This window comes from Anser brachyrhynchus (genome assembly GCF_964034855.1).
Source record: "Anser brachyrhynchus genome assembly, chromosome: 10".
NCBI classification, from domain to species: Eukaryota; Metazoa; Chordata; class Aves; order Anseriformes; family Anatidae; genus Anser; species Anser brachyrhynchus.
In genome coordinates this window covers 16,986,407-17,533,849 of record NC_137705.1, presented here as the reverse complement: position 1 = coordinate 17,533,849, position 547,443 = coordinate 16,986,407, and the positions used below count along the sequence as shown (strand labels likewise).

The window sequence follows — 547,443 nt, the reverse complement described above, 5'->3', positions numbered from 1 at the left end:
GCACTGAAAGACACAGAGGAAAAAATCAGCCGCTGCCCAAAGAGGGTAAGTGTCGCTGGACTCCTCGCTTCATTCTCTGGTAGCTCCTCAGTACCTGGCAAAAAGCATGAAGCACGGTGCCTGATTTCCAGCCTTGGAGCAACGTCTTGTTGGGGTAGTAATCCATGCCTGGAGCTGGCAACCACATTTCATGCTGTGCCAACCCATTGTACCACTGCCTCAAGGAATAGAGGCACTGAAGTAATTGCTTCGGCTTCTCCCAGACAGTCTGCGGCAACTCGCAAACCTCTGTGTGCTGCAGGCAGCTTGGAGCCAGCCTCCTGGGGTGGGAATGTGGGGGTACCCCAGGATTGTGATTTGTGGTTTGGAAAGGTTTCCTGTTCAGAGGAGACTCTCCAACCTCCAGCCACACCACTTTTGCTTGGGCTGCTGGGGCTATTCCTTACATCTGTCATTCACAAGCACAATGAAAGGTTCAGAAAAAAAAAAAAAAGTATGAAATACCCTGCTGTGCTGGACTTGGGACACTTATGTCCTGTTCCAGCTGTCAGACTGAATGTATCTGATGATGCGTTAAAAAAGTATCTCTGACAGCAGTTGACCCTAAAGCCACTCTCCACACTGGACCAGTGTCTGCATCAGGCCTTGTGGGCTGCAGCTGAGGCCAGTAAATGCTTTTTATAGCACTGATTCCCACTCCCTCTGCAGAAAGGCTGCTGACCCCTTCCTTTCCTGTTAATACTCCCTAGCTAGCCCCAAGGTGTTACTTGCTTTTGTGTTGTTTGTCCAGCTCTGAAAAAGGATAAGTGGAAGTGATGTCTGCCCTTGCATTTCTGTACTCTTTTTTTCAGAGGAGAGACATCCATGAGGAGCTGCTGAAGAGCCAAAAGGTCTTCTCTGAGAAACTCAATCACCTAAGTCGTCGCCTTGCTTGGATAAACGTCACCATCTATTCGAAGGTGGGCAGGAGTGTAATGTGAGCAGCTCAGAAGATACCGAGAGAGTGTGTCTCTGTATCTGTGGTGTCACACATGACGTTTTTGCCGGTGCTGGAGCAATGCTGATCTGTGGGGCTTGTTTCTGCCTTCATGTGCATGAAGAGCCTCCTTCCGAGGCCTGGACCCCCTCCTGTCCCAGCTTTGGTCCCTAAGTGTTTGTTAGGACACATCCCGATCTGTTCTGAGCTTTGGGTGGTGCTGTAGGCTTTCCCTCAGGAAGTCAGGTCTCTGTTGCAGACAGAAGGGTTCAGGTCAAATGCCCCGTCCAGTTCCTGGGGAGTGCCTAGAGGACAGAGGCTACTGTGAAGCATTTCCCTGAGCTGTGCTGTGCATCACAGGGAGTTCTCACTAAGGCTCTTCCTGCAATCTGCAGGATCCAAGTGTTAGGCTTTTCTGCTCAGGTGTTCTCCCCTTCTTCACTTGGTTCCTATGGGGAGAGAGTGCTTTGTACATTTAGTAACCCAGTGACTGTTTGCACAGGTTGTTCTTTCTTCCTTGCATTCACCATCTTCTGGTGTAGTCTCTGGTCTGTTTTCTCATGAGCAGTTTGTGCTCTCACACTCTGCAGATCTCCTCTTCCTGTCTTCCCTTGCACATTGCCTTGCCCCATCTGTGTTTGTACGTTTTTTGGTTGTTTTTTTGTGCTGGGGAAGAGGACACATTTCTCTCAACATGCAGTAGCAGCATGTGTCCCAGGATGTAAACGGAGTGGAAGAACAGTGGCTCCTATGAACATGTCTGGCAGAGCTGCAGTGGCTGATCTGACTCAAGCTCTTTGCTTGTCCTCTCCTTCACTCCCAGAGCAGGATCGCACAACACAGTGCAGCACTGCAGGAGCTCTCCAGCTGCATTAGCATAGACCACGCTTGCCAGAAAATACACCTTTCTTCCCGGACTCCTCTTGAGACGCTGGGGGGCGTTACTAGTGTGCGTATCAGTCACCACCACGATTGTTCGTGTCTCTAGATGATCTGTTGTCCTATTAAATGTGGGTACCTGCCTCCCACCGGGAGTGCGGGTTTGTCACTCTTCTGGATTTACCAGCGGCATCTGCTCGTGCTTCTGCCTTGACCTGCTTGGTCTGCAGGGAAGGCAGGTCACTAGTTGGGTTGTGAAATGTGTGCCAGGAGCCGAGTGAGCTTGCTCCAGAGAGGAGTGTGGCTGCGTGGAGGAGCCTGTCCATACTGCCTGTACCTCGAGGGCTGCCCCTCACAGCTGGCACAGGCGTTTCCCAGTGGAGACGTGCCCCCAGAGGGCTCCAGCCTCCACAGGACCTGCCTGCTGCGGAGGGACATACCCGTGTGAGTGGTGCTCTTGGACAGAAAGAGACTGATTCTGCTCTCCGTCTAGAGGTGAAGTCCTGCTCTGTGCTGAGGTGTTGAGCATGGGAGGGGCTGCTCCTTTGGGGAATTAGTTACTAGTTTATTCTGAGCTGAGGGGCTCAAGGTTAGCTAAAAGAGAGACCAAAACATTCTTAAAGTAGACAGTACCATCTTATTTTATTATGACGCTATTTATCTGTCACACTGTGGGTGACTGTCTCTCTCTCCTCTTGGCGTAGGCATTCTTCTATCTTGGCAATACCTAAGATGATGTTTTTAGGTTATCAAGTCTTTATAAAATCAAATGCAGCTTTCTTTACCTTAATGTTGTCTGCACACTTGTTCTTTATCCTGAAAGCAACAGTTGAGCTGAGGTGTGTGTCAGTGTTGAGATAAAGATGTCTTTTATTCAATTTAATTGATTTATACTAGTTCAGTGTAATTTACAGAAGAAGCCCATGTAAGTCTCCCAAAGATGGTAGTGGCATACTTTAGAAAAGCCCCTAAGCAAATGAAATCACTTATCTTCTGATTATTTTTTTTTAATTAGAAGTGTAACTCTCTTCTCTCTGTTTATATGCAAATCGCTATTGCTTATGGTATTTCTTGGCAGTACAGGATACAAAGTAGCATTTCCTCTTCCTATGTCTTTGTTAGTACTGATTTTTATAGCTTAAAGTTATGTAGATGCCCTTAAATTTCCTGGGTTTGATCTAGGACCCCCAGAGCTTTGCTAGAGAAGCAAGAAGCCAGTATTCCTCAGGATGGTAAAGCTGGTTGAATGGCTGGCACAGAATCTAAAAAGCAGTGGCTGCCTATTGCAGGGATCTGAGTTGGTCTAAGCTTTCTGCCAGTTCCCATTTGTTAGTTCCTACAAAAGATGAGCTTTTGTTCCAGCAGATTTATGCTGGGAATGCTAGTGCCTGCCTTCCTTCAGCCACTGTACTTGGAATTAAAATCAGCGTGCCTTTTTTTGCCATCAGGCCTGTGTGGTCAGATAGGCCCCACCAACGAGCAGTTCCTGGAGGGCTGCAATGCTCAGTGAGACAAAGCCACTGCTGATCTGATCTCATACTAGTGCTCACTGTGCTCTGAGTTTGAGGTTGGCGTAGGGATCCCTGGTTGTTCCTTCCTCTGACGCTTCTGTGGCTCTGTGAGAAGATCCAACAACACAGATCTGGTTAATGAACTTAGAGCAGCCATCTGAGGAGCACCTCAGACACGGAGATGTTTGTAAGGCCTGAGCATTGTGCTGACTGTTGTGTTTTTCCAAAGAGAAGCTGCTCAGAACTGACTGGGGATTGCTGTGTTCTCTCTGGTCAGGAGAAGATGCAGGATATCTATTGGCTGCTGCGAGTGTGCATCCGCACCATCGAGCATGGCGACAGGACAGGCTCGCTTTTTGCTTTCATGCCAGAGTTCTACCTCAGCGTGGCTATGAACAGCTACAGTGCACTCAAGAACTACTTCAGCCCTGTCAATAGCATGGAGGAGCTTCCAGGTAAGGGGTTAGAGAGTCCTTGCTAATTCTGGCCTGATAAAATCTAAATAAAGCCACATCCTTGTGATTAAATACAAGGGCATCCCATCTGTGTCCTTTGCTGGTTGTGATGTCCTTCACTTTGTATCATCTATATGATGTGGAACAAGTCCTGAGTGCTGTTCCTTGAGTAGGTACCTACTGCTGAGCTACGGCCTGTACTGAGCTTAAGGCAGGGAGCCCATGCTTTGCCCAAAGCCGTCATGGTGTCGGCTGTAGTGAAAATCACTGGCAGCTATGGATTTCATTTCCAAGGAGCCGTCAAGAATGGGTTGGGATGCTGGAGGATGTCATTGCCCTGACAACACATGCTGCTGGTTGCTGGGTGGGGGGAGACGTGCCACGAGTGCAGAAACTGGGACTGTTTTCAAATCTTCATGGGGACTGGGATATAGAGATGACCACCCAATTCGTGCCAACCATCTTTGTTTAGGTGGATTCCTTCTGTGCATGTTCTGTGCTTTTCCTGGCTATGTGACCCCAGTGGTTCTTAGCAAAATTGTTCTGTGCTTTCCAGAGCCTGCAAAGGCAAGAAGACCTGCCGTTCCAGCCAACAAGACGTAGTTAAAGTGTTCACATCCATTAAGTGAGAGCTGTACCTGCTGTTCAGGGAGCAGCATAATTAAGCAGTAGCAGATTTCTTCAGGGCCTGCAGGCCGGACGTGGCTTCTCTGCATAGATACAGGGTGCTAGTTGTGTTGCTTAGCCCCTTCTGCGTTAAGCCTCTCTCTCTTGCCATCCAAGTTGCATGGTTTTATCTTTCTCGGAGTAACTGCTTTAGACTCTGCACACTGAGGTGGGAGGCTGTGTTGTAGACCCATGTTATCCCATCTGTTTGTTTTGATAGCTAGACATACAACAAAACTGCAAAGATAGCTGCAGCAGGAATGAATCCCAGGGCCTGTCCTGTGTCCATGGGAAAGCTGGCCCACAGGGCTGCCCATTGTGCTGTTACGTGACCCCTTCTCCCTCCTCTTTGCAGGCTATGAAGAGACTCTGATGCGCCTCGCTGCCATCCTGGCCAAGCACTTTGCTGACTCGAGGATTGTGGGCACAGGTAAAGCTGCTCTCTTCTTCTCTGGGGTGATAACGGTGCAGCCCTGACTGGTCCCACTGCTGGTGGCTCAGCAGACTTGCATTGGGATCTATCTGCTGAGCTCATGGAGTGCTCTATACCTCCACGTACAAAGAGGGTCTGGACTCTGCCCTTACCCAGCACGTCCTGCTTATTTCAGGGTTAGATACATGACCTGGGATACCCCTTTGAGAGCAGGACTCGTGTCCCAGCTACTTGCACACTGAGTCTGGGATTTCTTCTTAGCTGCCAGGGCACAAGGATGGTGAGTCTCTGTTTTTCCTGAGCTGGAATAGGAGTAGGCAAGCAGATGCAGATACAGATGGGCTGTAAACGGACATCCCCAGTGCGCTATGAGCTTTTGTTAACGTGAGGAACACAAATTTGTACTAAAATGCTGATCTCTGCATGTGTGCTTCTGCCTTTAGTTCTCTGCGTTTGGGGCATGACTTGGGCTTCTGGAGAAACCCAGCATCCTGCTGAGTGGACTGTGTCTACTGCCAAACCAAGATTCCCTGTTCAGCTTGATGCTCATCTTGGTTAAATCTGTAGGGAAACCACTGCTTCTGGAGAAAGAGACTTCAGTGTTTTTCCTTCGTCAGCTCAGCGTGTCCTCTGTGAAGGTCCCTGAGTGTATGACCCTGTAACATATCTGTGGGGATCCTGGAGACCGAATGATCCAACATGTCTAGTTCCAGCTGCATGGAAACCAGTTTTGGACACAGGCCTAGGCTCGTACGACTCTAAACTCTTCCTAATTCAGTAGCCATTTCTGAAGGCGTGTTTATCCTGCTTCCCCAGGAGGACACACGAGTCCTCCTCTCAGCTGTGTCATCTAGACTTAGAAGTGACCCTGCTCCTCTTTCAGAAGCTGCTTTCCCTTCATCCTTTAGATCACACTGTCTTTCTGAGAGGCCAGGCGAAGACTGTAGGCATACTTTTCTGTCGCAGACCACAGTGCTGCTTGTCATACCACTCGTCTGCTGGCAACTGTCACATCCACAGCAGAGCACCAGGATGCTTGGCTGCTCTTTTGATTCTGTGGAGGTTGGCTAGGTGAGCTTGTGCTCTAGATTAAAATGATTTAAAGTTACCTGGCTGGCTGCACAGGAGTAGATCTAGAAGTACTCTGCAACCTTTAACAGGAAGGCAAGAGTCTAGGAATACCCTCAGCTGCTACGGCTAAAGACAGAAGAGACAATGGGCTCAAGAGACAGACTCAGGGCACTTGACTCTTATCCTTCAGACACTCCCACTTCATGACTGAGCTTCCCTCTGCACAGAGGGTGCAGATGCTTCTCGGACTGAAAGTGTAGGTCAGGCAGAAATCACAGTATCATTCATTCAGGTTGGAGGCGATCTCGGGAAGTCTCTAGCTGCAGGGTCAGTTATGATGCTAGACTAGGCTGCTCAGGGCTTTATCCACTCTGGTCTTGAAAACCTCAAAGGATGAAGGCTGCACCACACAGAGCCTCTCTGCACAACCCATTTCAGTGCTGGACTGTCCTCATTCTTCCTCATATCCAGTGTGAACCTCTCGTTTTAATTTGTGCCCATTCTTTCTTACCCTCACCCCGTATACCGCTAGTAGTTTGTAACCACAGTCACGGACCGCATCTTAGTGATAACCTCTCATCTTCCTGATAACCTCCTTGCAGGTACTGGAAGGCTGCTGTAAACCCCAAAGCTTTATCATCTCTGTGCCCAGCTCCCTTAGCTATTCCTTGCAGGGCAAGTGCTCCAGCCCCTGACCATCTTAGCAGACCTCTGCTGAACTCACTCTACTCTATGCCTGTCCTGTATTGGGGGTCTCAAAATAGGATGCAGTGTCAGTCGGATCTAATGAGAGTTAACTAAAGGGAGATAATCACTTCCCTTGATCTATTGGCTACATTCCTATTGATGCAGCAGAGGATACTGTTGGCCTCCTTTGCTGCCAGGGCATATTGCTGGCCCAAGCTCAGGTTACTGCTTGCCTCGAGCCCCAGGTTGCTCTCAGCAGTGCTGTTCCCCACCCACTAAATCCCAGCTTGTAGCATTGCAAAGGCCCAGGTTTCACCATTTGTCCTTTTTTTTTTTTTTTTAATTTCATGAAGTTTCTGCTGGCCCATTTCTCCAGCCTATCTAGGTCCCTCTGGCAACCCTTCCCTTGACCACATCAACTGATCCCACTAATTTGGTGTCTGCAAAGTTGGTTCTTCTCCAGAACATGTCCAGGGAGGGTCTGTTGTAAAAGAGGGCTAGTTTCTCCCAGCCTCTGGTGTTCAAGTGCTCTGTGGCACACTGTGTGTCCTTGGATGCCTGTCCTAACCCGCTCTCGTTCCTCCACAGACATCCGGGACTCCCTGATGCAGGCGCTGGCCAGCTATGTCTGCTACCCCCACTCGCTGCGTGCTGTAGAGAGGATCCCGGAAGAGCAGTAAGTGCTGCCCTGCCTGCTCCCTGCGGGAGGGCTGGGCTGGTGGCAAGGCTTGGGGTGAGCAGGTGGGCTGCCAAGCATGGCCGGGGGTAGAGGAGCTGCAGCAGAGTGCGGGAGTTGCTTTGGGGAGCCTTTCTTCTCTCTTACACCAGTGGGTATTGCTCTGTCCCAGATCTGTGGGTCCTACTGTATGTCCTATTTAATTCCCTGTCCCCAGACCCTTTGCAGCTGACCTATGTCTTCTGTCTGGTAGGCGGATCTCCATGATGAAGAACCTCCTGGCTCCCTACGAGCAGCGGCCCTGGGCGCAGACCAACTGGATTCTCGTCAGGCTGTGGCGGGTGAGCATCCCTGCCTCTCGCACCACCTGGGGCTGGGGGGACACTGAGCGTTTTGCTTTCCAACAGCAGCGAAACCCAACTGTTTGTCATCCTCTGAGATCTTTCTTCACCTCTTTTACCAGGGCTGTGGCTTCGGGTACAGATACACACGGCTCCCACACTTGCTGAAAACCAAGCCTGAGGATGCCAGCCTCCCCAGCCTGCAGAGTGAGTGGGCCGGGGCACTGGCGTTTGGGATTATGAAGGGTGGTTGAGGGAGGGATGGCATCTTCTCTAGCAGGCATCTCTACTATGGGCCAGGCCAGTGGGAGAGATGGCTGCAGAATTAGGGGGATCCTAACCGATTATCCAGGCCTGAGCTTTGCAGCCAGCATTTTCTGGGCGTTCCCAGTCTTCTGCACTTGCTGATGACTCTTTTGGAGACTGGGTGCTGGGTCGAATTCATCCCAAGGGGGGTTCTCCCCTTCAAGGGCAAGGTGAGAGGCCCAGGGGTGCATCCTTACCAGAGCGTTACCCCAGAATGTAAGCGTAGGAGAAGTAGCTTTGATGTCTGCAGCAAGCAGCTGCTATGGGTAAGCTGATGACTAAGGCAAGCAGTAGGTACCCTGTGAGAGGGAGTGGGTGCCCAAGGAGGAAGGGCACTGGAGAAGTTTGCAAGCAGGGAGTGTTTTAACCAGGCATTTCTCTTGGAGCCTGGCAGAGCCTGTCCTGTCTGTGATGGCGGTTCAGTTATCAGCACTACTGTCAAACCGAGGGGTTCCTCAGCTCCGCTGCATCTGAGAAAGACATGGGAAGGAGAAGGTACCTTTCCTGAGCTGAAGTACACGTCCTCAGCTTCACCCTTGCAGGGTCTTGGCCAGTCTGGATATGCTCCTGGTTCCTCTCTGCTGTGGAAAAGGCTTCATGCCAGATCTTGCTCCTGGAGAGCCGCTTAGGGATGGGGGACAGAGGATGCTGCAGCCTGATGTGGGCATGTGGAGATGTGCTGGAAGCCCCTTCTGGTGGGGAGAGCTGCCTATCCCTGTTCTAATGGCACTCTTGTTCTCTTTCTCTCTCCTGCCTCTGGGTGCCCAGGAGATCTCTCTGTTGCTAGTTTCCAGAGTAAGTTTGGTGTGTGATCCTCTCTTGTCTGGTGAAGTAGCTTTTAGAGAGCTCCCTCCTTCCTTTGTTTCACGTAGAGAGAATCTTCTTTTGGGGGGCACAGGGGTTCACACGAGGATCTCTTTTCTCAGTTACAGCCCCGGGAGATGGCAGGGAGGCTGGCATCCACATGGCAGATTCTGAGGCTGCATCACGCAGCTCTGCCTTGCTGCAGGCTGTGCCAGCCTTGGGTTCCTCCCATCCTCGGAGGACAATGGGGAAGCCCTGGTACATGTGGCAGGGACCTCGGGACTGTCCCGCACGCTCTAACTGCACAAGCAAGCCCCCAGGTAGCTGCCGTCAGTGCTACAGAGTGGTCATCGAGACCCCCCCCCACCCAGGGAAGTTTTCGGGCAGGATCAAAGTTCCTCAGTTTTCGAGACCTCTCTAAATCCATCTCCAGATGGCTCCACGCAGTCTGAGCCTGGAGTGGGCTGGGCAGGCTACTGGGGACTCGATCCTGGGGCTGCTATTTTAAGGTGCAACTGAATCAATAATGAATGCTGATTTAATTGAAGAGGGACATGGGACTCAGAGGTGTCCTTGAGGTGCTGCCTGGGAAAGGAGGAGGAGATGCCTTCACACCCATCAGTCTTCACCTTGTTGCAATTTGAGCATTGGCAGGGACAAAAAGGACAAACGTCTGAGCCAAAAAAAATTTTTTTGTCTGGGTCTGCTTCTGCAGGCCAGTCTGAAGGGAGCTTTTGCAAATGCCTCTTCTCTAGTGCTCCAGCCTCATCCTGCACTGGGGATGCTTCTTTGAAGGACTCTGGGCAGGTGACAGAGGCGTGCTGGCTGTCTCTCGGTATCTTTGAGAAATGCAGAGCACCGGCTGCTCTGCCCTGCATGTTACCCATTCCCACTGATGGCGAACACCCCTGCAACGAGATGGTTGCCTGTGTTAGCCCAGAGAGGGGAACAGGCTCAGCAAGGCTGCGTGTCGTCCTGCTCGCTCCCTGGGTTGTTCTTGGGCAGCAGTGCACAGCTCCCGAGCAGCCAGGGCTCAGCCTCGGGTTCGGCTCCTGGCAGGGGCAGTCCTGGGGGCCGCCACTGGCTTTGCTTTCAGGCAGCTGCTGCCTTTGGGAAGCACCACCTGGGGCTTGGAAGCAAGGCCGGGTGCTGCTAAGGCGCACACAGCCGTGCCAGGCCCAGCCTTTACTGCTGTCACTGAGCTGCAGGGTGCCTTCGGCCTGCAGCCCCCTGCCCCAGGCCTTCTGCCCACACATCTGTCAGGTGGTGGCGGGTGGGCGAGCGGGACCATGAGATCGCTGAGCTGCACTGCTGCACGGGGCGCCCCAGGGGATTCGCCCACGTCCCCTCACCTCAGCAGATTGTCTAAGCTAGAGGTCTTCCAGGATGAAACCCTGTCTATCTGACAACACCAAAAGAATCGTCCTGTGTTAGTTTAACTGGCCAAACCCTTCCAGTGGTAGTTCCTCAGCCTCAGAAATAAATCCGTGATATTTTCCTGATGGGAGCGTACATCTCCTGCTGCTCCTTCTGCCTTTCTCTGCTGGGTTTATATTACAACATTTGCTCCCTCAAAAGTGTTTATGTACCAAAGGAAGCTCACTTCTTTGCCCTTCTAAATGGTGGTGGGGGAAAAAAAGTGCAGCCTCTGTCTCGTTCAGGAAGGCTTTTTTATTCTCCTGCAAGCCCCAGTGTTCACTCTTTACTTTTTTTTTTTTTTTTTCCTAACAGCCCCAGCATTGCCAGTGTCGTGCTGGGTAGAACAACTCCCTTACGTGCTGGTCACGGAGCCAGCGCTTGCATTAGCCTGTTTGCCAGCACTTCGCTTTGGAGGCATGCGGGAGTCCCAGGCGTGCACTAGGGCTTCACCATGCCTTGCGTCTGACCTTTTTGACATCTCATTCCCTGAATGCAGTTTGCTTTCCTCCTGCCTCACCCTACCAATGTTCCTTTTGGTCCTATGTAAATGCTTCTTTGAAGGGACCCAATTTACCGGTGGTGGGGGTTGCTGGCTTACCGTTGTCGCGGTTATTCTACGAGCGTGGCAGCCACCGAGCAGCAGCTGTTTCGCATTTACATCTGGATCCTTTTGAAAACTCAGATTAATGCTGGGTGGAACTGCTTTGCTTCCGAATCTGGACCATTTGGGGCTTTCCTCCTCTGTGTTCCCAGCTCTGCTGTAAGTGCTGCAGCATTCGGAGCCCCCACACGTACGTCACTTGGTCTGCTGGCCAGGGAGTCTCACAAATGGCCCTGTTATAAATCTTCCAGAGTCATTAGCAAACTATAAAGTACATAATTATCTTCCTGTGATGAAAGTACACGACCCTGCTTCTTTACAACTATCTACACTTATTGAACGCTTCCACTTTGTCTGCTTTATTAATTTTTAACTCTATCTGTTAATGGGCCTCAACTACTGTTTGACTTTCTCCCATTACTAGTTTTAAAAATAATTCTGTTGTAATATTTTCCTCCAGTTAAGGAAACGGATGTATAGCCAGGTTTGTCACAGATGTTTCATTTATATCTTTTCTTTCTATTACCTCTTTTCTCCTTGTTTTCTTTGACTGCTGGCTATGTTTGTTTATGTTCACTTTGTTTTTTGCATTTTAACTTACGTCTTTGCTTCATCCTGGCCTCGGTGAACCTTCTAACTGAAGTGTCTGCTGTAGCACTGGGGCTCTCTGGCTGCCTAATAATCTTTTCAAAGAGCTCAGTGTTTTTATTCACTGTTTTTCCCCCACCTAGATCTTTGCTTTTTCTCCTCCAGCTGCTTCACTCATATTTCTGTGGGGAAGTTTCTGTTGTGGAAACATCAGATGTATCCGTAACCGCTCGGAGCCATGCTCTGTTGCCCACATTAAATGCATTGAGGTCATAATTTCTGGCCTTGGAAAACCACTGATTTCTGTTCCAATGACTGGTTTTTATCTGCCGTAATGATGGCTAAGCCAAGACTGAGTGCCTTTTCTATTAAGGAGTTACAAGTTTTAGAAATACTAATGACGTACTCTTGCCAAGATCAAGAAAGTAACCACATCAACAAGGAGCCGTAGACTCCTTATACGCTGACATTCCTCTCAAAAAACTGGCAAACACAAAGTCAGTGTTAATACCCAGGATAGTGATGCTGACTGGGATGTGAGGGAGGAAATGCCTCGGTAAAGGTGAACTTGTAAACGGGGGTGAGCACAGCACCAGGGTCTAACACGGAGTTAGGTTTCTAGATACCATTAATGATTGCCCTGTGGAGACCCCAATCTCGCAACGCATGCAGAGGAAGAAGCTGCTCTTGCTATGGCCAAGGGCAGGTCTCTTACCTTGCTTTCAAAGAGCAGCAGCGCTCACAGTGTATTTAAGACTCACAATCCTCCTAGGAGCAGCAAAGGCCAATTTAGTGCCCCTTCTCCTAGTGGTAGCTTAAAACCTTAAAAAAAAACCCTACGTAACTGCGGAGAGGTTTGACAAGAGGCACCGCTTTTTAATGCTTTTACAGACTGGCATAGTCTTTGCTAGCAGCGAGGAAAGCATTTAAGAACCTGGAATTGGATGCTTGGAGCAAATTCACACCACTTATTGGAAAAAGACCATGAGGAAACAGTCATTGGCTAAAAGTCAGGATAAAGCAAGTTATTACAAGCAGAAAAGCATCCTTCAGAAAACCAAAGCTGCCTTCAAATGAGGTAGGCTTTGGCTGGGCGCTTCATTTGGAGATCTGTCTTGACTTGAAATGTCAGTAAAAGAGGCTTTGGTGGCAGGCCAATGGAACAACCCCCAGAGCTCATCCACGAGGGCTGATGGTCGTTGCCTAAAACTGCTTCAGTACTTGAAGGCTGGAGGGGGGCTAATATGTCAGCAGTTATTAAAAAACACTTTTTATACATTTAGGGGAGGCTAGGAAAAAAGCAAAGACCAAAAATGCCAGCCCTGCAAAATAACCTTCCTCTTCTGAGGGACTGGGAGAGAAAATGGAGGTGAAATTCAGCATAACCAGAGGCGGAACAGTGAATGCAAAGGAAAAATGGGGTTTAAAAGTGGGCTGCAAGCTGGCCTGTAGAGACAAAGTTGAAGATCGCAGGTGTCTGTGGGAAAGGTCCTGGTGGCATGTGGCCCGGCCTCTGCTCAGATGAGGGCTGTGGCTGGCACTAGATCCAGGTGGCTGGGGCTTTGTCCAGCCCCTGAGGCTGGAGACCTCCCTGGGGCCTGTCCCTGCGCCATCCTGAGGAAGGAGCCGCTCTGTGCCAGGTGTGACCTCCCCAGGGCCGCTCGGAGGGGCAGCGCCTTCTCTTGATCTTCTGAGCACATCCTCCCACCGTCACCCACCTCTCAGTTGTAGCAAAAGCCTTCAGCTGTCCCCTGTCTGAGCTGGTATCTTCCCCAGCCCCCCTGCAGAACGGTGCCCAGCCCCCTGGTTCCCAGCCAGGGCTGGTATCCGCAGATCCAGGATTTTGTGCTTCTTATTGAATGTGACAAGGTTTTTTTTGCCCCAGCCCTCAAGGTTCTCAGGATGCCTCGCACGTCAGACAAATCCCCTTGTTTAGTGTCATCTGCGGATTTGCTAAGGACGTGCTGCGTGCCAGCCTCTGTCGCTGACGGGGAAGAAAACCCAGTGGGCTCCAGTACTGACTCCTGGGCTTCTCTGCTTGCACCTTGCAACCAGCAGGTTCCTGAGGATCTTGAACTATAAATTCTTACAGAAGGGTTATCCTCAAACTGCAATCCTAGTTTGATCTTTCGGAGGGGAAAACAAACAAACAAACAACAACAACAAAACGCATCTTGATGCGTAGTCAAAGGAACAAATTACACAACAGCAATTACAAGGAAAGGAGAATAGAAGGAAGCAAAACCACACAATGCCTTCCTGCAAATCTGCCCTGCATTTGCGGTTTGCATGCTGCCAGAGCTTCTGATTCCACCTCTCCAAAGAAAATCTGGGACACCTGGCAAGGGTCAGGGAGGGATGGCAAAGGGGACAAAGACGTGACAGTTTCTATAGGAGAAACTGCCTAGGCTGGAGGTGTTCCTGTTTGGAAGGAGTGATTTGGGCTGCCGTGAAGGTCTGTGAAATCAGGGCTAGCTGGAGGAAGCAAATGGAGAGCAGCATCTCTGCCTCTCCCAGCAGAAGGAGGGGGCAGCAAAGAAGAAATATTATCAAATAAAGAGGGCAGGAGCCAAGCTCAAATTAGAATTCTTCCTGCCACACACAATTATACTGTAAAATGTTGCTCTGGGACACGTTCCATGCCAAAGGCTTGCATAGCTTCAGGGGGACCCTGAGCAGGAAAGCCGCTTTGGGATCGCTGAGTACATAAAAGGCAGCCCCGGAGCCACACGTTGCCAAGGGCTGGGAAAGTACCACAGCGTGGGCATAGGACATTAAAGATGTTTGTCTGATGAAATCCTTCCCAAAGATGTGCTTTGAGCCAGGATCAAAGCCAGGGTGCTGGCCTGCCTGGAGCGTAAGCACTCAGACATCGGCACGTGTCCCCATCACACCAGAATCTCGTACTTAGGAGTGGGAGTGTACAGAGCAGTTTATTCTGTTCCTGGCGGAGGTGATGATCTCTACTTGTCTCCTGCCATTTCTCCCTGGCTTTGCTGTTCCCAGCTAGCAGTCTGCCTGTAGTTACACCTTGCTGCTCAACCCCCAGCGATGTGCTGGAGGTTGCCCCGTGTTTCCTTTGCCCCTGTGCTGGCCTTTCGAGCAGGATGCCGCCCCAAGGACCTTTTACATTCACAGCACAGCTGGTTCCCCTGGATGCTGCGGTGTCAGTGCTCCTGAACCTGGCCGGGCAGCGTGGGCAGCCCTGCCGAGGGCACGGCCCAGCACCAGGCAGAAGCCTCTCAGGAGTGGGGTTTGGCAGGTGTTGGCTCTGGGCAGCTGCTGCCACGCTGCTATCGGGAGCAATTAAAGTTGAGGCGACCCTCCAGAGCCAAGCACGAGGCTGCGGGGCTCTGGGGCATCGCGCTGTGCACGTGGGCAGCAGCAAGCACGCGGGGCTGGTCCCTGCTTAATTCAGGCTGGCATTGCAAAAAAGCGCTCAGAGGCCCAGCAGGCGAGATCACTGCTCAGCACCGTCGTCGTGCCCGGCCTCCCAGCACCCTGCCATCTCCGTTTACTGTCTTACAGTAAGACAGAAGCCAATATTTAACGAGCCCAGGAGCAAGCTCCTACCTGCTCTTGCCCCAGACCCGTGGCCGCTCTGGGTGCAGGCCACTGAAGCTGTGTCTGCTTTCAGAGCCGTGCCCCTCCACCTTGCTGCAGAGGCACATGGCAGACCTGCTCCGCAGCGACCGTGACCTGGCCCCCAGCTTCCTCAACAGCGTCCTCAACCAGCTGAACTGGGCTTTCTCCGAGTTCATCGGCATGATTCAGGAGGTGAGTGTGCCTTCCTGGGGCTGCGTGGTCAGCACCTGAGGCGTGCCCGTGTCCTGCACCAAGCAAGGTTCAGGACTCTACTCTCAGGGCTGGGAGTGCAGCAGTTCCCTGGCACACACGGGAGCCAAGCTGGAGGGGGGGTCGTGGCCCTTCTTTTGGGAAGAGGCACCTTGGTGAGCTCTCTCTCTTGCTTGGTAGATCCAGCAGGCAGCGGAGCGCTTGGAGAGAAACTTTGTGGACAGCCGCCAGCTGAAGGTGTGTGCCACGTGCTTCGACCTGTCGGTGAGCTTGCTCAGGGTGCTGGAAATGACCGTCACGCTGGCCCCCGAGATCTTTCTGGACTGGAATCGCCCATCGTCAGAGCTGCTGCTTCGGAGGCTTGCCCAGGTACCATCCTTCTGCAAAGTGCGAAGAAGCGTCCTCTGAAGTGGCCCTTAGCGCATAGTTGGGGCAATCTGGGGAAGAGCCAAGCAGAGCGGAGTTCTGCAGCATCCCCCTCTTGTCCTGGTGTCCCCGTGAGGCTGTGCCCCACCATGGAGTGTGCCCATACAAAGGGTGCAGCTTTCAGCTCCTTGTGCGTGCGGGGGGGCAGGAAGCGGGATGCTGTGCACAGAGACTGTGCACAGCTTGCAGCAGTTGTGTCAGGCCTGGAGCAGTCCCTGCTCATCCCACTGGGGGTTGAGTGAGAGCTAATGGCGGCTAATTAAGTGCCTTTGCAGTTGATTCCTTCAGTGCAGAAATCTCAGCCTGTGGTGATGCTCTGTCAAGCAGAGAAGTGCATTGCTTTCTGTGCTCTTCCTGTGCTCCAGGGCTGGTAGGTCCATCCTGCTGCCATCTCTACCCCGCTGACGCTGCTTTGCCCAGCAGCAGCTGCCAGCTTGTTCTTCATGGTCTGTGGCAGTACCTTCTGCTTCCCAAGAGCTGTATCCACAGAATTAGCTTGGCATCTGTAGGTGGGATTCAGATTTAGGTGTAAGATGCCGAGATTCGGGTGTCTTGACCTCAGGCTGACTCTTCCCTGTGAGGTTTGGGTGCAGTAGAACCACTGTGATGTGGTGCTGCCTTCCTCTGTGCCAGGGCCAGGCTAGGACTGTGCTGCAGGCTTGTGTGGCCAGAGAAGGGAGCCCTGTCCAGCCCCTTGCTCAGCCCTTCTTATGGGACCACAATGTGCACGTGCAGCCACGCGGTTTCTCCAGGCTGTGTCAGGTCATGACAGCCAGTGTCAGCTGATGCTCCTGCTGTTGGGGCTCTGAAAGAAGCATATTGCGGAGCTGTTCAGCTCAGGTTTGAGATTTAGGAGCTGTAAAAAGAGGCATGTGTTAGTTCTAAAAGTTTTTATTAACCCTGTCTCTAACACGTGCCGTCCATCAGCAGAGTAGGTGCCCATGCAGCACCCATCAGCTCCCAGGCACTGAGTTAGTAAGCTGTGCTGCTCCAAAGCATGCTCTTTGAATGCTGCTCACGGGAAGACCCATCCAGAAAATACAAACGCTCTCTGCTTTTCCCTACGCAGCTCTTGAACCAGGTTCTGAATCGTGTGACAGCTGAAAGGAACTTGTTTGACAGAGTGGTCAACCTCCGTTTGCCAGGTGAGTCCATGCATCAGCTCTCCGTCCCTTCCCTCTGCTGAAAACATGCTGGAGAAGTGCCCCTGGGAAGGGGGTGGCTTATGGCCAAAGTCTTTGCAGGGTTGTGTGTGATCAGACCTCAGGCCTGCCACATCCCCAGCTGGGGAGCCTGTCATGTCAGATGGATTGCCGCAGAAGCGCTGTCTCCAGAAGACACGTGCATCCTCCAGGTGACGTGAGCACTGATGCTCTTCCGAGGCCTCCAGCCTCTGCCTGCCCCCCTGGCTCCCCAGCAGCCCTGGTTCCCCCCAGGCCCGCTGTCCTTGCAGGCAGCCGATGTGTGGGTCTGGCTGTCTGCAGCAGAGGTGGCAGCTGTGCTGCACTGCTGGCAGGTGTCTCGGTGGAGAGGAACACCTGACACGGGTTAGACTGGAGCTGGCTGAAAGGCTCAAAGCCATGGACAGATTTCAGTTTAGGTAGCAGACTTGGTTCCTGTGCTTTGCATCAAGTAAAGGGTGCACCGAATTGCTGGAGCAAGCTGTTCTCACCGATGTCAGCCGTCCTCTTTCTCCTGGAGGTGACTGAGTTTTGCCTGTTAGCAGAACCTGGCTCCAGGTGCTATGTTACAGGCATCCTACATTTCTCTTCCTGCTTAGCAGGGGACAGATTTCCTTCCCATCCCGACGCTTGGAAGAGGCAGGGATGCTCCATTGTGAGGGCAGTGCCCAAGCCTGTAGCTCACATTAGTGGGAAAACCTCCTGTCATGGGGGGAGCCCAGGTCACCCTGCAGGCCGCTGGAGAGCCAAAGCCACAACCCCTGCATCCTGGACTGTTCTGCCACCAAGTCTTAGGGCAGTGGTGCAGCCCTGTCCTGTCTGTTGTGTGGTTCCATCTTTCTCTTTTGCTTCCACAGGGTTGGAGAGTGTGGACCATTACCCAATTCTTGTGGCTGTGACGGGAATACTGGTCCGACTGCTTGTGGACACCGATGTTCAGGGGTGAGTGGATTTGCTTTCTGAAGCACAGCATCACTGCACATGGCATTGTTTTGGGTAACTGCGGTAGTCTGTGTCATAGGTGACGTTACAGGAGCACTGTATTTGCGTGGTGAGGAGAGGAAGATGTGCTTGGAGCAGGCAGAAGCCATTGTGTTTTAAACCCCTGCTCTGTAACTGAGGTGGTTTCTCAGGAAATTGTACTTCCAGCAGGGTGGGGTCACTGTCTGCTACCCTTTTTTAGGCAAACTTTTCCTTATCAAAGGACATCTCTGTGTTCAACACACCAATGGCCTTGTCTGTGGTTGGGAGCAGGACAGCTTCCACACATCCTCGCTGAAAATGTTCTCAGGGAAGCCATGGCTCGGCTCAGACTGCTGGTTTGTGTGTGCTTGCATACTGTTCCTGCTTGCACCGAGCCCTGAAAAAAAGCTCATGCTGCTACACTCAGCAGCCCTGTCTTTGCTCTCTCCCAGTGTCGCCCTGCCACTGTGCTCTGTAGGATGCTGTAGGAGAAGGGGCTCTCCTGCCTGCACTGCACATCCTGCTTGTTTTCACACTGGGAGAACATGATAGTCTCTGGCTTTGCAGAGAGCAGAGCCCCATCTGGCTGAGCGGCTCAGCCCTGCAGCCAGTCTTTCAGCTTCTTCTCTCAAGGACTCAAAGATGTACACAAATACATCTAATTATACCCTGCCTCCCGTGGCTGCTGCACCAGTCACACAGCCCCAAGGATGACAGTGCCAAGTGCTTAGCACAAGGTCACTGAGCAGTGGCTTTGCTGGACTGGGGGTGTGGGTGTATTTTGCTCGCCCTCAGAATCCTGCTGCATGGAAAAGGCGAATGTCACAAATCTGATGCCACAACTGGTTACTTCCTCCTGGAAGGAAGGAGAAGATGTGATTAAGCAGCTCCCTGTATGCCTGGCAGGACGAGAAATCCCTCCCTGGACTTCCTGTCCCTTGAACATCTGTCCCAGGCCAGATGACCGGGATAAAAGTTGTTTCCCTGGTCTTCAGTTCAGCAGACTCTAAAAAGCACTGAGAAGACGGCAGTGGGATGAAGATCACATCCTTCCCAGCCTGCAGGGAGTCCTGGGGAAAGAAAAATCTTCCAGCTTGTGTCTCCCTTACCTGAAAAGCCAATCGTGCTTTGGGTCGGTGACAGCTGGGAAGCTGGTGTCACAGGGGCTGTACGCTGCCAAGTGCCACTGTCCCCTGTGTGCTAGCGGTGTCCGCAGGGGCTGGACAGCGGCTGGCTGCGTGGTGACAAACCAGAGATGCAGTATCCTGCTGTGCAGCTGGGAAGTGGCAAATCTCTGGCTGATCACCAAGGGTTTTGCAGTCACCTCCGTGGGCACTGGAAAGCAGAAATAAATGAGAAGTAGCGGGGTGATGCAGGCAGAGTAACACGGCCTTACGGTGGGCCTGGCTGAGCAGGAGAAACACGAGATGAGACTGGAGGAAGCCTAGGAAAAAAATTCTGTAAAACAAGATGCTTCTGCGTGATTTTGCAAAGCCCAGCACTAAATCTGAGGTTTGATCTGCCACTGATCTATAAAGGGCAGGCAGACATTGCAGGGAGGCCGTTTAGGTCAGTCAAGACGCAGAAGTACCAAGGCTGAGCAGCTTGGAGACCCCCATCGCTACCAGCGCAGAGGAGACGGGCAGCCTGGTGGCAGAGCTCCGCGTAACCACGGGCAGGGTGACTCACGGCGAAGGGAAAGCAGGAGGTGATTGCCACGGGTCACGTTGCTGCAGGAAGTCACTTAAAGGGTCCCAGGTGTAACTGGGCTCTGCAGATCAGACCCATTTTACATGAAGTCAAGAGGAGACATTGCTCACTACACCGAGAGCAACAGAAAAAGAAAAAAGGAGCAGAGTAACAGGATGGGCATTTCTGCTCCTGCAGAAGCACTCTGCCTGGGCAGAACTAGAAGCAGGTAGGAATCTCTTCCAGGTCCCATTTGGCAACTCCCAGCTTTCCAGAAATCATTAACAGAGAGCGATTATACGATGTGAATTTGCTTAGAGGAACTTCTCTTTGGGAATTACCTACGACACCAGGTGTTAACCTGACTAGTTCGTTGCAGGGAGGCTGTGCCCTAGAGGATGAGGACAAGGAACAGTAACTCAAATGACTTTTGTGGCTTGGGTGTTTTTTCTGGTTGCCTCTAACCCAGCCGTGGAAGCAAGCTGACCCTGGACCAGGCACTTGGCTGGAGGCTTTGCCCTGGGACAGCGAGCACAGATTCCTCTGGGAGTGGAGCAGGGGAAGGGCAGGAGTAATGAGAGCTGGGGCCCTGCCTGGTGCCAGCCGGGGCCCCCCCCAAATGCAGACTCATCCAGCCGTGTTATCAGGATGCAGTCTGATGCCTCAGCTGCTCCTTGCCCAGCACAGGACGCTCAGCCAGGCATCAAGTCCTCCTATTACGGGCTCCTGGCACAAAAAGAGCCATTAAGCACAAGGGTAGGGAACATTGCCCAGGCTGGGATGTGATGAGACAATTGATACATCGCATGCGTTAGTCTGTGCATAGAGCGGGCTGGGCTTTTGGGAGGGAAGAAAGGCGTTCCTCATCGGGGCCGGCAGCACTGGTGCTGCTCGTGGGGAGCCGAAACTTCGGCGCCCACCCCATCCGTGGGCACCCATCTCCATCAAGCCTCCAGGGGTCGGCTGCCGCAGCTCCCGAATGCTTGCTGGGGCTGGAGGGTGGAGAGGGAAACCTTTCACTGACAGCAGAGCATCCTTAGAGAGCAGATGGCTTGGCCAAGAGCAGAGCCTGAGGATTTCATGGCTTGGCTCAGCCACGGGCTGGAATGAGTCTCACGAACGGGGGCAGAGGAACAGTAGTGCAGGGCACAGCCTGCGAGGCTGCTAGCTCCAGCCAGGGTCTGTTGGCAGAGGGTCTTCTGGTTCCCACGACAGGGGCGTGCTGATAGACCCGTGTTCCCAGCAAAGCAGCTGCCTGCCCTCGAGGGCTTGCTGGGAGGGCACTCAGCCTCTTCAGCAGGAGAGCGCGGCACAGCCTGGCTGTCTCCTAAACAGGCAACAGCTCCTCGGTTCGAGACAGCCTGGGCCTCTGCGAGGCTGCTGCAGGGCTGCTCAGGCCTCCGTGCCGCTCTCGGCCTCCTCCCTGGTGCGCATCGCCCACGTCTGACCGTGGCGTCCTGGCCGAGGGGCAGGCTCGGTGCCTGGGGGGGCTGACGCAGGGATGCCTGCTGCTCCCTGTTTCGCCAGGCCCTAACGACGTGCCTTGTTCTCATGGGGAGGAGAGGGAAAGGAGGATCTGGCAGGCTGAGCCAGGAGCTGGTCTGAATCGCTGAGCCCACGCCAGAGACCCTGGCTGCCTTCAGCCGGTATCATCCCCCCTGTTTGTCTGCTAAATAATTGAGCAGATTTTCTATTAAGCCTCCTTTGGAGCGAGCTAATGGAGCAGTGCTGGCCAGAGCTTGGGTAATGATCCTGGTGAGAGCGAGCGATATGGGAAGGGGGCGAGGCCCGAAGGTTTGGCTGCTGGGCCCTGCGTGAGGGGGATGCGCTCAGTGGGGTCAGGGCTTGTGGCGTGTAGGGCTGGGACACGGGCAAGGAGTCGGCAAACTTGTCTGCGGTGCAGCTTCTAAAGAAGCTGCCTTCAAGGTGCATCTCCCAGGGATTACCGCCCAAAAGGTGGAGAGGACAGAGGGAAGAGCACTGTGGGCACCAGGAGGATGGCTGTGCCTGCCAGTGGAGCGCAGGACGGGGATCCTGGACCAGAAGCAACTGTGCTGTGACACTGGGATGCTGAGCACGGGCCAGTGGGAGCTGCCGGGAGGTGTGGCACTGAGCTGACTGGTGTTGGGCTCATTCAGGCTGGATGGCTGCTGCTTCTCCTTTGCACCAGGCAGGTGGGTGCAGAGGGCTGGACAGGCAGGAAGGAGGAGACGGAGAGGTTCCCAGGGCAGACCTCACACTTCGGTGGGGGAGAAGGTGAGCAGGCACGAGGTCACATGGTGGAGGCAGGTTAAGAAGGCTTTGTGCAATTTCTAGATGGCTTTTGGGTTGCCCTCATTAAAAAAGACACAGAAGATCCCAGTCTGCAGGTTCCTAAATGCAGCCTGGCCGCCTGCTCGGATGCTGGGGTACCCAAGGGGCTGCTCCCCTCTGCACGTGGCATTTCTCTGCAGCCCGGTAGTTACTGATCACTTCCTAGATGCTCATGCTCCTTCAACACTTCTGATGATGCCGGGGTTGTAGTGGAAGTGAGGTGCAGGAGGAGACATTTCCCGCATCCCTCAGACCGCAGGAGCCCTTGCTACCTTGCCCTAAAAACTCAGGAGCGGTACCCAGGTCTTGCTGGGTGTAGTGTGTCGGGGGGGGCAGGAGCCGGAGCACAGCAGCGTGACTGGGTCACACCTAGGTGTCGTGGCTGGAAAAGGAGGCTGGGGACCGTGCTGCTTTTACAAGCCGCCAGCTCCACACACGGTGTCCTGGGCAGCAGGACGCAAAGGCTGCGATCTCCCCAGCCCCCCAGGGCTGGTGGGCACAGGCGTCGTGCTGCCGAGCACCAGGCTTTGCTGCCCGCATCTCTTTGGGAAACCAGGAACGTCGTAAGGCAAGGCTCCAGCTCCAGCTCTGCAGATCGTGTGGCCAGCCCAGGAGGACAGGAGGGAAGTGCCTGAGGTGCTGAGCTGGGAAGTGCCAGGGGAGACAGTGCTGGAGCCTGCTCCTTCGTTCCCACGGGCGCAGGTGCCGGGGGGGCACCGTGCTTTGTGCAGCCCCGTCCCTTCACCTTGCAGAGTCAAGGAGCGAGAGGCCGGCGGCTGGCAGCGAGCCGGAGCTGTAACGTTGCAGAGGGCTGCCGGGAGAGGACGGTGAATTCCTCGGGGAATGGCCAGTACGTTTCCAACTCCCGCCTGTCAGGGAGGCCGTGCTTGTGGCTACGTTTGTCCTTGCTGAGATTTGCCTTTCAAGCTGCTTAATGAACTGCTCTGAGAGTTCAAACGTCCTTGCTCCTTTCCAGGCATCACAGAAGTGTGAACCAGCAGTAGGATTTTCCCAGGAAAGGAGCCCTTGGGAGCGGTGCTGATACAAGCTGTGGCTGTGCTGTACTGGCACAGTGGGGCTCAGCCTTCCTGCAGGGCGAGACCAACTGCAGCCGGCCTCGATGAGCTCTCCCCGGCTTCTCTTGGCTGCTGTAGCCTCGGACAGGCCCTTGGGAGCTTTCCTTACACTCCCGTGAGCCTGGGCTTTCCCTGATCGTTAGCTCAGCCGAGGGTACGGGTTTGCAGGAGCACCAGTGCCTGCGCTGCTGCTGGTAGCACAGGGGAGCGGGAAGCTTTGGGACAAGGCCTACAAGGATGGCAACAGAAGGTCTCACGGGGGGGCTGGACTCGACCAGCGCTCCCCCTTGCCCTTCAGGGTGCTGAGCCGCAGCCCATGAGCGCGTTGCGCTGCCCCGCGTGGGCTGGCACCATCCCGGTGGGAGCTGTGCTCTGGTGCAGGTTGGACTGCCTCGCGGCCCTTCCTCAGCACTGCTTTTCGGAGGTTCCCGGGAGCCCTGCCAGGGTGAAGGATCACATCCCCTCATTGTAGCACCTCTCTAGGATGGTTTTTCCAGGCTCTGAGGCAACAACGGCAGGTGAAGCATCAGCAGTGCGGCTTTTCTGCAGCAGAAGTTGAATCCCTCGGCAGGGGATGGTTTTGCCCAAACAAAGCAAAAGCAGATTAAGCTTCCCAAATAAAGAGCCCATCCCAGAAACTGAGGGGGGCAAATCCAGCTCCTCCTCGGTGCCATCCCCGCCTCGGAACAAAGCCAGGCTGTGCCATCACCTTGCCTCTGTCCCCAAGGGACAGGGCGCCGCTTACCCACCCACCCGGCGCTGAAGCACCTCGCAGCCCCGGCAGCACCCCGGCACGACCGCCTCGGCGTCCCAGGCTCGTCGGTGGCTCTGTGCTAACAGGAGGCGACAGGGCAGGCGCGGGGAGCGAGGGCATGGGCTGGCGGCGCCCGTCCCTCCCCGTCCCTCGCGCAGAGCAGCGGCCGCGGGGGCTGGCAGCAGCTGGGCACGTAGCACATGCAGCCGCGCCAGGTCAGGTCGGTGTCGGGAGGCCAGCGGCGCTGCGGCCGTCTCAGGACAGCTGCTCTCCCAAACCCTCCCCGTCCTCGCAGAGGTGGGGAGCTTCTGGTGAGCACTTTGGGCACAGTTGGCTTTTTTTCTGGGGGGAAAAAAAAAAAAAAAGCTGCTTGTTTCATTGCTGAAAAAGTTGGAGGACTGGCGACAGCTGTGTGCTCGCCTCCTGGCTGCCGAGCGGTGGTGGTGGCTGGCAGATAGAGGGACGCTGCTGTCCCTCTGCTCCCCCCCCCCCGTGTCCAGATGTGGTCCCCCAGTCCCGGAGGGAGGGGGAGAAACTGGGAGGGGGTGGCCTCAGCAGCGATGGAAGCAGCCAAGGAGAGATGGGAGCTGCAGCAGGGGCTGGGAGGGTTGTGGCGAGGGCAGAGGCACAGGGGAAAGCGGCGCGGCTCTGCCTGGCCGGGTGGGCACCTGCGCCCGCGGAGGGGGTCAGGACTCAGCCCAGGACAGGACCAGCCTGCCCCCGAGCTGCGCTCCTGGCGGTGCCGCTCCCACGCGTTTCAGTCCTGCTTGTCCCTCGTGTGCCCTTGTGGCACTTGGTGCTGCTCCTCCCCACCTCCCCAGCGTCACCGAGCAGGGGGGCACCTCTGCTCTGCCCCAGAACATTTAACCCCTCCCCGAACAAGCCTGGCGGCGTGGCAGGCTGCCAGCCTGCTGCAAACCAAAGGGGCTCCCTCAGAGCCCAGCGAGGGGGACAGCAGCTCCCGCCGCCCCCCTGCAAGGGCAAGGAGACACTCAGCCCAGGGTGAGCTTAAAAAAATAGGCATTTTTATTCAAATGTAACTAGAGAATTATGACCCAAGAGAGGAGATCACTCACATTTATCGATAGGCTTATTAGATTACTGCTATTTGCTGTGCTTGAGCAGCGCTTTTGTCCGTCTCAAGGAGAAACAGAGCAGGGCGGGTGGTGCATGAGACCTCATCGTCCTTGGTGGCACGGGGAGCTCTGAGCAATGCGGGTCGGGGCGCTGCATCACATCACCTCGTGCATGCCTGTCTTTACTATTTACAGCTTCTCGTGAGTGTTAAGAAGCAAAAGCTTGCGCTGTTTGCTCGGCTGCGCGTCTCGCCGGGAGCTGAGCCCCCTCCTCCCTGCACAGCTGCCTTAGGGAAGGGGATGCAGCCCAACCCCCCCAGCTGATGGGTGCATGCTGGGCCCGGTGGTGTCGGGGGGGGCTTGCCCCAGGGACACACTGCCCCTGCTCCAGACCATGGCACGCAGATGGGGACTGGTGCGGGTGGGGAGAGGACGGTGGCGCTGCCGCCCAGGGACAGTGCTGAGGGTGCCCAGGGCAATGGCACTGGGCTGGGCCTCGCGTTCCCATGGCCGTGGCAGAAATCCAGCCCCTGTGTCACTGCCGGGGAGTTTGGCTGCAGGACAAAGCGGGGGTTTCTCGGGCGCGCTGGGTTCGTTAGCGTTACCCTTGTGCTAAAGAGGCCGTTGCCGGTGGCTTACGCGAGGAGCTCCTGCTGGGTGCTGGCGGGCACGAGGGGCTCGTGGCTGAAGCGGTCGCGGGCAATGCCGGTCACCCTCGCAGGGCGCAGTCAAGCTGAGAACTTGGGGTGTCCGATGATCCTGCTTTGAGCAGCGACGGAGGAAAACAGCTCTTGGGGAGGCACCAGCCTCCTCCTAGCCCTGCCCTGCTACGACACGATGGGGGTGTCCGAAAAGACGGAGCTGATGGACTCTGAGTCCGACTTGAGCTGTAGGACCTTGGGGTGCTTGGGGTCGGAGAAATCCTCGCCGAGGGCCAGGCGGACCTTGCCGTTCTGCGCCTCCCGGATGGGCTCGAGGAAGACCACGTGCTTGTTGGCGCTGGCCTTGCGGCTTGTCCCGTCCGTGGCGGGCGGCGTGGTGCTGAGGATGGAGGACTGGGCGCTGCACTCCTGCGGGGGGCTGAGAGGGGCCGGCTTCTTGCAGCACGGCAGGCAGCGGCAGGGCGTGAGATACAAGTAAATGAGCACGAGCAGCAGGCTCACTATGCACCCCAGCAGTGTTGTGAGGCCAGTGCTGAAGGTCTCCCCGTCTGGCTTGGGGTAGTGGACTGTCACGTTGACCTCACACATCCTGCTGAAATTGTGGGGGCTGCTGATGGCCAAGCACACGTAGACCCCCGAGTGCCAGGGCTTGGCTGCTGCGATCTTCAGGCTGCCGTTGCGGTACACCTCCACGGAGCGGTTGCTGTTCCCCGGGTGTTTGATGGGCTCGTGGTGAGGTGAGATCCACATGTAGGTGGTGACCACGTCGGGCAGGCTGGTGTTGCAGGTGAGCAGGAGGGCCTGGCCCACGGTCACCGGGAAGGGCACGGGGCGCACGTCCTCGGGGCCGGCCGAGCAGTTCTCGAACATGTGGCTGTACTTGAGGAACTTAATCAGCGAGCGGGGCACGGTGTCGGACACCTTGCAGGTGTGCTCCTCGAAGAAATCCTTCACGGAGCTGAAGCCTCGCTGCTTCCACCGCTGGAGCATCAGGTAGAGCGGGCAGCTGCACCTCACGGGGTTGTTGTGCAGGTACAAGCCGTTCCCGATGTTTTCGGGCAGAGCTGCCAGCTCCTCCACGGGGATGCTGCTCAGGCTGTTGGAGGACAGGTCCAGCGTGCGGAGGCTGTAGTTGCCCAGCCCCTGCACGGAGCGGAAGGGGAAGGTGGTCAGGTTGTTCCAGCTCAGGTAAACTTTCCTCAGGCCGCTTAGCTTGGCGAAGGCGTTTTCATCCACTCGCGCGATGCGGTTGTTGTAGAGCAGCAGCTCTTCCAAGCTCACCAGTGCCTCGAAGTAGTGCGTCTCGACGGCGTGCAGGTGGTTGGACGACATGTCCAGGTGCCGCAGGTACGAGGCGTTGTGGAAAGCCCGCGGCGAGAGGTCCCTGATCTGGTTGTGGCTCATGTGGAGGGCCTCGAGGTGCGGCAGGGCGGCCAGCCAGCGGTCGTGGAGCTGGGTGAGGGCGTTGTGGCTCAGGTCCAGCGTGGTGGCGGTGGGCGGCAGCGCCCGGGGCACGCGTTGCAGCGTCTGCCGGCTGCAGCTCAGCAGGTCCGAGGTGCAGATGCAGGCGGCGGGGCAGCTGCGGGCCGGCAGCGAGGCGCGGCCGTGGGCGCACAGCTGGAGGAGCAGCAGCAGCCACAGCGGCTCCGCGGGCACCCCCGGGGCCATTGCGCCGCGCGGGGTGCTCGGGGCGGGCGCGGGGCACGGCCGGGCTCGGCGGCGATGCGGGCGGCAGCGCGCCGCGGCCCCCGCCGAGTGCCGTGTGGGCACGGGGGGGGCTCCCCGCCGAGCATTCGCGGCCCCCCGATTCCAGCCGCGGGGCTCGAGAAGAGTTCAAGGGCGACGGCTCCCCCCCGCCCCCCCGCCCAGCGCCGCCGGGGCTCGGGCAGCGCCGCCGCCGCGTTACCTGCGCTCGGGATGCCCGGGGGAGGGGGCTCCCCGGCACCGGGGGGGGGGGGGAACCGAGGCGGTGCCCTGCGGCCCCGGGGGGGCTCGGGGCCCGCCTCCCGGAGCCGCTCGTCCCCGCGGCGCCGAGCGCCCCTCCGCGCCCCTCCGCGCCCGGCACCTCCCCGCGCGGCTCCGTCCGCGGCCCGGGGCCCGCCGCGCTCCGCTCGCTATTTACGCGCCGGCGGCGCGGGGCCGGCCCCGCTCCCATTGGTCCCGGCGCGGGGCCGGGGGCGGTGCGCGGCCCTCCCGCCCCTGCCGCCCTGCGAGCGGGCCGGGCCCTGCGCGGCCGTTGCCGCCGGGGGGGGTCGGGGCCGCCCCTCGGCCGCTGCTGGGACCGGGACCCCCCCCGCGGCTTCGTGCCCGCTCGCGGTCGCCGGGCCTCGCTGCCCTCGTCGCAGCCGCCCCCGGGCAAGCCGGCAGGGAACCCTCACCCCGCCCCCCCCAAACCCACCCCGGGGTCATGCCGGGCCCGGTGGGGTCCCCGCGGAGGACCCGGTGCCACCCGCAGGGGCGGCCGCCCGGCGAAGGACGCTCAGGAATGTCCTTAGCCAGCACCTGGGCTCTTCAGTGGGAAGCGGAGAGCCGGGCTGGGGAATTGGTTTCCATTAGGGCAGCAAAAAGCTCATTTGGCTGCTGCAGCTGCCGTTAACCCCCTGCTCCCCAGCGCAGGCTCAGGCTGCGACAGCGTCGGAGCTGGCGAGGCGAGCGCTCCACCCAGCTTTTCCCTTCACGGGGCTGGCCAGAGCCGGGGACGGGTCCTGAGGGAGATGCGGGTGCCCAAGCAGAGCTGGGGGCTTGCTCCCCCACCCCCCCCCACCCCCGTGGCTGGAGGGGACGCGCGTCCTGCTCTGTGCCCTTCCCCTGTCCTGGTTATCCCCACTGCTGCTTGAGGCCGGGGGAGCCACGGCCGCTCCCTCCTGCCTCACAGCCTGGGCACCCACTTGCCCTGGGGATGCTGTGAGCTGGCCCCAAGGCGCAGGGGATGCCCCGGCACCAAGGCCTGTACTCCTTTTACCCTTGCTGTGTGAGGATAGTGCTGGCTGCTTCAGCCACCCTGCGGCTCCCAAGGCCTGCGCCAGGCACCTGAGCGTGAGGGTTGCAGCCTCAGCAAGTGCTAATGTTGCTAATGTACCGTATCGATCCCCGGAGGCCGCCCGAGCAGGGTGGTGGCGGAGGAGGAGGAGGATGGATGCCCTTCGGCCATCTCTGAAAGTGCTGTCCCTGCTATGAGCATGGGGCCCTGCGTGTGCCCAGCTGTGCCCCAGGTCTGTCCCCATGGGCACAGGTGCTGGGGACTTCTGAGGGCTGGGGCACCCTGGGGCTCCCACTTCACTGCTGCAGTCGCCCTTAGCGCCAGCCACAGCTCCTGCAGCACCCAGCGGGCTGTGCTGTGCCCGGGGACGCAGCCAGGGGCTTGGCCAGGCTGGTGGGGACACGATGGGGGTGGGGAGGGGGGGCACGGCCTGACTGTGATGTCCCTTTGCAGGGCTGAGCGTGCGACAGCAGTGATGCTGGCAGACCCCTGCTTCCAGCTGCGCTCCATCCAGTACCTGCTGGGCCACACCGAGCCCTCAGCCCTGGCGGCTGCTGCCCCGGCCACCGAGAAGCGCCATTTCTCCCTGAACACATGTGAGTGTACACGCCGGGGTGGGGAGCTGGGGCTGCTGGGCCGTGGGTCCCTGGGCTGCGCTCCTGACCTGGGCATGGTGCGGCCGCAGCAGTGGCACTCAGGCCAGGGCTGTCCCCAGCCTGACATGCCCAGGCTGTTGCCTGCTTTTGGGGGCAGTTTTGTCCCCTTGCAGCACCCTTGGCTGCATTCTCTGAGCCAGTGCCTCAGCCCAGGGAGGTTTGGTTTTGCAGCAGGAGTGTGCCCAACCATCCAGCTGCTGTCCCCAGCATGAGGAGCCCTGTCCTGGTTGCTTCCTGAGGGCAGCCACAATTCCCCCTGCATCACCCAGCAGCCTCAGGGCAGCCTGGGCTGGGGGGGGGGGGGCGGGGGGGGGGGGGGGACACACGACACACCTCATACACGCACCACCCCAACACACGTTTTTGGTCCTACAGACACAGAGTACATCAGTGCTGAGGAGCTGGCAAAGGTGGACAAGATGCTGAGCCACCTGAGTGAGGAGTCCAAGCAGGCCGCTGCCACCACGCTGGTGAGTCCCCCCTGTCCCTGTCCCCACAAGGCAGTTGCCACACTGCTTGGGTGCAGCCATGGCACAGCTGCCATGCAGCTCTGAGGTGCCATGGCTTTTGCCACCGCCAACTGCCTGCTCGCCCCCTCCCCAGCCCACCAGCGAGGAGGACCTCTGCCCCATCTGCTACGCACACCCCATCTCAGCCATCTTCAGGCCCTGCTCCCACAAGTCATGCAAGTGAGTAGCTCCTGCATGCCCATGCCCCCAGCTCCCAGGACCATTAAGGGGCAAAGGGTGCTCACACTTCTCTCCTGTCCCAGAGCCTGCATCAACCAGCACCTGATGAACAACAAGGACTGCTTCTTCTGCAAGGCCACCATCACAGGTGTGGACGACTTCACCAAGCCTGCCAGCTCGTAGCACCCAGCCCCGCACCTCGGGCTCCCCCAGCTGAGCACTGCACACTGGCTTCTCCCTCGGGAACCCCCCTCCCGGGGACAGGCCAGGACCCAGCGCACGGCCGGGTTCTGCAGGGAGAGGCTGGCTCGGGGGGGGCAGACAGCAGGCTCTGGGGCCAGCATCCGCCCTTCTCCTGCCCTGCAGGTCATTCTCAGGGAGGGGAGCCCGAGGCCTCGTCGCCACAGCAGCCCCGCATGCGGTGAGCAGTGTCTGGGCCCTGGGCGCTGTGTGTTTGGGCTCTGTTACTTTGCCCCTGGCTGGGGGCTGACTTGATGAAATGCAGCATTAAATTATTCTTCCTTATGTGGTGCCCTGAGACATGGGGAGGGGAAGCCAGGCCGGCTCTGGCAAGCGACCTGGGTGCTTGGGCTGTGCGCACACGATGCTCAGAGGTAGACAGAAGTATAAATATTTAATCCAGGCAGAGCCGGGAGTGGAGGGCGCACCGGGGGCTGCTACATGATGATGCGTGGCTCCGGTACAGACTCGGTGATGGACTTGTGCGGCAGCACGTTGGCCCCATTGAGGTAGAGCTCGTCGTTGACAATGACGTCCTCGCCCAGCACTGTCACATTCTCCATGCGCACCTGCCCCAGAGAGCCCCGTCACACCTGACCCTGTTCAGGGCACGGTGCCACGCTCCTGCTCCTGCCCGCAGGCACATCCCAGCTGCCCTTCAGCCACAGCCTGGGGTGGCAGGAGGAGACAGGAGGGCAAGACCCCTGATCCCCCCAGGGCCCTGCAGCACCCACGTCCTCACCCACTGCCCCACGGAGCAGCTCCAGCCCACAATGCAGGACTCCAGCCAGGAGTGGGAGCGGATGCGGGCCCCCTCCAGCACTGTGCAGCGCTTGATGCGCACCCCGTCCTCCACCACCACGCCAGCCCCGATCGTCACATTGGGGCCAATGACGCAGTTTGCCCCGATCTTGGCGCTGGGGTCCTGGAAGGAAGAAAGGCTGCACCGGGGCTGCGAGGCAGCCACGGCTCTCTGCACGGCCTGCAACGCTGAGCTGGCGTGGGGACGGGAGGGCACAGCTCGAGGGCCACGGTGAGGACAGCAGCAGGAAGCCGGAGCGAGCCTGTGAAGCGTGCCCGGGGCTGGCGTGCCGGGGGCTGGCACTTACCACCAGCACATTCCCTACGACACCGGGCCCCGAGTGCAGCTTCTCGGGGTGCTGAGCCCGCAGCGCCTGCAGGTACATGCACATGCCCGTGAGAAAGTCTTTCGGCTGCCCGATGTCCATCCAGAAGCCTGCGGGGACAGAGCCGTGGTGACGGCCCCCGGCGCGGGGGCAGCGGTGCGGGCGGCACCCCCCTGCCCGGGCAGGGCCTTACCCTGCAGCTCCATGGCGTAGAGCTGCCCCTCCTGCGCCATGGCCGGGAAGATCTCCTTCTCGATGGAGGTGGGGCGCAGCTGCGGGGACGGGGTGCGGGGCTCAGCGGGGGGGTCCCGGCCCCCGGCACCCAGCCCGCGGCCCGGCCCCTACCTGGATGCGCCGCAGGATGCCGGGGCTGAAGATGTAGAGCCCGGCGTTGATCTTGTTGGACACGAAGACGCGCGGCTTCTCCACGAAGCGGCAGATGCGGCCCGTGTCGGCCTCGCTCACCACCACGCCGTACTTGGCCGGCTCCTCCACGCGGGTCACCACCAGCGAGCCCTCCCCGCCGTGCTGCCGGTGGAAGCGGGCCAGGGCGGCGAAGGGGAACTCGCAGATCACGTCGCTGTTGAGCACAAAGAAGGGCTCCCCGCCCTCGGCCAGCAGGTCCCGGGCCAGCGCCAGCGGCCCCGCTGCCCGCCCGTCAGCAGCGGCACGGCGCCGGGACAGCCCAGCCCGCGCCCCCGCCCCGCCCGCAGCCCCCCCCGGCGCTACCTGTGCCCAGCGGCTCCTTCTCGTGCGACAGCGAGATGCGCAGGCCGAGCTGCGGGCACAGCGGTCAGGGCCGGGCCGCCCCGCCGCGGGCCGTGCGGGCGCCCGGGGGGCCCCCCCCGCCCTTACCCGCTGCTCCTGCTCGCGCATGGCGGCCTCCAGCGCCTCGGACATGTAGCTGACGGCCAGCACCACGCGGCTGACGCCCGCCTGCCGCAGCGCCTCGAGCTGGTGCAGCAGCAGCGCCTTGTTGCAGAACTCCACCAGCGGCTTGGGCCGGCTCAGCGTCAGCGGCCGCAGCCGCGTCCCGAAGCCCCCCACCAGGATCAGCGCCCGCATCCCCGCGCCCGCACCGCGACACGTCAGCGCCGCGCGCCCCGCCGCGTCACCGCCGGGCCCGGCCCCGCGCACCGGGGGCCGAGCCTCCGCCGGGCCCCGCCCCCGCCCGCCCCCCGGCCCCCGCCTCGCGCCCCCCGCACAGCCCCGGGGGGGTCCGGCCCCGCCCCGCCCCGCCCCGCCCCGCGCACTGAGCACAGACCAGGCAGCGCCGCCCAGGCAGGTGCAGAAACGCCGTCGAACACGGGGGTGGGAACCGGGGGGCAGCACAGAGGGCGGGGGGGCGGCACCAAACGGCGACGCCCTCAGCACGGGGAGCCGCCGGCACAGCGGCAGGAGCCCAGGCGGCGGGGGGGGGCGGGCAGCTGCCGTCCCAGCACAGCGTTCGTCTGGGGACGCGGCGGCCCCACGGCCCGAGGCTGGCGCAGGAAGGAGCTGAGGGCGAGGGGCAGCGCTCCTCACCCCGCCGCCGGCCCTGCAGAGGAGGCGGGCGGCAGCCCCGGCGGGCAGCTCCCCCCTCTGCCCCCCCAGAGGGCAGCCTCAGGCCGCAGGCCGCAGGCCCCGGCCCCAGGGAGAGCCTCACCTAAAGCCCGTGGGACCAACGACACACAAGGGGAAGGGGTGAAATGGTCCGAAAAAACCCCACTGCACGGCTGGGGTCACAGTAACTGCTACAGGTACTATTGCTAGCTCACGAGCTGAGGGGGGGCTTGGTCAGTGGGCAGAGGCAGAGCCCTGTGCCCCTCATGTCAGGCCCAGTGCGGGCAGGAACAAGCCCCGAGCTCAAGCACAGCTCCGGCTGTGCAGCATCTCTTCACCCCCAGCAAGCTCTGCCATGGGCTGCAGTTGGTCATTTTATTTCCACAGTTGGGTTGATTATTCATAGTGCCCAAACAGAAGAAAAAGGCAGCATCAAAAGCCAAGGCCCATTGGCAAAACCCAGGGCAGAGCTAGCGTGCGGAGCAGCATGCCTGCTGTTCCCCCTCAGCTCCCCAGCTGCTGCTGGCCATTACTCCAGCGCCCTTTCCACATAACCTAAGGGAATTTCAAAATGTAGGCTCCTCCGGGGGCTCCCTAGACAGGAGGCTATTCAAAGCCCAGCTCCAACCCCCCCAAGAGCCCTGCGCTCCCCTGCTTTCTCTGCCCCAAGGCCAGGCCCTCGCTCCAGTACACACACAAGGAGCGGAGAACCAGGCCACCCAACACCCCCGTAGGCATCTCTGGAACCTCCTCCAGAAGGCAGAGCTAATGTGGTCAGAACCAGCTGGTCAGCACGAGGCACTCTCTTCCACCCTGCCTCCCCTCAGCTCTTCTATCCAAGTACATTTAAAAAACAATGGAGCAATATAATTGTTTTTAAAATGGAGGTGTCTGCTTTTTCCTGTGCTAGTAGGTGGTCCTGTCGGCTCCAGTCACCAGGACAAGAGGCTGTGGCCCAGGGCTACTGGTTTTCTTCACGCATCTGTTCCATGATGTTGATGAGGCTTTCCAGGCCGAATACATAGCCCATGTCAGGTCCATCATGCACAGTGGGGTCATCACGGAAGCCTTTGAAGGTGCTATGCGCAAAGTCAATCATACGCACATCCACCTTGGGCTGGGCCGAGGAGTCGGGCTCTGTGCTGCCGCCATCCTGAAGGGTCTCCGGGAGGGAGCTGTCCGTTCGCTTCAGGCGCGTCTCTGGCCGGATATCCACAAACGTCCCCGACCTGTTGTCCTTCCCATCGTAAATGATGAGAAGGGAGCTGGAGTAGAAGCGGTAGGAGGCCTGTCTCTCCAAAACCGCTTTCAAGCTTCGGAGTTTGGTGAGGACAGGCTCAAAGAGGTCCTTGCGCAGCTCTACGCCGTTGTGGAGATAGTGGTAGATGGCATTGCGGAAGCCCTCGATGGAAAGACCGCGTCCATAGTATTTATTCCTGCATAAGTAATGCCCTGTGTTCAGCTGATAGACCTAGAACATCAAAGGAAATACACATCAAGTGGGAAGGCCAGGCTAAGGCAACACACGGAGAGCCCAAAGCTGGCCTGTACGGACAGGGCAGAGGGAGCTCACGTCACCACCACACCCAGGAGCGAGCAAACAGCTCTGCAAGCTCCCTGAATCCCGAAGCAGCTCACGTGTGCATGGCCAGGGTGTCCAAGCACTGGGCTGGCACTGGTCCGGCACTGGTCCCATGACACCCACAGGTGAGCGTCCCCAAAGCAGCACACCACAACAGACCCCAAGGCTCAAAAAGCTAAGTTTTTTAAAAAGCAGCTCAGACAAATCCTCTGGCAGCGGGAGCCATGTATGTCTTGCCATTAGGATGTGGCATGTGATTAACGCAGGGCCCTCATTGCTTCAGAGTCTGCAGGCAGAGATCTGCATTACAAGATACTTCTGCTGGTGGGGAGAAAGATCAACTCTATTGTGCAACAGCACCAGCAGCAAATCCTTGTGCTCAAGATGTAGCACCAAGAGACGATTTTAAGTCCCAGTACAGTACAGAAGTAAACGTCAGATGATGCTAGGACAGAAACAACGCACCTCCCCCAGGCACTGCAATTCTAGCTTAACGCTAAGCCAGAAGAACAGTTATTTTAGAAAACCCCCATGTTTTCCATGAACACCTCTGGATAAAGCAGGCTACCTTGCAAGAATCCTTTGTCCTAGGTCTAGAAATGAAAACAAAAAGCTCATACCAAACTCTGGTGTACCTACCTGAAGAGGAAGGCTAACTCAGTGCTCAGCAGAAAACACTCACTAGTTAGCAGCTCTAATGGAGCTGGGGAAAGGATGTGCAGCACCCGCTGCAGACTTGGGGATTCCTACCTGCATGCCACACACTCGCACACCCAAGGTGGCAGAAGTGCTCTGCTCACACTTCTTCATCTGCCGAGCAGCCTTCTCCTCAGAGGCATCATCTCCGTGCTGTCTGGTCCCCATCTTCAGATCAAGCACGCAGGGAAACTTGAAGTGATGCACCACGTTCTCCAGCAAGAGGAACTCTGGGAGAGACGTCAAGGAGAGCTCAACTGTCAGAGACGCTGCTCCCCAGGGCAGCCAGGAAGAGGGACACGGCCTGAGATAGGGTTGGGTGGCAAACAAATAGGAACCGAAGAAGAGAGAGAACAAACTGTTTGGGAAGGTGAAGAAAAAGGACAAAACCCAAGCAGTGGCACATGGGCTTTGGCACCCTGTAGAAGAAGTCAGCCTGGAAAGTGTCCTGCCCAGCACTAAGCAGGGGATCACGTACAGGCACACTGGGCTCAGCAGGAGGAGCCAAGGAGCAGAATGCTAACGTCAGGAAAGACACAGCATGCTAGTCAGACCTGGTGATACGTTAAGGGAGAGCTTAGTCTACACGAATCTGCAATTTAACCATACAGATAAAGAACACAATCCCCACGGACCAAGAACTCGAGGCTCAAGTAAGATCCACAGTGCTGTTGTTATCAACCTGACCAGAACAGCAGCGCTAACCAATACACGGGGAAAAACTGGAGAGGCTACAAAGACAGGAAACAGCAGCAACGCGAACCTTCAATTACCACCACACACAATGGGCAAGCCTTCCAGTAGGGCACAACGCTGAGAACAAGCCTGAGGCAACCACCAGAGCAAAGGAGTCCCAAAGGGGAAAAACAACTCTGGAGGTTGCCCTAAAGGGTAGGTCACGGTTCAACACATTATGCTAAAATGGCAACCAGAGCACAGCTAGATTAAACTGGCAAGGAAGTTTAACATTTAGAAAAATCTATCAACAGCAACATTTGATTTGAAAGAGGAACTTCATAAAAATAAGGAAGTGTGTTAAAAAAAGATAGGACAGCTAAAAAGAATTACTTCTCTGCAAGTGATGTGGCCTCTATTTAAAAATACAAGCTGGAGGCTCAAAGCACACATTTGAGAATAGGAAAAGGAAGCCTACGCAGTTAAAATGTAGAAGAATAAAGCTATTAAAAGCGAGGCTGTTTCTAAGCAAGGAAAACAAAAATCGAGCTCCAGCAGGTGAAACAAAAACACAAGTTGGCAAGTTAGAAAAGAAGTACGAGTAGTAATTTGCAAAGGCACAGAAATGAACCTTCTTCTGCCACGTGAAGCAGTTACTCAGACTGCCCGAAGGGTTTATAGTCAAAGCATAAAAGGAGCTGGGGAGCAGGGTGGAAGTAAAAAGGAGAGACCCCCCCCAAAAAAAATTAATGTTAATATTTTATTGTGTTTAACAGGGAAGAGCTTTGGGAATTCCCAAGCCAAAATTCTAATTTCAAAGAATTGTCTCAAACTGAAGTGCAAAGAGAAGAGGTTGCACGTCCAACAAAAACTGAAGAGTAACAAATCACCAGAAATGGGCAGTCTCACCCAGAAGCCCTAAACGTCACAAGGCAGAGCTACTTCCCTTATTAAACAGGATGCGTTAACTCATTTAAAGCTGCCTTAGTTCCAGAAGACTAAAGGGAGGCTACTGCAATGCTGACCTGCAGAGATATGGGAACTACAAACTGACAGAAGCGTATCTCACAGCTCAGCGGGATGCTGTACGGAAGAACAGATGCAGATGTGGATAAGTACAATTTATCAGGGAAGATCAGGCACACCTTTTGTGAAAGTAACATCTCAAAAATATCCTGGGATTCTTCAGCAACTTTGAGAAACACAGACACGAGGTATCAGACCAAATGAAATCTGCATGAGTATCAGGAGACATTTGACAAGATGTCTCAAAGAGGCTGAACAGCAGGTTGAGGACTAAGATGCTGACAGGGTGATTAACTAGTCAGCAAACAAAAGAAAAAAGTCAGGATGCCTGACTGGTCTCAGAGGCCAAGTCACTAGCAGGGTCTTTGTGTGGGGATCTATGCTAGTCAACAAGCAATCCAGAAAAGCGAATGGGATGGCAAATTTGCTCATATACTACGTTACTCGAGGTTGCAAAGATGAGGGGCAGTTATGAAAAATCCCCAGAAGACCTTAGGAGACCGACTTGGCCACTAAACTGGTAGACAAAGTTCTCTGGAGTTGACATGCAAGATGACAAACATAAGGGGGAAAAGATTTTTAGCTTAATGGATGAAGCACTGGGTTTTGAGACAACTGTTACCAGTCAGGAATGAGATGTTGGGGCAACAAAGCAACATTTACAAGAACGTGTGTTACAAATCATGAGGGAACAGAGACAACATCATTAGGTGCCAGTGGAAATCTCTGGTTCACCAGTATCTTCTGTACCATGTGCAGTTCTGGTCACCATCTCCAGAGGGATACAGTAGAACTGGAAGAGACTCAAGAAAGGTGACAAGGACAATCACAGCTCCTTCCCTCCTTCCCAAGGAACTGCTGCACAGCCTAGACCTGCATCTGCTGTCAGACCTTGCCCAACATGAAAAACTGTCTAGTTAAGAACACACAAACTGACTCAAAGGTGGTCCAGAAAGGAAAGAAAACATGGGAACTAGCCAGAAACATGGCTTCTGAGCATCAGTGTCATGCTGACACCAGCGAGGCCTAGCTGCCTCAAGCACAAACGCATCGGCCAGCACAGCAGCAGCAACCTGACGCACTCAGTTTGCTTCCCAAAGGATACTGTAGAGTTTTCGGTCCTTGGACTCTGACCGCATGCGGCTCAGCTGCTGCTTATGACAGCGCAGGCTCCAGGGGTTATAGCTGATCTTTTCAGAGCTCAGACCGCTGTTCCCATCCAGCATCTGGAATGGAACATCTGAGTGGATGTGCATGTCCACCCTGGGACTCCTGGTCTCCTGGATGTTGCTGGTATAAAGACAGAACAAGGTAGCCTGTTAGAATCCATATCTTCTCCAGATCCTTACAACAGTCATGCAATTCCCTCGCACAGTAGCATCTCCTGTTCCTTCTCCTTCTGCACACTTCGCACTATCCAAACCCGCCAGCTCCTTACACAGCAAATCCTCGCTAACATCCCAGGATGTGGACCCATCCTCATTAACCTTGGGTTAACAGCCAGATGGACTTAAGAGTGTTTGAATTTGCTTCAGAGGTTTTGGTTCCACATCCAATTAACCTCCCAAGGGTTATACTGCGTCAGAAGCACTTCACTTGGATGAGCTTGTCCTGAACTGGGCACAAGTCCTGGCTGTTTGCAGTGCCACAGTATGCTGGAATAGTAAGTGCAAGACAACCTAGCAACTGTATGGAAGTGTAAAACACCCTAAACAAAAGGGTGACAAAAGCTGAAAGGGTTAAGACATTTTCCATTTGTCACGTTGTGACTAGACCCTCAAAGCTTTTACCTTTCAGTGCTGTCACTGGCCAGGCCAGGTTTTTCCTCCTTGTGCTCAGTGCCGCTGCTTGATCTGTGAAGACTCCGACGCGAGTGCTTGCGTCGTGGCTGGTCCCTCTCTGGCATGTCATCCTGCTCCAAAGCCTCGTTCTCCACGTAAGGATACGCAACCAGATTGATGTAGCCATCGCTGTCTCCCTCAAAACAGACAGACACTACACCTGCCAGAAAGAAGCGACATCAGCGCTGTTTTTCAGGGGAGGAATACACAATCACTAGCATCCACGTGTTCAACAGCACAGAGGAAAACACAGCTCGCAGAGCAGCAAGAGAAATCCAGAGCAATGAAACGAGGTTTAAGATGGCAAAGGGGAGAATCCAAATACTTTTGACACAGCACAAAAAAAACCTCCCAAACAGTGTCCTGCATCACTGCTGGAGCAAACAGTCCCCAACAGCTGTAGCAGCTGTGCTATCCACCCAAAACTGTGCTAGGAGCACATGAGGCTGCTAGCCCTGAGTGCTCACACCCTGCTGAGCTGTGCTAACAGAAATGCAGCTGGAAGGCTGAGGGGCTGTGATCGTTCCCTCTGTTCAGTCCTGCAGTACCCAATAAAACAAGGGATGTCGACAAACTGGAGACATCCAGCAGAGTACACCAAGGTGCTGAGCGGTGCCAAAGCAAAACATGTAAATAGACATTTAGTTAATTTGGGTTAGGTGTATGTCCTGCAGAAGCCTTCCTGCTGTTGACAAGAGCATCTCTGGCCAGGGAGGAGCTCCTCAGCATCTCAGCTCTGAGGCTCAAGTAGCACCTGCTGCTTGTATCTGAAGTCAGCTAGTCTCGCAGAAAAAAAAAAGACCTGTGAGGTCCCAGGGCTTCCTAGTGATAAAAACAGGAGGTCCTGGAAGTACACTACCTCAGCCAGGTGAAGGCAAGCCCATTCATGTGTGTCCTGTCCAATTTTGCCTTCTGTAGACTCCTGAAGAACACCATACTCCAAGAAAAGACACAGATCTTTCATGGCAACAGTTCTGAATATATCTAGCTGACCAGCCATGAAGCAGAACACCTGGCACTTTCAGTTAGTGTTGACATCATCTTAGGGATACCTCCAGCCCTGAAAATGAGGTGATCAACACATCTCCTAATGTGCAACGACAAAATCTTTCATTCTCTTGACACCAGCGCCAAATAGCTGCCAGGAATATCAGATACTATGTGCGCTGAACACAAAGATTCACCACAAAAGTGATGAAACAAGTCTAAGAAGGCTCAGCACAAGTTCAGAGCAGTTCAGGACTCCAGCGTGTCACTACATAAATGCCCATCCAAGTGCTCTGGCTGCATGGACGTGCTCCTCAAGCTGCCCCTGTGAATGGGCAATTATACAGTAATATCAGTGATCAGACAAGAAACGTCATCCCCGACGCTGTCACTTCGGGGACCAGCAGGAAGCTGCACAGGGCCTCAGATGAAATCCCATACCATGGTGCCTGCCCTCTGCCCTTAGGCAACCAGGAAGTATCGCACTTCAAGACGACAGGCCTCTATCTGGGCTATCAGCTTCGTCGGTTTTAAACTGCTCTCCCGAGGAAAGCCTGACACCACATCGATTCCAGTAACTCCGCAAGTTTCAGCTGGGAGTTCAGCTGGGTCACCAGAGCACCATATGGACCCAGAGCGGCTCGAGGGTCTGTTGGAGAGGGTATCTTTTGTTCACAGTCTGCGTACAGGCAGGCGGGTAAGCTGACACTGCTCTGAGACCTTCAGGCTGCAGCCGGATCAAACGGCAAGACCTTGAACAGATGGCGGTCCCAACTGTCTGGGGAGCATGGGCCTTCCGACACCACGCCGAGACAAAGAGGCAGAGGCAACGTGAACACCAAGTCCCCCAGAAGGCTACCAGCCCGCGTTACCGTCCTGAATACAAGCGCCTGGCCAAAAGCCTGTCGAGTTCCTGAAAGGTTCAGGTGAGCTGCCTGCCTCCTACAACGACAAAGACACTGGAAAATTCCATTCCTTCAGAGCAGCTGGGGACAAGGCTTCACCTCGGCTCTGGGAAAGGAAGCTGCTGAAGCAGCAAGTGTTTCTGATATGGGTCCATAAAAGAGCTGGGATGAGGAAGTAGTAAATTATAAGACTGGAATGCACGAGTGCTCAGTGTATGACCCAACTTCTTTTGCTCAAGGTCAAGGCAATAACTGACAATTACTTGCTAGTAAAATTACTTTAGATACACATTCATAACCTTAAGCACCAGATTGCAACCGTAACACTTTAGTTTGTCTAGAAGGAGGAGCACATGAAGCCTAGCATGCCAAAAAAAAAAAAAAAAGACTTCCTCCTTTCCAAAAAGCTCTTATCAAACTGCTAACCTGCAAAAGGTAAAAGTAACAAATAAAACAAGACAAAGAGATAGCAACACGTTGGCAGCTCCAGCAAAATGAGAAGAACTGCACTCTGAAACGACACCAGGCCTCACCTTTGTACTCAGGTGTGAACTCCTTCATTTCCGGGGGCAGGGATTCATAGAAGCGCTGTTCTCTGGTAATGAGCGGCTTGCAGACAGTGTGGTCATCGTAGCGCATCATGCTGCTGTGGCCGCCCACCTGGTGAATGAAAGGCTCCAGCAGGACCCCCCGGTCTCCGGATCGAGTGGCATTCTTGCCATGCTTGCCCACTTCCATGGTTTGACAAACACACATTGCGTTGGGCACCAGTTGCACTCTTGGAGCATGGGGAGAGCCACATGGGCTGGGAGATGCAGCTCAGCAGCGGTCAGGCAGCCACGGGGCAAAAATCCTGGCTGTCCACTTCCTTATGATGACCTGAAAAAGCAAAGGAGATTCCTGTAAATGGAAGACCACTTGCATTCACTCCTCATCTCCTAGGAAAGTCTCTAGCATTTATTTATATCCACAGCTGCCTCTCTTCCCTTCTTGATTTACTTCCCATTTGCTCCAGCATGCTCCTCACCATCTCTTTAATCTTGTAGGTAAACACACAGACTGGGAGGCAATCTCACACACAGTTTCTCCAAGAGGGTTGACAAAAAGACAGGGAAACAAGGAACTCTGAATATTCTGAGCCTTACATCTTTAGAAAATATTACTTCCTTCCTTCAGTTCATTTTATCATTAAGGCAGTGTGGTAACAAAGCGTAAACTGTAAGCTAAAGCGCAAGTAAAGCCAAGCCCACAGCTGTCTGCCAGTAACAATGACAGAGCTAACACAGGCAGAACATCCCAAGAATCTCAATCCCACTCCTTGTGCCTCTGCATTTTGAGGATCTAAATGACTAAACTTGTGTTCACTTCCTACCATAACGCCGTTTCCTCTTTTTCATATTCACTTCTCTTCAAGCTCTGACAGGACAGGTTCTCAGAACAAGCATGCCGCGCTTGCTCTGCCATCGTGCACTTGCTGTATGCTAAATGGCTTCCCCTCGGATTCTCTCCTGAGCCCTTCAGGGCAGCAACTGTTTCCCGATGCTTCTACCTACTCACACAGCAGGTCTGGGCTTTCTAGAGGTAGGCAAGAGGGATTTGTTAAATCCAACTGAGAACAGAAGTGCTTTGGAGAAGACAGATGTCTTTAAATGTTTGCCGACTGCCTGGCACAGCCACAGGATAATGGAAAAGTAAAACTATCCGAATTCTCTCCAGATGCTTTGCCCTTTCATAGCTGTCCCTGAGACTGCTGGGGAAAACTCCACAGGATTTCCCCACAATAGGGAACTATTTGAAGTCTTTGGTACAAGAATGACACAGCAACTTCAGTCCCTGAACTCATCAGATTTCCAGTTTCTTAGCACGGTCACATCCAGGGGCAATAATTAAAGACGGAGGGGTCCTGCAGACCTGAGCACGGCTCAGGCTGTTCCTCAACCGGCCACGGGATGTCCCTGCAGCCACACAACCCAGCCAGACGGGGCCGTGTCAGGATCACAAAGTTCCCTCCTCTCCCATTCAACAGTGGGAAAGATGCAGCTCAAGAGACCCTGAAACTAAAGGTGCCACTTCGTAACGCGTTTAGCCCAATCTGACCCAAAAGGTCCCAGCGCCAGACTGCTTCTCTCCCCTTGTCAGCACGTTCCCTCGCACTGGATTTTGGGATAACGTGAGCGTACGTTCATTGGAGTTGAATCATCTCACTGATCCAATGGAAAACATTTCCTTTTGCGGTTAGATGACCACACAGCTACACCCGGCGTAAAGGGAACGATGGGAACATTCAGCTCGCTGGGGTGGGGGCTGGGGAGGAGAAGAAAACATCACACTTCAGAAATGTGGATCTGTCTCTAACCTCACACAGAGCCTGACTCATACCACGAAGACAAAAACACGCTGTAGATTTCACTCTTCCCTCTTACTTGCTTTACCAACAAGGCAATTCTAGCAGCAGAGGCTTGCCTATGTGGTGGTGTTGTGTTTAGCTGTTTGATGGCAGTTAATATCCAAGAACAAGCAAGGTGCCAGCACCTGCAACAGATCAGCACTTCGCAGCTGAATGCTTCCCAGACTTGGATCTCCCCATGCTTATTCAGCATCGCCTTGGATTTGATTTCTTTCATTTTGCCAGTGACTGACGCTGCATTTTCAGTTGTTCCAAGCACGGGACAAGCTTTACTTTACACCTTCCTGCAGTTTAAACTTCAAGGGACGAGGGAGATAAGAGATTGCTGTGTGATAACGGCAGTTACCGTACCCAGGAGACACGCACGTCACTTCCAGTTCTGGGACCGTTCCCAGCTTACACCGAAATCTGAGAGCGAAGCGTCTCGGGGTCTATTTCACCAGTGACAGCAGGAAGCACCAACATCCGCATCTGAGAGCGGGGAGATTATCGAAGCGCGCTCGTTAACCTCAGGCGGAGGTCACAAATACCGAGGCAGACACACGCGCCCGCCAAGGCCCCGGCAGGCCGCTCTCACGGACAAGAGGCCGCAGGAAGATTTTAGTCACCAGAGCAAGAGATGGAAACCCTCGGCCTACTTCAAGAAAGAAGGCTGCTGAAAGCCAAGCGGCAACTAGGAATATGCTACCCGAATTGTTCTGAGGACAGCAGCAACCCACACCGGGCAGTCCCTCCAGCCTTCTCCACTGCCTAGCCCAGAGATACCTGAGAGATGACTCAAGAGGTCCGAGGGTTCCAGGGAAAGTGAAAATGAGGGCAGGCTGCAGCCCCCAAGAAGTGTCCCAGGCTGGCTGCCAGGTATCCAGCCGCCCCCAAGAAAAGCACAAAGGGAGGAACCAGGCTTCATGCGCTGCTTTGGGGGCAGCCCTCTGCAGGCAACTGCTCTCTCTTCCACCCGCAGAAGTGGAGCAATGAGCATGCAGTCAGCAATCCCTGCACATCCGTAAGGGCCACGCAGCAGCGGGGCAGAAAGTAAGGGTATTTCTGCCAGGGGGATACTCTGCATTTCCTCAGAAAAGCACTGAATAGCTTCATCTGTCTCCTCGTTAATTCCTTGAGACCTCCAAGGGAATTCATGTCCATGAAGCTGCAGTCCAGGGACAGCGGTCCGCTGAGCTGTTAACCCTTCCAGCGAAGGACAGCTCAACACGACGGGTTGCAGGTGTGTAGTCACGGCTGTGAGGCAGTGACCGGCACACAGAAAGCCTCCTGTGGCCATGATGCAAGACAAGGAGCTGGGCACCAGGTGAGGAGAGTCCAAACCCCCTTATAACTGCTCCACCTCTTCAACCACAGCCCCTCAAGAAAGCAGAGGGATATCCAGTATTTTCCTGCACACAAGCATGAGAAAAAAATACTTTGTGGCCAGTAGCATTTCACAGACAAAAGTTTAAGAAGAAGCTACCTACAAGGCTTGAAAAAACTGAGATGTTCTATCACGCAGCCTAACGATGTTCTTCAGACTAACTCGGAGCAAAGGGTTATTACTAAACATGGACACTATCCACAAATAAAGACAGAAGAATCCCAGCAGTTTCAAACAACTATAAAGCAAAAAAACTATTTGATGGCCTAAATATTACTCATCCTTCCTCTGTTAAACAAAGGCACTGGTTCAACTATTTTAGCTGGCTCATAAAGTTCAGAGTCCTTCCAACTAGACTGTGATGTTGTGTGTAACCCCCACAACAGCGGGAGGGAGACCAGTTCAGCCAAGCAAGCCTCTTGGTATTGTCCCACGCTGCGACTAGAGGTCAAACAACAGTGGGAGAGCACGGCTGGTTTAGCAGCCCTCCTCTCAGAGACAGTCAGGGGAACAGATCACCCACTAGGCTGCACTTGCAGGGGGGGAGGTTCACGAGAAGTTACCGGTGACTGCAAAAGGACACCCCACGTCTGACGTTCCATTATCCTCCCCCCTTAAAATACCCTTTACTGGGAGAGGACTGGCCCTACAATATTTAAGTCTAGATGCGTACCTACTCCAAATCCGAGCTACATGCCTCACGTTTCAAACACTTTGTCTTTAGCAGCACGGGCACAAGAAGCAATAAGCGGCATTTTCTTGTACTGACAAAACCTTTCCAAAGAAAAATCAGAAAGGACAGGTAACTCTGCTCTTCATAACCACGAAGGGGGGTAAAGCCTCAGCTCTTGGTGGCACTGCCCTTCAGCACGTGCCACTCCTCAGTAACAAACAGCGCTGTGCTCTCCAAGATCCTGCTGGAGCTCTCAAACATTACTGACCCATGGCTGAGATCTCCATGTCTTAGGAGACCACCACCAGAACGGGGGAAACAGCTAGCAGTAGCTGAGGGAACCAGAGGGAGGGAAAAGCGTCAAGCACATCCCCATGCATACGTGGGTATGGAAGAGCAGGGGCCAGAAAGGACAAGTCTGAGGCAGTTGTTCAGGGTTCCAGTTTTAAGCAATTTCAAACTTCAGGGCAAGACATCAGGTCTTGCAGCAACACACTAGGAAGGGTGTGCCATATCCAACTGACTTAACTCGCATCATGCTCCCAGTGCCAGTCCCCGTCCAGCTACACAAACGTCTGTGCTGATGCAAGGACGGAGACAGCAGGATGATGGCACAGCTCCTGTGAGGTTACAGCTACCAGTAGGTCTGAGGGTATCAGCCCAGGAAAAAGGCAGTAGGAAGAGCAGGGATGGCTTCTTTGATGGTTAACTTCAGGTGACAGAGAAACTAGCCTCAGGAGTCACCGTGCACATGAGAGGTGGTGGCAGAACTTCCCTGTGTTGGGTGCGAGAACTACTACAGACGGCACATCAGGATGCTGATGTTCCCACTCTTCACAAGCTGTCTTGTATGGGAATACTGGCAGTGCTTCATGACTCACCAGTAAAGCTATTTTCTACCAAAATAAAGAGAACAAACGTTTAAAATTGTGATGCATTCCACAACAAGAGAGCTGATTGCATTAAGTACCATTGACTCACGCCTTCATCACAAGCAGCTTGCATATCTGTCTCTCCAACATCACCTTGCTGCGGCTCCTAGGACTGTGGCCTGCCTCAGGACCTGCAGTGCTGAAGAATAAGGAAGGAGCCCAGAGCTGGGCCAAATGCGAGGGATAAATACTGACCTCAGGGTCATACTGACAAGGGTTAAGACTTTCCCTTAACAACTCCAAAGCAGTCAGGAGCAAGGAACAGAAATAAAAAAATACCAGCACACCAGGCAAGAGGACTAGGGCATCTGGCCAGTGAGTGCCTGATGACTGCTTCTTGAGAACTAGAGGTGGTCTTGCTGTCAAAGAGCAGCAGCAGCCACCACCCACGCTGAAAAGCATTGTCTTTTCGAGTGATGCTGGATTGGGTGACCCAACTTTTACAGAAGAAAACCCAGTCTAGGAAGGGACAGCCTCCCACCGTGCTGTGATGCAAGATCAGCTTCCCACAGCACAAAAACTGGCCCACAGGCCTGAGACACGGCAGCTGAAGACTGAGACGACTTCAAGGACCTCTGCGCAGAAGCACAGCCCTCCGAGAACCTGCAGCAACACTCAGGATGTAACCAGAAACATTCACATTCGGCCAGTCTGGCATCCTAGAAGGTACAGTCCTTCCTGGTCTGCTCGAGTGCTTGGTTTTGGATCCTAAGCCTCCCCCGGATCTCGTTCAGTGCTTCAACTACTACCAAATACAGCTGTTTTTGTAGACGCTACCCTCACCCTGGCGAGCACGACTCTACAGATCGAGGCCAGACAGCAGAACACTATAATGACGCATAAATCAAGAGAACAAGTTTTAGGGAACATTGTTGCAGAAAGCCAGCTGAGGAAGAGCAGCACTTAACGGTGGGAGTAGTGGGGGATGATCTACCACACTGGAGCACTCAGGCAATGGAGAGGGCAAGAACCGCTCGCTCTCAGGTGTGCTCCCCGTGCCACGAGCTCCACAAAAGCACATTCTCTTCACCAAGTTTTCCTGTCAACAGGGCACAAACGCACCAACTGCTGAAGCGCGCGTCAGGAAAGAGCCTCATCTACTTTAAGATGGAGCTTGAGTGAACTTACAGAAAGGACTGCGTGGAAAATAAAACTAAGCTTGCAGAGAGAGTCCTTAGGCATACCCTGTGTTTCTGTCTTCCAGAGCTCTGAATGACAACTATTTGTGCCCTGCTCATATCCCATTAATCACAAAGCTTCATCACTTCTGCCAGTAGCCTGAGAGTCCAAAAATGTTCTTTTTTGCTTCCTGAGAAGGGAGAGGAAGCCAAGCCTTTTCAGCTCCTCCTGAGGTCGAGCTATGCAGTCTTAACTACGGCTGGAATGCCTAAAGCGCTCAGCAAAACGGGTGTACCTAGATCTGGGATTACAGAAGATTATTTTAGCTTCCTTTAATTTAGAGGCCAGATCAGCAGGAACTGCAAAGGTCCTTTTACCGTTACCTACGCATAAAGCACAGCACACATCCAAGGAGGGATGAGGTGCTTGTTAGACCCAAGGTGCAGACAATACTTTTTTCCTCACACTAGCACACTACGGTGATTGCTTCTCTTCCCCCCCCCCCCCCAAGAAGCCTTAGCACAGGGCAAAGCATTAGGAAACATCTGTGACAGTTTGCAACATATGGAGCAGGTGCTCTGCAACACTTTGCGAACATCTGTCATGCTGCTGTCTGCAAGCAAGAGTAACCAGAGCGAGGGGTCAGATGGCCTCTTCCAGCTTGTGTTCCTATTTGGCTGGATGCTGGAAAAGGTGGCAGTGCTGCGATGACACCAGGCCTGTGAGCGGGAGAGGACAACAAGTAAGAGGGATGATATCAACTGATTTAATTCCCTTGCTCCTCTTCTTACCAGGCTTCCCCTTCTTCTCCGGAGAGACGCAGGCTGCCCGGGGACCTGCCAGCCCTCCTCACTGCCATCCCTGCCGCCGCAGGGGGCAGGCTGGAGGAAGGGGCAGCCCCGGGCAGGTTATCTCCACTCCTTCCTCTCCAGGAGGCAGTGAGGCACGAGAGCAGAGCGAGAGGGAGCTGAGCTGCTGAACCCCGCTGCACCTCGCTGCGAGCGCACCCGGCCTCAGCAGCACAGGACACCTTCCTGCTCTGTTCTCTGACACCAGCTACGGCCCAACCTCAGGTTCCAGAGCAGCAAGACCCGATCGAATGCGTACCCTAACAAATGGTTGCTTTATCAGTACTGGCCCAGAGCATTTTCTTTGTCTGGTATCAGCTTTGCATTTTATTGGAGATGAGAATGTGACAAATGCTTTCTAGAGAACAGTTTAGGGAAGATCAGTACTTACAAGGCCTTGTCAGTCAGCTTTCTGTGCATTCGTTTCTGGCTTCTCTTCATCTCATTTACAAATACACAGGCTCATTTTAAACTACTCTAATGCAAACACCGCTGCTCAGCACAGCTACTCCGGTGGTCAGACAGTTGCAAAGGAACTTATTTTCAACCATCACAAGCCACAAGAATCGACTTAACCCATCAAGGGAAAAAAGAATAAACAACACTTCTTGAAGGGGCTCGTAGCAGAAAGCTTATCAATGGGGTCAGCAGCAGAACACTCTGGTCCTTCCATTCACAAACACTCAGTCACATTGATCCCATTAAAGAGGCTTGGCTCAAAAACTAACTTGGAAAGAATTTGCAACTTAACTTCTACTCTGAATAAGCAGAGGGAACAATTTCGTGTCCTGCCTCAAAAAAATCCTATGTTTAAAGTTTTCATTAATGCTGGTAGCAAAGCATTCTTGCTCTTCAGTCACAGACCTTGTCCTCTTCCACAAGAGTAAAGCTTAAATAAACCAGTCATATCCCTAAGGAAGTCCTGAAGGGCTACAGGATCCTCCTGGTAACTCCACCCAGAATCCTCTCCAGTACAGGAAGAGAATGGAATAACTCTGCTGAGTTCAGCACGAAGAGTACGTTCAGAAACGAAGCGCTTTCATGTCAGCTGCAGGTACCAAGTTCCACAGCCTCCACGGCATCAAAAGGTGAGAGCTGAGCAGGTAAACGCACCGCAACAGCCTGCTGACACAACACCACCAAAGCATGAGTCAGTGCTGGCGGTGCTCGTGCTGAACTAGAGGACAAACACCCTGAGCAGCAAACCACTGCTGGCAGAGAATCGAGAGGTGTGAGCTTGCGGTAACACGCACAGAGCTCGGCCAAGTGGGTGGCACTGGGGAGGAGTGCTCCGTGCCAGAGGGGCTGCCCAGTCAAACAGGTAAGAATTCACAGCAAGCAGGGGAGTTCAAAGTCTCAGGTTTGTGCCACGATGGTGAACAGAAATACTGACACCTTGTAAGCAAGCTCCCACCCCACCTTCTCCAGGTTAAAAACCTCCCAGATGCCCCTGGAGGTGTCAAAGCCAGAGCCGAGTAGTCAGTTCAGCCTAATCACCTCCAGAGCAACGACTGGCTCCCGAGCTGAAAGATGCTGTCATCGCACACTGCGCAAGCAGCTCTAGAGCTTGACCTCCCACTCACACCTCCACACAGGCTCGACAAGTAGGGATGGCTCCGCATCTTCGGCTGGTGTCCCTCAGGCTGCTAACGAGACAGCTGGAAAGCTGGTGGGAAGATAGGGAAGGATCCTCCCAGCTTGTGCAAGAGCATGAGAAAATTCCAGTGAGGGCACCCAAATCCAGACGAGTGTGGCAGTCAGTTTTCAGAATTCAGGTGGTTGACAGGAACCAAAACTAAACGTTGATTTAATGGTTCTTACCTGCCACACATGGAAAGTAAAGCACAGAGGCTGAAGTGAGGATTCTGCAAGAGGAAAACAGTCAACTCTCCTGACTCGAGCAAGGCACACGTATAAACCACTTTCAGAACTATCTTAGAAGAAATTCTGAGAAAAAAAATGAAATTAGAAGTTAAACAAGAAGTTTCATACACCTGCACTTCATAAACTTAGTTTTTACTTTCAGAACATGTAAAAACATTGAATTGAGGTGAAAAAACTGGGTGTACAGCTAGCTCTCCATCTCCCTCGCTCTGAAATATCAGAGTCAGAAAACATGCAAAGGCTTGATCTGCACAAGCAAAAGGTGCATGTTGATACTTTATTCATCCACCATGTTCTCCCTAGTTTGATAAGACGGCAGATTTTGGGGTGGAGACAACTGCTTGTTTTGGTTTCTCTTTAAAGCGATCCTCTACAATGAGACCAACTCAATCCAAATGCCTGGCTTCAAAAAAAAAAAAGAGAAATGATTTATGTTCAGACTTCTTTTGGCACCAACCGTGACAAATCAGTTTCTAATTCCTCCTTCAGCTATTTCTTCAGAGCATGGTTACACAGACAACCCTTTGACAGCTGTACCAGCACGAACAGCACCCTCCCACTCAACTCCGCTGTGCTGGTAGAACTGCTTGCAGCGAAACAAACCAGGGAACCGATTGAAGTTAAAAATAAACCAGCATTTTGTTTTGTTTTGTTTTTAAGGATCACTTTTCAACCCAGGTCAGATCCACAATCTATTGTGCAGCTGTACAAACAGTTGTATCAGCACAAGGTGCCAGAACTGCTGATAGTTATCCCTGTGCCTAAAGCCAACATTTACATTCCCAGCTCAACTCTTATTTCACAGTTGCTGTAGAACAGGATTACTTACTGAACTGAACACGTAGGGTATTTTATTGCTGCTGTTCGCAACTGCACGGAGGGTCTCTGAGACAAAATGAGGTCACGCTGATGAGTATCCTACAAGTATGGCATGGCTACCAAGTTCCCTTGAGCTGCTGCTTGTCCTAAGTTGTGTGTCATTTTGCAGTCTAAACACTGAAATAAATATAAAAACATGACTAAGAGTCACTGATGCGAACGAACAGCTTTGGGCCAAATTCTGAAACAAAACTCTCATAGAAATTGCCTATTAACTCTCTTGGTGATCTTCCATTCCAAAAAAAACAACCTTCAAGCCTATGTGATGTGCAGATTCCCACTGCTTTGAAGACTGTGACATTCAAGGAGCAGGGAGCTGATCTGCAGTTTTACCAATCCTGAACCTGATTTTTGTACTTCCACGTAAGTCAAAGATGGAAAACCAAAATAAGCACTAGGCAATGATGAAGTGCTAGCATGCTTTAGAAAGGACCACAACAGAAAGACTGAAGGCGCTTTCCCCAAATTACCAGCTCAAATACTGCTTGAAACAAAACCAACTGAAAAACTGAAAATACTTCCCATTGGATGGCTGCTTAGCAACCTACTTGAAAGGTCTTCGTTCTCAGTTCCCTGCTTTCAGCTGGTGACAGGTACCCACAGCAGACACATCACAGGCCATTATGTAAGGCTTTCTCATTGAAGAGACAACACAAAAGAATGAATAACTACTAAGATTTGACTTCTAGAGCAGGGTATGAGGCATGTTAATGAAACAGCTTCAGGAAACTGAGATTTCTACAGTCCCTGTTGTGTCTGCTCTAGAAGAGAAGAATCAGTCTCTAGGCTGTTCAGCAGCCTCGCTTTGTACAAGATGTCTAATCAATCCATGAGGAGACAAAACTAACAAAACCGGTATTTGGCAAATCTTGTTTTGTTCCTTAACACGCATCTCGGTGTATAGCTCCACGATGGCTTAAGTAAAATCCAAGTCAGCACTCTTCAACCCCATCCTCTCTCCTGAGTCAGCAGTGGCACTCACCCGGATCCTGCTCAGAAACTAAGCTGGCAAAAAAAGTTAACCTGAGGAAAAAAATAAATGTTTTTGCCAGCATGGCTTCCTGAACTGGTTTAATGCCAATGCTACTGAAAGGAAAGGGGAGAATCATCCAGCAGAGAGGAAGGCATGCAGAGGAGAAGCAGTGCCAATGTCATTCAGCTTCAACTGTCCTGCAACCACGTGCTCAGAAGTCTCACCGTGACTTTAAAGAGACACATCGCTGCTCCCAACAGAAAGGTCACTCAACACTTTCAACTCTCCCAGCATCTGCTTTCTACCGGCATTCTTGCCAACAGTTAGATTAAGGTCCTGATCTGGTAGGAAACCAGGTGTGGAACACAGAAAACAAAACAAGAAACTCCTTGTCTAATCCAGCCGGGTCAGCTCTGGCCCAGCCCAACGAGGTCCTAACAAATCTGAACCACATGGTGCAACAGACCCAAGAGCATCAAAACACAGACAGGAAACCGACTAAACGTAGGGGAAGAAAGGCTAAAGCTCAACTTCAAGTAACTGTGAAGCTGTACTCTTACTCATCGCTGTCTTGCTGTGAAATTTTGTGTAAGTAACGTTTATATAAAAACAAACTTTTGTACAAAAGATTTAAATTGCATATAAGAAAATGAACAGTTAATTCTTCACACTAAGTTCTCACAACACATCATTAATACTCCCGACATCTTATTTCCTCAAAAATAAATCTGATTTATTTGTTGCCAGCATTACTTTCAGAGCAAGAGAGCTACTAAAACGTACGTATATAGGTGAGGGTGAGAAACAGCCCGCTGTGTTTAACTAATACATGGCAAACAGCAGCAGCATGTGCAAGCAGCACTGAGGAGCAGAGCCAGGAGAATCAGCGACAGCAACATTATACAAACAACGTTGATTCATGAACAACAAAGAATTCTTAGAAACTGCTGCCTGGGTTATGTCTGTCAGACCCAGAGAGGGGACAGCCTCTCCAGGTACGCTGCAGTGACGCTGAAGGTGACGTGAGGCTGGAACTAGCAATTCATCCCCTACCTCGCCAAAAAGGGGTCTCGTGCTGCCAGAAGCACCCCAAAAGCTGCGTGCATGTACCTCTCGTCTGCTGGAGACCTCGCACTTCACCGTTTGCTGCACACTGCGGTACCTTAATGCTAGTGACATTGTAAGGTCTTCTCAGAAGAATTTCACTTACTCCTAAGGTATGTTTGATGACTTTAACCTGAAACCGTTTCCACATGACCGACACCTGTTTTAGCTAGCTCTTGGCACTGCTCGTAACACCTACCTCTGGACACAGCCTTGATCAAACAGGGCATTCCTGGAAGACCTAGTTTTACCCCACGGGTACTGCAAATTCAACTTCTGCAGGTCATCTTGCTGCCGTTTAGAGGTCAGTACACTGAAGTCCGGGCAACTTCCATGCAATTCTCTCCTCCAAAATTCAGAGCTAAAGCTGTGTCTCTCTCTTGAATATGCAAGACAGTTTCTAGCACTACTGTAGTTGGACAACCTTGCACAAGAGTTAGGTTTTTTCAAAGAGAACAGCAACGTGTTCATGAGTAAGCACTGACATCTCCATAAATCACTAGAATATAATAAATCATAAAGTAGGAAGTTTATCTTAATAAATTCTTGACAGCTGACACAGTGATCAAACATTGGAAGTATTTATCTTTAAATAGAAAATATTAAAAGATTTTTAAACATTACAAAAATTTAGTAAAGACATCATTTATTTAGGACTGCATTTAGACACCTGACTTTCCCCACAGCTCTCCAACAAGTAAAATATGCACGTGACAAAATAAGGCTAGGGTAAAGCTGCAGTGAGGCTGCACAGCACTAAGCAGAAGCACATGGCTACATGTAGATCAAAGCATGCCCTAAGCATCTCGTGACTAACAGACTAATACCTGCACAGAGCAAGCCTTCGTAACACCGTCACAGAAGGTTATCAATCCATACACACACAGCTGTCTTCTCATAGATGGTCTTTGCTTGTGCAAACCTGAGTTTTTACAAACTGTCAAGACTCTTGCAGGACTCGTTCAGATCTGCTTCCCACTGCTGGGCGATGAAGTATGAAAAAGGGAGAGAAACTGCTCACAAAGAGGTAAAGCTTCACACAGGGCTTGTTTCTCACCCCACAGAAGGCGACCTCTCAAGGTCTCTTTGATTCTCCCCTCCTTTAGGAGGATTACGAATCCTACCCTTGGGAGACCTCTGCTCAGCTACTGGTCTGCCACTGATATTCCACATCAATGCTGCTGATAAGAGCGAAGGAACAAGACACAATAAGAAAGATACTTGAGGAATTCGAGGCCACTGCTTGAAGACAGGACTTTAAATGGAACCTCTAATGTGAGTAGGAAAAGCTACAGCCATCGGTGCTTGGGGGGATGCTGATTTGTGGCTGCCACACACCCAGCTGCAGGTCTGCTAGTGCCTCCACACACACGTGCTAATTCAGCTTATTTCCGCATGCAGGCTGCAGACTACCCTTGGAAGCAGATTATTTTAATCAAGGAAAAATTAAAGAGCTTGGAATCATCATATGACAAAAAAATAGGGGAAGACTAATGAGTATAGTTCAGAGCTTCCCACAGCTTATGCACAGACTGCACAAACGAAAGGGAATATCTCAGCGAGCACTAAGCCCAGGTGTATTTAAATAAGTGGGGAGCAGTAATGCACTGCAAAAAACACACTGGCACCTCAAATGGAAAACCAAGGGATGGACTGAATCAAATTCAGTTCCATAAATCTTTGATTTTCAGAGAGATCAGAAACAAAGAATTTCAGGACAATTTTTGCTCCACCTTCTTTCATTATTTTTTTTTTTGCAGCTTACAAAAAAACACTGTTTGGACATTTCTGAATGCTGTCTATGCAGCAAGTCCTAGACAATGATCAGGAAATTATTTCCCTATTACCATTAATAGTGCATGGACATGAAGCACTACATGCTGCTGTGCAGGTGAACATAAACAGTTCTGCCTTCACAATGTAATCCAAGTTAAAACATATTATGAATTCTGCAGTTATGAAAAATATATGTTTTCATGAAGAGAAACCTTAATGGGTAGGAACACGTAAGTATACAGCATCGCTGGGAACAGAGATTTATGATGAGAATAAACACTGAAGAGGTAATCTCAATGGCTACAGTCTGTTCTGGTTTGGGACAAATGATTAAAATGTGCTCAGGAATGAGAGAAGCATGTGACAAACACAGCAGAAGAGCTTCTCAGATGCGTCTGTAAGAACACCGAGGTTTTGGCTGTTTTAGACCACACAGCGCAATAGCTAGGGTAAGCCAAGAGTTGTGTGTTTTAACCAGTACGTAGAAGCTACACTGCTAACCAAAGAAGCACAAAAGCCATAAGGAAACAAACTTGTGAATAGATGCTACGAAAGTTATAAATGTAGCAGAGCTCAACTGTATTCCTTAAGTAGTTTTGGTAAAATAGGACGACCAACAGCCTTCTAAGAGACCAATAACTGAAAGATAAACATAAGTAGCTTGTGGCAATCTTGGACTTTCATATCTGTTCTCAACTTGAGAATTATGATGCTTTTAAGTGGGAAAAACAACTGATAAAAAATTGCAGTTGCTGCAGATAATTGATTTCCACAGAAAGTTCCACAACTAGGACGAAACAGAACTTCTAATTGCTATTTTTAATTCTGCACCAACAAAAAAAAAAATCAAGACAAATGTTATGTAAGACCATTAACCTCTTTGTTCATAACCGGCACCTTAATTTAGCACACTACCACATTAGATAGCATAATCTGAATTCTTAATGCCAAAGTGCAGCACCAGCTGCAGCGAGGCAGTAACAGCAATAACAGAGAAAGAATCCCAAAGCAAGCACCACCTAATGAATTTCGGAATTACAGTTCCTCAGGCACAAGCAGATATTCCTCAGCCTGTGCAGCCCTAATGAAACAGTACTCTTCCAGGCTGGGAATCCCCAAAAGATTACCAAATGTTCCCTAGCGTTTACCCTGCAACTTCCACAAGTTGTGAAATCCAGATCTTCGTGCCACTTTGAGTTTGGAGGGTGGGCTGGGGGTGACATCTCCTGTGGTATCATACACCATTTGCCACCCCCTGAACATAATGCCACAGGAAAAGCCTTAGGGATACTGAAGAGAAATCAAAGGACGTGGTAGGTCTGGACTGGCAAAAACCTCCAGCTCACCTGCTGTACTGGAAGGTGGGTCAAACCCAAGGAGGCTGTAACCAGCTGAAACTTAAGTTACTTTACATTTTGAGCCTTTTTTTAAGCAAGCTGGCCTCTCAGCATTCCACACACGTCTTCCATGAGAGCTCACGCCAGCTTTTACTGGCTTAAGAAGAGTCCAGAAGAGCCGTGCACTGTACACAACCGCAGTCCAGTGGTTATCGCATGTATGCAGACGACCAAGTAAAAAACAAAGCAAGGTACTCTGGAAGAACGTTCATGTCAACCTCCCCATATACACCACTAAAAGACTGACTTATCTACACTGATAAGTAACAACACTGATGAATTTCAGCCAAACAGACTTTTAAATGCTGCCATCCATCCGTCCTTACCGCATCATAGTAAAGAAGGATGTTCAGGAGGAAAAGAAAGATTAAGAGCCTACTTTCCAAAGCTATCAACCTGCTGTGTTGAAAGAGCTCTCAGAGTTACCACTTCATCCTCCTCTGACTCCATTCCCTCTTTGCAGCATTCCCTGGTGTGCTTATATTCATACACCAACCATCCAGACCATAATGACCCAACTCACTCACAAGAATTTTGTGGGACTATCAGGGGCACTGGAACAGACATTGTCCTGAGAGAAAGCAGCTGCTTCCACCATTCAAAGACAGAAATGCAGCCTAACTTAGCTGAGTTTGTTCTGTCTGTATTCCAGGTGGTCAGAGAAACCACAGGTCTCTTTGCAGGATGTAAAACCAACTTACTGGAGAGTTGCATGGCCCCATTTCTAACATGCTAGGCAAAAGCACCTCTCCCCCATTGTTGGCAAGGCTGAGTAACTTCAACACGGGGAAGCCAACTCCATGAAGAGCAAGCCTAGGCCCTCCCAAAAAAGCTTAAAGTTTCACGGAGAAACTTCTCAGCTTTAATTAAGAAGAATTTACAAAGTGGAATAAAGAACTGTTACCCACACAGATGCAAAGCAGCCAAACTGCTCTAGGTATAGAACGGACAATGATTTCTGATGCCTCCATGTTCTCGTGGTCTTTACATGCCTAATATCTCAGTACAAGATATGTGGGAGTGGCAAGAGAAAACTCAAAGCTGTTTTAATGCTCCCTGAGTGAAAGGGGAACCAGAGGACAAAATATTTGTAGCTGAGGTCACTGCTGCAGGTTTGTTGCATCTCTTCGTGCACGCCCACACCACCAACGTGATGGCAATGCCTGCTGTGTCTGAAAGCAAGCATGGAAGCGTAACACAAAAACAAAAGTACATTTTTATCGGACTCCAGAACTTCTAAGTCTCCCCTGCCCCCTTCTGGGAAGGAGGTGGATTTGAAAACTTCGATATATATTTGCAAAGATAAAATTGTTTGCTTGGGCTAACAACCAAAAGAAAACCAGAAGGTGCTTTTGCCCCAGGCGGGACTCCCTTTAGCAAAGACACGGGTATAATTAAGCACATCTCCTTCAGCAGAGACGGACTCAAGCTGGGTTTTCTCTACCCACACACTAAAGCCACAGAGAAACTCGTACCTGCCAGAAAGCGGCCTGACAACCCACGACAGCCCAACTGTTATGACTAAGCCAATTCACTGCTCAGGTTGTGATGCAGATACGCAATGCAGACTCCCTGTCCTTTCCCCCCAATATCTCCACCCCTTCCCCAAAATGAAGGGCAAGATAGCAACTAAAGCAAAACTTGCATGATATGCATTAAGTGCTCATAAGCCTTCTCCACAAGTAACGGAAATTATACTCTATTAAGCTGCTGACTGAGAGCTGACTTCAGCAAAAATCCTGTTGCAGTGACTTGCCAACGTTTATCTTGAGATCTTAATGCAAAAGACAAACAAACCTCATCGGGGCCAGTGGAGAAAAGCTCTCCCACCTGCTTCTTCCTCACACCACTAACAATGGAAATGTGCTACAATTTGTGCATTTTTGCCTTTCATAGCATTAATGAAGAGTTCAGTTTCCCCTTCACCTCCAGAGTACAGCCCTGCAATACGCTGCTGCTCAGAAAACTTCCCCAGATAATCAAGCACTCTTCTCTTGTCCTGCTTTACCTGTGGGCTACTGAAGACAGACAAGCAAAGACCCCGCATCCTGCTCCCAGCCATGACAAAGTGAAGGGGCTTTCCAAAGCCATGGAGCATAGTGACTGTTAAGCTGATGTTTAGGAGCTGTAAAGAGAAACGTTTCTCATTTTGAAGAGAGAGATCCTGCAGCAGACACCCAGGAACTCTACCAACGAGCACACTGAAAACTATATGCTCTGTGCTCTCCTTCGCCATTGCAAGTTCAGTTGATAAGGAGCAGACACTGACTCTTGTACTCAGGAAGCAGCACAAATGTTTTGTTTCCTAGGAATGAGGACAAAATCTAGATTTAAACCTATCAAGTCTGAGAGTTCATCAAAGCCAAACACCAACTTGCCACACAGAACCATCACAAGCAAGCTAATCTCTTTTTTAATGCCTTTCAAAACCCACATTTAATTTGGCTTGCTTCAAACACTCTGCAAAGCAACTTTACAATTATTATGATATGCTGTGGACTGTGACACCACTCTGATCCATCTCCTCCTCAGTTCTATACATTGCTTTTTCCTGAGCTGTCTGAGAATTAATTACATGGAAAGGAACATCATTAGATAAAGGGATTCCCAGCAACTGGCTTCTTAAAGGGACTACAGGATCTCTGCCTTCTAGAAATCTGAAGCAATGCCCATTCAATACCGCTCATGCTTCTACAAAGAGGACAAGCTTAAGATCCAAATAAGTAAACATGACAGTACTATACCCAACTTCTCACTCGTGTCCACAAACAGATGTATGTTTAGCTATGGCATGAGTCTCACCTCTCTTGCCTGTGGTCTTGCCACCACCAGACCACATCAGAGTAACATCCTGACCTGCGAAAGTTCTGCCAAAACTACAGATGACACACAAACAGCACCTTTGAGCAAAAACAGATGAATGTTGTGACTTTAATACACTGTCTGAATAAGTTCCACCTATCCCTCCAGGTAAAGAAAGGCAGGAACATTAAGCTTCCCAGCCCCACACCACCTAGAATTTCACTACCCAAGACAACTTTAATCTGACATACCCAGGCAGCGCCATCAGAGTTGAGTTTGAGTGCAAAAAGGCAGGGAGGTCACTTGCATTACAATTTTCTCTGTCTGACCGTGCGGGTAAGGCTGAACAAACATTTTGCTTCAGCTATGCCTGTAAGTTTCCCCACACAGAAAAAGAGAACACTTCTATTCAGCAGGCCCCAAACTGCATTAAAACATTTAAAGCCAGGAGAAATAAAACAATTCTTACACCTCTCCACCGTAGTGTAACCGATCAGAAAAGTGCCCAGCTGACTTGGGTAAGAGACTCTTCAGATAACCATCAATTACACAAGGTGATCTAAACAAAGCAGCAAGATGCAATCAAAGAAAAGAACCAGGAATAGGTCACTGGTGTTGGTGCTCCACTGAAGGTTTCAGCAATCTTGGTCAAACCACTCAGTCCTGGTGTTCTTTAATCATTGGCAAAACAGCGTTTCGAAAAGGAACAGCAGGATAGTCAAGAAAACTATCTGCATACTGTTTTGAAAAGAGGGCAGTTTGGAGATCATTTTATTTTCCCCAAACCCCTTGCATTCCAGTTTGACTTCATCTTACCTGATAGTTAACTTCTCAAGATCGCAATGATCTGTGTCACAATCCATCTAAACTTGAGCTGAGTTTGTTCATACAGACCAAAATTACGGCACTGCTGCTTTCAAGTGAACGCGGTGCTGTGTTGGCTAAAGAATCAAAGCCTTTAGCAACTTTTCTGCACAAAATGGCATAAACGGAGGACAATCTAGAAGCACATCAGTTCCACAGAAACATTTAAGAGCATAAAAGCAGGATTATCCAAACAAACTCACTTCTCCCTGGTAAACAAGTTCTTGTGCCAAAAGCAGAAGGAACGGCTGTTATCTAGTACTTTCTTCTGCTAACGTAGTTCAAAGGCACTGACACTAAACAAAATCTGGGTCTTTCTTAAGCAGCTGAGGAAGGTCAGAGGCAGACAAGTCCAGAGCAGCCAGATGCACTGTGCTCCAGACTATAACGCCTTTTAATGCCCAGGACACAATTTAATTTATCATATGAGAAAAGTGACCTGCAGGTTGCTCTATGATGCTGAGTAGATACACATTCTGGAATAAATATAACAGGGTCTGCAAGGAGAGGTAAAATCTCTTTATTAGACCAACTGGTAGAGGACTACCCCTTACCTTTCCTCCCTTCCACCCTCCTCTCCCCGCCCCCATTTAAAAAAAAAAAACACATTGCTGGTAAAAAAAATTCAATTGGAAAAGTTATGCACTGGAGTCCTACTTTTCTACCTACTCGCACGATCCTTTTTTTCCTTGGAAAGAGTGCTGGTAGCTCATGTGCTAGTCACAATGACAAAGCAGCAGTCACACCACTGTCTCTCATCTCAATATCCAAAGCAAAACAAGATTTTAAAAGCGTGGTTCTGCCACTGTAACTGTATCTACATCAAGGGATTCCACTTGTAGAGCTGTACTAGCATGGATGAACATGCTGATTAATGCAGCTGTCCCAAGCATTTGTAGGAGAAACGACCTTATAAGCACATCCACAGGAATTTAAAGCCACATCATCGCATTGCAAATCTATGCCCCTCACTTGTCATCAGTTTCATTTTCCTAACCAAATGACCCATTAGCTGATTTAGTTTGAAACTGGCCACAAGGCAAAAGAGTATTTCATACAAGGACACGCTCGCACTCCCAGTGACATTAAAAAATCCAATATGGCAAAACATATATAACATAAAACTCAGGGTCATGAAAGGGATTGTGATCTAGGCCTTTTGTTATTCTCTTACCCTTCTAGTGATTAGCATAGTCTGCAAGACACTCAACCACTCATATTGAAAATCTAAAGTAACTCTGGAGTTGTTCTGTGGCTTGCAGTATGCTCTGGAAGGTGAAGGACAAAGAGTTAACACAGATGCCCCCAGCCACTCGAATGAGAATGAAAGGCAATCTGAACTTGAGGCTATTTTCTCAGAAGATATACAAATTGGACAGCTAGTTGCAGCTTCAAGCTTGGCAAGATGCTATGCGTTTTGAAGGGCAAAAAACAAAACCTGGCATTTAAAATGTCTGCAAGATCATTTTACCAGACGAGGAGCCAGCACTGCCATCCTTTGGTGCTTTCTTCTAGCAAGCCTCAGACTTCTCATGAGCTCAACATAACATGGGCTTTGCAAAAAGCAATACTGAAGGAAATGGATGCTCCTAGATGCCAAAGCAACAGTCCCTGAACACAATTCACCCTACTGTATTTTTAAGCTCCTTCCAAAGGGAAGAGCCCTTTAATACTCCAAGCCTTCATTATTTCTCTTCTTATTCCATATGCCAACACCAGACAGCAGGCCTCAGAACACACTACCACAGCAGCCAGTTCTTTGCTGAAGGCCTGAAACACAAAACTTCTCCTTTTCAACAGAAGTGAAGAATCAGATTAAGCCTATATTTAACTTCCTATTCACTGCAGCATTTGCAAACAAGTTCTTATAAACACTCTACAGGTCATACTTCCAGTATCTTATCTAGATGTTAAGCTGCTTAAGCAGAGCTCGAAGCTCTCTCCAGCGAGAATGCCAATTACAACTGAGGTCACTGGCTAAGTAACAGAGTTCTGAAGTCAAAACAAAAAGTCATTTGTTAAACCTGATCTAACGTCAGATTTTCTGCGTCCATGAGGTGCGGCATCTGCATGTATGTATATAAATGATTTTTACCCCATGTGCTAAAAGGCACAACACAACCATTTTGAGAACTCAGACTGTGGCAAGTTCACTTTTAATAGCAGGTCTGTCCCAAGTGTATAAAAACCACCTTGATTTTTCACACCTTAGATTCCTCTAAAGCTACCGGAACACCATGTTGCAGCTTCTACTAAGCACCAGTCCGCCAAATCAGATGTCTCACAGCCAGCTGGGCTACTGGGGTTCCAATAAGTCACAGGCCATATGTAGCTAGGGAAAGCAAAGTTAATCTTTTGCTTCCCCAGTTCAATACAGTGTGATAACAGCTGTCAGAAGTGTAGCCTCTCAGACTGAAAGACATAAACTAATAAGCACTATGGGTAAAAAAAAATAACAGTTCTAAGAAGACAGTAAGAAAACTGCAAATGAAAGCAATTCTGAAACAACAAACTGCTTTCTGCTCACAAAAGAGTCAAGCTGCCCAACTCACCATTGCATGACACTGTGCTTACCAGAATTTCTTAAAGGTATTGAATTTTCTTCTGGTTGTCATAACACAATAGGGTGAAGGAAAAGAAAGAGTCTGGAAACACTTCACAATCTAAATTGTAACCTTTAATTGCCAGGTTTTAGGAAAACAGCAGTGCATAAAGAAATTGGTTTACTTCTGCCTGGTGAATGATAGATCTAGTACCCTTAACGATTTGAATTAAGAATATTTGGGTCAAGCCACATTTACAAATCAGAAATCATTTTTCTAAGACTTTGGTATTACGCAAGCCAAACCGTCAACAGTTTCTCTTTATTCTCAACTGCTGAAACACACATGGAAGTTCCAGTCCTAAGGATGCTACACAACTAACAAACAGACAAAGATGCAATTGATCTCACTTAACTAAAATAAAGAATAAATAACAGAGCAGTTTTCTGGAGAAAAAAAAACAGAGTACTGATAGTACATGAAAAAAATAGCAGCGTGCACAGCACCTGAAGAATAAAGAGTAGAACCTCTTTGAAACCAGTGCTACCCGTTCTGCCTGGCTAACGGTGTTAGCCATTTTCTCTCAGTTCTATAAAAACAGAAGATATTTAAAACACTCCTGATGACACTTATTATTCAGATTTAGCTTACCTTCAAATTTTAGTAAGTGTATTCAGGTCAATGTTTGTGATAAGAACTGCAAAAAATGAAGACTTCGTTACATAAAGAAGATTCGTACCCAACCAAAGAAAACGCCACTTGGGCAGCTTAAAACAAACAAATCCACTGACAAGACTCAGTCCAAACAGGAAATAAAGCAAACCATTCCAATCTTTTCAAAAGTAAGGATACCCACAATTATCTTGCATATAGTCACACTTCATCTAGGCAAAAATCTGTATATTCATGATAAACCTGATGTGGGTTTTTGTTTTCTTCAACAACTTAACTCCACAACAATCTACAAAAAAAAAAAGGAAAGTGTTTTAACACAAACCGATCCTTCAGACTGCTTTAACAATCCTTTTGAGACAGACTTAAAAGTCTGAGGATAAGAAGGTCTTTTTTATTTTCCACCTGTGTTTTGCACAAGAGAGTCAACCCCCCTGAATCTGACAGGTATGCCTCCGCAGGTTTGCTAATGCAGCTTTACCCATAGACCAGAGTTTGGAGGACAAGTGAAGTATTCCCTCCACTAGGCAGCAGCAAACATTGTGAGGGCCTTCCAAAGCTCCACAGGACTTGGCTAGTTTTGCTTACAAGTCACAACACTGCTGCGAGCACCACAAGAGCGCAGTTACACTTGATGTTCTGCAATGGCTCCGCTGTCTTCATGGAAGTTCCTCCTTGGTTTGATTCTGCCACTACGACGCAGGGCTATGCAGTCCCCTGGGCTTCTCTCCCAAAGCCTTCCTGCTTTAAATAACTCACTAACATCTGCATGCTCTGGTGCGCTGATTTTGGTGGTCAAAGCTGCTTATCACCTATAGTTAGCTGTAATGAGATCACGACTGCCCTCCCCACGCAAGCTTAAGCTGCTTAGACAGTACTGTCAAAGGATGTAGAACAAACAGCCAGCCCTATCTTCGTGTGCCTATCTAATGTTTCTAAATTCACTTTTAAAATGCTTGGCAACATTTCAATACCAACAGTGGACAACTGACCTGAATTAAGGCTGAGGCACTATTTTATTTAAGTTCACCAACAGTTTAAAAAAGGGGAAAACGCAGCTCAGCATACAACCACATGGAGAAAAAAAAAAGCACCATCGCAGCAGAATATGAGCTATACAATATTTCAGCTTTGAATCAGCACTCGAATCTGCCCCAAGTCGGCTGTGACAAAGACACAGGAGGAACCCCTGCAGAGAAGACACTGTACCACTCCTCTCTCTCTGCCCCAGGAAGGTAGCTGTGGAGCTTGGCAGTTTTGATCATTACCCGCTGCAAACTAGCAAAGACTGTCAGATCCCCAGGCCAGGGTCCTCCCCACCAAAGAGGTGATCTGTGCCACACAACCACTATCTAAAACTGCGGTCTCCTGAGAAAATGAAAACATTCAAGTCTGTTTGGCAAACAAATGCTATACCACAGTTACTACTACTGAGTCCTAGCTTTGATGATAAAGAATCAGTGGAAAACAGCAGGCATACTAGAGCTTCTTCCAAACTCAAAAGACTCAAGAGCACAAAGCAACCTTTCAGCCTGGAACACTCACAAGCCATACTATTGTCTTTCACCAAACTGAACTCAAAACAGAAAGAAAAAAAAGGCAGACAGCGATCAAGTTCTGAATTTATCATAAGGAAACTGCAGCAATTCAGGCACCTAGATGACCAGAATTGCTAAAGCATAATAGAGTTGTCCTCCAAATCCTGGCAGCTTAGTTCTTTTTATAAAGAATTGACATTGATTTGATTAAAAGTTAATCAATGTAAGACAGGACTGAGCGTTTCACTATGGTTTATTGCATTTACCTGGGTGTTCCTGTAGTTTCCTCTGAAGACGAGAGCATACTTCCTACAAACCATATACTTGAAGGATAAAATTATGAAATGAGAGGTAAAAAGCAAGCAGCTAAGTTCTCTCTGCATCAATTTCACATGGCCGCATTTGTATTCTGGGCAAAACAGAAAAGTTACCTTAGAGATGTCACCCAAGCTCTCTCTGTTGAACAGTCACTGGAATATGGAGCCAACCTCTCACAATCAAGAGGGAACAGGATGCCAGAAGCAAGTCAGCCTGCAAGATGTTGTACGGAAACAAGTTAGCAAGGACTAGCTTAGCTTTTGTTTAGACCTTTACCTGCTTCATCAGTTCAGAATGTTTGAGATCACCCTTTCTCTCAAGGCTGGGACCAGAGCCCACAGTGAGCGCCTTTCAGGACGTGAATACTCTCACACACTTGCCAGGGCTCTGACAGGCGCTCTGACAAATTTACGGGCACCGTTGATCCCAAATGCCTCCTCCATCCTTCAGCTGAAAATGGCCAACCAGCAGGTGGAGCAGAAGGGGGTGCGTGTCTGCTCTTCCTCTGGCCTGGTTCACAAGACAGCACACTGATGGGTGTTAATGAAGAAAGGTTGAAGCACAGCGCGTTAAACTGCAGCAGCTGAGCAGGCACTGTTGCAGCTCCTAATACCAGGGAGGTAACTTTTGGCAAAGAAGCAGTACAGCTGGTGGAGGAGATAACCTTTCTAACTACAAAAGCTAAATCAGAGACAGCTTATCTGCCAGAGCTCTTAACCACACGTAGCAACATCCTACCAGGACACGCATATTAAGTCTCATAACCTTTTTTACTGCTTTTATCAGATTTGGTTGGCACCAATCTTCTACTAATATAATTATGGCAGTTACACCCGTGCTATTTTTAAACACAAAAAAATGCACCAATGTCATCAGTACTGTGGCTATCACTGTACGGATAGAGAGGCATCCTGTAATGGCAAAGCTTATTCCCTTTCTCCAAGGGAAGGGGATAAAATCCTTTTTTGTGAATGAAACTGTCCACATACTGACAGGGGTTATGCAAAGTAAAAGAAAGCTTAAAGACGCATGTCTTTTATACACAGTTAATACCACTGAAAATGCATATAGAAATTAATGAAGGCAAACAACTTGCACCTCAGTGCTATCTGCTGGGTAGTTAGCACCTGATGGGGACTATACAGGAAGCACAAGCACCCCAACATGCCAACGGAGAGAACTGCACCCATCAGAAAGTCCATCTCCTCCAACAGCACGCTGGGAAAGCCAAAAATAACAGCTGCTGCCACATCGGAACAGCACAAGCACTGCGTACAAGCAACGCCTGCAAAACAGAAACTAAGCAGCCATGCAGTCACTACTTCTTCCTCCCCCCCCCCACCCTGATGACAGCAGCAACAAACCTGAGATTAAACACTCGCCAGCATCCTGCTCTGCATTCCTGTCACAGCAGGAATATAGAAGGAAGACTGCCAGCTGCTCCTCCGTACATCTCAGGGGTTCCTTCAGTTTACAATGAGGAATGCAAACACTTGACACGATTCTTGCAGAGGTTTCTGTCGCATTTTCTTTTTCACTCCTTCTTCTAGCTCACCCATTTCAGAGCTCACTAGGGACCCCTTGCATTTAGTAGCCTGGTTTTTGATACTTCTCAAAGTCGGAAACAACAGCAGTTGTTTGTAGGCAAGTCACATTACATAGCACAGAGCAAGGGCTCTGCCGAGCTGCCACACACAAGCTCTGTGAGTTCAAGCCTACATCCTGCCCAGCACCGCAACTGATGGGGTGACACTGCCAAAAGTAAGAGGAAGAAACAGGCAGGCTGCAGTTTTCTGTCAATGCTAACTCGCAGCCTTCCAAGATTACAAACCCCAGCACTAACACTGAACTTTGATGCTCATGTCTCAAACACGTTACAAGCTAACTCACGATGGGCAGATTTGTGCAACCTAATGGCAGCAAGTGAAGTGCCAAGGTTACAGTGCAATGCCTGAGTAACGGCCCCAAAAAAGCCTTTGCCAAATTTCCTATGGCTTCAACCACAGATGACAGAAACACACCTCCTTTAAAGTAAAGGCTGTGGATATTCAGCTTCAAACTTAACACCTACATTGCTTATTCTGAGGGAAACCACAAGACAGTGTCACCTTATAAGCCAGTATGCTATTCAAAACTCACCAGATCCATGGCAACCTTTAGAAACACAGGAATCTACTAAAAACTGAAATCTAAAAAGACAAGTGATCAACATCTGTGCGAGCAGTTGACGACCCACTAAACCAAGAGACTGTATCCTGTAAGCAGATGGTCAACAGACAGCTCCCAGCCTGGACAGGACTCATCACCTCGCACTAGTCAAGCTCCACAAGGTCACATTTTCAGAGTTTGATAAATGAACAAGCTCGGGGGGGGGGGGGGGGGGGGAGGGAAGGGAACGAGAGAAGAAAAAAAACTAGGGAGCTTAGAGTGGACAAGAATAGCGTGCAACTGCATGATTAAGAACAAATTGTAATGCTTGTTCAGGAGGCTAATTAACTGATTACGGCTGCCTGTACAACTTCAGCCTGGGCATTTTTTGACCTCTGAATGCTTGCTATTTTAACCTTGACTTCTCAATATCGGCAACAACAACAGAGTAACTCGCAAGGCTGTTGGCGCGACTTGTACAGTCTACCACACAGGGGATGCCCCAAAGGGCATCTAGTTTTGATTTTGCTTTCTAGAGTATTTGACCAGAAGGACATGCCCAGTACAGCCATCCTTACGATGAAGCACAGAAAGATATTACTCAAAAAAGCAGCAGGAAAGCTGCACGATCACTACTGTTACGTTTCTGCTAATCACTAAATCCGACAGCTGGAGGAAAGTGGGGAGGGGCGTCTGTCTTCAGCTTGATCAGCTCCCTGGTCAAACCAGTAAGGCAGGGAACTCAGATTCCCACCAGCACAAACACCCCAGCTGGCACCAGGGAGAGGGCAAGACCCTCCTGGTGGCCGGGGTCTATACTTACATGAGCTTAAAGTGACTGTGGAGCTACACACAGAAGGTGCTGCAACTGAAACTCTCGGTGACTGGAGGCAGATCCCAGAAACTCCCCCTTTCTCATTTCAACAGTGAATTGTGCTCACTTGCTCTTTTTTCTATGTAAGAAACATGCAAAACTGCCATCAGGGGCCTGCCGGAGAACTACAGGATAAGCTATCCCAGGAAAAGCGCGCACAGTGCTCAGAAGAGACCACCACCCTTCCCACCCATCGTCTTCAGATTCCTGCTGTAATGACTTCAAATACACTCAACTTTTGCCTCAAAGAGCCCAAGATCCCTTCCCCCGCTCTCCCAAAAGTCCTTATTAGACTGGAAACAGAGGCTCTGCCACGAAAAGGACACTTCAAGTTCTAATCAGGATGGCACAGGTTGTTGAGCTAGACAGCTAGAAACAGTTGTGCTGAAAGAGCTAGGGAGCAAATAAAACTCTTCCTAATGCTATCAGATGAAAATTCAGCCCTAGGACAACTCAAAGAGATGGAAAATAAGAGTTTTACGTGGTTGAAGCATCAACCCAATGTTATCGTGGTATGTAAGAGTTGATACTTAATCCTTGCAAAGCCTACCACATTGCTTCCAGCACCAATATAAAGCACTTACCTTAGGGCAGTGCTACCTGAACCCAACCACAGAAAAATACTTCTCGATCTCAATGACAAGGAACTGTTACGTAGGATTAAGATGTCCCTAATAGGCCTGTTTAGGGTTATGGTGACGACACCTAATAAATGATGCATCTAAACCTCTTACCGGCTTCTGTCAGATTTTCTGGCAAAAAGGAATTAAAGTCCTAGTCCGGTGACATATAACAAGAACACAGTATTTTTCTCACTTGAAAACCTGATCATAAGCACATAGATCAGTTATCAGCCGCACGTGGTAGTTCACTAGAAAAAAGACTTTGCACGAGACATTGTAGTACACTACCTTGTAAGACAAACCACCCATTACCTTTACAAAAATCAGTCAACCGACCCCAGAAATGTTACTTCAAGAATAAATAAAGACCCATGCCCACACCACTACGGCACCAGTTAGTGCTTTGATAGCAAAGGTCAATCTTTAGATTCATCTCAGGAGGGCTTTAAATACCACGGTAAGCCAGATAAATCTGAAATGAAGAAAGCAGAAACACAGCAAGACAGGCTGAGATGAGACAGGCAGCACATACTAAAGCACACTGTTAGAAAGAAAAAAGCGGCCTTGCTGATTCAGAGCTTTAAGATGGAGGGACACCGAGCCTGGCATCAGTGTAAGTTCACAGCAACGGGAAACCAAACAGCACTCAGTACCACCCCTCCTAACCCAAGTCCCGCTCAGAAACGCAGGGGAAGGCTGTTGGTTACAATCCAGGTCCGCAGACCCACGAGCACGTCTGTCTCCAGGGACACCGGGCTGGCATCTTCCCGCAAGCCCAGGAGCGGGCAGCTCTGGCACGGCCAGCCCGCAGCCCTGCCCCTGCAGCAGGGCGCCGGGACGCAGGACGAGCCCCCAGTGCCAGCAGCTCCCTCACCATCTCGGCTTCATGTTAGCAGCGCGGCTCGCCGGGCTCCTTCCTGCACGCAGCCTCTGCGGAGAGAAGGGCACAAAGGGAGGGACGCTCGCTCCGCGCGCCGGGCACGGCTCCCCGCCTCGGGGGGGCTCCCCCCGGGCCCTGCTCCCAACGGGCCCCGCACGGGGACGCGCCTGGACCGCCCCCCCTTCACGGGACCGCGCCTGGACCCCCCCGTCCCTCACGGGGCCGCGCCCGGACCCCTCCATCCTCACGGGACCCCCCCCCTCTTCCCTCACAGGACCCCGTCCGTCCGTCACGGGGCCGGGGCCGCGCCCGCTCCTCGCCTCCCTCCCCTCAGGGCACCACAACCCAACCCAACCCAACCCAACCCAACCCAACCGGCCCGGTCCCCCCCCCGCCCAGCCCCCGGTCCCCGCGGCTCACCGGGGCGGCTCCGCCTGCCCGCCCGGGGCCTGCTGACCCCGCGCCCCCCCTCACCGCCGCCGCCCGCCGTTCCAATCAACAACAAGATGGCGGCCGCCGGTGAGGGGGGGGCCCGGGCCCGGCCGTCATAGCAACCGCGCTTTCCAAAGCCCGCCCCGCCGCTCCTCGCGCCAATCGCGAGCCGAGCCCCTCCCCCCGGTGGGGGCCGCGGCAGGCTGATAGGTCGAGACCGCCGTCACTCCGGCCGGCAGACGCCCCGCCCCTTTTCGAGCACGGACCGCCTCCGGATGGCAGCGCACGTTAGGCACACGTGACGCCGCCCGATGCCCCGCCCTCCCGCAGGGGGCGCCGTCTCATTGGCCGCCCGCCTGGGGGGCGCTGGGCCAATGGGCGCGGCGCTGCCTGGGGCGCGCGGCCGTTGGCGGGCGCCCCCCCCCGGCCCGCGTGAGGCGCTGCCCCCCCCTCGCCCCCCCTTCAAGCCCCGGGGCCCGGGGACGCCTCCCCGCCGCGTCCCGGGCTCAGCATCGGGGGGTGTGCCCCAAGGGGCTCGGTGGCAACGGCCGGGTTCGGTGCGCCTCATAACCCCCGGCTCCATGAGGCGACGGGGAGAGGCCCCGTGTGGGCGCCTTCACAGGGCTCGCCGCCCCTCAGCCGTGTGCCACCCCTGCGCTAATCACTGCCCGGACTAATTAAGCGACCCCTGTGCTGATCACTGCCCGGACTAATTAAGCAACCCAGGGTGCCTCGCGCCTCAGCCCGCGCCCCTGCCTGCTGTCACCCTGCCTGGTCCCGGCCAGGAGCCTGGCGGGCCCCGCCACGGCCGCCACAGGCCCTGCCGCGTCCCCCGGCACGCGTACCGCAGGGCCAGGCGGTCCTGGGGTCCCGTGGGCACCGGGCTGGTGACCCCCCACCGCCGGGCGAACGGCACGGCCACCGGCGGGACAGCCCGCCGCGAAGCGCCCCGCAGCACTCACAGCGGCACGGGGCGGCTGTGCCACCGCCATTTATTGGCCCGGTGCTGGCCGAGCCCCGTGCGTGGGGCCAGGGGACAGGAGCGGGGCCAGGGGCCAGGCGGGCTCCCTGCCGGGCGCTGGGTGCTCCCTGGCTGGGGCTCAGATCCAGCGTTGTGCCCCGGTGAGGCCGTGGAAGAGCCGGTCCGTGCCGGTGCCTGAAATGGAGACGGTGCTCAGCCGGTGCCTGCCGGGCGCTGCCCCTACGTCCAGCCCCAGGGCACGGCGGGGACAGCGCTCACACGGGGCCTGGGCACGGCCGTCAGATGGCTCCTGTGTGGAGCGGGCAGAGGCGGCCGGCGTGGGGGCGGCCCTGCTCCTCCCGGCCCCCACTCCGCTCAGCCACGTCCCGGGAGCTGCTGGGGGAGAGGGGAGGGCACGCTGTCAGGGACACCCGCCAAGCTCCGCGTCCCCAACCTCGCCAACCACAGGCTGTCTCTGCTCCCACCGCCGTGCATCGCGGAGCGGCCGGGTGACGCGGCTGGAGGTGGCTGTTGTCCCCCAGGGCTGGCGTGCCTCCTCCTTGCCATGCAGGTGTCCAGTGCAGGCTGGGCCAGCTCCAGTGACCCCTCGGGCTCTCCTTGCGCAGCCTCTCACCCCTTGTCAGCCCTTCCTCCAGCTGGTGCTGGGAGCAAGCCCCACGCTGTGCTGTGCCACCCCCCACTGCCTGCTCCAGCCTGGGCACCAGCATGGCTGTCCCCTGGCAAAATCGCCATCCTCGTGCCTAAGGGTCAGAGCTGCGCCCTCACCGTCGGGCAGAGGCAACCCACAGACCACAGCCAAATCTGGGCGACATTAAACACCCCTCCGATGCCACATCTCCCTGCCTGGCTGCAGGGCCATTACAGGAGCCTGTGCCACCGACCCGGCCGTGTGGCACCCACCTCTCAGCCAGGAGCAGCTTGCTGGGGGCTCGCCTGCTGCGGGAGGAGCAGAAAGCACCTGTGAGCCCCGGCCTTGCCGTGCCGTGCCATGCCGTGCCGTGCCGTGCCATGGGCTGGGGCTCACCTGCACACAAGGCTCCGAGCCAGGCAGCTCAGGCTGGCCAGGAGCAGGACACCAGACACGGTCAGCACGGCCACAAACCAGGCCGGTGGGCGCCACACCGCCTCCGTCCGCGTGACCACCAGCGGCTTCTTCCGCGGCGTCTGCGAATGCGGGGGTGAGGAGGGCCGGGGGCCGTTCCCAGACAAGGGGACGCTGGCCGCAGGGCACGGCTCACCGTGTGCCGGGCGGTGGTGCTGGCTGGCACCGTGGTGCTGCGGGGGGTGACGTGCACCACCAGCGCCACCACCGTGCTGCGGCGGGGGGCCCTGGGGCCGCCCCACACCTCCACCAGCAGCACAAAGGTGCGGGGTTCGGCCAGGCCGTCGGGGACGTAGGAGAGGGCGCTCCCATCCAGCCGAAAGCGTCCGTCCTCGTTGCCTGCGCGAGAGGGTCTGCTCAGCGCCGTGGCCGAGGTGAGGGGACAGGGCTGGCACCGCAGCTGGGCCCCTCCTCACCTCCAACGATGGCGTAGGACAGCGCAGCGGTGTCGGGGTCACCCCAGCATGCCAGGTGGGTGACGGGCTGCCGGCTGCCTCTCCCAGCCGTGATCCACAGCTCCTGCACCTCGGGGGTGCACCGCGGCTCAGGCACGGCCTGCGGGGAGCGGAGGTGGCCCTGCTCCGTCCTGCCCAGCTCCCGGGAGAGACGCACAGCCCGGAGCCCACCCCGGGGCGGGCACGGGGACACGGCACCATGCTCACACCTGCAGGCGCACAGCCACGTTGCACAGGCGGCTCCTCCGGTTCGCCGGGTCCAGGTCGTTGTGGGTGTCCGTCAGCCGCACCGGCAGCCGGTAGCTCGTGCGCAGCGGGGAGCCGAGGGGACCCACCACGCGGATCTCGCCTGTGGGGCGGCGTCAGTGCTGGGCACCTGCGGGTGCTTGGGGGGGCACAGGGGCTGGGGAAGGGGACGGGTGCTCACCGCTGTGCGTGTCGATGGAGAAGGGCTGCGTGGGGCTGGAGCCCCCCTCGAGGCTGTACTCGAGGCTGTCTGGCGGGAGGTCGCGGTCGGTGCCGTTCACGTACCCCACGACGCTGCCGAAAGGCGCCGTCTCCAGCACGGTGAACGTGAGGCCTCGGGGGCACTCCGGTGGGAATTCGTTGACGGGTGTCACGGTCATGAGCACAGGCACACGGGCTGCGTGGCACACAGCATCTCAGCCGCGCTGGCACCGTCCCACAACCCGCCCCGCGCTGCGCACGCTCCCCTGGGGACACGGGGGCAGTGCCACCAGCTGTGTGCCTGTGGGGGAAGCATCACTGGGGCCACAGGAGAGGAGCATTTCCTCTGCTGTCTGTTGTTTGCAGTATCCAGAAGGGCTTTGCCCACCCCACTCTGACCTCCCCCGGGGCACAGGGGATGTGGGCACGCACTGCTCCGCGGGGGCTGTCCCCCGGCCATCACCACGACGGTGGCCGTCAGCTGGAAGCCCAGAGCAGCCATTGCCTGCGAGTCATAGTCCAGGGTGGTGTTGACCTGCCAAGACACGATGTCCCGTAGGGCTGGGTGTCCCCCAGAGCCGCTGCCATGCCGTGCCCAGCCCGACGGAAGGTGCTGGAGGGTCCCTGTGCCCCCGGGAGGGGCTCGCCAGCCCCAGCCCCGCTCACCTGCAGCCGTGGCCCCTCCATGCGGAAGCGGGAGCGGGAGCCTGGGGGCCCCTCCAGGGCGTAGCTCAGGGACCCCTCAGCACCAGCGGGGCTGGCGCAACTCAGTGTCACCAGGGTGCTGCCGGGGGACACCGTCTCACGCACCTGGGTCCTGCAGTGGGGCGGCTGGTGGCTCAGCTCCATGCCCGGGGCACAGAGGAGCATTCCCCTCCCAGCATCCCCCCCCCAAACCGTACACGTAGAGGGCTGGGACGCAGGATGGTGCCTGCCGGTCCCTCCCCTGCACGGTGACATTGATGGTGGCGGTGGCCTGGTCGGCAGGTTGCAGCGCGTTGTAAGCCCGGACGAGGAGGCGCACGCGGGCCACCTCCAGCCGGCCCGTGCTGCAGATCACGCCCGTCACTGCGGGAGGTGGCGCAGCCTTCTGTCAGACACGGGGACGGGGACAGGGTGGCCCTAGGGGTCCCCCAGTGCCCCCCCACTCACACTCGTCAATGGTGAAGAGCGCTGGCACTGTGGGAGAAAGGATGGCGTAGTGCACGTTGTCACCGCTGGCTTGGACCTGCGTGACCACCTCCAAGGGGCCGGAGCCCTCGGGCACTGTCACATCCTGCCGCGGCTCCCTGAGGGGACAGGTGGCAGTGTGGCATGGCCTGGTGCCACCAGCACCCCCCGCCCAGCCCGGCCCCACTCACAGGATGGTGACACGGGGACGGTGTGACGGCAGTACCTCCACTGTCACAGCCCCGCTGCAGTTGTGCCCGTGCCGGTCCGTCACCTCCATCTCCAGCCTGAAGGTCTGCGGGCAGTGCCAGCGAGACGGCCCGGGGTGGCACCGGGGACAGCGACAGGGACAGCGATGGGGCAGGGATGGAGAAGACAGATGTAGGGATGGGCAAGGCAGGGATGGGGATGGGGATGGGGATGGGGGCAGGGACAGAGACAGGACTGGGGATGGAGAGAGATGTGAATGGGGCTTGGGATGGAGGAATAGGGACAGGAATAGGGACGGAGATGGAGATGAGGCCAAGAAGGAGATGGGAATGGGGACAGGGATGGGGATCAGGACAGGAGTACAAACGGGCACGAATGGGGATGGGATGCCGAAGGGGACGGAGCTGGGGATGGGGACAGGAATAGGAACAGGGCTGGAGCGCTCTTGGGGCATGGGAGGAGGATGCCGAGAGCTGCGGGCAGTGCCAGCAAGGGAGGTGGCGGTGCCGTGACAGCACGGGGATGCTGGTGCCCACCTGGGTGTCCTTGCTGGGGCTGAAGCCGCTGGCAGGCGCCAGCACCAGCCCCCGTGGGGTGAGCGTGAGCGGCGTGCCGTCATTTCTGAGCCGGAACTGCAGGGGGACAGCGCACAGCCCTGTCCCCGTGCCCCGCAGTCCCCAGGGGTGGCTCCCGCTGGCAGGGGCCGCGGGACAGGGGGCTGCGGGCACTCACCGTCAGCCCGCCGAGCGGCTGCGGCAGCACCACATGCAGGGGGGCCCGGGGCGCCACGTCCGCCGGCACCCGCACCACGTCCCCGCCCGCGCTGGCGAACGGGGCGTCACAGCGCAGCGTGTGTCCCGCCGTCACCCAGACAAAGAGCCACTTCGTCACCTCCTCTTCGCCGGGGCAGGCAGCGCGCAGCGCCAGCGTGTACAGGTTCACCCGGCGGGCGTCGAGCTCGGCGCCGGCACGCAGCGTCACCTGCCGCGAGGGGACGGTGCCCAGCGGGGTCCCCGCAGGCTCCCGCCACGCACCGTGTCCCGCAGCCATACCTCTGCCCGAAAGGTGGTGGCGGGCATGCCGACGGCGCTGATGGCGATGGGGTTGAAGGGGTGGCCAGGCTCAGTGGTGCGCGGGGTGACGGTGGGGTCGGTGGGGGTGCCGGGCTCGACGCGCACCAGAGTGACATTGGGGCTGCCTTGCACGGCGCTGCAGGACACGGTCACCTCAGCCACGCGGGTGCCCGGCGCCGCGTCCTCGCTCAGGGTCACCAGGCGGGGCAGGTCAGGCAGGGCTGGCGGGACACCGCGGGGACCGGCCCCACATCACGTCGCTGCCGGTGGCTCACCTGGCCACGCTCAGGGACCGGGGGCCTGCCCCCCGGCATCCCCATGGGCACGGTGGCCCCGCCGTTCTCACCTGCCGGCCTTACAAACGTCCCTGGAAAGAACCGAGTGTCACCCCAGCCTGCTGGGGACGTCCCAGCACCGCCCTGGGGAGCCCTCTGGGACACCCCGATGGCACCCCAAAGACATCCCCAAGGCACCCCAGAGGCACCCCAGCCTCTGACGCCAGCCGGGCGGCTGCCGTCCCCGTGCCCATCCCGGGCTTGGCACGCGAGGACACCCTTGGGGACCCCGTCCCGTGTCCCCCTCCTCTCGGGGTCTCCCTGGGGGTGCCTCCGGAGCCCCGCGGCCCTACCTGGGGCACCGAGGAGGAGGAGGAGGAGGAAGGCGAGGCGTCCGCGCGCACCCATGGCTCGCCGGCTGTTTGGGACAAGCCGGGGCCCGTTGCTACGGGTGCCCGGCACCACCCATGCCCGGCGTCACGCCGGCCACCGCGGCTCCCGGCCCAGCCCCGGGGCGGGGGACACGGCATCGCCGCGCTGCCACCGCCCCGCCGCCGGGGAACCGGGAGCCGGGGAACCGCGACACCAGCGGCGGCGGCTTCTCCCCGTCGGGTCCGCGGAGCGGAGCGGGGGCTCCGCCGAGCAGGCGCTGGCTCCGCGCTGGAGCTTCCCGGCCGGGACCGCGGGTCGTGCCCGGGCGGGCCGAGCGGGGCCCCGGGGCGGCGGGGCGGGGCGGGGCGGGGCGGGGCGGGGCCGGTGCGGGGCTCGCGTCCCGGCGGCTCCCATTGGCGGCAGAGCCGGGGCCGAGCCGCGCTCCGCGGGGCCGCTCCGCCACCGGGACCGGCACCGGGAGCGGCACCGGCGGGGGCCGGGGCCGGGGCCGGGGCCGGGCCGGGGATGCACAGCGCCCGCCTGGACGGCGGCCTCGGCCAGCGCCGCGCCGAGCCGGTGAGTGCCGCGGCGGGCACCGGGGGGGGCCGGGCGGCGGCGGCGGGTGTCAGGGCGCGGCGCCGCGGGTGACAGCGGCGGGGGGACGCCGGGCCGGGGGGAGCGGGGCGGGCCGGGCCGGGCCGTCACCCCGCGGGGGGACCCCGGGGACAGGGCGCCCCGGCCGCTACCCGCTGGCCGGGCCGGGGGCCGCGGGGCCGGGGCGCTGCTGCCGGGCGAGCGGCTCCGCGGGGCGGGCCGGGCCGCAGCCTGCCGGCCCTGCCCGCCTGGCTTTCCGCGGGAGGGAAGCGGACGGAACACCCTGCTTTTGGGTGCAGACAATAGCAATTCGAGAAAGAGGAGCGGCCCGGCCGCGGGGACGGAGCGCTCCTTCCGCTGCCCCCCCCCCCCCCAGCCCCCCCGACAAGGCTCCCGGTGTCCCCGTCCCCCCCCCAGCACCCCCCGGCCCCGCTCTCCTCGGGGGTCCCCAGGCCGGGGGGGCGCGGGCCGGGGCGTCCCGGCACGGGGGGAGCGCCGAGGCGGCGGGGGGGCTGCTACGTGCCGCGGCCCTGTGTCATTTCCCGCAGGCACGGCCGGGGCCGGGCGGCTGCTTGCTCACCCGACGTGCCGCTGCACGCCGCCCGGCTCCGCGCCGCAGCCGCAGGAAAGCGGGGCCCGGGGCTGCGGGCGAGCCGAGGCCTGCGTCCCCTGCGCGGCGCGGGGGCGAAGGCGCTGACCTGCCCTTTCCCTGCAGCGCCGCTGCCGGGAGCGCATGCCCGGCACGAGGCCGGCTGCCCATGACCCCCGCGGGCCGCCCGCCCCCCGGCGCCCCAGCTCGGCCTGCAGCGAGGAGGACGAGGGGGGCCTGGCCGCCCGCTCGCCCCCCGCCAGCGAGCGCAGCCTGGAGTTTGACTCGGGCTACTCGGAGACGTCGGGGGGCACGTGGCGAGAAGAGGAGGTGACGGTGCTGCGGCGGCACCCGCCGCCCTGCCACCGGGCGCACCAGCTCCCCGCCGGCGCTGGGGGCCCCGCGCCCGCCCGCCGCGCCCGCCCCAAATCCACGTCGGACGCCTGCCTGGAGCAGTGGCGGGCGCTGGAGCCAGCCGATGGGCAGGACTGGACGGTGTCGCTGCTGTCACAGAGCCGCAACCGGCAGCCCCTGGTGCTGGGGGACAACTGCTTCGCCGACCTGGTGGAGAACTGGATGGACCTGCCCGAGGTGGGCGCCGAGCCCCGGCACCGGCCAGCCGCCGAGCCCTCGCGCCGGCTGGGCAAGCCGCCCGCCTTCCTGCTCAGCCTCTCGGGAAACGTGCGCCGCAAGCTGGCCAGCATGGCCCGGCCCCGAGGGGCCGAGGGTGCCCGGCCGGGGAGCCGTGACCCGGCCAAGCGCCTGTCCTGCCCGCTGGGGCTGGGCGGGCAGCCCAAGGGCGCCTGCTTCCACCAGTCCCACAGCAACATTGCCCAGCTGGCTACGGACTTCCACCGCTTCGCCGCCCTCATGAACAGCCGCAGCCGCCAGCCCATCATCTGCAACGACGTGATCGGCTACATCTAGCCCTGCCCGCCCCCTCCTCCGCTGTAAATAAACCCCAGTTTTGTATGGTATGGACACAGCAGCGTTTGTGGGGTTGAAGCGCCGATGAGGGGTGAGAGGGCATCGGGCTGCCTGCTAGCGCAGGGTGCTGGCATCAACACAGAGACCACGCAGCAGAGCTTGTCCTGCAGCTTTTATTGCATGGGGCCGGCGGTGCTGAGTGGGGTGTGCAGGCACCCCCCTGGTGCATGACCTCCCCTGGGTTCAGGGCAGGATGCAGAGGAGCGGGGGGCACTCCTCCTCCTTGTCCCCCTTGCACAGGTACTGCAACTCCAGCTGCCGCAGTGCCCCGGCACGCTCCATGCCATCGGACAGCCTGCAGCAGGGGAAGGAAAAGTGGGCTGGGCGCAGCTCATCCCCCGAACCCTGCTTGGGCCCCCCAGGCTGGGGAAGCTACATTTGGCTGGTCCCAGGCCCCCTCCCCAGCCCCTGTGGCTGGGGGCCAGGCGGGGGTCCAGCGTGGGAAGCGCTGCCGGCAGCAGGATGTTTACCCTGCAGCTGGAGCGGCTCAGGAGGGACAGGGGCCCCGGCACCCAGCAGGACCGGGGCATGGTGAGGAGGGGGGGGGGCTGCTTACTTCTGCGCCCGCTGCCGCGCCTGCGTCTCGTCGTCATCCTCCCAGTCGTACAGCATTGTGGTGCCACGCAGCAGCTTGCTCACCGTCCACCCGTGCTCCCTCTGCAAGAGCCGGGTGTCGGGGTCTGGCCCCACGCAGCCCCAGGACAGCGGGGCGGCCGGCACTGCGCTCACCTGTAGCCAGTCCAGCAGCTCCTCCACCGTCATCTCCTGCCCGTCTGCCCCGACAGCCCGCACCTCCAGCCGGTCCCAGAAGCTCCACTCCTTCCCCCGGTACTGCAAGGGGAGTGTGGGGCTGAGTACAGCAGGGCAGGGACAGAGCCACCACCCCGGCACTGCTGCAGCCAGGGTTGGGCCCCGAGAGATGCACAAAGCCCCATTGAAGTGCTGCCCAGCCCCACACAATCGCCTCTTCTTGTGTCTGTGGCTCCCAGGGCTTTGTGACCCTGGCTCTGGCCTGAGGGAGCTGAGCGCAGGATGTGGCCCCACGCTGTTTGGCACGGCCACCCTGCCATCTGCCCCCACTGCAGGCAGCACCAGCCCTGGCCCTGTCCCCGTCCCCACGACAGGCTGCTGGCACCAGGCTGCTGGCACCGAGCTGCTGCTCTCACCTCCTGCTCCAGGTGGAAAGGGCTTAACCCCATCTGCACTACGGCGCCACGGACCAGGCTGACCTCCCGTCCTGGCACCGTGCAAACCCCATCCCCGCACTGCGAACACCACCCACGCCAAGGCCACCAGCCCTTGGTGTGCTCTCGGCACTGGGTGGCACTGCCAGCCACCAAGCCGTAGGACGTGTGCTCCTGCCACAGCCGAGCAGACGTCACGCCGCGTGTCCTGGCTCTGGGACACGGAGGTGCTGGCGGTCGACGTAGGGGTGCCGGGACCAGAGGGCACAGAGCGGCATCCTCCGCCCAGGGATGGTGCCAACCACGGCCAGGACACCCCGAGGCTGAGGCACAGGGCTGGGCACCCGCGGATAGCGGGGCGCAGGCGCGGTGAGGCCACAGCCCGGCTGGGCAGCCCGAAGCCAAGCTGGAGACGGCGCGGAGGCGTTGGAGGCGCCTCCCTCCCCCTCTTCCTGCCCCCGGCCCTGGGCCCCCCGGGCCAATCTGGTTCCAATCGGCGCTTCCTGCCGCGCAGGAAGGGCTGCCTCGCACGCCATAAACCCCCAGACAAAGGGGCCTCTATCGCCCAGACGGTCCCAATCTGGGCCTGCCCCCGTCCCTGCCCTGCTTTCCCCCTCCGGCAGCTGGGGGGGACCCCGGCCCCGCTCCCCCTGCAGCCCCGGGACCGGTGCCAGCTGCTCGCCGGCTGCCGCAGCTGCTTTTGGTGAGCCAGCTGCAAGCGGCTGCCGCAGCCACGGAGCTGGCCGTGGGGCTGCTAGGCACCCCGGGGGAGAGGGTCCTACCCAGTAGGTGGGGGGCTGCTGGGGCTTGAAACGGAGCAGGAGGCATTCGGACAGAAACAGGGTGCTCCTGCGGTAGCAGCTGAGGACCTGGCATCTCCACACCAGCTTGTAGACCTCCAGGCACACCAGGCCGGCCACGGCTGCCGTGGTGGTGACAATGGCGGGCACGATGCGCCCAGCGATGCGCTTGCTCTGAGAACAGGAGGCGGGGGTGTCACCGGGTGCCCTGTGGGGGACGGGGACCCGTGGGGGCACCCCCCTCACCGTCAGCCAGTCGGCGGGGGGGATGCCGTAGTTCTCTGCACGCAGGTTGGACGCAGCCATGATGAAGTCCATGTGGGCGTCATCGTCCTGCAGGGAAGAGCGCGGGGACGTCAGCATCCCCCAGGACACGGCAGCCACCGCCCTGAGCCCTGCGGCCACGGCACCTTCTCGAAGTGGATGGGCTCCATCACTTGTGCCTCCGTGCCTCCACCTAGCTCCTGCCTCCACCGTGCCAGGTCCTGGGCGAGGTCCTGGGTGAGCTCCATCGGCTGCCCAGGGTCTGGGGACATGGGGTCACGAGCCAAGAACCAGCACCAGCAGGCCTGCGGTTCCTGGCCCGTGTCCCCATGTCGTGCCGCGGCTCCCGGGGACAGAGGCGTGCAGCAGCCTTACCCCCAGCCTCCTCCACCACCTCCGTGCCCTCCGCGGTGGGGATGCGGAGCCCGTCCTGGGGCACGAAGGGCGGCAGGACCATGCTGCGGAGGATGTCCTGCGTAGCTGCGCGGTTGCTGTGTGATGGGAGCTTGTACGTTTGGGCCCGGAGCTGGGCAGCAGCCTCGACGTATGCCACGTGTGCGTCCTGCAGAACCACAAGTAGGCGGGGGGGGTGGCCCCGGCAGCTCTGCCCCTTGCTGTGCTCCGGCACCCACCGCCTAGCCCTCGTCTCTCCCCAAACCCCACCTTGTCCCCTGCATCCCCACGGCTCTCCCCTGCATTCCCACGGCTCTCCCCTGCACTCACATTGCTGGGGTCGAACGTCAGCGGATGGGGACACCGCCTGTCCCCCGACCAGAATGGGACACCGGGGCTGGTTTCCTGGCACAGGGAAAGCAAAGTCAGGCCTGGAGACGCTTCTCCTGGGGAGGGTGCTGGGGGGGGGGGGCAGCCCCCCAGACGCTATGCTCACGTGCGCGGGGGGGAAGGTGTGCAGCAGCTGGGCGATGGCGTCGTGGTAGTGGCTCTGCCAGTGCCGGCGGGCCCAGCGCACGCAGTCCCCCCAGTCCCGCGGCCTCTCCTGCAGGCTCCTCCACACTCGCTCCGGCACCTCCAGGCCCTCCTGCTGTGCCGGCTCCTCCGGCAGCTCCCTGCAAAACCAGGCACTGCTGGCCTGCCTGCAGCGCTGCCGCGTGCGGGACGCAGCTGCCTGTCCCCGGTCCCCATCCCGGGTGGCTCCCAAGTCCGCACTCACTCCAGGAACTGGTTCACGCTCTCCGCAGGCAGCTGGAAGAGCCCCTCGAACTCATCGCGAGCCCACTGCGCAGAGGGGACAGGCGATGAGCAACGGGTCCCACACAGGGACCCGGCACCGCAATGCGCTGCCAGCCCCCTCTGAAGGAGTGCCGCTATGGGACAGCGCCCAGCGGGGACAGCTGGGGGTGGGCTGGTGTGCGGGGCTGCAGCGCCCGGGGCCCCCTGGGAACCCTGGCCCAGGCCAAGCTGGGCTTGGTGCTGGGACCTGAGGAAGGCGCTGGGGCTGCACGGCGGCTCCCAGCAGGAAACAGCTGGGGCTGCATCCTGCCTGCAGGGCCGGAGAAACGGGAAGGGAAAACAAAAGGCCAGGAGCAGGGACCTGCAGCCTTACCTGCAGCGTGTGCTCGATGGTGTGGGGGTAGTACCGCAGGGTGCAGAGGGGGAAGGTCCCATCCGTGGAGCTTGTGGCCGACCCCAGCGGCTCGGTCAGAGGGGGGACCATGGCCACCACGTTCCCCCGTGCCCCCTCTGTGCCCGAGTCCAGCAGCGGCGTGCGGGAGCAGATGCAGCGCTTCTCCAAGTAGGCGCCTGCAGGCAGCGAGGGCAGCGTGTCTGCCCCGGTGGCGCAGGGACAGGTGGGGGGCTCGGTTCCTTCTGCCCCTGCCCCCCGGCACTCACGGGCATCCAGCGTGTCCACGGCGCTGACGACGCCGTCCAGCCGCTGGAAGAAGTCGTCCCCGTAGAGCTGCTCGGTGCCAGGCCCCACCTGGTTCTGGTGAGCCGTCACCTTCACGTCGGGGTTCATGCGCTTCACAGCTGCAGCGGCCACCTCCGCTTTCGGCTTCTACAAGGGCGCAGAGTGGGGGGACAGCTCCCAGGTCCCCGGGGAACACCCAGCCCTGGGGCACCCGTGGGACGAGTGGGAGCTCACCGACACATCCGCTGCACGGAAGAGGAACTGCCGATGCAGGTTGGAGTCTGCGACTGTGTCCATGTCGGTGACGGTGATATCCCCGCCCGGCCCCGCCGCCAGCCCCATCATGGCAAAGTTCTTGAGCAGCTCGCAGCCGATGGCACCGGCCCCCACCTGCTGGGGCAGCGCTGCTGCAGCTCCGCGCACCGCTCAGGTTCCTCACCGTCTCTCCTGCCCCACACCCTGCTCACCACGAAGTACTTCTGGCGGCCCAGCTCCTCCTGGAAGTTGGCCCCAAACACGGCGATCTGGCCGTCGTAGCGGGATCCCCTCTGTTGGGAGGGGAGAGCCGCGTGAGCGGGGCCGGCCGCAGCACTCCCAGCACCCGGCAGCTGCAGGGACTCACGGGCTCGCAGTCCTCCTGCGTCAGTCCTGCAGCCCCCTCCATGTCCAGGCACTCCAAGGCGTCAAAGTAAAACCACTGGTCCAGGGGCAGGAGCTTCCCCGTGATGGCCTGGGGTGAGTGGGGCCTTGTCAGCTCCGTGCCCAGTGGGGTTCCCCGTGCCCCACACCGAGCACTCCGCTTGGCTCTGCAGCACGGTGTCCCCAGGCGGGCAGCAGGTGCCCTCTCGTGGCCACCGAGCACCACGGGACAGCCGTGCCGAGCCGTGCCGAGCCGTGCCGGCTGGCCTGCCGCGTGCAGGACCCCGTGGTGGGTCCCTGTCCCCAGCTGCTCACCTTCAGCGCCTCCTGGGCAGCCAGGGCACCGATGAAGGACGCCACGGGGCACAGGTCCCCCGCGCTCACGCTGGCGAACGCTCGCACGACATCCTCGTCCAGGGGACCCAGCTGCGCGCCCAGGCTCCGCGCCAGCTCCAGCACCCGCTCAGCGTCCGCCTGGGGGAGGAGGGACGAGGGCAGCCCCGGCGAGGGGCAGGAGGGCCAGAGGGGCTGGGAAGGGTCAGGATAGGGACTCACCGGTGCCCGGGGCCGGGGCAGGCGGCCCCGCTCCTCGCGGAAGGCGTGCAGAGCCCGGAAGGCGGCGTGCAGGCTGCGGCTGCGCTGCAGCTCCACGGAGCTTTCCACTGGGATCTTGGGCATCGCCAGCGCCTGGCGCAGGGACTCCTGCCAGCACCGCGCAGGGATCGTGGGGACGGGAGCTTTTTGGGGGCACGGAACCAACTCTAGGTTCCCTGCCACCTGGGAGGCAGCACGGTGGGGCAGGGGGGGACACGTACATACGAGTGCTCCTGGCGCAATCGCACCTGCAAGACCTGGCCCCCGCAGCGGTAGGGTGAGAAGGCGCTCGTGTCACCGATCTCCAGTCTGAAGGTATCTGGGACGGAGAGGAGGGGACGGGCACCACGGTCACCACCGGGGACCCGCTGCAGCCCCCCGAGGCTGGCAGGCACTCACCCAGCACACGCACGGGGCAGGGCTTGCAGCCGTTCAGCTCCGTCATGCCCTCCAGGCCGGAAAACGTCACCAGGTCGCCGTCACTGAAATGGTGGCCGTGTCCCCCCTCGGCCCTCGCACACGTCACGATCCCCGGGTTGCCCTGAGCAGGGGGAGAGGTGAGCATGGGGAACCCGATCGAGGTAACATCAAGCCACTGAAGTGTCAGGGAAAGCTGTGGAGCTGGAGGGGCCCCATGCTGGGGAGCGGGGAGGTGGCACGGAGCCTCCTACCTGGGAGATGTGCTGCACGGTGGCACAGAGCGGGTCCCCTTCTGCAGGGTCGTCAACAACAAAACGCTCCCCGAAGTCGCAGAAGAGCTGCCTGGGCAGGGACAGGGGGGGGCTTCGTTAAGCGGGAGCCTCGTGGAGCTCCAAGAGTGCTGTCGGGTCCTGCCCCACAAGCAGGACAGGGACTCAGAGGGGACAGGAGGTGCCTGGGGCAGCAACGCTTAGGACATGGGAAATCCCTGCTAGACACGGGGACAAAACCCACACTGCAAGCGTGGTGGAGTATCACAACAAGGTCCTAGCTGTGACACAATGTCCTTGGGGACACAGCCCCCAGCCGTCGCACCCTGCCCCGCCACGTGGCTGCCACACGGTGCCGAGGTCTCCCTACCAGCCACTGCCCCCGCCCTTACCCTGCCAGCCCCTTGGCGTCAGCCACGATGAAGCAGATGCCCTTGGCGTGGCAGATGTCCCCGACGCGGAGCTGCTCCTCCAGCGGCGACTCGGTCAGCACGACCACCTGCACCAGGGCGGTCAGCAGGTGCCAGCACCCCGGGGCGTCCCCTGGCCGGGGCGTCGGGCTCACCTGGAAGGCGTCGAGGAAATCCTCCGACAGCTCCTCGGTGCTGACCGTCACCTCCACGTCGGGGTTCAGCTCGGCCAGCCGCCGCTGCGATGCCTGGGCACGGTTCTGGCCCACATCGCTCTCCCGCAGGAGGAACTGCGGGGTGGGCAGCAGCGGGCACCCCCGCAGGTCTGGGGTGCTGCCCACGCTGGGGGGGGCTCTCTGCCCACAACAAGTCCTCCCCCCCCCGCACCCCTTACTGGGACCCCCGACCTGCACCTGGGAGAGGGATCCCCCAGCGGTACCAACACCCATTACCGTAACCCCCCCGTCCATTACTGGGATCTCCTCCACTGCCCATACCCGCACCCACCGCTATTAATAGGGCCCGTTACCAGGACCTGCACCCATACCTGTACCAATTACCCACCCGCTCACCCATCCCTATGCCCCTTAGGAGACCCTGCCCAAACCCGTGCATGGGGCCCCAGCCTGTGCTCGTTACTGGGACCCCTGCCCATGCCTGTACCCATCACTAGGGCCCACCCCTGTACCTGTCACCGAGACGCCCACCCGTGCCTGCACCCGTTACCAGGACACTCGCTCACACCCAGACTCGTTGTAGGGACCCCTGCTGATACCTGCAGGCATCGCTGGGATACCCGCCCGTACCCGTACGCCTCACTGGGACCCCCACCCACACTCGTACCCATTACCAGGACACCAACCTGCGCCCGTACCCCGTATCGGGACCCCCAGCGGTACCCTCACCCAGACCCCCGGCTGTACCCGTACCCATCAGACCCTACCCACACCTACAGCCGTTACCGGGCCCCCTGCCCGTACCCCCACCTGCCGCCAGCACCCCCAGCTTGCACCCGCCCGCAGCAGCACCCCCCCCCCCCCGTGCTCGTTACCGGGACCCCCCCCACATCCCCCCCGTATCCCAGCACGCCGACCCGTGCCCGCACCCGCTCCGGGTGCCCCTGCCCACACCCGCCCCCCTTCCCCGTGCCCGCCGCGGCTCCCCCCGTACCTGCTGGGCGCAGTCGGCGCCGGCGGCCCGCCGGGGGTCCCTCAGCACGACCCTCCCGGCCCCCGCCAGCACCAGCGCCGCCGCCACCTGCGCGCCGGCCCCGCGCAGCCCCGCCACCAGCGCGGCCGCCGCCCGCAGCCGCCGCCCGCTGCCGCCGCCCAGCACGTACCTGGGGAAGGGGGGCACCGCTCAGCCCGGGGGGGCGCCGCTCGGCCCGGGGGGGGGCCGCAGCCCGGCTCCCGGCCGCCCGGCTCCCCCCGCGCCCCCCCCGGCACGCACTGCTGCCGCGAGTAGCGCGCCCCCGCCATGCTCCCGCTCCCGGGCCCGCCCCGCCCCGGCAGCGCAGCGGCGGGGGGAGGCGGGGGGAGGCGGAGGAAGAGGAGGAGGAGGAGGAGGAGGCGGCGGCGGCCGGGACGATGGCGGCGGGCGGCTGGGAGGCGCCGTGGCGGGCGCTGGGCGCGCTGGGCCGGGAGCTGGCGGCCGAGTGGGCGGCGCAGGACGTGCGGGCCGCGCTGTGCCAGCTGCTGCTGCTCTGGCTGGGGCTCAGCCTGCTGGGCGTCCGCCTGGCCTGGCGGGCCTACGGCGGCGCCGTGGCCGCTCTCTGCTACCGCCCGGCCGCCCGCCGGCCCCCCGGCCCCGGCCCCGGCCCCGGCCCCGCCACCGCCACCGGCAGCGGCAGCGGCAGCGGCCGGCCCCGCGCCCACTCCCTGTCCCCCGCCGGCCCGGCCGGCCGCAACGGCGCCGCTGAGCGGCACTGCCCGCCCCGGTGAGTGCGAGCCCCCCGCCCGCCGCACGCCAGCCTGCGTCCCCGGCCCGGTGCGCTCCACTGCGTGCCCCCCCCGCGTCCCAAACCGGTGTGGCCTCCGGGCACCCCAGTGCATGGCCCCCGCCGCCCCCATGCTCCCAGACCAGTGAACCCCCCGTGTGTCCCCCTGGGCTGTGCCCCCATCCCAGTACACCCCAGTGCATGCCCCCCCCCCCCATGTCCCAGACCAGTGTGGCCTCCGGGCACCCCAGTACACCCCAGTACATGTCCCCCGCTGCTCCCATGTTCCCAGACCAGTGAACCCCCTGTGTGTTCCCCTGTGCTATGCCCCCATCCCAGTATACCCCAGTGCACGGCCCCCATGTCCTCATGTTCCCAGACCAGTGGACCCTCCGTGTGTCCCCCTGGGCTATGCCCCCATCCCAGTACCTCCCAGTGCATGACCTCCACATCCCCAGACCAGTGAACCCCCCATGTGTTCCCCTGTGCTATGCCCCCATCCCAGTACACCCCAGTGCATGGCCCCCCCACCCCCATGTCCCCAGACCAGTGAACCCCCGTGTGTCCCCCCGAGCTATGCCCCCATCCCAGTACCTCCCAGTGCATGGCCTCCACATCCCCAGACCAGTGAACCCCCTGTGTGCCCCCCCCAGGCCATGCCCCCCTCAGCACCCCCCGAGTGTCCGCCAGCCCAGTGTACCCCCCCCAGCCCAGCATGACCCCATATGTGCCCCCCTCCAGACCCCTGTATCCCAGTAGGTGCCCCTCGCTCACGCTGCCCCTCTCCGCAGGGAGGGCCCGCCAGCTGAGCCGGGGAAGACGCACCGCGAGTGAGGAGTGCCCACCGCGCCCGAGACCGCCCGCACCATTAAAGCGCTGTGCCCCCCATCCCGCTGCCCCTGCTTTGGGATTCACCACCAGACACGAGGCCAGCGTTGTGAGGCAGCAGTGGGGTTTAATGGGGCCGGGCCGCCTGGCCTCACTTGGCCACGTAGTAGTGGGTGGGCACAAAGGGCATCTTGGTGACCAGCGCTGGGTGCTGCTTCTTCCTCACCTCGACAGCGAGCGTGGTGCCCGGGCAGCTGTGCGCGGCCTCCACGTACCCCATGGCGATGTTCTTGCCCAGGGAGGGCGAGGGGCACCCGCTGGTCACCGCGCCTGGGGACACGGGAAGGTGAGTGGGGGCTGGCGGTCCCAGACACCCCCCCACTGACCCCCCCCAGTGCCGCCCCCACGTACCCACAGGCCTGCCCTCAGGGTCCAGGATGACTGCGTGTGGCCGGACGGGGGGCCCCACCGAGGTCAGCCCCACGCGCTTCCGCTTCGGCTTCTCTTTGGCTTGCGCCATGATGATGGCTGCGCCAGGGAAGTCCATGGCTGCACGCCGACGCTTGCCTATGGGATGGAGAGGGGCGAGGGCTGGCATGGTGGCTTCCCCACACTTTGCAATGCCCAGCGATGCCTGTGCAGTGGTTGGGTTGGAGGAGGTGGTGGTGGACGCGGCCTGGACCTACCCAAGGTCCACATCAGCCCGGCCTCAGCTGGCGTGGTGGTCTCATCGATGTCGTTCCCGTACAGGCAGAGCCCAGCCTCCAGGCGCAGGCTGTCCCTGGCTGCCAGCCCCGCCGGCCACACCTCAGGGATGCCCAGCAGCCGCTCGGCCAGCTCCACTGCCTGCCCCGCGGGCACCGAGATCTGCACGGGATGGGGACGGGGACGACAGGGTCAGGGTCAGCGGGGCACGGCGTCCCACCAGCACCAGCCTCCTTGGGGTGCCCCCGCTACCTCCACGCCGTCCTCGCCAGTGTAGCCGCAGCGTGTGACCCGGCAGCCCGGCACACCGAAGACAGTCGTGGTGGTGCTGGTCATGAAGGACAGCTTGGCCAGGTCGTCTGACAGCCCTGCCTGCAGCACCTGTGCCATGGAGGGACCTGGGGGGACAGGGGGCTTTGAAGAGGGGACAGCACCTGGGCGAGGTGGGACGCGGGGAGGGGAGCCCTGGCTGGGCGGAGAAGGCAGGGCCATCTAAGAGCCCCACAGGATGGCGGGTCCCAGGGTGAGACCCCCCTGCGGTGACGCCTGGCGCCAGCCCTCGTGGGGACCCTGCTACCTTGCAGAGCCAGCAGCGCGTTGTCTGAGACCTCCAGGTGCACGTCACTGCCAGCAGCCCGCAGCTCTGCTGCTCTGCCCTGCAACGGTGACAGCGGGCTGGCGGCACGGGGCCGGCCTGGAGCCAGCCCCACGCGTGGCCGCCTGACCCGCGGGGAGGGGGGAGCTCCTGCTTGTGGTGCGTCCCCGCCGGCAGGCAGCGGCCGTACCTTCATGATGGCCAAGTCCTTGTCGGCACAGCCCGCGTTGGACACCACGTAGAGGTGCTCCTCTGCCGTGTTGGTGACAATGAGGTCGTCCACAATGCCGCCCCGCTCGTTGGTGAGCAGCGTCAGCGTGCCCTGCGGGACGGCACCCTAGGGAGCGCGGGCAGGGCGCCTGGCCCTGCGCCGGGGGGCACCGGGGGGGCCTCTGCGTCTGCCCCTGCCGGGCCGGCTGCCAGGTGCCCCTCGGCCCCGCGCCCCCCCCGGGCACGCGGCGCTCCTCGCCCCGTACCTGGCCCGGCTTCAGCTCGGCGATGTCCCCCCCCACCAGGCTCTCCAGGAACTTGACGCGGTCCCGGCCGTACACCCGCGTCTGGAGGGGGCCGGGGGTGAGGCGGGGGGCGGGGGGCCGGCAGCGGGACCCCCTCCCCGCGGCCCCCCCCGCCCGCTACCTGCAGCATGTGGGACACGTCGAAGAGGGAGCAGTGGCGGCGGGTGTGCAGGTGGGACTCGAGGTGCCCGCGGCCGTACTGCACCGGCAGGCTCCAGCCGGCGAACGGCACCATCCTGCCGCCGCGGGACCGGTGCAGGGCGTCCAGCGGCGTCCGCTTCAGCCCCCCCGGCTCGGCCCGGCCCGGCCCGGCCCCGGCCCCGCTCAGCGCCGCCGAGCCCGGGCGGCAGCGGCACAGCGCGGCGCGGCAGCCGGCCCGCAGCATCCTCCGGCCTCGGCCCGGCCCCGCACGGCCCCGCACGGCTCGGCCCGCCCCGCCGGGGCTCCTGGGACATGCGGCCCGCCCCCAGCACCGCCCCCAGACCCAGAGACGAGGCACAGCGGCAGCGCCACAGCAGCGTTTATCCGGGGCTCCCCCCCCCCCCCCTCCGGCCGCGGAGCGAAGGGCGAGGAAGGCGGAGGGGCTCGGGGCAGGGCCCCGCCGGCGGGGGGTGAAGGCCCCCGCGGGAGGCTCTCGGGCACAGCAGCGTCCACGCCGGATCCGGTCGAGGCTCAGGTGTAGGAGAGCAGGTTGACATCGTAGCAGCCGTCCACCTGCGGGGAGAGAGCTGCCGTGGGTGCCCGCGGCACCGGCACCCCCCCTGCCCGCGGCCCCCCCGCTGCGAGCGGGGCGCTGGGGGCACTCACGTCGAAGCGCCCGATGCGGGCGGCCGCCTGGCGAGCCCGGATCACCTCCGTCAGCACCCACATTTGCTGCACCTCCGTCGACACCTTCTCCGGGTCGGGGAGCTCCTGCGAAGAAGCAGGAGCGATGCTGTGGAGCACCATCGCCCGGCGGCGGTTTCCCAAGGCAGGGAGAGGGGGGGCCCCAGCGTAGGAAAGCAGCAGCTGGGAACAAGGTGCCCCCGAGCCTGGCACGGCGCGAGCGTGACCTGTCCCCTCTGGCGGGCATCCAGAGCACGGACGTAAACCGGCTCATTAGCTAATAATTAAAGACATAATCGCACGGTCCAGAGTTTCAGCCTTTGGGACTCACAAGCTCGGCCACGGGGTTTGGAGCAGCTCCTGCGGCCCAGCGGTGGTGACGCTGCCTGCCCCAGCGCCACGCGGGGTCACGCAGCGGTGACAAACCGAGGGACCCAGCCCCTCCCTGGGGGCAACTCGAGCACCCGTCACAGCAGGTCACCGCCGGCCATGTGCCCCTGCTCTCCTGGGACTTTGCTCGCTCAGGGCCACCCCCCGGGGGCGTTGCCTCCCGATGCCGTCATGGCTGGGCAGTGCCACGCTCCCCCTGCCACCGCTGGGGACCCACGGGGCTCCTCCTGTCCCCCAGCGCCCCACCGAGCGATGCTGTGTGCCCGCCAGTCCCAGCGGGATGCTCTCCTCCCTGGGTGGATTTAATGTCTTCTCCGATCACGTGTCCTGGTGGATTTTTTTTTTCTTTTCCTTCAGAACTCTGCAAGCTGCTCCCAGCACCAGGCTCGCTGGGCACTTCGGAGCACCCAAACGGCTCCTGGCTGGGCCCTGGAGCTGGCGATGGGCTGGGACAGAGCTGGCAGCCTCTCGGTGGAGTTGGTGCCAGGATTTGGGATCTCCTCCTGGGACGGGAGTGTTGTCCACCCCATCCTGAGCTCTGAGCATCCCCGTGCTACTGTGTGCTGAAGCACCGCCTGTCTCGGTGCTCTGCCACCCTGGTGGCTCCAGGCCCCGCTCTGCAGCCTGCCCGGAGGCGCATACAGCCCCCGGCCGCTGAGCCCCCCACAGGCAGCCCGGTCCTCCGGGCTTGGGAGTTATGGACCAGTTCGAGTCAGACAGCACCAAAATTTCAGCCAAATTCAAAGCTCAAGCAGGCTGCTCCGGGTAGGGAGGCCGCCAGCGCTTGGTTGGCCACAGCTGGCAGCCCCGCGTCAGTTCCCAGCCCCTGCTCAGGTGTTGAGCACCTCGAAGACAAAGGGCTTTGCTGGTGCCATGGGTGGCAAAGCCCCGAGGCATGTGTTTGCCTCCTGCCCCGCCACCGCGGGCCTTGGAGCAGAGCAGCCTCGGGGGGGCTTTGCCCTCTGGCAGCCCCCTGCCCACCCCAGGTGCCTGCTCCCCGGTGGGCGTTTGCTGCCGCGCTGACACCACTCACCCCATGCGGGCTGGCCGGCTGCTCCGGAGGGGTCAGCTGGGAGAGCCAGGAGGGGAAATCCTTCTGGGGGCTCTGCGACAGATCCAAAGGGTCACACCGCGGGTGTTCCCTGCCCGCCCCCACCCCTCACGCCACGCTTTGCCCCCTCCCCACTCTTTACAGGCACAAGGGGCACGGCCCCACCGTCATTCCGGGGATGCCGTCCCACTGCCCGCATGCCGCCCACCCCGGTGTGTGGTCCCCAAGCGGCCCGGGGGACCCCCAGTGTGCCCGAGGGTCACCTTCTGGGCAGGGGGGAACACCTGCAGCTCCTCGATGCTGAAGTGCAGCCAGGCCGGGGAGGGCTGCCGCAGGATGAAGCGCAGCGCCGTCACCTGCTCCATGTCGCACAGCATCTGCGGGGACAGGGGGCCGTCAGATGCCGGGGGGGGACGGGGACGGGGACGGGGGGGGGTCCGGGGAGCGGGACCTGGTGGTGGCGGAGCGAGAAGTAGTCCTGGGAGCCCTCCTCGGTGTGCGGGCTGGGCATCAGGCGGTGGTCGCGGAGGCAGGTGACCCACCTGCGGGGCCCCGGGGGGCCGGCCCGCTGCACCCGCACGCTGAGGAAGGCGGTGTAGAAGTTCTTGAAGACGATCTCGTGCACCTGCGGGGAGCGCCGCGCGTCACGGCACCGGGCACCGGGCACCGGGCACCGGGCACCGGGCACCGGGCACCGCCACCCGCCCCGCCCCGCACTCACATCGGCGGCGCCGCCCCGGGGGAAGCGCAGGTCGATGACGGCCACGCCGGGCCGAGCCGCCTCGGCCCCCCCGGGCAGCTGCAGCGCGGCGGCGGCGCGGGCGGCGCAGGGCAGCGGGGCGCGGCCCGGCCCCGCCGCTCCCGACATGGCGGCGCCGAGCGGGGCGGGCCGCGGGACGTCACCGGGCGCGCCGCCGCCAGGGGGAGACACCGCGCCGGGCGCGCGCCCGCGGAGCCCTTCGCACCCCCCCCCCGGTGCCGGCGGCGCGCCCGGGCTGCGCTGGGGGGAGGAGCGCCGGGACCGGGGGCGCGCCAGGATCGGGCCCCGGCCGCCTCCTTCCCCGCGCCGCGTCTCGGGGTCCCCCCGCTGCGCCCCCCGGGGGAGCCGCACAACTCACCGCCCCTCCTCGGGTGTCCCCGCGGCTCTCCAGCGCTCGGGAAAACGATAAAAAACCCGCAGCCGCGCTCAGAGGGAGGGCCCGAAGACCCAGGGCCTGCCCGAGGGCAGGGGGCAGCCGGCGGGGAGGCCGCAGGCCCCCAGGACGGAGGCCCCCAGGACGGAGGCCGCGGCAATGAACGCGATGCGAGCAGCGGGCAGCCCCGCGAGCTGGCAACGAAGAAGCTGAGCCCGTACAAAGTGCTGTCAGCGTTACCGATTTTTAATTATATTTATATATATTTTTTAATAAAACGATTCGAGGCTGTATCAAAAATTTAGTAAAAAAATTAGATTTGAGAGTTCACTGATTGTTTGACTATTCGCTATCCTTTTTTTTTTTTTTTTATTCTCCTCGTTAAACTTTTCCAAGAGCTGCGGGGCTTTGCCCACAGCCGTGCGGCATAGCAGCCCGGGCAGCCATCCCAGTATCACTCTGAAGGAGAGGAATCAAGGTGGAGAGATGGCAGTGTGCTACGGAAACCCCCCGCTGTCACCAAAACGCCCCGTGGAGAGCTTTTTTTCTTACAAAAGCCCCACCAGCCCCAGCACCCACCGTTACACGGGCTCCCGTCAGAGTCCCCGGTAGGCAACGGCCCCGTGCCTAGTGAACAGCACCCCGGCTGGTCTGACTCAACTGGTGGCTATTTTTTGATGCGTGAGAAAAATAGGATTTCTTTGATTAAAAAATAAAGTAAAATAAAAACAAAACAAAAAACAAAAACAAACAAACAAAAAAAACAAGAAACCGATCTCCCCCTAGCGGCAGGGCTGGCTGGCCTCTAGGTCCACCCTCTCCCTAGGCCTGAAACACCCCCGGAGTTTATTTGTAGCATAGCGCTTCCCCCCAGCCCCCAAAACTATGTATATACGAGTTTAGGTAAACAGTAGATTAACTGTAAAAACTTAAAACATCAACTTCAGAAAGTCCCTTGAATTTAATTATTTTTAGGCTACCTTTCATGTTACGTCCTGTAGCTAGACACACGTGAATAGAAAAAACAGTACAGTTAGTGTTAAAGGCAAACAGCGGAGACCCAGAGTGCCACCCCAGTGCTGCCTGCTCGTCCCCCCCTCCCTGCCCTCTGCGCCGGCCCCGGCCGCATCCGGAAGCCCGGTGCCAGAAAGACGGTTTTTGAGCCGAGAATTTCTCTATGAATAAAATAAAACCAAAGCTTGTTAGGCAAAAATAAAACAAGTGTCCCCCAGGTTCCACGAGCACTCTGGTGTGGCAGGCGCAGCCGGAGGGGGCCTGCTCGGGAGCGGGCTGGGATTTGGGCTTCCCGGCTGGCGAGGGGGCTGCCGGCCCACAGACAGCACCGGTGTGGAACTGGAGGCCCCTTCTCCCCCGATCGCATCCAGTTCGTTAAGGGGGGACGTAGGGCGGCGGGGAGCGGTAGGGGGTCATGTTCTTCGGGCGGGAGCCTTTCCCCTCCATGGGCGCGGTGAAGGGGGGGGGCGGCTGGTAGGGCGGCGCGTTGGGGTCCTCGTCCCGCAGCGGCGTGTACTCCCCGATGGTGTCCTGGTTGAGCGGCGTGGTCTCCGGCATGCTCTGGTTTGGGTACTCCGGGGGGGGCAGCGGGGCTTTCTCCTCCTGGAGGATGAGGGGCATGCTGGATGACGGCGGAGGCTTGGAGTCGTCCAGCTCATCGGCGAAGATGATAGGCACGCCCTTCTTTATGAAGGTGGCCTGGTCTTCGATGGTGAGCTTCCCTTTCCTCTTCTTGCGGTAGCAGATCATGGCGATGATGCCGGCCACGAGGAGGATGGCGGCCACCACCACGGCGGGGATGACGGTGTGCAGGTACACGTCATCCTCGCTGCTCTTCTCAGGGTCTTTGCCGGCCGCCACCGTTGGCGTTGCCTCCGAGATCACCCGTCCGTCCTTCGTCACGGGGATAAACTGGATGTGCCTGCAGCTGCCGGAGCCGACCACCGACACGTTCAGAGGCTTGAACTCGGGCTGTAAGATGTTGGAGAAAGCCAGGCTTGGCCCCCCTGAGTCATCTGCAATCTTTTTGCTCAAAGTCCGGATCTGCTCCCGGGGGCAGGGCTCAACAGGCAGCGTGTTGTTTGTCCATTCCACCACAATGGAGCCTTTGGCAATGTCCTGCACCGTGATGGTGCTGCTGTTCCTGTCGCCGAACGCCAGAGCCAGCTTCTTCACCAGCATGATCTTCTTATTGATGTCATTCACCACCGCGTTGTGGTCTCCTTCCAACCTGGCCTTGAACTTCACTGGAGACTTGTCCCCATGTGGGCGTTTATGGACGTGGATTTCAAAAGCATCCACGGCAAAAAGCCCGCCTTTGTCTGTGGCATACATGAAATACTCGTGTTTCCCTATGTGGTTGTGGTCTGGCATGCCGTACATGAGCTGGCTTGTGCTGTTGAACTGGACCCACGAATTCTCCTCTAACATTTGCTGCTCCTTCAGCTTCAAGGTCAGCTGCAGTTTGTCAGTGGTGGTATCTTCCTTATCGTAAAAGGTATCTGAGGGTATTTTAACCTCAAAGTAAGTGCCCTCCCACGCGTCAACCCTGTCAATGTGGTTTGTCAGCTTGGGTGGCTCGTTCGGCTCCCAGGGCCGGGGGATTCCACTAGCTGTGGTACGTACGCGGGTCGGTGGGGAGGCGGTGGTCAGCTTGGAGATCGGGGACCTGGTGGTGCTGGGAGGCTTTGTAGGACGGGGTGTTTTGGGCCTTCGAGTAGGCCTCCGTGTCGTCACTGTGGAGGAATCCGTCGTGGATGGCGTGGCAGGCTTCAGAGTGGAGACTCTCGGCTTCTTGGTGGTGGTCGTGGGCGGTGTGATCACCGCGGTGGGCTCTACATACCCAGGCATCGTGGGGCGAATCGGCACGGAGGCCGTACCGGTGCCTTCTGTCACCCTGGTCGGCTGGATTGGTCCAAGAGTGGGTGTCTGGACGATGGGACCCCTTGTTCTGATGGTGACCGTAGGCTTCCTCGGCAGTGGGATGGGCTCCCTGACGGGGGGTGCTGTCGTCTCCGTGGGGGGCGCTATGGCAGGTGACGTTGGGGTGGGGACGATCCTCGTCGGGGGCTCTTGCGCGGCAGTGGTGGGCGGCCCAACAGCAGTCAAAGGCGTCGGGGTGGCATTGATCTGCCGACGCATCCTCTTTGGGAGGTGAGGTTTCTTGTTGGCGATGTGCCAGCCAACAACGGGGTAGCCAAGGCGGGCAGACATAGTTCCTTCCTTAGCCGGAGCCTCGACCTTGCTGATGTTGGGTACGCTGTTTTGGCTCAGAGAACATCCCAGTTTCCATGAGAGTAAGGCCCCGTTTTCCACCACCTTCTTTGCATTTCCCGGTCCAGCCATGAAGGCTGACATATCAAAGAGTTTGTTATTTACAACAGGAACCAACTTCATGTTGTGAAGCTCCACCTCTGAGAAGCTTCTCATTCTGTTTAAAAGTTCGATCCTCTGCTTTGGTGTCATTTTTGTTAAGTCGGCATCCAAAATGACAGTCAGGACAGTGACTGGCTCTTCTGCGCCACACACAAACGGTGCTGCCTCGCCCGTGTCTTGGACCGCCACTCGCACCGACTGAGGCTCGTTGTGGTCTTCTTGGTGGACCTCAACGGAGAACACATTTGTGGTCTGCGGCACGTAGCTCCCGTTCGGGAAGGGCTGCAGCGTGCTCACCGAGATGTAGTGGACGCCCTTATCCGTGTCAAGGGGCAGCCCTTCCAGGGAGCTGCTCTCTGCATTCCAGTGTAACCAGGAAGGCAAGGACTCCTTCCCAGCTTCAGAGATCTACCAAAGAAGAGACAGAAGAAGGTATTTTTAGAATTATGGCATTAGGGCAGGTTCTACCGGCAATAACATTTAATCAAAAGGATCAAGAAAAAAAAATATCTGAAGGCTAGTAACTGGTGAAGGAACCACCTGTCTGGAACAAGGTAGCCCGAGGCATCTCCTCAGCGTGGTGACAAGGGCTGGCTCTGTGGGGTGTGCCGGTCCCAAAAGACTTAAAGCACCACAGGAGCTCATAAAGTCCCGCAAAGGTCTCTCGCCAGACTCTTGACCTGCTTTGTCTACGTGGAGAAGGCCCTGGTTCTGCCACAAGTGCCACCAGGCCTGTGCCTCCCCCTGTGCCACCAGCACGGCCGAGAGTGCGCCAGGGAACAGCCACCTGCGCACCTCTGTGCTGAGCTGCAGGTCCCTGCTCCGGGACGCCTGGGGACACACGGACACAGAGCGGTGTCCCCCTCTGCAGGCTGCGACGCCGGGGCACCTCTTCACACCCCTGTATGCAAGAGCTCCAGGGAAAGGCTCGCAGAGCCGCACCACGTCCAGCTCTCTTCGCTGGCTCTTTTTGTGCTTTTCACCTACAAAGAACAAAGCCTCTACTTCAAAAGGGTGAGGAGACGAAGAAGAGGAGGCTAACTGCAAAGATAACAGAGGGCCTGAAAGTCCATTGGGGACGGCAGCATGAGAAAGCTTTTGTGCAAGAGCAGCAGAGGGTTTCAGCCACGGCTGCAAGGGCACCACCCCTCTTCCTCTCATCTGCAAAGAATCAGCCTCGCTTTCTGCCAGCCCAGACAAGCTGGAGAGCAAATCACGAGACCCACGCTCAGTACACTTTATAGAGCAGAGTTTAAAGCTGTTAGCACATCTTTTAGTTAACTCCTAACAAGCGGTGTCAGAGAGCAGGGAATCAGGATTCCCGCTTGCACCAGACGCAGAAAGCCAGCCCACCCATCCCAGGCTCTGAGACGTGAACATCCTTCCACTCGGCTTTGCCGTTTGCCCGCTTGCCTGGCAGAAAGCAGCGGTTTTTGGCAGCGCTGCCGGCAGCCTCCTCCCCACCGCAGCAAGAACAGAAGCTGCTTTTACCCCGGGGCAGCCCAGAGGAAAGCCAGCCCTCCACCTGAGCTGGGCCTCCCTCTGGCAGGAACAAGGTGTCCTTTCTTGGGCACTTCACGCTCCAGAAGAGGACGCGGCCACGGGCTGGTGCTGCCCTGCCAGCCGAGGAGGCGGCCTTGTGCTCGTGCCCCTCCTCACAGCTGGCAGCATTTCCTAGCACCCCCCAGGAACCGAGATGTCAGGGCAGCCCCGAGCACAACTCCGCGTTTCAAGTAGCAGGAGCCGGACGGTGCCGCCGCCCCCTCGTGCCACAGACCGCCACCGGCCGTACCGCAGGCAGGAGGCCGGGCAGGGCCGGGCGCGCGACGAGCGAACGCACGCAGCCCGGACAAAGCCGCGGCGCTGTCGAGGCTTACACAACCGGGAATAATAACGCCTTTAATAGCGAGCGGTTTAAACGCATGCAGAACGTGTAATTTTGGGCTACGTTTGGAACAAGCCTTCCCAGGCCGCGTGCCCTGTGAGAGCCCCTCATTACAGGGCCGCAGCCCAGCTGCCGAGCCTTCCTGCGACCCGGCGCTGCTGCTGCTCCCCTTTTCCCCGGGTCTGCCGAGCGAGGCATGGGTCAGTCTGACCCATTCTGCTTTGAAAACCATATTTCAGCCCCTCCAGAAGATGAGGCCAAACCCTGCCTAGCCCAGAGGAGCAGCGCATGGGCACGGCAAGGGCCCTTCTTGGCTCACAGAGGGGCATGGCCACCCACCCTAATAAAGACTGGTGCACGAGGAGTGCCCCCTGCTCGCCCCAGAAGTCTCGATGGGCGTCTGGCCTGACTTGGGACACTGCTCACATTCTTCAGGGCCCACGCTAGAAAATGAAACTGCAGGCAGGTTAACACCGAACACCAGGCTCTTCTAGGAAGCAAAACCAGGCCAGGCAATCACCTGCCAGGACAGCTTGTTCTAGCAGGGACGTGATGGCTGCAAAACATTTATAAAACCACTTAAACCTGATTTAAAAACAGCTGAGCTAGCTTTTCAACCTGAGAGGACGTGCAGACTGTTTCTCAAGGCTCTGCAAAGTTAGAAAAAAATCAAGTTTACATGGGTTACGCACACGAAACCCGTGAAGATGCCTGTGCCTCCCCAGGGAAATCTTTAGGAAGGCCACAAGCGACAGCTCTCCAACACCATGGCTGTGCCTCAGCCCAGCTGCCGTTAAGGTGTTGTGCTGTGCTTGCGGCACTGTGAAACTAGAGTGGGGCCCTGGACTCTGTTCTAGCAACATTTCCTCCACATATTGCTTCAAACGGTATTTGTTAAGGCTGCACATAGTTAATGATTTGGGATCTCTAGTTTTCACGTAAGAAGTTTTCCAGTGTTTCATGCACACAGTAAATATCAGCCTTAAGCCCTGCCGTTTCTCACAAGGGGCCTGGTTTCAAAATAACTCTTCTGTTGCTCAAGAAAAAAGACTGTCTTTGTTTTCCTATTATTTGAGATAATTGTAAATGAATGCTTATCGGCTAAAGATTACACAAGCCTAGCAGTGTATAGAAGACCATTAAAAAATTAGCCATGTTCGCAATTTTAAGTACATGCAGTGGTCTGGCTGGCTTTGAAGACCCAGCTCACAAAGTCCCTTCAGATACACACGGCCTGTTATTTTTAGGCTGGCCGGGAGCAGTCAGGCAGCTCGTACAGGAAGATAGCTCAATTTGATTTGGTTTTTAAACTTAGATCTCAAAGCCCTGTAGCTTGCAAGACAAAGACAAGAAAATAAAGTGCGCAAAGCTGTTGCCTCCAAGGGAATTCAGGCGCAAAAAAAAAAAAAAGCATTCTTGCCTACAAAAGTTCCCTCTAATCCTCCAAGTACTCAGTCCTCCTCCTCCTCCCATTGCAAAAAGGAGGCAGCACAGCAAGTCCTTCGCCAGGAGCAGGCACAGGGCTCACGCTAGCACACCAGTACAACCCTGCTGACCTTCCCGGCCCATACTGCGAGACCCCTGCCAGCAGGGGCAGCCGAGGACTCCGCATTTGTGCTTCCTGGGCGCTCTCAAGTCAGTCTTGAAAAAATCCTGACTGCTTTCGGGCAGGAGTGGGTGTGGATGCTCCTGCAGCTCCACCAGATCTTCCACTGCTTCTCCCTGAGCCCGGCTGCTGCTGACACGCAGACCCGTCTGCCGGTAATTTCATTTGGAGTATCACCACTGATGGTAATTTACCATACAACAGGCTCCCCTTCTTCTGGGTTGCTCCTTTGGCATTACCTGGACACACATGGCCAATAACGAGAAAAAACAGAGCAGAGCCCTCTCGGCGCGGGAGCTGAACTGTGCTCAGGGCGGCTGACCCAACATTGCTGAAGGGCTGCAGCGCTCAGGCTTCTGCAAGCAATTAACCAGCGGGCAGGGGAAAGAAAACGGAAAGGAGGAGACAATTCAAATGCAAATATAGCTGCAAAGAAAGAGTAAAATTTAAGCTGTTTGCCTAAGGCCAGGCTTCATCTCAGCCCACTGCTAGGGGCAGCTTTGTCAGCAGGGGCAACAGGCAGCCTCAACCCCACAGCTTGCCTGAAATGCAGCAGAACTGCAAGCTGCGGCATCGCATGGGGCTCGCCTGGCAAAAAGCAGCGGTGCCAGGAAGATGGGCACCTCTTGAAGCCTTCAGCTCCTTCTGGACATCGCTGGGAATTGGAGCTGCTGCCTTCGAAAAAAAACAACAAACCTTTTAGCTGGGAAAGCTAAGGGACAGCGAGGTGGTGGGGGCTGTATCACGGGTCCTAGCCTTCAGACTTGGAGCTTGAGCTTCGGTCCCTAGAGAACCAGATGGCAAAGCTACGCTAACTTGTGTGGTTATGAAAACCTGACCGCAACGCTGTGCTGCCGCTCACCCGTGTCTCCCAGCACTGGGCAGGCAAAGACCCTGCACGGGAAGCTGCTCCCTCCCTGCCTTTGTGGATGTGTGTTCGGCCGTGCTGGCCTGCTCTGCTCCACCAGCTGAAGAAGCTACCAGCAAAATGGCCTCGCGCTGGGGCAGCTACGCCCAGCTCGTGCCATTCTCGCATACTCCTACCGTGACGGCTTCTCTTCCAGCTGCGCCTCCGCGCTCGCTAAAAGGGCACTATTCAGAGTCCCACTCTGCCTGGGCGAGGGAACACAACAGCTGTTTCACCGGGAGGTCACGACAAAACATTGAGTGTCCCAAGAAATGCCCCTTTCATCGGCTCGCGCGGCCGGCTTGGAAGGGTTTGTTTAGCTTCATTGTCAGAGCAAGCAGGCGCAGCTGCCCACACCCCGCTTCCTCGCCTGGGCAGGGGGCGAGCGGGGCAGGAAAAGCCTCAAACGGCCCAGAAAGAAAAGTTGAGTCGGTCTCTTCTTTCAGCACGGCTTTTTGTAAGTGAAAGGCCAAAGGGAAGCGAAAATACCACACGGCGGGGATGCCAAGCACTGGGGGTTTAGCGCTGCGGCCGCGCAGCTCCCCAGCCCTGCAATTTCTTCCTGCGATCAGCAGATTACTGGAAATCTGGCATTCAGGACAGCGGCGAGGAAAGGCGAGCCCGATCCAGCAATCTCAGGTCAGCCTGTTCACAGGACTCCACCACCTCATTTCAGTCTCCCCGGATGCTCAGGGCAACAACCCGTAAGAGCAGGACAAAACAAGGAACTTCCCGGCCCGGCTGAAAAGCTAGTTTATAATTAGACTGAGTCACATTTTCCACTCCTCCAAATTCAGAGCTCGTTACTAAGCGTGCACTGAAAATGCCAAATTCCCCGACTTTGTTTTGCTGCAGGAAAAAGATAAGCAGCCCCCTCAGCCCCCCAACAGAAATCTTATCGGCTCATCTTATCTCTCCGATTGCAGCACCGTGGCGAATTAAAGCCTTGCCCAAGAAGTCCTTTGCCTGGACCTGTTCCAGACGTTGCCATTTATCCCAGCACACTCCCTGTAAATAGCTGCTGTTGCTATGCCTTTTAGTTAGGCAAAGTCTAAGAAAACCGAGGACCCTGGGAGTGAGATGAAGCTCAAACAGGTCAGTGCACGGAGCCTTTTAGGATGCCCAGCCTGGCCACACAGCCCCTCAGGATGTTCGCTTATCCCCCACTCTTTGAGAAACACCACTATGTTAAAATTCACATGCAGGTAAAAATCTTTGAAATAAGGAACGCTGCAGGAGAAAAAAAAAACAAGAACAGTATTTTGTGCTTCTCCTCCATAAAACTCAGCGTGTCCTGGTATTTCAAGGCTGGCTTCTGATGCCTGGCCCCTTGCCCAGGTCACTGCCTCGGAGCAGGGGCTGGCATCACGCGCAGCACCCACACCAGATCTCAACGTTGGGGCTCCTGCAACTCGAGCTCTACGGATCCTGTTTATAAAAGAAGGCCCCTGCAGTCTGACGAGTGAAGCTGTTTGACAAACGCCACTCCAACAGATGGTAAATAGAACCACCCTCGGAAAGCCAGGCTCCTCTTTGGAAAGCCAGGCTCCTTTTTAACCAGATGAACAGGCAATGCTCTCATTGCCCCCAAAACCCACAGCACGGATACATCACCAACAGCAGCTACCTGATTTACTCCAGCTGCTCTCATCTCTCGGCCACCAGCTACTTTGCACGGAGTGGCAGCTTCTGGGGAGCCCCACTATGTGTTTCACCCGTCTTCCCAACAAAGCCCTGGGGAGGTCGTGCACATCACAACCAAGAGCTATGGAGCCAGGACCAGGAAGACTCAGCAGTGCTCACCCGGGAACTTCTCCTTAGCATCAGCCAAGGAGCAGATCTGCTACCTGGGACCTGTCCCAGGCCTGAATCATCGCCCTTCCTGGTCACCAGACAGGTGAGGACTATTAGGGAGTATTTAGGGTGGGCAGGTGCTAATGGGATGCAACAGCCTCCTGCCGGCACCTGCAGGCTGCCCTCCCTGCAGCCTCACCTTTCCTTCCATTTTGCCTTGGAGCCACTCAAGCGAGGCGTTTCACAAAGGCGACACGTGCCCGTGGGCCACAACACCCCTGTGCTGCCAGGAGAGGGCCAGGCGGCATCTTTACTTCCCCGGGGGAAGATGCAGCACACTGCTCCCACAGCGAGTGTGCTCCCAGCTGCTAGCTGGGTCTGCTGACCGCTGTTAGGGATGCACAAGTGACAAAAAGTCACCGAACTGTTGTGTTTTAGGTGCACGCCTTGTGCCTGCACTTCACAGGAAGACCTGGGTACACTGCCTGGTGTTTCTGGAGGGGCACACGAAGCCCAGATGTCTCCTGCTCCCTGCAGCCAGATGACAGAAATGCTGCCTCTGGCTCACAGCTCGGCATCAGAAAGCCTCTCTCACAGACGTGGGGATGCCAGGTGCTTTCGACAACAGTTCCCACGTCAGCCAGATCAACTCCTGGAAGCCGGGATGGAGGCAGCCACCACATAAACGCCCTCCTTGGTACGGCTTTTCTTTGGTGGGCCAAGCCCAGCGTCAGCTTTCCTGCTCTGAGTGGGGATCATCATCTCGGGGACAACGGGAGCAGCGGGACGTGCTTGCTGGAAGAGCCACTGTCCCCAGCTCTGCAAAGGTGCTGCTCTCCTTGCCTTGACTCTCTGCACTGTCACTCAGCGATGGGAGGCTTAGATTTGCACGCAGGAAGAATGGGACAACCTTAAAAAGTGGAGTGTCGGACCTCAGAGAGACCAGGAGCAGCAACACCAAATCAAAGGCTGCCTCCCTTGCCTAATGCACTCTTCTGGGATATCTCACGAATTGGAAGCGGAAAAAACCTACAGACTTGGATACTTCAGCTGATCACGAGATGTCTGAGCTGAAGTAAGGCAGACGTGGAAAAGCACACAATTATAGGACAGGTTATTTACAGCAAAGAAAAGGAAGTTTTGATGCCTTTACACAAGGCTCTGGTAAAATTTCACCTGGGGTATTTTGTATAGCGCTGGTCACGCAACCACAAGAAAAATAAACTCAAGCTGGAAGAGGTGCAGAAGACAGCTAGACAGCTGCAAAGATGAGGAGAGGAAAAAAAAAAAAAAGCTTATTTTATGGGGAAAGACTAAAGAGATTGGCTTGTTTAACCTAATAAAATCAAGACGGGAATACGCCTGTCACTTATAAATACATAAAGGAAGTAAATATTATGAAGGTGGAGAGAGATTTAAGCTAAAGGGCAGCTCGTCTAAATATTTCTAGCCATCTCTAAATTTAGGCTTAGAAGCTGCATTTTTAATCAGAACAACCAAATTCTGGAACAGCCTTCCAATGGAAGCAACAGGAACAGGAAATGCGGCTGGTTTTAGGCCCGGGTGCGATGAACTGCGCAACAACAGGACACAGCTGAGCACGCCTGCCCCGACAGCTGTGGGGGTGCAGCAGGTCAGGCTCCGCAAAACCTTCGCTGGGGACGGGACACGTGGGCCCAGGACACCTCCTGACTCCGGGCAGCAACCTCGCCGCAGGGCGCAGCCGAAATTAGGAGCCGGAAGACCCACGGGGCTGCAGGCACCACCCGGAGGCGCGAGGCGTTCGGCAGCACCTCTCACACGAACGCACTGGTGGTTTCTCATCTCCAGCCACGAGTTCCAGCAGCACAAAGCCGTGCTGGCAGCTGGCTCTGAGCAACACAGAGCAGAGGCTCTGAAGTTAATTAACTCACAAAATAGTTAGCAGGTTGGGGCTTTTTTTTTTTTTTCTCCTCCCAACTTTCCTGCGTGTCCGCCTTTGCATTTTGCCTAGCTGCTGAGCGCACTGGCATAAGCTTGCCTCTGTGCTTAGCCATAAAACCTCGCCTGTCCTTAGGCAGGCTGGGGGTGGCAGGGAAGCACTCGCAGCTGCTCCCAGGAGCACGTACCTGATTGCACCGAGCCCACACATCTGTGCAGGAGCGCGCGCCTGCAAGGCACTCCTCCGCAGCGCTGCGGATGCCTGGCATTGTTTCCATCCCACAACCAAGTTTGCAGAGAAAACTATTTTGTCTACGGGTCTGCTGGAATCTGCTAACGAGCAGGGAGAGGATCTGAGAAGCAGCTTCAAGGCACTCCCCACCACGGTACGATAATCAGTGGGAAATGACCTAGAAACGAAGCAATCACACCTTCTTTGGGCTCCAGATGGGGAGCTCCTGGAAGTTTGGGGACACCGACCGTCTGCTCTTTTCTTTTTAAATGAGATATACGGTTTCTTAGAAATTTAAGGGGACTGAGTATTGGCAAGCGCACCTCCCTTAGATCCAGATGCATTATGTTTTTACTGGTCTGGCTGAAAAATACAAGGCAGCCTGAGAAAAAGAGCAGAGCAGCTTGCCCTGAAACTTGATGTTAAGACAAAAAAGGCACCCCAGCGCTCCAGAATTGCCTACGCAGCTCTCACTAGCCAGGAGTCAAATCCCCACGGGAAAGGTTGGCTATGCTTGGCAGCCAACACAGCTTTTGCTGCAAGGGAGAGACCTTCCAGATGCACCAGCTAAACGAGGCCAGTACCGCTGCCCTAGAGCCTGCCTCACTTTTAAAATCAATTTCAAGGCGAACAGATGCGAGGTGCATTCAGGCAAGCCCACGTACAAGCGTGGAAATCGCTCCCAGCCTTGGCTGAACTGCACCCAGCCAGCAACTGCTCCTCCAGCCCTGCTTCGGCACGGCCCCTGTGCTGCTCCTCAAGCACCTGTTGCTGTTAGCAAGCACGCCTCGACACCGTAGTGGGGGAAGCATTGTTTGAAGCTGTGGGGTTGAAGTAACGTATCACAGAGTTTTCCTGCAGCTGCTGGAACTATCAAAGACAACTACTGTGCCAGGAAAAGGAGGCAGAGGAAGCTGTGGTGTTAAGCAAGCACCGAAAATGACTTCTTGCTGTCAAAGTAGCCATTAGACAACACCGAAACAAGCCATGGATACTAAACTCCAAACCAAAGTTCTCATTTCTGGAACACGTTACCTTGACAGCTCCCTCAGAAGTATGGGGGAATCCAAAGCTAAGGATAAAGCTCCCTGGGTCCTGGCAGCGGCACCCATCACACATGGAGCCAGGCAGTGGGCGTAGGGCCCGAGGGCACAGCAGCCCTGAGCACCTCTCTTGCTCCTAAAGATTCACGGTGAAGAGTCTGCTCCCTCCAAAGCAGCTGCCCGGCACTCACAGTGCCACCAAAGGGCATTCTGCACTCCCAAAGCAGCCACGCACTCCTCAGTGAGACGTCCCAGTCTTTGCTTTGCGACCAGCCCGTCCCCACCTCCATCTCCTCTACTCCCAGGGCTCCCCCACCACTTCCCTCTTCCCCGGGATCTGACGTCCTGTCGGATGCTTTCTGCTGATTTTCTGCCTACCACTGGCACATCGTGGTCCTGGCGCCGTCGCTGGAGACGGCGAGATCACAGATCTGGATGGAGATGACTGCACGACAGCATGCACAGCTAAAACAAACCTGCCTTCAAGGAGAAGCCAAGATGTCAGACTGCCTCCTGACTCGCTCTCTCCATCTCCCTCTGATCTGCTGAGACGCACCAGAAGGTTGGCTTTTTATAGCGTTTCCCAAAAATGGATTTTTAAAAATATTTTTCAAGTCTGCTCTCTGAAAAAAATATGTCTAAGATTGGAAGGTGAATTTCAGTTTTCTTTTCAAAACAGAGTCTTCTGAACTCTCCACCCAAGCAGGCAGAGGCTGAGACGACAACTTCTCAGCACCCTTCCAGAAAAGGACTGAAGATTAATAAATGTGTGCTTGGCAGCGTGTCTGTCTTCCTCCGGGCTATTCTGACGCTTTCTTGCCCTCAGGACTGCTTCCAAAGCTCAGTTTTTGGGTGCCTGCGGTGCCAGAACCTTGAGGGCAAGTCAGATAAAAAGAAAGGTTCTCGTCTTTCCCAGGAAGACTTAGGGACAAGGTCAGGAGAGACTGTGGCAAACACAGTCCAGAGCCCTGCTCGCAGAACAAGGTCTATTTGCCTAACAATATTTTGTTACCATAGCAAAGCAAGCTCCCCGAGTGTCAGGGCAGTCCCAGAGAATTCGTGGCTGCCCTGATCCCGAGGCAACATCTTCTCAGGAACGTGCCCATCATTCCAAGGGCTGAGAATTTCACCATTTAAACACAGCCAACAAACCTGATCAGTTGTCCCCGAAGAGAGGCGTCTCCTCTCTGCCTTACTGTAGAGGAAAGAAACTTTACAGTGAGGTTAAGACAAATTATTAAAAATAAATAAATCCTTCTTCCACAGTCCTACGGAACCTCAGGGCTGCTTCACAGCAGTGCTTGTGACCCCCCTGTTCGTGGGGTGACTAGCGTGACTCCTGCAAGAACAGAACTGAAAACGAGCCTTGGGGAACGACATTTCTCACCTGGACTACCTCTCCATTGGAAGCAATTAAATCTGTGGGGATGGAGACTCTGAAGAAGCGGCCCACCACGGCGGAGCTGTCCGGTATGCCCACCACGGCCGGCACCGTCTCTCGGAGATCCGAGAGCACCGAGTGCATGGAGGCCTCCAGCTGGTTTTCCCAGTCCCGCACCACTTCTGCTGGCTCGCTGGGCCAGTGGCAGTGAGCCGAGGCCGCCAGCAGCAGAACGGGGAGCAAAGTCCTCCCCAGGACAGGGGGCTGCAGCACACATCTGACAGTCATTCTGCCCAGCGGCTCTGGGGACAGCGCTCAGCCAGAAAGGGGGCTGCGGGGATCTGCAGGCACGGCAGCGCAGGCAGCGGATCTGCCCCTCCTTCACAGCAGCCTCATCCTAGGGATCCTGGGAACCTGATTAAAGAAAGGAAACCAAATCAGCACATTAATTAGGATATCCAAGCCAGCCAGCTAATACATGCAGACCTCCTCGCGATGGACAGAGGACTTCCTGCCCCACCACCCTCTTCGTTTCAGCTTTTGGATTTAATTGCAAGAGCTAATGCTACCAGTAAAGACAGCAAGAGCGTCTCAGCTCTTTTTCTGATATGCAGCGTCTCTGGAGAAGTAGGGTCCTTCTGCTTTTCCATACACACAGCCGTGCTGCTCCTGGAGCCGCAGCATCCTGAGATAGCCACAAGGCACTGGGCAGACACAGGGGGAGGGGTGGCCTTGCCCAGCAAGCTGAAGTCAGGCTGGGGCATCAGAGGATTTACATGCTCGTTATGCAGTGTGAACCCCTTAGAAACCTTTGATACCCAACGCACGACAGATGCTCCTGCTCCTCTGACCATACCCCTGGTTTTCCAGCCAGGCCTGCTCTCAGGTCCAGACTTTGGTATTAGCCAGTGTGTTCAGGCTTTGTTTTTGGGGCCAGCAACACACACCCCAAAATCAGACCCAAGTAAGCCACACACGCCAAGCACTGGAGAGCGCAAGGGACTAGGCTTCCTGGGGCCGGGCACTCACACATCTTTAACCAACCCTTTCTCTCTGGGCTAAGGGAAGCAGTTCTGTACTCCTAGAGCAAACCCAGTCCCCCTCCCGACCACAAACGGCAAATCCCCGTGGCTCCCAGCGCACCGAGCACAGCCCCCGGTTCTTTCAGCCAGTTCCAGCTGTGCTGCAGGCTGCCCGTCAGGCTGCCCCAGGCCCAGCGCACACCGTCATCCACCGCGGCCGTGGGCACGCGACCAGCACCAGCAGCTCCCAGGGCTGTCTGCAGGTGCTGCTGCCTACCCAGGGCAAACGGCTCAGCCTGGCAGCTGCACGTTGGGTGCTGGCTTTTGGGTGCCCTCGTACGTATCCCAGTGCTCATGTTTCTGAGTTTTCCTCTTGCAAGGGCGTGTGAACAGGGTTGGGAGCTGCCCTAGTGGGTAAAGCTCCCATTTGGCATGTTCTGGACCCAACCAGCTAACGAACAAAGCTGAAATGCACCACAGACCCTCTCCGGGGCTCTGAGGGTGATGCAGAGCTTGTGCTGTTCTGGACATCACCAAGTCCTCGGGCTCCGAGGCTGCTTTAGATTTCCCCACCCCTGAAGCTGCTTGCCTGTCAGGGTCTCCTCCATACCCAAATCTAAAGGTGTTTGAGAAGTCCATCACCGCAGCACGGCATGCCGCACACCCAGGTCCACCTCCCCAGGCACACCAGGTGAGCTGGGACTTGGGTGCCCACCCCAAAACCCCTGCGAGAGAAGGCGAGAGGCACAGCCCACCCCTTGGCAGACCCCGCACGCCACGCACCGCGCCTCCCAGGCCAATTCCCATCCTGAATGAGCTGCAGAGACAGAGCAGGACTCCGCAAGAGGTCCTGCTGAGGCTACCGACCGTCACAGCGGGAAACCGGAGGGCTCTCCTCCTGCACAATACCCCAAAAAGAGCACAAAGAGGACCTGCCTTCCACTTCCCCAGAGCCTGGGCTATGGGCACCGCAACAGTGGCACCTTATCCGTGGGCTACACCTCTCCTGAAGCCTGCTCGTTGGAAAATCCTGCTTGCGAGGGACTAAAAGCAGCCTGTACAGCAAGTACGGGCAGGACTGAAGGCTCACGGCCAGGGGAGGAAGGCAGCAGCGGTGGCTGAAGAATGTGGCTGCTGCGGAGCTGAGATGCTATCAGCACGGAAACGTCCCTGCCTCTCACAGCCACGTGAAACCTCCGCTCCCAAACGGAGGAGAGACGCCGCGTGCCAGCAGAGACAGCCAGGCAGCCGGCACGCAGCCACACGGGGCTGCAGATGCACCTGGAGAGGTTCAGCACCACGGCCCTACGGCACTGCCAGCCCCTGGCTCATCGCGGCCACGGTGGAACCGTGCGCGAGCACGGCGCAGCTCTGTGTTGTTCAGCCAAGTGACGTGATCTGCCCCAGGGCGCTTTTGTTGGACGGATAGGAGTATTTGGGCAGAAAGGAGCCGGCTCCTGATATCTGTGGCAAGCAGGAGAGGAAAATGAAGTCATCGCCCACTGCAGAAAGAATTATTGGAGCAGGCAACAAGCACTGCCTGTCTGATCCGCGCCCCTCAGCCAAGCAATTCGGGCACTGGCCGTGAAGATCTAGTCTGACACTTGCAGGTCACACAGACTCAGAATTTCATTTTAGGGAACCTACAGAAGAACAGTCTCAGGAGGCAGAAGCAAAGCACAAAGGAGCTACACGAGGAATCCAGTAGCCACTCTTGAAAGAAAAACCAGGAGAACCAAGACGAAATTACACCACCAAGAGAGACTCTCACCGTCACAGCTCCACCTCTCCCCAGCACCGACAGAAGCGGTGCCAGGCTCACTTTACGGGCTGTGGCTGAGAGGCGGCGCAGGCCAGACCCAGAGAGCCAGGACAAGGCACCCAGCCACAGCGCTGAGGTCCACGGGGACCACTGCTTTGGGACGGGAGGACTCCTGTGACACAAGGCTCGTGTCCAAAAGCTGGCACTCTGCTCAACAAGGCCGGCAGCCGTGAGTCCAGATTTAAGTGCAGAACACGGAGCAAATGCTATGTGAGACCGGGACAAGTACTGGTGGGGACCTGCGTGGTGCCTCTGGGAAGTTCAAGAGCCCAAACCATTCCACATGGTACTACCCTGGGCAGACCCACTTGTTTGAGACACCATCTCTGTCATAGGTGGAAAAAGTCGGCTCTTGGGATCGTCTTCCACAAAGAGAGAATAAAGCTGGAGCTCTTGTAGATCAGAAATCCCAGCGCCCAGCAGAGGTTACTATTCCACACAAGCTCAAGGGCCAAAAATCACAGACAGATAGCACTCTGCAGTGCTCCGCTGCTGATCTATGGAAAGCATCAAGCTGTCGGGCTCCCTGTCAGCCTACAGGGGAAGGTTAGCCCACCCCAGCTTCTCCACGCGGCCGAGTGCTCCTTCTTCCAGCAGGATCTGTGCTGCCCAGTTTCACAGAACAAGCACAAAGGTTCAGGTTAGTCCTGAATTTCAGGATGTTTTGCTCTGTCTGATCTTCTGAAAGAACCGAGTTTCTCTTTATCCTCCTGCTCCTGTGAGAGCTCTTTTGGTCTCAACTTTGAACCTCCAAAACGTTGGATTAAACATCAAAGTCAGTATCAACATCTGCCTCAGCCCCAGCGCTTGGCGCACGTGCCAGTGTTGATGCCTGCTCCCCAGTGCCAAATCCCCGTCTCAGACGCGGAGCCGGGCCTGCTCAGAGCTGTTGATATGATAGCACACTTGATATGATGCTGACTTGTCAAGACAACGCTGGAGCTTGCTCCTTCTCCAGGCACCTCCGAGGCCCACCGACGTGCCGAGGACACGCACTACTTCATCACTCAGGAACGCGGAGCAGAGCAGACAGGAGGTCGGGCTGAAAGGAGGAGCGAGACCAGGGCAGAGCAGCCACCGCCAGCCACACACCTTCTCGGAGACCTCGCCTTCTGCCTGCTGTGGAGCCGGGGTCAGAGTCCTGGCAGGAGCACAGCTGTCCTGGAAATCACTCTTCTTTGTGGCCAGTTACACCCCTGCTCCTGCAAGAGCCAGTGCAAGCAAGTCTCAGCCCGGCGGCGTCTAATCCGAGTGCCCAAGTACACAATCGCAGCAGCGGGCTGTGTAATTAATCACTGCCAGCATCTTAGTGCCGCTGAGCCCAGCACACAGAAAGCCCAGGTAGCTGCCTTGCCGTGCTCTGCTCCAGAGAAGAAGGTATTTAGGAGAGCGAGGAGGAATCCCACTTACCTGAGCTGCTTATTTAACAGCATCCCCGGTAAGGGCAGCACCGAACGAGCGGCCCCTCAGTAAGGAAGCGAACTCAGACCCGACTGAAGGGAGGCTGGTGCACCTTCCCAAGCCCGAGCTCTTGTCTTTGCGCAGATCTCTCGTGCGTGTTTCCACAGGAGGATCTCCGGGCAAGCCCCATCGGCGGCCGCGGGGCTGCGTGTCGAGGCAGTGAGCAGGAGGATGATGAAACCTGGAGCCACCGGCCAGACCCACGAGATGGCACGGGGCTGTGCGTGTGCACAGCAGGTGCTGGGGGCTGCTGCTGGCGGAGGGGTTTGGGGAGGGGGCAGGAGTGCCACGGAGGCAGCACCGCGGGACAGAGCGGCTCATGGCCACGTTTATGCTTATGTTCACAGAACGTGACCCAGGCTCTCGCTAGCTTCAGCCAGCGCTGCGCCCGGGATGAGTTACGGGAAGGGACACGCAGGAAGGCAGCTGCTCGGAGACATTTGTCACGCACAGGAGGAGCGGCGAACAGCTGGGGCAAGGCAGCAGGCGAAGCAGGGGACGGGACATCGCCCTCGGCTCCCCACGAAGCCGCAACGTCCCTCCCAGGCAGAGCTGACCAGACACCTGCAGGAGGACGGCTGTACGCCGAGAGCAGATGCCTCTCCGAAAGATAAGCTCGTCCGCACGTTTCGGGCTCAGTGCTGAAATAACAGCTGCCCTGCACGTCTGTGACCGACGCAGAACAAAACCAAAGTAGCAGGCTGTGCTCTTCCCCATCATGGCTGCTGTCAGCAACAGGAAACCCTGACACTGAAAAACGAGCTGGGGAAAACCAAACCAACAAGCAACAAGACCCAGCAGTGCTGAATGTGTCTCGGGCAGGGAGGCGAGCAACGCCCCCCTGCTGATGGGAACTGCCTGCAAACTGTCACTAGCTCGCGGCCTCGAGTCACACGTGCCACCAGCAGCTTCCGAAAGCTTGCAGGGCCAGTAGTCACAGCAACTGACACCTCAAAGCAGTTTTTATTCTGCTCGAGTAAGCGCCGAGATGTTTAACTTTCGTACAGCTATGAGGAGGATTTCCTGCTACCCATCATTATCTCCTGTTTGGAAACCAGACCTCTGTGCCACCAGGAAGGAACCGCGCACACGGACCTGACTTTGCCAGAAGATCCCGTGGACACCTCGCAGCCTTTAAGCCCTGCTCGCGGGGCCCCTGACAGCCCACGCGTGCTGCCTGCCGTGTGTTTAAGCGGCGCCTCGAAGCCAGGGAGCGCCCACACCACCCGCCGCTGCACCGGACCCGCACCAGTGACCAGCAGCGGCAGATTTCAGCTGGGCGAGACTTCTTACTCTGCTGGGAGCTTGAGCAGCCCCAGTCCCTGCCTTCCTCCCACTTCGTTATTCCCAGACAGACAACTCAGATCGTATCTTCAAGTGCGTTCAGTTAAAAGGAAGCTCAGATATTATCTGCCCAAATATTTTGGAGGCCTCAGAGATCATTTTTTCCCTGTAATTAGGAACGCTGCAGTCAGAAGTGCCATTTTCCTGGCTGCTGGCAGCGCACAGACAAATTAGGATAAAAACATCCAGCAACAAGTAGAAGGAGGGAGCTCCGAATACCACCTGAGGACAGCTCCACTGCGCTGCCTCCACATTAAGCTCCCTCCCGACCTCAGAAGAAGGGCACCGGGATCACCAGAGGTACAGGATGGATCCCGCACGAGAAACAACTGCATTGCCCGGGAGGGAACCAGGGGAGAGCAAAGCAGGGCGCAGAGGTCCAGGGGGCTGGGAGCAAGGGGCCAGACCCGAACCAGGCTTGACGGCGCGCACTGTTCCCTCGCCAGCAGCTTGGGAAGCTGTGACCATGATGAATGCTAAATTCCACGTGGGTTAGGAAAAAGGGAGGGAGGGGACAGCTTTATGGAGGGAAGAGTTACCAAGGCACCGCTGCTGGCTCAAGAAGCACTTCGTGACAGATGCCAGGACAGCACTCGGGGCGAGGACGACTTGCATTCCTCTCTGGGTATCTTCTCCTGCTGTAATTGGAAAGGGCACATAGGCTAAATATACAGCTGTAACAGGGCAGAGCAAAGGGCCGTGTTTCTTAAGGGCATTCAGTTTAACCCGTCTTTGACTTTACTCGAGTTTCCGCTGTGCAGCCAGCCCCTCAAAAGTGTACAAGTACCTCCTGATTTGGCCTGGAAATAGAGCTAGAGAGCATAAAAATCCTAATATAATATGTTTAAGGGAATGTAAGTGAAAGCTAGTACCGAAACCCACAGGAAACTAAACCACAAAAGTTAAAAAAAGAAGTTTGGGGTTAAGAGCTCTTTATGTACAAAAGCTATGAAAATGCATATTTTGAAGACAAGCACGACAGGCATGTATACATACATGCATACGAATGCTTTATCAGTCTCCAAGATTTGGTAAAAAAAAAAAAACGAACTCAAGACAGCAAGACAAAGTATTTTCACTCCAGATTTCTCTTTTGTAAGGAAAGCTCCATAACTTCAAGCAAATTCAGCAAGGTGACTGAAACAAGGCAGCGGCGCTACAGGGGGGCATTTTAGCAGAAACCGTCCCGCAGGGGCGCGAGGCAGAACCCGGGCTGGGGAAGCAGCCAGAGGAGATGAGATGAAAGCAGTGCTCTGCGAAACCAGAGCGATTTTCATTTGGCCGGTGCCAGAGCCACCGCTCAGGGCAGCAGCTCGGTCCCCGTGGCACCGCGCCGGGATTTGAGGGGCGCTGATTGCCGGGAGGAGGTGGGGTTGGACCACGCCATAGGAGATTATTTTCACCCAAGTGTAATTCAGGGCTCTCTAGAACTGGCTTATATGGGCCTCCAACTAGCTTACACGTGAAAGCTGATTTTTCTTTTGTTTTAAAACTGATTTGGGTTTTGTAACCAAAACACAAGTCCTCAAGTGTAATAAAACGAGCCCAGACTGCCTTGTCCTTCCTGAGACTGTCCCGCAGCCATCCCCACCCGTGAAAGGCACAAACCATTTCTGGCAAACTAAACTGAGTTTAAAGGGCTGTCTGAGGAAGTGTTTAGAGGATGCTCTGGAAGCTCCGGTCGGGAAGCACACCTGAGGTGCCTGGAGCCAGACAGAAAGCACACAACCGAAGGATGATTCCTAAACGCAAGGACTTCAAGGCATTACATTATGGGAGTGCATTTCCCACCGGGCAGATTTTTTCCCAGCTAACACCAAAGGAAACGCACGAGAGCAGCTGGTGTGACAGTCACCAGTGTGTCCTGTCTCTTGGTGTCCTTCACCATCCACCAGTTGTTTTGGATCTAATTCACACCAGCTAACGACCTTTAATAGAGGTTACCAGCTATGAGGGGCACAGATTTTTATCTAGGGTGCTCTTTGTGAAGTCAGCTTACACCAATGCACCATCTTTCCTTCCACCCCATGCTCCAAAAGGGACAAAATCCTTCCTGAGCGCCCAACAGCACTTGAAAATCTCAGCTGAAACCCAGAAAAATCCTTCCTTCCTAAGCTGCTCTGCAAGAGATGTTCCCTTCAGATGGAGTTATGAGCGCCAAAACAAATGAGGCTAAAAAGATTTGCATCTCTTGCCTGATTTCTTAATTGAATTAAAGGCTGAGCAACCCCCCTTATGAGGCTTCAGAGAATCAACACGGAAGAGAAGCGATGAATATCCTAATCAGAGCTGAAGCTTCCACTGGACATTTTCTCTTATTAAGTACTAAAGAGTCTACATGGAAAAGAGAAAGACCCCGAGGGATAAACTCTCTTGTCCAGCGAGGCAAGAAATCTCACTGCAGCTTCTCCTGGCTCGGCCCTCTGACCACGTTACACACGGGGAGAGACACGGCGAGGATGAGAGGTCAGCTTAGGTGCATCCTTCTAGCCAAGGACGCTCGCCCACCAGCCTGGCCACCTGTGCTCTTTTAGACAAGACAGTAAAGAGTCCCTTCTGTCAAATTAGCAAGCAGAAGCTGTTAGTGGGGTGAGGGAGATGGGCAGGGCAGTCCTGCAAAATCTTCCTTGGGAAACCTCATCATACTTCCCAATCAGGTAAAAGGAAACCCTCCTGAGGCTTCAGCCCTGGTGGCACCCCGGAGCCGGGTCTGGGGGCTTGCAGCAGGCTGGCTGCCAGGACCCTTGCGCACATTTCGGCCATGCAGTGACACAGCAGAGTGGGTTTTAATTATTATTATTATCGTACATCACCAGAACAGCCCTGTGCACCAAGAAGTGCAGTCAGGCTTCCCCAGGACACGTCGGCACAGCAGCCACCAGGCAAGCATTAGCTTTGCTAACGGTGTCGAAGCAGGCACCGAAGCACACGGGAGCACCTGGGAGCAGGCAGTTTGCACGGGCAAAGGAGCACGCCTGCATATTCTAGCATGAGGAACAAAGCCCCCCGGTCCGCAGGCACCGAGACCCCGTCTGAGAAGAGAAAACCTCGCTGAGGTTCCATATTCATCAAAACATCGTTTTACTGAATGGCCTCATGGACAGGCGGCCACATTCCGAGGGTTTATCATCAACTTCTGGGTATTCCACAGAATTCCCCAGATAATGAAATATTTCAAGAGGGTCCTTGGGCGTGTTTTTTAAGCAACGTAATCTCACACAGGCTGAGGTCACAGCACCAGGCGAGGGCTGGAAGGCAAGGCTCAAGTCCCCTCCACACCAGGAGCCTGACCGCCAGGCACAAAACCTGCTGCTGCTACCGGAGGGACGTAAAGCAGGAGCAGCTGATATTAGGTGGACACATGGAGCACGGCAAGCCACGCCAGCAGAAAGACAGTTTTCAGCACTTCAATTACATCTGCAGCATCATTTATATCCTCTGTGGCAGTGTAACTAAGGGCTAGCACATTTTGTTTAGAAACATCGCACTGTTCCATCGGTTTCAGCACCCCACCCTACAACCTCAAGCCAAGGCATTGAGATGTAACTTCATGGAGTTGCTCGGCCCTGATTTATTACTCAGCTAGTAAGACTGCCACAGCTCTTCATTTAAATATATTTACCAGCGAGTGATTTATGCAGAGCAGCCAGGGCATCAGCCACGGACTTGCAACTTTCGATGTTTCTCACGAAAACTGTTCTAAACGCTTCTCAGCAGAACGCGGTACGAGCCAACTTCGCCATCAAGCATAAAATGGAAAAGCTGCAGAACGAAGCAGCGCTGCTCCCAGGCCACAGAGGCAGAGACAGCTGCTGCAGGAGGAATTAACCCCCTGAAGGTCTGCGGCTTCCAGCTGGGCAGCACACGTCCCTGCACCCGCAGAAATTCACGGGTTGCCAAAAGACATCCAACTGAATCTCTTCGTGCAGGTGCACGTTTTATATAGGTACCTTCTCCCCTTGCTAGAGAGCAGAGGGTGAAGGGTTTGAGTGCTTTGGTAGAACTCCCTGCTCTTCACAGAAACCTCCAGTCCATGCCAGCAGGTCCAAAAGCCGCAGACTGGCAAAGGCACGGGCTCACAGGACCCGGCTTAGCAGGTCCAGCCGTTTCTCAGCTGCACCGGTGCAAGAAGAGTGATTTAAATGGAAAAAAGCAGAGATTAGCACCTTAAAGAAAAGGAGACACTAAGTCTGCATCACGTTCATGCAGCATTAATTCCACTTTCTGCTCTATTTTCTTATTTGTTTACCTGCACTACACAATTAAAAAATACCCCTTGGCTGCTTTCGCTGTGGCTCCCATGGCTTCAGCTGCCCAGGACTGGGGGAGGCCCGCCAGCAGAGAGAGCTCCGGCTGCCCTCCACACCCTGCTCTGGTATTGGGAAGTCAAGAACCAAGTTAAATTATTTCGAGGCCGGACCGTTCACCCAACCCCCCTGTAAGAAGTACTGGTGGCATTTAGGTGTCTTTTTAAACAACCTGCCCCATCCACACATCCTGCTGCTGCCAGCGCCCAGACCTCACGGGCCAGAAAGGCCAAAGGGCTGAAAAAACCTGCTTGCCAGAGGAAAGCGTGGTTTTAAATCTATTTCTGACAAATTTCAGCTTAAATCAAGTCCAAGCTTTCATTTGGCAGCACACACGCTTAGCGTGCTGTTCTGGAGAGCCCCGAGTTCTCCTGCTGGCAGCGAGAGCCCGACGGATACCTGACAAAGCAGGAGCACGCCGACGTGCCCAGCCCCAGACAAGTCGTTTAAACCAGGGACCCAAGGTGAAGGCAGAGCGCTTGCAGGAAAAAGCGGAGGCAGAGGCAGCAGCAGCAAGAACAAGAAAAGGAAAGCGAATGTTTTTTCTCCCATACGGAGCCAGAGTCCTCACGGAGCAGGAGATCCGCACCAGTTAACCCGTTAGCTCTGCACCTGACACCAGGCTGCCAGGTTTTGCCACTGCAGAAAATCCCGTCGTTTCTCCCTGCAGCCCAGATCTATCTGGTATGGGTGGGAAATGAGACTTGCATGTTTTTGAGAAGAAACAAACTGTGCTGTATTTCAAATTGCATTTGTCTTATCTTGAGTTGCAACTGCAGCTTCTGTTCGGACCCCCAAGGACGGCAGCTCCCCGTGTGACATGCCAGCTGGCTGCACGGGACCCCAGCACGGGCTCAGGTCAGCACGAGGGTGGGAAGAGGGCAACAGAGAGGGCAACGGCTGTGTCCTCGTCCTGACTCGAGCAGATTAAAACATGGATTTAAGATGTGGAGAGAAAAAAAATGGAATGAGACAACCGGACAGATCGTGTGCTGCCTTCTTTCCCAGCGTAAAGCATCCAAGTGAACCACAGGGTAACTCACCTGCTCAGGCTGCAGGAATCCCAGGAATGGGGGCAAAGTCATTAAAGCACCAATGTTTGCCCTGGGAAAACAGAGCTGGATGCCATTCTGAGGAAACGAGAATTAAACCTGCACTCACCTGTGTTTTTACCAGCTCGTGCCTCTGCAAGCCAAGCACTGTCTTTTCTGGCTCACCATATGAGCTTTAGATACCCCAAAACCCCTCTGCCCTCCACGCCTGCGTTCCTCAGCCATGTCAGGCACACCGAGACTCTCAATCCTTTGCAAAGGCAGTGCCTCTGTGCCCTGCCTCCAGCCCTCTGAGCAGAGCCCTTCCCCAGGCTGAGGGACCCCACAGCGCCCCTGAGAGCACCTAGAGCAAATGCGTTTCTCCTTAACCTCCCTGTGCCTTTTCTTCTGAACGCACACGCATCCCCCGCCCCGAGTCTATCTCAGTTTAATTCTGCCCAGCGCTCACCTGATCTTCATTACGAAAATGATGCCCAAATCCCAGTAATTAGCTTAAGAGGGCATCCTGTCCGCAGCACACCGCACACCGTGCACCCTCCTCCTCACTGCTCACACATCGCCGTTCCTACGGCTTACAACTACGCAAAGCTGAAAAACTTTCTAGAAAAACTCGATGTCTCATTGCTGTCACACGGCATAGGTAAACATAAACAGTTTAGAGAACATAAGGGCGGCATGGAGAGAGATGCTCAAGCACCACAGGAAAAAACGCAGCCTTGGAGTTGCCGAGAGGCTGTTAAGCTCTGAAGGTGCGTGCAGCTTGCCTGCATTTTATAATGCTGCAGCAGATGCGGGGAAACAATTAAACTGCTTATCACAGTGTGGCCCATTCAGCTTCCAGAGCAGAGAGCAATTCCAATCCCCAGGTGGCAAACACAGCAATTAGGTACTCAATTACCTGCACCAAAGCTTCTCTTTGCTTATGTTATCTCACTTCAGTGGTTATATAGCATTTCCTTGCTTGCTGTCGCAAAAAGACTGAGGGTTCAGGGAAGACCTGTAAGGTCCCAGGAGATCTGGTCAGTCCTGCAGGACCACGCCGTGCCACGTGGAAGTTCTGACTTCCCAGTCATTCAGCGTGACTGGTTGCAAAGCCTGGCCACAATTTCTATTTCTTCACCTGGAAGGAGTAGACTCAGCAAAATAACCAAGGTTTTTTTTTTTTTTTTTTTTTTTTTTTTTAATAGGGCAGCCAGAATGAGCCTCCAGCTTCCCAAAAGCCCACCTCCAAAGAGGAAATCAGGACTGGTACTTGAGCTTTTTCTGGGTTTAATACAGAAAAATGTGTTTTTAGCAGCTTAGTCCACATTTTAAAAGCAGAGAAAGTGACCCAGTTTACGAGCTGTGGTCCCCATGCACTCCTGCCCCTGACCAGGGCAGGGGACCACTGTGCTCTGCCTGCACCGCAGCCGCCACCGGCCCGGACAGGACTCCCTGACCGACAGCGTGAGGGTTTTGGGTAAGGCAGGAGGTGGTTTCCAACACGGCAGCTCATTCCCCAGCCTCCCCAAAGCACGTTCTCCCAGCTCCGCAGCCCCTTTCTGCCGGACAGGCCGGACCCCCCGCTCACCTACCTGGTGCTCTCCAAAGAGAGGCACACAACAGAGCAGGAAAACGCTACAGCACTTAGTAAGCAGCTGCAGAGAGAGGTGTGCTATAAAGACTAAGAAAGATGCAGTTTTGGGACTTCTCGTATATAACTCGAGCTCACTTGCCCTCCAAAGGCCTCCACCACCCTATTGCAGCAAAGTGCAGAGCAAGCAAAACCACATTACCGAAGAGCCCTGCGCGCACACACAAAAGAGGAAAAGGTTTGTGACAGATAGCAGCAGAGCCTCCCACAGCGGGGCAGCAGCGGAAGACAGACTGCCCCTCACTGCCTCAAAACCTCATGACAACCAAGAAGTTTGCTCATTACTGTAGGCTGAGCCTGAAACCACCCTCTCCCCAATCCTTGCAGCGATGCATGATGTTGCTGCAGGTAACGCAAACGGTCCTTAACACATCGAGGTTGCAAATAATGAATTGGAAATCAGAATACCTGAGTTAAGGCTGCCTTGGGGCTGGTCACAGCAAGCACCACAGTGCTCTGCCGTTTCCAGCTTCCTCTCCTCTCTCTGTTGGAGGCAGAAGTTCCTCACCATAAGCAAGCCGACACTGCAGGAGACAGGACCCTGCTCCTGGTCCCCACCTCGGCCATCGCCCAGTGGATAGTATCTTAAAGTCCAGAGAGTGCTGGGAGGCATTCAGATGCCTGCATCTTGATAAGATAGGGGCGGTTTTTGCTGGGATAGCCTCATCCCTTGCAACAGAAGGGCAGCCCCACTGCAGAGCCGGGGGCACAAGCACGCTCAATGCCAGCAGTTAAGGTTGCCTTGTTTTCTCAAACACTCACGGCTTAAGGCACTTCTCCCTTTAATTCCTGGAAATGGCTGAGCTGTTGGTGTTGAAAACCTGAAAACAAGCCTGGGGCAGACACACAGCATGGGAAATTCCAGTGCTAGCAATTAAGTTCAAGAGTTAAATGCAACTCAAGCGCCAGGCAACCTCTGCAGCAGGTGGTTTGACCAGCACCACTTGCTGCTTTCCTGTTGAGGAAAAGCTACTGCAGCTGCTAAAGCAAGCTGCCCCTTGCAAAAGCATAGCCCAGAGCCTTTGCAGCAACGCCCAGAGTTTTAGATCGATTCCAGATCAAACAAATATAATTTGGGGAATTCCTGAGATAAGGAGCTCAGGCCAAGTCACAGCAGATTCCCAGTTGCAAAGGGACTTTCGAGCAGCCTGGGTGCATACTCCCCCGTCACTGCCTCCGCGCCGTGCCCCTTCCCAAAGCCTTCCCCTGGCAGTCCCTCCTGGGAGCAGCTCCCGGGGAACCTTTCTCACCGTCTGACCCGCATCCAGCTGTGAGCCTGCCCAGCAGTCCCGCTGAGGTAGCGGTGCAAACGGCAGCGCTGCCCAAATTGCTGCCTTTGCTCCAGGAGCTGAAGCGCTTTAAAAACTGAATAGGACCTCCCAAATACACACCCTGCTTAGGCAAGGTGCTGCTATCTGAACAGAGTTTGAAGATGACATTTTGCTCTTAAAAAGTTACGCTTCCAAGGTCTTTATTCTGTGCCACAGTACTGACCTCCCCCTTATTCTCCCTGCTTTTATATGGGAAAGCTATTTCTTCCTTACACTGCTCTTTCATGAAAACAAGAAACAATCTGAAGAAGAACTGATAAGGCCACTCAGGGCAGATGTGCCTTCATTTTTTAAACATATCAGCGATCTAAATCAGCAGCATTCCTATGAATCCCACAGAACCATCAGCTTTCAAGGATACCAAATCACTGAGACTGGAGATGGATGCAACAGCATTATCCAGGCAGGCTGAAGTAGCCCAGCAAACCACACAGGGAGTCACATAAGGAGAGGTCTAATCCCATCGCCTCCCAGTCTGTGGCTTATTCTGGGTTTTCCAAGAATCAAGGCACAGAAGCGGAGGGGATCCGAAGCACTCAGATAACACGCATTCTGACACAAGCACGTCAGCCAGAATGAAAGCTTAGAGGATGGGAAAAACATCCATAATGTCATTTGTGACAGCAGGTTTGTTCTGCTTGTAACACACACTGCCAGCACGCAGGGCAAAGCAGCTTAGAGATCAACAGATAAAGGCTTTTCACCATTCAGCCTGTTATTTCATGTAAATCAGGCTGTCCTGCTGCTGAAAGACATCTCCATATCAAGCGCAGGGTGCTCAGAAAGCAGGAGCAGCAACTGCAGGGAAACAAGTTCAGAAAGTACTCACGCTGTGCCCGAATCCCTTCGGAGCACCCCGGGAGGTGCTGCCCTCTCTACCAGTGCAGTCTTGCAGCCTGGAGCTGCAGCGATCTTCTCACTTGCCAACACAGGTAACCCCCTGGAAGCATCACCGCCTCAAAATAGTTTTGTTTTTTTTTGTCCACAGAAACAACTCCAGGCTCCTCAGAGGGATGAAGCCGCGTTTTGAAGAGCAACAGTGCAGCAAATTCAATTAACTCCTCGAGCCAGCCTTCTACTTCGGTGACGTGGCAGCACGATCCCACGCGGCCCGTCCCCAGGACGGGGCACGTTATCTACGAGGCGTGCTGCTGCCACCTCGCCGCGTGCTCCCGGGGGTCCCAGCCCCGGCAGGGAGTCCCGCTGGGCTGGGACAGCGCAGAGCACACCGTGCCCCAGCAAAAACCCCACAGCTGCCCCCAGCAAAGGCTGGAGGGGTTGGTATGGCCCCGGCTGGAGGCAAACAGTAGCTCTTTAGAGGAATGAGCCGCTCTGTCAGTCCGTTGTGATTGATAAGTACATCTGCCAGTCCCCACCTGCTGTTCGCATTCCTGGCATTTCTTTCTGCAGCATTTTCTCTCTGAGGAGGGACCTGCTGCTTATCAACTGCTGCAGAGGAGATTTAAAGGAAGAGAAACAGGCCCCGGCTTCAACAAAACCAAGAGATTGCGGGCCCCGAGCGTGCCAAAGAGTTTTTCTTGTATCAGATGGGAAAACCTGCTGAAGGGTTGGCTCAGAGAGCCCCCGCAGGTCCCCGCGGCCAGCTGGCGGTGCAGGCAGGGGAGCCGGGCGCTCCCCTCAGGTCACTCCTGCTGCTGCCAAGTGCTGCCAGACGAAGCAGGGGGGGCCAGGGAAGTCTCTCCCCCCCTCCAGCCACTCACCCCAAAGTCATTTTCCGTCCTGGCCAAGCACTGCCCGGCACAAAGGGGTGCCGAGCGTGAGGCCGTGCCAGCCCGGTGGAAAGGGCGAAGGCTTCGCGGCGCGGTCCGATGCAGAGCACTGACGGGCAGGGACAGCCGGAGGGTGGGGGCGGCTGCGGGGCCGCGGCCAGGCCAAGGAATCACCTCACAGGCATCCCGGGGATGGAAGGGGCAGGAGTCCCGTTCTGGTTTTCAGCCCCGGACACAGGCTGGAAGTTTCTCCTTCCCTGCACCTCCGCTTTAACCCAGCCCGGTGGCTGAGGGTACCTCGGCTGCCAAGCCGCGACACAGAGGGGGACGGGAGCCTGCTTGTTCCCAGGGGAGGAAAAGCAGCTCCGAACGGCACAGCAAACCAACCGAGCATCTCAGAGCTCTCCTAGGTGTCCGAAATCCGACCTCCCCATCAAACTTGATCAGAATTAGCTGTTAGGATCATGAAGACTGCAGCGCATGCCCCTGCTGAAGGCGGACCAGCCCGGCACCGCCTTGTTTTTGTGGCGGGGCCTTCAGACACCAGAGGGAAGGCGACATGAGCTCTGAGGCGTCCCAGGCTCAAACAGACGGCCCCCAGCCAGCCCCCCCTCTCCCAAGCAGGCCCCAGGCGCTCTCTGGCCACAGTTCCTCACATTTACCAGGTTTGCTCCCACAGAAGAGCCACAGTCAGCCTCTGTGGAGGGGTGGAAGCTAGGCCAGGTGAGCAGCATACGACGAGCTGCCTAACGGGGGCAGCTGTCCTCCAGGTTTATGGCCCTTGGAGGAAATTTAAACAGGAACTTTCTGTAAATTAACTGTCCATAAAATGAGCTTGTTTTCTCAATGCACCAGAAGGTCGGGAAAGGGCTGCTCAGCCTCACAGCCCCGGGACGCAGAAGGCAGCCTCTGAAGGCGCCGTTTTTCCTTCCAAAGCACCAGAATACGGATTCAGCCGGCGCTGTAGCGAGCTGGGGAAGGCATACTCAAAGCAGTCAAAGTCATTCTCCATTCACAGCAAACTAATAATTTGTTTTTCCCCTAAAATCCCCCGTGCAATCCAGATGTCTAAGTAGCCTTCGTCCCGGAAAGTAAAATACACGATGGCCTCAGAAAGTCATCCCCAGCTCTATTCACCCACGTCTTCGCGAGGCTGTTTATTCTGCAGGAGTAACACACACACCGATTTCAGCTCCCTCCAGGTCTGGAAACTGCAAGCGGTAAGGTGGTTATGGAAACTTTCCCCCAGCCTTTCGGGCTTCCTTTTCCTGTTGATAAAAATGCACTTGACAGGTTCCCAGTTTGGGAGGAAACCAGGAAAGGAGCATGGGGAAAGCGGGCTGAGGTCAATGCAGCAAACCTGGGAAACACTGCAGGGAAAAAGCTTTCTGAAAAACCTATGGAAAAATTTTGGAAGAGTCAAAAATAGAGTTTGGGAAATTCACCCTGTCCAGCAGCACAGCTCTTCCAGGGATATTTTAAGCATTACTACAGTTGCATTTCAGTCCCTGGGTATATTTTCTATAAATAAGTATTTTAAGTCACTTTGTTTCAAAATTTATTATATTAGGCAACTGCATTGCAATGCTTCACATTTTAGACCTGTGGACTGCCCCTGCCAAATTTGCTCCTGATTTTTAAAGCTGTGCTGTGTTACTTAGGTTATTACAAAGGCTCACCCCTTTTTTTTTTCCCCCCAGGTGCTTGTCTAAAAACATCTATTATGTGTTGTAACATTAGGACTCCACTGATACATCAAGCCTGAGTTCTGTGGATTAACACATCCTCCTTCACAAAGCAACAACACGTTTTTATTTTCAACTCATCTTTTTCCTTTTACAGGCTGGTAAGCAAAAGCAAATACCCCAGTACCTGCATGCAGAGTAACCCTCTCCAGAACTAGGTATTCCTCCCGTTGACGAAGCCGGAGAACACACAACCAGCAGGACAAGTACCGCACCGCAGACATGACAAACTTCCTCTGACGTCTCTTCTCCTCCAAAGACACGGCGAAGCTGTGTACAGCAGGAAAAATGCACTGCCCTGCATCCCGACCCGGGTGCCCCGCCTGCAGATAGGGAGCTGGGAGGGGAAACGTGCTTCCCTGCCCCTCCAGCAAGCCACTGCCACGGGCTTGCATAAAGGCAGGTGTGGAGCCGCACACCTGGTGCACCGTGTCCATGTGGACCCCAAGCCCCCTGTCCCACGGGAGAACCCAGGGTGCTGCGAGCACTGGGGAGCAGCTCACAAGGCCACCCCTTTGCGTCCAGACTCTGTCCTGTGAGCTCTCATCCCCTTCAGGACACCAACAAAACACAGCTTAACCTTCAGAGCGTGGACGCCCACAGATGCTTTACAGCACACAAATATTAATATTTGCAAATAAGTCCAGGCTCGCTTAATCCAAAACACACGCAGCAGACACGTCTCTGGCCAAGCATGTGCTTTCTTCGGAGGCCGGACCAGACACTCCGAGCCCAGTCCTTTACCTGCTTTTGAAAGCCACATTCAAGCCAACTGAACAGAAACGAACCAAGCTGAAAGAGCAGTCCTCACCACAAGAACTCCTGCTCTCCCCTGCTTGCTCCCGAAAGGGGAGAAAACACCCCCAAGGTACTGAATTCACCTCCAGGAGTCTGCCGAGGGGATGCAGAGGGCATGCCCATGGTCAAATACGTTCAATATGCCCCACCAACTGTCATCTACACCAGGAGCCACGCTCAGAGACCAAGGCACATCAGCTTGTTCCGGCAGCACCGCAAGCACGAGGAGGCAAAGCCAATGTGGGGTGAGCTGTCTTCGGTGCAGGGCACCCAGCAGCCAGGGCAGGGGACCAGCGAGGGCACCTGTAGGGAGCGACCGGAGCTGCAACGTGGCACTGCAACGGGACTGCCCCAGGGGCACAGCAACGCCAGCTTTGGGTACGGAGGCAGCAGAGCCGAAAACGAAGAGCAAGCAGCGGTAAGGTGCTGTTATCTGGGAGCCCGGGGAGAGCAAGGAAGGGTCAGGGCAGTGGAAAGGTTGCTCCCCGCGGGAGCTGCCACCCGCTGCGTGTCGGGGCAGCGTGCCGTGGGACGGCAGGCCGGGACAGACGAGCACCCCGGCACGGCGAAGGGACCACCATCCACAACTGCCAGCTGTACGTGCCACCACGGCGTGAGCACACCGTGCTTTTAATAGCTTCCAGCACCGAGCCGGGCTCAGGAGCTTAAAGCTTGAAGAGCAGCGCGTGAGGCACGCCTGCAGTCGGAGGGACTGTCCTCACCAACGCCACGGAGCAGGGACCGGGACCAAGAGCGGGACCAACCTAAATCCTCCCTGTCAGCCTCGGGGGCCGAGAGCGCCAGGTCATCCCGTTTTCCTGGGATTTCCAGAGTTTAAGTTTGTTTTCTGATCAGAGAGTAACAGTAGGAGACTATAAAAAAGCAATGCACTGGCCTGAGTGGCTCCAGAGGCTAAAATAAACACGCCGAGCCCTGTTTGTGATAGAGTAAAAATAGCTCGTTTCTCATCCCTTCCCAGGACCTCTGCCTTGCATGCAAAAGCTCCACAGGTTAACCAGAAAAATACCTTAACTGTAAATGTCAGCGGATGAGGAGGGAATGTTTCAATTTGAGCTCTGTGCCATTTCTGCAGGAATTCAGAAAGGTGGCGAGCGGACAGCACCTGCGAAGCTCCTCTTGTGCACAGGGCTGGAGGCCACACGGCGCCGATTCCCTTTAATAGAAACTCCCATCCTTCTAAAAAAAACTCATTGGAATTACATCTTGTGCTCTTTCTTGGCTGAATACTTTTTAAATGACACTTACTCCAAAGAGCATTAGCTACCAAATCTAGCGCTGAGCTGTGCTGCAGTCGTGACGGGCTCTGGAAAGCAGCGCGAGCGCAACGAACTGTGCTCCAAAAGGGACCACGGCAGCTCTGGCTCTCCCAAAGCAGCATTGCTTCCTACCAACCTCTGCTAAATTCACTTTTTTTCCAGGGCCTAAACGCACCCTTTGGCACCCGCACTGCCCAGCCCTTGGGAGAGGAGTGACCCAGGGCCACGCCGCGGGGAAGCCACCACGAAGCTGGCTTTGGTTGTCACCTCCTTCTCCCAATGAGGGAACAGCCAGACCCACGAGCTTAACTGACGTGGGGCTGAAAAAGGACCGCAGGAGAATCCACGACAGGGTGCTGAACGTGTCCCCCGTGGGAAATCCCCCGGGGGTGGCTCTGAGCACCGCAGCAGGGTCAGCGGCCCCGCTGCTGCCCGTGCATCCGGCTCCCAGCACCACCGAATTCCCAGCTTCGCTCCTGAAACGCAGGCTCAAACGGCGGCAACATAAATGCAGCAGCAATTTAGGGCTTTGGGTGAGACACGGCGGCATCTCCAAAGATTTCTTAGAACAGCCGTGCTCATTTTAAGTGACAGGGACAAGAAAAACAGATTTGCTAGCTAAACAGACATTCAGTGTAGCTGGTCATATGAAAAGCTCAACGCTTACTTCAGTTTACATTCTTAAACGCGGCCACATCACATTCAAATCCAGCACTTAGCAAGGTCAGTTACAGCGGTCCTCAGCGTTTCACCTGCTCGATTAAGGCAAATCTTGCAGAAAGCACGCTGTCTGCAGCCAAAGACTTCAAGGGATGGCACGGCCACAGCCTCTCCCCACCTACCTCTTCCAACTGTGAAGCACCTTAGCAAATAATCGAGACAAAAAAAGCGCACTGTTCCCTGGTTTTAATTTGCCTGGCTTCCTCCTCCTCTGGCTTTCACAGACCTTCATACTTCATGGCCAGAAACAGCTCAGAGAACAAGGAGAGCTGCCTGCCGCTCACCAGCTCTCCCGTCCCACCTGCCTGCACACACTCACTGCAGTCACCTCAGCCAGACGCTTCATGGTATAAACCACAGCTTCTTACTTATGTTAATATTTTGTGCTACCTGCTACATAAGGAGGAGGAAGTTCTTCGCTCAGAGGGTGGTGAGGCCCTGGCCCAGGCTGCCCAGAGGAGCTGTGGGTGCCCCATCCCCAGCAGTGCCCAAGGCCAGGCTGGATGGGGCTGGGGGCAGCCTGGGCTGGTGGGAGGGGTCCCTGCCCATGGCAGGGGGTTGGAGTTAGATAGGCTTTAAGGTCCCTTCCAACCCAAACCACTCTGCAATTCTATGATAAACGCTGCTACTCTTAAAGTGGACTCCTCTTCTGTCCCCTGCTCCTTACCTGCCATCACTTCTTGTTCTTTTTCACTTAACAGGGCGCAGACCCCAGAAAAAAAAATGTCTCCTGATCCAGCGGCAAGTGGCTTAGCAGCCCGCCCCCCGAGAAAAGCACCAGGTACTGCGATGGGTGAACCGCCTCCCCCCACCCACGCAACCCAGGCCGGCAGCTACCACCTCCACAGGAAGCCCACCACCCCACGCACACGGCGCAGCGGTGCTCTCGCCTCTGGCGCAACGGGGCGCGATGCATCCCGCTTCCTTCCTGCTCCAGCCCACTTTTCCTCCTATTCAATGGCCCGCAAAGATTTTGGCAGCTCGTGCAACCAGGGCCCAGCACGACGCTCCAGCAGCTCTGTGGGTCTCCTCTGGTGGCAGGGATCCTCACAGACGCCTGGAAACTGAAGGCTTGGTAGGAAAGAGTTCGCTGTTCCTTCTCCCCAACTCTTCCAGGCAGGGCGGACATGCTTGAAGACCCAGCACCAGCACTACAGGCAGCTTTATGGCCGCTTGAAGCTGGTGTCACCTCCAGAAGAAGGATTTCCACCCCACTCCAACCCTCTCCCCTACTTTGTGCTAGCACGCAAGCTAAAGCTGCCCAGAGAATGGGACCAGGGCAATGGTACCTATCAGAGGAGCACACCAAGAGCCCGGTTTCCACCTGGCCCCAGCTCTGCAAGCCCTGGGGTGTTCCCTCGCAGCAGCACGAGCAGAGGGCAGGACCCCTTACACCTGCGGTGCCGAGTTCGGGCCCTGTAAAAATCGTGCCGTGCAAGGTTACCGCACACTGCTGCCAAGGAAAACCCACCCAACTCCAACAGATAAAGGGAAAAAGAAATAAAAGCTGGTTTCAGCTGGACACCTCCCATTTATTTCCTGCTGTCGTCTCCCACGGGCAGCCGCGTCCCAGCAGCACGGAGCCGTCCACAGCGGGCACGAGTCCCCGGCAGGATCCATCCCACCCCAACCGGCTGCCCGAGCTCCCCTGGGCACGCAGGCAAACGACCTGCCACAGGTCTCTGCTCAGCCACCAAGCTACTTTGAAAGACATCTAAAAAAATACACGAGATGCTTTTTGCACGTGGCTTTTCTACGCAAGGGACTGCTCTAGAGCCTGCCGCCAGCACACGGAAGGAGCAGCACGCCAGGGGACCAGCCCCAGCTAGGAGCTGAAGCGACGTGCGTGCAGCCTGCTGACCATGCCACCGACCTGCCTCTGCGCCCCCTCCAGCCGGCCAGATGCACCCAGGGGAGTTCAGATGCCTTCTCCTCCCCACAAAGCCCACGGGAAGACACGGGGACCTTCGGCTCTGCTGACACAGGGCATTCCTTCCCATGGAGGAGAGACAAGGTAAAGGCAAGCAGCTGTCCTGCCCACAAGGACTGCAGACTGCTCAGCTGGCTGCCATCACAGGGCCCAGGCAGGACAGGGGCCACCAGTTATTCTAGCTGATCCTCGTGACCGTCTCTTTAGGGAGATGAACACCTTCAAGCTTCCCGAAGCAATGACTTCTGCAGCAGCCACCAAACCTCCTCCTCCCCTCCCAGCGGGGAACTGGGCAGCTCCTGCACTCTGTCAATGTGAAGCTGGGACCAGCGTGCTCATAAACCTCCGCTCACACGTGGCTTTGCTTTGAAGGGGAGCACGCACCGAAATGCTGGGACACCAGCAGGAGTCCACTGGTGGATCGGGTCGGGCTGCAGAGCTGAGCCTTCCGCTGATACCAAGGGTGGCTTCCACTCGCTGGGACCCGGCCACCTTGCCACGCGCCCAAGCGGCTCCAAGCTCCGCGCATCCTCTTCCATTCAGCATTAACCTAGAGCTTCGGTCCCAAACCTACAGCGCAAGGTGTCAGCCCCGCGTGGCAGAGTCACCATCATCTTAAGCAGCTACTTAAGTACAATTCCACCCCAGAACACTGACGTAGGGGCTTCGGCTAAGCCAACCTGAATCCCTATACACAACCAGAAGACAGGACTGGAGCACACAAAGCGCTCTTCCCAGGCTCTCGGCTGGAGCAAGCACGCCGCGCGCTGTACGGGTCCGAAAGGCACTCACAAGGAGGAACCCTGCACTTACCCTTGCCCCCCCGTGAGCTCCATCATGCCGGTGGCAGGCTGCTTCTCCGGCAGGAGCTAAGCTCACCAATTCACCACAAAGCACACCGGTACCAACAGCCGAGACATAAAGGGGAGAGGGCAGAGCTGTCCCTGCTTGCAGCATCTTGAGCTTACCTCAGCCTCAGGAAAATCAAGCCCAAAATCTCACTGCCTGCTCCGTCCTGCTTTTCTTTACCAAGCAGGGGAGAAGCCGCACCAAGTGGTCCCCTGAAGCACCCTATTGTCAGTGGTTTTCAGACTACAAGGAATCCGCAAAAGGTGCAAAAAGGCTTACCTACACTCGGGACTCGGCTCGCTGCACATCCACGCACCGCCAGGGGAGGCTTTAGGAGTCAGGACTCAGGGAAGAGAGCAGGGCTGGAGGATGTCGAGCTCGGTCACGCCAGGGCAAAGCACACAGCGCCAGCACGCCGGTCTGCAGGAAACAGCTTCTTCCTGTGACGGCAGGACAGCACCGCAGCCGCTCTCCCTGGGGAAGCCTCCAGCCCACAGACGGACAGCTGCCGAGCAAGGCCTGTCCCAGCCGTGTGGGCAGGCCACGTCCTGGCTCCGACGCCGCCGGGTCCCACCGCGTGCGCCCGACCCCGCGACCAGCACCCTGCGGGCACGTTCAGCTCGCACGCCGTGCTCTGCAGAGCACAGCAGGGAGAAGGAAGAGGAGGGTTAGGATTCCAGTTTCCAGCACTTAGGGGTGTGCTGTACTACGGTACCGGCAGCGGGACACTGGTTGGAGAGGCAGGTGGTTACTGAACCATACCACGGGCCTATGATGCTGCTTCTCGACACCAGGAACCCGACCACCCCTGATCCAGGCTTTTAAGCAAACCTTCTCACGCCTCGACTAGCCGTGACAATCACGAGTACTTCACTCAGCCACGTTAAGCAGATAGGATCACACAGAACTTTTATCCCAGCTTATCACCAGTACAACGCGCAGCACCGCCGCTGCCTTCTCCAACACTTTAAGACCACAATACACAAGCTTACGTCTTTGCCAGTAACAGCTGAATCCCTTCTTCGTGTTAGCTTTGATTACCAAGTTTTCGTAGGGCTCTGAAGTCCTATTCTTATGCTTTTCTTACAAGCAGTTTACTAACAAGGGTTCGTGGGGTTCCGCACGCAGCACCGTTACAACACGTTGCTTTGGCTTCCTCTGGACTTTTCTGAAGAGGATTTGTTATTCAGCAATTGTTACTCCCGCAAGATCAAACTTCTTATTTCTCTCAAGTCCGAACTCTAACTGATATTCAAACAGAATTTTATTCATAGACGCGATAAAGTGTTTGCTGAAGGAGCAGCCAGCACAAGGCTGCTGGCGCAGGGGCGAACACAAAGCCTGGGCTTCACGGAGACCATCAGAAGCGTTAAATTCCCCCCCACTGCGTACGAAGTTCCGAATTTTGGCCAAGCAGGTCCTCGTTCTGGAGGAATGGAGCTCACAGCGTGCAAACATGCAGTGCTTTGCGTTAGATTACAAGAGATCGTTGGTCCAAGCCACTTCTGGCAACTTCTGTATCACTGCCCCCAACAAAATAAATAGTGCCAAGCCTGGAGAACCCCTGATCTGACCTCCACGCAGATCTACAGCGTCTGCTACCCTGTTCCTGATGCTTTATTCCACAGGCGAAGGACAGATCTGCGTTGTGGCCACACTCCACAGCTCCCGGGACCACTGACATGCCCTGCTCACAGGCACTACGGGGCAGGGGCTGAAATGAACTAAATGGGAGAACTAATGAAACCAGTGACTAGCCGAGCCTGTTACGTTCAGTCGTTACCAGCGTTGCTGGAATTACACCCTTCAGCATGTCATGGAGCAGGCACGGCTGCGCAGCGTGCGGGAGAAGGGAAGGATGCTGAAGTCCTGGTATTTTTCTGCCTTCTGGCTCACGATGCCTCCCTGCCCCGCACCTGGGAGCCAGCTTCCTGGAGGAATCCCAAGAGCCACAGCACAGCTAAAAATGACACCAAGTTGCGTTTCTACACTGTTATTTCAATTTCTGCGATACTTCAAGAAGGTCTGAAGGAACTTCTCCTTCCTGCAGAGGAAACTCTCAGCCGGAGGATAGTTTTACAGCCTAAGTTTATGGGAGGTGCACAGAAGCCATGCTGAAAAGACTCAGCAAATACCTCCCTTTTGATTAAGGAGGTGTCTGAACAGCACCCCGGACTTCTGAATAACTGACCAGCAGGGACGGGGACTGCTTTTGCCTACCAGACCCAGCTCTCCTCCCCTGTAACTGAAAAGCCCCAAAGACGCCATTGGCGCAAGGAAATTCTCTGGAGGAGGACGGGAGCTCTGGAAAGGCGTACGTTTCCCCACGGGTCTGAAGGAGCCCATTTGGGGCTGACCTGGCATGAGGAAAACGGAAAAAACGGTGAAAGGAAGCGAGCCATCCCTCCCAGCAAGGGACGCAGAGCGCAGGTGGCCCCCCTGCCACCGCCCGAAGCTGTGACTGCGGCACGAGGCTGTCACATCACCCGCCGCCATTCAGTGCTCAAGTGGAAAACCGCTGGCTCACACCATCGCCGAGCCTCACCCAACTCATCCCAAATCAACCCCTAGCCCTTGGGACTGACAGCAAGTGACCAGTGTCTGCTACTGGAAACTCTCATCAGAACCACCCAAGGCTAACTCCCACCCTTAAGGGACACGCGTCGCAGAAGATTAAGCTTCCTCAAGTCTCAATGTACAATCTAGCTCGTAAAAAAAAAAAAAGGAACGTGCCCGAAAGAACCAGCGTGAATTCATCGCCTATACGTGCTCAACGCCAGCGCGACCTATAGCTGTGCGAGGGTAAGCTGAAACCTCTCCTGTAATCGCTCAGCAGCGTGGGGAGGCAGGGGAGGAATGCCGCCCGTCAGGTCCTTGCCGAGGAGCATTTGCAAAGCTGAGCGCTGGTGAAGAGGCTTCTCAAACAATTTGCTAGAAAGCTCTGAGGAGCCCGGATACAAAATATTTCTGAAGCTGCCCATATAGCCCTCCATGAACAGCACCCTTCTCAGAAAGCAGGTTAGAAAATACAGACCATAACCTTATTCAGGGTCACCAAGACAGCGAATGCCACAGCTGAGCGCTGCAGCGAGACCACAGCACGAGACAGGAGTTAGGAAGGAGAAATCCTCGCCAGAAACCTTCGTTTGAATACCTACTGACAGGGCAGGCGAGGTTAGGAGCCAATTTTCCTGAAGAAAACCCCAAAGTGAAACTAAACACCGTCCACCTCCAGGACTAGGACAAGATCTACTGCCGTTCCCAAGCCCGCCAGCACCAGGGCCATGCCTCTCCCTCCTGCTCCTCCAGGCCGGGCCTGCTGTGCTCCTTCCACGCCGCGACTCAGGCTACTAACTTGCAGAAAGGTAACTGGGAGTGGGGGGAGAAAAAAGAAAAGCTCAGCGCAGCAAAAGGACTGGCAAACAGCTCACTGCCACCACGTGCGCGGGACGAGGACCTCGCCTCTCCAGGAGCAGCGAGCGTGCCACCAGCCCAGCCCGAGCCACCTGCGGTGAGGCCGGGCTCCGTGGCGAGCCCCCTGCAGCCACAGGTGCACGGAGGGAGCTGCAGGGCGGCACGCAGCCGTGGAGGAGCCCCTCGGTGGCAGAGACACCGGGGCATTTCCTAGCGTGCACTGAGCTAGCCTCTGGAAACCTGCGCTGCTGGGCTGCAGCGACCTTGAGCAGGACAGAGCATGGGAGAAAAACAGGGTGCACGATCTCACCTGCGCCAAGAACCTCCGGCAGGAGCCGCCGCCAGGTGAAAAGCTTGAACTCGTGCTGCGGCCCCAGCACGCGGGAAGCCCAGCGGGGCCGCTCAGCACCAGGAGAGGGAGGCCCCCGCTTCCTTGCCACGCCAAGCCCTGGCGCTGCTCCTCCTCCTGACAGCTCCCACGCCGGGCGCAAGGGGCAGAGGGGGGACACCCCCCGGGGCACCCCGCTCACGGGGCCAGCGAGCACCAGCTCCTCGGGACGGCGCTGCGCCAGCAGGCCAGCCTGCACGCTCGGGAGAGAGGCAGTGACAAAGAAGGCAGTAACGCCAAATATATACAACGCCATCCCCGCTGGCAAGCTGAACTTCAATCCAGCAAAGCTGAACTATGGACAGTTTTAAGCCAGCTGGTAAATGCAGGAAGATACGCAGACAGAAACATGCGCTAGAAGAGGAAACGCACCTATCTAAATTACTCCAGCAGGTTAATGTGTTATCTTCCCTTCCAGCAGCACCTCAGTAGTTTGGCCAAACTTACTTGATCTCGCAGAACTAGACCTAAAAGCACCGGTTCTTTAGGTTGATCTTTTATTTTTTCACAGCTTAAACATGGTCACAGTCCTCAGCGAATCGGGTTTAAGGTACACAGCTCTCCAGACGGCACAAACATCCTAAGAACAAACATTTTCAGCATACCAAGACCTCAGATATGCTAGGTCAATCCAACTGTGTTTATCTGTATTTTGCCCAAATCGCTGCTGAAGTACTCTGAGCTCAAGGAGCAGCAGCCTCCCTCCCCACCGATCCAGCAAGAGACCAGAAGTAATCGGCAGACAGCCTACGAGCACCACAAAGAATGCCAGAGACATTTATTTACACAACCGCTGCTTGCCCAAGGAGAACTTTGAGTTTGCATTTTCCTCGTTCAAATTAACCATTACCGGAATTAATTCCTCCGTATTATTCCTCAGCTCACAGGAGGGAAGGCACAAGCCACCCAAAATCACCCCTGCAATGAAACTTGCAGTCACTGCCGAAAGGAGCCGGCCACAGCTCCTCCCGGGCTGGCACAGCACAGCGGCCCCCCTCCAGGACAACCCCACCTTATTTCTCCCCGGAGCACGGAAAAGGCAGCGAGGCAACACTCCTGCTGCTGTGCCACGTTGCTCCTGCCGGGGGACCTGGGGGTCAGCGCAAAGCACCGAAGCCCCTCTCCTCACAGCTGCGACCATCAGCTTCCCCGTGCACGCGGAGCGGGGCGCAGCGCTCCCCCCGACATCCTCCCTCGCTGCCAGGGCCTAACTCTGAAGGCTGGAGACACGCGAGGATTCCTCTAAAGCAGCCGCCCGTGGAAGATAAGTTACGGTCAGGTTTGAGCCAATTCCAGCCGCGCATTTCACAGCGCAAGCGCTTGGGGGTCTCGCCGTACCTGCCAAGGGTCCAGCTCCGTCTCCTGTGGCAGCCGAGCCCAGCACACCGGGCAGTAAGAGACAGGAGAGGGGAGCGGATTAGCAGCGCTGCTCCGCCTGCTGCAAACAGTGCTCGACCTAGCAGCAAGCTTCAGGCACGTCTAAAAGCAGAGAAGTGCTTGTGGTTAACAAATTCCGTACGGAGCCTACGGGAACACAGCAAGACACCGAACACGCTGACTGGTACCAGCCCAGCGGCTTCTTCCAATTCTCCAGGCCTAAAATTATGCAGGATTTACTTAGTGTAAAGGAAGGGGCACTGCTAAGCTAGCACGCACCCTGCACACCAGCACCTCGTTGTTCAAGAATTCGTGCCAGGTCCCGAAGAAAGATGCAGGAATTCCTGCAGCACGAGGACAGCCAGCGCGACCTGGGAGCGGCGACGCTTTGCTGACCGCCTCTCTGAGCGACCAGCGGCGTTCCCGGCGCTTCGGCTCGCTCTCGAGCTTCTCCCGTTGGCATACTACCCTATATTTAGGACAGAAGAGCACAATGACAGGCGCTGGGAAGAACGAATTAAGGGGCTTAGGACGCCTGGAATAGCAGCAGAGACGCAGAAACCTGCACTGAGTTAGAAACTCCTGGAGCGAGGGCTCCAGGGGCAGAACGGGGTCTGGGAGCCGAAGCCGTTACGGGACGGCACGCCGCGGGAGGCTGGACAAGGAGCCCGGGATGAGCGGCACTCCCACGGCGGCGGGAGGAAGCCCCTGCCGGGAGGGGCCGGGAGAAGAGACGTGACCGCTCTTTTTACCCACAAGGAGGATTTTTAGCCTCGGTTCGGACGGGCGGGGGACGTCGGAGCCATCTCCTCAAGCCCGAGGCCCCAGGACCGAGCCCCCCACGGCCCCCACCTCCCGGTCCCAGCCCGGGGGGGGCCGCGGCCCCCGGCAGGTCTCGCTGTCCCGGGGCTGAGCCGGGCCCCGCCGCCTGTTGCTCGGGGGCGGCCGGGAGCCGCGCGGGGAGGCCGCCCGGGGGTCGGGTCCCCCTCGGAGGCGGGGGCTCCGCCGCGGCCGCCCCGGTGCCGGCGGCGGCCCAAGGTCAGCCCCGCAGCCCCGCCGAGCCCCCCGCGGGGCTCCGAGCCCGGGCCAGGCCGCTCCCCGCACAGCCGGGGCCGCTGGGCGCCCGCTACCGGGAAACCCCCGGCCCGGCCCGGCCCTGCCGCCCACCGAGGGGGGGGGGGGGGCGCGCCCAGGCCCAGGCTGAGGCCTTGGCGGGGCCGTTCCGCCGCCCGCTGCCCGAGGCGCCGGGGCCCTGCCGCCGCTGCCGGGCCGGGCCCGCCCGGTAGGCCAAGGGCAGTGCGGCAGGTGCCGCCGGGCGGCGGCGAGGCGAGGCGAGGCGAGGCCCCGCCGCGCCGTTCTCCCCCCCCCCAACCCCGCGTGCCCCCTCCGCCGCTCACCGTGCGCGGCCGGGCCCCGAGGCCGCTCCCGGAGGCCGCTCCCCGCCGCCAGCGGCCCCGACGCACCGAGCGGGCGGCGCGGCGCGAGCGCGACCCCGCGCGGGCACGTACCTGGGGGCGGGGCCCGGCGGCGCCTGGCAACCGGCGGCACGAGCGCGCCGCGGCCAATCGGCGCCCGCCGCCCGCGCCCGCCGCGCCCCCTCCCGGCCCCGCCCCACCTGGCCGCGCGCGCGGCACCGCCCCCCCCTCCCCGCGCCCTGCGCCCGGCCCGCCCCCGCCCGCCAGGCCGCGCCCCCACCCACCGGGCCGTGCCCACCCACCAGGCCACGCCCCCACCATCGGGCCACGCCCCCACCCATCAGGCCACGCCCCCACCACCAGGCCACGCCCCCATCATCAGGCCACGCCCCCACCATCAGGCCACGCCCCACCCAGACAAGCACCACCCCCACCCAGCAGGCCCCGCCCCCACCCAATAGACCCCGCCCCCTCAAGCAGGCCCCGCCCCCACCCAACAGGCTCCACCCCCACCCAACAGGCCCCGCCCCCACGCAGCAGGCCACGCCCCCACCCAGCAGCCCCGCCCCCGCTAGGCCCCGCCCACCCGCTAGGCCCCGCCCCCTCCCGGCAGGCCCCGCCCCCGCCCGCCAGCGCCATGCCGGCGGTGCCGCGGGTGCTGCTGGCCCTGGCCGTGGCCGCGGCGCTGGGCGCAGGTAGGGCCCGGGCCGGGGGCCGCGGGGCCGCCGGGGGATGGGCGGCGCTGGGCAGCCCGGACGGGGCCCCCCGGGCCGGCCCCGCGCCCCCCGGCGCCCAGCTCCCGCCGCGCTCCCCAGGCCCCCGCTCGCCCCTCAACGACTTCCAGCGCCTGCGAGCCACCGAGCTGCTGCCCGTGCCCCCCGAGGCGCCGCCGCCGCCGCCCGAGCCGGGCCCGGCCGAGCAGTGCGCCCAGCGCTGCGCCACCAGCCCGGCCTGCCGGTGAGCCGCGGCGCGGGGCGAGCGCGGCTGCGGCCGCTGAGCGGCCCGGTGCCCCATGCCCCGTGCCACCCCGCTGTCGCGCCCCGCAGGGCTTTCCACCACGAGCGGCAGAGCCAGCTGTGCCAGCTGCTGCCCTGGACGCAGCACTCGCCCCGCGTCCGCCTGCAGAAGAACATCCACTACGACCTGTACCAGAAGAAAGGTGGGCCGGCGCCGAGGCTGCACGCCGGGCACCCGCCGCGGGGCTCCCCGGTGCCCGCACGGCTCTGACGCGGTGCCCGGCTCTGCCCAGACTACCTGCGGGAGTGCATCGTGAACCACGGCACCAGCTACCGCGGCACACGGGCCACGACGGAGAAAGGTCTGCGCTGCCAGCACTGGCAGGCCACCACGCCGCACGACCACAGGTGCCACCGTGCCCCCCGCCGCCCCCCCAGCGGCTGCGGGCACCAGCCCTGGGCAGCACGGGGCGATGGGACACGGGACGGGACAGCGTGGGGCCATGGGCTACGGGGTGGGGGCAGCACGGGGGCAGTGGGGACGGCGCCGGGGCAGTGGCGCTGACGGGGGGTGGCACAGGTTCCTGCCGTCCCCACGCAACGGGCTGGAGGAGAACTACTGCCGCAACCCCGACCGGGACAAGCGGGGCCCGTGGTGTTACACTGTCGACCCCAGCGTGCGGCACCAGAGCTGCGGCATCAAGAAGTGCGAGGATGGTGAGCGCCGTGCCCCGGGGACACCCTGTGCCGCTAGTCCCCGCCACCGCTGAGGCCACCCCCCCGCTGTTGGCAGCTATCTGCATGACCTGCAATGGGGAGGATTACCGGGGCTTCGTGGACCACACCGAGTCAGGGACCGAGTGCCAGCGCTGGGACCTGCAGCACCCGCACAAGCATCCCTTCCACCCCGACAAGTACCGGCCCGGGGGCGCGCAGCCACGGTGGTGACAATGAACGCTTGTCACCCTCAACCACTGCTCCCCATCTCTTGCCCAGGTACCCCGAGAAGGGTCTGGATGACAACTACTGCCGCAACCCTGACGGCTCCGAGCAGCCCTGGTGCTACACTGTTGACCCCGCTCGGGAGCGCGAGTATTGCCGCATCCGCGTCTGCAGTAAGTCCCCACTGGCGTCACCTGCAGGGCTGGGGCCGGCTGTCCTCGGTGCCACCCTCACCCCGCTGTTCTCTGGCCACACAAGCAGAGAAGCGTCCGCGGCCCCTCAACGTCACCACCAGCTGCTTCAGGGGGAAAGGCGAAGGCTACCGGGGCCGGGTGAACGTCACCGTGTCGGGCATCCCGTGCCAGCGCTGGGACGCCCAGGCACCCCACCGGCACCACTTTGTGCCCGAGAAGTACCCATGCAAGTAGGTCTGGTGGGGCAGGATGGGGTGGCCGTGGACAGCACCCGCGGGCACGGGCACGCACGTGGCTGCTCTGCCAGGGACCTGCAGGAGAACTTCTGCCGCAACCCCGATGGCTCGGAGGCGCCGTGGTGCTTCACCACCCGCCCCAGCGTCCGCGTTGCCTTCTGCTTCCACATCCGCCGCTGCGACGACGAGCTGGGTGCTCAGGGTGAGCCCCGCTCCCCTGGGCCTGTGGGTGCCCCCATCAGAGCGCCCGCCTGTGACAGAGTGCTCCCTGCCTGCCCCCAGAGTGCTACCACGGCCACGGCGAGACGTACCACGGCCACGTCAGCAAGACGCGCAAGGGCATCACGTGCCAGCGCTGGGACGCCCAGACACCCCACGTGCCGCAGTGAGTGTGTGCAGGAGCCTCCCGGGGGCTGGTGCACAGGGACGGGGATGGGGACAGCGATGGCGACTCCCTCCCGGCAGGATCTCTCCCGCCACCCACCCCGAGGCCCACCTGGAGGAGAACTACTGCCGCAACCCTGACAACGACAGCCACGGCCCCTGGTGCTACACCATGGACCCCCGCATGCCCTTTGACTACTGCGCCATCAAGCCCTGCTGTGAGCCCTGGCCCCGCTGAGCCCCGGCTGCCCTGTGGCGTGCTTGTGGCCACCCCGCTGCAGCCACCCCCTTGCTTTTCTCTCCGCAGCTGGCAACGCAGTGCCGTCCATCCTGGAGAGCATGGGTAGGGACAGGGGGATGCTGGGTGCCACGCGGCGGGCAAGGACGCCGCCGGCTGATGCCTTCTGTGCGCACAGAGGCGGTGACGTTCGAGCAGTGTGGCCGGCGGGACGAGAGGCTGCAGCTCAAGGGGCGCATCGTGGGCGGGCAGCCCGGCAACTCGCCGTGGACCGTCAGCATCCGCAACCGGTGAGCGGGCGCCCCGCGTGCCAGCACCGCTGCGCCACCAGCTGGGCGCCCACCCTAGCTGCCCTCCCTCGGTGCCTGCAGGGCCGGCGTGCACTTCTGCGGCGGGTCCCTGGTGAAGGAGCAGTGGGTGATCAGCATCCGCCAGTGCTTCTCCTCCTGGTGAGCTTGGGGACAGCATGCAAGGCACCGGGCACCACTGTGCCCTGATGTCCCCATCCTGCAGCGACGCGGACCTGTCGGGCTACGAGGTGCACCTGGGGCTGCTGTTCAAGGACCCCGGCCCTGCAGACCCCGACCTGCAGGCCATCCCCATCGTGCACATCTTCTGCGGTCCCTCTGAGTCCCACCTGGTGCTGCTGAAGCTGGCGAGGTGAGCAGCCGAGCCCGGTGTCCTGCGCCCTGGCGCTGTCGGGGCTGGCGCCACGTCCCCCCCGTCCGTCCCTCCGCAGGCCGGCCGTGCTGAACAAGCGCGTGGCCTTGATCTGCCTGCCGCCCGAGCGCTACGTCGTGCCTGCGGGCACCACCTGCGAGATCGCTGGCTGGGGGGAAACCAGAGGTACCCGATGTGGGCAGCCCCAGCCACGGCATCCCCCTGCAGCGGTGCCCCCTGCCCGCGGCATCCCCTGCCCGTGCCGTTCCCATGCAGTGGCACCTTCACGCCCACAGCATCCCCGTGGTTGTCGTGTCCCCCTGCTTGCAACATCCCTTGCCCATAGCATCCTCTGCTGCCCACGGCATCCTCTGCCCACAGCACCCCCCCTCCTGCAGCATCCCCCTGCCCATCCCATGGCAGCCCCTTCTCATGCCCTCCCCCTTCCGTGCCATCCCCCGCCGCCGCCCCGGGGGCTGGCTCCCTGCAGGCACGGCGGACAGCCGCGTGCTGAACGTGGCCCAGCTGCCGGTGCTGGCCCACGGCGAGTGCCAGGCGGCGCTGCGTGGGCGCCTGACGGAGAGCGAGCTGTGCACCGCCCCGCTGCGCACCGGCGTGGGCGCCTGCGAGGTGAGTTTGGCCAGGGGCTGTGGGGCCAGGTGGGCTCGGGGCCACCCCCCCCCCCCCGGTATGGGGGTCACAGCGCTCTTTTGGCCCTGCAGGGAGATTACGGGGGGCCCCTGGCCTGCCTGACCGCCGACTGCTGGGTGCTGGAGGGGGTGATCACCCCGTCCCGTGTCTGCGCCCGCACCGACCAGCCCGCCCTCTTCATCCGTGTCTCGCTCTACGTCAACTGGATCCACAAGGTCATGAAGATGGTCTGAGCCGGGCTGCGGGCGGCTGGAGGGGTGGCACCCCCCTGCCTGCCCCCCCGATCCCAATAAAGGGAGTGGAGCCAGCCTCTGTCTGTGTTGCAGCGTGGCCAAGATGCACAAGACAGCACTGCACGAGGTGGCACACGTTTATTTAGCGGCAAGCCCACATCCCCATTTCCATCCTGTGCCATCACTTGCTCCATTCTCCTCTGGTCCCGGTGCCATCCCCAGGACCCCCAGTCACGCCAAGGCCAGCACGGCCACGGGGCCACTGCAGGTGCTAGGGGCTGTGCTGGGGCTGTCTCAGGTGTTGGAGGAACCAGCGGGCACAGTTCCCAAAAACATCGGCCTCCGTCTCTGTGCCTGCCAGCGCGTGGCCGCCCTCCGGGTACCACAGCAGCCTGGGGGGGGGCAGGGGATGCTCAGCCGGCGCCCCAGGGCTCCCTGCCTGCTCCCCCCGACCCCTGCGCCCCGCTCACCGTGCCGGCACCCCACTGGCCCGCAGCACCCGGTACAGCTCCAGCGCCTGCGTGGGGCTGACCCGCCGGTCCCGGGCACCCACGCACAGCAGCACCGGCGCCCGTACCTGCGGCACAAGCAGTGGTGGGTGCTCAGTCCCCACCCCTGGACCCCCCGCGTCCATCCCCCTGTGCTGTACCCGGTGCACCTGGGCGATGGGCGAGCGCTGCAGCATGGTGGCTACGTCCTCGGCACGGGGCACCCGCTCGAAGGAGTAGGGCAGCCCCAGGGACACGTAGCGCCTGCAGGAGGGAGGCGGGGGGGGGTGACGTGGTGCCCACGGCACGGAGCAATGCAGCGCGGCGTGGGGCGGGTGACTCTCACCAGTCGGGGATGTCGGAGGTGCCCAGCAGGGCGGGCAGGTTGGAGACGGGGTTGCGCAGGGCGCACACCTGGTAGCGTTTGGGCTCACGGGCAAGGAGGTGGAGGGCGATGAAGGCTCCGTGGGAGCCGGCGAGCAGGGCCAGGCGGCGTGAGTCGAGGGGCTCGCTGCGCAGTGCCTGCTCCACTGCCAGCTGCAGGCGTGGGGCACCCCACTGTCAGCACCCCACACCGCCAGCACCCCGCACCCTCAGCACCCTGTCCCAGTGCCCCCCCCACCTGTGTGTCCGCCACATCCTGCTCACCCACGCGGGACAGCAGTGAGTCGATGCTGGCCTGCCCGAAGCCCAGGGAGCCGCGGTAGTTCACTGGGGAGATAGGGTTTGCGGGGTGCCACATCCCCAGCGTGGCACGGGGGACACCCAGAGCCGGGGTCCCCAGCACTTACCCAGGAGCACAGCGAACCCCAGCCGGCACAGTGCGGCCATGCTCGGGCGCCAGCGGGCATCGAAGACGGCATGAGGGCCACCTGGGGACAACGGGGACATCACTTGGGGTGCCACCAGCAGCGCAGGGCTGTCCCCGTTGCCCCCTCACTCACCGTGGGGGCACACAACGAGGGGGTGCGGTGCCATGCTGCCCGCTGGGCTCAGCAGCAGCGCCTCGAAGGGCTGGATGCCTGCACCGAGGAAGGGGCCCTGCTCAGCCCCCACTGCCCGGGGTACCTAGTGCCCCCAGACCCTTCCCGCCCCCCTCCACCCAAGGGCCCCCAGCACCCAGTAGCAGCCGGGTGCCTGGGGGCCCCTGGGCGCTCACCATGCGGAGCAGGGCTCTGCCCACCGCAGGGCGGCCGGACCATCAGGGTTTTCCAGGTGATGCCGGGCACTGTCGGGGCATCCTCCACTGTCACCCAGCGCAGGGACAGCTCCTGACCCAACGGTGGCAGCTCTGCCACGACCTGGGGACGGGCGCTGAGTGGCACCGGGGCACCCCCTTCCCTCGGCAAGGTGTCATCGGCCCCTGGCATGGCCCCAGTGCGGCGCGGTGCCGTGCCACGGTGCTGCTCACCAGGCGGGGTGGGCGATGTGGGGCTGAGCAGGTGGCCACGAGCAGGTCCCACTGGATGGTGAGCAGCTCCCAGCAGCCTTCGGGTGACCCTGGAGACAACAGCACCCCGATGGGCGCCAGGGCTCATCCCGACTTGCCAACGCACCGCGAGCAGCCAGGCGCAGCGTACCGGCAGTGAGGTTGGTGACAGCGGCCGCCTCCGTGTCCACAAGCAGCAGGTCCTGCGAGGGGACAGAGCGCGGGATCCCACGTCACCATGGGGGCTGTGTCGCAGCCCTGCTCCGTCCCTGTCCCCCAGCTCACCGTGCGGCTCCGCTGTGGGGTGCCCAGCAGGGCTCGCCGGCTGTCGGCTGCCCAGCACCGCGGCGGCAGCTCTGCGGCATAGATCCCGGTGAAGGCTGCGAGCAGGGCAGGGCACTGCTGGGCTGGGGTGGTGGCCCCCGGCACGGGGGGGGGCATCCGACCCCCCCAGCAGCACCCAGCCCCGCTGGCTGCGTGGCTCTCACCGCCCGTGGGCTCCTGCACCACGTCAAGCACCGTCACCGTCTGCCGTGTCTGCCAGGTGAGCTGGGGAGAGCCAAGCCCCGATGGGGAAACTGAGGCACGGGGGATTTGGGGACCGAGAAGGATTTTGGGGACCGCTCCTGTCCAACGGGGAGGGGTGGCCCAGCACGCGCAGTCCCCCTCACCATCCGCAGCTGCAGGCACTGCCGGTGGGGCCCTCCCACGGCCCCCTCCAGGTAAAGCAGGCGCCGGCCGTCGGGGCTCAGCCGGGGCGAGCAGGCGGCACGGGGCTGTGCCGACAGCAGCTCTGCGGGCAGCGGGGTCAGCGCCACGGGGACACTGGGGACCGAGGGCACCCCGGTGTCCCCAGCGCTCACCACAGCGCCTGCTGGCCACTTCCAAATGGAAAATGCCCGACCTGGGAAGGAGTGACCCAGTCAGCACCCCGTGGCTATGTCCAGCCCTCACCGTGCTGGCACGGGGTGGGCATCACGGCCGCACCAGTTGGGGCTCACCTCCTGTTGGAGCAGGCGCTCAGCCCCAGGCGGAAGGGCTCGTGCCACCAGCCCACAAACACCACGCCAGTGTCGTCCGGGGACCACAGAGCCTGCGTGAGAGCTGGGCTTGTGCCGGAGCCACGGGCCATTCCCACTGACCCCCCAGGGCTCTGCCCCACATCCTGACCTGGCCGGGGGAGACGTGCTCGGGGACGCCGTCCAGCACCGAGATGCTGCTGCCCTCGATGTCCAGCACGCAGAGCACGGGGACGCTGCAGGTGCTCAGCGCCTCCCCCCAGTCCTCACGGTACACGAACTGCTCGCCCTGCTCATGGCGTGTGTGGCACGGTCACCGGCACGCTCACCATGCGCGTGGCACGCTCACGGTAAGCTCGCCACCCACCTCCTCCTCCTCCTCCTCCTCCTCCTCTGCCGGCCTGGCTGCCCCCGGCACAAGCCACGGGCTGGGTTTTGGTGGCCTGGGCTGGCTCCTCTCGGCCACATAGAGCAGCCGCGTCTCCGAGCGGGACCAGGCCAGGCAGGCAAAGGGACCTGGTGCGGGAACAGGGTGCCAAAGCCCAGCGTGGCATGGGCACAGCCAGCGGGGCCACCAGCCGTGCCGCCCTCGCCTGCACCCTGGGAGTATTTTGGGAGGGGGCCCTACCCTCTGTGTAGACCCTGCCGTGCTTCCCCAGCGCTGTCAGGTCCACGCCGTGGCTGCGCCCGCAGCCATCCCACACCTGGGCGAGGGGGGGCTCAGCACAGGCACGCCCTGCCCGCAGCACCCACCTCCCCAGCGAGCCCCGGGCACCCGCGTTACCTCCAGCAACTCGTGGCCCTGCAGCGGGCAGCGGGTGAGCACGGCGCGGCGCTGCCCCGACGGCGAGTCCTGGCTGAGAAGCCTGCGGGCGGCAGGGAGGCTGCAGCCACGGGCACGGCCGCGCTGCCCCGTCCCGAAGCCCAGCCGCGAGCCCTACTGGTTGCGGATCTCGCCGCTGAGCGCTGCCCGGCTGGCAGCAAGGCCGCCGCCAGCGTGCTGCAGGCTGTAGTGCCGGCTGAAGCGCAGGAGCCGCCGGCGGCGCAGGTCTGGCTGGCTGCACTCTGCGGGACGGGGACGTCAGCGCCCGCCCGTGCCGAGAGCGCCGGGGGCGCGCGAGCCCCAACTCACCGGTGTAGAGGCGGAAGGCCTGGCCCCCCACCGCCGCACCCAGCGCGGCGCGGGTGATGGCAGGGAAGCGGCTGAGCTCCCGGTAGCAGGAGCCGGGGTGGCTCTGCCGCCCCTCTGCCGGCTCCCCCAGGCTTTCCGTGCCCCACCGTCTCCCCGAGGCCATGGGGCCGCTCTGCCGCCGCGCTGGGCCGCCGGCGTCTGCAGCTCCACAGCGGGGCAGGGTGCCAAGGCATGTGCAGGCCGCCCGGCTGGGACCAGTGCCAGACCCGCTGCCTTGTGCACACCCAGGAAGGGCAGCGGGGTGCTGGGAGCTGGCACCGGGACATCTCCACCCTCTGCTGCGTGACCCCGCCGTGGTCACGAGGCACCGGTGGCTGCAGCACCATCACGGACAACCCCAGTGCTGAGCTACACCGTTTATTGGGGAGTACACGCCGGGGCCCTCTCAGCACCGCAGGTGCTCGAGCAGCCACTGCACGATGTTCATGAAGCCGTCGGCTTCGGCCTCGACGCCAGCCAGCGAGTGGTTGTTCCCCGGGTACCAGAGCAGCCTGCAGGGCAGGGGGGGGTTAGCGCCGTGCCCGCAGCCTGCTCCCCAGCACCCAGACCCTACTCACCGCGTGGGGACACCCCGAGCCTTCAGGGCACGGTAATACTCCAGCCCCTGCTTGGGGGGCACGCGGCGGTCGTCCTCCCCCAGCATCAGCAGCACGGGCGTGCGGACCTGCGGGGGGCACGGCTCAGCGCTGGTGCCGCAGGCGGGTGCAGGGGACGGGATGGGGACGGGGCTGTACCCGGTCAACGTAGCGTATGGGTGACTTCTGCAGCATCTCCGTCCACTGGGCTGGGTCCGGCAGGGCAGCCGGCACGTAGGGCAGCCCCGTCTCCGTCAGGCACCTGCGGGCGAGAGGCAGGGGGGCACATGCAGGGCCGGGGTCGGGGGGAGCCGGGGGGCGCAGCACTCACCAGTCGGGGATGTCGGTGGTGGTGACCATGGAGGCAATGTTCACCACGGGGTTGCGGACCACGCAGGCGTGGTAGGTGTCGGGGAACTGCCCGATGAGGTGGCACGCCAGGAAGCCCCCGTGTGAGCCGCCCACCAGGGCCACCCGGCTGGAGTCCAGCAGCTCCTCCTGCAGCACCCGCTCCACGCAGAGCTGCGACCGCAGGGGACACGCGCCGAGGTGGGGACATGCCCGCACCCGGGTCTCCCTCCCTGGGGGCACCCACAGGGCGAGGGGGCTCGCACGTCTGCCGGGACCCTACCTGCACATCCCGCACGTCCTGCGTGCCCACGTTGCCCGGCAGGGAGTTCACGCTGTCCTGGCCAAAGCCCAGCGAGCCGCGGTAATTCACTGGGCAAGACAGCGTCAGAAACCTTCCGCCCCCCGCCCCGGACCCTGTGGGCTCTGTAGGGGTGCCGTGCCCCGCCGCCCCCCCTGCTCACCCAGCAGCACGGCGAAGCCCACGCGGCAGAGCACGGCTGGGTACAGCGTCCACCCGGCAGAGAAGACGGTGTGGGGTCCCCCTGCGAGGGGCAGGCAGTGGGGTGACACCGCGCGGCCACAGCCAGCGCTGGGGGGGGGGGGGGCGGCGGGGGGCAAGCTCTCACCGTGGGGCATCACAACCAGGGGGGGCTTCTGGGCAGTGGGACCCTCGCTTGGGCGCAGCAGGATGGCATCGAAGTCCAGGCCCCCTGCGGGGATGGCGGAGGCTGGGTCAGGGCTCAGCAGGGACGGGCGAGAGCCCTGCCGCCTCCGGTGCTCACCGTACTGGGGGTGCTCCTGCTCCGGGGGGGGCTGCAGGGTGCGGATGCTCCAGCTGATGCTGGGCACGGGGGGTGCATCCTGCAGGCACACCCACTGCACCTGCGCCTCCTGGCCCGCGCTGGGCAGGACAGCTACTTTCTGCGTGGGGAGAAGCAACAGTGCCAGCGTCCGGGGGGGTGGGGGTCACTGTGGGGACAGGGACGTCACTGTACCAGCGTGGGGGGGCAGCTCGGCGTGGAGAACTTGGCCACCAGGAGGTCCCGGTCAATGGTGAGGACAGACCAGCTCCCCTGGGGCGCCCCTGGGGAGGACAGAGGGTCAGACCTGCAGGCAGGACCAGCCCCAGCCCCGGCACGGCACAGCACGGCACGGCACGGCACTCACCGGCTGTCAGAGAGGTCGTGGCACCCGTCTGTGTGTCCACCACAAACACGTCCTAGGGGCAGGAGGGCAGAGTCCAGCCCGGCACCGTCACGGCCCCGCCACGTGTCCCCGGGCCGCACAGCCCCTTACCTGCTGGCTGCGCTGGGCCGTGTCCAGCACAAGCCTCCGGCTGTCGGCCGCCCAGCACAGCGCCGGCAGAGCGCTGCAGTAGATGCCGGGGAACGTGCCTGCGAGGGGAGCGTCGTCGCTCAGCGCCCCCAGCGCCCCATCTCCCCAGACCCCCCCGCGGGGCCGTACTCACCCCACGCCTGCCGCGGCACGGCCTCCAGCACGGTACGGGTGTGCTCGGTGTACCAGTCGTACTGCGGGACACATGGGCCGGGGGGGCTTTGCGGGCCTCATCCTGCCCATCAGGGTGGGGGCGGCACCCCCCTGCCCGCCAGCCCCCTCTGAACCCCCCGGGCACGTTTTGGGGCCGAGCTGCTCACCATGAGGAGGCGGCTGCACTGCTGGTGGGGGCCCAGGGCGCTGTTCTCCAGGTAGGCGATGCGGCACCGGTCGGGGCTGAGCCGCGGGGACCACACGGCCCTGGTGTCCTCCGAGAGCAGCTCTGCAAGGGGACGAGGGGACGCTGAGAGGCTGCAGGGGGCCTGGGCACCAGTGGGGCCTGGGGGCGAGCCACTCACCACAATTCCCACCCGTCAGGTCCACGTAGAAGAGGGCCGAGCTGCCGGGGAGAGGGGGACTGTCACTGCGGGGCGGGCTGGGGGTCCCCCAGGGCTTGGGGGTGGCCGGGGAGGACAGGCACTCACCGGCGGTTGGTGCAGTGCCGCAGCCCCAGGCGGAAGGGCTCGTGCCACCAGCCCACGAACACCACGCCGGTGTCATCTGGGGACCAGAAGGCCTGCCCGGAAGGAGACAGCGCAGCTCAGTGACGGCGTCTCCCATTCCCCACCACCTCCCGCGTCCCCTCTGTCCCCCGTCCTGACCTGCCCGGGGGAGACGTGCTCGGGGACGCCCTCCAGCACCGAGACGCTGCTGCCCTCGATGTCCAGCACGCAGAGCACGGGGACGCTGCGGGTGCTCAGCGTCTCCCCCCAGTCCTCGTGGTACACGAACTGCTCGCCCTGCGGCACGGCCCCATCAGCGCCAGCTGCGGGGCAGGGAGCCCTCGCCCTGGGGGTGGCGGGGGCCCACCTTGACGGGCGCGTCCGGCTTCTTGGGGCGCTCCAGGTCCTCATCGGTGGTGCAGTCCAGCTCCGGCGCTTTGCTCTGGAAGAAGGACTCGGCCTTGGGGCGCTTCTTCTCCGCCACGTAGAGCAGGTGGGTCTCCGAGTGCGACCAGGCCAGGCAGCCGAACTGGTCTGCAGGGAGGGTCAGGCACCAGCTGCCCTGTCCCCAGGGTCCCCCAGGGCCACCCCGTCCCTCGTCCCTCACCGTCATCATAGACGCTGCCGTGCTTGTCCAGCGCTGTCAGATCGATGCTCTTCACCTTGCGGTTCTGATCCCACACCTGGGGACGCAGGCACGGGGGGCAGCCCGAGCCCCCGGCCCCTTCCCTGCCGCGGCCCCCCCCGGCCCCCAGCTCACCTCCAGGAACTGCTTCTCCTTCTCCTTCTCCTTCTCCTTGCCGGCGGCCTTGCGCAGGACGGCCTTCAGCGCCCCGCTGGGGGACTCGCGGCTCAGCAGCCTGCGGGAAGGCGCCCGTCAGCCCCACGCCTCCAGCGGCGCGGGGACCCGGGGCACGCGGGGACCCACTCGTCCTTGATCTCGCAGCAGGTGCCGGCGGGCCCCGCGTAGACGATGGAGGTCCCGTCGTGGAAGACGAGGTACTGCCGGCAGGACTTGATGCTCTCAGCCCGCGCCAGGTCCCGCTGCGACCACTCTGCGCGGGGACGGGGGGACGGGGTGAGCACCCCCGACGCCCCCCTCCCCGCGTCCCCCTCGCCCCGTCCCCATCCCCGTACCGGTGTAGAGGCTGCAGTACTTGCCCCCGTACTGGGTGGTGACGTCGGGGCCCAGGCAGGCGGTGCTGAGCCCCGGGTGCTGGCTCAGCTCCCGGTACAGCCCCGCGACCTCCTCCAGGCTGGGCAGCACCTGCGGGACCCGCGGGCTGGCTGGGGGGCACGGGGCCGGGGCAGGGACCAGGGACATGGGGCAAGGCTGGGGGACCAGGGTACGTGGGGAGGGGGCTCTGGGGGTGCCAGGGCACGTGGGGGGCTGCTATTGGGGTACCAGGGCACGTGGGGGGCTATCAGGGTACCAGGACACTGGGGGGCAGTTATTGGAGTCCCAGGGCACGTGGGGGGCAGTTATTGGGGTACCAGGGCACGTGGGGGGCTGCTATTGGGGTACCAGGGCATATGGGGGGCAGTTATTGGGGTACCAGGGCACATGGGGGGCAGTTATTGGGGTACCAGGGGACATGGGGGGCAGTTATTGGGGTACCAGGGGACGTGGGGGGCAGTTATCGGGGTCCCAGGGCACTGGGGGGCAGTTATCGGGGTCCCAGGGCACACGGGGGGCGCCTGCGGGGCCCGTGCAGGCACCGGGGGGGTTCCGGGGACGGCGGGGAGGGGGGGGGGGGGGAGGCAGCGACGGGGCCGGGCCGGGCCGAGCCCCCGGGTGACGTCCCCCCCCCCCCCCCAGCCCCTCACCACCGGCTCCATGTCGCGGCGTCGGGGGGGGGGGGGCGGCACCGGCGCTTCCGGGAGGCGGCGCGGGGCGGGGCGGGCCGGGCCGGGCCCCCCCCCCTTGGCCGCGTTGCGGCGCCCCCTGGCGGGCGGCGGGGGCGGTGCGGTGCGGGGGGGACCGGCCCCAACCCCCCCCCCCCCCCATGGCCGGGTGTCCCCGGGGCAGGCACGAGGCGGAGCCGGGCGCGGGTTCAGACCAGGTCCTTGTTGTTTTATTCCGTTCCCACAGAAACACCTGGGGGGGGGTGGGGGGGGAGGGGGCGACTCGTGGTACGCGGTCACGACACGGCGGCGGCACGGGGGGGGTCACGACGGGTCTCACAGGGCACGGCACACACGCACACCGTCACAGCGGCCGGGGGGGGCACGCGCCTCGCGGGGCACGGCAGCCCCCGGAGCCCCCCCGGGCCCCCCAGCCGCGGGCAGCCAGCCGGCGGTGTGCTGGGCGGGGGGCCGGGGGGTCCGGGGGGTGCGGGGGTCCCGGTCCCCGCGTGCCGGTTACACACTGTACAGGTATTTACAGCGCCGGAGCGGGGGGAGCTGCGGGGCGGCGGGGGGCACCCGCGGGGTACCCGCGTGGGGCTGGGGGAACCGCGGGTCCCCGTCCCACGGCGCCCACGGGCGTCTCCCCCCGGCCCCTACGGCGGCCAGGTCCTCTGCATCCGATACGGCGATGAACCGATGGAGAAGGAGTAAGAATAATAGCTTTAAATAATAATTAAAAAAAAAAAAAACACAACAAAAAAAGAGTCCAGGCAAAGAACAGCAAGCACTGGGACGCGGGTGGGACCGTGCAGAGAAGCAGCAAGCCATGCTCTACAACAGGACGGACGGTCACGGGCGCTACGGCGACCCTTTGGCAGCGTGGCCCTCGGCGGGTCGAACATGCCACGAACTGGAGCTTGATACGCACAGGTGGTCGAGAGAGGAGGTACCCGGTTTGCAATGACACCCTTGCACGCGACGTTGGAGCTATCAGCTATCGACAGGTCTCGTTCCGGAGTCGTGTTATTTCGTTGCATAGAACATGGGACGGGGCGCGCAGGGCGCTGCCGCCCGCGCCGGGCACCGGGGCGCTGCCAGCGTGCGGGGGGCAGCGGGACGTGGGGGCGAGGACCGGAGCGGCCGGGCACGCCACGGACATCTCCTGCTGGCGGGGTGAGCGCGGCCCCCCGGCCCCTCCGCCGGTCCGAGCGGGCCCCCGCGTAATGGCTTAAGAAGGACTTGAATTGCACAGTAAGAGGAAGGATATTGGCGGAGGCGAAGCTCTCCTGATCTTGTTCCGTGGATTGTGCTCTTTTGTGGCCTCCTGCACTCTATTGCTTCTACAAACAACAGCCCATGTGCTAACTCATCGCACAAAGCAAAGAGGGAAGAGGATTTGGTACAAAGTCAAATAAAAAATCAATGAAATGAACCCAAAGAAACAAAAAAATGGGAAAAAAAAAAAAGCCCGTCCCCTCCCCCCCCCCCCCCGACGACGCCCCCTGCCCCCCCCCGGTGCAGATGAGGTATACACAGAAATCAAAGTGGGATGATTAAGGCTGTTCTTCAAAGAAAAGGGGTGCCCGGCAGCGGGGCGCGCCGGCTGCGTGGCGAGGGCAAGCGTGGCCCTTTGAATGCTTTGAATGGCTTCAGGGCAGCGCCCGGTGTCGGCAAAGGCCAGCCCGCGTCTGCGCTGCCTGTCAGAGTCCTATGGCCTCGTATTTCGGTAGTGAAACAGTGTTAGGTCCTAACGGGGCGCGCCGACTCCCCGGGGGGGGAGCAGGCTGCAGTGCAGGGGGGCCAAGGGGCCGGCAGGACAGAGGGGACGGAAAGGTGGCCCTCGGCTCGCGCGGAGGGGAAAAACCTATGAAGATGCCAGAGCTGGGGTTCGGAGGGAGCAACTCTGCGTATAATCTTGAGAAAGGGCCGTGGGTCCCGGCACAGCCCCTCGGCATGGGGGGGGTCCCCCCTACGCGTGCCGCGCCGGAGCTGCTCGCCGCCGTCTGCTGCGTGACGTCCAGCACCCAGGGTGTCACCCTGCTTTCAAAAGCTGGTGAGAGACAGAGGGAGAGGGGTCAGCCCGCGCGCAGCCACGTCCCCACGGGGAGGGGATGCTGCCATCCGGCTGGGCGGCTGCGCGACAGAAGGTGACGGGGGCACCACGCCACGAAGGGCTGCTGGGGGAGCAGCTGGAGCCGCTCCTGGTGCGGAGCTGGGAACGGCACCGAGGGGGGACTCACCGTTATACCCAGAGTCTGGCGCCGCGTGCTGAGTCCGCTGGCTTCTTCATAGGTTTTTCCGCTGCAACGACTCGATCTCCACTCGCTTCCCCAGCTCCTGCGGCGGGAGGGCGTCAGGGCACGGCAGGGCAGGGACACACCGGGGCGCAGCATCGGCGCCGCTGAACTCACCTTGTGCCGTTCTCACCAGAACGAAGTGAATTTCTTGCCAAAAGCTGACACCGCTGCGGGGAAGCCGGAGAAGCGTGAGGACGGAAGCATCCTGATGCATCCCATGCCCGCAGACCCCAAACCAAAGTCATCGGACTGTGATGCTTGCGCATCCCCAGCCGTCGGGAGCAGCGCATCCCGATGGAGGCTCCCGGCCACCCCTGCGGTGCCTGACCCCGTCTCAGTGCGTCACCGTCTGCGGGGTGCACCCTTACCTTCAGTCAGTTTGCCTGCTTGTTCTGCTGCCCCTCCCGGCAGGATTTTGGAGAAAACGCTCTCTCCTTCCACCCCAGGCTGCCCTGTGCCTGTGCTGGCGGGGCCACGGGTCCCGGCTGCCCTCGGCCCAACCTTGCTGTCTGCTGGGAGACAAAGGAGGTTGCCGTTAGCAGGAAAAGGCCCCGTGTGGCTGACCCCGTGGGGGGGCCAGGCAGCCAGCACGGGGCCAGCCCTGTGCCGCCGGGCGCACTGACCTGCTGCTCCTGGGGGCTGAGCCGTGGGCGCTCTCCCCAGCTGCTGCGGCACCTTCACCGCGGGTTTGGACACGTCTGTCTGCTCCACTTTCTGCTGTGAGGCAGAAAATGCCTTTCAGCTCTCACCCTCCCAGCCGGGACAGCAGAGCAGAGCATCCTGTAGGGTAGCCCGGGTGGGACGTGATCCAGGGCTTGCTGTGGCAATGCCCGTGTACTGCTCCCCGGGGAAAAAACGCAAAATGCTGTGGGAAAGTGGCCCCACAGCCCCAGAAGAGGCAGGGGCGCAGGGATGTGCACCCTCCCAAAGTGTGCCGTCTGGGGGGGCACGTGCATGGATTATGGCTCCCCATATGGGTCCCCAGCCCTTCCCCTGCTAGCTCCCTGGCTGCAGCAGGGGCTTGCAGCAGACCCAGCCGTGCCCATACTCACCTGTGGCCCTGGGTGCCCACCCGGCTGCGCGTGCAGCGTGGCCGGTGCCTTCCCCGCAGCCTGGCCTGTCCCTGGCTGCTGCTGTGGTGGCCGGGACGAGGCGGGTCCCTGTGTCCTGGGCTGTGCCGAGCCCGCCGGCTGGGCAGCCTGCCTCGCTGCCGGCTGCTGCCGCGCTGCCTGCTGCCCAGCCTGCGGCTGCCTGCCCGCCGGCTGCTGTGCGGGTGCTGGTGCCTCTGGCTTCTGCGCCGGGGTGGGCGTCCCGTGCGGCTGCGGCGTCTTCGGCGTCTTCTGGGGCTCGGCACCGTGGTGGTGCGCGGCGGGGCGTGACGGCGGGGCGTACTCGGAGGCGTTGGGGCCATACGGTGCTGGGGCGCGGGGCTCGGGCTGCTGCGCCTTCTTGGTGGTGGTTGGCGGCACATGGCTGCGGGGCTCGTGGCGGCCGGGCTCCCGCGGGTGCTGCTTGGCCGAGCGGCGCGGCTGCTCGTCGTGGCGGGAGGAGGCAGCGTGGCGCCCGTACTCGCCGTGGTGCCGGTGCTCACGGTGCTGGGGGTAGTCGTCGTGCTGCCACGGGTCCTCGTCGGGCAGCTCATCATAGTCGTGGTAGGTGTGCTTAGCCGGGGGTCTCTTCTGCGAGGAAGAGTGGCCGCCGTAGTGCCTTACCCGCTCTGACCGCACCTCCCTGGGCTTATCAAACCAGTCTGTCTCCTCCTGACCCAAATGATAGGCTTCAGAAACCAAAAACAAACCACAGTCAATCTCTCGCTCCGCAGGTGGGAACGCAGCCCGGGCTGAAGCCATGCAATGAGGCAGGAGAAGGCAAGCAGCTCGTGACACACACAGGGGACAGCCCGCGCCGGCAGGGACGGGATGGGGCACCGCGCACGCACCGGGCAGCACCGGCGAACATCAAACACCCGGACAAGGACTGGAAAGGGGGGAGGAAGGCACGTGTCAAGCAAACTGAGGCCGTGAGAGTGTCTCTGCAGACGAGCATGCCCCGGGGAAGCGCCATGCTCTGGGTGCTCACCACCATGGGTAGCTGTTACCTTCGCTGTCCGAGACAACGCAATGGGAATCGTCCATGCCGTAGCCCTCCTCGTGCTTGTACGAGTGGTTCCTTGGCACATCTTTGATGTGCTCTTGCACATCAGGCAACGAGTGGCTGGAGCAGAACTGGGAGCAGGGGTCCCCCGATGACTGTGGGCCAGGGCCCCCTGCCGAACGTGACCCCCCCACTGACTTCCCCAGGGGGCTGATGGGGCTCTCCTCTTCCGAGGGCTGAGTGCGGACCGGAGCCCGTCCCCGGCTCTGGCTCATGCTGAGGGACGAGGGTTTGGAGCTGCCCTTCTGGGACCTCTCTGCGCCCTCCCGCTCGTAGGACTTGCTCCGGCTGACTGTGTCACGGCCGGAGGACTTCTCCAGCCCATAGCCAGAGGAGCGAGTTCTGCTGCCAGCAGAGTAGACCCGCTCCTCCTCGTCCACCAGGTCCCGGCTGGACACGCCATAGTACTTCTGCTGCTCGTAGACATTCTTCTTGAGGCCATAGGTAATCTCGTCCTGCAGCTTCTTGGCCCTGGAGGCCACATTGCTGCTGCTGACCGACGTTGTCACAGCGTAGGAGGCCAGGTCTGACTCCACGTCTTTGGCTTCTTCTATGGGAGAGAACTTGGAGATCTTCTGCTCCATGCCCTGCTTCCTGTGCTTGCTGCGCTTAGAGGAGACGACGGCGGGTGCCAGATTCTTGGACGAATGCTTTGGCAGTGCCACGCCGGAGCCATGCTTGTCCGCTCGCGAGGAGTGCCGGTACTCACCATCCCCGTAGTAGTAGGAGCCCGCAGAGCTCCCCGACACCCTGCCGTTGCTCTCCACGCCCCGGTGGTAGCTGTTCTTCACGCGATGCTCGGGGCCGTGGTGGTCATAAACATCCTCCTCGGACTCCTCCTCCGCTTTGGCATAGCAGCAGGGCCGGCCGGAGCCCTCGGCATCCCCCAGCTCGCTCTTCTCTTTGCCGTGGCGGCCGTTGGCGCCCGTGCCCACCGGCTCCGCTTTCTGCCCATCCACCGGTGGGCTCTCCTTGGTGAGTTCGCTGATGTCCTCGATCATCACGTAGTTACGGGGGATGTTCTGCTCCAGGCTGGTGTAGAGGGATTCAGAGGAGAAGCTGGCTGACGGGCCCTGCGTGACTCCAGCTCTCTCAGCTGGACGGGCCTCGGGTGCCTTGTACTGCTCGTAGCCGCTGCTCACTGCTGCGGCGCTGAAGGTGGCGTCGGGGACGGCGGAGGAGCTGGTGGCAGCGCCGATGACCTCGTAGTTGGTGGGGATCTTCTGCTCCAGCTCAGCCAGCGAGGTCTGCCGTGGCTTCTGGTGCGTGTCTGACGGGCTCTGGAAGAGCGCGGGCTGCGCTGCAGGCACACCGGCTGTGCCAGCGAAGGCGCCCTGGGCTTGGTAGGGGTTTTGGGGCCGGAAGCCCGGCTGGGCCGGTGTGCCCAGCTCCGTGTATGCGGCCCCGGGGGCCGGGAAGGCGCCGGGTGAGGCGAAGGCAGGCAACGGGGCAGCCTGCAAGCTGTCCTGTGCGGTGCTGGCAGCGGGGAACTGAGGGGGCTGCGGATGCGTGGGCTGGAAGGCGGGGGGCCCCGGCGGGGCCGGGTAGGGGTAGGCGCTGTAGGAGGCGGCAGCAAAGTCGGGGTACTGGCCGGCGGGCGCGGGGCGCAGGCTGGCGCTGTCATAGGCGGCGAGGCGCAGGCTGTGCAGCTCGCTGTCTGACAGGTAGTCGCGGCGGTCGGCCAGGCCACGCAGGTAGGGGTGGTCCCGCGTCCCCCGGTCCTTCAGCAGCGACTCCTTGCGCTGCGTGATGCCCAGCTCCAGGTACTTCAGCTTGGCGTCGATCTCCTTCTCCTCCTCGTCCAGCTCCGCCTGCTTCTTCCGCAGCTTCGTGGACTCGTGCTCCACCAGCTTCAGGTCACGGTCCAGCTCCTTCAGCAGGCTGGCCTTGGTGACCGGTGCCCCGGGGGGGGCCTTGGGGGCCAGGCTGCCCAGGTAGAGCTGGGGGGTGGCCGGGCTGCCCAGGGGCACGTGGGGCTCCTCGGGCGGCGGGCTGGGCAGCGTGCGCTTCACCTTGCGCGCCAGCGGGCTCGACTGCAGCCCACCCACCTGCAAAGGCAAGGGAAACCCATCAGCAGCGCGGGTGGCGGTCGCCCAGCCCCCTGGGGCAAGGCAGCGCTGCCAGCGTGGCTGTGCAGACCGGACGAAGGCCCCGCACGCGTTCCCTCACGCCCCGAGAAAGCGGCGTTTACGTAAAACTGTAATAAATAGGATGGAAGTAACAGGCAGGGCACTTTCTATGAATAATTACCAGGAGTGGCAGTGAGCCAAGCGCGAGGCTGGCCGTGGGCGCTCCAGCAGAGGAGCACCGCCGAGCGCTGCGAAGATCCCTGCGCCTCGCAGCAGGGCTTGGAAATGTGGCAGGAGAGTGGCTGCACGGGGCCCGCTGAGCCAGGGGCTCTCCGAGGGCTGCGTTTCCCTGCTGCACCCCAGGCGGGGCAGCTCGTGTCTGGGGACACCAGGCAGCCCATCCCTTGCCTGCTCTTCCCCTACACTGCTGCAGTAAGGAAGGGCTTTGCCAGGTTGTGCCCTGGTTTCCCCACTTGTGAAATGGGGCTGGTTGCAGATGGGAGCGAGAGCTGCTGCAACCCAAAACTGAGCTGCGTGTTGTGCCTGCTTTTCGGGAGAGGAAGGGGACGCAGCTGGGGCAACTGAAAACCCAGGCTTGCCTGTGGGGTGGCAGCTCCCATCCGTCTCTCCATGGACAAGCTGTGCCACCCACGGAGCTCCACGGCCCCCCTGAGTACCCACAGACCTGGAGGAACCTCCTGCGGCTCGGCTTGGAGCCACGTGTCCATGCACACGGGCTGCCATCAGCTGCTGCAGGGAGCCAACCTTTTAAAATATTAATTGCTGCAGCACTAATGAAACTGAAATGGCCTGAGGTGCCTCCTGGAGCTGGTCTCCTAGGGAAAGTCTATTTATTGCAGACCGAGAGCGTGTCAGGCGGCTGCGTGCCCAGCGCTGCCCCTCTTCTCCTGACAGTGCTGAAATGTCATCAGAAAAGGTTCAGCTCGGGTCAGCGTGGTCGGGCACACCCAGGAGGAGGATGCGGAGCGGGGACACACCTGTCCCCAGTGAGGAGAGACATCCACCAAGAGGGGACGCGGGTGCGTGCGACGCACAGGGACACCGTGCTCTGTCAGCAGAGGAACCCCCGGGGCAGGTGCCTGAGCAAGACCCCATGTGCGTGTACCTGGGTGCCTGGGAGCAGCGGGTGCTGGTAGAGGGAGAACCTGTCCTTGCCGGCCTCCTCCGAGGTGGGGCTGATGGGCTTGGGGTCGGACAGCGAGCGCTGCATGGTCTTGATGGGGCGCGGCAGCGTCTGCTGGCGCTGGGCCGAGTCAGCGAAGTGCTTCTGCGGCGGGACGTGAGCCTTGTTAAGCCGCTCGCTGGTGGCGAAGGAGGACTCCAGGAGGCGGTGCGGGGACAGGGGGGACACGGGGGAGTAGAGGACCTGGGGAGAGCGGGGCGGCTGGCGGGTCACCAGCTGGGAGAGGGAATCGGCTGGCAGATGGGACTGGTACCCGATTTCCAGGGGGTCTGGCTTCTTCTTCTCAAACTTGCCCAGGGTCTGCTGCCGGACAGCATGGGGGTCCAGGGGGCCCGTGCTCACCATCTGCATGTTGGTGGAGTAAGGGGTGATGGTGGTGGGCACCGTGAGCTGGGGCACCACGATGCCGGGTTGGGGGGGCGGCTCGGGCTCTGTCTGGCAGGCGAGGCTCTCGCCCCGCTGCGTCTTCTCCGGGGCCGAGATGTACTTGACGATCTCCACGCGGGGGTCGTGGGTGGTGATGTGGATGGAGGGAGAAACACGGAGGAGCTGGTCGGGCTCCGTCTGCACAGAGCAGTCGCTGATGGTCTGGATGCCGATGCTGGCCGTGCAGCGTGCGGCGCCGTCCGCCTTGCCCTCGGCGCTGGCCTCAGCGTGCCGCGATGGCCGGGAGCGCCGGCGCCGCACGGGCTGCTCCCACTCCCCGCTGTCCTCCTCGTCCGTCTGCACGCTGCAGTCAGTGCTGCGCCGCGACCGCCGCCGCCGTGACAGCAGGTACCGCTCCTCGCCGTCCTCCTCGTCCGTCTGCACGCTGCTGTCTGCCGTCTTCCTCGCCGCCTCCTTCTCGTAGGCGTCCCGCAGCCGTGGCATCGAGTTCCTTTTCTTGATGCCCCGGCCAGGCTCCCAGGGCTCCTCGGCTTGTAGCGACATGTCCGAGGCTGAGCTGCTGAGAGGCCTCTGTGGCGCAGGGTAGCGGGAGCCGGCAGCACCCTCCGGCCCCCCGGGCAGCGCCTGGCCGGGTGGGGGCCACCCCTGCCCGTTGTGCGCTGGGCCCCGCGGTGCCTCAGCGGGTCCCTCGGGTGGGCGGGCGGCAGGCTCGGCAGTGCTGGGGAAGGTGCTCTTCTGCCTCTTCTGCTCCTCCAGCTGCTGCTGCAGCTGGTGCTGCAGCTGGTGGATGTGCTCGAGCTGGAGGCGCTGCTGGGCCAGCTGCTCCCGCTGCAGCGCCAGCTGCGCGTGCCGCTCCTCCTGCTGCTGCTGCAGCACCTGCTGCTTGATGCACTGCAGCTCCTGCAGCTCCCGCTGCACCAGCAGCTGTTCCTTCTCCCGGTGCCGCTGCAGCTCGGCGCGCTCCCGCTCCAGCTCCTCCTGCAGCCGCAGCTGCCGCAGCTTCTCCAGCTCCACGCGCTCCCGCTCCAGCTGCAGCACATGCTCCTGCTGCTTGCGCTGCCGCTCCTCCTCCCGCTCCCGCTCCTCCCGCTGCATCCCCTCCAAGGGTGGCTTGGACGAGGGGGCTGCCTGCCCGCCCTCCTTGGCGCCCACTGCCGGCCCCTCGGCGCGGGGGGCAGCCCCCGAGGCCTCTGCTCTCTGCAAGCCAGCAGTGGGGCCGGCGGGGGCTTTGGCGGTGGGGCCAGTGCCTGCCGTGGCACTGACCGGCTTGCCCAGGTAGACGGGCGTCTCCATCAGCGAGGCGGCCGGGAGGCGGCTGGGGGCCGGGTAGCGGTAGAGGCTCTGCGGTGCCAGTGGGACGCGGGGGGTGATGACGGGCACCCTGGCCAGGCTGGCCAGCGGGACGGCGGCCACGCCGGCCGGGCCGTAGGGTCGGTACAGCCCGCGCAGCATGGGTCGCAGCACAGAGGCTGGCTGGGTGGTGATGGGCAGCGTGGAGGCGATGGGAGTGTTGATGGTGGAGTAGATCATGCCGTCGGCTGCCCGCACGGTGGCGGAGGACGGGAACATCTGCCTGATGGCGCCCAGGCGCATGCCGGGCACGTTGTACTGTGCCAGGCTGCCAAAGCCCTGCCGTGCCTCGGGGACATTAGGGTTGAACATCCCGCCGGGTTTTGGGGCCACGGCACCCCCCGGCTGAGCTGCCAGCCCCCCGCTGCCGCTGCTGGGGCCGTAGGGCAGCACGTCGGGGCCATTGGCATGCCGGCCCCCGTACTGGTCCATGGAGTTGAGCGCGGCGCACATGCGGCTGATCTCACGCGCAGTCGTGGCGCTGTAGTGGGCCAGGCTGGACTCCTGGAAGCTGGCCAGGTCCCCTCGGGGCGAGTAGCGGTAATCGGAGTAGATGTTGGAGGCCGAGCTGTACCTCCTCATGGGGAGTGGGTGGCCCAGCAGCTCTGTGGGCTGGCGCAGGTCGGAGAAGGAGCCGTACTGCAGCCCCTGGCCCAGGTACCCCCCCTCGGCAAAGCCGACGCTGTAGGAATGCTTCATGGTGCTCAAGTCCACGGCAGCCTCACTGGCAGGGAAGGGCTGGTCCCCCTTTGGGGGGTAGTAGTTCATCCCGATTTCGGACAGGTTGGTGTCTGACATGGAGGAGTAGAGCCTCCCAAAGGTGCCGGTGGGGTAAAACTTCTGCTCCTCGTAGAGAGCAGGTGCCGGCTGCTCCCGGTACGGGAAGGTCTCCGGCAGCTCCGGCTCCCTGCTGCCATAGAGGGGCCCACCAGCCTTCCTGCTGGGGACCGCATCCCCAGCCTTCTTCTCCGGCATCTTGGAAGTGGGGTTGAAAGCACCAGTGCAGCTGCTGCCGAAGGGGAACTTGTAGACCACGTCACAGCAGGCCACCTGGCTCTCCGCCTTCACACCCGTGAGGTCCAGCACATTGGCTGGGGGCTCTTCCTTCAGCACTTTGGTTACCGGGCCGCCTGCCATGTCCTCCACCTGCACCATCATCACTTGGGACTTCTTCCCTCCCAGGGCAAGGAGAGGGCTCTTGGTCTTCAGCTCCACTGGCACTGCCCGGTACAGCTCCGAGCCCTGCTCCTGCGGGAACGGCTGAGGGAGGCCGCTGACGCTCTGCGCGATACTGGTCTGCGTGATGAGCACATCCTTCTTCACCATTTGGCTGGGCAAACTGTACCTCGAGAACTTTGCCTGGGGAGGAGCAGCCGGCTCGGGCTTGCCAGCAGGCGCGGGGCCAGCTGCCCCGCTGACTCTAACAGCGCCCGTCTGCACGCCCTGCTCTACCTGCTTCACCTGCGCCAAGCACACCGGGCTGCCGGTCCCCTGCCCAAAGTCCATCCGGCTCTGGAAAGGGTCTCCGTAGACCACGGGCTGCTTGGGCTGGGAGATGAGCATCGGGGAGGCGATGGCGAGGCCGGCAGTGCTGGAGGCTGCAATGATGGCATGGGGCTGCTCCTGGGCGTTGAGGTTGATGATCAGGGGCTGGATGGCCGTGGACTGCCGGCTTGGGATCTGGTCCAAGGTCAGGCAGTACTTCCTGGCCTCGGTGGCCAAGGAGGTGAGATCCATGCCTTGGTCTGTTATGATGATGGGGGCGGACTTCAGAGCTGTTCGCAAGTCCACGGCACTACCACTCGGCACCTTGGGCCCCGGCTCGACCCGGGAGGTGCCGGGGATGGAGGAGATGCGGCACAGCGAGATGTTCTCCGCCGGGAGCGCTCCCCAGCCGTACAGCCCTGCGATGCTGTCGGCCCCTGAAGTCACAGGCACCTTCTGGGCTTGCTCCTTCCCGTGCTGCACCCGGACGTATGCACCCGGCGGTTGCTCCGGCTCCTGGCCATACCCGTGTGGAATCAGTTGCCGGCTCGTCCTGGTGGGAGACGAGGTGGGGGACGCAGAGGAGCTTGGCGGCTTGGTTTGGCTGGCTGCGTCGGCCGCCAGCGTGATCAGCATGAAGGGCGCGTCCTGCGAGGACTGCTGCCGGGCCAGGCGAGGCGAGCCTGCCCGGTGTGGCGTCTGCGTCCCTTGGGCCACCATGGGGGAAGAGGCAGAGGTGCCAGTGGTGGCGGGGATGTCATAGGCAAGGAGGGGGCTTTGCGTCTGCGTGGAGAACTCGGCAGTGGACTTGGTGGTGGGGCCAGGAGGCACGGCTGCCCTGGGGACAGCACGGGTGGGACTCTGAGTAGGAGACGTTGGTGAGAGCGGGGGGCTGGAGCTTTTGAAGAATGGGTACGTCTTGGCCGGTGGGGGCTTGCTGTCGCTCACCGCTTGGAGCTTCTCCCTGGCCATTTGCACACTGGTCTCAACCGCTGCCTTGCTTCGGGAGACATCCTCCGTCTGTGAGCCATAGCTGATGGAGCTCTTCACCGGGCCGTAGCTCCTGGCGGGTGAAGCTGTGGCCTCTGGAGAGCTGTAGATCTGTGCTGTGCTGGCGGGGCCGGCTGCCGCTGTTGTGACTGCGCTGGTACCTTTGCTGTAGGCGTAAGGCGCTGTCAGGGGCTTGGGACCTGGGCTGGGCGCTGCTGGGGCGCTCTGGAGCTTGGCCCGGTCCTGTCCTTCTTTTGCAAAATGCTGCGTGACCTGGACATCGGGAACGGCCTTGCTGCCCTCGGAGGCAGAAAAGGAGACAGGAGCAGAAAGCTGCGTGGGGCTGGTCCCAGGGGTGAGGGGACCCCCGTTCTGCTTCATCAGCTCAGCATACGCGCTCTCAGCGTTCAGAAAGTGCTTTTCCTGGTACGCTTCTTCCTGCCCTTTCTTTTTGTCTCCCTGCTCCAGAGCCAGGTCAAACGAGGAGGACTGGTGCATTCTGGCGATGCTCTGCGAGGTCTGCAGAATCTCCTCGTACACCGCACCCGGCTTCGACAGGGTGCCCGGATAGTCGGGCTGCGAGGGGTGCGCGGGGCTGCCCTCATACCCGTACTCATCCGCGTACTGGTACTCGAAGCCGTTCTGCCCCTCGGTGCCGCGGTACCCCACCTGCTGGTAGGTGCTGCCATAGGAAATGCCCTGCTGGGCCTGCTGGATCTGCTGCTTCTGCATCATCTCTGCCTTCCTCATCATCTCCTCGTAGGCTTCCTCAGCGCTCTTGAGGGGCTTGCTGGCGGGCTGGCTGGGGCCGCTCTCCGCCTTCTCGGTGGGGGAGTACAGCGACATGAAGGTGGGCAGGTTGTACTCGCTGCCCGACTTGTACAGCTTGGAGGCCACGGCGTCAAAGCTCTCAGCCTCCGAGTCGATGGAGGGCGAGTACTCAGAGCAGGAGGAGCGGTGCAGCTCCTCCATCTCCGCTGCCTGCCGCAGCTCCTCAGTGGGGGAGGCGTCCTCGATGGGGGACAGGTTGCTGGGGGGAGTTTTGGAGCGCTCCCTCCTCCGCTGCGCCCTCAGCTCCTCCTTGTCACGCTTGGTCTTGCGTGCCGTGCTCCGGATGCGCTGCTGCTCCACCTCCCGCATCTTCTCCTGCTCCCGCAGCAGCTCCTCTTCCTCACGCAGCTCCTCCTCCTCCGATGAGTCCTCGATGGTGGGCAGCAAAGGGCCGTGCGAGCGGTGCCGAGCCTTCCTCTGCTGCTTCACCTCCTCCAGCCGCTGCCGCCGGCTGGGGCTGCTGTCACTGTCCTCCTCCAGGGAGGAGATGGAAGTGGGCGAGGTGCCCGAGGTGTAGCTGGGCGTGGTGGCCGGCAGGGTGGAAGAGTACTCGCCGCGGGAGCGCTCCTCGGGTGAGCCCGTCAGGCTCTCCATCTCCAGCTCCGGCTCCCGCTCCAGGCTGGTGTCCGCATCCTGGCTCATCTCCATCTCCCTGCCGTAGCCGGTCGTGCTGTTCAGCTCGATGGTCTTGAAGCGCCGCAGGCCCCCTTGGGACGTGCTCATGTCGTCGCCCTCTGCTGCCTCCAGCTCCTTCCTCTCCTCCTTGTACAGGCTGCTGGGGCCGTGCGGCAGGTGCCTCTTGGCCAAGGGGGGCTCTTTGCTCTTCTCTGCGTCGGCTTTAGAGGCGCTGTACTTGGTGCGCCCATAGCCCCCCTCTTCCTCCTCCTCCTCGAGGTTGTCCTCCTCTGCACTCATCTCCAGGATCTGCCTCCGCATGAACTCCTCGTCGCTCACCTCCTCCCGGCCCTTGGGGTGGGTGGGCACCGGGGAGAAGCCCCCCTCACTGCTGTCCTCCACGTAGTCGTGCCGCAGCTTGCTGCCGAACTCATCCGAAGACTCCATGCTCTCCCGCTGCTCCCTCTGGTTCTCCCACTCCAGCGAGTCCTCGTCTTCCTCCAGGATATCCTCCAGCTCCTCGTCCGAGTCAAAGGCTTCGGGGGTGATGGAGAGGTACCGGGGCCGCTGCCGCTGTCGCTGCTCCTCCCGCTGCTCCGAGCCCTTGCTGGGCTCTGCTGGGGCCCCCCGAGCCTCCAGCAATGGCCTCATGCTGCTCTCCAGCTTGGTGAGCTCGGAGGGGCTCGGGGGGCTCTGCCCCGCCAGCCCCGTGCCGCTCAGCTTCTCCTCCTCCTGCTGCACCAGCCCCGTGATCTCGCTCTGCGAGCTGGAGATGCCGTCCGAGGAGTAGCCGGTGTCGCTCAGGCTCTGGGGGCTGCGGGACAGGTCCGGGGGGTAAGGCTTGCCCCCATCCTACAGGTGAGAAGGAGAGCAGCATTAGACCCCACGAGTGCCCCAAGTGGGAGGGGGCCCTGGGAACCTTCCCGTCCCCCACCCCACCCGGTAGGAAACACCAGAAGGCTGGCTATGGTGATATTCTTTGGTTTGTGTTAAAGACCCAGTGGTGGCTGAGCTCAGATGGGATATTTATGGCCACGGGCCCATCCCCAGGGAAGGGGAGAGCTTTGCCTCTGGCAGCAGTGGGAGCACCGTAACTGCTTCGGGGCTCAGGGCAGGAGCCAGAGGCTGTTCCGGGGCGCGCTGCCCGGCCCGGCTGGCATGACCCTGCGGGACAGCGGCCTCGCTGGCAGCAGTGCTGGGGCCGGCAGGCTTCGAATGAAATTTAATTTCCCTGATTGACAGCCCTGCAAAGCAGCCTAGAGAAACAAGGCAGTCCCCGGGATCCTCGTTAGATGCCAGCAGAAATAAATGTGACGTTTTAATTGACGGCACAGTTAAGCAGCACTGGGGCGAGACTCAGCGCTGTGCCAGGGAGCGGGGAAAGCACCCAAGACTCCACGAGCAGGAGGCCCCACGGATCCCGGGGGATTTACAAAGCATCAGTGGGGCGAGGAGCCTCTTCCCCAAGGGCTGTGATGGCAGGGGGCAGCCAGCCCCCTGCCCGTGGGGGACATTGTGAAGGCAGTTTCAGTGATGGCTCCTTAGGGAAAAGCATCCCAGTGCAGCCAAGCTTTTCCCCAAAGAGCATTCAATTAAAGAGAAAAAAAAAAAAGAAAAGGATTGAGGAGCTTGAGAATGTCGTTTTCTGCAACACAAGCTGGAAATGTTTTGAAAGGAGCTTTTCATTTAACGACACATTCAACTGCCCTTCAAAATCAATGGGCTGAGGAGTGCCTGAATTGTCGCGTTATGCACCAATTAATGTAATCATCCTAAAACGAAGGCACCTATCGCACACTGCTGTACAGCGTGCGAAATTCCACAGCAGCTTGGAAATTTGGAAACCGTTTTGTTCTGGCCTCACCGTTTTTCTGAAGCACCTAAGCGGGAGACAAGAGGGTCTGACAGCAGGCTCTGTGTTCTGACCTGGCACAAAGCGGCTGCAGGGAGGACAGAGCACAGGGGCAGGGCGCTTACCTCCTGCTCCTTCGCCCTCTGTGCCTCGGGAGGCGTCCGTCCCACCTTGCTCTCCCCCTCTGGTTTTGTGCTGATGCTCTTCCCTTTGGGTGCTGGGGAAGGCTCTGGGGTAGCTTTGGGCAGCGGCTTCTCCTCTGCTGGCGGCGGGGGCTTCTTCTCCGGGGCAGGGCTGGGGGCCGGGCTCTGTTCGGGCGCCCGCAGGCTCCTGGCGGGCGAGGGCTGGCGGTCGGGGGGCGCTGCCGGCTCGGGGGGTGCCGGTGCCCGCGGGACGGCTGCCGGCGGCTGGTGGCGGGGGGAGCCACTCGCAGGTTGCTTCGGTGCAGGCATCGGCATCGGGGCAGGGTCCGCCAGGCTCCCTTCCAGCAGCCGCTGCGTTTGGCAGTTCAGACACAGCCATTCGTTTTTCTGCAAGGCACGGAAAGGAAGAGCTCCGTTAACGACCGGGGAGCCTCGCGCCGACAGGGTGTCCCTTTCTCCGGGGCTCGGCGGAGATGGACGTCCTGCTGAACGCCAGCGATGACAGGATTTCCAACCCCTCTGCTGCCCCGACCTCAGCACGACCAAGGACTTTCAGCACAGTCAACACACCAGGGGGTTGAGCCTTGCTAAGCACTGGAAACCAGGGAGAAATCCTCTTTCTCCCATCTAGACTGAGAGTGAAAAGTCATTGCACTTCTTGGCAACATGCAAATCATTCTCCCTTTATTTGCAATCTCTTTGTTGTCCTCAGCGTTAATGGTAAGGACTAGATTTCGCACTGACTACACCAAAGCACCTTCAGCATCTCTCCAAGGGGGAACAAACCCAGTCTGACCCTGCCTTTGGCTCCAGGTTTGCTGCCCACAGGCTGGGGATGCCCAGCCCTGCCGGCTCCTCGCGTAAAAGCAGCCGAAAAGTCCCGCGGCAATGAGGAGACTGCTGCTTTCTGGGCTGCTAAGTGGCTGACACACATCGGAGGAATGCATCGCGCATCCAAAGCAGCGCGCTGGGCACTGAAAGCAATGCATCGCGCATCCAAAGCATCGCACTCAGCGTGGGGAAGGACCACCCGGCACAATTCAGGAGGAAAAGTCTGGGTCCCCCAGCCAGGCAAACCCTCACTGCCACAGCCTGCTGGGGACGAGCCCAGAGGAGCAGGTGCTGCCCCCACCCCGTTTTTCTCTGCAGCCCTCTGCTTCGCCTCCAGCGGTGCCAGCGCTGGTGGCTTCGCCCTGCCTCGCCGCCGGCACTGCTCCCTCCTGCTGCGGGGCTGTGCCCAGGCTCCCTCTGCTCCCTGCTCTCGGCCAGGAGGGCAGTGCGTCGCGCTGCTGGCTCCTGCAGCCCCCTCCACGCGTGCCCGTCACCGCGGCATCGTGGCGGCCAACATCCCAGCTGACGCTGCCACCACCCGAGTGACCGTGCCGCTGGTGGGTCCCATGCAGCTTCTCTCTTGCTCTGATTTGTTTTCCTTGCTACGATAGAGGAACGGAGGTTTAATAGCATAATCATAATGCTGAAGGATCGTTTTTCTAGGTTATCAGAAAATACTGGGTACATGAGCACATAAAAAACTTCCCAAAGATATTACCCAAAGTACACGCTGTGCGGAAAAGAACAAGACAATCTCGTCTAGTGAAGCTCTCAGCAAGAGCCGTCATTTTATGACCTGGAAAAAGCAGCTTGCAGCTGGGGCTGTAAGTGGCAGAAAGCCTGCAGGGAGGAGGCAGGAGCCCTGCACTAATAGATCAGAAGCACTCTCCCCCTCTGAGTTGGGAAAGGACTATTTTTACCCACACAGGAATGTCCAGGAATAGGGCCCTGACATTTGCTTTACTTCTGATGTTTCATCATTTAAAATCTTTTTTTCTTTTTTCGTTCTGCGAACAGCCAAGTGCTCAAAGTCATTCCTTCCCGCTCCGCCTTTGCGTCGAGCCGCTGCTTCACGGCGGCCGAGCTGCAGGAGGAGCGGCCGGAGAGGAGCTGCCAGGCTGCCGGAGAGGTGCTCGTCGGCCGGAGCAGCCTGGGAACGACGCTGCGCGGGGGGCTGCAAGCTGGCTGTGTCCCACAGAGGGAACGTGACGGCTGCTCTGCAGCTTGCAGCGCCCGGGGACTCGGAGTGGGCTTCCCACGGACGCTTCTGGGCTCGCTGTCACCTCCGCAGCGCTCGCCTGGCCCAGCTGCAGCCTTCCAGCCCACGCTCGGGCGCGGGAGGTCTTCTTCTGCGAGGAAGGGTCTGGTGGGCTGAGCCCTGCCACCCCTCCTGGCCCCGCGGCAGCCCCTGCTCTGCTGCCTGCTCTTCATAGGAGCATCTTCAAGATACCCTGGGGCTTTGGAGGGCCATAAAAAAAAAGGAGGGCCTTAAAAAAAAAGCTTACAGCATGGTAATATTTAATTACTGCTTAATCAAAGAGAAAGTCTAATTAAGGGGCAAGTGCAGCCTATTGTATCTTACTGATTGCATTTGTCTCCTTTTGTTTCAGAACTGGCTCTCATCACTTTGCCTCCGAATCAGATCTCCTTGCCACACTCTGCCGTGTAATTATTTCAGGCGGTGGAAGAAAATGTAATTGTCTGCCACAAATCGAACCCCTTCCGCACGGAAACGCCCGGCCTTCCATTTGTCTTTCAGGAATACCATCTCCCCCTGGCAGAGCTCCCCGCGAGGGGAGGCACGGCGCAGAGGGGAGGACGTGGCTGTGCCGGGGACAGCCGGGCCTGGCTCCTGCCCGCGGTGCCGTGCCCGCTGCCAGCTGGCTCCCGAGGATGCTGGAGGCGATCGGCCCACCTGGGACAGCGCCCACGCACGCGATGCCCATCCTGCCCAGCCCGTGCTGGCCACGCAGCTCTGCATGAGGGGCTGGGCACGGCCGCTTCAGCCCTTTTGGGGCGAACCGGAGGACCAGGTGAGCGTGGGGTGATCCTGGCTGCGGGGAGCGCAGGAGGGCTGGCTGGAAGCGCGCTCCCTGCAGCAGCCGTCCCGGCCGAGGCAGCTCCCCCCTCGCCATCCCGCTCCAGCAGACGTGACGGGGCTCTTTGTGGAGCCACAGTGGGAACCGGAGAAGGGAACGATCTCTGTTAAAAATAGCCCTGCCAAAAAGATGGTGGAAGTTGCGCCTTGAAACGCCACTCGCCTTCGATGGCGAGCAGGAAGGCTCGTGCACAGGGAGGAGGCGGAACTGGGGGAGGTCGCACGCCGGCCCTCAGCCTTCACTCGCTGTGAGGCTGGGCCCCAGGGACGCCGGTGCCAGGCACAGTTCGCTTTGCACCATCTCCTTCTGGCCCTTCCTTGGTTCTGGGATCCCAGAGACCTCTGCAGTCCCTGGCACAGGGCCACGGGCACCTCCCAGCCACCACGGCCAACGCGGCTCAGCCAGATGCACAAGACACCACCGTGCGACGAGCAGCTGATGTGCTCATAAATCCACAGAAGGTTACCCAGACCCCGTGACGGTAACAACCATCGGGCTGGGCTTAGTGCTTGACACTTCCCAACCCCAGAGTTGCGGGGAGGTGCACGGGGACGGCACGGGGCAGAGGCACTTGGGCATCCGTCTTGGTGCTTGGGGACGCTGCAGGTCCCAGGCTGGAGCCACAGCGGGGCACAGCTGCCCCAACCAGCAGGGCCTCGGGGGAAGCTGAAACCGGGCATTGTCACAACAGCCCCACGTACTGCAGCTCATCAGCCTCAAGAGGCGAGGGGCTAATTTTCACAGCACTCATAATCGCTTCGGAGGGCGCAGGGCCAGCAGCAGGGCGCTGCAGTACTGCGGCGCGGTGCCCGAGGCCCCTGCCCAGGGGACACGCGCGCGGTCCCCTCCCCGGGCTGGCACCCGCTGGCAGGTGGCCAAAGCCGCGTTCGCCAAGCCCTAACGGGCCGGCACCCAGCAATTGTTTTAATCCACTAATGGGCAATGACAAAACTGTAATTAACGACAATAGAAGCCTTCCTGCATCATTTTGGTCAACATCACCGCCTGGCAAGTTAATTAAATGCTGAATCCCCCGGCGCCGGCAGGGTTTGTTTTAATGATGGAGCCGGCGAGCTCCAGCGCCGCCACGCCAGCAGATGCCAGCCGCCCCGCAGCACCCAGACCTGCGCCCCAAGCGCCCCGGCAGAGGCACAGCAGTGGCTTCAGCCCCACACAGACCCCTCCTGCTTCCTCAGCTCCAGGGCTCTGCCCTGTTATTTGTGCTCCCCGGTATTATTTTACACAGTCGAAGCGATGGATATTAAAATACCGGCACGACGCCTGTACAAAATCAGATAAGCAGCGCGAGGTGTAACTATCCTACAAGCCGGGTCTCGTCTCCCAGCATTAAACGCAGCGAATCTCCCAAGAATATTTCATTTATTTGCTGACAAGCACTGTGCAGGGCTCATCACTGTGACAGATGGGTGCCTGGGTAATATGGAAAACACTTCTGCTATCTGAATCAAGATCCAAATTAACAGCAAGCATCCTTCCAGCCTTCCCGTTTAGGAGGTCTGCTGGCACCCGCGCCCCTTCCACGCACCCTCCTGCAGTGGGGACGGGGACATCGCCCGTCAGGAACCCAGCTCCCAAGGCTCAGCACCCTTGCGCTAAGGAAACCCAGAGATTTGTCTGTAACGTGAACGCTTTTAGCAGGTTTAAAGGAAAGGGGCTGACTCATGCTTCGCCATTAAACGCCAGACCTGTTTCAGACCACCCCCGGCTCCCCCCCGCCACCCATCCTAATTCCACGGCGTTGCACCCAAGCGCTTGGCTGCTTTTCTTCCAGCCCTTATCCACCGATCTAATGAAAGATGTTATCTCTGCCAGCCGCCTCCCCCCGCTCCTCTCAGATGAACACCGGTGCTAATTCATTTTGCTCCCTGGATGCTGCCACCCGAGGGCCGCCTAATGCTTTCCTCCCCTCGGCTTTAGCCCATTATCGCGGCTGAATTCTCCAGGGCCATTCAAAACAATTCCTCTGCGGGCTGCAGGCACCAGGCTGCAAAACCCAGCCCGCCGAGCCCCCTCCCTTTGGCAGGCAGCGGCCCTGGCCGGACCGACCTGTGCCAAAAGGCGCTTCCACGGGTCGGGTGCCAACAGAGAGAAGGGGTCCGACGAGCAGTGGCAGTCCCAACCCGAGCACATCCCCACCGGGGCGTTTTTAGCCTTGTGCGCGCTGCAGCTCTATTGCTCTATTTTGGCTGCCCCCCTAAAGGGTTGGTTCACCCAGTGAGCTGCCTGAACGGGAAAGGCTTTGGTTTTGGGGATAGCAGAAGGCTTTGCGATCTCTAATATCAACCACTTGAGATTTTCTTAAGCCTTTCCTGAACAGCAGCCCTGCAAGGCAACTTTCAGCCCAGATGCCGATTTTTGCAGGACGCTGTGGAAGAGGGGAGGCAGGATTTGTGCGCCCCATGAATGGTGAGCTTGCAAACGCAGCAGCATGAAGCTGCAGGCGCCTTCGTCTACAGGGCAAGGCAGCGCCGGGACCTCATCCCTCAGCAGAGTTTATTCAACGCTAATTGACTTTATTAGCATGACCCGGGCAAGCATTAGTGTTGTTGCGGCTCACAGATCAGCCTCACCAAAAACCACCGAGGTTATTCCAACCCATCACTAAATATAGCATTTGACAAGCAACGGAGCAAGGCTTCCCGGCGTCGCTCTGTTCTCCTCTATCCCTGCAGCCCCCCCCGGCTGATGGGGCTGATAGTGTCTGCCCAGCCCTATTGCAGATGCGGGCGACACATCAGCGGCTTTCACACCGCAGTGCTGTGACTCAAAGCAGTGCACGGTGAGCTCGCTGCAGTCACACATCGCCAGAATGAGCCCTGCCATAGCTTCTCCTTCCCTTTGCAGACGCCCCTGCATGGAAAAACCCCCACATGGGAACTTTTCCTCCCAATTTCTGCCCAATTTCACCCCACCAAGCTGCTCACTTGGGCATCGAGAGGGGACCCAGTGCTGGCCATGGGCAGCGGTGCTGGCCTGCAGCCAGGCAGCATCCACCACGGTCACCACCGCCACATCAGCCAGCGAGGGATTAATCCAGCTGAAAGTCTTTGACTGATGAGTAATAGCAACGCTCCTGTTCGTTTTCCTTCGAGGAACGAGCGTGTGCTTGCCAAGTCCGGCTTACTGCGTGACAGCGCCGGTGGGACAAGCCCAGTAAATGCGGGCACGATGGGGAGAAAGCAGCGCGAGAGAAACCACGGAGCTTTCTCCGGGAGGAAAGGGAAGGGACTCCTGACTCAGCGTTTCAGACCCCAAAATGCTCCTGCCAGCACGGGCAGCTGCTTTGCACCACGAAGAATTTGCGGGCTCATGGCTTGCGGGGCCACCGATGTCGCCTCCGTGCCGTGGTGCCACGCAGGGCACCCACAAAACCCGCGGCACAACCCCTGCTGCCGAAACCCTGCCAGGGAGGCGTCCCCCCCTTCCAGCGGCTGAAACCCCGGGGACTGCAAACGAATCCTTCTGGGATGCTTTATGCAGGCTCTTGAATTGCTCGGTTTTTAGAGTTCGCCTCTTAAACGCAGACTGTCTGAGGCAGTTTTCTCCTCCCAGAAACCCAGGGGCTTGGCTGCAGACAGGCTGCACGCTTGTGCAACGCGGGCTGGGCAGGGGTACAGCACCAAGGTGCCACAGGGCGGCATGGGCAGCGATGCTTTGTTCTGACCAGCATCCTTGTGCACCCGCAGCCCGTGCTTTGAGCTGTGATGACCCAAAATCCCCCAAATGTGCCTCTATTCTCTGCCCCCTAGTCATTTTCCACCCACTTCCAAAATTAGCAGAGCCGCATGCGGCAGGAAGCACCTTCTGTATTTACTGAGCTAAAAATCTTCTCGAGTCGCAAGAATGTTTCTAAGTTAAAGGATTTAAACTATTTTGCAATCAAGGAAGCATATTTCCAAACGAGCCCAATTCCAAGTGCTGGGTGCTGTGTGGGCTGTGTGAAGGGGCTGCTAAAAAAGGGTACACAGCTGTCCAAAATTTTGAAACCGGTCCTTTCGGAGAATATATATAGCCATTCCTCCCCACTCAACATATTTCCTTCCAGTTCATTAGATAAAAAAAAAAAAAAGAGTAGGATATAGAAGAGATAATTTTGATGCTCTTGGCTCGTCTAAAAGCCCCGGGACAGATTCCCAGGGCTGCGGGTGAGCATTGGTCTCTCTGGGAAGGGGCTGTTTGACGGCAGCATCACCGCATGGCATGTACATCCAGCAACAGAAGCGGCTGCTGCAGAAATAACATCTGTGCAGCACGGGTGCCACAGGGCTGCTGGGAGAAAACGGCACGCCGCAGCCCTCCCGCTGCCCGCAGTTGGGGTCCGGGAGTGCTGCTTCTCACCGGGCCCCTGCTGGTGCTCTGGGACGAGCCAGGCTCCCAGGAGAGGTGGGAAGCAGAGGCGCCGTCAGCCAGCGCAGCAGCAGCTGGGGAGGTAAACGCAAGTGGGAAAGGCAGCCACTGCCGAGCAGCGCTTTGCTCCACGTTCATCCCCGCTGTTGTTTCCACGCTGGATGTGCTCCTTTTTTTTTCTTGGTGATGGGCCACCGCCATACGTTTGGTGCTACGCCAGCGCCCCAGCAGCTCCCAGAGCTCCCCGGCTGCAGCAAGCAGGCGTGGACGAGGCTGCCCGGACAGACTCAGCCTCTTGAACATCTTTACGGATAGGGAGAAACAAACCTTCCAGACTGGGCACCGGAGCGTGATACTGAGGGACAAACAGCGCCAGTGCAGCTCTGCGTATTTAAGAAAAAAAAAGTGCCAGAAAAGAGTAGGAAGAATAGGAGGAACAGGAGAGGGAGTCTCAGCGGCTGCAAGCGCTTTTGTTTTCTCTTTTCACTGAGCCCTACTGTTTCTTCCTCTTTTTTTTCTTTTTATATTGGAGAAAGAGCTAAATTAACTACCAGCTCAGTTCCAAGAGACTGAATCCAAATGGATGAAGAATTAAGAAGATTTTCTGTTCGCAATAAAATATAGCCAACAGTATTAAACCAGAAGAGGGTTGGGTCTGTTTTTCAAAGATTAGCTACGGCTGTCCCCAGGAAGGTCCATATTTTCCTATTTTCCTGTAATGTGACATTTATAAAACTATCTGAATCATTTACAGGCCACGGATGGACTCGGTGAGGACCCTGCCGGGAAGAAGGGGAACAGAAAGCCCCCAAAGCACTGGGGGCTGCCGGGGGGAGGCACGGCACTCCTTCTTGGGCAGGGTTTCCTGGGGCTGGTGGCGGCACTGCAGGAACATGGGGAAGGGGGACGTGGAGCTGAACACATCCAGCAGGAGCAAGGGAGCTCCCGGCAGTGCTGGAGGATGAGAAGTGGCAACCACTGACTGCAAAAGGTAAAGGCTGAAGAGACAAAAAATGACGAAATACAATCCCTGCTACGCCAGTAGAAAATATCCCACAAAGTCCTTCAGGATCACCAAGCCCAACCAGCAGCCTGGCCAACCGAGTCCCATCACTGAACCACGTCCCTTGGTGCCACTTCCACGTCTCTCAAATATCTCCAGGGCTGGGGTCTCCCCACTGCCCTGGGCAGCCCATTCCAGTGCCCAGCCGCCCTCTGCGTGAAGAAATCCTTCCTGATGGCCACTCTGAGCCTCTCCCACCGCGAACCAGGCTGCGAGGACCATCAGTGAGCCACGCAGAAGACAGGACGTGGTCCTGTCCTGCAGCGAGCCCAGCAGCACAGAGCGGGGACGTTATCCCCCCAACCATAAAGCAGTAACACATCGTTCGTTTTTGTTCCAATCGATCCACGTGCATTGTAATTTACTCGGGGAAGAAGTCCTCCTTAAACAGATTTATCAGCCTGCCAGGCAGCCTTATCGTTCACAGCCCACATTATCAGGATGTAGCTCTCAGCCAAGGTTAACAGTAGCGGGAGGATCTCCAAATGCCGTCTGCATAACAATAATTCTGCAAGAACGCCCAGGGGACGTACAGCGGGCCGCCAGGAGCCCCGGCCCCGATCGCTGTCTCTTAGCTCCTCTTGCTGCATGGGCACAACGTTGGAGCAAGATGCTGCGTGCTATTATTTCATGCCTTTGTCACCGTGCCTGCACTGATGGAGTAACTGCTCCTCTCTGGAAGCCGTTGGAACCTGTCCGTGGAAGATTTCAAGTCTGCAGCAAAATAATGCTTGCAAATAGAAACCTAGCAAAACTGCAGAAAAGAACTATAGTATTCTGTTCATTTTTCCGCTAGAAAGGGGGAAAAAAAGCCCATGATAAGCTAAATTTATCTGAAAAATCTTATTTAATCAAAACCTTGCTTTTTCATAGGCACCAGTGTTGACTAAAATACCCAGCCATCCAACGAGCAATTTTCTGCCTCTGATAAAAGCAGATTCAAGCTGTCTGATTGCTCTCTTCTGAGCTGCAGAGAGCCCCACGTCTGCCAGGCAGCAGCCGCTTGCTTGCAAAGCAGAAGAAAATCAGCATCCTCACCGGCTACCCCCCGGGGATCGCTGTGTCCCCCCGCAAGCCAGAACAGCAGCAGTGAGGGCAGACCCTGACCACCTCCCTCCTTCGGGGTTTGAACCTATTTCATGCCCGTGATGGATCATTTTTAAAGCACGTTGAAGAGCCATCAGTACAAGCTGATGGCCCACGGTGTCTGCGGAATTACATAACATTTTCAGAGTTGTAGAGCTAATGGCAGCCTTTTCCCAGCAGAGATTACCTTCCCCACCGAGGTGGCTGGATGCGCCGCGACCGAGACTCACTGCCTGCACCTCACACCCAGCAGGCGGCTGTCCTACACCCCTGTGGGCGGTGTGTGTGTCACCTTTGGGCTCTTCTGGCCGCCCAGCTCGTGGAAAATGTCACCAAGGGCCTCACCTTCATGCTGGGGGCAGCCCGTGCTACGCAGACACACGTGTATCGTCACAGTCATCCTGGGAGTAACCCACGGCTCCCAGGGATTTCAGCCTTTCCTTTCTTTCCTCCTCTGTTATGTTCTATTTCTACATCCTCACGTGGCCCCTGCCAGCATTTTCACCCTGAAATCCATGTATTCCGAGATAACTGGGAACTTTAGTTTCTGTTTGACTCCTTTAAATGACTGCTCTTTCAAAAACAAAAACAAAAAAAAAACCATAGGCCTTGCTCCAAGCCTCAAGATCACGAGTTCCGAATCCAGCAGCAGAAGTATTTTAATTAAACGACCTACCTTTATGGAATACATCAAGTGGTAAGTTTGAAAAATTAACTCCCCTGATCTTTCACGCTTCCGTGCAGGTCAATAATCTATTACAGTAAAAGGCTGCAAAAAGGAACGCAGATGGCTACAGCGGAGACGGATGAGCCCTTTTACTCCCCCAATTACACACACCGTCACCCTCCCGTGCCGGGGCCTTGCGTGCCCTCGTCCATCCCCTTCCCTGCAGCACAGCTCGGGCAGCGCGGCTGGCAGCTCCCCCCTGCTGGGGTCCAGCCGGGCCGATCCCGCTCCGGTCCCAGCTCCACCAAAACATCTCCGTGGGTCCGACCTCAGCATCGGCGTCTTGAGAACGATAGGCGGCTGCCAGACCCCAGCGTCTGCCTCTTTTCAAGCAGAATCAGCGGTGATGTGCTTCAGCACAACGCTTACGGGCATGGAGGAACAGGGAGCGGGGAAGTCCTGCGCAGCCCGCCACGGGGCTGAGCCGCTCTGACGGTGCAGCCCGATGTCTGCAGCTGCCTGCCGGGGCTGGGGCCGTTATTGCGGCTGAGATCTTTAATCTCAAGATAAAATGAAAATACGGAGCAAGAACGAAGCCAAGAAGCTGAAATGAAATGGTGACATCCACGTAAAATGGTTGCTTTTTTTTTTTTTTTTTAAATTAACAACAGGGCTATTTGCTCGGTTTGATGTGCATCTGTGACGGCTTCTCCTTCTCCAGCTGCCCTCTCTGCAGCGACAGACGCGCGTGGGGCCTCGTCCCCCGCAGCCCCAGGCGGACCCGCGCCGCACGGACCCTCACCACATCGCAACAGACCCCGTGGTAGGAGGGCTTTGGGGGCACCCCAGAAACCTGCTGCTGCTGCTCTGAAGACTGGGCACGCTGCCCCGACTCCCAGCCCAAAGAAAAGCCCACGTTTCTTACAAACACTGCTGCCCAGCCCCACTTTGCTCTCCTTTTCCTGATGCGCCATTTGCTCTCGGCAAACAGATGACTCTTGGTCATGCTTAACAGTTGCAGGCGAGTCAGGAAATTACATAAAGATGGGAATTTCACAGTTACCTCGCAGACGCCAAGCCCTGTCGGAGCAGCGTGCGTGCTGATGCCCACTCACCCACGCCTGCAATTGCAAGGCAGCAGCGGGTGTTGCTCAGCCGTGCCGTGCCCAGCGCCACAGGGTGGAACCCGGGGCAGCCCAGAGCCCCCAGGCACCGCCACAGCACTGGCCCTGTCCCACGCTCACGCTGCCAGGGGCTGTTCCCAACCCCATTGCTTCTCTCTTTCCCAAACTAGGTCTTCTGTGAGAATATTTGTTCTCCGCGTCAACTAAAGCCCGCTGAAATCTGTACGCTTCTGCTTGAGCAGGCTTGGGAATCGGGTGCTCTTTGGGCTCCGCACGTACAATTAAAAATATCCCACCAAAAAAAAAAACACACCAAACCCAAGCCATCACATAAGACACAGAACAAAGCAGCTGAGACATACAGCATACTTTAAAGTCCTCCCCTCTGAGGAAAAGGAGGATTTGAGCTCTCTAATGATGGAACAAAGGGAAGCCACCGCTGCTACCTCCTTGGAAGCACACCCCGGGGAGGTGGGCAGAGCCCCACCGAATCCTGATGGCAACGTTTTGATATGCCGTGCTCTGAGCAACTCCGGGCAACGAGGCCTCTGGGCCAAAACGTGTGAAAAATGTCGGTACCCGCCTGTAACTTCGCCTTTCTGCTTGCATTTGCATCGTGAGAAATGTAGGAGTCAGCACGGGTCCTCGCTCTGCCGTACCGCTCCTGCTGCTGAGCGCCAGCCGAGAACCATCCTGCCTCCAGCGCTCACCTCGGGGTACGGCACGGCCCTGGGAAGGCTTCCAGAAGTTTCATCGTGCCCACGGAGACAGTGGCAAAGGTGCTGCTGGGTCCATTCCCCTGCGGCCACTCCTGCTCCCCAAGGAGAGCAGAAGAAAAGGAATCACAGGATGAAGGAGGCACGAAGGACTGGGGCTTTTCTCCACGTGCTTAAGGTCCCTCGAGGCAAGGTTCGTTTGTAACTGCCTCAAACACATCAGCAAGTCACCATCCGCCCCGGGAGGGAGAGCATGGCCAGGGTGGGGAGCCCAAAGCTGTGCCCAGGAGGCGCCTGTGGTCACGGAGAGCTGCCTCCGCAGCCACCTCTGCCCAGGCACCCCCAGATGGAGGAGCCAAACCCTGCCCTCGGTGCCAGCTCCTTGCCCCTGGGCTGCCACCACGCGAGGGGACCAGCACAGGGCCCCACGCGCCCCGCTCACCGCGCCAAGCCAGCGCTCGTGCAGCCCGGCAGGGCCACGTGGGGCTCCCCGAGCACAGCACACCTCGTCCCCAACGTGCTGCCTTATTTTAGCACGCGCGGCAGATGGCAGTGGGAAGATAACGGCGAGGAGCAGAAGCAGAGGAGAAGGCTTCTGCAGCGAGCTCCCTGCTCTGCTGCATGGTTTCGGGGCGTTTTCGTGGCACTTGCCGGGAGGAGCTTTGAGGCAGCCCAGGGCTCGGGTGGGAACTCCAGGCAAGGAGAGCAAAGATGTGGGAGAAGCTTGCCCTGGTTTTCAAATACCACTTCGCAGGAACAGCTGCCGTTGGCTCAGCACAGCCTCGCAGCAAGGCACAAACAGAAGAACCGAAATAATCCGTGCCAAACGGAGGCAGAGCCCCTGCAAAGGCCCTCGGGGAGCAGCCCTGGCTCCGCCAGCTCCTGCCCGCGAGGCTGGGGGGAGCTGGGAGCGCTCCCCTCTGCGGGGCTTCTGCGCAACCCAGCCTGAGCGCCTCTAGGGCTGCAAGGATCCTCCCTGCCCGAGAGCTTCCAGCTCCCCCAGCCCGTGCGGAGCTGGCGACAGGGCAGCCTGCAGCTCCAGGCCGCACCAGGACAGGCGGAGAGGAGAGAGCACGATAATTCCTGCACCCGCGCAGCGCGGACGGGTACACGGCAGCAGCTGCTCCTTCAAAGCTGCTGCTCTTCCAAGCAGGCTGGAAAACTGTTGGAATTGCAAAGTATTATCGGGGGCTTTGGGAACAGGCTTAATTAGCTGGAACTATTTGCTGCGTTGGTGAATTGCTTCCAGAAGCACCTCGAGAGCTTTTTGGAACCAGGAGAACCTTCGGAAGCGGAAACATTTCTGTGGTGCAGTTAGGGGAGCGCCTGGTGACACCTCTGCCCCCCACAGTTTCTCCCTGCCCCACAAACGAGGCAGGCAGATTTAAAAAGAAGTTTTGCATCTCCTCCTGCCCGCTCAGGAGGCTCCCCTGGAAATTTCTGGAGTGCTGGCGCTGTTGGCATCCTTCCCCTTGCAGCGGGAGCACGGAGCAGCCTTGCCAGCTGCCCTCAGCTCCGGGTGCGCCGCCGCCACGCTGAGTGCACCCACCAGGCTCCCAGGCCGCCTCACCTCGCTTCCACACCCAGGTGAGGGGTTGCTCGCAGCATTCGCCCTCTTTGGGAATTTCAGGCAAGAGCTGGCAATGAGATTTCGGGGATTTTCAGTGCAGCTCGGTACTTGTGCAGGGCGAGCACCTGCGTTTTGCTGGGATTGCAGCAGAAAGAGGAAGCAACTGTGCTCGTTTTGCACGCTGCCCAGCTCTCACGCCAGGTGCCCTTTCAGGCACCACCGCTAGAACCTCCTCCCAAGGCAGGACGCGATAAACACTTCTGGGCCAGCTTTTCCAAGACTGCAGGCAAGCCTGCTCCAGCCGATGCCAGGCGATGCAGTCTGCCCGTGGCCATGCTCCCTCTGCAAGCTCCGTCTCGTGGCACGTTCCTCGTCCAGTTGCTCGGGGCTGACCAGGGCTGTCTGCATCAGCGTTAGCAACACTAATATACATCTTATTTGTTATGTGGCCTACACTAGCTATTAACGTGCTGTAGCACATGCATTTCTGCATTGGGGACGCTGGTCTGACAGGTCCCCGGGCACCCGGAGAAGAACCCTTTCAGGCTGCTCATGGGCATAGAAACTGGAGGAAAAAAATCGACATTGAAAAAGTGCAATTGCTGCAGGATCAGGCATAGGCAACTACGTTAATACCTCAGCTTTTAATTGCAATCATTTATGTTGACAAATATGCCTCCCTGCTAATCCCCTATAAACTTCTGATTATTTACAAGGAGCTGGCTTACAGCCTTACGTACAAAACAAGACTATTAAAGCATCAGGCTTTACAACTCCAAAACACACACACGGGAAAAGCCGAAATCCACAAGCGCCAGGAGGTTGGGCGCCAGGCGTGCGAGGGCTTTTAAGCAGGTAAAGGGGCAGGTGGGTGCCTGGGGGGCTCAAAGCATCTGCAAAGGGTTGGCACCCAACTCCTCTACAAGCTGAGAGCCAAGTCCCAGGGATCCATCCCAGGAAGTTCCTTTGGGAAGAGCAGAAAATCAGCACAAATAAATACTAAAGCAGCTTCCACTGTTCGGGATTTTGCCAGGCAGCACCTGCACCCAGCTTTTATGAGGATTTCACACCTCCAGAAATCAAACACGAACTGTTTCCCTTTCAAGTAAGTGGCACATGGCAACCAAAAAGGTATTTAATTAAATGTTTCCAGCCAGTTCCTGACCCATATATCTGACAAATTATTCACAAGGCAGCCTTTATCCCTCTTTATCCCTCTTGTTAAGAGCGATTCCTGCAATGGGAGGCAAGGATGGATGAAGTGCAGGAGGGAACAAGGCCACAGGCAAGGGGCACAGCCCTCGAGCAGCCCCATACAAGCAGACAGTGTGGCAAGAGAGTTCCAGAGTGGAGCAATCCTGGGGGAAATGCCTCTGTGAAGGTAAAATCCCCCAGTGCAGCTGCTGCAAGCACCCCCTGGCCCTGCATCAGCCATGCAAACAGGGCTAGAGGAGGAGGAAGCAACCAGACACTCAGCGCACCCCCAGTCCCTTCAACACTGATTTTTAACATAGCAGGAAGGTTGATTTTTTTTTTCTTCATTTTAATACAAAAGCTCGACCCCCAGAGCTGGGGGTGTAGGACCACCAACCGCCTTTCGGGTCCTGCTGCTCCGCCCTGCAGGAGCTGGTAAAGGACACAGCGTGCGCAGGGCTGACGAAGGTTTCAGCAGCGTGGCTTGCTCCAGCAGCATGGCATCAGCGTGCCCACGGAGCCTTGCTGTGCCTCTGCGCTTTGCCAGCACCGGTTTTGATGTGGGAAGGATGGAATAGCCTGAGCTGCAGTCCCCAACACGTGCACATCCCAAGCAGTAATCCCACCTTCATCTGCAGTAGCTTCTTCCCCACCAGTCCTGCTCATTTCACCATCAGCAGCCCCTCTCCTCACTATCAATTTATTCCATGGATGGTTGCAGATGCTTAAGACTGCGGGCTCTAACTGCAAAATGCTGCTGGGTTCATAACAAGAAACGATGCTGGCTTGGAAGGTGGATTGACACCAACACAGAAAGTCCGGGATGCTCCTGTCACAGCTGAAAAACCAAGCACCTCTTCCGCAGTCCCCAACCCACTCAGAAATCCAGTGCTACAAAGCCAATTAAATGCTCGATTAAATGTCCTAATGTGTTCCCACATGAAGTACTAACATAGCACGTTAAAGAAAAAAAGAAAGAAAGAAGTGCCAGGTTGTGTAATGGTCTGAGAGCACATCAGGATAATCTGAGCCTGCTCCCCAGGGATGGAAACAGGAACAGCCAAATCCCCTCGCCATCTCAAGCAAAAATAGCCGCTCCTCTCTGCCCACCACATCTCCAGACCGTGGCTCTGACCCACGTAGTCCTGCAGACACCACAACTGGGCTCCGTGCTCTCCAGCACGTGTACAGGGTCCCCTCTGACATCCACAAAGCACTGTGGCAGCTTTAGCTTATTCTGCTTCCTCTCCAGACTTGGACTTTCCCTGTTTTTGCTGCCTCCAACCTTTCACACGCACAACAGTAACTCCTTGCTAAGCGCACAGAAGCACATGGAGCAGTGATTGATCTGCTCACAGTCTTTCCCCAGGCAGCTCTGGATGGCGAAGCTCCAGCTATAGGAAGTCACTCAGGCCTTCCCCGTGCTGGGGGGTGCTGCTGTCCATCGCCCCTGACCCATGGGAGCACCAAGCCCCCCCGAGCATGGCCCTGCGCACCCACCTGCCAAGTCCCCGTCCCCTCCGTCCGAGCGGGGACAGCTTGGGCAGCTTTCTGAAAGATGAGTCCGTTCTGCAGAGGTTGCACAGAATGCCATCAGCATTCGGAAAAGTTGTAGCAGCTACTGAAATGAGCTGGCAAAAGCATTCAAAGCTTTGCGAGGGCCAGGGCATGACACAGAGAGCTAGCCCTGTTATAAGGACAAAAAGAGCATCCCTAAACTATCCCCTCATGCTTTTTAGGAAGCGGCCGGATCGATACTGTAAGGATAAAGCTTCACCATCAGCTAAAGCAAACCCAAGTCCAGGCAGCTGCAGCACCGTGACGTGGCGGGAGGTGACACCACTTGGCAGCAGGGGTCAAGTTGCCCCTTGGGACGCAGCGGCAGCATCGCCGTGCGGTACCACTGCCAGCACGAGCGAGGGAAGCAAGCTGGCTTCTCGCTCAAGCTCAAACTCCAGCAAATCTCTTAGGAGACTCCGGAGGTGGCACTAAGCCTACCTTCTGCTCAGATGTCCTGCACGTGCTGGGAGCGCACCCGTTGTGTCCCCAGCCTGGGCTGAAGCAGGAAACGGTGGAGCTGCTTCTTAGGGCTTCAGTGGCTGGGATGGCTCCACAGAAGACCCCTGTGAGCCCAGGCTCCGCAGGCACCGCCTGCAAACGCAAGTCCCCTGCCCCACTGTCACCCCAGGAATACATAGTTTGCTTTTATACATAGTTTGCTTTTTTTCCAGTGTTTTTTTTTTTCCCACTGAAAACAACCTGCACGCGTAGGCAGCGGCTTCCTCCAAAGCACTCATCAGAAGGGTTAGCACACAGATGACATCTGTCTATTAATAATATAATTGCTCCTAAGGGAGGAAATGAATCCGTGACTCTGTTGTTTTTCCTGAGTAAAGGCACAGCAGTTCTTGAGATGATTTTCCAAGTGGCCACAAGCTGACAGCAGGTTCAGCAACAAGAAGCTCAGCATCTGCAACTGGTTCTGGAAGCTCAGAAAGACACGGCCAGCAGAAGACCAGTGTCTGCAGCAGACACGTCTCCAGGGATTCTGCAGAGAAAGCAGTAGTGAGGTCCATTTTGGGACTCTGCTCTTAATTCAACCCAATTTGCTTGGTCATACACCATAACCAAAACTCAGCCCGACTTCAGCCCTGTGCTTTCCCCGTTGGGTCCAGGCAGCAGGACCCGGGCAGGCTGGGTTAATTACAGCATGTTAAGCAGTAGGGAAAACTCCTGAGTCACAGCAAGCTGTTAATTACCCATTCGTAAAGGGATTTGCAGGCTCACGCAGGCAAAGCCGACTTCCACATCGTGCTGTCATAGACGGCTCTCTCGTTTTGCCTTCAGTTCAGGTGGCTGACCTGATTATTTGCAGCCTGGCACCGGCTCTCAGTCCTACGGCAAGCTCCCAGCCCTGCAGTAACTTGCAGTTTCTTGGGGTGGGGTACAAAATTGTGGCAAGGTGACGCCGCTCGCCCATGCTTTGAGCCCGTTGTCAGAACTCAGCCGGGAGATAACAGCTAAAAAATGCAGCAAGAGCACGGTGTCTCCCCAAAAGCGGCCGCAGCCACGTACGCTGCTGAATGGCATGGACCTACTTAGCAAAAGGGCTGTCCTAATGAGGAATGAAATAAAAATTAAGAAAATTTTAAAATCTGCAGTCATGGGACCCTGCGCAGCTGCTGCCCTGCCAAGCTGTCACCACCAGGATGCATGATTTAAGGAGAAAAACAGCCCCAGAGGGGCACCCGTCACGGGGACGGACGACAGCTGCTCCCTGCTACATCGGGAGCCACAGGAGGAAGAGAAGACCCCGGGTTCTGTCAGAAACGGACGTGCACGAACCTTGAGACACTGTCCCCGCTCACGGGGTGGCTGGGGGCCGTCGGGCCCACACGGGGGCACATCGGGCCGGAACCCTCCCCACCCGCAGCGCTGCCGGCACCACCCGGGGCCTGCTCCCACCGGCTCTTCCTGGGCAACCCCAGGGCCAGGGGACAGCACGGAGCTGGCAGCGTTCCCTCAGCCCCGCTAATCCTCTTCGGCCAGGAGCTAGGGGCTGATTGCTTCCCCCTGACAGCACGGGTGCCCTGGAAGGGGCCGGGAGGCCCCAGGCACGGAGCTGTGGCTGGCGGCTCCCACCTGCAGCACGGCAGCAGCCCGGCACTCCCCGCCACCACTCTTCTCCCCCTTTCCACCCGAATGCTCCTTGTAACGCCAACACCTGCCCACAAAGACCAGCCACAAGGGAATGTGTCCCACGAAGGAGACAAGCACGTCGCCCCTAGTTTTTCTTTAGCTGTAGCAAGGACAGAGAAACAAGAAATTTGCTGACACCGGGCTGGGAGATGGACGGCACACCCTGAGCATTATGAAAAGCATCCTTTTATAACACATTAAAGCACAAAAATAAATGCCAATTCCTGTCAGGATGCAGATGCTGTGTGGCAGGGACACGACTCCGTGAGAGGGCCCCGCGGAGGCACGGCACTGTCAGAGGTCCCAGCCTTGTGCTGGGGAGCAGCAGCAGCCTCGGACGAGACGTGTCCCAGCTCCTGTTTCAGGCTGGTTAATTAGGCAAAGGGGCATCCTGCCACGCTCATTTAGTGGCACAACATGCGCACTTCATTTGTTCCTTAACACAAAACCACCGGAGTCAATTGGGGTCAGCTGGGGTTACTGGGAACGCGTCACGCAGCGCGGGGCAATCACGCTCCAGGCCAGCTCTTGCCACATCACTTGCATCCATAGCAGGCGCTGATTTAAGGCAGGATGCCTTAAATCCTAGCAAAACGGCCCTGCGTCTGCCTGCCTGCAATGGAAACCTCTTTCCTACCTGCACACCACCAGGCTGGGGCAAGGGGGAGTGCCCGAAAGTGCCAGCTCCGACTTGGTGGGCAGACCACCACGAGCTGGAGCCAGCAGCCAGGCTCCTGCAGGAAACACGACGAGGTGGGAGGAAGCTCCAGGCACTTGTACTTCTGGTAAGTCACGTAAATGACTTATTTAAAGCTGTGTAACGTATAGCAGGGCAAGCAAGACAACTGGACAGTGCACATTTGGGCTCCCTCACCACTATAGCTCCTTCTGTCCACTGGTCAGCCACAGCCTCCAGTGCCCACAGGCCGCCACAGCCCACCCCTTCTCCTGGGATGTGCTGCCACAACGCCATGCTTGTGCCTGAACTTCAGGCCTACCTCCTCAAGAGCCCTAGGCTCTCAGTCCTCACCATCACCTTCCGACCGTGCCCCGAAGCTCGCTAAGGCTCAAGGTCCTGCGAGAGGACGGGCCACGCAGCGCATCCCGCAGCAGCTCTGGCCAGGTGCTCGCAGCCAGACCGAGCTACGCCAGCACAAAACCAAGGAGGAAAGCTCAAGTCGCCTTCGAGATCTGCATAAGAAACCTGCCTCTGGATACAGGCAAGGAGGAGAGCTGTATACAAATGCAAGGCTTTTATGGAAGACACGCAGCCCTGACCTTTGCAGCCTTCTAACACCATCAAAAATCTTTTGTTGGCGGATGAAAGAGCGGCACTAATTCAATGGCCAGGTCCCAACACATCCAAAAGCTGTGGTGGCTTCTCACCCAGGTTTAATGAGAGCAACCACAGCTTAGCAACAATGACTGAAATACCTACTGGCCCATGACAAACGTGAGCAGAAGAGCTTCCAGCATAGACAGTGACAACAGAGGCAGCCCCAACCCCGTACATAATGATGTGATCTGGGGAAAAGAACCTTGCCCGCTCGCTCCTTTTCTCACCTCATACCACCTGGAAATGAAGGGAACCAGTTCCTTCAGTGGCTAAGCACCTATGCAACTCAGCTGATGACTGCACAGAAAACAGCATTTTTACTTTTTTTTTTTTTAATCTTTCGTTAGGTTTGAATGCACTCAGCTGAATGAATCACTGGGGAGATGCAGCTTTGCTGTGCCACAGCAGAGGGTGGGAGGGGACGACAGGGACCCAGAGCCTCCGGCTCCATCTGTAGATCAGGCGTGGGATGGATCTGAAAATATCACAGGTAAGCAGTGATGGTTCCAAGAGAAACCAGAAGTTTGAGGGGGCTGCAGATAGGGGCAGAAGCCTCTCCTGCTCCTCCACTCACTGGCCACTCTGTCCCTGGGGGACTGCCCCTGGCAGAGGCAAGGGGCTCCTGGTGATGCCGTTTGTCCCGAGCATCGTGTGTGATGCCACCATGGAACTGGGGTCTCTGCCAGGAAGCAGTGCTGCTGGCACGTCCCTCAGCTCCCACCTGAGGTCTCAGGGTCCCCACGCACGCAGACGTGTCACCCAGCCCTGCCACTAGCAGGGGGCTCAGCCTGGGCGATGCTCTCCACTAAGCCGTGACAGTTTGAGCTAATACTTGCGGAGAAGTCTCCTTTAGTGGAATTTAGTCCGTGCCCCCCTGGCAGTACAGATGACCTAGTTAGTGAAAACACGTGTCCTGTTTGAGGAAGGACACATTATTTAGGGTTTTTCCCCAGCCCCCAAGCGGTTATGTGGTTTTGCAATGAAACTGCCAATGCACGCAGCCCACCTCTGTGAGGAAGCCCAGCTCCGTGACACTGTGACCCAGCCTCAGCAGCCTGCAGTGACGATGCAACTATTTGCAGAAAACATTCTTCTAGCACTGTTTGGCTGCAAAACTCCATCCTTCCTCCAAAAACCAGGCCACAACAGCCTGTGCCTTCTTCTCCTCCCCCTTGGTGTGACTCACACTGTTTGAAGCCAGGGAGGAAGGCTCTGCCCAGGCTGCAGGGTACCGCCCGTGGCTGCCCAGCCTTCAACGCAGGCTCCTCTGAATATCAGCGGACCCAGGCTCAAACGTCCTCATTAGCTTTCACAGAACTTCCAACAGCAGTTTGCAGTCAAGGTCCTAATTCGTAAAGCAATTAATGGATCAAGCCTTGCTACTTCAAAGAATGAGCTCTGCTATTTGTGTACGAATCTTGAAGCTTGGGACAAGCTCATGCGAGCTGCAGGCAAAACACTTCCACTCAGAGGATAAGACCACAGAGCAATTTTCTAAGAAGATCAAGCAAACCTAAAGCCTGACAGTATTAAAAGATCTTACAATGTTCCCCCCCCCTTTATTTTTCCAGAAAGTTTAACAACATTCACAGCTCAAGTGTTTCATTTATTCCTCAACTCTTAAAAAATAATTTTGCATCAGCCAACCTATCTACTCTAAGCCAGATTCTCGTTCTAGATATCCAAGACCACTGCCGGGGAGAGGCTACCTGCCTCTCAGCCACCTTTCCATGGTACCTGCGGAGAGCACCACGTCAGCAGCTACAACCCACGCCCAAAGTAATGCTCTGTGCCACAACGGGGCGTCCAGGGGAGCATGCTACAGCCATTTCATCCACGTGTGCGTTTTCTAAAACTTATCCTGGAAACTCATCCTTACCCAAGAGCACACCGAGACTGGGCTTCAGCCCTTCGCAAGGGACTACACAAAGCCTGGACACATTTTCTCACCAAAATCCTCAGGACAGGGAAGAAGCAGTGCTTTACTGGTACCCAGTCTAGTTCTGCTCACATTATGCCTAATAAAAACACACCATGCTCCATACCAAGCAGTCTTCAACTCATTTTCATAGAGCACTATTGCTGCAGGTCTCATCCCAGCATCCAAAGTAACACCAATTTCCACACAGCTCCGTTTCAAAGCAGTCATTTTGTGCTGGGAACATTGCTGCTGCTCCCATTCTCACCACACAAACCTCTTTGAGATTCGACCTTTTAGAACAAAACTGGTAGGAAGGAGCAGAGCATTTCTGCCGAAAAGGGAGTCGCGTGAAAGGGGTGCTGCTCCAAGCCTCTGCGTCCAGAGCTTCGGGAAGGGGAGAACATTGCTGCCTGTAATTGAAACTGCAGGGAAGAGTTAGGGACATAAAATGTAATTATCCACAGTGGAACGGAGCCAAGATTAGCAATCCTACTTCTGGCCATTTGAAATTCCCATTAACTTTTCCACATGCTGATGGTGTTGGTTGTGTGTCTTGCTGGCTGCTAGATGCAGCACTTCCAGGAGCAAGCCACGGGCACCCTCTCATAAGGGTCTTGAATCACCTGTAGAGGAGGAGGCGAGGGTCTAGACTTCAGATAAGGCCTTCTCCAAGGGTCTGTAAGATCTCCCTCCCTCCTGCCAAAGGGGGAGGTATGGGAACACCTGCGCCAGTTGCACCACGCTCCTATAGAGCTGAGGCAGCTAGGAGATGGTTAAGGTTCCTTTCGGGGGCTTTGGAAGATGCTCTGGGCGGGCACCACAATTCAGAGACTTCCCGGACCACAGCTGGCGGGACTGGATGGCCCTCAGCCCACCTCGGCCTCCTCCTCCTCCTCTCCCCGCACTCCACCCCAGCGGGCTGCACAGCACCCAGCTGCTCGCGTCCGAACAGCGCCGCGCACAGCCTGTTCCCTCACACCGTACGCAGACACCACAGAGCAGGGGATCTGGAGAGGGCAGCAAACTCCCATGGGCCAGCGTGTGTCCTCAGCTGGCTTGAAACCCTCTTGTTGGGTCCCAGACCGCTTCCCTCGTGCCCCCACCATCTGGGGCAGGACATCCACTGCCAAGCTCCGCCTGGCCGAGACATCCACCTGCAGCACCAGGAGGAGGACACTCCCTGGTGAGCGGCTTTTGTTTCCTTACCCTGGCCCCTGACTCCTTGAACACCTACAGGGAGCGGAAAGCATTGCTGGGGGTGCCCCGAGCAGCGACCACCCCCCGCTCTGCTCCTCACGTGAGATCAGTATAAAATCTATACATTTTTGTGAAATCCTCGGTGCAGACCGGTGAAGATTTACCAGGGGATCCAGAGCCTGTTTGCAGCAAGTCCCTTCCACCCTCACAAACCAAACCGGCCCAGTCCTGGCACCGACACGGTGCCGGCTGCAGCCTCCCACATTCCCTGGGCTTTTCTCCCAGCAGCCCTCCCCTCACGATTTTCAGGGCTCTTTTCCCGTGGAGCCTTCTCCCTTGCCTCCACGTGACCATCCGCACCCAACTTTTGGGATTGCCATCCCCACCGCCCTCCAGCGCCTCCTGCCTCACGGTGCCTTGTCTCCTCACCGCTTCGGGTCGCGGGAAGCACACAAAGAACACGGGACATTGCTATACACCCGGCACTGCTTTCACTGTGAGGAGATCTGAGCTTTGCATGCACCTCTGGCATTTGCTTCTGCCCCCAGGAGGCTGCTCGCAGGCCGGGGCTTCATACAGCAGGGACCAGCCTCTGATGGGAAATGCATTGTACTTTCCCCATTTTAAGTGACAAGAGAGCGATGAAAGCCCTGCGAGCCCCCTTACCTCCACCAGATGAGGCGTCGGGTTGAAGCCACACATGTTGCACACCTGCTGCCGGCAGGTCGTGCAGGCGTTGTAGTTGGGGGGCTCGCCGGAGCCCACGTTGATCTCCGCCTTGCAGAGGGGGCACAAGACCCTGGCTTTCGGCACTTCCTTTGGCTTAACGCCCGGCTCCGGTTTGCCTGCTTTGGCAGCCGGCGCAGCCCCAGCCCGGCTCTGCGCCCCCAGGGCTTTGGGACCAGCTTCCTTGCTGGCGTCACTGAAGACGATTTTTGGAGGCACTTTGCCAGAAGACTGCTGACTTGGAGCGGGGGCCTCTGGCTGAACAGACATGAGCGTGCTCGCCTGGGTCAGGAGGGAAGCTCCGAAGCCGAAGAGCTTCCCCGTGAGCCCCTCCTGGGCTTGTTCAGGAGCCCCAGCACCAGGGGCGGGGGGTTTGGGGTCTCCCACCGCCTTTCTCTGCTCAGAGGAGGAAGGTTTTGCTTGATGGTGCTGCGGGGAGGACCTTGCCGCTTCCCGAGGAGCGGCGGCTTTTGGCTGGCCATGCTGCTCCCTCTGCGGTGCAGCCGTCTGTGGTTTCTGGGTCTCAGGCAGTGGGACAGCGGTGGTGGCACCAGGACGGGCGCTTGTCTGGGTGGGTGCCGGGGTCTTCTCCTGGCCCGCCGGGAGCTTGGCTGGGGAGTGGGACGGAGACGGCGAGGGGGAGTGCAGCTGCTGCTGGCTTTTGGAGCGTGGGGCAGTGGTCATGTCCATCCCCAACGCCCTCTGCATCTGGCAGTTCAGGCACAACCATTCCTTCACCTGTGGGGCAAGAAGAGGACACGGGGCGGTGAGCGACCGTCAGCAAGCAAGGCGCAGCCAGCACGTGCACCACCAGGTCATGGCTAACGAGCTCTGTAAGCAAAATCCTATGTAGCTAAGTTATCACCCTCCCCCCCAAAAAACAAACAAACAAGCAAACATTTCAGCACTGTGTTCTTCGCACAAGTGTCTTGCAGTCACGGGGAACAGACCCCATCTGTCACAGGTACCTACAGCATAACAGGCATGTGCTGAAGCAGGCTTTAATTAGCTTTGTTTTGCTTCCAAGGCTTCTGCTGCAAAGCTCTTGCTAGCTATAAGGCTTTCGTCCCCCCAGCTCTCTCCTGGTGGAAGAGGGCTCTTGATGCGGGTGCAGAAGCTGGAGGGAGAAGGTCCTGGAAGCCCACTTCTTCTCTTGGTTGGGGCCTCCCTAACCCCATGAAACCTCCTCCCAAGCCTGCGCCCTTCAAGGCAAGCAAATGGCGTCTACAAGCAGTCCAGAAAACAGCCAGGGCCACCTCCGGGGTGAGCACAGGACCTGCAGAAGGTCCAGGGATACCGGGGGCAGAAGGAGCAGCTTCTCCACAATGCATCAGCTCCTCTGGGTGGGCACAACACCGGCGTGGGAGTGAGAGGTTAATTCCCACTCTTGCAAGGACAAGTCAGAGGATGCAAATGAAAAACGTAGTGCTCCCTGGCTAAGTGGAGATAAATGAAAGACTTCCCCCCTTGAGAGACGTTCCCTGTGACACACTAATGTCTGAATTAAGTTAATTAAAGAGGCCGTATGAAAGCTGCGAGCCTTCTAATATGAGGAATCCCCGGGATGCTCTGCAGCTATGCAAATATTAACGTATAGCACAGGATAACCAGGTCTGCTTGCAGAAGATTTCCCCAAGAAAAGCAAAGCACGGGGCCAAAAAGAACCAGAGCGTTCTCCAACTCTGCTCCATCTTCCGTCCCTGGGTCTCCAAAGCTCCTTCCCACACCCTACAGAAGCGGTCACACATCAGCTCCAAGCTCTTCTCACTCTGCCATGCCCACTGCTTGCTGAGCTCCCGTGCCCCAAACCCTGTCACTTCTGCTCACCCTGTCCGCCCTCCAGGCCCTCAGCAGTGTGACCACGTGCAAGGGGTGCTGCCTGCTGCCCAAACCACCACCCGACGTGAGCCACCCCAACCGCATCCTCCCCATTTAGCTACATCGCAAGGGGCTGTTACAGCCACTGATATTTATTAGACTTTATAACTTCTTGTGGTTTTGCGATCACTGTTCTGAGCCACAAACTGAAGATGTGCAGAACTCCTCACATTATTTTTGCGTTCTTGTCCCTCGGCGTTTTTCCCCGCTGCGCTATTTCAGGAGAGTGGCTCCTGAACTCCCATCAGCTTTGCGTGCTATCCCCATCAGCTCTGATTAAGGGAGAACCAATCCTTTCTATTCAGGTTCTCTCTCCCCCACAAAGTTCCCAGTATCTAAGAAATGCAAATCTTCCCTCTCTGCGTAATCTTCTTATCCACACTTTAAGACCCTAGGGCTAGGTAGAAAGTGGGGAAAGAGCAGATCTCCACCGTGCAGAAGCGCTCCCTGACACCAGGAGGTCCCCCAGTCTCCTGATGGCCACAAAAGCAGAGTATGGGTCAGGGACAAGCCACCAGGACAGTCCTGAGCCCAGAGGCTTGGGAACAATGGGATAATTGAAGCTTTTTCCACTTAAACCTGGTTCATGTGCATGCCTACAAGCTCACTTGCATGTGTACATGCATACAATCAATGGTGCTTTGCAACCAAGACAGGAAAAAAAAAGTGTTCCAATCAGACAGAAGTGACCAGACAGTTACCAGTGTTTCAGCGAGCACATGCTGTGGAATACCGAGGAGAAAACTCGAGGGGATACAGCGGTGTGGTGGGCTCCCCGTGTGAATGTCTGAGACGTGACTTCACGTGGGGCTACCGCACTGCCTGGCCAGCCTCTCTGCGACGTGTGGCCTATGCAGATCAAAGACAATTGAAAGGATCCTGGAAGAGTGAAGGTTGGTAACCCAACCCCTGAAAGTCTTGATTTGGCGGAGTACTGGGTGATTAAGACTCAAACATATGAAATGATGGGCGACTCAGGTGGCTTGCATCACCTTCCTCTGCGTGCTAACCTTCTTGCCCGCCGACCAACCACGGAGGAGTGGAAGATGCACAGGAAACATGACAGAAACAGAGGCAGGAATATGGAAAGAAGTTTTCCTACTACTTCTACATTAGTGCCAACAGTCAGGGTAAGCAGCAAAACGAAACACCCATCAAGGAGAAGAGGAAAACCTAAAAAGATCGAAAACTCAAGGTCCAGCTCCCATCGCTGGAATGCTGAAGTCACCATTACGCTCTGAAATACCAAGAAGCAAAGTTATGCTTCCGTGAACAGCCTTGGACTGGCTGTGCAGAGCATGCTAGTCTCCTTCAGCTGACGAAATTTGACTGCAGAAATACTGAAAAATTCGAAGAAAATTGGAGTGCAAAATGATGATTCTGAAACAGAACCAATCCCTCAATAGGGAGTGAACGAGGCTGGCTAGAAGGGAAGGCGACTGCTGTGCAAAAAAAAAAAAAAAAGGCACAATTGGAAATATAAAATCAAAAATTATCAGAGCTCAGCACACCAGTATCAACTGATGGAAACAAGAAGCTGTGAAGTACGTAAACCGTATGAAAACACAGGAACTTCATGAAAAAGTCTGTTGGGGAGCAGCAGAAAAGATTTATCACGTGCATCATGGACAGAGGCTACCCGAGGAAGGACACAGGTCCATTACTGGATGCAGAAGGTAACGCTGCTAATGAGAAAGATATGGTGGAAGTGCAATAATTACTGCTGGTAAACATTTGGAAAGAAGCAGGATAATACTCATCTCAAGGATGAAGCATTTCCAACTTATTAGCAATTGAGACGAACATTCAACAACATCTACCAGCGCTAAGGATATTTAAATTTGGCAGATCTGAATAATTTTGCATCCAAAAGATCTGAGAGAGCTAAGAAAACTGCTGCATGCTGATGTTAAAGTGCACTGAGGGAATTTTATAAGACTGCATGTCTTCTGCTTAAACACCAAGCCAGCAAGGGTATGACCTGAACAGGCCAGCCAGCCATCTAAGACAGAAAGATGACACTGGAGTCATGCAGCAGAGAACTGAAGGGCAAGCATATATGCCAGTCAACGTGGTTTTAGGGAAAATAGGTCATGGAAAGCAAACCTGATTTTATTCTCTGCTAAGAATGCAGATTTGGTATTAGTAATGAATGGAAGCAATATACATGATGTCCAAAAGGTGTTTTAACCTCATAATAAGTGACATGCTGACAAAAAAAAAAAGCCCTATAAAATACTGAATATGCTAAATGGATTTCAGAGTAGTTACCTGGCAGACCTGGAGGACAACAAGGGCTTACTACTGCTTAGGTGCCTCTCTAGTAGGGTCCTGATCTCACTGTGGCAATATCACCACATCACAGAGTTCGGTATAGCAATAAATATGGATGCAGCCGAGTCTCTGCTTCCTGCAAACCCGAGCTGGCTCCATGCGGTGGCACGAAGCTGGAGGTGGGAATATGGAGGTGGCTCAGCCTCTGCTTCCAGCACCAAGGGAGCCGTTCCAGAACCGTGAACGGTTCAACACCGACATTTAAAAAACATTAGTACAACTCTGCAAAAGATATAGACCGGATCTGTAAAAGCAATTTTAGGAGAAAATGTCTGAAATGAGAGAATTAAAGAGGTTGATCTTTTTAGTTTATCAAAGAGAAGATTAAGAAGTGACTTGATTACGACAGAGCTGCACATTCAGAGGAAACAATATCAGGTACTAAAAGGTTCTTAATTAGGCATAAAAAGGCATAAAAAGAACTAATGACTGGAAATGGAAGCCAAATATATTAAGCATCATTTTTAACAGCAGATGTTTCTAGCCATTAAAGCAAATTATACACATGCTGTTGGGCTCGGTACAAGGCTCATGGAGGTAAAACTTATAAGGCCTTTCATCTCTAGGGGATTTAGTGCCCAAACTCATCTCGCCAGCTTTGAAAGTTTGAACCACCCAGTGCGACGGGATGCACGGGGGGGCCAAATCCTGACCCTCTGCAGGTGGGCTCGGTACAGGAGAGCGGTGCTTTGCAGAGGTACACAGGGAGGGCCAACATGCAGCCCTGTGTACTGCGGTTCACCAGTCCCTCTAGAACAACACCCAGGAAGCCGCCCAACTAAAAGCGACTTGATACGAAACGATGATGGAGATGGCTTGTTGAGCTCGTGGGACTTCCGCCGTTATTCTACCACCACCTCTTTTAGGCAGTTATGCGGAGACGGCCTGCCCCCTGGATCTGTTAGCAGGAGAGGCTGGCGATGCGCAGGTTGTTTGGATCTCCTGAGGCAAGACAACACGGCTGTGAAGGCCTCCTAAGCACAGTGCTCGGCCTTCGCAGTAGGCAAGAGCTTTAAAGTGAGCTGCAAACAGAAAGGCTTCAAGCAAATGCCCATGATCTCTTTGAGCCAAAATTTAGGACCATAATGAAGAATAATTCCATCTTTACCACAGATTGGCTATTCGGGACCGTTTGGAGGTGATGCAGAAGGCTGTCCTACTGGACAAGCGGACGAGGACAGGAGAGCATTAGATGACTATTTGAGATTTGGGAGACTTGGTGGCTCCTGACCAGCTCTGCCCATTTACACCTCCCCGCAGCCACAGCTCTCCATACAGGAGGCCATCGGGCACGTCAGGAGCACAGTTACTTGTCTGAAAGGGTTATTTTAGGCTGGCACCAGCAGCTTCCACGTGATCTCAAGGAAGAGGTCCCATGCCGGTTGGCCACTTTGAACAGGACAGGGAGAGACACAGCCTGCCCTCCTTTCCTGGCATGAGAAAGCTGCGTGCGCAGCCAGCTGAAAAACGGGACAAGTTCATTGTCAAGCAAAGGAAAGGAACGTGGGTTTGCTCCAAGTTGTCCAAAATGTGTATTTAACATTCTACAAATTTGGAAATCCTGGAAAAACGCATTTGAGAACCACAAGACAGCAAGCCTCTGGAAGGAGTTTTCCAACTCCAGGCCTCCAGGAGCCCCAGCTCACAAAGCCGACCCCCAGCAGATGTGCCCGAAGACCATGGTCCCATCTCCCTCACCACCTTTCCTGGGCACCAGAACCTCCAGAGCCAGGGTGGTATAAAAATAGCCAAAGCTGTAATTTGGTAACGAAGGTACTGCGTTAATCGCCCTGAGGGGAGGCTCAGTGCCAGGGATCACTGACTGGGTGAAGAAGGGGTTCATCAATGGGTGCTACTGGCTGTCCCGGAGGAACACTGCAGCATCCCAGCCTCTTCCTGGAGCTGAAGAGCTGCCAGGGACATGCCTTGAGTGTCCTCACACGCCTTCAGCTCATCAGCTTAGCCTGCAGCTGAAGAACCACCATCTAAAGAAATCAGCGAGTCAGCGAAACGTCCCTTCCTTGCAATGCCTCCCGGATCAGCTCTGGAGGAGCTCTCCGGGGGCACGTCTTACATTTTGTAGCATCGCACCAAAATCTGCCAGAGCTATGCGCCGTGCAATTAAAGGAACAGCCTGATCCAAGAGAACAGGCAACACTACACGACAGCCTCCAGCTGGGGGGGGGAGCAGCAAGCTACGGCAGGGGGCTGGGGGTGCTGCAGGGCAGGCAGAAGGTGGGAATTGCAGGGGGAGAGCAGGGAAAGCTCAGCAAAGCCTGGAAGAGCTCCTGACAAGCGAGAAAAGCTAATGGTACCACACAGAGAAGGCTTCCCGCACCATCTCAGGCTGGCTGGTGGAGAGCACAACAAATACAAATATATACATTGTTCTGAAGATTTTGCCCATTTCTCCTGTAGCAGCACAGGGACAGCTTACCCCAGAGCTCACCTATTCACAGCAGGGCAAGCAGCTCTCGCTGTTTGGATCGGTGCACAACCTGCACACAAGTGAGACAAGAGCCCTGCAAAACACCCCCTGGGAGGCTGCAACGTGGAGCACCAGCCAGGGTCCCACCTAGGGGAGCAGGCACGAAGGAGAAGAGAGCAGCAGGGGACAAGGTCTCTGCAGGCTCCCCTGCAGCATGGCTGGAGCCGATGGCTGTCCCAGCGTGGCCTCAAGATGGGCCAAAACGCATGCCAGCTCCACGCCAGTACACACAGGGACGTGGGCTGAAGTTTCCTGGTCAAGATGTAAAGCATGCTTGCACAAGGACGCAGCGCTCCGGAAGGACCGTGCAATTAGGGGTGTTCAGGCACTTAACTGGCAAGGGGATCAGTCAGCGAGGCACTTCTGAAAACAGCCACCTTATGCTCAGCTTTCTCTTCAAAGATATCAAAACAAATAAAATCCACTCCTCGGCACTTCTGTCCAGAAGGGGAAGCCACAGAAGCCCTCGGTAATCATTGTGCTAGCGCTTGCCAGGAAATAATCAACCCGTGCTGGCGAGCAGGAACAAACCCCCAAAACTCATCTCCTTCACTGCAAACAACAGATGGGAAATTGCATTTGTCCAGAGAACCAAGCTGCAGAGTAAGACAGCGCCATTTCACCCTATTAGTCATTTATTAACCAATTTTCCCCTAAGAAAGCCTCTTTCTCTAGTTAGCACCCCCCAAACTAACTGAGAGCGAGTCTTCTCCCGCTGCTTTCAAAACGACCAGGAACCACAAACGGGTGCCATCTCTTCTGCGCACAGCAGAGGAAAAGGCAGCAGAGTGCACGCAATGTGCTCCTGCGGGGAGATTGCTGCCGGGATACAGGCAGGGCAGGAAAAAGGCTGCTGGAGACGCCTTGCATGTGTGCATCACAGCGCACCCCTCTGTCCCCGGGGCGGCCGCCCCTGCCACCCCCTGCCCGTGCACAACAGGATCTGCACGCCCTCCTTCCACACACCGCACAAAATTAAGCAAACATAAATTAAAAATAAAAAACATCACCGAACAGCTTTGCAACTAACCTTGGCCTGCCGTCACAGGCAGGGTGGTACTCCCCCTGCCAGGTCCCCATCGCCAGTGCGCTGAGGGAGCCGCTGCCTCCTGGGTGAAGGCAAGAAACCCATGCCCCGTGCGGGGTTAACGGGTGGCAGAGCCCTTTCTGTAGCCAGACCCTACACTCCGATCCTGCCGGGGTGCCCCCAGCCTCTCCTCCCTGGTCACGGGGCCCCCATCACAGCACGATGCTGCCCAGCCCTGCAGCCTGCAGTGCCACGGCCCTGGGCAAAGGGACAAGTCCTTCCACTTCATTAGCGAATGTTTCTTGTGCGATTTGCTGCCTCACTAGCTCCTGTTTAGACAGCCTTTGTTCTCCTTCTGTGGGAGCACATGAAAGGTTCGGACGCACAGATGTGCTCGGAGGACGCTTTCCTCCACACGTGGTCACGGGGAGCTGCGCAGAGCTTTCCCCCCAGGGTTTCACCTCGTGAGCTTGCAGCATGGACGTGCTTTAAGTGCAGCTCCAAGCCCCGCAGCTGCAGGGCCTCGACACGAGCCCTCGCGCTCCTGGGAAGCCTAATGGATTGCTTTGCCTCATTTTGCTGCTGCTCCGGTACCCTGCGGCGAGGCATCCCAACATCGGGAGCCTCTGGGGCCTTGAGACTTCTTTGACTTCTACAGAACTAAAATAGCAACCTAGGAAGAGCGAGGGGCCTGGTGTCAGTGCCCAGAACAGCGGTTTCCCTGGGCACGAAGGGGAAAGCTGGCAGCCGAGCCCATGGCAGCACGATTCCCCCCTGTCGCAACGCACAGGGGTTGCTCTCGTTACGCAGCCTGAAAGCAGATTAACTTAAAAGCAGCCCGCTTTCCTGTCGGTAGTGCGGAACAAACCCTCATTCATTTGCTGCACGGCTCCGCGTGGCTGCTCCGAGCAGGCCCTGTTGCAGCCTTGCCACGAGTTTTTGGTTCCTCTGGGGATGCTCCTCAACAAGCACAGCACCTGGAGGCCGCACCTGCAGTGCAGGGAACGAACCCAATGAGCCTGAGTACTTCAAGGTCCTTTTAGGCGTCAAGTTTTGCCCCGTCTACAGATGTCACACAATTGATTTTGCTGTTTTGCTCATTACAAACCGGGTGGGACATAATTTTTTAAAATGATACAGATAATCCTGGGTGCTGACATAAATAGTACAAAATATTTTCAGAGAGAGCCACAGAACAGCCATTTCTGCCTCCCATCCTCTCCAGACTGAAGCAGCCAAGTTATGCCTCGTTTGTCCCGGTCCAATGCACTTTTTTTTTTTTGGAGAAAACCGACTGGAATGAACAGCTTGGGCAAGGGAACAAACTGGAGTGGACCAATGCAGCAAAGCAGAATGCATTCTGTCTTTTTATTGCTATGGATTAAATATGTAACGGATGCTCTTGCAGAATGTAAGGCCTGAAGACAGACTAGCCGTTGCACAACCTTTTTACATACCTAAACAGAGTTAATTACTCAATTATTCCAGATAAACCTAAGTTCCCTGCCATGAATAATTCTCAATCTAGCCAGCCACAGGACTGGTGAGGCACAGATCTATGGCCGTAGCAAAGAAGATGCGAGCTGATGCAATGGCCCTGAGACACCCCAAAGCTGCCATGACCTGACCTTCGTTAAGAAGTCCTGACGCAACCGTCACCCTGCAAGAGTTCCTCAGGGTAGGGGATGACTTGGGGTGAAAACGTTCATCCCACAACTCAAATTTAAAAAAAAAAAAAAAAAATGCAACTCCTGCTATTAAGCACTGGCCAAAGGAGCAACAGCATGAGCTGCCCCCAGCTGAAATCACTCACACTGAAAATCACCAAAATTGCCTGAAATCACTCCCACAGCCTGTGCCATTGTTTGGATTTTCGTGCTGCTCAGCAGATGCAGGTATCGAACAAAGCAGACAGCCACAGAGCGAGGCAGGACCGGGTCACGTCCCCTCCTGCCCCCGCTGCATGTCCCTGGGTGCCAAATTCGGTCCTTACACTTCCCAGCAGTCGTGGGTTTACTGGGTGGGCACTAGAAGGGGGAATATCGGGGCTTTAGCTTAACCATCCTGACTGTTAGCGAGCAGTCCCAACACGTTAACCTAAAACTTCCTTGCAGTTTAAGTCTGCTACTTGCTGTCCCCTTCCCCAGAGGACAGAACTGCAGCCTGGGACTGGCGGTTCCCTGCTGGGTGCATTTGTCTGGAGGAGCCATCCATGCACCAAGGCCACGAGGCAGTGACGGGCACCTCCTCGCTGCAGAACGGGGTCCTGGTGTCTCCAGGGCATCCCCTTAGGCACAGCTCATGGCCACGTGTGCCTCCAGGTCCTGCTTCCAGTGGGAACAGCCTTTCTACAGCAGGGTTGCTATTCCTGTCCCAACGTACCCAGACACAGTGTGCTAGTGATCACCTGCTAAGTAAAAACCACACCATTTCTAACACAAAAATCTGCAAAGAATTAGAAGTGAACAGATTCCTGTAAAGCCACGCCGCTGTTAATTGTATTTTCCTAGCTGTTAAATACTCCTCTAAAAAGGGGGTGCTTAACTGCAAGCCTGTCTACAACAGCAATCACCCTTTCTTCAAGGAAAAAAAAATACTAACACATGCAAATGCAAAGCAAGATTAAAACGGGTCTTTCAAATCAAGATTTTTTTTTTTTTGCGTGCCATGGAGGTCTAAATCAAAAGACCCCAAAAAGTTGCACAAACTCTTCATCAGAAAGCACCCTGCTATGTCCTACTAGCTTTGTTCTGCTCAGAGGACAGGCCAAGTCCTTGGTTACAGAACCAGAAACTTCTACAGAAGAGAAAAATGTAAAATAAAAATTGCTCAGTTAAAAAAATTATACCCCGGAAGCAAAACTTTCCTCTTTCTGGTCACTCTTCTCCCACTGCTTCAGGGTGGGTGCCCAGCAGAGCCAGCCTGGACCACGGCCCTCAGCACCGGCACGTTGTGTCCTCTCATTTGGGAGGAGAGCAGAGAGCTGCTCCAGCTGGGGGTCCTGCAGACGGCATGCAGGAGCTGAGAGGAACCAGCATCCAACAGAAGCTCAAATTAACTTGTCAGGACAAGAGGAAAAAAGAAAAAAAAGCTTCCCTTACTTGCTGATTTCTGATGAAAACATCGCACCTGTGACAGCCACCTCCAGACAGCTGTCCCTTCTTCTGCCAGTGCAGTGCTGTAAAGGTGCGCAGGACCAATGACCTATATGTTTCCTACTCCAGCCCAAGAGCTCAGTGCAGCACCTTTGGGTGCTAAACACGCTCAGCGCCTCCATCAGCACTGCCACCATGGCCAGAACGGGCACGGGACTGGTGTATACCTTGTGCAAGCTGAGCACTGTGTCCGTTCCGACTAAACGGAGATAAAGACGAGCAAACTGCATCGACCCAGCTGACTTCATCCCCCCTTTGATTTGCTCCAAGCTCCAAATGCCAACGAGGAACCACTTCTGGAGAGAAACACCAAGTGCTGTCCCAGTACCACAGCTTCGAGCAGAGTTAGCTTGGGTTTAAGCACCAGCTGTCGGGGCTCTGATCCGCAGCGTGCTTTTCAGACGTGACGGCAACAGCAAGCACTGCTCTCTGCATCCTCCAGCGCTGCCCCACCGCCGTGCGCCCCAGCCTCCAGCCCGGCGGCACGGGAGCTGCGGGGACAGCGAGCGGCCGGACCCAGGCTGCAAACGAGGGACGGAGCGGTGAGGGGGAAGCAGCAGCATGGAGAGCATTTTGCACCCAAACCAACGCCGCCTTCCATGTGCCCGCCTGTTCGGGCACCGTCGCCTCCCGGTGCTTTGTGCAGCGAGGAAGTGGCGGCAGAGCAGGGGGACACGGATGGTGGCTGGAGGAGGCGGGGGCTCCGAGTGATGGTGCTGGAGACCTTCCGAGGGCACCTCCTTCAAAACCCTCGGATCCCGGGACTTGTCACCGGGGACATGCTCCCAGCACCTGCACAGAGGGTCACTTCAACGCGACCCCAGCCTCAACTAGAATTTAACACCCAGGGTTACCTATGGAAAACAATACTTCAGAAGTGCCTGCAGATCTTTCTTCCTAACTCAATAGGACAATAAGCATTGTCTGCTGAGAGCAAGTAACGGCATCCCAGAAGCCACTCAGAAGACAGATGGCAGCAGCGGCGTGCCGGTTTGGTGGTATTTTTCAAAGAGCTCTCAAATACAAAAGCCACAATCATATCATCTGGAAAATTAATATGGCAGGTCAGAACATAAGATAGAGTTTGTAAAACCGAATTTCAGCGCATTAGCTGCTCCTGTGTTTGCATGCCAAGCTCCACCAAGCACCAGGGATAGCTGCTTTTCCCCAGGCCTGACAGGCTTTGCAGCAGGGAGAGCACGCGCTGCTCATCGTGGGCAGAACGGATGCAGGCGTGCTCACGGACAAGCCTCTCCCCACAATAAGCGTGTTTATGATTGCTGAGGAATCCAGAGACTCAGGTAATTCAACTCTTTGCCAGGTCCCCAGGGTACCTTGTCACAGAGCACTAGTTTTTAGCAAGACCTTCCCACTGGACCCGTGCTGTATCTGCTGGGCGCCACGCTCTGCTCAAGACCTTTACAGCACAGTGCAGCACCTTCCTGGAGGGCAGGAGCAACGTGAGGTGTCCCCAAGGACAGAAAGACCTGGTGGCATGCCGGAGAGTGCAGGAGGGACCGAGCAGAACAGATGCGTGGACCACAGCCGTGCTTATGCTGGTTTGGGAGGAGCTATGGCCCCGAGGAGCTGCAGCCACATCTCCTCCCAGCCCTGCTTGCGGCAGTTCAGCACCTGCAGCTCCCCCTTCCCATGTCTTCATGCACTGGTGTACTGTACCAGGCAAAAGCCTATTAAACCAACACCCCCCTGGGTGCTCCCGTTTGTTAGCACCAAGCCCAGCCACGGCCCCACGCTGCAGAGCGGCGCAGCCAACCTCTTGCAGTGATATACGTGCACACCTGTAGGTTTGCATCCTTTCCAGGGGACATTTGCTGAGCCCACACATCTTGCAAAGCTGGGTTCCGTGCAACGACAAGCTCTTTTGCTCTTTGGGGACAGGGCTTCAAATAGCTGCTTGCTTGCGGCAATTAAACGGGAAGAGCGCTGCCGCCGACTCCGAGAGCAGGCTGTGCTGTGACTGATGCAAACGCCGTCTGTAGCGCTCTGATAAGGACAGCGGATGATTCACAATAATCCAGACTTTGCTAAACACATGAGCCCAAGCCTTTGTGCTTCTCCTTCCTTGTACCAGGAATGCAGTGTGTCACGCTCAGCAGAGGGGCGCGGGGCACCAAAACTCCCTTCCCGCAGGACCGATGCGTGCGCCTGTCCCCTTCCAGCCTCCCCTGGCAGCAAGGAGCCGGCCGGCCCAGCCCCAGGGCTGCAGGCAGGAGGACGAGCAGGCAGCTGGAGGGAGCAGAAGGTCAGCACTGGGCCTGCTTCCCATCCTGGGGGAGTTCCAACAGATATTTCGTGCCCAAATTAAGCCCACCGGTGCTGGGTGCTGCCTCGCCTTCGCGCTCCAGCACCCAGCCACGCACCTGGAACTGGCTCTGGGGTGCCTGGGAAGATGCCCGGGGGTGTCACAGGCAGAAACGAGCTCCCGGAGCCAGCAGAGCGCTGCCTTCCCCCAGCACCCACCCCCGGCTGTCGTAGCGCCGTGCTGCATCCCTGCCTTAACTCGTTTCGACACACATTTAATCCCACAGACCTGCTGCGTGGTCTATTCCGATCCCATTAAGACCACATTTCCCTCTCTACATTTTCCTACTGAGCCATTGCAACAACTTCGCTTTGATTTCCCTCAGAGAAAAAAAAGCCAAGCCAACGCACAGCATATTTACAAGGCGAACCAAATCCAGAGCTGAAAAAAATCCCACCCTTCGGCTGTCCTCGATCAAAAGGTTTGCAGTCTAGATAAGACTGCGTTTCAATCAGAGCTCAATTAACCAGTTTTCGTAGTCCAATTAGCACCACACCCCTCCGGTAAGCGCTGCCCAGGGGCAAAGCCTCACGTTATGTCTCCGAGGCTGGAGGCAAGAGCCACGAGCAAGGCTCCGTGAGCTTAAATTCCAGCTGCGAGGAACACCTCGGCAGGCGCGACCTGCTGTTGTGATGCCTGCAGACACCTTGCTGCTAGCACAGGGCTATTTTCGGAAATTCCTAATGCTTTCACGCTACCTAAATCCACTTTTAGCCTGTAAGCACCAAAATGCAGCCGTGCCCCAGCAAGAGGTGGGGGGGTGGTTAGGAAGAAGCAAGCTCGGAAAACCAAGCCGGGTTTCTGGTGTGAGGAGCCCACACGGCTCTATAAATAACGACGGCCATCGGCTAAAATTCAGGTCAAAAGAGATGCTGCTGGGCAGCACCCGACACCCTCAGTGCTGGCGGAAGCCCCGGCAGCAGGAGTTAGGTGGGCTGCAGCTCCTCCTGCGACTGGTCTCATCCCGCACAGGGACATCCCGGGAGAACAGGAAGAAAAATAAAAACAAAAAAAAAACACACAGCAAAGCTTGAAAAGCCGGGGGAGCTGCTGGCGCTGCCCCTAGCAGCACCCTCTCTGCTGTGCAGAATGCAGCTGCCCATCGTCCCGCTGGGTTTCTCCTTACAAAGCCCAGTGAAGGAGGGAAGCACGTCCCCAGGCAGCTTCCCTTTCCTTTTAACGCCAAAGGGGTACGCTGGGACCTGCTGTCGGCTCGTCGGAAGCGGCACCATGAGCAACGCCAGCCCCATTAGTCACCGGCCACCGGTTGGCCAAGCTGCTCGTGGCATTTTCTTTGAGTGGATTTCTCATTATTGGAACCGTCTATGCAGAGAGGAGCGAGAGGCAGAACACGGGAAGGAACAGCCACGATTACTCATGAGCTTTTTTTTGTTGGCTCCGGCTTGGACGGCAATCCATCGAGCAGGCACCGCGCGCGCCGCTGCAGACAGCCCGCAGAAGCCCCTGCTCAGCCTGCAGCAGTGGCTGCAGAGGCAAACAAGTCATTTATATTTAGAAAGCCTCAGCAAGTGCAAGTCTGCCGCTCTCCAGCTTCAGACCAGCTGCTCTATTCAGTGCTAGCTGCCCCAATAAAAAAAGGGAGAGCAAAAATAAATAAATAAAAAGTGCAGCTAGGAGGTGACGGCAGCACCTCACTGCGACGCTGCAGACACGGGATGAAGTGGGGACTGGCATGCTCGGCGCACAGATAAGGGGATTAAGAGGTGAAGGTCATCAGCAAGGAAGGGAATACGTGCACACAACCTGTTGGTCCAGGGAGAGAGATTCAGGAGTCCTATCAATATTTTCACACCAAAAAAAAAAAAAAAAGCATTATTCCCTGCAATCCCATTCAGAGCTGGCTGAAGCGGTGCGAAAGCAAACAGCCTACTCAGGATCAAGCTAGCGTGTCTCTCCTTCTACCCAACCTGACCCAGTGGAAAATTTCTCCTGGATCTGCAAAGCAACAGCAACGACAGATTGATTTTTCTGGCTTTTCCTTCTTCGTGATGTAGCTACTTCAGAAGCCATCCCAAAACGCGGGACTTGACCCAGCGCCGTGTGCCTTGCCAGCTGCAGGGCGCGATGCCACCACGCCCGCACGCTGGAGGCAGCACCGTTTGGGCACGACGGCACCTTCACCTGCCAAAAAAAACGCCGGGTGCAGCAATCGGCTTTAGGAAGAGCAGCACACGAGCACCTTGACGATTCCTGTGGCTTTCAGCCTTCATTTTCTTTCTTTGTGAAGCGATTAGCTGAACCAACACAGCTGCTGCCTCCTCCCAGCACAGGCAGCTCGGGAGCCACCGAGAGCTTCTCCTCCGCGGCTGGAAGCCAGCCGCCGCGCTCCTCGTCCTCCTGACCAGAGCTGGGGTTTGACAAAGGAAGAAATCTGGTGAAGGCCACGCATGTATAAACATGCTCCTTTCGCTCAGGGGGAAAAAAAAAAATAATCAAAATCTACTGAGTGCATTTGAATACTTCTGAAACTGCGTCTGATGAACACGATTTTAAACTGAAAAAAAGCACAACAGAAACATAAGGAAGAATGCAAAGATTCCCTACGATCCTAAAACAGTCCCAAGCAAACCTATTAGATGTGAGCATCATTTCAACACAAATTAAAGCACGTATTGTAATGCTGTGCCACTGCTCTTGATTAAAATCAAAACCTGTTTTTTAAAAAAAAACAACAAACAACTATCATTTAGGATGGGGAGGAAATGAATTAAAAGCAACCTAAAAAATAAAATTAAGACAATACTGAAGAAATTCATTTCCCAAATTAGCAATGTGTTATGACACTTCAAACCCCACAAGGAGCAGATAGGATGCCTGCCTCCTCATTATACCAAACAGAGCAAATCCAATCAGATGAACATGCTGCAGGATCAGGCAGAAGTCAAAAGGAACAGCATTACAAAGCATAAGATGGAGAAAAAAGATTTTCTAAACCTATTGTACTAGCTTGAAACCCAGCTATTCGCTCGCAGAGGAGATGGCAGCAGTACCAGGGCGGTCCTGCAGAACAGCCTGACAAAAAAAATAAATCCTCAAAGCCAGAGGAAAATTAGGAAAAGTTTCAACGAGAAATTAAAAAATCCTAGCAGAGCATTAGGACTGCAAGGCTGCACTATTTCATACATGGGAGTACGAGTAAACTGATAAATTTTACCACATTATTTCGTTACTTCTTCACATTTCACTTCCAGTCTTTAACGACGCTCTAGTAGCTCCCTGCTTCAAATTTCCCCAGGCTTAAAATAACCACCTAGGGAAGAGCACTGACCTTCAGAAAAATTAGTGAATGAATGGGAAAACTCGCACACCAGCACGCGACAGAATTGAGAACTACGACAGCAGTTATTTTGAGCAAGAATCTGATTATCTGCATGTAAAACTCCAAGCGACACAGAGAGGGGACAGGAACGTCTGCTTCCCCAGCCCCGCGAGACAAGATGAGCTGATGCTCAAAGAAACTCAAAGACAACAAACAAGAAACCAAACAGGGATATCTTTGCTCAGCAAGCAGGCAGCTCGAGACACGCCGCTGCAAGACGCCAAGAGGCCAGCTGCTCAGTAACGATATAAACGCATGACTTGCCTTTAAAATAAAATGATCATCAAGCCATATGAAAAAAATAATGAAATAAAAGTGTTTTCAAAAAAACTTGCATCCTTTGGAGCATAAAGTATCACCTAATTGCAGGGTTCAGGTGTTTTGCTAGGGGTACAGCGAGCCCTTGTCTGAGACATCTGCTTTAGAAGTGACAGGATGGAGCCTGACAGACTGCAGCTCCCACACACTAACCCTGCTGTTATTTCTTTACGTGAGGGCATACATGTATTTGATATATATTAAGAGACATGCCAAGCTTATACAAACACCTTATTTCAAGACCTTGTGGCTCCCACAAGGGTTTCAGAAACCGCTACCCGTGGCTGCATCACGCCAAGCGAGCGGCGGAGCTCTCATCTCACCATACTTGTGGTTTCTGGCAGGCCACAGATTGTGCAGAAGAGGATGTACTGCGTAAAACAGTTTTTGTTGTCTTGGTTTCGGTTTTCTTAGAAAATTTGACATTTCTGATGATTTAGTCCTGCTTATGAGCCTTGAAAGCAGAAAGAGAAGTTAGAAGGATGTATCTACCCCAGCCAGACTAGAGATGTGAACTATTCCCTTGAAAACGTATTTACTTGTAAGCAAACACAACTGGAAAATATAACCACAGGAAATCACATCATTAGAAATGATCACATCACCGTGCACCAACCTTGCTGCACCTGCAGGGCTTAAGGGATCAGACTGGATATAGGAAGAAGTTTTGTACCGAGGACAGGCAAGCCGTGCAGCAGGCTCAGTCGCCATCCTTGGAAGTGTTTGAGACCCAACCAGATAAAACCCTGAGCTACCTCACTCGATCTCTGCTTTGAGCAGAAGTCGGATGAGATGACCTCTGGAGGTGAGGGATGCTCAGGAGCTGCTGCAATGACCCACCCTGGGGAGGGCTCCCGGCTCCCCAGTACCACCAAGCTCCTGGTGCCCACCTCGAGCTGCGTGGTAGAGGGTACACATGGCACTGACCCCAAAATCTCAGACAACAGCAGTGGTTTTAGCAGAGGTATGGATTTCAGAGCTGCTCCAGGCAAACGGCTACACCTGTCCATGTCCCATCCCTGTGCCGAAACACCCTGGCTTGCCTCTGGCTCGCTCTGTTCTCTGTGGCTTTTCCCCAAATCCCTGCATTATGGAAAGGATCTTCAAAAGTTGCCTGGATGTGGTCCTGGGCAACCTGCTCTGGGTATCCCTGCTTGATAGGGGACAGGGGGTAGGATCAGATGGACCCAGAGGTCCCCACCAGCCTCAGCCATTCTGCAACTGCGATAACTTGACTCCTATCACCAAGGGATACAGCAGCCGTGTAAACCTGCAAGCTGCCTCCCTTTCGCCCTTTTCAATGCCACCAGATTGCTGCAGACACCTTTCTGTGTCATTGTGTGATAGCAGCAGAAGTAATAATGGAAGTAAGGAAAGCAAGTGACCCCAGGCCGCAGCTGCTGTCCCCCCAGCAGCCAGTCCCTTGAAGAGGACGACAAAGCAAACACCTCTGCTGGACAACCCTTGGGTTGTGCTAATTGTGGTGAAGCTCTTGGGGCACCCGCAATGGGAATCCTGCAACCTCTATGGAGCCTTCTGCTGGGATCTGAGACCTTATCACGATCTCCATGAGATAAATGCATCTTTACAACAGTAAAAAACAACACTCAGCTGATAAACACTGGCCACTGAGGATGAGGAAGCCAGAACCAGTCCACTCACCCCAAAACCACCATCCCCCGTGGTGACTGTGACATTCAACGCCCCAGGACTGCCAACTGCTGCTCTCGTCACCTCCTACTGTTGAGCCCCACGAGGTCAGGGCAACTTCAAGCGTACGGCCTCCTCTCAGCCACACACCTCAGGTCCCACCAAGAAGCCCCAGCCAGAGACTGAACCTCAGCACTAGGCTGGCCCTTCCCTTTAACTGCCTTAACTCCCCCACTCCTCGTTACAGCTCACCTTACTGCAACTACCCACTGACCGGCCAGCAGAGAATTGCCCAACAGCAATGCCTCTAACGCTTCGCAGCTGCCAAAAGCAAAGGTGCAATTTCTTGGAGGAAGGAAACCACGACTGCCACGCTCCCTCACAGCCCACAAAGCTTCAACCACGCGCTTAAAAAACCTGGACAGCAGGGTTGGGGTGAGAGAGACATTACCTCGGTGAGATGCGGGTTGGGGTTGAAGCCGCACTGGTTGCAGACCTTGCTGTGACACTGGGTGCAGGCATTGTAGTTGGGCTGGCTGGGGGCAGAGGTGAGCTCCGTCGTCTTGCAGATGGGGCAGAGGGTGCTGCTGGGCAGGGGCGCGATCTGGGGCAGCGAGTAGGGCGAGGTGGGGGTGCTGCCCCGCTCGGGCGACGCGGAGGGCGACCGCCCCGCTCTCTGGCCCCGTGCATCCACCTGGAGCATCCTCCGCTGTCCCTCCGCCTGCCCGCGGCCGCGCATCTCCCGGGGGCTTTCCGAGCCCGGTGCCAGCGAGGGGATCGCAGACCGCTGTCCCGCCGCCTGGTCCAGCTGCTCCGGTCTCCTCGGCGTGCTGAAATGCCAGCAAAACACACATCTGTGAGGCAAGGTTCAGTGACTTCTGTGATCCCAGCCAACATACTCATCACCTTCCCCCAAGCACCCTCTCCTTCCCCAAAGTCCCGGCTCAGCTGATGGAGGCAGAGCAAAACCTTTTTGCAAACGAGGTAAATTGCTCAGGCCGGCAGAAGGATGCGCTTTATCTTACAAAACAGAGCACGATTTGAACTTTCCCTTACGCAACCGAGCGGCGACGCAATTGAATTACTCTGCGTACTCGGAGCTGAACGCTGGGCAGAAAGTTGCACAGAAGATGCCCGTGGGCAGCCTGGCGGCTCGGTGCCCGGCCAGCCGCGGGCTCCCTGCAAGCACCCCCAGCAGGAACTGGTAACCCCCAGGTCTGCAGACCCCAGGGTGGCCGAAGCACGCTAAGCCACCCCCTCACAACCCACACTTTGGAGCCTTTTAAGACTGAAAAGAGACTTATCTACGGAAGAACGCCACCCGCGGAAGGCCGAGCCCTGAGAAAAGCAGCAGCGGGACGCTCAGGGAGCTGTGTCTGTAGCAACCCCTCCCTTACACCTCCCTTCCCCAGAAGACATGGGAGTTTTAACTGCTAGGAGCAGCGCTCGTGGTACTCCCAAGGACAGCACTTAAAGAGCTTAATGGCTCTGCGCTGGCGCCCAGCCTCCCCCCGTCGGGCAGCCCAGGTGCCGGATTTAACCCGTGCCAGGGCACGGCCCTGTGCCCTGCACACCCCAACCCCTGCCTTCCTGCGCTGCTCGGAGCCCAGACTGCTTTGCTTTCAAGAATGCCTCTGCGATGGGAGTTTATGTAATTATTCTGCTGCCTAAAAGCCCTGGAATCTGGTGTACGTGCTTACCGATAACGCCCACAAATATTTCTCAAGAAGGCAGAAGCCTTGGTGCCCTTCCTACCCGTCATCTGCAGCTGTTAAGGAAAAATATTACCCAGAATCTGAAATGTAATAAATTTACAATTTATCCACGTGGGGTCTGACCTTATGAGGGTTTAAAAAGGGAACTTAAATGCATAAAACTAATGAAATTCAAAGTCCATGTTGCCACAGTAATAGGAACCCAGATGAAAATAAATATTAAAACAGCACTTTGGGAATTTGCAGGCTGAAATCCCATTCTTGCAAGGAGGAACCACGCAATAAAGCAAGGCAATAAGGGAGGAACTGAGCTGCTCCAGACGGAAGAGTAAAGAGTGGCACTTGCACGCCGTGCTGGGTTTCGGCTGGGTCAGTTCCTGATCCAGGAAGGTGAGTGGAAACGGTGCAGTTATGCGGTTATCACCCCATTTTGCAGCTGGCGCTAGCAGCACTCACAGCCTGCCTAATTTAGCTCGAGTGCCTTTCTCATCAAAACAGAAAGTGCCGGCCTGGCTCCCCTTCTCCATCCAGGTGCAAGGAGGTGCGGGCAGCGGCACCAGCACCATGACCCCCCCAGAATGTACAATCACCCCAGGCAGGTGGGGCCCCCTGTGCTGCAGGCTGGGCTCTCACCTGTGCCAGCCAACGTGCCCATGATGTTTTAGGACCAAAAGGGAGTCGCCTGGTCCGTCAGATACGGCTCCTAAATGCGGGGTCAAAATAACTGTAAGCCTGGGAATATTAACCTGGAACCAGCACAGCTGGTGTTTATAGGGTCTGAACCAAAGGGCAGGCCTTCAAGACCACCAAGTCCCACCACCCGCCTGACCCACCGAGTCCCGTCACCAAAGCACGGCCCTTATTCACTCGCAGAACGGCATGCACCTGAGAAGCTACCTGGCCACATCCATGCTGCCTTGCTCAAACCCTTCTACCCCGCCACCACCTCCAGGGGTCCAGCCCGAGGCAGGGCACCTCTCCTGGGCAGATGCCTGCTCCCACCGAGTGCCCCGGGAAGACAGGCAGCGTGTTTGTGCCGAGCCAGACGCACTCGTCGCGGCTCTCGCTAGGGTGCTGCGGTGGCTGCACGCCCTGTACCCACCTGGACCCAGCCCTGTTGTCACATCAAGCCACGGCTCGGTCGCTTTGCTCCACGCGGCCTTCCTTATCGCTGATAAAAGCATCAACTAGCATCAGGCTGCTAACCGGTTCCAAAGGAAGCCCCCTCCAGTGCTGCTCACAAGAAATTGCATTGAGGTGCCTCAGTAAGGCAGGATTTCACCCATTTGATGGGGGCTGTTTGGATTTTGCACAACCCTAATTGTTTAATCAGAGCACCGGGCAAAGCCAAACGTCTCTGCAGACTCCAAACATTCATCATCACTTTTACTTTTATCAAGAGTTATAATTTTGTCTAGGAAAAAAAATATCAAGTGCCTTTGGCTGGGCTCATTAAGAATGATACCACCGAGGTTTCCATTTATTACACTGCCCACTAATGAGTTATCAATAGGAGGTCAGACGAGCGGTTCTGTTAATTCACCTTGCCAGAGCCCCCCTGCCTGTCGGGGAGGAAAGTGGGCAGGGGGAGCACCATCGGGATCACGAAGAGCACAATGAAAAGCTGGGGGCAGAACGGCTCTCCACAAACCCCGTTCAGTGATGTAAGATGTCACAGCGCCTCTGATTTATTTTTTTTAATCTGTCTGTTTTTTCCCCTCAGTAAAAATGTCAGCTTTTCATTGAAATAACAGGAATTGGGAAGACTTTGAAAATAAAGCACTATTTACAGCCAAAACAAATGTTAGACTTTCAGTGTGCTGGTTAAAGTTCAATTTCATAAAAAAATGATTTGCCGTAAGCCCAACTTCTGACAGCACGGCAGTTTCTGTGAAGAGATGTCATCAGCTTTAGGAAAAGATGAAAACAACACGATAAAATAGCACTGGATTGCCATCCCTTCCCATTAAATCGGTACAGCCTTCTTGTCTGGGAATTCCTAGCTTTAAGCCGAAGGGAATTGGTCTAATTTAACTCAAGTAGGTTCATTGCAGCCACTAAATTTTTGCAGACGAGACCCAGGCCTGAAACCAGCATCCCAAGGTGTATCAAGGGGTCCTTTGTCACACAACTTTGCCACCGCTGCCAGCAGCTTTGCTGTACGACTGTGCACTAATGACATTACAGAAAATGGACACCCGCGGCTGTTAACTCAGTCTGGCTGCGGCGTCTTACGTGGGAAGCTCGAGAGAGAAGAGCAGCAGCTCTCCCCTAACCTCAGCCCCTACCTGCCACTGCACCCAGGTGCCTCCTGCCCTGCTCACCCCACACAGACTGGGCACCAGCTCCCACCTCCACAGCAGCGCTCCTGTCCGCTGGGGGCACGGCTCCGAAGCACCGGGTATGTCTGTGGAAGAGATCTCCCAGCTTCAGATCCGCCCCGACGATGAGCGAGCGGGGACGAGCAAGTCTCCTGTGCTAGCAGAAAAAAAAGAGGGAACCCGAATGACTGTTTCCCTCCACTAAAACCAAGGTGATGAGAAGAAAAACCCAGAGAAGGCATGAGAGGGGAAAGGTGCAGATGCTTCCAGCCAAAAGATGGAGGCTTGGTTAACAATCAGGAACTGGAGCTGCTCTGCTACGAGCACAGATTTGACCTACTTGGTTTGACTGAAACCTGATGTGAGCACTCACGTGACTGATTTTAAGAATGGGTGAATAGAACCTATTTAGGAAAGAAGAGGTAGCTGAACAAGAGGGGAATTGCACTCTAGGTGAAATGGCGCCGGTTTTGAGTTGCCTGTGACTTAGAGAAAAATAATTTCTAGTGCCTATGGTTCAGCACAGGAATCGCGTAGGATAATACCAAATTTTAGTTGGTATATACTACCTATTACCACGTCAGACCAGTACATAGGGCATGCAACCTTCAATAGGTAAACAGAAGAAGAACTGCCTGACACGGAGGGCCTACAGCTTGGGCTTTATGCACCAAAAATCTCACACTAGCACTGCTGAAACATCTGCAGAGCTCAGGAATATTGCTGTCGACAGCTTCACGGCTCTGAAGGCTCTACGTCTGACACGGGGAGCTCTGGACTAGACTCTGCTTGGACAAAAAAAAAAAAGGCAGTTATAGAATTAAAAATCAGCACCACCTTAAATACAGCTGCCCCTGGCTCAATTACACTTATGTCCACACCCGATGAAGTCCATGCTGGAACTGTGTATGATGGAGGGTTTAAAACCAGTGAATGCCACAAAACAATTCTGCTCCAGAGAGGTCGGGGAAAAAGACTGCAGAAGAGAAGACATGAAACGGTGACTGGGAACTGTCAGAAGGGATTTTATTAGATGCTAACACAAGCACTCTTGTGAAAGGTCACGGTGTTTAATGAATTACTTTCGTGAGCAGTGGAAAAACCCAGTTCTCCTGCAGCTTCGTGCTCCAGGGCTGCTCAGTCCCTGTCAAGTAAGATGCAACTTCTGCCAGGCACCCTTCCTGGGACTGAGCACCACTGACGTGCCTCTCCCCGTGCTTAAGAACATGCTCTAGCTCCTGCGCAAGGATTCCCTTCACTGGGGCAATCATTTGGGCCCCCCCAAACGCCTACCTTCATAGCCCATACAGGGACACCCCATCCCTGTGTGACCCCAGCCTAACACACCGGCCCAGAGACCTTCCCCGGGGGAGCTGCGTTTGCTCGGCATCAAGGAGATCCTGCCCGCTCCGTGGCAGCACAAAACCACGTGAGCATCGTCCAGAGAGCAGAAGCTACTCTGGGACACGATGCTTAATTCGCTCTGCAGCACAACAGAGGCAGCAGAGCTAGCGCTGAGCACCAGGAGGACGTGCAGCCGGAGCCCTGGAGGCATTCAAGAGATGCACGGATGTGGCACCAAGGGACGTGGTTTAGTGGTGAGACTCGGTGGGCCAAGCTGGTGGTTGGACTTGGTGATTTTGAAGGCCTTTCCCAACCCGGACAGTTCTGGGATTCTTCCAGTGCAGCCAGCAGGTCAGCTTTCTGCTCGTCCTGCTCCGGGGATGCTGCAGGCCTGGCGGTAAAGCAAGCTGCTGCCCGTGGAGCTTCTCTGTTCATTGCAGGATTTGGAAGGTCTACAAGAAACGACGATGAGCCCTGCTGCAAAGCAAGGTGCGGTCCTGTTACCCACACAAGGGAGAATACAGAGAAGGGGTGGCAGAAAGGGGTACGCTGTCCCCAGAAGTCACAGCGAGGTGCCAGCTAACAGCCACCCCATCCGTCCGATTCCTACCTGCCCACTCAGTGTTTCGTCTCCATACCCCTCCTGGGTCCAACTGATTCCTGCAACCAAGTCATTCGTGCATTATAAAAAACATATAATTTATAAAGGGTGGGGGCAGCCTTGAAAAAACCGTGGCTGCCAGAAGTGGCGAGCATGGTGGGCAGAGCACACATCCAAGCAGCACCTCGCCCCTCCGCCCCCACCCGCTTGCTCGGCTTACATTTCCCAGCTCAGGTCCCACGAGAAAACCCAAGACCTTTGTCCCAGCACAGCTACCAGCACGCATTAACGTACCCTGTCAATGAAGTGCCAGCAAAGCCAGCAGCTGAACCGTGGCACGTAACTAAGGAATTTTTATGGCACATGGTTTACGATAGCTTATCTTGTAAATCTGCAATTACACGATTCCCCCTCTCGAGTCTCTCTGATTTTAACAGCAGCCACGTGAGCTACTGTGGGGGTGTCGGCTGGTCCCGACGGCAGGGCAGCATCCAACTTCAGCACCAAAACTGCCACCAGGGACTTGCAGTGACAGTGACCAGGTCAGACACAGCTTCAGTCTATTCCCAGGAGGGAAAAAACAAATACACAACTACTACAGGATTTAGATTTAGAGACGGTGAGAAAGCTTGTTAAAAAGAAGTTAGAGGCAGCAGCTGAAAGGGCTAGAAAGGAAAGTTTCCGTGGCTAAGAAGGTTACAGGAGCAAAAAACAAACCTTCAAAAAACAAAAGCTTTATCTTCGTGAGGAAAAATCCAAAAAAGAACAAATTCTGGCAAACTGCATTTAAAACGCTAATAAAACATAGAGAGAAGCCCTTGAGAAACAACTTGCGAACTGGGCCAAAAAAACGGAGAATGTCTAAAACTTCAGAAACTGGAAATCTGCCAGAGAACCTATAAAGCCAAAAGATGATTGAGATGCAATAGAAATATTCAGGGAACACAAGAATGAAAGAGAAAATAAATCCAATCTTTGCAATGCTGTTTGCTAAGGAGAAATTTAAGGGCGTTCCTGCACCAGAACTGTTTTATATACAGGGTTAGTCTGAAAAACTGCCTCAAGAAAAGTGTCAGTAGGGGAAATGTTAGGACAAAAATCAATAAAATGAATAATAACAAATCACTGGGGCTCGGCAGAACGCACCTACGAGTTCTTCAGGAAATCAAATACAGAACTGCTGAACTACCAGCGTGCTGCACAACCTCTCGCTTAAATCGCTGCCAGCATCAGAGAAGTGGGAAGTGCTGAACACGCCATCCATCTTCCAAAAGGGCTCGGCGAGACCTGCGGCAGCGCAATCCAGCAGGACGGCTGCTTGCACCAGCCAGGCAGATCAAACCGCAATACGGGACCGGATCGGGAGGCAAGTGGAGGAACAGCCTCAATGGCAATCAACAAGCTCTCATAAATTCTCATCTCACAGATCTAGAGGATATTGGTGGGGAAGTCAAGGCACAAATGAGATGGACAGCTTGAGAAAGGCCCTTCTGCTTGCAGACAGCTTTTGGCAAAGTCAAAGGATCTTACGAAGAAAGAAGGAAAAAAAGGAAGTAAAACATGGTCAAACAAGAGGAAAGAGTCTTGTGGATTAACAGCTGAACAAGACCTAGGAAGCTGAGCACGGAGGTAAATGGTCAGGTTTTGGCAGCTGGTGATATCGGGTGGGATAAATGGGGTATGCTCAGAAACGCTCTGGGAAGGAGGCAAACAACGAAGGGACACGTTTGCTGATCTACACAAATTTATTCAGAGTATTCAAAGATGAGACTGAATGCCAAAAGCTTCAGAAGGCTCTTCCTGAACTTGATGTCTCGTAACAGCGTGACAGGTGACATCCAAGGTCAGGAAATGCAGAGCAACGCACACAAGATGAGCCAGCCATAACCATGCACAGCAACGGGCTCCGAACGAGGTACTGCCGCTCTGGAAAGAGTTCTTAGAGCTGTTTTGGACAGTTCTCAGAAAATGTCAATTTAATGCTCATCAACAAATATAGAATGTTCTCAAAAAAAAAAATAATACACAATTAAGTTATTTTGGGAAAATCACATTCTGGAAACCAATTCAAACAGAAGAGCAGAGGCAGCCTGCCTGTTCCCTTGACTTGCTGCTGCCTTTTCCCCCCCCCCGGAGAGCGGCACAGAAGTCTGTTTTTGCAAGGCTCCCTTTTGAGCTTCAGGCTCAGTGCAGTCAAGGACCTGGAGGGGTTTCTGCAGCTCTCGGCCTGCCGTGGGGAAGTGCCCCAACGGAGATAGAGGCTCGCTGCTGCCGGGCACTGAGGGACCTGGCCGGGGGTCTGGCTTCACCCGGACCGCGTTCACGGTCCCTTCCACAGCACCCACAGCTCCCCCTGCTCCTGCGGCCCCCCTGGCAGCAGCGGGTTCGTATCCTGTCACTCAGAAGCCAGGAAGGCTGCAGGGACCTTTTTTGGATGAGTTCCACCCGTGCTCCAAAATTAAAAGCTGCTGCAAAAAATGTATCATTATCCATCTCCATGACAGCTCGAGTCAACTGAGCTGAGCTCGGCATGAGAAACAACATTCATTTCAGGCACAAAAAATAGGAAGATCCATCAGGAAGAGAAGCACTCCTAAAAAAAGAGGCAGTAATGACTTACCAGAAAGAAACCAATGTAGATTTTGAGAGAAAGGAAAGAAAACCTTATTAAAACAGCCCCGGTGCCTCCGATACAAGAGGAAATGAGGATGGCGTGCTGCGGGGAGGCGGACAGCTCCAGGTAGCTGCAGCAAGCCCCAGCCTGAGAGCCCGACTGCTGGCCTCCTCCTCCGTGCCCAGGCAAACAAAGTGCTATACCCAACATTTCTGTGTGTGCCTCTGTGAAACCCGCCCCCCCCGCACCATCCCGCAGCTGTGTCTTTGCACCTTGCAGCATCTTCTCCGTCACGGAACCGCCCCCCTGACTTTTCCCTATGCTGTCCAGGTCCTCAGCCAGCCTTGGTTGCCTCAGGGTACCAGGAGAGCTGACGCCTCTCGTGTGGAGGAGCCATCCGGAGAAGAGAGCGTTTGGGCACCAGCCTGAGCAGGCAGGGATCGCGCCGTGCCCCCCACGACGTGCTACAGGGTGCTTGGCAAAGCTGCCGGCAAGCTGCAGGCGCAGGGCTCTTTGCTCACCTCAGGGCAGCGCTGCCTGGAGGCCTCAACTGGAAGCCCAGCCACCAGCAGCAAACCCAGCTCAGAATGAATAAACGTTTGTGTGTGCAAATGTGGTATTTATAGTAGGAAAGAAAGCAAAACTAAAGGATAGTACGCTAGCTATGCCGCTAAGAGACACCATCAACTTCAGTATTTCAAGCCGTTCAGTTTAAAGGCACTTCTGAAACCAGAGTCTGAAGCTCCCCTGCCAAAACCTTTACAGGATCAAAGAAAAACATCACGTACCCAGGTTTCGCAGGCTCTTTGAGATGCTTTGTCCCCGCACGCACCTCAGACCAGGCCATCTGTCCCCAAAGGGACAGCCTCACCTGCCCATTGCATGCAACCATCCCCACGGCCCTCCTGGACAGCCACCAGCCCTGCAGGAAGGGAAGCAGGTAAAACTCCAGGCTAAGGAGTTTGCTCACTGAGCGAACTGGATTCAGATGCAGCCGTTTTATTACTACACAAAGCAGCTATTTGACTTTGTTTCCATGTTTCGAAGAAAAAACCCCACATGATAATTTGTTAATTCAGAGTGTTTTGGATTGCATTTTTAGTTAATAATAAATAAAATTAAGCTGGCAATTATTGACACTGGTTTGATGAAACCGAGTTGTACAGCAAAGAGGAATCAGATCCTAATCTAATAACCCGTGCAGCTAGGAGGTGCTTCAAGACAAGAAAGGCAGATAAAACAAAGTACAAGAGGAATACCGAAGGAGTTGCTTCTTTTGAGTTTTCTCCCACAGTGATGTTTCTGGATACCTTTTTTCTTCCAGGCTAAGGTACACGATGGCTTACAACTTAGGAACATGGACAATCTTCTTCCTGGTTCAACAAGAACTGATGTTCTATCATAATTTGGCGTAACCAGTCAAAACCAAGTCTAATAAAGGTAACGAGGGGTAAACAGGCTTTGGCTGCTCTGATAAAGGACCACATGGGAAGTCCAAAGCACAAGGATGCCCAGGTGCCACCTGAGCCCCAGGCACGGACCTAGCACTGAGAGGAGAGCAGAACATGAGGTGCACTCGGGGCACCCCGAACATGATGCACATGGAAACAACCTGCCCGTCCCCGCCTGCTCTCCACCTGTGGGATTTCCAAGCAGACACAACTTGCAGAAAGAGGGGAAATGGAGAAGGCTTGGAAAATTGCACTCTTTGGGACTAAACAGCCGCCCTACCTAAACAAAACGGGTCAGCCAGGGTAGGCGCTGAGCAGCACAGAATGCTTTACAGCGATGTAAGTAGGATCCAGCACTGCCTCCTCACGCAGACTGGCATCGGGAGTATTTACGGCAGGGCTGCGGAGCCGCCCGGCCCCGACACGACGTGCTCCAGCGCTATCTGCTGCAGACATCTGCCACCTTCGTATCAGCGCGGACGCAGCCCGCAGGTCTGCTCCGAGAGCAGGCGGACATCCATCTCCCCACGCGCTTCAGTGACGCTGCTGGAAGGCAATGAGAAGAGCAGAGCAGGTCGGCAAGGGCAGCAGTCCAAGGAATCATTTCCGAGACCTGCCAGCTCCTCGCCCCGATGATGGTGCAGTTTCCGTGCTGGGAGCGGGTGAAAGGAACCCAAATTCCAGTGGCTTATCATCGGTGGGCAGGAGACAAAGCTGATAGGGAGATAAGTGAAAAATCTACACATTTCAAAAAGCACATGTCCTAGAGGTGGTCCTACCAGGACAAACACGACCGTGATCACACGCACCTGGCAGCCCTCGCACCGATCACGTGTATTTTCCTGATACTACATAGATTGGACTGAAAACCAAGAAAATACAACTTCTTACAAAAATCCATCCAAATTCTGATCTGCCAGAGGAGGGAAGAGAGGATTAATGTGATTCTGCTTCTTTCTTTTGTTCTGGAAAAGAGTCCAGGAAAAGCTCGCTGGAGCTCAAGCAGCAGCACTGCTTTGGCCGTGCAGGGGCCTGAAGGAGGGCCAGCGCCGCACAGCACCGCCTTTCACCCGCATGTTTGGCAGCCACGAAGCTGAAGATTCACAGGGCAGGCACACGAGCAGAGGGGAACACACACAAGGAAAAAAAGTGCTTGCGAAAACCCTGCCTCCCCTGCTCTGGCCTAGCAAGCCTGAGGCCACGCTTTTTGCCACGGACAGAGCCCAGCCCAGAGCTCCTGTTCTGATGACACTTCTCTCGTAGCCTTGCACACCACTAGCACAGGTCACGGCAGCGAGCTCACAGTGCCGTGGAAAGCATCACTGTGCTATGGGTTCTTGAAGCAGTAACTCAAACGATGCCAATGGTGCAACACATGCTGCAGAATTAAAGCTGAAAAAAGGTCCCGCTCCCCGCCAGAGACTCGGGGATTACTGCCGAGCACGAGGGGTACATTAGGACAGGAGTGCCAGCTCCACACCGCTATTACCTCTTTCCACGGGGACTTCTTGGGCAGGCCACTCGGGGACGAGGCTGTGGGCAGGTGGCAGGGAGGTGGCACGGGGCAGGATGTGTGCGCCAACCTGCTGCCACCCGCGGTGACGCCACGGCAAACCCACAGCAAGCAGGTACCTGGTGGCAGAGCTGCTCGGGATGGGTTTCAGCCTACAGAACTGGATAAAATCCAGCCTGCCACGTCAGCACGTGCTCTCATCACATTGCCTGGTAGCACTGCAGACGTACCTGAAAAGGCTTCAAAGCATCGGCACTTATTTTGCCAGTTGACCTTGGAGCGTAGTTTATAAAGAAAATAAAAAAAGAAAAAAAAAAGAAAGCCCCCCCCAACCAAATGACAATTTGTCTCCCTAAGAAGATTAATAGGTGCATTTAAAGAAATCAGTCTGTAGGCTTAATGAGAAAGAGGCAGCAAAATCCTAAATGTGAGACCTCCTACGGTTTTTCAGTCCAGCTGTACAATCAAATAATAGTTCATGTAACTGGGATTGGAACAAAATAAATTAAAAGTAATTTCATGTTTCATCGAAGGAAAAAGTACAGTTCAGAGTCAACGTGGAAAAAGATCTAGCTCAGAACTGCATTTTCCCCAACCCTTTCATAAGCTTTGCATTACCAGCTGATTTGTTTCTTTCAGAAAAGCGAAGCAAATTACCAAGTACCTTAACTTACTATACATTTTCAAATTTCAACTAGTCCTACTTTGTAACTCATAGCTTCACATATCAGTAACTGAAATGTTTTCTTTAGGAGATGAAAGAAAAAAATATGCTATGCTTTTCCTGTTTTTCCCATGCTGCAATTTGTGTTGCTTTTTTTTTTTTCTGGTAAAAAAAAATGTTAACAGCTCCAACATGTCAATCTTTGAAAGTAATTCCCGTAATTCCCGTATATAATTTCATCCCTTCACAGACATTAAATACAGCAAAATCTCTTCGTACTCCTCACGTCTCAGCTGACGACGGAAAGAAGCAAGCTACAGGCTCTTCCCATGTGGGGGAGTCCACTATGGGCCCAGGTGTGCTGACAAGAGGGACAGGAACCCTTTGAATTCATTAAACAGCGTAAGAAGACACCTAACGTTGACCTGATGCCCACGTACGGCTTCCAAGGAGTAGAGCACCCTGAGGAGGAGGACCCCAGGAGCACATCAGGGGAGGTCACGTACACCGAACCCTAACAAAGCTCAAACTCCATTATAAAGCCAAACTCCCAATTAAATTCCCTCATTTCCCAGGCTACAAGTCTGAGAAGTGCCGTGGTTGTGCCAGCGGACACCACGAGCCAGAAGCCCCCTTCCTGCAGCTCACGTCAGCCCCGGCTCCCCTTGAGCTCCTCGGCATTCGCCCCACGGCCAGGGCCCGCAATCCCGTGAGCCCCCGCTGCGGCGGGCAGGCAGTGCTCCTGCTCCCAGCGGGGTGAAAAGCAAAATGCTGCTCGCAGGGAAGTCAAAACCATGTCCAAAGGCAGCTCTCAGTCGTTGACGTCTGGCCTCTTGAAGTCCCTCCGCCCCGGCAGGCCGGCATACATTTCTGTGACTGCACCGTCCTGAGCAAAAGGGCACACCAACTTCAGGCCGACCGCCTGCAACACCACGTTTCGTCACGTCTGTGCCCACATCACTTTGGCCCAAGGCTTTCAGAGGAACTGACAAACCCTCCTCTGGAAGCTTTTCGGAGCGGCCAACTGCTTTGCCACGTCAGAGCCTGGGGTGCTGGCAGGCCCCGAAGCCAGGCGAGGAACCTCACGGTCCCCACCTGCCCCAAAACACTCGGCCTTCGGCGACAGAGACGCGCCTTCGCTTTGAGTCAGACACCGTTTGCTGCCTCCTGGCCGTGTGAGAGCTGTGGAGAAAGGAGGAAGCTTGCAGGACGACAGGACATGGCTCTTGTCAGCTCGCATGCCCAGGCTGCAAAAGCCGCGAAGACTGCGGGCACGGTGGGCAGCAGGTTGCACCTCTCCGGTCTTCAGGGAGGAGAGAAAGAGCTCCTCGTGGAGCAGGGAAACCACTGCGTGACCACGATGCTTGGTGGGAAGGCTCGGTGTCCACGAGACATCCCTTCCTCACCTCCTGCCCCACCTCCAGCAGCTCCGGCCCTGACCCAACGCGGTGCTGGCGGCAGGAGAAGGACCGGGAGCGGTCACCGGCTGCCCCCGTCCCCCCATGGCCCCAGTCCTTACTGGGCAGGGAGGGCTTCTCCTCGTGCCTCGTTCTGGAAGGTGCCTTGTGCACTTCACTGCGTTAACACACGCACATTTTTCTTCTACAGACAATGACCTAGAAATACAACTAAATCATTTTTGACAAAAGAGAACGCCGAGCTCCTTAATCACATCCTCGTGGAGAATAAGGCCAACGCGAACCCCTCGTCTGCTGTGCAGCGCACAACTGTAGCTCGGAGCTGAGGGAAGCTGCGTATTTTAGGAGGTGAAGCTTTTATTTAAGCCTTGTGCAGTCACATATCCCATCACACCCCTGGGTAAGCTTCCTACACTTAGTTACGTTCATCGTTTACATACGTTTGTTGTCATTTAGCTAGCTTCAACAACTTAACTCTGGGTTTTGCTTTGCCTGCCTTCCTAAAGCCCCTCAGCACCCTGGGCCAGCAGCCAGGCTCTGTGTCACACTGCTGCTTTCCTTCTCAGGCCAAGCTGTGATGCCTTTAAAAAAAAAAAAGAAAGGATGAAAGAAAACACACGGACACGCACAAAAAAGTTTGCATTTAGCAGCAGCTTCCCGTGACACAGTGGGCAACGTTCCTCTGCCTTCTGGGGAGCCCACCACAAGCAGGGAGCCGCTGCCTAGTGCCCCAGCCCAGAGAAGATGCCGAATCTACCTTCGATAGCAAGCACGTGCTTGCAAGCTGTAAGAGGCCAAGAACCAGCAAGATACCACACCACCAGGGCAGTTAATTCCCTGTCCCCATTAAATCTCAGCCGGTGGAGCGAGGACCCTCCCAGGAACACGTTGCAGGGACCCCGCTCCTCCTGCAGACCCCGTTTAGCAAAAAAACAGATTCCCATTGCCGTGGAGCCCACTGCAGCACACCAGAAAAGGAAGCATCATTTGCACCCCATCGCGTTTGCTTCTGAAGGTGCATCCGACAGGCTCGGGGACGAAGCTGCTGTTCCTGCAGGGTGAGGAGGAAAAGAAGCTGAAAAGAAGCGCGGGGAAGGAGCTGCCCCCAGCTGCAGGACACACCTGCTTGCACCCAACTGGGGACGACCGACGGCATTCCTGAGATGGGCCAGCCTCGCGCCACCGGCACGGGGAGGAAGGAAGGAAATCGGGCCCTGCAAACCCTCCTGCGTTTTCCTTTGTGAGCAGGAGCAGCTGCACACACGAGTCCCTCAGGCAGCAAAAGCAAAGAGCACGCAGCCGCTGCCTGCGGAGCAACGCCGAGGTTCATGGCAGCAGCGGGAAACTCGAACCTGCGAAGGGGACTGCGGATCTGTGCACTCCTTTTGGAAATAAAGGCGCTGATAGTTGATGCCTTGCATTTTGACTACGGACGAGCACGCTCACAGGAGAGGTTTCGGAGGCACTCCAGCACCCCGAGCTGTGCCACCTGCACCCAGTGGCCGCAGGACTGCTGTCAGAGCCACGAGAGGCGTAAAACCAGGGCTGCTGGAGGGAAGCACAGAACGGGCTGGCTTGGAAGGGACCTTAAAAACCATCCAATTCCCACCCGCTGCTGTGGGCAGCTGCAGCTGACACAGCCTGCCCATCACGGCGAAAAGCAGCCCGGTGGGATCCCTAACAGGGCAAACATTTTGACTTGGTCAGCCAAGTAAGCCATTCCTTGCGCTCCCTTTTTGTTCCGCTCAGGCGGGTTTTATAGGCTTGAAATATTACATAGCTGGTTTTCTCCTCCTCATCCGACCCCAGCCCCAGCTCCCCTTGGCCCTCCAAACATCCCATAACAAATGAAGTTGCGCTCTCTAATTGCGGGAGCGTTGCAAGCTTCTCCAGAGCGCCAGCCTTAAGGTCAGCAAACGGCCAGAAAAACGCTACTTTAATATAGAGGAAAACGCAGGCCCAGCTTTAGTATGTGCCAGGGATGCCTCCATCACAGACTCGCTTCGTGGATTTATTTCTAGCACCGTCTTGTTAGAACAGACAGTAGCTGCTTATCTGTGCCAGCCTGTGAAAAGCGTCTGTTTATAAAGAAACAGGGAAACTTGATCTCTCTTATTTTTGTTAAATTGCTGCTATATACGTCCTTACCGCCCAGCATTGCTGTGGTACTCGCTGAAGGCAATACCCAGCACGCTCACGGGAGCTGCCATACAGGCAGCACAGAGCACCAGAGCTGCACGACTGTTTTTTTTCCCCAAACTTGAGCTGTTTTCTCCAGTTCAGAGCACTTCTCGCAGCCCTATTTGTGATGCTTTTTCCTTTTCCTGGTCCTTGCACCGGGCTCCACTGGCTGCCAAAGCCCAATGCCATTCACGTGCCGGTGAGCGCAAGACCAGTGCCTGGCTCGTGGCAGCCCCTCAGCATCGTGTGGGGCCGTGCTAGCCACCAGCCTCCCCTCTTCCGTTAATATCACTCCTCCGTTTCCAAAATGTTTGCAGCTTTGCTGCTTTCATATTGGTTTTGGGGTCGGGGGAAAAGAATTCAGCGCGGTTCTCCAGCCCCCACAGCCGTTCCTTGGGACCCCCAGCAATCCAGCACCCTGCCCCAAGCTATTTCTGAGCTCGGGACCATCTCTGCCCAGCCCCACAAACCTCTCCACACGCCAACCAGGCTGCGCCTTCACGCCAGCTCACCCCTTGTGCTTTGGGGTCTCTGCGGAGGAGCAGAGCAGGACTCGGCTGTTGGGGTACGGGGCAGTTTCCTGTCTGAACGCACCCACACCCGATTTGTGTTCCTTCGGGTAACGGCGCTCCACCTCCTCTAGCAATAGCGGCGAGCGCTGGAGCCGGGTGGGAGGACGCCGCGTTACCTCCGCTCTCCGAAACCTCCGCGCGGTGCACGCGCTGCGCAGCCTGCTGAACGCGGCCATGGAGAATCAAAACACAAAACATAGCGGGGTTAAAGCGTCCAGGTTGCCTCCTTGCATAACGCAAAGCTGGGAGGGATCACGCAGAGGGGTAACGACGCCTTTGGCTTTCCTCGGCTTGCACACGGGCTGGGGTGCTTAGGGTCTGGCGCTGCTTTTGGGGACGGGGCTGAGCCAGGCTTTGCTGGCCCCCACGCTCCCTCCCGGGGGACGCGCTGCTCCCTGCAGCCTCTCCACACGCACAGCCCCCAGCCCTGCAGCAGCCCTTGCCGCCAGCCCCCGTCCCTAATTGCATTAATTAATTGCAAGAGAGGGCAGCTCCCTGCCAGCAGCTCGTGGCCAGCAAAACCACCCTGGCGTTTCGGGCGGAAGCCGACCTCAGCTGGCGCTGCTCGCGTCTCATTGAGAAACCAGAACTGAGCCCTACGCGAGGTTCCAGCCTCCTGCTTCCAGAAGGCAGTCGCGGCGCCCTGATTCTCGCCCGGTGGCGGGAGCCCAGGGCCCTGCACCAGCCCCTGGGACATGCTAGGGACAGGGGGGCACCCCCAGGAAACCTCCCGAGGGAGGGAGGGGGGAATCACCCCCCTAAGTCCCCCTGCCGTCCGTGGCAGCGTTTATCCGAAAGCGCCGCAGGCAGCCTACGGACGGGTCGCGGCTGGCAGGCAGCGGGGGGCAGAGGGGCGGGCGGTCCTCTGGGGACAGGAGGAGGCACAGGCACAGGCACAGCAGCCGGGCCGGTTCCGCCCGGCGGTGGCTTCCCGCGCTGGGGCTGAGGGCTGCGGGCTGCCTGCCTGGGAGCGCCCCGCCGGCGGCTCGCGGCGAAGCGCACCTGGGTGCTGCCGTGCGAGCGGCGGCCCCGGCACCGAGCCCGGCACCGAGCCCGGCCGTGATGGCAGCCGTGATCCCGGCCCCGACCCCGGCCCCGGCCCACCTCCCGCCCCCGTTCCCCCCCGCGGGCGGCGCTTCGGGGCCGGTCCCGCTCTGCACGGCGCACCCCGCGACCCCCCCGCTGCGTAACGGGGCCGCCCCCCCGGCCCCCCGGCGGCGCCCCCGAGCCGCCGCCCCCCGTTCTCCCGTCCCCCCCCCCCGGCGCTGACCTGGCGGCGGGCGCGGTGCCGGCGGCGCCTCCCGGGCGCTGTCCGCCGCCGCCCGGTGCTGAAGGCGGCTGGGCGCTGCCGGGGGCGGCGGCGGCAGGCGGCGGCGGGGCCCCGGCGGCGGCGGGGGGCAGGGGCCCGTCGGCGCCGCCGCCCTCCAGGCTGGCCTCGTTGCCCATGGCGGCCGGGCGGGGACCGCTGCTCAGCGCCGCGCCGCCGCCGCCGCCGCCGCCATCAGCCCCGCGCCGCCATCGCCGCCGGCCCCGCCGCCGCCGCGCATGCGCCGCGCGCGCGCGCCCCCGCGGACGCGCGCGCCCCGCCCGGAGGCAGGCGGGAGAGGGGAGGGGAGGGGCGGGGAGGGGCGGAGCTCCGCCCCCCCGCCGGGCCCGGCGGCCAATCGGCGTCCGCCGGAGCCCGCCCGTGAGGTCACGCGCCGGCGGCCAACGAGCGCGCGCTCCGCCGTGAGGTTACGCGCCGGCGACCAATCAGCGCCCGCTGCGCCCCGTGAGGTCACGGGGACGTCACACGCGGCGGCCCAATCGGCAGCCGCCTCCGCTACCGAGCCGAGCGCTGCCCCAGGGCGTCGCGGCGCGGCAGCCAATGGGCTCTGCCGTCCCGTTTGAGGTCACGGGTTGCCAGCCAATCGGCGCCCCGCTTCCCGTGAGGTCACGGGCTGCCCCAGCACTCCCGCCTGGCAGCCAATGGCGGCCCTGCTCCCCCGCTCTGCCGGCCAATGAGCATCCTCCTCCCCGTGACATCACGGGCAGCCCTAGGACATCACTCCCTGCTGACCAATGAGCACCCTGCTGCCCCCTGAGGTCATTTCCTGGCGGGCCCTGAGCACGCAGCTTCCTGTGAGGTCAGAGGCTGCCCGTGGGGTCACAGCCAGCCTGGCCCACGGGCACACGTGTGACATCACAGCCCCTGTGGTGACAGCAGGATGCGGGCAGCTCCCCGGGGACGAGCTGCCGCCCTCCGACCTCAAAACCCAACACGAGGTAAAGGCAGCCACGGGCGGGGGCACCGCCGGAGCAGCAGCCCCTCAGCACACCGCCTGCCTGTGCCCGCGGGGGGCAGGGGCTCCCCCCAGCACCCGCCTCCCCACCGCAGCGGTTCAGGGGCCGCGTCCTGCCTCCCTGTGCTCAGCCCCGACGGGATTGGTGCCTAGCATGCCACAGGTGGCCCAAGACGGAAGGAGATCACAGAGACACAGAGCGCCTGGAGCTCGGGGGACACCGAGGGGTGCCTTGGACCCCCGCCCTGCATCCTCAGCTTGCAGCGGCACCCCCAGCGCAGCTCTGCCTGAAGTCCATGAACTCAACAGCGGTGGTGGCAACGGCAGAGCTCTGAGCAGGCCAGAAGATGGGAAAAACCCGTTTATTCTGCATGAAAATGGGAGAAAGGAAAGGTAAAAAAAAATGGGGGCTGAGTCAGTCTGAGCGTGAGGCAGGGCGCTGGCCTCCTGCTGGCAGCTCCTCTCGCCCACCACGCAGCAGGGACCACGCTCAGCTTCGTGCCGGGCCCCGGGCGAGTGCCCTCTGCCCTGCGGCTGCCCACCGAGCCGCCCCACGGTGCTCACTGCAGGAAGCCGTCCAGTCGGGCCTGGCTGCTGCTGGAGGAGGATGCGGAGGAAGCTGCAGACACAGGCCTGGAGACGTTCTTCTTCTTGCTCTTCACTGCACAGGGACGGAGTTCTGCGGGGTTTGTCTGAGGGTAAAACTGTCAAGGAAAGTACAGACCAAGGCCCCGGGGACAGAAGGAAGCTGGTACCTGCTCCAGGCTAGCTTGAGCCACAGACCTGGGAGCCAGCCCTGGATGTGCATCCCAAAAGCACTTGGAAAACACCCTCATTAATGTGCTTTAACTTTTGGTTACCCCTGAAGAGGTCAGGCAGTCGGAGATGAAGTCCAACTGAGCTGTTCTATTCTAAGAGAAGCCCCCTGCTGGGCAGGCTGGATTCTGCCGCCCCCTGTCCGCAGGAGCAAAGTTCAGGCACACTTCTGTCCCACGAAGCAAGGCACTTCCCACGCCCACGCTACGCCCTAGCACACAAGCAGTACTTAAACGTGACCAGCCCACGTATCACGGCTGAGACACCGGGCAGGGAAAGTGACAGCACCTGCAGCCTCCCAGGGCACAGAGCAGCTCCAAGGGCAGAGCCCTTAGAGTAACAAGGCCTCTAACCCCCATCACACACATTTTCGGAGACAAAAAGCAGCAAAACCCAGACATGGTTGAGCTGTAAGAGGTCCTGACCAGCCGCTACTTGCGGCACAGGAAGGAAGATGCACGCTCCGTGCTAACAGAGCTGGAAGGCTACACAAACCAGCGCCCCCGGAGCACTTGGGTTTAGAGCAACGAGCTCTCCTCCGCCAGCAGCCCAAGGCCTCCAGGCACCCACCAGGACAGGCACAGCGGTGTCCCGCAGGAACGAGGGCTTTAGCTGCACGGACACACGGGCAGGGAGAGGCTGCACTAAGCAGCAGCTCAGAGATCACAAGGGCACAGGCAGCCCCTGCAAACCGTTCTGATTTCTGGCTGCTGTGTCCTTCCAAACAAACATTTCCCCCGTAACATTCACGGCAAGTTCAAGGCCTGGATGCCTTTGCTGAGCTCAGGCATGTTCGGTCAGGTGCAGAGAAGTTTGATGGTTCCTTGAGGGTCCCAGCCTCTAACCGGGGAGTCCTGCACCAGTCGACCGGGCTGGCTGAGACAGGAGAAACAAAAGAGGTCCCCCACAGCATCACTACTGCCACACGGAAGGATACAGGCTGTATGAATTTTGTTCTGCCTCCCAAGCCGTCGTAGCCCATCCTCACCTAGGAGGGAGAAATAAACGTGACTGGAACAGCAGCACGGAGCCGTGGCTACTTCTTGTCTTGAATAACAAAAGGGGGAGCCTCGCAGGCCGCATGTTCTGGGGAGGTTACAAGCACCTGCAAACGCTCAGGACGCTCCGTACTTGTGCTAAGCCCTTACCTTTGGGAAAAGGCAGCCCCTTAGAGAAGTTTGGGTACCTTCCTGAAGGAAACTGAGCCTTCCAGGTTGCTGCAAGGCTTAGGATTTTGTCACCGGACTGAGTCATTCAAAGAAAATACCCACAGCTCCAAGGAGGTGGGAGAATGGGATGTGGAAGGCCATTTAATCCGCTGCCATGTAGGGAGTGACCATCTGTCATCCCTGGAGCTCTGCAGGACTGGGAGGCTGCCAGGTCATGCTCCAAGATTTATTTTCCCCACACTGAATGCAGCAAGGTAGAAGCCACATTTGCTTCTTCGTGTAGGGTAGCCTCAGGACAGAGGTGTGCAGTGCCAGCCCCTGACAAGCTCGCCTGCTGGACGGTCATACTCACCGCGCCTGTGTTCTTGTGGGGACCCAGCAAGCTACCCGGCGTCGGCTTCTTGGAGAGAACAGAGTTCCTGATGAATGCTGGCAGGAGCCCTTTAAGAGTCTCATCCTCCAGATCATCTGCCCAGTTCTGTCCCACAAAATAATGAGAGAAGCCCTTTAACCAGCACGATCTGCTGAATTTAGTCCACACACAGGCAGCACTGATAATGCAGGCAGCTACTTCGGGTAACAGGCACACCCATACCACGTCAGGCCAAAGAACAGAAACTCCGAACCTCCCACGGGGGCTCGTTTGGAGCAGTGCCTGGGAGGCAGGACGTTGTGCCCCACGAGCTTGGGCAAAGAGCCCCCCAGCTGACCCCGTGGCCGTTGTGACCAGAGCCACGTTGCGCATTTGTTAAGCGCATCTGAGGCAGGACAATCAGCAAGAAGTGCGTGTGTCCCCACCCTCCCCCTCCTGCCCGATTCCAGGTCTTTGCGACAGCAATACGGTGTTTCTAGGAGACAGCCGAGCAAAGCACTTTGAAGTGCATGCTGTGGCTCTGCAGATGGGCTAGTCTCTGGTTAGAGCATCTCCTGCGTAGGAAAACGGGGCCTTCATCTCAAGCCCATTAACAGCAGAATCGAAGAGGTGATACAGAAAACAAGATCAGTCCATTTACCTCCACTGTTTCCTTCAGAACTTTCTTTGCCAGATTTACCACAGGAGGCCTGTAAGAAGCACGAGGAACAAATCAGCAGAGATTCATTGTTCAAGCGGAGCTGGCAAGGACAGACAAGGCCGAGCAAACGATGACAAAACTTGCAGTGCGACATCAGGCAGCTGGAGAGCTATCTGATCTCACACAGCACCTTCCAAAGCAGCGAGACTTTGATCTCCTTTAGAAGCAGGAAGAGGAGGGAAAACTCACGGCTTTTTATCCAGCTTCTGCCTTTTTGCAGGGCTGAAGAGAGATTTGCAGGGCTGATTTTCAGGGGTGTCCACATCAAAAGTGGCATCTAGATTGATCTCATCGCTGTGGGCCGGGCGGTGGAGCTTCGGGTGCCGCAGTTCCACGGGAGCAGGGCTGCAAGGCCATGCAGAGCAGCAGCCATCAGGAAGCTGCCGCGCAGCAGACAAGAGGGAGACACAGCTACGAGCTACCCTCTGTAGTTGCACGACAGCAGCAGGACCAGGATCCAAACCCCGTTCTACTTACAAGTCCCAAAAAGGAGAGCCTGAACCCCAGACTTTATAGTCAACGTCCCAAAGTGCTGTTTGACCTCTGATGGCCTGTGCTCACAGCAGCAGCACCCTGAGCCCAGGGAAGCACGCTGGCCCGCTGATGCTCAGCGTACACTGCCCAGTTTGCCGTACTGGGGTAAGAGCACTCGCTGCCAGAAAGAAAGGGCGTGATAAAATGTAAAGGATGCCATTTTCAGGCCGAGCCTCAATCGGTCTGGACTCCTCTGCGTGACAAAGATCTCAGGTCCCTGTACAGCAGGGCGTGCTTGCTGGAAGGCCAACTCTGAGACAGCAGCTTTGGGGATATCTCCCTGGCAGGGGAAATGCCATCCTTGGCCCGTATCTGAGGATGAACTTCACTGACCTTTCAAAGACCAGTCGGCTGAGCGTCTCTCTGGTTACAGATGGCACTTTCAGAGTATCCTGCAGGATGTCTATCTTCTTCTTCAAACTCTGGAGGGAGGAGGGAAAGCAGACAGTGAGATAAGGGAAGATTTAGGAGCAGATACTAGCAGCCCCTCATCCATAAATCAGCACTGGGAGGAGATCAGAGGTGGAGCAGATAAGGGGTAAGACGGGCTGGGTAACCTAGCCCCTGAGCAAAAGCCAGCGCAACTCCTGGCTTTGCAGCTGCAGGCCATGGCCAGCTGCCAGTTACTGCAGCCTAAAGAACAATGTTCTCACCAAAATCTCCTTGTCTGCATTCTTCAAGTCCTTCTGGGTGCTTTTTAACTCCTCCTTTGTCTTCTCCAAGTCTGAAGTGGTTCTCTGCAGCTGCAGAACACAACAAAACAACACCGGTCACAACACGCAGGTGAGGGAGACGGCAGGTCCCCGGCAGCGCAGGACGCTCTGCGGCAGGTGCTCCTGTTCCTCGCTTTAAGGCTTGGTTTTCCAGTGCCAACCTCTGACCAGGCTCTCCTACATCAGAACAATCCAGCGCCTGCTCATTTCCTAAGGCTGCCTGCAGAGGGATCTCCAGGGCTGCGTGCCCAGCATAAGCCTTCCCATAGCACTCTGCTGGTGGTGACAGCTTTTCCACGTTTTAACACTTGGTGGCTCCAGTCTGAATTCCTGCAGGGCTTTGCACGCACCGGATCCCAGAATTACCAACCACAGGCCGGACGATGGCTGTGCATCAGCAGTACTGGCACACGGACAAGCCTGATTCAACAGGAGGGCACGCCAGGAGCCGGGGGTTGAGAGGTGGGCTGGCACCACAACAAAGGACTGGAAGTGGGGTCAGGATCTGGGCCAGCCCACGAAGCGCCGGCACAGTCAGCTCGCTGGCAGCCAAGCCCGAAGCACACTGACTCGCATCTTCTTGACCCAAGAAAGCAACTGCACTTTGGCACAGACTCAGCCAGAAACAGACCGACGACAGCAGCAGCGCCTCACGTTAAGGGGTTAACTCGCTTGGGGAGCAGCTCAGCAATCCAAGAACCTTCTTCTCAGTTTGATGGGACCACAACAGCTATGTCTGGGGAACAAAAATAGGCCAAATCCACCCACAGTCTCTCACTTTGTGAGCTTGGACTTGGGTGCACCCCAGGGAACACCTGCGCCTTGGAGAGCAGGGCTACACACGAGCTTTTCAAGGGGACGTGCTACCAAAACTGACGCAGGGATTCCTGGCCTGGGCTAACAGAGCCCAGCCAGGCCTGGAACAGGGGCAGCACAGCAATAAGGGGCATATCTGCAGCGCCGAGCTCTGTGCCAGCTCAGCTCAGAGCAGCACCAGCCCAGGGAGGCTCTGTGCAAGCCACGTGTGTGTCCTTACATTTTGGGAACCTCTCCTGCCTGGACCCAGCACCACGCAGGAGCCACGGCCGGCCTGCTTCAGCCCAGTCCAGCGGGGGGTTCACGGGGGTTGTGCTGAGCCAGGGCTACGCTCTGCGTGGCCAGTGCTGGCTCAGACCTCCTCCCCACCCTTCCTAGGGCCCTGATGCTGCAGCACAAGGAGCTGGAGGCTGAACAAACTGGTGCTCGGTGCTGCAGGACAGAGGCAGCACTGCTGCTGGAGCCCGGGGGAAGCGGCAAACCCCCGCCTGCTGCTGCCTTCCAGGCCAGGCCCCCTGCCAAGCTCCGGCTGGCTCTGCACACGCTGCCCTGCTGATGTCCCCATAGACCATGGTGCTGATAACAGACCGTGTTTGCACACCACGGCATCACGCCCTGACCCAGAAACCCCAGCCTGACACTTCCATGCCAACTGTACCTCTAACCCAGCGCAGGAAGGGGTCACTGCACAGGGCTTGGACCACCGTTACTGGGAGGGAGCTACAGACCAGGTGTCACCCTCATGTCTCTCACACTCTCCCCCTTTACCTTGCTGTTGGCCGAAAACAGCTCCTTCTTCAGCTTCTCTGTCATCTCGCTGGATACCTTCCGAGCCTCCTTCAAGTTCTCATATTCCCTGAAAAGAGACCAGAAGAGTCGTGCTGTGTTTGCATGAAGACTGAGACAGAACTTCTCAGAGACCATTATTCTGAAGTTCTGCAACTGCAGAACCACTGGAGAAAGCCCAGGACACAAAGTCCTTTAGGGAACAGAGCTGAGCATATCGACACTGACCAGCAGCGTGTCAAATACACAGCCTCAAAACAGGGAGGGAGGAGGCTGCGGGGGATGCCATGCCTGAGGAGAGGGCACGCACAGGATTCATGAACAAATGGAAACCATATCCAGCAACATTTCAGCTGTTGGAAGAGACAGACAGCCAACAGAGCAGCCTCCATGCTGGCAGCAAATAGAGGACTTTCCTTTAAGTGACTTTTCAGAGGCATTACACTATTGGCCACGCGCATTCATTTCCAATTACACCACGGGGACACTCGCCTCATTACAGCTTTGTGTCAAAGCTGCAATTATTCAGCTGCCATCAGAATGGACCCAAAGAAGCCGTGGTTTTGCCCAGCAGGACCAGATGGATTTCCAGGTAGGGGATGGCAGCACCGCGGGTCCCACTTGCCAGAGCACGGCGTGCGCGGAGCACTTGAGGCCACAGCTGCACGGTGCAGCACAGCAGAGAGCGCAACCTGGAGCCCCTCAGCCACTCATTTCCCCCCCCAGGCACGAGAGGAGAACTGAGGGAACGATAATCACCACAGAGGTGCACTGACAGCTCCGGAGACAGTTCCCATGGTGACACACGTGTCACTACAGTGACAACACCAACGGTTCGGTGTGACAGGCTGCGATCTAGGTCCCCAGGATCTGTCAGTCAAAACCCAGCGGAAGCCCGAACAGGCAGCAAGAGCCCTGCAGAGCCTGTGTGCCTGCCGGCTCTCAGCAGAGGGTTCTCCCCCTGCACACCCAGGACAGCACAAGCAGCCTGTAATACTCACTTCTTCAGCGAGACGCAGTAGACCGCAAGCTGCTCCACTGCTGCCTGCCCAACTCCCATCTCTCGGATCATCTCCTCCACTTCGGGGCGCTGGCTCTGAAGCAACAGTTCAATCCTGCATAAAAAATTTAAGAAAACGTACCCTCATCTCATGAGTCACGAACAGAGCTGGGAAGGAGACCGCAGCCCTGCTTCCCCCACGGAGCTCCCACAGCCTGAGCTCCTGAACGTAGAGGTGGCAAAGAGATGCAAGTGCCCCGCTGCAGGCAGGGCATTTTGCTAGCACTACGTGGACTGGCTAGAGAAGGGGCAGCTGTACACACGTGCTGCACACGGGGCTGACGGAGCAGCTTTTGGGCCCCACATCCGTGCAGCTAACTGTATTCCGGGGCTGGGATTTGGGCTCTGCCCCAACAGCCTCTCCAATAACGGCAGCAGCACACAGCCATGCTCAGAGGACTAGAGATGAGGCCATTCTGAACACAGCATCGTGCCCTGCTGCTATTTAGGGAGAGCAGCTGCCTGGAAAGGAAGCAGGGGCAAGAGCACAGACAGGCAGAACCTGCTAATGCAGCACTTTCCAGCCTTACGGGGTAAGGAGAAGCAGCAATCTCAGCGTGGGGGGCTGGCTGTCGCAGCAAGCACAGGAGGACCTCTCCCTCCCTCCTGGAGAAGGGGGGAGGCGTGCGGCCCAGCCTGGGAGGCCCAGGATCTCACCGCTCCATGGTTTTCAGCTTGTTTCGCAGACGGCGGGCCTCCTCCTTTGAACTTCTGTTATCCTCCTGCTGCTGCTCCAGGAATTTCATCTGTTTCTGCAGAGAAGCGAGCGCACGCAGACCGTCAGGAGGGCTCCAGGGATTGTTAGAGAAACATCCTGGCTTATGCGCACTGCGGGCAGCTGGGAGCGTATATTGGCTCTTAATGCTATCACCACCTCAGCAGCCCAGGATTACGGAGAGTTTATCTCCCCCCCTGCTGCACCCCTACCTCTGCTTCTCGCAAACCCAGCAGGGTCCGAGTGCTAATCGTGAGAGGAGTCTGACGCTGAAGCTGCTTTGGATCCTTCTTTCTTGCTATGAGGATTTGTGGGGTGGGCAGCACCCTGTCCACAGCGACAATTTGTTTTTCAAAAGCAAAGGAGTCCAAAGCAAGCAAATCTTGCTACTGCATTCTGCTCCCTACCCAGCTAAGCCTTTCGCTTTAGCCTCCGAGTTTTCCTTGCTATTAGCTGCTTAAAGCATAACTAGGAACGCTGCGTGGTCTCTCCTGGCAGATCTCAGCCAAACCAGCCACCCACCTGGGTGCTTCTCTCACCCGCCTGGGGAGGCTGCAACATCTCTTGCAGCCAGCACCTCTCTCTGCTCTCCAGCAGCAGGCAGCAGCAGCAGCGAACTTCAGCTGAGCTAAGAAAACAGAGATCTGCAGTTTGGCAGAGGACGTGGGAAAGCTGGCCTGAATTCACACCACTTCAATGCATCTGTGTTGTCTAAGTTTGCATGTTCCTTGGCACCTCGCGCAGCAGCTTCAAAAAAAAAAAAAGGCTCTGAGCCTGGCTTCAGCCCGCTGCTGACTCCACAGAGAGGCCTGGCCGAAGACCATCACCTCTCGAGTTCTAATGCTGAGCTGCATGGCAAGGAGGAGTTCAAGGCTTTTATCCGCGTTCTGCCACAGCAGCCAAGCAGCCGTGACAGTACCGGGGCCCTGCGGAGGTGCAGGCTCACACCTTGCTTTAAGCAGAGCCCACCTCTGGCTGGTCCTGACCACAGCACCCCACACTCCAGGCCCCCAGAGCAGAGCTTCGGGCCGGGTTGGAGCAGGGTCCCCAGCCTCACACAGGCTGAGACAGCAGCAAACTGTCACGCCAAGGTCCAGCAGCAGCTGGCAGTGCCAGCAGAAGACAGGACTGGCTCACAGCCTGGGGGCTCGACCTGCCTCACAGCTAGTTAAGCCTGTGTCTTCACTGCGGAAGTTTACTGCTTTAATCTTGAAGTGATGCAGTACAAAACTTTGCTTGGTGTTCAGATGGGAAACCCCGTACACCACGGAAGAGGTTACCCTCAGGTCCCTCATCCTTGTGCCCTGCCCAGCTTTCACTAAAAGAACGTGAGCATACTCAGAGGGTTTTGCACCAGGCAAGGTAACCCCAGAGCCTCCTCCTGAGGCACCCGGCAGGAAAGCCAAGCAAACTCTTGAGCTGAGCAGCAAGCACCAGCTTCCAGTGTCACAAGAGTGGTTTTTTTGTTTGTTTGTTTTACAGGATTAGGAAGCATCAGTACTATCCTGCCACTGGTATACCCAGGATCCCAAGAGCATCTTGGGCATGACCCAGACCCGGGTTGCCGTTACACCCAAGCAGATTGGATCTAATCCCATGGTCGGTCAAAAAAACAACACCAAAACCTTGTGCTGGCCAACAGCAAGGCCTGCGTGGTGTTAATTCCTTTCTGTAGATCTCCTGCCCTGCGACAACATCCTGCTGCTAATGCTGTGCAGACCTCAGGTGGCTCCTCCAGGAAGAGCCCAGCTGCTCTGCGGGAGGCATGGAGGAACACAACCACACGCCCCATCTGCAAGCTCGCCCCGGCTGCGTGGCCTGGCGGGTCAAGGAACGTGATGCGATTTAGGGTTAGACCCAAGGGGCAGAGAGCAGAGAGGTGCAGTTCACCTCTACTCCCCCTTTCAGCCCACTGCTCCCAACCCCCCCTCACCTCCAGCTCACAGCGGGCAGCCCAGCCCGCCCCGCTGCCGAGGCAAAGTCCCCCTGCTCACCCCCAGGCATCCCAGCGAAGTGCTTCTTGCTCTTACTCCCCTTCCACTCGCTGTTTATGCACACTGCGTGACTACACACTGAGTCACTGCACGCTGAAGCACAACAGGAATATTTGATCCCTGGACTTCACACATTACTAACCTAACCGAAGGAAAGCCCTGGCAACAGAGCAGAGACAGGAGAGTTAGCTGGATCAAATCCCACTCAGCTGAAGCTCGCAACTCCCCCTCCATATATTTTGGTTTGATTTCTCCTCCAATCAAACTAAGAAACTAATTTTCCTTGAATCCCGCCTGACCGAAACCCATTTACAAAGAACATTCTACCGCAGGGAGCCGGCGCTTCTGCAGCGGGGCGCTGGGGCCGGTTCCCACACTGTTCCTGCTGATAACCTGTACGATCGGCACTGCTGCTTCAGCTGCTGGGCTCAGCCAACACTCCCCAGGCTGGGCTGGTGGCCCCTCAGCCCTGGCCACCCCTCCAGCCCCAAACTCCCAGCGGCACAGAGCCACGTGTCTGCATTGTCACAGCCCGGGGAGAACCTGAACGAAATTAGCAGTGCTTGTGCAAGGGCTAGAGCCAACGTACTGCCAGGATGGGATGGGAAAGGTACCTTGAGAGAGGAACACAGCATCTCTGTCTCTCCCAGCACCTTCTGGAGCGACTCTATGGTGGCATTGCGCACATCGAGAGTGTCCCGCAGCCCATCCACGATGGCCTGGCATTCTCGCTTTTCTTTCTCTAGAAAAAGGGAAAACACAAAGGTCACGGGCCAGAAACCCAGACGTGAGCAGCCCCACAAACAACAGCGGCAGCACAACAGACGCTGCTGCAGGCTGCTAGGAGCTGGCCATTCCTGTAGAGAGCCATTTCCCTAAAAGCTGTCTGCACCGGGGTTTGTACTGAGCAATTGCTTCTCCCAGTGCCAGCAGGCTTCGAGATTTTCTTCAGTAAAGATAACAAGTTCCCTTTAATAGCTTTCCAGTGCCAGCCCTGCTAGCATTAAGCTGATGCATCTTAACTCTTGCATGCTCTCCCAGGCAGGCGAGCACAGGAGAACTGTTCTCTGGAGTCACACCAAGCTGCAGAGCCAAGCCCGTTCCCTTCACATGGAGCCTGGCAAAGGCGAGCCCTGCGGGACGTGCAGACGGCCGTCCTGAACGCACGGGGACCCCACGGCATCACCGTGACATCCCCTGCCCTCCCCACAGCACCACCAGCAAAGGTGCACCCCTCCCCGTGCAGGCAGCGCAGAACGAGGCACACGCCTCCAAACACCGTGGAGAAGATGGTGAAAACCATGCCGGATTTCCATTTGTTTTGGCGAGACAAGGGAAGAACAGCTCCCAGGGCAACAAGCACCACCAGGAGCTGGCAGAGCTAAGCACAGAACAGCCAGCACCGCTGGAGAGCTCGAAGCACTTGGGCAACGATGGCAAGCAGCAGCCCCTCCGTCCAGCCCTGGTGAGAACGGGGCAAAGCCCACAGCTCAGCACCTTCCCCCTCTGCCAAAACCCTCTGCCCGGGCTGGCAGTGGTGGGGAGGCACTCGGCGCCTCTCCAAAAGGCCGCTCCTCCTTTCAGCAATCCAGTTTCAAATGGTGCCACCGCGCCCCATGGAAGCACGACCAGCAGCGCTGCTTCACTGGTGGGCCTGGCAGTAAAGGAGCCACCAGGGAAGAACAGGAGGAACGTATCCCAGCAGAAACACAGATGCTAGGAGAAGCATCTAGGGAAAGAAGTTTCTCTTAGTAAAGCATTTTGTCTCCGTTGAGCTGAATAACCCATCCTCACCAGAGGCAGCACAACCTGGAGATGCTCCGCTGCATTTGCGGGAACTCCACATCCCCAAGAAGAGTCAGGGCTTCCCTCTCCTCCTTTCCCAGCTGCCCAGAGGCAGATGGCAGGATTTGAACCTCCCTATGCTGCAGGAATGAGTTCAAATGAGTCACTCGAAGTGCCTCCCACTTCACCTGCTGGGGCTGCACAGAGCTCCACGCCTCTAGAGCCATTTGCAAGCTGATGAGAAGCTGGCAATTACACAGCTACGCTACAACAGGGAGCGCAGAGCACATCTTTAAGGGAAGAATTTATACACAAGAGCCACCAGAGAGCAGAGTGCCCATAGCAAAGGAAGCAGGAGGTGGGAACGAGCTGCTGCTTTCCAACATGAAAAGAGAACGGGATAGGGGAATGTCAGATCGAACCTCTACTCACCAGAAGCCGAGAAGATGAGCAGGCCTTCAAGCAGTTTTTCTTGGATAACATCCTAGCAAGAATCCCAGCCACCTTCCCCAGAAGATCTGGCTCTCTACCAAGTCACTAAACTGCACTGAGCTAGCACGAGAACAGGCCTCAGAATAGCGACGCGCGGACCACCCAATCCTGCTCTCAGGCTGAGGACCGAATCCTCAACCTACTGGCTATTCGCGTCTGTCTCGTGCACGCAGGAAAGGCAGAGGAAAGACTACTCGGGGCGTGGGTGAGCCCCCAGCATTCTTTAAAGATTTCTCCTTTCTGTTAGCATGTCTTTGGATTTCTGTCACTCAGACTGACATTTTCCTTTCGCTGCTCATGACTCATGTTCTGATGACAGGCTGCCTACAGACGATGCTTAAAACCCATCGACAAGTCTCCAGGGCTTTTGCTTTTCCTGCCTCCCTCAAACATCCTCTAAAATTAAAGATGGGAAAAATGGAAGCGCACACACCAAATTCCGTCTGCTCTTCAAGTGACACATGTGGCACTGCAACAGCCAAACAAACCCAACACCTTCCCACTGCTGCTCGGGCACCACTTTTACCCCCCCCTCTTTTCTGTTAGCAGGAACAAGCCTTTAGCAAAAGCAGCTGCAAGCTTCCCAGCGATGAGACCACAGGCTCTGCTTTCAGCAAGCTTACTCCAGACGTAGCCGTGCTGGGCTTTTGTAGCTCTTCGTAAGAGGAGCAAAAATAACTACACGTATGTATCTAAATTTGCAGGGGGCAGCCCAGTCAGAGTTGAGCTGGGCCAGCCTGTGGGCTCGGGCTCTGGCACGCAGGTTTTGCAAAGCTTCAGGCAGTCTCTCCTTGGAAAAAGCTCCGAAGAAGCTGCTCCAGGGAGAACTCACAGCCTGCACCGTGCCCCTGGCCTCGGAAAGGGGCAAGCTCCGCAGACACGTTCCTCGGGCCTGAACAAAGCAGCTCAGGCGGGCAGAGCCCGGGACCTGCCGGCAGCTGGAACTCACCTTTCGCAGAGAGCTGAGCCTTCGCCTTGTCCAGTTCATTCTGAAACACAGCACAGAAAGCCCGATTAGGAAACAGCCTGCGGAGAAGCTTTCACCATACCTCTAAAGGACCTGAGAGGTTTCTCAGCAGGACATTTGCACCAGCTATGTGCTAAGAATAGTGCGCATTAACAGCAAGCCCCAAGTTACAAACAAGTATTATTGCAGGGAACGAAAAGAGCACCTCCAACTGGCTTCCTTCAGGGAGAGAAGAGAAGATCCCAGTTTTATCTTAGCCTTGTCAACCTTGTGTTTCTCACACTGTCAGTCATCTTGTTTTAGCTGAATAATTTTGGAAGGCTCTCAGGGAAACACGGGAAATCAGACAGGAAGGATTTTTATAACGTTTTACCTAAACAAGGCAATAAGGCAGGGATTCTGCCAGACTAGCTGGATCGAGAGCCACTTTGAACTGGAGTGAACTTGAGCCGCGTGCAGGTGGGGGACCTGAAGGCACACCCGAACGTCTGAGAAGGTGACGAAGCACGCAACCAAGAGGCACCAGCCAGCGTTCGGACGGACGCTGAAGTCGCTGCAGTTTGGGATGCTGATGAGCTAACAGTTAAGCCAAATGGCCACAAAGAGATCATCGACAAGCCCGTCCGTACCAAACGGTGCCACGGAATGTCTCCCGGACACCCCAAAGGTCTGGGGAAGGTCAGGCGTCTCTAACACCTTCATTAAAGAGCGGAGAGAGGGAGCATATACTTGTAGGTTAAATTATAGATGAAGCGATGCGACCTGCGAGCGCTGGCAAATAGCCAAAGGGAGCATACAGAGTTTATAAAGACGAGCAAAATCTATGTATTTTACATCCATATTTATGTAACTCTCACACATTAGAGAGGGAGAGGAAAAAAAAATACAGGCAAGAGTCAACAGAAGATGACTTAAAAAGCTGTGTTAGAACTGCAGAGGAAAGCACATAACAAGCCAGGCAGGAACTGCAGTGGAATAAAGCCTCGATAAAATGCCAACACAGTACAGAAGCCGAGCGCACAAATCTGTGCAACCCAGAGTGCTACATGCAAATCTGAGCTGAGAATAGCAGGAGCAGCGGCCGCAGATCTGACTGGTCCAGAGCGAAGCTCTGCTAGCGACAGCAAAGCCAGGAAGGAGAAGATGGGATCTAAAGCTGGGTACGCAGAAGGGACTGGAGGAAAGCCTAGCAGAGCTGGCTTGGATTTGCCCCCAGGGGGACAGCAGCCGGAGGGCTGAGGTGGAATTAACTCTGCTGCAGGAACTGTTCTGAAGCAGCTTCCTCCGAGTTCTATTCAGGAACGATTAGTGAGCTCACAAGATGTGCTAATTAGCATGAGAGCAAAAGAAATCCTGGGCTACCGCAGGCAGCTATGTAACATTACCTCATTCATCAACTTAATCTGAAATCCCTCATCCTCCACCGCTGCTCCTAAAGGCTGCTCCCAATTTTCACTCCCCTGATAGATGCAAGCCCTCCTCTCTCTTCAAACCTGAATTACAAGGCAAGGCTGCCGCAGGATCAAATGAGTATAACCTGACCACAAACAGGCAGCCGTCCTCCCAGGTTTCTTCCTTCCCCAGCAGGTGTACAGGCAGGAATCCTCCTCCTGCCTCCTTTTTGCCAGGCTGAACAAAATCCCCCGGTCCCTTTCATAAAACGGGCTCTTGGTTCCCCAGGTCACAAGTGACTGGTAGTGCCAGGTTCCAGACGAGCCCTGGGGAGGTGTCACACCCCAAAACTAACACTTCTGCTCTTGGAACAGCCACATGGAGACTGTTCTGATCACCGAGGACCATCTTTAAGAGCAGTGCAGGAGGAAAAAAAAAAAACAAAACACAACAGACTCAGCTCTGAGAAAATATGCCGCAGCACTCAACCTGTGGCCTGCCGCTCCTCCAGGGAAACAAGTCACCTTCGGCGCCTCGGCTGAAACCGATGCCTGGCAGTGGGAAGCAAAGCAGAAACCCAGGAAAGGGTTTCAGCCAACAATGCAGTTCCTTCCAACGACTCCTAGCCAGGTGCATGACACCGGTTCTCAGAAGAGCATCCCTGCCTTGTCTCTCCAAGGCGACACAGCTTCGCATGCGGCTTGTGAGCTCCCCGAAGCACGCTCCCTTGCCCCAGCCCAACTCTTTCATGGCAAGAGGCCAAAGACTCATTTGAGGACATCTGCAGGCTGCACAGATACAGCTCTGGTTGATTACAGAGCTAACGGATTACAGAGCAACCCAGAGCCGTGCACGGGGCAGCAAGTACCCCTACAAACTGACTGCGCTCATCTGCACAGCAAATATTTAGTCCTTTCCTGTTAGAGAGAGATCTCGGCTCCCTCATTAGGGAAGCTGGGAGCTCGGGCCTACATATTGCTCCGGTGACAACAAAACAAACTTTGTAGGAGGCTTGATGGTAGCACATCGTAATGTTGTGCGAGAAGAGTCCACGGTCTTGCCCTGGAGCAAGGGAACAGGTCTTCAGCACGGTCTGCAAAGTGGGGATGGCTGGGGGAGCCAGTCTTAGGCCCTGGGGAGGAGGGGTAAGAGAGAAGAGAAAGCTTTTCTAGGGCATTTTTCTCCAGTCGTACCATTTCTGAGTCACTCATCTACTTACACTTAGGAGAGCTGATCTGAATGCGTCCTAAAGGCAATGTTTACCTGCTCCAAGCCACTGCTTTGCATCTAGGGCGCACGGCTTCGAGTGCCCAGAGATGCTTTTTCATTTCCTCTGCACGCACACTTTGGGCTTCAGTTTCTTTATTTGCGGTCTTTGCGAATGACAGTGCTACTGACATCATAGTCTGGCTTGCTTTATTTTAAAAACATACGATATACATATAGCAGTTGCCATGACAATGCTAATTATGGTAATTACTGCACATGCTGATTCTAAACACAAGAGGGTACAAGCGTCCCATTATACCAAGGTCAACTGGTTACTTTTTTTTGGAACAGATAACTCTGCCACATACGGAGCCACGCTTCGTCCATATTAAACGATGGAGAGCATGGAACAGCCCCTCTGCATCAATCCCTCCTCGTGCAGAGCCTTCCACCCACGGGTGGCACTCGGAGAACATCGCCCAGCTCCTCAGCCCTGGCCAGGATCCCCCACGGGGAGCCAGCAGCAGCACTGCCCACGCCCCTGCAGGCGCAGCTTCAGGCAGTCCGTTTCCTAATTTCTCTCAGGAAACCAAGCCAGCGTTGGCACCCTGCCCTGCTTCCTTGCAAGCCCCTGCAAACAAACCCCCCTGCACAGAAACGAGCAGGCAGGGCTCCGTCTAACAGCCCCTTCCTTCCAGGGGGGGAACAGGAGTCACGCCTGCCTGAGCCCCAGCACCTGCAGCAGCTCGCTGAGCCCAGCGCCTTCCTTCTGCCTCTCGGGAAGCTCTGCAGCCATGTTCCCACACAGCCACTGGTGGCGGCTTGGAGATCCGAGGGAGAAGCAGCAGTTGGATGCTTATTTGGTGCTGCTTCAGGGTTCCAGGCAAGGAGAGAAGCGTAAGAAGCCTCTTCTGCTTCCCTGCTCTTCCTTGTGCTGCCAGCTGGGGCTCGGTCAGGGGCAAGTAAACCACCACGGGGCGGCTGCCTTGTGACAGGGCTGGGACTGGGCAAGGACCAGCATGGACAGTGGGAACAAGGAGGAGACACTGAAGCGCTTCAGGTCTGAACGACGAGCACAGCGCAGCGGGCAGCAGCTCAGGGAGCAGCTGTTGGCAAAGCCCCAGCCGTGCCTCCAAGTCCCCGAAGCGCCACCCGAGAGAAAAACCCCGTGGAAATACCTGTAGGGTCTCTGCGTCCGGTGCTGCCTGCTCCTCCAAGGCAACGTTAAAGAACAGCTTATTGATGATGTGCCTTTTGCTGACCTAAACGCAGGAGAGAGCCGAGAGGTTGACCCGCACAGACACGGCAACACAACAGCTGCGGGAGACAAAACGAAGGGGCAGAACGGCGCCGTCGAGGCGCACGTCAGACCGCGTGCTCAGCACCACTGCTGGCGGCGCTCTGCCTCGGCTCGGCAGCACGGCGGCACACCCCCTGCTCGGCGCGGGGAGCACGGCCCCAGCCGAGCCCCCGAGCTGCAGCAGAAGGATCCGGGCCCTCGTGGCTTGTGCCTGCTCTCCGGCAGCTCGGGCCCTGGCAGCTGACGCCGAGCTAACGCGCTGCCAGCTCCTGAGGCAGGAGTACGTGCCGCTTCCCGCGGGCAGAAGGCGCCGGCATGGAACCCGACAGCTCTCCGCACCTCCCCCAGGCAGCTCCCGCGCTGGGCCTCAGGCACCGCACGCGGGCCTGACACCGGCTAACGGCACAGCTGCCGCGCGGCGTTATCTCCCGGTGACTCCGTGGCAACCCCAAGGCAGCGGGGAACGGGGTGGGGGGGGATCAACAAGTCGGGGGGGGACGGGCCGGGGCCTCGGCGGGAGGAGAGCGGCGGGAACGCGGCTGCGGCCGGGGGGGCGGCACCAGGGGAGGCCCTGCCGGTGCCGGGGGGGGCCGCGGTTACCTGCGTGCGGCACTGCGGGCACGTCCGGCTGGGCGCCGCCTCGAACCAGCGCGCGAGGCTGCGGGAGGAAGCGGGAGGGGCCCCCCGTTAGCGCGGGGCCTGCCCCTGGGCCGGGCCGGGCCGGGCCTGCCCCGCCGCCGCCCCCCGGCGGTGCCCGGCGCCCCGGTAGCGGCGCTCACCAGGCGCTGTGGAAGGTGTGCCCGCACGGCAGCGCCGCCACGTCCCGCTCGTTGTCGAAGAAGTCGGAGCAGATGGCGCAGTGCGCCCGGATCGGCATGGCGGGGGGGGGGGGGGGGGGCGGCACCCAACCGGGCCCCGGCCCCGCTGCCGGCCCCGCCGCGCGGAGCGCCGCGATTCAAACCCCGCCGCGCGCCCGCCGCTTCCTGCCGGGCCCGGAAGGGACCCGGGGGGCCCCGCCCCGCCCCGCCCCGCCCCGCCCCGCGCACTCTGACCCCAACCGGCGGCCCCCGCCCCCCCCCCCAGCCCCTTCACCCCCCCCCCCCCCGCCCCACAAAGAGCCCGGGAGCGGCGCCGGTGCTGTCCCAGTGTGCCCGCGGCGGGGCCTTTATTTGCCAGAGATACAGGGGCCGCGGGGCCGCGGCATGCAGCGGGCGGGGGGCGGGGGCCCGGGGGGGGCCCCCCCCCGCGGCCGTGGGGCGAGGGGGGGCCGCCGGAGGGTCCCCGTCCCACCGGGGCCCGGCGTCTGCGGCCGCGTCCCCGGGGGCGCCCCGGGGGTATCTCTGGGCAGCCCCGGGGGGGGGGGGGGGGGGGGGACGGCGGCGGGGGACAGACTGAGAGAGCGGCGGGGGGCGGGGGGGGGTCGGGCTCCATGCAGGGCGCTGCCCCGCTCTCCGTGGGGCACGTAGAAAAGTGGGGCGCAGGCGGGGGGGGCGCGGGGGCCATGCCGGGGCTATGTACAGGGGGGGCCGCTCAGCCGCTCGGCTCCTGCGGGGCCTCGGCGGCGGCGGCGCTGTCCCCGTTACACGTGGCGGGGGCCGGGCTGGTGGCGGCGGGCGGCGTGGGGGGGGCCGGGGGGGCCGCGGCGTCCGTGGCGGCGGCGGTGGTGGAAGCGGCGGCGGTGGAAGCGGCGGCGGCGGCAGGCTCCGTCTGCTCCGGCGCCCGCAGGCGCTTCATGAGCGTGGTCACCCTCACGGCTTTCTGCGGGGGGAGAGGGCGTCAGGACCCCCCCCCCCCCCCCAAACACCAAGGGGAGAACGAGGCTCGGGGCGCCCCCCACCCACCTTCCACTTGGCCCTGGCAAAGTTCTTCTCGATCTGGGCGCAGACGCCGTCCTTGATGTTCTTATCGGAGGCAGCGTTGCCGGAGATCCTGCGGGGAGGCGTGGGGGGGTGAGAGGCCCCCACCGCCCCCATGTCCCCCCCCCCCAGTCCCCTGCGGCCCCTCACCACTCGTGGGAGATGGCCTCCTCTGCCGTGATCCGCTGGTCCTGCTCTACCTCCATCAGCCGCGTCACCAGCTCCTTGGCTGGGGACAGGGGGGTGTCAGTGCCAGGGGACCCCGTGCTCCCCCCGCGCCCCCCCCCGGCCCCGGGGCTCACCCGCCTGCGAGATGTCGTCCCAGTAGGGCGGGTCGAACTCGTAGTCCCCGGCCAGGATTTTGCGGAAGAGGTTCTTGTCGTGGTTCTCGTAGTCATCCTCGTCCGCCTCCTCGTAGAACGGGGGGTTCCCCGAGAGGCTGCGCGGGGAGGTGTGGGAGCGCTCAGCACCCCCCCGCCCCGCGCCCCCCGGCCCCGTCCCCATCCCCGCACTCACAGGATGTACATGATGACGCCGATAGCCCAGCAGTCCACCGGCCGCCCGTACCGCTGCCGCCCCACCACCTCCGGAGCTGCGGGGCACAGGAGGGTGGTGGGGGGACAGGTCCTGTCCCGGGGTGCCCAGCAACTGCATACCCCCAGGGGGGAACCACCAGCCCCGGGCACCCATCTGCCTCCCTGTGCTCAGCGGCCCGGGGCCGGATCCGCTCCTCTGGCTGCTTGCGGAGCCCCGGGAGCAGTGGGAGGGTGCTGCTGGGGGCACCCAGGATGGGTCCTTGGGGTGATGGGGAGCAGGAGGGACCCGCCAGAAGCACCCGGGATGGGTCCTCAGGGTGACGGGGAGCAGGAGGGACACACTGGGGGCACCCAGGATGGGTCCTTGGGGCGATGGGCAGCGGGAATAACCCACCAGGAGCACCCAGGGCAGCTGGGAGTGGCAGGGAGCCATGAGGAGCACCCATCAGCAGCAGGAGGGACCTGCTGGGAGCACCCAGGATGGGTCTCCAGAGCAATGGGGACCCACCAGGTGCCCCTGGGATGGTCGAGAAGGACCCACCGGGAGGGCAGAGACCTCCAGGGACACCCACGCATCCCCCTGCGCCCTCACCCAGGTACTCGGGGGTGCCGCAGGGCTCCTTGATGAGGCCGTTCTCCAGCTTGGCCAGGTGGAAGTCGCTGATGACGATCTTGGAGTTCTTCAGGCGGTTGTAGTACACCAGGTTCTCCAGCTGCCGGCGCGAGGGACGTCAGCACCCACGGGTGCGCCTGCGCCCACCGGGGACCCCCCCGCCACGCGGCCGGCACCCACCTTGAGGTTCCTGTGCACGATCTTGAGCGAGTGCAGGTAGGCGACGGCCTCCAGCACCTGCCGGATGACGTTGCTGGTGTCCTTCTCCGAGTAGTAGCCCTGGTCCAGGATCCAGTCGAAGACCTCCCGGCCCGTGGCCCTGCCGGCGCCGAGAGCAGGCTGCCGGCAGCCCCATGGCACGGCCGCAGCCCTCCCCCCCGCCGCCCCTCTGCCCCGCTCACAGCTCCAGGAAGATGAAGTACTCCTTGCGGGTGATGTAGACGTCCACCAGCTGCAGGATGTTGGGGTGCTTCACCCTGCGGCGCCCAAGGGACGGCGGCGTGGGTGGGTGCCCCCCGCCGGCCGCGGGGTCCGACCCGGCAGCTGCCCAGCCCCAGCACTCACATTTTGAGGATGATGATCTCGTTCTTGGCCGCCTTCCGCACCTTGCGCCCGTCCCGCTTCAGAAACTTCTTGCAGGTGTACAGCTTGCCCGACGTCTTCTCCTTCGCCCGGAAGATTTCGCAGAACTCCTCCCTGCAAGGCAGCGGGGGGGGGGGATCCATCTCAAATCACCAAATCAATAGGAAAGGGGGGGGAAATAGGTAAGAAGAAAGCCCCTTCCCCGCCACAGGGGCTCCTTGAGCACCGTGTGGGACTAATCCTGTCCCTGCACAGCACTCGCGGGCAGATGGATGCTGCAAACCCCTCAGTACCGAGGCTGAACAGCAGCAGCCTGCCTCAGAATTAATTCAAGTGCCACATTTGGGAAGGAAGAAGGTGAGAAGCGCCAGCTGCCTGAGGCCAGTGAAACGGTCCTAGTCTGCTATTAATGGTGTTTGAGCCCTTTGGCACAGGCAGGGGCCGCGGGGACTCTCAGCCCTCGGCTTTCCAACCCCCCCAGCCCTGCCTGGCTGTGCCAAAACCCTCGAGGCGTGGAGGGGAGCCAGGACCCAAATGGAGGGGCTGCTTTTAGAACAGAGCCAGGCTCGGGCAGCACCCAAAAGGGTCCCCGCGGCCACCCAGCACCGCCCCTCCAGGCGTCCCCAGCTCTCAGATGCCCAGCCCCGTGGCCAAGCATCCTCAGCACCTCGGAGCCCAGTGAAAAAATCCCTGCTGGGTGCTTTGGGGTCCCATCGGTCTCTGTCGGCAGCTGGATCCCACGGCTTCTCCTTCTGCACCACAAGAAAACTCGCGCCGCAAGTGACATCCGCGTCCCCTCTCCTGCACCGCCGGCGGAGCAGCAACGCCCTGCTCTCGGGAGGTGCCGCGGGGAGCCCCGGCTTTGCAGAACTGCTGCAATCCCAGCAGATATTTGGCAGGGGGGGAGGGAAGGGTTATCAGAGGTGCTGGGCTGCAGCGAGCAGCCGCGGAGGTGAACCTCGCCGCCGTCAGCAGCTCCGTCCTCAGAGCGGGCGGCGAGGAACTCGGGGCGCCCGCTGGGAACGGGGACTTGTCACAGGGAAAGCGCCCTGACTGCCTCCAGCCCCAAGCCACTGCGCTCCCTGTCCCTCGGCGTGGGATTCGGGTCCCCAGGGGTGCCCCCGGGGCCCGGGAGGGACAGACTCACGTTTTGATGACCTGGCCCAGGTCATATCTGTCGGTCACCTCGGACGGCTGGTTATAATCTTTCTTGTCCCCCAGCGTCACGCAGCCAAACGGCATTGCAGGGCCCAGTGCTGGAAGGGCACAAAAGCCAGTGAGCGCCCCGGGCCCGGCCCCGGCCCCGCTGCCTGCCCCAGCCCCACCCGAGCTGCGCTAATTAATGCGAAACCCGGCAAGGCGCGGCGCCGTGCACCCATCCCTGCGGCACCCAGCCGCCCTGCCTGGGCTGTGCTGCCAGCCCGCCCCCCCCGGCCCCCATCTGCGGGCTCGTTAATGAATTTATTCCGTAGCCAGAGCCGGGAGCAGCCTGCTGGGGAAGCGAGCGGAGGCGACCAGAGCGGCTCCCGTTTCTCAGCCTGGTTCTGCCCCACGGTGATGTTTCTTCAGCCTGGGCATCACCGGCTGCGTGCTGCCAAACGTGCAGCCCTTTAGCAGCCATGTGCCCTTGGTTTTCCTGCTGGGACCCCTCCAAACCCAGACCCTGCTCGGGACGAAGGGATTTTTCCCCTTTCCCACCCCGTTACGGGGAGGAAGTTCCAACCGCTGTGATTTTCTGACGGCTCACAAGACCCCAAGGGCTCCCTGCGTCCTGCTCAGCCCCAGCGGGACACGGCGCGGTGCTGGAAGCACCCATCGCCCGAACCTCCCCGAACACCATGCCGTGCCGTGCCGGCCTTGCCGTGCCGTGCCGGCAGCGCCCGCCGCCCCGGTGGGCCAGGATGGCTGAGCGGGATGCGGGCGCCGGCACGGCGGGTACCCAAGCGCTGCGCCTGTTGCTATGGCAATGGGAGCTGGAGATGCAGAAAGCGGCACATCCTGCGGAGGGGGCAGGGACGGGCAGCACCCGGCGGCACCCGACCCACCCGCGGGTGCTCGGCCCTGTCCCCGGGTCCGGCCTGCGGCACCCGGGGCGCTCACCGGGGCGCTCCGTGGGGTGAGCGACCCCAAAAGCGGGCAGGATGCAGGCACAGCGAGGCAGGGGCGCGGGCACGCTCCTCCCTGCGCTCGCTGCCTCCATCCCACCGCGAGTGGATGAGCAGCACCCGCAGGGTGGGTGCTCACCGCAGGGTGGGTGCTCACCGCTCGCACAGCGCCTGGGCGCCATCCCACCGGGAAAGCCCTCGCTGGGCGAGAGCAGCTGTCCCCGTCCCGCTCGGGGCGTTCCTGGAGGAGCAGAGCGCCCAGAGGTGCGAGAGCACTTGTGGTGCCCGTGCTATAGCCCCGGCTGAAGCGTCCCAGCCCTCGCTCAGCTCATCCCAGCAGGAATTGTGCTCCGTGTCCCCGTGCCAAGCGACGCTGCCCCTGCCGTGCCCGGGTGAGGGGGACGAGGGCTGTCCCCGCAGCCGGCGGCGTGGCCGCGGGTTGGCAGCAGCAGGGCTGGCTGGCTGGGAGGACTGCCAGGCTGCGTGGTGCCAGGACTGGCCGCGAAGGGGACCCAGGTGGGATGGTGTATCGGGGTCGTGTCGCTGCCTCCGCGAGTGCTCGGCTCATCTGCACTCATAAAGCGAGTTCCCGCTGCTTTGGCGAGGACCCATCCTGCCGAGGCTCAGCACCGCCACCGTCCCCTGCCCCGGGGCTGGCTCGGGGAGGCTCAGCACGCCCGAGTGCACCGTGCCCCACAGGGGAGCGCACGGCGAGGGGCACCCAGGCAAGGCCTGGGTGCAGGAGGGGAGGCTGGGTGCTGCGCTGGCACCTGCACGCAGCTGCCCCCCCCCCACTGCGAAGCATCTAATTTCGGAGCAGAAGCAACAGCGGGTGTAAGACAATAGCGGGGAAGTGGGTGGCCGGGTGCGGATGGCACGGAGGGATGACGCAGCCGCGCAGCCCTCACCAGCGTCTCCCCCAGCCCCCCAAAGCCCGGCTCTGCTCCCCGGCGGGGGGACCACGGGCTGCCGCTTGGCCCGCTCCATCTCCGGCCCCGCTTCCACCTGCAGCTGCCCCGGTGGCGTTATGGGGGGGTCCCCGCTGCGCCCCACGTCCCACGGGAGGGATGTGCCGGAGCAGAGCGCAGAACGGGGCCGGGCCGGGGGGGGGGGGGACCTCCGTGTCCCCGGTGCAGCAAAGCGGAGGGCAGCGGGAGCCCGGGGTGCAGCGCGCGGGGGCAGCGCGTCGGGCCGGGACGCGGCCGGTGCCGGGGGGGGGGCCCGAGCCCACCGCCCCGGGCCGGCCCCCGGTGCCCCCCAGCGCCGGGAGCGCCTCCCCGGGGGCGAGCGGGGAGCGCTGCCGCAGTGGGGAGCGGGGCTGCGGGGAGGGCAGGGAAGGAGGAGGGAGGGAACCGCGGGGGGGCCGGGGCGCTCGGCGCACGGAGGAGCGGGCGGGGGGTCCCGCGGGGGCGGCCGGGCCGGGGGGCGAGCGGCGGGGCGCGGCGCCCGGCGGGGCTCGGGGGCAGCCGTCGGGGCGCACCCGCAGCCGGGCACGGCGCGGCCGGGGGGGGGGGGGGCGCGGAGGGGACGAAGCCGGGCCGAGGGGTGGGGGGGGCGGCAGCCCCCGGCCAACAAGTGGCCGACCCCAGCGGCCCCCCCCCCCGCGCGCGGCTGGGCACGGCTCGGCTGGGCACGGCTCGGCACGGCTCGGCACGGCCCCCGCCCCCCCGGGGGCTGTCCCGCCGCGGCCGCCGCGCTCACCTTGTCGCCTCTCCGACCGCAAAGGGGGGGCCGCGGCCCGGGGCCGCCGCCGCTCGGGGGGGGGGCGCCGTGCGGAGCCGGGCCGGTGCCGTGCCGAGCCGAGCCGAGCCGAGCCGTCGGTCCGTCGCGGCGCGGCCCCGCGCGCCCGGCGCGGCAAGTTGGGGGGGGCGGGACCGCGGGGGGGCCCTCCCCTCCCCCCCCCTCCGGCTGCCGCCCCGCCCCCTCCCGTGACGTCACCCCAAACTTTGCGCCCCGCCCCTCTCGGGCGCGGGAGCCGGCACCCACGGGGGACGGGGCGCACGTGGACCCCGCGCGGGGCCCCCCCGGGGCGTGGGGACCCCCGCGAGGGGCAGGTCAGCGGGGGGGGGCGGCGGGATGGGGGGGTTGTGGGGTGTGGGGGAAGTGGGATGGGATGGGGTGGGATGGGGTGGGATAGGACGGGATGGGATGGGATGGGGTGGGATAGGACGGGATGAATGGATGGGATGGGATGGGTTGGGGATGGGGATGGGGATGGGGTTGGGGATGGGGATGGGGTTGGGGATGGGATGGGATGAATGGATGGGATGGTGTGGGTTGGGGTGTGATGGATGGGATGGGATGGGATGGGATGGGTTGGGATGGGATGGGATGGGATGAAGGGGATGGGATGGGATGGGTTGGGATGGGATGGGATGGGATGGGATGGGATGGGATGGGATGGGATGGGATGGGATGGGATGGGATGGGATGGGATGAAGGGGATGGGATGGGATGGGTTGGGATGGGATGGGATGGGATGGGATGGGATGGGATGGGATGGGATGGGATGGGATGGGATGAAGGGGATGGGATGGGATGGAATGGGATGGGATGGGATGGGATGGGATGGGATGGGATGGGATGGGATGGGATGGGATGGGATGGGATGGGATGGGATGAAGGGGATGGGATGGGATGGGATGGGATAGGTTGGGATGGGATGGGATGAAGGGGATGGGATGGGATAGGATGGGATGAAGGGGATGGGATGGGTTGGGATGGGATGGGATGGGATGGGATGGGATGGGATAAAGGGATGGGATGGGATGGGATGGGATGAAGGGATGGCATGAAGGGATGGGATGGGATGAAGGGATGGGATGGGACAGAAGTACAATCTTGTGGGAGCTGGGCAATTTCCCTCGAGCTCCATCCCTCCAGCTGTGGGGCCAGAGCTGTGGGGCTCACTGCCCCACTTTCTTCCTCAAAGTGACAAGAAAAGGGTGACAGCCTCCTAATACCGTGGGGCCCCCCAACCCCCTTACTTGCTGCCCACAGCCTGGGCAGGGGGTGCAGGGAGGGCCCCCAGCTGCTCCTGACACTCATCCACTTGTGTCCCCTGCCGAGACTCAGCGTCCCTGGATCCCCCACTCCCATCCTGTGCGGCACCGAGCCCCAGGCCCTGGCCTCAACGCCACGCACACCAGGTAATTAACGGCGCGTGAGCCCTAGGGAATTAGCAGGGCACCGTAGTTTGAGCTTCTAATCAAGAGTTTAATCACAGAGCCTGGAAGCAGCGCGTCGCTCCGTTATTAATCTCTGCCCCCCCCGGGAACCTTGAGTGTAACTCACAATTAATCAGCGGGTGCCCGCCGCTGCTTCAGGTCTGCCCTGCGGCTGCTGGCTGGACGAGGGGCGACCCGGTGGGACGGCGTGCTGCCGCCGCATCGCCCGCCCGCCCGCCACGTGGCTCCCTCCTGGCACGAGTGTGGTGCCTGCCGCAAAGCAGCCCCGGCCCCGTGGGGCCCCGCAGCCCTGGCTCTTGCCTGGGGTCCGAGCCCACCCAGCGCCCTGCTTGGGGGCGATCGGCTCTGTCTGTGCCTGCCGTGTCTCGACCCACCCCCCCCACGCACCCACTGCACCGTGCGCCCACTGCCCTGCGCACCCAGCACCCCCCACACCCAGCACCCCCCACACCCAGCACCCCCCACACCCACCGCCCCCCACGCCCCCCATCTTTCCCAGCACCCCTCGGTGAGCCCCCAGCCGGCCGTGGGGTGACGCCCGCCCTACGGGGACATCCCCAGCCGCGCAGCCGCCCCCCTCTGCCCCACACGTATGTCTGGGGGGCTGCAGTGCCAGCCCGGGGGGCGCGGTGGGGGGGCGCAACGTGCCCGTGACTCAAGCGCCACATGGCACCGCATCCCTGCGTGCTCACCATCGCCATGGCAACCGCCAGGCAATCAGCGGTAATTGCGCCGCGCGTCGGCCTGGCAACGGGGCCAAATAAACCCCGTCCCCTCCAAATAAACCCCATCCCCTCCTTTCGGGAGGTCCGGAGAAAAAGCACGGGGGGGTTGCCCCCCACACCCCCCCGGACCCTTTTTGGGGTCAGCAGCAGGACCGGCGCACGGCAGCGGGGCCGCAGGCGTCCCGCGGTGGCCACGGTTCCCGCGAGGCATCGAGGGCGCTTCGGTGGTCCCGGGGCTCTCGCAGCCCCTGGGCCCAGGGGGCAGGCACTAAGTGCAAGGAGCTGGGGGGGGGCGGAAATCCAACGAACCGGGGCTCTTCGGTGGGAAAAACTCTCCGTAGGTGTGCACCGGGGAGAACAGGGGCTGCTGGGCGCATTTTGCGAAGCTCCAGACCGGGCATGGAGACCGGGCAAAGGATCCCCCTAAGGACAGATGCTGTCTGCGGTGCGGGAAGAGGAGAAAAAGATGTGTAACAAAATGCTCCCCGGGGGCCAGCAGAGCTCCCCAGGAGCCCCGAGGGCCAGCCGAGCTCCCTGGGCGCAGCGGGTGCCACGCGGGTGCCGCTGTGCGGGGCCGTGGGTGCCGGGGTGCCGGGCACGGGCGGCGCGCCCCAGCAGCGCTGCTGCTCGCAGGCTTCGTTAGCAAAAACTCGCTCACTGCTAAAAATGGCCCCGCGCCGCCGCTCCAGACGGGAGGCCGCTCGATCACGCCTGCTCCCGAGCGTTCGAGCAGGAGCTAAAAACAGCTCGCCGCCACCGGTGGCTCCTGCCTGGTGGCTCCTGCCGTTCTTTGCGGGGCTCTTTGATGCCGGAGAACCGGCTCCCAGCTTTTCATGCTGATTTGGCACAATTTTGCCCATCCCGACTGGGGTCCGTCCCCCCCACCTCGATCCCCTGTGGGGTTCGCAGCTGGGGGCGGCTGCGTGCCACGCTCTGCCCGTCCCTGAGCCACTGCTCCCCCTTTGCCACCCAGTGCTGGGAATGCCACCAGCACGAGGTGCCCACGGGGCCGCAGCCACCTAGTGCCACCCCAGCGTGTCCCCAGGCGCTGCCGCCTTCCCCGGGGAGCAGCAGGGCTGTGCCCCGCTCGCCTGCGTGCCCGCAGCCCCACGCCCGGCCACTCATCTATTATAGATGGCTCCGATTTTAATAATTAATCCCTGCTAACGACAGCACTTTCCCCAAATAAAACATTTAAACTGCTGCGTGCGCAGGGCGTGCTGCCGGAGCGGGCCGCCCGGGTGCTGTGCTGCAGCCTGACGGGGCGGCACCTCGGGATGCTATTTGCTGGGTGCTGTTTGCCTGGTGCCCACCCTTGGGTGCTCCCCTGAGATGCCCCCAGGTCCCTCAGCTGGGTGCTGGGCGCTGTGTGAGCTGGGGGATGCCACCCAGCCGGGTCCTTTTGCTGTGCCCCTGTGCCACGCCGGTGCTTGCAGCGGCACGGCTGTGGCACTCACTGGGGGGTGTTTGCTCCTCGTCTCCAGCCGTGTAATTAGGGCAGGATAAATGTGCGTTAGCCTGAAATCTGTCATCTCCACCAGCAAATTTGGGGGGGGGAGCAGCCAGCTGCATCCACCCCTCCCTGCAGCCTTCCCTCCGTGCCTCCATCCCTCCATCCATCCGTCCACCCACGCCTCCGTCCCCGCATCCCCGCTGCGGCCGTGCCCCCCGATCCCCCTCCCTCCGTCCCTGCCGCCCCGCATCCCCGCATCCCCGCTCGCCTCCCGGTTCGGGTTCAGCCCTTCCCGTTGCCACAGCAACTCGGCGGCTCACCCAAAACCGCGGCGCTGGGGCCACGGGGACCCCCGCACCCAGGCGGCGCAGCCCCGCCGCGGGGAAACTGAGGCAGCGCTGCCGGGAGCTGCGGCTAAAAATACCCTGCCGCGAGCGGCCGGTGCAGGTGCGAGGTGCTGCCGGGGACGGACAGCTCTGCTGATGGGAGCTGACGTGGCCCCGGGCTGCGGCGCTGCTTAACGAGCAGCCGAGCAGGGGTTATTTCAAGCCAGCGCAGGCTGTGGGCGCGTTTTGGTGGCTCCTGCTTTGCCAGGCGTCACCAATGTCCCCTCCTGGGCCCTGTCCCCTCGGGTCCCGCAGAGGATCGGGATCGCCCCGCCGCAGTGCGCGCTGGTTGTCCCCCCAGCCCCGGTCCCACGCAGGGTGGGCGGCAGTGCCCGGTGGCTGGTGGCGCTGGGGGGTGACACGGTGCCCGCTGCCACGGTGCCACCAGCAGCGCGTCCCCGTGCCCAAAGGCAGGCCCTGGGGGCAGCCCTGCTGCACCCCCTGGCGCAGGAGCTGCTGGCAGAGCTGCCAGGGCTGCGCTTTGCCACAGAAGGCAGGGGGAAGGTTTGTGTCCGGCGTCACCCGGTGTCACCTCCCTCCTGGGTGGCCCCTGGGGACACGGGGTGGCCCTGGCACCGGCCCGCAGGTGCCCTCCCGTGGCTGGCACGGGAAGGGTGGGCGCCCCCGGCCCCCGCCCCAGCACCCACCACGGGCAGAGCACACGGCACTCACCAGGGAAAAATAAAATTCATTTTTTTTATCAGTCATTCAACCAGAAAACGCTGAATTTGTCCGGGGGGGGACCAAAACCCCTTGGGATACCTCGTTGGCTCAGGCTGCCCCATAGCACTCGCTGGTGCCGAGCACAGGACCCGCAGCACCGAGATGGCACCGGACTGGGGCTGAGGGACACCACAGGGGTCCCGTCGAGGCACAGGAGAGCAGCACCCAGTGCCTCAGCACCCACCCCGTGGGCAGGGTGCCGCACAGCACCCGGCTGCGCCCCACGACCCTCCCTGGGGGCGTGCTCCTACGGGGTGCGGGGACCCAGGAGACCCCACCGAGCGCAGCGCCCATCAGCACACGGCCACGTCCTTGTCCTCATCTTCAGCACCCTCCTCATCCTCGCTGTCAGGCAGCTGGCCCCAGGGGGTGGGGGGGTAAGCGGGGCCGCTCTCCAGGTTGACGTAGGTGACGGCCAGGTTGACGTAGTGCTCGCCCTTCAGCGAGGCCAGCACGCGTTCCAGCTCGCCCACCAGCCCCGAGAAGGACGGCCTCTCCTCGGGTGCGGGCGCCCAGCAGCTCAGCATCACCCCGTACCTGCCCCGACGTTCCCGTTAGCACCAGCAGCACCCCCCGGGGGGGGGTCCTGCCGCCGTGCCCCCCTCCCCTGCCCCACTCACAGTGCGTCGGGGCAGGGCTGGGGCTGCGGCAGGCGCCTCCCCTGCAGCAGGTAGCGGGCCATGTCGTAGGGGTCCACCTCGGCGTACGGCGACGCGCCCCGCGTCAGCAGCTCCCACATGAGCACCCCGAAGGACCACTGCGGAGCAGAGTGCCGGGGCAGGGGGATGGGGATGGGGACGGGCACAGGGGACCGGGAGGGGGGATGCGCCTACCACGTCCGACTTGGTGGTGAATTTTTGGGTCTGCAGGCTCTCCAGCGCCATCCACTTGACGGGCAACTTGGCGTGCCGGTGCTGCTGGATGCTGTAGTACTCCTTGCCGAACACGTCCCGCGCCAGCCCGAAGTCAGCCACCTTCACCGTCAGCGTCTCGTCCAGCCTGCGGGAAAGGGTCGGGGGCAGCACCCCAGGGTGCCCGCTGCAGCCTGGGACACCTCGGGGTGCTGGGGGTGGGGGCACCCTCAGGCCGGCCGCACTCACATGCAGTTCCTGGCCGCCAGGTCCCGGTGCACAAACTTTTTCTGGGCCAGGTACTCCATGCCCAGGGCCACCTGGAGCCCGAAGCTGATGAGATCCTTCACCGTGGGGCTCTGTGGGGTAGGAGCAGTGAGTGAGGTGAGCTCAGCCTCCCCCCCCCCCCCAACCCGGGCACCCCCGTACCCGCTCCTGGGTGCGGATGAAGTGCCGCAGGTCCCCGTGGCGCATGTAGGGCAGGACGACGAGGGGCAGCCCATGGCGGGGCAGGCAGATCCCCAGCAGCGAGAGCACCTGCGGGTGGTGGAAGCTCTTCATCAGGATGCCCTCGCGCAGGAACTCCTCCACCTCCTCCACGTCCGTGATACCTGCGGGGAGCCGAGCCGTGGGGCGCCGTGCCGCGGGGCTGGGGCGCGGGAGCGGGCGCTGACTCACGGTGCAGGGACTTGATGGCGCAGTGCAGGGCACCCAGCAGCGGGTCCGTGTAGGTGCCGTGGTACACGCTCCCGAAGTGCCCTGCGGGGACAGGCGGCAGTGAAGCTGGGGGCCCGTAGGTGATGCCACGGCCAAACTGCCCCGGGGCGAGTTGTCACCTTTGCCGATGACCTGGTGGCGGTGGGTGACGAGCCGCTCCTCGGGGATGAGGATGTCCTTCACCTCCTCCAGCAGCTCCGGCCGCAGGTCCTCCAGGCAGCAGGACGTGGACCTGAGCAGGGGCACCGGGGAGCCGCCGCCCGCAGCAGTGGCAACGTGCACACGGGGCCTGGCCAGGACAGGGCTGCCTGCAGCGGGCAGTGCTGCCACCGCAGGCGAAGGCACCGTCAGGCACCAGGCACGGCCCCAGCGCCCCGACACGCTCACCCCAGCACCGCTTACCCTGCACGTCCCGGTAGTCAACACCAAAGTACTGGGTGGTGGCAGGGGCATCCCTCCGGCCGGGGCGCACCAGCAGCTCCAGGTTCTCCGTCCCTGCGAGCAGGGCACAGGGTGGCACCGCGGGCAGGGGGTGGCACCGTGGGCACGGGGTGGCACCGCGGGCACGTGGTGGCTCTGGGACAGCCGGCTAGCAGCGGCACTCACCCCTCCTCTTCCTCCAGTGCCAGCGGAGCAGCACAGCAGCCAGGATGCAGCAGACCAGGAAGGTGACACCGGTGCCCAGGGCCAGGCTGGCGGCCAGGTCCAGCGAGGAGGTGGCCAGCACCAAGCCCAGCTCCTGGCAGTCGCCGTTCACGCAGATCTGGGGGAGCGGGGGCTCAGTGGGGCCAGAGGGAGCAGGGCACGGGGAAGGGGGGTACTGGGGGATGCCTACCTGCACGGGGGCCCCGTCCGGGGGCAGGCGTAGGTTGTGGGGCACGTGGCACATCACCTTGTTCTTCAGCACGTTGGGGTGGCAGTCCTGGCCCCCCACTGTCATGGTGATGTTCATGCAGCCGGCGACGGCGTCCAGCCCCCATTGCTGCCCAGACACACGGCGCTGAGCCCGGCCGGCCCCGGCATCACCCCCCCGCACGCCCCGCTCCCCCACATACATGCACCTCGACCTCGTTGTCACCGGGTTTGAGGCGGTACTGCCGGTGCCTGCCCTGCAGCTCGAAGGGGAAGACCTGGGGCAGGGGGAAGTAGCGCAGGCGGAAGAGCCGGCGGCCAGCAGCGCCGTCCAGCAGCACGCTCAGGTTCCCAAGCACCGTCTCCGGCTGGGTCTCGAAGGGCAAAGGCGGGACGCGGCACAGCAGCCGCTCGGGCAGCTGCGGGCCCTCGCACTCCTGCGGGCAGGTGCTGGGCTGCTGGCACGGCCGGGGACACCCCCGGGGTGACAGCCTCCTGGCTCAGCACTTACTGTGGTTTTGGTCCTCACGCCACCAGCCTCAAAGAGGATCTTGGTGCGATACATCGAGTCCAGGTGGGAGCCGATGAGGGTGAGCATTGAGCCCCTGTGGTGGGCAGGGGTCAGAGCGCTGGGGTGCACGTGGTCCCCAGGGTGCACGCAGTCCCCACCACCTCAGCCAACCCAGCCTGGGGGGATAAGGCCAGGGGTGTCCCCACACACTCACCCGTAGCTGCAGTTGGGGACGATGCCCCAGACGGATGGGTTGGGGCGGTACTGGAAGGGCAGCGGGGCTGGGAACTCCTCCCCATCAATCCACAGGGCTACAGAGGCTGTGCCCAGGTGGGCAGCAGCGGGAGCCGTGCATCGAATCTCCTCGTCGCCCTGGCTGGGGACATAGTGCCGGGGGCTGGAGGGGACAGCGGGACCGCGTGGGCAGCCTCCTGCCCATCCTCGTGCCAGGGACCCCACGATGGCCAGGGGTGATGGCCGGGGCGTACCTGGGCTGCCCAGCCAGAGGACACTTGGAGCCGTTGACCGTCACCTCCCAGCTGCTCCCCGCCAAGAGGTGGGTGCCACAGAGGGACAGGAGGGTGCCACCGCCCTGGGGACCGAAGCTGGGGTGCAGGGTGCTGACCTGGGGCTCCTGGGCAGAGACGGGGGCAGCGGGGCGGGCACTGAACCAGTGCCCCCACCCAAACCAACGCCCAGCCCGCGCCATCCCGGGGCTGGCATCACTGCCGGCATGGGGACGTTACCACGAAGACGAAGCCGCCGAGGGTGGCAGAGCCCTGGACGCTGAAGCCTGAGGCCCTGGGGGGCTCCATCACGCTGAGCACCACGTCGGCCGGCCCCACCACCGCCGGCCCCCCGGGCTCCAGGGCACACACCAGCATGTCCACGAAGTCCTTGAGGCGGGAGGCAGACAGCGGCCTGCGGGGCGGCAGGGGTCAGCAGCGGGACGGGGAGGGGGGAGCAAACATCCCACCCACGTTCTCCTCCCTGGCACGGCACCTGTAGACCCAGCTCTCGTTCAGCAGCACGGCGCAGCTTCGCCCTCCCACTGCCACCCGGTAGGAGCTGAGGGGGCGGCGGTGGGCAGCGGGGTCCGGCGGGGAGCGGAAGGTCGTCCCGCAGAGCGTCACCCTCGTCCGGCCCCGCAGCGGTGCGCTCCTGGGGTGGAACTGCGGGACGGGCAGCGAGAGCACATGATGGCCATGGGGAGCTCCCTCCCCGGTGGGCACGATGCCCAACCTGAGGAGGGGTCCCACCGCACGTCGCCTCATGTTCCACCTCCCTCCCCACCCCCCTGCCCGATTCCAGGAGGTCCCCACGGGGCCACGGGCACCACCGCGGACCTACATCGGTGAGGATGGGCGGGCAGCTGTCCTGGACCCAGGTGCCGTTGCACTCGTGGCTCCGTGCGCACCCGTCCCCACACCAGCCACAGCCCATGAAGCGCTCGGCACGCAGGCAGCGGTCGCACGTCAAGAAGTGGCGGCAGCCCGGGCCGGTGACATTCACGCGCCACACCTAGGGACACCGAATGGAGGTGAGCAGAGGGCACGGGGGACTGGCCCCACGTCCCGCCCCGGCCCCCCCAGCTCACCTTGGTGGCAGCGGCGAAGAGCAGCGAGTCCTCCCGCAGCCTCACCGCGTGCCGCAGCGGCGCCGGCTCCTCCAGCGAGAAGTTGGCCAAGGCAACGACGTAGGAGCTGGAGCGCTGCAGCACCATCTGGAGCGGGGCGGGGAGCGGGGCTCAGTGCGCCCCCGGCACCCCGCACCCCGCCCCGGCCTACAGCCAGCACCCACCTGCAGGATGCGTCCCTGCGCCGTGCCCAGGTGGGCCACGGTGACATTCTCGAGGACGGAGACGAAGATGGAGGTGAGGAGGATGCCGGCCAGGCGCCCGTTGAACAAGTCCACCTTGTGGGAGGTGGCGGGGACAAGGGTGGGCTGGTCCCAGCAGCTGGTGTCAGTCACCGGTGCCGAGAGGTTCACCTGCAGCCGAGCACAGTGGGGGTACCTCAAAGCCAGCCCCAGCACCCTGATCCCTGCTCCCCCCCGCCCCAGCACCCATGGGTGTGGGGCCGAGCCTAGAGCACACACGTCGACGAGATATTTGGAGGCCAAGGACCTGGGCGGGCAAACACCCGATTACCCGATCCCCGCTCCAGGCTGCAAAAAGCAAGCAGGGATTTTGGAGGATGCCCCCCCCCACCCCCCAACACCCCTGAGCAGCGTCAGATCCTGCCCTGCCCCCCCTCCACATCTGGACGTGATTATCAGCGCCAGCACCGCGCGGCGGGGGCGCCGACGCAGCACCAGCCCCCCAAATCCACCGGGGCTCGGGGCGAAGGGGGACGCCAAACCCCGGTGTGCCCCACGGGGCACCCCTAGGACCACTTATGGGTGCTGGGCACCGGAGTCCCCTTCCTGGCAGCGTGACACAGAGCGGCGGCAAGCTGCGCGCTGCCGGGAAAAGGAGGAGATGCGGCTGTGCCGCGCCTCGCCCCGGCTGAGAACAGGCAGGCTCGTGCCACGCGCGCTAGCACCCGCCCTGCCCCGTCCCTGCAGCGCAGCCGTGCCGAGGCTTGTTCCTGAGACGCCGTGTTCCTGCCCCACGGGGCCGGCGGGGTGACTCACGGCGCTTCCGCCCGCGGTTTGTTTGCTCGGGCAGCGCAGCAGCCCCGCGGCTGGCTGGGCATGGCGCAGCGGCTCGCCGGGGAGGACGGGGGCCCCCCGCTGCCTTCTCTCTGCTCGTTCATAAACAAGCTGGAGAGCGTGGCCGTAAACACCGCGGCGCTGGGGATGGTGATGAGGGGGCCGGGGCAGCCCTGGGGACGTCACCATGTAGAGGGAGGGGAGGGGACGTTGTGTCCCCGCCACGGGCAGCAGCACGCGGCTCAGTGAGCGGAGGGTCCCCACGCAGCGAGTGCATCCGCATCCTGCCACTGCCAGCACGGCCAAGAAACGTGAAGAAGTGGGCACGGCACCGTGTCCCCGCAGCAAGCCCGCGGCAGGGGGGCTGGCGGCACAGACTCAGGCACCCCAACCCAGGCCCTCCCGTGAGCGCTCCCCGGCAGGTCCCGAGCCCCCTCGCCAGGACTCACATTGTGCGGACAGTACTCCTGTGGCTGGAAGAAGCCGAGCCCCCGCCTCAGCGTCTGCGCACCGGTGCCGCAGCACTTGTCCATCCCCTCCTCGATGGCCTGGTTGAGCAGGCGCAGGGGGAAGGCGCAGACGGCCGAGTTGTCCTGCGGCGCCGGGCTCTCTGGCTGGCTCTCAGCGAAGGCGCCGAACAAAACCATCTCGGAGCTGTCGATGCCAAGGTCACGGGCCAGGCGCTCGCCGGGGCGGGTGGCGTGGGCGGCCTGCAGCACGTTGTAGGCCACGTCGCGCTCGGTGTCCTCCTCGGCACTGCGCCGGCGCCGCTTGGACTCAAAGCGGCAGTCGAGGACCAGCTCGCGGTAGCGGCGCAGGTCGTGCTCGCTGGTGCTGAGCCGCGCCAGGCGCGTGTGGTACGACGCCGAGCCGGGACACTCGGGCTGCACCGTCAGGAAGTAGACGTGCTCGCCGTCAGTGAAGGAGTGCACGTAGTGGATGGGGTAGGCGTCTCGGTAGGGCGGCAGCACCGTCAGCCACTGGAAGGTGTCCGCGAAGCCGTCCAGCGTGCCCTTCAGCCTGCGGACCGACACCGACTGCGGGCTGTAGCGCGCCGCCACGCTGCTGTTGACGGTGGAGCCGAGGTAGAAGAAGGAAGAGTAGTGGTCGGCCACCACGGTGCCGCTGGTCCCCAAGGGGCTGGCCACGCAGTCGGGGCAGGACGCAGGGCTGTTGCCTGTGGCGGAGTACAGGCAGTGGGTGGCCACGATGGTGACCTCGCTGCCACGCACCTCCAGCTGGTGCTGGTAGCAGAGCCCGTGCTGTGCCGTGCCGCAGCTGTACAGCCACGGCTCCTGCGGGTCCAGCAGCAGCAGGATGTTGTCCACGTCCTCGGAGCCAGGGCCGCCCGCAGCGGCTGGGCACAGGCGGCAGATCTCGCACTCAGCGCTGCCCGTGGGGCCGGTGATGAGGACGGAGCGGAGGCGCAGCTCGGGGCCGGCCACCAAGATGCGGTTGCGGACGGCCACGAAAACGGTGGCCGGGTCAGCGAAGACGGCGACGTTCTGCACGGGGCCGCCAGCATCGAAGCTGGGCAGCGTGTAGGGGACGGAGAAGTTCCTGGTGGAGCTGTAGGGGATGCGGGGGCACTGCCAGGCGTCGGCAAGCAGCGGGGCCAGGGCGAGGACGAGCAACAGGCGCGTGCGGCACAACGGCCCCATGCTGCCACCAGCACCGGGTTATCGATGGCGCTCAGCGCCACGCGGGGCCGGGACACGTGGAGGCTGGCTCAGCATTGCACCTGCGGGAACACCAGGAGAAGGGCTGGAAGCGCTGCGGCAGGCGAGGACGGGGGGCGGTGTGCCACCGGTGCCGGGGTGCCCACGGCCACGCGCTGGGTGCTGCTGGGGGGATCGGCCACAGCGAGCCCCTTCCTGAGCACCTCAAAGCCTCCGGCAGGGGGACAAATCCTGCCGGCTGCCCCCCTTCCCGGACACCCCCCAGACACGTCCCTGCCTGGGGACGGGGACCCAAAAGGGGACCCCCTCCAGCTCACCAGGGCGGCGCTGGGGACCCCTGCCAGCCCCGCAGGGACAGCGCGGGGACCCGGGGCAAGCCCCCCGCCAACCCCCGCCTGGCCCCGCCAGTCCCCAGCCCGGATCCGGCTGCCCCCGCCCGCCTTCCACGCGGCTGTCCCGTGCCAGAACCGGGCTCCGCCGCCCCGTCCGCGCCGAGCCGGCCGGTACCGAGCCGAGCCGAGCCGAGCCGAGCCGAGCCGGGCCGGGCGCTCACCTGGTCGCTGAGCGGCGGGCCGTGCCGTGCCGTGCCGAGCCGTGCCGTGCCGGGCTGTACCGGGCCGTGCCGGGGCGGAGCAGAGCGGGGCCGGCCCGGGGCGGGCCCTGCCCCCGCCCCGCGCGGGGCTCCCCGGGGGCCGGTCGGGACCGGGGCGAGGAGAGCCCCGACGGCCGCGGCGGGGGAAGGAACGCCCCGACGGCCGCCGAGCCCCGGTCCCCCCCCCCCGTCCCGCTGCTCTGAGCCCCCCTGCCCGGTGAGCGCGGGTCCCCCCCGCCCCGGTCATGGGCTGCTCGCAGGAGGTGCTGCGCCGGTGCCGGGCCCCGCGGAGGAAAGGCGTTTTTCACCCCCCCGGTGCAAAGCACGGATTCATCCCCAAATGCCAGCCTCGGCCGTGGGACCCGGGCTTCTCCTCCCGCAGCCGGGCAGGCCGGGGCCCGGCTGCCGGATCCGCGGGGACTTTGCTCCCAGGGAGGGGTTGGACGCGCCGATAGCGGCCTCGCCTTCCCGACACCCGGCTGCTGCCCCGCGTTGCGCAAAAGCCCTGCAGTTACGCTGCCTTCGAGCCTTGCCCAACAGCTCCTTCCTCCGGGCTCCCTCCTGGTTTCGACACGAGCTGGCCCCAGCCCGCTCATCCCAGCCGCTCCCCACCCCAAAATCGGCAGGAGCGGGGAGCTGTCACCCACCCCCCCAGGTGGCCTTCGGCAGGCGGACACGAACGCGCTGAGACTCGCCCCCGGGTCCAGATAATGTTTATGAGCAGAGATGAGCGATTACAGCCTGGCAGGAGCACAGCTACGGGAGCGGGGTCCCCCCGTGAGCCCTGCCGGGTTCCTCCCGGCTCCCTCGGGGTCTCCGTGGGGGCTCTCCCCCTCCTCGAACACCCGCCCCGGCAGCCCCCAAACGCAGCGTCGGGCTGCGCTTCGCAGGGGGCACCCGGCTGCCGCGGCGCCTGGGGGTGCTCAGCCCCACGCCGGTGCCCGGTGGCAGCAGGAAGGAGGGGGCCTCGCACAGCAAGCCCAGCTTGAGGGGCTGTTTTTTTGGGGGGTTCAGGGGACCCCATGACAAGGTGAAGTCCCACCGAGGCCCCGTGCCAGAAAGGGCTCTGAGGGAGCCGCGTCGGGGCTGCCCCTTTGGAGCCAGCGCCACGAGCACAGCGACTGACACCCCCGCACCCTGCGTCCCTCGGGGGCTGCTCCATGTCCCCAGGGGCAGGAGCGCAGTGCCCCAGCCGGGGCAGGCTGACCTACCACGCTGCCTCCCCGCCTTCCCCAGGACATGACATCCTTCGCGTGGCCGCGCTGGGAAGGGTGCGGGCACACGCAGACGCTGAGGGGACAAACCCGCTGGCTCCCAGCCAGGGCAGGAGCCCGGGACCATGGGGGGCTGCCTGGCCTTCGGGGACCCGGCTCCCCCAAAGGAGGGAGAGGAGCAGCGCTGGCAGTGCCCCCCAGCCAGCCCTGTCCCCAGCTGGGTGGCGTCACCCGCCCTCTGTGGGTACAGCAGCAAAAAAAGGATGGAGCCGGGGGTCGCAGAGGAAGGGCAGCCCCCCCCCCAGATGAGGGGGACACTGCCTGCAGGTGCGAGAAAGCCCTGCTCACCCCAGTCCCCGGGCAGCTCCGCACCCCATCTCCCACACCCACGGCCGACAGTCCCACGGGCGGGTTTCCCCGTGCTCTCGGGGTCCCGCCGTGCCCTCTCCCCTGGCTCACAGCCCGCGCCTCCCCCGGGGCCGGGCCGCCCAGCGCCGCGGGGTGCCCCAGCTGGCACCGTGCCCTGGGAGATGCCCGTCAGTACGTCTGGGGCGTGAGGATGAAGAGTCGGTCTTCCTCCTTGCGGATCCACTTCATGAGCTTGTTGACAGCGCTGATGGCGCCCGCCTTGGTCCCCAGGGGACTGTAGCATATGTAGAGCTCGAAGGCGCTGGTGACCTGGGTGAAGAAATGGGGATGGGCACGCATCTGCACATCCCCACGGGGGGCTGGTACCGCACGTCCCCCCGTGGGCCGCCAGGGACGGCGCAGGGGCTCCCGAGCAGAGACATGGGGTGGCAGCAGGGCACCCTAACTGGCTGGCCTGCCGCTCCCTGGCACAGGAACCCCCGAAAGGACCACGCGTGCGCTGGGGGCCGCCCTGGCGACCACAGAGCCGGTGCTGCGTTGTGCCACCAGCCCTGCTCTGCCACGCAGGACTGCAAGGTTGGGGTCACCCAAACTCCGAAGACAGCCCTTACCCAAGCCAGGAGGTTTTCACGTGGGCCCGTGAAGTAGATGTTCTTCAGGGGGCGCGACGAGTTGTGAGCCCGGCTGTGGAGGTACTGGTAGAGCCCCAGGAGCCTTTCCTTCTCCTCCTCCCGCACGTAGGGTGCCTCGATCTCAGGGCTGCAGGAACACAGCGCCTTGTTAGCCCCCCGTTCCTCGGAGAAGGGGATTCACGGAGAAGCTTTGCCCCGTGCCCACACGGTGGCCCGACGGTTCCCCAGTCGGTGCTCTCCCGGCCTCCTCACCTGGTGAAGAGCCCCGAGCTCTTGGACTTGTAGATGAAGTGCCGGAGGTCGGGGATGCCCACCTGGGCCACGCTGTAGAAGGGGGTGCGAAGGGCCTCCTGCAGAGCGTGGTGCACCCCCCGCCGCCGCAGGCGCTCCTGGAAGCGCCTCTTGCAGTCGGAGACGGTGAAGAAGTCCTCGCGGTCAGTGGAGACCAGCAGGAGGCACAGGTCCATCTCCTGCTCCAGGTAGGAGATGTGGGCGTGGAAGAAGCCACTGGAGTTGAACTTGGGGAGGCAAATGGGAGTCCAGGCTTCGCCCTCCCGGAAGGAGGAAGAGGAACTGATGAGGTTGAAGAGCAGATGGAGGTCGATGGGGTGGAGGAACTGATCCTTCTTCCTCACGAGAGACACCAGCTGGTTCCCTGACAGGAGGATGGAGAAGACCAAGCTCTTGGCCTTGGCCTGCTGGAGGCTGGTGCTCACGGCGTCCCGGACGCTGGCGGCCAAGGGCAGGCAGCGCACAGCACCCATGAGGAAGCTGGGGTCGTGGGCCATAAGGTCCAGCAGGTTGTCGGTGATGCGCTCGGAGCCGGCGAGGAGCCTGCGCAGGTCGTAGTTCTGCTTCTGCTGGAAGATGTGGTTGAGCTGGGTCCAGGTGAGCAGGCTCAGGATCTGGTAGTAGATGTACAGCAGCTCATGGGCGATCTCCTGCTCCGACTGCCGGGTCCGCGCCACTGCCACCAGCACCAGCGGGCTCCTCCGCACAAAGACCACCTTGTAGCCATCTGCTCGGGAGGGAGTCCCCATGGGTGGGGACAGACCGGTCAGTCTGAGTGCCCAGCCTGCAATGCAGATGGGCTCTGCTCCCGCCTCCCCCCAGCCACCAACCTGCCCCTGGGGACAGCTAGGACGGCCCACGGTGGCAGGAGCACGGGCTGGGCACTGCCGTGTGAACCCCCGGATGATGTGGGCAGGGACACCACTGCGGGCTGCAACACCACCCCGCCCCACTCCCCCCCGGCTCAGTACCTGCGTGGATGGAGCGGATGGCGTTTTTGTCGGCCTCCAGGAAGGACACCAGGGCCATCATGACACCCATGGTGCTGGAGAGGGCCTCCTCAGACCCGTAGCGGGAGTACACAGGCTTGCCAGCCTCGCTCAGCACAAAGACGTGCTTCCGATGCATGCGCCAGGCGTCCATGGTCACGTCCTCCTCCTCCTTGCCCGACAGCACCGAGTCGTGGCGGATGGCCTGCGGGGACGGCTCCAGCTTCCCCTCCTTGCCCTGCCTCATCTCCTCCTCCAGGTCGAGGGCCATGCCCGTGAGCTGCGTGCTCAGCTCGCTGAAGTCCTTGCTGATCTGCTCCATGCTGGTCGGCTCGGCCGGCTCCCCCCGCCTCTCCTCCGGGCTCCGTGCCACAGCCCCCCCGTCCTCGGGACTCGTCAGGTCCTCGTAGGAGCGGGTGTGCACGAACATGGCTCCCTCCTGGCCCGCCCCTGGGAACAAGGGAGCAGTGTCCACACGCCCATCCCCTTTGCAGCAGACGGAGGGGACAGAAGGGACGGAGGGCGTCACGGAGGGAGCTGCTTTCCTTCCCCGTGTCGGCCCCCACCCCGTCCCGCCGTCCCACGGCGCCCAGAGGCTGGCAGCAGGGCTGAGGAGGGCCCGGCCTGTGGGACGAGGACCCGCTCGTTCCTCTCAGCCCTGCTGCGAGCTCTGCCCCCTCCTTACCTGGCTCCGTCCCCTGCGCCAGCCCCGGCGTGGGGCTCTCGGACCTCTCTGCGTGCTGCCCATCTCCCGGTGCCAGGGACCCGTTGGGCACTTCCCCGCCTTTCCTCTTGCGGACGTCCGCAGCCATTCCTCGGGGCGGGACCTGCGGGGGGCCCCACGCCGTCAGCCCTCCGCTCCCCCAGCCCGAAAGGCCCCGCTCCCTGCGGGGGCCCTGCCCCGGGGCCGTGCCGGCGTCCCGCCGGCTCAGCAGGGAGCCCGGCGCCCCGGTGAGGCGCCAGCAAAGCTGCGCTACCCCCGCGGGGTTCCCTCCCCCCGCGGCCCCGGCTCCTTCCAGGCCCCCTGCACCCTTCAGCCGGGCCCGGCCCCGATCTCCCCGCTGGGCTCAGGGAGCCGGGGCAGGGGCAGGCCCTGCACAACCCCCCCCACCCCCTGTTCCCAGAGGGGGGTTCGGGCCCTCGCAGCCAGCGGGGGGGCTCCGCTCGTCCGGGGGCTGCGGCGGCTCCTGGGGGCACAGGGCCTGGGGGGTCCCGGGGCTCGGGGAGGGGAAGGGCACCGGGATGGGGACGGGGGAGGGGAAGGGGGCGGCTCCCGTCGCCCAGCCCCGCTCGGGGCCCCTCCTGCCCCCCCGGGGGTCCCCCGAGCCCCGCTCCCAGCCCCGTCCCGGGGCCCCGGGGGCACAGCGGGGCCCAGCGGACACGCACCGACCTTCGCGGCTCCTCCCGTCAGCACCGGCGGCCCGGGCGGGCGGCGCGGGGGCACGGGCCTAGGCGGAGCGGGCGGCGCGGGGAGGGCTGGCGGCCGCCACCCGGCCGCTCCCGGCCCCGCTCCCTGACCCTGACCCCTGCCCGGCCCCGGCCCCTGCCCCCCCCCGCCCCGCCGCCGCTGCCATCGCGGCGCCCGCCCCGCCCCGTCCCGTCCCGTCCCGCCCCGCCCCGAGCCCCCCGGCCGCTGCCCCGCCCCGCCGGCCGCACGGCTCTCTGGGGGTTGTAGTCCTCGCGCACGTCCTACCCCGCTCGCCGCCCACGCAGCGCGACTGCATCTCCCAGCAGCCCCTCGCCGCCGCGCGGAGCACGCTGGGAAACGGAGTCCAAGCGGCGCCGCCGCGTGGGCATGCCGGGAGCCGTAGTGCGGCGGCCGGACTCCGCTTCCCAGGGTGCCGCGGGGCGGGGCAGAGGAAGCTCGCGGAAGTTCCGGTTCCCCTCAGCGGAGCGCTGGGCCTGGCGCGGCGGCGGCGGCGGCGGAGGTGAGCGGCGGCGGCGGCGCCTCGCGGGGCGGGGCTGTGCCGGGGGGGGGGGGGGCACCGGCGGCCTGTGCCGGGGCGGCGGGGATGGCCGTGGGGGTGGCGGCTGGCGCGGGGCCTCCCGGGACGGCGGGGCGGGGGCGCCCCCCGGTACCGGGCCGCGGGGCGGGGCCGGGAGCTGCCCCCCGCCCCCCCCCCGCCCCGCGGCGCCGGGCGGTTTCCGCAGGCCCCGGTCACAATCGCCGCGCGTTCTCGCGGCCGCCGCGTTCCGCCCTCCCGGCCCCGCGGTTCCGGGGGTCGGGGCCCGCCGCCGCTCCCCTCGGCCGGGCTGCGCAGGGGGCGTCCCGCTGCTGTCCCCGCCCGGCGGCCTCCGGTCGGGAAGGGGCTGGGGAGGCCCCGGCGGCCCGGCGAGGTGAGGGGCTCGGCGGGGGTGGGGCTGGAACGGGGCCCGGTCGTTTGTGATGCAGGGCTCTCGGTCGGCACGCAGGCAGAAGGCGTTTGCAGCCAGGTGGGTTTTTAGGGGAAGCCCTCCGGGCTGCCAGAGCCGCGGGGACTGCCTCTGCTCTCGCTTCCCAGCTTCAGGGACGCGGGTTTGTTACTTCTGCGCTTGTAGACGGGGCGCTTTCCGCTTCAGAAAGGGAAGGAAGGAGCTCTCGTGGCTAACTTCGGTTGCTACAGCTCGGGGGAAGGTTTTCGGTTGTAGCTCCTGCTGCGCTTGTCTCTTGCAGGCTTTTCCCTTTCTTTAGCCTTACGGGAACTTTGCTGGGTGCAAAGCGTTGTTCGTCAGCACATCGCTTCCTCTGTCCTGTGGGCAGAGCCCTGCCTGTATCTGTATTTGGCTTCCCCACGGTCTATAAATAACCAAGTTTGGCAGCCTTGGTGAAATCTATTCGTGGAGAAGTTGTGAATATCAGAGCGTTTCCTCTCAAAACATTGTCTCTTTGAGACTTCAGCGTGCCCGATCCATCCCCGACTGCTCCTCCCTCTCCCTGTTTTGGAGAGCAGTGTGCAGAGTGTCGGGGGTGAGTCTCTCGGTGGAGGTGGACGAGGAGGTGCTTGAGGACCTTGCTGGCACTTCTTGCTCTGCCCCTTGGCAGAAATCGTTATTTATCCCCTCAGAAGAGCAGCTGCTTGGTCTGACTCAGCTACACAAGCCCTTTATTTTGTCCGATTACGATGGAAGTTTAAGCAAGATAGCCAAAAGGACAGAGTCTGCTGTCGGGCTCGGCCTGGGCGGCTTGGGAAGCAGGGTCGGAAACGTCCCTGAAGGGGCAGCAGTGGTCACGGGGCCGTACGGGGTGCGCTGAGGGGACGGGGGCTGTGTCCCAGGGAGCGCCCCGAGCCCCCTCGGGCTGGCACCTCCACGCACCTCGGTGTCTCCTGCCCGCTGGGAGGGCTGTGGGAGGAGGCAAGCGCAGCGTGCGCTCGCATCAGCCCTCCTGAATATTCAGTGTAACTGTAGCAGCTGATTACTGCCTTAAAAGAGCTGTCGATGTGGGCTCTGTGAGCTGCCAGACCGCGCGGTGTTTGCTGCGGCCGTGCTGTTGTGTCATTTGGAAACCTCCTGTGTTGCCGTCTCTTCCAGGTGCGTGGTTGTGACTAAAGTGCGCCAAAACTAATTGGCGCGTAGTTCCTAGCGCTCGAGGGCAGATTTTTGCTCCGCTTTCCTGCTGGCCCGGTCCCGTCCCCAGGCTCTGTTGGTCTGTCCGTGGCAAAGCAGCCTTCCTCCCCCTGCCCTGTCCGCTCGCGCCGTGGGGCGAGGGGGTGGGATCCTGCTCTCGCCTCCTGCTTGTCGCGCTACGGAGAGACGTCAGCAGGTCGCGGTTCCTCTTCCTGGATTTCCTTCTGCCTGCTCAGCTCCGGGGCCCGGTCACGTCCCCTCTGTGGATTGGGTCAGACCCCGAGGGGCGGCGAGCGGAACGGGGGGCTGAGGTGGCAGTGAATTACCTGGTGCTCGGGAGGGCAGGTCCCAGTGGTGCCGCCTCACACAGCACCTCTCCTGGAGCGCTTGGATCCGGCTGGGCCTCGGCGGCAGTGGGAGCCCCTCTCAGGAGGTGCTGGCCGCGTGCTGTCGCCTTGTTTGGTGAGGCTGCGTAGTAAACCACACCGCTGAAGTAGCCTGGGTTAAATTCAACTCTTTTTGGAGGGTCATCCCCAGTGCCGATGCTGAAAAACCCGAGCTGGCAGAGCTGACACGCTGCGCTTTGCCAGGGGCACGGCAGGGGTGGATATAGCAGTCTTGCTGCCTGTGGTACTGAGCTGTCACCGTGTACCAGTGCTGCTTGCTTGATGCCAGCCACCTCTGCTACCAGGCTGATGGCGTTTTTTCCCCCTCTGATAATTTGAATGTTGCGTCCAAACAGTTCCCAGTAGGCAAGGGATTTTTTTAAGCATTGGTAAGCTCGGGGGCTCGATGAAAACTGGAGTGGGGGAGGAAAGCGGGAAGGGAAGGTCAAGAAACAGCAGCTCTGCAGACGGCTGCAGGCTGCTACGGGTCGGAGGTAAAAGGACTGGTTGCTGACAACCAGCCAGAACGGTGACTGCCACAACCACCTCCGTTTGCCTGTCCTCGCGGCCAGCAAGAGCCACGTAACCGCGAGGGGACCGAAGGGACCGGTGCTCTCAGGCAGGTCGGGGGATCTTGAGCGGTGGTCGGGGAGGTGGCCGGTGGCACCCTGCCCCGCCGAGGCCGCCCTGTGAGGTGGGTGGGGGGTGGGGATCCCGTGTGTGGCTGCTGCCTGCGGCTGTCCCAGCCCGCTCCTTCCCTCCCCTGCCTGTTGGGCAGCGCTGACCTTTGGAAGCGGGAGGAAGCAGGGCGTTGTGCGGTTTTCTTTGAGATTTACTGCTCTCACGAGGCCCGGCGGTGGCTGTCCGCACCGTCCTCTGTTCCGTGGAAGCACCGCAGGTAGCTCGCTTCGGACCTGCTCTGGAGAAGCATGAGTCCGCTGCGCAGCCTGGTAGGACCTGCGTGGCAGACTGGCTGCTGTGCGACAAGAACTCCGAAACCGCTGCAGGGAGTGGGTCGGAGACCGCTGAGGTGCTAGCAGCGGCATTCTGCTCGGGGGCTCTGCTGCAGCCCTTTTGGGGGAAAGGCCCAAATTCTTCCCGTTTGAAGTCCTTTTGAAGTCCTGGCTTTGGCAGTCTCCAGGAAATCCTCCCCTTCACGGCTGGTGGGAGGAAGCGGGTGACTTTTTCCACCTCCGTTGCACTCAGCTTTTAGGGCAGTACTGGGCAGCAGAGCCTGTAAAGATTTATTGGCAAAGCGCACCCTGTTATCCGCCTACTTCTGGAGGGCAAAGTAAGCACAGTAGGCCAGCAGCGGTGATAGTTTCCTTGAACAGCAGAGAGCTTTTGGCAGAAATAGTTTGGATTAAACATTAATTGCAAACTGTTGTTCAGCACTGGGCCTTGCTGTTTATAGACTGTGGGATTCTCACACTTCCAGTTGCTCTGAGTAGTGTTAGACAGCACAGTATGTTGGAAAGCTTTATGTTAATCAAGAGCAAATATCAAATTGTTTGCCCACACATATTGGCAGTTTCGTTTCAGAAGTCATTTGAAGCTTGTGAGTTTGAACAGGGAGAAACACAGCATTAAGGTAACTCGTGCCTGAGGGTGGCCATGCGTATCGGTGGGTCTCGGCTGTTCCCACACGCCTTCCGCTGACCGGCAGTGTTTTTCTTCCGCGACGTGTTTTCATCGCCCTGTGGCTTACTGTCACGTTATTTCCTCAGCAGGTTGTGCTGTCGTGGTGTTCTTAGAGTGAATTACCCATTGCTGGAAACCTACCAGACAGGGGGAACATGTGGGGAGACCATCGACAAGGCAACAGAACGGGGCCCTTTCGGTAAGCATTGGAACGTACCGTTTGTTTATTGCATCGAAGAACGTTACTGAAACAACGAGAACTTTCTGTTTGCCAATATTCCTGCACATCCTCCTCCAGGTTATTCTGCTAAAGGTTTCTGAGCTCCTTTTGGAGCTAGGTGTCATTCCTGAAAAGCAGGCGAGTTAAGCCACGGTGTAGCTTTCTGCATTTTGGTGAAGTTTTGTGGTGTTTTTTTTTTTTTAATGACAGCTGCTTTTAGTATTTCTATTCCTTTTCCACACCACCTTTTTTTGTGATACTGTGTTTAGCTGTTAAAAGCTAAGGTGGTGTTACACCACACGGATTTCGGTGTTACGTAATGTTAAAACCTGGAAGAGAAACACCCAATAGTTTGATGTTGATTCTCTTCAACCACGGTGCTTCCCTTAGCCTCAGAAATACTGCCACTTTCATTCTACATGGGATTTCATGAAAACTTCAAGGGTTGAGTCCACTCGGTGCGGTTAAGCAGACCGATACATCGCCACGTTATTTGTTGTGCTCCTTCACGAGACGTTCTTGAACGTCACTGGAACTGTTGCAAAGACGCATATGCAGCTGGCCTGCACTGTCTGATGTTTTTCTTAGTTTATATTCCTCTGCTTGTTACTGGGCCCTGTGTTTGCAACAGGGCTTTGTGAATAAAAACTGAAGTAAAGCAGAGGCGCCAAGAGAGGGTTTTCCTCCATTGTGCATAATTCTTTCATCCTTTACTCACGCCTTCATGTCAGTTTTTTGAAAATCAGAATGATAAATGTACTTCCTCCTGGCATACCTTAGGCTCCTGAAATAAGAGTATTTCAAACAATTGTCTGACTGCAATGTGCTGAGAAAGCTGGTGTCGTGAATTTAAAACAGTGTCCTGCAGAACCTGCCTTAACAGGATTGATGGGAGAGAGCGATCATGATTTGTGGTGATACCAGCAGTGCTGCTCTGCTGATTTTTTTTAAATTGGATTTTATTGGCATCATTCTTTACTGTGGTGGATGGGCGATTCTATCCTCAAACCAAGTTTTAACTCCTGTTCTATGTGGTGGTGAACCAGGGGCTTGCAGCTTAGTAAATCCAACGCAGTTTGATTAGCTGTGCAGAGGTGTTTTGTTGGTGAGGGATCCTGTAGTGAAACTCAGAGAACTTGCTGGAGTTGCTAAGGAAATGTCCGCTGATTAGGTAGGATTTGGTGTTTCTTTAAAATGTGTTGCTTTAATATTTTATTTTTCTATTTTTTTAATATATTGAAGTACTACTTAGCTGAAAAGTCAGGTAGCTTCATCTCAGAAACAGACAAAATGGATTTTGAAAAAGTAGTAAGAGGAAATCTCTTCCTGAGTGGTGTTGTGCAGAGATCAGAAGAACTTGTGGTTGTGGTGTTGTAAAGAGGGTGCAAGGCAGCTGGTCTTGAGGCAGGAGCGCAGGATCATCTCGAACACTGATTGTTGGCATATTCTTGTGAGGCATCTGCAGAGTCTGAACTGATAGCTTTTAGCATTTGACTGGTTTAGATTCCAGCACAAGGAGGCATAAACTCTTTTGTGGAGCATGTTACTAGAGCATGTTTGGTAACCTTTGCTTTTGTGTGCCTCCTGACGATGTGAACAGTTAGCCGTTTGTAATGCTGCCCAGAGAATTTAAGCTCAGGTTGTTCCTCCCAGGCACGTGCTGGTGATGCTAATAAACAGGCGCGCCAGCTGCTGGAACCTCGAACAGCTGCAGAGCTGTGTGCAGTGCAGGACTGTGTGATTGCTACCATCATTAACCCATTAATATTGCAGGTTTTCCCTGTTGAGTGCTTCTGGAAATTGTGCTGAAATGGGAGCACCCAAGTTTACTTTCTCACATCTGTCGTATGCTGCCTCATCTTAAACTGCCAAACATCAATATCTTCTGCGGATCTTAGACTGTTACACCACTCTATAAAAGTTTAGAGAAGAATGTGCTGCTGTATAGATTTCAGACTCTAAGCACGTTATGAATAATACTGTCTTTATTTCTACAGTGGGAGCCAAGAAGAAAGGTTTGCTCCCGGGTGGAACAGGGAATATCCTCCTTCCCTTGATAGTCATGCTCAAGAAAGACACTCTGGCAACTTCTCTGGCAGAGAATCACTTCCTTTTGATATCCAGGCACTCGCAGGCCTCCTCAATCCTCAGTTTGCCAACAGAGAGGAACCTTCTTTCAGCTTTGGAGCCAGAGATGGACCACGTAGTGACCTCAGAGGTAGGGAAGGGCACCACGATTTCAGGGGCAGAGATTTCCCACCGTCTGACTTTCAGAGCAGAGATGAGTCTCAGCTGGATTTCAGAGGCAGGGAACCACCCCCTTCTGAGTACAGGGGCAGGGATATGTACTCCGGAGACTTCCGGGAGAGAGAAGGGCCACCTATGGACTTCAGGGGTGGGGACGTTCCTTCAGTGGACTACAGAAACAGGGAGACGTTCCGTATGAACTACAGGGACAGGGAAGCACATAACATGGATTACAGGGGCAGAGATGAGCCTCCGTCAGACTTCAGGGGGAGGGGGTCTTTTGATCTGGACTTCAGAGGTCGAGATGGATCTCATTCGGACTTTAGGGCTAGAGATGTCCCTGAGTTAGACTACAGGGGCAGAGACCATTCCTATTCTGACTTCAGAAATAGGGATGTACCTGATTTGGACTTCAGGGGTATGGGCACATCTGATCTGGACTTCCGAAACAGAAACGCACCATCGTCAGATTTCAGAAATAGGCACAGGTCTCGGTCTGATCAGGATTTTAGGAGCAGAGAGATGGCTCCTCCTATGGACTTTTCAGAGAGGGAAATGCCTCCTGTGGATCAAAGCCTTGTAGATTTTAGGCGCAACCAGTCTACTGTACCTTTAGCAGAAAGAGAGGGCTCCGGTTTAAGCACCAGCAAGAGAGAGGAGTCTGCACTTGGTTTAGATAGAGCTCCTTTTGGTAGCCAAAAAGGCGAATTTCAACATCCAGAAGCACCAGCCAGAGAAGAGGAATCCCTTGGACTGAGTCTCAAAGATGACGCCTCACACAATTTCCAAAACAGCCGTGGACCTCTTCCTACTACCCTTCAGGACCAAGAGGAGCAACCTCAGACCTTTGCTAACAAGCAACAACAGCAGCAGCAGCAGCAGCAGCTTTCTGGGGGGGAACAGCAAAGATCTGATTCTGATCTTGGGTTGAAAGGTGAAGGTGATCTGGATTTCCTGGGACGGCAAGATACGGACTACAGAAACATTGAGTACCGTGATGTGGATCACCGGCTGCCAGGGCATCAGATGTTTGATTACGAACATGGCAAGTCCTTTTCAGAAGGAAAACCCAGCAAAGATTCTAGGCCCTATAAGAGCCTTCAGGTAGGTGGCTTTGTCAATTGATGTTTCTCTTAAGCACATGTTGGCCAAAGAATGGAAGGAGCTGGGAAGGAGTCTTCTATTCATGTTCCGTCACTTTGGTTCAGTCCTAATTCGCTGTCCTTTTCTGAGGTCACCCTCGTGCCCCAGGCCATTTGAATGGGCACGCTTTCTATCTTAGAAATACTTTATTCTCAAGAGAGATGCAATTTAGCAATTGAGAATTGCTAAATACATAGAACCAGATTTGGTTCAGAAAGTCCCCAAGCTGAAAATGACCAGACAAGTGGAGGGTGTTATGTGGGGTGGGGAAGTACTGCACAGAACAGCTTATTTTCTCCTGGGCATCTGCTTATGAGCGCTACCAGAGAGAAGCTACTGGGACAGGTGGACCTGCGTGGAACAGCACAGCTGTTCTCATGCGTGCTTTGTTTATCCTCGTAGTCAACTTTGAAATCACAAGTTAATGATAACCACTGAGTTAATAACTGCTGTTGAATTTGAATATCCCACTTGTGGGAAGCAGAGAGGTTTTTTGCTTCTCTTTTTATAAAACCGTGGAGAAATGTGGGATTCAGGGCAAGGTCTGCCTCTTGGCATTTATGGTTTATTCTGAGTTGTGTATCTTGTAGACAGATACTTGCTGGACCTGGATCTCACTGCACAGCTCCATGAGCATATGAAGCTGGTTGTGCTAATATTGCAGAGCTCTCTGAATCTTAAGCAATGCTGTGGTAAAGATCTGAGCCGTTCTGCTTATGGGCCTTTGCCTTTGAATTATACCCTGCTATATTTTGTTCTGGTTTGTGTATCTTGTGAGCTAGCGTTTCTCATTTGTAAAAACAACATCTTGATTGTGTGAACTCAAGGACCAAGATTACCGGACCTGCCCCAAATACGTGAAGCCAAGCAAGCTCATTCGGCTAGGAGGAGTGCCTGAAACTGCCACAAAGGATGATGTAAGTGGGATGTTTTTCATCCAAAATTCACTGTAAGGCTTTCAAAACTTATATCAAGTGTTTCTAAACGTAGCGTTTTCAAGCCTGGTGATTGGAATTCAGGTGGTCTGTCATTTTCCCCAAAGAAAATCCTGATTTAGGAGTGACTGCAGTGTTATTTTTATCTGATTATTCTGCTTTTTAGAGGGTCTGGAAATTATGACTCTCTTTTGCAGTCATGTGCGGGGTGTTGGTAGGTAAAAGCCTTGACCGACAGACACTTGTTAACATACCTTCCTTCCAGGATTACTTTGTACAGAGACAATATTGTTATTACTTTGGTAGTGTATTTTGAGCCTGGAAGACATTAGTGTCTGAATGAACTTGTTCCTTCTTCATTACTTGAAATTCCTAAAATGAGATTTTACAAAGAAGGAAAAGATGTCTCCTGTTACTGCTGATCTTAGTTTCAAAAAAAAAAAATAAAAAATCATCTAGGCTACAAGGTGAGAGAAGTTACCTTTCCACAAGCTTCCACTTCTAATTAGAATTTTCTGATGGCAGCTCCAGACATGAGAACACCCCCACACATCAGTTTTTGCAAGGGTTAGCTGTGGTGATCAGCCCTTCTGAGGCTTAATACTGAAATCTGGTTGCTAGAGGGCTCATGGTAGAAACTTTGTCCGTTAAAGGCGGTAAGATATATCTGACCTTAAATAAGGATCAGAGGGGAACTGTCTGGATGAAAACAGCATGACGAACCTTTGAACGGTTCTGCTGTAAATGGCTGTTGCTTATTTAAACAAAAATAAAAAACACATGAGCAAAAATTCCCCAAAACTCAGTAAGCAGTTCTCAGAAACTGCAGGAACTGTACCAGGAAAATGCATGTTTGTAACAAGCTTAAACTAGAAAGAAAAGAAGTCTTAGGGAAAGAGAAATGTACTTCAGCAGGTGCTTTACTCTGAGGTTTTATTTTGGAGACTGAAGTGGATCCTGGTTTTCCTGTAGATTCTCAATGCTTTCCGAGGGCCGGATGGGACACCTGTGAAGGACTTGCGACTGAAAGATTACAGTTCAGGTGAGAATGCTTTTTCAGTGCTTCTGGATTCAGGTTTACAAAAGGGTATTCTTAGCACCAATACTTAAACAGTTTGGTTGTCCTTGATGCCATAATTACAAGTATTTTTTAAATGAAAATGCCAAGTTCTGTAGTTTGCTCTATTGTCTTCAAAACTGATGGCTGTGCTCACTGTTGCTTCAGAGCTAAATTGTGTTCTGGTGCTTCTAGCTGTAGGAGCAGCAGGAAAAAACAGCAGTGTTGTTCTAATAGCCATCAGTAATAATAAAGCTAATACTGACGTGGGACAGCAGGTTAATTCCCAATAGATTTTTTTTTTTAAGTTATTCAATCCTATTCAATCCTTTTGGATTGTTCTCCATCTTGTTTCTGAGATGGCCTTGCTGTGGAGTGTGTCCTGCACAAATAGCATCCCCATGAAACCTGACATACCATAACATTTCTCCTTCAGTAACGTGAAACTGTCACCCTTCTTGGATATGAAGACAGGCTTAAAAAAAAAAAAGGCAAAAGCAAGTTTTATAAACAAATATTGAAATACTGGGTCAGGATGCTCTTCCTTATTTCAAAGAATGAAATATTGCTGTACTTCTAATCGGTACGTATTGGATTCTGAAGAAAGAAATAATTTACAAGGCTGCTTTGTGTGAGTTACACTGGAACAAAGACGTGCAATTGTAGGAAGTGAGGGGCGAGCCCCTAGGACTGGTTTGGGTTGTACTAATAGGGAATGCCTGGAAATGGGAGGAGACCATCTGAAGTCACTGCTCTTGCTCTGATGATTCTGAACAGTTCCTGCTCCAAAGTGAATTTCTGTCATTTTCCAAAGCAAAGGAAAATGGCACGGCTGTTTTCTCTGTCTCTTTTAAAACCGAGGAACGCAGAGGCTTTTACCATCGTTGGTGCTTTTTCTTATTACCAGTGTGGGTTGCACGTGGAGCAGCTGGAATTCCTGCTGTCAATACGTTACATAAAAGCTTCTTGAGTGTTTAGTAGCTGGGAGAGAAACTGGGGCAGTTGGGTATTTCTCAAGTATATTTTTGTTTCTGGAAGCTGTCAAAGGAGATTTCACAACCTTCTCATGAACCTTTGAACTAAAGAACACCCCTGTGTTAGTTACATAGTCTGCTCTGGCCCAACAAGCAGGGCTTAAAGGGTGCAATCTTTCTTGCTTCCTTTCCTCTTTTCTAAGCATAGTACAGCAGGGCTGTCGTCACCCTTACAGCACTGAGTGTTACCAAACGATTGCAACACATTTTTTGCCCTTCCTGATGTGATTTGTCAGTTGCTGTTTTTCTGAAACACACCACATTTCAGTAATAAGTCAACCTGAACTGGGAATCTTTTCGTAAGTCTCTTCTTGTGTACGTTACTAGGACGTAGAACCCCCGTTAGAGAACTGTCGGCTCTTTCCCATTCCCTGTTACAGAGGCTTCTCAGGCTGAGATGCGGAGTCTGAGGTTAAGTGCGGAAGCCCTAGTATCTGCTGATGGTCACACGTAAAATACGGGTTGTGGTTTTTGTTGTCTCTCTAACAGCTGCATTCTATTTGTCTGTCTCCTTAGCAGCAGTGTTTTTTTTTTTTATAAGAAAGTTCTCCTGGCTTACAAAAGCCAGGGGATGAAGAATGGAGTTAAAAGTAGCTCATATTTTATGAGCTATGTAAAGCTGTTGTTTAACCCTGTCCATTCAGCATCAGCAATGTAAGCTGTGTAGCACTATTCTAGGTTACATCGATGCTTCAACGACTTTGTTTTGCATCATGTCCTAGGGCTGCAAATGCAGCTACTAATTTAAACAGCTTTCTGATCCTTGTTACGCAAGATGGATACATCTAGGACAAAACAAGCTTCCTGAATTGTGGAAAGGTCTTCTTGAAATCGGGTAACTAGAAGCTGTAGTAAACTAAATCCAGGTTTTCACATGAGGTAATCCTACAGAGAGACATGCGAAATCGAATTCACATTAACTTCTGAAAAGCTAAGCCTGTTTGAAACTAGAGGCCAGTCGTGTGCATAAAATACTGCTTTTCCAATGGAGTGCGATGTAAATATTCATAAGAACTAAAAGCAAACTTCCTGGATTACTGATGTCTCTGATACACCTGGGCCCGCCGGCTGCGTTCATGTATCAGTTCAGTGGTACAACAACAGCCTGATTCAGAAGAGCCCCTGCTAAGCCTGAGTGGGTTGTGTGTTTTTGAACACTGTCCAGAAACGTTAAAAATAACATTAATCACGAGCGTGTGTGTACTTCATGTCGAGTGTGTTCGAGAAAGAAGAATGCCTGCAGCTGCCGGAGAACAAAACCAACCATAACAAATAGCACACAATTAACTTGAGGTGTGAGGTTCAGATCAGTTTCCCAAAAAGATAATGCTTATCATCAGGATTATCTCAGCAGCTTCGATGTGATCATTCCACTCTGTGATCTTTTTCAGGACTTTGTTCTGGGGCAAAAATATGTGGTTGGTTTTTCTTTGGGAAAAAAAAAACACCACACAGTTCAACTTCTTTACAAATGCTTTTCTTTTACATCCTGTATATGTGCTAAGGGAAGCGTATTTTCACTGAAGGTTGTGCTGAGCCTGGAACACAGTTCTTAACATAGCTGGTGTGATTTTGATATACATACAAGCTGTTTATTCTTGAGACTCTTTTGTCTCTGGAGAACACAGACTGAAACAGTTCATAGATTTTAAAAAGGTAGTGGAAGAAGAGACTTTGAGGACTGACATAGTATTTCCGTTTGAATCAAAAAGGCAGATATTTGCAGGCAATCACGAAATACCCAAATGAAATTTCATTGTATTACCCCATGCAACATTATCCTGTATTGTCTTGTGTCTCTGAGCTATCAGTTCGATTTTGGAATTGATGGCTGCTCGCTTAGGCTGAAAGTGTCATACCGGTTTGTGGGGGGAAGAGGGTTTCTCCCAACATAACAAGTTAAACGTTGGCAGAACTAACAATTAGACTGTTGGCTTATCTTCCAGCTTGCCTTCTGAAGTGTGTTTGGCCATGTCTGTTCAATTAATCATTACAAAGAGTAAACCTGGAGGTGATAGTGGAATCTCCTTAAAGTCCATCAACTACTTCAGTCTGTAATACCTCCTTGTGCCCCCTGCGGTTTCAGAGCTGCAGATGCACTGCTGCTGTGGTAGATACTAGCGCTGATGACTTGTCAGACGCTCTCTGCAAAGTGATTGTCAGTAAGTGCTTGTGAGCTGCCCCTGGCCCATCTGGAGGTGCTTCTCTCTGCTCACGGGGGTCAAGGCTTTCGTGTGGCTTTCCAGTGGGTGCCTCCTGCTGTGGAGCTGTTAGCGCTGCGTGCGATAGCACCAAGCGGCTTGTGGCACGGCTTCTGGTATTCTTGTATCGCTGTCTGCGAACTTGTGTTGGTACTGACTGCCAGAAACTTGAAACTGATACCTTCTGACCTTCAGGGAATCTAACATGAAGGCACCTTGTCCTGGTTTTGATTTTGATCGTATTTTAGGCTTATGTCCTGCCTGCTTCTCATTGAGCTCTATTTCTATTTTCCTGACTAATGCCAAACATAAGCCAAGTCTAGGAAGTGATCCTGAGCGTTTGATGTGCATGGAGCACTTCAGGTGAATGCATATGCATGACCTGGAGAAGGGAACATGCACATCTAAGTTCGTCTTAAAGGGCTGCTTATGATGAGTTGCTCGCCATTAAGAGCTGCTGAGGAGCGTCCGAGTGCTAAATGAAAGCATGAAGCGTACTCTGAGCTTTCCATTCAAATTGTTCTCCCGGACACAGTCTGGTGGCCAAGCTTGGAACATGCTTTCCAGCCAGGATTCACATTAGGGTTGGTACCAACTGTTGGAAAAAGCTGGTTAGGGAAGGTGAGCCTGAGAAATCGCTGGTAGCCCGTGAGGTTTTCCTAGCTTACTCCACAAGCACATCTGTGCATCTGAGAGGCGTCTGCGCTGAGCTGGGAAAGCCTGAAGGAGAATAGACACGCTAAGATGGAGAGCAGCAAGGCCAGAGAGGATCTCTGTGAAGTGAACTTAGAGGGCCCAGGTGAGCTGAGGCCAGGCACCTTCCCGTGGTGAAGGCATGTGCAGGAAATGCAGTGTAACCTCAAATGCGATCAACTTAGCCTAGTGGCAGCTGCTTGCTTAGTTTTGAAAAGCTTTTGCTTTAGCAAGTACCATTGGCACCAGATATACTTTATTGCTTGCTCAGCCACCTCTGTGCACTAACATTTACTTGTTTCATTTCTGTGGCCCTCCAGACCTGGCCCTTAGATTGTAGATGCTTGGAACTGCCTCCTTTCCTTCCCTTTGTGAAACTTAATGCGTTTTTTTTCTTAGTTGAGGGAGTTCATCTTGGTCTTACTAAGCTCTGCCACTCTGGTGCCCTGTTAAATATTAATAACCCTCTTAGGTAAACCTATAAAAGGCACCTTTCCCCTGCCCCCTCAGTGCAATGTATCCTGTATCTCAGAACAGTGAATCGTTGCTTTCAGGAATATTTCAGGGAGATTCTGAAATCTAAAGTTATTTTCTTTACAGTATTGAATATTACTAAAACTCATAATTTAAGGTCCAGAAATGTATAGTTCATGATGGAAAAATGGATACGGATTTTGAGCAGTGCTCCCCTCCATACCAGGGGTAATCTCTCCGTTGTCCTGGGCTGGGCTGCCTCCCAAGGCAGTGAGATCCTCCCCGTTCAAAGCAGAGCTCCTGTTGTGTGGGGGGTGTGGCTGCGCTTTTGGCTGGCCCACGTATAGCTGAGCCTTAGCTCCCTCACAGTCACTGTGCGTGCAGGTGGGGCTCGAGCTAGCGGCCCTCCTGGAGGTCAGAAGTGCTGGAGGAACACTTCCCGTGGCCCCGTGCAGGCTGCAGCTTCCAGCTGTAGGCAGGGCAGCAAGCCGCCCCGCCGTGCTGCACAGGAGGGATGTTTCTGGAGGCGTGCAGCCAGAACCGTGCTAAACCGAAACCTGTTCCTTCCTTTCAGGAGTCATGCAGTACCCATGGGCAAACCTCTCCGGAGGGTGGTTTTGTGGCCAGCTAGTGGTGTCCTCATGAAGGGGGCTTGGTGCTGACCCTGCGCAGTGTGGTTAGATCTCACAAGGCCTTACGTCCTTTGGTTTGGTACAAAGAGCTCGCTGTGGGATGGCGTGAGGTGTCTGCTAATGTGGCACAGAGGTGCCTTTTGTGCTAACTGTGCAGGATACACCTTGTCTCACCATCAAGTCTGGTGCTAATGCACCAGGGGAAGGACAATCTCCTGTTGCTGTGCTCAGTGTTTTGCGTGGTGAGGATCGTGTGGCCCGCTCGGCTGCATCAGCCGCAATTGAGGGCACACAGCTCTCAGGGGCTCGTGGAGATCTGAGGTGATCATCCAGGAGTTCACAGGGAGCTGCAGCTCCGAGTTTCCTGCTGAAGCACGACCAGATCACCTGCTCATCATCAGAGGTCCTCATTCTGGAGGGCTCATCTGTCAGAAGGCAGGGAAGTATCTTCAGTGCTGATTCCTGTTTGTAGCCAAAATAGCCTGGCCAGGACTGAAAAGCACCTTAGCTGGCATTAGTCCATGGTCATTGATGCCAGTCCTTGTCAGTTTTCCCAGCCGTGTGGGCAGTAGGTTTTTGGCTAGTTCTGCTTGATTTTAGGGTGGGAGAGTGTTGCATCATGCAAGCCAAAGGCATTCTTGCCAATCTGTCCTCATCTGTGATGTGGTGGCTTAGCAAGTGGGAAGTAGAAATCTGTTTAAGTCTGTTTGCAGTAGTGATCAACCTTGATTCATGGTTTACAGCCTGTTCAACACAGAAGGCAACAGCCAGCCGGAAAATGTGCTCACAGCCCTCCTGACATGCACGTTCCTTCTGTTTATGATGGCTTTTAAAAATGTGCTCACCCTTTTTGCATCTCCAGTGCAAAGCTTCAAAGCTTTTCACAGCGTGCTGACACTGCTGGATTAATTGCTTTTCTGAGTCATTTGTGCTAAATGACAGATCCTGGAGGCCCAGGTACACATTAGCAGTATTTTAAAATCAGTTTCTTGTCTGTAGCACCTTCCCACATTTGCAGCTTCCAGTTCTTTCATGGCGTTTTGTGATGGCCCCAGCCTTTCTTGGATTCTGCATTTCTGTACAAATATAATGTAATAATTTGTCTCTAATAAAGCTACAGTGTGTAAGGTCTTAGTGTCTTGGATTTTTCCCTCCTCCCCACTGTGCTAGTGTACAAACCACTGCCCTTCTGGCCAAGAATACAGCTGTGGAAGAAAACAGTGTGGACTGTTTGCCTTTTAGGGCATCTCAAGCAGGTCCTTTCTGCATCTTGTCCTCCTGGGTGGAGGAAGAAGGATAGGCTGTAGCATGATACCTTTTAGCACAGCTGCATTTCATGTCTTCTGGTTTCAGTGCCGTTCTCTTGTGCAGCACTGTCATGAATATCTTTTTTTTAATAAAGAGGGACAGTATGAAGTGGCAGCCCTTTTTTCAGCAGCCAGGTGTGGCTTGTAAATGCTCAGCCTTTGAAAGGAATTGGGGACATGGCTTGGTGCAGATCGTCCTGCTTGTTATTCAACAGCAAGCTTTTCTGATACAGCTCTTCAGCTTTAGGAGCTGGGGAGGCCAATTCGTCGGTGCAGCAAAGAGGCCTGACAGATTTATGGAAGCTCTGAATCCACCAGCTGGTGTGGAGGGCGCTCTTGCTTTTGGCTTCTGAGTGTGTGTTAGCACAGATCGATTGCTGCCATTCGCTGCGGGGGCGCCCTCTGAGAGATCAGGCTGTGGACAGCTTTATTTTCTCTGCTCGCTGCAGAAGGCACTATGCTGTTACCCATCCCTGCTGCATGCTGCTGTGTGCCCATCCTTGGCCATGCACTGCTGTGCATGTTCAGGAGGTCCTGGCTTCTTGGCAGCATCAAGTATGTTGTACCTGCTAATAACAGTACGCTCTAACAGTGGAGATATGGAGAAAGCCCTATATTTTCTGGTATTTTCTTGAGATGAGGTATTCAGTCTTTAGTAAGGATGACTTCACAGGCTTCCTGGGCCTCCTCATACAGGTAACCTGTCTGCATCTTTCCTTGGAGGAAACAGGACAGATTTCCACGTGGGGTCACGGACACGTTGCCAAAACCTCCCACAGACGAGGCAGTGATTCCTGGCAACCAAGCAAAAGCAGATTCGGTGAGAAATGTGCAAAATCTTGTCTCCACAGCTGTGTGAAGACCGGTGTGTGAGATCGCAGGGACTTCCACAGCCCTTGAAGGGATCTCATTTTCTCTCCGTACTTGATGCTGTAGTTGCCTTTGAAGCAATAGAGCTTTCTTCTCCAACGTGGATGAAACTCTGCAGGGGATTTCCCTGGCTGCGCTCTGTTCTGCTGTGCTGCCTCTGCAGAGAGCAAGCCCCAGCAGCATCCTTGCTTCAGCAGGCTGGCTTTGCCATCTCTCAAAGTCCTAGAAGTACACAAAACTGCAAACGTTTTTCTTCTGTAGCACTTTTACCTCATCTTACAGGAATAAAATCCCAACAACACATAAGTGGAGAGTTGGGATGGTTGAGAAGCTCTCTGCTTATGGAGACTCCATCTTACAGTCTGGTGTCCTCAGGCTGCTTGGCCCCACCTGGTAGCTGCAGGCACGAACGGTGACAGAGTGGGGACCTCCCGCGTGTTGTCAGCTGGCCCAGAGGTTCAGTTCAGTGAACGATTCGGTTCAGTGAACGGCTTTTGGCAACCTGTTCTACCAAGTTACTTTAATAGGAGGCTGTCTTCCTCCTTCCAGCTCTAGGAGAGACTTTTTATATCGCAACACAACAGGGGTTGTGTAGCAGTTTTTTGGGAGGGCAGGTGATGCTTTACTTCAGACGGAAGGTTTCGTAATGCCTTCAGCTGGTAGGGAAGGGTGGTAACGTGACTTGGTGCGTGCGTATTCCTAGAATCAAGGAGCTGGATCAGATCTCTTCAGCTGGATGCCTTTGTCACATTGCCATCATGCCTTCTCTCCAGAAGTATCTTCAGTTTGGCATAGATCAGGGTCGTTGTTGTTACATGATTTATTCATTTGGCCTCCTAAAACTCCAGAGAAATGTTTTTGATGTCTTCGTGCTACTTGCAGCACATACCAGAAGAACATTGTCTTTGTTTTAGATCTTGACATAGCAAACTACCATGAAGTAATGCATTACTATGTCTCAGTGGTTCAGTAGAAACTGTGTATGTATAGAAACAAGTCTTATTTTAAATCTCAAGTGCATCTCATTTTTATCTAAATCCAAATAAAGGTAGTTTTAAACCAGGCTTTCAGGACTTTTAGCCAAACTGTGGCATGCTAACAAAGACCTGATATGTGTTGTCAAAAATCACTAAAATGCATGTTTAAGAAGCAAAATATTCCTTATTCAGATGTTTGCACAGCAGCTTCCTGGAGCTTTAAAAATGTATCCTTAGTAGTATCAAGTGCTCATATTCAGTGTCAGTGCAGAAAACAACAGAGCATGCCTTGGAAACATCCATAAAGGTAGTGTATACATAGAAGCACTTAAGGAAAACAAACTCATTCAGTAACTCTGTGAGTTCAAGTGCTGGAGGACTGGTGCGTACCCTTGTTGGAAAGTTCGTTGGAGCAGCTAATGCTTCAGCATGTTCAGAGTTTGGGGAGGATGTTGATACCAAATACTTCTGCCAAAACACAAAGCATTCCTTACTCAGTGCTTACTCAGTTCCTTATTTGTATTTTTTATTTTTTTCCTGTGGAGCCTGAAGCAGCGGTACCGCACTAAGCAGCAGGTGATACAAGTGATTAAGACGATACTTGGCTTTATGTCGTCATGTGAAACCTTGCGTGTGAGTTTAGGCCACCTTGAGTCACAAAGCCACGCTGTAGTCATCGGCAGTGATTCTGTGTTGCTGGTTTGATCGCTTTGGTTTTACTGTTAAGACCTGAAGAGTACTGGTAGGTGTCCCAGAGCTCTGGTTGCAGGGGAGGACAGCTTACCTTGGGATGCCTGTTGTACCGGTCCCTGCCGCTGGCTGCCTGTCCCCGTGCAGCTGGCTGTCAAATCCTGTGCCCTGCTTCTGGTAGCAGCAGACGAATTGCTGGGTTCTGACAGGCAAACTGTATTCAGAAAGAAAAATGTGCAAGCTCAGCAGCTGCTGCACAAAGAGCTGAACCAGCCCTACGAAGGAGGCAGAGAAGAGGCACAACAGTTGGCGGCAGCGGCCTCTATAGCCAGCCTCAAGGCACTCAGTTTTGTTTGAAGTGTTGTCCTCTGGGTAGCGGGATTATTGCCAACGGTGGCAAAAAAAAAAATCAGCAAACATTGCATTTCGAAGGCGTGGTGTAGTCGCGCCGTTGTTCCTGCATTTCGGTGGGCTTTCCAGTATGGTCTAAAATGGAAGGATGCTGTCCTGGAGCTGGGGGCAGAGGGGCCATACCGTCGAAAGCTGCTGCTGCTGCGTGGTTTTCACACATCGCGTGCGCTGGTCAGATCTGCGAAAAGAGGATTGACCTGGGGGTGGGGGACAGAAACGTTCTGAGCCCCCACAGATCTTCATCGGCAGTTTGGAGTGGAGCAGTGGCTCCAGGCTGCTCTCGTCTCACTGCTTCGGTACTGTGCAAGGACAGCTGGTAGTGAATTGCAGAATGCGACGTTCCTGTGCAGCCTGACCGCAAGAAATGAACATGTGGCCTGAAGCTGCTTTTTGGCAGGATGCGGGGCCGGAATTTCTGGTTTTGGTTCTCGCCGTGTGTGTTAACTGCAGCTATGTTTATTAGGTGGGTTGAGTTTGGTGGGGAAGAGGGAGGGAAGGAAGTGTACAAGGAAAAACATGCTGATCTTCCTCTTAACTGGAGTGGGTCTGCAGCGTATAGACCTCTGAGGATCTCAGGTTTTACATCCAACATCAACAACATCAGTGTTGTGCTCAACTCTGTCGTGCTGGATTAAATCCACATCTGAAACACTCGTTCACTTTATCAGATGTTGGGTGTAAACTGCCTCTCACATGGAGGAAATAGAGTGAAAACTCGTGCAATCTTCTTCCAGTCTGTCTGGAGACCGCTTACTTCACATGCTCACAGAACAAAGACAGCGCTCTGATCCCGGCCTGCTGATTACAGCAGCTTCTGAAAATCCTTTCTGGGAGTCGGGAGTCCTACAGGCTGATAAATAACATTCAAGCGAACCTTTTCTAAACATGAGGGGGAGAGAGAAGTGACTTTAGAGACCTGGATTTGAAGAAGACTTTAAAACGTACTGTGTAAGCCTGTGTGCTGCACCGCAAAGTAGCAGGGACGTCCGCCCGGAATGCAAAGCAGTCTCCCAGCAAGGGGCAGCACTGCTCCTAGAGAGCAGCTCTCTTCTGCAGAGCAGAGGACTGCTTTTATTTTTTAAAGGCTATTTAGTGTGGCTGGAACTGCAGAGCCAATGAATTTTTTTTTTTTTCCGCTTCTGCCATCTGAAACTCTAGCTCAAGTTCTAGCTGCCCTCTTGATGCGACAATATCAAGTGGCTTTAGTGGCATGATGCTGGTCTGCCTCTTTCACTGAGCTGAAAAGCACCTAGATTGATAAATTTCCTTTTGATGTACTAATATTGACAAAAACAGTATGTGGGAGGGAAGTAAATTCCAATGTGAGATAGAGGAGGAGCTAGGTTCAAACTGAAGTGTTGTTCTAACAGCAAATGTGCAAAGTCAGGGGTGTGTTGTTAGAGAGATGATGTTAGAGAGATCCCAATTAAAAAACAGTAGGGTTTGGTGATGGAATAGATTTGTTTGGACTTGTCTCTGAAGCGTGTAAGTGTGAAGATGGTAAAAATAAATAAATAAAAAGAATCAATAAACAAACAAAATCCCACCACAAACAACAACAAAACCAGAAAAGTTAAAACTGGTGAGTGCAGCAAACATAATCTGGAGTAGTTTCGGAGGGAGGCGGGGGGGTAGTTCCAGCAGACTGGGATGCTTGGCCCGAGGGAAGCGTGGCACGGGGAGGGTGAGGTTCTGACTTCAGGTTGTTCCTCAGCTCTTGGGTTCTTGGAGCTGCCTCCAACATCAAGCATGGCTCTTAGGATGCTCTTAGCTTCTGTAATGTTCACCTCGCTCTTTACCGTGGGACATGAAATTTCAGTGCAGGTAACTGGAGCACAGATCAGCCACTGACTGAGATGGCAGCCTTCCAAGAAGAGAGAAAACTGAAGGCTGTCTAGTTTCTTGCTACTAAACTTAAGCTCCCGCACCCTCTTATTAAATGTACAGTACCGTCTATTGGAAATAAAATACCAGAATGAGAAAGTTGTAGTAATCATTCCTGCTCCATTGTTCTTTTTCATGATACAAGGGATTTGGACTTGAAAAATAAGCGTATGTTGAATGGAAAATAGCAAAGGTAATGGAATTGTGATGGTTCTTTTTGAAACATTGCCCAAATTAAAATGCTGGTCATTGGTGTAAAATACATTCACAGCAAGGTACTTTGGAATGACTTTTACCAACACTTGCTTTGGAGAACACTGCTTCCAAGGCAGTACAAAATGTGAAACTAGTATGGAAAATCACAATGCCTTAAAAGAAAAAAAACTGATTATTTCTTGCCCTAAGGAAGGGTGTGCCTATCAGTGGGTTGTGTAAGGGGAAGTGGGAACACTGCACTATTAAAATTCATGATAAACTGCACAATTAGTCATCATCCAGCTAGTCCCTGATTTCTCTCCTTTTCATTCTGGAGTATAGAGGGGGTGGTTAGAGGGTTTGTCACTGGAGAAAAAGGGAAATTGAATATTTAATGTGGCTTTCTTTATGACAAGGCACTAACATGACTCCCGTCTGTATTTAAATGCTGTCCCCAGGTTACGACTATGGCTATGTCTGCGTGGAGTTTTCACTCTTGGAAGAGGCCATCGGATGCATGGAAGCCAACCAGGTTGCTTTACACTTCGGTCAATGCTGCTAGAAGATTTAAAAAAAATAATAATTTTTGGTGGGGTGGTGGAAAGCCAATGAGGATTTTATCTGAACTATTCAAAGGCAGATCTGTTCTTGTATAATACACAACGCTGCGGTTTAAACATGTTTCCGGAACCTTGCAAAAGGCTTAGAAATGCCAGTGTGAAAGAGCTGCCAGACACCGAATGGTCTGCCCTCCTCCCTAGTGTGTGGCAGCACACTGGCTAGGTTCAGAGGCTGGTGGCTGACAGAATTCTAATACAGGTTTTGGCTCTGATGCTTTTGTACTCACGCTGAAATCCAGTCGGAAAGAGCTCTGCGAGCATTAAATGTCTCCCCCGGTTGTGCGTGCACACACACATACACATGTGACTGGAGGTGAGGCCTCTGGTATGCAGCTCTGAGTCAGCTGTGACTTGCACGCTCTGCTTTTCCATCTGCCTTGTGTGTGGGAGAGGTTCTTAATGGTGCATCTCCCCCATATCTGTCTTGTCCTTTGGCAAGCTGGAGTTGCAAACACGAGGACTACCCTACGTTCAGTTGCACCTGGTAAATCTGAATGTTTCCAGCTCTTAAAAGTGCGAGATGGCTTCAATTCCTAGTGAATAAGGACCCAAGGGGAGCCTTTACTCTGACCTGATATTCAAGGCTACAGTTGTTGGCTACTATGCTACAGCAAGATGCTTAAAACGTGTCAGATAAAACATAGATGGCCATCTTACACCGCCCTGTCTGTGCCTCAGAACTGCCGGTGATGGATCACTCAGGAAAAACCACTAAGTGATCCCTATTCCTTTGATACATCCCTTAGGCCTCCTCTCTGTTGCCTTCTTCCCCCAGATTTGCCTGAGTAAGAATCCATATGAATTATCAAAAGCCTTTTTTTGCCTGAATCCCATGTCTCGTTGTCACGAGAGGAGAGTCATGAGTCAGATTCAGAGCTGTGCATGTGCAAAAATGTACTTAGAGTTAACGAGTCTTCACAGCTGGGGTTTCAAAGGTCCCACTAAGCACTTGCATTTGCCTCTATTTTCAGTTACAGAAGTATTGCAACTTAGAAAAATGTTTTACAGAAATAATTCTTTTGCTGGGAAGAAGCCTGGCACATTCCCACTGGATGGGGGAGGGAGGGAGCAGAAATGAGAGAAGGCTCCAGAATTATTCATTACTTTTACCATCAGTGACAACTTTTGTTTTCCCTTCAGTGTTGCTACAACTCCCAATCTATTATGTAGTCACTGGGAAATACGTAATTATGTGTGGCACTCTGTTTAACCAAGTGCCTCCACATGTTTTCTCCCCAGTTCTACTCACATGAAATAACGTCTCCCTGTGCAAATGCCGTTCCCAAATACCTTGGGATTTGGGAATTCCTCCTCTTCCTATTTTTAAGGCCTCCTCTCCACCTTCTCATATTTGGAGCATTCCTACGTATTTGGACAGGTGTTTGACTTGGTCAGATTAGGTCCATTGCTGCAGCAAGGAGCCTGTAAGCACCAGGCCCTGAACTGAACCAAGTGCCTAAAGGTCCCCAGTAAATCACCGCACCTGCATGCACGCGAGGAGGTTCTGGCTGGCCTTCATCTGCGGCTTACGTTGATCCCCCCCAGCAGCTATAGCAGGCCCTCGGGCTGGGTAATTATATGCCCTTTCCCCTTCTAATTAAACAGCAAAAAAAAGTAGTAAGTTTTGTATCTGACTTGCTGCAAGAAAGCAAGCTAACTTTTAAGTTCTCAGTAAAATCCAAGTGGAGGTATTCAGAAAGGGAATGATGCAACTCACTTGTCTTTGGACAATAGGCACCCCTTTGTAATATCTTCCAAGGTAGGGCTGTAAGATCATTTCCTCAGGATGAGAATTAATCTGGATTTTTACGAACTGCAAAACCAAAAAGCTTTGTTAGCCAGGACGTGGATTCCTTGATAGTCGAGTTATTTTCAGCAGGTTATCAGCTCTCCCTGTCAAATGTAATCACTTGTGAGAGCATAAATAGCAAAGCGGTGTCAGCCCACAGTGACGCTCTAGCACCTCACTAGCCAGCCTGCCTCTTTCTCAGTTTTCTACTGGCTGGGAATGAATCCCTTTTACAGAGACATCCCTTTTTTGATGCTGTTTAATGCCTATTTAACCACCCCTGCCTAAAGAGCAGTTGTTTACCTGCCTACGTCCCTGTAGTCTGTAATTACTCTGTTGTGAGGTCCTTTTATTTCACTCGGCACAGAGCAGTGCTCGCGTAAGGTCATTCCCAGATTTGCTACCTACAGATTTACCAGGTCCAACTCTCTCCGTGCAGTCAGCCTAGCATGTGTATGTGACTCCTGAGATCTGGGGGGGTTCAACTAAACGCACTGTGGTAAGGAAACATCCATCTGCTGTGCTGCCCTAATTTTGGAAGAAAGTTTTATTCCACCTGTATTAATTGCCACAGCTGAAATAACTGCAGTAATGCCCGGATAAATTGCCTTGCCTTGTTGATTGTGATGGTGGCAATTTATTGCAGCTCAAGGGGCCCATCTAGTGTACGTGAACTGTGATGGATCGCCAGTTTTGTTCGCACAGAGGTGTTGCACGACAGATTTTGCTGGGAGAAGAGCCAGCTGCCAGCTCTCCTGCCTTTGGGCAGGCTCTGTGCCCCAGCAGGGCACGTTGGCTGTTGGCTTGCAGGATGTGGGGGCAGCACCCGTTTCAGGCTGATGGGCACAGTGCTTCTGTTGGTCTTTTGTTATGAGCTGGCTGTCGAATTTGTTAGGAGTTTGACTTCAGTGAGAGATCTTTCTTCTGTTAGCGATGAGCTGCTTTTCCTTTGAGGAGATGCAGTTATTTTAAATGGAAAATGGGGTTTCTGTTTGCTCAGTCTCACAGTTTCTCCTAAATCTTCCCTCCTTTATTCTCATTCTGAAGGTTGTAGAGTGGCGTGCCATTTATCTTGCATTTCCTTTACATTCAGGCTTAGGGTCGCCTCCAGCGTACAAGTGTTCTTGCCTGGCAGCAGCGTTTTGGCTTCTTAGGAGACTCCTCTGACAGTTTGTTCCCTGGCTCTTGTTCCCTGTATGCGCTGGGTTCCCTCCGAGTACCTGAATTCTCTCTTGCGCTCCTCCTTCAGCTGTAGAAGAATCGCACGTACTGAACTTGTTCTTGGTGCAAGAAAGCTGGGTGGGAAATGAAGTACCCTCATGTACTGGTGCGTATCATAAAGGCAGCTGAAGGAGGAGAAGCAGAGAGATCTTGTCTCTACTGCCTGGATATTTTGCTGTTTTCACCGAGGTGGAGCTGGTTGTTATACAAATGGAATCAGAAGATTTATTTGAAGCTTAGGAGCAAATGATTTGTCTTGACTGGCTATATAGTAGTGTCTCCCAAGTCCCCTCAGGCCTCAAACTTAGCAACACTTGGCAGTGTGAGTATTTCCTAGCTTTTGTTGCTAGTAAGTAACATCTTCCTAAATCCTTTCCTTCTCCTTCGTAAGCAAGAGGGTGAAAATGGGAGAGCTATAGCATGAACTTGTAAAAATACATACTTCATAAATTATTGTAGAGATATCCAGACATGTGCAAGAGTGGTTGTTCCCAGACTCGCTCTTGTACTTTCCTGCACTGAGACCGGTGCGTATCGGAGAGCAGCTTTCCCTGCGGCTCCGTGAGGTTCTGGTTCTGCTTGCTGACCACAGCAATGCCTCCGTTCCCTGCCTGTTTCTCCCAGGAGAGGGATGTTTTGTGGGTGCTTGCTTTACTTGAACACATCCGACCACTGTGAGGTTGGAAACAACAGTTGTGTGTTTCTTCTGCTCTGCATCCCCTTTTATATCCCTTCTCTGCAGTGCTTTGCATTTGGTGTGAACAGAACAGACTTCACTGTAGCTGTTGGTGTTAAAATCCACAAGATGCTTTGACAAACTGGCAGAGCCTGGGACTTTCTGTCCTGAAAACATTTGCAGTAACCAGTCACAACTCTGTGTCTTTCCAGTTAAATACAGAAGGAGCCTGTCACTCTCCTGAGAATGCTTCAGCTCTGCTGACCTGTCGCTGCTGAGTATGTTTTGAGACCTGCTTATGTGCTCGGTGCGAGGAACGTGTTGCAATTTCTAAGAGAGAAAAAATAATTTTCCTTTTGGTAGGGTATACTGAGTTGTGAAGTCTGAGATTTTCCAGCAGAATCTGCGGAGTGCCCCATGCAGTGGAAGATAACTCTCACCTCGAGTGCATTTTCCTGAGTATCCATCAGTTACTCCCTTGGCAATGTCACTGCATGCCATGGTGGCTTTACCCTGCAGTTGAGTGTGGTGGTGACAGTTGACTGTGTCCACAAATACACTAAAATCCATCTGTGTGTTAGGTTAAGAAGGCTGGGGATGGCCTTGCCTTTACCATTTCCTCCTTGGATTACCAGCTGCCATACGGCCGTTTGCGTTTCTTGTTGTATATTTGGTGTGGGGATTTTTCTCAGGTCATATCATTAGCATGCATCTTCTTTTTCCCTATTAAACCTGTCCTGCTGTTGACTGTGTGGATTTCTAGAATTATGTTTTAGAGTCTTCCACTCTTGAGTGTGTGTGGAGGGAGGAAAAAGACTTGTGTACTTAGGCTGTGTTTCTTCTGTCAACTAGTGACTTAGGAAACATGCGTGTTGTTTGATTTTCATGATCGGCTGGCCTATGGAAAGTTCTCTCCATAGGCTACCTTGTAATCAGATGATCGGATTTCCAGGCAGCACAGCCGATTTATTTTTTTTACGTGTGTCTGATTCAGTGTTTGACCTTGTCATGAGTTCACCAGGGCCTTACGTCACTGAGGCTTGACATGTTGACTCAGTCGTTTGTTCATTCCCACTTGTGTCCTACTAATAACTGCACTGTACTGCCATTTAATTGGAATTATCAGCCTCTGAGGTCAGTGAGGAAGTCTGCAGCGTGAGGCTCCTAGTGCTGGGCAGAGGCTTGCCTGTGAGTAAGCAGTCAGCTCTGCCTGCAATGACCTGTGGCAGCGCTGTGTGTGTGGGTGAGCCCGTGTATATCCTGCAGCGGCGTTGTGATGAATGTGCTGTCTGCTTCTCTGCTGGGAAAGACCGACTTAATCTCTGCGTTACAGAGATCTCTGTGCAGAGAAGGGTTTCTTAGGTTGTGAAATGTAACTGCCAAAAACTCTGGTGTTGAAAATGCATCTCTGGACCTTCTTCTCTTCTGTCATCTCAACGTCTTCTGTCATCTCGACTTTACAAGCTTGTGTGAATCCTGTGAATCTTTACTTCCTTTGGCACAGGAGGTCATAAGGGATCTTCTGCCAAAGACTTCACACGCTGTTCCTTCAGCTAGTAGCAGCTGCCCATCACTGTGGCTTTTCTAGCCCTATCCAGATAAAATGACAACCTTCTTCTTCACAGCTCTGTCCTGCCCTGTCTCAGGAAGCAAACCATGCAAACCAGTGTACTTTAAAATCTGTGCACATTTGACTGAAGGACTTGTGAAGCTTGCATCTTCTTCCTCTACTTGTCTGATCCCAGCTTGCCATGTCCCTCTGCCTCCCCGCTCTTACCCCAAAATCCTGTCCTCCTTTTTTTGTCCTTCAGCCTCCCCGTGCCAGCGTGGCGAGGACTGTGTGCTTTGTTGTTGCTGCTGTTGAACTGCTGCTCTGTAACGGGGTTGTCCCAGAGGCCGCCACCTGGGTGAGCTGCTTGGAGCACGTGCTGGATGCATAAGCAGGAATTCTTCAGCATGTCTGGTTGCCAGCAGCAGTGTGTGGCCCAGCAGGGTTATCTTGGGACTCAAATGTTGCTCTGTATTGCAGAATTATCTATTCTGTGCACTGAAGCTCATTAGGGCTGCGTATAAATAGGCTGTTCCAGGTAAAACATCCTTCCCTACCCTTCTCCAAAATGAAACTGTTTTCCCTCTGGCCCCTGGACAGTTATGTTCTGGTGTTGCCTTTTTTTTTTATTTTTTTGCCAGTTGACATTAGCAAAGCTGTGTGATGATTTATCTCTGAAATATCCCTTCTTCCTGCATAGATCTCAAACGCCTTGCTAATCAAGCATTTCTCTGTTGGGATAGATGTTCTAGCTAAAATGCCAGAAGCTTAAGCTGGCAAATGTTAAGGAATAATGTGATTTCCTGAAGTTTGCTTAAATGACTTGATCCAGAAGTGATTGCCCAGATAGATGTCCAGATCTCTCCGTTGGATTGCATGGTGTGACACACCAGTACTTGCAGTGCCTCGCTTGCTCCTGTTGGGCACCGCAAACTGCTGCGCAGCATCTAAAGGTGCGGGGGGGTGGATGGTCCCTGCGCTGGTGGCTCAAAAAGAGGAACCAGCTTTTGGACAGCTGGACCTTTGGTCAAGCCCAACATGTAAAGCGCGGATATATGAAAGTTTTTGTTCATAATTGCAAATGCAGCACATACCGCAGATTAGTCTGCTCTCTGCCTTTTCTGTAAGGCTAAGTTTTAATTCTGACAGAGCAGCACCTAGGAAATAGCCTTATTTCCATTATTGTCAACATGCAAAACGTTTTCCTGCATGACATAGCATCTTGCATGCTCCTCTTCTGAATTACTTTGTAGAGAAGATTTTGCCTTGAGTTAGAAGGACTTGAGGTAGTCCTTGGACGCATATGCAGGGCACAGATGCTGCCCTATCGATGTAGCTATCGGGTTCTGTCCTCCTAATGTGTTAGTGGATAATCTTGTCACAACGAGGAAATCTTGGTCACAGACGCTAGGGACAGGTACAGATTCACCATGAAACAAAGAGCAGTGTTCGGGGCTGCTCTGCCTCTCCGATTATATGTCTGTTACTGTGCTTATATTCATGACTGGTTGATTTTCTATGAAGATATGTTGAAACTAAGTATGTTCTTGTGTAACCACTTGGAAGGTGTTTATCAGTGTAGTATCAGAGTGCTTTAAGGGATTGTGGTAAATCAGCTCTGTCGTACAAATAGTGCATCGCCTCAATTGCTGGCTTCTTTACTTGTTCAGACCGTGGTTTTTGTGTGAGGATATAAAATCCTTTAATCATGCTCCTGTTTTAAAGGTAGTGGGACCCATTGCACTAATTTGCTTTGGTGCTTTTGAAGTCATCCTTGAAGTAAGATGGTGACTAACAGAACTGCAGGTGCGCTGTCTGAAATTCCCTCTGTACTCTTGAAAGTGGATGGTATGGCTGAAATTACTTAAAGGAAACACAGAAGCTGTGAGAGGGAAATGTCAGAATGGGTTCAGTTTACGTGAATAAAGGCATCTAAGTGAACACACGATCACTTTCATTTCCAGAGCAGGCTCAATTTCTCTCACAGTTTTGCTGTAGTGGTTCGCACAAGACCTGTCACTGTGAAAGAGATGGCAGTCCTTTTCAGCCCACTCCCAGCAATGTCAAAGGGGATGTTTTACAAGCTTTTGAGCCAGATTACAGTGCTAAGACTCCATCTGGACTATTTTGAGAAGTGGGAGCGCACCAAAATGTTGTTGCAATTTTTACTTGATGAGTCGTATTTGTTAACTTGGGCATCAGAACTGTTTGTTCATGCTTTTGTGCTGTCTTGGTGCTGGTTGCTTTTCCATTCCTTGGTGCACAAGTTGTTGTTGTTGGATTACTGAACAGGAAGGTAAAAGGTTGAGTTTGGAGGCTAAAAAAAAAAAAGGCAAACCACACACTTACTGTTATTGACTAGAAATGAAGTGTGATTACAGTGGAAAATGGGGGCTGGTGTGCTCAAGTGTACTATTGTGTCTGTTACCCATGAATCACAGGCAACAAGGAAACAGGTATTTAACACAGAAGGAAACATGCTATTACCCACCCATTCTCATTTAAACCACGGTGCACCTTCAAGACCCTTATTAAAGTCTTAATATCTACAAAAATCACACACACACAAAAAAAACACAGGAAGAAATCAGAGATCAGGAGCCTTGCTGTCATTCTGGGTCTGTGCAGGACAAGACATCGCGTTACGTGCAAGTGCACCAAGAGTCTGGTAGCAGCACTCCACTGTACTTCAGAAGAAAGGCACAAATTTCCTGCGCTCCTCTCTCAGTTGAGAGAGGGAGAATTCCTTCGTGCATCACATAAGGTGATCCGTTTAACCCAGCGTGTATGAACAGGACAGCAACTGGGAGGTCCTCAAATTGTCCCCAGAGGAAGGTAATGGGGGAAAATCCCGAAGCCACTTTGCACAGGGGAGCTGGAAGGTTCTTCCTGGCCTCTGCAGCGACAGAAGCTGTGAAGTGTGGGGTTGAGTTCCTGCAGTGAAATGTCTGATGTGAAGTGGCATTCTGCCTAAAGGGTTGTTTTGCTGTGCTGTTGCACTGTGTGTATGCACTGACAACTACTGGACGTTACACCCACGTGTCCTCCTGCATCGCCACAACTTCATGCCACCCACACACTGCTGGTCGTGTCTTCCCTGGGATGAGCAAACAGCTTCCGGATGTCGATTCCCCAGAGGAAAGTGGTCTAAAATCAAGTGTGTCATGTAATGAGGTACGCTTTTAGTGAGGGTCAAAGCTACAAAGCTGTAAACATGAGATTAGAGTATTTAAATCTCTGAAACTATCTTCTTTAGAACAAGAAGAGGAAAGCAGTTCTTGTTTTCATAGCCAGCAGGGGAAATCTTAGGTTTTGTGATGTACAGTCCGTATCTCAGCAGAAAATTAGCAATGTTCAGATGGGTTTCATGTACCGGATTTGAGCTGGGATGAAAGTAAGAGCCTGAGCAAATATTTGCTGTACTTTTCCATTGAGGATCTCAGGAGAAGAGTTAACAGAGAAAGTAATTTTAAGTCCTCAGAATCCTTAGGTGTATTTTCTTACACGTAAGATTAGGCTGATAGGTCTCACTAAGAAGATGTCTTGTGGTGCGAAGCTGTTTATTAATTGTATGAGTAAGGTATTTTAATGTTTATAGCCCCAGGGTTTTGAAGGCCCGTTTGATTCCTCCCAACTTGTGATCTCACTGGAGAGGAGAGCTGGGGTGTTTGGTTGTTTTTTCCCTGCCAATGCGCTCTTCTGTGCCTGGTCCACGTGGGACTGATGCTCGTCCCATACCACTGCCTGCTTCTCTGGCTGTTGGAGTCGCTGAAGGGGTTCGAGTGGCCATACCGAGCTGTTTGTGACAGTTGAAGATGATGTCTGTGCATGCTGTTTCCCAGTCCTTTATGGATTCAACCAGGCCGGCTCACTTCTGACGCAAGAGGGAAGTGTGTTCCTTTCCTTCCTCAGCATCAAGGTTTTCGTAGGATCTGCTGTCCTGTGCACCTACCTCTCTGGCTGGAGTCCTCTCCGGACCTGCTGAGGTCAGGTAACACATCCTCAGAGCCTGAATAGCCACACAGGAGGTCATCTTCTGCTTCTTGCTCCCTGACAAGGCACTAAGCACCTTTCTTCAGCAGTTGACTGCAGCAGGATGTAACTCTGGATGTTGCCTGGATGACCCTCTTCAACCCCAGCGCGTCTGTAAAGGAGCGGCTGCGGGGTCCCAGCGGAGAGCCGTGACACCCACTGGTGTACGTTGCGCCCATGCCACGCTGGCAGGAGAAACTCCTCTCCTTCCAAATAGCTCACATAGCTCTGTTCTCGTGCTGGGCCGGGCTTGCGTGGATGCTGACCAAGGAGGTTAAAGCAGCACCTTCCCAAACCAGCTCCTAAGAGCATTACTGAGAGACTGCACTTGTTCAGGTGCAGAAATCCGTACAAGTGCTTGCCTGAAGATGTACCAGCTGCCTGCTGGCTCTGCCAAGCGTGACTGTTAAGGGCCTGGATTTAGCTTGTGGGCAGGCCACCTTCGAGTCACAGTGACGTGGTGGGAAGCACATTTGGGAAGTGCAGGTAAGTGTTGCACTGCTGGTGCCTTTCCCCAGGCAGCTGACTTGGTTCTTTTTCTGACCCTTTTAGAGTCAGCATCAGGCACTTGCTTTTATCTGGGAAATTGGAGTTGTTGAGAAATGGTGTCTCCAAGACCAAACCCCTCTTTTCATCCGCAGAACTGCTCCCTCTTCCCTAGATTTTGGGTCTTTTCCTTACAGCAGAGAGGATGTCCTGCAGGGAGCTTGCCTGAGCACTGGCTGCAGAGAAAGCATTGCCAGTGATGGCTCTCAGTGCTTAATTCAGAGGGAGCAGAAGAAAATTTTGAGGCATGGGGGAACCTTTCAGCTGCTCTTAATGCTTTTGCGGTCAACGTGTTCTTAGCAAACATTTGCTGCTGTGCAGAACATCCTGCACTCTGTTCTCCACACGGGTCAGGCTGTGTTGGATTCACTGTGTAGCCTCGTGGCTGTGTGCTCCAGTAAAAGGACATGTTTTTGTTTGGGTGTGGGATCTTATTGAAATACACGGGATTGTCTAGCAATAAATCTATCCTTTTCTGGCAGAGCTCCACAGCCTGACTTTTTTCCCAGCATGACCCTGCATTGGGATCGATCATCAGTGTTTTGGTCCTGCGCCTCAAATATGTAATTAAGGAGCTGGGCATTTCCTCATTGTTCTCCTGGTTTCCTAATGACCATTGCTAATTGTAAGGTGCCCCTGGGGGAAATACACCGGAAGGTCCTGGGGTGGGTTAGTGCACGCAGCTGCATTGTGCTAACATGTTTAATCTTTATATTGTTTCACAGCATTATGGCATGGGATGACCTTTGAGGAAGAAGGTGGTCATATAACAAAATATTGAGAAATATGTCCAGGCAGCAGAGCAGCATTTTGGAGAGAGAGAGAGAGAGAGAAAATGTCTGTGCCAGGAGCAAAGGGAGTCTTTGAGGCAGCTGTTGTCCAAACACAGTCCAGGCAGTAGACCACGATGAATCAGAAAGGGAGTAGAGATGAGGCAGAACCATGTGGGACCTTCCCTAGAGCCATCTATGAATAATTATACTCAATACATTATATATTTAAATAATCTGAGTTTTGACAGTTTAGGTATGCTTTTCAAATAGAGGATGCAACCTGATTCGTGCTCTTCTGGGAACTGGAATAAATGTTTGATATGCGTGACCTTCTTAGCTTACCCCACAACAAGTCCTTAACCGTCCGTGCTTCTCTTAGTTGTGGGTCGGGAGCCCAGCCAGTAACACCAAAGCTTACAACTTGTCCCCTTTGAGCTATCGTCTCAGGTTTCCCCCTGGCCCTCAATGTCCTCGTCTGACCCCTTTGGACTATATAGAAGAGGCTTTCGTTTTAGAATTTTCCTTTTGTCCAGGAATCCTATAATGCAGTTCTGCAAAGGTGCCCTCTTAGAGGAAAAGTTGGGGGTAAGAGAAGCCGGAGGTTAGAATTAGCTATAAAAGGAGAAGTTAGAGCTTTCAGTGGCAGGTGAAAGATGCAGTCTGGTTCACTGGATCAAAGAAAACCTTCAGATGTGTTGAAATTTCGGTAAGGGGTGACGTGCAGAAGCCATTCACATCCCCTCCCATCCAGAGCTGGTCCTGGAGCATGTGGAGTCCTGGGCACATTGCTTGTTTTCTCAAGCTGCAACACGAAGCTGTTATCCTTCCGGAGCCTGCCTGTGCCGACTGTTTTGGTGACATTCACAGAGCAGGACTGAGTGTACTGACAAGTGGAGCAAATGCTGTAATTAAAAGAGAAGCACTTCAAGAGTCCTAACGTGGAAGTGAGTTGCAGTTCAAAAATCCGAGCAAGAAAATGTAGAGAGCTAGCATGGTCTGAGAGGCAGCTTCTGTGTATCTGCAGAAAGGGTGCCAGCGGGGGATAGGAGTTTCACAAAGATCCTGAGACAGATGAGCGTGGTAGTGTGGTTGCTATCCAGGGAATTAGAAATCACAGGAAGAAAACCAGAGATGTCTCAGCAGCGTAGATGGGATGTCTGTGGAAATAACGATGCAGACAGGCAACCTCTGCTAAAGGACAAATTGCCCAGATAACGAGGCAGAAAGGGAGGCTGAGGAAGGCTGCGTGGGAGCAAGTGGATCTGGAAACACGTGTCCTAACGGATGGTCCCAGTGCAAGTGGGTAATGGGTTTTGTGTGAAGGGAGCTTGAAAAAGAGGCACAGGGTGCTGTCAGGGATGAGGTGATCCTTACAGAGCATCTTAATCGGTTCTGTTTAGCGTCTTCAGGACTCGTAGGGTTATCCTCCTAATGCCTCAGTTCTGGGTTAGTGCTGGTTCCGTTTCACATGCCCATCGCTGGGGTCTGAAGCCATGTCCTGTTAACTCGGAGTACTGGTGACATCTCTGGGCTGTCTGTCTCAGGCCTCCTCTGACCCTGAAGGCGGCGAGCTTGTAGCACGCCTTGCTGGTTGGCGTCGGGTCATCAGTGCGACTAATGCCTCACTGTGCAATGCTCCGAAGTCTTGCCGCATGCCCTTCAGCTCCGCAGTGCCACTGCTGCCCAGGATCCACCCATCCTTCTTTGCAGGTGACCGCTAACACGATGTTTATGCAAGATTCACGTCGCTGTCGGTCTTGCTGGAGACCTGTAGTAATACATAGCGAGGTTGTTGGGATCCTCTCGGCGATGTAACCGTTCCCCAAGGACCCACCACTTGCCAGCCCATCCTTATCCCCTGCTTGTCTCAAACCGTCTGCCCTTGGCTGTCAGCTGCTGTGCAGCTGAGTGTTGGGCACCGATAGATTGGGCCGATGAAAAGAAATCCCTGAGAAATGGTTAGGCAGCATGAGGAGGGGCTGAGAGCCTTTGGGGGGAGCCCTGCTGCACTAGGACTTTCCTTGTAGTTACTGTAGGAAATGCCAGATCACTGCGGTACCCTGCAGCAGACCAGATTGCTCTAGCTTCTCCATCTCTCTGTGTCACGCTCTGTTTTCTAGATCCTTAATTGCAGATGGATTGCGGTTTGTGGGTTCGCAGCTTTTCTCCTCTGCTCTTTGCCAGAGGTAGGTAGATGCACTGCCTGTTGCTCTGCAGACTCAAGGCTCTTGTACAGCAGCTGCCAAGAAGCTTGGAGATAAAAACTTCAGCATATGGGAAAACCGGGATGAGAAGCCAGTTTCTGTGGCAGAGATGATCTTGTTTTGAAATACATCCAGCTGGTCTCTTACCCTCCCAGGTGTCTTGCTGCTGCCCCACTGCTCCAGCCCCAGAAGCTGCCGCCTCGTGAACTCCAGGAGCAGCTGGGGATGTGTAGGCTAGAAGGACCTTTGGTGTTTGACCCTCTCTGGTTTATGTGAAGATGAATACCTGAAGGGAGAGAGCGTTGTGCTCTTCCTGCCAGCTTCCCCCGTCCTCTGCCCCAGATGAGAACCGTGCCAGTGATACAGGGCGAGATTGTGTCATCTGGATAGCGGCACAGTTGGGGTTGTTAAATCTGCATTTATAACCCGTCCTCAAATTAGAGGGAAACCCAAAAGCAGTCTGATTTGCAGTTGCAGGTAGATAACCCAACTTCTGCTGTCAGCCACTTGTCTCCCTGAGCTGTGCTGCCCAGTGTGCGTGGAGGCCAGGGCTGGAAAATATCCTGCGGGTGGTGAGAGCTGCTCCAGAAACGCTGCTGGGACTGGGGGCTCGCTCTGCGTCCCGAGGCTGCTTCCTTTTCCCTTGCTTCCTCGGCTACGGCCTGAGGCTCCACCAAGCAGTAAAGCCTAGTCATTAATCAGTTGAAATAATGTTTAAATGATTGTTGTGTAATGGGTTTTAGATAACCATCCTAATTGCAGTAAATATGCGTAAGAGAGCTGAATGAACATCCCATAAGTGAGGTTAATGCTGGCATTTTAATATGACTGCTTTGCAGTGCTGCCCATAAGCATTCTTTTATCATAATCTTCGTATGCAACCTTACATCTGTTTGCAAATGATATTTGCAGTTCACTTTCAGCATGTTGAACTATGCCAGTCTTTTGACTCAGCAAGCTGGATACCAGAACGTTTTAGTTCATGGCATGGATATTTTCTATTTAATCAAACAGTATAAAGGAGTAACCAGCTGAAGCGGTGTTTGGTTTTGTGCGAGCCAGCAGCTTGAGGAGATCTGGGTCTGGTTTGTTTGGGGTGCAGTCATCTCCTTACTGATGTGGGGACGACGCATCCTGGTCTTGGTTATCGCTCTTTGGCCATACCCAAGGAGAAAATTTGGGCTTGTTAATCCTCGTGGATCTGGGGGCTCCGAAGGTGAGCCTCGGTTCTGTTCCCTGAAACTAGCCTGTGGGGTGCAGTACGTGCAGAGCTGTCAACTTGTTGTTAAGAGGCTCTCAAGTGAGATTTTACTTAGCTTTTTAATGTTTGGCCAAATTCAGCCAAAGCGAAAGATTGGCTTGACTTGGGGAGCTGTGCTGTGCTCCAAGGGCTTGCCACATTTTGGAATTTTTAGGTCACTCTTAAAGCTTCTATGTTTTTTTTCAGAGAAACAGTTAGCTCCTTAACATTGATAACTTGTATTCTTCTGTAATCTCTGTCTTGGAGAACATAGAGATGCTTTTTTTGGCACGTTCTCCCCCTCCTCAGCTCCCAGCCATCCTCGTTAGAAGCCTGCCAGCAAGCACGCCGAACGTACCTGCTGGCTGAGAGAGCAGCGGCCCAAGTGGGTAAGCTGTGCCATGCCTGACCTGCACCATGCCTGTTTCTTGGCCGTGTCGAAGTGATCACTGCTCCCATCCATGCGCTGCCCAGCAGCGTGCACGGTTTCTCCTGCCCGTTGGGGTCAGCCAAGCGCTGTGTGGGGCAGGGAGGGAGCTGCTTCCATCGCTAAAGCCAGGTGATGGCAGTGAGGGTAAGTGAACCAGAGGTGGTTTAAAACCAGCCTCAGGAGTGGGCTTTGCATGTGCTAGAGCGCGGTCTGGTTTTTGTCTGACGGTTAGGATTGTCTTTACCATTTAGATCATACTGGTATTTTTAAAATTCTTCTGGTTTAACTGCCTTTGGTGACAAAGAGCTTGGAAACTGCCCTAGGAATTTTGGAGTTTGGTTGCTGAAGCCTCATGCCCAGCTGACACACGGTCTCCACGGTGCTTCTGGAAAGGTTTTCTCCCTGTGAATACCGTGGCTCAGGGATTTTCCCTTTTTCCCCCCTCTCTTAAAGTATCCTGTTCTTGCGGTTGGGGGAATTTCACATGCTAACGATGAGGCCTGCTCATCGAAGGGCTTTGGGACACTGCTCCTTGCTGCGTGCACTTGTTGCAGATAGGTTTTATGGTTTCATGGCATCGCTCTCCAGAACCACCGGATGGTGGGATTGTGTAGTTGATTGGAGTCTGCTTCCAGGGATGTTTGCATGCTAGGCCATTGGCTCTTATCCCAGATGGTACATTTTTTTTGGATAACTTTAGCTGCAATGGTTTATTTTCTGTTGTACCACTTAAGCTATAATCCAGTATTGCATCTACACCAGACCTCTATGCGAAAAAAACAGATATAATTGCATTTGAAAGACATCTAACAGTAGCATCAAACATTGATGCCAGAAATAAAGTCCTGATGCTCTGTTTTGCGTTTGGGAATTCGGAAACAAAAGTAAAAGCTGCTTGTGCCCTCGAAAGCCTGGGCATTTCCATTGCCGAGAGCTCTGTGTTGTAGTACCACAGGGATGTGCTGCCTCCTAAACCTCTCACTGGTGAGTCAACCGCACGCTCAGTGAGAGTTTTGAGGGGGAGGTTCCTCACTGGGAGGACGGGAGAGACATTTCTGTAGCATAACAATTTGGAAAGAAAAGGCCAAGCTACTCAGAAGTACAGGGCGTTGAAAATACACAAAGAGAATTAACAGGCATAGCGCAGGTGAGTCTGTGAGAGAGGTCCGTGAAAAAATGTGTGGGTGTGGAAGAGACTGTTGCTGTCCGGGTGCTGCCGTGATGTGGCATAGCCTTCCTTGGGTTTGCCCTTCTTGCAGTCTTCCCTGAAATATTCTGAAAGTCTTCCTGAATTCACAAAGATCTGCTCAGCTGAAGTCGGTGAACTGAAAATTAGAGTTTTTATCCAAAATATCTTGCAGGGAAAAGAAGATGGAGCTGAAACAGAATAAGGAGTGACAGGGATTAGAAGAAATAAAGATTCTGGAAATATTTGGGATGGAATCTATTAAGAAAATGGGGGAAAGAAGAATTTAAAGTCACTGAGCTACTGAATCCTGACAGTGTGTGTCCTAACTGAAGGGCTCATTTTGGTATGTTAAATGATCGTTGCAGCCTTGAAAATGATTATATCAAGAAGTCAGTAAGAGCGAGCTTGAAACAGTGAGCAGGCAATCAGCAGGGTGTTAAGGAAATGAGTGAGTAATTAGCAAGTGGCACTTCTGGCAGTCTCCAAGAAATGAGTTTGCAGTAGAGACCAGCACCACGTGCGCTGAAAAATGATCGTCCATAAAAACAAAAAATAATCTTAAGGCTTTCTGGCAAGTTTTGTTTTCAAGTAACTGCTGGAAGGATGAAGCCGTGGGGCAGTGCCCTGTCGGAGGAAGTGTCCCCAAACCGAGCTGTCCCTGCTTCCTGGGCCCTTTGCAGGGCTGCAGCCACGTGCCGAGCGGGGCCGGCTGCCTGCTGCTCCCCAGGGCTTCTGCGGGCTCACAGCTCAGGCTGTGGCCATGCCTGCGAGGATGTGCACCCTGCCTTCTCCCCCGCCTGTGCTCGCCGGGTCCCTGGGCAGACACGGGTGGTTCTCTGCTGCCCTCGGATGTGTGCTGCGCTGGTGCCCTGCTCAGGCCGGGAGCATCTCCACCCCAACTGCACTGACGGTCCCGCTAGGAGAGCCTCGGCCTTCGCTTCCCTGCCTTCCTCGCTTGTGTTTGCTCACGTGCCTTTTATGAAGGCACGCACCTTCTCCTAGTCACGCAGGGTGGGCACTGCTCTGCTCTGGGAACAGACGCCCCCCTGCCTGAGGTTGCAGCACCGTGCTGTGGGTGCACTCGCCGGCCCTCAGCGAGGGCTGAGGATGGCTCGGTGTTCTGTAAGGCAGAGGCAAATCCAGGCTGGGAATCGGGATCCGAACAGCTGGGTGGCAGAAAGGAATCCCCTGAAGTGTTCAGTGCGGGTAGGCCTGGTAGGAAGGAACAGCCGGGATGTGGAAAAGCAGGCTGCGGGAAGGGGAGGTGCTGGTACCTGACCTCGGTGGTGCCTTTGGTCCTCCAGCTTTCTCTGCTGCATTTTTTTGGAGGGGTTAAAGGATTGTTGGTGTACCATCACCGAGTGATTCCCTCCCAGGAACTCCTCCCACCTGCTTTACTTATTCCCTAGCATCTCCAGCACATTTTGCACAGCAATTTTTGCGTGGCTGTATTGTGACTTCTGAATAATACCCCTGGGAACTTGTTTTTTCACATTCCTGGTTTGCTCTGTGCACTCTTGTGTGACCAGGCTGCTGGGTCGGAGCACCTGGGAAGCTTCTGACTGCCTAGGGATCCGCAAAATAGCTCGGGACCATTTGCAGCTCCCTGACACCTGCCTGCACTGGCCCGAAGAGTGGCTGCTTTCCTAAGGCTTGGGAGCCCTGGGTCTGAGTCTCATTATTGTCACCACGTCCTGTGTGGTGTTGGAAAGACAGGCGGTCAGGCAGTGCCTGCGGTGGTGCGAGATGTCCCATGGGTCTGTGTCTGCGGCTCGGCCTGCATCCCTTGTGCCTGGGCACGGGCTGTGTCCACGTCAGGTGAGAGCAGGGTCCCTGCTCCTACAGGTGGCTTCGTGCAGGAGCTGGGGAGCTCTCACCTACCACGTTTCGCCCTTGCAATCCCTGTAATCAGCTGCATTTCAGCCAAGCTGGGGGGTTTGTTGGGCGCCTGCCATCTCTCCCACTGTGATGTGCGGGGCAGAAAGCAGGGTGTCTTCCCTCTGCTTCTCTCCCTGCTGCACAAGTGCTCGAGTGCAGCCCCCCACGGACCGGCCGTGCAGCTGGGGCTGCCCTCACTTCCCTGAAGGAAAGCCAGGGTCTCTTGAGTGACATGAAGACCAACCCAAGCATCAGATTTCTCTCACCTCAATGGCGTTTTTCCTTGTATTCCTCCTCAAGGAGCTGCCTTGAGACCAGCCTGGTGGTGGCTGGTGTGAAGGAGGATGTCCAGCTGCCTTTCCAGCTTGTGGACAAAAGCAAGTTAAAGCCGTTCCCTCTTGTGCTCTGGTTACCAGCTCTGCTCTTCCTGGGAGGTGCACAGCCTCCTCTGCCTGGTTCCCCCGGAGTCAGTGCGCAGCTTTGTAGCCCTGTGCTAGAGCAGGGCACGGGCGCTTTCCCTTCCACGTCCACGGCAAAGCTCCAGCTAACTGAACCAGACGTTGTCCCCCTCATCCCCCGTCTCACTTGCAAAACCTCTGGAAAGCAGAGCTTTAACCCCTTTCTTTGCCTCTGAGTGATCTCCCTGTGCTGGGCGCATTCGTCATTCACCCCCTTGTCTCAACAGGGAACTCTTTCGATCGGTGGCAAAGAAGTGACCCTTGAGTACACTCCGTGCCCAGAGTTCTGGCGCTGCAAACGTGTAAGTATGCAACTGTGAGCTGCACTGTGCTTTTCCTGCTGGCTTCTCTGGCAAGGGCAGCAGAGAGGTGCATGAAATCTTTGCTCAGGGACTGAAGATCCTTAAGAGTAGTACCTGTCCTGAAGCTCTTGCCTCTTCTGAACTTCTGTGTTTTGCCTGCCTTGTTTCTGATGCCACCTGTGACTGTGTCTCTTTGGTACAGGTAGCAAGTGTTTTGTGCACAGGGTGCTTTTGTCCCTCTGCAGTGGTTCCCTTTTAGCATGCAGAGAAAAGAATGCACGGATCCTTTCTGCGTGGCCAAAAAGAGGCAGTGAATCTGCCGCCTGGCACAGAGCAGGTTTGCGCTGTGGTTCACGGGTGTAACAGTGAGTGTCTTCACTCCCTGCGACGAGAGCGTTCACCAGTGTAGCAGTGCAAACCTCCTCTGTCTCCATGCAGGAACCTGTGACCTAGATGTGAGTGTAGCAAGTGCAGCAGAGAAGCGTGGAAAGAAGTCAAAGCCCAGGCAGGGTTCGTTCGGCCAGGAATCGGCCTGGTTCTGGGGTGGCACAGCTGCTCGAGGGCCAGCTTTGTTCCCATGCCCTTCCCGTGGTTCTCCCAGTGCAGTGCTTTCAGCTGCAGAGGGCTGAGGAAGAGTGCTGAGCAAGGAGGAGGGTTGCTCTTCCCATTGCCCCTGAGTGCAAAGCAGGAGGTTGCAGTAGGGTGGGAAGGGGCTCAGTTGTGCTCAGACTGCCCCCTTGAGCTCTGGATCCCACTGGGGTGTGAAGACCCTTATCCAGGTTAATTGGATGCCTTCCAGTTGCAAACAAAGCCATCGTTTGGGGCTAATGCTGCTCTTGTCTGGGCTTTTAATGCTCCAGAAATGAAGTAGAGACAGGAGTTACAGGCAGTGGTTTCACAGCAGCTCTTAGTGTGATGGGAAGTTGGCTCGTGCCATGCATGGGCATGGCCAGAAAGAGCCCTCTGGTGCCACAGAGCGTTTGCAGGGCTTCAGTCAGAGAAAGAAATGGTATGAAAAGGAAGCAGTGCGTTTACAAAGAGCTTGAAGAGAATGTTAGGAATGCTGTGTTCAGGGAGAGCTGTGAAGACTGGGCACTTGCCTTTTCCGCAGCGGCTCCGGGTGGGATAACCATCTAAGCCCCAGCAGCTTTGCCTTGCAGCTGGCAGATGCCTTTTTGTTGGCTGTCCCGGTGCAGCAAACGGCATCAGTATCTGCACGTGCCTTTTAACTTCGGGGAGGACTTGGTCACTGCTTGAGGAGTGAGCTGAGGGGAGGAAGAACAAAGGTCACTTTGGGTCCTTTGAAACAATAGGGTGGCTGGCAGGATGGCAGCCAGCAGGGAGCTTTTCAGTCCAGCATCACTCGAGAGGGGGAAGGATCCTGTCGCAAGGATTAGCGAACTACCTCTGTGGTGTGAGCAGATCTGTACTCAGAAGTTGTGTGAAAATCCCGGTCCCGAGGCAATCCCAGGTGTGAGCCGTGTGAACGTTCCCTTCCCATTTCATTCGAGGCTCTTGCGGCCAGTACCCATCCTGTCTCTCAAGCTCTCACTGTAACTCTTCCGTGGCCACAACTTACTTTCTGAAAGTACTTCAGAGCCTAGCCTTCTGGAGTAAGTTGTACCTACCCCTTCAAAACACGACTTTTTCATGCTGTCCATCTTCCATTGCAGTGTAAGGTGTGTACTGTGGGCTACAGATCTTCCTGCTCCTATTGCAAGCTCCCAAGAGATGGTGAGTACATCTGTTCGGTCGCTTAAAAGTTTCACCCATCCTGACAAGTAAGTTTGTATTCTGTCTTCCCTGCGGCGTCCTTCTTGGTGGAACTGGCTGAGCACCAAGCCGAGCACTGCGTAGGAGGATTATTAATTTGGCTTCGTTTAGCACCCTTTCCCTGTCAACACTAAATATGGTGCATGCCATGTGTTGTTAGCAGGCTCTCTGTTCTTGTGAGGCTCGGAGTCTTACAGCACAAGGCCTTTCCTTCCTTTTGCTTTGGCATTGTCCTCCCTCCGGAGTGACAGGTTGTGTCCTCCAGGTCTGTGAGCTAGCACTGCTGCTGTAGGTGGCATGGCTTCCCCTCAGCCCCCCTGCCTTGGGAGGTGCAGCTGCGTGGTTTTAGTGTTACTCTTTTGAGGCTCTCAGATTTGACGATCCGGGATGTGAATTGCTGAATTGACCTTGCTGACTGTAAGAGTGCGTGGCAAGGAAGGAGTTCAGCTCCTCTGGGAGCTTCTCACCCACCAGCACCTCTGCTTTTTTGGATGGGATGGCACAACAGCCAAAGCACAGTCCCTAGAGGGACTGATTTCTTTGGGATGAGCAGGTATTCCAGGCCCTCTGTAAGCTTTGACTCTGCATCTTTGAGCAGACTTCTGACGTTTTGCATTTCTTATGTGCATACCTTAGGTAGGAGGGCATTAAAATAACTGCTGATGCAGAGCTCTTTATTTACTGAAGCACTGTCCCTGTGGTTGTTTTGCTTTCCTTGCACTGTAGCTCCTCCATTAGTATTAGGAAGGCAGAATTTGCGTACCTGGCCCCCTTGGTCACCACAGCTGTGTAGTGTAATAAAAGCTACCGAGGAACAAATTAACCAGGGGCTTTAAGATGCCGTGAAAACTAATTGTGGTGCCTGCTTCTACCTGACCTGGTTTTGTTGATTGTGAGAACATAATAAGGTAATCTCTCTGTGACTGTTTGTTAATTGCCGGGTGAGACAAAGCAAGTCTCTGAGCATATGCATTCATTACTGCAACTTTGCGTAGGCTCTTGCATGTTTTGCGACTGATGGTCTCGAAGTGGATTTTAATATGCCTCTCTTACAGGGAGCAGAGCAGGCCCAGAGTCCAAAGGTGGTTCTGAGGGAGAGGACGCATCAGCTGAGCAAGAATTCAGTAAGAGAAGTGCTCTCTGCATGTCTGGGGTTGTGCTTATGTCTGCATAATTTGGTTTCCTATGCAAATTCTGCATGAGGTCCTTGCTCATGAAGTGTAGCCCTAACTGCACCCTGCAAACTGGAGACAAATTTATATGGGGCTGTCCAACGTGAGCTTTGCTGACAGCCAAGGAAATCAGGGTGCAGCTTTCTCAATGTTTACGTGCAAAATAATTGTGTGTTCTGCTATGCTTCCCTCTGGCCAAACAGAATGAGAGTAGGGGGATGTTAAAGAGTGAAGCTTTACTGCGCTAGGTCTTGCACTCTCGTTTCTTTCTTTGTGGGAACGGATCTGAGCAGCAGGTAGGGGGCTGGTGACATTTGACTTTACAGCCCCACAGCTTAGGCTTCCCTTTCTAACAGCTTCAGAAACGTAGGCAAGGATCTCTTTTGAAGTGAAGCCAGATGTTTCAGAGGCCTTCAAGCACAGAAGCTTGATGGGATTTATCTTCTTTGTGTTGTATAGCTAGGCTGAGGCAGGGCGTTTCCACATAATGGGTGCTTCATTTTGTGGCAAGTAGAGACCTAATAAAAATCAGGGATTTCGTGTATGGTGCATTTCACTCAGTGATCACAGGTGTCTGCACCCAGTTTTCTTCTAGCATAGAGACAGGATGACAGTCGGTAGTTGATACTGCTCAGCTTTGAGGGTTCAAGAGTAGATCAGTCATAGTAAGGATATCAGTGCCATGTAGATTGTCCCGGACATGGGTAGACCATATCCAAACCCATTCCTAAGTCATGTGTGCCCAGGCAAGAGCCGGTCCTATAAAAAAGCCAGAATGCCTCATCTCTGACAGGACAGGTCAAGTAAAGGAGGAGCCTGATGTGAACCACGGCAGTGGAAGGATGAGCTACCTATCTGTCTCGCCCTTTGTGCGCCTTGTCTCTGCAGATTAAGACATGGGGTGTGCAAAGGACGGAATAGGCTAGCCTTTTCTAAGGCAAGCAGTTGCAGTGGCCAGAAAATAGCAGAAGAAAAATATGTGCTGAAGTGTTGTATGTGGAACCAGTCTATTTCTCTTCTCTAATAGCAGAGGCAAAGCTTGAAAAACCTGAGCAAGAGTTATCAGTACAACCAGGATCTCCAAAGCAGCCTCTCCAGCCTTCAGTTCCTGCTCCGCAGCAGGAGTGCCAGCCTCAAGAACAGGAGCCAAGGAAAAGAGATGAAGGGAGAGAGCGGCGGCCCTCGCAGGAGAAGAGAAGGGACATGGACAGGCACCAGGAGCTGCCTTCTCAGAGAGAAGCAGAGGAAGCCACACCACAGGAAGGTGGAGGAAGCAGAAGTGAGTGGCAGAAAGCCCAGTTTGGGATTCCTCTTGATTGTTCTCCATGAGGCTATCTGCAGAAAGGGCATCATTTCACCAAAACCTCTGGAGGCTGTTTCTGTGTTGTGCAAATCCATGGCATCAAGTAATGGTGGGCTGTCCAGCTTCAAAGGTGCTGGCATGCTGCCCTTAGGAAAATTAATTCAGAGTAAGCTGGCTCAGGGTGGTACACTTAACTTAGAACAGCAGCAGAAGTCTCCTTTGACCAGAATTTACCCTGGGCTGATCTCCTCTGAGGAGGGAGGGGACTAGGGACTACTTTCTGCTCTGTTTTCTGGGAAGGAAAGGTGAGCAACTGGAGGGAGTAGTCTGAGCAAACTAGAGAAAAAAAAAGTATCAGCTTCCAGACCCAACTGCAAGAAGCTGTGCTGTTGCTTTGGGTGGGTTTAGTTTTGCCTTTTGCTGTCACAGTAAGCCTGGATCTGAATTATCTTTTTTATTCCACGTTTTTTTTCCTGGCCACCTCTCTCATTGTCCTTCTCAGCAATTATGCTGAAGCGTATTACACGATTCACCCCCCCAGAAGTGATTGTGGGGCTCCTGGCTCCATACGTGCAGCTCTCCACGTCCAGAGTGCGCATCATGAAGAACAAAGCTGGCCGGATGGGACAGACCTATGGCTTCATTGAACTGGACTCACATGCTGTAAGTAGTTTCCTGCTTTCACATGCTCCCCCTGTTGGCATCTATAGCTTGTAGAAGTAGGGAAGGCACAGGAACAAAAGAATCAAACAAAATCAAAAGAAAGAAAAGAAAAGAATCAAAAGAAACAAAAGAAATAGTTGTACTTGTTGGGCAGCTGCTCTGTAGAGAGTTACTGACCACTCCTGCTTGTCTGGCTAGACACAGGGAACATCCAATACATCTGTTGATCACAGGCTAAAGACATTAGGAGCTAAAGAATGTTGTCACAAACTGTGATGTTGAGCGAGTTTCTTGCCTCAATATGTCTCTTTGTAGACCCTCCTAAGCTGGACCGTCTCTTGCACAGCTATTTTGTTTGCAGGGAACTTGAATTCTATCGTTTCTGTCTGCAAAAGGCAAGAATCTTAATAAACAGACAGTTCAACGCTGGAGGGTTCACATTTTCTCCTTAGCCAGAGTGATTTCCAGACTCTGTAGCTGTGCTTTTGCATTGGTTCAGAGAGCGTTCACCAAAACTCTTTGGGGCAACAGCCACCATGGTGCTGCATTGTCCAGCAGCTCTAGGAGAACACAGTCCCTAGCTGGCTGCTGAAAACAGCTGTGGGACAAGCAGAGAACCTAGCAGTGTATTTATCCTTTTTGTCGCCTCCTAAATATCTTTCACTAATATTTAGGCAAGAGTATTGTGTTTCTTGTCCTGCTATGGTCATCCTGTAGGCACAAAACCTTCTCTTCGGGCAGAAACAGACTTCACTTCTCAGAGATATGAAATTCTTCTTTCATTTTACAGGAGGCGCTGAGGTTGCTAAAGATACTGCAGAATCTGGATCCCCCCATGTGCATTGATGGACGTACGGTGGAAGTGAATCTTGCTACAGGGAGGAGAAGGTATGTATGGATGAGTCAGTAGGGTTACCCTTTGTGTGATGTGCTGCGAGGCTAGAGATGTACTCATACTTAAAGGTTGGTAAATGAATTAGTACAGATGTTCCTGCAGCCTAACAAAGTGTACAGTGAAGTATCAGAGCTAGAAGAAGCCTCAGGATTTGAGCAGTATGGGACTAGCCATTGTAGTAGGTGGCTTCCTATTGTTGTCCAGCCATCAAATCTCATTGTGAAGGAATTAATAGTTTTGTTTTTTTTTCAAAAGCAGTTAGAGAGATTCAGCTGCTTTTTGCTGATTAAGCAGAGAGGGGGGGCATAACTCTAGTGGAGACAGCGATCTGCAAAGCCTCTCTGTCTCCTGGGATGAACACAAACCAACATGTGGCCAGTGAAGATGGTCTTTCTGTCTTTATTGGTTCTGCTTATCATTTGGAGAACACTGAGGTTAATTTGAAGCCAGATTGACATTAACTTGCAATGTTTATCTCAGCAGGAATGACTACGGGGAGCACAGTGACAATTCCTACTATGGACAGGTAGGCCTGCACAGCTGCAACTGGGAGGGAAGGGCGGGAGCATCGAGGGTAGTGGGCACGACTTTGTTAGGCTTTTTCCCTTGGACTGCCAAAACTTCAACATGCTTGAAGGTGGGGTAATAATGCTCAAGTATGCTCTTCACTGCTACTGTGCCACAACGATTATAATGCACACAGAAATGTGGGTCAGCACAGATGCTGCTTGAGGGAATTTGGGTCTGGATTACCGTATAACAGGCTTTTACAGGTTGACTTACTGATGGCTGATCTCAGTTCCTGAAGAGAGTGTCTCTTCTTTAGTGGTTGTGTTACAGGGCTGCAGGGCTTTTCCCATACTGAATGGGTTTGGGGCTTTCAAATGGATTGCCACGAGTACCTGATTTAAAGATTCAGGGGGGCTGTGGAGGTCTCGTGCCTTGCAATACTGTCCCTCATTCTGTAGATGAAAAGTTATGTCTGATTGTGTTCTATTTAGAGTAGCTAAATAACTGTTTTCCTGAACTTTGGGCCCGTGGGAGGGAGGAGAAGCAATATGATGTCTGTCAGAGAGTCTCTGATCTGTTTGTGTTGTTCACTTAATCCAGGGCAGAAGAGGCATGAGAGACAGGAGGGGCAACGAATCACAGAGACGCACCAGAGCACAGTGTAAGTTAAGCTCTGCCTCACTCCTACTGTGGAGACTTTACTTCCTTAAAAGGGCACTGACATGTAGAAATCAGCCCAAAAATATTTTAAAGACTAGGAGTAGGTTTATTTGCTACACCCACTTCTGAGTTCCTTTGCCAACTTTGTTTAGTCACATTTTCCTATCTGATAATGGGTTTCTCCATACTTTTACTGTGCAAAAGCTACATGCAAATAAAGAAAACTTGCTGCTTGCTTTTCCTTGTTGTGGCATACTGATGGGATAAAATCAGCCTGGTAATTTCCAGATGAGACAGAGGAAAATACACTGCAGCAGTGCCAGTAGCCGGAACCCCCTGCCATAATTGTTTAACTAACATATATGTAGCATTGCTGAGCTCAGTCTAAATAATATTTTGGAAATGTGAGATGTTCCTCATATTATGGCCCTATCCTTAAGGCCTTTGGCTTTTCCAGTAGAAGCAGTTTGCTCTGTTTCTTGTCGGGAGCTTTCATGCACCCAGAGACAGAAGGGATGTGGGGAGCGTCATCGTTTTAAACAGGAGATTGTTTATAAGAGCACAGATCTTCCTTGTTCACAGGGGTGGGTGGAAACAGAGCCTGGTACACATCAACCCATTCTTTGGGAAATTACTGAATTTCATATCTTTGTCCGGTCAGGTGTTGTGATCTGGTGATCTCAGCACAGCCCCTGTAATTGTGTTTTGATGTGGAATTTTTGCCAGTCCTAAAACAGAAGAACTGTGAAAACCTATCTACCTTATTACTCCTTAGAGAAAAAAGATGTAGGTAGAGCGATGTGAGGACTGCTCTTGCCTGTCTTACCAGGGGAGAAAATTTCTTCTTTCCTACTCTTGATCCTTTTGACAGTGCAAGGTTTACTCTTGCTTTTCTCTTTGTAAAGAGCAAGTTCTGCATTTGTAAGACTCTGATATTAACTCGTCTCTCCATTCAGCTCCATCAGATGTGTCCACATACATTTATGATCCTGAAACTGGGAATTACTACGATCCCATAGCTGGGACATACTATGACCCCAGGACTCAGGTGAGTACATGTGAAGGAAGCTTTACACGTAACGTGTTCTTACAAACTGCCTTTCTCTGAGTAGATTTTGCAGCCTGAAGAGGGCTAGCATAGAACAGCATAGGACACAGAGTCAGCTTTGTTTCTCTCGCTCAGTTCTCTGACCTGTATAAAAGGGGTCTGTGTTCCAAAATGTTAACATAATGAGAGGCTAGGAGTCCATTATGTTGAACCATTTGCTGTGGTTGCCTCCTTGGCCTCTGAAGGAAGGGTGTTGGTCTCCTCTGTGTTTATCAGACTTAAGAGCATCCTCGCTCAGCTTTACTTGAAAACATGTGACCTTCTACTAAAAGATGGAAAACAGAGCTCTGTCTTCATCAATTTGCTCCCTAAGCCTGGCCAGCAATAGTTACACGGATCCCAAAAAAGAGCCATCTGCTGAGGTTCTATGGGACTGTCATCGTGTTTTCATGAAACTGGAAATGTCCATGCTCTTTGTGAGCAGGGTCGTGCTCTGATAGCTTAGCTGTAGTAGACAGTCTTCTGCCCCAGCAAAGTCCCAAAGCCTTTTCCTTCATCTATCTGAGGCTCTTCAGTCCTTTCTTACTGTGCTGGTCTACTCAGCCAAATAAGGACAAAAAGTCTTGTTATGAAGATTGTAGGGTTTCAGCTAAGTTTTTTTTATTTTTCTATGCCTCTTTCAGAGAGAAGTCACGATAGACCGAGAATCCTGCTCATCACCCATAGAGAACAAAAGGCGGCGACATGGAAGCCAAGAACGGACAAATGAAAGGAAGGAACCACACAACAGAGACAACAGGGACAAAAAGGAGAAAGGGAAAAATACTTCTTCTAAGGTAAATACCTCCAGGCATCAGAATGGTCAGAGAGGCTAGGAGGTTGAGGTAATGGATGTTAGAAAAAAAGAGAGTAATTTTTAGAGGATTCAAAAAGGGGAGAGTCTGTGAGAGAAAGTGATGAAATACATGGGGTCACCAGCAGGCCAGGAACATGGCCAGGCAGGGACAAGTTCTTGAAATTTTTGTCTCCTGACATTAAGTCAGGACTTCTTATCCCTTCCTTATGGTAAAGGATTCAGAAACATCCATGTAATTGAGACTCGCATTTCACTCCCAGTTGCTGAAAGCACCCAACTGTTGTAACAGAGCCAGCAAAAAAATAGAAGGCAGGTCTGAACATAGCAGGTCAGATAATAACAGAGATTCAGCTCTTCCCTAACCACAGTTCCTGCCGCCTCCAAACATCACAGACAGACAGGAAGATGAGGCAAGCGGTGCAGATGGACTGCAAAGGTGAACCAAGATCGAATGCAGATAGGAGTTCATGACGGACATCCTGTACGGTTCCTCCCAGAGTCCAGCCCTTTAGTGCTACTCTCAGTGAGCAAATGTTATTTCCCCCACGTGGGGAGCTGCTGAGTGGGAGTAGCTATCCAAAACAATGTTTGAGCGTGGGTGTTTTGAGCAGGATCTTCCACAACTGTGCCGGGATACTGACTTGGCCTGAGGAATGCCGAGTAGAATGAATTCTACCACAAGAGTTGGTAGAAGTGTTTTAGTTACAAATGCAGATTTTTTTTCTTCCTTACCTGTTGGTCTGGATGTGCACTGTGGCATGCTTGGTCCTGGGGAGCTGGGACCTGAGGGGAGTAATTGTCTCTGATGATGGTACCAAGCCTGCCAAGGAATCTCATCTGGTGTGGAGAATGCCTGCTTACAAGGGCACTGACCTAGGATAAACGTTGGTCTTGGCTGAATGGAGTGTGAAAGCATCTGCAGCAGAAATCCCCCCATCGCTTTTCCTTGCTTTCTGGTTTCCATGGATGCTCAGAACTGGCTTCATGGCTGCTGTGTGCACCCTGGCCCCTGTGCTGCTAATGGTCTAATGCCCAATCTTGGGTTTTTTAGAATGAGCCTGGAGAGGAAAGGTTCTTCACAGAAGATGTCTTCAAAAAGCCATTACCACCCTCAGTGAAAAAGGACGAAAGTGCAAGCTTGGTAAGATGTTGCATAGCTCCTGTCTTTCCCCAGTGAAACATGAGTAGCTAATGAACCACTGAACTAGAGCATGTCCGGGGCATCAGAGCAGTTCTCTGTAAAGAATGTAGATGTGAAGCTTCACCCAAGCCCAAATTTGTGCTGCTGAGCATGCAAGCGAGCATCACAGCCTCGTCCTGTTACAATGCTAGGTAACTACAGTCTTTGGTGTTCTTTGTCCAGGAGAAAATCCTGAAAATTGAAGAGCTGTGTTGAGCCTTGTCATGTATCATACCACAGACACGGCAGAGAAAACTGGCATTGTCATCCTTTCCTCTCCCCACATGTAGTACTTTCGCTTGGTCTGTTCTCTCCCAGTGAAGCAGGGCTGTAACTCGTCATGCACTGGTGGGCTTCCCTGGTCCTGTGCTGACTGGCTCTGGGGGTTGCTTTGTGCACGATCTCCACATCCTTTGTGTACACAGAGGTGTTGAAATGTTGAACTGGCCCTGCACCAGCTCCCTCACTGGTTTGAGTTGCAGCTGGGGCCATGGCCAGCATCACAGTCCAGCAGAGAGTGAGAGTGGATCAGGCTGAGACAGCATGGCAGCTGCTTCAGCTGTCCCTGAAACCAAGGGCCTACTTCCAGGAGAAATAGTTCGGGCGATGCCCAGAATTGGAATGTCTGCCACCAAAAACACCACCTCATTTCTTCTGACTGCCTGGTTTCCTTGGAGGCCTGTTAAACGTGTGATTAGTTGCTGCTTGCACTGAATCTGTGCTACAGCAGTCTTAACACCTGGTCTTGATTGTTTCAGAATGAGTCTGGAGAGGAGAAGTTCTCTGCAGAAGATGTCTTTAAGAAACCATTACCTCCCTCTGTGAAAAAGGATGAGAGTGCAGCCCCGGTAAGACGCTCCATTGGATTGATTTTTGGCTTGTTTGAGGTAGGGTAGGTGACTAGGGAGGCTCACCACAGCCTGGCTCTGACCTTGGGTGGCAGAAGTGCCAGCTTCTCCTGCTGTTGGAGAGAGCATTGGAGATGGAATGGCCAGGACAGTTTGCTTCACAATGCTGGGTTGTTTGCAGGGTTTTGGCAGGGTGAAATTTGATACTGGCATCTAGGCAGGATCTCTTCACTCAAGAGGAACTCCTCCTCCAAACTGAGGAAGGGCAAACCTCAATGATCTTCATTGCTGGAGGAAGCGATTGTTAGCCACTCCAGGCCAAATAGCTGCTGCTGTGCCCAGCTTCTTTTGCTTAGGTGTGTAGCAGATCGGGAAAGCCTGGCACTGAAGCACAGCCGTCTTGAGAACAGAAAAACTTCTACCCTGTGGTGCTTAAATGCTGGCTGGCCAGCTTCTTTCACTTTTCCATGCTGCTGCTCTCTAGCTCTTGGACTAGAACAGAGAGAGAAGGCACAGGGAGATTGGTTGGGGAAGCAGAGCCCAGCTTGGCAGAGAAGGCTTGATGCTACAAACTATCATGTTTTTCTGCCTCTTCCCTCAGCCCAAGGTGGTGAACCCTCTGATAGGTCTTCTGGGAGAGTATGGAGGAGACAGTGACAACGAAGAGGAAGAGGAAGAGGAGGAACAGGCGCAGTGGCTGCCACCTCCCCACCCACCAGCACAGCGCGAGGAGCAGCCGAGGAAGGCCAAGGCGAGCGACGACAAGCTGACTGACTGGAACAAGCTGGCTTGCTTGCTGTGCAGGAGGCAGTTTCCCAACAAGGAAGTGCTCATCAAGCACCAGCAGCTCTCCAACCTGCACAAGGTATGGGGGAGCTGGTGGCGGGGGGGCTGTATGTGTGATGTGAGCTGCCTTTGGCTCAAGAGCTTTGTGATACAGGGAGAAGATGCAATGACTGTGTGGGAAGAGCTGTTCTGAGTTTGACACAGTAGCAGGCAAAGTTCCCATCAAAGCTCTGCTCAAAGCATTGTGTGAGCTGCTTGCTCCTGCCATGAGAGTGCCATAATAGCAGGTTGTGACTTTTTAAGCTATAGTGATGCAGCTCAAGTTTGGGGAGAGTGGGCTGCTGGCACATTCAAGTGCAATAGCAGTAAGAACTTCAGGCATGCCTTCCTATATTCTGCACTGTCTTTGAGCTCTTGGTTCTGGGAGGACCAAACTGCACGCAGGTTAAAATAGGACCGCTTGCCTTTCCTACTGTGGGACAGGAAAGGCTGTCCCACAGCCTTTCCTTGTGGGTGAGCAGGTAGTCTGGGCTGCATGGGGAGCTGTTGCATCTGGATTAGTGCAGGTACAAGGGCATGCTGCTTTATTTATACTTGTTATGGCTGCAGCAAATGACCCTGACAGCTTGTGTCCTCTGCTGACTCTGGCTTCTGTTTTCCTTCTTCCAGCAAAACCTGGAGATACATATGAAGATCAAACGATCTGAGCAGGAACTGGCATATTTGGAGAAGAGAGAGCGTGAGGTGGGTCTGTGGTGGTGGGCAGACTTATGTTTGTCATCCTGTGCTAGGGGGAATGTTGGTCCAGGCAGACCTTCCACTTTTACACTTCTGTCTGTAGCCTGGGCCAAGAGTCTTAAACTGAACTGTGGACATGCTCTGCATTTGGACCTGCAGATTATGGTGTGACTTCTAAGAGCAGGTTGCCTTCCTCCCAGGAGGCTCTGAGTGGTGGTTCTGTTGCCCTGCAAGCCAGTGTTGGGCTATGAGCTACATGGGACACAGATTACTATTTGAAATCAATGCAGTGTATGGGCAGCTGCTGCTGCCTGTCCAGGAATGGGAGAGCTGTGGCTGTTGTTCAGAAGCTAGCAGAGCTGCTCATGGTGCCGTAGCAGGAAGGCTGCGACCTTCGGTCTGGCAGCAACAGATGCCATCAGGACAGAATAAGTGGATTGTGGGTCCTAGAAACATCCTGTGTTTGTGGGTCTCCAGGACAGATTTCCTCCTCAGTTAAGGATTAGTGGCTGAGGTGAGACCTACCTGCAGAGCAATCTCCTGTGGAGTGTCAAATCCTTCGTAGCTCCTGTACTTAATTTGTTCTTTCTGTTGTGAAGGGGAGATACAAAGACAAAGGAAATGACCGAAGAGAGAAGTTCCAGCAAATGGATTCACCAGAGAGGAAACGACTCAGATATGATCGGGACTCGGAGAGGTAATGTCTGCTCTTGGTTGGATGTCTTTGGGGCTGCTGATGCCATGATGGCACATGTGCTGCTGGCACACCAAGGCCAGGAATTGTCTGGTGGGGTAATGTGCAAGAGTAATGATCAGGCTGTGATTCTTGTGGGCAGAGTTCCCCAAAGCAGAAGTCTGTCAAAAGCTGCAGGACTTCTCAGAGGGGGCGAGGGTTATGTAGTGCAGGGTTGGAGACAAGGGCTTACGGGAAAGCAGAGACGTACAGATGGGTACTGTATGGGTAGGATGGGGGTTTTGAGAGTGCCTGGGCGGACATAAGGAGCAGAGCGCAGTTCATTCCCAGTCACCACATCCTCAAGGCACTTGCTGTCCTCCTGTCCTGGCATTTAGCCATCAGAAGAAGGAGCAAAGCTGTGTTTCTTCTGTTCTACTGACTCAGAGGAACACTAGCTGTTTCCATCTCAGTCAGAGTAGGTGTAGGAAGAAAGTGCGTGCTGTGTGGAGCTCTCAAAAGGTCTGCCTGCTGCAAGCTCATGTGTTCCAGTGGGCTGAGGAACTGCTAGGCATGTGTTGAAGACAAAACTGGTTACGTGCCTGTTCCCTTCTGGTGCAGCACCTCAGAAGGGGACCTTTCCTTCACATTTTGCAGTTTAAAAATCTGTTTCTTCTCTTCCCTCTGTTTTCCTGGACAAGGTGCGGATAAACTAAAGCAGTTTGTGTGCAGTGTCAGCAGCAGCCAGAAAGTAGAACTTGTCTGAATGCAGGAAGCTATTTTTGTGCAGAACAGTTTTCAAAACTATGGGTTTTGGTTAACGGTTTTGGATGAGTAATGACAAGGTGGGAGAAGGGGTGTGCAAATGAGCATTGCATCTGTTGAGCTTGGTGACCACAATGCTCACAGCACTGGGAGAAAAAGATCTACTAGAGCAGCAGGGATTAGACTTAACTTTCTTGCTATTGCTAAAACTCAGATTAAGAAATACAAGAACAGAGTGCTTCTGGCCTTCTTGTACCATAAATATTTTGGAGCCCGAGCTCATTTCCTGTGTCCCGGTGTATTACCCCTGAGGTGGGACAGGGAGTTAGCTACACTGTCAGAGGTGTCTGAACCCTGCACACAGAGTGCACCGTGTTGGTTTCTTCGGGCGGTGTGTTCCTTGCAAACAACTGGAAATTCCCCTCAGGAGAGGTTTGAATGTCATTGAAGGTGTTATTAGCAGAGCTAAACATCTCTGGCACGTGTTCAAAACATTGCAAAGCTGTACAATTGATCCTGTTTCTTTTCCAGTGACTATGATCCAAGGATTGACAGTAACAACAAAGGAAACCGAATGTTGCAGTCCACAGGGTGGACAAAAGGCCTTGGCTACAACCAGCAGGGTACAACATCACCAATGGAGGTGAGCCTTGCCTTCCCTTCAAAATGAATCACTGTTGTTCAAGCTCGTAATGTCGCCCAAGAGAGCTGGAGGGAGTTCCCAGCTCCAACAGGAGTCAGGCTGCGTGACTCAGCACCTGCTCGAAGGAGTAATATGTGCGCTGATTAGCTTTGCAGGCGGGGAGGGACTGCGAGTATGCTGGTGGGAGAAAAGGTTTAGAATCCTTATGGATCTGGAGGGGTTCAAAACAAACTGGCGGTGAGTAAGGAGGGTGTGAGCATCTGATTAATACCTGCCCAAAAGCAGGCTGGGATTTGAGCAGGTCACCAGCTCAGTGCTCTGCAGCCACGTCAACGGGGAGAAAAGGTGGACCTTCTCCTGGAAGGCGTGAGCACAGCCAAAGCCCCTGGGCGTGTGCTGCTGTGTGTCCGCACCTGCTGAGGCTCTTGCTGCAATTCTAAATGCTGGGCTTTGAAAGGGGTTACCAGTGTACATCATCTGAAAAGAACTTTAGGAGTAAGCAGGGTTGGGTAGGTCCTGCCGTCTGGGACAGTCTGGTCTGGAGAGGGTTTACCTGCGACAAGGTATTAATGTGTTAATTGCACTTGACGCTTGGTTTTTGAGTCATCTGCAACCTGCAGTTTGAAATAACTTCACGTGTTTTGTCCTTGTTGGTGATTCCACTGAGTGGTTCATACCCACTGCTGCTAGTTCCTGCTCCCAGACACAGCTCAGACATGCCCTCGGGACAGCATTTGGGGGCTTACCTGAGTTGAAAGGAAGACTGTTCTCCTGTGGGTTGTTTCCTTTGTCCCCACACAGCTGTATGGGCAGGGCTGAGGCCACGGTTTGACACTGGACAGAGCGCTGCAGAGCTAGGTTAAACGTCATCTCTAGAGTGGCAGGGAAAGCAATCTTAGCTGTGTGATACTATGGTCGGTCAAGCAAATAAGACAGAGCCTTTTCCAGTGGATTAATTCACATGCAGACAGTCACACTGACACCATGGAGGGGTACAAAAGACTGCTGAGTCCACTCTTCTGCAGAAATGTGTTCAGTGGGCGACCTGGGATGCCTGGACACAGCAGGAACAAACAGCCTGGGGCTTTGCTTGCCCAGGGGCCGGTGGGCAGCACTGAACCCTTGCAGCTGGAGCTGCTTGCCACAGCGGGTTTGTCTCCGGGCTGCCTTGCTGCACGGTGCCAGCGCCTCACCAAAGGTCACCACAACTTGCAGTGCAGCTTGCGTTGCGACATCCAGCTCGCAGTCGAGTATATTGTTAAAGGCAAATATTTGAGGCTTTGTGACGCGCTTGCTTGAGCCCACACACACAAGGCAAGTTTCCCTCATCAGTTCAGATAGCAGGAACTTGCTCCAGCTGTTGTTTGGTCCTCGTGGAGAGCTTCCTGCGGCCATAAAACGGGCTTTGTCAAAGAGCCAGCTCTAGCGATGCGCTCTGGGCGGTCTGACCTCCAATCGGGGCTCCCGGGCCTGGAGGGGGAAGCTGATTGCAAGGCACAGCCCTCGTACAATCCCTATAGGAGCCTCTCAAAAGAGCCCTAGAGGTGTGCCTTCTTCCCACTTCCAAGTCCTGCTGGGCAAAGCCATGTGCCCGCTTCAGCCCCACAGGATTCTGATCTCCCGGCCGCATTGATCACATCTCTGGTATCCAGAGAAGTTAGGCTTGAAAGCAAGGGAAACTTTCAGCGCTCAGCTCTCCTGGGTTAACGCTAGGCAGGTATTAATGAAAAATTCAGACACTGGCTGCAAAAGCCAGTCGTTAAAAACTGGTTGAAATGCAAAGTGCGCTACCAGGTCCCATGGGAACACTATTAGAGGAGAGAAGAGCTGAGCTCGTGCAAGTGCAGTCTAACTGCAAACAGCTCCCTGGGAGCCCAGCTCTCTTGCTGGCACTTTCCTTTGCTCTGCTTCGATCCATGCTTGCACACGGATGCCTCTTGTCTGCTGGCATTGCACATTTTGGCTGTCTGCTCCTACCACACCATATGCTAGTGCTGATCTCCGCAGACTATCCTATGGTTTTATTCGCACCGGGCATTTGTTGCCTGTGCTTTTGTTGCCCGCAAAGGCCTGGAGTTTCTCCCAAACAGCTTTTGCAGGGACACGTATTTTCTTCTTATCCCTATCCACATGGGAGCAGTTGGCTGTCTTGAACCAGCGCGGGGGAAGCTTTTTCTTTGCAGGCAGAAGAAGCAGGCAAAGAGCAGAAATCACTGATCCTGGTTGTGTCTGTTTCCAGGTGGAAAATCGGAAGAAGGGACCTGGCTTGGGGGCCCAAGGGAAGCCCAGCAAGAGGCAGTCCAACGAGACTTACCGTGATGCTGTCAGGAGAGTCATGTTTGCCCGCTACAAGGAACTTGAGTGAATGGTGGAGAAAACCCCAAGCCTGTCTCTCTCCATCTCCGTCTCTTTCTCTGTGTCATGTTCTTTTTTTTTTTTTTTTTGAATTGTTACAGGTTTTGCTGCTAGATTTTTTTTAATAAAACTGAAAATTTGTCAGTGCTTGTCTCTTGCCTGAAATGGCATGTTTGAAAGGATGCGTTGCTTTGGAAGATCCCCATCATGTTTTGCTGTCTGCTGACGAGGTCCCTGGGGCTTGTGTCCATGTCAGGGTCAGGTGCTCCTGGTGCCACGTACTCTTGGGTCAGGAAGTGAACAGAGAGCAGAAGACAGCCCCGAGGCCTGGGAGGAAGTTGGGAGTAGGAGCAACTTGTGTGGGATTCATCCTGGTTTTTAGCAAGGACAGTTGGGTTCGATTGGTAGCAATTTTGGTAGCAATTTAGCTCCATAGCTGAAGCTCTGATTAATGCTGGGCATCATCTGGGCTTCCCAACCAGGGCAGAGCCCTTCCCTTCTTCCCTGGGGAAGGGCTGGATCTGTTGGCAGCACCTCTGGGGAGCTTTGTGGGGATGTAGATAGCCCTGCTGCTCCGTCATGGCAGGGGCTGCGTAGTGTCCGGTGGGGAACTGTTTGATAGCAGCGTGTTTGGTAGGGGAAAGGCTGTTTTGGGCAAGTGCTCACACAGCCCAGGGAGGCGCAGAAGCAGCTCCTTGGGCAGGGCTGCGTAACAGGGCCGGTTTGGCTGAAGCATGGTGGAAGCATGTGTGTGTGTGAGCTCAGCGAGGACCACAGGTGAGGAGGCTGAGTGTGGTCTGTACGGGTAAGGACAATGCTGGTGGTGAGCAGGAGCAGACCGTGTGCCAGAGCAGCAGGAGGGTGGTGACGGAGCTGCCCCGGCCTTCACGTGCATACTGCTTCCCTGCGTGCCCGGCAGAGAGCCAGCCCTGACGTTGCTTTCAAATATCTCAAAGCAGGGAAAACCAGAGATGTGTGGAAGCTGAAGACAGCAAGATTTGGAGATAAAGGGCCGCCTCCAACACCTGACAATGTCTGAAGAGAGCAGAAGACCTGTCCAAGCTTCATTTCTTTGTTTCCAACACAGGCAACCCCAGGGAAGTGTGGAGTTCTCACTTGGTGGCACCCCAGTTCTCAGTGCTGCACCCAGCGATGGAGGATTTGGGGACCCCCGTCATGGTTCTGGTGAGTGAGGGTGGGAGTGTGTGTGCCCAGGGCAAGTCACATCGTTCAGAAAGGACTTGTAGACAGTCCTCTCCTGCCAGAAAGCCCTTCTGTGCCCTGTCTAGGCACTTCGGTGCAAACCCAGGGAGAGGAGCTGCTCAGGGAACTTGCTTGAGGGAGAGAACTGTGTGGAAGTTCAGATGGAGGAAGAGTCACCTTAATACTTGTGCCTTAAAATGAAGACACTTGACCAGCAGCTGGGAACAGCCTGTCTGGCTCTACAGATCAGGAGGCTCTGGGTAATGGCGATGATAATGCTTCGGGTGGAGAGATGGGCAATGATCCTGACTCACAGGATGCCGATAGCTCTGTTAGAGTGGAAATAGTGAGGAAGAGTCCCAAACTAGAGCCTGAATGAGTAATGCAAAACCTCAAAAGTGTAGCAACCCTTCTAGCGTTCTCCAGATGATGGAGAAGAATTTGGGAAAACATGCTGGACGTGACCTGGCTGAGTGGCTCCCTCGAGCGTCTGCAGTAAGGGTTGCAGAGATCTGAGATGTGGGGCAGCCATAAAGGTGTGTGGCACAGCCCCGCCCTGGGGAGTGGCGGTAAGAACATGGCCTTGGTGGTGGTGTCTGGGGCAATTCATAGCAAGAGAAAGCTTTTTATGAGCTATTGGTAGCAACTTTAGATAATGGGTATGTGAGTCACCAGGTGCTCGCAGCTCAGGAAGCCCAGGTGAGTCTGCTGAGTTATATGCAGGTGTTCAGATAAAACATAAACGTAACAGCAGTTTCCTTTGGACAGATGAACCTCACTAAATAATGTGTATTCTTTGGCTTGGCTTTGTGTTAGCTGGCTTGTTCGCTTGTATTTGTTGTGATATGCATGTGTGAAAGGAGAGCCAATACAACACTTTCCACGGAGGCCAATTGCTAGGGCTCGGGTTAGAAACAAGACAGGAGTAGGAACAGACTGCAGGGAAAAGGGGGAAAAAAAATCTAATTGCATGGTGTGCCTGTCTCCAGTCAAGAAACTCCTTTCCTCTCATTGGAGGTAGATCTGCATCCTGTTTTTTATGTTCCTCATAGAAATAGTACAGATACGCCAGCTTCCATTACTTCGAGGATCGTAGTTAAATGATTATGGGAAATTATGAATATTGCTTGTGCCCAAAGATGTTGGAACAATACCATGTTACTAAGAGAATTTTGTGATTTCCAGGGCATGTGCCATGCGTGGCTTGAAAACCACACTCGCCTGGACTGAGGAAAACATCCCTGTACAATCTCATGGAAAATCAAGCTACATTTGATATTGTCTTATTTCCTCTGGATTCCTCTTTCCCACGATAACTCAGCGGGTGTCTCTGTGTAATAATTCCCTTGAAGGGGTGTGTTTGTGTGTATTAAGGTATGTACAAAAGCATGAAACATGCCTTCTCCATCCGTAACGCATCAGCTGTGGAATACCCAGCTTTATGGAACGTAGGGGAGCCCTCCGCTGGCGTTAGGATGAGATGACTGGGACAAGGTTATTAATGAATTGGAACAAATAGGCAAAGAAGCCAAAAGCATTAAAAAGAAGCACAAAGCCAAAAAAAAAAAAAAAGAAAAAAAAAGTAACATATTCGGAGAACAACAGCCTAGGTGATGTAGCAACCTCAGCTATCCCTGGCAGGATGTCTTTGATGTCTTTGATATTTTTGGTACTATTTATATACATATATTTTAATGAATGCACCTAAAGCCACAGCTGGAATGCAACTACTTTGATATCTGTTAGTTATTTTGCTTGTATTTCAGATTATTCACAGTTGTGCTAGTGCTATTGCCATGTACTGCATATTGCTTTGCATGCTGCCCTTCAGTAGCGGATATGACTGAAGATTACAGAATGTTGTTTTTTGACATCAGTTAAAAAGACATTTTTAGTCTCTGAAGCAAGAGATGCTTTTTTCTCTCTTTCCCAAAGAAAAGGTAGTAGATTCTTTGATTTCTAGTATTTATTCATATTAAAACAGGATTAGTATTGATACAACAGTGAGCTGGGACCTTCTAAGCAGAACATACTGATGTAGAGCTAGAGTTGTACTTCCAGTAGCTTTCTGAGAAGAAGAAAACAGCAAGTGGGATGTGGACAGAATCGTGTAAAGGGGAAGGAGAGAGAATGAGTGAGCAAAGAAACCAGTGACCATGCTTCCCTCTGCAACGACAGAAGAGATGCAACTATGGACTGCCCCCTCTCAGCTCCAGCACGTCCAGAAAAACCTCTCCCTGTGGAGGAGTGAGGTGACAGAGAGGGAAGTTGTCCTGCAAGGCAGGACTGGGATTCTTGTGCTGTGGATTCAATAAAACAAGTGCTGCTTTATCTCAGTTGTGGCTCTCTCCAGATTTCGTTCCAAAGAGCAGAAATGGCACAGAAGAGCAGAAATGGCACAGTGCATTGCTAATGCAGGGTTCCCGCTCTGCTCGTCTGGGGGTACCTCCACGTCACGGGGTGTGATGCAGGGAGCAGAGCGAGTAGGCTGAGACAAATTAGCTGCAGCAAACGGACCCTGTGGGGCTCCTTCCTTCTGCAGGGTGTCACCAGGGGCAGAGTCACAAATACAGGACCTTGCGACTGCAGGCTTATCTGGAAAGCAAATGCTCTTAACTTTTTGCAGTTCTGGCTGGAGTGTAAGATCCCCAAAAAGCCAGAGGGATGGGTACAGGATGGTAGACCAGTTCTCATGCACCTAGGAAAGCAAAATGCCTGTCCTGTGGGTCGTGCAAAGACTGAAACCAGACACATGCAGAGCCTGGCTGCATCTTCCTGACCTGGTAGGTCCACTTGGGGAACCCCTCTGAAGTGCTCTGCACAGCTTTGTATAGAAAAATACCATGGTAGTACCACCCGGGCACACCCGTTCCATCAGCAGTGGGCAGCAAACCCCTGCTTTTCTCAAAAAACCAGCTGCTCCACAAACTGGGTTTGCACCACTTGCTGCAAGTGAGCTAAAAAAGGCAGCTCCTAGGGATTTCCTGCTGAATGCACCAAATGCAGCTGTTGGGTCACGTTTTGGTGCCCGTCTCTGCCATGTGCAGGGACCTGGCCCACGAAGGCACAGCCAGGAGGTGGCTCCGTGCTGCACCCACAGGGCCGTAACCCACCCAGGCCCTGCCAAATTTACACCCATGGGTGCTGACGGCTTTTTCACATCTGCCTTACCCCGGGAGGTGCAGTGCAGGGGATCATCCTTCGCAGGCACGGTGCGTGTCCAGGCTGTGCCACTGGGGAGAGGCTCGACCCCTCTGCAAACGAAGGGCTCAGCTAATTTAAAAGCTAAATATAGTGGCAGGATGGTGCTTGGCAGTGTGCTTTCAAAAAAAAAAAAAAAAAAGAAAGCTTATTTACCAAGAGATTACAACCTTTCAGATGAGACCTTGATACCAGATAATTCCTCTTCAAGTATCTGTGTTCTCCGTGGTTATGACTGGGGTTGTGCCTGCTGGAAGACCCCAGAGGTCAGCCAGAACAAGGCTGAGAGCCTCCACACGGCCATGCAGAAGCCCAGACCCCCGAGCACCCCCCCCAGCCAGAGGTACAAGACCCCTCCTATGCTCTGCCATGCTCGGTAATTTAATGCCTCAAGCGAGGCACGTACCTGAACCCAGCCACAGGGCTTGGCACGGGGCAAGGAGGAGGTTTCCCAGAAGCAACCCATGCCACGCAGCGGGGCTGTAATCGAGAGCATCAGCTGCCTGCAGTGGGGAGAGCGGTGCCACCGGCTCGGAGCCAGCTGGGGCTCCTCGGCCCCGGGCAGGCCGGCGGGGCAGGGCTGGCTCCCCTTGCTGGCAGCATTCAGCCTGATGCAGCACCCCCCAATCCAGGGAGGCAAATCGAGGGGCTTCACGTTTTTTTTCACAAAGAAAACCTTTTTGGAGATGCATTTGGCTTTGGGAGGGCGGTAACACACCGGGACCCAGCCCGCCAGCCCTGCACAGTGTTTCTCTGAGCACAGTGCACACATGAAGGTGGAGTGACCCACGGGGAGGTGTCACCCCAGCCTCCGAGCTGTGAGGGAGGAAGGCTCCCTGCCCCCAAACCCCCCAATTCTCTGCCCTTTTCCTCTTTCCTCGCCACGGTGCAGCGTGCTCAGCTCCTGGAGGGGGCCCAGCCTCCCCCAGGTGTCACCTGGCCCCGAACGGCTTGGGGTGAGGCTGGCCCTGCTCAGGGAGGGGGCACAGGACCCCATCCAACTTCATGCCCTGCATCTTTGGGGCTCCTCTTTTTCTCCTGAGCATGGGGGTTCCTCCACGGTGCGCTCTTGCTTTTCCCAGCATCTCCTACCCGGGAAGCACGGAGCCTCCGCCCTGGCATAGGGTGGGTGTCAGCAGGGAGGACCCCAGGTCAGCAGCCTCACAGGGCTGGCCAGGATTCACCCATTTCCTATGTAGGAGAGGCCTGGTGATGGCTTCCAGCTGCTAAAGTGCACCTCGCCTTCCTGCCGAGCGCCTGGGTGTGCTTCAAGGAAGCTGGGAAATGAGCGCCCCGCACACCCAGGAGACCGAGGCCTGCAGGCAGCACAATGGGAGGATGGGCTTGTCCAGAAACGGCCCCGAGCTGGGGGAAAGCTCAGGGCTCACCTCTGGAGCTGCCTCGTGCCACCGCCTCGCCACCGCCTCTGCTGTGGCAAGTGGTGAGTGTCCCGTCACTGCCCTGGCCGCCATGGGGGGCAAGCAGGTCAGGGGCAGTGGGACGGAGCCCCTACAAATGAGCTGCTGACAAAGCTGCCTCTGACCCTGGGACTTGCTCTCATCCCCGGGGCCTTTCTGAGGGCCAGGACTTAGGAAATGGCCTGGTCAGTGCACTGGCGGTGGGGCGTTGGACAGTGAAGCCCCTGCTCCCAAAAGCCCTGCTAGGCTGCATGCGTTCCAGCACGTTAATTTGGAGCAGGGTTCAGTTTTGAAACTGATCTCCCAGCTTCCCCCACTTGCTGCACTTTGGATCTCATCCTGGAGTGGCTTTGGAGAGCTCGGACTCAGGAGAGCCTGGATTCCTTTCAGATGAAACCAAACCAAACGTGCTTCAGGAATGCACCTAACGCTCTCCAAGCGCTTGTGGGCGTCCAGCCTACGGGACCGGAGTAGGCCCAAGAAGCTGGGAAAACCCTTGTAGATGCATAGCACATACGTTGCGGCCCTGGGCTGTGCCGGCCCTCGCAGCCAGCACGGTGCTGGTGCAGGCACACAGGAGCCTGGATCCGTCCAGATGAACACAACCTCCTTCTCTCCCTGACACTCAGCCTCTGGAGCCCCTTGGGGAGAAGGGGTTTCCTTTGTGAATGCAGCACAGGAACAGCACCCGCACAGCGCCCTTCCCCGTCCCCAGCCCCCTGTGCAGCAGACACGTTTGGCAGAGGCACCCGATGAGCTGTTTCGCTGTTCCACCCCTCTGAGGTACGCCTTGAGCCGAGGGAATGAAAAATTAAGGGGAAAAGCAGCGTCGCTTCTGATGACTTCAGGCGAGCCTGGCAGCCCTGCCTGCGCTGCAGCAGGGGCTGGAGCGGCGCGGGCGCCGCTAGATGGCAATTGCCGCTCGCAGATCCGCGGGCCCGGCAGGCAGGATGGGGGCCGAGCAGGACACTCGGCACCGGGACAGATGGTCCCGGGGCTGCTTTTATGAATGGAGGCCGCCTCCGGCCCCCCCGGCCCCCGGCCCCACCCTGCGCGCCCAGCTCCGCGCGCTGCAGCCGGTGCGGGGGGCGCCCGCAGCTTCTTGCCCGTGGGGTCCGCCGGGCTGCTCGGTGAGTAACGAAGGAACTTTTTAATTGCTCGTGCGCTTGGCAGGGCCGGCTGGAATATTCGGCATTGTTTCTCCCTCCCGGTGGGACGAAACCGTGCTGCCATTTCCAGCTCAGAGCGGCTCCGGTGCGGAGCGGACAGCCGGAGCAGGCTTGACCCTGTGTAAATGAGCGCTTCTCTGGGCTTAAATTGGGCTTGGTGCACTTTATGTCTTTATGCAGAGCGGCTTGTGAGTGATTAATCTTCTGCCAACTCCAAAACCGAGAGCAGAGATTGTTCTGCCACTCGGCTTGCCATAGTGTGCATTGAAAAAGTTTCTGGTGATGATCTTTGTGGGCTCTTATCTGTTAATGCATTAACTTGATCCCAGGAGTTGTCTGGACCGTAAAGCTTTTATTTGTACTGTTAAACTCTCGATCTCCAAAGTGATTTTTTGGGGGCTGTTTCACCTGGACACTGCTGGCAGGTTTATCCAAGCGGCTGCTCCCGTCTGGGGATCTCTCTGCCGGCCGGAGGCGGCTTTGTTGGATCCCCCCACCCCCAAATGAAAATCGATCGCTTGCCTCCAGGCAGCAGTGACAGCCTCGCAGAGGAGAAATGCCTCATTTCGGGCCATCTGATGGAGCAGGCAGGGAGAGAACAGAGCAGGAGGGACAGCGAGGGGGTGGCGGGGAGGTTTAGCCCCTGCCCTGTCGCCTCCGAGGGTCTCAGGATAGGGCTGGGGCTGGCCAAGGAGCTGGGTGCTGCGGTGCGGCGGTCTGGTGACACTCGGTTTGAGGATGGCGAGGAGAAGGCTAAACACTTATGCACAGACACAAATAGCAAAGCACTCGATTGACTTAAATGAAAGCAGGGACGGTTATCTCTTCCTGTCCTTTGAACAAGACCTCCACCGGTGCAAAGTGTGACAGCGCGCAATGCCCTGTCCGGGGGAAATGATGCTTGTAATAAGCAGGCTTTGTTAGCCCAGCTGCCCCAGGTTACTGCCGTGGCTGATGAGCTGGTTGATGCCCAGAAGGACTCGCTGGTGGTGTGAGGCTGGAGGGCAGCACGAGATCCAGGAACCCAGTGCCTTTTGGATGCAGCTTCGTGCCCAAGGGAGGAGGGAAAGTGCCGTGGGAGAAGTGCCCGTAGAAAACCAAATCCATCCAGAAAAACAACGCAGTGAGAGAGGTGCGGGGACCGTTAGGAAGGGACTGATGGCACAACGTGACTGAGAAGTGTGCCACCTGCTCCATCCGCTCCCAGCGGAGCCACTGCCGTCCCCGCAGCACCCTGTGGGCAGTGCCTGGACAGCAGGAGGACAGCACTGTCATAATGCCCCGACCGCTGCGGTGCCCGGCGTGCCGAAATCCACAGCTTGCAGTACGGTAATTGCTGGAGTGCATAAATGTCTCCTGCGGAGCTAAGGGCACTGAACGTCCCCGAAAAACAAACAAACGCCCCTATGGTTTATCAGCCAGAGATTTGTATTGAAAACACAGATATTGAAAATTCACAGATATTGAAAACACAGATAGATACAATTTGAAAACACAGATACCACTGCTGTAAGAAAATACGGGAAGCATTCATCCCTAATCTAATCTTGCTGAATTCCACAAGGACGCAAGGCAGGGCTCATTCATTCGCTCTGGTTCGTTGGTCAGGATTTAGACAGGAAAACCCCCAGGGCGTGTAGGGGGCAGTGCCCACCCGGGGTGGCCGCAGCCGCAGCAGAAGGTGCTGCTAAAGATGTTCTCGGCAGACCCCAGCCTCCCGGCCACGGGGGCTGGCAGCCCTTATCACAGGCGCGTGTTGCTGGCTTCCCCGCCGCCTGCTGTGCTCCTCTGACACCCGCTCGGGGACTGTTTACAGCGTGGACAAGGATTTATTATAAACTGTGGCTGCCGGGCGCTCGGGGCTGCCTCTTCCTCAGTGTTTGCTCTACTCCCACTGTGGCTGGGATTACAGCAAGGGGTGTCCCTGAGGGCACAGGGTAGCTAGGTCTCACAGGCTCTTGCAGCTACAGATGGCTGCTGAAAGCCAGCACGGCAAAGGTGTTGGGATGCACCGGCTGAAAAAACAGCCGGGATGGGGCAGGCTGGGGATGGGGACTGAGCACCCCCCCCCCCCTCACTTTTTGAGGAGCCTTGCCATGGTCTGCACAAGAGTGCCAGGGACTGAGGTGGTCTGCACCCCTAGAGACATCGTGCGTATGGGATATGTCCCAGACATTTGGGAATACCCCAAATGGCAGCTGTGACAATCGGGCATCAGCTTGCAGCCGGCCACCGAGCCGCGGGGGGTACGCGAGGGCCTGCCCTGAGCCTTGGCTGCCACCAACCTCGACCTCCACGAGCACCGTGGAGATAAGCCTTCACTGCTCCCCGCTGCGGGCATCACAGGATGGGCACACACGTGAATGTGCCATCGCCACGCTCGGTGACCCCGTGCAATCCTGGTACAGCCCCGGCGGAGCCGCGCCTGCAGTACCGGCACCGCCATACCCAGACTGGCACGGACCGGCACGGCACGGCACGGCTGCTGCGGCACTCGTGGCAAGCCGGGCTGGGAGCCTGCCCAGGATGTGGTTTCCCTCAAACAATGCGGTTCGCAGGCACATGTCCGCGTGGGGTTATTGTTCTCATCCAGCACGCTGGCAGGCTGCCGCTTATTGTGTGCGGAAGCAACTTTGCTGCTCCCACCAGCGGGCTAAGGTTTGTTTCCCTGTTTTCCAGGAGGAGATCACTGATGTCAGCTCATTTGGCCAGCGTGAGGAGAACTAAAAAAAAAAAAAGAAGAAATAGACTTTCAGTTTCAATCTGTCCATTGTTGGTGGGGAGAAGTACTGTTCTTCCCACGCTGCCCCCGCTCAGAGCTGCGAGTGCCCTGGGACGTACCCTTGGCCACATGCAAAAGCGTGGCCCTTCACTTTGCATCCCTCCTCCTCCTCATCCTCGCTGGGACGCAGGCAGCAGTGTGCTGGAGCCAAGGGCAGACACTGGGGGCTGCGAAGGGGCCCGAGGCTGGCAGGGCAGAGCCTTGCAGCTGTAACTACCCAGCAGCTGCAAGCGAGAGGCTCTGAGATGAAGCAGGCGGCCATGCAGGCTGCCTCCATCCTCATTAAAATACTTTCTCTGGCCAAGCCCCCCACGCCTGCTCAACCTCTTCCAGTTAGCACAGGAGGGCAGGGAGCAGGCCTGCATTTGATGAAAAGAAAACAATTTTTGAGCTGCCTGGTGCTGGGAGGCAGGGTGACAGCCCCGTCTCTCTGGGGCGGGTGTCAGGGAATGGGAGTGACGGAGGAGCAGGTGCTCTGTGGCCAGCTCCTGCCTGAGCCCCGGCTTTGGAGCTGGGGGAAAGCAGAGCAGCTCCCGGCGAGGCGCTGAGCATCCCTGCCCGAAGGGCTGAGGCAGTCAGGAAAAAAACACAAGTGTGCTTTAGGGAGCAGGCAGGGGTTCTGCCAGATGCCACGGCAGCCTAAGGCTGTGGTGGGGTCTGCTTTGGGGGTGCTGGAGAAGACCTCAGCCCAGCCCGGAGCATGGGGGCTCCCTGCCTGCGGAGCTGGCCGGCTGCCTCTCGGCCTCCTGCCCATGGAGCCCCGCTCACATCTGAGCCCGTGCCTGGCTCGGAAAGCTGGGAAAACGGCCCCGTGGCGGGGTGAGCCTCTGTATCGGGTGTCGGGCCATGTGGTGGGCAAGTGACAAGTGTTGGGCTCGGCCCCGTGCTGCGCCAGGGTGTGGGCAGCACCCGGGAATGCGGCTGTGCCCCAGGGGTCCTGAGGCTTGGGGGACCCAGCCCTGGGGGGTTCTCAACCCCCTTCCCCAGCTTTTAGGGCTGCTGGCCGCGTGTGACCCGGCTTACCAGGGGATTTATCTCACCCTGCCATTTGCAGGCAGCGCCTCAGTGCCCCACTGCCACCCCAGCTCTGCTTTTGGGGTCCCACTCCGTCAGCACCCATCCCCACCCCGTGGAGGGCTCTGCTCCCACCCCCGGCTCCGGGGGAAGGCTGGGGGGGGGGGGCACGCCGGTGGCTTTGCCCCCCACGGGACAAGGCTGACAGCTGCCGCTGCGTGACGGCGCGGCGAGCGGGGCGCAGCAGCTGCCGGGGCATCCATCACACCCCGGGGAGGGACGGAGGGCTGCGCCGAGCCCTGCCGCTGGTGGACGTGGCCTCAGTGACAAGCACCGGGGCACCGCCGAGCGCGCAGCGCGCATCGCCGGCCAGGTGGAGCCGCGAGCGCCCACGAGAGCCGTGGGGAGGTGAAGGATGGGGGCGCGGCGTGGCGGCAGCCATCCCATCCGCCTGCCCTTGCTGGCCGCTGGGTTTCACCCCGTTTCCCAGCCCAGGCACCCAGGTCTATCTCCCCCCGGCTCCCCCAGCTGCTGGGGCCCCTCTGCAGCCCGCGGCTGGCCCCAGGCTGTAACTCAAGAAGGCGACGTCCTGAGCGCGGGGCTCTGGATTAACCGCCAGACAATCGGGGTCTGTGGGGCTGGCACTTGGCAGGGGATTGCTGCCGAGCTCTCCTTCGGCACGCTCCGTCCCTGGGGATGGAGCTGCTGCCGGGGCCCTTCTGCCCTGGAAATTTGCCTCTCTGAGGCATCGCTTTCACAAGCGAGCTTGTATTTTCTGTACGTTTCAGAGCATGCTGTAAACTGGAGGGATTTTCCTCTTCCTGGTGTTGCTCCATCTCCTGCAAGACCTTCTGCAGGACCCGGTCTCTGAAGGAAAAGCCTCCCCCCAGTCCCGCAGCACCCAGAGCGTGGGAGCCCCGGGAAGGCATTACCCTGCTGAAATTCCCCTGGCCCGGCAGCCTGCCCTCATCAGCAGCTCCCTCTCCAAGCCCCGATAAAAACAGTCCCAGCTCAGGACAGTTGATTATTTAAAGCTGTCGGGAGTGTTTAATTTAGCCCTGGATTCATCACCCGCAGCTTGTTTCCATCCGTGAGACACCCGCTCTCCCTCTCACAGTGTAAACTCTGCAGGGACCAGCTCCTCTCCTCCAGGAGAAATTTGGGGTTATGGCCTGGGGCTGCGCCCTCCCTGCCCTTTTCCAACCCCTCCGCAGCCAGGATGCTCCCGTTGGCACGAAGCTGCCGCTGGGTCTCGCAGTGCAGCAGACGAGGGATGTGCCACCCCTGTGTCCCCGCTGCCTGGGGCTGTCCCCCGTGTCCCCAGGGAGGTGGCTGTGCCCTGGCTGCCACCCTCAGGGTCCTGGAGCCACCCTGGCAAACGTTCTGGGTCACGCAAGCGTCCTCCGTTTATAGAAAGCTGCAGTTAGAGGCTGGCCTTTTCCCTGCTTCTCCAGCAACCCTGTGCACGTTGTTGGTAAAATAAACCTCCTGCCAAATCCCGGGCACAACCTCTGGATGAGCCCTGGGGTGGCGGGGGGGGATCTGGGAGGCCCTGAGAGACCCAAACCTTGTCTGAAGGCACAGCTGAGTGCTCCTTCTTGTGGGAGAGAGGGAACAGGGCAGCTGGAGGTGCTCGGCTCCCGGGCTGTGTGGTTGCTCCTGCGCAGACCTGCAGAAAGCCCCCAGCCCTTGCACCTAAAGCCTCCATGCTCATTTAAAACCCTTCAACTGTGGGACTCAAAAGAGCTGAAAGCACAGCAAGAGTGTGGTTATCAGAGCTGCTGCAATGCAGGACATCCATGAGCAGGACAAGAAATGTCTCACTGTCCTGACCTGGGAGCAGCCGGCCCTGCCACCTGCCCCTCCAGGGCACACAGGGGGCAGCGACCGAGGCCGTGAGGTCCTGGGTGCACCCGGGATGGGCAGGGGAAGGGGCCGGGGGCGCTTCCAGAAGCGTGCCTGGGTGCGGGGCAGCTCCCGTGTCCCTCCCCATGGCCGCCCCCTGCATTTCCCCAACCTTTCTCCCCTCGCAGCTGAAGGCGGCAGCACCGCGGCGGCGCGATGGCGAGGACGGGGGCTCCCCGTGGCCACAGGCTGCCGCTGGCTGCCCTCCTGCTCTGCGCCCTGCTGCCGCAGCCGGACACCGCCGGGGCGTGGAAGCAGCACGCCCCTCGTCTCCGTGTCGCCTACAAAGGTAAGGGGAACGCGTCTCCGGAGGCGCTGGGCTGTGTTTTCCCAGCCTGGGCACGGGCAGGGTGACGGGGCAGGAGGGTGACGTGGCCACGGCGTCGCCATTGCGCCGATGTCCCCCAGCAGCCGCCCTCTGCCCCATGTCCCTCTCACGAAGCCCGTCCCTCCTGTGCCACCCGCCTGAGTCCAGGTGAAGCAGCCATCTCCCTGTGCTTCCCGCTGCACCCCTGCTGCCTGTAATTATTGTGTGAGGGCTTCAGGGCAGGCTCTGTTTGTGCTGAGGGCTTGGAGCAGGGCCCTAGACAGCCTGGGGATGGGGTGGGCTTGCCACGGAGGTGGGTGCACCTCTGGGTGCCACGGGGCATCCCCAGCAGCAATGGTCCTGCTGGTGGCCCAGCTCAGGAGCAGGTGTCAGGGCCAGGTTTTGGTCCTTCCTTGGAGACCAGCTGGGAACACGGAGGGACTCTGCCTTCAAAGCCCCATGGCCAGACGTGCCAGCAGCTCTCTGGTCTTGGGCAGAGGCAGGAGAGGAAGCTCCCAGCATCAGGAGGGCTTGAGGACAATGGGAACTGCGGCAGGGGATGTGACTCAGGGACAGCAACGGGCAGGTTCAAGGACACAATGGCGCAAGGAGCTCAGGTTTAAAAAAACTTCAGAAAAAAAAAATCGAAATCAAATGAAAGGACCTCTGAGAGCCCGCCTGCCTCACGTCAGGCCCCAGCATGGGGGAGGCAGGGGGGCAGGGGGGGAAGACGCAAGCAGCCTGCAAGGAGGAAATGACAGCAGCGGAGGCTGTGGGAGCGGAGGAAGGATGGGGCACGGGGCGCGGGGCCAGGAGCGGCGCTGGTGGCTTCCACCCTGCTGGGGAGGGGGCTTGGCCGGGCGAGAGGTGACAGTGGGGGTCACGACGGGACAGCCCCGCTGCTGGCCAGGGCTGAGCCTCTCTGCTGCCCTGCCCCAGACCCAGGATGCCTGCTGCTGCACCGACCGGGGCTGGCACAGCTGGGGGCTGGCAAACGGGGCTTCTGCTGGGCTCTGGTCCCCTGCCGCTGCTGGTGGCAGGGCCAAAAGCTGCTGCATTTGGTGGCACGGGGGCTCGGTGGGTTACCGGCACCGAAGACGTCTCCGGTGCAGCTCTTATCAGCCCGCGGCAGTGAGGGGATGGAAACCCCTCAGAGACTCAGAGCCTGGCTTCCCCTGGGCTGTGGGGATGTCCTGTGGGGCCGGCTCTTCCTTGCGCCCCGTGCAGCCGGGCGGTGACCCCAGGAAGCCCCGGGTCACCCTGCTCTGAGGGTGCAGCCGCAAAGGTAGCGGACGGGACAGGGCTTTCGCAGTGGTCTTGACAGCGAGGAAAAGCACGCTGGCCTTGGGAGATAGTGAGCACAAAGGAGAGGATGTTTCTCACCCACCGTCTCAGCCACTGTGCCGGCGGGACGTGGGGGTGCCAGCCCCGTCCTCTCTGGGGACCCCAGCAACAACGGCAAGGGCAGGGAGGGGAATGCAGCTGCTGATCCCGTTCAGCTTGGAAATCCCTGCCCCAGGCCCAGGCAGGTACTGGTGCCTGCAGCATGCGGCCGGCATCGCCTTCCTTGCCATTTCCATCTCCCAGCCGCTTCGGACGGAGCCATGCCCACACGGCTCCAGCAGGGCCTTCCCTCGCTTAGCCCCCAGCAAACTGCCCCAGCCCGCGTGGCCCCGGGCCGTGCAGGGAGGGACAGCTCCCTGACGGGCTGCCCTTCCTCCCACCTCATGCTCCTCAGACCTGCTGAAATCCAACAGCTCCCGCCTCTTGCTGACCTCAGGGGACGGGCTGGGTTTCCAAGCCCTCCTGCTGGATGAAGACAGGGCCTGGCTGATGGTGGGAGCCAAAAACCACATCTTCCTGCTCCATCTCGACCATCCTGGCAGAGAGCCCGAGAAGGTCAGTGCTGGGCAGGGGGTGCAGACGTGGTCCTGGGCCAGGCTGCCCGCTTTCTCCAGGGGCAGCTCTGGCACCCAGGGCCACGTCCCCTGAAGTTGTCCCAAACATGTGCTGCTGCCTGCGCCTGGGGCGCTTCTGTCGCAGATCTTCTGGCCAGCCTCCAGGGAGCAGGTTGAACATTGCCGGCTGGCGGGGAAGGATGTAGAGGTAAGCAGGGCCGGGAGTCCCCAGCTCGGGGCTTTTTGTGCCTCGGCGCAGGCACTCAGCACCCAGACACCCCAAACTGTGGGGCGTGCGTGGCATGTGGGGGGCTGCCTGCAAGCGCGCCGGCTTGGGTCCTCCCTGCCAACAACCATCTCCCTCCCCTTGGGCAGACCGAGTGCGCCAACTTCATCCGCCTCCTGCAGCCCTACAACAGCAGCCACGTGTTTGCCTGCGGGACGGGCTCCTACCAGCCCGTCTGTGCCTTCGTCCAGCTGGGAGCCCGGGGCAAGGTGAGCGGCACCCGGTGAGCTGCGGCCCCGCTGCAGAGGGACCCAGTGCCCTTGATGCTCCCTTGTCCATCGGCTGGCGGAGCTGACATCTCCCCCTGGGCTCTGGCAGGGTGCCGGGGCCTCCCTGATGCGGCTGGTGACCCACTCCCTGCAGTCGGGGCGAGGACGGTGCCCGTACAGCCCCCGCCAGCCCTTCACCGCGCTCCTTGTCGGTAAGGGCTGCGGGAGCAGGGAGCTGGGGCTCCCTGGGGATGCAGCATGCGGGGGTCCTACGGCTGCGCCCCCAGCTCCTCCATGCACCCCCCCCGCTGACCCCACAGATGGGGAGATGTATTCGGGCACCTCCAGTGACTTCATGGGCAGCAGCGCCGCCTTCTTCCGGACCTGGGTGCGCGGGGCCGAGCAGAGCTACATCCGCACGGAGCAGAACCAGGACCACTGGCTGCACGGTACAAGGGGGCTGTGCTCGGCACAGTGCCCTGGTCACATCTCCTCCCCCGTGGCAGGGGGCCCACCTGCACAGGGAGCCGCAGGCACGGGGCGATAGCACGCCATCTCTTCCAGAGCCTGCGTTTGTGGGTGCCTTCGCCATCCCCGACACCTACAACCCGCACGATGACAAGGTCTACGTCTTCTTCCGCGAGACGGCCCTGGAGGCTGGGCAGTGGGACAGGCGGCACATCCATGCTAGGGTGGCCCGGGTCTGCAAGGTCAGTGGGCTAAGGCTGGTGTGCCACGGCTGGGATCACACAAGGCAAGCTCTGCCACCGTGCCGGGAGCGCTGCCTTGTGAAAAGCCATTGTCCCTTTGTTAGGGTTGGGCCAGGGGACCTCCAGAGGTCCCTTCCAACCTTAACCATTGTGTGCTGGTCTGGTGAGCAGGAGCCTGGGTCCCACCTCTGCCTATGCTTTGCTGCATAGCAGTGAGAAAGCCCCAAGTCCCCTGCCCCACTCGGCGGCTCCCCCGGCACCTTCCCACCCCCGGGCACCCCACAGAGGGGCAAGGAGCAAGGCTGGGGCTGTCACTGCGGGGGCTCAGGTGTCCCGCTGCGGGGACAGCCGTAGGGGTGGCTTGGTGGGGCTGGCGTGGGTGCAGCTCTCGTTGCCCGGCAGAACGACGTCGGAGGGAAGCGCAGCCTCATCAACCGCTGGAGCACGTTCCTCAAGGCCCGCTTGGTGTGCTCCATCCCGGGGCCGCAGGGCACCCAGACGCACTTTGACCAGCTGGGTGAGTGGCAGCCTGCCCCAGCTGCCTGGCCGGGAAAACCCCCCTGCACCTCTGGCTCCAGCTCCACCTCTCTCTTTGCAGAGGATGTTTTCCTCCTCCGCACCCGGGACCCTCAGAATCCCCTCATCTTCGGCCTCTTCACGGTCTCCAGGTGAGCCCGTGCCCAGGCACGGGGCAGCCCAGCACCCCCCCAGCCCCTCGCCGCGGCTGCCTGCGGCGGAGCAGGGACGCTGACGGCCGCCCCGCAGCGGTGTCTTCAGCGGCTCCGCGGTGTGCGTCTACTCCATGGCTGCCATCAGAGCGGCCTTCAGCGGCCCCTTCGCGCACAAGGAGGGATTCGACTACCGCTGGGTGGAATACAAGGGACGTGTCCCCTACCCCCGGCCCGGCATGGTAAGGAGCCGGGAGGGCAGCGGGTGGCGGCAGGAGGGGCCAGCCTGGCAGTGACCCGGCCCCTCGTGTCGCCTCAGTGCCCCAGCGAGACGTACGACCCCCTCCTGCGCTCCACCAAGGACTTCCCCGACGAGGTGATCAGCTTTGTGCGCTCCCACCAGCTGATGTGGGAGCCCGTGCAGCCGGAGGGCCGCCAGCCCGTCCTGGTGAGGGTCAATGTTCCCTACCGGCTGCGGCGGCTGCTGGTGCACCGGCTGGAGACAGAGAGCCGGCACTACGACGTGCTCTTCCTCGGCACGGGTAGGGCCTCAGCCCAGCTCTGGGGCCGGGGTCGTCACACGGTGGCTGGGTGGCAGGAGTGTCCCCCCAGCCCCGGGGAGCCCGGCCCCGCCAGCTCCTTCTCCCGCTGTGTTTGGCAGATGAGGGTAAGGTTCTGAAGGTGGGGCTGGCCAGTGCGGGGAGCCACGGCACCGAGGTGATTAACCTGGAGGAGATCAGCGTCTCTAAGGTACAGCAGAGAGTGGGAGCGGGAGGAGGTGGGACCAGGGACCCCAGCCCTCAGCCTCTCTGGAACCTCTTCCTCTCTTCCAGGCACCTTCTCCCATCCTGGACATGAAGCTGTCACCGAAGCGGGTGAGTCCTCCCTCACACTGGTACCTAAAGGGACGGGGTACTCGCTCCAGCCTCAGCATCCCTTGGCCCCAGGGCTTGCATGTGGCGGGGTCCTGCTCCCACCAAGCAGGCTGCTGGTGGCTGGCTCTGTCCCGCTGTCCCCATACCTCCCGGCAGTCTCAGCCCGGCACGGTGCTGAGCGCTGCCATTCTGCTTGCCTGAGCAGCAGGAGCTGTTGGTGAGCAGCACCCACGGGCTGCTCCAGCTCGCCCTGTACCGCTGCGAGCTCTACGGCAAAACCTGCACGGACTGCTGCCTGGCCAGAGACCCCTACTGCACCTGGGACGGCAAGACCTGCGCCCCGCACCTGCTCACAGAGAAGAGGTGAGCACCCGCTGGGGCCAGCCCTGCGCAGGGGCAGCCTACAGACGGTGGTGGGTGCCACCACTTGGGTGCCACCATGGTCCTGTCCACCCTCCCACAGGCGTGCCCGGTGCCAGGACGTGCTGAAGCCCGATGTGCTCAGCCAGTGCCAGGATACGGCAGAAGGTGAGCACCAGCCCCAGGGCGATGCTGGGATGAGTGGGCAGCAGGGCACCGGGAAAGCCCCCAGCGCCCTCTGTCATCGTCCCTGCACTGGGTGCCGCGCGCTGACCCTGTCCCACCCCCGTGCAGGGACAGCGGTGGCCACAGAGAAGCTGGTTTTCGGCGTGGAGAAGAACTCCACCTTCCTCGAGTGCCTGGCGCGCTCCCCGCAGACGACGATCCGGTGGCTGGCGCGGCGCGGCGAGGGGTCGGGGCTGAGCGAGGTGCGGGGATAGCAGGGAGGGGACGCGGGGCGGCTCGGGGACGGTGACCTGACTCTTTCCATGCACCAGATCAGGACCGGCGGCCACTTCGTGGTGCTGGAGCAGGGGCTGCTGATCCGCCAGCTGGGCAGGGAGGATGCCGGCACCTATGAGTGCCAGGCCGTGGAGCGCTCCTTCTCCCGGCCCCTCACCCGCTACAGCCTCCGCGTCATCCAGCACGAAGCGATGGAGGTGCCGCCGTACCGACGCAGCAAGGGGGTCGAGGGCCCCCGGACGGACCCGCGAGCCTTGGGGGCACCAGGCACCAGCCTCGACACCTACTGCAACGCCCTGTGGCACCAGGAAAGGCAGCGGCAGAAATCCTGGCACCAGAAGTGGCAACACCGGTCCCCGGAGAGCAAGAGCAGCCGTGTGCGCAGGCAGCCCCAGCCGCTGTAAGGGCGAGCCGGGGCCGCCTGCTCTCTCTCTCTTGGCCCTTCTCGCAGGCAGGTGCCAGCTTCAGGACCGCTCCGCGTGTCCATCTGCAGGAACCGCCGCGCTGCGACTACCTCAAGCCACGCCAGGCCCCTCTGCCTCTGCGCGCACCCCAGGGTGCACGACAGGGTGAGGGCGCGCGGCCTGGACCAGCTCTCCCAGACACAAAGCCTTGTGTGCCCTGCAGAGTATTTATTCTCCTCAGTTTTCTCCAGCCCTTAGGGATGACGGTTATTAGCAGCAATGATGAAGATGGGGGGGCGGGAATGGAAACAAACCATGCTCACGCGTGGTCTCCAGCACCTGGCCATGGTCACACATCCCCGGACCCAGTGTCATCCCCAACGCCTGCGCCCAGCCCCACCCACCCCAGCCCAGGCTGCTTTTACAGATTCCAAAGACAGAAACAGGCAGTTATACCAACTTACAATTTATTATTTTTTAAAAAAATGACATGAAACACAAGTAAAAATAAATACATCATATAAACAACAAATTGTTCAAAGTCTCTGCTCTGGGAGATCAGGCAAGCACGTCCCGTTCGACAGAGAGAAGAGGGAAGCACATGATCATGCGTGGGGCACCGACCCACCCACCCTGCTAGAGATACTCCTCTTTCCAACCACAAAAAGACCGTCCACAAACTAAGGCGGTAGTAAAAAAAAAAAAAAAAAAAAATCAATAATAATAACAACCCCAAAACAACAGGAAAAACCAAAATGAGACTCATCGATGGATTCATTCAGGCTCCCCCCGCATGCGCAGATCTGCCGGAGGCTCCAGATCCAAGCCAGACGCCACTGACGTGGAAGCCGCGGCTGTCGCCCCTTGAAGGGACCGTGTTCTCCACTCGAGTCGCAAGGAGCCGTCATCCCCACTGAAATCTAGCTGGACTACGTTCCCCTTGAGACCTCTCCCCCACCCCAACCCTCCCTCCCAGTCCTCCCAAGCCCGGATTAACAAAATTCATCTGAGCGCGGCACGGAACGCCAGTCGCGAAGGCGTTTGCTGTACTTGTCCCTTTCGGCCTGGAGGCCATCCACAAACCGAGAGCGATTTTCTTGGGTTCAGCCGTATGCTGACATCATTAAGCCGAACTATAACATCATTTCTAGTGAAGCCCCCTTTGCTTGCTGCAATATTTTCCTTTCTGTGCCTACCTATACCCACCCCATCGGCATCCCAGCAGATCCTGTCCTGCGTGGGCTGCTCTGGGCTGCATTGCCCCCACCCCACCCCGTCCATGGGCCAACCCCTCCCTGCTGGGACTGGGGCACCTCAGGTCTTCCTCAGCTTCCAAAAAACTTTGGCAGAGTGTCCCGCACTGCTGTCCTCAGCACCACCCGCAGCCCTGCTGCGCGCCGGCAGCCGCTTCCAGCCGGTCATTTGGAGACAGAAATTCAGCAGCAAAAAAACAAAAAAAGGAAGATCTAACCCATGAGGGGAAAGCCCCTGTTCCAGAACAGGACCCTCTGCAGCAGAACCACACGTCAGGGATGGGAGAAGGGTGGGGAGGGGAGAGGAGACCCATGGGAGAAGAGATGTTAGAGCTCGGAGAGATCCCCTGACGCAGGAACGCCCTGGATGATCCCCACGCCTGCCCATGGAGAGCTAGGAGCAGCCCCAGGGCCCCACGGCCAGGGGCGGCAGCCACCTCCCGGCCAAGGCTCTGAGGGGTGCTGGGGACCTGTCCCCTCTCCACAAGGGTGCCGTGGGCTGGCAGGGAGCAGGAGGGGGCACGGGGCCCTGCTGTGCTCGGATGGGCAGCGGGGGCTCACGGCAGGCACTTGGCAAGCGGGGCGCCCGGTGCTTGTCACAGGGAGGCCACCAGCAGAGCGGCCACCCGGTGGCACCCAGCCTGCTCCCTGCGGGCTACGGCCACCTCCAGCACCCACGGGTGTGCCAGGGACATCTCCATGCTTTGTCACAGCACAGGGCTGCAGAAAAGCCCCGTTGGGAGGCTTCCCCCAGAGGAACTTGGCTATACCGAGCAGCGCCACGGAGCTGGGCTGCAGCAGGGTGCTGGTGCCAGTCTGCTCCCACCCCGGCCTCCTCCGGGTCCTGCTCACAAGCCCGCAGGTCTCACCCCTTGCTACTCTCGCCAAGGAAAGCCCTCGCCTCTGACCCGTTCCCCCAAATCCACCGGCAATCTGACAGCCTCACAGGGATGCAACGGACATCTGGGCAAACTCGTAATACAATCAGTGTCACAGGGTTGTGCATGAGGTGGACACACAGAGCACAGGAGGGCATGACTCACAGATGCAGCACTGTCAAGTCTTTGGAGAAACTTGCATGAACACCATCAGTTAATTTGCTTTGTTACTTTTGTGGGGGGGTTTGATTTTTATTTCCATGGTGCATCCAAAGACAAGTTGTCCAGCAGTTTGCTCAGAACCCCTCGGTTTTCAACTCCTAGGATATGTTAAAGAAGAAAGCACTATTTTAATGTTTGTCTTTTTTTAAAAAAATAATTAAAATAATTTGCATAGCTAAACTGTTGATCTAAGGCTTCTATGAATGGTGTGGTTATGTTCGACAGACAATGTCCATTAAACAGAGAAAGACACTAGGAAAGCCCCATAACGTTTTTTTATTATGTCGTTGTAACACACGTGCACACACACACACCCTTGCTCTCTCTTTCTCTCTCAAGAGGGGAGGGCTCCAGCTCACCCTGTGGCGGAGGATGACAGGACATCCTGCCCTTCCCTAGCTGGTCCCAGCAAACACCAGCGACTGCTGCTTTCGCAGCACGCCCTTAGAAGCTGCCCCTGCTCCGAGATCCCAGCCCTGCTCCGGGGCAGTCCCCCACGGCGAGCACACACCCGGCCTGGTGACAGCCAGATAGGACACAGAGGGTCCCGGACTCCAGCTCCCCACCCCGGTGCATTCACACCCACACACACATCCAGATGTGCTCACGGGACCTGCGCAGAGCCACCTCTCCTCCGGAGCCCTGGCACAGAGGTGAGCAGCCTGCGTGCTCGCTGTCAGTGCCAGGGCCAGCCCTTCCTCACGCCCTCCTCACCAGGAACAAGCACAAGAAGCTCCCACATGTGCTCCTCCACCTGCCCCGACACGGCGAGGGGACTCCGTCCTCCCTCCAGCTGCTCCCCGGCAGCAGAGGGGACGCTCCTGGGGGTCGCGGCAGCGTGCTACAGGGAGCCGCCGCGGCTGCTCCTGCCCCTGGGCTCTGCTCGGGGCAGCTGGCTGCTTCTCCCCACACAGACAACCCGACGAGCAACCACTGCAGGATGGAGGCCAGCATTTTATTATTATTTTTTTTAATATGGAAATTAATTTAAAAATCGAAGGAAAGAGCCCCCCAAACAATAAATATTATGCCTTCACGTAATAAATTAAGGTAGAGGTTCTGTGCAGGGGGAAGTTGCTCCAATCAGGGTCACCAGCAAGGGGCACTGGGGCCAGAACCACGTCCCTTCCCAACCTTCTCCACTGCCTGGTGCTGTTCAGACGCAGCAGCAAGCCCAGCGACCCCTGGATCCACCGGGCCACAGCGGGGCGAGACACGGCCTTCGCATAGCGTGGCGGGGCCGCAGAGCTGGGGGAGTCGCCAGGATTCCCCTCCAGCAGCCACCACCGGGTCTGGCATGGCTCCGCTGCTCCGGCAGCAGCCCCACGGGATTGACCTACCTTGGATGGGACCCACGCCAAGGGCCCGGGGAGCCCTCACACTAGTTTCATGTGAATTTGACAGAGGTTGACAGATTGTTTGTGGGGTGATTTTTTTTTCTTTTTTTCTTTTCTTTTTTTTTTTTTTTTAAAAAAACATCAATCCCTCCGCCCCCCCAACACACACAATGTAGAAGTCCCCCCGCTCCCTCCCGAGTAAAAATGCTTTGTCCCCAACCTCTGCTGGAGTCACTGCCCCCTGGCCCACACCTCCCCAAGTGAGAGAAGTTCACAGATAAGGCAGTTTGTGTGAGAAGGAGCTCAGCCCTGCCAGCGGTCAAGCCCGTGCTTCCAGGCCTGAGAAGGGCAGTGACTCACGGCACCAAGCCTCCCCCTTTCAGACAAGACAGAACAGAGACAGACAGACAGACAGAGCGTGGGAGGGAGGCACTCCTATGGTTTGCATTACTGCTTCCCTCCTCCGCTGGCTCTTGCTCCCCCCGGCCCTCGCAGGTCCGCTCTATGCCCCCCACCCAGCTCCCAGCACAATTCAGATCCTTGACAGCTAAAAAAAAAACCAACAAAACAAAACGAAAAGAAAACAAACACCACGCCACACCCTTCGCATCCTTCTCCACCCACTGCTGTGGCCCAGAGGGGAAATCCTGACTCCCAGGAAGGTCCTGCAACTTTTTGCCTCCTGGTGGAGCTGAGACCGAGCAGGAGCCAGGCCCATTATTTCCCTGTGATCTCTATAACATCGTCGTCTTTGTCCTCGTCATTAGAGCTGCATCCCACCTCTGGGACCTCCTGGGGTTCAAACTGAGGCACCTGGGACCGAAGGAGGCCCCCGGCCGGGTAGCCCGAGTGAGGGGACATGTAGCCAGGGTAGGCAGATGCCATGCTCCTGGGAAGGCTGCTAGGCAAGATGGGGGCTGGGAAAGGAGCAAACATCCTGGGCTCGGGCAGGAGTGACTGCGTGAAGGGAAGCGAGTAACTGGGCAGCACCCCCGTCAGAGAAGGGTTTAGCATGAACGAGGGGACGCTGGCGGTGACTGAGGTAGCAGCAGAAGAGCTGGCGGTGCCGGCTGTCAGCAGAGGGTCAGTAGTCACAGGGAACACCAGATGAGGGTCTGGGAGTAAATTGGGCAGCTGGTAGTAAGAGGACCCAGTGCCCATGTACAAGGAGTTTCCTGGTTGGGAGGCAAATGGATGGGTTAGGTTGTGGTTTAAAGAGACAGGAGGCATGGCGAACCCACCAGAGACAGGGTACCCGTGTTCATACGGCTGCACGGATGATGGCAACTGGCGCTTTTTCTGCTGCCTGAGGGCTTGCTCCTCCGGAGCCGACGGCGAGCTTGACTTGCGCTTGTTGCCCCGTAAGTCCAACACCGAGTGGGCATCAACGTGCTGACTGGTGGCCGGCAAGGCTGAAGACACGGAGGGAGCCATGCAGTGAATCCCAGCACGCTGCTCGGCTCCTCGAGCTGCCAAGCCAGGCGCGTTGTCCGTGCGGGCAGGGTGGCCTTGCGCAGCATTGGTGCTGGGAGAGCTGTGCCGGGACTCCCGGGCTGCCGCTGCCTCTGCGTACTGCTGCAGCTCGCTGATGATCTCGGGGCTGTCGGGGGATATGGGCCGAGTGAGCTCCTCCGCGCTGGGGAGCTGCGGGGATGAGGCACTGTGACTGCCGTTGCTCGCGGACTCCAGCGACGAGCTCTGGGAGCCTGGAAACACGGAGATGGAGGAGGTGAAAGACAGCCTTGGAGAAAAAGCTGGGGGCTGAGAGGCAGTGATGGAGAGAAAGGTGTGGATATCACGGGAAGATCGTGGGTCAGCTCTGAACACGGGACCAATGGAAGGCAGCCAGGGAACAGCACATCCCGGACACCTGGGCAGGAAAGCATGTGAGCAAGCCCCTACCTGAGGCAGCCGTCCGACGATCTTCGTTGCCCTTTGGCTTCCCAGTGGTCCGGATAGCAAAAATCCGCCCATCGCTGGTCCGGATGTACGTCCCTGGAACAGAGGCAGAACAACTTCATTCAGGGTTTCTGGTCTCAGCTTAGGGCCCCGGATCGGTGAGCCAGTGAGGCTGCCTGGGCAAGAACAGGACAGCAGCGTTGCGTAAGGCCAGGCCCACAGAACACGTAGGAAGATCACTGGGAGGCTTCTGCCCCCTTCCCCACTCCCCATTTCCTCCTTTTCAGCTTTCCTGGGTTGAAGCTCACCCACTCCCAACATGCTGCCAGTGGTAAACATGGAGCTTCATGCTTGGAGCTACGTTCGTTGTGGGAGCACTGGGAAAAGCATTTAGCTGCCCCAGAATATGCAACGGGTGTTGTGAGAACAAGAAGCCCAGTAACAAAGTCCAACAGCTCCTCTCAGAGGCAGAAGCAGCCACAACTGCAATCGTCCTGAAGCATCAGCTACAGGAGCACACCATGGGCTGCAAGAGAGCCACTGTGGAGTCCAGATCTCTTCCTCCTCTTGTATTTTTCCCTCTCGAGGGACTAACTGATGATATTATCCTTTTCTTTGTGAATTAGCATTGGCCTAGCCCCTATTCACAAATGTTACCGAGACAGAGGAACTTACCTTTCGTCCCTCGGATAATGTGGATGCTCTCACCAGCACTGATTCTTGCCTGTACATCAGTGGATGTGTTTGTACCCGGAATCACAATATCTGGCAGTGGAAGAAGAAATAGAACAGTGCCTGTGAAACCACATGCCAGCCACAGCCAGGAGAGGGGAAATGTACCACCAAACCCCCTTGTTTGCAGTGCATTACTCTCCTCTCTGTGCTGTGCTAGAAGCAAGCCCCACATTTAATTCTGAGCAGCACAGGAGGCAACAGAGGCTCTGAGGAAGCAAAAGCCGTGATGCTCTGGTACAGTATCTCCCTTGTCCCAACACAAACAGTTGGTGACTCCACTCCTGTCTGGAAGCAGTATTGCTGGCCCTCTCACGGAGTTCACTCCCAACAACCCACCAGGCACATGTCCCTTAGACACCTGCAGGCAAACTCCTCCCCATACAGGGGAACTGCTCAAATGCAGAGCAGTGGTACCAGTTGCTCTGATGCCTGTCTGCCCACAGTCCTCGTGGGCATCAGCAACTTACCTTTCTCCTCAGCTCAGTGTGGGCATCATAACCCCCTGTGAGCATCAGCAGTTTACTCCTGCTTCAGCAACTCACCTGTGGTGGTGACAATCTTCTGCACCAGGACACCAGCTCGCTGTAGATAGTTGATGGGGAAGTTGACAGCAGGATTGGAACTTGAGGTTGATCCTGCACTGCCCATGGGGACATGTCGGGGCATCATCGGAATGGGGGTAGATTGAACTGGGCGGACGCTTGCCACTGGCTTGTCCTCACCCTTGAGGGCTGGTCGCCTAGTGAGAGAGGAGGGAGGAAAGTGCAGTGCTCCCACCAGCAGGGCTGAGCATCCTCCGCCCCATCATTTCACACCTACAGTGCAGGAAGAAGAGGAAGATGCAGGTACTCACCAGTTCCTCTGGCTAAAGGCAGGGATGCTCGTCAGACTCTGGTCACTGGCTGGGTAATACTGTGCGTAGGACGGCCGGGTGTAGGGGACGGATGCTCGCTTTTCCTCCTCGTAGCTCTTCTTGGCTGCTTTCTTCTCTGCCTTGGTCAGCTTGTGCTCCTTCCGGTCAATCAGCAGTGACTCATGCTGAAAAGGCTCCTGCAACCCCACAGCACGGAGGTTTTGACATCAGCTCACCACAAGAGGGAACCAACACACCCCACAGCCACCCTGTTCCCTGTGTCAGCACTGTCCCCATTCCAGGACTGGAGCACTGAAGAGGGGATTTGGAGGCAGAGCTGGTCACAGCACAGCCTATCTGGGGCAATGCTGCAGAAGTGACCAAGGCACAGCTTGAGAAACGACTGAGAGTCAGCTAAACCATCCTGTCTGCCAAGTCTGGGCCATCGCTCACCACGAGTGTGTGGGTACATAGCACAACCCACAAGCTGAAGGCCAGGCTAGGAGCACAAAGCACAGAGCCTACTGTGATGTCCCACAGCCACCAGAGTCCCATGGCACCGGGCCACAGGCCCACTCTGCAGCACCACCCTACCAGCAGGGTTCTCCTTAACGGAGCCAAGTGCTGGCTTGTTCCAGCATTGTTTTAAAGCCACCCCAGGGAGAGAGCTGGCAGCAAGTCACGATTTGCCACTGACACCTTCCTAGTACAGCACCATGTTGAAAAAAGAGGTGCCATACAACCTGCCCCCAAACCTGTCCAGGGCAGAGGTGGCTCTAAATGCGTAGAAGATACTGCAGGGACGGGCAGGGCTCTTAGGCAAAAATTCCTCTAGAGAGAGCCCTATTCCCACCAGCATACCAATGTGTCCTTCTTGCCACCAAGTCCCCATCACACAGCCAGATTCCTGCAGTCCTCCTGCCTCCTACAGTCTACACAGTGCTGTACAGGAAGGAAGCAAGTTGTTCTTACCTTGGTGATGAGGTGAGGATACTTGAGACAGGCTAATTGTAGAACCGACTCCTTCATCTTGCTTGGATTGAGGGAGAGCTGAGCAGGGTCGGATTCCTCTTCCACAAAATGCAGCAGGTTCTCTACCTCCCGTCGGGTAAAGTTCAGCACTGGGTTCAGATCATCCACCACCCGATCTGGAAAAGGAAGGGAACAGGGTGAACTGAGAAGAGAAGAGGTGGATACCGCTGCACAGGGCACATGGAGAAAACATCTATATCCAAGACTCTCCTGGGAGCCAAGCCAGCTGCTAGGAGACTCCACCTCAAGTGCAAGACAGCACACTGAGTCAATCATGCTGGGCTGCTGCCTCTGGAGCTGGGTCTTGAGACAAAGCAGGACACAGGCAGCAGAACTCTGTTTGGGTCACTACAACCCTCAGCTGCATACAAGATACAAGAGCAGCTTGACAGCTAGCACAAGCCAGCACAAAAGGTACTTTTGGTACAATGGCAGGTCAGAACTGGAGGGAATTAATTATTTCTGGCTCTTAAGTAAGTACAGTCAAAGATATCAATGTGTATTTTTATTTGGCTTTTTTCCCCTCGGTTGATGCTGGAGAAATGGAGGTAAGGAGCTATTTAGTAAGTAATGCCCAGTTTAAGACATGCTATGTGTTCAGGCATGGGGGAAACAGGATGACCACAGTCCAAGTTCCCAGTCTCTTGTAACCAAGAGAATAGCAAGGAAGGTAAAATGGCAATGCAGAGCACAACTGTGCTAGAAGATGCTGGCTCTACAACCCGTACTGCTCCACCCTGCGTTTCTTACAGGGTCTTGTGTCACTGTTGACTCAAACATCAAATGCAGCCCTAGGATAATGTACCTCTGTCAACTTCTTTGGCTGTTTGGTTTTCAACCTTCAAAAAAAAGAAGTTATGAAAACCACAGAAATGGGACTTGAAGCCAAAAGGAGGGAAAGGCAAGATCAGAGTGCCATGCCCACACACCTACCTGACATGCCCTGCTTGGAGATCTGACGGTCATAGATCTTCTTCTCAAGGGTATAATCAGACACCAGTCTGTAAATGTGGCACGGCTTCTTCTGCCCGTAGCGGTACACTCGGCACACAGCCTGGGCGTCGTGGCATGGGTTCCAAGAAGCATCAAACACCACCACTCTGTTTGCTCCAATGAGGTTGACACCCAAACAGCCAGCACTGTAAATTAAAGGAAAATTTCAAATTGCGGCCTTGGCCAATATTCAAAGCTTCTAGGTAGGGACAACCATCGCAGCCATGCTGACACCACGGAAATTTCCCTCCAGTCATACAGGCAACTTCAGACCCATGTCTGGTTTCCAAGACTGTTGTTAACAGTTTGCAAAGGACTAAAGCTAACATCTTACACCCCTAGGGAATTCAGAGGCAGATGGCACTATCATGCCAGAGAGTCTTGAAAGCAAGGTATAAAGGAAGCTAAGAACAGAAAACCCATGCACATACAGAGGAGCAGTGTGAGCTCTCCATCGCACCCTTCTGCTCCAGCCAACTTACCGCGTGGACAAAAGGAAGAGCCACACAGAAGTGTTACTGGGGTCATTGAACTGGTTAATCAGTCGCTCCCTTTCCGAGGCAGAGGTGCTGCCATCCAGTCCTGAGAAGGAAATTAAGGACACTTTTAAAAGCTCTGCATGTTTTGGGGAATCCCATCAGAACAAACCCGCTTCCCAACCATTCAGCTTTGGCACTGTCTCCCAACCAGTTCTGGGTCTTCCTCAAATCATGCACTCCAGGACCTCAACTGAACCACTCTGTACCTCTTATTTGCCCAGTCAGGCAGGTGCAATGCAGCCAGCCAGTTTGGGCTTTATTCAACTGAAAGAACAAGCAAAACATTACTCAAGCTTGGCAAGGCCAAGACTGGGAGTGCTACAGTGCACCTAGCACATCAAGGCTCTGTATTAGGCAAGGCAGACATTAGGCAAGAGCAGCAGGCACAACAGCTTCATATATGCTGGAAGCTCAAGGAACCAAGAGAAAGGAGATTGTGAAAGACTTTGGCAAAACCCTGTCAATTGGATCAGAGCACAGAGAACAACAGTCTAAAGGTGTGCAGAGGAGAGTGTCAAGTCTCTGTTCTTGAGCAGCAGCTTGCTTCTGGCAGCTCCGCAAAAACCAGGAACACCACATTCACCATTCCTCTCAGTCCTGGTCAGTAGCCAACACAAAGTAACAACCCCTGCCAGAAAAAGATTTAAAGCTGGGGAAGAGGGAAGGAGGAATTCAAAGCCTCAAGGTAGTGAAACCATTCCACAGTAATTCTGGTTTGGGAAGCAAGATCTAGAAAACAGATGAACAGGAAGCTCAAAAGTATCTTTTACAGTTTTAAAAAGCACCAGTGTGTGAGTAGATGTTAAAGGTGTCTAACATCTTCTGAGTAAGATGCCAAAAATGACAGAAATTATCAGGTAGTTGTAACTGAACTGACATCTTCCCGAGTAAATTCCCAAGAACAGTCTGAAAAAAACTTCATCAGAAGAATGCTTCAGACGAGCATTTACACACCCAGGACAACTACAGGATGATGGTGGGATGCTTTCAGATATGAGTCCATCACAGAAGATCAGTGTCACACCAAAAGAGAGGGGGATTGGCTGCACTCACTGTAATAGTTGATGTTTCGGACCCAGTTGTGAACTCCTCCATCTGAGCCTGGAGGACTTGGCATTGGTCTCTTCGCCAAAAACTCTTCAATGACAGATAAAGTGGACAAGCTCTGGCTGTAAAACCAAGGACTCTGTTCAGGAGAAAGGCCCCAGCAGCAAAAGTGGAATATCAGAACTCTTCCCCAACCACACTAGCACTGATGGGGTCAAACCCTGCCTGTTGTAGCACACCTCTTGCTAGTGAACTTTATAGTGGCAGAAGCGTGAAATATGTGAAGAGAAAAAAGGGCCTAATACAATAAAGGAGAAAAGGGAAACTGCTACACCATTCACCCCGTGTAACAACCTGCTAGTACCAGAAGGGATTCAACTACTTGAGCATTTAGTAGGATCAGCCACTGGTATTTCGCTTACCTGAAGACCAAAATCTTGTCTCCAAGCTTCACACTTTCCTCAATGAGGTGGAACAGTAACACCATCTTGGGTGAGTTCTCCAAGACACCCGTCTGGTAATCACACAAGATGTCTTTGGCCTACCGAGAAACAGGAGACTATTACAGGTGGAGTTGCTCATTCCCTGTTTAGTTCAACAATCCTGTCTCAAGGTGAGAGAAATAAGTCATTGCAGAGAGGTTGTATTCATCCATCCAGTCAGGTTCAGGTGACAATGTTATTTCCAACCACTGCTACTTCCCATTCTAGAAGCTCCAAATGACAAACTGCTTGAAGAATGGATGAGCAAGCATCCTCCTAACCTCTCATCACTCTGCTCTATCTCGAGATCTCTCCGTAAGAGTGTCACCTGCACTCCAGTCACACAGGTGTCACAAAATCCCCACCCAGCTCCATGCAGACATGCTGACCAAGATGCTCTGTGGCAGAGAAACTGGATGAGAAATATCCAGCTTTCAAATAGAAGAGTCTTTACCTCAGAAAGCTGCCCTAACAAAAAGAGGTACAGTCTTTCGGAGTAATATCTAGTCTATGTGTACTGTAACTTGACAAAGAGTTCTCCAGCAGTGGTACTCACCCACTCATAAGTAACGACCTGATTTGCTCTCTCCTGAAAGGGGTTGAAGCCAACACTCTGGAGGAACTTGCTGTTGGTAGCTTCTCCAACTGGTGATGCCAAAGCATTACTCTCTGTTTTGACTTTAATTCCCTGAGGCTGGCAGCGGGAATTAGTACTTGCTGTGCCAAGGTCATCCACATCCAAATCCTGCTCATTTGCTAGATTCTCCTTTTGCAGAGCTTCATATAACACATCAGGATGGTTCCAGATCTGAAGAGGCAAGAAAAGATAGTGCTTAGACCTGTGCTGGCCTGCTTCCTGACAATGTTTGAGAACTGAAAGCTCCTACAGCAGTTCAGCTGGAAAAATTAATACTTCAATCATCTCATCACCATCCCTGCGTGGAACTGTAAGGTGCGATCAGACTGACTTTCTCTTCGTATTAAGGTAGTGAAACATGATTCTGCCATGACACCAGGTATGGCCTGTCTTAACTAAGGCTCTCCTGACTTTAAAACCTCCAAATTCTTTCCCTAGAACAAAACAGAAGGCCACAGTGCACCCCTACACAGCAGAAATGCAGAGGAAGCTGCTTGGTTCATGCTGTACCAGATAAATGAACAAGGTACCAGTCCAGTACTGCTTCAGCTGATGGCTGCAGATTTCTTGCACAAATTTGAACAAAATGTTTAACATCCCTGCACGCCAGCTCTGTAAATGGAGATAACAATTCTGTTGGAACACTGCAGGAAGCTCTAGGGAAAGAAGATGTATCTAGCCAACCACAGTTATCTCCTATTTTGACTCATATTCCTGCCTTTTCTTTTGACTCATACTCCTGTCTTTCCCTTACATATAAGAATACGTCTTTGCAACTCCTGCCAAAACCTACCTTACAACAGACACAGAAAGCTTTGAGTGGGTTCAGTCCCAGCCAACCACTGTTGCCTGCATCACGGAACCGGCTCATGAACTCCGTATAAAGGGCCCGCTGGATCTTTGATAGACGTACCAAAATGACATGTTCTTCCTTAGAGGGGAGTTGAACCTTCAGCACATTGTGACCTCGCCTGTGGAGGCGATAAAGAAAAATAAACAGAGGGAAGAGTTTCCCAATCTGATATCTCTGTGGCTGCCTGCAGGGTAAGATTTTGACTTCTTGCCCACCTGTTTGCAGGAAGAAAGAGCTCTAGTTGCATGCCTCTCTAACGCATGACACTCATGAGATACTCTCCCTGCAGCCATATACCAACAGTAAGCACAGTTACAGAGATCTCAAATGTTACAATCTTCCAGCACAGGTCACAGTGTTAGGAGAGTGATGAAAGTCTTGTTTTCCATGGCAGTTGAAAAACAGAAATAAGATCTAAGGTTTCTTTCTACCTCTGCCAATGACTAAGGCACTCCATCCAGATCACTGATCCAGCACCTCAGAACCCTTGACCAAGAAACAAAGCTGACTTGTCTCCAGAATGGCAGAAGCACTGTTACTTTTCATAACCGACAGTTCATGAAATACTTTCAGATCCTTGTATAAGGGATATCAAAGAGTGCACATCTGAATTAACTATTAAGACACTCAAATAAACCTGAGGCCATTCTAGTACAGTTAGAGGTGCTGTTCTCCATTACATGAGTGTTCAGCACTGTAACAAACTAAGTTTACTTCTACCCCGAAGGCAAAACACAGCCACAAAGACCACTCTGCAGCTGACACAAATTCTGAGAGAAATATGGAGCTGCTAACTTGAGAAGCTCTCTGCTTTTCTCTTTATGCTTAAGACCCTCCCACAAAGACAGCTAACATAACCGTTTAAAACTCAAGCCCAAGAAGGCAGCACAATTAGCTGTACTGCATAAACTCAGCAAACAAGCAGGTTAATTTGGGGTGAAGGAGCTGTTTGCATGGACTAAACTGCTAACAACTCCCTGTGGACTCACCGTTGCACAAAGCCCTCCAGTAGGCTATGCAGGACGTGACTGCGATACCTCATGAGACGGACATCTTGAGGGGTGCTGTCAATACACTGCCCGTTCAGGATGGGGCGCTCAAACATGTTGCTGAATTCCTGCCTCGAGCCTAGAAAGTCAGGCCGGACAAAGTCTACCATACACCAGTACTCAATGAGGTTGTTCTGGAGTGGGTAGCCAGTCAGCACCACCCGCCGGCGGGAGCGGATGTTCTTCAAGGCCTGCGAAGTGCTAGCATGACAGTTCTTTATTCGGTGTCCCTCATCACAAATCACGACATCTGGGCCAGGGCGAGACAAAGCTTTCTCAATCCCTGAGGACAAGAAACATTAAAGCGTTAGTCTGAGATGAACAAGAGAAAGTTCTGGCTTTACACAGTCACCAACTTCACAAAAGGAAAAGGAGGGGCAGTTATCAAAGACAAAAAGCAGTATTCATGGGTGGCATAGAGCAAGGCTGATTCAGGAGGCAACACCATCTCCCATTTAGCATAATGTGGTCTTGATCAGACTTGACTGGCCCTTGATTTCTGCTCAGTGGTCTACATTGCATCGAGTTGTGTGTCTTGTGTCAGATCTGACTGGCAGACCTCACACAAACAAATCTCCAACTTCGCGATACTGACTTCCACTCCTACTTGCAGCCATTGCAAAAATGAAAGACTCAGCTAGAGCTGAACAACCTTCTGTCTCCAAAGATGCAATTCTACCCAGCAAAGCTTGGTCATGTCAACAATACTAAAAGTGAACAACGCATTCTTAGACTTGTTCTGATACTGAGGACTATGGCTTCTAGCCAAAAGTAGCTAAGAGACCTGAAAGCACTTGTATTACAGGCAGGAAGCAGGTGAGCACAAATATATCTACTGCAGTAAGTCTCCTGACTCCAGTGACTACACAGAACAAAGTAACTACTGCCAGCGGCTAAGACTGACTATTATTCACTCTACTACTTCCCAGAAACAAGCAATGATAGGTTGTTTGCATGTGCTGCCAGGGCTGGTAGCCCGCTAGACAACAGGAACTCCCCCCCACCCCAGCTCCCCACCTTTCAGAAGCTCTTGCTGCCGGTCTTCCTCATCCAAGTCAATAATGACAGGGCCAGTTTGCTTCTTTGTTTTCTTCTTCCTGCCAGTGGCAAAGGACTTCTTCAGTGAGAGGAGACGGTACATCTCATATCCCATCAGCAGCACACCACCCTCTATCACCCAGTCATTCACCACCTTTGCACGGGCAGCCGTTGTTCTGTAACAACAAAAAAAAAAAAACACAAAAAGAAATGAAATAAGCTGTAAGCTTTCTCTCCAGTTTCAGCTTGTACCACTGGACTGGAGTCTGCTGAAGAAAAGGTCATATACAGTTAAAGTACTTTCTAGCATGAAATCAGACAGAAGAATACAATGAAATTGTTGTGGGTGGGTTGTTTTTTTTTTGGAGACAATCAGGTTCATAGGAAAAGATAAAAGCCTTATAGTTTGTCACAGATAGCGTGCTGAGAATGACAAGTCCTTACAGGAACTGAGCTGCAGAGGTCTGTTGTACAGAAGCACATCAAACTTGCGAGCATCCTTTTAAAAGAGCTGTTGAGCCTCTGCAAAATCCATTTTCAGAATGAGCTGCTAATGATGTATGTGGTGGTTAGTGGTACCCCTCTACTTGTTTACTCCGTTCTTTTCTAATATGCAAGCATCCCTGAATTATTCCTCCCCTGCTAGCCTGCTCAGAATTGGTCCAGATAAAGGCACTGTCCTCACCCAACCTGCCCAGCACACCAAGCCCTATCCAACAGTAAATACATAGCTGGAGCAGCATCCGCAGCTTCAAAGTACGTTCTACTCAGGAGACCTCAACAGGTGAGTGTATGAAAACAGCCGATGAACTGAGAGTTCCCCGTGATTGCTACACTATCCTGATCTATGCAAACCAAATGACCCAGAAAGTAGCGGAGATCCACAGGCCAAGAATGCACCGCACACCACTCTGGTAACTGCAATTACTGACTGCTCCTTTCTGGAGAAGGATGCTTTGCATATATTGCCAGAATCCCTCAAGGACAACACAGCTTACAGAGAGTCACAGTGTTCGGTAGAAGAATCCTTAAAGCGTATGAAAAAATCTCAGGGAAAAAAACATTTAAAATACAAGAGATATATGGTATAAGGAGCACACGTGTCAGGAGTCCCAGGACTCTGATAATATTAGCAATGTACCACCAGAAAAACAACACAGCACTTCTGCTCATCTCTGCAGAAGTAGCTCTGGGTCTGGCAATTGGGTTTCTGATTTCAGCATATATGGAAGAATAGAAAGGTGAGTAAGCAGAGTGAAAAGGAAGTACAAGATACAAATGTTGCATGAAAGATACAGTAAATCTCTCCCAGGTACCAAAATCCTCCCCTCTAAACAGCATACACAAATGTAGAATGGGAAGATCTGGGAGTTGATGGCACAGAATTAGCCCAAACTTAGCAGTCTGCAGCAGCAATTCTGGTAACAGCTCTTCAAGATGCGGTCTAAATGTTCAAAAGGGCTTTTTACTGGCACCTACTTGTGTTCATCATTCAGGATGTGGACTTTGAAGGTGCGGGGCTGGACCTCTTTGGAGTTGTAATCAGCAGGAAGGTTTTCAGGTGCTGGGAGCCACATGTTGAATTCTGCTAGCCAGTTTTGGAGCGTGTTCACCTGAAAAAGTTAGCGACGGAAGGACTGAAAACCCAGCTGAGTGGCTCAGGATTTTAACAGCAGAAATAAGAGCATGGAATGCCCCCCAGCTGTGCCCAGACAAGAGCAGCAGACTACAACATGCATACTCAGGGAGACAGGGAATGAAATGGGGAAAAGAGCAGCAAGGGTATGACAGAGTGTGATGAGAGATAGGATACCAATCAATCTTCTCTACACAAAGAAGGAAGTAGACCAAGGAAGGTGATCAGTCAGCCTTCCGCATGGGCTACTTACAGGTACAATGGCAAGAACAGTCTTTGCCTCTGTGTGCCGAAAAAGTACATCCAAGAAAGAGATGACCTGTATGGTCTTGCCCAGGCCCATGCTATGTGCCAAAATACACCCAAACCCACTGCTGGTTTTAAATCTCTCCAAGGACTCGACCAAGTTGTCATACAGGAATCGGATCCCACCAATCTAGAGAGAAAAGTAGAAAAGGAATCAAAAAGGTGGGAAAAAATGAAATTGGTTTATATTTAGAGAGTGGCTAACATATTAGGATTGCATAACCACAAAAATATAAACGGGATGTTTCAAGTTCACTGCAGCATTTTAAGCTAGGGAAGGCTCAAAAAGATGCTATTCTTAGATTCTCATAAAACTTTCTGAGGATATGATACCAATAAATCTAACATTAATTTGGAGACAGAGAATCTGAACTGGGGTTGGTTAGTTTGTTTATAAATACAATATGATTAAAAAAACGTTCACCTAAACATGCAAAGAAAACACTCCTGTCTGTTCCAGATTTCACCACAGATTTCACCACACCATCCATCATAAGGGTACCCAGAGAAGAAACTTCTTTGCCATCACAACGAACTCTAATAATTACAAAATATTTCACCTTTGAGAGCTGAAGGAATTCTGTTACAAGTGCAGCCAGAAACAAGTAAAATATTTTAAATTCTTTATCTTTTTTATTGATTATGACTATGGGCCCTTGAAATAAAAGCTAAGGGCTGTAATCAAATTACAACAATAGCCAAAGTTATACGTAACCCAGGCCTTCCTTTAATTTCTCCTTATCATTTGACTGCCCACATCTGCAACTGCCACAACCAGACTGGTCACTGAACTCACCAAAAGTTCTGCTGAGATTACAAAGCAGGCTTGGCTGAACTCCTTGCATTTCCAAGCCTCATAAAGCCTACCTGATGAGGTTTTACTGCATGTGCAAGCTGGGGAGCCAGGAAAATATCCTCCTCGTTTGGTGGATGGTTGATGTTGACAATGACCTGCCCCAAAGCATCGGACTGATTTAAGGCATCATTCACATGAGAGCCACTGCTCTCTTCGCTGCCGTCTTCCTCCCCTTCATTGCCAGAGTCACTGCTGTCCACGATTTGGAGGGCATCGTCCTCTCCTGAACTCAGCTCAATCACTTCTGTAACCAAAACAGGAGAGAAAAAGGGGCAAAGCTTAACTGACAGCAGGGTTTATCGCATATGGAAAAAAAAAGCTATAGCAGGAAAATAAGGCTGCTGTGTTTTGTAATTCTACCCTGGCCTAATGACCTGTTCTGAACAAGCAGGCAGAATACAGGCCCACGAGACGTCCCTTGGGCCAGCATATAAAAACTGGAGTTTCCCATTGTTTCAGAGAACACTAAACACGAGGTAGTTTCTGTGCGTGTGAATGTGTTTTACATTCTCTTCCACATGCCCTGTTAATTCTCAAATCCAGACATGCCTTTTATCTGTCGATACACTGTCTTTAACAACTGCCAAAGAATTCAGAGTAGTGTAAAGCAGTCAGGTTAGATCTGTTTGGGACAAAGGACACAAAAAGTGCTTTAATTTGCAGATTTGAGTACTCAGATGCTCCTTGCCTATACACAGCAGACGATGCGACATCTCGCGTAAGCATTCTTCACCAGAGCACTAAGTAAAATGGAGTTTATTTATAAAACAGACATAAAGACAAGTTTGCTAAAGTGCCTGACAGGCCAGGCTAGAAATGCCAGTTTAGGACTCAAAGGCAAAAATTGGCCATATATTTGGAAACCAACAGCCCTACAAAAATCCAAAGCAATTCACGACTGGAACATTTGACTAGTTGAACATAGGAGGTTTGTGACTGAACAAATAGCATGTTGTGAGAAGCCTGGGTAAGACGGCCGGTCACTTACCATCTTTAATGTTATTTTTTCCTTTAGCATCATCTTCACTGCCACTGCTGGTACTATCGAGACAGATCACTTCCTCAGCAAGGACCTGAGGGGGGAGCTGGGTAGCTTCTGCTGTTCTGAAAACGATGTCTTCTACAAACATGACAATAAGTAATTCATAATAAGGGGGAAAGGAGACAAAACTGTTCAGAAACCAGACAGTATTTCCTTCCACTTTTGCTCTAATAACTTAGCCCTGGAATTTTCCATAACAGACTCTCACTGTCTAAAACACTGCTATGACTCAGCTTCCTGGGTCACAATCGCTTTCTTTCTCAATATGCCTAAACAATAGCCCATTGCTGACGGCACCCTCTCCATTGAATGCCCTGGCTGGGGCACATTGACCAAACACATACTGAAGTCGTTCTGCCCCCCCTCTTTTTTTTTTTTTCTGTCTCAGAAGGAAAAGCATTTCCTTTTTCTTCATTCCACTTCTGTTTTCCATCCAGCAGAGAAAGTACCAACTGCTGAAGGGATGATAACTGTCCTTTGTTAGTAGAGACATTGTAAAAATTATATCCCACATATCATAAACAACTTTTGCTGATCAAGACCATTTGCCTGCATATTTAAGTACTGCCAAGCAGGGGGAGAGGTGAGCTCAACAGGGCCAAATAAGAACCATGGCAGTGACTCAGCAAGCAACCACGTTCTTCTGGGGCTACAACCTACTCCCCAAGAGTAAAAGTATTTTAAATAGCTCCTGGTTTTTATTTTTTTAATGCAAAATATTTTGAACTCTTACACTTAAAGGAGGTTACACATTTCCCATGTGGTAAAGCCAACTCAGGAACTCCTAGACCACTGACATAACTTGCAATTGCGCTCCTCTGTCCTCACACACCCATCTGAGAGGCAGAGGCATAAAATCATTGAAACTACCCAGATTAGAAGGCAGCACAAGATGACATATTGTGGAACTGCGTCCTGACATATGGTTACTGAGGTCACTCCCATTGCTGGAAGAGAAGGGTGATGCTTAACTATTTATGTTGCCTGCTATCTCACTGCTTGTCAAAACATGAACGAAAGAATATGGCTACGTATGAACGTAAGTACACCCAGTCTATTGTTTCACTGTCCCCAGTACCAGATCCATTTATTACCAGACTATCCTCAGAGCAAACATGATCTGTATCAAGGATACGGCATTTCTGTCAAATTAGTTTAAGCTTCCATAGCAGTTGGAAAGATAAGAGAGACCTGTTCCAGCAAATACAAGGTCCTGCATCTGGGCTGGGGCAATGCCAAGCACAAACACAGGCTGGGTGGAGAATGGATTGAGAGCAGCCCTGAGGAGAAGGACCTGGGGGAGCTGGTTGATGAGAAGCTTGACATGAGCCAGCAATGTGCGCTTGCAGCCCAGAAAGCCAACTCTGTCCTAGGCTGAGCCAAAAGCAGCGTAGCCAGCAGGGCAAGGGAGGGGATTGTCCCCCTCTGCTCTGCTCTCGTGAGACCCCCACCTGGAGCCTGCGCTCAGCTCTGGGGCCCCCAGCACAAGAAGGACATGAAAGTATTAAAACAAGTCCAGAGGAGGCCACAGAGATGATCAAGGGGCTGGAGTACCTCTCCTATGAAGACAGGCTGAGAGAGCTGGGGTTGTTCAGCCTGGAGAAGGCCCTGGGGAGGCCTTGCAGTGGTCTTCCAGTGCCTAAAGGGGGCTACAGGAAAGCTGGGGAGGCACTCTTTGTCAGGGGGTGTAGTCATAGGATAAGGAGTAATGGCTTTAAACTAAAAGAGGAGAGATTTAGATTAGATATAAGGAAGAAATTTTTTACTTAGAGGGTGGTGAGGCACTGGAACAGCCTGCCCAGAGCAGCTGTGGATGCCCCATCCCTGGAATTGTTCAAGGCCAGGCTGGATGGAGTTTTGGGCAGCCTGAGCCGACGTGAGGCATCCCTGCCCATTGCAGGGGGGTTGGAATTAGATGGTCTTTGTGGTCCCTTCCAACCCAAACCATTTGTGATTCTACGATTCCAGCATCCTGCTCACACAAAATTAACTGGTCAAAATGCCTTCAACAAAAGTTTCCTGGCACCTTCCACCATACAGCCACAGCATTTTGATTCAGAACAAGCTCAGAAGTGGAACTGGCTGCACTACTGAGCCACAAGTTGTTTCAAATTATCATCTCAAGAATTTACACTTGCAAGTGCAAGCGCAGCATTGGCAGACTACCTCCTTCTTCAATCAGCTCCTACCCTTAAAAATCTTGCTTCAGGTGGCATTTCCCACTGCTTACCAGGAAGAAACTCGAGGGGTACGGTTGGGATAGTGGCTGGGTAATCCTTCCGCTGCTGCTCTAGCCGTTTCCTTCTCTCCAACTCTTCCTGCTGGGCTGCTTTTGTCACGGCTTCTAGTTGGTCCTCACGCAACAGCTTCCTGAATGTACAAGCAAACAGAGAAGTATGTCTTGGTTACACTTACAGTCCTTCAAAACAACAACACCCACCAAAACAACAAAAAACCTGAAGGGCTGTACAGCTGGCTTAAAAGACAACTGACAAGCTCCAGGTAATCTGTCAGCTACACAGACTACGAACATCATATAGCCAAAAGCTACAGACAAATTTCACAGCTTTTTCGAGACTGTGCTTCCCAGCTACAGGCATCACTACTACCCCTCAAGGAAAAGACAGAAGTTTGACAAGGAAAATAACGAAAGGGGGAAAAGAGTGCATTGGCAAGTATATACTTGAGTTAGGTTACCAGAGGACTAGTTCTATCCGACAGGATGTTATTTATTGCCATAGAGTTTATAAATAGAAAAGGCACAAAGTCATGCAAAGAAGACATGTGAGGAGAAAAGAGCTACGCCCAGAGAAGCTGTGGATGCCCCTTCCCTGGAGGCGTTCAAGGCCAGGTTGGATGAAGCCCTGAACAACCTGATCTAGTGGGTGGCGCCCCTGCCCATGCTAGGGGGGCTGGAACTAGATGGTCTTTGAGATCCCTTCCAACCCAAGCCATTCTATGATTCTGTGAAAAAGCATCAGCGCTCACTCCTTCAACTTCAAGAAAGTCCATCAAGTGACCAAACTGAAATATGAGCCAAAGACTACCAGTGCCTTACATACCATGAAAATGAGCCACTTGCTGCCTCAAAGAGTCCCTGCTCTAAACTTTTTAGATCCCCTTGAACAAACTTTCATGGTGAATTACTACCTTAGAAGCTGCCCCAGAATGTACGTGGTGACTTGCACAATCAATTTCTACTTTTCAAAATTCAGGAGAAATTGATTTCCAGCAATTCAGTTGCCAGTCACAGCACGAGCATTCCTGGGAACAAGCACCCAGGACAGAGGAAAGGGCTATATTTTAGGCTGTCTGCAATATGATCCTCATCAGCAGAAATCACGTACACACATCTGAAACTCGCTATTTACTTAAGACATCTAACTGAAAAATTGCACCATCATTATTAAACAGCAGCAAATACACATTTTTTTGAAATATATTCCATACCCAAATAATTTACTCTTCTGAAAATACCAAACAAGTCTGTACCCACATGCAGCACTCCAGACTGAGAACAGACTACTCCCACTGGTGAGATCCAAAGGTTTTGGAAAAGAAAAGCCATCTGCTTTGCCAAGAGCAGCAAAATGTAGCTTAGAAGAAAAGCCTACAGACTCCCTTTCTACCCAAAAGGCTACATAGCACCCTACCGCTTTCTGTCCTGATACCTACCTTATGTTCCTCCGCATGTGAGAGGGTTTCTGAGCCCTCTTCTTTTTGGTGTCCTCAGAGGCCAGGCTCTTGTGCTGGTTCTGCAAGAGTTGCTCTGCCCGCTCACTCTGAGATGAGGTAGTTGAAGTAGAGCGCTGCCATTCTCCATCCTCCGTGGGTTCAACATGGTCACTGCTGAACACGGCTTCTTGGGGTTGGTCTGCAAAGACAAGGAGGTCACAACGTGAGAACTGTCAGCTGCCTTTTACATGAGCATTCATCAGGATTTAAGCTGCATGGGAACCCACGGGTCAAAACTGGGGTCCCTTCTGGCGGTGTCAGTGTTGATAAGTTCTGTGCCAAAGGGTCTGTTTCCAGCAAAAGCCAAGACTACACTAACAGCCCAAAAGTGTCCTTACAAGAAAACTGGGCAAGATTATTTCAGTCCATTTGCTGACCTAAGTGCCCATTTTCTTTCAGGGATCAGAGGAGCTCCCACTGAAAAACAGAAGAGAAAGCAACTCGGATCTCTTTCTTTGTTTCCCAGCGTTTAGGTGGGACAGAAATTTCCATTCATACGGCACCTCTGTAACCATCTTCCAAGTTAACAGAACACAGCGTTCAAGGGGTTATCTGGTTCCAACACTGGGTCACGGCCCAGCAGGCAGTTCAAAGCTTTTACCAGACTCCACTCTCAGGATTTCAATGCTACCTTCTGGCGAGCTTTTTAAAAAGGAAAAAGTGACAATTCTGTTTTATAAAGCACACTTCTTTTTCCCTGACTTCTCCTATTTTCAGGCTTGCATTAACAGTTGACTTCAGTCTTAAAGCACCATGTGAAATGACACCTTGTTCTGTGTGCCACTTCAACAGGCTGCCAGTGACCAAGCTAATGCTTGCAGAGCACAGAAATGTTTCTGTTTGAAAGCTTCCCTTGAAGTAAACTGTTTCTGACAAGCCTCGTAATAGCTCCTTTGAAGCATCTTGTCCCCTTATGTCTGACAGAGAACCTCATCTCACAATCAGCCTTCTTGCTCGCAGTACGTCTATGAGCTAATGACTGAAACGAAATGACACTTAGACAGAACTCTGAAGAAAAAAGGGAAAGAAGACATCAGCGCAGAAAAATGCAGCAGAGGAAGAAGTAATGCTGAACCAACAAGCACCGTATTGTGATGCCGTGGGATCTGGAGACAAAAAGTATCCCTTCTGCAAGAGTCGAGAGCTTAAGTGAAGGACGTTTCTGCAAAGCACTCTGCAGGCACCTCTGCGGCCCCACAGAAACACGCCTGTTTGAATTAACCTTACCACTAACATCACCTCTCGAATTTGAGGTGACAAGAACTAGATCCACCGTGGTCAAAAAGCACCAACTTGGCAGCTCCCTCTCCAGACGTCCCACCGGCCCTGCCCCAGCGCTGGCTCGGAGCGCAGGTCGGAGCCCAGCTAGGACGTCTGGGCTCACCTCTCCCTGGGCCAAAGCCAGCAGGAGCAGCTCAAACGTTTTTGTGAGCGTCGGTACCAGCAAGTCCTACGTGTGCTAGGAAAGCAGGGAGCCACAGCCTACGTGAGGACACGGAGCTCACGATGAAAGGAGACAAGTTGTGTTGGGCGTGAAGACAGGAGGCAAAAGCATTCGCTGCCCCAGCCAGGGCAGCTCTCCTACCGCCGCCGTCTTGGATCCCCTCCTCGAGGCAGCGGCTCAGGCACCGAGCATCACGCTCCCTCTCGGGCTATGCTGGGAACAAACCCAGTTTCCGAGGCTTCCCAGACAAGAGCTCTGCTATTTGAGCTGCAGACACCCTGTGGTCACATTACCTGCAATTCCTCAGCGCCGTTTCCTTCCCCCTCCCCACATCCCTTCTGCCTCGTGGTTATGCAACTAGATCAAAAGATCGGATGAAATAGGGCAAAGGGAAGCAGGGAGGCTGTGCACATGATCGCATTCTCCGGGATGAGTCATTAAACCAGCGACAGTCCCAGAGACAAACACTGCCCCGGTTACACTGCTGCCATCTCACCGCGGGCCCAGGGGACCTTGCCGAGGCAGGGGGAGCACAAAGTCAGGTTTGGCTGGGAGATGGAGGCTCCCCACGCCCTGGCAGTTGTCCCCATCACCTCCTCTGACAGCGACTGCCGCCCGCGCCGTGCACAAAGGGTGCCTTCGGGACAGGAGCGATGCCAGCAAACCCCAGGGGCTCGGCAGCCCAGAGGCAATGCCTCTGCGTGCCTCCTCCGTATGTTTTCATGTCTGTCATCCGAACTCTACACACGCCCATCCCACCTCTGCATTTCGCCTTTTCTTTCCTCTTACTCACTTGCAATACAGACTCTGGTCAATGCACACATCGCTGGATCTGTTGTTTTGTTTTTACAAGGTAATTCTCAACTGAAGCCTAAAATCTGGTGCCAAATTTGTGTTGTCCTGGGTGCAGACCCTCACTCACCACAGCCCTGCAAAGGCAAGTCCTGGAGTGGGGGGCACACAGCCACATTCAGCCACATTCCCAGCACGTGGGCATTTGGACACCAAGATCTCTTCTTCACCAGCAACACGCCCCGAACGTCCTGCCGATCCAGCAGCGGGCTTCAGCCAGCTTCCCGAGGCCGGTCCCCGCCTTGCCACCACAACTACAACGCTGTTTGTTGCAACACAGCGGTAAAATCACCACGAGCTGCTTCTCTCTGACCGTGCCACAGCTCCCACCTGACGTGAGCTGGCAGCCCCGAGCAGGAATTGTTCTGTTGCTGTTTTGTGTTAAACTCCTGACTGTGTGCACAGCACAACGCTGCCCGCGGCTGAGCAGCGAGGCTCCTGCTGCAGGCACGCGGCTCTGCTCCAACGTGGGAAGCTCCGAGCTGCACAGCTGGGACCCGCAATGGAACAGAAACATGTTAAGGAACGATAGCTGCACACAAACTGCTGCACGAGGAACAGGTTTGCTCCTTGGGATGGACGGAGCATGGGAACGGCCTCACTGAACAGGTCTCATCAGGTGATCGATTGAAGTAATTCCTGCCCCAGTTCTGCCAAGCCTCCCTCTACAGCAGAGATGCAGTTATGGTTTTGTAACAGGAGCTCGACACGCTACTCCGACGTGGCTACACAGGTAGCTTTTGGCACAACGCTACAACTCACTGGCCGTGCTCGCACACTGACACCTTCCTGCTGAGGCCGGAGCTGTAAGCGCACTCCGGGCAGACACGGGCAGCCGTCCCATCGCCTCGCTGGGACCCTCCCTGCCGCCAGCCTGCAGGGAACGCCCCTGGCAGAGCCCGGCACAGGGCCACCAGCCCCACTCACCGGGCACAGGCCTTGCCAACAAGGATGCAAACCCTTTGTACGTCTGAAGACCCTGGGTGCTGAGCGCTGGGAGGAAGACCAGCTGGTGGGTGCCACGACAATCCTTCCTCCGGCACGCTGGAGGCTTAGCGTATGCCTGCGCTACCAAAACCCAGCGGCCCTGATCACGGCACGGTACCGGTCCGTGCTGCAGCCCAGGGGTTGCTGAATTTCTGCCTCGCTAAGCAGCAGCAGCAGCCACCACCACCCCCAGCTGCACGCAGAAGCAGGGGGAAGTGTTTGGCTTCTCGACTGCCTCTCGCGTGTTGCAGTTGAGGAGTTTCTGTAAGGAAAAGAGTCGTGACAGCTCCGTGTAACGCTGCTTCGGATGCTCCCTGGGCGGTATGACTCTCAGCTGCCCCCGAACACCGCACACAGGTGTGACTCACGGCGCACAACACAGCGAGAGATCTGTCCCACCCCAGGGCATTTCCTATTGCAACCGAGCTTAAAAGCCTCAGGTTGCCACCTCCTCCTTGCATAGTATTTTCAAGCTTCACATAAAAGAGCATGGCACACGGCCTGCAGGACAGTCTCCAGCATCTTTGGTTCAGCACTGACTTGCTCCCACCACACACTGCTTGCTCTGCAAGGGGGCTCGGGTCACTGCCGAGCGTTCTGGAGCATCAGGCACCTTTTTTGAGGAACAAGAGTTTTGTAAGTAACCTGAGTCCCCTCCTGACACCGAGGTGTGTGAGAAGCAGGGATGTATGTGCATCCAGTACCCACACTCCGTGGCAAGCCTCAAAAAGGCCAGGTATCAATGTGCACACGAGTAAATATCCACAGGGCTAGGGACAGTCAAACCTCACTAGGAGTACAGAAGCTGCCATGCAGGATAAGACCCAAGGGTTCCCAACCTGAGGCTGCTGCACCGTCCCCCTGGCACACAACACCACCGAGTAAGACAATTACTTCTTCACCACCCCACCTCTGGCCGGCTAACGCAGTTCACCAGAGGTTCGCCCTCCTCCTGGGAAGCCAGTGTCCTGCCAGCCCAACCCCGGTAACTGCAGGGAAGGCATACCACTGCAAACCGGCCCCTTGTTTGACTTTAAAATCATTTCATTACCGGAATTCACGGTACTAAATAGCGCTACATTGCTGAGCCTGAGCATTAGTTCCTACCCTGAGGACAGGGCTGTGCATGCATGGCGAGGCTGGCGGCTGCGTGCAGAGGAGAGGGAAGTCAATTCTTGCTTTGGGAGCTGTCTCCCGTCCACGTAAAGAGCACGGAGCAGTTGTATGCTAGTGCAGGCGCTCTAGGAACTTACTGAGCACTACCACAGCCGGCACTGAGCATGAATGGGAGGAGTGCTGAGTGACGGGACAGGGAAGCCTCGTTGCGCAGCTCCAGCTGCAGCGCTTGCAGCCGCTGACACACTGAACTACAGCTGTGCCAAGGGCTACCGAGGTGGCTCCACGGAGCCAGCCTGACCGCAAAGGCACTGCCGTGCTGGGAGACCCTCTCCGGGGTTAGCTGGTGTTTTCCCTGTGCGCTGGGCACTGGAGGGGAGTGGAGGTGATGCCGGTGCTCGGCTGCAGCACAGCGGTCATCTCGGAGGCCAGCAGCGGAGTGTCCTGGTCATCCTGTTCTCAGCTGAAGCAGAAAATAAATGAAGAGTTTTCAGACTATTCTCTGTGTGCAACCGGTGCGGCTGCTGTGTGGGTGCCATGCAAGAAGGGAGGAAAGGTGTCTGCACAGAGCACCTCTCCCAGAGGCGGCACGATGGAAACGCTTCCAGGACGCTGGCTGGAAGCAGGAAACTCCTTGTGAAACCGCTCAAGGACAGTGCAGGGGAAAGCAGGGGGGAAGCCCAGGCTCCCTTCCTTCAGGCCCTACCTGCTGTAACACCCACCAGAGCCACAAAATGCCCTCCTGGGACACAGCACACACCAACACCCACTTCCTTCCTCCCGAAGCCCCGGGAAAGCTGCCCCTCAGCAGGACACAGCTCTTCAGGAGGCTCAGGGCTGTGCCACCCCCTGCAGCCGCTATCAGGGGCAGCTAATTAGCAGCAAGACTTTGTTCTCCTCGGAAAATAATTGCGCTCAGTCGGCAGCGGCAGGACGCCCCTCCCAGCCACAACTGCTTAACAAAGCACTAATTATGTAAGCATTATATAAGCTGGCACACCTACCCCCCCGCGCCAGCAGCACCCGCTCGGCCCCTCCAGCTGAACACCCCTCGGCCCTCTCCCACGGAGCAGCACAAGAGCCAGCACCCAGCCCCTGGTCTGCACCAGTTTTGTGTGTGCCGTGCTTGTCCGGGTGCCAGCCGGGGCTGTCCTCTTCTTACCAGGGCTGGGGATGTGGGGAGATGCTGGTCCCCGTGGGGCAGGCAGCCCACAGCTCTGCTCTGGCCCCTTCTGACTGCGATGAAGCGCTGCTGGGGAGGAGTGGGCTCCTTCCCACCATCACCCTCCGCGGCTGGCTGTGATGTCGGTGTCCTGCTGAGTCACTGCTGCACGGCTCCACGGACACAAGTGAACCTTTGTGCCCGGCCCCAGTGCCGCTCCGTTCCCAGCAGAAGCGTCCCGTGCCACCGCACGCCAGCTCCAGCGCCTTCAGCCCTGCTGCTGCTTCAGCTGGGGCTCAGCCGCCTGAGGTCTGTCGCTTGTTCTTGTCGCTACCGAGACGCAGACTGTCAGTTGGTATGACAAGCAGCACTGTTTCAAGTTCAGATAGCACATTTTGCACTGCTCTCAGTGTCTGTACAGCGGTCGGTGCTGGGGGTTCAGGAACTCCATCCGCAGGCTGCAGGTCAGAGGCTGCCTCCAACCCTGGCCCAGGATGGGGGGATAGAGGGGGAAGGTGCAAAATGACCTCTGAAGCAAACACCGGCACAGAAAACACAGAGGGAGCCCGACCAAAAAGCACACAGACCCCAAACACATCCTTAGGCTCCTTGGGCAGGGAGTAAGCCCCAGTCAATGGAAAACTTTAAAAGATAAGGCAGCGCTGCCCCTCTTTTTTTTTTTTTTTTTCCCCCTTTGGTGGCCTTTCAGTGTATCCGTTTACAGCAAGCTTGTGCTGCAGAGTGAAACTCCTTTCCCAGCCCGAGGGAATCCTCAGCCAGCAAAAGTGAAGAGCAGGGGAAAGAAAGAAGCAACCCGAAAACCAAAGGGAGAGAAACCAGCTGAGAAGCGCTGAGAGGCAGAATGGAACCTCACGCAGCCAGCTCTGGTGACAGACAATATATCTTCTAACTCCAGGGTTATGCAAGCAGAACCAGGCCCCAGACACCCAGCAGCTCTCGTTCCGGCCGCATACGCCGAGACCCGGGTTACATAAACACCGAGCAGCACTTACACAACGCCGGTAGGGCCGTGGCGGGCGGCTGCCCCAGCCCAGCACCGCGTGGCAAAGGCTGCCGGCGGCCCCGGAGCACCGCGAGCCCCTGGCCAGCTCGGCTGAGCTCCCAGGAGGGATGCGGGGTTTCAGAGGGATGTGGGATTTCAGAGGGACGCTTTCCTACTGCCGTGAGGGGGAAAGGGCTGGAGAAACACAGGACATCTCCCGCCTCGCATCCCTCTCCCCAGTATGTAATCTGAATTGCTTTTCCCCAGTAAAAGTCCTCGAACCTAAAACACCACCTCCTCGCGAGCCCTCCCTCTCTCAGGCATTAGCCAAGGCAGGGGAACAAAGCCAGCAAATGCTCCCATTAAGGCGGCAAGTGAACCAGGGATGGGTTACATTTGTCCTTTACACGGCGGGGGGGTGTACGGGAGAGCAACTGAGTTACATAAATCTAACGCACAGGAGCCAGGAAGTGTCTCAGGCTCCAGTGCTGGAAAGCGTTCAACAAGCTGCATGAAGGAGGGAGCTGAAACCTCCCCGTTCTGGTTATCCCGGTTAACCAGTAACCCAGGACGTAGTTCTGCCAGCCAGGTTAAAAAAACCCACAACCAACAACCACAGACACCTAGGCAACAAGTAACTGGATTTAACCCTCAGACCTTACTTGTTTTCAGAACAGTTCAAAACTTCTTCAAAAAAAAAAGAATAACTTTTTTTTTCCCTATTAAGGTGGATAAACACTGATTTAGGTAACAAAGCTAACTTCTCCCCCACACTCACATTCAGAAAATAGATGCAAACCGGGGGCTTGACAAGCTCCCGGCACAGTGGATCGGGCCAGCTGTTACCAGTACTCTTCTTAGGCACAAATTTCAGGGACTAAGGAAAGAGGACGAGCAAGGGAGCAAGCGTTTCGCATTATGCAATGCTTACATAAGCATTAGTTTACTCTAGGTAGCTGGGAGTTGTGGTATTAGCTTTATACCAGGATACCCTCAAAGCAAGGAGAAATAATAGAGGGGATTACTGCTGCCGCACGCTTCCAAGGCCACCAAAACGGCAAACAAACACCGAGCACAAGCCGCCGAACTTTAATCTTTGCCCCAAGGCCTCGCCACAGCTTCATTCAGGAGCTGGGAAAAGGGAGGGGAGAGAAGACATCCGATACTCGCTCATGACTTAAAAGAGCTGCGTGAGACATCACCCCAGCAAAGCATCCCTTCGTGTCTGCGCACTGCTTTGTTCTTGCTCACGGCAATGGTGTACGGGAGGGGAGGCTCCCAAAAACCAAGACCTGGTGCTGGCACCCTGCGTCGGGGGCAGAGGAGGTCACGACCAGGGCGCGCTCCGCACACTAACCTCTCAACCACCACCAGGGCCGTTCTGCAGAGAAGGAAACTACGGCAAAGAACTGGGGTAGACAGCAGTGCTGAGCAGCTCCCGAGCTGTCGGCTCCCTCGTCTGTGCTCTGTCCTCTCCTGAAATACAATTTCCTACTCGGAAAACAAAACCAATGTGTATGTTTCTTGTAGAACTGTAGTAGCACGGAACTTCAGCTGCGTTGTCCTTTGCTGCTTCAGTTCCTAAAAATTCCCCTGAAATTGCTTTGAGGACTTTGTTTAATGAGGGAGGCATCACTTGGGAGAAAAATGCAATTTGTTGAGTTTGAGCCTGTGTGCCACCGCATTCCACTGGCACCTCTCCCACCAAGCGCAGCCAAAAAAAGTGACCGAGAGCACTGGAGAAAGCTAATAAGCCCAGGGTGAAACACCATCACTCACGGAACGATCTGTTTCTGTCTAGCTTTTCTTTTCAAAATACCGGCGCTGCTTTGTGTGCTGCTAAAGCAGTTTGACGAAGAGCTGAGAAGTTGCTCAGGGCAAGCAGACCTCTACAAATCGAAGGCACAATGGCACAAGGACACCCCCATCCAGAACAGGTAACACCCCAAAAAGCTAAGCTCATTACACCCTGGAAAAAAAAAGGTAACAAGCACCAGTTCCTCGGTAAGGTTGCTCAAATTACAGCCATCTTTCTGGTCAGAAGAGAAGAATATAAGTATATGGGAGGAGATGAGACTCTTTTTAAATAAGAGCCATTTCTCTTGTAGGGCAACAGCCTCTGCTCAAGCAGGGTTAGGTAGCGTACTGCAGCTAACCTCCACTCGATTTACCTGCCAGCGGGTACTAACAAAAACAGCGGAGCTGCTGCCTTGCAGAAGCCAGCACAGCACCGCGCGTGCAGGTGCCCGTACTCTGAAGACCCCAGCAGTGTCCCGGCTCCCAGCGTGAGAAAACCTGACCCGTGCAATGCTGCGTGAGGGTGAGCTCACTCGCATCTTGGGCTCTTGTGTCTGTACAAATGACCCCAAATATCTTTCCGTACCAAAAAAATAAATGTTGAAGGCCTCTAGCCTTGCGTTCTCCCTCCACCTACGTGACCTACAGTCCCATTTCCAGCAGCACCTTCCCCTCCTGTCCTCTTTTTATGCCTGTTACCTGCTGAGTCGCACACGCCATTTGTATCACCCAGATTCCTCGTTTATCCAAACTCATTTGGCGGTGTAATTCCTCTTTTCTCAGTTCACACTCTCCCAGAATTAGTTTCTTTGTCCTGCCACCACAGCCAGAGATAAGGAAGTGAGAAAAGTGGATTTTTGCTAGAATTCACCTCTCCACTAATGGACAACAAATACTGCAAGACTCATTCCTCCAAAAGCTCCTCTGTAATAAACTGGAACTGCTGGGGACCGCTTTTGAGCAGCCTACGACCTCGTAGCCTGAACTTTGGAGGTACCAGCCCCACGAGCAAGGCTGAAGAGCTTGGCTTCTGCAAGTACCTGACCTCCGAGTAACAAGTTAAATGACAAGTATAGAAAGTTCTTCAAATCCAAAGGAAGTTTCTTCTCCAACACACAACGTCCTCCCGTCAGCAACCAACCTAAGAGGCAGCCATCCCCACACCGTGGCTAGGGTTTGACCGGCATCTTCTGTTTAATGGGAGGGCAGGAAAAAAGAGCCAAGTGGCTCCTGGTCTATTTGGCACCACCTAGGTGCTCTGGAACGAGCACCCAGAGCTCTGCCTAGCGCCTGGTCAGCGACTCATCGAGTACTTCACTGGCACCAGAGGACCTTAAAGCTCTTCTCAAGGGGGCTGCTGGGGAAAACACACACAAAGTTGAAGGGGATGGGGGAGAGGACACTGGATATAAAATGTTACTGATATTAACAACTACTTCCAGTCTTGCTAAAAACTTCTGTGTTACAATATGACAGCAGCAAAACCAGGAACAGACAGACCCAGGAGGTCACAACACTTAAGTCTTCACAATTAAAAGCACAAAGAAAGTAAGTTTCTCTCTCATATCCCCTCCATCAAATCAGCGAGCACTGCAAGACCCTGAAAATTCACCCATTTCCATCGCAGCCTGGTAGTTAGGAAACGAAAACCTGAGCCTCAGCTCCTGGCGCACTGTGCCAGCCATCGAGTGGGGTGCCCCAGCGCAGGGGGGTGGCACAATGAGCACCGCGGGGAAGCGGGAGGGATGAGAAAGCCGAAGGACAGCAAAACACCCGCGTCCTACCTGGGAACTGCTGAGACTCATCCAGGAGTAACATGCTGCTCCGTGCACCGCCTTCTGCCCGCACCTCTGCCCTGGCACTTGTTCAGCGTGGCCGCGTGCTCCCGGCCCTCCCGGTATATTCTGGGCTCAGGGTCTTCAGGAAAAGTTTCCAGTCACTCCCAACAAGTCGGTATCTCTGCCCTCAGCCTGGCGAGCGCTCAATCCGCCCTTGCTGGCTGCTCAGCTCGCAGGCAGGAAATGCCTCCTGATAAAACAGTCCCGGGTCCAGGCGGGGAAACCTGCACTTAAGGTTTCTGAAAATAACTTTGGTGAGGAGCTCCCGGTGCGCGAATCCACTCAGGCGGCGTGCTGGGAATCGGCACGCATATATCTGCCCCGAACTCAGCTGAGACGGACCAGGGTCACCGTTACATAACTGGTTAAATACGCCTCGGGTTCAGTCTAAATAAAAACTGACGCTCTCCCCTCCCTGGCTGAGGCAAACGCCACAGCCCTGCCCCAGGTGGCCGCTGTTCCTCCAGGGACCGCGCTGCCCGGCGCCCCGCTGCCTGGCCGGCTGGGCTCCGGGAGGCGACGCCGATCAGCTGCGGCACCCTCAGCGCGCCCAGGGAATGGGGCTTAGAGGGGACGAGGGCGGCGGAGAGGGTGCGCGCGGGGGACGCCTCGCTCCTCTCCCCCGGCTCGAGCGGCAGAGCTGCGTGCCGTTGGGATCGGATCCCATTCATGCAGCCCGCGAGCCAGTTCAACTAGTGGCAGGGAGCGAGGCTGAGAATAAAATAAAAATCCTTACATAACCACCCCGGCTCCGGCGGGGCCCCGCACAAGGGGAATCCCAACAGACAACAGGAGGGCCAGGGATCCGGTCAGGGATCGCCACCGCGCCTCCGGGCTTCACGGCGCCGCCGAATTAAAAGGAGGAATGGGTTGCAAAAAGAGCACGGCCTTTTGGCTTTGAGAACAACCTCAGGATCTGCGATTTTGCGAGCTGTCTGCACGAAGCCTGCTAGCTTGCAAGAAACCGGGACAGCTGAGCCCGAAACCTGAGCGGTTTGAACTTGTTTGCGCAATAATAGGCAAAAGAGCATCCGTCTGTCCGTCCGCTTCTACAACGGCGACTGCTGCGTGCCTGCGGAAGGCTCTCAGTGCAGCACAAGGGCTCCAGGTGACATTTCTAAGTTTTTAAGGAAATAAATGTGTGGAATTCGTGGAGCAGAAGCTTATTCTGAGCACGCCTTCCTGCCCACCACCTGTCTGCACCAGAAGGACAGGTACAGGAGGAAAGGAGCACTTAAAGCTGCGGTTGAGCCCCTAAGAGCTGGAGGTCCTGCCCAGCCTCCTTCGGCACCGCAGGGACTTGGTCCTCGCCCGCCGCTGTTCGCAGGCACACCCTGTGCAGTAACAGACAGCAAACCTGGGCTGACGGGCACGCAGTGAATCAGCTAGCTTTTTGTGAGCATCTGTCTGCAGATGAAGGCAGCTCTTTGCTTGGAAGAGGCAACAAGCTGGAGGGGGAGAAAACAAGCACGGGCGCAACCAGCCCGAAGCAGGCTGTGTCCAAGCAGCCCTGGCACAGACCCGCAGGGCTGCGGGACGGAGCAGCACGACGTGCGGCGCTCCCGCCAGCCACCGACTCAGTCAGCACGGCTCTTACAAAGACCGTGTTTATCAAGGGGCGAAAGAGGGACAAATATATTAAAAGTACACAGCCAAGGATCTCACAGCAGGCCTTATAAGGGCTTTGTAGGGTTGGAATGAGCAACCGAGCATGACCTCAGCATCTGACCTAGCAGATTTATGAAACCGGGAAGCAAGATTTAAAGACAAGTATTTATGTAAATACAGCTGGGTGCTTTCCAAGGCATGCTTGTTACAGCACCCAAGCACAGGGAAATGGAATTCATCACATCAGAGACAACATGCACCTGCCCTTTTCCACAGAGGAATAAAAAATCAATTTCCTTCACCTTAGGGTGCAAACCAGAGAGGAACTTCGTTGCTCGCAGCAGCCTCACTGGCGAGGCCACCACCACCACAGGTACGTGTTCACACAGCCACAAACTGGGACTGCCAGAAACGGCCCGTTTATAAAAGTCATCTCCTCCTGGAAGGTGAGCTCGTTACCGATAAGCCCATTCACCTGTGTTCCTGTGAGGCCAGGAAGAACGAGCTCCCTCCCCTCCAGCACCTGACACCTCCCCCAGCTTCAGTCTCGGCTATCCCCAACACAGGCGAGGTCTTGGTGAGGTACAGGGCCCGCACCAGGGGCTGGTCAGCAAACTCCTGCCGCTTGAGAGGTTCCCGAGTCAGTGACACAGCAGGCTCCCCTGCTCCAATCACTCCAAAATTTACATTTTTCATAGAACACCAAGATAAAGGCACTTCAGAGCACGGCTCTTCTCCACCTGACAAGCCAACGCAGCACCAGCACCCCTGAGCACTAGAAAACCATGAGGTTTCAAACTCACACCCAGATCTGCCTACACACACGGGAAGCTGGACCTGAAAGTTCCTCCTGCCACTAACTCCTCCGTACGGCAGGGAACTCGGGAGATTTTTGTTTATATCCATATAAATCTTGGCTTATTCTGTTTGCTACCTAAGCCTATTCTTCATAAGGAACCCGAAATCATAAGGAGGGCAGAGTGGTTGCACGTAACTTCACAACAACCTAACCCTAAACCGTACAGTGGTGAACCAGGGCATGCTGCAAATGCTTTTCGGAGAACCCCTGTGACAAAACATGCCCTGCTTCAGCCTCACCACCCAGATATTCCAGGACTGTTGAAATGTACTGAATTTAAGTGTACTGAAGCAAAACAGCTGTTAAAATAGTCACATCTTGTCGGAGCCAGGGGATTTATATCAGATATTTATCAACAGGTTATTCAAAAAGTCCACTGAGTTGCAATCCCAGCACGTGTATTTTTCAGTTACATCCTTCAAGAAGCTGTTTTGCATCTCCTCCTATAGCTTGCTACGTTGCTGCTGCCACCACGAGGTATTTGTGCATTGTAAAAGGGTGATTTTGTACAACTTTAACTCCATTCCAGTTTCATTTAAGTGCAAAGCTGACAAACAGAAGCTAGAAGTACACAAGTGTCATTTAAAGAGTGCTTTTAATAGTTCAAGTACTTAAATTACAGAATTTGTTTGGACAGAATTAAACTAGAAATTGCTGTTCACCTAGCCCCAAAAGATTTTTATTTTGCAGCCTTCTCCTGTCTCATTCCTTTCTTCACATTAACAAGTGAAAACGTCTTTGTATTCTTACTTAAATTTGTTTTCAGACTTACTCAGTAAGCTGCATGCTGAAGAAAACACAAATAAGACTTTTCAACATCTGTAGCACAAACTGCTGTTGTTTGAAACAGGTAGTGCATCGAAATAAAATTTGAAGTGTTAATTTGGGTATAAAAATAACTATTGTATCAAAAACTTCGATCTAGATGATGAACTCTGGTTCATCGCTCACAAAAGTTCATTTCTGCAGTTTTCTATAAAGCCTAGCGCAACAATTTAAAGTAACAAATTAAGCAAGTAACTGTGATGTGGTGCTGTGTTTCAGAGTCTGAAGAACAGCTGTAAATTAACTGAAACAGTTCCCTCTCCTTCCAAATCTGCTGCTGCTGCTTGGCCACAAACACTCTATTTTTACAACAGCCAGTCACACGCATTTTATTTAACCAGTCATTAAACCAGCACAATGCCAGATAAATTAAGAAAGAACGAAAATGAGCCCTTGCACAGCTTAAACTCAAATTCAGAACAGAAGTGTTTCATCCTGCCTGGTACATCTGAAAATAAAAGGGGCACTGCATGAAACATAAAGCAGAGAACTGTGACTTCGGCTTCACCACGGCTTCATCAGGCGACCTTGGCAAAGCGACTTTGCCACTCCCTACCTGTTCAAGAGGGAAACCACCAGGTTACAAATTCGCTAATTCGCTTCCTTGTGATTTCGTTATGGTTTCGCAAGTTGCAGGTGGAATACTGTAGCTGTTAGCAATGACTAGGTGGGGCACAAAGCTGAAAACAGCACGGGGAAGAAGGGACAAAACCTGCCCGAGAAGTGAGCCTGACTGTCCTTTGTCAGAGATTCCCGGGCTCCTTTATGATAAAGAGAAATGCAGGTTTCTGGCCAATAAAGCTCAATTCTCCCCCCCGCCCCAAGCCCTGCAAAGCCTATCAGGACAGCAGGAAGAAATGGGATGCTTGGGCTCAGTGTGGAGGACTTGGGGTTGTTCTTGGTCCAGCTACCAGCTTCTTGCTCGCTGACTCCGCTCCCCCTGCACTGCTGCTACTCACACTTGTGGCAGCTTTCAGAACAGCCAGCGTGTGGCAGCAGGTAAAAAACCCTGGGAAAAATCCACACACAGCGCAGAGCCGCAGCCGCGGGCTTTTCTTTAGCCACACAGAAGGATTTCTGGTTTGTATCCCGACATATGCGACAGGTTGAAGGAAAGGAGGAAGGAGAGGGGGGAAGAAAGCGTGGTGAGCCGTAACAGTGCATCACTTCGGGAGCTCGGCCATCGCTGTGCCAGCCAGCGGGTCTGAAAGAAGCAGAGCTCTGGCGTCATCGCCTCCTTTTAGAGCAGCTGAGCAAGTCGTTTGTGGAGTTACACAACACTTCCACGCCACCAGACTTCGTGCCGCGCTCTCAGGAAAGGAAGCTGCTGTCAGAGCCTGGGAGGGAGGCAAGCAGTCGGGGACATTTTGGCACTTCCCCTGCTTAGGATGAGTGGAGGAGACGGGGAAAGGGTCGTGGCTTTTGGGCAGCGCGAGGCTGGGCGGCTGAGACACCGTCAGTCTGTACCGCCCTGCGGAGGGGCAGGGCAGCAGCACCGCTCAGCATCCTTCCTCCCGCAGCCGCACCTTGCCCGAGGTGGGTAAAACACAGGATTGGGATAAAACGCCCCAGGCCCCGCCACTCCTCCCCATTCTGACCACCAGCCCTTAACCCCCAGATCCGCAAGCACCCCTCTCCAGCACCCCACCGACACAACCCCACATTTCTTCTGACAGACCATGCTGCATAAAACCCACGGGTAAAAGATGCAGCCTGCTGTAACAAGGAGTTCCAGAGAAATCAGGGGAGCTTTTGCCCATTTGGGATTCAAACCTTCCTCCTGCAAGTTCAGCATCTTTCTGCATTACTTAACAAGTGGTAGTACCCAGTCTCTTTTCACTTTTGCTACCGATTTCAGTTTTGTATTTTATTCAGCAGGATTGTGGACACAGAGGACAGCCAGCTCCTAACTTTCTGGCTCTTAGGAAATCAACACAACTCTGAAATTTAAGATTTGCAGAGGCAGAGAATGTATGTTTAACAGGCACAAAGCTACTTCAGATGCTCCTGCCCTTTCCAGGGAGTGAGAAAGCATTAAAAATAACCACAGCTTCTTAGCTACAGCAACCCACCTCCGAAATGCATTAAATACCTGCAGTTAAATGCAAGTTTGCTGCCTCGAGGTTGTCCCGCAGCCTACACCCTTACAATGAAACCTCTAAGTGTTCTGATCCGTAAGGATTATTGTTATCAGAAACTACATGAAAACTCCATAAGGTTTAGACGCAGGCCAATATGCAAGATTAATTCATAAGTAAATTCTTCTGCATGTGCCGATTACTTCTGCACCTCTACAATATCACACACCCCATCCTGCCTGCATGCAACTATTAGCTTGGAAGACAGCCTACACAGAGTCACTACCAGCATAGAAATCTTCCTGCTAATTCAAAACCAGCAGAGTGCACAGCGGTACAGGGAAGTTCAGGTTTGGTTTCCCAGGCTTGCAATAGCCCCGAGCTTTGTAGAGGCAGCAAACTTGCCGCTGAGGTGTGCTTCCCTCAGCGTACAGCCTTCTGGCTTCCTCAGAAATAACGTGGGAGGACTCTAGAGGGAGCTGCATCCAGACACAAGTAACTGAAATTAGAGTCAAGACAAAGTCCATCAGAAGAAAAAAAACACAGGAAGATGTCAGTCACCGCTTCCACTTTCCCCAAACCACCTTGCATTCTGCAACTGGGAATTTGCAGATTAAGTCACAGGACTGTTACCTATTGGCACTCATCACTGGCATACATACCCACAATACAGCAAGGTTTAAGTTTCTTAATAAAAAGGAATTTTCCAAATCATCTCCAGTGCTTTTTTAGAGGCAATTCCTGACTTTGTTTGCTCCCCCTACCCTCCCCACAAGCCTTTTTGCAGACTCCCCCACTTGCAGTCCCCGAGCAGAGCTGCCTTTCCATGCCGAGCTCACACCAACAGGCCCATGCCTCTCCTTACCCCTGCCACCAGCTGCTGGCTAAACAGCAAGGGTGAAGAGACCAAAGCAAGCGTATTGCCCGTCTCCGACTGCAAGCAAGAAACAATCCCACCCACTGTGCTCATGTCCCGCAGCAGATGGAAGCATTTCATTAAAAAGGGTTCTTCAGCGAGTGGCCACAGCCTCGGAGGCTGCCTTGACCTCAGGATGCCCATCTACCCTTGAGACCACCCGAAAATGCAGATCTGCAAAGCTGCTTTCTAAAAAGGATTCGAGAGATTAGAGAACTAAGTGTGTATTCATATTTTTAGGAGAGCATTCTGCTTTCTGGAGGGGACAACCTGAAGCCAGTGCCTCCCACAACAACACGATGTGCAGTCTGGTCAAAAGTAGAAGGAATAAGACTTCAGGTTGCTGGGACTAATCTCCTGTACCAGTATAAGAAGGACCAATTGCTTCAAGTAAGAAGCGCAGGTAAATTACTTTCTAGCTGCAGCTCCCCTTTGCCTTTTTTTTTTCCCTCCTCCTCCTGCAGTATAGGCCATTCTAAATTTGGATATGAAATGACTTAAAACAGGATATCATTTAGCAGCATGTTATTCAGGAGACTGTCTCCACACACTTCCTCTGCCTCTCAGTTTCATAAAAGTCAGTATGACATGACCTCATTTATGAGAACAACTTCAGAGAAGCCAAAGCTGAAGTAAATAAGTAGAGGATCCTGTTAAATGAACAGATTTACACCAAAGACTTTCCCTTCCGTAAGGACAGAAGCTTGCTCCATTTCCAGCCCCACACATTCAGCTGGGGAGTCCCCCCCAGCACCACAATTTCGCTGTTCCAGCGCTTTCTTGGGGGAGGAGAAAAGATGGAAGTTTGGGGATGGAAGCACCTGAATAAAGATCTCCTAAAGGGAGGCAGCTCTAGGATACATTCATGGACCATTCCAGCAGGGCCATTCACTTCCAGACTGCAGGCAGAAGAAGGGGAGAATACTAATTCACACTTCCACATCACTTTAGACAAATACTTTCCAGTAATTTCTTGTAACCGTGGTGTTAACTACTTTTTTTCCCCCCCTCAGGTTAGAGAAGAAAATTTTCCAGCTACCTGCAACTCAATTTCCCATGCAATGTAACCATACCCCTCACTACACACACTGTGATGAGCTACAAAGAGCCACAAAGGAACAGCACATTAAACAAAGTCCATTCTCGCTATGATTTTATAGCAACTTTTCCCCCAACCACTACGCAAAAATTATAAGCAAAGCTGATCCAGCAGCACCACTTAAACCAGAAAGTCATTCCTTTAGCAAGAGTCCAAGGAGAGCAAAGATCTTCACAAATCTGCCCCACAGTGAAGTACTCCTGCTGCAGTGTTTGGGAAACTCAGAGCCACAACTACAAGCGGCGTGCTCAAGTTCAAACAAAAAGCAGCCACAGAAAGGTGTTCTGCAACACGCTGCACAAGCAAGAGGTGATCCTGCTTGAAACTAGCATGGTGCTATTCAATACCACAGGCAGCGATGAGCATGGTCTGTGAGAGGGTTGGGTAAAGAGGAGGGCCTTTCCCCTCTCTGACCTCCTGCGCCATCTGCTCCCTCTGGTCTCCTCTGAGCAGGAGCTGAGTCTTGATGCTGGTGCCTTCACCCTGCAAAGAAGCTGCAATGCAATAGAAAAACCAGCACCTGCAAGTCCTTCCACTCCCTTGGGACCTGCAGCTCCGTACCGCCAACACAACTGTGCCCCTTCGCATCCGTAAGACCCCCATGCAGACCAGCTTGGTTTTGCTTTAGCACTTCAACAGGGAGGAGGAGCAGTACAAGTTCAAGGTGGGAAGAAGGAGCACAGGCTGCCTCCATCTTCTCCTGCCCTCCACCAGTCCAACAGATGCCACGGAGCTAGCATGCCCCCACACCTGGGGAAAGGAAGAGGACATGGGACAGGAGACAAACAGGCAAAGTGGGCAACGCAGGGCAGAAGACAAGGTTACTTGCATGGATAGTGCAATATCGCAGCAGTGGTCTCTAGTATGCTGTTACTGGCTATCCCCTGGTCCAGCACATGTGCATATTAAGAAGTGCAGTGATAGGGTTGTAACAGAAAGCTGTCTACTGCTGTACTCCAGAAGTACAGATTTCAATCCCTATCTGTTGCTCCTACCCCCTCGTCATGCAAACACAAACAGGAGCCTGAGCACAGTGTCTGACTGCCTGCTTAAGGCACCTTTCAGACACCTGAAACAATCAGCTCTTAACACTTTCCTCTGAAATATACTTAAAAAAAAACGTGTTAACCCATGTTCTCAGAGGCAAGAGAACAAGCAACTTGCTATGACTATTAATAGCAGAATGACAGCAATATGTATGAGTAAGAGACAATGATCTCCAGACACTTCCATCAGAATGATCCAAAGATATACAGAAAAAAATGAAAAAACAGAACATTACAGTAGGACCTGTTCAAACACTCCATTTTTCCTAGAGAAAGCTTTGAGGTATGATTCAAATGGAGGGACTGTTCATCTGCAAAATCCATATTGGAGGTTTGTTTCCTCTTTGTTCAGATTAGCTTTTATTCCTGTGGAGTGCTACACAGCCCTGAGCAACTGCCAGGATCAGAGGAGAAGTGCAGGAGTTGAAAGAATCCTTTATCTCTACAGGTCATGACTACATCACACTCGTAGCAAAAAGGATTTAGAGAGTTAAAGTTCTTAGCAGTCATGCACTGCTATCACAAAATCAAACACGATTAAACGCGGGCTGCTACCCACAAGCAATGTGAACAGATGCAGTGGGCAGGGACGACAAGGCGGGAAAGGCAGGGGAAGCCTCTGGCTGGGGCTACAGCACGCTGCTAGGACGGGCGTGCAACCTGGCACCCACCGGGGAGGGGATGCAGGCATCACGGTCGGCATGTCCTGGATGAAGTGCACTGGAGAAAGGACTAAAACTCTAAGCGCTCCTGCACATGACGCTATGGCTCATTAACTGACCAGCACTGAAGAAACGAACAAAGGATGTAAGCTATATAGCCAAAAAAAACTAGCCCACATGCTCTCCTTTCCCTTGGAGGCAGGGCTTAGTAACTGCTTTCACCAAGTAAGTTTGCACGGTAAGAGTCCAAACGAACTTCTAAATCATCTCCGTAACAGTCCATACTAACTGCAAACAAAACTTCAGGTTCTGAGCAGAATTGAGAAAAAATCCATCAAAACTGAAGATGATCCTCAATGCGGAAAATACAAAGAACTCAGAAAACTCTGAAACAAGTCACTGCATTAATTCCCCACACAACATATCAAAAGGACTGGAGCAGGCTGAATGTACAAAGAGCAAGTCCCCGGTAAGCCTGAGAGTGACACCCACCATCAACAGGTGGGGATGTTACGTTCACCTTGGATTGTTCTTAATGATCTGAATCATCACCAAAACACAGAAAACCTACTTCCATAAAATAAAGTCACTATTTTGTAAGAAAACTATAAAAATGTTAGTTTTGTTGTTATCAACACAATTTAAAAATGAGTAATCGTTTTCAGTCTGGGGAAAATGTATACGCCGCCTGTTGCCCTTCCAAGGAAGGAACTGTGAAAGATTATTAATCTTTTAGATCTTTTACTGCTAGAAATTAATCTTTTAAATCTTTTACTGTTTCTCCATTACAGGGGAAGGATACCCCAGGATCCCTAATGGAACATCCTCAGAATAACCACAATACTAGGAGGGGAGATGGGCACAGCTGGGAACGGGGAGAACAAAGTTCTAGCAGAGAACCAAGCTTTTTAAAAGCTTTGTAGTAAAACCATTAGAGCTCTTCCTTCCTGCTTGTGAATGAAAGGTAAGCATTCTGAAGAGGAATTTTATGAATGAGGGTCATCTACAAAGAGACAGGACTATAAATATTACATGGACAAAACAACATGGAGTCACAGAACCGTCTAGCTTGGAAAAGACCTTGAGGCCCAACCTTCAACCTGACCCACCAAGTTCCATCACTAAACCACGTCCCTTAGTGCCACATCCACAAAAAGATCCTCTTATTTCTGCAGTTAGCCATATTCATAAGCCAAATAACAGGGGACTGATTTTATATTAGATCTAAGGCAAAACAGATGCCAAGTAACATCTGAGTCACTCCACAGCCGTGAAGAAAGAGAGTGCGCAATTCCACAGCAAGCAATATTCTCAGAGCTAAGCACACGGAAGGCATCCTGATATTCTGCTGAGCAGAATTAAAGCCGAAAACCTGAAACTTCAGAGGAATCCTAGCTTGGCTCACATTGTGTAAGATAAAGTTTTCTCTTGTAGCTAAAAACTACAAAACCATTGTTAACTACATGCAAATTCTCTTTTCACTCCTCATTTCCTACATTTGTTAAAATTTATTTTTAATTAGTCTCTGAAGAAATACAAAGCATAAGCATGTTCCTAGTGTTTTAAGAAAAAATTAAACCACTGTCATTACTGGTTAGCAATGTTCTGAGATACATACACTAATTCAGTTTGTTTGGAAAGAATAATCCTGAGGAACAGTGCGAGTATTCAACCACAACAATATTGACGTAGACGATTAAAAGCATAGGTCTCTGATAAAACAGCCACAGGAAGTGACCCACTTGGACACAAAATAGAGCCACTCCTCTCTGTTAATAGAAGTTTTTCTAGAACGTCATGGTTCTTAAGGCTCTGCTGAGTACAGGTTCCTGTGAACAAAGTGACAAGGTCAGTCTGAGCAATCTGCAGCCCAGTAACTCATTTCTTAACCAAACACTGCCATTTCCACTACTTTCTCATGAGAAAAAGTCATGTGAATAGAATCAGAGGAATAAAATTTGTGTAGACATTTTCTAAGCATTTTAAATCAAAACAGCATCTTCAAAGTGGCTGAAAGAATAAAAAACAAAACTCAAGGACAAGGTACTTTGAAACCAAAAATACCTTAAGAACTGGAAGAAGACAGAAGTACCTGTATTTAACACCTTCTACACTAAGAAAAGAAGATCTATTCTCAGTAGGCTGAAGAAGGTGCATTCGAAATTCTGTATGCTCTGAAGTTATTAAAAAACCACAGTTTTTAAGGACGCAAATACAGTGACATCTCTAGGCTTGGGCTGTGGTTTAATGACACAAGGAGTTTGGTGACAAAGGTGGCACCCAATTCTCACCTGAGCCGTGCACTACGTGCCCTCCAACATTGTCCTTCTTGTGGGCAAAATGCATTTCCAGGACCATGCTATGAACCAGAACAGTTACCTAACCTTGCTTGAACATAACCTGCAGAGCAGAGCTCCACAAACAGCTACATTGGTCCTGACTGAAGAGGCGCGTGGGGCACTTATAACTAGGTGAGGACAGAAGGTGACAACTCACTTAGTCAGCACTGCCACCTTTTGTAAAGGAGCCCTGCACTCTGTCAGAAAAGAACAATTCCCTTTTCCTAAAGGGGATTATTTTAAGGGAGCAATAATTGCCCATGGAATCCATTAAATTGTTTACCTATTGGCAAGCCAATGATGTAAATATACTTAATTGCACTGGATCCTTTTAGTAATACAGATAATTGTAAGTTGATTTATTTGCTTCTGTATATAATTGCTTCCCTAGAATCTGTAGCTATTTTATAAATGCTATACTCCTTACAGGTTATACTTGTAGTTTGTTTACACTGTGGACATTTGTTTTGGCCGGAAGTCCAAATTTAACCTACATTAAATCCCTTTTTAAACTAAACAGGCACATAACCTGTTTAAACAGCCACTTCTCCCTACCAATCTCTGGACAAACCCTAACCCTCCCACTGTCGCTCACCGAAATTTGTAACAACAAATTTGTATAACAAATGTATGCACATTTGAATGTCCACCCCATTCACTTACCACTCTCATCAAGTAAGTCTTCCTCGTCGTCCCCATCGTTGTCCTCCTCCATCGCTGCCTCCTCTTCATCTTCCTCCTCCTCCTCTTCCATATCCTCCTGCTCCAAGTCCGGGTCCAGGTCCGGATCACTCCCTGAGATTGACTCGTCCGACATGATTCCCAGTGGTGCTCCTTGTGCATTACCTGCTCATGGTCTACTGTGAGGCAGCCCTGCAACAGAGAGCAAAGAGGTACATAAGGAGCCCAGCAAATCCCAACCTTTGAGCACCAAGGCTCAAGATCATAGCACTATTACTACATATAAAAGCATGGATCTACTGTCAGCCTTAAATAACATTTATAGCAGACTGTGCATAAAACCCTGTGTAGAAAACGGATGCCATAAGCATGGTACTGTGATAATAAAGGTCCACCTTTCTAGAAAAAATACGAGAACCACTGAATTACCTAATTCAAAAACGCACCTCTTTGTATCCTTGACATGTACACAGCGGGAGGACTCAGTATAAATACCTTATGTGAACAGTTTCACTACCATCCAAATGTGAAGCACAAGAAAGAGGATCAGCCTAAGAGAGGTAAACTTGTGACTTGGATTGCCCTGGCCCTATCTGGTTACTCCTCTTCCATGCACGAAGAATTATCACGAGGAGGCTGTGCAGGATGGATGAAAAGAAATACACTCCTCAAAGTATAATAAAGAAGGCACCCTGATCTTGAAGAATGTAAAGCAAAGGGTATGTTAAAAAACAAGAGTTATGGCCTGCTCATCCCCTAGAACAAAGAAAACACTCCCTCCTGTCATTCTTTTTCCGTTGCCCCCTACTTACGCCAAATCTTAAGTGTAAGCTATAAAACGCCTGGGAACTAAATGGCTTTAAGAAAAGATTCCTAAGCAGATAAAGCAGCATACATAGCCACAAATTCCAAGAAGTGGAAAAATATCATTTTTCAATTGTGTTTCAGAAGTATCTGTAAGAGTTTGGAAACTCGAAGGTTACAGACAACCGAAGTCTGCTGGAGCAGGGCTGAAAATCTAACTGACAGGAATGCTGAATTATTCCAGCTGAAGTCATCAGTTCCTGCTTTGCCTCTCTCAGCTCCTCAATAACATCGAAAAGTGCCTGTGAGAAGGCAGAAGGGAAGAAAATAAACACAAGGGAAGGACAGGCGTTGGTAGGTTCGGATTGGAATAGGAAGCTTTTCACCACTAGGTCCGGGTAGCACTTCACCACCGGGCAGAGACAGCTCAAGCCCTCACACTCTTACATGTGGCATACAGAATCAGTTGGCTTCGCCAAGCAGATGGGAGAAATGGCCAAACTCTCCAGTAGCTCAGGTGGAGCCGTGCCAGTTCACACAGGCTGAGTGCATGCATTCAGCTCGTGCTCTGCTGGGGGCAGGCACCGAGCCCTGCCACCGCCGGCAATCCGGCTCCCAGGCAATCTGGCTCCGGGAGCGCTGACTTCTGACATCTGGTGCCTCCAGGCCTGGGCTGCAGACACAAAGCGATCACAAGTTCTCTAAATTCTATGCATACTTCAGAATGGTAGCTTATTTTCGCTTTTAAATAGCTACAACGTCCACTTCCAGCAGATATAGAGCCCTAAGGAAAACAGCCAACATTTTACTCTTAGAAATAGCCAGGTCGTACTCCGACTTGTAATCCTGAAGCTGCACACATCTCCCCGCAGTTCAGGAGGTGGTCAGCAGCGCGACCTTCGTAGCTTTCTGCTGGTCGTCTGGGATTGCAAGGCAATTTATTTCTATGTTGACCATACAGTGCTAAGAAGGCACGTAGCATCCCATCTGCCAGAAACGGTACCAACAGAACTGTATGAAAAAAGTTACAGGCTTCGCTATCCTAGGAAGTCAGCACCAACCAAAAACAGTGAAGAAATACAAACACTACTGAAAGAAATGAATTAAGGTTTCTTAAACAAATGGGAAAAGCCCAAGTGCTGTAATGGCAGTAAACATTCCAAAGTACGACACGACAGAGCTTCTCACATCAGTATTCTTCTGTTTCATTGTTTGTTGCAGAACCTTAAAAAATGTTTATGGGAAAGGATATGGGTCCTTGCATTCCCATAAATAAAATCGCACCCAGTAGAGAGCAGCTATCCAGTACAGAAGTGCTCTAATATGAGATTTATTTTTCTTCTAAGCAGTAAGTATGTGTTTTTTAAAACCTAAATTTTGAAACCTTTTCAGCAGCCCTAGCCATATGCAGAAGAGTGAAACAGAGGCATTCGAGGAGTCATAAGGGCTCCAGAAGCCTGGCAGGTGCAGAGATGCTTAATTCCCTGCCATGTAACTGTCTGCCTGTCCTCCTCCCATCCTCATCCTCGGCTCTGGCAGCTCTGCAGCCACCCTCCATCCATCCACCACGGGAGCTCCATGTCTGCAGAGGCTCGCACCCTGCCCGGCGGCAGCAGGGCACACCAGGCAGGTATTACACAGCCTGAAGACTGCCCTCGTTTCTCACACAGACCTGACCCAGTTTGGGGCTTGCACAAGGGGAATTACATCACCCAGGCAGCCTGTAGCTGCCTCTCCTGTTTTAGGGCTGAGTTACTCCAGCCTGCCCCGTCCCCTGCCTTTGCAAACACAGGCATGCCGTGCTCTACATGTAATCGCTGTACGAAGGGCACTTTGTGAGAGATAAACAGATCCCCTTCACCTGATCAAAGTTACCATTTGTCCAGACTTTCTGGCTGTCCCACGTTAGACCAACTCGGAGCCTGCTGCCCCGTCACACAACGGGCAGCACGTCCCGAGCCGCAGGAGGGTCACCGGCACCAGGCCACAACCGAGAGCCTGCAGTCCACGCAGCACGATGCCCAGGTCCTGCAGGTGGTGATGCTGAGAAAGCGGGCTCGCGTATTAGGTGAAAAGGCTCCAAAATTCCTCTTGCTTACATCGGGAGAAGAGAGCTATCGTTATTAATCCCCCTCCAGGGAGGTAAACCCTGCAATCAGCTGAGCATCAAATTAACACCCAGACAGCCCCTCTCATGTACTGAGCCCTGGCTTTCAGCAAAGATAAAAACAGGTGAGCAGTTTTCTGGGCTTTGCTTTAAGGCAGAAAACTTCAGACAGTAAGTGCCAGGCGGTGACGACTGCCGCCTCCTTGGCACGCACACAAAGGAGACCCCGTTATGGACTCAGAAACTGCAAAAACTCACAAAGGCAGACACATTTCTGCTGTCCTACTGCTTTTCTTTTGCTCTGCAGAGGTATTTGATCACATTTCTTAATGCACGCTGAAGCTGAGAGAGGAACATGAGTGTGATCTTCTTCCTTCCTATGCAACAGTGCTTCTCATGGTGGGGTCGCCCGTGCTGCCAGCCGGGCTGTCAAGTGGGGCAGCGAGCACAGGATCTGCCAACCTCGCCCCTTCTGTACAGCACCAGCACTCACAAAACCCGTCCTTTCACTACCTGTTCTGGGCACCGACAAGCAACGGAGGATGCGTGGAACAGGACACCAGGTGCCACCAGGAGCAGCGTGCCTTTGCAGAGGGAACCCACCTGCTGTGGGGAGCGCTCAGGGCACAGGACACGCTCGTCCCTCTACGCAGCCATCCCGTGCAAATCCCTTCCAAAAGGGCAGGTTTAACACTAATGCACGGTGCTGAATAGTAAAGAGGATTCTATCACCTCCCCAACTGCCGGCCAAGGCCAGTATCTGGGACTCATCAAGATTTGTCCCTTAAAGCCTGTTTTGTAACCAAGACCTTCCGTGGTCAGCGTGGTACCGGGCCGTACAAACAGGATCAAGCACGCCGGCAAGTCGCAAGAGGATTTGCGCAGGCAGTTTAATAAAACCAGGTATTTCAAAGTCAGTGTTGTGGAAAGCTCTTTGGGTTTTGCTGCAGCCACGTTTTATGGTATTAATCATTTCCTTTTTGTTTGTTTGGCAGCAAAATAGTTGCTTGTGGCCGTAAGATTCCCCTTGCGCTGTCAGATCACACACCAACATTTCAACCTGGAAGCGTGCTGAAAGTAGCCGCGGGCTCTGCGGGGCAGGAAGCCTCATCTTTCTGCTGGATCACCTGCTAGCACGGCTCTGGTACTTTATAGGCAGCCTTCAGTAAGTGGTGATAAAGGACAGAGATGGATCACTGAAGAGTCACATTTAAACCTTTCTGTAAGATAAGAATCTCGTAACAGTTTGCAAGTAATACCCCAATGAATGGTTTTCTTCTCAGTTCAAAAAACTGATTAGAAATAAATCTGAGATCAGTGGGCTTGGGCAGTTTGATTAACAAACATTAGAACTTCTCCAATTTTCATTATGTAATGTTACAATCTCTATAGGGTAAATATTTACTCCAAAAGCAGCCAGCAGTGTCACTAACCCAGTGGATCTAGCAGACTTCCCCCCCCTCCTTTTTTTTTTCTTTTCCAAAAATCAACAAGAATTTCTTCCCCCACTAATACCCCCAATCACATTCAGAGCCATCCTTACCTAACCGATTACTTTGTGATTTAAAGCCCTTCTCCCCGTGCAGCTTGACCGGTAAGGCTCGAGCAATCCAGTTGTTCAGCTGTGAAGGAAACAAAAATTCTCCTTCCTTTCCCCTTGTTCAAACCACACCAAAACTAAGTGACATCAATCCCCTGCGTGACGTGTTTACTAGAGGGATGTTAAAGTTAAGAAAGGAAGAAGCCACCTGAAACCGCAAGTCGGAGGGCACCTGCCTGTCCCGGACCGTGCCTGAGGTCGGTGGGTGCACTTCTGCCCACAGCCAGACTTTGCCCATGCTTGACACAGGAATTAAGGAGCCCACTGTGATTTGTGCGGCTTCGGAACTGAGGGACAGAATAACCCGGGGTCTTAAAAAACACTCCCACGTATCAGCTTTGGGAGATACGCAGGCCCCACTTTATAGATTAACAGCCTCCTTCCTAAAAGGCACCACAATACCACAACCAGCATGAAACCGGTTGTTCCTTGACAAAAACAAACAAAAAAGCCTCTGCAAGAAGGGGTGGAGTATAGCTTGTGTAACTATTTGCCCAAACAACGTTGCACTGCCTTTAAAAGTATTTTTTTTTAATTATGCTAGAGCAGAAATTGGCTTCCTACAAACAAACTCCTTGGAAATACTCGACATGTCCCCCCGGCTGGCCACCCCATCCAGAGGAGCGGTTTGCTTTGTGCTCCACAAAGCCCCAGGCTACCCGAGGTTGGAGACCCGCGATCAGTGGTGTTCCCAGGAATTACTGCTGTCCCCCAGGACCAACACCGCAGCTGGACAGAACTTCTCACCTCACCACATCACCAGCCACGTTTCCAGCTCTGGCGAATTCTCTACAAGTGGCACTTCAATTCCGTACTACAAAGGTCAAGAATAGGAAGCCTCCCTTCCCCGCTCACCGCTCCTGCTGTCGAAGCGAGCAGCATTTCCACGTAAAAGCCACGTCCGAGCCTGCTTTTACAGGCTCTGCCCGTGGTGCCGACAGCAGCAGCAAGGCAGGCGGTACCGGAGGCAGGAGCGAAATCCTGAGCACGGATTTCAGACGAGTGGGAAGGCTCAACGGCAGCACGTCAGGACTCCCAGCTATATTTGTTTTTAGCAGATGAATCTGGGGCAAATCTGCCCAGCCGCCATTAAAGATCACCAGTCGGAAAAGCCAGATCGTAAAAGTCAGCTCGGGGGAAAGGCAGGCCAAGCCTTCTCTCGTGAGGACAAACTGTGGCAAGAGGCAGGCGAATTCTGACGAGCAACGAGGATCCAGACAGCTGGAAGATCCCTCCAGGAGCCGAAGCCCTCATTCCACAGCAGCGGCAGAGAAGTTCTGCAATAAGTGACACATAGAGAAGCAGTGGAACAGAGAGGGGGAAGAAGGCAAAGAGACAGCCCCCTCCTAAGGAAAGACCGGCCTCTGTGACCCTGCAACGCCCGTCAGCGGCTTTGGCCATCGCGACACGCTAACATTATGGCTTTCCTCCTGGAAGGGCACCGCAGGGAAACGGGCTGAGACAGCTCAAACGATGCCTTCACCCTTCAGCACGAGGCACGCTGCATGCTTCCACGATGCTGAAAGCCTGAGCTGATCTCTCCCATTTTCGCAGAATCGCCCCACCCACGCACCCTTCTTTTTTTTGCCATCCAGGGAAGCACTGAGGGATTTCATTACTGGAGACTGATTCACTGCCTTTACTGCCTGATGGCATACCCTCCCATCACCGGTGGTCCAGGGAAGCCCCCATCCCCTCCAGGTGAGATCCAGCCCCCCCCACATCATCACGATGCTGCCTTCAGCCACACGCCAGCGTTTCGCTGCCACGGCTCGCCGAGCTGCCGGTTGGCTCTCCATCCTTCCCCTTCCTTCCTCTTCGGCACTGGCCTTAAAAACCAGGATTTGGGTTTATGCAGTTTTTAGGAACAGAAAGCTACAACACGGTTCTGTCCCTCTTCATTCCCTATCTCGCCTCCAACCCCGATAATTACACTAGAGACAAGAAAGCATTACTTAAGCCACCTACAGCTTACCAAAGAAACTTGAACACAAGCAAAAAAAAGAAAAAAAGACGTAGGAGGAAACGGAAATAAGCAGTTTTGAGCTCTCATGGTATAAAGATGACAATTAGCATATGGCAGACCCAAATCGCTCCAGTCTGTGATGCGATCAGAAGCTAACTTTTATTGGCTACCACTCTAGATTAAAAATCCATTAAAGCTTTAAGAACTGCCAGCAAGATGAGCTTCTTTCAGAGTCATTCCCTCCAGCAGAACATCCTCCTGGCACAGGGCTGGAAAGATTTATAGTAAGTGCCACTTACAGAGGTCACTTTTCTGCTGGTTTTGAGAACAGTCACTAAAAAATGTTCAGTCTTTGCCTGTCCCTCTGAACAGGTCAAGATAAAAGTCACACGGATCCTTATCTACCCCGCACAAACCCTAAGCCAGCGCTCGTTTCGGTACCGCTCAGGCCCAGCACCTCAGGCAGCACGCAGGGGATGTGGCCGGACGAAGGAGCCTCCTGGGCTTCTGTCCACAGCAAAGGACACGGCCCCAAAGATGCGTCCCACTGGCTCAAAGCCTCCCAGTGGTTCAGACAACTCTGCAAGGAAGGACACCACAGCTTACTGCACGCTATGAAAAGCCTAAGATAGTCTTTAGAGGACTGTTGACATACACACAGCACGCCCCAATTAGAGAGAAGCGTTACTGCGCTAAAAACTGGACTATGAATCTCTCCCTAGATATATTTCACTTTTTAGTCTTTAAGTCCGTGAGTATATGACTTCTTATTTGAAGTAACTTTCGGTAGAGCTTTAAGAACAGCATAACGTGCATTTGGCTAAAGAGCATCACAAATATCCCTAACAAAGGTCCCCTGGGGGCTACCAAGCCACGTTGGTAGCCATACCCAACTGTTCAGTCCCAGCACAAGTTAAAGAGGACATGAATTACACTTGCGAACTGGCACAGGCATACCCAACACTAGGATGGGAAGGTGCAACCAGAGAGGGATGTATCAGCAAACTATCAAAAAAGCACCGTGTGGAGTAAGCCCCGAAACAGTAATCTGCACAAGTAGCTGCTGGCTCCTGGACTCAACTGTAAAAAAAAAAAGTATCGCCAGCTCAAATTCATAAAATCACCTAGCTGTCATAAACGCCAGGAGTGTTTCCTGTAGTGCAGGTTCTTGCTGATCAGACACCGCTGCGCGGGCACTCAGGCCCACGCAGAGCCCAAGAGCTGTTTTTCCAAGACTCAGAAGCGGAACAATACAAAGCATTCAGCTGTGATCTCGGAAAAAAAAACCCACGACCTTTCGCGTGTTCCCTCTCTCAAGGAGAGGAAGAGGTTCTGGCCAACTGCTTCCTGCAGGAGACCACTCGTGGCCCGGTTCATTCACCAGCCGTGGCCGTGGCTCGGCCGGCAGCCGTCCCGCAGTGCCAGCACGGGGCTGTGGGCAAGCCTGTCCCCGCATCCTGCTGACATGTCACCATCCCGGGCGGAGGGGACCGTACGCCGTGACATGTCAACGTCCTTAGGCTCAGCTGAGCTCTCTCCTAAAATAGACCAGGAGTGGAACTTCTTGTCTCATCCCCATTGTTCCTGCCCTCCTCCGGAGTCAGCAGGAACAGACCCGAGGGTGCCAAGTCATTCCACACAAAGTGCCCGTTTGTCTAGCTGCAGAAATCCTTGACTGCTATTCACAAGGGCTGAGCTCTGAAATTTGAGCAGGAAGTGTAAATTCTCTCGACGGGAATGCCTGGGTACAATTAATAGCATTCCTTAACCAGACAGCTGGTTACATGGCACTGCCAGGGCAGATTTACCAGCAATGCCGTCAACCTCGCTCAGTTTCACTCCCAATCCTGTCTCTGTTCGGGACAAAGGCAAACGGCAAAAAACTAAAGACTGTCCAGAGGATGCACCTTCTCATCACGATGCAAGTACACATGTTCATAGAGAAGTCCCACTCTAGCAGCAGGGGCTAACAGCTCTGTATCTCCTTCTGGGAAAATAAGCACTTCCCTGACCAGGAGTATTGATTTAGCTGAAATCTAAGCCCTCCTCTCTGCTTTGTGGTGCTGTGTGTGTTTTTTTTTTTTTTTTTAAAGTGCTATAATAAGTATGGGAGGAAGGGAAAGGCACCTCTAAGCCATTCTGTGTCATTTCTTTTTTAAGGGAGAGTCAGAAACAAGAATTTCTTACAGTCTGCATGACCATGCAGATCACCCGTTTCCCCAGTGTTCTCTACTTATTTACCCATTATCTGGGTCTTCTTCCTTTCAATTAGTTAACCGCTGTCATTACAGAATAAGGAAATTCAGATCACATATAAGAGGCTGTCACTACTCACATTCATGGAGAACAGGACGTGCAGTTACAACGGGCAGAAACTTCAAAGGCTGGCTACCGCAAACCTTACTGTGCATTGTCTCAGGAACTCCAGAGCTAGGAACTTCCAGAAGTAAAAAAGTAAACAAAGGAAACCCACACAGCTTCCCTGGGAAGTTCTCTTCCAGAGAGAAGAGGTTCACATCCCAGGACTGAGGGGGAAGAAAAAAAAACAAACAAAATCAGAGCAATCCTCCTCTGTGGGGAATGGCTTTTCCCAAAATACTTAATTTCAAAAGCAGTGAGCTTCTTGAACCCAAACCTTCTCCATTCTACACAACAGCCATCTTGCCATCCATCTTGCATCCAAAAGGCAATTGCTTTACCCAGTCTAGAGATCGTAATACACCTCCTACATTAAAATGCCAAAAGGCACTGGTTTTGCAGGGTTCATTCTTTTGTCGTGTTCCCTCAGTTTGTTGACAACTATGGACAAGAAACCTCCTCAAGCCAACTGACGGCTCCACTCCTACGACAAGTCGGTTTACGAATCTCCCCCACCCCAACATCCCCTGCAGAAACCACCCGACCAGTGCCTTTTGGCATATTTTACTCTTCCGGTTCTTGTGGTGTATTTTTCCACGAGAACACTCGCAATTAAAACAGCAAGACCTGAAAAACCGGAGAACCCCATTAAAAGGGCACAGCCTTATATTTTAAGGAAATTCATACACTAAAAGATTTAAAAACTGAAGGAGACCAGTAGCAAGCTTAGAAATAAAAGATCCACCGCTTTCAGAAGCATGCTAGTTCCCAATGATTAACTTTAAGAGGGGAAAAAAAAAAAAGGAAGAGAAAGCCTCAAGTTTAAGCTTTGTGTTCTCCCAGGCCCATTCCCGCAGGGCAGGTGCAAGACTCCACCAGCCCGTCCCTGGTGCCACTGCCTACAACTGCCAGGGGCAAGGAGGAAAATGCAGACGTGGGGAAGGAGTTTCTCATTTCATACACCCCCAGAACAGAAGCAACGGAAGAGAAGCCAGATTCCTTTTTTCTTTAAGCCAAGAGTGATTGTAAGACTGATAGTAAAGAAGCTGTTCTCCTATAACAGCTTCTGGCTCTTTCTTTATAGCCTTCCTTGTCAGCAAAACTGGTCAGCTGAGATAACGGTGAGGAGAGCGAGGGACAGAGAAGGACACTTCTTCCAAGAGGCAAGGAAATTCAGAAACTTCAATATAAACAGCTTCCCTTAACTAAAGGATTTCATCTGCAAGGATCCCTGCCCAGGATCACCCACGAGTGCGAAGGAAAGAGTACGAGACCTTTCCCATCCTGATAAAATATAAGCTATGGGGTGGGGAAGGTAGCTCTTGGTGGGGAAATGCTTCGAGGAGGTCACTTCGCCCAGCGGGACAGTCACCTTCAGCGATAAGGCACTTGCTACAGCACCTGCCCTTTCCCAAACCAGAACTACTTAATGTACGCACTGTCCCTGATGCTTGCAGGAAACATTTATTCCCTTGACAGAAAACATGCTTAAAAGAGACCTGTAAACAAACAGGTATCATAATCAGATCACTTGACTAAATCCAGCTTGGGCAAGAAGAGATCGTGTCCAAACACGACTGCGTGAGATGAGCCTGGCACGTGCGAACCCTCCCGGACCTAGACCCAGCACCTCGTCCTCCACTCGGGCGTCTTCCAAGTGCCTCCTCATCCTGACTCGATGGGATGCCTCCGTCTCCTGAAGCTCGTCTCCCTTAACAGTTACATGCACCTTCTTAATGCCTCCAGTGGTTAATCACACTCCTTGTTAACCAAGCGTGCCTTTTTCCTAAGCTGAATTTAAAAACTTCCAGGCACCATCATGGCTTTTTCCACTAAATTAAGAGCCCTTGGGTACATAACTTGTTTTGCCCAAAGAAAATTGTGAAACTTTTAAATATAAGCCAATGGAGCGCTTCCTGATTTTACCCTCTATCCTTATTCAGTATTCCCTGTTTATACATCTAATTACAGATGAACATTACTACTATAAAATTAATTAGCTTCTCTGAGTAGCCTTCAGACCCGCAGCAGGGCTCCGAGGGCTCACATATTGCCACATACCTGCTCTGCTCCTGACATCCCTGCCACACGTACCCATGCTCGGGCTCTGCAAACACACTTGGTCATACTAGACCAGGTACCCAAACAATTCAGAGGACCCTCTGCAGCTCTTTTTCCTTCTTCATGCTTCACCACTCGGCGTAACCTTTACATAACCACGCTTTTGATCAGCTCCAATTTGATGTTTTCTTCCAGGCCACTGATGAAAACACAGCAGAGCACCAGACCCAGCACAAAGCCCTGAGGAATCCCCCCGTTCAGAGTTTCCACGTCTGCTTTTTTTAAGCCAGGTTTTTGACTCGCTGACCATTCGTATCTGTTGACCAAGATTCACTTTTCAGTAACACCCCTGCAGATTAGCATCAGGGGAGGAATGGAACAAATATCACACTAAGCCCGGGTGCTCGATGCAAGAGCTTTAATTACCATGTTGTGATCTCCCAGAGTGCTGGCTGAGCCCTGGCACTCGGCCACCTAGCTGTTTCCTTTCTTCCACTCATTTTGACTAAATCCTCCCACCAGCCCTCAGTCGACTCCCTTTTGAGCACCGTCCTGTTCTCTAAGCAGACTCAGCACTCCGTGGGCACCTCCAGCCTCCTTTCCAGCCTTCGGAAAGGCTGGAACAGCCAGAATCAGGGGTTTCGTTTTTTTCTGTTAACATTTGGGTGCCACACAGACCTAGAGCAATTCATGTGAAAGCAATACACTTTTACAACCTGGTTATTCCAGATTGAACAACTCCAAATCTAATAATTTACACTTAATTGATGCTGATATGCTGGACCAAACTGAGTTTAAGAGGCTCGGGAAAGTGTTTAATGAGTTATGTCTCTAAACCATTATTTCCAGCATTCTGATAGGCAGGATAAGCTTTCTTCACAAGCAAAATCTTGAGGAAAAAAAAAAGTTTCCACTGCCAAAGGAAGAAAGTACGTCAAGATCTCTATGGGATCTCCATGTTTCAACTCCTTCCCAGACCGTGCTGGTCCCACAGGCTCTTTGTGCTCGATCACCCACACTGGCTGAGCAGCAGAAGGGATCTGCAGTTTCTTTTCATCAATTCTGCCCTTGCATAGTCCCAGCTCTTTGTTAATTAGATCAAGCTAGCTTTCCGCAGAGAATGCCAGAGTAATGTCTGCTTGTTATCTGCCAAATCACCACAGAGCCTCTTTAATTGCTTTTATAAGTTTAATGCCTCTCTTAAGGCTCCCTTGTTATGTAAAGTGTGTTGTTGTGCACATTAGGCCTTAATCAAAGTCCTCCTCATGCTCAGCACAAGTTTGGATGCATTTGTGACAGAGAAAGCATTTGGCTATATATTAAGGTATTCCAGCTTTGATTTTCTACTCCTCTGCCAGCAGCAGCCCGCCAGCACAGCGGCAGAAGCCTGTCAGCATGCTTAGCCCTTGGCTGCAGACCTCGGCTACAGCAGCTGGAGGTGCTCCGTGCCCGCACACGGCATCTGCTCAGGCTGCCACCTGGACAGCTTCGGGCAGGCCTGCAGGTGTGGAGCAGGACAGTCGGGCAAAGCTCCATCAGCCAGACGCTGCTCACCTCAGCCCCCTTTCCAGGGAGGTATTCAAGAAGTGTTCAAGTTCCTGGGCTTTCAGACCGTAGCTGATGCTACTCTGCGGTACGAACGCTGTTTGTACTGCAAACCACACTGACAGTACAGGATTTCTCCAGATTCCTTTTGAAGTAGCTGGCTAAGTCTTCCCCTCAAGATTTCTGCATCCTTCGATGGTATCTTCAGTCAGCAAGCTGTCCGGGAGGCCTCTGCTCAGGCACAGATTCAACGCATCCTCTAGACAGGTGCGTGCCAGCCTTTAGGTCTTCGCTGATGTTTGAATAAATCCCTAATACCCAAGTTGATTCATTCTTCCTTCAGATTCGCCGACACACCTCTAGAATAGTAACCCCAGGGCAAGCTGAAAGGCCACCACAAAGCGCTTCAAGTCACTGCAACCACTTGCACACTGAAGTGAGCACACTGAAAACGCTGCCGTTACATTTAAGTGGAGTAATACTTTCTTCCTTTTTTTTTCTCGGAGAGAATTCATATTGCCTTCGATATGCCACAAGGCTTTTGGAGGTGTCAGACTGACCCCAAGTCCAGCATTCACACTGACTGAGCAAGAACAAAATTTAAATTATCACAGCTGCTCTGAGATTACAATAGCACCGCATCGGTCTCGCTTGCAGGACTAACTGACATTCTGCTGTTTCGCTTCAGACATAAAAGCAAGTTTGCCTGACCTCCAAGAATTTCTAAAGACCTATTTTTTATGCTTTGAGGAATTTTTCAAGTCAACGGTTCTCTAAGTTTTACACCTGCACGGCTGAAGAATTTTTTTTTCCATGCCTTTTTTCCAAAGCATGTTTCAACTTCAGGCATGCTTAGTCTGTTAATAAATGTGTGCACTTAGCATTTCCTGGCTACCACATATGAAATATTGATCAGTAACTTCCTTAATATTACTTAGAACAAGAAGTCTCCAGCTAGGCAGCTTAAAAGATTAAAGATGGCTAAACCAAAACCCAACTCTACCACATTCTCAGAAGCCCAGCCAGCTTCAAAGTTGCCTCTTCAACAATTTTTGCCTCTAATAGATACTTCTAATTCCCCCTTCTCCCCTCTCACGCATGCAATGACAAAGGACTTCATCAAGTAATGCTTCCCCTTTCTCACACAAGGAATGGTGTTACTTTCTCATTCCTCTTCATCTTTAAGATTCTGTTTCTTGACAAGCATAAAACCCTAGAATGTAAACATAAGGTTTTCAAAAGTTAACAAGAAAAGAGATTTTCATTCAGAGTTTCAGAGTACCTAAACATCAGATCCTACACGTGGTGTTCTACGAGCACAAACCTAAATATTCCTGTTTAATACTTAAGAGATAACACCGATTTGGAAAAGAAAACACATCTCTACATAGCCTTTTGTTTTTATATGGTTAAAAAATGCTGCTTAAACACAGTAAATTCCTGTTTTGCAGTGAGAACTCTCTGAAACAACCCTGACTGTAATTAACTCGACGTACTTGCCAATCAGGAAAACATTAAGTAGAAATTGTTTTGCATAAACAGTAAATACAGATCTCTATTTCTGTACCAAGTACCCAAGAATATATCAAATGGTACTTGGCTGCAGGTACTGAACTCAAAGGTTTAAACTATGAAACTTTGGTGCAGAGAATCTTTCTCCTACAGGGTACTACCTCCCAGATGCTTTCAGGCACCTGAGAGAAACAAGCTCAAAGGAATGACAGAAGGACAATTACGCTGCCGCTAAGCACACACTGTTAGAAACATTGCATCTCTTCCGTTCACCTCGCACCTATAAGCAACAAATTTGAAAACACACTTCGTACTTCGTTGCGTGCTTATATTCTGGCTTTGCTTTGGATCAAACAAGATGCACCTCAGTCCTCACGGGAAGAGTCTCACTCCACCACCACCCCCTCCTTGCCCTGGTAACCCAGTCCCACCTCAGAGGTGTTTGAAACAAAGCAGTTCTGAGCAGGCGAAGGGCAGGCAGCGGGCAGAGGGGGCGCACAGCCAGTCGGGGCTGCGCGACACCCCGGCAAGGCCAGACAGTCGATCAGCACTCCTAGTAACAGCTGTGATCTGGGGGAAAGGATGGAAAGCTACCGTTCGACAGCACAAAAGGCGTAACTCACACCCGCGCGCACGTGTACAAACTTCCGCGCGCACATACACATCAACAAGGCCCTTTGGAGCTGCGTGGCGGGAGGACAAGAGAAGGCTGCGTGCACGCGCACACACGCCTGTGTGCACACACGGAGGGTCACAAATGGAGGACAGAACGCTAAACGTGAGTCAGCAGTGCACCCTGGCAGCGATGCAGGCTAACAGCATGCCGGGCCCCAGCAGCAGGAGCACGGCCCGACCGAGAGAAGCGACTCCTTCCTTCCACTCGGCTCTTCTGAGAGGCACCCGAAACACAATGCGCGCTTTTTTGGACGCCCCCAGCACATGAAAGACACAGATAAAACTGAGCGAGTTCAGAGGGGGGCTGCCGAGATGCTGAGGGGGATGGAGCACTTGCCACACGAAGGGAGGCTGCGCAAGCCAGGGGGTCGTAAACTGCAACAGCAGAGGTTGTGACCTGACCCAAAGGAGAGGCTTTTCCCTGGGAGGTCAGGTCAAGCCCCGAAGCAGGGGCCCAGGGACTGGCAAATCGTTGGCTTTGGGGGGTTTCCGACGTGAATGAACAAAGTCCCGCTCTGAACTTGGTGCCGACACGGCTTTGAGCAACAGGCTGGACTGGACACCTCCTGAGGCAGTTCCCAACCTGAATTATTCCATGGCACCAATGTTGATTCCAGAGAACACTATAACGACCTGTTACAGTTTTTTATGTCAGACTACACCTTTCAAATCTTCACTAAAATGCATCCACTATCGAGATGAGGCAGAAAATGTTGTTTGGTTCTCCTCCTGAGAAGAACACGTGATGTGCAGAACACAGAGTAGTGCTCAGGATCTGAAAAACTCTCCAGTACCAAAATGGGAATTTCAAAGTGTCAAGAGATTTTAGGGATGCAGAAGCTACCAGTAACCCAGGTATAGTACAAGGGGAACACAGTAGCTAAAGAGTCAATCTTTTTCAGGGGAAAAAAGGTGGTATACAGTCCGAGGCAGCGTTAGCCTAGAAAAGATCACATGCTGCATCCACGACAGCTCTCCCTTAAAACAGCAACTGCATTTTTCTTGGAAGTTTCACATTCAGCACGTACCATTACTGAACAACCCCTACACTCTGATGCTGTTAAGATCACAGGATAAAAGGCTGCGTTGTTCGCTCTGCATGTTCCAGAGGTATAGCTTCACACCTGGGAAAAGAAGCCTCGCTTACAAACCAAGGCCACGTTAGAGCTTACACCAGGAGCACCAGCAGTGGTCTAAGCGGGCTGTTTTGTTTTCGTCCCTCTGCTGGATACTACTGCCCCTGGAGCAGAAGTACCAAAACAAAGGCTGTTTATTCCGAACTAATTGATTTCGCATCAAAGCGGACAGAGCGCTCATAAGGTCCATCACTCTAAGCCGGGGAGGGGACAGGAATTACAACTTTTGACCAGGCAGCAGAAACACCTTGAACCAAAGCAGAAGCTTCTGCAGGGATTGCTTATGGGCTAAGGGACTGTTCACTAGGCACAATGCTTGGGTAACTGTACAAAAAAATCTGACGTTGACGAAGTTTAAAAACACAATCAAATGTGATCATTACCATCTCATTCGCATAAAAAAGAAGGAAAAGAGCTACGATCTTTTAGTTTTTTTTTTTTTTTTTTTTTTTAGCAATACAGACTCCACACCTGCATATATACTAACGTGACGTGCTGACAACTTTTTACAGCCCCAATTTTGGGCAAATCGACGAAGGAGCAGGAGGGGAAACACGTGTCACAGACGCGAGCCCCCGAACACCCTGCCACCAAGGCAACCACCAGCAAAAGCAACCCCAAAGCGGCTCGAGGGAGGGGAGCGAGTTCAGCAGCGCCGAGCCCGGACCGAGCGAGGCAGCGAGGGCTCAGCACACCGAGGCTCCAAGCATCGCCCAGGCCACTCTCTGCGGCTGCTCCCCGCTCCTCCGGCCCGCTGCTCTCCGCTGGGCACGACCAGCGCCGCCCCAGGCCCCCCTCGGCCCGGCCGGGGCCGCCCCCCGGTGCCCCCCTCGGATCCCAGCCCCCGGCTTAGGCCGTGCACCGCCGACCAGCGGCGGCGGGACGCCGAGGGCGGCCGAGCCGTGCCGCCGTCCCCCGCGCAACCCGGCCTCGGCGGCCTCCGGCCCCGCTCCCCCGGCGGGAGGCGGCGGCCCGGGGCCCGGCGGCCGCGCCCCCCTCTCCCCCCGCAGCCCGGTGCCCGCTCCCCGGAGCCCCCCCGGAGGGGCGGGGCGGGGCCGCGGCCTCCGCCGGTTCCCCCCCTCCCTCACCACGCAGCCTCCGGCCGCCCTTCCCGGCCCGCTCCCCGTTGCGGCGGCTCCTCTCACCTCGGCGGGGGGGGGGGCGGGCCGGGGGATGGGAGGCTGCGGGCCCCGGCAGCTGGCGGCCGCCCCGCCCGGCCGCCCGCCCGCCTCCGTGCCGGCCTCGGCGCTCAGCCGCCGCTCGGGGGCCGCATCACCCAGCGTCCGGCCCCGCACCCCCGCCGGAGCAGCCGCCCGATCCCCCGGGCAGCAACAGGCGCCTCCGCCTCAAAGGTTCCGCAGGGCGGAGAAAGGTTCCCCCCGCCCGCCTCTCCGGCCCTGAGGGAGCTCGGCCCCCCTCCCCGCGGGGCGCTGCTAATTAGCCGCGGCGCCCCGCGGTAATTAAGGCGGGGGGTCCTAGGGGGGGCTCTAGTCCGGCCTCCCCCTCGCGGCAGGGTCAGCGCTGAGCCCCGGCCTCGCCCGGCCAGGCGTTAAAACCCTCTGCCCGCAGAGCGACACCGCTGCCCGGGCCCCTGCTCCAGCACCGGGTTGGAAGGGACCCTAAAGATACCTGAATCCAGCCCCCTGCCACAGGCAGGGACACCGCCCGCTAGGTCAGGTTGGCCAAGGCCCCATCCAGCCTGGCCTTGAACACCCCCGAGCCCCTCTCCAGCTCCTTCTCATCTCCTCAGCCTTGCACACCGTATGCCCTGGCCCTTTCGCAGCCTCCGCAGGACTTGCTTCAGTTTGCCTCTTCCCCACGTTGTCCTGCATCCCTAGCGGGAGGCACTGCTGGCTGCCCCAAGAGCCCTCTGCACAGCAGCAGGAGCCCGGCATTTTCTTTTGTTCAAAGGAAGAACAAGACAAGCAGAGAAACTGCCTATCTGGCTCCCCAGGCTGGTACTCAATAAATAGCCAGAATATTAAAAAAGTGACTGGTACCTCAGTTCGGGTATGTAGTGGCAGCCCGGGTACAATCCATGTAACTCAGCCTCTTAGCAGGTCTTCCATATTTCAGGAAAGGCGTAGCTGATCCAGAATAAAAGGACTAACACCACTGACCAGAAGGCTCAGAAAGATCTCACAAACAGCACGTCCCTGGGGACCCTTCAGAGGCGTGAGATACCAGATCCTTCACCCTCCTCCCTGCCTAGACACCCAGTCCTCCATAGGACTTTCTTGTGTTGAACCTGACATGAAGACTACAGAATTTTTCACTGCTCCAACCCATCATATAGAGACTTCCAGAGAGGGATGAAGGCAGAGGCCTCAGAGAGGCAGAGAAGTACAAGCTAAAGCAAGCACAGAACCCCCCAACAGAACTGTGAGGAGTTCCTGTTGGATTTCATTCTGCACTGCAACATAACAACTACTGAGGATAAGGAAAAGGATGAGGTTCTTAGTGACTTTGCATCTGTCTTTACAACCCAGACCACTTATTCTTGGGGTACTCAGCCTCCCAACCTGGAAGTCTGAGACAAGGAGCAGAAAAAACTTTGGAACAGGCAAGGTTTCTGACCAACCTCATCTCCTTCTACAACTGGATGACCCGCCTGGGGGATGAGGGAAAGGCTGTTGATGTACTCTACCTAGACTTCAGCAAGGCCTTTGACACGGTCTCCCACAGCATTCTCCTGGAGAAGCTGGCAGCCCGTGGCTTGGACAGGTACGCTCTTTGCTGGGTTAAAAACTGGCTGCACGGCTGGGCCCAGAGAGTGGTGGTGAACAGAGTGAAATCCTGCTGGCGACCGGTCACCAGTGGTGTTCCCCAGGGGTCGGTGTTGGGGCCTGTCCTCTTTAATATCTTTATTGATGACTTGGATGAGGGAATCGAGTGCACTCTCAGTAAGTTTGCAGATGACACCAGGTTGGGGGGAAGCGCTGATCTGCCAGAGGGTGGGAAGGCCCCGCAGAGGGACCTGGACAGGATGGGTCGATGGGCAGAGGGCAATGGGATGAGGTTCAACACAGCTGAGTGCTGGGTCCTGCACTTTGGCCACAACAACCCCATGCAATGCTATAGCTTGGGGCAGAGTGGCTCAAAAGCTGTGCAGAGGAAAAGGATCTGGGGGTGCTGACTGATGCTCACCTGAACACAAGCCAGCAGTGTGCCCAGGTGGCCAAGAAAGCCAATGGCATCCTGATTTGTGTCAGGAATAGTGCAGCCAGCACACCAGGGAGGTGATCGTCTCCCTGTGCTCTGCTCTGATGAGGCCACACCTCGAGTGCTGTGTTCAGCTTTGGGCCCCTCGCTACAAGGAGGACATCGAGGCCCTGGAGCGTGTCCAGAGAAGGGCTACGAAGCTGGTGAAGGGCCTGGGACACAAGTCCTATGGGGAGCGGCTGAGGGCACTGGGGGTGTTTAGTCTGGAGAAGAGGAGGCTCAGGGGAGACCTCATTGCTCTCTACCGCTACCTGAAAGGAAGGTGTGGGGAAGCTGGGGGTCAGCCTCTTCTCACAGGTAACTAGTGATAGGACTAGAGGGAATGGCCTCAAGTTGTGCCAGGGGAGGTTCAGGTTGGAAATGAGGAGACATTTCTTCTCAGAAAGAGCAGTCAGGGTTTGGAAGAGTTTGCCCAGGGAAGCGGAGTCACCGTCCCTCTGGGTGTTCAAGGAAAGGTTGGACATGGTGCTTAGGGACATGACTTAGGGGGTGACATTGGTAGTAGGGGGATGGTTGGACCAGTTATCTTGGAGGGCTTTTCCAACTTTAATGACTCTATGAGAAAAAAAAAAATCATGCTTCAGCTACGTGCTGCTCTACAGCAGCACTGACAAGCACAATCCAGCAAAGGCCACTTCTGTAGTCACTGCAGTAGCCAGTCTTCTGGGTGGGCTCAGTGGTTCCCACCCAACTGGAGCAGAGCAGCCATCCATGCAACCCTTCAAATCCCTTCACAGCCTTTCACACATATATCAACCATCACCAGAAGTGCCATACAAAAAAGTTGATGTTGTTCCCTGGGCCAGTGACTGTTCACCACAGCCAAAGTCCTGGTAGGTACAGGACAGCAGCATGCCCCCTCTCCGAGAGCTGATTAATAACCCACAACTTACACCGGGGCCAAGAAGAACAAGGCAGCAGCTACCTTAATACAGGAAAAGCCATCAGATTTGGAAGCAGCAGCTTTCACCTCTATCTCTTTAAGTGTTCATGTCACTTACAGTCTGAACGGGGTTCCTAGGCAGTATCGGTTACATGGATTAGGAGCTGTAGAGGACATTAGAACAATTTCTCTTTCTGAGGTTTTTACAGCTTAATGGACAGGAAGTGTTTCTGGTGACCATCCAGCTTCTGATGCTCCAACCAGAGTCTCCCCCAAAACTCCTCATCTTCCCTTTGTGCTTTTTTGTCCTAGAATCACTCTCAATTAACAGTACAAAAATAAAACAGATGTCATCCATCCCTCCTAAGCTGCACATACATTATTCATCAACATGCCCTAATTGATTCTCTCATAACCATGAGCACTTCTGCACTTGGCTATGTCATTCTTGTCCAACAGAGCACAATTTACGAAGCTTCAAGCTACTTGGAAAAGGCACTTTCAAAGCCCTACCTTTCACAGCTTTTCTGATGAAAGCTGTGATCTCAAAGTTAGATCTCAATACACAGAGCTGTCAGGCCTTGGTTTGGTATCCAGATGAAAGCGTCCATCGAGTAACTCTGCTGCACTGATGCTCAGTGCCATGAAAAGGAGACCAGTACTGCTGTAGTTACCCTGTGTCCCCTTCCCACCCCAGGGTCTTTTAAAGAGGTGCAAAGCACAATTTGGGAAACACCTCCAAATAAGTGCTCTGAAATCTGTAACCTGCAAAATGCATAGGGAAAATCCTTGCAAAAATCTTTCCTTGAAAGTTATGGAAAGATCTCCTAAGCCTAACCACAGTCACAGGTGAGAGCACTGAAGGCTGTCTCAGGAGAAATACATACCCCATCAACAGGGTAACGAAGCTGTCCTTTCAGTGCCCTGTCATGCATTGCAAGACGTTCTGGATTCTTCCATCCTAAACTATGCCCAAAAGTTCAGGAAACTGAAAGCGTGTGATGAGATACTTGGAAACAAAGTGAACACCATCAACCTGCAGTCCATGGACACAAAGTTGCAGCTCCGAGTTTCATTCTACAACTCAGCTGGGAGTCCTCATATGACAACGCAATTAATAAATCACCAACCTCATCATTGGCACAAGTGTGTTAGCTTTGATGGGACAATAAATCTCAGCAAGTATTTCTCAGATACTCTAGTGGCAGCATTACAACTGCTGCGGCATAACTCCTGCCACTGGTAAGCATGCCCTTGCTTTGACACGTCTTTTCCAATTGCTAGGTCTGACCTGTGTTGTTTTACCCAACGTGGAGGAGGCAGAGCCACCAGTGTGCCATGTTGTCACCACTCCTGCTTGCTGCAGACCTTCTACAGCCAATAGTGCTCCACGCCACGCCACCGTCCTCCTGCTTAGCAGAACCTGCATTGCCTCAGTTACACTACCTGCACAAAGGCCTCCTTTTCCAGGTGCCTTTACTTGTCTCTGAGTTTCCCATTTCTTTATTTGGGGCTCACTCTGGATGATGACATTCAGAGTTTCCTTTGCCTGCTGCTACATCCCCCCCCTGCCAGCACTCCAGCTGTTCCCTCACTCACGGCAAGCACATCCAGACTACGGGAAGGGAAACCCACAGGTGCTGCTAAGCCGTTCCCTTCCTGGGAAAAGGGCTCAAACAGCTACGCAGAGGGAAGCAAGTGAAAGATCACCACACTGGCAACATCACACTTAAAGTTACATGAAGCTTTGTGCTCAAGGACCTGGTCAAGAAGTTACAAGGGAGCCTCCCCTCACAGAGAAGTCAGTTGAAGTTGTGGTAGTTCAGCTCAAGGACATTTAGCAAGCATCGTAACATTCAGCTTGGATTTCCCTTGCACCTCAATGGTTAGTCTGCAGCCTTCTCCTTTCCCCACTAGAAGGAGCTAAGAACACTGGAGAACAGAAGCCAGGGAGTTTTGTTACGGACAAGTTAAACATAACCCTCATCACCTGAAACAACTTAAACTCCACATATGAGGCACTGAACTAGACCAGTCCAGGAAAGATTCAGTATCATTTCCAAGCAAGATCTCTTTGCCTGGAAAGACAGCATTTTTCTTAACCTATGCTGAGCTGCTTTGGGAAGGATTGCAGTGTCAAAGCATTGTGACATACCTCAGCACAGCACTGCTTACTTGAAACACTCTTCATCCTTCAACATCCTGTTTTCAAACAGGGCAAGACAGAACTGGGTGCAGGCACTTGGAGAAGGCAATAGGAAGGTAAAGCAAAGCACCACCTCTCCCAGAGAGAAGTAGAAGCTTACAGCTTCAGGTCAGGAAAAGCAATAACAAGGCTACAACAGTACACAGGGTAATAACAGGAGGGTGTGAGAGCAGGAGAGAGTGCTTTGCCTACAAGAAGGAAAGCAGTATATTTAAAGAAACAGAAGCAGTGAATTAAAGAACTAATGGAAGGCAACGCTCTATTAGGAAAGGTCACACAGCTACTCCTGGCAGTCCTTGCAGCAGGGTGCCTAGCTAAATCAGGGCTCGTGCTGCTTAGCCACCCACTACAAGGGCTATGAGATCATCAGTAAACATGCCTACAGAGCACACGAAGGACAGTCATCCCGTAGACACAGGCAAAGCTAACCCTTCGGTTCCAGCACAGGTAGCTACATCACTGAATTACCTGCAAAAAGCATTAGCAAATTCCCAGCTAGTCCTACAGAAACCTGAAAGGTACATAGCTTTCTTCTTTCACTGCTTTACTAGTATGATACATACACAGTACAGAAATTGAGTATTAAGCAAACAAAATACAGGCTAATAAGATGGCATTACCATATTCTTGCTTGCATACTTCCAAGCCCAGTCTGAGAAACTAAACCCCTCCATATTCCCAGCTCTCTTCTTTCGAGCCCTCCTTCCCAGCCAGCTGGTTGCAACAGGTGCAACAAGGTGAGCCAAATGATGTCCACCTCCACCACAGCCCCAAAATGCACTGACCCTTTCATTAGCTGTGGGGCAGAGAAAATGACATGATCCACGACCAGGATGAATGGGTTTCCACCACCACTCTTCTGCCAAAACCTCTTTTCCATTGCTCCAGAGAGCTTTCTCCTGGGGAATTAATTCTGACAGTGCTCCATACCAGGGATCTTCCTGCCTGTGATAACCCTGTCCTTGCACTGGGCTGTGAATGTCAGGGCCCTAATGAGCCTCAGTGGCCCTGATGAGCCTCACGTGGGGCCTCCACTCAAGTTTGGTTCTCCTGCTTGGGACACTGCCCTGTCCAGGGTTTGTTCCTCCCCCTGGGGCTGAGGTTGTTGGCCACTACCCTCAGTTTGTCCATGTTTTGCCCATGGTTTTCAATGGGACATGTGTGCAGGACAGCTACAGGCCAGCCAGGACCAATGAACCCTGTCTGAGCTCAGTGAACCCTTTCTGTTTCGCTTGCTTCACAACTTGATCAATTTGTTGTCGCAGATGGGGATGGCAAAAGGTGTTTTGGAGGGGGAGGAAGGATATGTGCCATTGAATGGCTAGTAATAAATGATTTCTCTATTTTGTGTGGTGATGAAGCAGGCAGAAGAACTATTGGCAGGTTATCAAGGCTTGGATAGACAGATTAGTTCATTGGTCACATTACTGCTGATAAGACACTTGCTTCTTCATCCTGTAGACTCAGTTAGGGTTTACTTATTAATCTGCAGCCATAAAATAAGATGGCCAACTTTTTTCTTTGTTTTTAGTATGTTCTCCACTCTCTTCTTTTTTTTCTTCGTGTGGGAGAAATTTTATTCATTAACGCACCTGCAACCACTGCAGATCCTTTGATTTAAACAGCCCACGTGTAAGGACTAGTGTTAATTTCACCCTTTATTAGCACATGGTATATCCTTTTTAGGTTCATAATCCTGGGACAATCAATGAACCCTATGAGACTTGCTGTGGTTGTACACATGACTGCTTGCTCAGGCAATGAGTTTTAATGCAACCAAGAGCTGTTCCTTTCCAGATTCCCTGCTGGCATCCAGCCACATCCCATCTGGAGCCCTGCAGCCATTGCACACCAGTCACCATGCAGAGCCCGCTGGGCTGGAGGGGTTTCCCTAAGCCCTGTACACGCTGCATTTGGAGCCCCTTACAACTAAGTGCAAGCCATAACATCTGATTTGCACATACACTTTGCTGCAGCTCTTGTGTTCTTCCCTGTTTCATTACCAGCAGATGCTAGTCATATTTCTTGTGATGCCAAAACTTCTTTCTAAAACACTGGTAGAGTCAAAGATGAAAGTAATCATATTAAGGGCGGAGATTGTGCTTAAAAATTACGATTCATTATGCTCTACCATCCCTGCATGCCCTGTCTTTGGGAAGGGATCTTCACAACACAGTTATTCCTGCTTTCTCACTCAGTGTTTAAGTAGGAAAATTATGGAATTGTACGTATGAAGAAGATAATCTCAAGGCTGCCTGTGTGCATAACTGCCCTGATGCATAAAACAGGATGCAATATTAATATGTTATTCTTTCCTCTGCATGGCTGGAGCCCAAGCAGGTGAAAGACCTTCCATGCTGGAATGCAACACAGCCTGCACACATAAGCCATGGGCAGGACGAAGGGAAGGACAATGAATTCAATAAAATGGGCAATCAGCTAGGAAAGCTGCTGCTTACAGATCAGAAAAGCAGCTGAGGTGACAATATACATCTTAGAAGATGCCTGGGAACCGTACAGCGTTCCCTTTCAGATACTACCAAAGGATTATGAAACAGCAGATGGTTGTTTTGTATTTAATAGTCCAGGGACTGGGACATGTGTAGCAGGTGGGAGAGCAGGACTCGGATCCTTCCTATTCCCTGTGTTCTGGTCGAAGAAGTAGCCCCTGAGATTTCCCCTCCTTCACCCTGTGCAGTGACACAGTACCCACATTTAAGGTGCTCAAATAAACCCTCTCTGACTTGGGCTTGGTCTCCTGAGCCACTTCCTTGGTTCTCTCTGCCCACCTTCCTCCTCTACGTGACACTGGTGAGAACAAAAGCGTGGAGTAAACTGAGCTCCACGCTTCAATACAGCTTAAGTTGCTGTCTGCACCCAGGCCTAGACCATGCAAAGGATGATTTTGCAAAAGATGACTGAAGTTAAATGGCATGAGGAGGGGGGAAGGTATTAGTAAAATTTTTATTTCAGTTATTTCCAAGCATCCAAAATGACTGTGAAAAATAAATAAATAAATAAAAGGCAAATTAATCAGCAAAGCACCTGTGCTGCAGCCAAACTGCATACAGCCATGGTGGAGGATTGTTACAGATGGCTGAGCCTGGAAACACTGTGTAGCAACAAGAATTATGTAAAGCATTAGGAGAAAACTGAAGAAGAACCACAAAAAAGACAGAAGAAGCCAGTGTATGACTGGAACTGGAGCCACAGAGGTTTAGAAATCGTCAGCCAAATAATGGGAGAGGTTTACCTGGACAAGCTTGCAGGAACCTGCCAAGGCTTCCACGGACACAGCAAACCCAGTGTGGAGTCAGCCCCAGCCATGGAGTCATAAATGGACAGGATGCGGGGCTGAGGGCTGCAGCAGGAGGTGACAGCCCAGGTGACTCCATTGTACAGCTGCTTCTTCCACGGGGTTAAAAAGCAGCAGGTGGGGAAGGTTTTCCCATTTATATGACTCCTGGAAGACCACAGGACCAAGGAGGTATTTCCAAATGCAGGTGCCCTGCTCTCAGCTCTGCTGTGAGGTGAGCTAGAGGCAGGGACTCTGCCTGGCTCTTTTCCAGGATGCCCCAGTGCTATCAAGAGATCTGCGTACCTCTCAGGGCTTTGCAGGAGAATTGCAAAGCCCTTCAGCTGTTTCAGGCTGGACATGTATTCTACAGCTTGCATAAACTTGCCTTACTCAGTCATCTTTCATTTTCTTAGTTGTATGTAACTCGTCCTCTAACTAGAAACCTGACCCAGCCTGGCTGCCTTTCCGTGGGCTGATGAGCAGCTCCTCCTGCCCTGCTTTGAGGTCAAAACCTTTGTTTTTGAGGACACCAACTCTTTTCAATCTCCAATTCATATTCTGCAGACCCGAAGCCTCCTTCTTAGTGCCTCTTTGATGCCCTCTCCTTTGGATCCAAAGCCGTTTTTGGTGTTCAAAGAATCATTCTCAGAGTCTAAGGCCCCATTTGAGAGTCTAGAACCTCATTTTGAGAAATTCTCTTTAAAAACTCCATAGGATTTTTTTTTCAGCTGTAGAGCATACTAATAGAGCCCAAAGGCTCATTTTTTATAGACAAAAGACTAACTATAGGAAAAGAGGCAGAAGAAATCAAGAGTCATTATTCTTCCTCCAAGAAAAACACTGGCTGTTCCTGGAGAGAGGAAAACCTCCTTTTAGGGATCTGGGAGGAGTGCTGAGATGCCAGGCTGGGAACTGCCGTCCCCTCCTTTCACTGCTCCTCCAGGAGATGCTCTGCTGGGCCTGCCCCGCCGCAGGGCCCTGGGCACACTGCCCTGTTTCTGCTCTGGTGTGTCCCCTTCCTGGCAGCGATACCTCTGTCCGAGCCTCCAGCTGCACCAGGGCTCAGCAGGAGGGAGTCTGGACGTGTACCACGGCTCGGTGCAGGGCATGGGGACGTGCACCATGACTCGGTGCAGGGCTCAGGGCCATGTCTCCCAGCCCCACCGAGGCAGCCCTGGGGCACGGCAGCGACCGGCTACTGCCCAGCCCTCTCCAGGCCTGTGGGGCTCTGACCTTGGCTGGCTGCTGGGTGCCCACCCACACGCTCCCTCGCTGCCCTCCTCAGCAGGACCGGGGCAGAAAATATGGTGAAACGCTCGTGGCTGAGAGAAGGCCGGGCAGATGGCGAGCTGCTTCCTGCCACGGGCAAAAGAGACTCGGCTCGGTGAAGAGCGATGGAATTTGTGGCCACGTGAGAACGGCACAGTGAGAACTACAAGCACAAACTGCAAGCACCTTGCCGCGTAAGCACACACCAGGGGCTTTTTTAGGGCCCAAAGCATTCTTTTTAGGCCTCAGCGTCACATATTAGGGCAGAAAGCCTCTTCCTTGGGCTCGAAAGCCTTGTTTGAAAGGATAAACCCTCCTTTTTACTGGCTTTTTCTTGCTTACAGCCACCCTCTTACAGTCCAGGCTGCCATTTTTAGGGCACAATGCCCTAGTTTTAGGGTCCACACTTTCATTGGAAGGTGCAAAGCGGCCTTCTCAGACGGTGAGGCCCTATTAGAGGGGAACACCCCTGCTTTCAAATTCCCAAATCCTCATGCTAGGAGACGAGGCCTGAATTTTAGGGTCCAAAGCCTTCTTTTTCGAGTCCAAACACCCATCTGGAAGGAATAAAACATCACTTCAGGATCCAGACCCTGAGCTGCAGAGTCCAAAGGCCCAGGTTTCAGCTCCAAAGCCTGACTTGGAGGTACAAGCTCCCCTTCACTGCCCTCACTCTTTACCCCTGACCATCCTCGGGTCTTTCACCGGTACAAGCGTCATTATTAGGACCCACTGTGTTCTTCTTAGGCTCCAATCCCCTATTTTCAGGCTCCAGAACCTCCACTTGGGATCCAAACCCTTCTTCTGATTGCCTAAATCCTCGGTTTTCAGGACCAGGGTGCTTCTTTTAAGTCACCAAGTGCTTTTGGTCAGGGCCCTCACACCCGCTTCTGGATCCAAAGCTAGCTTTTTCTTGCTTACAGCAACACTCATGTGGAGTATAATACATAATAGAGCAGAAAGCCTCTTCCTTGGGCTCCAAAGCCTTGTTTGAAAGGATAAACCCTCCTTTTTACTGGCTTTTTCTTGCTTACAGCCACACTCTTACAGACCAGGCTGCCATTTTTAGGGCACAATGCCCTAGTTTTAGGGTCCACACTTTCATTGGAAGGTGCAAAGCGGCCTTCTCAGACGGTCAGGCCCTATTAGAGGGGAACACCCCTGCTTTCAAATTCCCAAATCCTCATGCTAGGAGACGAGGCCTGAATTTCAGGGTCCAAAGGCTCATCCTGAGAGCCCAAAGCCTCTTTTTTAGTGCCCAGAGCCTCCTCTTTGGGACCCAAACCCTCAGTTTGGGGTACAAAGGCTCATTCTGAAGGCAGCCTCCACAGCGCAGTGCAGCCAGCGGAGGCGCATTGGTACTGGCCACACGCAACGGATGGAGGAGAGCCTGGTGGTGGGGACAGACCACAGGTCCTGGAAACACTGCTGGAGCACTGACCTCTTTCAGGCCCAGGTAAGTGAGCCTCCTACAACTGGCAGTTGCCGTGAGACTTTTACCCCAAAATACATGCAAGAGATGTAGTGTAGCTCCGCACTCCTTTATTTATGGACGTCCACATACGTGGAGAGGTGTGTGTGAGAAACAAGGTGCTTGTGGCAGAGGTGGCTGCGCAGTGCTTGGCGGGCTTGGTGGATAGGGAAGTTTTCCAGACACGATGGCGCTGAGTACGTCGCCAAGGTGCTAGCCTTGTTATCCAAGCACGGCTCCAGGCAAACCAGGTTGTGAAGTATCAGGGCTTTGGGATTAAATTTTATTTTTTTATTTTTTTTTTTTTCAGGGGGGTGAGGTGCGAAGCTGCAGGCACTCTATAGGAAGGAATTTCCCAGCTGGGCAGAAGCCTCCCAGCTGCCAGCCATCCAGGGCCTGGCTGCCGAGCAGGGCAGAAGAAGAATGGCAGACAGGGCTTTCCACATCACGCTGCCCAGCCATGCCAGAACCTGCCCCCAGAACACCAGCTGGGACTTGCCCGTAGCGCTGCTCAGGCCCCTGGAGCTCTGCGGGAAGTGGGAGCTGGGGCTGGAGGAGATCCTGCAGCCGCACAGCTGGAACATCAGCAAGGACACCACCTTTGAAGCAGCGCTGCGGGGCACAGCAGGGCCCTGGGCTCTTCTCCGTCCTTCTACGTGCTGGTGGCATGCCCGGACCAGCTCATGAACCCCATGAACAACAGGGCTTCAGCCGTCGCCTCTCCAGCAGCGAGCCTGGACCAAGACCCCCGCATAAGGGAGACAAAGCTCGAAAGATAGGAAAAGCTATACCCTTTTTCTGTGACTGGGGATCCAGCACCTAGTTTGGGGGCTGCTGCTCAGAAATTTCCCTGTGTGGCAGACCTCGCTGCAGGGCTGAACGTACCCATCCAACCAGCAGGGCTCAGGACTTGTTGATGCTCTAAGGAAAAGCCTGAGGAGACAGAGAGCTGTGTCACCAGCCCACGGGGCGCCGCACAACAGGCTGGCCAGGACAAGGAGACAAAGAACAGCCAGCCAAACAGTGCGAAAGAAGCAGAAAACCTCGCAGAAGAGGTTCTGCCTCTGTTCTGCCGCTGGGTAAGGAAGCGGATCTGAAAAGGGACAGCCTCGTTCGCAGCTGCTCGGAAGAGAGCCCCAGCTCCTGTCTGGAATTGTCTGGTGTCCCCAAGGCCGCCAGCACTGGGAAAAGCCTGTTTATCGCGGTGCCTCCCCTTTCCTGGTCTCGCAGAGTCCGCACCTCGGGACTTTTTCTGGACTGGGAATGGGGAAGATGTCATCGGTCTGAAGAGCAGAGCTATGGGGTCCAGCCTTGGAGCCGGTGAGGCCATGGGTCCCGCTTTGCTGCAGCTTCTCCACCTACAGCCCATCAACGAGGGCGACGCAGGAGGTGTCTTTGATGTCACCTTGACGCCCTGGCCGCCCTTGTATTCATCTTTCATGGCAAGGGTTTGGTAGCAGGAGGGCAGGAGCTGCCACCTGTGCGGGACCCCCGCTGCAGCAGTGTGCTCCTGAAGGATGGACCCCATGGCACGGACCCATGCTGCAGCAGCTCTGCAAGTCCTGCAGCCCGTGGGCAGCCCACGCAGGACCACTTTGGGAAGGCCTGCAATGGCATGGGAGGGACCGCATGCTGGAGCAGGGCAAGAGAGCGGCCGGGAAGGAGCATTCGGGACTGAGCCCGTTCCCCCGCAGAGCTCGGGGCAGGCGGCAGAAGAGGCTGGAGCGGGCGGAAAGGTGTCCGCAGGTTGCTTGTAGCTTCTCGCTGCTCTGGGCAGTTAGCGCGAGGCGAAGCACGGCCCGGACACTGGCGACTCGGGTGCAGAGCTTTATTCTGAGAAGGCATGCCGCTCGGCAAAGCTGCCGGACGGCTGCCAGTCCTCACCCCCCCGCTGCCCCGCACGCCGGGGGGGCCGCCCCCAGCCCTCGTAGGAGGGCCGGGACGGTGGTGGGGGACGGGGGGGTGGTGGGGGACGGGGGGGTGGTGGGGGACGGGGGGGTGGTGTCCATGGCGGCTGCGGGGGCTGGAGGGTGCTGGGCTGGTCGCGCTGCAGCCAGCTGGCCGGGGGCGGGCGGGTGCGCTGTACTCGTCCGGGCACGGGTGGCGGCCGCTGGCGCTGGGCCCGTCTCGGTGCCCGGGCTTCCGAGGCTGCGGAGAGGCGCCTGCGGAGAGAGGAGGCTGGGCAGCACCCGGCGGCCGCGCCGCAGCACCTCACCGGCGGTGCTGCAAGGCCAGCGGCAGCCGGCCGACGGGGAGCTGGGGCAAGAGACGGCCACTCACTGCTGTCTTCTCCTGCGCAGCCGGATGACCCCGCAGCACAGAAGCGTGCCGAAGAGCAGGGAGCCCAAGATTGCCGCCGTGCTCACGAGGCAGTGCTTGCGCACGGCGGCACCGTCCGAGGCACTCGCGGTCCTCTCGCCAGCCGCACCTGGAGGAACAGCTCGGGGCCTTAGCGCGTGCTTGCGCTGCTGGGCAGCCTGCGGGAGCTCTGGCAGTGCCGAGATGTCTGCTCTCCCGCTGCCAGCCTCTCAGTGAAGAAGCTGCCTTGCTTTCAGCAGAAGGCACCGCCGCCATGCTCCCAGCTCCCAGCACGCGGCTCCCGCTTACGGCCTGCTCAGTACCTGGATTCTCTCGAAAAAACTGAAACACCCCGGTGTGGCGGGCTTCTCCGGGCTCCGAGAGCACTGCCAAGAATCAGAGAAAGGGAAAGCCTCAGCGCGGCTTAGGCACAGAGGATGCAGAAGGACGGAGAGGCTCCCTCTGGGCCCGTGCCCCATCTGCGAGTCCGTGCAGCCCCCTGGGCCGCAGGTCGCAGGAGGGGTCCCACTCGGTGCTGCGGTGCTGCTTTGGGCCCCTGGGGACTTTGGCAAGCTGCGGGACTCAGGTGCTGCGGGAGGTACGCTCCATTAAGGGTCACGGGCCCCGTCAGTCACCTGCTGAAGGCGCTTCAGATGCCTCTTTCCCCCAAGGGAAAAGTGCCGAAGCCCCTGGGAACTGGCTGCGGTGGGAGGCAGGCAATCCCTAACCACAGGCACGGAGGCCCGCGAGCATCTCTGTCTGGCACACTGCTGGCGCTGAGCTCCGCACGCCAGAGACCACAGCCCTCCTCCAGAGCGGTTCCAGGCTCCTTTGGCAGCACCTGCTCTGTGCTAACCGTGCCAGCGGACGGCAGTTACCTGGCGGGACGGTCGCTTGCGCTGCCTCTGTCGCTCCCTCAGAGCCTGGCAGCGTGTTTCCCCTCGGAAACGCCTCCTGCTTCACAGCCTCTCCGTCCGCCCCTTTAGAAAGAAAGCGGCACAGTTGGATGGGGAGCGACCGTTCCTCAGCAGGAACGGGCTATCTTCAGGAGGCGATGCTTCTCAACATGTACACAGGTGGCTTTGCAACAAAGCCTAGGCTTTTGGGGGTGCTCCTAGTCGCTAGTCCAACCAACCGATCACCCCGGGAGATCACCGCGAGGCTCCGACTGGGGCCTTCCTGCCGTGCAGGCTACGGCGTGTCCGGGGCTGTACCCAGCCCCTCAGGCTTCCACGTGCAACACACCCACCCTGTGCTCCCTCCAGTTCCTTCAGGATTTCCTTCAGGATTTCCGAGGTCCTCTGGGAACTTTTGCCTCTTTTAGCTTGACGCATCGCTCTTCGAGGGCCTAAGCAGAAAGGAGGACGTTAAATTCCCTGTGAATAAAGCACTGAAAAGCAGGCTCCGAAGGTGCAGAGTGAGCACACCAGAGACACCGGGCTGACGTTTGGGCTTGGAGCCGGCAGCTCTCAACGCAACTAAAAGGCCCTACCCGTGTGACCTCCCTGCAGCTCGGCGCCGGGACCCAGCGGGGAAGCTGGATAGCCATCGCCTACAGCCACGCCTGCAAACAAACACAGAGCAGAGCAGCTCCCACCAAACGGGGCAGGATGCTTCTTCCCATCGCACAGCAGTGAATGCAGTTCCAACAGGGGACTGCTGCATGGCCCTCGGCTCTCCCTCCCGCCCCGGAGCCTCTTGCAAACAGTCACCAGGGGCCTGCAGTGCCACCGTGCTGGGACAAAACTAACCATGCGTGCAGCTGCCCAGAGAAGGGCCTCCCCAGAGCTCACCCCAGGCTCTAAACTCAACCCCAACGTGCCCGCTGGCTCTGCAGCACGGGGGCGGAGCGGCTGGCAAAGACAGCCTGGCAAGGCAAAGCGCCCCAGGCGTGTCACCGAGCCTGACCCCTTCCCTCTCTGCTCTCCTGCATGTCTGAGGCCAAGGAAGGCTGAAGGTCCATTTCACGCGGGCAGCAACCAAAGCGGTAAATGCTCACTCCTCCCAGTGACTTACTTGTGGGATCGCCCTGGGGCACGGGGACAGGACCATGCTCAGACGTCATGTAGCCATCACCTACGGGCACAGAGCAAAAACGTTCCCACTGCGCGATGTGACCTCCTTCTTCCCCAGTGCCCTGCAGTGACGGAGGGGCCGGGGCACAGCGCAGGGCCCAGGAGCAGGGCAAGATTCCCGAGGCTGCAGCAGGGCCTGGGGACCTCCTAGCTGGTGCCGGCAGCTTTCAAAACTCTGCCTGCAGGCCACGTGCGGCACCCCTCCGGGGCCGGGCGGACAAATGCACAGAGGCCTGCCGGTGCTTCCTTACCAGGACATTCCTAACAGACGCACGGGAAGCCCACGCTAAAGCATGGGAGAAAAACAATCATCCCCGCTTCTTGTGGAGAAGAGCCCACTGGCCAGGGAGAGGCTGCAGCACTGCTCAGCTAGCGCAGAAAGCCACTAACAAACCCCAAGGAAATGAAGATGGACACCGACGTACCTGTGGGGTGCCACCCAGTCTCAGGAGCAGGATTCCACGGGGCAGCTGGAACAGCACGGCCTGCGGGCACAAACGGGGTCCAGGACAGGTGAGGAGGGCTTCCACTGCGTGCTGCAACCAGTTCTGCCCTCGGGAAGCCCCCCCAGTGAGCGGACAACCCCTCGGAAGGCCTTCAGGGGATCTCCAGTCGCACGTGGACCAGTGATCACAAAGCAAATGCTGCTTCTTTCGAGGCAAGGGACGGTGACAACTTACCGCTGGGATGCCCCTGAAGCTCCACTCCAGGATCCAGCTGAAGAGCTGGGTAAGCGCTGCCGCGCGCATCGTCACCTGGAAGCAACCAGAGAGAAGACACATTCCCCTTGCGTGCTGTGCCCCTGAGCACCCTGCAGTGACGGAGGGGCCGGGGCATGGTGCGGGACCCAGGCATGGGGCGAGACTCCTGAGGCTGCGGCGGGGCTCAGGGACCTCCCGGCCGGCCCCCGCCAGCTTTCGGGACGCAGGCTGAAGGCCACGCGCAGCACCCCTCGAGGGCCAGGCGGACAAACGTAGGGGAAGGCCGGACCCGGGGCAGCGCGGCGCGTGGCTCGGTTCACAGGGGCCCCGGGGGGGCTCAGCCCAGGCTTCAGCCCCCAGCCCCTCCGGCGACTCGCCCGGCTACGGCCCTGCCGCTGCCCCCGGCGCTGGCACCCACCTGCTGCCAGCGCTCGCCTTGGCATAGCCCAGGCATCCCGGGCACACAGGCCTGCCAGCACGAGGAGGAGGAGGAGGAGGCGGGTGGGGGCCGCAGCCCCCCACATCCGCCCCATGCTGCCACCGCCGCGTGAGTGCCGCCCGTTGGGGCTGGCGCAGAGAGGTGCCCGTGGCCTGGCACAGCGTCACAGCGCGGCGCTGTGACCTCATGGCCGCGCCCTGCTGGCACAGGGGCTGCATGCATGGGGCTGGGGCCGCGTGGCATCGGCGCTCGGGGCGCAGGGCAAGCAGAGCAAGCGTGTGCAGACGGGGTGCTGGGGAGAGCGCTGCTGTGCCGTCGCTGCCCCCGGCACTGCCGGCTTGGAAGGGACCCTCAGAGGGCACCTGGCCACCCCCTGCCGCAGGCAGGGACAGCTGCCCCGGCCCCAGGGGGCTTGCAACTCCGTCCAGCCCGGCCTGGGACACTGACAGGGCACCATCCCTGACACAGCCCCTTCCCGACTGACATCAGCACCCAGCTTGTGACTGAAGCACCAAACCAGGCTGAGCCTGGCCCCTACAGACCCAAATAGTGCTGGGGTGTCCCTGTCCTTGGGCGGGCTCATCGCTGCCTGCCTTCCCAGCACAGCCCCAGCTCTGTGTGCCGAGGGCATTTGGGGCTGGAGGTTGCCAGCAGGGTTTGGCAAATGCCCACCATGTGCCCGGAGGAAGGATCTGCCCCCTCTGACTCTGGCCAGCAGCGAGCGTCCTTTTGGGATGCTGCCAGGCTGCACGACGACAGCCAGGCGCTGTAGCACTGGGGACAGAGTCTCGAAGTGGGTTCCCTCCAGAGGCCAGCTCTTCTGAACCAGAGCGGCCGAGAGCAGTTTCCCCCAGCAGCTCTTCAGCCCCACGAGGCCCCATTTGAGCCACCAAACCTGTGACCAGCTGCCAGCAGGGCCTTTGGGATGCTCCGGGCACACAGAAAAGACCCTTTCTGAGGAATCAAAGCCTCATTTTTAGGGCCAAATGTCTCATTTTCACCCTGTAACTCCTTCACTTCAGGGCTAAGAGCATCTTTTGTGGATCCAAAACCTTTTTATCACCTTTTCTTTGCACCTGAAAAGCATACAGGTATGGCACCAAGGCTCCTCTTTACAGACCACAGCCTTGTCCTTAAGCACCCAGCTTTCAGGACATTTTCAGGGCAAGAGAGCCTATACTTGGGATCCAAAGCCAACTTTTTATCACCTACACCCTCTGTTTTTGGACCCAGGCTCTCATTTTTAGGGCCCAAAGCATTCTTTTTAGGCCTCAGCGTCACATACTAGGGCAGAAAGCCTCTTCCTTGGGCTCCAAAGCCTTGATTGAAAGGATAAACCCTCCTTTTTACTGCCTTTTTCTTGCTTACAAATCTATCTTACGGACCAGGCTGCCATTTTCAAGGAACAAATCCCTATTTGTAGGGTCCATAATTTTATTATAAGATTCAACGCGGCCTTCTTAGATGTCAAAGTCTTATTTGACAGGAACTTCTCTGCTTTCAAATTCCCAAATCCTCATGCTAGGAGACGAGGCCTGAATTTTTGGGTCCAAAGCCTCCTTTTCGGGTCCAAACATCCATTTCGAAGGAACAAAGCATCACTTCAGGATCCAGACCCTGAGCTGCAGAGTCCAAAGGCCCAGGTTTCAGCTCCAAAGCCTGACTTGGAGGTACAAGCTCCCCTTCACTGCCCTCACCCTTTACCCCCGACCACCCTCGGGTCTTTCACTGGTACAAGCGTCATTATTAGGACCCACTGTGTTCTTCTTAGGCTCCAATCCCCTATTTTCAGGCTCCGGAACCTCCACTTGGGATCCAAACCCTTCTTCTGATTGCCTAAATCCTCGGTTTTCAGGACCAGGGTGCTTCTTTTAAGTCACCAAGTGCTTTTGGTCAGGGCCCTCACACCCGCTTCTGGATCCAAAGCTAGCTTTTTCTTGCTTACAGCCACACTCATATGGACCAGGCTGCCATTTTTAGGGCACAATGCCCTAGTTTTAGGGTCCACACTTTCATTGGAAGGTGCAAAGCGGCCTTTTAGATGGCGAGGCCTTATCTGAGAGGAACACCCCTTCTTTTCATATTCCCAAATCCTCATGCTAGGAGATGAGGCCTGAATTTTAGGGTCCAAAGCCTCCTTTTCAGGTCCAAACACCCATCTGGAGGGAACAAAGCATCATTTTTTGATCCAGACAGAGGAGGGCGGGCCACGCTGCCCTGTCATTTTTAGGCCCCAGCGTCACATATTAGGGCAGAAAGCCTCTTCCTTGGGCTCGAAAGCCCTGTTTGAGAGGATAAACCCTCCTTTTTAGTAGCTTTTTCTTGCTTACACGTCAATCTTAAGGACCAGGCTGCCATTCTCAAGGAACAAATCCCTATTTTTAGGGCCCACAATTTTATTATAATTTTAGTATTCCCACACCAGGGCCCAGGGAGCATCTCCGGATCCGGGAGCAGGGCCTCTGGGGCGGGTCCCGTCCCAACGGACACAACGGACCTGGTTCCGTGCAGCTGCGACTGCTTGGAGTGCTTTCGGGTGCTCCAGGTGCGAAGCAAAGGCACAAACCGCGGGCACCTTGCCACAGAAACCCAGCGCAGGAGCCAGGGCTGAGGAGCAGGTGGGTCAGCGCTGCCAGGGCTGCGCAGCGGGGCCGGCCCCAAGGGGCCTGGTTCGGCAGTGGGGCTGGGGGCAGCCCTGGGCAGGGGGACCTCCCTCCAGTGCAGGGGATGGCGTCTGCAGGCCCCTGGGGACAGGACCCCCGCGGGGCTCTGGGGCCGCCCGCCCGAGGGCAAGAGGAGGGGGCCTGGGTGGGGGCCTGGGGCTGGCGGCAGCGGTGGCACTCTGTGGCATCCCTACCCCGCGACAGGAGCGGGAGCCACATTCACTCCTGGGCACTCCCTGCAGGATGTCGGGGATCCCCCCCTGCTCCCCGCGAGCGGCCTGGCTGGAGGAGGCTGGGGCCTCCCCGGCCTCCAGGCCCCGGCCGCAGCCCTATGAGGAGAGTGAGGTGCAGCCACTGCAGGCGCCCTCTGGCTCAGGCGTGGGCCCTTCTGCCTCGGCCGCGCCGCGGCAGGAGGAAGAGGACGCCCTGAGCTTCATCCGCGCTTGCTGCAGCCGCAGACCCAAGGTACCGCTCGCCCTTTGTGCTGCGGCTGCTGGCCTCCTCCGGGCAGCCCCTGCCCCGGCTGTGCCCGCAGGGAGACTGCTGGGCTCCCCTGACCCGCTCGCTTGTCTCTCCCCTCCGCGGCTCAGCGAGAGGCACAGAAGCTGAGGTTTCTGGCCTCCGTCTGCGACGCCTGCAAAGCCGCCGTCGCGGAGCACACCACCTGGGACGCGGTGTATTTCTGCCAGCTGGAGGTGGCGCAGAGCATCAAGGTGAGGGGACGCCCTGCCCCGCGGGGAGCACCCTCTGGCTGGGTGCTGGGCACGGCCCTTCCCGCTGCAGGGCTGCGGGGGCCGCCGGGGAGCCCCAGGAGCCGGGAGGTGGCTCTGGTGGGGGCGCTGGGATGGGGCAGCCCTGCAGGCCAGCCCCTGTAGCCGCTCGCTGGCCGGGGGACACTGCCCTGTGCCCTCGCGCTGTGCCCTCCAGGCGCTGCTGCAGGAGGAGCCCACCGATCGCCTGGACACGGCGGTGCGGCAGAAAGCCATGCTCGCCATCGCCGCCATGAGGTACCTGGGCCAGCGCGGGCTTGGCCGCCACGGTGGCCCCGGTCCCGGCCAGGGGCCCCGAGTGGGGCACAGGGTGCCGCACAGGGGGCGTTCCACACCTCTCCCCTCCTCCCCTTGCAGCAGAGCGGGGCTGCTGCCGCAGGACAGGACGAACGGCCTCCTGCGCGCCTGCCTCTGCAGCGTCTTCCACCTCCCTGGCCACGAGGACACGAGAGACACGGACACGTCTCTCTACTTCAAGGTATGCACGGGCTGGGCGCTTGGGACACCACTGCTCCCTGTTCGGGTGCCCCAACCCCTGTCCTCCTTGCAGACCGTGGAAGCCCTGGACAGCCTGCTGCAGGTGCTGGTGGGCAGCGCCGGCGCCTCCGGCCTCCTGGAGCTGCAGAACATCTTGAAGGCCTGGCTTTGGCAAAGGCTGGGCTTCACGCACGCGGTCAGTTCTGTGCCGCAACGCCTGGTGCAGGCAGGGGTCCCCAAGGCGGGGGCTGGCCCACAGCTGACCCTTGCGAGGCTGGAGGGATGTCTGGGGAGCAACGGGAAGGGAGCGGGGGCTTCAGCAGGACAGGGGCACGGCCACCCGCCTGGCCACCGCAGCAGGGGGACAGCTGGAAGGACCAGTGCCCCGTGCTGCGGGCACACCAGCAGCTTTTCTCTCCCCAGCTCCTGCTGCCCTTCACCCAGCGGCAGCCGGAGGCCGTGGAGGAGAGGGCCATGGCGCGGATCGCCAGGCTGGCCGCCTTCATCAACACCTGCTCCTTGCCCCAGGTAGGGAGCCCCTGGTGCAGGCAGCCCCGGCGCCCCCGTCCTCGCTCCGCGGCCGCGGCTCTCCCCATCTCCAGGCTTGCGCAGAGCCGGGGCTGGGGCTGGGGCCCTGCCGCCCCGCTCAGCCGCGGTCCCGCGCTGCCTCTCTCCCCAGGTCAGCTCCTGCTTTGCAGGAGCCACAGTGGTGAGGCATCACCACCCTGAGAAGCACCGCTTCTCCATGCTGGGGAGGCTGGTGGGGAGCCTCCTCCTGTGCTGCACTTCCAAGAACGAGGGGACCAGGCACGAGGCAGCGGAGGCTGTGCGCCACCTCTACATCTTCATCGGGCAGCAAAGAAGTGAGAGGAGCCGCGTCGGGCTGGGTCCCTCCAGACACGGGCACGCCGGCACAGCCAGGCCAGCACCAGGCCGCCTGCGCCCCTCTCCTCAGCAGGAGAGACCCAACCGAGCGAGCCCGGCTGCCTTTCCGCGGGCTGACGAGCCGTTCCCCCTGCCCTGAGCGCGAGAGCCCGGGCCCTCCCTGGAAGCGCTGCCCCCAGCTCTGCTCTGGCATGCCCCCTTCCTGCCAGGGAGGCTTGTGCCCGAGCCCCCGGCTGCCACTGCCAGGTCCCCAGGCCCCCCCGCTGACACTGTGTCCGCTTTTCTCCAGGAACAAGGCTCTGGGACCAGGATGCCGAGCCGCCGCAGCTCCGGGAGCGCTGGCGAGCTCGGCTGTCCTTACGGCTCTCAGAAGACGGCAACACCAGCAGAATCTTCATGGTGAGAAGCGCCAGCCCTGAGCCCCGGAGGAGACCCCGGCCCTGCGACGTCAGGAAGAGGACCGGCGCTGTCCCCGACAAAGCCCGGTCCCCACGGGGCCCGCACGCGGCCGCACCCCAGCCGTCGCCCGGCCCAGCCCCTGCTCCCAGCTCTCCTGGGGCGCTGGGAGCAGCAGGGCTGAGCGGGGCCATCGCAGCCCTCGGGGTGACTGACGTCTTGTCCTTCCTCCCACAGACGTTTATGAAGTACCTGCAGCCCTCTGAACGGTTGGGCGTCTTCCTCGCCGCCGTCGAGAGCATGAGAGCCCCGAGCCTCTACAGCACCAAGCTGGCTGCCCACATGGTGGACGTGCTGGCGGCAGAGACCGACTTCCATTCGGGACAGGTGGGTACCCGCCAGCGGCCCGGCCACGGCTCCAGCCCTCGGGGCTCTGTTCCTGCTCTGGTGCCGGCCCCGTCTCACCCGTGTCCCACCTCCAGGTGCTGAACATCGTGTGGGCCATCTACAGAACCCTGCCGTCCGTCAGAGCCGCGCTGGCCCTTCAGAGCCTGGACAGGGCCCTGCTGGCGCTGGCCAGCAAGCACCCCAGGGAGACGGTTGCCAGCCTGCTGCAGTGCTCGCCGACCTGCACCAGGTACGGGGCCCAGCGCGTCTCATCCACCCCCCCCCACCACCACCAGCGAGGACAGCAGCCGGGCCGGGGGAGGCCCTGCTGACAGCCCGGGGGTCCCGCAGCGTCGCCGTCACCATGTGGAGGGCGATGGTGTCTGAGCCCCCAGCCACAGAGAGGGTGCTGCGGGAGCTGCTCCGCGTCCTCATGAACCAGTCTGGGTGCAAGACATCCACCTCCATCAAGGACCACCCGCGCATCCTGGCCCTGGCCGTGAGTTCCTCGCTTGCCCATCTCCGATGGACAGGGGCCCCGCTCCCCTCCCCTGACCCCTCCCAGCCTTATCCGCACCCTGGGGCACCCGGGCGCGCCCACGGGGCCAGCCTGGGGGTCTCCACCCTCCTCTGTCCCTCCCTGCCCACGCCTCTGGGTGCTTTCTGCAGGCAGCAAGGCCCCTCCACGAGATCCTCCTGCTGCCCAGCTGCCTGGAGGAGGCGAAGGCCATCTTCCCCCAGCTCTTCCTGGCCCTCCTCGTCCAAGCGTCCTTCACCACGGAGCTGACGCTGCAGGAGGTGCAGGTCTTCCGCAAGAAGCACCGGCAGGACCTGCTCACTCCCATCAGGTGCCACATCCCCGTCCCCTGCTGCTCAGAGGAACCCAGGGCTGGGGCTCCCGGCGTGACCCGGGCCCTTCTCTGCCCGCAGGTCCACGGTGCAGTCCCTTCTTTGCAGGTCCAAACCCCAATTTGGAGGCAACAAATCATCACTGTGGGATCCAGAGGAAGGTGGGCCATGCTGCCCTGTCACAGCGACAGCCTGCTGCAGCGCCTGTCTGTGACCAGGCCACACAGGACACCTCGGTTTTGACAAGGCGCCCTCCACAGTGCAGTGCAGCCAGCGGAGATGCAACTGTCTTTTTATCGCCTACACCCTCCGTTTTTGGACCCAGGCTCTCATTTTTAGGGCCCAAAGCTTTCTTTTTAGGCCTCAGCGTCACATAATAGAGCAGAAAGCCTCTTCCTTGGGCTCGAAAGCCTTGTTTGAAAGGATGAACCCTCCTTTTTAATAGCTTTTTCTTCCTTACACGTCAATCTTACAGAGCAGACTGCCATTCTCAAGGAAAAAATCCTTATTTTTAGGGTCCACAATTTTATTATAGGATGCAACGCGGCATTCTTAGATGGCGAGGCCTTCTTTGAGAGGAACACCCCTGCTTTCAAATTCCCAAATCCTCATGCTAGGAGACGAGGCCTGAATTTTAGGGTCCAAAGCCTTCTTTTTCGAGTCCAAACACCCATCTGGAAGGAATAAAACATCACTTCAGGATCCAGACCCTGAGCTGCAGAGTCCAAAGGCCCAGGTTTCAGCTCCAAAGCCTGACTTGGAGGTACAAGCTCCCCTTCACAGCCCTCACTCTTTACCCCCGACCACCCTCGGGTCTTTCACTGGTACAAGCGTCATTATTAGGACGCACTGTGTTCTTCTTAGGCTCCAATCCCCTATTTTCAGGCTCCAGAACCTCCACTTGGGATCCAAACCCTTCTTCTGATTGCCTAAATCCTCGGTTTTCAGGACCAGGGTGCTTCTTTTAAGTCACCAAGTGCTTTTGGTCAGGGCCCTCACACCCGCTTCTGGATCCAAAGCTAGCTTTTTCTTGCTTACAGCCACACTCATGTGGACCAGGCTGCCATTTTTAGGGCACAATGCCCTAGTTTTAGGGTCCACACTTTCATTGGAAGGTGCAAAGCGGCCTTTTAGATGGTGAGGCCTTATCTGAGAGGAACACCCCTTCTTTTCAAATTCCCAAATCCTCATGTTAGGAGCCGAGGCCTGAATTTTCGGGTCCAAAGCCTTCTTTGCACGTGCAAACCCCAGTTTGGAGGCAACAAATCATCACTTTGGGATCCAGAGGAAGGTGGGCCATGCTGCCCTGTCACAGCGACAGCCTGCTGCAGCGCCTGTCTGTGACCAGGCCACACAGGACACCTCGGTTTTGACAAGGCGCCCTCCACAGTGCAGTGCAGCCAGCGGAGATGCAACTGTCTTTTTATCGCCTACACCCTCCGTTTTTGGACCCAGGCTCTCATTTTTAGGGCCCAAAGCTTTCTTTTTAGGCCTCAGCGTCACATAATAGAGCAGAAAGCCTCTTCCTTGGGCTCGAAAGCCTTGTTTGAAAGGATGAACCCTCCTTTTTAGTAGCTTTTTCTTCCTTACACGTCAATCTTACAGAGCAGACTGCCATTCTCAAGGAAAAAATCCTTATTTTTAGGGTCCACAATTTTATTATAGGATGCAACGCGGCATTCTTAGATGGCGAGGCCTTCTTTGAGGGGAACACCCCTGCTTTCAAATTCCCAAATCCTCATGCTAGGAGACGAGGCCTGAATTTTAGGGTCCAAAGCCTTCTTTTTCGAGTCCAAACACCCATCTGGAAGGAATAAAACATCACTTCAGGATCCAGACCCTGAGCTGCAGAGTCCAAAGGCCCAGGTTTCAGCTCCAAAGCCTGACTTGGAGGTACAAGCTCCCCTTCACAGCCCTCACTCTTTACCCCCGACCACCCTCGGGTCTTTCACTGGTACAAGCGTCATTATTAGGACGCACTGTGTTCTTCTTAGGCTCCAATCCCCTATTTTCAGGCTCCAGAACCTCCACTTGGGATCCAAACCCTTCTTCTGATTGCCTAAATCCTCGGTTTTCAGGACCAGGGTGCTTCTTTTAAGTCACCAAGTGCTTTTGGTCAGGGCCCTCACACCCGCTTCTGGATCCAAAGCTAGCTTTTTCTTGCTTACAGCCACACTCATGTGGACCAGGCTGCCATTTTTAGGGCACAATGCCCTAGTTTTAGGGTCCACACTTTCATTGGAAGGTGCAAAGCGGCCTTTTAGATGGCGAGGCCTTATCTGAGAGGAACAGCCCTTCTTTTCAAATTCCCAAATCCTCATGTTAGGAGCCGAGGCCTGAATTTTCGGGTCCAAAGCCTTCTTTGCAGGTGCAAACCCCAATTTGGAGGCAACAAATCATCACTTTGGGATCCAGAGGAAGGTGGGCCATGCTGCCCTGTCACAGCGACAGCCTGCTGCAGCGCCTGTCTGTGACCAGGCCACACAGGACACCTCGGTTTTGACAAGGCGCCCTCCACAGTGCAGTGCAGCCAGCGGAGATGCAACTGTCTTTTTATCGCCTACACCCTCCGTTTTTGGACCCAGGCTCTCATTTTTAGGGCCCAAAGCTTTCTTTTTAGGCCTCAGCGTCACATAATAGAGCAGAAAGCCTCTTCCTTGGGCTCGAAAGCCTTGTTTGAAAGGATAAACCCTCCTTTTTAGTAGCTTTTTCTTCCTTACACGTCAATCTTACAGAGCAGACTGCCATTCTCAAGGAAAAAATCCTTATTTTTAGGGTCCACAATTTTATTATAGGATGCAACGCGGCATTCTTAGATGGAGAGGCCTTCTTTGAGGGGAACACCCCTGCTTTCAAATTCCCAAATCCTCATGCTAGGAGACGAGGCCTGAATTTTAGGGTCCAAAGCCTTCTTTTTCGAGTCCAAACACCCATCTGGAAGGAATAAAACATCACTTCAGGATCCAGACCCTGAGCTGCAGAGTCCAAAGGCCCAGGTTTCAGCTCCAAAGCCTGACTTGGAGGTACAAGCTCCCCTTCACAGCCCTCACTCTTTACCCCCGACCACCCTCGGGTCTTTCACTGGTACAAGCGTCATTATTAGGACGCACTGTGTTCTTCTTAGGCTCCAATCCCCTATTTTCAGGCTCCAGAACCTCCACTTGGGATCCAAACCCTTCTTCTGATTGCCTAAATCCTCGGTTTTCAGGACCAGGGTGCTTCTTTTAAGTCACCAAGTGCTTTTGGTCAGGGCCCTCACACCTGCTTCTGGATCCAAAGCTAGCTTTTTCTTGCTTACAGCCACACTCATGTGGACCAGGCTGCCATTTTTAGGGCACAATGCCCTAGTTTTAGGGTCCACACTTTCATTGGAAGGTGCAAAGCGGCCTTTTAGATGGCGAGGCCTTATCTGAGAGGAACAGCCCTTCTTTTCAAATTCCCAAATCCTCATGTTAGGAGCCGAGGCCTGAATTTTCGGGTCCAAAGCCTTCTTTGCAGGTGCAAACCCCAATTTGGAGGCAACAAATCATCACTTTGGGATCCAGAGGAAGGTGGGCCATGCTGCCCTGTCACAGCGACAGCCTGCTGCAGCGCCTGTCTGTGACCAGGCCACACAGGACACCTCGGTTTTGACAAGGCGCCCTCCACAGTGCAGTGCAGCCAGCGGAGATGCAACCGTCTTTTTATCGCCTACACCCTCCGTTTTTGGACCCAGGCTCTCATTTTTAGGGTCCAAAGCATTCTTTTTAGGCCTCAGCGTCACATAATAGAGCAGAAAGCCTCTTCCTTGGGCTCGAAAGCCTTGTTTGAAAGGATAAACCCTCCTTTTTACTGGCTTTTTCTTGTTTACAGCCACACTCATATGGACCAGGCTGCCATTTTTAGGGCACAATGCCCCAGTTTTAGGGGCCACACTTTCATTGGAAGGTGCAAAGCGGCCTTCTCAGACGGTCAGGCCCTATTAGAGGGGAACACCCCTGCTTTCAAATTCCCAAATCCTCATGCTAGGAGACGAGGCCTGAATTTCAGGGTCCAAAGGCTCATCCTGAGAGCCCAAAGCCTCTTTTTTAGTGCCCAGAGCCTTCTCTTTGGGACCCAAACCCTCAGTTTGGGGTACAAAGGCTCATTCTCAAGGCACCCTCCACAGCGCAGTGCAGCCAGCGGAGGCGCACTGGAACTGGCCACACGCAACGGATGGAGGAGAGCCTGGTGGTGGGGACAGACCACAGGTCCTGGAAACACTGCTGGAGCACTGACCTCTTTCAGGCCCAGGTAAGTGAGCCTCCTACAACTGGCAGTTGCCGTGAGACTTTTACCCCAAAATACATGCAAGAGATGTAGTGTAGCTCCGCACTCCTTTATTTATGGACGTCCACATACGTGGAGAGGTGTGTGTGAGAAACAAGGTGCTTGTGGCAGAGGTGGCTGCGCAGTGCTTGGCGGGCTTGGTGGATAGGGAAGTTTTCCAGACACGATGGCGCTGAGTACGTCGCCAAGGTGCTAGCCTTGTTATCCAAGCACGGCTCCAGGCAAACCAGGTTGTGAAGTATCAGGGCTTTGGGATTAAATTTTATTTTATTTTATTTTATTTTTTTTTTTTCAGGGGGGTGAGGTGCGAAGCTGCAGACACTCTATAGGAAGGAATTTCCCAGCTGGGCAGAAGCCTCCCAGCTGCCAGCCATCCAGGGCCTGGCTGCCGAGCAGGGCAGAAGAAGAATGGCAGACAGGGCTTTCCACATCACGCTGCCCAGCCATGCCAGAACCTGCCCCCAGAACACCAGCTGGGACTTGCCCGTAGCGCTGCTCAGGCCCCCGGAGCTCTGCGGGAAGTGGGAGCTGGGGCTGGAGGAGATCCTGCAGCCGCACAGCTGGAACACCAGCAAGGACACCACCTTTGAAGCAGCGCTGCGGGGCACAGCAGGGCCCTGGGCTCTTCTCCGTCCTTCTACGTGCTGGTGGCATGCCCGGACCAGCTCACGAACCCCATGAACAACAGGGCTTCAGCCGTCGCCTCTCCAGCAGCGAGCCTGGACCAAGACCCCCGCATAAGGGAGACAAAGCTCGAAAGATAGGAAAAGCTATACCCTTTTTCTGTGACTGGGGATCCAGCACCTAGTTTGGGGGCTGCTGCTCAGAAATTTCCCTGTGTGGCAGACCTCGCTGCAGGGCTGAACGTACCCATCCAACCAGCAGGGCTCAGGACTTGTTGATGCTCTAAGGAAAAGCCTGAGGAGACAGAGAGCTGTGTCACCAGCCCACGGGGCGCCGCACAACAGGCTGGCCAGGACAAGGAGACAAAGAACAGCCAGCCAAACAGTGCGAAAGAAGCAGAAAACCTCGCAGAAGAGGTTCTGCCTCTGTTCTGCCGCTGGGTAAGGAAGCGGATCTGAAAAGGGACAGCCTCGTTCGCAGCTGCTCGGAAGAGAGCCCCAGCTCCTGTCTGGAATTGTCTGGTGTCCCCAAGGCCGCCAGCACTGGGAAAAGCCTGTTTATCGCGGTGCCTCCCCTTTCCTGGTCTCGCAGAGTCCGCACCTCGGGACTTTTTCTGGACTGGGAATGGGGAAGATGTCATCGGTCTGAAGAGCAGAGCTATGGGGTCCAGCCTTGGAGCCGGTGAGGCCATGGGTCCCGCTTTGCTGCAGCTTCTCCACCTACAGCCCATCAACGAGGGCGACGCAGGAGGTGTCTTTGATGTCACCTTGACGCCCTGGCCGCCCTTGTATTCATCTTTCATGGCAAGGGTTTGGTAGCAGGAGGGCAGGAGCTGCCACCTGTGCGGGACCCCCGCTGCAGCAGTGTGCTCCTGAAGGATGGACCCCATGGCACGGACCCATGCTGCAGCAGCTCTGCAAGTCCTGCAGCCCGTGGGCAGCCCACGCAGGACCACTTTGGGAAGGCCTGCAATGGCATGGGAGGGACCGCATGCTGGAGCAGGGCAAGAGAGCGGCCGGGAAGGAGCATTCGGGACTGAGCCCGTTCCCCCGCAGAGCTCGGGGCAGGCGGCAGAAGAGGCTGGAGCGGGCGGAAAGGTGTCCGCAGGTTGCTTGTAGCTTCTCGCTGCTCTGGGCAGTTAGCGCGAGGCGAAGCACGGCCCGGACACTGGCGACTCGGGTGCAGAGCTTTATTCTGAGAAGGCATGCCGCTCGGCAAAGCTGCCGGACGGCTGCCAGTCCTCACCCCCCCGCTGCCCCGCACGCCGGGGGGGCCGCCCCCAGCCCTCGTAGGAGGGCCGGGACGGTGGTGGGGGACGGGGGGGTGGTGGGGGACGGGGGGGTGGTGTCCATGGCGGCTGCGGGGGCTGGAGGGTGCTGGGCTGGTCGCGCTGCAGCCAGCTGGCCGGGGGCGGGCGGGTGCGCTGTACTCGTCCGGGCACGGGTGGCGGCCGCTGGCGCTGGGCCCGTCTCGGTGCCCGGGCTTCCGAGGCTGCGGAGAGGCGCCTGCGGAGAGAGGAGGCTGGGCAGCACCCGGCGGCCGCGCCGCAGCACCTCACCGGCGGTGCTGCAAGGCCAGCGGCAGCCGGCCGACGGGGAGCTGGGGCAAGAGACGGCCACTCACTGCTGTCTTCTCCTGCGCAGCCGGATGACCCCGCAGCACAGAAGCATGACGAAGAGCAGGGAGCCCAAGATTGCCGCCGTGCTCACGAGGCAGTGCTTGCGCACGGCGGCACCGTCCGAGGCACTCGCGGTCCTCTCGCCAGCCGCACCTGGAGGAACAGCTCGGGGCCTTAGCGCGTGCTTGCGCTGCTGGGCAGCCTGCGGGAGCTCTGGCAGTGCCGAGATGTCTGCTCTCCCGCTGCCAGCCCCTCAGTGAAGAAGCTGCCTTGCTTTCAGCAGAAGGCACCGCCGCCATGCTCCCAGCTCCCAGCACGCGGCTCCCGCTTACGGCCTGCTCAGTACCTGGATTCTCTCGAAAAAACTGAAACACCCCGGTGTGGCGGGCTTCTCCGGGCTCCGAGAGCACTGCCAAGAATCAGAGAAAGGGAAAGCCTCAGCGCGGCTTAGGCACAGAGGATGCAGAAGGACGGAGAGGCTCCCTCTGGGCCCGTGCCCCATCTGCGAGTCCGTGCAGCCCCCTGGGCCGCAGGTCGCAGGAGGGGTCCCACTCGGTGCTGCGGTGCTGCTTTGGGCCCCTGGGGACTTTGGCAAGCTGCGGGACTCAGGTGCTGCGGGAGGTACGCTCCATTAAGGGTCACGGGCCCCGTCAGTCACCTGCTGAAGGCGCTTCAGATGCCTCTTTCCCCCAAGGGAAAAGTGCCGAAGCCCCTGGGAACTGGCTGCGGTGGGAGGCAGGCAATCCCTAACCACAGGCACGGAGGCCCGCGAGCATCTCTGTCTGGCACACTGCTGGCGCTGAGCTCCGCACGCCAGAGACCACAGCCCTCCTCCAGAGCGGTTCCAGGCTCCTTTGGCAGCACCTGCTCTGTGCTAACCGTGCCAGCGGACGGCAGTTACCTGGCGGGACGGTCGCTTGCGCTGCCTCTGTCGCTCCCTCAGAGCCTGGCAGCGTGTTTCCCCTCGGAAACGCCTCCTGCTTCACAGCCTCTCCGTCCGCCCCTTTAGAAAGAAAGCGGCACAGTTGGATGGGGAGCGACCGTTCCTCAGCAGGAACGGGCTATCTTCAGGAGGCGATGCTTCTCAACATGCACACAGGTGGCTTTGCAACAAAGCCTAGGCTTTTGGGGGTGCTCCTAGTCGCTAGTCCAACCAACCGATCACCCCGGGAGATCACCGCGAGGCTCCGACTGGGGCCTTCCTGCCGTGCAGGCTACGGCGTGTCCGGGGCTGTACCCAGCCCCTCAGGCTTCCACGTGCAACACACCCACCCTGTGCTCCCTCCAGTTCCTTCAGGATTTCCTTCAGGATTTCCGAGGTCCTCTGGGAACTTTTGCCTCTTTTAGCTTGACGCATCGCTCTTCGAGGACCTAAGCAGAAAGGAGGACGTTAAATTCCGTGTGAATAAAGCACTGAAAAGCAGGCTCCGAAGGTGCAGAGTGAGCACACCAGAGACACCGGGCTGACGTTTGGGCTTGGAGCCGGCAGCTCTCAACGCAACTAAAAGGCCCTACCCGTGTGACCTCCCTGCAGCTCGGCGCCGGGACCCAGCGGGGAAGCTGGATAGCCATCGCCTACAGCCACGCCTGCAAACAAACACAGAGCAGAGCAGCTCCCACCAAACGGGGCAGGATGCTTCTTCCCATCGCACAGCAGTGAATGCAGTTCCAACAGGGGACTGCTGCATGGCCCTCGGCTCTCCCTCCCGCCCCGGAGCCTCTTGCAAACAGTCACCAGGGGCCTGCAGTGCCACCGTGCTGGGACAAAACTAACCATGCGTGCAGCTGCCCAGAGAAGGGCCTCCCCAGAGCTCACCCCAGGCTCTAAACTCAACCCCAACGTGCCCGCTGGCTCTGCAGCACGGGGGCGGAGCGGCTGGCAAAGACAGCCTGGCAAGGCAAAGCGCCCCAGGCGTGTCACCGAGCCTGACCCCTTCCCTCTCTGCTCTCCTGCATGTCTGAGGCCAAGGAAGGCTGAAGGTCCATTTCACGCGGACAGCAACCAAAGCGGTAAATGCTCACTCCTCCCAGTGACTTACTTGTGGGATCGCCCTGGGGCACGGGGACAGGACCATGCTCAGACGTCACGTAGCCATCACCTACGGGCACAGAGCAAAAACGTTCCCACTGCGCGCTGTGACCTCCTTCTTCCCCAGTGCCCTGCAGTGACGGAGGGGCCGGGGCACGGCACAGGGCCCAGGAGCAGGGCAAGATTCCCGAGGCTGCAGCAGGGCCTGGGGACCTCCTGGCTGGTGCCGGCAGCTTTCAAAACTCTGCCTGCAGGCCACGTGCGGCACCCCTCCGGGGCCGGGCGGACAAATGCACAGAGGCCTGCCGGTGCTTCCTTACCAGGACATTCCTAACAGACGCACGGGAAGCCCACGCTAAAGCATGGGGGAAAAACAATCATCCCCGCTTCTTGTGGAGAAGAGCCCACTGGCCAGGGAGAGGCTGCAGCACTGCTCAGCTAGCGCAGAAAGCCACTAACAAACCCCAAGGAAATGAAGATCGACATCGACGTACCTGTGGGGTGCCACCCAGTCTCAGGAGCAGGATTCCACGGGGCAGCTGGAACAGCACGGCCTGCGGGCACAAAGGGGGTCCAGGACAGGTGAGGAGGGCTTCCACTGCGTGCTGCAACCAGTTCTGCCCTCGGGAAGCCCCCCCAGTGAGCGGACAACCCCTCGGAAGGCCTTCAGGGGATCTCCAGTCGCACGTGGACCAGTGATCACAAAGCAAATGCTGCTTCTTTCGAGGCAAGGGACGGTGACAACTTACCGCTGGGATGCCCCTGAAGCTCCACTCCAGGATCCAGCTGAGGAGCTGGGTAAGCGCTGCCGCGCGCATCGTCACCTGGAAGCAACCAGAGAGAAGACACATTCCCGTTGCCCGCTGTGCCCCTGAGCACCCTGCAGTGACGGAGGGGCCGGGGCATGGTGCGGGACCCAGGCACGGGGCGAGACTCCTGAGGCTGCGGCGGGGCTCAGGGACCTCCCGGCCGGCCCCCGCCAGCTTTCGGGACGCAGGCTGAAGGCCACGCGCAGCACCCCTCGAGGGCCAGGCGGACAAACGTACGGGAAGGCCGGACCCGGGGCAGCGCGGCGCGTGGCTCGGCTCACAGGGGCCCCGGGGGGGCTCAGCCCAGGCTTCAGCCCCCAGCCCCTCCGGCGACTCGCCCGGCTACGGCCCTGCCGCTGCCCCCGGCGCTGGCACCCACCTGCTGCCAGCGCTCGCCTTGGCATAGCCCAGGCATCCCGGGCACACAGGCCTGCCAGCACGAGGAGGAGGAGGAGGAGGCGGGTGGGGGCCGCAGCCCCCCACATCCGCCCCATGCTGCCACCGCCGCGTGAGTGCCGCCCGTTGGGGCCGGCGCAGAGAGGTGCCCGTGGCCTGGCACAGCGTCACAGCGCGGCGCTGTGACCTCATGGCCGCGCCCTGCTGGCACAGGGGCTGCATGCATGGGGCTGGGGCCGCGTGGCATCAGCGCTCGGGGCGCAGGGCAAGCAGAGCAAGCGTGTGCAGACGGGGTGCTGGGGAGAGCGCTGCTGTGCCGTCGCTGCCCCCGGCACTGCCAGCTTGGAAGGGACCCTCAGAGGGCACCTGGCCACCCCCTGCCGCAGGCAGGGACAGCTGCCCCGGCCCCAGGGGGCTTGCAACTCCGTCCAGCCCGGCCTGGGACACTGACAGGGCACCATCCCTGACACAGCCCCTTCCCGACTGACATCAGCACCCAGCTTGTGACTGAAGCACCAAACCAGGCTGAGCCTGGCCCCTACAGACCCAAATAGTGCTGGGGTGTCCCTGTCCTTGGGCGGGCTCATCGCTGCCTGCCTTCCCAGCACAGCCCCAGCTCTGTGTGCCGAGGGCATTTGGGGCTGGAGGTTGCCAGCAGGGTTTGGCAAATGCCCACCATGTGCCCGGAGGAAGGATCTGCCCCCTCTGACTCTGGCCAGCAGCGAGCGTCCTTTTGGGATGCTGCCAGGCTGCACGACGACAGCCAGGCGCTGTAGCACTGGGGACAGAGTCTCGAAGTGGGTTCCCTCCAGAGGCCAGCTCTTCTGAACCAGAGCGGCCGAGAGCAGTTTCCCCCAGCAGCTCTTCAGCCCCACGAGGCCCCATTTGAGCCAGCAAACCTGTGACCAGCTGCCAGCAGGGCCTTTGGGATGCTCCGGGCACACAGAAAAGACCCTTTCTGAGGAATCAAAGCCTCATTTTTAGGGCCAAATGTCTCATTTTCACCCCGTAACCCCTTCACTTCAGGGCTAAGAGCATCTTTTGTGGATCCAAAACCTTTTTATCACCTTTTCTTTGCACCTGAAAAGCATACAGGTATGGCACCAAGGCTCCTCTTTACAGACCACAGCCTTGTCCTTAAGCACCCAGCTTTCAGGACATTTTCAGGGCAAGAGAGCCTATACTTGGGATCCAAAGCCAACTTTTTATCACCTACACCCTCCAGTTTTGGACCCAGGCTCTCATTTTTAGGGCCCAAAGCATTCTTTTTAGGCCTCAGCGTCACATAATAGAGCAGAAAGCCTCTTCCTTGGGCTCGAAAGCCTTGTTTGAAAGGATAAACCCTCCTTTTTACTGGCTTTTTCTTGTTTACAGCCACACTCATATGGACCAGGCTGCCATTTTTAGGGCACAATGCCCCAGTTTTAGGGGCCACACTTTCATTGGAAGGTGCAAAGCGGCCTTCTCAGACGGTCAGGCCCTATTAGAGGGGAACACCCCTGCTTTCAAATTCCCAAATCCTCATGCTAGGAGACGAGGCCTGAATTTCAGGGTCCAAAGGCTCATCCTGAGAGCCCAAAGCCTCTTTTTTAGTGCCCAGAGCCTTCTCTTTGGGACCCAAACCCTCAGTTTGGGGTACAAAGGCTCATTCTCAAGGCACCCTCCACAGCGCAGTGCAGCCAGCGGAGGCGCACTGGAACTGGCCACACGCAACGGATGGAGGAGAGCCTGGTGGTGGGGACAGACCACAGGTCCTGGAAACACTGCTGGAGCACTGACCTCTTTCAGGCCCAGGTAAGTGAGCCTCCTACAACTGGCAGTTGCCGTGAGACTTTTACCCCAAAATACATGCAAGAGATGTAGTGTAGCTCCGCACTCCTTTATTTATGGACGTCCACATACGTGGAGAGGTGTGTGTGAGAAACAAGGTGCTTGTGGCAGAGGTGGCTGCGCAGTGCTTGGCGGGCTTGGTGGATAGGGAAGTTTTCCAGACACGATGGCGCTGAGTACGTCGCCAAGGTGCTAGCCTTGTTATCCAAGCACGGCTCCAGGCAAACCAGGTTGTGAAGTATCAGGGCTTTGGGATTAAATTTTATTTTATTTTATTTTATTTTTTTTTTTTCAGGGGGGTGAGGTGCGAAGCTGCAGACACTCTATAGGAAGGAATTTCCCAGCTGGGCAGAAGCCTCCCAGCTGCCAGCCATCCAGGGCCTGGCTGCCGAGCAGGGCAGAAGAAGAATGGCAGACAGGGCTTTCCACATCACGCTGCCCAGCCATGCCAGAACCTGCCCCCAGAACACCAGCTGGGACTTGCCCGTAGCGCTGCTCAGGCCCCCGGAGCTCTGCGGGAAGTGGGAGCTGGGGCTGGAGGAGATCCTGCAGCCGCACAGCTGGAACACCAGCAAGGACACCACCTTTGAAGCAGCGCTGCGGGGCACAGCAGGGCCCTGGGCTCTTCTCCGTCCTTCTACGTGCTGGTGGCATGCCCGGACCAGCTCACGAACCCCATGAACAACAGGGCTTCAGCCGTCGCCTCTCCAGCAGCGAGCCTGGACCAAGACCCCCGCATAAGGGAGACAAAGCTCGAAAGATAGGAAAAGCTATACCCTTTTTCTGTGACTGGGGATCCAGCACCTAGTTTGGGGGCTGCTGCTCAGAAATTTCCCTGTGTGGCAGACCTCGCTGCAGGGCTGAACGTACCCATCCAACCAGCAGGGCTCAGGACTTGTTGATGCTCTAAGGAAAAGCCTGAGGAGACAGAGAGCTGTGTCACCAGCCCACGGGGCGCCGCACAACAGGCTGGCCAGGACAAGGAGACAAAGAACAGCCAGCCAAACAGTGCGAAAGAAGCAGAAAACCTCGCAGAAGAGGTTCTGCCTCTGTTCTGCCGCTGGGTAAGGAAGCGGATCTGAAAAGGGACAGCCTCGTTCGCAGCTGCTCGGAAGAGAGCCCCAGCTCCTGTCTGGAATTGTCTGGTGTCCCCAAGGCCGCCAGCACTGGGAAAAGCCTGTTTATCGCGGTGCCTCCCCTTTCCTGGTCTCGCAGAGTCCGCACCTCGGGACTTTTTCTGGACTGGGAATGGGGAAGATGTCATCGGTCTGAAGAGCAGAGCTATGGGGTCCAGCCTTGGAGCCGGTGAGGCCATGGGTCCCGCTTTGCTGCAGCTTCTCCACCTACAGCCCATCAACGAGGGCGACGCAGGAGGTGTCTTTGATGTCACCTTGACGCCCTGGCCGCCCTTGTATTCATCTTTCATGGCAAGGGTTTGGTAGCAGGAGGGCAGGAGCTGCCACCTGTGCGGGACCCCCGCTGCAGCAGTGTGCTCCTGAAGGATGGACCCCATGGCACGGACCCATGCTGCAGCAGCTCTGCAAGTCCTGCAGCCCGTGGGCAGCCCACGCAGGACCACTTTGGGAAGGCCTGCAATGGCATGGGAGGGACCGCATGCTGGAGCAGGGCAAGAGAGCGGCCGGGAAGGAGCATTCGGGACTGAGCCCGTTCCCCCGCAGAGCTCGGGGCAGGCGGCAGAAGAGGCTGGAGCGGGCGGAAAGGTGTCCGCAGGTTGCTTGTAGCTTCTCGCTGCTCTGGGCAGTTAGCGCGAGGCGAAGCACGGCCCGGACACTGGCGACTCGGGTGCAGAGCTTTATTCTGAGAAGGCATGCCGCTCGGCAAAGCTGCCGGACGGCTGCCAGTCCTCACCCCCCCCGCTGCCCCGCACGCCGGGGGGGCCGCCCCCAGCCCTCGTAGGAGGGCCGGGACGGTGGTGGGGGACGGGGGGGTGGTGGGGGACGGGGGGGTGGTGTCCATGGCGGCTGCGGGGGCTGGAGGGTGCTGGGCTGGTCGCGCTGCAGCCAGCTGGCCGGGGGCGGGCGGGTGCGCTGTACTCGTCCGGGCACGGGTGGCGGCCGCTGGCGCTGGGCCCGTCTCGGTGCCCGGGCTTCCGAGGCTGCGGAGAGGCGCCTGCGGAGAGAGGAGGCTGGGCAGCACCCGGCGGCCGCGCCGCAGCACCTCACCGGCGGTGCTGCAAGGCCAGCGGCAGCCGGCCGACGGGGAGCTGGGGCAAGAGACGGCCACTCACTGCTGTCTTTTCCTGCGCAGCCGGATGACCCCGCAGCACAGAAGCATGACGAAGAGCAGGGAGCCCAAGATTGCCGCCGTGCTCACGAGGCAGTGCTTGCGCACGGCGGCACCGTCCGAGGCACTCGCGGTCCTCTCGCCAGCCGCACCTGGAGGAACAGCTCGGGGCCTTAGCGCGTGCTTGCGCTGCTGGGCAGCCTGCGGGAGCTCTGGCAGTGCCGAGATGTCTGCTCTCCCGCTGCCAGCCCCTCAGTGAAGAAGCTGCCTTGCTTTCAGCAGAAGGCACCGCCGCCATGCTCCCAGCTCCCAGCACGCGGCTCCCGCTTACGGCCTGCTCAGTACCTGGATTCTCTCGAAAAAACTGAAACACCCCGGTGTGGCGGGCTTCTCCGGGCTCCGAGAGCACTGCCAAGAATCAGAGAAAGGGAAAGCCTCAGCGCGGCTTAGGCACAGAGGATGCAGAAGGACGGAGAGGCTCCCTCTGGGCCCGTGCCCCATCTGCGAGTCCGTGCAGCCCCCTGGGCCGCAGGTCGCAGGAGGGGTCCCACTCGGTGCTGCGGTGCTGCTTTGGGCCCCTGGGGACTTTGGCAAGCTGCGGGACTCAGGTGCTGCGGGAGGTACGCTCCATTAAGGGTCACGGGCCCCGTCAGTCACCTGCTGAAGGCGCTTCAGATGCCTCTTTCCCCCAAGGGAAAAGTGCCGAAGCCCCTGGGAACTGGCTGCGGTGGGAGGCAGGCAATCCCTAACCACAGGCACGGAGGCCCGCGAGCATCTCTGTCTGGCACACTGCTGGCGCTGAGCTCCGCACGCCAGAGACCACAGCCCTCCTCCAGAGCGGTTCCAGGCTCCTTTGGCAGCACCTGCTCTGTGCTAACCGTGCCAGCGGACGGCAGTTACCTGGCGGGACGGTCGCTTGCGCTGCCTCTGTCGCTCCCTCAGAGCCTGGCAGCGTGTTTCCCCTCGGAAACGCCTCCTGCTTCACAGCCTCTCCGTCCGCCCCTTTAGAAAGAAAGCGGCACAGTTGGATGGGGAGCGACCGTTCCTCAGCAGGAACGGGCTATCTTCAGGAGGCGATGCTTCTCAACATGCACACAGGTGGCTTTGCAACAAAGCCTAGGCTTTTGGGGGTGCTCCTAGTCGCTAGTCCAACCAACCGATCACCCCGGGAGATCACCGCGAGGCTCCGACTGGGGCCTTCCTGCCGTGCAGGCTACGGCGTGTCCGGGGCTGTACCCAGCCCCTCAGGCTTCCACGTGCAACACACCCACCCTGTGCTCCCTCCAGTTCCTTCAGGATTTCCTTCAGGATTTCCGAGGTCCTCTGGGAACTTTTGCCTCTTTTAGCTTGACGCATCGCTCTTCGAGGACCTAAGCAGAAAGGAGGACGTTAAATTCCGTGTGAATAAAGCACTGAAAAGCAGGCTCCGAAGGTGCAGAGTGAGCACACCAGAGACACCGGGCTGACGTTTGGGCTTGGAGCCGGCAGCTCTCAACGCAACTAAAAGGCCCTACCCGTGTGACCTCCCTGCAGCTCGGCGCCGGGACCCAGCGGGGAAGCTGGATAGCCATCGCCTACAGCCACGCCTGCAAACAAACACAGAGCAGAGCAGCTCCCACCAAACGGGGCAGGATGCTTCTTCCCATCGCACAGCAGTGAATGCAGTTCCAACAGGGGACTGCTGCATGGCCCTCGGCTCTCCCTCCCGCCCCGGAGCCTCTTGCAAACAGTCACCAGGGGCCTGCAGTGCCACCGTGCTGGGACAAAACTAACCATGCGTGCAGCTGCCCAGAGAAGGGCCTCCCCAGAGCTCACCCCAGGCTCTAAACTCAACCCCAACGTGCCCGCTGGCTCTGCAGCACGGGGGCGGAGCGGCTGGCAAAGACAGCCTGGCAAGGCAAAGCGCCCCAGGCGTGTCACCGAGCCTGACCCCTTCCCTCTCTGCTCTCCTGCATGTCTGAGGCCAAGGAAGGCTGAAGGTCCATTTCACGCGGACAGCAACCAAAGCGGTAAATGCTCACTCCTCCCAGTGACTTACTTGTGGGATCGCCCTGGGGCACGGGGACAGGACCATGCTCAGACGTCACGTAGCCATCACCTACGGGCACAGAGCAAAAACGTTCCCACTGCGCGCTGTGACCTCCTTCTTCCCCAGTGCCCTGCAGTGACGGAGGGGCCGGGGCACGGCACAGGGCCCAGGAGCAGGGCAAGATTCCCGAGGCTGCAGCAGGGCCTGGGGACCTCCTGGCTGGTGCCGGCAGCTTTCAAAACTCTGCCTGCAGGCCACGTGCGGCACCCCTCCGGGGCCGGGCGGACAAATGCACAGAGGCCTGCCGGTGCTTCCTTACCAGGACATTCCTAACAGACGCACGGGAAGCCCACGCTAAAGCATGGGGGAAAAACAATCATCCCCGCTTCTTGTGGAGAAGAGCCCACTGGCCAGGGAGAGGCTGCAGCACTGCTCAGCTAGCGCAGAAAGCCACTAACAAACCCCAAGGAAATGAAGATCGACATCGACGTACCTGTGGGGTGCCACCCAGTCTCAGGAGCAGGATTCCACGGGGCAGCTGGAACAGCACGGCCTGCGGGCACAAAGGGGGTCCAGGACAGGTGAGGAGGGCTTCCACTGCGTGCTGCAACCAGTTCTGCCCTCGGGAAGCCCCCCCAGTGAGCGGACAACCCCTCGGAAGGCCTTCAGGGGATCTCCAGTCGCACGTGGACCAGTGATCACAAAGCAAATGCTGCTTCTTTCGAGGCAAGCGACGGTGACAACTTACCGCTGGGATGCCCCTGAAGCTCCACTCCAGGATCCAGCTGAGGAGCTGGGTAAGCGCTGCCGCGCGCATCGTCACCTGGAAGCAACCAGAGAGAAGACACATTCCCGTTGCCCGCTGTGCCCCTGAGCACCCTGCAGTGACGGAGGGGCCGGGGCATGGTGCGGGACCCAGGCACGGGGCGAGACTCCTGAGGCTGCGGCGGGGCTCAGGGACCTCCCGGCCGGCCCCCGCCAGCTTTCGGGACGCAGGCTGAAGGCCACGCGCAGCACCCCTCGAGGGCCAGGCGGACAAACGTACGGGAAGGCCGGACCCGGGGCAGCGCGGCGCGTGGCTCGGCTCACAGGGGCCCCGGGGGGGCTCAGCCCAGGCTTCAGCCCCCAGCCCCTCCGGCGACTCGCCCGGCTACGGCCCTGCCGCTGCCCCCGGCGCTGGCACCCACCTGCTGCCAGCGCTCGCCTTGGCATAGCCCAGGCATCCCGGGCACACAGGCCTGCCAGCACGAGGAGGAGGAGGAGGAGGCGGGTGGGGGCCGCAGCCCCCCACATCCGCCCCATGCTGCCACCGCCGCGTGAGTGCCGCCCGTTGGGGCCGGCGCAGAGAGGTGCCCGTGGCCTGGCACAGCGTCACAGCGCGGCGCTGTGACCTCATGGCCGCGCCCTGCTGGCACAGGGGCTGCATGCATGGGGCTGGGGCCGCGTGGCATCAGCGCTCGGGGCGCAGGGCAAGCAGAGCAAGCGTGTGCAGACGGGGTGCTGGGGAGAGCGCTGCTGTGCCGTCGCTGCCCCCGGCACTGCCAGCTTGGAAGGGACCCTCAGAGGGCACCTGGCCACCCCCTGCCGCAGGCAGGGACAGCTGCCCCGGCCCCAGGGGGCTTGCAACTCCGTCCAGCCCGGCCTGGGACACTGACAGGGCACCATCCCTGACACAGCCCCTTCCCGACTGACATCAGCACCCAGCTTGTGACTGAAGCACCAAACCAGGCTGAGCCTGGCCCCTACAGACCCAAATAGTGCTGGGGTGTCCCTGTCCTTGGGCGGGCTCATCGCTGCCTGCCTTCCCAGCACAGCCCCAGCTCTGTGTGCCGAGGGCATTTGGGGCTGGAGGTTGCCAGCAGGGTTTGGCAAATGCCCACCATGTGCCCGGAGGAAGGATCTGCCCCCTCTGACTCTGGCCAGCAGCGAGCGTCCTTTTGGGATGCTGCCAGGCTGCACGACGACAGCCAGGCGCTGTAGCACTGGGGACAGAGTCTCGAAGTGGGTTCCCTCCAGAGGCCAGCTCTTCTGAACCAGAGCGGCCGAGAGCAGTTTCCCCCAGCAGCTCTTCAGCCCCACGAGGCCCCATTTGAGCCAGCAAACCTGTGACCAGCTGCCAGCAGGGCCTTTGGGATGCTCCGGGCACACAGAAAAGACCCTTTCTGAGGAATCAAAGCCTCATTTTTAGGGCCAAATGTCTCATTTTCACCCCGTAACCCCTTCACTTCAGGGCTAAGAGCATCTTTTGTGGATCCAAAACCTTTTTATCACCTTTTCTTTGCACCTGAAAAGCATACAGGTATGGCACCAAGGCTCCTCTTTACAGACCACAGCCTTGTCCTTAAGCACCCAGCTTTCAGGACATTTTCAGGGCAAGAGAGCCTATACTTGGGATCCAAAGCCAACTTTTTATCACCTACACCCTCCAGTTTTGGACCCAGGCTCTCATTTTTAGGGCCCAAAGCATTCTTTTTAGGCCTCAGCGTCACATAATAGAGCAGAAAGCCTCTTCCTTGGGCTCGAAAGCCTTGTTTGAAAGGATAAACCCTCCTTTTTACTGGCTTTTTCTTGTTTACAGCCACACTCATATGGACCAGGCTGCCATTTTTAGGGCACAATGCCCCAGTTTTAGGGGCCACACTTTCATTGGAAGGTGCAAAGCGGCCTTCTCAGACGGTCAGGCCCTATTAGAGGGGAACACCCCTGCTTTCAAATTCCCAAATCCTCATGCTAGGAGACGAGGCCTGAATTTCAGGGTCCAAAGGCTCATCCTGAGAGCCCAAAGCCTCTTTTTTAGTGCCCAGAGCCTTCTCTTTGGGACCCAAACCCTCAGTTTGGGGTACAAAGGCTCATTCTCAAGGCACCCTCCACAGCGCAGTGCAGCCAGCGGAGGCGCACTGGAACTGGCCACACGCAACGGATGGAGGAGAGCCTGGTGGTGGGGACAGACCACAGGTCCTGGAAACACTGCTGGAGCACTGACCTCTTTCAGGCCCAGGTAAGTGAGCCTCCTACAACTGGCAGTTGCCGTGAGACTTTTACCCCAAAATACATGCAAGAGATGTAGTGTAGCTCCGCACTCCTTTATTTATGGACGTCCACATACGTGGAGAGGTGTGTGTGAGAAACAAGGTGCTTGTGGCAGAGGTGGCTGCGCAGTGCTTGGCGGGCTTGGTGGATAGGGAAGTTTTCCAGACACGATGGCGCTGAGTACGTCGCCAAGGTGCTAGCCTTGTTATCCAAGCACGGCTCCAGGCAAACCAGGTTGTGAAGTATCAGGGCTTTGGGATTAAATTTTATTTTATTTTATTTTATTTTTTTTTTTTCAGGGGGGTGAGGTGCGAAGCTGCAGACACTCTATAGGAAGGAATTTCCCAGCTGGGCAGAAGCCTCCCAGCTGCCAGCCATCCAGGGCCTGGCTGCCGAGCAGGGCAGAAGAAGAATGGCAGACAGGGCTTTCCACATCACGCTGCCCAGCCATGCCAGAACCTGCCCCCAGAACACCAGCTGGGACTTGCCCGTAGCGCTGCTCAGGCCCCCGGAGCTCTGCGGGAAGTGGGAGCTGGGGCTGGAGGAGATCCTGCAGCCGCACAGCTGGAACACCAGCAAGGACACCACCTTTGAAGCAGCGCTGCGGGGCACAGCAGGGCCCTGGGCTCTTCTCCGTCCTTCTACGTGCTGGTGGCATGCCCGGACCAGCTCACGAACCCCATGAACAACAGGGCTTCAGCCGTCGCCTCTCCAGCAGCGAGCCTGGACCAAGACCCCCGCATAAGGGAGACAAAGCTCGAAAGATAGGAAAAGCTATACCCTTTTTCTGTGACTGGGGATCCAGCACCTAGTTTGGGGGCTGCTGCTCAGAAATTTCCCTGTGTGGCAGACCTCGCTGCAGGGCTGAACGTACCCATCCAACCAGCAGGGCTCAGGACTTGTTGATGCTCTAAGGAAAAGCCTGAGGAGACAGAGAGCTGTGTCACCAGCCCACGGGGCGCCGCACAACAGGCTGGCCAGGACAAGGAGACAAAGAACAGCCAGCCAAACAGTGCGAAAGAAGCAGAAAACCTCGCAGAAGAGGTTCTGCCTCTGTTCTGCCGCTGGGTAAGGAAGCGGATCTGAAAAGGGACAGCCTCGTTCGCAGCTGCTCGGAAGAGAGCCCCAGCTCCTGTCTGGAATTGTCTGGTGTCCCCAAGGCCGCCAGCACTGGGAAAAGCCTGTTTATCGCGGTGCCTCCCCTTTCCTGGTCTCGCAGAGTCCGCACCTCGGGACTTTTTCTGGACTGGGAATGGGGAAGATGTCATCGGTCTGAAGAGCAGAGCTATGGGGTCCAGCCTTGGAGCCGGTGAGGCCATGGGTCCCGCTTTGCTGCAGCTTCTCCACCTACAGCCCATCAACGAGGGCGACGCAGGAGGTGTCTTTGATGTCACCTTGACGCCCTGGCCGCCCTTGTATTCATCTTTCATGGCAAGGGTTTGGTAGCAGGAGGGCAGGAGCTGCCACCTGTGCGGGACCCCTGCTGCAGCAGTGTGCTCCTGAAGGATGGACCCCATGGCACGGACCCATGCTGCAGCAGCTCTGCAAGTCCTGCAGCCCGTGGGCAGCCCACGCAGGACCACTTTGGGAAGGCCTGCAATGGCATGGGAGGGACCGCATGCTGGAGCAGGGCAAGAGAGCGGCCGGGAAGGAGCATTCGGGACTGAGCCCGTTCCCCCGCAGAGCTCGGGGCAGGCGGCAGAAGAGGCTGGAGCGGGCGGAAAGGTGTCCGCAGGTTGCTTGTAGCTTCTCGCTGCTCTGGGCAGTTAGCGCGAGGCGAAGCACGGCCCGGACACTGGCGACTCGGGTGCAGAGCTTTATTCTGAGAAGGCATGCCGCTCGGCAAAGCTGCCGGACGGCTGCCAGTCCTCACCCCCCCGCTGCCCCGCACGCCGGGGGGGCCGCCCCCAGCCCTCGTAGGAGGGCCGGGACGGTGGTGGGGGACGGGGGGGTGGTGGGGGACGGGGGGGTGGTGGGGGACGGGGGGGTGGTGTCCATGGCGGCTGCGGGGGCTGGAGGGTGCTGGGCTGGTCGCGCTGCAGCCAGCTGGCCGGGGGCGGGCGGGTGCGCTGTACTCGTCCGGGCACGGGTGGCGGCCGCTGGCGCTGGGCCCGTCTCGGTGCCCGGGCTTCCGAGGCTGCGGAGAGGCGCCTGCGGAGAGAGGAGGCTGGGCAGCACCCGGCGGCCGCGCCGCAGCACCTCACCGGCGGTGCTGCAAGGCCAGCGGCAGCCGGCCGACGGGGAGCTGGGGCAAGAGACGGCCACTCACTGCTGTCTTCTCCTGCGCAGCCGGATGACCCCGCAGCACAGAAGCATGACGAAGAGCAGGGAGCCCAAGATTGCCGCCGTGCTCACGAGGCAGTGCTTGCGCACGGCGGCACCGTCCGAGGCACTCGCGGTCCTCTCGCCAGCCGCACCTGGAGGAACAGCTCGGGGCCTTAGCGCGTGCTTGCGCTGCTGGGCAGCCTGCGGGAGCTCTGGCAGTGCCGAGATGTCTGCTCTCCCGCTGCCAGCCTCTCAGTGAAGAAGCTGCCTTGCTTTCAGCAGAAGGCACCGCCGCCATGCTCCCAGCTCCCAGCACGCGGCTCCCGCTTACGGCCTGCTCAGTACCTGGATTCTCTCGAAAAAACTGAAACACCCCGGTGTGGCGGGCTTCTCCGGGCTCCGAGAGCACTGCCAAGAATCAGAGAAAGGGAAAGCCTCAGCGCGGCTTAGGCACAGAGGATGCAGAAGGACGGAGAGGCTCCCTCTGGGCCCGTGCCCCATCTGCGAGTCCGTGCAGCCCCCTGGGCCGCAGGTCGCAGGAGGGGTCCCACTCGGTGCTGCGGTGCTGCTTTGGGCCCCTGGGGACTTTGGCAAGCTGCGGGACTCAGGTGCTGCGGGAGGTACGCTCCATTAAGGGTCACGGGCCCCGTCAGTCACCTGCTGAAGGCGCTTCAGATGCCTCTTTCCCCCAAGGGAAAAGTGCCGAAGCCCCTGGGAACTGGCTGCGGTGGGAGGCAGGCAATCCCTAACCACAGGCACGGAGGCCCGCGAGCATCTCTGTCTGGCACACTGCTGGCGCTGAGCTCCGCACGCCAGAGACCACAGCCCTCCTCCAGAGCGGTTCCAGGCTCCTTTGGCAGCACCTGCTCTGTGCTAACCGTGCCAGCGGACGGCAGTTACCTGGCGGGATGGTCGCTTGCGCTGCCTCTGTCGCTCCCTCAGAGCCTGGCAGCGTGTTTCCCCTCGGAAACGCCTCCTGCTTCACAGCCTCTCCGTCCGCCCCTTTAGAAAGAAAGCGGCACAGTTGGATGGGGAGCGACCGTTCCTCAGCAGGAACGGGCTATCTTCAGGAGGCGATGCTTCTCAACATGCACACAGGTGGCTTTGCAACAAAGCCTAGGCTTTTGGGGGTGCTCCTAGTCGCTAGTCCAACCAACCGATCACCCCGGGAGATCACCGCGAGGCTCCGACTGGGGCCTTCCTGCCGTGCAGGCTACGGCGTGTCCGGGGCTGTACCCAGCCCCTCAGGCTTCCACGTGCAACACACCCACCCTGTGCTCCCTCCAGTTCCTTCAGGATTTCCTTCAGGATTTCCGAGGTCCTCTGGGAACTTTTGCCTCTTTTAGCTTGACGCATCGCTCTTCGAGGGCCTAAGCAGAAAGGAGGACGTTAAATTCCCTGTGAATAAAGCACTGAAAAGCAGGCTCCGAAGGTGCAGAGTGAGCACACCAGAGACACCGGGCTGACGTTTGGGCTTGGAGCCGGCAGCTCTCAACGCAACTAAAAGGCCCTACCCGTGTGACCTCCCTGCAGCTCGGCGCCGGGACCCAGCGGGGAAGCTGGATAGCCATCGCCTACAGCCACGCCTGCAAACAAACACAGAGCAGAGCAGCTCCCACCAAACGGGGCAGGATGCTTCTTCCCATCGCACAGCAGTGAATGCAGTTCCAACAGGGGACTGCTGCATGGCCCTCGGCTCTCCCTCCCGCCCCGGAGCCTCTTGCAAACAGTCACCAGGGGCCTGCAGTGCCACCGTGCTGGGACAAAACTAACCATGCGTGCAGCTGCCCAGAGAAGGGCCTCCCCAGAGCTCACCCCAGGCTCTAAACTCAACCCCAACGTGCCCGCTGGCTCTGCAGCACGGGGGCGGAGCGGCTGGCAAAGACAGCCTGGCAAGGCAAAGCGCCCCAGGCGTGTCACCGAGCCTGACCCCTTCCCTCTCTGCTCTCCTGCATGTCTGAGGCCAAGGAAGGCTGAAGGTCCATTTCACGCGGACAGCAACCAAAGCGGTAAATGCTCACTCCTCCCAGTGACTTACTTGTGGGATCGCCCTGGGGCACGGGGACAGGACCATGCTCAGACGTCATGTAGCCATCACCTACGGGCACAGAGCAAAAACGTTCCCACTGCGCGATGTGACCTCCTTCTTCCCCAGTGCCCTGCAGTGACGGAGGGGCCGGGGCACAGCGCAGGGCCCAGGAGCAGGGCAAGATTCCCGAGGCTGCAGCAGGGCCTGGGGACCTCCTAGCTGGTGCCGGCAGCTTTCAAAACGCTGCCTGCAGGCCACGTGCGGCACCCCTCCGGGGCCGGGCGGACAAATGCACAGAGGCCTGCCGGTGCTTCCTTACCAGGACATTCCTAACAGACGCACGGGAAGCCCACGCTAAAGCATGGGAGAAAAACAATCATCCCCGCTTCTTGTGGAGAAGAGCCCACTGGCCAGGGAGAGGCTGCAGCACTGCTCAGCTAGCGCAGAAAGCCACTAACAAACCCCAAGGAAATGAAGATGGACACCGACGTACCTGTGGGGTGCCACCCAGTCTCAGGAGCAGGATTCCACGGGGCAGCTGGAACAGCACGGCCTGCGGGCACAAACGGGGTCCAGGACAGGTGAGGAGGGCTTCCACTGCGTGCTGCAACCAGTTCTGCCCTCGGGAAGCCCCCCCAGTGAGCGGACAACCCCTCGGAAGGCCTTCAGGGGATCTCCAGTCGCACGTGGACCAGTGATCACAAAGCAAATGCTGCTTCTTTCGAGGCAAGGGACGGTGACAACTTACCGCTGGGATGCCCCTGAAGCTCCACTCCAGGATCCAGCTGAAGAGCTGGGTAAGCGCTGCCGCGCGCATCGTCACCTGGAAGCAACCAGAGAGAAGACACATTCCCCTTGCGTGCTGTGCCCCTGAGCACCCTGCAGTGACGGAGGGGCCGGGGCATGGTGCGGGACCCAGGCATGGGGCGAGACTCCTGAGGCTGCGGCGGGGCTCAGGGACCTCCCGGCCGGCCCCCGCCAGCTTTCGGGACGCAGGCTGAAGGCCACGCGCAGCACCCCTCGAGGGCCAGGCGGACAAACGTAGGGGAAGGCCGGACCCGGGGCAGCGCGGCGCGTGGCTCGGTTCACAGGGGCCCCGGGGGGGCTCAGCCCAGGCTTCAGCCCCCAGCCCCTCCGGCGACTCGCCCGGCTACGGCCCTGCCGCTGCCCCCGGCGCTGGCACCCACCTGCTGCCAGCGCTCGCCTTGGCATAGCCCAGGCATCCCGGGCACACAGGCCTGCCAGCACGAGGAGGAGGAGGAGGAGGCGGGTGGGGGCCGCAGCCCCCCACATCCGCCCCATGCTGCCACCGCCGCGTGAGTGCCGCCCGTTGGGGCTGGCGCAGAGAGGTGCCCGTGGCCTGGCACAGCGTCACAGCGCGGCGCTGTGACCTCATGGCCGCGCCCTGCTGGCACAGGGGCTGCATGCATGGGGCTGGGGCCGCGTGGCATCGGCGCTCGGGGCGCAGGGCAAGCAGAGCAAGCGTGTGCAGACGGGGTGCTGGGGAGAGCGCTGCTGTGCCGTCGCTGCCCCCGGCACTGCCGGCTTGGAAGGGACCCTCAGAGGGCACCTGGCCACCCCCTGCCGCAGGCAGGGACAGCTGCCCCGGCCCCAGGGGGCTTGCAACTCCGTCCAGCCCGGCCTGGGACACTGACAGGGCACCATCCCTGACACAGCCCCTTCCCGACTGACATCAGCACCCAGCTTGTGACTGAAGCACCAAACCAGGCTGAGCCTGGCCCCTACAGACCCAAATAGTGCTGGGGTGTCCCTGTCCTTGGGCGGGCTCATCGCTGCCTGCCTTCCCAGCACAGCCCCAGCTCTGTGTGCCGAGGGCATTTGGGGCTGGAGGTTGCCAGCAGGGTTTGGCAAATGCCCACCATGTGCCCGGAGGAAGGATCTGCCCCCTCTGACTCTGGCCAGCAGCGAGCGTCCTTTTGGGATGCTGCCAGGCTGCACGACGACAGCCAGGCGCTGTAGCACTGGGGACAGAGTCTCGAAGTGGGTTCCCTCCAGAGGCCAGCTCTTCTGAACCAGAGCGGCCGAGAGCAGTTTCCCCCAGCAGCTCTTCAGCCCCACGAGGCCCCATTTGAGCCACCAAACCTGTGACCAGCTGCCAGCAGGGCCTTTGGGATGCTCCGGGCACACAGAAAAGACCCTTTCTGAGGAATCAAAGCCTCATTTTTAGGGCCAAATGTCTCATTTTCACCCTGTAACTCCTTCACTTCAGGGCTAAGAGCATCTTTTGTGGATCCAAAACCTTTTTATCACCTTTTCTTTGCACCTGAAAAGCATACAGGTATGGCACCAAGGCTCCTCTTTACAGACCACAGCCTTGTCCTTAAGCACCCAGCTTTCAGGACATTTTCAGGGCAAGAGAGCCTATACTTGGGATCCAAAGCCAACTTTTTATCACCTACACCCTCTGTTTTTGGACCCAGGCTCTCATTTTTAGGGCCCAAAGCATTCTTTTTAGGCCTCAGCGTCACATACTAGGGCAGAAAGCCTCTTCCTTGGGCTCCAAAGCCTTGATTGAAAGGATAAACCCTCCTTTTTACTGCCTTTTTCTTGCTTACAAATCTATCTTACGGACCAGGCTGCCATTTTCAAGGAACAAATCCCTATTTGTAGGGTCCATAATTTTATTATAAGATTCAACGCGGCCTTCTTAGATGTCAAAGTCTTATTTGACAGGAACTTCTCTGCTTTCAAATTCCCAAATCCTCATGCTAGGAGACGAGGCCTGAATTTTTGGGTCCAAAGCCTCCTTTTCGGGTCCAAACATCCATTTCGAAGGAACAAAGCATCACTTCAGGATCCAGACCCTGAGCTGCAGAGTCCAAAGGCCCAGGTTTCAGCTCCAAAGCCTGACTTGGAGGTACAAGCTCCCCTTCACTGCCCTCACCCTTTACCCCCGACCACCCTCGGGTCTTTCACTGGTACAAGCGTCATTATTAGGACCCACTGTGTTCTTCTTAGGCTCCAATCCCCTATTTTCAGGCTCCGGAACCTCCACTTGGGATCCAAACCCTTCTTCTGATTGCCTAAATCCTCGGTTTTCAGGACCAGGGTGCTTCTTTTAAGTCACCAAGTGCTTTTGGTCAGGGCCCTCACACCCGCTTCTGGATCCAAAGCTAGCTTTTTCTTGCTTACAGCCACACTCATATGGACCAGGCTGCCATTTTTAGGGCACAATGCCCTAGTTTTAGGGTCCACACTTTCATTGGAAGGTGCAAAGCGGCCTTTTAGATGGCGAGGCCTTATCTGAGAGGAACACCCCTTCTTTTCATATTCCCAAATCCTCATGCTAGGAGATGAGGCCTGAATTTTAGGGTCCAAAGCCTCCTTTTCAGGTCCAAACACCCATCTGGAGGGAACAAAGCATCATTTTTTGATCCAGACAGAGGAGGGCGGGCCACGCTGCCCTGTCATTTTTAGGCCCCAGCGTCACATATTAGGGCAGAAAGCCTCTTCCTTGGGCTCGAAAGCCCTGTTTGAGAGGATAAACCCTCCTTTTTAGTAGCTTTTTCTTGCTTACACGTCAATCTTAAGGACCAGGCTGCCATTCTCAAGGAACAAATCCCTATTTTTAGGGCCCACAATTTTATTATAATTTTAGTATTCCCACACCAGGGCCCAGGGAGCATCTCCGGATCCGGGAGCAGGGCCTCTGGGGCGGGTCCCGTCCCAACGGACACAACGGACCTGGTTCCGTGCAGCTGCGACTGCTTGGAGTGCTTTCGGGTGCTCCAGGTGCGAAGCAAAGGCACAAACCGCGGGCACCTTGCCACAGAAACCCAGCGCAGGAGCCAGGGCTGAGGAGCAGGTGGGTCAGCGCTGCCAGGGCTGCGCAGCGGGGCCGGCCCCAAGGGGCCTGGTTCGGCAGTGGGGCTGGGGGCAGCCCTGGGCAGGGGGACCTCCCTCCAGTGCAGGGGATGGCGTCTGCAGGCCCCTGGGGACAGGACCCCCGCGGGGCTCTGGGGCCGCCCGCCCGAGGGCAAGAGGAGGGGGCCTGGGTGGGGGCCTGGGGCTGGCGGCAGCGGTGGCACTCTGTGGCATCCCTACCCCGCGACAGGAGCGGGAGCCACATTCACTCCTGGGCACTCCCTGCAGGATGTCGGGGATCCCCCCCTGCTCCCCGCGAGCGGCCTGGCTGGAGGAGGCTGGGGCCTCCCCGGCCTCCAGGCCCCGGCCGCAGCCCTATGAGGAGAGTGAGGTGCAGCCACTGCAGGCGCCCTCTGGCTCAGGCGTGGGCCCTTCTGCCTCGGCCGCGCCGCGGCAGGAGGAAGAGGACGCCCTGAGCTTCATCCGCGCTTGCTGCAGCCGCAGACCCAAGGTACCGCTCGCCCTTTGTGCTGCGGCTGCTGGCCTCCTCCGGGCAGCCCCTGCCCCGGCTGTGCCCGCAGGGAGACTGCTGGGCTCCCCTGACCCGCTCGCTTGTCTCTCCCCTCCGCGGCTCAGCGAGAGGCACAGAAGCTGAGGTTTCTGGCCTCCGTCTGCGACGCCTGCAAAGCCGCCGTCGCGGACCACACCACCTGGGACGCGGTGTATTTCTGCCAGCTGGAGGTGGCGCAGAGCATCAAGGTGAGGGGACGCCCTGCCCCGCGGGGAGCACCCTCTGGCTGGGTGCTGGGCACGGCCCTTCCCGCTGCAGGGCTGCGGGGGCCGCCGGGGAGCCCCAGGAGCCGGGAGGTGGCTCTGGTGGGGGCGCTGGGATGGGGCAGCCCTGCAGGCCAGCCCCTGTAGCCGCTCGCTGGCCGGGGGACACTGCCCTGTGCCCTCGCGCTGTGCCCTCCAGGCGCTGCTGCAGGAGGAGCCCACCGATCGCCTGGACACGGCGGTGCGGCAGAAAGCCATGCTCGCCATCGCCGCCATGAGGTACCTGGGCCAGCGCGGGCTTGGCCGCCACGGTGGCCCCGGTCCCGGCCAGGGGCCCCGAGTGGGGCACAGGGTGCCGCACAGGGGGCGTTCCACACCTCTCCCCTCCTCCCCTTGCAGCAGAGCGGGGCTGCTGCCGCAGGACAGGACGAACGGCCTCCTGCGCGCCTGCCTCTGCAGCGTCTTCCACCTCCCTGGCCACGAGGACACGAGAGACACGGACACGTCTCTCTACTTCAAGGTATGCACGGGCTGGGCGCTTGGGACACCACTGCTCCCTGTTCGGGTGCCCCAACCCCTGTCCTCCTTGCAGACCGTGGAAGCCCTGGACAGCCTGCTGCAGGTGCTGGTGGGCAGCGCCGGCGCCTCCGGCCTCCTGGAGCTGCAGAACATCTTGAAGGCCTGGCTTTGGCAAAGGCTGGGCTTCACGCACGCGGTCAGTTCTGTGCCGCAACGCCTGGTGCAGGCAGGGGTCCCCAAGGCGGGGGCTGGCCCACAGCTGACCCTTGCGAGGCTGGAGGGATGTCTGGGGAGCAACGGGAAGGGAGCGGGGGCTTCAGCAGGACAGGGGCACGGCCACCCGCCTGGCCACCGCAGCAGGGGGACAGCTGGAAGGACCAGTGTCCCGTGCTGCGGGCACACCAGCAGCTTTTCTCTCCCCAGCTCCTGCTGCCCTTCACCCAGCGGCAGCCGGAGGCCGTGGAGGAGAGGGCCATGGCGCGGATCGCCAGGCTGGCCGCCTTCATCAACACCTGCTCCTTGCCCCAGGTAGGGAGCCCCTGGTGCAGGCAGCCCCGGCGCCCCCGTCCTCGCTCCGCGGCCGCGGCTCTCCCCATCTCCAGGCTTGCGCAGAGCCGGGGCTGGGGCTGGGGCCCTGCCGCCCCGCTCAGCCGCGGTCCCGCGCTGCCTCTCTCCCCAGGTCAGCTCCTGCTTTGCAGGAGCCACAGTGGTGAGGCATCACCACCCTGAGAAGCACCGCTTCTCCATGCTGGGGAGGCTGGTGGGGAGCCTCCTCCTGTGCTGCACTTCCAAGAACGAGGGGACCAGGCACGAGGCAGCGGAGGCTGTGCGCCACCTCTACATCTTCATCGGGCAGCAAAGAAGTGAGAGGAGCCGCGTCGGGCTGGGTCCCTCCAGACACGGGCACGCCGGCACAGCCAGGCCAGCACCAGGCCGCCTGCGCCCCTCTCCTCAGCAGGAGAGACCCAACCGAGCGAGCCCGGCTGCCTTTCCGCGGGCTGACGAGCCGTTCCCCCTGCCCTGAGCGCGAGAGCCCGGGCCCTCCCTGGAAGCGCTGCCCCCAGCTCTGCTCTGGCATGCCCCCTTCCTGCCAGGGAGGCTTGTGCCCGAGCCCCCGGCTGCCACTGCCAGGTCCCCAGGCCCCCCCGCTGACACTGTGTCCGCTTTTCTCCAGGAACAAGGCTCTGGGACCAGGATGCCGAGCCGCCGCAGCTCCGGGAGCGCTGGCGAGCTCGGCTGTCCTTACGGCTCTCAGAAGACGGCAACACCAGCAGAATCTTCATGGTGAGAAGCGCCAGCCCTGAGCCCCGGAGGAGACCCCGGCCCTGCGACGTCAGGAAGAGGACCGGCGCTGTCCCCGACAAAGCCCGGTCCCCACGGGGCCCGCACGCGGCCGCACCCCAGCCGTCGCCCGGCCCAGCCCCTGCTCCCAGCTCTCCTGGGGCGCTGGGAGCAGCAGGGCTGAGCGGGGCCATCGCAGCCCTCGGGGTGACTGACGTCTTGTCCTTCCTCCCACAGACGTTTATGAAGTACCTGCAGCCCTCTGAACGGTTGGGCGTCTTCCTCGCCGCCGTCGAGAGCATGAGAGCCCCGAGCCTCTACAGCACCAAGCTGGCTGCCCACATGGTGGACGTGCTGGCGGCAGAGACCGACTTCCATTCGGGACAGGTGGGTACCCGCCAGCGGCCCGGCCACGGCTCCAGCCCTCGGGGCTCTGTTCCTGCTCTGGTGCCGGCCCCGTCTCACCCGTGTCCCACCTCCAGGTGCTGAACATCGTGTGGGCCATCTACAGAACCCTGCCGTCCGTCAGAGCCGCGCTGGCCCTTCAGAGCCTGGACAGGGCCCTGCTGGCGCTGGCCAGCAAGCACCCCAGGGAGACGGTTGCCAGCCTGCTGCAGTGCTCGCCGACCTGCACCAGGTACGGGGCCCAGCGCGTCTCATGCACCCCCCCCCACCACCACCAGCGAGGACAGCAGCCGGGCCGGGGGAGGCCCTGCTGACAGCCCGGGGGTCCCGCAGCGTCGCCGTCACCATGTGGAGGGCGATGGTGTCTGAGCCCCCAGCCACAGAGAGGGTGCTGCGGGAGCTGCTCCGCGTCCTCATGAACCAGTCTGGGTGCAAGACATCCACCTCCATCAAGGACCACCCGCGCATCCTGGCCCTGGCCGTGAGTTCCTCGCTTGCCCATCTCCGATGGACAGGGGCCCCGCTCCCCTCCCCTGACCCCTCCCAGCCTTATCCGCACCCTGGGGCACCCGGGCGCGCCCACGGGGCCAGCCTGGGGGTCTCCACCCTCCTCTGTCCCTCCCTGCCCACGCCTCTGGGTGCTTTCTGCAGGCAGCAAGGCCCCTCCACGAGATCCTCCTGCTGCCCAGCTGCCTGGAGGAGGCGAAGGCCATCTTCCCCCAGCTCTTCCTGGCCCTCCTCGTCCAAGCGTCCTTCACCACGGAGCTGACGCTGCAGGAGGTGCAGGTCTTCCGCAAGAAGCACCGGCAGGACCTGCTCACTCCCATCAGGTGCCACATCCCCGTCCCCTGCTGCTCAGAGGAACCCAGGGCTGGGGCTCCCGGCGTGACCCGGGCCCTTCTCTGCCCGCAGGTCCACGGTGCAGTCCCTTCTTTGCAGGTCCAAACCCCAATTTGGAGGCAACAAATCATCACTGTGGGATCCAGAGGAAGGTGGGCCATGCTGCCCTGTCACAGCGACAGCCTGCTGCAGCGCCTGTCTGTGACCAGGCCACACAGGACACCTCGGTTTTGACAAGGCGCCCTCCACAGTGCAGTGCAGCCAGCGGAGATGCAACTGTCTTTTTATCGCCTACACCCTCCGTTTTTGGACCCAGGCTCTCATTTTTAGGGCCCAAAGCTTTCTTTTTAGGCCTCAGCGTCACATAATAGAGCAGAAAGCCTCTTCCTTGGGCTCGAAAGCCTTGTTTGAAAGGATGAACCCTCCTTTTTAATAGCTTTTTCTTCCTTACACGTCAATCTTACAGAGCAGACTGCCATTCTCAAGGAAAAAATCCTTATTTTTAGGGTCCACAATTTTATTATAGGATGCAACGCGGCATTCTTAGATGGCGAGGCCTTCTTTGAGAGGAACACCCCTGCTTTCAAATTCCCAAATCCTCATGCTAGGAGACGAGGCCTGAATTTTAGGGTCCAAAGCCTTCTTTTTCGAGTCCAAACACCCATCTGGAAGGAATAAAACATCACTTCAGGATCCAGACCCTGAGCTGCAGAGTCCAAAGGCCCAGGTTTCAGCTCCAAAGCCTGACTTGGAGGTACAAGCTCCCCTTCACAGCCCTCACTCTTTACCCCCGACCACCCTCGGGTCTTTCACTGGTACAAGCGTCATTATTAGGACGCACTGTGTTCTTCTTAGGCTCCAATCCCCTATTTTCAGGCTCCAGAACCTCCACTTGGGATCCAAACCCTTCTTCTGATTGCCTAAATCCTCGGTTTTCAGGACCAGGGTGCTTCTTTTAAGTCACCAAGTGCTTTTGGTCAGGGCCCTCACACCCGCTTCTGGATCCAAAGCTAGCTTTTTCTTGCTTACAGCCACACTCATGTGGACCAGGCTGCCATTTTTAGGGCACAATGCCCTAGTTTTAGGGTCCACACTTTCATTGGAAGGTGCAAAGCGGCCTTTTAGATGGTGAGGCCTTATCTGAGAGGAACACCCCTTCTTTTCAAATTCCCAAATCCTCATGTTAGGAGCCGAGGCCTGAATTTTCGGGTCCAAAGCCTTCTTTGCACGTGCAAACCCCAGTTTGGAGGCAACAAATCATCACTTTGGGATCCAGAGGAAGGTGGGCCATGCTGCCCTGTCACAGCGACAGCCTGCTGCAGCGCCTGTCTGTGACCAGGCCACACAGGACACCTCGGTTTTGACAAGGCGCCCTCCACAGTGCAGTGCAGCCAGCGGAGATGCAACTGTCTTTTTATCGCCTACACCCTCCGTTTTTGGACCCAGGCTCTCATTTTTAGGGCCCAAAGCTTTCTTTTTAGGCCTCAGTGTCACATAATAGAGCAGAAAGCCTCTTCCTTGGGCTCGAAAGCCTTGTTTGAAAGGATGAACCCTCCTTTTTAGTAGCTTTTTCTTCCTTACACGTCAATCTTACAGAGCAGACTGCCATTCTCAAGGAAAAAATCCTTATTTTTAGGGTCCACAATTTTATTATAGGATGCAACGCGGCATTCTTAGATGGCGAGGCCTTCTTTGAGGGGAACACCCCTGCTTTCAAATTCCCAAATCCTCATGCTAGGAGACGAGGCCTGAATTTTAGGGTCCAAAGCCTTCTTTTTCGAGTCCAAACACCCATCTGGAAGGAATAAAACATCACTTCAGGATCCAGACCCTGAGCTGCAGAGTCCAAAGGCCCAGGTTTCAGCTCCAAAGCCTGACTTGGAGGTACAAGCTCCCCTTCACAGCCCTCACTCTTTACCCCCGACCACCCTCGGGTCTTTCACTGGTACAAGCGTCATTATTAGGACGCACTGTGTTCTTCTTAGGCTCCAATCCCCTATTTTCAGGCTCCAGAACCTCCACTTGGGATCCAAACCCTTCTTCTGATTGCCTAAATCCTCGGTTTTCAGGACCAGGGTGCTTCTTTTAAGTCACCAAGTGCTTTTGGTCAGGGCCCTCACACCCGCTTCTGGATCCAAAGCTAGCTTTTTCTTGCTTACAGCCACACTCATGTGGACCAGGCTGCCATTTTTAGGGCACAATGCCCTAGTTTTAGGGTCCACACTTTCATTGGAAGGTGCAAAGCGGCCTTTTAGATGGCGAGGCCTTATCTGAGAGGAACAGCCCTTCTTTTCAAATTCCCAAATCCTCATGTTAGGAGCCGAGGCCTGAATTTTCGGGTCCAAAGCCTTCTTTGCAGGTGCAAACCCCAATTTGGAGGCAACAAATCATCACTTTGGGATCCAGAGGAAGGTGGGCCATGCTGCCCTGTCACAGCGACAGCCTGCTGCAGCGCCTGTCTGTGACCAGGCCACACAGGACACCTCGGTTTTGACAAGGCGCCCTCCACAGTGCAGTGCAGCCAGCGGAGATGCAACTGTCTTTTTATCGCCTACACCCTCCGTTTTTGGACCCAGGCTCTCATTTTTAGGGCCCAAAGCTTTCTTTTTAGGCCTCAGCGTCACATAATAGAGCAGAAAGCCTCTTCCTTGGGCTCGAAAGCCTTGTTTGAAAGGATGAACCCTCCTTTTTAGTAGCTTTTTCTTCCTTACACGTCAATCTTACAGAGCAGACTGCCATTCTCAAGGAAAAAATCCTTATTTTTAGGGTCCACAATTTTATTATAGGATGCAACGCGGCATTCTTAGATGGCGAGGCCTTCTTTGAGAGGAACACCCCTGCTTTCAAATTCCCAAATCCTCATGCTAGGAGACGAGGCCTGAATTTTAGGGTCCAAAGCCTTCTTTTTCGAGTCCAAACACCCATCTGGAAGGAATAAAACATCACTTCAGGATCCAGACCCTGAGCTGCAGAGTCCAAAGGCCCAGGTTTCAGCTCCAAAGCCTGACTTGGAGGTACAAGCTCCCCTTCACAGCCCTCACTCTTTACCCCCGACCACCCTCGGGTCTTTCACTGGTACAAGCGTCATTATTAGGACGCACTGTGTTCTTCTTAGGCTCCAATCCCCTATTTTCAGGCTCCAGAACCTCCACTTGGGATCCAAACCCTTCTTCTGATTGCCTAAATCCTCGGTTTTCAGGACCAGGGTGCTTCTTTTAAGTCACCAAGTGCTTTTGGTCAGGGCCCTCACACCTGCTTCTGGATCCAAAGCTAGCTTTTTCTTGCTTACAGCCACACTCATGTGGACCAGGCTGCCATTTTTAGGGCACAATGCCCTAGTTTTAGGGTCCACACGTTCATTGTAAGGTGCAAAGCGGCCTTCTCAGACGGTCAGGCCCTATTAGAGAGGAACACCCCTGCTTTCAAATTCCCAAATCCTCATGTTAGGAGCTGAGGCCTGAATTTTCGGGTCCAAAGCCTTCTTTGCAGGTCCAAACCCCAATTTGGAGGCAACAAATCATCACTTTGGGATCCAGAGGAAGGTGGGCCATGCTGCCCTGTCACAGCGACAGCCTGCTGCAGCGCCTGTCTGTGACCAGGCCACACAGGACACCTCGGTTTTGACAAGGCGCCCTCCACAGTGCAGTGCAGCCAGCGGAGATGCAACTGTCTTTTTATCGCCTACACCCTCCGTTTTTGGACCCAGGCTCTCATTTTTAGGGCCCAAAGCTTTCTTTTTAGGCCTCAGCGTCACATAATAGAGCAGAAAGCCTCTTCCTTGGGCTCGAAAGCCTTGTTTGAAAGGATGAACCCTCCTTTTTAGTAGCTTTTTCTTCCTTACACGTCAATCTTACAGAGCAGACTGCCATTCTCAAGGAAAAAATCCTTATTTTTAGGGTCCACAATTTTATTATAGGATGCAACGCGGCATTCTTAGATGGAGAGGCCTTCTTTGAGGGGAACACCCCTGCTTTCAAATTCCCAAATCCTCATGCTAGGAGACGAGGCCTGAATTTTAGGGTCCAAAGCCTCCTTTTCGGGTCCAAACATCCATTTCGAAGGAACAAAGCATCACTTCAGGATCCAGACCCTGAGCTGCAGAGTCCAAAGGCCCAGGTTTCAGCTCCAAAGCCTGACTTGAAGACACAAGACACGCCCTGTCCTCCTCCTCCTCACTGCCCCTTGCCTCCTCCCTTCCCAATATTTTAACTGTCCAAAACCTCATTATTAGGGCCCCATTCATCCTAAATAGGCTCCAAAGCCTTATTTTCAGGCTCCAGAACCTCCACTTGGGATCCAAACCCTTCTGATTGCCTAAATCCTCGGTTTTCAGGACCAGGGTGCTTCTTTTAAGTCACCAAGTGCTTTTGGTCAGGGCCCTCACACCCGCTTCTGGATCCAAAGCTAGCTTTTTCTTGCTTACAGCCACACTCATGTGGACCAGGCTGCCATTTTTAGGGCACAATGCCCTAGTTTTAGGGTCCACACTTTCATTGGAAGGTGCAAAGCGGCCTTCTCAGACGGTCAGGCCCTATTAGAGAGGAACACCCCTGCTTTCAAATTCCCAAATCCTCATGCTAGGAGATGAGGCCTGAATTTTCGGGTCCAAAGCCTTCTTTTTCGAGTCCAAACACCCATCTGGAAGGAATAAAACATCACTTCAGGATCCAGACCCTGAGCTGCAGAGTCCAAAGGCCCAGGTTTCAGCTCCAAAGCCTGACTTGGAGGTACAAGCTCCCCTTCACTGCCTTCACCCTTTACCCCCGACCACCCTCGGGTCTTTCACTGGTACAAGCGTCATTATTAGGACCCACTGTGTTCTTCTTAGGCTCCAATCCCCTATTTTCAGGCTCCAGAACCTCCACTTGGGATCCAAACCCTTCTTCTGATTGCCTAAATCCTCGGTTTTCAGGACCAGGGTGCTTCTTTTAAGTCACCAAGTGCTTTTGGTCAGGGCCCTCACACCCGCTTCTGGATCCAAAGCTAGCTTTTTCTTGCTTACAGCCACACTCATGTGGACCAGGCTGCCATTTTTAGGGCACAATGCCCTAGTTTTAGGGTCCACACTTTCATTGGAAGGTGCAAAGCGGCCTTTTAGATGGCGAGGCCTTATCTGAGAGGAACAGCCCTTGTTTTCAAATTCCCAAATCCTCATGTTAGGAGCCGAGGCCTGAATTTTCGGGTCCAAAGCCTTCTTTGCAGGTCCAAACCCCAAGTTGGAGGCAACAAATCATCACTTTGGGATCCAGAGGAAGGTGGGCCATGCTGCCCTGTCACAGCGACAGCCTGCTGCAGCGCCTGTCTGTGACCAGGCCACACAGGACACCTCGGTTTTGACAAGGCGCCCTCCACAGTGCAGTGCAGCCAGCGGAGATGCAACTGTCTTTTTATCGCCTACACCCTCCGTTTTTGGACCCAGGCTCTCATTTTTAGGGCCCAAAGCTTTCTTTTTAGGCCTCAGCGTCACATAATAGAGCAGAAAGCCTCTTCCTTGGGCTCGAAAGCCTTGTTTGAAAGGATGAACCCTCCTTTTTAGTAGCTTTTTCTTCCTTACACGTCAATCTTACAGAGCAGACTGCCATTCTCAAGGAAAAAATCCTTATTTTTAGGGTCCACAATTTTATTATAGGATGCAACGCGGCATTCTTAGATGGAGAGGCCTTCTTTGAGGGGAACACCCCTGCTTTCAAATTCCCAAATCCTCATGCTAGGAGACGAGGCCTGAATTTTAGGGTCCAAAGCCTTCTTTTTCGAGTCCAAACACCCATCTGGAAGGAATAAAACATCACTTCAGGATCCAGACCCTGAGCTGCAGAGTCCAAAGGCCCAGGTTTCAGCTCCAAAGCCTGACTTGGAGGTACAAGCTCCCCTTCACAGCCCTCACTCTTTACCCCCGACCACCCTCGGGTCTTTCACTGGTACAAGCGTCATTATTAGGACCCACTGTGTTCTTCTTAGGCTCCAATCCCCTATTTTCAGGCTCCAGAACCTCCACTTGGGATCCAAACCCTTCTTCTGATTGCCTAAATCCTCGGTTTTCAGGACCAGGGTGCTTCTTTTAAGTCACCAAGTGCTTTTGGTCAGGGCCCTCACACCCGCTTCTGGATCCAAAGCTAGCTTTTTCTTGCTTACAGCCACACTCATGTGGACCAGGCTGCCATTTTTAGGGCACAATGCCCTAGTTTTAGGGTCCACACTTTCATTGGAAGGTGCAAAGCGGCCTTTTAGATGGTGAGGCCCTATTAGAGAGGAACAGCCCTTGTTTTCAAATTCCCAAATCCTCATGTTAGGAGCCGAGGCCTGAATTTTCGGGTCCAAAGCCTTCTTTGCAGGTCCAAACCCCAATTTGGAGGCAACAAATCATCACTTTGGGATCCAGAGGAAGGTGGGCCATGCTGCCCTGTCACAGCGACAGCCTGCTGCAGCGCCTGTCTGTGACCAGGCCACACAGGACACCTCGGTTTTGACAAGGCGCCCTCCACAGTGCAGTGCAGCCAGCGGAGATGCAACCGTCTTTTTATCGCCTACACCCTCCGTTTTTGGACCCAGGCTCTCATTTTTAGGGTCCAAAGCATTCTTTTTAGGCCTCAGCGTCACATAATAGAGCAGAAAGCCTCTTCCTTGGGCTCGAAAGCCTTGTTTGAAAGGATAAACCCTCCTTTTTACTGGCTTTTTCTTGTTTACAGCCACACTCATATGGACCAGGCTGCCATTTTTAGGGCACAATGCCCCAGTTTTAGGGGCCACACTTTCATTGGAAGGTGCAAAGCGGCCTTCTCAGACGGTCAGGCCCTATTAGAGGGGAACACCCCTGCTTTCAAATTCCCAAATCCTCATGCTAGGAGACGAGGCCTGAATTTCAGGGTCCAAAGGCTCATCCTGAGAGCCCAAAGCCTCTTTTTTAGTGCCCAGAGCCGTCTCTTTGGGACCCAAACCCTCAGTTTGGGGTACAAAGGCTCATTCTCAAGGCACCCTCCACAGCGCAGTGCAGCCAGCGGAGGCGCACTGGAACTGGCCACACGCAACGGATGGAGGAGAGCCTGGTGGTGGGGACAGACCACAGGTCCTGGAAACACTGCTGGAGCACTGACCTCTTTCAGGCCCAGGTAAGTGAGCCTCCTACAACTGGCAGTTGCCGTGAGACTTTTACCCCAAAATACATGCAAGAGATGTAGTGTAGCTCCGCACTCCTTTATTTATGGACGTCCACATACGTGGAGAGGTGTGTGTGAGAAACAAGGTGCTTGTGGCAGAGGTGGCTGCGCAGTGCTTGGCGGGCTTGGTGGATAGGGAAGTTTTCCAGACACGATGGTGCTGAGTACGTCGCCAAGGTGCTAGCCTTGTTATCCAAGCACGGCTCCAGGCAAACCAGGTTGTGAAGTATCAGGGCTTTGGGATTAAATTTTATTTTATTTTATTTTATTTTTTTTTTTTCAGGGGGGTGAGGTGCGAAGCTGCAGACACTCTATAGGAAGGAATTTCCCAGCTGGGCAGAAGCCTCCCAGCTGCCAGCCATCCAGGGCCTGGCTGCCGAGCAGGGCAGAAGAAGAATGGCAGACAGGGCTTTCCACATCACGCTGCCCAGCCATGCCAGAACCTGCCCCCAGAACACCAGCTGGGACTTGCCCGTAGCGCTGCTCAGGCCCCTGGAGCTCTGCGGGAAGTGGGAGCTGGGGCTGGAGGAGATCCTGCAGCCGCACAGCTGGAACATCAGCAAGGACACCACCTTTGAAGCAGCGCTGCGGGGCACAGCAGGGCCCTGGGCTCTTCTCCGTCCTTCTACGTGCTGGTGGCATGCCCGGACCAGCTCACGAACCCCATGAACAACAGGGCTTCAGCCGTCGCCTCTCCAGCAGCGAGCCTGGACCAAGACCCCCGCATAAGGGAGACAAAGCTCGAAAGATAGGAAAAGCTATACCCTTTTTCTGTGACTGGGGATCCAGCACCTAGTTTGGGGGCTGCTGCTCAGAAATTTCCCTGTGTGGCAGACCTCGCTGCAGGGCTGAACGTACCCATCCAACCAGCAGGGCTCAGGACTTGTTGATGCTCTAAGGAAAAGCCTGAGGAGACAGAGAGCTGTGTCACCAGCCCACGGGGCGCCGCACAACAGGCTGGCCAGGACAAGGAGACAAAGAACAGCCAGCCAAACAGTGCGAAAGAAGCAGAAAACCTCGCAGAAGAGGTTCTGCCTCTGTTCTGCCGCTGGGTAAGGAAGCGGATCTGAAAAGGGACAGCCTCGTTCGCAGCTGCTCGGAAGAGAGCCCCAGCTCCTGTCTGGAATTGTCTGGTGTCCCCAAGGCCGCCAGCACTGGGAAAAGCCTGTTTATCGCGGTGCCTCCCCTTTCCTGGTCTCGCAGAGTCCGCACCTCGGGACTTTTTCTGGACTGGGAATGGGGAAGATGTCATCGGTCTGAAGAGCAGAGCTATGGGGTCCAGCCTTGGAGCCGGTGAGGCCATGGGTCCCGCTTTGCTGCAGCTTCTCCACCTACAGCCCATCAACGAGGGCGACGCAGGAGGTGTCTTTGATGTCACCTTGACGCCCTGGCCGCCCTTGTATTCATCTTTCATGGCAAGGGTTTGGTAGCAGGAGGGCAGGAGCTGCCACCTGTGCGGGACCCCTGCTGCAGCAGTGTGCTCCTGAAGGATGGACCCCATGGCACGGACCCATGCTGCAGCAGCTCTGCAAGTCCTGCAGCCCGTGGGCAGCCCACGCAGGACCACTTTGGGAAGGCCTGCAATGGCATGGGAGGGACCGCATGCTGGAGCAGGGCAAGAGAGCGGCCGGGAAGGAGCATTCGGGACTGAGCCCGTTCCCCCGCAGAGCTCGGGGCAGGCGGCAGAAGAGGCTGGAGCGGGCGGAAAGGTGTCCGCAGGTTGCTTGTAGCTTCTCGCTGCTCTGGGCAGTTAGCGCGAGGCGAAGCACGGCCCGGACACTGGCGACTCGGGTGCAGAGCTTTATTCTGAGAAGGCATGCCGCTCGGCAAAGCTGCCGGACGGCTGCCAGTCCTCACCCCCCCGCTGCCCCGCACGCCGGGGGGGCCGCCCCCAGCCCTCGTAGGAGGGCCGGGACGGTGGTGGGGGACGGGGGGGTGGTGGGGGACGGGGGGGTGGTGGGGGACGGGGGGGTGGTGTCCATGGCGGCTGCGGGGGCTGGAGGGTGCTGGGCTGGTCGCGCTGCAGCCAGCTGGCCGGGGGCGGGCGGGTGCGCTGTACTCGTCCGGGCACGGGTGGCGGCCGCTGGCGCTGGGCCCGTCTCGGTGCCCGGGCTTCCGAGGCTGCGGAGAGGCGCCTGCGGAGAGAGGAGGCTGGGCAGCACCCGGCGGCCGCGCCGCAGCACCTCACCGGCGGTGCTGCAAGGCCAGCGGCAGCCGGCCGACGGGGAGCTGGGGCAAGAGACGGCCACTCACTGCTGTCTTCTCCTGCGCAGCCGGATGACCCCGCAGCACAGAAGCGTGCCGAAGAGCAGGGAGCCCAAGATTGCCGCCGTGCTCACGAGGCAGTGCTTGCGCACGGCGGCACCGTCCGAGGCACTCACGGTCCTCTCGCCAGCCGCACCTGGAGGAACAGCTCGGGGCCTTAGCGCGTGCTTGCGCTGCTGGGCAGCCTGCGGGAGCTCTGGCAGTGCCGAGATGTCTGCTCTCCCGCTGCCAGCCTCTCAGTGAAGAAGCTGCCTTGCTTTCAGCAGAAGGCACCGCCGCCATGCTCCCAGCTCCCAGCACGCGGCTCCCGCTTACGGCCTGCTCAGTACCTGGATTCTCTCGAAAAAACTGAAACACCCCGGTGTGGCGGGCTTCTCCGGGCTCCGAGAGCACTGCCAAGAATCAGAGAAAGGGAAAGCCTCAGCGCGGCTTAGGCACAGAGGATGCAGAAGGACGGAGAGGCTCCCTCTGGGCCCGTGCCCCATCTGCGAGTCCGTGCAGCCCCCTGGGCCGCAGGTCGCAGGAGGGGTCCCACTCGGTGCTGCGGTGCTGCTTTGGGCCCCTGGGGACTTTGGCAAGCTGCGGGACTCAGGTGCTGCGGGAGGTACGCTCCATTAAGGGTCACGGGCCCCGTCAGTCACCTGCTGAAGGCGCTTCAGATGCCTCTTTCCCCCAAGGGAAAAGTGCCGAAGCCCCTGGGAACTGGCTGCGGTGGGAGGCAGGCAATCCCTAACCACAGGCACGGAGGCCCGCGAGCATCTCTGTCTGGCACACTGCTGGCGCTGAGCTCCGCACGCCAGAGACCACAGCCCTCCTCCAGAGCGGTTCCAGGCTCCTTTGGCAGCACCTGCTCTGTGCTAACCGTGCCAGCGGACGGCAGTTACCTGGCGGGACGGTCGCTTGCGCTGCCTCTGTCGCTCCCTCAGAGCCTGGCAGCGTGTTTCCCCTCGGAAACGCCTCCTGCTTCACAGCCTCTCCGTCCGCCCCTTTAGAAAGAAAGCGGCACAGTTGGATGGGGAGCGACCATTCCTCAGCAGGAACGGGCTATCTTCAGGAGGCGATGCTTCTCAACATGCACACAGGTGGCTTTGCAACAAAGCCTAGGCTTTTGGGGGTGCTCCTAGTCGCTAGTCCAACCAACCGATCACCCCGGGAGATCACCGCGAGGCTCCGACTGGGGCCTTCCTGCCGTGCAGGCTACGGCGTGTCCGGGGCTGTACCCAGCCCCTCAGGCTTCCACGTGCAACACACCCACCCTGTGCTCCCTCCAGTTCCTTCAGGATTTCCTTCAGGATTTCCGAGGTCCTCTGGGAACTTTTGCCTCTTTTAGCTTGACGCATCGCTCTTCGAGGGCCTAAGCAGAAAGGAGGACGTTAAATTCCGTGTGAATAAAGCACTGAAAAGCAGGCTCCGAAGGTGCAGAGTGAGCACACCAGAGACACCGGGCTGACGTTTGGGCTTGGAGCCGGCAGCTCTCAACGCAACTAAAAGGCCCTACCCGTGTGACCTCCCTGCAGCTCGGCGCCGGGACCCAGCGGGGAAGCTGGATAGCCATCGCCTACAGCCACGCCTGCAAACAAACACAGAGCAGAGCAGCTCCCACCAAACGGGGCAGGATGCTTCTTCCCATCGCACAGCAGTGAATGCAGTTCCAACAGGGGACTGCTGCATGGCCCTCGGCTCTCCCTCCCGCCCCGGAGCCTCTTGCAAACAGTCACCAGGGGCCTGCAGTGCCACCGTGCTGGGACAAAACTAACCATGCGTGCAGCTGCCCAGAGAAGGGCCTCCCCAGAGCTCACCCCAGGCTCTAAACTCAACCCCAACGTGCCCGCTGGCTCTGCAGCACGGGGGCGGAGCGGCTGGCAAAGACAGCCTGGCAAGGCAAAGCGCCCCAGGCGTGTCACCGAGCCTGACCCCTTCCCTCTCTGCTCTCCTGCATGTCTGAGGCCAAGGAAGGCTGAAGGTCCATTTCACGCGGACAGCAACCAAAGCGGTAAATGCTCACTCCTCCCAGTGACTTACTTGTGGGATCGCCCTGGGGCACGGGGACAGGACCATGCTCAGACGTCATGTAGCCATCACCTACGGGCACAGAGCAAAAACGTTCCCACTGCGCGATGTGACCTCCTTCTTCCCCAGTGCCCTGCAGTGACGGAGGGGCCGGGGCACAGCGCAGGGCCCAGGAGCAGGGCAAGATTCCCGAGGCTGCAGCAGGGCCTGGGGACCTCCTAGCTGGTGCCGGCAGCTTTCAAAACGCTGCCTGCAGGCCACGTGCGGCACCCCTCCGGGGCCGGGCGGACAAATGCACAGAGGCCTGCCGGTGCTTCCTTACCAGGACATTCCTAACAGACGCACGGGAAGCCCACGCTAAAGCATGGGAGAAAAACAATCATCCCCGCTTCTTGTGGAGAAGAGCCCACTGGCCAGGGAGAGGCTGCAGCACTGCTCAGCTAGCGCAGAAAGCCACTAACAAACCCCAAGGAAATGAAGATGGACACCGACGTACCTGTGGGGTGCCACCCAGTCTCAGGAGCAGGATTCCACGGGGCAGCTGGAACAGCACGGCCTGCGGGCACAAACGGGGTCCAGGACAGGTGAGGAGGGCTTCCACTGCGTGCTGCAACCAGTTCTGCCCTCGGGAAGCCCCCCCAGTGAGCGGACAACCCCTCGGAAGGCCTTCAGGGGATCTCCAGTCGCACGTGGACCAGTGATCACAAAGCAAATGCTGCTTCTTTCGAGGCAAGGGACGGTGACAACTTACCGCTGGGATGCCCCTGAAGCTCCACTCCAGGATCCAGCTGAAGAGCTGGGTAAGCGCTGCCGCGCGCATCGTCACCTGGAAGCAACCAGAGAGAAGACACATTCCCCTTGCGTGCTGTGCCCCTGAGCACCCTGCAGTGACGGAGGGGCCGGGGCATGGTGCGGGACCCAGGCATGGGGCGAGACTCCTGAGGCTGCGGCGGGGCTCAGGGACCTCCCGGCCGGCCCCCGCCAGCTTTCGGGACGCAGGCTGAAGGCCACGCGCAGCACCCCTCGAGGGCCAGGCGGACAAACGTAGGGGAAGGCCGGACCCGGGGCAGCGCGGCGCGTGGCTCGGTTCACAGGGGCCCCGGGGGGGCTCAGCCCAGGCTTCAGCCCCCAGCCCCTCCGGCGACTCGCCCGGCTACGGCCCTGCCGCTGCCCCCAGCGCTGGCACCCACCTGCTGCCAGCGCTCGCCTTGGCATAGCCCAGGCATCCCGGGCACACAGGCCTGCCAGCACGAGGAGGAGGAGGAGGAGGCGGGTGGGGGCCGCAGCCCCCCACATCCGCCCCATGCTGCCACCGCCGCGTGAGTGCCGCCCGTTGGGGCTGGCGCAGAGAGGTGCCCGTGGCCTGGCACAGCGTCACAGCGCGGCGCTGTGACCTCATGGCCGCGCCCTGCTGGCACAGGGGCTGCATGCATGGGGCTGGGGCCGCGTGGCATCGGCGCTCGGGGCGCAGGGCAAGCAGAGCAAGCGTGTGCAGACGGGGTGCTGGGGAGAGCGCTGCTGTGCCGTCGCTGCCCCCGGCACTGCCGGCTTGGAAGGGACCCTCAGAGGGCACCTGGCCACCCCCTGCCGCAGGCAGGGACAGCTGCCCCGGCCCCAGGGGGCTTGCAACTCCGTCCAGCCCGGCCTGGGACACTGACAGGGCACCATCCCTGACACAGCCCCTTCCCGACTGACATCAGCACCCAGCTTGTGACTGAAGCACCAAACCAGGCTGAGCCTGGCCCCTACAGACCCAAATAGTGCTGGGGTGTCCCTGTCCTTGGGCGGGCTCATCGCTGCCTGCCTTCCCAGCACAGCCCCAGCTCTGTGTGCCGAGGGCATTTGGGGCTGGAGGTTGCCAGCAGGGTTTGGCAAATGCCCACCATGTGCCCGGAGGAAGGATCTGCCCCCTCTGACTCTGGCCAGCAGCGAGCGTCCTTTTGGGATGCTGCCAGGCTGCACGACGACAGCCAGGCGCTGTAGCACTGGGGACAGAGTCTCGAAGTGGGTTCCCTCCAGAGGCCAGCTCTTCTGAACCAGAGCGGCCGAGAGCAGTTTCCCCCAGCAGCTCTTCAGCCCCACGAGGCCCCATTTGAGCCACCAAACCTGTGACCAGCTGCCAGCAGGGCCTTTGGGATGCTCCGGGCACACAGAAAAGACCCTTTCTGAGGAATCAAAGCCTCATTTTTAGGGCCAAATGTCTCATTTTCACCCTGTAACTCCTTCACTTCAGGGCTAAGAGCATCTTTTGTGGATCCAAAACCTTTTTATCACCTTTTCTTTGCACCTGAAAAGCATACAGGTATGGCACCAAGGCTCCTCTTTACAGACCACAGCCTTGTCCTTAAGCACCCAGCTTTCAGGACATTTTCAGGGCAAGAGAGCCTATACTTGGGATCCAAAGCCAACTTTTTATCACCTACACCCTCTGTTTTTGGACCCAGGCTCTCATTTTTAGGGCCCAAAGCATTCTTTTTAGGCCTCAGCGTCACATACTAGGGCAGAAAGCCTCTTCCTTGGGCTCCAAAGCCTTGATTGAAAGGATAAACCCTCCTTTTTACTGCCTTTTTCTTGCTTACAAATCTATCTTACGGACCAGGCTGCCATTTTCAAGGAACAAATCCCTATTTGTAGGGTCCATAATTTTATTATAAGATTCAACGCGGCCTTCTTAGATGTCAAAGTCTTATTTGACAGGAACTTCTCTGCTTTCAAATTCCCAAATCCTCATGCTAGGAGACGAGGCCTGAATTTTAGGGTCCAAAGCCTCCTTTGCGGGTCCAAACACCCATTCCGAAGGAACAAAGCATCACTTCAGGATCCAGAAAGAAGAGGGCAGGCCACACTGTCTTTCATTTTTACGCCCCAGTGTAACATGCTAAGGCAAAAGCCTCTTCTTGGGCTCAAAAGCCTTGTTTGAAAGGAAAAACCCTCCTTTTTACTGGCTTTTTCTTGCTTACAGCCACACTCATATGGACCAGGCTGCCATTTTTAGGGCACAATGCCCTAGTTTTAGGGTCCACACTTTCATTGGAAGGTGCAAAGCGGCCTTCTTAGACGGTCAGGCCCTATTAGAGGGGAACACCCCTGCTTTCAAATTCCCAAATCCTCATGCTAGGAGACGAGGCCTGAATTTTTGGGTCCAAAGCCTCCTTTTCGGGTCCAAACATCCATTTCGAAGGAACAAAGCATCACTTCAGGATCCAGACCCTGAGCTGCAGAGTCCAAAGGCCCAGGTTTCAGCTCCAAAGCCTGACTTGGAGGTACAAGCTCCCCTTCACTGCCCTCACCCTTTACCCCCGACCACCCTCGGGTCTTTCACTGGTACAAGCGTCATTATTAGGACCCACTGTGTTCTTCTTAGGCTCCAATCCCCTATTTTCAGGCTCCGGAACCTCCACTTGGGATCCAAACCCTTCTTCTGATTGCCTAAATCCTCGGTTTTCAGGACCAGGGTGCTTCTTTTAAGTCACCAAGTGCTTTTGGTCAGGGCCCTCACACCCGCTTCTGGATCCAAAGCTAGCTTTTTCTTGCTTACAGCCACACTCATGTGGACCAGGCTGCCATTTTTAGGGCACAATGCCCTAGTTTTAGGGTCCACACTTTCATTGGAAGGTGCAAAGCGGCCTTTTAGATGGTGAGGCCTTATCTGAGAGGAACACCCCTTCTTTTCAAATTCCCAAATCCTCATGTTAGGAGCCGAGGCCTGAATTTTCGGGTCCAAAGCCTTCTTTGCAGGTGCAAACCCCAATTTGGAGGCAACAAATCATCACTTTGGGATCCAGAGGAAGGTGGGCCATGCTGCCCTGTCACAGCGACAGCCTGCTGCAGCGCCTGTCTGTGACCAGGCCACACAGGACACCTCGGTTTTGACAAGGCGCCCTCCACAGTGCAGTGCAGCCAGCGGAGATGCAACTGTCTTTTTATCGCCTACACCCTCCGTTTTTGGACCCAGGCTCTCATTTTTAGGGCCCAAAGCTTTCTTTTTAGGCCTCAGCGTCACATAATAGAGCAGAAAGCCTCTTCCTTGGGCTCGAAAGCCTTGTTTGAAAGGATGAACCCTCCTTTTTAGTAGCTTTTTCTTCCTTACACGTCAATCTTACAGAGCAGACTGCCATTCTCAAGGAAAAAATCCTTATTTTTAGGGTCCACAATTTTATTATAGGATGCAACGCGGCATTCTTAGATGGCGAGGCCTTCTTTGAGAGGAACACCCCTGCTTTCAAATTCCCAAATCCTCATGCTAGGAGACGAGGCCTGAATTTTAGGGTCCAAAGCCTTCTTTTTCGAGTCCAAACACCCATCTGGAAGGAATAAAACATCACTTCAGGATCCAGACCCTGAGCTGCAGAGTCCAAAGGCCCAGGTTTCAGCTCCAAAGCCTGACTTGGAGGTACAAGCTCCCCTTCACAGCCCTCACTCTTTACCCCCGACCACCCTCGGGTCTTTCACTGGTACAAGCGTCATTATTAGGACGCACTGTGTTCTTCTTAGGCTCCAATCCCCTATTTTCAGGCTCCAGAACCTCCACTTGGGATCCAAACCCTTCTTCTGATTGCCTAAATCCTCGGTTTTCAGGACCAGGGTGCTTCTTTTAAGTCACCAAGTGCTTTTGGTCAGGGCCCTCACACCTGCTTCTGGATCCAAAGCTAGCTTTTTCTTGCTTACAGCCACACTCATGTGGACCAGGCTGCCATTTTTAGGGCACAATGCCCTAGTTTTAGGGTCCACACGTTCATTGTAAGGTGCAAAGCGGCCTTCTCAGACGGTCAGGCCCTATTAGAGAGGAACACCCCTGCTTTCAAATTCCCAAATCCTCATGTTAGGAGCCGAGGCCTGAATTTTCGGGTCCAAAGCCTTCTTTGCAGGTCCAAACCCCAAGTTGGAGGCAACAAATCATCACTTTGGGATCCAGAGGAAGGTGGGCCATGCTGCCCTGTCACAGCGACAGCCTGCTGCAGCGCCTGTCTGTGACCAGGCCACACAGGACACCTCGGTTTTGACAAGGCGCCCTCCACAGTGCAGTGCAGCCAGCGGAGATGCAACTGTCTTTTTATCGCCTACACCCTCCGTTTTTGGACCCAGGCTCTCATTTTTAGGGCCCAAAGCTTTCTTTTTAGGCCTCAGCGTCACATAATAGAGCAGAAAGCCTCTTCCTTGGGCTCGAAAGCCTTGTTTGAAAGGATGAACCCTCCTTTTTAGTAGCTTTTTCTTCCTTACACGTCAATCTTACAGAGCAGACTGCCATTCTCAAGGAAAAAATCCTTATTTTTAGGGTCCACAATTTTATTATAGGATGCAACGCGGCATTCTTAGATGGAGAGGCCTTCTTTGAGGGGAACACCCCTGCTTTCAAATTCCCAAATCCTCATGCTAGGAGACGAGGCCTGAATTTTAGGGTCCAAAGCCTCCTTTTCGGGTCCAAACATCCATTTCGAAGGAACAAAGCATCACTTCAGGATCCAGACCCTGAGCTGCAGAGTCCAAAGGCCCAGGTTTCAGCTCCAAAGCCTGACTTGGAGGTACAAGCTCCCCTTCACAGCCCTCACTCTTTACCCCCGACCACCCTCGGGTCTTTCACTGGTACAAGCGTCATTATTAGGACCCACTGTGTTCTTCTTATGCTCCAATCCCCTATTTTCAGGCTCCGGAACCTCCACTTGGGATCCAAACCCTTCTTCTGATTGCCTAAATCCTCGGTTTTCAGGACCAGGGTGCTTCTTTTAAGTCACCAAGTGCTTTTGGTCAGGGCCCTCACACCCGCTTCTGGATCCAAAGCTAGCTTTTTCTTGCTTACAGCCACACTCATGTGGACCAGGCTGCCATTTTTAGGGCACAATGCCCTAGTTTTAGGGTCCACACTTTCATTGGAAGGTGCAAAGCGGCCTTTTAGATGGTGAGGCCCTATTAGAGAGGAACAGCCCTTGTTTTCAAATTCCCAAATCCTCATGTTAGGAGCCGAGGCCTGAATTTTCGGGTCCAAAGCCTTCTTTGCAGGTGCAAACCCCAATTTGGAGGCAACAAATCATCACTTTGGGATCCAGAGGAAGGTGGGCCATGCTGCCCTGTCACAGCGACAGCCTGCTGCAGCGCCTGTCTGTGACCAGGCCACACAGGACACCTCAGTTTTGACAAGGCGCCCTCCACAGTGCAGTGCAGCCAGCGGAGATGCAACCGTCTTTTTATCACCTACACCCTCCGTTTTTGGACCCAGGCTCTCATTTTTAGGGCCCAAAGCATTCTTTTTAGGCCTCAGCGTCACATAATAGAGCAGAAAGCCTCTTCCTTGGGCTCGAAAGCCTTGTTTGAAAGGATAAACCCTCCTTTTTACTGGCTTTTTCTTGTTTACAGCCACACTCATATGGACCAGGCTGCCATTTTTAGGGCACAATGCCCCAGTTTTAGGGGCCACACTTTCATTGGAAGGTGCAAAGCGGCCTTCTCAGACGGTCAGGCCCTATTAGAGGGGAACACCCCTGCTTTCAAATTCCCAAATCCTCATGCTAGGAGACGAGGCCTGAATTTCAGGGTCCAAAGGCTCATCCTGAGAGCCCAAAGCCTCTTTTTTAGTGCCCAGAGCCTTCTCTTTGGGACCCAAACCCTCAGTTTGGGGTACAAAGGCTCATTCTCAAGGCACCCTCCACAGCGCAGTGCAGCCAGCGGAGGCGCACTGGAACTGGCCACACGCAACGGATGGAGGAGAGCCTGGTGGTGGGGACAGACCACAGGTCCTGGAAACACTGCTGGAGCACTGACCTCTTTCAGGCCCAGGTAAGTGAGCCTCCTACAACTGGCAGTTGCCGTGAGACTTTTACCCCAAAATACATGCAAGAGATGTAGTGTAGCTCCGCACTCCTTTATTTATGGACGTCCACATACGTGGAGAGGTGTGTGTGAGAAACAAGGTGCTTGTGGCAGAGGTGGCTGCGCAGTGCTTGGCGGGCTTGGTGGATAGGGAAGTTTTCCAGACACGATGGCGCTGAGTACGTCGCCAAGGTGCTAGCCTTGTTATCCAAGCACGGCTCCAGGCAAACCAGGTTGTGAAGTATCAGGGCTTTGGGATTAAATTTTATTTTATTTTATTTTTTTTTTTTCAGGGGGGTGAGGTGCGAAGCTGCAGACACTCTATAGGAAGGAATTTCCCAGCTGGGCAGAAGCCTCCCAGCTGCCAGCCATCCAGGGCCTGGCTGCCGAGCAGGGCAGAAGAAGAATGGCAGACAGGGCTTTCCACATCACGCTGCCCAGCCATGCCAGAACCTGCCCCCAGAACACCAGCTGGGACTTGCCCGTAGCGCTGCTCAGGCCCCTGGAGCTCTGCGGGAAGTGGGAGCTGGGGCTGGAGGAGATCCTGCAGCCGCACAGCTGGAACATCAGCAAGGACACCACCTTTGAAGCAGCGCTGCGGGGCACAGCAGGGCCCTGGGCTCTTCTCCGTCCTTCTACGTGCTGGTGGCATGCCCGGACCAGCTCACGAACCCCATGAACAACAGGGCTTCAGCCGTCGCCTCTCCAGCAGCGAGCCTGGACCAAGACCCCCGCATAAGGGAGACAAAGCTCGAAAGATAGGAAAAGCTATACCCTTTTTCTGTGACTGGGGATCCAGCACCTAGTTTGGGGGCTGCTGCTCAGAAATTTCCCTGTGTGGCAGACCTCGCTGCAGGGCTGAACGTACCCATCCAACCAGCAGGGCTCAGGACTTGTTGATGCTCTAAGGAAAAGCCTGAGGAGACAGAGAGCTGTGTCACCAGCCCACGGGGCGCCGCACAACAGGCTGGCCAGGACAAGGAGACAAAGAACAGCCAGCCAAACAGTGCGAAAGAAGCAGAAAACCTCGCAGAAGAGGTTCTGCCTCTGTTCTGCCGCTGGGTAAGGAAGCGGATCTGAAAAGGGACAGCCTCGTTCGCAGCTGCTCGGAAGAGAGCCCCAGCTCCTGTCTGGAATTGTCTGGTGTCCCCAAGGCCGCCAGCACTGGGAAAAGCCTGTTTATCGCGGTGCCTCCCCTTTCCTGGTCTCGCAGAGTCCGCACCTCGGGACTTTTTCTGGACTGGGAATGGGGAAGATGTCATCGGTCTGAAGAGCAGAGCTATGGGGTCCAGCCTTGGAGCCGGTGAGGCCATGGGTCCCGCTTTGCTGCAGCTTCTCCACCTACAGCCCATCAACGAGGGCGACGCAGGAGGTGTCTTTGATGTCACCTTGACGCCCTGGCCGCCCTTGTATTCATCTTTCATGGCAAGGGTTTGGTAGCAGGAGGGCAGGAGCTGCCACCTGTGCGGGACCCCCGCTGCAGCAGTGTGCTCCTGAAGGATGGACCCCATGGCACGGACCCATGCTGCAGCAGCTCTGCAAGTCCTGCAGCCCGTGGGCAGCCCACGCAGGACCACTTTGGGAAGGCCTGCAATGGCATGGGAGGGACCGCATGCTGGAGCAGGGCAAGAGAGCGGCCGGGAAGGAGCATTCGGGACTGAGCCCGTTCCCCCGCAGAGCTCGGGGCAGGCGGCAGAAGAGGCTGGAGCGGGCGGAAAGGTGTCCGCAGGTTGCTTGTAGCTTCTCGCTGCTCTGGGCAGTTAGCGCGAGGCGAAGCACGGCCCGGACACTGGCGACTCGGGTGCAGAGCTTTATTCTGAGAAGGCATGCCGCTCGGCAAAGCTGCCGGACGGCTGCCAGTCCTCACCCCCCCGCTGCCCCGCACGCCGGGGGGGCCGCCCCCAGCCCTCGTAGGAGGGCCGGGACGGTGGTGGGGGACGGGGGGGTGGTGGGGGACGGGGGGGTGGTGGGGGACGGGGGGGTGGTGTCCATGGCGGCTGCGGGGGCTGGAGGGTGCTGGGCTGGTCGCGCTGCAGCCAGCTGGCCGGGGGCGGGCGGGTGCGCTGTACTCGTCCGGGCACGGGTGGCGGCCGCTGGCGCTGGGCCCGTCTCGGTGCCCGGGCTTCCGAGGCTGCGGAGAGGCGCCTGCGGAGAGAGGAGGCTGGGCAGCACCCGGCGGCCGCGCCGCAGCACCTCACCGGCGGTGCTGCAAGGCCAGCGGCAGCCGGCCGACGGGGAGCTGGGGCAAGAGACGGCCACTCACTGCTGTCTTCTCCTGCGCAGCCGGATGACCCCGCAGCACAGAAGCATGACGAAGAGCAGGGAGCCCAAGATTGCCGCCGTGCTCACGAGGCAGTGCTTGCGCACGGCGGCACCGTCCGAGGCACTCGCGGTCCTCTCGCCAGCCGCACCTGGAGGAACAGCTCGGGGCCTTAGCGCGTGCTTGCGCTGCTGGGCAGCCTGCGGGAGCTCTGGCAGTGCCGAGATGTCTGCTCTCCCGCTGCCAGCCTCTCAGTGAAGAAGCTGCCTTGCTTTCAGCAGAAGGCACCGCCGCCATGCTCCCAGCTCCCAGCACGCGGCTCCCGCTTACGGCCTGCTCAGTACCTGGATTCTCTCGAAAAAACTGAAACACCCCGGTGTGGCGGGCTTCTCCGGGCTCCGAGAGCACTGCCAAGAATCAGAGAAAGGGAAAGCCTCAGCGCGGCTTAGGCACAGAGGATGCAGAAGGACGGAGAGGCTCCCTCTGGGCCCGTGCCCCATCTGCGAGTCCGTGCAGCCCCCTGGGCCGCAGGTCGCAGGAGGGGTCCCACTCGGTGCTGCGGTGCTGCTTTGGGCCCCTGGGGACTTTGGCAAGCTGCGGGACTCAGGTGCTGCGGGAGGTACGCTCCATTAAGGGTCACGGGCCCCGTCAGTCACCTGCTGAAGGCGCTTCAGATGCCTCTTTCCCCCAAGGGAAAAGTGCCGAAGCCCCTGGGAACTGGCTGCGGTGGGAGGCAGGCAATCCCTAACCACAGGCACGGAGGCCCGCGAGCATCTCTGTCTGGCACACTGCTGGCGCTGAGCTCCGCACGCCAGAGACCACAGCCCTCCTCCAGAGCGGTTCCAGGCTCCTTTGGCAGCACCTGCTCTGTGCTAACCGTGCCAGCGGACGGCAGTTACCTGGCGGGACGGTCGCTTGCGCTGCCTCTGTCGCTCCCTCAGAGCCTGGCAGCGTGTTTCCCCTCGGAAACGCCTCCTGCTTCACAGCCTCTCCGTCCGCCCCTTTAGAAAGAAAGCGGCACAGTTGGATGGGGAGCGACCGTTCCTCAGCAGGAACGGGCTATCTTCAGGAGGCGATGCTTCTCAACATGCACACAGGTGGCTTTGCAACAAAGCCTAGGCTTTTGGGGGTGCTCCTAGTCGCTAGTCCAACCAACCGATCACCCCGGGAGATCACCGCGAGGCTCCGACTGGGGCCTTCCTGCCGTGCAGGCTACGGCGTGTCCGGGGCTGTACCCAGCCCCTCAGGCTTCCACGTGCAACACACCCACCCTGTGCTCCCTCCAGTTCCTTCAGGATTTCCTTCAGGATTTCCGAGGTCCTCTGGGAACTTTTGCCTCTTTTAGCTTGACGCATCGCTCTTCGAGGGCCTAAGCAGAAAGGAGGACGTTAAATTCCCTGTGAATAAAGCACTGAAAAGCAGGCTCCGAAGGTGCAGAGTGAGCACACCAGAGACACCGGGCTGACGTTTGGGCTTGGAGCCGGCAGCTCTCAACGCAACTAAAAGGCCCTACCCGTGTGACCTCCCTGCAGCTCGGCGCCGGGACCCAGCGGGGAAGCTGGATAGCCATCGCCTACAGCCACGCCTGCAAACAAACACAGAGCAGAGCAGCTCCCACCAAACGGGGCAGGATGCTTCTTCCCATCGCACAGCAGTGAATGCAGTTCCAACAGGGGACTGCTGCATGGCCCTCGGCTCTCCCTCCCGCCCCGGAGCCTCTTGCAAACAGTCACCAGGGGCCTGCAGTGCCACCGTGCTGGGACAAAACTAACCATGCGTGCAGCTGCCCAGAGAAGGGCCTCCCCAGAGCTCACCCCAGGCTCTAAACTCAACCCCAACGTGCCCGCTGGCTCTGCAGCACGGGGGCGGAGCGGCTGGCAAAGACAGCCTGGCAAGGCAAAGCGCCCCAGGCGTGTCACCGAGCCTGACCCCTTCCCTCTCTGCTCTCCTGCATGTCTGAGGCCAAGGAAGGCTGAAGGTCCATTTCACGCGGACAGCAACCAAAGCGGTAAATGCTCACTCCTCCCAGTGACTTACTTGTGGGATCGCCCTGGGGCACGGGGACAGGACCATGCTCAGACGTCACGTAGCCATCACCTACGGGCACAGAGCAAAAACGTTCCCACTGCGCGCTGTGACCTCCTTCTTCCCCAGTGCCCTGCAGTGACGGAGGGGCCGGGGCACGGCACAGGGCCCAGGAGCAGGGCAAGATTCCCGAGGCTGCAGCAGGGCCTGGGGACCTCCTGGCTGGTGCCGGCAGCTTTCAAAACTCTGCCTGCAGGCCACGTGCGGCACCCCTCCGGGGCCGGGCGGACAAATGCACAGAGGCCTGCCGGTGCTTCCTTACCAGGACATTCCTAACAGACGCACGGGAAGCCCACGCTAAAGCATGGGGGAAAAACAATCATCCCCGCTTCTTGTGGAGAAGAGCCCACTGGCCAGGGAGAGGCTGCAGCACTGCTCAGCTAGCGCAGAAAGCCACTAACAAACCCCAAGGAAATGAAGATCGACATCGACGTACCTGTGGGGTGCCACCCAGTCTCAGGAGCAGGATTCCACGGGGCAGCTGGAACAGCACGGCCTGCGGGCACAAACGGGGTCCAGGACAGGTGAGGAGGGCTTCCACTGCGTGCTGCAACCAGTTCTGCCCTCGGGAAGCCCCCCCAGTGAGCGGACAACCCCTCGGAAGGCCTTCAGGGGATCTCCAGTCGCACGTGGACCAGTGATCACAAAGCAAATGCTGCTTCTTTCGAGGCAAGGGACGGTGACAACTTACCGCTGGGATGCCCCTGAAGCTCCACTCCAGGATCCAGCTGAAGAGCTGGGTAAGCGCTGCCGCGCGCATCGTCACCTGGAAGCAACCAGAGAGAAGACACATTCCCCTTGCGTGCTGTGCCCCTGAGCACCCTGCAGTGACGGAGGGGCCGGGGCATGGTGCGGGACCCAGGCATGGGGCGAGACTCCTGAGGCTGCGGCGGGGCTCAGGGACCTCCCGGCCGGCCCCCGCCAGCTTTCGGGACGCAGGCTGAAGGCCACGCGCAGCACCCCTCGAGGGCCAGGCGGACAAACGTAGGGGAAGGCCGGACCCGGGGCAGCGCGGCGCGTGGCTCGGTTCACAGGGGCCCCGGGGGGGCTCAGCCCAGGCTTCAGCCCCCAGCCCCTCCGGCGACTCGCCCGGCTACGGCCCTGCCGCTGCCCCCGGCGCTGGCACCCACCTGCTGCCAGCGCTCGCCTTGGCATAGCCCAGGCATCCCGGGCACACAGGCCTGCCAGCACGAGGAGGAGGAGGAGGAGGCGGGTGGGGGCCGCAGCCCCCCACATCCGCCCCATGCTGCCACCGCCGCGTGAGTGCCGCCCGTTGGGGCTGGCGCAGAGAGGTGCCCGTGGCCTGGCACAGCGTCACAGCGCGGCGCTGTGACCTCATGGCCGCGCCCTGCTGGCACAGGGGCTGCATGCATGGGGCTGGGGCCGCGTGGCATCGGCGCTCGGGGCGCAGGGCAAGCAGAGCAAGCGTGTGCAGACGGGGTGCTGGGGAGAGCGCTGCTGTGCCGTCGCTGCCCCCGGCACTGCCGGCTTGGAAGGGACCCTCAGAGGGCACCTGGCCACCCCCTGCCGCAGGCAGGGACAGCTGCCCCGGCCCCAGGGGGCTTGCAACTCCGTCCAGCCCGGCCTGGGACACTGACAGGGCACCATCCCTGACACAGCCCCTTCCCGACTGACATCAGCACCCAGCTTGTGACTGAAGCACCAAACCAGGCTGAGCCTGGCCCCTACAGACCCAAATAGTGCTGGGGTGTCCCTGTCCTTGGGCGGGCTCATCGCTGCCTGCCTTCCCAGCACAGCCCCAGCTCTGTGTGCCGAGGGCATTTGGGGCTGGAGGTTGCCAGCAGGGTTTGGCAAATGCCCACCATGTGCCCGGAGGAAGGATCTGCCCCCTCTGACTCTGGCCAGCAGCGAGCGTCCTTTTGGGATGCTGCCAGGCTGCACGACGACAGCCAGGCGCTGTAGCACTGGGGACAGAGTCTCGAAGTGGGTTCCCTCCAGAGGCCAGCTCTTCTGAACCAGAGCGGCCGAGAGCAGTTTCCCCCAGCAGCTCTTCAGCCCCACGAGGCCCCATTTGAGCCACCAAACCTGTGACCAGCTGCCAGCAGGGCCTTTGGGATGCTCCGGGCACACAGAAAAGACCCTTTCTGAGGAATCAAAGCCTCATTTTTAGGGCCAAATGTCTCATTTTCACCCTGTAACTCCTTCACTTCAGGGCTAAGAGCATCTTTTGTGGATCCAAAACCTTTTTATCACCTTTTCTTTGCACCTGAAAAGCATACAGGTATGGCACCAAGGCTCCTCTTTACAGACCACAGCCTTGTCCTTAAGCACCCAGCTTTCAGGACATTTTCAGGGCAAGAGAGCCTATACTTGGGATCCAAAGCCAACTTTTTATCACCTACACCCTCTGTTTTTGGACCCAGGCTCTCATTTTTAGGGCCCAAAGCATTCTTTTTAGGCCTCAGCGTCACATACTAGGGCAGAAAGCCTCTTCCTTGGGCTCCAAAGCCTTGATTGAAAGGATAAACCCTCCTTTTTACTGCCTTTTTCTTGCTTACAAATCTATCTTACGGACCAGGCTGCCATTTTCAAGGAACAAATCCCTATTTGTAGGGTCCATAATTTTATTATAAGATTCAACGCGGCCTTCTTAGATGTCAAAGTCTTATTTGACAGGAACTTCTCTGCTTTCAAATTCCCAAATCCTCATGCTAGGAGACGAGGCCTGAATTTTAGGGTCCAAAGCCTCCTTTGCGGGTCCAAACACCCATTCCGAAGGAACAAAGCATCACTTCAGGATCCAGAAAGAAGAGGGCAGGCCACACTGTCTTTCATTTTTACGCCCCAGTGTAACATGCTAAGGCAAAAGCCTCTTCTTGGGCTCAAAAGCCTTGTTTGAAAGGAAAAACCCTCCTTTTTACTGGCTTTTTCTTGCTTACAGCCACACTCATATGGACCAGGCTGCCATTTTTAGGGCACAATGCCCTAGTTTTAGGGTCCACACTTTCATTGGAAGGTGCAAAGCGGCCTTCTTAGACGGTCAGGCCCTATTAGAGGGGAACACCCCTGCTTTCAAATTCCCAAATCCTCATGCTAGGAGACGAGGCCTGAATTTTTGGGTCCAAAGCCTCCTTTTCGGGTCCAAACATCCATTTCGAAGGAACAAAGCATCACTTCAGGATCCAGACCCTGAGCTGCAGAGTCCAAAGGCCCAGGTTTCAGCTCCAAAGCCTGACTTGGAGGTACAAGCTCCCCTTCACTGCCCTCACTCTTTACCCCCGACCACCCTCGGGTCTTTCACTGGTACAAGCGTCATTATTAGGACCCACTGTGTTCTTCTTAGGCTCCAATCCCCTATTTTCAGGCTCCGGAACCTCCACTTGGGATCCAAACCCTTCTTCTGACTGCCTAAATCCTCGGTTTTCAGGACCAGGGTGCTTCTTTTAAGTCACCAAGTGCTTTTGGTCAGGGCCCTCACACCCGCTTCTGGATCCAAAGCTAGCTTTTTCTTGCTTACAGCCACACTCATGTGGACCAGGCTGCCATTTTTAGGGCACAATGCCCTAGTTTTAGGGTCCACACTTTCATTGGAAGGTGCAAAGCGGCCTTTTAGATGGTGAGGCCTTATCTGAGAGGAACACCCCTTCTTTTCAAATTCCCAAATCCTCATGTTAGGAGCCGAGGCCTGAATTTTCGGGTCCAAAGCCTTCTTTGCAGGTGCAAACCCCAATTTGGAGGCAACAAATCATCACTTTGGGATCCAGAGGAAGGTGGGCCATGCTGCCCTGTCACAGCGACAGCCTGCTGCAGCGCCTGTCTGTGACCAGGCCACACAGGACACCTCGGTTTTGACAAGGCGCCCTCCACAGTGCAGTGCAGCCAGCGGAGATGCAACTGTCTTTTTATCGCCTACACCCTCCGTTTTTGGACCCAGGCTCTCATTTTTAGGGCCCAAAGCTTTCTTTTTAGGCCTCAGCGTCACATAATAGAGCAGAAAGCCTCTTCCTTGGGCTCGAAAGCCTTGTTTGAAAGGATGAACCCTCCTTTTTAGTAGCTTTTTCTTCCTTACACGTCAATCTTACAGAGCAGACTGCCATTCTCAAGGAAAAAATCCTTATTTTTAGGGTCCACAATTTTATTATAGGATGCAACGCGGCATTCTTAGATGGCGAGGCCTTCTTTGAGAGGAACACCCCTGCTTTCAAATTCCCAAATCCTCATGCTAGGAGACGAGGCCTGAATTTTAGGGTCCAAAGCCTTCTTTTTCGAGTCCAAACACCCATCTGGAAGGAATAAAACATCACTTCAGGATCCAGACCCTGAGCTGCAGAGTCCAAAGGCCCAGGTTTCAGCTCCAAAGCCTGACTTGGAGGTACAAGCTCCCCTTCACAGCCCTCACTCTTTACCCCCGACCACCCTCGGGTCTTTCACTGGTACAAGCGTCATTATTAGGACGCACTGTGTTCTTCTTAGGCTCCAATCCCCTATTTTCAGGCTCCAGAACCTCCACTTGGGATCCAAACCCTTCTTCTGATTGCCTAAATCCTCGGTTTTCAGGACCAGGGTGCTTCTTTTAAGTCACCAAGTGCTTTTGGTCAGGGCCCTCACACCTGCTTCTGGATCCAAAGCTAGCTTTTTCTTGCTTACAGCCACACTCATGTGGACCAGGCTGCCATTTTTAGGGCACAATGCCCTAGTTTTAGGGTCCACACGTTCATTGTAAGGTGCAAAGCGGCCTTCTCAGACGGTCAGGCCCTATTAGAGAGGAACACCCCTGCTTTCAAATTCCCAAATCCTCATGTTAGGAGCTGAGGCCTGAATTTTCGGGTCCAAAGCCTTCTTTGCAGGTCCAAACCCCAATTTGGAGGCAACAAATCATCACTTTGGGATCCAGAGGAAGGTGGGCCATGCTGCCCTGTCACAGCGACAGCCTGCTGCAGCGCCTGTCTGTGACCAGGCCACACAGGACACCTCGGTTTTGACAAGGCGCCCTCCACAGTGCAGTGCAGCCAGCGGAGATGCAACTGTCTTTTTATCGCCTACACCCTCCGTTTTTGGACCCAGGCTCTCATTTTTAGGGCCCAAAGCTTTCTTTTTAGGCCTCAGCGTCACATAATAGAGCAGAAAGCCTCTTCCTTGGGCTCGAAAGCCTTGTTTGAAAGGATGAACCCTCCTTTTTAGTAGCTTTTTCTTCCTTACACGTCAATCTTACAGAGCAGACTGCCATTCTCAAGGAAAAAATCCTTATTTTTAGGGTCCACAATTTTATTATAGGATGCAACGCGGCATTCTTAGATGGAGAGGCCTTCTTTGAGGGGAACACCCCTGCTTTCAAATTCCCAAATCCTCATGCTAGGAGACGAGGCCTGAATTTTAGGGTCCAAAGCCTCCTTTTCGGGTCCAAACATCCATTTCGAAGGAACAAAGCATCACTTCAGGATCCAGACCCTGAGCTGCAGAGTCCAAAGGCCCAGGTTTCAGCTCCAAAGCCTGACTTGAAGACACAAGACACGCCCTGTCCTCCTCCTCCTCACTGCCCCTTGCCTCCTCCCTTCCCAATATTTTAACTGTCCAAAACCTCATTATTAGGGCCCCATTCATCCTAAATAGGCTCCAAAGCCTTATTTTCAGGCTCCAGAACCTCCACTTGGGATCCAAACCCTTCTGATTGCCTAAATCCTCGGTTTTCAGGACCAGGGTGCTTCTTTTAAGTCACCAAGTGCTTTTGGTCAGGGCCCTCACACCCGCTTCTGGATCCAAAGCTAGCTTTTTCTTGCTTACAGCCACACTCATGTGGACCAGGCTGCCATTTTTAGGGCACAATGCCCTAGTTTTAGGGTCCACACTTTCATTGGAAGGTGCAAAGCGGCCTTCTCAGACGGTCAGGCCCTATTAGAGAGGAACACCCCTGCTTTCAAATTCCCAAATCCTCATGCTAGGAGACGAGGCCTGAATTTTCGGGTCCAAAGCCTTCTTTTTCGAGTCCAAACACCCATCTGGAAGGAATAAAACATCACTTCAGGATCCAGACCCTGAGCTGCAGAGTCCAAAGGCCCAGGTTTCAGCTCCAAAGCCTGACTTGGAGGTACAAGCTCCCCTTCACTGCCTTCACCCTTTACCCCCGACCATCTTCGGGTCCTTCACTGGTACAAGCGTCATTATTAGGACCCACTGTGTTCTTCTTAGGCTCCAATCCCCTATTTTCAGGCTCCGGAACCTCCACTTGGGATCCAAACCCTTCTTCTGATTGCCTAAATCCTCGGTTTTCAGGACCAGGGTGCTTCTTTTAAGTCACCAAGTGCTTTTGGTCAGGGCCCTCACACCCGCTTCTGGATCCAAAGCTAGCTTTTTCTTGCTTACAGCCACACTCATGTGGACCAGGCTGCCATTTTTAGGGCACAATGCCCTAGTTTTAGGGTCCACACTTTCATTGGAAGGTGCAAAGCGGCCTTTTAGATGGCGAGGCCTTATCTGAGAGGAACAGCCCTTGTTTTCAAATTCCCAAATCCTCATGTTAGGAGCCGAGGCCTGAATTTTTGGGTCCAAAGCCTTCTTTGCAGGTGCAAACCCCAATTTGGAGGCAACAAATCATCACTTTGGGATCCAGAGGAAGGTGGGCCATGCTGCCCTGTCACAGCGACAGCCTGCTGCAGCGCCTGTCTGTGACCAGGCCACACAGGACACCTCGGTTTTGACAAGGCGCCCTCCACAGTGCAGTGCAGCCAGCGGAGATGCAACTGTCTTTTTATCGCCTACACCCTCCGTTTTTGGACCCAGGCTCTCATTTTTAGGGCCCAAAGCTTTCTTTTTAGGCCTCAGCGTCACATAATAGAGCAGAAAGCCTCTTCCTTGGGCTCGAAAGCCTTGTTTGAAAGGATGAACCCTCCTTTTTAGTAGCTTTTTCTTCCTTACACGTCAATCTTACAGAGCAGACTGCCATTCTCAAGGAAAAAATCCTTATTTTTAGGGTCCACAATTTTATTATAGGATGCAACGCGGCATTCTTAGATGGAGAGGCCTTCTTTGAGGGGAACACCCCTGCTTTCAAATTCCCAAATCCTCATGCTAGGAGACGAGGCCTGAATTTTAGGGTCCAAAGCCTTCTTTTTCGAGTCCAAACACCCATCTGGAAGGAATAAAACATCACTTCAGGATCCAGACCCTGAGCTGCAGAGTCCAAAGGCCCAGGTTTCAGCTCCAAAGCCTGACTTGGAGGTACAAGCTCCCCTTCACAGCCCTCACTCTTTACCCCCGACCACCCTCGGGTCTTTCACTGGTACAAGCGTCATTATTAGGACCCACTGTGTTCTTCTTAGGCTCCAATCCCCTATTTTCAGGCTCCAGAACCTCCACTTGGGATCCAAACCCTTCTTCTGATTGCCTAAATCCTCGGTTTTCAGGACCAGGGTGCTTCTTTTAAGTCACCAAGTGCTTTTGGTCAGGGCCCTCACACCTGCTTCTGGATCCAAAGCTAGCTTTTTCTTGCTTACAGCCACACTCATGTGGACCAGGCTGCCATTTTTAGGGCACAATGCCCTAGTTTTAGGGTCCACACTTTCATTGGAAGGTGCAAAGCGGCCTTTTAGATGGCGAGGCCTTATCTGAGAGGAACAGCCCTTCTTTTCAAATTCCCAAATCCTCATGTTAGGAGCCGAGGCCTGAATTTTCGGGTCCAAAGCCTTCTTTGCAGGTCCAAACCCCAATTTGGAGGCAACAAATCATCACTTTGGGATCCAGAGGAAGGTGGGCCATGCTGCCCTGTCACAGCGACAGCCTGCTGCAGCGCCTGTCTGTGACCAGGCCACACAGGACACCTCGGTTTTGACAAGGCGCCCTCCACAGTGCAGTGCAGCCAGCGGAGATGCAACCGTCTTTTTATCGCCTACACCCTCCGTTTTTGGACCCAGGCTCTCATTTTTAGGGTCCAAAGCATTCTTTTTAGGCCTCAGCGTCACATAATAGAGCAGAAAGCCTCTTCCTTGGGCTCGAAAGCCTTGTTTGAAAGGATAAACCCTCCTTTTTACTGGCTTTTTCTTGCTTACAGCCACACTCTTACAGACCAGGCTGCCATTTTTAGGGCACAATGCCCTAGTTTTAGGGTCCACACTTTCATTGGAAGGTGCAAAGCGGCCTTCTCAGACGGTCAGGCCCTATTAGAGGGGAACACCCCTGCTTTCAAATTCCCAAATCCTCATGCTAGGAGACGAGGCCTGAATTTCAGGGTCCAAAGGCTCATCCTGAGAGCCCAAAGCCTCTTTTTTAGTGCCCAGAGCCTTCTCTTTGGGACCCAAACCCTCAGTTTGGGGTACAAAGGCTCATTCTCAAGGCACCCTCCACAGCGCAGTGCAGCCAGCGGAGGCGCACTGGAACTGGCCACACGCAACGGATGGAGGAGAGCCTGGTGGTGGGGACAGACCACAGGTCCTGGAAACACTGCTGGAGCACTGACCTCTTTCAGGCCCAGGTAAGTGAGCCTCCTACAACTGGCAGTTGCCGTGAGACTTTTACCCCAAAATACATGCAAGAGATGTAGTGTAGCTCCGCACTCCTTTATTTATGGACGTCCACATACGTGGAGAGGTGTGTGTGAGAAACAAGGTGCTTGTGGCAGAGGTGGCTGCGCAGTGCTTGGCGGGCTTGGTGGATAGGGAAGTTTTCCAGACACGATGGCGCTGAGTACGTCGCCAAGGTGCTAGCCTTGTTATCCAAGCACGGCTCCAGGCAAACCAGGTTGTGAAGTATCAGGGCTTTGGGATTAAATTTTATTTTATTTTATTTTATTTTTTTTTTTTCAGGGGGGTGAGGTGCGAAGCTGCAGACACTCTATAGGAAGGAATTTCCCAGCTGGGCAGAAGCCTCCCAGCTGCCAGCCATCCAGGGCCTGGCTGCCGAGCAGGGCAGAAGAAGAATGGCAGACAGGGCTTTCCACATCACGCTGCCCAGCCATGCCAGAACCTGCCCCCAGAACACCAGCTGGGACTTGCCCGTAGCGCTGCTCAGGCCCCCGGAGCTCTGCGGGAAGTGGGAGCTGGGGCTGGAGGAGATCCTGCAGCCGCACAGCTGGAACACCAGCAAGGACACCACCTTTGAAGCAGCGCTGCGGGGCACAGCAGGGCCCTGGGCTCTTCTCCGTCCTTCTACGTGCTGGTGGCATGCCCGGACCAGCTCACGAACCCCATGAACAACAGGGCTTCAGCCGTCGCCTCTCCAGCAGCGAGCCTGGACCAAGACCCCCGCATAAGGGAGACAAAGCTCGAAAGATAGGAAAAGCTATACCCTTTTTCTGTGACTGGGGATCCAGCACCTAGTTTGGGGGCTGCTGCTCAGAAATTTCCCTGTGTGGCAGACCTCGCTGCAGGGCTGAACGTACCCATCCAACCAGCAGGGCTCAGGACTTGTTGATGCTCTAAGGAAAAGCCTGAGGAGACAGAGAGCTGTGTCACCAGCCCACGGGGCGCCGCACAACAGGCTGGCCAGGACAAGGAGACAAAGAACAGCCAGCCAAACAGTGCGAAAGAAGCAGAAAACCTCGCAGAAGAGGTTCTGCCTCTGTTCTGCCGCTGGGTAAGGAAGCGGATCTGAAAAGGGACAGCCTCGTTCGCAGCTGCTCGGAAGAGAGCCCCAGCTCCTGTCTGGAATTGTCTGGTGTCCCCAAGGCCGCCAGCACTGGGAAAAGCCTGTTTATCGCGGTGCCTCCCCTTTCCTGGTCTCGCAGAGTCCGCACCTCGGGACTTTTTCTGGACTGGGAATGGGGAAGATGTCATCGGTCTGAAGAGCAGAGCTATGGGGTCCAGCCTTGGAGCCGGTGAGGCCATGGGTCCCGCTTTGCTGCAGCTTCTCCACCTACAGCCCATCAACGAGGGCGACGCAGGAGGTGTCTTTGATGTCACCTTGACGCCCTGGCCGCCCTTGTATTCATCTTTCATGGCAAGGGTTTGGTAGCAGGAGGGCAGGAGCTGCCACCTGTGCGGGACCCCCGCTGCAGCAGTGTGCTCCTGAAGGATGGACCCCATGGCACGGACCCATGCTGCAGCAGCTCTGCAAGTCCTGCAGCCCGTGGGCAGCCCACGCAGGACCACTTTGGGAAGGCCTGCAATGGCATGGGAGGGACCGCATGCTGGAGCAGGGCAAGAGAGCGGCCGGGAAGGAGCATTCGGGACTGAGCCCGTTCCCCCGCAGAGCTCGGGGCAGGCGGCAGAAGAGGCTGGAGCGGGCGGAAAGGTGTCCGCAGGTTGCTTGTAGCTTCTCGCTGCTCTGGGCAGTTAGCGCGAGGCGAAGCACGGCCCGGACACTGGCGACTCGGGTGCAGAGCTTTATTCTGAGAAGGCATGCCGCTCGGCAAAGCTGCCGGACGGCTGCCAGTCCTCACCCCCCCGCATCCCCGCACGCCGGGGGGGCCGCCCCCAGCCCTCGTAGGAGGGCCGGGACGGTGGTGGGGGACGGGGGGGTGGTGGGGGACGGGGGGGTGGTGGGGGACGGGGGGGTGGTGTCCATGGCGGCTGCGGGGGCTGGAGGGTGCTGGGCTGGTTGCGCTGCAGCCAGCTGGCCGGGGGCGGGCGGGTGCGCTGTACTCGTCCGGGCACGGGTGGCGGCCGCTGGCGCTGGGCCCGTCTCGGTGCCCGGGCTTCCGAGGCTGCGGAGAGGCGCCTGCGGAGAGAGGAGGCTGGGCAGCACCCGGCGGCCGCGCCGCAGCACCTCACCGGCGGTGCTGCAAGGCCAGCGGCAGCCGGCCGACGGGGAGCTGGGGCAAGAGACGGCCACTCACTGCTGTCTTTTCCTGCGCAGCCGGATGACCCCGCAGCACAGAAGCATGACGAAGAGCAGGGAGCCCAAGATTGCCGCCGTGCTCACGAGGCAGTGCTTGCGCACGGCGGCACCGTCCGAGGCACTCGCGGTCCTCTCGCCAGCCGCACCTGGAGGAACAGCTCGGGGCCTTAGCGCGTGCTTGCGCTGCTGGGCAGCCTGCGGGAGCTCTGGCAGTGCCGAGATGTCTGCTCTCCCGCTGCCAGCCTCTCAGTGAAGAAGCTGCCTTGCTTTCAGCAGAAGGCACCGCCGCCATGCTCCCAGCTCCCAGCACGCGGCTCCCGCTTACGGCCTGCTCAGTACCTGGATTCTCTCGAAAAAACTGAAACACCCCGGTGTGGCGGGCTTCTCCGGGCTCCGAGAGCACTGCCAAGAATCAGAGAAAGGGAAAGCCTCAGCGCGGCTTAGGCACAGAGGATGCAGAAGGACGGAGAGGCTCCCTCTGGGCCCGTGCCCCATCTGCGAGTCCGTGCAGCCCCCTGGGCCGCAGGTCGCAGGAGGGGTCCCACTCGGTGCTGCGGTGCTGCTTTGGGCCCCTGGGGACTTTGGCAAGCTGCGGGACTCAGGTGCTGCGGGAGGTACGCTCTATTAAGGGTCACGGGCCCCGTCAGTCACCTGCTGAAGGCGCTTCAGATGCCTCTTTCCCCCAAGGGAAAAGTGCCGAAGCCCCTGGGAACTGGCTGCGGTGGGAGGCAGGCAATCCCTAACCACAGGCACGGAGGCCCGCGAGCATCTCTGTCTGGCACACTGCTGGCGCTGAGCTCCGCACGCCAGAGACCACAGCCCTCCTCCAGAGCGGTTCCAGGCTCCTTTGGCAGCACCTGCTCTGTGCTAACCGTGCCAGCGGACGGCAGTTACCTGGCGGGACGGTCGCTTGCGCTGCCTCTGTCGCTCCCTCAGAGCCTGGCAGCGTGTTTCCCCTCGGAAACGCCTCCTGCTTCACAGCCTCTCCGTCCGCCCCTTTAGAAAGAAAGCGGCACAGTTGGATGGGGAGCGACCGTTCCTCAGCAGGAACGGGCTATCTTCAGGAGGCGATGCTTCTCAACATGCACACAGGTGGCTTTGCAACAAAGCCTAGGCTTTTGGGGGTGCTCCTAGTCGCTAGTCCAACCAACCGATCACCCCGGGAGATCACCGCGAGGCTCCGACTGGGGCCTTCCTGCCGTGCAGGCTACGGCGTGTCCGGGGCTGTACCCAGCCCCTCAGGCTTCCACGTGCAACACACCCACCCTGTGCTCCCTCCAGTTCCTTCAGGATTTCCTTCAGGATTTCCGAGGTCCTCTGGGAACTTTTGCCTCTTTTAGCTTGACGCATCGCTCTTCGAGGACCTAAGCAGAAAGGAGGACGTTAAATTCCGTGTGAATAAAGCACTGAAAAGCAGGCTCCGAAGGTGCAGAGTGAGCACACCAGAGACACCGGGCTGACGTTTGGGCTTGGAGCCGGCAGCTCTCAACGCAACTAAAAGGCCCTACCCGTGTGACCTCCCTGCAGCTCGGCGCCGGGACCCAGCGGGGAAGCTGGATAGCCATCGCCTACAGCCACGCCTGCAAACAAACACAGAGCAGAGCAGCTCCCACCAAACGGGGCAGGATGCTTCTTCCCATCGCACAGCAGTGAATGCAGTTCCAACAGGGGACTGCTGCATGGCCCTCGGCTCTCCCTCCCGCCCCGGAGCCTCTTGCAAACAGTCACCAGGGGCCTGCAGTGCCACCGTGCTGGGACAAAACTAACCATGCGTGCAGCTGCCCAGAGAAGGGCCTCCCCAGAGCTCACCCCAGGCTCTAAACTCAACCCCAACGTGCCCGCTGGCTCTGCAGCACGGGGGCGGAGCGGCTGGCAAAGACAGCCTGGCAAGGCAAAGCGCCCCAGGCGTGTCACCGAGCCTGACCCCTTCCCTCTCTGCTCTCCTGCATGTCTGAGGCCAAGGAAGGCTGAAGGTCCATTTCACGCGGACAGCAACCAAAGCGGTAAATGCTCACTCCTCCCAGTGACTTACTTGTGGGATCGCCCTGGGGCACGGGGACAGGACCATGCTCAGACGTCACGTAGCCATCACCTACGGGCACAGAGCAAAAACGTTCCCACTGCGCGCTGTGACCTCCTTCTTCCCCAGTGCCCTGCAGTGACGGAGGGGCCGGGGCACGGCACAGGGCCCAGGAGCAGGGCAAGATTCCCGAGGCTGCAGCAGGGCCTGGGGACCTCCTGGCTGGTGCCGGCAGCTTTCAAAACTCTGCCTGCAGGCCACGTGCGGCACCCCTCCGGGGCCGGGCGGACAAATGCACAGAGGCCTGCCGGTGCTTCCTTACCAGGACATTCCTAACAGACGCACGGGAAGCCCACGCTAAAGCATGGGGGAAAAACAATCATCCCCGCTTCTTGTGGAGAAGAGCCCACTGGCCAGGGAGAGGCTGCAGCACTGCTCAGCTAGCGCAGAAAGCCACTAACAAACCCCAAGGAAATGAAGATCGACATCGACGTACCTGTGGGGTGCCACCCAGTCTCAGGAGCAGGATTCCACGGGGCAGCTGGAACAGCACGGCCTGCGGGCACAAAGGGGGTCCAGGACAGGTGAGGAGGGCTTCCACTGCGTGCTGCAACCAGTTCTGCCCTCGGGAAGCCCCCCCAGTGAGCGGACAACCCCTCGGAAGGCCTTCAGGGGATCTCCAGTCGCACGTGGACCAGTGATCACAAAGCAAATGCTGCTTCTTTCGAGGCAAGGGACGGTGACAACTTACCGCTGGGATGCCCCTGAAGCTCCACTCCAGGATCCAGCTGAGGAGCTGGGTAAGCGCTGCCGCGCGCATCGTCACCTGGAAGCAACCAGAGAGAAGACACATTCCCGTTGCCCGCTGTGCCCCTGAGCACCCTGCAGTGACGGAGGGGCCGGGGCATGGTGCGGGACCCAGGCACGGGGCGAGACTCCTGAGGCTGCGGCGGGGCTCAGGGACCTCCCGGCCGGCCCCCGCCAGCTTTCGGGACGCAGGCTGAAGGCCACGCGCAGCACCCCTCGAGGGCCAGGCGGACAAACGTACGGGAAGGCCGGACCCGGGGCAGCGCGGCGCGTGGCTCGGCTCACAGGGGCCCCGGGGGGGCTCAGCCCAGGCTTCAGCCCCCAGCCCCTCCGGCGACTCGCCCGGCTACGGCCCTGCCGCTGCCCCCGGCGCTGGCACCCACCTGCTGCCAGCGCTCGCCTTGGCATAGCCCAGGCATCCCGGGCACACAGGCCTGCCAGCACGAGGAGGAGGAGGAGGAGGCGGGTGGGGGCCGCAGCCCCCCACATCCGCCCCATGCTGCCACCGCCGCGTGAGTGCCGCCCGTTGGGGCCGGCGCAGAGAGGTGCCCGTGGCCTGGCACAGCGTCACAGCGCGGCGCTGTGACCTCATGGCCGCGCCCTGCTGGCACAGGGGCTGCATGCATGGGGCTGGGGCTGCGTGGCATCGGCGCTCGGGGCGCAGGGCAAGCAGAGCAAGCGTGTGCAGACGGGGTGCTGGGGAGAGCGCTGCTGTGCCGTCGCTGCCCCCGGCACTGCCGGCTTGGAAGGGACCCTCAGAGGGCACCTGGCCACCCCCTGCCGCAGGCAGGGACAGCTGCCCCGGCCCCAGGGGGCTTGCAACTCCGTCCAGCCCGGCCTGGGACACTGACAGGGCACCATCCCTGACACAGCCCCTTCCCGACTGACATCAGCACCCAGCTTGTGACTGAAGCACCAAACCAGGCTGAGCCTGGCCCCTACAGACCCAAATAGTGCTGGGGTGTCCCTGTCCTTGGGCGGGCTCATCGCTGCCTGCCTTCCCAGCACAGCCCCAGCTCTGTGTGCCGAGGGCATTTGGGGCTGGAGGTTGCCAGCAGGGTTTGGCAAATGCCCACCATGTGCCCGGAGGAAGGATCTGCCCCCTCTGACTCTGGCCAGCAGCGAGCGTCCTTTTGGGATGCTGCCAGGCTGCACGACGACAGCCAGGCGCTGTAGCACTGGGGACAGAGTCTCGAAGTGGGTTCCCTCCAGAGGCCAGCTCTTCTGAACCAGAGCGGCCGAGAGCAGTTTCCCCCAGCAGCTCTTCAGCCCCACGAGGCCCCATTTGAGCCAGCAAACCTGTGACCAGCTGCCAGCAGGGCCTTTGGGATGCTCCGGGCACACAGAAAAGACCCTTTCTGAGGAATCAAAGCCTCATTTTTAGGGCCAAATGTCTCATTTTCACCCCGTAACCCCTTCACTTCAGGGCTAAGAGCATCTTTTGTGGATCCAAAACCTTTTTATCACCTTTTCTTTGCACCTGAAAAGCATACAGGTATGGCACCAAGGCTCCTCTTTATAGACCACAGCCTTGTCCTTAAGCACCCAGCTTTCAGGACATTTTCAGGGCAAGAGAGCCTATACTTGGGACCGAAAGTCATCTTTTTATCACCTACACCCTCCGTTTTTGGACCTAGGCTCTCATTTTTAGGGTCCAAAGCATTCTTTTTAGGCCTCAGCGTCACATATTAGAGCAGAAAGCCTCTTCCTTGGGCTCCAAAGCCTTGATTGAAAGGATAAACCCTCCTTTTTACTGCCTTTTTCTTGCTTACAAATCTATCTTACGGACCAGGCTGCCATTTTCAAGGAACAAATCCCTATTTGTAGGGTCCATAATTTTATTATAAGATTCAACGCGGCCTTCTTAGATGTCAAAGTCTTATTTGACAGGAACTTCTCTGCTTTCAAATTCCCAAATCCTCATGCTAGGAGACGAGGCCTGAATTTTAGGGTCCAAAGCCTCCTTTGCGGGTCCAAACACCCATTCCGAAGGAACAAAGCATCACTTCAGGATCCAGAAAGAAGAGGGCAGGCCACACTGTCTTTCATTTTTACGCCCCAGTGTAACATGCTAAGGCAAAAGCCTCTTCTTGGGCTCAAAAGCCTTGTTTGAAAGGAAAAACCCTCCTTTTTACTGGCTTTTTCTTGCTTACAGCCACACTCATATGGACCAGGCTGCCATTTTTAGGGCACAATGCCCTAGTTTTACGGTCCACACTTTCATTGGAAGGTGCAAAGCGGCTTTCTTAGACGGTCTGGCCCTATTAGAGGGGAACACCCCTGCTTTCAAATTCCCAAATCCTCATGCTAGGAGACGAGGCCTGAATTTTTGGGTCCAAAGCCTCCTTTTCGGGTCCAGACATCCATTTCGAAGGAACAAAGCATCACTTCAGGATCCAGACCCTGAGCTGCAGAGTCCAAAGGCCCAGGTTTCAGCTCCAAAGCCTGACTTGGAGGTACAAGCTCCCCTTCACTGCCCTCACCCTTTACCCCCGACCACCCTCGGGTCTTTCACCGGTACAAGCGTCATTATTAGGACCCACTGTGTTCTTCTTAGGCTCCAATCCCCTATTTTCAGGCTCCGGAACCTCCACTTGGGATCCAAACCCTTCTTCTGATTGCCTAAATCCTCGGTTTTCAGGACCAGGGTGCTTCTTTTAAGTCACCAAGTGCTTTTGGTCAGGGCCCTCACACCTGCTTCTGGATCCAAAGCTAGCTTTTTCTTGCTTACAGCCACACTCATATGGACCAGGCTGCCATTTTTAGGGCACAATGCCCTAGTTTTAGGGTCCACACTTTCATTGGAAGGTGCAAAGCGGCCTTTTAGATGGCGAGGCCTTATCTGAGAGGAACACCCCTTCTTTTCATATTCCCAAATCCTTATGCTAGGAGACGAGGCCTGAATTTTAGGGTCCAAAGCCTCCTTTTCAGGTCCAAACACCCATCTGGAGGGAACAAAGCATCATTTTTTGATCCAGACAGAGGAGGGCGGGCCACGCTGCCCTGTCATTTTTAGGCCCCAGCGTCACATATTAGGGCAGAAAGCCTCTTCCTTGGGCTCGAAAGCCCTGTTTGAGAGGATAAACCCTCCTTTTTAGTAGCTTTTTCTTGCTTACAAGTCAATCTTAAGGAGCAGGCTGCCATTCTCAAGGAACAAATCCCTATTTTTAGGGCCCACAATTTTATTATAATTTTAGTATTCCCACGCCAGGGCCCAGGGAGCGTCTCCGGATCCGGGAGCAGGGCCTCTGGGGCGGGTCCCGTCCCAACGGACACAACGGACCTGGTTCCGTGCAGCTGCGACTGCTTGGAGTGCTTTCCGGTGCTCCAGGTGCGAAGCAAAGGCACAAACCGCGGGCACCTTGCCACAGAAACCCAGCGCAGGAGCCAGGGCTGAGGAGCAGGTGGGTCAGCGCTGCCAGGGCTGCGCAGCGGGGCCGGCCCCAAGGGGCCTGGTTCGGCAGTGGGGCTGGGGGCAGCCCCGGGCAGGGGGACCTCCCTCCAGTGCAGGGGATGGCGTCTGCAGGCCCCTGGGGACAGGACCCCCGCGGGGCTCTGGGGCCGCCCGCCCGAGGGCAAGAGGAGGGGGCCTGGGTGGGGGCCTGGGGCTGGCGGCAGCGGTGGCACTCTGTGGCATCCCTACCCCGCGACAGGAGCGGGAGCCACATTCACTCCTGGGCACTCCCTGCAGGATGTCGGGGATCCCCCCCTGCTCCCCGCGAGCGGCCTGGCTGGAGGAGGCTGGGGCCTCCCCGGCCTCCAGGCCCCGGCCGCAGCCCTATGAGGAGAGTGAGGTGCAGCCACTGCAGGCGCCCTCTGGCTCAGGCGTGGGCCCTTCTGCCTCGGCCGCGCCGCGGCAGGAGGAAGAGGACGCCCTGAGCTTCATCCGCGCTTGCTGCAGCCGCAGACCCAAGGTACCGCTCGCCCTTTGTGCTGCGGCTGCTGGCCTCCTCCGGGCAGCCCCTGCCCCGGCTGTGCCCGCAGGGAGACTGCTGGGCTCCCCTGACCCGCTCGCTTGTCTCTCCCCTCCGCGGCTCAGCGAGAGGCACAGAAGCTGAGGTTTCTGGCCTCCGTCTGCGACGCCTGCAAAGCCGCCGTCGCGGACCACACCACCTGGGACACGGTGTATTTCTGCCAGCTGGAGGTGGCGCAGAGAATCAAGGTGAGGGGACGCCCTGCCCCGCAGGGAGCACCCTCTGGCTGGGTGCTGGGCACGGCCCTTCCCGCTGCAGGGCTGCGGGGGCCGCCGGGGAGCCCCAGGAGCCGGGAGGTGGCTCTGGTGGGGGCGCTGGGATGGGGCAGCCCTGCAGGCCAGCCCCTGTAGCCGCTCGCTGGCCGGGGGACACTGCCCTGTGCCCTCGCGCTGTGCCCTCCAGGCGCTGCTGCAGGAGGAGCCCACCGATCGCCTGGACACGGCGGTGCGGCAGAAAGCCATGCTCGCCATCGCCGCCATGAGGTACCTGGGCCAGCGCGGGCTTGGCCGCCACGGTGGCCCCGGTCCCGGCCAGGGGCCCCGAGTGGGGCACAGGGTGCCGCACAGGGGGCGTTCCACACCTCTCCCCTCCTCCCCTTGCAGCAGAGCGGGGCTGCTGCCGCAGGACAGGACGAACGGCCTCCTGCGCGCCTGCCTCTGCAGCGTCTTCCACCTCCCTGGCCACGAGGACACGAGAGACACGGACACGTCTCTCTACTTCAAGGTATGCACGGGCTGGGCGCTTGGGACACCACTGCTCCCTGTTCGGGTGCCCCAACCCCTGTCCTCCTTGCAGACCATGGAAGCCCTGGACAGCCTGCTGCAGGTGCTGGTGGGCAGCGCCGGCGCCTCCGGCCTCCTGGAGCTGCAGAACATCTTGAAGGTCTGGCTTTGGCAAAGGCTGGGCTTCACGCACGCGGTCAGTTCTCTGCCGCAACGCCTGGTGCAGGCAGGGGTCCCCAAGGCGGGGGCTGGCCCACAGCTGGCCCTTGCGAGGCTGGAGGGATGTCTGGGGAGCAACGGGAAGGGAGCGGGGGCTTCAGCAGGACAGGGGCATGGCCACCCGCCTGGCCACCGCAGCAGGGGGACAGCTGGAAGGACCAGTGCCCCGTGCTGCGGGCACACCAGCAGCTTTTCTCTCCCCAGCTCCTGCTGCCCTTCACCCAGCGGCAGCCAGAGGCCGTGGAGGAGAGGGCCATGGCGCGGATCGCCAGGCTGGCCGCCTTCATCAACACCTGCTCCTTGCCCCAGGTAGGGAGCCCCTGGTGCAGGCAGCCCCGGCGCCCCCGTCCTCGCTCCGCGGCCGCGGCTCTCCCCATCTCCAGGCTTGCGCAGAGCCGGGGCTGGGGCTGGGGCCCCGCCGCCCCGCTCAGCCGCGGTCCCGCGCTGCCTCTCTCCCCAGGTCAGCTCCTGCTTTGCAGGAGCCACAGTGGTGAGGCATCACCACCCCGAGAAGCACCGCTTCTCCATGCTGGGGAGGCTGGTGGGGAGCCTCCTCCTGTGCTGCACTTCCAAGAACGAGGGGACCAGGCACGAGGCAGCGGAGGCTGTGCGCCACCTCTACATCTTCATCGGGCAGCAAAGAAGTGAGAGGAGCCGCGTCAGGCTGGGTCCCTCCAGACACGGGCACGCCGGCACAGCCAGGCCAGCACCAGGCCGCCTGCGCCTCTCTCCTCAGCAGGAGAGACCCGACCGAGCGAGCCCGGCTGCCTTTCCGCGGGCTGACGAGCCGTTCCCCCTGCCCTGAGCGCGAGAGCCCGGGCCCTCCCTGGAAGCGCTGCCCCCAGCTCTGCTCTGGCATGCCCCCTTCCTGCCAGGGAGGCTTGTGCCCGAGCCCCCGGCTGCCACTGCCAGGTCCCCAGGCCCCCCCGCTGACACTGTGTCCGCTTTTCTCCAGGAACAAGGCTCTGGGACCAGGATGCCGAGCCGCCGCAGCTCCGGGAGCGCTGGCGAGCTCGGCTGTCCTTACGGCTCTCAGAAGACGGCAACACCAGCAGAATCTTCATGGTGAGAAGCGCCAGCCCTGAGCCCCGGAGGAGACCCCGGCCCTGCGACGTCAGGAAGAGGACCGGCGCTGTCCCCGACAAAGCCCGGTCCCCACGGGGCCCGCACGCGGCCGCACCCCAGCCGTCGCCCGGCCCAGCCCCTGCTCCCAGCTCTCCTGGGGCGCTGGGAGCAGCAGGGCTGAGCGGGGCCATCGCAGCCCTCGGGGTGACTGACGTCTTGTCCTTCCTCCCACAGACGTTTATGAAGTACCTGCAGCCCTCTGAACGGTTGGGCGTCTTCCTCGCCGCCGTCGAGAGCATGAGAGCCCCGAGCCTCTACAGCACCAAGCTGGCTGCCCACATGGTGGACGTGCTGGCGGCAGAGACCGACTTCCATTCGGGACAGGTGGGTACCCGCCAGCGGCCCGGCCACGGCTCCAGCCCTCGGGGCTCTGTTCCTGCTCTGGTGCCGGCCCCGTCTCACCCGTGTCCCACCTCCAGGTGCTGAACATCGTGTGGGCCATCTACAGAACCCTGCCGTCCGTCAGAGCCGCGCTGGCCCTTCAGAGCCTGGACAGGGCCCTGCTGGCGCTGGCCAGCAAGCACCCCAGGGAGACGGTTGCCAGCCTGCTGCAGTGCTCGCCGACCTGCACCAGGTACGGGGCCCAGCGCGTCTCATCCACCCCCCCACCACCACCAGCGAGGACAGCAGCCGGGCCGGGGGAGGCCCTGCTGACAGCCCGGGGGTCCCGCAGCGTCGCCGTCACCATGTGGAGGGCGATGGTGTCTGAGCCCCCAGCCACAGAGAGGGTGCTGCGGGAGCTGCTCCGCGTCCTCATGAACCAGTCTGGGTGCAAGACATCCACCTCCATCAAGGACCACCCGCGCATCCTGGCCCTGGCCGTGAGTTCCTCGCTTGCCCATCTCCGATGGACAGGGGCCCCGCTCCCCTCCCCTGACCCCTCCCAGCCTTATCCGCACCCTGGGGCACCCGGGCGCGCCCACGGGGCCAGCCTGGGGGTCTCCACCCTCCTCTGTCCCTCCCTGCCCACGCCTCTGGGTGCTTTCTGCAGGCAGCAAGGCCCCTCCACGAGATCCTCCTGCTGCCCAGCTGCCTGGAGGAGGCGAAGGCCATCTTCCCCCAGCTCTTCCTGGCCCTCCTCGTCCAAGCGTCCTTCACCACGGAGCTGACGCTGCAGGAGGTGCAGGTCTTCCGCAAGAAGCACCGGCAGGACCTGCTCACTCCCATCAGGTGCCACATCCCCGTCCCCTGCTGCTCAGAGGAACCCAGGGCTGGGGCTCCCGGCGTGACCCGGGCCCTTCTCTGCCCGCAGGTCCACGGTGCAGTCCCTTCTTTGCAGGTCCAAACCCCAATTTGGAGGCAACAAATCATCACTGTGGGATCCAGAGGAAGGTGGGCCATGCTGCCCTGTCACAGCGACAGCCTGCTGCAGCGCCTGTCTGTGACCAGGCCACACAGGACACCTCGGTTTTGACAAGGCGCCCTCCACAGTGCAGTGCAGCCAGCGGAGATGCAACTGTCTTTTTATCGCCTACACCCTCCGTTTTTGGACCCAGGCTCTCATTTTTAGGGCCCAAAGCTTTCTTTTTAGGCCTCAGCGTCACATAATAGAGCAGAAAGCCTCTTCCTTGGGCTCGAAAGCCTTGTTTGAAAGGATGAACCCTCCTTTTTAATAGCTTTTTCTTCCTTACACGTCAATCTTACAGAGCAGACTGCCATTCTCAAGGAAAAAATCCTTATTTTTAGGGTCCACAATTTTATTATAGGATGCAACGCGGCATTCTTAGATGGCGAGGCCTTCTTTGAGAGGAACACCCCTGCTTTCAAATTCCCAAATCCTCATGCTAGGAGACGAGGCCTGAATTTTAGGGTCCAAAGCCTCCTTTTCGGGTCCAAACATCCATTTCGAAGGAACAAAGCATCACTTCAGGATCCAGACCCTGAGCTGCAGAGTCCAAAGGCCCAGGTTTCAGCTCCAAAGCCTGACTTGAAGACACAAGACACGCCCTGTCCTCCTCCTCCTCACTGCCCCTTGCCTCCTCCCTTCCCAATATTTTAACTGTCCAAAACCTCATTATTAGGGCCCCATTCATCCTAAATAGGCTCCAAAGCCTTATTTTCAGGCTCCAGAACCTCCACTTGGGATCCAAACCCTTCTTCTGATTGCCTAAATCCTCGGTTTTCAGGACCAGGGTGCTTCTTTTAAGTCACCAAGTGCTTTTGGTCAGGGCCCTCACACCCGCTTCTGGATCCAAAGCTAGCTTTTTCTTGCTTACAGCCACACTCATGTGGACCAGGCTGCCATTTTTAGGGCACAATGCCCTAGTTTTAGGGTCCACACTTTCATTGGAAGGTGCAAAGCGGCCTTCTCAGACGGTCAGGCCCTATTAGAGAGGAACACCCCTGCTTTCAAATTCCCAAATCCTCATGCTAGGAGATGAGGCCTGAATTTTCGGGTCCAAAGCCTTCTTTTTCGAGTCCAAACACCCATCTGGAAGGAATAAAACATCACTTCAGGATCCAGACCCTGAGCTGCAGAGTCCAAAGGCCCAGGTTTCAGCTCCAAAGCCTGACTTGGAGGTACAAGCTCCCCTTCACTGCCTTCACCCTTTACCCCCGACCATCTTCGGGTCCTTCACTGGTACAAGCGTCATTATTAGGACCCACTGTGTTCTTCTTAGGCTCCAATCCCCTATTTTCAGGCTCCAGAACCTCCACTTGGGATCCAAACCCTTCTTCTGATTGCCTAAATCCTCGGTTTTCAGGACCAGGGTGCTTCTTTTAAGTCACCAAGTGCTTTTGGTCAGGGCCCTCACACCCGCTTCTGGATCCAAAGCTAGCTTTTTCTTGCTTACAGCCACACTCATGTGGACCAGGCTGCCATTTTTAGGGCACAATGCCCTAGTTTTAGGGTCCACACTTTCATTGGAAGGTGCAAAGCGGCCTTTTAGATGGCGAGGCCTTATCTGAGAGGAACAGCCCTTGTTTTCAAATTCCCAAATCCTCATGTTAGGAGCCGAGGCCTGAATTTTCGGGTCCAAAGCCTTCTTTGCAGGTCCAAACCCCAATTTGGAGGCAACAAATCATCACTTTGGGATCCAGAGGAAGGTGGGCCATGCTGCCCTGTCACAGCGACAGCCTGCTGCAGCGCCTGTCTGTGACCAGGCCACACAGGACACCTCGGTTTTGACAAGGCGCCCTCCACAGTGCAGTGCAGCCAGCGGAGATGCAACTGTCTTTTTATCACCTACACCCTCCGTTTTTGGACCCAGGCTCTCATTTTTAGGGCCCAAAGCTTTCTTTTTAGGCCTCAGCGTCACATAATAGAGCAGAAAGCCTCTTCCTTGGGCTCGAAAGCCTTGTTTGAAAGGATGAACCCTCCTTTTTAGTAGCTTTTTCTTCCTTACACGTCAATCTTACAGAGCAGACTGCCATTCTCAAGGAAAAAATCCTTATTTTTAGGGTCCACAATTTTATTATAGGATGCAACGCGGCATTCTTAGATGGAGAGGCCTTCTTTGAGGGGAACACCCCTGCTTTCAAATTCCCAAATCCTCATGCTAGGAGACGAGGCCTGAATTTTAGGGTCCAAAGCCTTCTTTTTCGAGTCCAAACACCCATCTGGAAGGAATAAAACATCACTTCAGGATCCAGACCCTGAGCTGCAGAGTCCAAAGGCCCAGGTTTCAGCTCCAAAGCCTGACTTGGAGGTACAAGCTCCCCTTCACAGCCCTCACTCTTTACCCCCGACCACCCTCGGGTCTTTCACCGGTACAAGCGTCATTATTAGGACGCACTGTGTTCTTCTTAGGCTCCAATCCCCTATTTTCAGGCTCCAGAACCTCCACTTGGGATCCAAACCCTTCTTCTGATTGCCTAAATCCTCGGTTTTCAGGACCAGGGTGCTTCTTTTAAGTCACCAAGTGCTTTTGGTCAGGGCCCTCACACCCGCTTCTGGATCCAAAGCTAGCTTTTTCTTGCTTACAGCCACACTCATGTGGACCAGGCTGCCATTTTTAGGGCACAATGCCCTAGTTTTAGGGTCCACACTTTCATTGGAAGGTGCAAAGCGGCCTTTTAGATGGTGAGGCCCTATTAGAGAGGAACAGCCCTTGTTTTCAAATTCCCAAATCCTCATGTTAGGAGCCGAGGCCTGAATTTTCGGGTCCAAAGCCTTCTTTGCAGGTGCAAACCCCAATTTGGAGGCAACAAATCATCACTTTGGGATCCAGAGGAAGGTGGGCCATGCTGCCCTGTCACAGCGACAGCCTGCTGCAGCGCCTGTCTGTGACCAGGCCACACAGGACACCTCGGTTTTGACAAGGCGCCCTCCACAGTGCAGTGCAGCCAGCGGAGATGCAACCGTCTTTTTATCGCCTACACCCTCCGTTTTTGGACCCAGGCTCTCATTTTTAGGGTCCAAAGCATTCTTTTTAGGCCTCAGCGTCACATAATAGAGCAGAAAGCCTCTTCCTTGGGCTCGAAAGCCTTGTTTGAAAGGATAAACCCTCCTTTTTACTGGCTTTTTCTTGTTTACAGCCACACTCATATGGACCAGGCTGCCATTTTTAGGGCACAATGCCCCAGTTTTAGGGGCCACACTTTCATTGGAAGGTGCAAAGCGGCCTTCTCAGACGGTCAGGCCCTATTAGAGGGGAACACCCCTGCTTTCAAATTCCCAAATCCTCATGCTAGGAGACGAGGCCTGAATTTCAGGGTCCAAAGGCTCATCCTGAGAGCCCAAAGCCTCTTTTTTAGTGCCCAGAGCCTTCTCTTTGGGACCCAAACCCTCAGTTTGGGGTACAAAGGCTCATTCTCAAGGCACCCTCCACAGCGCAGTGCAGCCAGCGGAGGCGCACTGGAACTGGCCACACGCAACGGATGGAGGAGAGCCTGGTGGTGGGGACAGACCACAGGTCCTGGAAACACTGCTGGAGCACTGACCTCTTTCAGGCCCAGGTAAGTGAGCCTCCTACAACTGGCAGTTGCCGTGAGACTTTTACCCCAAAATACATGCAAGAGATGTAGTGTAGCTCCGCACTCCTTTATTTATGGACGTCCACATACGTGGAGAGGTGTGTGTGAGAAACAAGGTGCTTGTGGCAGAGGTGGCTGCGCAGTGCTTGGCGGGCTTGGTGGATAGGGAAGTTTTCCAGACACGATGGCGCTGAGTACGTCGCCAAGGTGCTAGCCTTGTTATCCAAGCACGGCTCCAGGCAAACCAGGTTGTGAAGTATCAGGGCTTTGGGATTAAATTTTATTTTATTTTATTTTATTTTTTTTTTTTCAGGGGGGTGAGGTGCGAAGCTGCAGACACTCTATAGGAAGGAATTTCCCAGCTGGGCAGAAGCCTCCCAGCTGCCAGCCATCCAGGGCCTGGCTGCCGAGCAGGGCAGAAGAAGAATGGCAGACAGGGCTTTCCACATCACGCTGCCCAGCCATGCCAGAACCTGCCCCCAGAACACCAGCTGGGACTTGCCCGTAGCGCTGCTCAGGCCCCCGGAGCTCTGCGGGAAGTGGGAGCTGGGGCTGGAGGAGATCCTGCAGCCGCACAGCTGGAACACCAGCAAGGACACCACCTTTGAAGCAGCGCTGCGGGGCACAGCAGGGCCCTGGGCTCTTCTCCGTCCTTCTACGTGCTGGTGGCATGCCCGGACCAGCTCACGAACCCCATGAACAACAGGGCTTCAGCCGTCGCCTCTCCAGCAGCGAGCCTGGACCAAGACCCCCGCATAAGGGAGACAAAGCTCGAAAGATAGGAAAAGCTATACCCTTTTTCTGTGACTGGGGATCCAGCACCTAGTTTGGGGGCTGCTGCTCAGAAATTTCCCTGTGTGGCAGACCTCGCTGCAGGGCTGAACGTACCCATCCAACCAGCAGGGCTCAGGACTTGTTGATGCTCTAAGGAAAAGCCTGAGGAGACAGAGAGCTGTGTCACCAGCCCACGGGGCGCCGCACAACAGGCTGGCCAGGACAAGGAGACAAAGAACAGCCAGCCAAACAGTGCGAAAGAAGCAGAAAACCTCGCAGAAGAGGTTCTGCCTCTGTTCTGCCGCTGGGTAAGGAAGCGGATCTGAAAAGGGACAGCCTCGTTCGCAGCTGCTCGGAAGAGAGCCCCAGCTCCTGTCTGGAATTGTCTGGTGTCCCCAAGGCCGCCAGCACTGGGAAAAGCCTGTTTATCGCGGTGCCTCCCCTTTCCTGGTCTCGCAGAGTCCGCACCTCGGGACTTTTTCTGGACTGGGAATGGGGAAGATGTCATCGGTCTGAAGAGCAGAGCTATGGGGTCCAGCCTTGGAGCCGGTGAGGCCATGGGTCCCGCTTTGCTGCAGCTTCTCCACCTACAGCCCATCAACGAGGGCGACGCAGGAGGTGTCTTTGATGTCACCTTGACGCCCTGGCCGCCCTTGTATTCATCTTTCATGGCAAGGGTTTGGTAGCAGGAGGGCAGGAGCTGCCACCTGTGCGGGACCCCCGCTGCAGCAGTGTGCTCCTGAAGGATGGACCCCATGGCACGGACCCATGCTGCAGCAGCTCTGCAAGTCCTGCAGCCCGTGGGCAGCCCACGCAGGACCACTTTGGGAAGGCCTGCAATGGCACGGGAGGGACCGCATGCTGGAGCAGGGCAAGAGAGCGGCCGGGAAGGAGCATTCGGGACTGAGCCCGTTCCCCCGCAGAGCTCGGGGCAGGCGGCAGAAGAGGCTGGAGCGGGCGGAAAGGTGTCCGCAGGTTGCTTGTAGCTTCTCGCTGCTCTGGGCAGTTAGCGCGAGGCGAAGCACGGCCCGGACACTGGCGACTCGGGTGCAGAGCTTTATTCTGAGAAGGCATGCCGCTCGGCAAAGCTGCCGGACGGCTGCCAGTCCTCACCCCCCCGCTGCCCCGCACGCCGGGGGGGCCGCCCCCAGCCCTCGTAGGAGGGCCGGGACGGTGGTGGGGGACGGGGGGGTGGTGGGGGACGGGGGGGTGGTGTCCATGGCGGCTGCGGGGGCTGGAGGGTGCTGGGCTGGTCGCGCTGCAGCCAGCTGGCCGGGGGCGGGCGGGTGCGCTGTACTCGTCCGGGCACGGGTGGCGGCCGCTGGCGCTGGGCCCGTCTCGGTGCCCGGGCTTCCGAGGCTGCGGAGAGGCGCCTGCGGAGAGAGGAGGCTGGGCAGCACCCGGCGGCCGCGCCGCAGCACCTCACCGGCGGTGCTGCAAGGCCAGCGGCAGCCGGCCGACGGGGAGCTGGGGCAAGAGACGGCCACTCACTGCTGTCTTCTCCTGCGCAGCCGGATGACCCCGCAGCACAGAAGCATGACGAAGAGCAGGGAGCCCAAGATTGCCGCCGTGCTCACGAGGCAGTGCTTGCGCACGGCGGCACCGTCCGAGGCACTCGCGGTCCTCTCGCCAGCCGCACCTGGAGGAACAGCTCGGGGCCTTAGCGCGTGCTTGCGCTGCTGGGCAGCCTGCGGGAGCTCTGGCAGTGCCGAGATGTCTGCTCTCCCGCTGCCAGCCTCTCAGTGAAGAAGCTGCCTTGCTTTCAGCAGAAGGCACCGCCGCCATGCTCCCAGCTCCCAGCACGCGGCTCCCGCTTACGGCCTGCTCAGTACCTGGATTCTCTCGAAAAAACTGAAACACCCCGGTGTGGCGGGCTTCTCCGGGCTCCGAGAGCACTGCCAAGAATCAGAGAAATGGAAAGCCTCAGCGCGGCTTAGGCACAGAGGATGCAGAAGGACGGAGAGGCTCCCTCTGGGCCCGTGCCCCATCTGCGAGTCCGTGCAGCCCCCTGGGCCGCAGGTCGCAGGAGGGGTCCCACTCGGTGCTGCGGTGCTGCTTTGGGCCCCTGGGGACTTTGGCAAGCTGCGGGACTCAGGTGCTGCGGGAGGTACGCTCCATTAAGGGTCACGGGCCCCGTCAGTCACCTGCTGAAGGCGCTTCAGATGCCTCTTTCCCCCAAGGGAAAAGTGCCGAAGCCCCTGGGAACTGGCTGCGGTGGGAGGCAGGCAATCCCTAACCACAGGCACGGAGGCCCGCGAGCATCTCTGTCTGGCACACTGCTGGCGCTGAGCTCCGCACGCCAGAGACCACAGCCCTCCTCCAGAGCGGTTCCAGGCTCCTTTGGCAGCACCTGCTCTGTGCTAACCGTGCCAGCGGACGGCAGTTACCTGGCGGGACGGTCGCTTGCGCTGCCTCTGTCGCTCCCTCAGAGCCTGGCAGCGTGTTTCCCCTCGGAAACGCCTCCTGCTTCACAGCCTCTCCGTCCGCCCCTTTAGAAAGAAAGCGGCACAGTTGGATGGGGAGCGACCGTTCCTCAGCAGGAACGGGCTATCTTCAGGAGGCGATGCTTCTCAACATGCACACAGGTGGCTTTGCAACAAAGCCTAGGCTTTTGGGGGTGCTCCTAGTCGCTAGTCCAACCAACCGATCACCCCGGGAGATCACCGCGAGGCTCCGACTGGGGCCTTCCTGCCGTGCAGGCTACGGCGTGTCCGGGGCTGTACCCAGCCCCTCAGGCTTCCACGTGCAACACACCCACCCTGTGCTCCCTCCAGTTCCTTCAGGATTTCCTTCAGGATTTCCGAGGTCCTCTGGGAACTTTTGCCTCTTTTAGCTTGACGCATCGCTCTTCGAGGACCTAAGCAGAAAGGAGGACGTTAAATTCCGTGTGAATAAAGCACTGAAAAGCAGGCTCCGAAGGTGCAGAGTGAGCACACCAGAGACACCGGGCTGACGTTTGGGCTTGGAGCCGGCAGCTCTCAACGCAACTAAAAGGCCCTACCCGTGTGACCTCCCTGCAGCTCGGCGCCGGGACCCAGCGGGGAAGCTGGATAGCCATCGCCTACAGCCACGCCTGCAAACAAACACAGAGCAGAGCAGCTCCCACCAAACGGGGCAGGATGCTTCTTCCCATCGCACAGCAGTGAATGCAGTTCCAACAGGGGACTGCTGCATGGCCCTCGGCTCTCCCTCCCGCCCCGGAGCCTCTTGCAAACAGTCACCAGGGGCCTGCAGTGCCACCGTGCTGGGACAAAACTAACCATGCGTGCAGCTGCCCAGAGAAGGGCCTCCCCAGAGCTCACCCCAGGCTCTAAACTCAACCCCAACGTGCCCGCTGGCTCTGCAGCACGGGGGCGGAGCGGCTGGCAAAGACAGCCTGGCAAGGCAAAGCGCCCCAGGCGTGTCACCGAGCCTGACCCCTTCCCTCTCTGCTCTCCTGCATGTCTGAGGCCAAGGAAGGCTGAAGGTCCATTTCACGCGGACAGCAACCAAAGCGGTAAATGCTCACTCCTCCCAGTGACTTACTTGTGGGATCGCCCTGGGGCACGGGGACAGGACCATGCTCAGACGTCACGTAGCCATCACCTACGGGCACAGAGCAAAAACGTTCCCACTGCGCGCTGTGACCTCCTTCTTCCCCAGTGCCCTGCAGTGACGGAGGGGCCGGGGCACGGCACAGGGCCCAGGAGCAGGGCAAGATTCCCGAGGCTGCAGCAGGGCCTGGGGACCTCCTGGCTGGTGCCGGCAGCTTTCAAAACTCTGCCTGCAGGCCACGTGCGGCACCCCTCCGGGGCCGGGCGGACAAATGCACAGAGGCCTGCCGGTGCTTCCTTACCAGGACATTCCTAACAGACGCACGGGAAGCCCACGCTAAAGCATGGGGGAAAAACAATCATCCCCGCTTCTTGTGGAGAAGAGCCCACTGGCCAGGGAGAGGCTGCAGCACTGCTCAGCTAGCGCAGAAAGCCACTAACAAACCCCAAGGAAATGAAGATCGACATCGACGTACCTGTGGGGTGCCACCCAGTCTCAGGAGCAGGATTCCACGGGGCAGCTGGAACAGCACGGCCTGCGGGCACAAAGGGGGTCCAGGACAGGTGAGGAGGGCTTCCACTGCGTGCTGCAACCAGTTCTGCCCTCGGGAAGCCCCCCCAGTGAGCGGACAACCCCTCGGAAGGCCTTCAGGGGATCTCCAGTCGCACGTGGACCAGTGATCACAAAGCAAATGCTGCTTCTTTCGAGGCAAGGGACGGTGACAACTTACCGCTGGGATGCCCCTGAAGCTCCACTCCAGGATCCAGCTGAGGAGCTGGGTAAGCGCTGCCGCGCGCATCGTCACCTGGAAGCAACCAGAGAGAAGACACATTCCCGTTGCCCGCTGTGCCCCTGAGCACCCTGCAGTGACGGAGGGGCCGGGGCATGGTGCGGGACCCAGGCACGGGGCGAGACTCCTGAGGCTGCGGCGGGGCTCAGGGACCTCCCGGCCGGCCCCCGCCAGCTTTCGGGACGCAGGCTGAAGGCCACGCGCAGCACCCCTCGAGGGCCAGGCGGACAAACGTACGGGAAGGCCGGACCCGGGGCAGCGCGGCGCGTGGCTCGGCTCACAGGGGCCCCGGGGGGGCTCAGCCCAGGCTTCAGCCCCCAGCCCCTCCGGCGACTCGCCCGGCTACGGCCCTGCCGCTGCCCCCGGCGCTGGCACCCACCTGCTGCCAGCGCTCGCCTTGGCATAGCCCAGGCATCCCGGGCACACAGGCCTGCCAGCACGAGGAGGAGGAGGAGGAGGCGGGTGGGGGCCGCAGCCCCCCACATCCGCCCCATGCTGCCACCGCCGCGTGAGTGCCGCCCGTTGGGGCCGGCGCAGAGAGGTGCCCGTGGCCTGGCACAGCGTCACAGCGCGGCGCTGTGACCTCATGGCCGCGCCCTGCTGGCACAGGGGCTGCATGCATGGGGCTGGGGCTGCGTGGCATCAGCGCTCGGGGCGCAGGGCAAGCAGAGCAAGCGTGTGCAGACGGGGTGCTGGGGAGAGCGCTGCTGTGCCGTCGCTGCCCCCGGCACTGCCAGCTTGGAAGGGACCCTCAGAGGGCACCTGGCCACCCCCTGCCGCAGGCAGGGACAGCTGCCCCGGCCCCAGGGGGCTTGCAACTCCGTCCAGCCCGGCCTGGGACACTGACAGGGCACCATCCCTGACACAGCCCCTTCCCGACTGACATCAGCACCCAGCTTGTGACTGAAGCACCAAACCAGGCTGAGCCTGGCCCCTACAGACCCAAATAGTGCTGGGGTGTCCCTGTCCTTGGGCGGGCTCATCGCTGCCTGCCTTCCCAGCACAGCCCCAGCTCTGTGTGCCGAGGGCATTTGGGGCTGGAGGTTGCCAGCAGGGTTTGGCAAATGCCCACCATGTGCCCGGAGGAAGGATCTGCCCCCTCTGACTCTGGCCAGCAGCGAGCGTCCTTTTGGGATGCTGCCAGGCTGCACGACGACAGCCAGGCGCTGTAGCACTGGGGACAGAGTCTCGAAGTGGGTTCCCTCCAGAGGCCAGCTCTTCTGAACCAGAGCGGCCGAGAGCAGTTTCCCCCAGCAGCTCTTCAGCCCCACGAGGCCCCATTTGAGCCAGCAAACCTGTGACCAGCTGCCAGCAGGGCCTTTGGGATGCTCCGGGCACACAGAAAAGACCCTTTCTGAGGAATCAAAGCCTCATTTTTAGGGCCAAATGTCTCATTTTCACCCCGTAACCCCTTCACTTCAGGGCTAAGAGCATCTTTTGTGGATCCAAAACCTTTTTATCACCTTTTCTTTGCACCTGAAAAGCATACAGGTATGGCACCAAGGCTCCTCTTTATAGACCACAGCCTTGTCCTTAAGCACCCAGCTTTCAGGACATTTTCAGGGCAAGAGAGCCTATACTTGGGACCGAAAGTCATCTTTTTATCACCTACACCCTCCGTTTTTGGACCTAGGCTCTCATTTTTAGGGTCCAAAGCATTCTTTTTAGGCCTCAGCGTCACATATTAGAGCAGAAAGCCTCTTCCTTGGGCTCCAAAGCCTTGATTGAAAGGATAAACCCTCCTTTTTACTGCCTTTTTCTTGCTTACAAATCTATCTTACGGACCAGGCTGCCATTTTCAAGGAACAAATCCCTATTTGTAGGGTCCATAATTTTATTATAAGATTCAACGCGGCCTTCTTAGATGTCAAAGTCTTATTTGACAGGAACTTCTCTGCTTTCAAATTCCCAAATCCTCATGCTAGGAGACGAGGCCTGAATTTTAGGGTCCAAAGCCTCCTTTGCGGGTCCAAACACCCATTCCGAAGGAACAAAGCATCACTTCAGGATCCAGAAAGAAGAGGGCAGGCCACACTGTCTTTCATTTTTACGCCCCAGTGTAACATGCTAAGGCAAAAGCCTCTTCTTGGGCTCAAAAGCCTTGTTTGAAAGGAAAAACCCTCCTTTTTACTGGCTTTTTCTTGCTTACAGCCACACTCATATGGACCAGGCTGCCATTTTTAGGGCACAATGCCCTAGTTTTACGGTCCACACTTTCATTGGAAGGTGCAAAGCGGCTTTCTTAGACGGTCTGGCCCTATTAGAGGGGAACACCCCTGCTTTCAAATTCCCAAATCCTCATGCTAGGAGACGAGGCCTGAATTTTTGGGTCCAAAGCCTCCTTTTCGGGTCCAGACATCCATTTCGAAGGAACAAAGCATCACTTCAGGATCCAGACCCTGAGCTGCAGAGTCCAAAGGCCCAGGTTTCAGCTCCAAAGCCTGACTTGGAGGTACAAGCTCCCCTTCACTGCCCTCACCCTTTACCCCCGACCACCCTCGGGTCTTTCACCGGTACAAGCGTCATTATTAGGACCCACTGTGTTCTTCTTAGGCTCCAATCCCCTATTTTCAGGCTCCGGAACCTCCACTTGGGATCCAAACCCTTCTTCTGATTGCCTAAATCCTCGGTTTTCAGGACCAGGGTGCTTCTTTTAAGTCACCAAGTGCTTTTGGTCAGGGCCCTCACACCCGCTTCTGGATCCAAAGCTAGCTTTTTCTTGCTTACAGCCACACTCATATGGACCAGGCTGCCATTTTTAGGGCACAATGCCCTAGTTTTAGGGTCCACACTTTCATTGGAAGGTGCAAAGCGGCCTTTTAGATGGCGAGGCCTTATCTGAGAGGAACACCCCTTCTTTTCATATTCCCAAATCCTCATGCTAGGAGACGAGGCCTGAATTTTAGGGTCCAAAGCCTCCTTTTCAGGTCCAAACACCCATCTGGAGGGAACAAAGCATCATTTTTTGATCCAGACAGAGGAGGGCGGGCCACGCTGCCCTGTCATTTTTAGGCCCCAGCGTCACATATTAGGGCAGAAAGCCTCTTCCTTGGGCTCGAAAGCCCTGTTTGAGAGGATAAACCCTCCTTTTTAGTAGCTTTTTCTTGCTTACAAGTCAATCTTAAGGAGCAGGCTGCCATTCTCAAGGAACAAATCCCTATTTTTAGGGCCCACAATTTTATTATAATTTTAGTATTCCCACGCCAGGGCCCAGGGAGCGTCTCCGGATCCGGGAGCAGGGCCTCTGGGGCGGGTCCCGTCCCAACGGACACAACGGACCTGGTTCCGTGCAGCTGCGACTGCTTGGAGTGCTTTCCGGTGCTCCAGGTGCGAAGCAAAGGCACAAACCGTGGGCACCTTGCCACAGAAACCCAGCGCAGGAGCCAGGGCTGAGGAGCAGGTGGGTCAGCGCTGCCAGGGCTGCGCAGCGGGGCCGGCCCCAAGGGGCCTGGTTCGGCAGTGGGGCTGGGGGCAGCCCCGGGCAGGGGGACCTCCCTCCAGTGCAGGGGATGGCGTCTGCAGGCCCCTGGGGACAGGACCCCCGCGGGGCTCTGGGGCCGCCCGCCCGAGGGCAAGAGGAGGGGGCCTGGGTGGGGGCCTGGGGCTGGCGGCAGCGGTGGCACTCTGTGGCATCCCTACCCCGCGACAGGAGCGGGAGCCACATTCACTCCTGGGCACTCCCTGCAGGATGTCGGGGATCCCCCCCTGCTCCCCGCGAGCGGCCTGGCTGGAGGAGGCTGGGGCCTCCCCGGCCTCCAGGCCCCGGCCGCAGCCCTATGAGGAGAGTGAGGTGCAGCCACTGCAGGCGCCCTCTGGCTCAGGCGTGGGCCCTTCTGCCTCGGCCGCGCCGCGGCAGGAGGAAGAGGACGCCCTGAGCTTCATCCGCGCTTGCTGCAGCCGCAGACCCAAGGTACCGCTCGCCCTTTGTGCTGCGGCTGCTGGCCTCCTCCGGGCAGCCCCTGCCCCGGCTGTGCCCGCAGGGAGACTGCTGGGCTCCCCTGACCCGCTCGCTTGTCTCTCCCCTCCGCGGCTCAGCGAGAGGCACAGAAGCTGAGGTTTCTGGCCTCCGTCTGCGACGCCTGCAAAGCCGCCGTCGCGGACCACACCACCTGGGACGCGGTGTATTTCTGCCAGCTGGAGGTGGCGCAGAGAATCAAGGTGAGGGGACGCCCTGCCCCGCGGGGAGCACCCTCTGGCTGGGTGCTGGGCACGGCCCTTCCCGCTGCAGGGCTGCGGGGGCCGCCGGGGAGCCCCAGGAGCCGGGAGGTGGCTCTGGTGGGGGCGCTGGGATGGGGCAGCCCTGCAGGCCAGCCCCTGTAGCCGCTCGCTGGCCGGGGGACACTGCCCTGTGCCCTCGCGCTGTGCCCTCCAGGCGCTGCTGCAGGAGGAGCCCACCGATCGCCTGGACATGGCGGTGCGGCAGAAAGCCATGCTCGCCATCGCCGCCATGAGGTACCTGGGCCAGCGCGGGCTTGGCCGCCACGGTGGCCCCGGTCCCGGCCAGGGGCCCCGAGTGGGGCACAGGGTGCCGCACAGGGGGCGTTCCACACCTCTCCCCTCCTCCCCTTGCAGCAGAGCGGGGCTGCTGCCGCAGGACAGGACGAACGGCCTCCTGCGCGCCTGCCTCTGCAGCGTCTTCCACCTCCCTGGCCACGAGGACACGAGAGACACGGACACGTCTCTCTACTTCAAGGTATGCACGGGCTGGGCGCTTGGGACACCACTGCTCCCTGTTCGGGTGCCCCAACCCCTGTCCTCCTTGCAGACCATGGAAGCCCTGGACAGCCTGCTGCAGGTGCTGGTGGGCAGCGCCGGCGCCTCCGGCCTCCTGGAGCTGCAGAACATCTTGAAGGTCTGGCTTTGGCAAAGGCTGGGCTTCACGCACGCGGTCAGTTCTCTGCCGCAACGCCTGGTGCAGGCAGGGGTCCCCAAGGCGGGGGCTGGCCCACAGCTGGCCCTTGCGAGGCTGGAGGGATGTCTGGGGAGCAACGGGAAGGGAGCGGGGGCTTCAGCAGGACAGGGGCATGGCCACCCGCCTGGCCACCGCAGCAGGGGGACAGCTGGAAGGACCAGTGCCCCGTGCTGCGGGCACACCAGCAGCTTTTCTCTCCCCAGCTCCTGCTGCCCTTCACCCAGCGGCAGCCAGAGGCCGTGGAGGAGAGGGCCATGGCGCGGATCGCCAGGCTGGCCGCCTTCATCAACACCTGCTCCTTGCCCCAGGTAGGGAGCCCCTGGTGCAGGCAGCCCCGGCGCCCCCGTCCTCGCTCCGCGGCCGCGGCTCTCCCCATCTCCAGGCTTGCGCAGAGCCGGGGCTGGGGCTGGGGCCCTGCCGCCCCGCTCAGCCGCGGTCCCGCGCTGCCTCTCTCCCCAGGTCAGCTCCTGCTTTGCAGGAGCCACAGTGGTGAGGCATCACCACCCCGAGAAGCACCGCTTCTCCATGCTGGGGAGGCTGGTGGGGAGCCTCCTCCTGTGCTGCACTTCCAAGAACGAGGGGACCAGGCACGAGGCAGCGGAGGCTGTGCGCCACCTCTACATCTTCATCGGGCAGCAAAGAAGTGAGAGGAGCCGCGTCGGGCTGGGTCCCTCCAGACACGGGCACGCCGGCACAGCCAGGCCAGCACCAGGCCGCCTGCGCCTCTCTCCTCAGCAGGAGAGACCCGACCGAGCGAGCCCGGCTGCCTTTCCGCGGGCTGACGAGCCGTTCCCCCTGCCCTGAGCGCGAGAGCCCGGGCCCTCCCTGGAAGCGCTGCCCCCAGCTCTGCTCTGGCATGCCCCCTTCCTGCCAGGGAGGCTTGTGCCCGAGCCCCCGGCTGCCACTGCCAGGTCCCCAGGCCCCCCCGCTGACACTGTGTCCGCTTTTCTCCAGGAACAAGGCTCTGGGACCAGGATGCCGAGCCGCCGCAGCTCCGGGAGCGCTGGCGAGCTCGGCTGTCCTTACGGCTCTCAGAAGACGGCAACACCAGCAGAATCTTCATGGTGAGAAGCGCCAGCCCTGAGCCCCGGAGGAGACCCCGGCCCTGCGACGTCAGGAAGAGGACCGGCGCTGTCCCCGACAAAGCCCGGTCCCCACGGGGCCCGCACGCGGCCGCACCCCAGCCGTCGCCCGGCCCAGCCCCTGCTCCCAGCTCTCCTGGGGCGCTGGGAGCAGCAGGGCTGAGCGGGGCCATCGCAGCCCTCGGGGTGACTGACGTCTTGTCCTTCCTCCCACAGACGTTTATGAAGTACCTGCAGCCCTCTGAACGGTTGGGCGTCTTCCTCGCCGCCGTCGAGAGCATGAGAGCCCCGAGCCTCTACAGCACCAAGCTGGCTGCCCACATGGTGGACGTGCTGGCGGCAGAGACCGACTTCCATTCGGGACAGGTGGGTACCCGCCAGCGGCCCGGCCACGGCTCCAGCCCTCGGGGCTCTGTTCCTGCTCTGGTGCCGGCCCCGTCTCACCCGTGTCCCACCTCCAGGTGCTGAACATCGTGTGGGCCATCTACAGAACCCTGCCGTCCGTCAGAGCCGCGCTGGCCCTTCAGAGCCTGGACAGGGCCCTGCTGGCGCTGGCCAGCAAGCACCCCAGGGAGACGGTTGCCAGCCTGCTGCAGTGCTCGCCGACCTGCACCAGGTACGGGGCCCAGCGCGTCTCATGCACCCCCCCCCACCACCACCAGCGAGGACAGCAGCCGGGCCGGGGGAGGCCCTGCTGACAGCCCGGGGGTCCCGCAGCGTCGCCGTCACCATGTGGAGGGCGATGGTGTCTGAGCCCCCAGCCACAGAGAGGGTGCTGCGGGAGCTGCTCCGCGTCCTCATGAACCAGTCTGGGTGCAAGACATCCACCTCCATCAAGGACCACCCGCGCATCCTGGCCCTGGCCGTGAGTTCCTCGCTTGCCCATCTCCGATGGACAGGGGCCCCGCTCCCCTCCCCTGACCCCTCCCAGCCTTATCCGCACCCTGGGGCACCCGGGCGCGCCCACGGGGCCAGCCTGGGGGTCTCCACCCTCCTCTGTCCCTCCCTGCCCACGCCTCTGGGTGCTTTCTGCAGGCAGCAAGGCCCCTCCACGAGATCCTCCTGCTGCCCAGCTGCCTGGAGGAGGCGAAGGCCATCTTCCCCCAGCTCTTCCTGGCCCTCCTCGTCCAAGCGTCCTTCACCACGGAGCTGACGCTGCAGGAGGTGCAGGTCTTCCGCAAGAAGCACCGGCAGGACCTGCTCACTCCCATCAGGTGCCACATCCCCGTCCCCTGCTGCTCAGAGGAACCCAGGGCTGGGGCTCCCGGCGTGACCCGGGCCCTTCTCTGCCCGCAGGTCCACGGTGCAGTCCCTTCTTTGCAGGTCCAAACCCCAATTTGGAGGCAACAAATCATCACTGTGGGATCCAGAGGAAGGTGGGCCATGCTGCCCTGTCACAGCGACAGCCTGCTGCAGCGCCTGTCTGTGACCAGGCCACACAGGACACCTCGGTTTTGACAAGGCGCCCTCCACAGTGCAGTGCAGCCAGCGGAGATGCAACTGTCTTTTTATCGCCTACACCCTCCGTTTTTGGACCCAGGCTCTCATTTTTAGGGCCCAAAGCTTTCTTTTTAGGCCTCAGCGTCACATAATAGAGCAGAAAGCCTCTTCCTTGGGCTCGAAAGCCTTGTTTGAAAGGATGAACCCTCCTTTTTAATAGCTTTTTCTTCCTTACACGTCAATCTTACAGAGCAGACTGCCATTCTCAAGGAAAAAATCCTTATTTTTAGGGTCCACAATTTTATTATAGGATGCAACGCGGCATTCTTAGATGGCGAGGCCTTCTTTGAGAGGAACACCCCTGCTTTCAAATTCCCAAATCCTCATGCTAGGAGACGAGGCCTGAATTTTAGGGTCCAAAGCCTTCTTTTTCGAGTCCAAACACCCATCTGGAAGGAATAAAACATCACTTCAGGATCCAGACCCTGAGCTGCAGAGTCCAAAGGCCCAGGTTTCAGCTCCAAAGCCTGACTTGGAGGTACAAGCTCCCCTTCACAGCCCTCACTCTTTACCCCCGACCACCCTCGGGTCTTTCACTGGTACAAGCGTCATTATTAGGACGCACTGTGTTCTTCTTAGGCTCCAATCCCCTATTTTCAGGCTCCAGAACCTCCACTTGGGATCCAAACCCTTCTTCTGATTGCCTAAATCCTCGGTTTTCAGGACCAGGGTGCTTCTTTTAAGTCACCAAGTGCTTTTGGTCAGGGCCCTCACACCCGCTTCTGGATCCAAAGCTAGCTTTTTCTTGCTTACAGCCACACTCATGTGGACCAGGCTGCCATTTTTAGGGCACAATGCCCTAGTTTTAGGGTCCACACTTTCATTGGAAGGTGCAAAGCGGCCTTTTAGATGGCGAGGCCTTATCTGAGAGGAACAGCCCTTCTTTTCAAATTCCCAAATCCTCATGTTAGGAGCCGAGGCCTGAATTTTCGGGTCCAAAGCCTTCTTTGCACGTGCAAACCCCAGTTTGGAGGCAACAAATCATCACTTTGGGATCCAGAGGAAGGTGGGCCATGCTGCCCTGTCACAGCGACAGCCTGCTGCAGCGCCTGTCTGTGACCAGGCCACACAGGACACCTCGGTTTTGACAAGGCGCCCTCCACAGTGCAGTGCAGCCAGCGGAGATGCAACTGTCTTTTTATCGCCTACACCCTCCGTTTTTGGACCCAGGCTCTCATTTTTAGGGCCCAAAGCTTTCTTTTTAGGCCTCAGCGTCACATAATAGAGCAGAAAGCCTCTTCCTTGGGCTCGAAAGCCTTGTTTGAAAGGATGAACCCTCCTTTTTAGTAGCTTTTTCTTCCTTACACGTCAATCTTACAGAGCAGACTGCCATTCTCAAGGAAAAAATCCTTATTTTTAGGGTCCACAATTTTATTATAGGATGCAACGCGGCATTCTTAGATGGCGAGGCCTTCTTTGAGAGGAACACCCCTGCTTTCAAATTCCCAAATCCTCATGCTAGGAGACGAGGCCTGAATTTTAGGGTCCAAAGCCTTCTTTTTCGAGTCCAAACACCCATCTGGAAGGAATAAAACATCACTTCAGGATCCAGACCCTGAGCTGCAGAGTCCAAAGGCCCAGGTTTCAGCTCCAAAGCCTGACTTGGAGGTACAAGCTCCCCTTCACAGCCCTCACTCTTTACCCCCGACCACCCTCGGGTCTTTCACTGGTACAAGCGTCATTATTAGGACCCACTGTGTTCTTCTTAGGCTCCAATCCCCTATTTTCAGGCTCCAGAACCTCCACTTGGGATCCAAACCCTTCTTCTGATTGCCTAAATCCTCGGTTTTCAGGACCAGGGTGCTTCTTTTAAGTCACCAAGTGCTTTTGGTCAGGGCCCTCACACCCGCTTCTGCATCCAAAGCTAGCTTTTTCTTGCTTACAGCCACACTCATGTGGACCAGGCTGCCATTTTTAGGGCACAATGCCCTAGTTTTAGGGTCCACACTTTCATTGGAAGGTGCAAAGCGGCCTTTTAGATGGTGAGGCCCTATTAGAGAGGAACAGCCCTTGTTTTCAAATTCCCAAATCCTCATGTTAGGAGCCGAGGCCTGAATTTTCGGGTCCAAAGCCTTCTTTGCAGGTGCAAACCCCAATTTGGAGGCAACAAATCATCACTTTGGGATCCAGAGGAAGGTGGGCCATGCTGCCCTGTCACAGCGACAGCCTGCTGCAGCGCCTGTCTGTGACCAGGCCACACAGGACACCTCGGTTTTGACAAGGCGCCCTCCACAGTGCAGTGCAGCCAGCGGAGATGCAACTGTCTTTTTATCGCCTACACCCTCCGTTTTTGGACCCAGGCTCTCATTTTTAGGGCCCAAAGCTTTCTTTTTAGGCCTCAGCGTCACATAATAGAGCAGAAAGCCTCTTCCTTGGGCTCGAAAGCCTTGTTTGAAAGGATGAACCCTCCTTTTTAGTAGCTTTTTCTTCCTTACACGTCAATCTTACAGAGCAGACTGCCATTCTCAAGGAAAAAATCCTTATTTTTAGGGTCCACAATTTTATTATAGGATGCAACGCGGCATTCTTAGATGGAGAGGCCTTCTTTGAGGGGAACACCCCTGCTTTCAAATTCCCAAATCCTCATGCTAGGAGACGAGGCCTGAATTTTAGGGTCCAAAGCCTTCTTTTTCGAGTCCAAACACCCATCTGGAAGGAATAAAACATCACTTCAGGATCCAGACCCTGAGCTGCAGAGTCCAAAGGCCCAGGTTTCAGCTCCAAAGCCTGACTTGGAGGTACAAGCTCCCCTTCACAGCCCTCACTCTTTACCCCCGACCACCCTCGGGTCTTTCACTGGTACAAGCGTCATTATTAGGACGCACTGTGTTCTTCTTAGGCTCCAATCCCCTATTTTCAGGCTCCAGAACCTCCACTTGGGATCCAAACCCTTCTTCTGATTGCCTAAATCCTCGGTTTTCAGGACCAGGGTGCTTCTTTTAAGTCACCAAGTGCTTTTGGTCAGGGCCCTCACACCTGCTTCTGGATCCAAAGCTAGCTTTTTCTTGCTTACAGCCACACTCATGTGGACCAGGCTGCCATTTTTAGGGCACAATGCCCTAGTTTTAGGGTCCACACTTTCATTGGAAGGTGCAAAGCGGCCTTTTAGATGGCGAGGCCTTATCTGAGAGGAACAGCCCTTGTTTTCAAATTCCCAAATCCTCATGTTAGGAGCCGAGGCCTGAATTTTCGGGTCCAAAGCCTTCTTTGCAGGTCCAAACCCCAATTTGGAGGCAACAAATCATCACTGTGGGATCCAGAGGAAGGTGGGCCATGCTGCCCTGTCACAGCGACAGCCTGCTGCAGCGCCTGTCTGTGACCAGGCCACACAGGACACCTCGGTTTTGACAAGGCGCCCTCCACAGTGCAGTGCAGCCAGCGGAGATGCAACTGTCTTTTTATCGCCTACACCCTCCGTTTTTGGACCCAGGCTCTCATTTTTAGGGCCCAAAGCTTTCTTTTTAGGCCTCAGCGTCACATAATAGAGCAGAAAGCCTCTTCCTTGGGCTCGAAAGCCTTGTTTGAAAGGATGAACCCTCCTTTTTAGTAGCTTTTTCTTCCTTACACGTCAATCTTACAGAGCAGACTGCCATTCTCAAGGAAAAAATCCTTATTTTTAGGGTCCACAATTTTATTATAGGATGCAACGCGGCATTCTTAGATGGAGAGGCCTTCTTTGAGGGGAACACCCCTGCTTTCAAATTCCCAAATCCTCATGCTAGGAGACGAGGCCTGAATTTTAGGGTCCAAAGCCTTCTTTTTCGAGTCCAAACACCCATCTGGAAGGAATAAAACATCACTTCAGGATCCAGACCCTGAGCTGCAGAGTCCAAAGGCCCAGGTTTCAGCTCCAAAGCCTGACTTGGAGGTACAAGCTCCCCTTCACAGCCCTCACTCTTTACCCCCGACCACCCTCGGGTCTTTCACTGGTACAAGCGTCATTATTAGGACCCACTGTGTTCTTCTTAGGCTCCAATCCCCTATTTTCAGGCTCCAGAACCTCCACTTGGGATCCAAACCCTTCTTCTGATTGCCTAAATCCTCGGTTTTCAGGACCAGGGTGCTTCTTTTAAGTCACCAAGTGCTTTTGGTCAGGGCCCTCACACCCGCTTCTGGATCCAAAGCTAGCTTTTTCTTGCTTACAGCCACACTCATGTGGACCAGGCTGCCATTTTTAGGGCACAATGCCCTAGTTTTAGGGTCCACACTTTCATTGGAAGGTGCAAAGCGGCCTTTTAGATGGCGAGGCCTTATCTGAGAGGAACAGCCCTTCTTTTCAAATTCCCAAATCCTCATGTTAGGAGCCGAGGCCTGAATTTTCGGGTCCAAAGCCTTCTTTGCAGGTGCAAACCCCAATTTGGAGGCAACAAATCATCACTTTGGGATCCAGAGGAAGGTGGGCCATGCTGCCCTGTCACAGCGACAGCCTGCTGCAGCGCCTGTCTGTGACCAGGCCACACAGGACACCTCGGTTTTGACAAGGCGCCCTCCACAGTGCAGTGCAGCCAGCGGAGATGCAACCGTCTTTTTATCGCCTACACCCTCCGTTTTTGGACCCAGGCTCTCATTTTTAGGGTCCAAAGCATTCTTTTTAGGCCTCAGCGTCACATAATAGAGCAGAAAGCCTCTTCCTTGGGCTCGAAAGCCTTGTTTGAAAGGATAAACCCTCCTTTTTACTGGCTTTTTCTTGTTTACAGCCACACTCATATGGACCAGGCTGCCATTTTTAGGGCACAATGCCCCAGTTTTAGGGGCCACACTTTCATTGGAAGGTGCAAAGCGGCCTTCTCAGACGGTCAGGCCCTATTAGAGGGGAACACCCCTGCTTTCAAATTCCCAAATCCTCATGCTAGGAGACGAGGCCTGAATTTCAGGGTCCAAAGGCTCATCCTGAGAGCCCAAAGCCTCTTTTTTAGTGCCCAGAGCCTTCTCTTTGGGACCCAAACCCTCAGTTTGGGGTACAAAGGCTCATTCTCAAGGCACCCTCCACAGCGCAGTGCAGCCAGCGGAGGCGCACTGGAACTGGCCACACGCAACGGATGGAGGAGAGCCTGGTGGTGGGGACAGACCACAGGTCCTGGAAACACTGCTGGAGCACTGACCTCTTTCAGGCCCAGGTAAGTGAGCCTCCTACAACTGGCAGTTGCCGTGAGACTTTTACCCCAAAATACATGCAAGAGATGTAGTGTAGCTCCGCACTCCTTTATTTATGGACGTCCACATACGTGGAGAGGTGTGTGTGAGAAACAAGGTGCTTGTGGCAGAGGTGGCTGCGCAGTGCTTGGCGGGCTTGGTGGATAGGGAAGTTTTCCAGACACGATGGCGCTGAGTACGTCGCCAAGGTGCTAGCCTTGTTATCCAAGCACGGCTCCAGGCAAACCAGGTTGTGAAGTATCAGGGCTTTGGGATTAAATTTTATTTTATTTTATTTTATTTTTTTTTTTTTCAGGGGGGTGAGGTGCGAAGCTGCAGACACTCTATAGGAAGGAATTTCCCAGCTGGGCAGAAGCCTCCCAGCTGCCAGCCATCCAGGGCCTGGCTGCCGAGCAGGGCAGAAGAAGAATGGCAGACAGGGCTTTCCACATCACGCTGCCCAGCCATGCCAGAACCTGCCCCCAGAACACCAGCTGGGACTTGCCCGTAGCGCTGCTCAGGCCCCCGGAGCTCTGCGGGAAGTGGGAGCTGGGGCTGGAGGAGATCCTGCAGCCGCACAGCTGGAACACCAGCAAGGACACCACCTTTGAAGCAGCGCTGCGGGGCACAGCAGGGCCCTGGGCTCTTCTCCGTCCTTCTACGTGCTGGTGGCATGCCCGGACCAGCTCACGAACCCCATGAACAACAGGGCTTCAGCCGTCGCCTCTCCAGCAGCGAGCCTGGACCAAGACCCCCGCATAAGGGAGACAAAGCTCGAAAGATAGGAAAAGCTATACCCTTTTTCTGTGACTGGGGATCCAGCACCTAGTTTGGGGGCTGCTGCTCAGAAATTTCCCTGTGTGGCAGACCTCGCTGCAGGGCTGAACGTACCCATCCAACCAGCAGGGCTCAGGACTTGTTGATGCTCTAAGGAAAAGCCTGAGGAGACAGAGAGCTGTGTCACCAGCCCACGGGGCGCCGCACAACAGGCTGGCCAGGACAAGGAGACAAAGAACAGCCAGCCAAACAGTGCGAAAGAAGCAGAAAACCTCGCAGAAGAGGTTCTGCCTCTGTTCTGCCGCTGGGTAAGGAAGCGGATCTGAAAAGGGACAGCCTCGTTCGCAGCTGCTCGGAAGAGAGCCCCAGCTCCTGTCTGGAATTGTCTGGTGTCCCCAAGGCCGCCAGCACTGGGAAAAGCCTGTTTATCGCGGTGCCTCCCCTTTCCTGGTCTCGCAGAGTCCGCACCTCGGGACTTTTTCTGGACTGGGAATGGGGAAGATGTCATCGGTCTGAAGAGCAGAGCTATGGGGTCCAGCCTTGGAGCCGGTGAGGCCATGGGTCCCGCTTTGCTGCAGCTTCTCCACCTACAGCCCATCAACGAGGGCGACGCAGGAGGTGTCTTTGATGTCACCTTGACGCCCTGGCCGCCCTTGTATTCATCTTTCATGGCAAGGGTTTGGTAGCAGGAGGGCAGGAGCTGCCACCTGTGCGGGACCCCCGCTGCAGCAGTGTGCTCCTGAAGGATGGACCCCATGGCACGGACCCATGCTGCAGCAGCTCTGCAAGTCCTGCAGCCCGTGGGCAGCCCACGCAGGACCACTTTGGGAAGGCCTGCAATGGCATGGGAGGGACCGCATGCTGGAGCAGGGCAAGAGAGCGGCCGGGAAGGAGCATTCGGGACTGAGCCCGTTCCCCCGCAGAGCTCGGGGCAGGCGGCAGAAGAGGCTGGAGCGGGCGGAAAGGTGTCCGCAGGTTGCTTGTAGCTTCTCGCTGCTCTGGGCAGTTAGCGCGAGGCGAAGCACGGCCCGGACACTGGCGACTCGGGTGCAGAGCTTTATTCTGAGAAGGCATGCCGCTCGGCAAAGCTGCCGGACGGCTGCCAGTCCTCACCCCCCCGCTGCCCCGCACGCCGGGGGGGCCGCCCCCAGCCCTCGTAGGAGGGCCGGGACGGTGGTGGGGGACGGGGGGGTGGTGGGGGACGGGGGGGTGGTGTCCATGGCGGCTGCGGGGGCTGGAGGGTGCTGGGCTGGTCGCGCTGCAGCCAGCTGGCCGGGGGCGGGCGGGTGCGCTGTACTCGTCCGGGCACGGGTGGCGGCCGCTGGCGCTGGGCCCGTCTCGGTGCCCGGGCTTCCGAGGCTGCGGAGAGGCGCCTGCGGAGAGAGGAGGCTGGGCAGCACCCGGCGGCCGCGCCGCAGCACCTCACCGGCGGTGCTGCAAGGCCAGCGGCAGCCGGCTGACGGGGAGCTGGAGCAAGAGACGGCCACTCACTGCTGTCTTTTCCTGCGCAGCCGGATGACCCCGCAGCACAGAAGCATGACGAAGAGCAGGGAGCCCAAGATTGCCGCCGTGCTCACGAGGCAGTGCTTGCGCACGGCGGCACCGTCCGAGGCACTCGCGGTCCTCTCGCCAGCCGCACCTGGAGGAACAGCTCGGGGCCTTAGCGCGTGCTTGCGCTGCTGGGCAGCCTGCGGGAGCTCTGGCAGTGCCGAGATGTCTGCTCTCCCGCTGCCAGCCTCTCAGTGAAGAAGCTGCCTTGCTTTCAGCAGAAGGCACCGCCGCCATGCTCCCAGCTCCCAGCACGCGGCTCCCGCTTACGGCCTGCTCAGTACCTGGATTCTCTCGAAAAAACTGAAACACCCCGGTGTGGCGGGCTTCTCCGGGCTCCGAGAGCACTGCCAAGAATCAGAGAAAGGGAAAGCCTCAGCGCGGCTTAGGCACAGAGGATGCAGAAGGACGGAGAGGCTCCCTCTGGGCCCGTGCCCCATCTGCGAGTCCGTGCAGCCCCCTGGGCCGCAGGTCGCAGGAGGGGTCCCACTCGGTGCTGCGGTGCTGCTTTGGGCCCCTGGGGACTTTGGCAAGCTGCGGGACTCAGGTGCTGCGGGAGGTACGCTCCATTAAGGGTCACGGGCCCCGTCAGTCACCTGCTGAAGGCGCTTCAGATGCCTCTTTCCCCCAAGGGAAAAGTGCCGAAGCCCCTGGGAACTGGCTGCGGTGGGAGGCAGGCAATCCCTAACCACAGGCACGGAGGCCCGCGAGCATCTCTGTCTGGCACACTGCTGGCGCTGAGCTCCGCACGCCAGAGACCACAGCCCTCCTCCAGAGCGGTTCCAGGCTCCTTTGGCAGCACCTGCTCTGTGCTAACCGTGCCAGCGGACGGCAGTTACCTGGCGGGACGGTCGCTTGCGCTGCCTCTGTCGCTCCCTCAGAGCCTGGCAGCGTGTTTCCCCTCGGAAACGCCTCCTGCTTCACAGCCTCTCCGTCCGCCCCTTTAGAAAGAAAGCGGCACAGTTGGATGGGGAGCGACCGTTCCTCAGCAGGAACGGGCTATCTTCAGGAGGCGATGCTTCTCAACATGCACACAGGTGGCTTTGCAACAAAGCCTAGGCTTTTGGGGGTGCTCCTAGTCGCTAGTCCAACCAACCGATCACCCCGGGAGATCACCGCGAGGCTCCGACTGGGGCCTTCCTGCCGTGCAGGCTACGGCGTGTCCGGGGCTGTACCCAGCCCCTCAGGCTTCCACGTGCAACACACCCACCCTGTGCTCCCTCCAGTTCCTTCAGGATTTCCTTCAGGATTTCCGAGGTCCTCTGGGAACTTTTGCCTCTTTTAGCTTGACGCATCGCTCTTCGAGGACCTAAGCAGAAAGGAGGACGTTAAATTCCGTGTGAATAAAGCACTGAAAAGCAGGCTCCGAAGGTGCAGAGTGAGCACACCAGAGACACCGGGCTGACGTTTGGGCTTGGAGCCGGCAGCTCTCAACGCAACTAAAAGGCCCTACCCGTGTGACCTCCCTGCAGCTCGGCGCCGGGACCCAGCGGGGAAGCTGGATAGCCATCGCCTACAGCCACGCCTGCAAACAAACACAGAGCAGAGCAGCTCCCACCAAACGGGGCAGGATGCTTCTTCCCATCGCACAGCAGTGAATGCAGTTCCAACAGGGGACTGCTGCATGGCCCTCGGCTCTCCCTCCCGCCCCGGAGCCTCTTGCAAACAGTCACCAGGGGCCTGCAGTGCCACCGTGCTGGGACAAAACTAACCATGCGTGCAGCTGCCCAGAGAAGGGCCTCCCCAGAGCTCACCCCAGGCTCTAAACTCAACCCCAACGTGCCCGCTGGCTCTGCAGCACGGGGGCGGAGCGGCTGGCAAAGACAGCCTGGCAAGGCAAAGCGCCCCAGGCGTGTCACCGAGCCTGACCCCTTCCCTCTCTGCTCTCCTGCATGTCTGAGGCCAAGGAAGGCTGAAGGTCCATTTCACGCGGACAGCAACCAAAGCGGTAAATGCTCAGTCCTCCCAGTGACTTACTTGTGGGATCGCCCTGGGGCACGGGGACAGGACCATGCTCAGACGTCACGTAGCCATCACCTACGGGCACAGAGCAAAAACGTTCCCACTGCGCGCTGTGACCTCCTTCTTCCCCAGTGCCCTGCAGTGACGGAGGGGCCGGGGCACGGCACAGGGCCCAGGAGCAGGGCAAGATTCCCGAGGCTGCAGCAGGGCCTGGGGACCTCCTGGCTGGTGCCGGCAGCTTTCAAAACTCTGCCTGCAGGCCACGTGCGGCACCCCTCCGGGGCCGGGCGGACAAATGCACAGAGGCCTGCCGGTGCTTCCTTACCAGGACATTCCTAACAGACGCACGGGAAGCCCACGCTAAAGCATGGGGGAAAAACAATCATCCCCGCTTCTTGTGGAGAAGAGCCCACTGGCCAGGGAGAGGCTGCAGCACTGCTCAGCTAGCGCAGAAAGCCACTAACAAACCCCAAGGAAATGAAGATCGACATCGACGTACCTGTGGGGTGCCACCCAGTCTCAGGAGCAGGATTCCACGGGGCAGCTGGAACAGCACGGCCTGCGGGCACAAAGGGGGTCCAGGACAGGTGAGGAGGGCTTCCACTGCGTGCTGCAACCAGTTCTGCCCTCGGGAAGCCCCCCCAGTGAGCGGACAACCCCTCGGAAGGCCTTCAGGGGATCTCCAGTCGCACGTGGACCAGTGATCACAAAGCAAATGCTGCTTCTTTCGAGGCAAGGGACGGTGACAACTTACCGCTGGGATGCCCCTGAAGCTCCACTCCAGGATCCAGCTGAGGAGCTGGGTAAGCGCTGCCGCGCGCATCGTCACCTGGAAGCAACCAGAGAGAAGACACATTCCCGTTGCCCGCTGTGCCCCTGAGCACCCTGCAGTGACGGAGGGGCCGGGGCATGGTGCGGGACCCAGGCACGGGGCGAGACTCCTGAGGCTGCGGCGGGGCTCAGGGACCTCCCGGCCGGCCCCCGCCAGCTTTCGGGACGCAGGCTGAAGGCCACGCGCAGCACCCCTCGAGGGCCAGGCGGACAAACGTACGGGAAGGCCGGACCCGGGGCAGCGCGGCGCGTGGCTCGGCTCACAGGGGCCCCGGGGGGGCTCAGCCCAGGCTTCAGCCCCCAGCCCCTCCGGCGACTCGCCCGGCTACGGCCCTGCCGCTGCCCCCGGCGCTGGCACCCACCTGCTGCCAGCGCTCGCCTTGGCATAGCCCAGGCATCCCGGGCACACAGGCCTGCCAGCACGAGGAGGAGGAGGAGGAGGCGGGTGGGGGCCGCAGCCCCCCACATCCGCCCCATGCTGCCACCGCCGCGTGAGTGCCGCCCGTTGGGGCCGGCGCAGAGAGGTGCCCGTGGCCTGGCACAGCGTCACAGCGCGGCGCTGTGACCTCATGGCCGCGCCCTGCTGGCACAGGGGCTGCATGCATGGGGCTGGGGCTGCGTGGCATCGGCGCTCGGGGCGCAGGGCAAGCAGAGCAAGCGTGTGCAGACGGGGTGCTGGGGAGAGCGCTGCTGTGCCGTCGCTGCCCCCGGCACTGCCGGCTTGGAAGGGACCCTCAGAGGGCACCTGGCCACCCCCTGCCGCAGGCAGGGACAGCTGCCCCGGCCCCAGGGGGCTTGCAACTCCGTCCAGCCCGGCCTGGGACACTGACAGGGCACCATCCCTGACACAGCCCCTTCCCGACTGACATCAGCACCCAGCTTGTGACTGAAGCACCAAACCAGGCTGAGCCTGGCCCCTACAGACCCAAATAGTGCTGGGGTGTCCCTGTCCTTGGGCGGGCTCATCGCTGCCTGCCTTCCCAGCACAGCCCCAGCTCTGTGTGCCGAGGGCATTTGGGGCTGGAGGTTGCCAGCAGGGTTTGGCAAATGCCCACCATGTGCCCGGAGGAAGGATCTGCCCCCTCTGACTCTGGCCAGCAGCGAGCGTCCTTTTGGGATGCTGCCAGGCTGCACGACGACAGCCAGGCGCTGTAGCACTGGGGACAGAGTCTCGAAGTGGGTTCCCTCCAGAGGCCAGCTCTTCTGAACCAGAGCGGCCGAGAGCAGTTTCCCCCAGCAGCTCTTCAGCCCCACGAGGCCCCATTTGAGCCAGCAAACCTGTGACCAGCTGCCAGCAGGGCCTTTGGGATGCTCCGGGCACACAGAAAAGACCCTTTCTGAGGAATCAAAGCCTCATTTTTAGGGCCAAATGTCTCATTTTCACCCCGTAACCCCTTCACTTCAGGGCTAAGAGCATCTTTTGTGGATCCAAAACCTTTTTATCACCTTTTCTTTGCACCTGAAAAGCATACAGGTATGGCACCAAGGCTCCTCTTTACAGACCACAGCCTTGTCCTTAAGCACCCAGCTTTCAGGACATTTTCAGGGCAAGAGAGCCTATACTTGGGATCCAAAGCCAACTTTTTATCACCTACACCCTCCAGTTTTGGACCCAGGCTCTCATTTTTAGGGCCCAAAGCATTCTTTTTAGGCCTCAGCGTCACATAATAGAGCAGAAAGCCTCTTCCTTGGGCTCGAAAGCCTTGTTTGAAAGGATAAACCCTCCTTTTTACTGGCTTTTTCTTGTTTACAGCCACACTCATATGGACCAGGCTGCCATTTTTAGGGCACAATGCCCCAGTTTTAGGGGCCACACTTTCATTGGAAGGTGCAAAGCGGCCTTCTCAGACGGTCAGGCCCTATTAGAGGGGAACACCCCTGCTTTCAAATTCCCAAATCCTCATGCTAGGAGACGAGGCCTGAATTTCAGGGTCCAAAGGCTCATCCTGAGAGCCCAAAGCCTCTTTTTTAGTGCCCAGAGCCTTCTCTTTGGGACCCAAACCCTCAGTTTGGGGTACAAAGGCTCATTCTCAAGGCACCCTCCACAGCGCAGTGCAGCCAGCGGAGGCGCACTGGAACTGGCCACACGCAACGGATGGAGGAGAGCCTGGTGGTGGGGACAGACCACAGGTCCTGGAAACACTGCTGGAGCACTGACCTCTTTCAGGCCCAGGTAAGTGAGCCTCCTACAACTGGCAGTTGCCGTGAGACTTTTACCCCAAAATACATGCAAGAGATGTAGTGTAGCTCCGCACTCCTTTATTTATGGACGTCCACATACGTGGAGAGGTGTGTGTGAGAAACAAGGTGCTTGTGGCAGAGGTGGCTGCGCAGTGCTTGGCGGGCTTGGTGGATAGGGAAGTTTTCCAGACACGATGGCGCTGAGTACGTCGCCAAGGTGCTAGCCTTGTTATCCAAGCACGGCTCCAGGCAAACCAGGTTGTGAAGTATCAGGGCTTTGGGATTAAATTTTATTTTATTTTATTTTATTTTATTTTTTTCAGGGGGGTGAGGTGCGAAGCTGCAGACACTCTATAGGAAGGAATTTCCCAGCTGGGCAGAAGCCTCCCAGCTGCCAGCCATCCAGGGCCTGGCTGCCGAGCAGGGCAGAAGAAGAATGGCAGACAGGGCTTTCCACATCACGCTGCCCAGCCATGCCAGAACCTGCCCCCAGAACACCAGCTGGGACTTGCCCGTAGCGCTGCTCAGGCCCCCGGAGCTCTGCGGGAAGTGGGAGCTGGGGCTGGAGGAGATCCTGCAGCCGCACAGCTGGAACACCAGCAAGGACACCACCTTTGAAGCAGCGCTGCGGGGCACAGCAGGGCCCTGGGCTCTTCTCCGTCCTTCTACGTGCTGGTGGCATGCCCGGACCAGCTCACGAACCCCATGAACAACAGGGCTTCAGCCGTCGCCTCTCCAGCAGCGAGCCTGGACCAAGACCCCCGCATAAGGGAGACAAAGCTCGAAAGATAGGAAAAGCTATACCCTTTTTCTGTGACTGGGGATCCAGCACCTAGTTTGGGGGCTGCTGCTCAGAAATTTCCCTGTGTGGCAGACCTCGCTGCAGGGCTGAACGTACCCATCCAACCAGCAGGGCTCAGGACTTGTTGATGCTCTAAGGAAAAGCCTGAGGAGACAGAGAGCTGTGTCACCAGCCCACGGGGCGCCGCACAACAGGCTGGCCAGGACAAGGAGACAAAGAACAGCCAGCCAAACAGTGCGAAAGAAGCAGAAAACCTCGCAGAAGAGGTTCTGCCTCTGTTCTGCCGCTGGGTAAGGAAGCGGATCTGAAAAGGGACAGCCTCGTTCGCAGCTGCTCGGAAGAGAGCCCCAGCTCCTGTCTGGAATTGTCTGGTGTCCCCAAGGCCGCCAGCACTGGGAAAAGCCTGTTTATCGCGGTGCCTCCCCTTTCCTGGTCTCGCAGAGTCCGCACCTCGGGACTTTTTCTGGACTGGGAATGGGGAAGATGTCATCGGTCTGAAGAGCAGAGCTATGGGGTCCGGCCTTGGAGCCGGTGAGGCCATGGGTCCCGCTTTGCTGCAGCTTCTCCACCTACAGCCCATCAACGAGGGCGACGCAGGAGGTGTCTTTGATGTCACCTTGACGCCCTGGCCGCCCTTGTATTCATCTTTCATGGCAAGGGTTTGGTAGCAGGAGGGCAGGAGCTGCCACCTGTGCGGGACCCCCGCTGCAGCAGTGTGCTCCTGAAGGATGGACCCCATGGCACGGACCCATGCTGCAGCAGCTCTGCAAGTCCTGCAGCCCGTGGGCAGCCCACGCAGGACCACTTTGGGAAGGCCTGCAATGGCATGGGAGGGACCGCATGCTGGAGCAGGGCAAGAGAGCGGCCGGGAAGGAGCATTCGGGACTGAGCCCGTTCCCCCGCAGAGCTCGGGGCAGGCGGCAGAAGAGGCTGGAGCGGGCGGAAAGGTGTCCGCAGGTTGCTTGTAGCTTCTCGCTGCTCTGGGCAGTTAGCGCGAGGCGAAGCACGGCCCGGACACTGGCGACTCGGGTGCAGAGCTTTATTCTGAGAAGGCATGCCGCTCGGCAAAGCTGCCGGACGGCTGCCAGTCCTCACCCCCCCGCTGCCCCGCACGCCGGGGGGGCCGCCCCCAGCCCTCGTAGGAGGGCCGGGACGGTGGTGGGGGACGGGGGGGTGGTGGGGGACGGGGGGGTGGTGTCCATGGCGGCTGCGGGGGCTGGAGGGTGCTGGGCTGGTCGCGCTGCAGCCAGCTGGCCGGGGGCGGGCGGGTGCGCTGTACTCGTCCGGGCACGGGTGGCGGCCGCTGGCGCTGGGCCCGTCTCGGTGCCCGGGCTTCCGAGGCTGCGGAGAGGCGCCTGCGGAGAGAGGAGGCTGGGCAGCACCCGGCGGCCGCGCCGCAGCACCTCACCGGCGGTGCTGCAAGGCCAGCGGCAGCCGGCCGACGGGGAGCTGGGGCAAGAGACGGCCACTCACTGCTGTCTTTTCCTGCGCAGCCGGATGACCCCGCAGCACAGAAGCATGACGAAGAGCAGGGAGCCCAAGATTGCCGCCGTGCTCACGAGGCAGTGCTTGCGCACGGCGGCACCGTCCGAGGCACTCGCGGTCCTCTCGCCAGCCGCACCTGGAGGAACAGCTCGGGGCCTTAGCGCGTGCTTGCGCTGCTGGGCAGCCTGCGGGAGCTCTGGCAGTGCCGAGATGTCTGCTCTCCCGCTGCCAGCCTCTCAGTGAAGAAGCTGCCTTGCTTTCAGCAGAAGGCACCGCCGCCATGCTCCCAGCTCCCAGCACGCGGCTCCCGCTTACGGCCTGCTCAGTACCTGGATTCTCTCGAAAAAACTGAAACACCCCGGTGTGGCGGGCTTCTCCGGGCTCCGAGAGCACTGCCAAGAATCAGAGAAAGGGAAAGCCTCAGCGCGGCTTAGGCACAGAGGATGCAGAAGGACGGAGAGGCTCCCTCTGGGCCCGTGCCCCATCTGCGAGTCCGTGCAGCCCCCTGGGCCGCAGGTCGCAGGAGGGGTCCCACTCGGTGCTGCGGTGCTGCTTTGGGCCCCTGGGGACTTTGGCAAGCTGCGGGACTCAGGTGCTGCGGGAGGTACGCTCCATTAAGGGTCACGGGCCCCGTCAGTCACCTGCTGAAGGCGCTTCAGATGCCTCTTTCCCCCAAGGGAAAAGTGCCGAAGCCCCTGGGAACTGGCTGCGGTGGGAGGCAGGCAATCCCTAACCACAGGCACGGAGGCCCGCGAGCATCTCTGTCTGGCACACTGCTGGCGCTGAGCTCCGCACGCCAGAGACCACAGCCCTCCTCCAGAGCGGTTCCAGGCTCCTTTGGCAGCACCTGCTCTGTGCTAACCGTGCCAGCGGACGGCAGTTACCTGGCGGGACGGTCGCTTGCGCTGCCTCTGTCGCTCCCTCAGAGCCTGGCAGCGTGTTTCCCCTCGGAAACGCCTCCTGCTTCACAGCCTCTCCGTCCGCCCCTTTAGAAAGAAAGCGGCACAGTTGGATGGGGAGCGACCGTTCCTCAGCAGGAACGGGCTATCTTCAGGAGGCGATGCTTCTCAACATGCACACAGGTGGCTTTGCAACAAAGCCTAGGCTTTTGGGGGTGCTCCTAGTCGCTAGTCCAACCAACCGATCACCCCGGGAGATCACCGCGAGGCTCCGACTGGGGCCTTCCTGCCGTGCAGGCTACGGCGTGTCCGGGGCTGTACCCAGCCCCTCAGGCTTCCACGTGCAACACACCCACCCTGTGCTCCCTCCAGTTCCTTCAGGATTTCCTTCAGGATTTCCGAGGTCCTCTGGGAACTTTTGCCTCTTTTAGCTTGACGCATCGCTCTTCGAGGACCTAAGCAGAAAGGAGGACGTTAAATTCCGTGTGAATAAAGCACTGAAAAGCAGGCTCTGAAGGTGCAGAGTGAGCACACCAGAGACACCGGGCTGACGTTTGGGCTTGGAGCCGGCAGCTCTCAACGCAACTAAAAGGCCCTACCCGTGTGACCTCCCTGCAGCTCGGCGCCGGGACCCAGCGGGGAAGCTGGATAGCCATCGCCTACAGCCACGCCTGCAAACAAACACAGAGCAGAGCAGCTCCCACCAAACGGGGCAGGATGCTTCTTCCCATCGCACAGCAGTGAATGCAGTTCCAACAGGGGACTGCTGCATGGCCCTCGGCTCTCCCTCCCGCCCCGGAGCCTCTTGCAAACAGTCACCAGGGGCCTGCAGTGCCACCGTGCTGGGACAAAACTAACCATGCGTGCAGCTGCCCAGAGAAGGGCCTCCCCAGAGCTCACCCCAGGCTCTAAACTCAACCCCAACGTGCCCGCTGGCTCTGCAGCACGGGGGCGGAGCGGCTGGCAAAGACAGCCTGGCAAGGCAAAGCGCCCCAGGCGTGTCACCGAGCCTGACCCCTTCCCTCTCTGCTCTCCTGCATGTCTGAGGCCAAGGAAGGCTGAAGGTCCATTTCACGCGGACAGCAACCAAAGCGGTAAATGCTCACTCCTCCCAGTGACTTACTTGTGGGATCGCCCTGGGGCACGGGGACAGGACCATGCTCAGACGTCACGTAGCCATCACCTACGGGCACAGAGCAAAAACGTTCCCACTGCGCGCTGTGACCTCCTTCTTCCCCAGTGCCCTGCAGTGACGGAGGGGCCGGGGCACAGCGCAGGGCCCAGGAGCAGGGCAAGATTCCCGAGGCTGCAGCAGGGCCTGGGGACCTCCTGGCTGGTGCCGGCAGCTTTCAAAACTCTGCCTGCAGGCCACGTGCGGCACCCCTCCGGGGCCGGGCGGACAAATGCACAGAGGCCTGCCGGTGCTTCCTTACCAGGACATTCCTAACAGACGCACGGGAAGCCCACGCTAAAGCATGGGGGAAAAACAATCATCCCCGCTTCTTGTGGAGAAGAGCCCACTGGCCAGGGAGAGGCTGCAGCACTGCTCAGCTAGCGCAGAAAGCCACTAACAAACCCCAAGGAAATGAAGATCGACATCGACGTACCTGTGGGGTGCCACCCAGTCTCAGGAGCAGGATTCCACGGGGCAGCTGGAACAGCACGGCCTGCGGGCACAAAGGGGGTCCAGGACAGGTGAGGAGGGCTTCCACTGCGTGCTGCAACCAGTTCTGCCCTCGGGAAGCCCCCCCAGTGAGCGGACAACCCCTCGGAAGGCCTTCAGGGGATCTCCAGTCGCACGTGGACCAGTGATCACAAAGCAAATGCTGCTTCTTTCGAGGCAAGGGACGGTGACAACTTACCGCTGGGATGCCCCTGAAGCTCCACTCCAGGATCCAGCTGAGGAGCTGGGTAAGCGCTGCCGCGCGCATCGTCACCTGGAAGCAACCAGAGAGAAGACACATTCCCGTTGCCCGCTGTGCCCCTGAGCACCCTGCAGTGACGGAGGGGCCGGGGCATGGTGCGGGACCCAGGCACGGGGCGAGACTCCTGAGGCTGCGGCGGGGCTCAGGGACCTCCTGGCCGGCCCCCGCCAGCTTTCGGGACGCAGGCTGAAGGCCACGCACAGCACCCCTCGAGGGCCAGGCGGACAAACGTACGGGAAGGCCGGACCCGGGGCAGCGCGGCGCGTGGCTCGGCTCACAGGGGCCCCGGGGGGGCTCAGCCCAGGCTTCAGCCCCCAGCCCCTCCGGCGACTCGCCCGGCTACGGCCCTGCCGCTGCCCCCGGCGCTGGCACCCACCTGCTGCCAGCGCTCGCCTTGGCATAGCCCAGGCATCCCGGGCACACAGGCCTGCCAGCACGAGGAGGAGGAGGAGGAGGCGGGTGGGGGCCGCAGCCCCCCACATCCGCCCCATGCTGCCACCGCCGCGTGAGTGCCGCCCGTTGGGGCCGGCGCAGAGAGGTGCCCGTGGCCTGGCACAGCGTCACAGCGCGGCGCTGTGACCTCATGGCCGCGCCCTGCTGGCACAGGGGCTGCATGCATGGGGCTGGGGCCGCGTGGCATCAGCGCTCGGGGCGCAGGGCAAGCAGAGCAAGCGTGTGCAGACGGGGTGCTGGGGAGAGCGCTGCTGTGCCGTCGCTGCCCCCGGCACTGCCGGCTTGGAAGGGACCCTCAGAGGGCACCTGGCCACCCCCTGCCGCAGGCAGGGACAGCTGCCCCGGCCCCAGGGGGCTTGCAACTCCGTCCAGCCCGGCCTGGGACACTGACAGGGCACCATCCCTGACACAGCCCCTTCCCGACTGACATCAGCACCCAGCTTGTGACTGAAGCACCAAACCAGGCTGAGCCTGGCCCCTACAGACCCAAATAGTGCTGGGGTGTCCCTGTCCTTGGGCGGGCTCATCGCTGCCTGCCTTCCCAGCACAGCCCCAGCTCTGTGTGCCGAGGGCATTTGGGGCTGGAGGTTGCCAGCAGGGTTTGGCAAATGCCCACCATGTGCCCGGAGGAAGGATCTGCCCCCTCTGACTCTGGCCAGCAGCGAGCGTCCTTTTGGGATGCTGCCAGGCTGCACGACGACAGCCAGGCGCTGTAGCACTGGGGACAGAGTCTCGAAGTGGGTTCCCTCCAGAGGCCAGCTCTTCTGAACCAGAGCGGCCGAGAGCAGTTTCCCCCAGCAGCTCTTCAGCCCCACGAGGCCCCATTTGAGCCAGCAAACCTGTGACCAGCTGCCAGCAGGGCCTTTGGGATGCTCCGGGCACACAGAAAAGACCCTTTCTGAGGAATCAAAGCCTCATTTTTAGGGCCAAATGTCTCATTTTCACCCCGTAACCCCTTCACTTCAGGGCTAAGAGCATCTTTTGTGGATCCAAAACCTTTTTATCACCTTTTCTTTGCACCTGAAAAGCATACAGGTATGGCACCAAGGCTCCTCTTTACAGACCACAGCCTTGTCCTTAAGCACCCAGCTTTCAGGACATTTTCAGGGCAAGAGAGCCTATACTTGGGATCCAAAGCCAACTTTTTATCACCTACACCCTCCAGTTTTGGACCCAGGCTCTCATTTTTAGGGCCCAAAGCATTCTTTTTAGGCCTCAGCGTCACATAATAGAGCAGAAAGCCTCTTCCTTGGGCTCGAAAGCCTTGTTTGAAAGGATAAACCCTCCTTTTTACTGGCTTTTTCTTGTTTACAGCCACACTCATATGGACCAGGCTGCCATTTTTAGGGCACAATGCCCCAGTTTTAGGGGCCACACTTTCATTGGAAGGTGCAAAGCGGCCTTCTCAGACGGTCAGGCCCTATTAGAGGGGAACACCCCTGCTTTCAAATTCCCAAATCCTCATGCTAGGAGACGAGGCCTGAATTTCAGGGTCCAAAGGCTCATCCTGAGAGCCCAAAGCCTCTTTTTTAGTGCCCAGAGCCTTCTCTTTGGGACCCAAACCCTCAGTTTGGGGTACAAAGGCTCATTCTCAAGGCACCCTCCACAGCGCAGTGCAGCCAGCGGAGGCGCACTGGAACTGGCCACACGCAACGGATGGAGGAGAGCCTGGTGGTGGGGACAGACCACAGGTCCTGGAAACACTGCTGGAGCACTGACCTCTTTCAGGCCCAGGTAAGTGAGCCTCCTACAACTGGCAGTTGCCGTGAGACTTTTACCCCAAAATACATGCAAGAGATGTAGTGTAGCTCCGCACTCCTTTATTTATGGACGTCCACATACGTGGAGAGGTGTGTGTGAGAAACAAGGTGCTTGTGGCAGAGGTGGCTGCGCAGTGCTTGGCGGGCTTGGTGGATAGGGAAGTTTTCCAGACACGATGGCGCTGAGTACGTCGCCAAGGTGCTAGCCTTGTTATCCAAGCACGGCTCCAGGCAAACCAGGTTGTGAAGTATCAGGGCTTTGGGATTAAATTTTATTTTATTTTATTTTATTTTTTTTTTTTCAGGGGGGTGAGGTGCGAAGCTGCAGACACTCTATAGGAAGGAATTTCCCAGCTGGGCAGAAGCCTCCCAGCTGCCAGCCATCCAGGGCCTGGCTGCCGAGCAGGGCAGAAGAAGAATGGCAGACAGGGCTTTCCACATCACGCTGCCCAGCCATGCCAGAACCTGCCCCCAGAACACCAGCTGGGACTTGCCCGTAGCGCTGCTCAGGCCCCCGGAGCTCTGCGGGAAGTGGGAGCTGGGGCTGGAGGAGATCCTGCAGCCGCACAGCTGGAACACCAGCAAGGACACCACCTTTGAAGCAGCGCTGCGGGGCACAGCAGGGCCCTGGGCTCTTCTCCGTCCTTCTACGTGCTGGTGGCATGCCCGGACCAGCTCACGAACCCCATGAACAACAGGGCTTCAGCCGTCGCCTCTCCAGCAGCGAGCCTGGACCAAGACCCCCGCATAAGGGAGACAAAGCTCGAAAGATAGGAAAAGCTATACCCTTTTTCTGTGACTGGGGATCCAGCACCTAGTTTGGGGGCTGCTGCTCAGAAATTTCCCTGTGTGGCAGACCTCGCTGCAGGGCTGAACGTACCCATCCAACCAGCAGGGCTCAGGACTTGTTGATGCTCTAAGGAAAAGCCTGAGGAGACAGAGAGCTGTGTCACCAGCCCACGGGGCGCCGCACAACAGGCTGGCCAGGACAAGGAGACAAAGAACAGCCAGCCAAACAGTGCGAAAGAAGCAGAAAACCTCGCAGAAGAGGTTCTGCCTCTGTTCTGCCGCTGGGTAAGGAAGCGGATCTGAAAAGGGACAGCCTCGTTCGCAGCTGCTCGGAAGAGAGCCCCAGCTCCTGTCTGGAATTGTCTGGTGTCCCCAAGGCCGCCAGCACTGGGAAAAGCCTGTTTATCGCGGTGCCTCCCCTTTCCTGGTCTCGCAGAGTCCGCACCTCGGGACTTTTTCTGGACTGGGAATGGGGAAGATGTCATCGGTCTGAAGAGCAGAGCTATGGGGTCCAGCCTTGGAGCCGGTGAGGCCATGGGTCCCGCTTTGCTGCAGCTTCTCCACCTACAGCCCATCAACGAGGGCGACGCAGGAGGTGTCTTTGATGTCACCTTGACGCCCTGGCCGCCCTTGTATTCATCTTTCATGGCAAGGGTTTGGTAGCAGGAGGGCAGGAGCTGCCACCTGTGCGGGACCCCCGCTGCAGCAGTGTGCTCCTGAAGGATGGACCCCATGGCACGGACCCATGCTGCAGCAGCTCTGCAAGTCCTGCAGCCCGTGGGCAGCCCACGCAGGACCACTTTGGGAAGGCCTGCAATGGCACGGGAGGGACCGCATGCTGGAGCAGGGCAAGAGAGCGGCCGGGAAGGAGCATTCGGGACTGAGCCCGTTCCCCCGCAGAGCTCGGGGCAGGCGGCAGAAGAGGCTGGAGCGGGCGGAAAGGTGTCCGCAGGTTGCTTGTAGCTTCTCGCTGCTCTGGGCAGTTAGCGCGAGGCGAAGCACGGCCCGGACACTGGCGACTCGGGTGCAGAGCTTTATTCTGAGAAGGCATGCCGCTCGGCAAAGCTGCCGGACGGCTGCCAGTCCTCACCCCCCCGCTGCCCCGCACGCCGGGGGGGCCGCCCCCAGCCCTCGTAGGAGGGCCGGGACGGTGGTGGGGGACGGGGGGGTGGTGGGGGACGGGGGGGTGGTGTCCATGGCGGCTGCGGGGGCTGGAGGGTGCTGGGCTGGTCGCGCTGCAGCCAGCTGGCCGGGGGCGGGCGGGTGCGCTGTACTCGTCCGGGCACGGGTGGCGGCCGCTGGCGCTGGGCCCGTCTCGGTGCCCGGGCTTCCGAGGCTGCGGAGAGGCGCCTGCGGAGAGAGGAGGCTGGGCAGCACCCGGCGGCCGCGCCGCAGCACCTCACCGGCGGTGCTGCAAGGCCAGCGGCAGCCGGCCGACGGGGAGCTGGGGCAAGAGACGGCCACTCACTGCTGTCTTCTCCTGCGCAGCCGGATGACCCCGCAGCACAGAAGCATGACGAAGAGCAGGGAGCCCAAGATTGCCGCCGTGCTCACGAGGCAGTGCTTGCGCACGGCGGCACCGTCCGAGGCACTCGCGGTCCTCTCGCCAGCCGCACCTGGAGGAACAGCTCGGGGCCTTAGCGCGTGCTTGCGCTGCTGGGCAGCCTGCGGGAGCTCTGGCAGTGCCGAGATGTCTGCTCTCCCGCTGCCAGCCTCTCAGTGAAGAAGCTGCCTTGCTTTCAGCAGAAGGCACCGCCGCCATGCTCCCAGCTCCCAGCACGCGGCTCCCGCTTACGGCCTGCTCAGTACCTGGATTCTCTCGAAAAAACTGAAACACCCCGGTGTGGCGGGCTTCTCCGGGCTCCGAGAGCACTGCCAAGAATCAGAGAAAGGGAAAGCCTCAGCGCGGCTTAGGCACAGAGGATGCAGAAGGACGGAGAGGCTCCCTCTGGGCCCGTGCCCCATCTGCGAGTCCGTGCAGCCCCCTGGGCCGCAGGTCGCAGGAGGGGTCCCACTCGGTGCTGCGGTGCTGCTTTGGGCCCCTGGGGACTTTGGCAAGCTGCGGGACTCAGGTGCTGCGGGAGGTACGCTCCATTAAGGGTCACGGGCCCCGTCAGTCACCTGCTGAAGGCGCTTCAGATGCCTCTTTCCCCCAAGGGAAAAGTGCCGAAGCCCCTGGGAACTGGCTGCGGTGGGAGGCAGGCAATCCCTAACCACAGGCACGGAGGCCCGCGAGCATCTCTGTCTGGCACACTGCTGGCGCTGAGCTCCGCACGCCAGAGACCACAGCCCTCCTCCAGAGCGGTTCCAGGCTCCTTTGGCAGCACCTGCTCTGTGCTAACCGTGCCAGCGGACGGCAGTTACCTGGCGGGACGGTCGCTTGCGCTGCCTCTGTCGCTCCCTCAGAGCCTGGCAGCGTGTTTCCCCTCGGAAACGCCTCCTGCTTCACAGCCTCTCCGTCCGCCCCTTTAGAAAGAAAGCGGCACAGTTGGATGGGGAGCGACCGTTCCTCAGCAGGAACGGGCTATCTTCAGGAGGCGATGCTTCTCAACATGCACACAGGTGGCTTTGCAACAAAGCCTAGGCTTTTGGGGGTGCTCCTAGTCGCTAGTCCAACCAACCGATCACCCCGGGAGATCACCGCGAGGCTCCGACTGGGGCCTTCCTGCCGTGCAGGCTACGGCGTGTCCGGGGCTGTACCCAGCCCCTCAGGCTTCCACGTGCAACACACCCACCCTGTGCTCCCTCCAGTTCCTTCAGGATTTCCTTCAGGATTTCCGAGGTCCTCTGGGAACTTTTGCCTCTTTTAGCTTGACGCATCGCTCTTCGAGGACCTAAGCAGAAAGGAGGACGTTAAATTCCGTGTGAATAAAGCACTGAAAAGCAGGCTCCGAAGGTGCAGAGTGAGCACACCAGAGACACCGGGCTGACGTTTGGGCTTGGAGCCGGCAGCTCTCAACGCAACTAAAAGGCCCTACCCGTGTGACCTCCCTGCAGCTCGGCGCCGGGACCCAGCGGGGAAGCTGGATAGCCATCGCCTACAGCCACGCCTGCAAACAAACACAGAGCAGAGCAGCTCCCACCAAACGGGGCAGGATGCTTCTTCCCATCGCACAGCAGTGAATGCAGTTCCAACAGGGGACTGCTGCATGGCCCTCGGCTCTCCCTCCCGCCCCGGAGCCTCTTGCAAACAGTCACCAGGGGCCTGCAGTGCCACCGTGCTGGGACAAAACTAACCATGCGTGCAGCTGCCCAGAGAAGGGCCTCCCCAGAGCTCACCCCAGGCTCTAAACTCAACCCCAACGTGCCCGCTGGCTCTGCAGCACGGGGGCGGAGCGGCTGGCAAAGACAGCCTGGCAAGGCAAAGCGCCCCAGGCGTGTCACCGAGCCTGACCCCTTCCCTCTCTGCTCTCCTGCATGTCTGAGGCCAAGGAAGGCTGAAGGTCCATTTCACGCGGACAGCAACCAAAGCGGTAAATGCTCACTCCTCCCAGTGACTTACTTGTGGGATCGCCCTGGGGCACGGGGACAGGACCATGCTCAGACGTCACGTAGCCATCACCTACGGGCACAGAGCAAAAACGTTCCCACTGCGCGCTGTGACCTCCTTCTTCCCCAGTGCCCTGCAGTGACGGAGGGGCCGGGGCACGGCACAGGGCCCAGGAGCAGGGCAAGATTCCCGAGGCTGCAGCAGGGCCTGGGGACCTCCTGGCTGGTGCCGGCAGCTTTCAAAACGCTGCCTGCAGGCCACGTGCGGCACCCCTCCGGGGCCGGGCGGACAAATGCACAGAGGCCTGCCGGTGCTTCCTTACCAGGACATTCCTAACAGACGCACGGGAAGCCCACGCTAAAGCATGGGGGAAAAACAATCATCCCCGCTTCTTGTGGAGAAGAGCCCACTGGCCAGGGAGAGGCTGCAGCACTGCTCAGCTAGCGCAGAAAGCCACTAACAAACCCCAAGGAAATGAAGATCGACATCGACGTACCTGTGGGGTGCCACCCAGTCTCAGGAGCAGGATTCCACGGGGCAGCTGGAACAGCACGGCCTGCGGGCACAAAGGGGGTCCAGGACAGGTGAGGAGGGCTTCCACTGCGTGCTGCAACCAGTTCTGCCCTCGGGAAGCCCCCCCAGTGAGCGGACAACCCCTCGGAAGGCCTTCAGGGGATCTCCAGTCGCACGTGGACCAGTGATCACAAAGCAAATGCTGCTTCTTTCGAGGCAAGGGACGGTGACAACTTACCGCTGGGATGCCCCTGAAGCTCCACTCCAGGATCCAGCTGAGGAGCTGGGTAAGCGCTGCCGCGCGCATCGTCACCTGGAAGCAACCAGAGAGAAGACACATTCCCGTTGCCCGCTGTGCCCCTGAGCACCCTGCAGTGACGGAGGGGCCGGGGCATGGTGCGGGACCCAGGCACGGGGCGAGACTCCTGAGGCTGCGGCGGGGCTCAGGGACCTCCCGGCCGGCCCCCGCCAGCTTTCGGGACGCAGGCTGAAGGCCACGCGCAGCACCCCTCGAGGGCCAGGCGGACAAACGTACGGGAAGGCCGGACCCGGGGCAGCGCGGCGCGTGGCTCGGCTCACAGGGGCCCCGGGGGGGCTCAGCCCAGGCTTCAGCCCCCAGCCCCTCCGGCGACTCGCCCGGCTACGGCCCTGCCGCTGCCCCCGGCGCTGGCACCCACCTGCTGCCAGCGCTCGCCTTGGCATAGCCCAGGCATCCCGGGCACACAGGCCTGCCAGCACGAGGAGGAGGAGGAGGAGGCGGGTGGGGGCCGCAGCCCCCCACATCCGCCCCATGCTGCCACCGCCGCGTGAGTGCCGCCCGTTGGGGCCGGCGCAGAGAGGTGCCCGTGGCCTGGCACAGCGTCACAGCGCGGCGCTGTGACCTCATGGCCGCGCCCTGCTGGCACAGGGGCTGCATGCATGGGGCTGGGGCTGCGTGGCATCAGCGCTCGGGGCGCAGGGCAAGCAGAGCAAGCGTGTGCAGACGGGGTGCTGGGGAGAGCGCTGCTGTGCCGTCGCTGCCCCCGGCACTGCCAGCTTGGAAGGGACCCTCAGAGGGCACCTGGCCACCCCCTGCCGCAGGCAGGGACAGCTGCCCCGGCCCCAGGGGGCTTGCAACTCCGTCCAGCCCGGCCTGGGACACTGACAGGGCACCATCCCTGACACAGCCCCTTCCCGACTGACATCAGCACCCAGCTTGTGACTGAAGCACCAAACCAGGCTGAGCCTGGCCCCTACAGACCCAAATAGTGCTGGGGTGTCCCTGTCCTTGGGCGGGCTCATCGCTGCCTGCCTTCCCAGCACAGCCCCAGCTCTGTGTGCCGAGGGCATTTGGGGCTGGAGGTTGCCAGCAGGGTTTGGCAAATGCCCACCATGTGCCCGGAGGAAGGATCTGCCCCCTCTGACTCTGGCCAGCAGCGAGCGTCCTTTTGGGATGCTGCCAGGCTGCACGACGACAGCCAGGCGCTGTAGCACTGGGGACAGAGTCTCGAAGTGGGTTCCCTCCAGAGGCCAGCTCTTCTGAACCAGAGCGGCCGAGAGCAGTTTCCCCCAGCAGCTCTTCAGCCCCACGAGGCCCCATTTGAGCCAGCAAACCTGTGACCAGCTGCCAGCAGGGCCTTTGGGATGCTCCGGGCACACAGAAAAGACCCTTTCTGAGGAATCAAAGCCTCATTTTTAGGGCCAAATGTCTCATTTTCACCCCGTAACCCCTTCACTTCAGGGCTAAGAGCATCTTTTGTGGATCCAAAACCTTTTTATCACCTTTTCTTTGCACCTGAAAAGCATACAGGTATGGCACCAAGGCTCCTCTTTACAGACCACAGCCTTGTCCTTAAGCACCCAGCTTTCAGGACATTTTCAGGGCAAGAGAGCCTATACTTGGGATCCAAAGCCAACTTTTTATCACCTACACCCTCCAGTTTTGGACCCAGGCTCTCATTTTTAGGGCCCAAAGCATTCTTTTTAGGCCTCAGCGTCACATATTAGAGGAGAAAGCCTCTTCCTTGGGCTCCAAAGCCTTGATTGAAAGGATAAACCCTCCTTTTTACTGCCTTTTTCTTGCTTACAAATCTATCTTACGGACCAGGCTGCCATTTTCAAGGAACAAATCCCTATTTGTAGGGTCCATAATTTTATTATAAGATTCAACGCGGCCTTCTTAGATGTCAAAGTCTTATTTGACAGGAACTTCTCTGCTTTCAAATTCCCAAATCCTCATGCTAGGAGACGAGGCCTGAATTTTAGGGTCCAAAGCCTCCTTTGCGGGTCCAAACACCCATTCCGAAGGAACAAAGCATCACTTCAGGATCCAGAAAGAAGAGGGCAGGCCACACTGTCTTTCATTTTTACGCCCCAGTGTAACATGCTAAGGCAAAAGCCTCTTCTTGGGCTCAAAAGCCTTGTTTGAAAGGATAAACCCTCCTTTTTACTGGCTTTTTCTTGCTTACAGCCACACTCATATGGACCAGGCTGCCATTTTTAGGGCACAATGCCCTAGTTTTACGGTCCACACTTTCATTGGAAGGTGCAAAGCGGCTTTCTTAGACGGTCTGGCCCTATTAGAGGGGAACACCCCTGCTTTCAAATTCCCAAATCCTCATGCTAGGAGACAAGGCCTGAATTTTTGGGTCCAAAGCCTCCTTTTCGGGTCCAGACATCCATTTCGAAGGAACAAAGCATCACTTCAGGATCCAGACCCTGAGCTGCAGAGTCCAAAGGCCCAGGTTTCAGCTCCAAAGCCTGACTTGGAGGTACAAGCTCCCCTTCACTGCCCTCACCCTTTACCCCCGACCACCCTCGGGTCTTTCACCGGTACAAGCGTCATTATTAGGACCCACTGTGTTCTTCTTAGGCTCCAATCCCCTATTTTCAGGCTCCGGAACCTCCACTTGGGATCCAAACCCTTCTTCTGATTGCCTAAATCCTCGATTTTCAGGACCAGGGTGCTTCTTTTAAGTCACCAAGTGCTTTTGGTCAGGGCCCTCACACCCGCTTCTGGATCCAAAGCTAGCTTTTTCTTGCTTACAGCCACACTCATATGGACCAGGCTGCCATTTTTAGGGCACAATGCCCTAGTTTTAGGGTCCACACTTTCATTGGAAGGTGCAAAGCGGCCTTTTAGATGGCGAGGCCTTATCTGAGAGGAACACCCCTTCTTTTCATATTCCCAAATCCTCATGCTAGGAGACGAGGCCTGAATTTTAGGGTCCAAAGCCTCCTTTTCAGGTCCAAACACCCATCTGGAGGGAACAAAGCATCATTTTTTGATCCAGACAGAGGAGGGCGGGCCACGCTGCCCTGTCATTTTTAGGCCCCAGCGTCACATATTAGGGCAGAAAGCCTCTTCCTTGGGCTCGAAAGCCCTGTTTGAGAGGATAAACCCTCCTTTTTAGTAGCTTTTTCTTGCTTACACGTCAATCTTAAGGAGCAGGCTGCCATTCTCAAGGAACAAATCCCTATTTTTAGGGCCCACAATTTTATTATAATTTTAGTATTCCCACGCCAGGGCCCAGGGAGCGTCTCCGGATCCGGGAGCAGGGCCTCTGGGGCGGGTCCCGTCCCAACGGACACAACGGACCTGGTTCCGTGCAGCTGCGACTGCTTGGAGTGCTTTCCGGTGCTCCAGGTGCGAAGCAAAGGCACAAACCGCGGGCACCTTGCCACAGAAACCCAGCGCAGGAGCCAGGGCTGAGGAGCAGGTGGGTCAGCGCTGCCAGGGCTGCGCAGCGGGGCCGGCCCCAAGGGGCCTGGTTCGGCAGTGGGGCTGGGGGCAGCCCCGGGCAGGGGGACCTCCCTCCAGTGCAGGGGATGGCGTCTGCAGGCCCCTGGGGACAGGACCCCCGCGGGGCTCTGGGGCCGCCCGCCCGAGGGCAAGAGGAGGGGGCCTGGGTGGGGGCCTGGGGCTGGCGGCAGCGGTGGCACTCTGTGGCATCCCTACCCCGCGACAGGAGCGGGAGCCACATTCACTCCTGGGCACTCCCTGCAGGATGTCGGGGATCCCCCCCTGCTCCCCGCGAGCGGCCTGGCTGGAGGAGGCTGGGGCCTCCCCGGCCTCCAGGCCCCGGCCGCGGCCCTATGAGGAGAGTGAGGTGCAGCCACTGCAGGCGCCCTCTGGCTCAGGCGTGGGCCCTTCTGCCTCGGCCGCGCCGCGGCAGGAGGAAGAGGACGCCCTGAGCTTCATCCGCGCTTGCTGCAGCCGCAGACCCAAGGTACCGCTCGCCCTTTGTGCTGCGGCTGCTGGCCTCCTCCGGGCAGCCCCTGCCCCGGCTGTGCCCGCAGGGAGACTGCTGGGCTCCCCTGACCCGCTCGCTTGTCTCTCCCCTCCGCGGCTCAGCGAGAGGCACAGAAGCTGAGGTTTCTGGCCTCCGTCTGCGACGCCTGCAAAGCCGCCGTCGCGGACCACACCACCTGGGACGCGGTGTATTTCTGCCAGCTGGAGGTGGCGCAGAGCATCAAGGTGAGGGGACGCCCTGCCCCGCGGGGAGCACCCTCTGGCTGGGTGCTGGGCACGGCCCTTCCCGCTGCAGGGCTGCGGGGGCCGCCGGGGAGCCCCAGGAGCCGGGAGGTGGCTCTGGTGGGGGCGCTGGGATGGGGCAGCCCTGCAGGCCAGCCCCTGTAGCCGCTCGCTGGCCGGGGGACACTGCCCTGTGCCCTCGCGCTGTGCCCTCCAGGCGCTGCTGCAGGAGG

At 56.8% G+C, this 547,443-nt stretch overlaps 24 protein-coding genes and 2 long non-coding RNA genes across 79 annotated transcripts in view; 11 read left to right on the top strand and 15 right to left on the bottom strand.

Annotated features, from left to right (window-relative positions):
- Positions 1-30,198, top strand: part of RNF123 (ring finger protein 123) — a 50,846-nt gene extending 20,648 nt beyond the window's left edge. For both annotated transcript variants that reach the window (XM_080606619.1, XM_080606618.1), the window contains exons 25-39: positions 1-45; positions 852-959; positions 3,644-3,821; positions 4,843-4,917; positions 7,267-7,354; positions 7,608-7,695; positions 7,818-7,902; positions 15,051-15,190; positions 15,389-15,577; positions 16,704-16,779; positions 17,673-17,757; positions 28,782-28,924; positions 29,360-29,454; positions 29,588-29,673; positions 29,757-30,198. The exon at positions 1-45 is cut by the window's left edge and continues 39 nt beyond it. In XM_080606619.1, coding sequence (XP_080462745.1) covers positions 1-45; positions 852-959; positions 3,644-3,821; positions 4,843-4,917; positions 7,267-7,354; positions 7,608-7,695; positions 7,818-7,902; positions 15,051-15,190; positions 15,389-15,577; positions 16,704-16,779; positions 17,673-17,757; positions 28,782-28,924; positions 29,360-29,454; positions 29,588-29,673; positions 29,757-29,856 — 1,581 coding nt within the window. In that variant the 3' untranslated portion in view covers positions 29,857-30,198. The remainder of the gene's footprint in view (positions 46-851; positions 960-3,643; positions 3,822-4,842; positions 4,918-7,266; positions 7,355-7,607; positions 7,696-7,817; positions 7,903-15,050; positions 15,191-15,388; positions 15,578-16,703; positions 16,780-17,672; positions 17,758-28,781; positions 28,925-29,359; positions 29,455-29,587; positions 29,674-29,756) is intronic.
- On the bottom strand, positions 24,436-27,466 carry AMIGO3 (adhesion molecule with Ig like domain 3). The gene has a single exon (XM_080606668.1). It carries the CDS (start codon positions 27,014-27,016, stop codon positions 25,514-25,516), a length of 1,503 nt encoding a protein of 500 aa, XP_080462794.1. The 5' UTR covers positions 27,017-27,466; the 3' UTR covers positions 24,436-25,513.
- On the bottom strand, positions 30,196-32,178 carry GMPPB (GDP-mannose pyrophosphorylase B; the record flags this gene model as incomplete). 2 transcript variants are annotated; one of them, XM_080606684.1, is made up of 7 exons in its annotated part: positions 31,896-32,178; positions 31,770-31,818; positions 31,386-31,687; positions 31,234-31,312; positions 31,023-31,088; positions 30,656-30,838; positions 30,196-30,482 (listed from the first exon to the last, which is right to left on the bottom strand). In XM_080606684.1, exons 1-7 carry the CDS (start codon positions 32,103-32,105, stop codon positions 30,196-30,198), a joined length of 1,176 nt encoding a protein of 391 aa, XP_080462810.1. In that variant the 5' UTR covers positions 32,106-32,178. The 2 variants fall into 2 exon arrangements, with proteins under 2 accessions (XP_080462810.1, XP_080462811.1); XM_080606685.1 differs by having other exon boundaries at positions 30,289-30,482; positions 31,023-31,150; positions 31,896-32,173.
- A 765-nt stretch (positions 32,179-32,943) lies between these two features.
- IP6K1 (inositol hexakisphosphate kinase 1) lies at positions 32,944-41,050 on the bottom strand (the record flags this gene model as incomplete). Its single annotated transcript, XM_080606675.1, has 5 exons — positions 32,944-34,053; positions 34,915-35,090; positions 37,667-37,851; positions 38,352-38,562; positions 40,828-41,050. 5 exons carry the CDS (start codon positions 41,048-41,050, stop codon positions 33,544-33,546), a joined length of 1,305 nt encoding a protein of 434 aa, XP_080462801.1. The 3' UTR covers positions 32,944-33,543.
- Positions 41,051-64,518: 23,468 nt separating this feature from the next.
- CDHR4 (cadherin related family member 4) lies at positions 64,519-75,771 on the bottom strand. Of its 11 annotated transcripts, none has more exons than XR_013955716.1 (19): positions 75,414-75,771; positions 75,132-75,152; positions 74,765-75,006; positions 74,445-74,693; positions 74,249-74,344; positions 73,694-73,797; positions 73,485-73,621; positions 73,235-73,400; positions 72,999-73,149; positions 72,765-72,867; positions 72,313-72,528; positions 72,095-72,234; positions 71,847-71,985; positions 71,567-71,769; positions 71,353-71,492; positions 71,229-71,261; positions 70,309-70,502; positions 68,909-68,964; positions 64,519-64,602 (listed from the first exon to the last, which is right to left on the bottom strand). XR_013955716.1 is itself a non-coding variant. In XM_080606639.1 (18 exons), coding segments are annotated over exons 1-18 (2,394 nt in total). In that variant the 5' UTR covers positions 75,469-75,770; the 3' UTR covers positions 68,904-68,962. The 11 variants fall into 11 exon arrangements, 9 of the variants coding, with proteins under 9 accessions (XP_080462765.1, XP_080462771.1, XP_080462769.1 ...); XR_013955717.1 differs by having other exon boundaries at positions 71,229-71,264; positions 75,414-75,769; XM_080606639.1 differs by lacking the exon at positions 64,519-64,602 and having other exon boundaries at positions 68,904-68,964; positions 71,229-71,264; positions 75,414-75,770.
- A 43-nt stretch (positions 75,772-75,814) lies between these two features.
- On the top strand, positions 75,815-77,598 carry INKA1 (inka box actin regulator 1). The gene is made up of 2 exons (XM_080606693.1): positions 75,815-76,008; positions 76,742-77,598. The coding sequence occupies exons 1-2, from the start codon at positions 75,958-75,960 to the stop codon at positions 77,540-77,542; spliced, it is 852 nt and encodes a 283-aa protein (XP_080462819.1). The 5' UTR covers positions 75,815-75,957; the 3' UTR covers positions 77,543-77,598.
- A 101-nt stretch (positions 77,599-77,699) lies between these two features.
- UBA7 (ubiquitin like modifier activating enzyme 7) lies at positions 77,700-85,639 on the bottom strand. Of its 3 annotated transcripts, none has more exons than XM_080606625.1 (24): positions 85,502-85,639; positions 85,223-85,391; positions 84,208-84,342; positions 84,035-84,141; positions 83,625-83,715; positions 83,353-83,494; positions 83,175-83,272; positions 82,915-83,061; positions 82,675-82,833; positions 82,343-82,450; positions 82,188-82,268; positions 81,955-82,113; positions 81,702-81,867; positions 81,415-81,611; positions 81,022-81,086; positions 80,740-80,917; positions 80,574-80,648; positions 80,226-80,412; positions 79,997-80,112; positions 79,833-79,919; positions 79,569-79,760; positions 78,332-78,433; positions 78,159-78,259; positions 77,700-77,897 (listed from the first exon to the last, which is right to left on the bottom strand). In XM_080606625.1, exons 1-24 carry the CDS (start codon positions 85,528-85,530, stop codon positions 77,786-77,788), a joined length of 3,003 nt encoding a protein of 1,000 aa, XP_080462751.1. In that variant the 5' UTR covers positions 85,531-85,639; the 3' UTR covers positions 77,700-77,785. The 3 variants fall into 3 exon arrangements, with proteins under 3 accessions (XP_080462751.1, XP_080462752.1, XP_080462753.1); XM_080606626.1 differs by having other exon boundaries at positions 81,955-82,110; XM_080606627.1 differs by lacking the exon at positions 84,208-84,342 and having other exon boundaries at positions 84,035-84,207.
- Positions 85,590-86,876, top strand: TCTA (T cell leukemia translocation altered). Its single transcript, XM_080606699.1, has 2 exons — positions 85,590-85,988; positions 86,780-86,876. The coding sequence occupies exons 1-2, from the start codon at positions 85,639-85,641 to the stop codon at positions 86,820-86,822; spliced, it is 393 nt and encodes a 130-aa protein (XP_080462825.1). The 5' UTR covers positions 85,590-85,638; the 3' UTR covers positions 86,823-86,876.
- Positions 86,877-86,923: 47 nt separating this feature from the next.
- AMT (aminomethyltransferase) lies at positions 86,924-89,016 on the bottom strand (the record flags this gene model as incomplete). The annotated part of the gene is made up of 8 exons (XM_080606682.1): positions 86,924-87,146; positions 87,228-87,383; positions 87,503-87,683; positions 87,774-87,919; positions 88,099-88,177; positions 88,307-88,438; positions 88,593-88,673; positions 88,753-89,016. The coding sequence occupies 8 exons, from the start codon at positions 89,014-89,016 to the stop codon at positions 86,968-86,970; spliced, it is 1,218 nt and encodes a 405-aa protein (XP_080462808.1). The 3' UTR covers positions 86,924-86,967.
- A 118-nt stretch (positions 89,017-89,134) lies between these two features.
- NICN1 (nicolin 1, tubulin polyglutamylase complex subunit) lies at positions 89,135-91,787 on the bottom strand. 2 transcript variants are annotated; one of them, XM_080606698.1, is made up of 6 exons: positions 91,619-91,787; positions 91,349-91,522; positions 91,182-91,274; positions 90,880-90,951; positions 89,439-89,543; positions 89,135-89,345 (listed from the first exon to the last, which is right to left on the bottom strand). In XM_080606698.1, the coding sequence occupies exons 1-6, from the start codon at positions 91,763-91,765 to the stop codon at positions 89,304-89,306; spliced, it is 633 nt and encodes a 210-aa protein (XP_080462824.1). In that variant the 5' UTR covers positions 91,766-91,787; the 3' UTR covers positions 89,135-89,303. The 2 variants fall into 2 exon arrangements, with proteins under 2 accessions (XP_080462824.1, XP_080462823.1); XM_080606697.1 differs by having other exon boundaries at positions 91,161-91,274; positions 91,619-91,783.
- Positions 91,788-92,255: 468 nt separating this feature from the next.
- DAG1 (dystroglycan 1) lies at positions 92,256-135,922 on the bottom strand. Of its 8 annotated transcripts, XM_080606629.1 has the most exons (5): positions 135,786-135,887; positions 118,095-118,316; positions 117,188-117,248; positions 106,195-106,602; positions 92,256-95,828 (listed from the first exon to the last, which is right to left on the bottom strand). In XM_080606629.1, the coding sequence occupies exons 4-5, from the start codon at positions 106,474-106,476 to the stop codon at positions 93,420-93,422; spliced, it is 2,691 nt and encodes an 896-aa protein (XP_080462755.1). In that variant the 5' UTR covers positions 106,477-106,602; positions 117,188-117,248; positions 118,095-118,316; positions 135,786-135,887; the 3' UTR covers positions 92,256-93,419. The 8 variants fall into 8 exon arrangements, with proteins under 8 accessions (XP_080462755.1, XP_080462754.1, XP_080462757.1 ...); XM_080606628.1 differs by lacking the exons at positions 117,188-117,248; positions 118,095-118,316 and having other exon boundaries at positions 135,786-135,922; XM_080606631.1 differs by lacking the exons at positions 117,188-117,248; positions 118,095-118,316; positions 135,786-135,887 and adding an exon at positions 134,350-134,371.
- A 486-nt stretch (positions 135,923-136,408) lies between these two features.
- Positions 136,409-140,372, top strand: MST1 (macrophage stimulating 1). 2 transcript variants are annotated; one of them, XM_080606598.1, is made up of 18 exons: positions 136,409-136,498; positions 136,619-136,760; positions 136,850-136,962; positions 137,053-137,167; positions 137,340-137,476; positions 137,553-137,673; positions 137,756-137,874; positions 137,963-138,125; positions 138,203-138,333; positions 138,414-138,516; positions 138,597-138,733; positions 138,823-138,858; positions 138,932-139,043; positions 139,125-139,202; positions 139,267-139,413; positions 139,493-139,599; positions 139,904-140,043; positions 140,136-140,372. In XM_080606598.1, exons 1-18 carry the CDS (start codon positions 136,441-136,443, stop codon positions 140,295-140,297), a joined length of 2,121 nt encoding a protein of 706 aa, XP_080462724.1. In that variant the 5' UTR covers positions 136,409-136,440; the 3' UTR covers positions 140,298-140,372. The 2 variants fall into 2 exon arrangements, with proteins under 2 accessions (XP_080462724.1, XP_080462723.1); XM_080606597.1 differs by having other exon boundaries at positions 137,960-138,125.
- Positions 140,373-140,422: 50 nt separating this feature from the next.
- On the bottom strand, positions 140,423-148,716 carry APEH (acylaminoacyl-peptide hydrolase). Its single transcript, XM_080606599.1, is given in 39 exon segments — positions 140,423-140,689; positions 140,768-140,874; positions 140,947-141,049; positions 141,132-141,322; positions 141,408-141,496; positions 141,577-141,657; positions 141,730-141,807; positions 141,945-142,086; positions 142,197-142,285; positions 142,366-142,417; positions 142,500-142,763; positions 142,886-143,007; positions 143,078-143,118; positions 143,216-143,307; positions 143,385-143,522; positions 143,601-143,749; positions 143,862-144,298; positions 144,366-144,817; positions 144,820-144,916; positions 144,983-145,089; positions 145,160-145,262; positions 145,332-145,522; positions 145,632-145,720; positions 145,813-145,893; positions 145,978-146,061; positions 146,134-146,272; positions 146,347-146,435; positions 146,519-146,570; positions 146,648-146,745; positions 146,820-146,880; positions 147,007-147,128; positions 147,205-147,245; positions 147,331-147,422; positions 147,508-147,645; positions 147,716-147,882; positions 147,956-148,031; positions 148,109-148,208; positions 148,277-148,403; positions 148,486-148,716. Coding segments are annotated over 39 exon segments (4,989 nt in total). The 5' UTR covers positions 148,673-148,716; the 3' UTR covers positions 140,423-140,568.
- Positions 148,717-149,433: 717 nt separating this feature from the next.
- Positions 149,434-224,538, bottom strand: BSN (bassoon presynaptic cytomatrix protein). 9 transcript variants are annotated; one of them, XM_080606590.1, is made up of 12 exons: positions 224,348-224,538; positions 207,135-207,513; positions 188,111-188,908; positions 164,556-164,960; positions 156,843-163,430; positions 153,592-155,695; positions 152,546-153,270; positions 152,117-152,207; positions 151,862-152,005; positions 151,608-151,660; positions 151,437-151,533; positions 149,434-151,246 (listed from the first exon to the last, which is right to left on the bottom strand). In XM_080606590.1, exons 1-10 carry the CDS (start codon positions 224,521-224,523, stop codon positions 151,620-151,622), a joined length of 11,451 nt encoding a protein of 3,816 aa, XP_080462716.1. In that variant the 5' UTR covers positions 224,524-224,538; the 3' UTR covers positions 149,434-151,246; positions 151,437-151,533; positions 151,608-151,619. The 9 variants fall into 9 exon arrangements, with proteins under 9 accessions (XP_080462716.1, XP_080462717.1, XP_080462718.1 ...); XM_080606591.1 differs by having other exon boundaries at positions 151,862-152,002; XM_080606592.1 differs by having other exon boundaries at positions 152,117-152,213; positions 152,558-153,270.
- LOC308200608 lies at positions 164,896-171,790 on the top strand. Its single transcript, XR_013955714.1, has 4 exons — positions 164,896-165,293; positions 165,387-165,692; positions 166,422-166,915; positions 167,015-171,790. It is a non-coding gene; the product is annotated as an uncharacterized lncRNA (long non-coding RNA).
- Positions 224,539-224,811: 273 nt separating the features above from the next.
- On the bottom strand, positions 224,812-243,192 carry TRAIP (TRAF interacting protein). 2 transcript variants are annotated; one of them, XM_080606584.1, is made up of 16 exons: positions 242,960-243,192; positions 242,781-242,838; positions 242,059-242,142; positions 238,262-238,301; positions 235,650-235,777; positions 232,984-233,078; positions 232,268-232,381; positions 231,249-231,336; positions 229,605-229,694; positions 229,285-229,373; positions 228,607-228,762; positions 228,358-228,406; positions 227,697-227,822; positions 227,113-227,163; positions 225,924-226,051; positions 224,812-225,726 (listed from the first exon to the last, which is right to left on the bottom strand). In XM_080606584.1, the coding sequence occupies exons 1-16, from the start codon at positions 243,055-243,057 to the stop codon at positions 225,459-225,461; spliced, it is 1,662 nt and encodes a 553-aa protein (XP_080462710.1). In that variant the 5' UTR covers positions 243,058-243,192; the 3' UTR covers positions 224,812-225,458. The 2 variants fall into 2 exon arrangements, with proteins under 2 accessions (XP_080462710.1, XP_080462711.1); XM_080606585.1 differs by having other exon boundaries at positions 225,690-226,051; positions 242,960-243,188.
- Positions 243,193-243,315: 123 nt separating this feature from the next.
- CAMKV (CaM kinase like vesicle associated) lies at positions 243,316-249,742 on the bottom strand. 2 transcript variants are annotated; one of them, XM_080606586.1, is made up of 11 exons: positions 249,574-249,742; positions 246,915-247,023; positions 245,750-245,881; positions 245,587-245,661; positions 245,366-245,504; positions 245,165-245,285; positions 244,553-244,628; positions 244,339-244,475; positions 244,187-244,265; positions 244,022-244,109; positions 243,316-243,938 (listed from the first exon to the last, which is right to left on the bottom strand). In XM_080606586.1, exons 2-11 carry the CDS (start codon positions 247,007-247,009, stop codon positions 243,711-243,713), a joined length of 1,170 nt encoding a protein of 389 aa, XP_080462712.1. In that variant the 5' UTR covers positions 247,010-247,023; positions 249,574-249,742; the 3' UTR covers positions 243,316-243,710. The 2 variants fall into 2 exon arrangements, with proteins under 2 accessions (XP_080462712.1, XP_080462713.1); XM_080606587.1 differs by lacking the exons at positions 246,915-247,023; positions 249,574-249,742 and adding an exon at positions 246,435-246,893.
- An 81-nt stretch (positions 249,743-249,823) lies between these two features.
- On the top strand, positions 249,824-252,988 carry LOC308200604. Of its 2 annotated transcripts, XR_013955712.1 has the most exons (3): positions 249,824-249,926; positions 250,805-251,021; positions 252,127-252,988. It is a non-coding gene; the product is annotated as an uncharacterized lncRNA (long non-coding RNA). The 2 variants fall into 2 exon arrangements; XR_013955713.1 differs by lacking the exon at positions 249,824-249,926 and having other exon boundaries at positions 250,611-251,021.
- Positions 252,989-254,306: 1,318 nt separating this feature from the next.
- Positions 254,307-262,746, bottom strand: MST1R (macrophage stimulating 1 receptor). Its single transcript, XM_080606567.1, has 21 exons — positions 262,163-262,746; positions 260,380-261,671; positions 259,079-259,267; positions 258,876-259,001; positions 258,629-258,799; positions 258,281-258,450; positions 258,025-258,199; positions 257,767-257,912; positions 257,493-257,654; positions 257,279-257,372; positions 256,971-257,204; positions 256,751-256,897; positions 256,522-256,678; positions 256,318-256,410; positions 256,035-256,238; positions 255,877-255,957; positions 255,628-255,809; positions 255,448-255,557; positions 255,181-255,346; positions 254,968-255,104; positions 254,307-254,884 (listed from the first exon to the last, which is right to left on the bottom strand). Exons 2-21 carry the CDS (start codon positions 261,589-261,591, stop codon positions 254,641-254,643), a joined length of 4,200 nt encoding a protein of 1,399 aa, XP_080462693.1. The 5' UTR covers positions 261,592-261,671; positions 262,163-262,746; the 3' UTR covers positions 254,307-254,640.
- Positions 262,747-262,898: 152 nt separating this feature from the next.
- Positions 262,899-267,296, bottom strand: MON1A (MON1 homolog A, secretory trafficking associated). 3 transcript variants are annotated; one of them, XM_080606581.1, is made up of 6 exons: positions 267,083-267,296; positions 266,382-266,523; positions 265,679-266,146; positions 264,669-265,434; positions 264,396-264,543; positions 262,899-264,123 (listed from the first exon to the last, which is right to left on the bottom strand). In XM_080606581.1, the coding sequence occupies exons 2-6, from the start codon at positions 266,506-266,508 to the stop codon at positions 263,953-263,955; spliced, it is 1,680 nt and encodes a 559-aa protein (XP_080462707.1). In that variant the 5' UTR covers positions 266,509-266,523; positions 267,083-267,296; the 3' UTR covers positions 262,899-263,952. The 3 variants fall into 3 exon arrangements, with proteins under 3 accessions (XP_080462707.1, XP_080462708.1, XP_080462709.1); XM_080606582.1 differs by having other exon boundaries at positions 267,087-267,296; XM_080606583.1 differs by having other exon boundaries at positions 262,899-264,093; positions 267,083-267,293.
- A 137-nt stretch (positions 267,297-267,433) lies between these two features.
- On the top strand, positions 267,434-327,548 carry RBM6 (RNA binding motif protein 6). 9 transcript variants are annotated; one of them, XM_080606573.1, is made up of 25 exons: positions 267,436-267,619; positions 271,354-271,468; positions 273,487-274,840; positions 275,707-275,796; positions 276,787-276,856; positions 288,698-288,771; positions 307,072-307,146; positions 308,820-308,880; positions 309,975-310,043; positions 311,119-311,370; positions 311,897-312,057; positions 312,848-312,945; positions 313,433-313,478; positions 314,063-314,123; positions 315,079-315,170; positions 315,854-316,006; positions 317,078-317,167; positions 317,965-318,054; positions 318,656-318,919; positions 319,510-319,584; positions 320,178-320,275; positions 321,548-321,659; positions 323,899-325,199; positions 326,403-326,591; positions 327,202-327,548. In XM_080606573.1, exons 2-23 carry the CDS (start codon positions 271,425-271,427, stop codon positions 324,022-324,024), a joined length of 3,555 nt encoding a protein of 1,184 aa, XP_080462699.1. In that variant the 5' UTR covers positions 267,436-267,619; positions 271,354-271,424; the 3' UTR covers positions 324,025-325,199; positions 326,403-326,591; positions 327,202-327,548. The 9 variants fall into 9 exon arrangements, with proteins under 9 accessions (XP_080462702.1, XP_080462699.1, XP_080462700.1 ...); XM_080606576.1 differs by having other exon boundaries at positions 267,434-267,619; positions 311,122-311,370; positions 326,403-327,548; XM_080606574.1 differs by having other exon boundaries at positions 313,436-313,478; positions 326,403-327,548.
- A 1,032-nt stretch (positions 327,549-328,580) lies between these two features.
- On the top strand, positions 328,581-343,641 carry LOC308200600 (semaphorin-3D-like). 4 transcript variants are annotated; one of them, XM_080606577.1, is made up of 18 exons: positions 328,581-330,966; positions 336,835-336,995; positions 338,771-338,912; positions 339,057-339,119; positions 339,287-339,406; positions 339,516-339,618; positions 339,694-339,855; positions 339,971-340,116; positions 340,519-340,633; positions 340,715-340,784; positions 340,882-341,026; positions 341,104-341,326; positions 341,446-341,534; positions 341,618-341,659; positions 341,865-342,022; positions 342,123-342,187; positions 342,314-342,447; positions 342,517-343,641. In XM_080606577.1, the coding sequence occupies exons 1-18, from the start codon at positions 330,745-330,747 to the stop codon at positions 342,883-342,885; spliced, it is 2,529 nt and encodes an 842-aa protein (XP_080462703.1). In that variant the 5' UTR covers positions 328,581-330,744; the 3' UTR covers positions 342,886-343,641. The 4 variants fall into 4 exon arrangements, with proteins under 4 accessions (XP_080462703.1, XP_080462704.1, XP_080462705.1 ...); XM_080606578.1 differs by having other exon boundaries at positions 328,586-330,966; positions 339,727-339,855; XM_080606579.1 differs by having other exon boundaries at positions 328,589-330,966; positions 338,752-338,912.
- RAD54L2 (RAD54 like 2) lies at positions 343,341-405,143 on the bottom strand. 4 transcript variants are annotated; one of them, XM_080606566.1, is made up of 23 exons: positions 404,529-405,138; positions 387,602-387,811; positions 365,248-365,446; positions 363,803-363,942; positions 361,519-361,650; positions 360,542-360,774; positions 359,622-359,804; positions 359,212-359,345; positions 357,712-357,908; positions 356,635-356,977; positions 355,586-355,763; positions 354,712-354,963; positions 354,096-354,214; positions 353,680-353,795; positions 352,570-352,669; positions 352,028-352,233; positions 351,035-351,210; positions 350,063-350,259; positions 349,752-349,948; positions 349,150-349,239; positions 348,478-348,570; positions 347,817-348,281; positions 343,341-345,336 (listed from the first exon to the last, which is right to left on the bottom strand). In XM_080606566.1, exons 2-23 carry the CDS (start codon positions 387,753-387,755, stop codon positions 345,269-345,271), a joined length of 3,972 nt encoding a protein of 1,323 aa, XP_080462692.1. In that variant the 5' UTR covers positions 387,756-387,811; positions 404,529-405,138; the 3' UTR covers positions 343,341-345,268. The 4 variants fall into 4 exon arrangements, with proteins under 4 accessions (XP_080462692.1, XP_080462689.1, XP_080462690.1 ...); XM_080606563.1 differs by having other exon boundaries at positions 343,341-348,281; positions 404,529-405,143; XM_080606564.1 differs by lacking the exon at positions 404,529-405,138 and adding an exon at positions 390,299-391,991 and having other exon boundaries at positions 343,341-348,281.
- Positions 405,144-456,405: 51,262 nt separating this feature from the next.
- On the top strand, positions 456,406-458,885 carry LOC308200658 (maestro heat-like repeat-containing protein family member 7). 2 transcript variants are annotated; one of them, XM_080606772.1, is made up of 3 exons: positions 456,406-457,919; positions 458,021-458,168; positions 458,339-458,885. In XM_080606772.1, the coding sequence occupies exons 2-3, from the start codon at positions 458,034-458,036 to the stop codon at positions 458,759-458,761; spliced, it is 558 nt and encodes a 185-aa protein (XP_080462898.1). In that variant the 5' UTR covers positions 456,406-457,919; positions 458,021-458,033; the 3' UTR covers positions 458,762-458,885. The 2 variants fall into 2 exon arrangements, with proteins under 2 accessions (XP_080462898.1, XP_080462897.1); XM_080606771.1 differs by having other exon boundaries at positions 456,406-458,168.
- Positions 458,886-498,833: 39,948 nt separating this feature from the next.
- LOC308200661 (maestro heat-like repeat-containing protein family member 7) lies at positions 498,834-502,238 on the top strand. 2 transcript variants are annotated; one of them, XM_080606774.1, is made up of 3 exons: positions 498,834-501,274; positions 501,374-501,521; positions 501,692-502,238. In XM_080606774.1, the coding sequence occupies exons 2-3, from the start codon at positions 501,387-501,389 to the stop codon at positions 502,112-502,114; spliced, it is 558 nt and encodes a 185-aa protein (XP_080462900.1). In that variant the 5' UTR covers positions 498,834-501,274; positions 501,374-501,386; the 3' UTR covers positions 502,115-502,238. The 2 variants fall into 2 exon arrangements, with proteins under 2 accessions (XP_080462900.1, XP_080462899.1); XM_080606773.1 differs by lacking the exon at positions 498,834-501,274 and having other exon boundaries at positions 501,302-501,521.
- A 12,893-nt stretch (positions 502,239-515,131) lies between these two features.
- On the top strand, positions 515,132-518,291 carry LOC308200529 (maestro heat-like repeat-containing protein family member 7). 2 transcript variants are annotated; one of them, XM_080606416.1, is made up of 3 exons: positions 515,132-517,325; positions 517,427-517,574; positions 517,745-518,291. In XM_080606416.1, exons 2-3 carry the CDS (start codon positions 517,440-517,442, stop codon positions 518,165-518,167), a joined length of 558 nt encoding a protein of 185 aa, XP_080462542.1. In that variant the 5' UTR covers positions 515,132-517,325; positions 517,427-517,439; the 3' UTR covers positions 518,168-518,291. The 2 variants fall into 2 exon arrangements, with proteins under 2 accessions (XP_080462542.1, XP_080462541.1); XM_080606415.1 differs by having other exon boundaries at positions 515,132-517,574.
- Positions 518,292-547,443: the final 29,152 nt, after the last annotated feature.

What these genes read in the sequence shown, in the direction of transcription:
- AMIGO3 (XM_080606668.1), bottom strand. Translation starts at nt 27,016, where the DNA reads ATGGCCCCGGGGGTGCCCGCGGAGCCGCTGTGGCTGCTGCTGCTCCTC.
- CDHR4 (XM_080606639.1), bottom strand. Translation starts at nt 75,468, where the DNA reads ATGGGTGCGCGCGGACGCCTCGCCTTCCTCCTCCTCCTCCTCCTCGGT. An exon ending in TGCGTCCCAGCCCTCTACGT is followed by an intron (nt 73,150 to 73,234) that starts GTACGGTTTGGG and finishes GCCCCACTGCAG; the next exon opens with GACCCAGGTGCGTGAGACGG. An exon ending in GGGACAGCCCCCGCGGAGCA is followed by an intron (nt 72,529 to 72,764) that starts GTGCGTGCCCAC and finishes TGTGCCACGCAG; the next exon opens with CCCGTGTGCCTGTGCTCATG.
- INKA1 (XM_080606693.1), top strand. Translation starts at nt 75,958, where the DNA reads ATGCACAGCGCCCGCCTGGACGGCGGCCTCGGCCAGCGCCGCGCCGAG. An exon ending in GCCAGCGCCGCGCCGAGCCG is followed by an intron (nt 76,009 to 76,741) that starts GTGAGTGCCGCG and finishes CTTTCCCTGCAG; the next exon opens with CGCCGCTGCCGGGAGCGCAT.
- UBA7 (XM_080606625.1), bottom strand. Translation starts at nt 85,530, where the DNA reads ATGGCGGGGGCGCGCTACTCGCGGCAGCA. An exon ending in GCCGCCAGAAGTACTTCGTG is followed by an intron (nt 82,114 to 82,187) that starts GTGAGCAGGGTG and finishes GCGCTGCCCCAG; the next exon opens with CAGGTGGGGGCCGGTGCCAT. An exon ending in AGCCCATCCACTTCGAGAAG is followed by an intron (nt 79,920 to 79,996) that starts GTGCCGTGGCCG and finishes TCTTCCCTGCAG; the next exon opens with GACGATGACGCCCACATGGA.
- TCTA (XM_080606699.1), top strand. Translation starts at nt 85,639, where the DNA reads ATGGCGGCGGGCGGCTGGGAGGCGCCGTGGCGGGCGCTGGGCGCGCTG. An exon ending in GAGCGGCACTGCCCGCCCCG is followed by an intron (nt 85,989 to 86,779) that starts GTGAGTGCGAGC and finishes CCCTCTCCGCAG; the next exon opens with GGAGGGCCCGCCAGCTGAGC.
- NICN1 (XM_080606697.1), bottom strand. Translation starts at nt 91,765, where the DNA reads ATGTCGGGAGCGGCGGGGCCGGGCCGCGCCCCGCTGCCCTGCGCCGCC. An exon ending in TCTCGCTCCGCCACCACCAG is followed by an intron (nt 91,275 to 91,348) that starts GTCCCGCTCCCC and finishes CTGTCCCCGCAG; the next exon opens with ATGCTGTGCGACATGGAGCA. An exon ending in CCCGCATCGGGCGCTTCGAC is followed by an intron (nt 89,346 to 89,438) that starts GTGAGTGCCCCC and finishes CTCTCCCCGCAG; the next exon opens with GTGGACGGCTGCTACGATGT.
- DAG1 (XM_080606628.1), bottom strand. Translation starts at nt 106,476, where the DNA reads ATGACTGTCAGATGTGTGCTGCAGCCCCCTGTCCTGGGGAGGACTTTG. An exon ending in CCAATGGAGAGGTAGTCCAG is followed by an intron (nt 95,829 to 106,194) that starts GTGAGAAATGTC and finishes CTTCTTTGGTAG; the next exon opens with ATCTCTGAAGCTGGGAAGGA.
- MST1 (XM_080606597.1), top strand. Translation starts at nt 136,441, where the DNA reads ATGCCGGCGGTGCCGCGGGTGCTGCTGGCCCTGGCCGTGGCCGCGGCG. An exon ending in TTGCCGCATCCGCGTCTGCA is followed by an intron (nt 137,875 to 137,959) that starts GTAAGTCCCCAC and finishes TGGCCACACAAG; the next exon opens with CAGAGAAGCGTCCGCGGCCC. An exon ending in CCCGAGAAGTACCCATGCAA is followed by an intron (nt 138,126 to 138,202) that starts GTAGGTCTGGTG and finishes CTGCTCTGCCAG; the next exon opens with GGACCTGCAGGAGAACTTCT.
- BSN (XM_080606588.1), bottom strand. Translation starts at nt 224,523, where the DNA reads ATGGGCAACGAGGCCAGCCTGGAGGGCGGCGGCGCCGACGGGCCCCTG. An exon ending in GTGGGCACCCAGGGCCACAG is followed by an intron (nt 152,211 to 152,545) that starts GTGAGTATGGGC and finishes TCTGCCTCACAG; the next exon opens with CAGAAAGTGGAGCAGACAGA. An exon ending in AGCAGGCAAACTGACTGAAG is followed by an intron (nt 151,661 to 151,861) that starts GTAAGGGTGCAC and finishes GCTTCCCCGCAG; the next exon opens with CGGTGTCAGCTTTTGGCAAG.
- TRAIP (XM_080606584.1), bottom strand. Translation starts at nt 243,057, where the DNA reads ATGCCGATCCGGGCGCACTGCGCCATCTGCTCCGACTTCTTCGACAAC. An exon ending in GCCCGCAGTGCCGCACGCAG is followed by an intron (nt 242,143 to 242,780) that starts GTAACCGCGGCC and finishes TCCTGCGTTTAG; the next exon opens with GTCAGCAAAAGGCACATCAT. An exon ending in TGTTTTCGGCCAACAGCAAG is followed by an intron (nt 229,695 to 231,248) that starts GTAAAGGGGGAG and finishes TGTGTTCTGCAG; the next exon opens with CTGCAGAGAACCACTTCAGA.
- CAMKV (XM_080606586.1), bottom strand. Translation starts at nt 247,009, where the DNA reads ATGCCGTTTGGCTGCGTGACGCTGGGGGACAAGAAAGATTATAACCAG. An exon ending in CGGCACCCCCGAGTACCTGG is followed by an intron (nt 244,629 to 245,164) that starts GTGAGGGCGCAG and finishes TGTGCCCCGCAG; the next exon opens with CTCCGGAGGTGGTGGGGCGG. An exon ending in GAGGCCATCTCCCACGAGTG is followed by an intron (nt 244,110 to 244,186) that starts GTGAGGGGCCGC and finishes GCCTCCCCGCAG; the next exon opens with GATCTCCGGCAACGCTGCCT.
- MST1R (XM_080606567.1), bottom strand. Translation starts at nt 261,591, where the DNA reads ATGGGGCCGTTGTGCCGCACGCGCCTGTTGCTCGTCCTCGCCCTGGCC. An exon ending in CCTCTGGCTGGGCAGCCCAG is followed by an intron (nt 257,655 to 257,766) that starts GTACGCCCCGGC and finishes CTATGTCCCCAG; the next exon opens with CCAGGGCGACGAGGAGATTC. An exon ending in TCATCCGCACCCAGGAGCGG is followed by an intron (nt 255,558 to 255,627) that starts GTACGGGGGTGC and finishes CCTACCCCACAG; the next exon opens with AGCCCCACGGTGAAGGATCT.
- MON1A (XM_080606581.1), bottom strand. Translation starts at nt 266,508, where the DNA reads ATGGCTGCGGACGTCCGCAAGAGGAAAGGCGGGGAAGTGCCCAACGGG. An exon ending in GGCGCAGGGGACGGAGCCAG is followed by an intron (nt 266,147 to 266,381) that starts GTAAGGAGGGGG and finishes CCTTGTTCCCAG; the next exon opens with GGGCGGGCCAGGAGGGAGCC. An exon ending in AGCTCGGGGCTCTTCACCAG is followed by an intron (nt 264,544 to 264,668) that starts GTGAGGAGGCCG and finishes GTGTTCCTGCAG; the next exon opens with CCCTGAGATCGAGGCACCCT.
- RBM6 (XM_080606573.1), top strand. Translation starts at nt 271,425, where the DNA reads ATGTGGGGAGACCATCGACAAGGCAACAGAACGGGGCCCTTTCG. An exon ending in AGCTCTCCAACCTGCACAAG is followed by an intron (nt 318,920 to 319,509) that starts GTATGGGGGAGC and finishes TCCTTCTTCCAG; the next exon opens with CAAAACCTGGAGATACATAT. An exon ending in TATGATCGGGACTCGGAGAG is followed by an intron (nt 320,276 to 321,547) that starts GTAATGTCTGCT and finishes TTTCTTTTCCAG; the next exon opens with TGACTATGATCCAAGGATTG.
- LOC308200600 (XM_080606577.1), top strand. Translation starts at nt 330,745, where the DNA reads ATGGCAATTGCCGCTCGCAGATCCGCGGGCCCGGCAGGCAGGATGGGG. An exon ending in GGGGTCCGCCGGGCTGCTCG is followed by an intron (nt 330,967 to 336,834) that starts GTGAGTAACGAA and finishes CTCCCCTCGCAG; the next exon opens with CTGAAGGCGGCAGCACCGCG. An exon ending in CCAGGACCACTGGCTGCACG is followed by an intron (nt 339,856 to 339,970) that starts GTACAAGGGGGC and finishes CATCTCTTCCAG; the next exon opens with AGCCTGCGTTTGTGGGTGCC.
- RAD54L2 (XM_080606563.1), bottom strand. Translation starts at nt 387,755, where the DNA reads ATGTCGGACGAGTCAATCTCAGGGAGTGATCCGGACCTGGACCCGGAC. An exon ending in ATGCAGTAAAACCTCATCAG is followed by an intron (nt 359,805 to 360,541) that starts GTAGGCTTTATG and finishes TTTTCTCTCTAG; the next exon opens with ATTGGTGGGATCCGATTCCT. An exon ending in GACAAGATTTTGGTCTTCAG is followed by an intron (nt 353,796 to 354,095) that starts GTAAGCGAAATA and finishes TTGGTTTTACAG; the next exon opens with CCAGAGCTTGTCCACTTTAT.
- LOC308200658 (XM_080606771.1), top strand. Translation starts at nt 457,941, where the DNA reads ATGCACCCCCCCCCACCACCACCAGCGAGGACAGCAGCCGGGCCGGGG. An exon ending in CGCGCATCCTGGCCCTGGCC is followed by an intron (nt 458,169 to 458,338) that starts GTGAGTTCCTCG and finishes TGCTTTCTGCAG; the next exon opens with GCAGCAAGGCCCCTCCACGA.
- LOC308200661 (XM_080606774.1), top strand. Translation starts at nt 501,387, where the DNA reads ATGTGGAGGGCGATGGTGTCTGAGCCCCCAGCCACAGAGAGGGTGCTG. An exon ending in CGCGCATCCTGGCCCTGGCC is followed by an intron (nt 501,522 to 501,691) that starts GTGAGTTCCTCG and finishes TGCTTTCTGCAG; the next exon opens with GCAGCAAGGCCCCTCCACGA.
- LOC308200529 (XM_080606415.1), top strand. Translation starts at nt 517,347, where the DNA reads ATGCACCCCCCCCCACCACCACCAGCGAGGACAGCAGCCGGGCCGGGG. An exon ending in CGCGCATCCTGGCCCTGGCC is followed by an intron (nt 517,575 to 517,744) that starts GTGAGTTCCTCG and finishes TGCTTTCTGCAG; the next exon opens with GCAGCAAGGCCCCTCCACGA.